The sequence below is a fragment of the Balaenoptera borealis genome (genome assembly GCF_965194805.1).
Source record: "Balaenoptera borealis genome assembly, chromosome: 20".
In the NCBI taxonomy this organism is placed as follows: Eukaryota; Metazoa; Chordata; class Mammalia; order Artiodactyla; family Balaenopteridae; genus Balaenoptera; species Balaenoptera borealis.
In genome coordinates this window covers 30626990-31114576 of record NC_138879.1, presented here as the reverse complement: position 1 = coordinate 31114576, position 487587 = coordinate 30626990, and the positions used below count along the sequence as shown (strand labels likewise).

Genomic DNA, 487587 nt, shown 5'->3' with positions numbered 1-487587 from the left:
GTATCCATTTTTTTTTCTTTTCTTTGTTTTTTTTTTGGCTTGCTTCCCCTATAGGGTTGTCTTCTGCCCTATAAATTGGAGATGGGTAGAAGAAGAGAGACCTCAATATCTTGGCCACACTTGCCAAGAATTTAACCTCTGTAACTTGGAGCTAGGGGATGGGAGATGAGAAACCCTGGCAGCCTGCCCTTCCAAGTAAGATAGTGAGTTAGCCTATCCCTTGCCTGGGGGCTGAGGAAAAGAGGTACCCTTTTTCTTGATTATACCTGCCTAAATTAGAGCTTCTGTTATCCTGGCCAGTTGGAGAGGGATTAGGAAGGGAGCCGGTGCCACAGACTCACAGTCTTCTGAGATTTAGTAGATTTTCTTGAATACATGTTTCTTCATTTGACTTATGTGCTCAGGAAAATTTCCAGAGACTTAATTTTTTTCCCACCAGTTACAGCTGTTTTCTGGGCAGTGGTCCATGGAGCTTCTCACGCTGCCTTTCCGAAAGTTATCTCTTTTCTTCCCCAGCAGTCACCAATATCATGAATTTGTGTGGCCATTAAGTCTCTACAGATATGTAATTTTTTTTTTTTTAGTTGAGTAACAATTTAAGTGTATAAAATTATTTGTGCAACATTTCTTTTGGGGTCACATTGTGGTTTTCAGAGATATATAGCTTTAGTTAATTTTAACGTAGTTCTATTATGGTTTTCCATTATGTGGATTTCCCACAATCTATTCATACATTTTTATTTCAATTGTTATTTAATTTTGTTCTGAGCTTTTGCTGCTACTATGAAACAATGTTACCATAAACAATTTTATATATATATCCCTTTGTGCACCTATGCTAGAATTTCTCTAGAATATATGCCTTAGATAATCTTAGATTATGTCCATCTTTAACTTTACTAGAAATTGTCAAAATGCTCTCTAAAATACAATTTATATCCCCATTAGCAGTATGCAAAAGTTCCCGATTCCCTCCATCATCTCTTGTACTCGGTAATCATTAGGTATTGACATTTTTCCCCGATCTGAATGTAATCGTTATTTAAATGTACATCAGATATATATTTTCCTGTTTACTGGCCAGATTAAGCCATTTCCTTGTGTTTAATGGTTATTCTTATTTCCACTTCCTTACTTACCTATACCCCTTGCTCAGTTGCCTATGTTGCCTATTTGGTTTTATTTTTCTTACAGATTATCAGGACTTCTTAAATTTGGATGCAAGTCTTACATCAGTCAAATGGATTGCAATAAAATAATCATCATCACCATCACCTGAGTAATATCTTATAAATATGTTTATGATTAACTCACAGAAGTGTTAAATTCTGATATAGTCAATGTATTAATATTTGACACATAGATTGGCTCAGTGCCCATGAGGGGTGTGGGAAGTTATAATTTTCTACATGGTACTCAGTGAACCCAGTCTGAATAATACTAATTATGTTTTATTTGTTGAGATTTGCTTTCTGGCCTGGTTAATACTTTTAAATGTTTCAAGTGTGTGTGATTAGTATGTGATTCTCTGACTGTTGTGTGGAAGGTCTTATTCATGACAATTTGATTAAGGTCAGTTAATTCAAATGTTCAAATAATTCCTTTTATTAGTAAGCATTCTCTCTCATTTACTAAAAGTATTATATATTCAATTTTATGTTATTACTTTATTTGTATTATGAACAAAAAGGACAGAGTATCACTCATTCCTTTTTACAATGAGTTAAGTCCTAACTCACTTCAGTCTCCTGCTGATGGTACATCCCAAGGGGAATTCAGGAGGGAGTAAATAAGATAAGGCATTCTGTGCCTTGGATATAAGCACTGGGCTAGATAGATAAGATGAATATCTCAAGAATCTCAGTCACCCAAGGTTCTTGCATCTTCCCATACATAGAAAAACACAAAAATCATTACCTTTGAGATATCTGTTCTTTGTGACTGGTAATAATCTTTTACCAAGATATGTGTTTGACTACATGTATTTCCTAGCCAAAAAATTCATGTATTTGTACTGGCTCCTTCCCTACCTTTTCAAAGCAGTTCTTCAGAGGTATCTGAGAAACTATTTCCTGGGCTATAGTCCTCAGTAATGTTGGTGAATAAAACTGAAACTCACTGATCTTAAGTTGAGTATTTTTCCTTCAGTTGACAGTTTTACAGCCTTAGTGATTAGTATTAATTCTTCTAATCCATGAACATAGTATATCTTTTCATCTGTTTGTGATGTCTTCAATTTCTTTCATCAGTGTCTTATAGTTTTCTGAGTACAGGTCTTTTTCTTCCTTACAAAGGCTTATTCCTAAGTATTTTATTCTTTTTGATGCAATTGTAAATGGGATTGTTTCCTTAATTTCTCTTTCTGTTAGTTTGTTTTTAGTGTATATAAATGTGACAGATTCCTGTATATTAATTTTGTATCCTGCAACTTTACTAAATTCACTAGTGAGCTCGTAGTTTATTGGTGGCATCCTTAGGATTTTCTATGTATATTATCATGTCATCTGCAAACAGTGACAGTTTTACTTCTTTCTTTCCAATTTGGATCCATTTTTTAATTTTTTTTCTTGTATGACTGCTATGGCTAGTACTTCCAATACTATGCTTAATAAAAGTGGTGAGAGTGGGCATCCTTATCTTATTCATTTAGAGGAAATGTTTTAAGATTTTTACCATTGAGTACACTGTTAACTGTTGACTCATTATATATAGCCTTTATTATGTTGAAGTATGTTTCCTCTACATCCATTTTCTGAAGAGTTTTTTTTATCATAAATAGACATTGAATTTTGTCAAAAGCTTTTTCTGCATCTATTGAGATGATCATATGGTTTCTATTTTTCAGTTTGTTAATGTGATATATTACACTGATTGATTTGTGGATTTGAACCATCCTTGTATCCCTGGGATAAAGCCCACTTCATTGTAATGTATATTCCTTTTAATATATTGTTGAATTCACTTTGCTAATATTTTGTTGAGGATATTTGCATCTATGTTCATCAAAGATAGTGGCCTGTAACTTTCTTTTTTCATGAAATCTTTTTGTCTGGTTTTGGTATCCGTGTGATGCTGGCCTCATAGAATGAGCTTGGAAGTGTTATTTCCTCTGCAGTTTTTTGGAGTAGTTTGAGAACTACTCTGTGTTAACTCTTCTCTAAGTATTCAGTAGAATTCACCTGTGAAGCCATCTGGTCCTGGACTTTAGTTTAATTACTGATATAATTTCAATACTGGTAAATGGTATGTTCATATTTTCTATTTTGTCCTGCTTTAGTCTTGAGAGACTGTACATTTCTAGAAAGTTGTCCATTTCTTCTTGATTGTCCATATTATTGACATAGGGTTGTTCATAGTAAGCTCTTTATGATCTTTTGTATTTCTGTGGTGGTGTTTGTAACTTCTCTTTTTTCATTTCTGATTTTATTGATTTGGGCCTTCTCTCTTTTTTTCTTGATGTATCTAGCTAAAGGTTTATCAATTTTGTTTATCTTTTCAGAGAACCAGTTCTCAGTTTCATTGATCTTTTCTATTGTTATTTTAGTCTCTATTTTATTTATTTCTGCTCTGATCTTTATGATTTCTTTCCTTCTACTAACTTTGAGTTGTGTTTGATCTCCTTTTTCCAGTTCATTTAAGAGTACAGTTAGGTTGTTTATTTGAGATTTTTCTTGTTTCCTGTGGTATTGCTAAAAGCTGCTTTTGCCATGGCCCATGGATTTTGAATCATTGTGTTTTCATTTTCATTTGTCTGCAGGTATTTTTCTATTTCCTCTTTGATTTCTTCAGTGATCCATTGGTTGTTTAGTAGCATATTGTTAAGCCACCATGAGTTTGTATTTTTTGCAGTTTTTTTCTTGTAGTTGGTTTCTAGTAGCTTAGCATTGTGGTTATAAAAGATGCTTGATATGATTTAGTTTTCTTAAATTTACCATGGCTTGTTTTGCAGCCTAACATTTGATCTATACTGGAAAATGTTCTATGTGCACTTGAAAAGAATGTATATTCTGCTGCTTTTGGAAGTCCATCTGTTTTAAGATGTCATTTAAGACCAGTGTTTCCTTATTGATTTTCTCTTTGGATGATTTGTCCATTGATGTAAATGGAGTGTTAAAGTCTCCTACTATTATTGTGTTACTGTCAGTTTCTCCTTTTATGTCCATAAATATTATCCTTGTATATTTAGGTGGTGCTAAGTTGGGTGCATAAACATTTACAATTGTTTTATCTTCTTCTTGGATTGATCCCTTGATGTCCTTCTTTGTCTCTTGTAACAGTCTTTATTTTAAAGTCTCTTTCATCTGATAAAAGTATTGTTACTCCAGCTTTCTTTTAATTTCCATTTGCATAGAATAACTTTTTCCATTCCCTCACTTTCAGTGTGTGTTTCTCTAGATCTGAAGTGAGTCTCTTATAGGCAGCAAATATATGGGTCTTGTTTTTATATCCATTCAACCACTCTATGTCTTTTGATTGCAGCATTTAGTCCATTTACATTTAAGGTAATTATTGATATGTATGGTCTTATTGCCATTTTGTTCATTGTTTTGGGGTTGTTTTTGTAGGCTTTTTTTTTTTTCTTTCTTTCTTCTTTTGTTCTCTTCGCTTGTGATTTGATTACTACCTTTAGTGTTATGTTTTGATTCCTTTCTCTTTTCTTGTGTGTACATCTGTTGTAGATTTTTGGTTTGTGATTACCATGAAATTTTTATATATAAGAAGACAGGTCCTGGGGCTAGTGCTGGTCCACTGGTGGGCAGAGCCGGTTCCTGGCTACTAGTTGTAGGGCTCAGGGGCACAAAAGCTGATGACATACTGCTGCTGAGTGGGGTCAGTTCCTGACACAGCTGGCTGTGGTGTCCATGATGTCTCAAAGCTTGTGTTGGCCTATTAGTGAGCAGGGCCATGGCCCAGCTCATCCCAGGGTACTAGCCTGCTCATGGGTGGCCTAGGGCTCTAGGCTGCAAGGCTGCAGTTGGCCTGTGGCTTGTGTCTGCCCACTCGTGGGTGAGGCTGGGCCTGAGGCTGGAGAAGGCTCACTGGTGAGCAGAGTCAGAGCCCAGCTGGTCCCAGGGCAGATGCTGGCCTGCTTGTGCATGGACTGTGTCCACAGGCTGCAGGGTTACAGTTGTCTTGAAGCGTTTTTCTGCCTCATGGTGGGTGAGGCTGGGCCTAAAGCTAGAGAAGGCTCACTGGTGGGTGGGCCATGGATTCTAGGGCTGCTGCCAGCCCACTGGTATGTGGAGCTAAGTCCTAAGGTCTCTGGCTGTAGGGCCTTGGGGGTCCTGTGTCTAGTGCCTGTGCACTGGTGTGTGGTACCAGGTCTTAGGTGCTCTTGTGGTCAGGACTATGTCTAGGAGAGGCTGTGGACACAGAGGATCTCAAGGCAGCCTATCTGCAGGTGGGTGGGTCTGTGTCCCTGCCAAGTTAGTTGCTTGGCCTAAGGTGTTTCAGTATTTGTGCCTACAGGCTGTTTGGCAAGGGCAGGGCTGAGTCTGGAGGCTAATAAGCTACAAGGAGGATTCCAAAATGGCACTTGTCAGCACCAGTGTCAACGTGGTAGAATGATCTCCCAAAAATAGCTGTCACTACTGTCTATGTTCCCAGGGTGAGCTACAGTTGCCTCCTGCCTCTCTGGGAGATTTTCAAGATCAGAAGGTGAGTCTGACTCAGGTGCCTTTCAAATTACTGCTTCTGCCCTGAGTCCTGGAACATGTGAGATCTTGTGTGTACCCTTTAAGAGTGGAGTCTCTATTTCCCACAGCCCTCTGGGACTCCTCAAGCCCTGATGGCTTTCAAAGTCAAATGTACTGGGGCTTGCCTTCTTGGTGCAGGATCCCGAGGCTGGAAGCCTGGGTGCAGAGCTCAGACCCCCTTGTTCCTTGGGGAAGACCTCTGCAATTTTAATTAATTTCCCATTTGTGGATTGACCACTCATGGGTATGGAACTTGACTATATTGTAACTCTGCCCCTCCTACCAGTCTTGTTGTGGTTCCTTCTTTATATCTTTAGTTGTAGAAGATATTTTCTAGTAGGTTCCTGTCTTTTTCATTGATGGTTGTTCTATAAATAGTTGTAATTTTGGCATGCCCATGAAAGAAGGTGATCTCTCGGTCTTTCTATTCTGCCATCTTGGCTGATCAACAATTCATAAGTTTTAAACTGCATGCCTTTGTGAGTATAATGATAAAATCTTATGTTGTCCTGATCCTTCATGCCTGAATCCTCAGCCATGGACACTGTCTACTCCTGACTTCCAACTATGGACATCATAATGGCTTGATGATCCAGGATCACCTCAAGCAGATGATTTTCCTTCTGACTTATTATCAGAAAGTCAATAGTAGCCTAATACTATGTCACAATGCTTAAGTCATTCACGTAATTTCATCTCAACATATAGGCATTGGATCATCACACATCATCACAAGAGAAGAAGGGTGAGTACAGTAAAATAAGATGTTTTGAGAGACAGAGAAAGAGACCACATTCACATAACTTTTACTGTAGTATGTTGTTATAATTGTTCTATTTTATTAGTAGCATTTTTTTTGATCTCTTACTATGCCTAATTTATAAATTAAACTTTATCATAGGTATGTATATATAGGAAAAAACAGAATAGTATATATAGGGTTTGGTACTACCCATGGTATCAGGCATCCACTGGGGATATTAGAACATATCCCCCATGCATAAGGGGAGACTACTATGCCACAAAAATATGCCTACCTGTAATAGAGACATAATAAATGTTTATTGTAACAATGTATCAATACAGCTTGACACTAGAAAGCACAGAGATGAACTCCAGCCAACAATCTCAGAGATTATTAGCTATGAAATATTAGAGCTGAAAGGGTTTTTAGAGACCTACACATTAACCTGAAAGTTTAGGCTCATACTCAAAGTCACACATGCAAAGAGTCAGAAAATCCACATATCTTTCATATAAATCCTCTTCCCTGCTCATCCTTCCAAGACTAGGAAACTACTGAATTCTTCCTTGGTACAAATACTATACCTAATTTCATTGGCCAGAAGAGTAGACAAGGACTTAGAAGCTAATTGAACTGCTTCTTTTGTTTTGCAAATATTTTCTTTTATTATGAGGAGAGTAAGTATTTAAACATTAATACAGGGGAAATGTTAACGTTTGTTGTGGTGGTGCACTGAAAAATGAGAGGTAAGGTATGATTGGGTCCCTGAAAATGAGGTAGAATAAATTATTTTGAACTTGTGGAAGACAACAGTCAAAGTATAGGAAGCTGTGTTAACAAAAGTTGACATAGGGATTTGGGATAGAAGATGAATTTGGACAGGTTTTTTGGATCAGATAATGGGAAATTTGAGAGGGGCTAAGATACTTGACATATATTCAGATGATAGCTTAATGGAAAAAAATAATTTAAAAAGAAAAAAGGGAGCACCCTTCTTTTACCTTCTCCTTCTCAAGGAGGTTGTGGGGCAGTGCAGCATAGCTGTGGATGTTGTGCAAATAAATGCTCACTTCTGCCACTGGTGGGTGTGGGAATAATTTTTTTAAAGTTCCCCAGGTGGCTTCTGATAACCCCTTGCCTTTTTCCTCCATAATGAAAAAATCTTCTCTTTCAAATGGTTTTCCTTAGAGCAAATGACATAGCATTTTATGAATTGGGTTTACATTTAGAGAAAATGACCATCATGCTAAAGCTAGGTGATTGTTAAATAGGTTAGGATATTATAAATAAAATATTTAAATAACAAATTTACCCAAAGACATACATTAGTTAAATCTTCCTGATTAAAAACAAAAACAAAAACAAAACAGGATTATTAATCTCAATGTCTAAGAAATTTATATGTAATTTTAAAGATGCTAAAAATCATTTACCAGTTGCCCACCTATGGGGGAAAATGTTGGCTTCATAATTGCATTTCTGAGTTGCAATGAAAAATAATTAAAAGTATTGGAGCATGGCAAATGGCATTCATTAGACAAAATTTTCTACTTTTTGTTTTTATTCTTTCCATTGGTCTTGTAGCTTTTAATTTTGTTCTCTAGACATACATATTGCTAATTATCTTTTGCTTGAATACATAAAGAAATTGTTCATAGATATTGTGATTTATTCACATATCTTATGAAAATCTGCAGGTTACAAGGGGTTTTTTCATGAACATCAAAGACTTGCTGCTTGTGAGTTTCTTATATGGATGTTGTATTATGGTATCTTTATGGTCTGCCTCAGAGATTATAGGAGGAAATTTACAGCACAAAAATTTGTTCAAAGGAAAGCATAAGGATCTGTTGATCTTCTGGAAATCATCCTAGCCCAGTTACTGCCATGTTTTCCTCTGTTTACACCTCTATTACCTTGCTTCAGAAGGAAACAAGAAAGGAAGGAAGGGATGAAGGTAGGAAATAAAAAGAAAGAAAGAAAGAAAGAAAGAAAGAAAGAAAGAAAGAAAGAAAGAAAGAAAGAAAGAAAGAAAGGAAGAAAGAAAGAAAAGAGGGTGGGAGGAAGGGAAGGCCTTTTAGTTATCAATTGCTGCATACAAAAAGTCTATTCCAAAAGTGAATAGCTTAAAACACAATAATATATTTGCTTATGAATCGGCAATGTGGGCAAGACTCAGTCTGGATGGAGTGTCTGTGTTCCATGTGATGTTGACTGGGGAGATCTGACTTGCGGTATCCAGGAAGGTTTCATTCACCTGTTTTCTGTCTCTGTAGGAGTGGCTGGAATGGCTAGGAGCAGGCTTCTCTCTCTGTCTCTCTGTCTCTGTCTCTGCCTCTCTCCTCACATCATTAAGATTCTCTAAGCCTTCTATTCTAGCACTATTTGGACAAGTTTACGTGATAGCTCCAAGGCTCAAGAGAGCAAAAGTGGAAGCAGTTGGAGCTCATAAGTGTTTTATCATTTCTGCCATATTCTATAGCTCAAAGCAAGTCATGAGGCAAGCTCAGGTCAAGGGAGGAATGAATATATTCTGTTTCTCAATAGGAGAAGCCATATGTATGTTCACAGATGCAGGTCACCATTAGCACCTCTTTGCACACCATCAACTACAGAAGAAAAAGAGAAATAAAATAAAGACAAACAAAACAAAGCAAAACCCTTGCAAAAATGTTGCTTCTTCTGCAATGTTATCCTACTTCATTCCTCCTCTATCCATTAAGTCATTCAGTACAGGAGTCAAGCTACTCCTGCCTCTCCATCTTTCCTTTATACCAAACCTTAATTGTACCTCCCTAATTCTGTATGCATGTTTTCCTTCTCTGTCTTCTTCTCTACTCCAAGCATGGTGCAGCCATCATGATCCTTCTGGACTAAAGAACTAGTTTTTATCTGTTCTTCCTCCTCCCTTAATTACACCTTTTACACTATTACAGAATAATCTTTTAAAACACAAAACTTCATGGCACTTCTGTTTCTTAAAGTCTTGAATAGCTTCATATTGCATAAACCATGAATTCTAAATTTCCTATCATTTTATATAGGCAATCTTTAACCTGTCTCTTGGCTGCTATCAATTTTTGGTTCTAGCTATTTCCTTACAAACATACAATTCACACTCTTATCATTCTTATCTATTCACAGTTCCTCAAATGCACCATACTCATGTCTGATCTACTTTAACACATATTTCCCTCTCCTTGAAAAGCTATCCCCCTTCATTTATTTGAAAATGCCTCACTCTGTAAGACTCAGCCCAAGTATATCCTGTTCTCTAGAGCTTTACTTGCCATGCTCAAGCAGAGTTGATAAGCTCTGGGTCTTAACTATTTCTGTACCAGATATTTCTAGAACTTAGTCTATTGATTTACACATAGGAAACCTCAGCTAATATTCAACAAATTAATAAATGTCAACAGAGAAATCCAACATTGTATAAAACGAGAGGTGATACATAATATTCTTTCCAGGAAGAACTCATCCACATTCCAAAGAAACTAAGATCTGAGACTATATTGTTCCACATATGGAGGTTAACAAAACTGGGCAGGAACCATGGGTACAGAGCCCACAATATACTCAGGTAGCGCTTTTATGATACAGAGTCATAAAATGGTGCTATAGTAGAGTGCCTTTTACCACACATTCAGAATTCACAAAGATGGCTGCAGAAACTGATCACTGCAGAAGATAATAACAAATCAAGAGTACAGTGTTTAATTGTTGTCATGATTCCAACCACTATTGGCAGATTTGTAGAACCCTTTACATCTATAAGGTGTTATTGAGGCTAATGATGGGATACTTATTACAATGTTATACCAATTCAAAATGCATACATTTAAAAAAGATGATTATGCTAAGTAGCAATGAAGTATTGTATTATTAAAATGTGTTTAATAAAAACAGGAAGTTTTAGATTGGTTCAAGATGGTGGAGTAGAAGGATGTGCTCTCACTGCCTCTTGTGAGAGCACTGGAATCACAACTAACTGCTGAACAATCATCAACAAGAAGACACTGGAACTCACCAAAAAAGATACCCCACTTCCAAAAAAAAAGGAGAAGCCACAATAAGATGGTAGGAGGTGCCCAATCACAATAAAATCAAATCCCATAACTGCTGGGTGGGTGACTTACAAACTGGAGAACACTTATACCACAGATGTCCATGCAGTGGAGTGAAGGTTCTGAGCCCCACATCAGGCTTCCCAACCTGGGGCATGGCAATGGGAGGAGGAATTCCTAGAGAATCAGACTTTGAAGGCTAGTGGGATTTAATTGCAGGACTTTGAAAGGACAGGGAGAAAGAGAGACTCCACTCTTGGAGGGCACACACAAAGTAGTGTGCACATTGGACCCAGAGGAAGGAACAGTGACACCATAGGAGACTGAACCAGACCAACCTGCTAGTGTTGGAGGGTCTCCTGCAGAGGCGGGGGGTGACTGTGTCTCACCATGAGGACAAGGACACTGACAGCAGAAATTCTGGGAAGTACTCCTTGGTGTGAGACCTCCCAGAGTCTGCCTTTAGCCCCAAAAAAGACCCCAGGTAGGCTCCAGTGTTGGGTCACCTCAGGCCAAACAACCAACAGGGAGGGAACCCAGCCCCACCCATCAGCAGACAAGTGGATTAAAGTTTTACAGAGCTCTGCCCACCAGAGCAACAGCCAGCTCTACCCACCACCAGTCCCTCCTATCAGGAAACTTGCACAAGCCTCTTAGATAGCCTCATCCACCAGAGGGCAGAGAGCAGAAACAAGAAGAACTACAATCCTGCAGCCTGTGGAACAAAAACCACATTCACAGAAAGATAGACAAGATGAAAAGGCAAAGGGTTATGTACCAGATGAAGGAACAAGACAAAACCCCGGAAAAACAACTAAATGAAGTGGAGATAGGCAACCTTCCACAAAAAGAATTCAGAATAATGATAGTGAAGATGATCAATGACCTCAGAAAAAGAATGGAGGCAAAGAATGGAGGCAAAAAGGAGAGTCAAGAAATGTTTAACAGAGGCCTAGAATTAAAGAACAAACAGAGATGAACAATACAATAACTGAAATGAAAACTACACTAGAAGGAATCAATAGCAGAATAACTGAGGCACAACAACGGATAAGTGACCTGGAAAACTGTTGGTGGAATTCACTGCCATGGAACAGAATAGAGAAAAAAGAATGAAAAGAAATGAAGACAGCCTAAGAGACCTGTGGGACACATACAGACTGAAAGTGAGGGGATGGAAAAAGATATTCCACGCAAATGGAAATCAAAAGAAAGTTGGAGTAGCAATACTCATATCAGATAAAATAGACTTTAAAATAAAGAATGTTACAAGAGACAAGGAAGGACACTACATAATGATCAAGGGATCAATCCAAGAAGATATAACAATTATAAATATATATGCATCCAACATAGGAGCACCACAATACATAAGGCAACTGCTAACAGCTATAAAAGAGGAAATCGACAGTAACACAATAATAGCAGGGGACATTAACACCTCACTTACGCCAATGGACAGATTATCTAAACTGAAAATTACTAAGGAAACAAAAGCTTTAAATGACACAATAGACCAGACAGATTTAATTAATATTTATAGAACATTCCATGCAAAACCAGTGGATTATACTTTCTTCTCAAGTGCACACGGAAAATTCTCCAGGATAGATCACATCTTGCATCACAAATCAAGCCTCAGTAAACTTAAGAAAATTGAAATCATATCAAGCTCCTTTTCTGAGCACAATGTTATGAGATTAGAAATGAATTACAGAGGAAAAAATGTACAAAACACAAACACGTGGAGGCTAAACAATACATTACTAAATAACAAAGAGATCACTGAAGAAAGCAAAGAGGGAATCAAAAATTACCTAGAGACAAATGACAATGAAAACACGAAGATTCAAAACCTATGGGATGCAGCAAAAACAGTTCTAAGAGGGAAATTTATAGCAATACAAGCCTACCTCAAGTAACAAGAAAAATCTCAAATAAACAATCTGACCTTACAACTAAAAGAACTAGAGAAAGAAGAACAAACAAAACACAAAGTTAGTAGAAGGAAAGAAATCATAAAGATCAGAGCAGAAATAAATGAAATAGAAACAAAGAAAACAATAGCAAAGATCAGTAAAACTAAAAGCTGGTTCCTTGAGAAGATAAACAAAATTGATAAACATTTAGCCAGACTCATCAAGAAAAAGAAGGAGAGGACTCAAATCAATAAAATTAGAAATGAAAAAGGAGAAGTTACAACAGACACCGCAGAAATACAAAGCATCGTAAGAGACTCCTACAGGCAACTCTATGCCAATAAAATCAACTACCTGGAAGAAATGGGCAAATTCTTAGAAAGGTATAACCTTCCAAGAATAAACCAGGAAGAAATAGAAAATATGAACAGACAATTCACAAGTATTGAAACTGAAACTGTGATTAAAAATTTACCAACAAACAAAAGTCCAGGACCAGATGCCTTCACAGGTGAATTCTATCAAACATTTAGAGAAGAGCTAACACCCATCCTTCTCAAACTCCTCCAAAAAATTGCAGAGGAAAGAACACTCTCAAACTCATTCTATGAGGCCACCATCACCTGGATATCAAAACCAGACAAACATACTACGAAAAAAGAAAATTACAGACCAATATCACTGATGAATATAGATGCAAAAACCCTCAACAAAATACCAGCAAACACAATCCAACAACACATTAAAAGGATCATACAACATGATAAAGTGGGATTTATCCCAGGGATGCAAGGATTCTTCAATATATGCAAATCAATAAATGTGATACACCATATTAACAAATTGAAGAATAAAAACCATATGATCATCTCAGTAGATGCAGAAAAACTTTTGACAAAATTCAACAATGATTTATGATAAAAATTCTCCAGAAAGTGGGCATAGAGGAAACTTACCTCAACCTAATAAAGGTCATATACGACAAACTCACAGCAAACATCATTCTCAATGATGAAAACATGAAAGCATTTCCTCTAAGACTAGGAACAACACAAGGATGTCCACTCTCACCACTATTATTCAACATAGTCTTGGAACTCCTAGCCACGGCAATCAGAGAAGAAAAAGAAACAAAATGAATACAAATTGGAAAAGAAGAAGTAAAACTGTCACTGTTTGCCAATGACATGATACTATAGATAGAGAATCCTAAAGATGCCATCAGACAACTACTAGAGCTAATCAATGAATCTGGTAAAGTTGCAGGATACAAAATTAATGCACAGAAATCTCTTGCATTCCTATACACCAATGATGAAAAATCTGAAAGAGAAATTAAGGAAACACTCCCATTTACCACTGCAACAAAAAGAATAAAATACCTAGGAATAAACCTACCTAGGGAGACAAAAGAACTGTATGAACAAAACTATAAGACACTGTTGAAAGAAATTAAAGATGTTACAAGCAGATGGAGAGATATACCATGTTCTTGGATTGGAAGAATCAATATTGTGAAAATGACTATACTGCCCAAAGCAATCTACAGATTCAATGTAATCCCTATCAAATTACCAATGGCATTTTTTACACAACTAGAACAAAAAATCTTAAAATTTGTATGGAGACACAGAAAACCCCGAATAGCCAAAGCAGTCTTGAGGTAAAAAAAAAACAGAGCTGGAGGAATCACACTCCCTGTCTTCAGACTATACTACAAGGCAACAGTAATGAAGACAATATGGTACTGGTACAAAAACAGAGATATAGATCATTGGAACAGGATAGAAAGCCCAGAGATAAACCCATGAACCTATGGTCAACTAATCTATGACAAAGGAAGCAAGGATATACAATAGATCTCTTCAATACATTGTGCTGGGAAAACTGGACAGCTACATATAAAAGAATGCAATTAGAACACTCCCTAACACCATACACAAAAATCAGCTCAAAATGGATTAGAGACTTAAATGTAAGATGGGACACTATAAAACTCTTAAAGGAAAACATAGGAAGAACACTCTTTGACATAAATCACAACAAGATCTTTTTTGATCTACCTCCTAGAGTAATGGAAATAAAAACAAAAATAAACAAATGGGACCTAATGAAACATCAAAGCTTTTGCACAACAAAGGAAACCATAAACAAGATGAAAAGACAACCCTGAGAATGGGAGAAAATATTTGCAAACAAATCAACGGACAAAGGATTAATCTCCAAAATATATAAACAGCTCATGCAGCTCAATATTAAAAAAACAAGCAACCCAATCCAAAAATGGGCAGAAGACCTAAACAGACATTTCTCCAAAGAAGACATACAGATGGCCAAGAAGCACATACAAAGCTGCTCAACATCACTAATTATTAGAGAAATGCAAGTCAAAACTACAATGAGGTATCACCTCACACCAGTTAGAATGGGCATCATCAGAAAATCTACAAACAACAAATGCTGGAGAGGGTGTGGAGAAAAGGGAGTGCTCTTGCACTGTTGGTGGGAATGGAAATTGATACAGCCACTATGGAGAACAGTATGGAAGTTCCTTAAAAAACTAAAAATAGAATTACCATATGATCCAGCAATCCCACTACTTGGTAGATACCCAGAGAAAACCATAATTCAAAAAAGACACTTGCACCCCAATGTTCATTGCAGCACTGTTTACAATAGCCAGGTCATGGAAGCAACCTAAATGTCCATCGACAGACAAATGGAGAAAGAAATTGTGGTACATATATATAATGGAATATTACTCAGCCATAAAAGGAACGAAACTGGGTCATTTGTAGAGACGTGGATTAATCTAGAGACTGTCATACAGAGTGAAGTAAGTCAGAAAGAGAAAAACAAATATCGTATATTAACGCATGTATGTGGAACCTAGAAAAATGGTACAGATGAACCAGTTTGCAGGGTAGAAATTGAGACACAGATGTAGAGAACAAACGTATGGACACCAAGGGGTGAAAGCGGCAAGGGGGTGGTGGTGTTGTGATGAATTGAGATATTGGGATTGACATACATACACTAATATGTATAAAATGGTTAACTAATAAGAACCTGCTGTATAAAAAGTAAATAAAATAAAATTAAAAAAAAAAAAAAAACAAGAAGTTTTCCCACATCAAAGCTCATAAACCTCAACAAACCTTGAAATGTTAGTGGAGAATACCAACATACGTATTCAAAAATAAGTTCAAACTACCAGGAAATATGTTGGCATAAATTAGTGGGATCTGCCTTTTCTGGAGGTCACAGTGGCTTCAGTTCTAACTTAAGATGAACTTCTTATGCTACCTGGGGTCAGGTGAGTCTAGGCATGTTCTGGATATGAAGAAATCTGGACCCTTGTGGGTCCTGAAAATTTGATGGTTTTGCTGAAATACACAGTCTGTGTAAAACATTCTCTCACAGTGCTCCAGGAACTGCATTAAAGTACACACCTAAAGAGGATGGATTAATATTGTGGAATGGGAGTGAAGAACTACTTCTTAAGTGACTATAGTCTGCCAAGAACTACGGTTGGCATTTCTTCACACACCATATTTTTAGAACTTGCAATAATTGCAAGAGGTTAGTAATACTAAATCCAGTTTATAGACATGGAAATAGAAGCCCAGAAAAGTTAAAAAAAAAAAAGAAGTTCATGTGCCAGATCGCATGTTATTTATATGCAGACAAGTGGGAATTAAAGCCATCTCTTTATGTTCCTTTTAGTTGGGTCTAATAAGAATTCCATTTAAGATTCAGACATACCACTGCAGCTTTTGTAAACTAATGGCCTGGACTTGGAAAGTTCAGAAAGTGAAAATTGGAAGGTAGTTTCTTAATAGTCATGTGAAGAAAATATTTCAAAGAGATAATGACCAATTATTAAGACAGAAAATTATCAGTTTCACTTGCTTGGTACCAAAAACCTTAACGGATAAAATATTATTCTTTTCTTATGTATGAGTAAAATGAGGCTATGGAGATTAAATTTTGGATCAACCTGACAGGCAAACAAATAATTTCTCACTTACTATTTTCTTCTGCTTTGCATCATCTTCATTCCAGGAACTCGGCTGAAACAGGAACCACTATCTGAAGGAAAGGGAATGAGAGAACACTGGGGGGCATAAGTGGTCAAGTAGGGCATTTGCCCCAAAATGACACATGTGATTCACATTTGATTGGCTAAAATCTAATTGGCGAAACCCAGTCTCAGTGGGGAAGGGAAGTATAACCCTCTTTGTCTATTCAAGGAGAGAAGTGGAAATGAGTGGACAGTAACATAATCTTCGATAAGTATCTTATCTAATTTCACATCATGTCAATGAGTGAGCTGGATTTAAATGGAGGTAGTTTAACTCTATGGAGTCAATGCATTTTAACATCTATATTTTCTTTCATATAATAATAACTGGCATCTTATTTGTCAAGCACTCTGTTAAACACTTTGCATGGATTTTCTCACTTAATCTCATATCAATCCAATGAAGATAGCACTTTTAGCATCCTCGTTTTTTCAAATGAAAATGTGTTTTCAAGGTTTGAAGGGATAAATTATCTTACCCAAGTCACATTGCTTATGCATCTTGTCTCACAGCAGAACCACTTTCTTAATGAATACCAAAGGGAAAAGCAGTGGGGTATTAAACATACATCAGATATAGATTAATTCCTGGATCTTACAGTTAAATTTGAACATCTGTTTTAAAAGCAACATGGCATAATCTTGTGTCAATGCATAAGTATGGCTAACATACTCAGAAGGATAACATAAAGAAATCTTAAGGGAACTCACTGTCTTTAAAATCTGTCTACTTGTGGTTGTGTGTAGTCCCATTGCCTTACCTAAGGTCCCACTCTAAGCCCCTGTTCCCAATACATTTTTGTAATACTAACTCATCCCATAGCTCTAATTTATTACCCCAAAACTTGACTACCATGCCCTGGTATTTCTTTCATGTAGTTAAGAATTGACTTTTTATCCTAGGTTTTTTTCTGGTTTTGAGTTTGTTCATTTACATCTTGCTAAATTACTTTAATACAAGATACTCAGCCCCAAGACCCCCTCTTACAGCTTTATCCTTTTTTGAGAGTACCTAGTGCCTGCTATAATCATTTTATTTTATAAAAATTATAATTTATAAAGAATTGTGAATAACTTTATAATAAATTTATAAGTAATTATAATAATTTATAAAATTATGGTTTTGTTTTAAAGCCACCATTATTAAATATTACATTATATATAATAATACAGCACCACAACAAAAATAGTGAATGATTTTATATTGTTTTATGTGTATCAAGTGTATTATGCATATTTAAACACAACATACAACTCATTTAATTCTCCCAATGACCTTGTAAGGTATGTATTATTATAGCCCTCATTTCATAGATGAGGAAGTAGAGGCACAGGGCCACAGGCTGGTAAGTGATTGGGTCTGGAATTAGAAGCAGTCTTTTTGAAGTCTGCAAGCTTAACCTCGATGCCAAACTGCTTGGAAAATTTGGTAAGTCCTCTTTGGATCAATTTTCCCACATTATGGAGACAATGAAGAAGAAAATGAAAAAAATCCGTATGCATTCTGGTGTTGATTAGCATATTAATTAATTATGTAATATTTGAGAGCATGGTCAAATAAATGGAAAAGTTAGAATAATTAACAATATATCCAGTCTATGTAATATTGCACTATCTTCAAAAATCTTAAGTATAAAAATTGTATTCATTAAAAATACTTATGCTTTATTATCCATTGTATATTTTAGTAATAGCCAAATTGTGTTAAGCATTAATAATAAATAGAATGAGATGGACAAGAGCCATGTACTCTTGTACTTACATTCTAGTTAGAAAGATAGAAAATAGAAGCAACAGGGAAATAATTAATCAAAGTAAGTAATTACAGATTATTATTATTAGAGAAAAGAACAGGGTCTAAACTTGTATTACCGTATTAAATAAATACTTTAAAAAATACACATATATGCATTGAATGGAAATCAATTCATAATAAAAAATTTAGCCCTAACTTTTATATTATGGCATTGTGCTGGATTTATTTTTCTTTTAAATTTTCTTTAATGTGGCCAATTAGAAAAAGACAAACACCCCAACTGAAAAAATAGGCAAAGGAAACAAAAAGCTAGTTCCCAAATAATAAGTTTAAATAACCAATTAACAAGAATAAATATTAGTTCAGGGAAAATTGCCTATACAAATTCCTAACACTGTGCAGCATGTATTGTTTTTTGTATTTACAAAACCATTTTTTGTGTCATCTTAATTTTTTTTGCTATCCTAGATTTAGGTTTCTTCTGAGCAGGAACTATCGTCTGTTTTGTCCTGCATTGAACCTTGAGTTCTTGCAGAGTAACAGGAACATAATAGATATTTGTAAATATTTATGGAATAAATCAATAAAACTGTTAACATTTAAATTAAGTAAATGAATTAAAGTTAGTACAAGATATCACTTTTTCTCATCAGTTAGCCAAGAGGAGTTAAAATTGTAATAATATTGGTTTCTCATTGTTTGCATGGAAATAAAGTGATAAAAATATTTTCTGCAGATCAATTTGCAAAATGTTTCAATAGCCCTCAAAAAAGTTCTCTTCCAATTTTGTACTCTCCTCCATATGAAATCTGGCTGAAGAAAATAATGCAATTTGTTCACAAAGTTCAAATATAAGACTGCTTAATACAGAATGCTTATAATGAATAGACTTCTCTCTTTGTGATGAGATTGCATATGACATTTGTTTGTTCTTCATACCTGTTATGGACTGAGGTGTGTCTCTTCAAAATTCATATATTGAATTCCTAACCCCCAGTATACCTCAGAAAGTGACTGTGTTTGGAGACAGGTCCTTTAAAAAGGTAATTAATTCTAAATGAAGTCATAAGAGTGGGGTTTCAATCCAATAGGATTGGTGCCTTTATAAGACCAGGAAGAGACACCAGGGATGGGTGCACAAAGAAAAGGCCATGTGAGGGCACAGCAAGAAGATGGTCATCTGCAAAACAAGGACTGAGGTCTCAGAGAAACCAAATCTGCCAGAACCTTGATTTGTACTTCCAAATTCCAGAGCAGTGAGAAAATAAATTTCTATTATTTAAGCCACCCAGTCTGTGGCATTTTGTTATGACAGTCCCAGTAAATGAATACAATGGCTTTTCTGAAACTTCCATAATTTCTTTATGTTCTTTTTTAAGTCAGTGAAATGTTTTAAAAGAGATTTATTTAATATTTTTATGATTTTATTATTTTATCATTGTATGTTTAAGGTCTAATATAGAAAATAAGATGCAAAGTTAATATCAGGTAGCCAGTATAAGTCCTCTCAGAGAAGTATTACTATAGTAATTTTAAACTGTAGGGATTCAGAGGGGTTAAGTCAGGAAGACTACATAGAGAAGAATTCAAATGGGATATTGAAGACTGGGTAGAATAAGGACCTGTGACTGATGGGAAGATAGATAAGGAGGTAGTGAGAATAATTTTTCAAGTAGCAAGATCAAACGATTATCTGTACTGTGGTCAGAAAGCATGGGACCCCGAGTAGAAACACTGAAATTTCAAATGACTGGAACATAAGATGAGGGAATAGGAATCCTGAGGTAAGCATTTCAGAAAGGAAATTTTGAGGACATAGTTTGGACTTGAGCCAAAGTAGCCAAGACCAGCAGAGAGAAATGATCTTTTCATGATCAAATTTGATCTTCAGATATATAATTTGGTAGATCTTTACAACTTTGGAGGTGAGAAGAGAGACTAAGGTTAAAAGACAAGTTGATAGTTAGTAAAATACTTCAGCACAAATACTAATGAAAAACTAAATTAGTATTGTGTCAGACTCAGAGCTGTTAAGAACTAGAGGGATAGCTCTTGCCTATAATTTAATACAGGCAAATAGAGAAGACGGAAATCAAAGATGAAGCCAGGAAATCCAACCTATGCTTTGGGGAGGCTAGTTCAGATCAGAAGAAGTGTTGTTGTTGCTGTTACTTTTATTATTGTTAAAGTTTGGGGAATCTACAAGTTTGGAAATAAAGGTGATATGTAATTTATGTAATATGACTAATACAGAGTTTAAGGCAATGTAAGGGTGTTTGGGTAAAATTAACCAGCACACAGAATGTAAGCCTGGAGCTCAGGAAAAAGTCAGATTTAAAGAAAACACACAAAAATAGTGAAAGCAATTTGTAAAATATTTAGATCTCTAAATCAAGGAAGGGAAGAATGTATCCTTTACATCCATCTGAAACCTGGTATCGTATGTCCCAGAACCCTTTATATGGCTTTCATAATGTTAAGAACGGAACAGAATCCCCAAAGTAGAGGTTTCTTCCAGTCCAGATAGAAGGAAATAGGAGTTTATAAGTCAAAGTAGTTGTTTTAAATTGATTCATATTAAACACACAGAAATGTTTCTGCTTAGCTAAGGATTGAAAGTAAAGACCAACACAAGATAAAAAGACAATAAATAAAAAAAGTAAAATGAACAACTGTAGGTAACTGTGAAATAACTACTTAATTAACTCTCGAATAAATACAAAATGTTTTCACGAATTTAAAATCAAATGTTACAAATAGATCCTCAAGAAAAGATAGATCCCTTTAAAAAATCCCCAGAAAATTTTGGCACTTCTGATTAGTGTGTACTAGTGATAAGCTGATGATCCCACTGAAACATAGAAAGAGTCTGGTTCATTAAAAGAAAAATCATATTGTCATTCATCAAGAAACTGTGGAAGCAATGAGTAATAGATGAATGAAATCTCCAGGAGGAAAGATGTGCTGACCATCTTCCAGGGGCTTTTGCCAATATTGGACATGGACTCAGGGGTGGTCTTGATTAGACAAAGATCCTCTGCTTGGAAGAAAGAGAAACCAATAGCACTTTTAGAGGTTGCTGGTGGTTAATGCGACTAATTTAAAATGAGGGAACTCGAACACACAGTCTGTTTTCCCTAGAAGATGTTTACTGAACTCTAGATTCCTGTGGGACACTGAAAGCTTCTAAAAATCAGAGTGAATCTCCCTCTGTCTTCCAGTGCTTAGGAAAAAAAAAATCTACTTCAAGCACACTGCTGGCCTTCTTCTCTGGACAACTGCAAGATCTTGAAGCTGTTTGGAGCAGGAGACTTCATAAATACAGTAAACACATTCAGAAGGCAGAGTGAGGTGCCCTAAAAACTTGTGGTACTTAATTAATTTGGAACTTTCTCATGAAAATGCTGTACCATTTGTCAAAATACTTGCTGAATTCTGAAGTTACATGTCAAGAAAATCAAGAATGCTGGATGAGGATCTCCGAAAGTAAAAGCTAGACCTCCCACAATCTTTTAGGGCTCAGAAGATAGAGATTGCTGGGATCTCAATGAGATATTGATATGGGAACCTCTGAGAAAAAGAACTAGAACTCTCATATTTTTTTTAGTGTTAACGAGACAGAGATTGCTGGGGTCTCATCCTAGAAGCAAACCAGGCATAAAATGAGCCTTACTGAAACCTTGTCCTATTCCTGACTCAGATTAACTCTTTGAGTAGTAGAGGAAAAGGGGAAGCCAGTACAGTTTTTGTTTACATACAACATCTATCACACACATAAAAAAATCACTAGACATGTGAAAGACAAGAATATATAACCAAAAACTGAAAGAAAAATAGATACAGATCAACAAATGGTTAAACATTGGAGTTAGTAGGCAAAAAATTTAAAATAACTATAATTGTTATGTTAAATTATATAGAGGAAAAGTTGAACAAAAGATGAACATATGGAGAATTTCACAAAAGAACTGGAAACTGTAAAACAAGGAATCAAATCAGATTTAAAAGCAAAAATGTCCATGATATCTGATACTAAGAAGCCAATGCATGTGTTTAGCAGCAGATTGAACACAGGAAAAAAACAAGAATTGTGAACTCAAGGACAGATCATAGAAAAATACCCACAATAAAGAGAGAAAAATAGAATAAATAAAGCAACAGAGAATTAAAGACATGGAATACTCTCAAGTGAGCTGACAATCATGCAATTGAGATTCCAGAAGGAGAGGAAAGACAATGAATGGACAGAAACAATATTTGAAGAAATAATAATTGAAAGGTTTCCAAAGCTACTAAAAGAGGTTAACCCAACTATCCTAGAAGTTCAGCAAACCCCAAGAAAGCTACACATAGGTATATAATACTAAAATAGTAAGAACTAGAGACAAATTTTTAAAAATCTTAAAAAATAGCCAGAGAAAATGAGACATTAGACCTTTCTCAAAAGAGAAAGAAAAAAAAGAAAAAGGGAATCTCCCAAAGACAAAGGAATGTCATCTGTATTAGTTTGTTAGGGTCACCATAAAATATTACAGGCTGGGTGGCTTAACAGAAATATATTTTCTCAAAGTTTTGGAGTCTAGAAGTACAAGATCAAAGTCTCAGTAAGTTTGGGTTCTCTGAGGTCTCTCTCTCTGGCTTTCAGGAAATAAAAAGAAATAAAAATCTAATAGGTCAAGAGAAACTGATAAGCCCAATTCTATGGTAATTAGGTTAAATATAAATAAATTAAACACTTCAAATGAAATATTAAGATTGCCATAATGTATAGAGTAAAAACTTTATTAGCAGGGATACTCTTAAATATATAGCTAGCTAGCTACCTAACTGGACAGACATACAGTTAAAACCTAAAAATTGAAATTTAAATAATGATAAAAGACTATGAAAATTCTACCTGAATGGAAGGTGGTATAACCAAACTAATATTAGACAAAGAAGACTTTAAAGGAAAAGCATTACTAGAGATAAAGAAGACTATTCTAATGATAAAGTCATGAATCTAAATGAATATATAATAAATCTAAATTTGCATACCTCCAAAATATAGGTTCAAAAAATAAATCAACTATTGGCATAATGAAAAGGGAAAATATAGCAATCTACTACCGTAAAGGGAAATTTTTAACATGGCTTTCTTCATAACTGATGGAATAAACAGATAAAATATCAGTCAAGATGTAAAATATCTGAACAGCATAATTAACACACTTGACCTGAGCTGTATACAGGGTGGCCCTAAAGTCTTGAAACACAAATAATATAACAAGAGGGAAGATGGTTTGAGGAGGACTTTTCACATGTAATATTATATTTTCTAATCTGAAACCTAGTTACGTGGATAGTTACATGGATACTCTGAACTTTCTATTGAATATATGTATATTTTAATTCAGGATAAGGAAAGAATTCACAGGGATTTCCATTCATGTGTGATCATTTAAAAATATTCCTAACCAGTATCCTTCAGTAGACCAAAATCTCTCTCTGCATGTTTGGTGCCATTTCCTTTATCTAATAATCCATTTAAGTCTCCAAAGACCCTTAATGCCCACATAATTGTTCCTAATTTATAAAGATTCCTCAATTTAATGGCACAAAAATAGAAACACAGATCAATGGAACAGGATAGAAAGCCCAGAGATAAACCGAGGCACATATGGTCACCTTATCTTTGATAAAGGAGGCAAGCATATACAGTGGAGAAAAGCAGCCTCTTCAATAAATGGTGCTGGGAAAACTGGACAGGTACATGTGAAAGTATGAAATTGGAACACTCCCTAACACCATACACAAAAATAAACTCAAAATGTATTAAAGACCTAAATGTAAGGCCAGACACTATCAAACTCTTAGAGGAAAACATAGGCAGAACACTCTATGACATTAATCACAGAAAGATCATTTTTGACCCAGCTCCTAGAGAAATGGAAATAAAAACAAAAATAAACAAATGGGACCTAATGAAACTTAAAAGCTTTTGCACAGAAAAGGAAACCATAAACAAGACCAAAAGACAACCCTCAGAATGGGAGAAAATATTTGCAAATGAAGTAATTGACAAAGGATTAATCTCCAAAATTTACAAGCAGCTCATGCAGCTCAATAACAAAAAAACAAACAACCCAATCCAAAAATGGGCAGAAGACCTAAATAGACATTTCTCCAAAGAAGATATACAGATGGCCAACAAACACATGAAAGAATGCTCAACATCATTAATCATTAGAGAAATACAAATCAAAACTACAATGAGATATCATCTCACACCGGTCAGAATGGCCATCATCAAAAAATCTAGAAACAATAAATGCTGGAAAGGGTGTGGAGAAAAGGGAACCCTCTTGCACTGTTGGTGGGAATATAAATTGATACAGCCATTATGGAGAACAGTATGGAAGTTCCTTAAAAAACTAAAAATAGAACTACCATATGACCCAGCAATCCGACTACTGGGCATATACCCTGAGAAAACCATAATTCAAAAAGAATCATGTACCAAAATGTTCATTGCAGCTCTATTTACAATAGCCAGGACATGGAAGCAACCTAAGTGTCCATCAATAGATGAATGGATAAAGAAGATGTGGCACATATATACAATGGAATATTACTCAGCCATGAAAAGAAACGAAATTGAGTTATTTGTAGTGAGGTGGATGGAGTTAGAGTCTGTCATACAGAGTGAAATAAGTCAGAAGGAGAAAAACAAATACAGTATGCTGACACATATATATGGAATCTAAGAAAAAAAAAAAAAAAAGGTCGTGAAGAACCTATTGGCAAGACGGGAATAAAGACACAGACCTACTAGAGAATGGACTTGATTATATGGGGAGGGGGAATGGTAAGATGTGACAAAGTGAGAGAGTGGCATGGACATATATACACTACCAAACGTAAAATAGATAGCTAGTGGGAAGCAACCGCATAACACAGGGAGATCAGCTCTGTGCTTTGTGACCACCTAGAGGGGTGGGATATGGAGGGTGGGAGGGAGGGAGATGCAAGAGGGAAGAGATATGGGAACATATGTATATGTATAACTGATTCACTTTGTTATAAAGCAGAAACTAACACGCCATTGTAAAGCAATTATACTTCAATAAAGATGTTAAAAAAAAATAAACTATGTGAAAGTCTTAACTATGATTATAACTAGATTGATTGTGCTTAACTGTTATTTTTTAAAATAAATTTTTACTTTTCTAAAATTTCCATAGAACACATGTTGCATTATTATTATTATTATTCAGTTTATTTACACTAAAAAATATGGAACAGTTCACCCATTTTTCACCACCCTCACCCCTGGCAACCACCAATCAGTTCTCTGTATCTATGAATTTGATTTTGGGTTTTTTTTTTTGTTGTTTTTTTTTAGATTCCACAATAAGAGGGATCATACAGTATTTGTCTTTCTCTGTCTAATTTATTACATGATGCTATAATGCCCTTGAGGTCCATCCATCTTTTCATATATGTCAGAATTTCATTCTTTTTTTATGGTTGAATAATATTCTATTGCATATATACTATAATTTGTCAATTCATCCATCAATGGACACAAGTTTTTCATGTTTTGCTTTTTGTAAATAATGCTGCAATGAACATGGGAGTGCAGATATCTTTTAGAGTCATTGTTTTTGTTTCCTTTGGTTAAATGCCCAGAAGTGGAATTGTTGGATCATTGGGTAATTCTATTTTACTTTTCTGATGACCCTCCATACCGTTTTCCATAGTGGCTGCACCAATTTGCATTCTCACCAACAGTGCACAAAGGTTCCCTTTTCTCCACATCCTTGCCAACACTTGTTATTTCTTGTCTTTTTGATAATAGACACTAAAAGACAAAATAGGTGTTATTTTTGTAAAATTACATTAACAGCCCAGGTATATTTATTACTTAGCACATGTCAGGCATTATACTGAGTGCTTTATAGGGATTGCCTCACTTAATATTAAATAAACTTCACAGGCAGTTTCTAGTATTTTCCCCATGTTTACAGATACTCAGAAAGATTATTATTTGTCAGAGATGCCACAGGTCTGGTTAAGTGTCAGAGCCAGGATTGGAATGTAGGCAGCATAGTTTCAAAATCCACCTTATAATTTACTCCTTCCCTTCCTTTCCCTTCCCTTCTTCCTATTTCTTCCTCTCTCCCTTCCCCTTTCTTTCTTTCCTTCTTTCTCTTTCTCTCTTTCTTTCTTTCTTTCTTTCTTTCTTTCTTTCTTTCTTTCTTTCTTTCTTTCTTTCTTTCTTTCTCTCTCTCTCTCTCTCTATTTTTCTTTCCTTTTTTTAAGTCACTGCCATATAGCCATTGAAACAAGCATCACTAGCTAGAGCATAAAAATAATACCTCTGAAAAGTCTTGGTCATTCAGTAAAATTAAGATAACAGGAGACAGAACCTTATATTTGTAGTTATAAAGTATTTTATATTTCTCCTGGTGAATTCATTAAATGTTGACTCTGATTATAAAATGCCAAACCTTTTTGCTGCTACAGACTTAATTACTCAATGAAAATGAGCAAAAAGTGACAGCAGTACATCAAGAAACTGTCCAATCATCACATGTTATCTTCCTAAAGGAAACAGAAAGGAATGCTAATATTTCCCCTGGCTTGCATGTGGAGCTTCCTCTGGGGATGTTCCTATTTTCTGTTAAATATTTGTTATGCAAGTATAATCTGCTAAAATAAAAATCATTCAAATAATCCTTGAGGGTGCAAAAGAGCTCATGAAAGGGAAAACTGGAATAAGGGTTGGAATATAAAGAGAGACAGGGCAGCTCCTCTTTGGCCTAGATGATGGAGGTACTTTGGAAACTCACTAGTTATATGCACCTGGACTGATTTTATTGCCAACTGGCAGACCAGCTCAGAAACTACTGGCTAAATACTTGGCTTACTGCTCCTTCTCATCTTTCCCCAACTCTCAGGGCCCAGGACTATTAACCTCCTTTATCATATTCATGGTAGAGGTCATTTCATGACCTCATGAAAAAATTTGTTTTGGAAAATAATATGTATTATTAGTATGTTCAGGCTGCCGTAACAAAATACCACAGAATGGGTAGCTTAAACAACAGAAACTTATTTTCTCAAAGGTTTGGAGGTGAGATTTGGTTTCTCCTGAGGCCTCTCTCCTTGGCTTGCAGATAGCCACCTTCTTGCTGTGTCCTCCCATTGTCCTTCCTGGTGTCTCTCTGTGTGCCCTAATTTCCTCTACTTATAAGGACCCTGATGAGATTGGATGAGGTCCCACTCTAAAGGCCTCATTTTAACTTAATTCTGTAAAGGCTCTATCTCCCAAAAAAGTTACATTCTGAGGTACTGGGGGTTAGGACTTCAACATATAAATTTTGGGGAGACACAACTCAGCCTGCATATATGCACAGATCACTGACTTTCCATATACATATCACATATTTTGTACATATTACTTATGGTATGGGATAAACATAGATTTTTTTATTGTATTATTTGTAAAATGTATATATTTAATATTATTTAAAATGTAAGAACTCATATTACATAAGATCTTTAAAACAAATTCTGTGAGCAGGCAAGAAAGCTAAAAGTATCACATTTTAAGAGTATTGTGTAAGTAATTTGAGACAAAGAGAACTCTTTTTTTTGCATGATTTCAACAACTGAAAGAGAAATTGTAACAATTAAAAAATAAAAAATAGTCCACCTTCAATCCACTTATTCTTTCCTTGTGGGAGGGAACTCTGTAAAGCTACTTCTTGCCAGCTTATGTTCTGGTGTAATGTTTTAACTTCTGAAATTATTCTGTGCAAGCCTTATGGAAAATGCTCTAGAAGGGAGCAGATTATAGTAAATTCTCGTGTGTTGCATGCAGTCTGACTTTCAAGGTACCAAGGGATGGAGTTTGCCTTGGAAAGAGATTGTACTGTAACCTAGCATGCCCCAGAATTATACACTACTTTCCTGCTGTTCAGACTTTTACCCAACTTGAGATGTTGCAGGATGTGCAATGCTGCTGTTTGCTTCAACTGAGTATCAGATGCATCACATAAATAAATTACAAGTGGGAACCTAGTGCTTGTACTGATTTTCCATTGCCCACTATCTAAAGGAAATAATAGAAACATATGCTCCCAAGCCTTTTGCTCAATATATTCACATAGTGAAGTTAAAATGCTTGGTTAGGAAATCAATATTGTTATACTAAGCATCAAGTATAATAAACTAGAAGGAATTGTAAGAGGCTGTGAACTCAAAATCAATGTGTATTCAAACCAGGGAGTAACAAAATAGATAAAACTACAACTTCAAATAGTAACCTAGGGAGAGTTAACCAGCACCTTAACTTTTGCCACTGCAGGGAGGATCAATTAAACATATAAACAAATAATAAAAGCAATGCAATATTTGAGGTAGCATTAAGATTCATCTGTAGTAACTTTGAGGACAGTGACTACTATGCAGTATTGGCAACTATATTAAGAACCTTCTGAACAATGAATACAATAACATGCACAGAAAATAAATGAGAACCATAGATTTAGAACTCTACTTGGAAAGAGTAACAGGATTTGAATAAAAGTTGGAAAAATATACTACTGTGTATTAGATTGACTTCTCATATAATATTGGAAATAAGGCATATAAGATTTCTCTCCAAAATTTAAACTTTAAAAGAAACATACCATGGTTGTAGCATTTATATGCTATGTTGCTTGAGTCTAAGACTAGACTCAAACCAACAGAATAAATAACATATTTATTGTAGGAATGTGCTGTTTAGAATAGACATAAAGCAGGAATGGCAACCATGTGAAACAAGAAGTTACAGAGTTCATCTAAAAGTTATTGCTAGATAATGGTCTATGACTAATTCCTGTCCTATTGGAATAATGGGGTGAGGTGGGTTAGCTTAAGCATGTCCACTTTGAATCAAGCCACCTGTGTTCAAATGATGATTTGACTAGCACTTACTATTCTGTGATATTGGGAAATTATTTAATGTCCTTGGTTTCTAATATCTTTTTTGTCATAAGGTTTTTATGAGAATTAAAAGGAATAATCCATGTGGTTAACATAGATTGTCACATTGCAAGCCATTACAATTGTTATTATCATTACTGCAAAGAGCATCTCTAATTGGAACAGGTGCAAAATTTTACCTTGATTGTCATTTCCTTGGAAACGCTTCATCTAACCATGTTATCTAAAGGACCTCCAACCTTATTATTATCTTCTTTTCCATTACTCAGTTTCTACACAATATTTATAAATAAATTTTTCTCTTTATTTGTTTTATGGGGAAAAGTTCTTTTCTCTATTTTAGACCAGTCTTTCACTGAAAAATAAGCATGTTAAAGGCAAACATTGTTGCCTGCTCATAGCACAAAGTCTGCCACATAATAAGTGCTTAATGCTGGTTGAGTGGATGTATGAATGTGAGACATGCTAGTCAATGGACTGTGTGCATTTATGCATATTGAGAGGAGCACTCCTAACTTGAAATCAGTGTAAGGGATTGTCTTAGCCTAATGTCAGCACACTTTCCCCAGGTGACACCCATTCTTATTTCATTGCAATCTGTGATCAAATAAGAGGGCCTGGGATTGTTTTCATTTCAGATTCCTCACAAAGAATAGATAGATCCTTAGGGATTTTTACATGTAATATTTGTATTTCTGATTGTTTTTGAGTAACTCTAAGAGGAAAAAACAGATAATTTGTAATTTTCAATTTGTAATTTTGTTGAATTTGTTAATATGGGTGTCTTGGGCAAAGGATGAACCTAGCTGACCAGCTCTGATTCTTTCTTCCCACAGTCAGAATAATGCTACTGCATATATGCACATTTTGTTCCTTAGTGAAGAGATTATCTTCAACAGAGATAAAAATCTAATACACATAGCAGGTAAGATTAAATAGTGGTCCAAACTATGGACCATGAAACAAATCCAGCCTGCCATCTCTTTTTGTATGGCCCACAAGCTAAACATAGTGTTTAAATTTTAAATGGTTGAAATAAATAATATTACAAGACACCTGAAAATTATATGAAATTCAAATTTTATTATCCATAAATAAAGTTTTATTGAAACACAGGCACACTTATTTGTTTATGTATTGCCTGTGGCTAATTTTGTGCTAAAATGGTAGATTTGAATAGTGGCAACACACATCTCATGGCCCACAAGGCCTAAAATAATTAATGTCTTTAGTAAATATTTATGGAATATTTGCAGAAGAAGCAAGTTGATCTCGCAGATAGTGTGTAATAATGTATAGGGAAGACAAATGAGTACCGTTGGGAATGAGACTCTAGAGAAGGTCAGGATCACTTTTACAGTAAGTTCCCTACATATGAACCTTCAAGTTGTGAGTTATCAAAGATGCGAGTGTGTGTTCTCCTGTCCAGTCACATAAATTAGTTCACATGTCTGGAATACAATTCATGTGCATGCATCCTCTACAAGTGGTTGTGCTTTTGGTTACTTTACTGTGCAGTACTGTGGCTGTGCAACACGAGGAGCTTCCTGATGAATTAGATGAAGAGAGACAAGAGGAAGAAGAAGTAACTGAGGACAGAAGAGATGAACAATGCAGGAAATGGCAAGGGGATTTTCTTTTCTTTTTTTAAAATTTTTAAAATTTATTTTTTAGCTGTCAGTTTTTAAATATGTCTTTATTGGAGTATAATTGTTTCACAATGCTGTGTTGGTTTCTGTTGTACAACAAAGGGAATCAGCCATATGCATACATATATCCCCTCCCTCTTGAGCCTCCCTCCCACCCTCCCTATCCCACCCCTCTAGGTCATGGCAAAGCATCGAGCTCATTTCCCTGTGCTACGCTGCTGCTTCCCACTAGCTATCTGTTTTACATTTGGTAGTGAACACATGTCGATGCTACTCTCACTTCACCTCAGCTTGCCCCTCCCTCCATGTGTCCTCAAGTCCATTCTCTATGTCTACAATTTTATTCCTGCCCTGCTACTAAGTTCATCAGTACCACATTTTTGTTTTTAGATTCCATATATACAAGTTAGCATATGGTATTTGTTTTTCTCATTCTGACTTACTTCACTCTGTATGATAGACTCCAGGTCCATCCACCTCAATACAAATAACTCAATTTTGTTTCTTTTTATGGCTCAGTAATATTCCATTGTATATATGTACCACAACTTCTTTATCTATTCATCTGTTGATGGACATTTAGGTTACTTCCATGTCCTGGCTATTGTAAACAGTGCTGCAATGAACATTGTGGTACATGCCTCTTTTGGAATTATGGTTTTCTCAGGGTATATGCCCAGTAGTGGGATTGCTGTGTCATATGGTAGTTCCATTTTCAGTTTTTTAAGAAATCTCCATAATGTTTTCCATAGTGGTTGTATCAATTTACATTCCCACCAACAGTGCATACCCTTTCTAGCATTTATTGTTTCTAGATTTTTTTGATAATGGCCATTCTGACTGGTGTGAGGTGATACCTCATTGTAGTTTTGATTTGCATTTCTCTAATAATTAGTGATGTTGAGCAGCTTTTCATGTGCCTCTTGGCATTCTGTATGTCTTCTTTGGTGAGATGTCTATTTAGGTCTTCCACCCATTTTTTTAATTGGGTTGTTTGTTTTTTTGATATTGAGCTCTGTGAGCTGTTTGTATATTTTGGAGATTAATCCTTTGTCCATTGTTTCATTTGTAAATATTTTCTCCCATTCTGAGGGTTGTCTTTTCATCTTTTTTATGGTTTCCATTGCTGTGCAAAAGCTTTTAAGTTTCATTAGGTCCCATTTGTTTATTTTTGTTTTTATTTTCATTACTCTAGGAGGTGGGTCAAAAAAGATCTTGCTGTGGTTTATGTCAAAGAGTATTTTTCCTATGTTTTGCTCTAAGAGATTTATAGTGTCTGGTTTTATATTTAGGTCTTTAATCCATTTGGAATTTATTTTTGTGTATGGTGTTAGTTGGTATTCTAATTTCATTCTTTTATGTGTAGCTGTCCAGTTTTCCTAGCACCACTTATTGAACAGACTGTCATTTCTCCATTGTATGTTCTTACCTCCTTTGTCTTAAATTAGGTGACTATATGTGTGTGGATTTATCTCTGGGCTTTCTATCCTGTACCATTTATCTATATTTCTGTTTTTGTGCCAGTACCATACTATCTTGATTACTGTAGCTTTGTAGTATAGTTTGAAGTCAGGGAGGCTGATTTCTCCAGCTCTGTTTTTCTTTCTCAAGATTGCTTTGGCTATTTGGGGTCTTTTGTGTTTCCACACGAATTGTAAAATTTTTTGTTCTAATTCTGTGAAGAATGCCATTGGTGGTTTGATAGGAATTGCACTGAATCTGCAGATGGCTTTTGATAATATAGGTATTTTCACAATATTGATTCTTCTGATTCAAGAACATGGTATATTTTTCCATCTGTTTATGTCATCTTTGATTTCTTTCATCAGTGTTTTATAGTTTTCTGAGAACAAGTCTTTCACCTCCTTAGGTAGGTTTATTCCTAGGTATTTTATTCTTTTTGTTGCAAAGGTAAATGGGATTGTTTTCTTAATTTCTCTTTCAGATATTTTGTTGTTAGCATATAGGAATGCCAGAGATTTCTGTGTATTAATTTTGTATCCTGCAACTTTACCAAATTCATTGATTAGTTCTAGTAGTTTTCTGGTGGCATCTTTAGGATCTTCTATGTAAAGTATCATGTCATCTGCAAACAATGTTGAATAAGAGTGGTAAGAATGGACATCCTTGTCTTGTTCCTGATTTTAGTGGAAATGCTTTCAGTTTTTCACCATTTAATATGATGTTTGCTGTGGGTTTGTCATATATGGCCTTTATTATGTTGAGGTAGGTTCCCTCTATGCCCATTTTCTGGAGAGTTTTTTTTTATCATAAATGGGTGTTGAATTTTGTCAAAAGCTTTTCCTGTATCTATTGAAATAATCCTATGGTTTTTATTCTTTAATTAGTTAATACAGTGTATCACATTGATTGATTTGCATATACTGCATCCCTGGGATAAATCCCACTTGATCATGGTGTATGACCCTTTTAATATGTTGTTGGATTCTGTTTGCTAGTATTTTGAGGATGATTTCTGTGTCTATATTCATCAGTGATATTGGCCTGTAGTTTTCTTTTTGTGTGATATCTTTCTCTGGTTTTGGTATCAGGGTGAGGGTGGCTTCTTAGAATGAATTTGGGAGTGTTCTTCCCTCTGCAATTTTTGGAAGAGTTTGAGAAAGATTGGTCTTAACTCTTCTCTAAAGGTTTGATAGAATTTGCCTGTGAAGCCATCTGGTCCTGGATTTTGTTTGTTGGAAGATTTTTAATTACAGTTTCAATTTCATTACCTGTGATAGTTCTACTTATATTTTCTAATTCTTCCTGGTTCAGTCTTGGAAAATTGCACCTTGCCAAGAATTTGTCCATTTTATTGACATACAGTTGTTTGTAGTAGTCTCTTGTAAGCCTTTGTATTTCTTTGGTGTCAGTTGTGATTTCTCCTTTTTCATTTCTAATTTTATTAATTTGGGTCCTCTCCCTTTTTTTCTTGTTGAGTCTGGTTAAGGGTTTATCAATTCTGTTTATCTTCTCAAGGAACCAGCTTTTAAGTTTATTGATCTTTGCAATAGTTTTCTTCATTTCTATTTCATTTATTTATGCTCTGATCTTTATGATTTCTTTCTTTCTATTGACTTTGGGTTTTCTTTGTTCTTCCTTCGCTATTTGCTTTAGGTGTAGGGTTAGATTGCTTATTTGAGATTTTTCTTGTTTCTTTAGATGAGATTGAATTGCTGTAAACTTCCCTCTTAAAACTGCTTTTGCTGAGTCCCATCGGTTTTTGGTTGTCATGTTTTCATTGTCATTTGTTTCTATGTATTTTTTTATTTCTTCTTTGATTTCTTAAGTGATCTCTTCGTTATTTAGTAGTGCACTGTTTAGCCTCCATGTATTTGTGTTTTTTACAGTTTTTTTCCCGTAATTGAATTCCAATCTCATAGTGTTGTGGACAGAAAAGATGTCTGATACAATTTCAATTTTCTTAAATTTTCCGAGGCTTGATATTTGACCCAAGATATGATCTATCCTGGAGAATGTTCCGTGTGCACTTGAGAAGTAAGTGTATTCTGTTGTGTTTGGTTGGAATGTCCTATAAATATCAGTAAAGTCCATCTGATCTAATGTGTCATTTAAACGTTGTGTTTCCTTATTTATTTTCTGTTTGGATGATCTGTCCTTTGCTGTAAGTGGGGTGTTAAAATCCCCTACTCTTATTGTGTTATTGTTGATTTCCCCTTTCATGGTTGTTAGCATTTGCCTTATGTATTGAGGTTCTCCTGTGTTGGGTGTATTTATAATTGTTTATAATTGTTTAAAGATGTAACACTTATAATTGTTGTATCTTCTTCTTGGATTAATCCCTTGATTATTATGTAGTGTCCTTCTTTGTCTCTTGTAATAGTTTTTATTTTAAAGTCTATTTTATCTGATACTAGTATTGCTACTCCAGATTTCTTTTGATTTCCATTTGCATGAAATATATTTTTCCATCCCTTCACTTTCAGTCTGTATGTGTCCTTAGGTCTGAAGTCGGTCTCTCGTAGACAGCATATTTACAGGTCTTGGTTTTGTATCCATTCAGCCAGTCTCTGTCTTTTGGTTGGGGCATTTAATCCATTTACATTCAAGGTTAATATCAATATGTATATTCCTATTACCATTTTCTTAATTGCTTTGAGTTTGCTTTTGTGGGTCTTTTTCTTCTCTTGTGCTTCTCTCCTAGAGAAGTTTCTTTAGCATTTGTTGTAAAGCTGGTTTGGTGGTGCTGAATTCTCTTAGCTTTCACTTGTCTGAAAAACTTTTGATTTCTGTCAAATCTGAATGAGGTCCTTGCTGGGTAGAGTAATCTTGGTTGTAGTTTTTTCTCATTCACCAGTTTAAGTATATCTTGCCACTCTCTTCTGGCTTGCAGAGTTTCTGCTGAAAACTCAGCTGATAACCTTTTGGGGATTCCATTGTATGTTAATTTTTGTTTTCCCTTGTGCTTTTAATATTTTTTATTTGAATTTAATTTGTGTTAGTTTGATTAATATGTGTCTTGGTGTGTTTCTCCTAGGGTTTATACTGTATGGGACTCTCTGTGCTTCCTGGACTTTGGTGACTATTTCCTTTCTCATGTTAGGGAAGTTTTCCACTATAATAGCTTCAAATATTTTCTCAGACCCTTTCTTTTCTCTTCTTTTGGGACTACTATAATTCCAACGTTCGTGCATTCAGTGTTGTCCCAGAGGTCTCTGAGATTGTTTTCAATTTTTTTCATTCTTTTTTCTTTATTCTGCTCCTTGGCAGTTATTTTCACCATTCTGTCTTCCAGCTCACATATTCGTTCTTCTGCCTTAGCTATTCTGTTATTGATTCCTTCTAGTGTATTTTTCATTTCAGTTATTGTGTTGTTCATCTCTGTTTGTTTGTTCTTTAGTTCTTCTGGATCTTTGTTAAACATTTCTTGTATTTTCTCAATTCGTTCTGCCATTCTATTTCCGAGATTCTGGATCATCTTTACTATCATAACTCTGAATTTTTTTTCAGGTAGCTTGCCTATTTCCTCTTCATTTATTTGGTCTTGTAGGTTTTTACCTTGCTCCTTCATCTGTGACATATTTTTTTGCCATCTCAGGTTTTTGTGTTTTTGATGGATGGGATCGTGTTCCTGTCTTACTGATTGTTTGGCCTGAGTCTTCCAACACTGGAGTCTGTAGGCTGTTGAGTAGAGCTGGATCTTAGTGCCGAGATGAGGACCTCTGGGAGACCACACTCTGATGGATATTCCCTGGGATCTGAGGTTCTCTGATAGTCCAGTCGTTCAGACTTGAAGCTCCCTCCACGGGAGCTTTAGCCCGATCCCTGGCTTATGAAGCAAGATCCCACAATCCACGCAGGGTGGCAAAAAATGAAAAAAAAAATGGTGGAAAAGGCTCTGGAGGGTGGAGCCTAAGCAGGGGCAGGGTTTGGGCAGTGGGTGGGGCCTATGTTTAGGACCCACAGGGCTGGAAAATGCCCTGGTGGGTGTGGCTTGTGGGGCTTAGGCTCAACAGAAAGGACCTAGGTGTGCCTCTGGTCTTAGAGTTTTGGGGACCCACCTGGGAGCCCAGCAGTCTTACCAGACCCGAGTGGGCAGGGAAAACATCCTTCACTTCTCCTGCCCCTCTTGCCCTGGAGGGCCCCTCCTGCCTGCCTCTCCTGTTCTCCCCTGGCTTCCTTCCTACACCCCTAGGACCAATTCAGCCCAGAGGGGGCCTATGAGGGCATAGGACCCAGCCCGAGAGCTGGGCACACTTCCCTGTCCAATTGGGCAGGGGAAACACTCAGCACGTTCCCCCATGATCTGAGCCCCCAAAGGTCCCTCCAGGCGTGTGAACCTCTCCCCACCCCAGCCACCTCTCAAGGGTGCTGGCCCTGTCTTACCTCCACTTCTCCTCCCCGCTTTATCCCCCCACATCCTACCATTCTGCTTGGGGGTTCCTCCCATCTCCGTGGGAGTCGAGGTTCCACACCTGCGGCCAGCAGACACCCTAGCTGTGGGGAGATGTAAACTCCACGTCTTCCCACACTTCCTTCTTGACTCTGCTCCCCAATTTTCTTTATTTGTGGAGGCACTGTTAGTTTTTGAGGCACAGGACCCAAGCATAGAACAGTACAGGAAGGTTGCAGCAGCTGTTCAGAATGCAGTCCAGTGCTACTGTGTCATCTATGAAGAGAAAAATAGAGCTACTACCCAGATATCACTGGATCGTTTCTTCAAAAGGGTAGATAGAATTGAATCCAGCAAGGAACCAGAACCTGTGCCATCAATGTTGGGCATGAGTGAAATTGCAGCTTGCCCTCCATCTCCTACTGCTGACGATCCTTCAGCTCTACCATCTCCCACCTCTTCTCCCTCCTCCAGTCAGTAACTCTTCTTGCCTGTTCACTGTATGCCAGCTGTTGTACTGTACTACTGTACTTCTCAAGGTACTGTACTGTAAGATTAAAAATGTTTTCTTTATTTTTTTTGTTTGTTTCTTATGTATTATCTGTGTGAAAAGTATAAACCTATTACAATACAGTACTATATAGCCAGTTGTGTTGGTTGGGTACCTAGGCTAACTTTGTTGGACTTAAAAACAAATTGGACTTAGGAACATACTCCTGGAATGGAACTCATTCCTATGTAAGGGACTCACTATAGTTCTTAAATTTAGAACCTTGCAAACATCTCAGGCAGTCTAGGATATGTAGCAATTGTGAAAAGACAGAAAAAAGTGAGAAGAACATTAGTCAATTCATATGTCAAAGATAAAAGAACTAGGGATCATATTGTTCTTCTAAATGACTTTTACATGAGCTTACATCACCACTCCATTGCTGTGATAACATTTATCTACATGCTTTAGAGAGCTTTATTTTCTTACCTTATGTTCATTTTATATGCACCAGATAGTAAATTTATTATTGAAGGATAAGAAAATAGTGTGGCTACAATTTGAGGAAACTCTCAGGACATTTTCCTAAAAACCAACGTAGCATTGACTTCACAAAACAGTATTTTGAGACATTAGGATTTAAAATTTTTTAATAGGTGATGAACACCAAAGCTTGGGAAAAGCAACAAAATTTTGTCAAAATTAAGGGTCTTCACACAAATAAGACAAACAAGACATTGTAGACATTTTGATGGTGAATAATTCTAAATAATTAAGACCCATAATTACTTGACCCATAAGACCTGGTCCTTTGTCCGTTGATTCATTTGCAAATATTTTCTCCCATTCTGAGGGTTGTCTTTTCGTCTTGTTTATGGTTTCCTTTGCTGTGCAAAAGCTTTGAAGTTTCTTTAGGTCCCACTTGTTTATTTTTGTTTTTATTTCCATTACTCTAGGAGGTGGATCAAAAAAGATCTTGCTGTGATTTATGTCAAAGAGTGTTCTTCCTATGTTTTCCTCTAAGAGTTTTATAGTGTCCAGTCTTATATTTAGGTCTCTAATCCATTTTGAGTTTATTTTTGTGTATGGTGTTAGGGAGTATTCTAATTTCATTCTTTTACATGTAGCTGTCCAGTTTTCCCAGCACCACTTATTGAAGAGACTGTCTTTTCTCCATTGTATATCTTTGCCTCCTTTGTCATAGATTAGTTGACCATAGGTGTGTGGGTTAATCTCTGGGCTTTCTATCTTGTTCCATTGATCTATGTTTCTGTTTTTGTGCCAGTACCATATTGTCTTGATTACTGTAGCTTTGTAGTATAGTCTGAAGTCAGGGAGTCTGATTCCTCCTGCTCCATTTTTTTCCCTCAAGACTGCTTTGGCTATTCGGGGTCTTTTGTGTCTCCATACAAATTTTAAGATGATTTGTTCTAGCTCTGTAAAAAATGCCATTGGTAATTTGATAGGGATTGCATTGAATCTGTAGATTGCTTTGGGTAGTATACTCATTTTCACAATGTTGATTCTTCCAATCCAAGAACATGGTATATCTCTCCATCTGTTGGTATCATCTTTAATTTCTTTCATCAGTGTCTTATAGTTTTCTGCATACAGGTCTTTTGTCTCCCTAGGTAGGTTTATTCCTAGGTATTTTATTCTTTTTGTTGCAATGGTAAATGGGAGTGTTTCCATAATTTCTCTTTCAGATTTTTCATCATTAGTGTATAAGAATGCAAGAGATTTCTGTGCATTAATTTTGTATCCTGCAACTTTACCATATTCATTAATTAGCTCTAGCAGTTTTCTGGTGGCAGTTTTAGGATTCTCTATGTATAGTATCATGTCATCCGCAAACAGTGACAGTTTTACTTCTTCTTTTCCAATTTGGATTCCTTTTATTTCTTTTTCTTCTCTGATTGCCGTGGCTAGGACTTCCAGAACTATGTTGAATAATAGTGGTGAGAGTGGACATCCTTGTCTCGTTCCTGATATTAGAGGAAATGCTTTCAGTTTTTCACCATTGAGAATGATGTTTGCTGTGGGTTTGTCACATATGGCCTTTATTATGTGGAGGTAGGTTCCCTCTATGCCCACTTTCTGGAGAGTTTTTATCATAAATGGGTGTTGAATTTTGTCAAAAGCTTTTTCTGCATCTATTGAGATGATCATATGGTTTTTAGTCTTCAATTTGTTAATATGGTGTATCACATTGATTGATTTGCGTATATTGAAGAATCCTTGCATCCCTGGGATAAATCCCACTTGATCGTGGTGTATGATCCTTTTAATGTGTTGTTGGATTCTGTTTGCTAGTATTTTGTTGAGGATTTTTGCATCTATATTCATCAGTGCTATTGGTCTGTAATTTTCTTTTTTTGTAGTGTCTTTGTCTGGTTTTGGTATCAGGGTGATGGTGGCCTCATAGAATGAGTTTGGGAGTGCTCCTTCCTCTGCAATTTTTTGGAAGAGTTTGAGAAGGATGGGTGTTAGCTCTTCTCTAAATGTTTGATAGAATTCGCCTGTGAAGCCATCTGGTCCTGGACTTTTGTTTGTTGGAAGATTTTTAATCACAGTTTCAATTTCATTACTTGTGATTGGTCTGTTCATATTTTCTGTTTCTTCCTGGTTCAGTCTTGGAAGGTTATACCTTTTAAGAATTTGTCCATTTCTTCCAGGTTGTCCATTTTATTGGCATAAAGTTGCTTGTAGTAGTCTCTTAGGATGCTTTGTATTTCTGCGGTGTCTGTTGTAACTTCTCCTTTTTCATTTCTGACTTTATTGATTTGAGTCCTCTCCCTCTTTTTCTTGATGAGTCTGGCTAATGGCTTATCAATTTTGTTTATCTTCTCAAAGAACCAACTTTTAGTTTTATTGATCTTTGCTATTGTTTTCTTTGTTTCTATTTCATTTATTTCTGCTCTGATCTTTATGATTTCTTTCCTTCTGCTAACTTTGGGTTTTGTTTGTTCTTCTTTCTCTAGTTTCTTTAGGTGTAAGGTTAGATTGTTTACTTGAGATTTTTCTTGTTTCTTTAGGTAGGCTTGTATAGCTATAAACTTCCCTCTTAGAACCGCTTTTGCTGCATCCCATAGATTTTGGGTCGTCGTGTTTTCATTGTCATTTGTCTCTAGGTATTTTTTTATTTCCTCTTTGATTTCTTCAGTGATCTCTTGGTTATTTAGTAATGTATTGTTTAGCCTCCATGTGTTTGTCTTTTTTACGTTTTTTTCCCTGTAATTCATTTCTAATCTCATAGCGTTGTGGTCAGAAAAGATGCTTGATATAATTTCAATTTTCTTAAATTTACTGAGGCTTGATTTGTGACCCAAGATGTGATCTATCCTGGAGAATGTTCTGTGCACACTTGAGAAGAACGTGTAATCTGCTGTTTTTGGATGGAATGCCCTATATATATATATCAGTTAAATCTACCTGGTCTATTGTGTCATTTAAAGCTTCTGTTTCCTTATTTATTTTCATTTTGGATGATCTGTCCATTGGTGTAAGTGAGGTTTTAAGTCCCCCACTATTATTGTGTTTCTGTTGATTTCCTCTTTTATAGCTGTTAGCAGTTGCCTTATGTATTGAGGTGCTCCTATGTTGGGTGCATATATATTTATAATTGTTATATCTTCTTCTTGGATTGATCCCTAGATCATTATGTAGTGTCCTTCCTTGTCTCTTGTAACATTCTTTATTTTAAAGTCTATTTTATCTGATATGAGTATAGCTACTCCAGCTTTCTTTTGATTTCCATTTGCATGGAATATCTTTTTCCATCCCCTCACTTTCAGTCTGTATGTGTCCCTAGGTCTAAAGTGGGTCTCTTTTAGACAGCATATATATGGGTCTTGTTTTTGTATCCATTCAGCCAGTCTATGTCTTTTGGTTGGGGCATTTAATCCATTCACGTTTAAGGTAATTATCGATATGTATGCTCCTATGACCATTTTCTTAATTGTTTTGGGTTTGTTTTTGTAGGTCCTTTTCTTCTCTTGTGATTCCCACTTAGAGAAGTTCCTTTAGCATTTGTTGTATAGCTGGTTTGGTGGTGCTGAATTCTCTTAGGTTTTGCTTGTCTGTAAAGCTTTTGATTTCTCCATCAAATCTAAATGAGATCCTTGCCGGGTAGAGTAATCTTGGTTGTAGGTTCTTCCCTTTCATCACTTTAAGTATATCATGCCACTCCCTTCTGGCTTGTAGAGTTTCTGCTGAGAAATCAGCTGTTAACCTTATGGGAGTTCCCTTGTATGTTATTTGTCATTTTTCCCTTGCTGCTTTCAATAATTTTCCTTTGTCTTTAATTTTTGCCATTTTGATTACTATGTGTCTCGGCGTGTTTCTCCTTGGGTTTATCCTGTATGGGACTCTCTGTGCTTCCTGGACTTGGGTGGCTATTTCCTCTCCCATGTTAGGGAAGTTTTCGACTATAATCTCTTCAAATATTTCCTGTGGTCCTTTCTGTCTCTCTTCTCCTTCTGGGACCCCTATAATGCGAATGTTGTTGCGTTTAATGTTGTCCCAGAGGTCTCTTAGGCTGTCTTCATTTCTTTTCATTCGTTTTTCTTTATTCTGTTCCACAGCAGTGAATTCCACCATTCTGTCTTCCAGGTCACTTATCCGTTCTTCTGCCTCAGTTATTCTGCTATTGATTCCTTCTACTGTAGTTTTCGTTTCAGTTATTGTGTTGGTCATCTCTGTTTGTTTGTTCTTTAATTCTTCTAGGTCTTTGTTAATCATTTCTTGCATCTTCTCAATCTTTGCCTCCATTCTTATTCCGAGGTCCTGGATCATCTTCACTATCATTATTCTGAATTCTTTTTCTGCAAGGTTGCCTATCTCCACTTCATTTAGTTGTTTTTCTGGGGTTTTTTCTTGTTCCTTCATCTGGTACATAGCCCTCTGCCTTTTCATCTTGTCTATCTTTCTGTGAATGTGGTTTTTGTTCCACAGGCTGCAGGACTGTAGTTCTTCTTGCTTCTGCTGTCTACCCTCTGGGGGATGAAGCTATCTAGGAGGCTTCTGGAAGTTTCCTGATGAGAGGGACTGGTGGTGGGTAGAGCTGACTGTTGCGGTGGTGGTCAGAGCTCAGTAAAAGTTTAATCCACTTGACTGTTGCTGGGTGGGGCTGGGTTCTCTCCTTGTTGGTTGTTTAGCCTGAGGCAATGCAACACTGGAGCCTACCTGGGCTCTTTGGTGGGGCTAATGACAGGCTCTGGGAGGTCTCATGCTAAGGAGTACTTCCCAGAACTTCTGCTGCCAGTGCCCTTGGCCCCACGGTGTGACAGAGCCACCCCCTACCTTTGCAGGAGACCCTCCAACACTAGCAGGTAGGTCTGGCTCAGTTTCCTGTGGGGTCACTGCTCCTTCCCCTGTGTCCGGATACGCACACTACTTTGTGTGTGCCTTCCAAGTGTGGAGTCTCTGTTTCTCCCAGTCCTGTCGAAGCCCTCCAATCAATTCCCACTAGGCTTCAAAGTTGATTCTCTAGGAATTCCTCCTCCCATTGCCCGCCCCCAGGTTGAGAAGCCTGATGTGGGACTCAGATCCTTCACTTCAGTGGTTGGACTTCTGTGGAATAAGTGTCCTCCAGTCTGTCAGTCACCCACCCAGCAGTTATGAGTTTTGATTTTACTGTGATTCTGCCCCTCCTACCAGCTCATTGTGGCTTCTCCTTTGTCTTTGCATGTGGGGTATTTTTTTGGTGAGTTCCAGTGTCTTCCTGTAGATGATTGTCCAGCAGCTAGTTGTGATTCTGGTGTTCTCGCAAGAGGGAGTGAGAGCACGTCCTTCTACTCCACCATCTTGTTTCCTCCCTAGTAGAATACTTTCTAATAGAGAAAGAATTTGTCATATCCTTTGTTGCACTAGATCTACCACTTTTATATAGTGCTTCACTTTTATTGAGTTTTTGTGCCTTTTTTATGTTTTTAATTATTGCAAAAATGTATTGTATCATTCTATCTAATTCTGTTGTTTAATGGTTCTGATGAATCAGTATGTATTTTTAAAATGTGTTATTGTAAACTCACATTTAGAGGGACTTCATTTGTGGGACTATTATTTTGTCTTCACTGGAAATATGTCCTTCTAGAGGATAGTTGTTTTTCCTACTGTAATACTACCACTATTATATGGCTCTTTATTAGAATGGAATTTCCCATACCTTTCAGAGATTGTAAATCAAAACACAAAGCACAGGTAAGAGGAGGCATGTGAATTCAGATTTCCAAGGGAGATATTTTATTCTGAGCGACAGTCTAACTGATAGCCAGGCTTGAGACAGTCAAATTTCCATGTGTCTTTCTACTGTCAGATAGATATTTCTAATATATAACTTCACAAAAGTACATGAGTTCTCTCTTCATAAATGTTGGACCATTCCACACCTTGTGCAGGTCTATGGATTTATTTCTTGACACTCTTGTAACATCTATAACCAAGCATTTTGTTTGTGAAGATAATAAAATGCTGAATAATATTCCACTGTGTGTATATACTAACTTTCGTTATCGATTTATCTGTTGATAGAGTGGAATATGTCTATTATCTTGATTATAGTGATGTATCTATCATGGGTATTTGTGTATGTCCAAACTCATCAAATTGTACACATGAAATATGTAGACTTCTGTGAATATCAATCATATCTCAATAAAGCTGTTTTTTTTGTTGTTGGTTTTTTTGTTTGTTTGCTTTTGTTTTTAAGATGGTGAAATACTCCCAGGGAAGCTAAAGTATCTCCATCAACTTTTCTCTGGATATTTTTTAAAAATTTATTTTATCTTCCTTTTTTTCTATTTTTATTTTATCTTTTCTTTCTTTATTTTAGCCTGAGTGTGTAATTAAAAAGATATTTGTTATAGTTCAACTGGTAATTCTAGATATTTTGCAACAGGAGGTGTTTCAGGAAGTTTTTAATTCTCTATGTTGTCATAATGATAATTTATATTTTCACATAAATTATATAATGTTTTAGGACATTTTAGGGTTCAAGTAGATGTTAGGAAATACCAAAAAAAGCACCACTATCTGGGAAGACTTAGCTTTTTCATTTTATCTTATCTGTAAAATGGAGCTGATGTTGATTCCTATCACTTTTTTATTTAATTGAAGTAAGATTGACTTACAATATTATATTAGTTACAGGTGTAAAACATACTGTTTCAAGTTTCCAAAAATTGAATTTTTCAATTCAAAAATTCAACTTTTATACATTACAAAGTGATCACCCCAATAAGTCTAATTACCATCTGTCAGCATACAAAGTTATTACAATGCTATTGACTATATTTCCTATGCTGTACATCAGCAGTCCCCAACCTTTTTGGCGCCAGGGACCAGTTTAATGGATGACAATTTTTCCACGAATGGGGGGTGGCGTGGGATGGTTCAGGCAATAATGTGAGTGATGGTTCAGGCATTAATATCAGCAATGGGGGGATGGTTCAGGCAGTAATGCGAATGATGGGGAGTGATGGGGAGTGACAGATGAAGCTTCACTTGCTCACCTTCCACTCGTCTCCTGCTGTGCGGCCTGGTTCCTAACAAGCAGCAGATAGGTACCAGTCCCCAGTCCAGGGGTTGGGGACACCTTCTGTACATTACATATTCTTGACTTATTTATTTTGTAACTGGGAATTTGTACTGCTTAATCCCCTTCATCTATTTTGCCTATCCTCCCAGAACCCATCTCTCTGGCAACCACCAGTGTGTTTTCTGTATCTATGAGTTTGTTTTATGTTTGTTTTGTTTTTAATATTCCACATATAACTGAAATAATCCAGTATATGAGTTTGTCAGTCTGACTTAATTCACTTAACATAATACCTTCTAGATCCATCCATGTTGTCAAAAAGGCAAGATATTATTCTTTGTATGGCTGAGTAATATTCCATTGTATATTCATATATATATATATACACATATACATATACACCACAATTTCTCCATTTATCAATGGACACAGGTTGTTTCCATATGTTGCTGCTGTAAATAATGCTGTAATGAATATAGTGGTGCATGTATCTTTTTGAATTAGAATTAGTGTTTTTGTTCTCTTCAGGTAAATATCCAGAAGTGAAATTGGTGGATCATATATGTGGAAATTCTATTTTTCATTTTTTAAGGAACCTCCATATAGTTTTCCATAGTGGCTACACAAATTTATAATCCCAATAGTGCACAAGTGTTCATTTTTCTCCCCATCCTCTTCAACACATATTATTTGTTGTCTTCTTGATGATAGCTACTCTGACAGATGTGAGGTTGTATCTCATTGTGGTTCTGATTTTCATTTCCATGAGGATTAGTGATGTTGAGCATTTCTTCATGTGTCTGATGGCCATCTGTAAGTCTTATTAGGAAAAATGTCTGTTTAGGTCCTCTGCCCATTTTTAATTGGATTGTTAGGATTTTTTTTTGATATTGAGTTGTATGAGTTCTTCATATATTTTGGGTATTAACCCAAAATGTCCAATTAACCACTTATTGGACATCTCATTTACAACAATTTTTTTCCTATTCAGTAAGCTACGTTTTTGTTTTGTTGATGGTTTCCTTTACCGAAAAAGCTTTTTAGTTTGATGTAGTCCATTTGTTTGTTTTTACTTTTTGTTGCCCATGCCTGAAGAGACATATCCAAAAAACTGGTGTCAAAGAGCATAGTGTCTATGTTTTATTCTAGGAGTTTTATGGTTTCAGTTCTTACATTTAAGACTTTAATCCATTTTGACTTTATTTTTGTATATGGTCTAAGAACGTGGTCTAGTTTCATTCTTCTGCATGCAGGTGTCCACTTTTTCCAATACCATTTATTGAAGAGACTGTCTTTTCCCCATTGTTTAATCTTGCCTCCTTTGTCCTAAATTAATTGACCATATAGGTGTGGATTTATTTTGGAGCTCTCTTTTCTAGCCCATTGTTATGTGTCTCTGTTTTTGTGACAGTACCATACTATTTTTTACTATGGCTTTGTAGCATAGTTTGAAATCAAAGACTGTGATACATCCAGCTTTATTCTTTCTCAAGATTGCTGTGGCTATTCTAGGTCTTTTGTGGTACCATACAAATTTTAGATTATTTTTTTCTAGTCCTATAAAATGTTATGGGATACTTTGATAGGGATTGCATTGAATTAGTAGATTGTTTTGGGTAGTGTGGACATTTTAACAGTATTAATTCTTCCAATCCATGATCATGGAATATTTTTCAATTTATTTGTGTCATCTTCAATTTCTTTCATCAATGTTTTATGAATACATCAATGTTTTCAGAATACAGATCTTTTATCACCTTGGTTAAATTTATTCCTAGGCATTTTATTTATTTATTTATTGATGCAATTGTAAGTGGAATTGCTTTCTTAAATTCTCCGAGTATTTATCATGAATGTTGAATATTTTGTCAAATGTTCAATGGATGTTGAATTTTGTGAAATACTTTTTATGAATCTATTGAGGTGATCATACGATTTTTATCCCTCATTTTTGATAATGTGTTTTATCTCACTGATTGATATGCAGATATTGAACCATCCTTGCATCCCATGAATAAATCATCCTTTATCATGGCACATCATCCTATAAATGTACTATTGAATTTTGTTTTCTAATATTTTATTGAGGATTTCTGCATCTATGTTCATCAGGGATATTAGCTTATTTCTATTTCTTTTTTTTTGTAGTGTCTTTGGTGTTGGTATCAGGATAATTCTGGCCTGGTGGTATGAATTTGGAAGCTTCCCTTCCTCTTCAATTTTTTAAAACAGTTTGAGAAGGATAGGCATTAACTTTTCTTTAAATGTCTAGTAGAATTCACCTGTAAAGCTGTGTGGTCCTGGACTTTTTTGTTTGTTGGGAGTTTTTGGATTACAATTCAATTTTATTACTAGTAATCAGTTTATTTGTGCTTTCTATTTTTTCCTGATTTGGTCTTGGAAGATTGTATATTTCTAATAATTTATCCATTTCTTCTAGGTTGTACAATTTGTTGGAGAATTATTATTCATAGTAGTTTATTATGATTCTTTGTTTTTCTGTGGTATCAATTGTAACTTCTCTTTCATTTCTGACTTTGAGTTCTTTCTCTTTTTTTCTTGCTGAATCTTGCTAAAGGATTTTTGATTTTGTTTATCTTTTCAAAAACCAATTCTTAGTTTCATTGATCTTTCCTTTTAATTTTCAGTTTCTATATTAATTATTTCTGCTATCATCTTTATTATTTCCTTCTTTATACTAATTTTGGGCTTTGCTTTTCTTTTTCTAGTTCCTTTAGTTTAAAGTTAGATTGTTTGAGATTTTCCTTGCTTCTTCAGGTAAGCCTGTATCACTATGAACTTCCCTCTTAGAATATTTTTGCTGCATTCTATAGGTTTGGGAAAGTTGTGTTTCCATTTTCATTTGTCTCAAAGTATTTTTTGAATTACTCTTTGATTTCTTTTTGACTCATTGGTTATTTAGTAGTGTGTCTTAGTTTCCATGTGCTAGTGTTTTTTCCAATTTTCTTGTGATTGATTTCTAGTTTCAAATTATTGTTGTCAGGAAATAAATGTTTGGTATGATTTCAGTCTCTTAAATTTATTGAGACTTATTTTGTGGCCTCACATATGATCTGTCCTGGAGGATGTTCCATTTACACTTGACAAGAATGCATATTCTGCTATTTAGGGGTAGAATGTTCTTTATATATCTATTAAGTCTACCTGGTCTAATGTTTCCTTTAAGGCCAATGTTTCCTTATTGACTTTTTGTCTGGATGATCTGTCCAATTGATGTAAGTGGTATGTTAAAGACCCCTAATAATATTATTGTTAATTTTTTTCTTTATTTTTGTTAATAATAGCTTTTAATTTTTAGGTACTTCTATGTTAGGTCCATAAATCTTTACAAACGTTATATCTCCTTCTTGGGTTGACTCCTTTATCATTAGGTAATGTTCTTTGTCTTTTGTTACAATCTTTGTTTAAAGTCTATTTTGTCTGATATGAGTATTGCTACCCTAGATTTCTTTTTGTTTTCATTTCCATTTTTCCATCCTTTTACTTTCAGTCTCTGTGTGTCTCTATATCTGAAGTGCTTCTCTTATAGGCAGCATATAGATGGATCTTGTTTTTTTAATCCATTCAACAACCCTATGTCTTTTGATTGGAGCACTTATTTCATTTACATTTAAAGTGGTTATTTATAAGTACGTATGTATTGCCATTTTGTTAATTGTTTTCTGGCTGGTTCTGTAGTTCTCCTCTGCTATTTTCTTCCTCTCTTGGTATCTTCCCTTGTGGTTTGATGTTTTTCTTTAGTGTTATGTTTGGTTTCTTTCTGTTTATTTTTGTGTATCTATTATAGGTTTTTGGTTTGTGGTTACCATGTAGTATGTATGCATGTGTGTGTGTGTGTGTGTGTGTGTGTATGTATTTTAAGCTGGTAGTTGCTTAAGTTTGAACACATTCTAAAAGCACTGCATTTTTACTCCCCACATTCCATGTTTTGTTTTTGACATATTTTACATATTTTTTATTTTATATATCCCTTAACTACTTATTGTAGTTACAGCTGATTTTTTACAAATTTTGTCTTTTAACCTTCATACTAGCTTTTTAAGTGGCTGATAGACTATATTACTATATATTTGCCTCTACTAGTGAGTTTTTTTTTCATATATTTTCTTATTTTTATTGATGGATTTCTTCCCTTTAACATTTATTCTAAGGCTAGTTTAATCTTAATGGACTCCTTTAATTTTTCCTTGTCTGGGAAACTATCTCTCTTTTTAATTCTGAATGATAACCTTGCTAGGTAGAGTATTCTGGTGTGTTGGGTTTTTTTTTGTTTTTTGTTTTTGTTTCCTTCAGCACTTTAAATATATCATGCCACTCCCTCCTGGACTGCAAAGTTTCTGATGAAAAATCATCTGATAGTTTTATGAAGGTTCTCTTGTATGTGACTAGTTGTTTTCCTCTTGCTGCCTTGAAATTATCATTACTTTATCTTTTTTAAAGATAAAGATCTTTATCTTTATCTTTTATTATCTTTATCTTAACTTTTGCCATTTTAATTGTGATATGTCTTGGTATGTATCTCTTTGGGTTCAGCTTGTTTGGGACTCTCTGTGATTCCTAGACCTGGATATCTGTTTTCTTCTCCAGTTTAGAAAAGTTTTCAGCCACAATTCTTCAAATAAGTTTTCTGCTCCTTACTTGCTCTCCTTCTGGGCTCTCTGTATGCAAATGTTAGTATGCTTGATATTGTCTCAGAGATCCCTTAAATTATCCTCATTTAATTTTTTTTTTCCTTTTTGTCATTCCGATTGGGTGATTTCCAGTATTCTGTCTTCCAAATCACTGATCTGTTGCTCTGTATCATCTAATCTGCTGTTGATTCCCTCTAGTTTATTTTTCACTTCAGTAATTGTATTCTTCAGTGCTGAATGGTTCCTTCTAATATTTTCTAGTTCTTTGTTGAACTTCTCATTGTGTTTCTCCATTCTTCTCCTAAGTTTGGTAAGCACTTTTATGATCAATTTTGACCTCCTTATCTGGTTAAAGCCTTGTCTTTGCTTACCTCTCTTTAATTAGGGCTTTTCTTAAAGTTTTATCTTATTATTTTATTTGGAATACAGTCCTCTGTCTTGTCATTTTTTTGACTTTCTGTGCTTATTTCTATGTATATGTGTTTATTTCTATCTCTCCTCATCTTGAAGGTGTGGCCTTGTGTAGGCAACCCTTGTTTTGACTGTGTGTACCAGGGGGCTTGGCAAGCCAGCTGGAACTGGATTAGGTATAGACCAGGGACATCCTGGGGTGCACTGTATCCAGGCTACTTACCTGGACAGCTGGAGCTGGAGCAGGCATGGGCTGGGAGGGTCCCATGGTGTGCTGTGTCAGGGTTGCCCTAGTGGGATGGCTAGAATTAGAGTGGGCACAGGCCAAAGCCAGAGGTCCTGGTGTTACCACACCAGGGTGCCTTGGTGGGAATGCTGTAGCAGAGTCAGGTGAGGCTGGGTGGCCCTCCTTGGGGGAGTGGCTGGAGCTGATGTGGGCCAGGGGCCTGAGGTTTGCTGGGTTGGCTGTGGCAGGCTGACCAGAGCACCTGGATTATGATCCTGCCTGCATTATCAAGGTGGAGGGAGAATGCAAAAAATGACACTCTCTGGTGGCTCTGACCCCAGAGAGAGTTCCAGCAGTTTCCCACCCATCTGGTAGATGTTCTAAGGTTAGTATATGGATTTTCCTCATGTATTGTCTAGGTACCCTTTAAACCACTGTTTCTTGCTGTGCCCCAGTGGCAGTAGGTCTTCACATGAGCCCCTCAGTGATATCCCTCCCTAATGTAGGTCACCAGAGGTGGGATTCCCACTGATATCATGTTTTTGTCTCTCCTACCTGTCTCCATGTGGTGCCTCTATAGTTTGTTGTGCTGAAGCTGTTTAATCAGCCCTCAGTTCTTCTTCAGGAGGAATTACTTTACATGTAGGTGTAAATAGAGTGTGTTTGTGGGAAGAGTTAAGTTCCGGGTCTTCCTACATTTTCATCTTGGACCAGAGCCCTAACCCTATCATTATTCCTGCCACCATTTCAAGATTAAATGAGGGAATACCTGAAGAGTACTTAGAATTGTGCCATGTATATTGTAGATACTGAATTAGTGCTGAGTATTATTATTATTATTAACATTATTATTTAACTGTCTAGTAACTCAGGGAAAGCTTCACTGATTAGGTTTAGCTCTGAAAGAGAAATAAGAGTTAACTTGGTAAATATCAGTTATTATTGCTTTATAAGAACCATGTAGCTTCTCCTGACCCCTAATTAAAATAAAATATAGTGGGTTAAAGCAATAATAATTTATTATTTTTTGTGATTCTATAGGTCAAGAATTATAACTATGGAGATTACTTGTTGTGCATGATATTTACTGGAGACAATCAACTGACGGCATTTAGTTGGCACCTAGATTGGGATAAATGCTCTAAGAAGCCTTCACTCACAAGTTAGGTGCAGTGGTGTTCCATCATGTAACCTCTGTCTATTCAATAACTTAGCCCAAGCTTCTTTACAGCATGGTGGCTATCTTTCTCAGAGAGTGTTCTATGAGGACAAGCTCTAATGTGCAAGAACTTATTAGACCTTAGCTTGCTAATGTCTCATTGGTCAAAGTAAACTGCATGACTCATCTAGAATCAGCGTGGGAAGGTGTTACAAAAGGATATGAATTTTAGCTCTCTGGTTTATGTGTGACCACCAGGTAAGAATCTATCACAGTGAAGAAGGTAAAATAATGTTTCACGCACTTAGACATGTATGTACGAGTGTTCAGAGATAGTAAAGATCAAAGAACATGAAAGAAGGCCAAAATTGTTAAAGGTGAAATTCAGAGACAGTGTGGGTTATGGAGTGGAGCTAGAATACAAGGTAGGATGCACACTTTGCAAGGTTGTTAAGCATATTAAGGAACTTTGTCTTTATGGTAAGAGCACTGGGAAATCATTAATGTGTTTTAAACAGGGAAATAATGATAAAATTATTGATAATAAATATCACTTTTTCTGTGATTTATAAAACATATTGGAGGAAAGTGAAAAGAGATATTCTGGCTTATAGACTATTTCAGCATTTCAGGCAAGAGGCACAGTTACCTTGGTGTAGATAGAAATAGATAAATATAAGATAAATTTTGAAAGTTGTATTGAGAAGCCATAGTAAGAAAAATTAAGATCTTACTAGTTATTTCTAGCTTCTGTCTGGAATGACTAGATGGATAATATTGCTATTCAATGATACAAGAAATATGCGAATAAACCAAGTTTTGGTGTAAAAATATGAGTTGGATTTTGGACATGCTAATTTTAAGGTGACATTAAGTCATCTGTGTAGAGATATTAAGTAGAAATTTGAAATATGAGTTTGAAAGAGTTCTCAAAAGAGATGTCTGGACGATGGATAGAATTTTGTTTCCTTTCATATATAAATATTACCTAAAATGAACATAGGTAAAATTTATTTGGAAGAGAATATAAAGAAGAAATATTTCCATGAACTGAGTCTTTCCTGAAGCATTGCAACTTTAATTGCCAGGTTGAATTGGTGCAAAACAGTCAGGGAGGGAGGGGCTTGAGTGATAAAGGAAAACCAAGAGAGTTTTGTGTTATATTGATGGAAGACAATGGAAGAGAAAGTTTCATCATTCTTGGTGAGAACATAATTCAGCAAAAAAGTAAGCAAGATGCAGATAGGAAAAAATATACATTTATTTCAATGCCATAAAAGCCATTGGTGGCTTAAACTGAATTTTCTGATGATAGCCGTGTTGGAAAGGATTGAAGTTGGAGAAGTAAAAGATTAATCCTTAAATTCTTTTGAGATATTTAGCTGTGGATGAAAATAAATAAAGCAATATCTGAAAGGTATATGGATTTAAATGAGGATTTTATTTTATTTTTAATGAGAGGTAAATGAGAACATTTAAAAACTAACTGAGCTGTGGGAGTGTGTATAATTACATGAGAGATCATGTAAATCTCCTAAAAACAGTGAGAAAAGTCTGGTACATTGTGAGTGACAAAAAAGTGTTTTTATCAATAGTGCCATCACCATTGTAAGCATTACATTAAGGAAAATATCTGTGAATAGAAGCTTGCTTTTGCAAGATGAAAGAATGAGGATGGGTGCGGGTGTAGGTACTATGCAGATGAAGAGTTCCAATCATATGTTTTCTATTTTCTATGTAAATTTGGATGCAAGTTTATTTACTAATAATTCAGAATAGGAGATGTAAATATTTAGGAAAGCATTAGAACATTGTTATCATGCATTTATTCAGTAAACATTTATTGGGCACCTACTATATATCAAGAATTAGTCACTGGAGATATCATGATGTGTAAAACCAGATCTCTGGTAAAGTTTGATAAACACACATTAGATCAAATTAATTCTAATTGTGATACATATGCTTGAAGGAAGTACATGCACTGCTATAAGTGTATATGACAAAAGGCATAACACAATAAGGGAGACTGGTGAAGGCTCTGTAAGTGTGTAATATTTGAATGGAGATAAAATTAGGAGTTAGCAAGATGAAAAGGTTTATTCAATATCAATCCATTTTTATTTAAACAAATACATATTAAACACCTAATATGTGCCAGATATAATGCTAGGCATTGGTGATAGAAGGGAGTGGATAAAATATCACACTATTCCAAACTCTCATGGGGCTGTTTATATAGTAAGGTGAGCAGAACTTTGAATTTGCTAGTTCCTCTCCTTGGAATGTTTTTCTCCCGAGTATCAACATGGCTTGTTCTCTCCCTTTCATCAAGTTTTAACCTAAATGACACCATTTTTTAATAAGCTTTTTCTAAATACTCTAATACTTCTTATTCTCCATCTTTCCTGTGTTTATTCACATTTACCATTTAATGTATTTTGCAAGTTTGCCTTGTTTATTGTCTGTCTCCCCTTTTAGAATGAAAGACTCGTGAGAATAGGATTTTGAGGTGGTTTTACTCCCATTTATATCCCTAATTTCTACAAAAATGGTGGACATAGAGTGATAATCAATGAATATTTATTGGGTGAATAAAGTAATTATGAATACACTGAGTGTATTCTAGCAATAAATGGTAGAAGCAATACAAAGAATATCTTCACGTGTAATTTTCATTTTATTTATTGTCGCCGTGATACTGTATTAGAATAGCTCTAACACTCTTAAAAATATCTACTATAGTAAAACTTTGGCTTACCCTTCCTTGCCCTTCCTCCCGCCATTTTGTGAGCATGTTAAGTTTAAAGGTGGTAATTTAATTAATTGAAAAAACACGTAATGATCTCTGCATCTGCAGATTATACATCAAGGCTAAATCATAGAGTACCATTATTATTCTATCTGCACATCTTCATAAAACACATGGACATTGGAGAGGAAAAGGACAGATAGACTTCTTATCCTAGGAGCTGCCATGTTGATCCCTAATGAATTACCCACTGTAATCCCTTATAAATGACAGCATATCGCCCAAGTACTCTGGTTTCTTAGCAGAAAACCTTCCGAATATTTCATGGCAGAACCACCCTGCTTTGTTCTGTGGCTGCTATATTCTGTGTGCTCTGCAAACTTTAGCATTCTCTTAGGAATACTTCTCTTAGGGTGCTCTAGGACCCAAATTTCCAACATGTGTGGGGAGGTCCCCCCCGCCCACAACACCCCAAGCTGGATATCCTACAATTGAATTCAATTCTGCCACTATTTACCCAGGGGTAGCCTCAGAGCCTACATGTTAATGACTCAATACTACAAGATTGCCTCCATCCCACATCAGATGCTAACCACAAGCCCATGTTGTCACCTGTGCTTCTGTGCTATACATCAGAGGTTCCCACGACACAGTCCTTGGGTTCAGTTAACTTGCAGAACTCAAGAAACCCATTTACTTGCTAGATTACCAGTTTTCTATAAAAGGTTATAACTTAGGAACAGCCAGATGGAAGAGATGCATAGAGCAAGGTATGGGGAAAAGGTGCCAAGCTTTCATGCTGTCTCCAAGCACTCCGCTCTTTCCAGATCTCCACTTGTTTACCAGCCTGAAAGCTCTCCAAACCCTGTTTTCTTTGGGTTTTTATGGAGACTTCATTACATAAGTATGGTTGATTAAATCACTGACCACTGATGTTTGAACTCAATCTCTAGTCCCTTTCCCCTCCCTGGAGGTCAAAGGGTGGAGCTGAAAATTCCAACCCTCTAATAACACAGTTGGCTCCACTGGCAAACAGCTCCCATCCTTAGGTGAGGTCCAAAGACCACCTCATTAACATAACAAAAGATATTTTTTATCACTCTCCAAATTTAGGAAACTCCAAGAATTTGGGGAGCTGTGAGTAAGGAACCATGGAGGAAGACCAAATATACACGGGAAATGTATTTTGGTCATTTGAATGACCAAATATGTATTTTTATTATAAATCACAATATTGCAGATTCTTTTGTCTACTTCTATAGAATTTATTCTAAAGTTAACAAGTAAGTAAAAATACAAAGGCTACCTTCAATATGCAAAGAATATCAAGGACTCTATTTTCATTATTCCCCAAAACACTTCAGTTACCATAAGATTTAGGTGCAGTATCACATTATTTCCATCTCCTCAGCCTACCCTAGCTCTGGGCAAAATGATCCAATAACCATTTTGCTATTTTTTTCTCCTTAACTTTTATATCCAACTATATGTGTTTCAAGTGTATTTTTATAAGTGTACTATGGATGATATTATCTTGTTTAAACCCCTTTGTATAATAAAAATAATACATTTTTATACAGCTTATAATAGAAAATGTTTGCTAAGCTCCTCTTGATTAGCACATGGAAGCAAGTTTATTCCTCATAATTTTCCTCTGGCCTTGGTCCTCAGGAATCCCAGAAGTAAGTTTATCTCAAATACAATAAGAGTACTACATTTGATATAACTCAAAAATGTCCTCCTGTATATTGTTCAAATTCCCTCTTTAACTTTCTGCTTACAAATGTCTTGCCAATTCACATGTATTCTCTCAGCCCATTACATGTATGATATCATTTAGTTCTCTGAAGAAACATTTAAGAAAGCTCTTTTTTACCAATAAGAACATATATGCATAAGTATTGATAAACACATATAAGTCAAACTACATGTGCATGTATATGTGCATGTGAGTACATAGGCATGTTAGAGTGCATGTGTGTGTATGTGAGTAACTGTCAATGATGCCTTTTTGTAAGTTTGCAGAGATGTAAATAAAAATAAATATATAGGGGATAATTACTTTTTAATTTTTTATGAACTGGCCTATTAATTTGATAATACATTATTGCCCACCTTCAATTAAGCTATTGTTCATGATTCTAATGTATAAACATATCTCCTTAAAAAAGTGTCTTAAAATGTGCCATGGTTTTCATTTTTAGATTGTTTCTGTGCTAGCCCAGCAAATTCAAGTGGACTTTCTATTCTCCTTTATAGGTGATCCCAGCTTTTTCATTCATAACATCTTTTGTATAATTGCACTCTAATTTTTCATTTCAAAATATTTATGGCATGAGTAACTTTTATCCTCTCCATCTTTCTATATATTCTTTTATGTTGCTGTTGTTTTCTTCCTGTATTCATACTATTAAGATGCAGTCACCCACTATCACACTCATTCCACCATCCTGAATATATAAGCTTCAATCATTCTGGCATTTTCATTTATTCAAATTACATACCCAAGTGTAATTGATTTGCAGTTCCCCTCTTTTACTCTGAGTTAGAGATTTCTTTAAAATACAGATTTTATGATACATCTTCACCTCCTTGTTACATTTTTTAATACACCAAGGCACTGAGATACAATTAAATAATTTGGGCAGAAGTTGAATCGTCCCCATGTGTAAGTCTTACTTGGAGTTCTGTGAAGCATTTTAAGTCAAGGGATTTCCTAAAAGCATTTCTCTTTGCTTTACTCTCAATGGTAATATGAAGAAAGGAAGAGGAAGAATTAATTACTTGTGTTTGCTGTTTCCTTTATATTTAATAAAATTCTGTAGAGAGGAAATGACAGTGATTAGTAGCATTCCTTTTAAATTACTTTAATAGTAATATGTAAAAAGAAGTCAAGATTGTGACTTTTATGAATAATACAAAATTTAATGTTTCATAGGAAGAGGCAAAGTTATGAGATAGTTCTAGAAATAAGCAAAGCTGTGTTTCAATATTGATAGTATTGTGTGACCTTTTTTAATTAACTCCTCGGCTATCTGTGATTTAATGATTTGTGTGAGTGTGTGTTTGTTTTGAGGGAGGTATAATAGTAAAATAAGACCTGGTTTCAAAGTTTACTTTAATTCATCACACTTCAGTTTCAAAATCTGTGCAGTAAGCCTGTTTTCTAATGTATTTCTCACTGATCTTTTTTATTAGCAAAACTACTGGTTTGGAACTTCTTTTTGAATATTCTTCAAATCCATACCTTTACTTATCCATTCAGTCTGTTACCTACACAATCATCTATCCACTCATCTATTAGATTATCCATAAGGCACAAATACATCAGACAAAGTACTTAGATTAGATTATTTCTATATCTGAAATAGGTCTACTCAGAAAACATATTGTCTCTTTATAGAGCAAGTACAGAAAAAGAGAAAACAAAACAAAACAACTGTCCTTTACACATTATCTATGTGCCAGGTTCTGAACCAGGTATTGCATGTATGCTATCTTATTCAATTCTTGGACAAATCTGTAACTGTTATTATTTCCTTCATTAAAAATGCTAAAGTTGCCAAATGAAAAGAGCGCTGGAGATTTATTTAGTTGAATAATAATATGAATATACTTAACACGCCTGACTGTACAGTTCAAGTATTTTAAAATGGTAAATTTTATGTTATGTGCATTTACCACAATTAGAAATACAAAAAATACTAATTTAACTATTTAAACATTTGGCTCAATAAGTAAAAATTGGGGGATTAAAATTCAGTTTAATTAAGTTTCTCTTTCCACCTTACTTTGCTACTGAATAAGAGTAAGGCCATAAGAAATACACCAGCAACCTGCTTTGGGACTTCAAATAAGTAATGGATAACATGTTTGCACACTTCTACCACAGGACTTACTCTCTTATGTGGAAATCATCTCTGTGTGAGTCTCCTCCACCATACGATAGGTTTCCCTAAGGTAAGAACCTTGTCTTATTCACCTTGCTATTTCACACCTTGATACTGTACCTGGAACACTGCATGCACTCAACAGTCTTATGAGAGCAGGATCATGGAGGACCTGATGTTAGAAATTGACCTTGAAATATGCATAGAACTTAATGAGGTGAGGAAGACTGGGTTAGGAAAGGAAGAAATCCAGTTGAAAGGAAGTACTTTGAGAAACAAAGATATGAATTTGAGGAAGGATGGAACATGTTAAGAGTAAAAATCTATCTCATTTCTTCAAGTGGGGAGTCTAGATGAGTTCTAAGGAGTAGAGATGTAAGTCAGAATACAACTGATCTTAAATGTTATGACTCTGAACTCGATCTGCTAAATCTGGCTATTCACTTCCTGGTATAAGAAAATACCCAGAGTAGATTAAATAGTATAACACAGAATAAATTATTATTAAAAGATGAACAATCTAAGCATTACTCTAATATAAGCATGGAATTCGCTCTATCAAACAGTATTCCAGATAATTTTACAAAATTGTAATTAATTGTAATGACAAGAAAAGTTCCTCAGAGAGAATACATTGCTTAAGGATATAGGGTGAGTAAAAGACAGGATTGGCGTGAGCACTGTGGCCTGCATTACTTCCAAAACAATACCTTTTATTAACTAGAGTTAGTCTGTCAACCAGCATTTATCTAAATCCTCAGAATAATGACCAATATTTATTGTGTGGATTCTGTGGGATCCTCAAGTGTTTTCTGAACCATCAAAGAAATATTAAATTATTTTACATTACTTAAATAAAAGTTAGGTTCTATCTTAACCTAATTCTTTAAAAACTGACATTCTACACATAATACCGTGGTGAACATATTAACCAAAACAGTTGATTATTCTGAGCTTCTTATTCTTCATAGTTGCTGAATATTAAGGCTATTATTATGCTCCTTCTATGTCAGTCTTTGAGATATTGGACTTGGGCAACAAATTCAGTCATCTTCCAGCTCTGGGCAGTATTATCATGACCATCTTTCTCTTTCTGGTAAGATTTCTTTCATATGTTCAGATTGAAAAATGAATCCCATCTGTATTCATCTATAGCATGTGCATGACTGTAATAAATGTCATAATTATTAATTATGTATAGATTGTAGAGGTGGCTATATCCTTAGTATTTTACTTCAATGTTTTTAGTTGACAGGAAAAAGTTTAAAACTTTAAAAAAGATATTGTAATCTATTGTTAACATGAAACATCAGTAACCGTTCTCTTTATTCATTTTTTTTTTGCTCATATTTTTAAAAGTATGACATATTCCAGCTGTTGTCATCTCAGAGCTTCAGGGCTTAGAAACTATTGTTTCATTTATATATATATATATATATTTACTTACATGTATCTAGCATTTTGTCTTTTATCAGATATTTTCTTATATAACTATAGATATTGAACCATTTCTAAAATGATCAGAGTGATGAGGTTTAGACTTTAATCAATGAAAGTAGTAAAATATCTATGGATATAAGAGGCTTATAAGGAAGTTTGAAAATTCAGATAGAATTTTAATGAAATATCAAAGGAACTACAATCACCTAATGAAAACTAGGAGGTCAAAAGAAACATATGAAATAGTTACCTAGTAATTGGTCAGTAGGTTTTACTGCTCAATGAATAGTCCTACATAGTTCAGTCTTCTTTTATTTACACAGGATCAAGAGACTAGTCCCAACCAATGGTCCATGAGCAGAAGTGAATGTGTCATTTATGGGCTGAGTCACAGAAAATCAGTGTCAGTTTCCTATGTTCTTGGTTCTTCTGGTGAGAATCCCAAAGAAGCTGTTTCAGATGGTGCACAACTGTGACATGGCAGAGCTTGTTTACCCTGGATGACCAAGTAACTTTGTGTAGCAGAGCCCTGCACCAACCTGTTGGGACATAGGGTAGCATGGAACAATTCTAATGCATTTAATTACTGAATTTTCAGTTATCTCAGCATAGCCTAACCTAACCCTACAAGAAGAGAAATTGGTTCTGGAAGTAGAATGCTACAGTAATAAAATCTAAAATATACAACGTTGGCCTAGTGAAAAATAACTAACATTGGAGACTGAAAAGATGAAGTTTCATATCATATAGTAGCAAAACATTTGATAAAACTTTTGCTTGAAGTAGTTTGGAAGGCAGATTGTGCTCTTCCTCATGCTATAGCACCAGGGAAGAGGTTAAAAACTAAACCTTAGTAACATGGACTAGTTGCTACTGGAAGGATTCAGCAAAGTGTTATATGAAAGAGATGACCTAGGAGAGGGTTGGCAGGGATGCATGCAGAAATGAAAGTCCTTAGTCATTCTATAAATTCAAGAGCCTAAAATATTTTTTAAAATGTTTCGAGGCCTCAAATTATTAAAAATGGGCTAAAGGCTAAAAGATCAGACTCGGAGTATAGCCTTCTCACCTAGTAACTTTTATGTGATGGCCATTACATTGAGATAGCAGCTTAAGGGTGAGAAAGCAAATCTTGGAACTGTATCCTAAAAATAACATTGGATATGATTATTGTTATACAGAACTAACTGAATAAAGTAAGTTTGAAGGCCACTAAGCTTTTAAAAGAGTGAATTGATACCTAAAAAGGCCATTCTCAGGAAGGAGAGAGGTGATGATGAATAGATTTGAAAGGTTTATGTCACTGAAACATTCTTATCATTAGGTTCTTTCCTCTTAATTGTTATATTCAATGTCAGTGAAGTGGACACTTTGAATGCATAATAGCAAGTTACTGATACGATGCTGATATTATTACAGCTATCAAAGGTCAAAAGCATATAGAATGAGGGCTTCACCTAATTAGTCAGGAGTACGTGTCATCAATTTGTTACTTGTCATTTAAATCTCAAACTTTTTTTTTTTTTGATGACGAATAGTATGGTAGAACAGAAAATGAATGAAAGTATGCTAATTACTCACGTCTTTTCAAGAATCCTCACAATTGAAGCCATTAAATATTAAGTTTAATCATTTTATCTCATCTTTGAAAACCACCAAGGAAGTAGGATGTGATCGAAAGAACAACTAGAATAAAATTCCTAAGAGGATGACAATCAGGAAGCAAATGCTCAGGCTTATGCTGAGCTTGATTTATCAACTTATTTTTAGTTTCTCTTTGTATAATTATACAAAGTGGGTGAAAGACTGCAAAGGTATTGATAGATTAATGCTTAGTAGGCTTTTCTAAATCTTTGTTTGTTAAAATGGATATTATCTTAATGATAAAGTGAAAAAAATACCCTGATAATTTAAAACATTCAGGAAAAGTGACAGCTTTTTGATTAATCTTTTCATTATTCCAAAGGGACATGATTTTTCCCTCTCTTTATTTCAAATAAGGAACACCTTAGCACACTGTCTTTTGGTAGTACACCTTATATCTTGAAGCTACCTGTGACACAGAAATAATGATTTCATATAATCATAATTATATGATTTATATTACTCAAAATACCACTGCCTCAACAAATGTTCTCAACCTAAACTGTTCTTTGCACACTTAGAAACTACTTCCTAATTCTCAAAGGTGGAATGGGCCTCAAGAATCCAATTAGACTGTAAGACCATCAAGTGCTCCATAAAACTTCAATAGAAACAAAGCCCAGAACATGGAATGCCTTTCCTCATTGAATGAACTGTACAGCTTCCTCTCCTTGAAACAAGTGAAGCCAGGACTGACATCAATAGATTAAGGATGCTGTCTAGTTTCCTTGAAAGTATTTGAGAAGAAAGATACCTGGGTGGGGAAACAAAAAGACATTCTATGACAGAGTACTCACATCTGAATATCAAAAGAAATCTTGGTTTTTTACCAAGTTGTTGAAATAGGACATGTCACCTAGTCTGATGTGATCTGGCAAACTATCTTTTCATACAGCTGTGGAATTCCTAATTCTATTTTGACAGCCATCATATTATAGTAACAATAATAACATTTAATAATTGTTGAATTTTTCCTATTTGCCTGTAGTAACAGACTCAGCAACTCCATTTTGAAGATGAGGAGACAGGTTCACAGAGATTAAGTAATTTTTCCAAGGTCACTTAACCATCAGTGGCAAAGGTGAGAATTAATCCAAGTTCTCTTTGGCTTAGAGTGTCTACTTTTACCTATTAAAATATGGAGGCTTATCTCCTGAGATCCATGGACTTCAGTGTTAACTTCTAAATTACATGCACAATTTTGTGTATGTGTTTAAGTGCACTTTCCACTGTGGGAAGAACATTTATCTTTTATATCAGATTCTTTAAAGGATATATCATTTCAAAAATTTAAATGCCTAAATGTTTGAAAAAAGGGAATAGTTTCCATCAGTTTGTCCTCTTTATTCATTGTATTATTTGCTATGCCTGTGTGTGACTGTCCATTCACAGTGAACCACTGCAAACTCTCATAGAGTCAACAGAAATTTGTATTATCAGTCCCCCCAACTCAGTAATGTTTATTCCACAAACACTGTACCAGTTTCTCCTCTTTTCTTTCCCTCTTTTAACATATTGCTCTCTTAGCTATGAAGAAAAGAAATTCTGAACACTTATGTAACATTATATATTACAACTTTGAACTCTCTCATTAACTAAAAACTCTTTTTCCATTTAAAAATGCAACAGTGCTTTTTTTTTGAAAAATTAAGTTTAATTTGAAACATTCATGTAATTTAAATATCAAAATACTATAAAATCTGTACTTTGAGAAGTTTTGTTCCAACCCTTGTCCCTTTCCTCTGTCCTACACCTGGCTCCCTATAGGTAACAATTTTACTACTTATATGTGTATATTGTCAGTTTTTCTTTGTGAAAATATGAGGGAAATCAAATATATACTCATATTCCTCCCTTCCTTACACAAAAGTAGAAAATTATGCAATATCATTTAAAACTACTCTCAATAGTTATTACTATGTTCACTTTATTTGAATTACTATTATCCAGTAATCTTGAATTTTCAACTCATATTTTATCTTAATGTTGTTCTGTCTTTAATAGAGCTTAAAAATTATTTAAGAGATATGAATTCTCAAAACAAACAGTTACTTTACACTTAGGTTTTGATTTGCTGGTTATTCCTGTTGACTGATTTCTAAATCTTAAGATGAATGAAAAACTACAGTTAGTTAAATAGGTTAGTAGTGTTCTTTGCAAATTGGTTTAAGGGGTTGAGGACACATATTAAATATTAATAATACTAATACAAAACTTTATTGGGGGAATATAGAATGAGGATTTTAATATGTACCTTCCTCTGTATATATGAAAGAAGTAATGATATAATAAACTTTAGAAATTCTCAGCTCCTTAAATAAGTTAATTTATATTTGGAATTTGTAAAAGAAAAATATGACGTGCAATATTTACCCCAAATTATTTAAAATTCTGATTAACATTGTTAAGAACCAGTGCTCCTCAAAACACAATTTGGGTAAGAATGTGTAGTTTCAGGAAAACCAGCAGTAAAAGGGATTAATTTGAGACCCTCAATACTGCTCAATATTTCAAGCTTTGTAAAACAATTCCCAGCATCATTCCCTGTTGACAGTTGCTGATGCGGTATCTAAGTAGAAAAAACTCCCGGGAGAATTTCAGTTTATCAATACATTTTCTTGGAAAAATCCATGCTCTCAATATATCTAATGTATCACATTGATAAGAGATGATTACAAACAGATTAAATCTATTTTTAATGGATTGCAATTTACTTTAGGATCTGCATAATCTCCCTACCTACTTAGGACACTGTTATAGAAAAATGACATCAAGGTAAAAGATAAATCCATCAATTGGCAGTTCATTGTCAAAGATCTTTGGCATAAACTCTGCAGCTGAATGTTAGAAGAGTTTTCTTAACACACCTGTAATTAAAAATTACTTGGTGATTAACTGAGGCCATTTACTGTACTCTGATTAAGGAAGCCACCTTAAAAGATAAAAATGTCAAATGTACAAATAAGCATCATGGATACTAAAGGAATTTTATCTTTGTGTAGTATGTCAAGGGATTAAATTTTATATATAAAAACGCTTTCTCCTAAAAATTCATTTTTAAAAATGTAGTAATCCCTGTTGAGTCTTAGGAAATATGACATTTCCAAGTATAGATTTCAAATGAGTCACTCATTAAAAAAAAAAGTCTCTGTAGTCAAATGAGATGCCAAATAAGTAAAATAACGTCAGTGCAAAATCTCAGTTAAGAAAAATTCTGTTCTAATAAGTGAAGTGCCATTTTTTGGCCCTCTCTAGAAATATAACTACATTTAAACCTTCTTGACCCTATGTAGTATTTAAAGATGAATTTCCCCGCTTTGAGAATGACTCCAAATGCTTTGTTTATGCCGTTTGCTGCCAGGAATACAACTTCCTCATCTTATCCCAAACGGTGAGAATTTATGTTTCAAGTTTCCCTTCACATCTACCTACCCAATAAAACCTTTCTTTAAGGTCCTCCAATTGAATGTGATTTATAGTTCTTCTGAACTACCACTGAATTGTGTTTGCTCACATTAGAACTCTTGATATACTCAAATATGTACTTACCTTTTTTTCTGTCTTAGACTCTAAGCTCCTTAAGTACAAGTGCAAGTACAGCTTTGCATTTAGCACAATAACTTACAAGTATTAAGAGCTCACAAAATGACTAGTAAATGACTTGATTTGAATATAATTCAACACTGACCAACACTGGGGCAGTAAAGAGAGAGAGGATGTTTTATGTTTGTGCCATTAATGCATACTAATATAATCTTTAATAAACTTTAATCTTTTTCCATGACTCTCTTTTGATATTTAATAAATATACATCAATTTAATGTCCATGAAATAAGAGGATTAATAAGTATTTTAATACATTTAAAAACATGAGAATTTCTAAAATGAAACAAAAATAGCTGGTCAGCATACTATATAAAATTTCCTAATGTGTCACTAGTGCTTTGTGAATTGCACCTAGAGAAACAATGACCTACTCAATCACCTTTTGTTGTTGAAATGTATTTTGGGTGAAAAAATATAAGGTGATTGACAAGTTGTTGTTCAGTGCACATCATATGCTCGGCATGTTCTGGCTGAAGTAAAGGACAGAATAAGAGCCCACAGCACATACCGTCATTTATTATAGTGATCATTCATAGACTCAGATCTGTTAGAAAAGTGCTCTAGTCCCAAATCTGTGATTGAAAAAAGTTAAAAGAATAGATTTAGCAAAGTTCTGTCCCATAGATTTGTGTTAAGTGACATTTTCTGAAGTACAAAATGACTTAAATATACATTCTTACCTGTTAGACTATTCTTCCTTTCCCTAACCTGGAGCTATGTAAACCTTATTTTTCCAAAATCTGTTTTTCTTATTTTCTACTCAGGAACCTCTGATACAGGTTGTGTATATTTTTATTTCTCCCTTTAAAGAGCAGGTTTATTTCTATTACAATAACTCTGATTATATGGAGTCATGAAGTGAGAAAACTGGCATCAAAATGGGGGAAGAAAATGCTTCTGATAAACTCATTATTGTCTCTCATATATTATAACTGGAAAGTTTTGTGGCTATGTATGAATTGCTTTAACCTCATCTTTATGCAGAAATGTTTTTGAAAATGTTGGTGATCTAATAATGAGACACCTGACAGTGGAAAATAATATTCTCTTTATTCGGATTGGAGGCAAAGCTAAAAAAGTAATGGCCTCATTATTTTTGCACTAAGCATCCCCAGATTAAGTGAACCTCTCACCCAGCAGTTGAATCAATGTTTAGTGCAATTGCAGAGTAAGATACATTGCTTGTGTTCCTACAGTTTCAAAAGTGGACATATTTTTCATGTCTGCTATTTTGATTTAAGACTCAATTCTAATAGTATTTCAACAAAAATATGTTTTTGGGGAATTAGTTTTCTAGTTGATAAGATTCTGACAATGATTGATGCTTGATACTTCAAATCCATTCATAAATGCTCCAGTACTTTGATTGCCTTTGGAAGTAAAACTAATACTCAAGGAGAAATATTCTTTGAAACATGGCTCAGACCTATAACAGCAAAATTCAAATCAATGGAAGCATAGCTTAAAAGTCACAACAATTGAAGTGTGATAATCATATTTTACCTCATATAAAAACTTTGATTCCACAGAATTTATAGCATAATCTTTTTTATAATTATTATGTTTAATATGATTACATTGATAATTGTAATGCATGCCCCTCAGTCCTTCATGTGATGTTGTGAAGTATGACAATTAGATATGAAATTGATATGAAATTTCTCAGAATAAGACATTATTCTACTTCAATGTCATAATCCTTGTTATTTACTTGGGTTTATCTTACTTTTCTTGGATAGTCAGAATTGAGCACCATTATTACTTTAGGTCAAGAACATAACAACAACAAAAGACGCTTGATTCTAATTTTTATAAGTTGAGAAGATGGCTCTATATTAGTAGAGTGGTTTGGGAAGTTCTCTCTTAAGAGGAATACTGGAGCAGTGTTCTGAATATGGGAAGAAAATACGTCAAGTGAATATCTAAGAAACAATAGTCCCAAGAAAGGGAATGCTAAGTTAAAGTCTGTAAGGCAGGGAAGAACTTGGGATGTACAAGAGTAGCAAAAATTCCAAAAAGCACAGTGAGCTAAGGGAGAGATGTTGAAGGTAAGATTGACTGTTAGGTAAGGCATTTATATTTTACCATAAATATGATTGGAAACACTTGGAGAGTTTGAATGTGAAAGTGACAAGATCTGAGAGATGTTTTAAGAAGAATATTCCAGCTACTGGGTAGAGAGTAGAATATAGGGAATGAGGAAGAAATGTAAGAAAACCAGTAAACTATCAACTTCAATAACCCAGGTGAGGGAAGCTGGTAAATTATAGTACTTGAAGGCCATATAGGTGTCAATAAATGGTCACACCTGGAAAATTTTTAAGCTACACCTAAAAGCTTGCTAATAGTTTAAATGTGGGTTCTGGGAGAAGAGAAGGATTTGGCCTGGCAACTAGATGCATGGTGGTGATGTTTTCAAAGATTGGGTAGATTGGTGGAGAGCAGTTTAAAGGATGAGAAAGGAAGGTATCAACAGTTTTGTTTTGGACATCCAGGCTAGAGATTCAGGTTGGTGATGTACACACCTAAGAATCATCAGTGAATATATGGTGTTTAAAGCCACAGGAATGGATGAAATAATCTAAAGAATAAACTTGGATCAATAAAAAGGGAGTTTGAGGATGAGTTCTAGTGGAAATGCAACATTAAAAGGTCAAGGAAGAAGATCCTGAGAAGTAGCTCCTGCAGTCAGAGGAAATCCAGGAGATTCTGTTGTCCCAGAAGGTAAGTGATGAAACAATTTCAAGAAAGATCAGATGCCAGTGAGAGGATGTGTATGATGGAAATTATGAAAGGATCATTGAATTCAGCATTGTAGAGAGTGCTGCTGATGTTGACAAGGAAAGTTTAAGTGGAGAGATATGGGAGACTGCTTGGCTAGCATGATTCAAGAGGAAAAGCGAGGTAAGGGAATGGAGACAGTCAATCTAGGCAACTCCTTCTGAGTTATTCTATTATAAGAAGGAGCAGTAGTTAGAGGAGGTCAGAAACCACAGAAGGTATTTATTTCCTTTATATTCCATAAAAAAGGAAACATTTAAAATGAAGAAGAAGAGAGATGATTACGGAAAAAATGTTTTTGAGTAGGCACGAGGAGATGGAATTCAATGCACAGAAGAAGGAGTTTAGGTAGTTTCAGGGACACTTCAGCAATTATAAGATGGAAGACAGAATATATGAGTGCAGATGAAGTTTGGATGTTGATTTAGAGGGGAAATCATAGGAGATTCTTTTCCTATTGTTTCAATATTTTATTTAAAAAGATCCAAAGCCATCAGCTGATGTTCAGAAAGAAACAGAGGGTGTTGGAGATTGAAAGGAGAGTAAAAGGTATGAAGTAATAGTCTTACAGAGTGGGAAAGTAATTTCACTAAGATAGTATGATAGGATTGCTAAGCAGTGCTGAGAGTCTACTTGAGAATTGAGGTCATAAATCTAAAGTGATATTTTTCAGCATGCTGTATATTCTATTCTAGTCATATTTAGATGTTTAGATAGAGATATAGTGTGAATATAGAGAATTATGTGCAATCAAGGTAATGATTATTTTACACAAGTACAATGTGAGGATAGAGTGTCAAGGTAGTGAGAGTGTGTGCAAGGAAGTATTATGGTGATAAGATACAGGATGCAAAATACAAGGGAGCTCACATAGTAGATAAGTGGGTTGAAAGTCCTAGTGAGGCTGAAGAATTGCAGGAACTGAAGTATTAGAGAAGATGAGCTGGACATATAGAAAGGCTCAGTTGAGGAGCAAGACACTTGAAATTGGCATGATTTATATATTGGAAATTATGTAGTGATCGGTGATGAAAGACTAGTTATAACAGCAGCAAAAAGATGATTGGGACTAAGGAGGTTAAGAAAGTGAGAGGACAAAGTGTTAAATATTTAAGGCAAAAATAATAGCAGCAGTAGTGTAGACAGAAGTATAGCAAGGCTCGTACTAAAATCTTCAATAAGGGTGACACAAAGGTTAGTATAAATCTGCATTAATGAGGGATGACTGATACTATTAGTGAGGAATACTTGGTGGTAGTTGCTTCTAAGAAGCATTTTTGAGGAGGAGGGAGAGAAATAAATAAGGGTCTGGAAGCATAAACTAAGATGAAGAAATATATACATAAACTCTTACTTCTGGGCTCTGAGATATAAGGTCTAAATTTGGGGGAAATCTGACATGGTGACAGAAAATGTTTCTTTACAGAGTCTGTGTCCTTGACTTCCACTGATACCAATGGAAATGCTTTGCCTTGTTGGAAGGTGTGCACTACGTATCTTCCTTTTGCACCTGTAGATCTATTTTCCATCTTTCTCTACCCTGTTCTTTGCCCTGGGTGGCTGACTTATGTAAACTGCATCCTTTGTCCTCCAGCTTCAGGTTGGGTTCGGTCAACAGGAGATTGGAGGGGAAGAGGAGAATGAGGACACAATATTTACTTTCCTTGTTGCTCTCCCGTTGGGTTCTGTGTGCATTACTATATTCTTTAACTAAAATTCCCCTAAAGATCGGTTACGTGGCCTTCTACACAGTTCTTTTACTTTCTATGTTTTGTTAACTGCTCTTTGCTTTTGTTATTTCAAACCTAGGCGTGGTCATGATGCTCTAGTCCTAGGGTATTGTATTCTACCTTGTGGTTTCCCTACACCCTGTCCATAGCTTTGCAAATAACTTTTTCAAATTGCCAACTTTGAGTAAGCTGCTTCCCACTACAATAATGACAAAATACAATAAATGGTGTTATTGTTGCCCCCAACAAATGTATCCTTAAATGGGATTCTGAAATTGGGTTGTTCATATAGTTGAGAAATGCACAGTTAAGTCTTTTGCTGTGGAGAAATAGGAATAACCCAGAGTATGTTGTAGCATGTAATATGTGCATGCAATATGCAGTGAGGCTAGGTGAAAGACAAAGTGTTTCGAGATCAAGGGCTGTGTTGATCCTTTACTACAACCACAACAATAGTTATAAAGATTGTAGTATCAGCTAGCCTACTGTGAAGGCTATACAGTACAACCAACTTTTGACATATTGATAGTTTCTGATTAGATGGTCAATAAGGCATTGAAATAATTACTAGTATACAGTTGTTATAATACAACGATCATTATCTTATCATTGGTTCTGTTATATGTTCATTGTTTTGGGTGGGGTAAAGGTTTTTTGTGTTTAAGTCTCCAAATTTTTATATGTGCTCTGGGACCTCAGTTAACCTTATTCAATTCTATATTAGAAGTTAAATTAAGGCAATTTATTACTATGCAAATAAAAGTTACCAAATGTTCCAAAGATAAATCAAGAAAATGTGACAGTTACCATGCCCTGGGCAATATTAAGAAACCTATGAAGTTACTTGCTTTGGTGGTTATAGACTTTGCTGAGAAAAACTACCTATCATGTCATGTATAATTTCTTCAACTACTGTCAACAATTTTTCTCTGGTCCCAGAGAATTTAGAACATTGTGTGTTATAGTCTGAATACTGGCTTATTCATATGCCTTTCTAGGACAAGTTAATTTATTATCTCTGGGTCATGTTTTCCTTGTTTACAGAATTTGATTATTATACTACTTTCTAGTATTTTTGTGAGAAAAAACATAGGATAATGAATGTGGTCAGCACAGTGCTCAGAACCTAGAAATGTGTGATGGAAGCTCTATCCTAATCCCCAGCCCAAAATTCTACCTTGAGAAAATCACTCAAACTTTATCAAGAACATTTATGATTTCATTTTTTTAACTTTTTAGAAAAATTTTTTTAAACTTTATTTTATATTGGAGTATAGTTGATTAACAATGTTGTGACCTTTATGATTTCCAAATAGAAAAATTAAGAATAACTAGGGTGGTAATGCTCTAATGAGAGTGTGTGTGTGTGTGCGTGTGTGTTGTGTGTGTGTGTGTATGGTGAGGGAGGTAGTGTTACAGCATCTGGCATTCAGGAAATTCTATAGGCTTTACCAAATACTTGCTTGACAGGAGAAAACATTGCTTTAGTCAGAATATTTATTTGAAATTACAAAATTATCATTCAGGCCTTGTTATGGATTGAATTATGTCCCCTCAAAAAGATATGTTTAAGTTCTAACCCTCATTACTTCAGAAGGTGACCTTATTTAAAAATAGGGTCATTGCAGATGTAATTAGTTAAGATGAGGTCATACTGGGGTAGGGTGAGCCCCTAATCCAGTATGAGTTATGTCTTTAGTAGAAGATGATCATAGAATACCATGTGGCAATAACCGCAGAAATTGGCAGTGATCCAGCTACAAGCCAAAGAATACCAGAGATTTCTGGGAAGCAGAAGCTAGAAAGACGCAAGGAAGAATTCTCCTTACAGGTTACAGAGGGAGCATGGACCTGTTGATACCTTGATTTTGGACTTCTAGCTTCCGAAACTGTGAAAGAATAAATGTCTGTTATTTTTTAAAATGTCTGTTGGCACTTTGTTATGGCAGCCCTAGGAAACAAATACAGACTTAAAAGTTAGATACAAAGAGTAGAAATCAGTGGGGGAATAGCTTTCAGAACTCTGCTTGGCTATGTCGAATCACTCAAAGAGATGTGGTTCCCAACCACCTAAAGGCCACCAACTCTAGGGTGACAACTGCAAACATGACATATATCCCACAAAGGACAGAGATCACAACACTTCTCTTATGAAGAGTGTGAGGAATTGGGTTAGTCTTGAATATTTTCCCTTTATTTATGTTTTAGTTTTTATCCTATTATTTCACCAAATAGAAGATGTTTTCAGACATTTTTCTTTATTACATTTTTAGTCTCTCATTAGTCCAAATGATGATTTAAGCAAATTCAAATACTTTATTACTATTTTCTCAAAAAAAAAAATAAAATGGCTAACTGCATCCTGATCCTCCAAATTGAGAACTTTCACAATGGATTAAAAATTAATGGCTCTGGTGAGCACCAAAAAAGAGCAATTATTAATTACACTATTTACAAAAGTTAGACATTATCTTAATAAAGAGATGCTGTTATAACAAACTCTCTTTATTGTTCTTTACAACCAACAGAAAAAAAACACACAAAAGAAGGGAAATGTGAATTGTTTTCTTTAAAAAATAGATTAATTTTTAAAGCAAGAACACGTTTATATACATGTATGTTGTTTAGGTCAAAACACATTGAAGAGAAACAATTTGGAAACAAATATTAAAACATCCTCCTAATTAGTTAAAGGCATTTCTTTAAATACCCAGTTATCACTCCTATACCACTTATGCTGATACTAGAGTGATTTTCTTTATGCTCTTCATGAAAGAATGTCTTCCAGATAAGTGTACTTTGGAGAAGGAGTGATAGTGACAAAATTGCTGAGTTATTAAAAGTTTAATATAGTTTCCATAGGAAAGACTTTGTGGAGTACTCCTGGCAAGATCATTTAGGAAAATAATCAAGCCATGTAGACAGGCAGATCAGCTAAGAAGGAAATCAGATATAAAATGAGAACCACAGGAATCAGAATTATTTGAATATGGTTGCTTTATTTACAAAAAGACTGAGCAAAATATCTCATTAAACAAAAAGTAATTTTCCAAGGGAAAGATTAAATATCCACAACATAGAATATGAATAAAGATAACAAATGCCAAACATTCAGCTACAACAAACTGTGAAATTAATTTCCCTCTGCCTAATGGAGAACAAACAATGGCTTTCCATGTTTGTAACTTATCAAGTACATTCCTCAGGGAATAATTTATTCTTATTAAAGCTTTGAATTACAATTTTGTATTAGATTTACTTCACCATAAAAACAGAATTCTAACTTCCATACTTTTATTTCAATAATAATGTGTGATCTTTAAAAAGCAGATGATAAATTAGGCATTAGCAGTATTTTCTAGAGATGTGCAACACAGAGTAGGGTCTGCAGACAGGGCTGTTCTGCAAGATATTTGTTACCAGAATGTAGTAAGTACAAAGATTACAAGTTTTAAAAACTTTTCTAGCAATTGACATTATCATGACATCTAAGCCTGTGGTCAGTGGACTCTTCTCATTGAAAAGAGTCTAGAGCAATTTGGATGTTGTTGAACTTGTAAATGAGTTCCATAGAACAGAAGCTTCATACTAGTCATTCATAGTTGGACCATGTATAGATCTATGACAGAAAACAAAACAAAACAGAACAAAATAAAACAAAACACTCTGTATCACAGATAGTTTGAGAAACACTGGTATAGCAGCAGCAACATGGAGTCTGAAATCAGAAAGGCCTAATTTCAAATCCCACACCATATTCCTTATTTCATGTGATCTTGAGGATGTTGCTTGACTTCAAAAAATGGAGATGGAAATTTTTATTCCAGAGGGTAGTGAGAATATTAAATGGAATTCCTTGACAACAAATAACAGAGTGACTCACCAGTGCTTCACAGGTATCCAACTAACTTCACTTCCTGTACTTTCTTTCCCACTAGGCAGCCACCACCACCAGCATGGGCAAATCTAGTCTTCTAGGAGAAACAACACACTTTCTAATGTGACCATGAAGTAGAACAATTAGTAACTCTAAGTTGAAATTCTCTGGATAAAATAGAGAAACCATAATATACTATATGTGTATGTGTATATTTAACATTTAATTATCTTTTAATCATAGTCTAATAAATCAACTGCCAAACAGGATTTCCTAAATCCTCCCTAACATGCTTCCATGAATTTGACTTTTCTTTCCAATCAAGCTCTAAACATCGGTAAAGGCATAATCTTATTCCCTGTGCTCCAGTCCATAAGTTACTTCAAATGAAAATCTGTATACAATTCAAACCTACTCAGATTGATTAAAGCATTTTTTTCTTTTTGCAAATATTCCTACATATTTCTGAATAGAGACCTCACTGTTCACATGCTTAGATGTGTATTCTATGCCACTTCTTACTTGTACTGTATAGATACACCACTAAAATGAACAGATAGGGACAATAAAAGATGGTGACAAACTTTATCCGTTAAATTTCACTTCAAAAATGCAAAATAGAAGTTAAGAAATGTAAGACAAATGTCCGAAGCTCAATGTGAGGAGGAGCACACAAATAAAACTATGGCTAGTATTTAAAGTTGAGGTCATCACACAATCTGAGAAGCAGCAAGGCAGCCCCCACTATTCAGAGGACCTATAAAATGTGACTCCCCATCTTGGAACTCTTATCACATTAAATTTACAAAAACATAACTTAGAAACCTAAAGAAAAAAATACAATGGAATAATATGGACGTTAAAACATCTTTTAGGATGAAATTAGGAAGGCTCTAAGGTTACATATTTTTTCCACTGTAGACCACACTTTTTGTCTTTAAAATAAGTATTATAATTGATATGGGCAAAGGGTGTGAATAGGAAGTTCCCAGAAAAAGAAATGTAAATGGTTAAATAAATACATGAAAAGATCAATATTGCTCATAATTAAAGAAATAAAAATTAAAATGCTAGTGACATTTCTTGTATTTCACATTGGCAAAAATTAAAACATTTGTTAAAATACAATACTGATGAGTGTGTAGAGGAGACAGAAATGTTCATTCTGATCCAAATTGGTGCAACTATCTAGAAGAAAGAAAAATGATTTCTATCAAATTTGAAAAGACACATACCCTTTGACTAAGAAACTCTATTGTTAGGAGTTTACTATAAAATCACCTTGCAAAAATTTAGCAAAATATGTAAATGGGGTTGTTAATGGCTTCAGTGCTAACAGTATGAAAAAATGGAATACTCTAAATATCCACCAAGATGAGACTAGAAAAACAAATTATGGTACATAATAAAAAAAAATGTTTGAGTAGCAATCACCATCCATCCTATTTCAGTAATATAAGGTGTGTTGTGTTGTATAAGGGAGTTGTCAGGAAACAGGTGGCACATTCAAATTAGGATAATTTGAGGACTGTTTGATAATAGATCGTTTTAAAGCAGTGAGCACGGTACAGGGGCACAAGGAATAGTAATTGCTCTGGGGCTAGTTTCAGTGGAACACTTACAACCCCTAAACTTCCTGAGAGGCAGCAGGAAGGAGCTACCAGAATCTAGAAATTAAGAGACTTATAGAGGTGTCTGTCTTGAGAGAGGACTCATAGAAGAACAAAGCCTGCTTCAAGTAAGCCAAAAGGGAGGGGACTAGATAAATAAGTCTTCACCCCTCATTCTCATCCCTATTTCTGACTTCTTTCTGGAGCTTCTGATTGGCCCAATCGAATTAGAAGCCAGAGCTAAGGAAGCCTATTGAGAGTAGCCTTTCGGGGTAAAGTAAGGATACGGAGAAACACAAAGAGGATATCCAACATAGTGTGTGTATACACATGTGTGCACACACATGCACACACATACAAAAACAAGAGAAAGGGAGATATCTGCCTGTCCTCATTATATTTATCAAAGTATTAATAACTATGGTTATTAACTATGGTAAAGTGAGATTTGAAATGAATTTTACTTTCATTATACTTTTCAGTGTAGTTTTTTTCCTTACTAGATGGATATAATTTTTATATTTAGAAACAAGAATAAAGGTATTTTTCTGGTGAAAACAACAACACAAGATTGGTGGTAGTCCAAAAGAAAAAGATAGAGGAAAGAAGACATGATCCAAAATTGGAAACAAATTCTCCTTAACCCTGCTTAAGCCTACTTGACCATCCAGTAGCTCATGCAGTTTCTAGCACTATGTAGCAAAAGAAACCAAACAAAGCAAAACTTAGCGTTAAAGAAGTGCATTGTGAAAAGCTTTCCCAAATGATGCAGAAGCAGAAGGGATGAGAATTAATGACTCAAAAGCCTATTTCCACATAACCTCAAGTTGTGAGTCAGAATACAGAGTGCACCAGAACTCTATTTTCTCAAAAGAGATAGAGATGATTTCACTACCATGAATTTTAGAAAGGTCATGGATCCCAGGACAAAAAAGAGTTAGAAATCAGGACAAAGATAGAAAAATTGCATTTGTGTTAGCAATGCTTAATATTAATTGCATCTAAATAAAGGTTAACATGAAATTCTGACTTGTTTTCCAAGAAAATATTTTCATTTGTATATATAGCAATGACAAAACAGAGATGTGAAGTATTTAAATCTCAGCTCAAATACTTACATGTACCCTTGACCTTGAAAATCCATCACACTACGTCTACAGATCAGTATATTCCCCAGCATGAGAGATAGTATGACTCAAGCTCACACAGGCTTCTGATTTTTTTTTCATATAACAGAAGTAAATTGTTAACCTAGTTTTATTTACTGTAATTCTAAGAATATCCAAGTGTACCAGCAATTTGGCCATTATACTGATCAGGAATAGAGGTGACCTGTAGGCCTCCAGCTGTCTTTTCTCATTAATGACTTATTTGTACACACAATATCTCCTCCAAGTGACGTCAGACAAATAGTGCCTGCCCTCTGACAAAGCCTCCTCTTGTGTCTTTGTCTGCCACAACTGCTGTTTAGTATTATGTGATATTCTGGGTTGTGGACCATTTAGCTTCAATCTTCTAAAGCATCTTTCAAGAAATACTGGGGCTTTTATATTCCTGGCACTATACTAGACAGTGTGTAGAAGACAGAGATAGACCAATGAACAATGCAGTGTCTACCCTCATGGAGCTTTAGGATAGGTGGGTGCAATGTTTAATTTTGTGTGTCAACTTGGCTAACCCATAGTTCCCGGATATTTGGTCAAACAACACTTTGGATATTGGTATGAAGATATTTTTAGATGAGATTAACATTTAAATCAGTCAACTTTGAGTAAAGCAGATTATTCTCCATAGTGTGGGTTGGCCTCATCTAATCAGTTGAAGGCCTTTAGAGAAAACAGACTGAGTTGCCCCATGGAAAAGAGTTATTTCTGAAGACTACCTTTGGACCCCATCTACAGCATGAACTCTTCCCTGGATTTTGGACTTGCCAGCCTTCATAACTGCATAAGCCAGTATTTTAAAATAAATCTCTCTCTCTCTCTCTCTCTCTCTCTCTCTCTCTCTCTCTCTCTCTCTCTCTCTCTCTCTCTGTCTCTCTCATATATATATAGATGAGATAAAGAAGAGAGCTCTCACCAGGAACTGAATCAGCTGGCACTTTGATCTTGGACTGTCCAGCCTCCAGAACTGTGAGAAGCAAGTTTATATTGTTTAAGGCACCCAGTCTATGGTATTCCATTAAGTAGCGCAAACTGATTAAGACACCAAAAATATCAAGATCCTCCTTCATTTTCTCAGTCTTCTCCAGGACCAGAAACAGTTTTCTGAACATTTAGATAAGTAGAGACCACGTTCTTCCAAACAGTTTTGAAAATGAATATGTGCCTACTTTTCTCTCTACATATTATATACTTACATACTTTATGCCACATATTCCATAAGCCATCAAAGACCTCTAATTTTCATCATTTGAAGGACTCCATGACACAAACTACCTGCTTTCTCTGACACTTGATCTGTTTCCACCCTGATACAGGTACCGATTAAAAGCAGATCTCTAGAACTACAGTACGCAGCTTGAACTCGCAGCCCCACATTACTAAACTCTGTGTGCCAGTGGGTTTTATGGTACATAAATTTGGTAAGTCAATATATTTAAAAGATATAGACCTGGCCCTTGTTCATGGAAGAACTAAAATAATAATGTTAGTTTTAGTATACTCTATGGTATTGTTGTACCCACAAGCTTTCTTCCTAAACAATATACGTGGGTCTAACTAGAAACTGCTGGAATCAATACAGTTTGTACAGCGATTATTTAGGAGTCATACCCTTAACATGCAACTTTTCTAACGACCCTACAAAGGCTGCCTTCACATTTTTGTAATGATTTTGGTCTTAGCTGACTAAGTATTTATTACAATCACTTATCATAGACAATTTTAAGAACAAAAAATATATATACAACTTATCATTTTATATTTATCATACTCTTATGGCTGTCAACCATGCTTATAATGGACTCAGACCTTGTACTAGTTGCTTTATGGATCTTGTTTAGACAAAATTCATTTAATTATAACTGTTAATATATGTTTATCATCAGCTTTGAAAGTTCATTATTACTGTTTTTCACTATGGTTCTTTTTTTTTTAGGATCCTTTTTTTTTTTTTTTTAACATCTTTATTGGAGTATAATTGCTTTACAATGGTGTGTTAGTTTCTGCTTTATAACAAAGTGATTCAGTTATACATATACATATGTCCCCATATCTCTTCCCTCTTGTGTCTCCCTCCCTCCCACTCTCCTTATCCCACCCCTCTAGATGGTCACAAATCACCGAGCTGATTTCCCTGTGCTATACAGCTGCTTCCCACTAGTTATCTATTTTACGTTTGGTAGTGTATATATGTCCATGCCACTCTCTCACTTCGTCCCAGCTTATGCTTGCCCCTCCCCATGTCCTCAAGTCCATTCTCTGTAGGTCTGTGTCTTTATTCCCATTTTGCCCCTAGGTTCTTCATGAGCTTTTTTTTTTTTTTTTTTTAGATTCCATATATATGTGTTAGCATACGGTATTTGTTATTCTCTTTCTGACTTACTTCACTCTGTATGACAGACTCTAGGTCCATCCACCTCACGACAAATAACTAAATTTCGTTTCTTTTTATGGCTGAGTAATATTCCATTGTATATATGTGCCACATCTTCTTTATCCATTCATCTGTTGATGGACACTTAGGTTGCTTCCATGTCCCGGCTATTGTAAATAGAGCTGCAATGAACATTTTGGAACGTGACTCTTTTTGAATTACAGTTTTCTCAGGGTATATGCCTAGTAGTGGGACTGCTGGGTCGTATGGTAGTTCTATTTTTAGTTTTTTCAGGAAACTCCATATTGTTCTCCATAGTAGCTGTATCAATTTACATTCCCACCAATGGTGCAAGAGTGTTCCCTTTTCTCCACATCCTCTCCAGCATTTATTGTTTGTAGATTTTTTGATGATGGCCATTCTGACCAGTGTGAGATGATATCTCATTGTAGTTTTGATTTGCATTTCTCTAATGATTAATGATGTTGAGCATTCTTTCATGTGTTTGTTGGCAATCTGTATATCTTCTTTGGAGAAAGGTCTATTTAGGTCTTCTGCCCATTTGTGGATTGGGTTGTTTGTTTTTTTTTTATATTGGGCTGTATGTGCTGCTTGTAAATTTTGGAGATTAATCCGCTGTCAGTTGCTTCATTTGCAAATATTTTCTCCCATTCTGAGGGTTGTCTTTTCATCTTGTTTATGGTTTCCTTTGCTGTGCAAAAGATTTAAGTTTCATTAGGTCCCATTTGCTTATTTTTGTTTTTATTGCCATTTCTCTAGGAGGTAGGTCAAAAAGGATCTTGCTGTGATTTATGTCATAGAGTGTTCTGCCTATGTTTTCCTCTAAGAGTTTGATAGTGTCTGGCCTTAGATTTAGGTATTTAATCCACTTTGAGTTTATTTTGTGTATAGTGTTAGGGAGTGTTCTAATTTCATTCTTTTACATGCAGCTGTCCAGTTTTCCCAGCACCACTTATTGAAGAGGCTGTCTTTTCTCCATTGCATATTCTTGCCTCCTTTATCAGAGGTATGGTGACCATATGTGTGTGGGTTTATCTCTGGGATTTCTATCCTGTCCCATTGATCTGTATTTCTGTTTTTGTGACAGTACCATACTGTGTTGATTACTGTGCTTTGTAGTATAGTCTGAAGTCAGGGAGCCTGATTCCTCGAGCTACGTTTTTCTTTCTCAAGATTGCTTTGGCTATTCAGGGTTTTTTGTGTTTCCATACAAATTGTGAAATTTTTTATTCCAGTTCTGTGAAAAATGCCATTGGTAGTTTGACAGGGATTGCATTGAATCCATAGATTGCTTTGGCTAGTATAGTCATTTTCACAATGTTGATTCTTCAAATCCAAGAACATAGTATATCTCTCCATCTATTTGTACCATCTAATTTCATTCATCAGTGTCTTATAATTTTCTGCATACAGGTCTTTTTTCTCCTTAGGTAGTTTTATTCCAAGATATTTTATTCTTTTTGTTGCAATGGTAAATAGGATTGTTTTCTTTATTTCACTTTCAGATTTTTCATCATTAGTGTGTAGGAATGCAAGAGATTTCTGTGCATTAATTTTGTATCTTGTTACTTAACAAATTCATTGATTAGCTCTAATAGTTTCCTGGCAGCATATTTAGGATTCTCTCTCTATAGTATCATGTCATCTGCAAACAGTGACAGCTTTACTTCTTCTTTCCCGATTTAGATTCCTTTTATTTCTTTTACTTCTCTGATGGTTGTGGCTAAACTTCCAAAACTATGTTGAATAATAGTGGTGAGAGTGTGCAACCATGTCTTGTTCCTGATCTTAGCGGAAATGATTTCAGTTTTCCACCATCGAGGATGATGTTGGCTGTGGCTTTGTCATATGTGGCCTTTATTATGTTGAGGAAAGTTTCCTCTATGCCTACTTTCTAGAGGGTTTTTATCATAAATGGGTGTTGAATTTTGTCAAAAGCTTTTTCTGCATCTACTGAGATGATCATATGGTTTTTCTCCTTCAATTGTTAATATGGTGTATCACATTGATTGATTTGCGTATATTGAAGAATCCTTGCATTCCTGGGATAAATCCCACTTGATCATGGTGTATGATCCTTTTAATGTGTTGGATTCTGTTTGCTAGTATCTTGTTGAGGATTTTTGCATCTATGTTCATCAGAGATATTGGCCTGTAGTTTTCTTTCTTTGTGACATCTTTTTTTGGTTTTGGTATCAGGGTGATGGTGGCCTCATAGAATAAGTTTCGAGTGTTCCTCCCTCTGCTATATTTTGAAAGAGTTTGAGAAGGATATGAGTTAGATTTTCTCTAAATATTTGATAGAATTCGCCTGTTAAGCCATCTGGTCCCGAGCCTTTCTTTGTTGGAAGATTTTTAATCACAGTTTCAATTTCAGTGCTTGTGATTGGTCTGTTCATATTTTCTGTCTTTCTTGTTGAGTTTCAGAAGGTTGTGCATTTCTAAGAATTTGCCAATTTCTTCCCAGTTGTCCATATTATTGGCATATAGTGGCTTTTAGTAATCTCTCACGATCCTTTGTATTTCTGCAGTTTCAGTTGTTACTTCTCCTTTTTCATTTCAAATTCTATTGATTTGAGTCTTCACCATTTTTTTCTTGATGAGTCTGGCTAATGGTTTATCAATTTTGCTTATCCTCTCAAAGAACCAGCTTTTAGTTTTCTTGATCTTTGCTCTTGTTTCCTTCATTTCTTTTTCATTTATATCTGATCTGATCTCTATGATTTCTTTCCTTCTGTTAACTTTGGGGTTTTTTTGTTCTTCTTTCTCTAATTGCTTTAGGTGTAAGGATAGGTTGTTTATTTGAGATGTTTCTTGTTTCTTAAGGTAGGATTGTATTGCTATATACTTCTCTCTTAGAACTGCTTTTGCTGCATCCTATAGGTTTTGGGTCATTGTGTTTTCATTGTCATTTGTTTCTAGGTATTTTTAGATTTCCTCTTTGATTTCTTCAGTGATCTCTTGGTTATTTAGTAATGTATTGTTTAGCCTCCATGTGTTTGTATTTTTTACAGTTTTTTTCCTGTAATTGATATCTAATGTCATAGCGTTGTGTTCGGAAAAGATACTTGCTACAATTTCAATTTTCTTAAATTTACCAAGGCTTGATTTGTGACCCAAGATATGATCTATCCTGGAGAATGTTCCATGAGCACTTGAGAAGAATGTGTATTGTGTTGTTTTTGGATGGAATGTCCTATAAATATCAATTAAGTCCATCTTGTTTAATGTATCATTTAAAGCTTGTGTTTCCTTATTTATTTTCATTTTGGATGATGTGTCCATTGGTGAAAGTAGGGTGTTAAAGTCCCCTACTATGATTGTGTTACTGTCAATTTCCCCTTCTATGGCTGTAAGTATTTGCCTTATGTATTGAGGTGCTCCTATGTTGGGTGCATAAATATTTACAATCGTTATATCTTCTTCTGGATTGATCCCGTGATCATCATGTAGTGTCCTTCTCTGTCTCTTGTAACAGTGTTTGTTTTAAAGTCTATTTTGTCTGATATGAGAATTGCTACTCCAGATTTCTTTTGATTTCCATTTGCATGGATTATCTTTTTCCATGCCCTCATTTTCAGTCTGTATGTGTCCCTAGGTCTGAAGTGAGTCTTTTGTAGATAGCACATATATGGGTCTTGTGTTTGTATCCATTCAGCCAGTCTATGTCTTTTGGTTGGAGCATTTAAGCCATTTACATTTAAGATCATTATTGATATGTATTTTCCTATTCCCATTTTCTTAAATGTTTTGGGTTTGTTATTGTAGGTGTTTTCCTTCTCTTGTGTTTCTTGCATAGAGAAGTTCCTTTAGCATTTGTTGTAAAGCTGGTTTGGTGGTGCTGAATTGTCTTAGCTTTTGCTTGTCTGTAAAGGTTTTAATTTCTCCATCAAACCTGAATGAGATCCTTGCTGGGTAGAGTAATCTTGGTTGTAGGTTTCTCCTTCATCACTTTAAATATGTCCTGCCACTCCCTTCTGACTTGCAGAGTTTCTGCTGAAAGATCAGCTGTTAACCTTATGGGGATTCCCTTGTGTGTTATTTGTTGTTTTTCCCTTGCTGCCTTTAATATCTTTTCTTTGTATTTAATTTTTGATAGTTTGATTAATATGTGTCTTGGCGTGGTTCCCCTTAGGTATATCCTGTGTGGGACTCTCTGTGCTTCCTGCAATTGATTAACTCTTTCCTTTCCCATATTAGGGAAGTTTTCAACTATAATCTCTTCAAATATTTTCTCAGTCCCTTTCTTTTTCTCTTCCTCTTCTGGGACCTCTATAATTTGAATGTTTTGCATTTAATGTTGTCCCAGAGGTCTCTCAGACTCTCCTCAATTCTCTTTTCTTTATTCTGCTCTCCAGTAGTTATTTCCACTATTTTGTCTTCCAAGTCACTTATCCGTTCTTCTACCTCAGTTATTCTGCTATTGATTCCTTCTAGAGAATTTTTAATTTCACTTAGTGTGTTGTTTATCACTGTTTGTTTGCTCTTTAGTTCTTCTAGGTAATTGTTAAACGTTTCTTGTATTTTCTCCATTCTATTTCCAGGATTGTGGATCATCTTTACTATCATTATTCTGAATTCTTTTTCAGGTAGACTGCCTATTTCCTCTTCATTTTTTAGGCCTACTGGGTTTTTGCCTTGCTCCTTCATCTGCTATGTGTTTCTCTGTCTTCTCATTTTGCTTAACTTACTGTGTTTGAGCTCTCCTTTTCTCAGGCTGTAGGTTCGTTGTTCCCATTGTTTTTGGTATCTGTCCCCAGTGGCTAAGGTTGCTTCAGTGGGTTGTGTAGGCTTCCTGGTGGAGGGGACTGGTGCCTGTGTTCTGGTGGATGAGACTGGATCTTGTCTTTCTGGTGGGCATGTGCACGTCTGGTGGTGTGTTTTGGGGTGTCTGTGCCCTTATTATGATTTTAGGCAGCTTCTCTTCTAATGGATGGGTTCGTATTCCTTTCTTGCTAGTTGTTTGGCATATGGTGTCCAGCACTGTAGCTTGCTGGTTGTTGAGTGGGCCTGGGTCTTGGCATTGAGATGGAGATCTCTGGGAAATTTTTGCCATTTAATATTCCATGGAGCTGGGACAGAGGCATAGCCTTGGTGCCTGGCTGGAGCATCAAGAGCCTGTCATCTACATGGCTCAGAATAAAAGGGAGAAAAGAAAGAAAGAAAGAAGATAAAATAAAATAAAGTAAAATAAAATAGTTAATAAAATAAAAAATAAAAGATAATTATTAAAAAAAAATTTAAGTAATAAAAAAAAGAAAGAAAGAAAGAAGAGAGCAACCAAACCAAAGAACAAATCCACAGATGTTAACACGTGCTAAAAACTATACTAAAAAAAAAAAGAAATTAAAAAGACGGACAGACAGAACCCTAGGACAAATGGTAATAGGAAAGCTATACAGACAAAATCACACACAGATGCATACCCATATACACTCACAAAAGGAGAAAAAAGGGAAAAAAATGAATATATCTTTGCTCCAAAAGTCCACCTCTTCAATTTGCGATGATTCGTTTTTTATTCAGGTACTCCACAGTTGCAGGGTACATCAAGTTGATTGTGGAGATTTAATCTGCTGCTCCTGAGGCTACTGGGAGAAATTTCCCTTTCTCTTATTTGTTCGCACAGCTCCTGGGGTTCAGCTTTGGATTTGGACCTGCCTCTGCATGTAGGTTGCCTGAAGGTGTCTGTTCTTCACTCAGACAGGACTGGGTTAAGGGATCAGCTGATTTGGGGGCTCTGGCTCACTCAGGCTTGGAGGAGGGAAGGGTATGGAATGCAGGGCAAGCCTGTGGTGGCAGAGGCCAGCTTGACGTTGCACCAGCCTGAGGCATGCAGTGTGTTCTCCCGGGGAAGTTGTCCCTGCATCACGGGACCCTGGCAGTGGCGGGCTGCACAGGCTCCCAGGAGGGGAGGTGTGGATAGTGACCTGTGCTTGCACACAGGGTTCTTGGTGGCTGCAGCAGCAGCGTTAGAGTTTCATGCCCGTCTCTGGTGTCTGTGCTGATAGCCGCAGCTAACGCCCATCTCTGGAGCTCCTTTAAGCCACGCTCTTAATCCCCTCTCCTAGTGCACCAGGAAACAAAGAGGCAAGAAAAAATCTCTTGTCTCTTCGGCAGCTCCAAACATTTTCCCGGACTCCCACCCAGCTACCTGTGGTGCACTAGCCCCCTTTAGTCTGTGTTCACGCAGCCAACCCCAGTCCTCTCCCTGGGGTCTGACATCCGAAGCCAGAGCCTCAGCTCCCAGCCCCCACCCATCCCGGCGTGTGAGTAGACAAGCCTCTTGGGCTGTTGAGTGCTGGTCGGCACCGATCCTCTGTGTGAGAATCTCTCCACTTTGCCCTCTGCACCCTTGTTGCTGCGCTCTCCTCCGTGGCTCTGAAGTTTCCCCCCTCTGCCACCTGCAGTCTCCACCCACGAAGGGCCTTCCTAGTGTGTGGAAACCTTTCCTCCTTCACAGCTCCTCCCCACTGGTGTAGGTCCCGTCCCTATTCTTTTGTCTCTGGTTTTTCTTTTTTCTTTTGCCCTATCCAGTCACGTGGGTAGTTTCCTGCCTTTTGGGAAGTCTGAGGTCTTCTGCCAGCGTTCAGTAGGTGTTCTGTAGGAGTTGTTCCACATGTAGATGTATTTCTGATGTATTTGTGGGGAGGAAGGTGATCTCCATGTCTTACTCTTTTGCCATCTTGAAGCTTCCCCCTCACTATGGTTCTTTTAAATATTTTCAAGCTGACGTTAAGAAATGCTTTCATTCTGGCTTGCCTTCACAAATTTTGTTATCAAAACATTTCTCCAGAGTCAGCATTTCTAAATTACTTTTCACTGTGTTCAGTGATCAAGAGCCTTTTAAGTGGAACAGTTGGCATAATCATTCTAGTGAAAAACACATTTCTGGGTAATAAGTGACCCAACATTTAAAACTGAAAGATATCTATGTATAGGAAAAGACATGTAATGCAATTCTTCATATAATCAAAAGGAAACTGTTCTATATTATAGCTTATGTTTCCTCAGACCTCCCAAGTGTGGAGCTAAAAATGAGTCCATTGGGAAATGGATTTTGCCTTTACCTGCCCATAAACACCAGCTTCCTACAGTTCTTTCCCTCTTGCCTTTTTTATTCAAGTTCTATTGACATCCCCTTGATGGTCATCTCTGCAAGTGCATTTTAAGTAGTGTGAGCAACCTTCACCTGCCAACAACAGAGATTTTTTTGTAGATTCTGCTAAGCTCTGTTCTACTATTGCCATTTTACCAGGCAATGTAGATCCTTCTAGTAGGTGTTTTAGCTCCCCACTAAGCACCATTGACTTTGTTAGGTCTTGGTAAAATACATTTTCTTTGGGGACTGTGTTATTTTCCTAAGGCTGACATAAACTAAGCGCCTTAAAAAACAAAAATTATTCTCTTCCTGTTCTGTAGGCCAGAAGTCTGAAATGAAGGTATTAGTAAGGTTGTGCTCTCTCTGAATGCCCTAAGGGGAATCCTTCCATGTGTGTCCCTAGCTTTTGTCAGTAGCTGGCAATCTTTGGCACCCCTTCGCTTGTAGGTGCATCAGTCTAATCTCTGCTTCTATAGTCATGTGGCATTCTCCTTTTGTATACATTTCTGTCCAGATTTCCTTCTTATAAAGATATCAATAATTGGATTAGGGTGCATCCTAATCCAGTATGACCTTACTTTAACTTCATGACCTTGGCAAAGACTCTATTTCCAAATAAGATTACATTCATAGTTACCAGGGCTTAGGATTTAAACATACCTTTCTGAACACAGTTCAGCTCAGTACAGAAAACATGAAGCCATTAAACAAATATTTCTTGAGGGCTTACTATGTGCTTGACATTCTTAGCACTCCTTCTGGGTACTGCCACTGCCTCTCCTATTTCCATCTACCCTTGCCCACCAAGCACCACAGTCTCTCTGCCACCTGCTTGGGGAGTGGTCAGACCACTGATATGTGGATGCCTTTCAAATGCCAGGGGTGCACAGAGTCAATGGCAAAAGGACAGATCTATGTCTTTCTCCCTTTTCTAATTGGTTCTATAAAGGAGGTACAGAAGCAGTGCTGTTTGTGCCTAAGAGTCTTAAGGAGTTTTATATAGCATGGTGACTTCCTTTTTGACCTCTGGTCTTCATTCTACTAAAGCCAAAAATGCAATTAAATGAGTGGGAGCTGGGCCAGTGACAACGTTAAGTGAAAGACCCAGGCTATATTCAGGGAAGAAAACAAACAAGCAACAAAAAAGTCATTTTCTGACCCTATGGTTTTAAAACTGGGCCCAAATCTTCTCCCCAGGATCTTTCCTTGAGAAATATTTCTGCGAAGTCTAAATCTCTCCTTCAAATTGATTTTTATCTGTGTTCCTCCTACACAAAGTTCATACTTACTATTTCTGTCATTAGTAACATTCAGCCTTCTGAACAGTCAGCTTCATTTCAAACTACCCACACCATCTCTCCTATTTTAATTGCCAGTGGCATTCACTATTAAAGGAATGCTTAATACAATATTCTGAATATGTAAGCACAGTTTCAGAGAGACCTTTGATCTTAAAATGTCAGTTTTTTAGAAAAAGATCAAAAATAATGATTATTCAGAGCTTACCATTTGCTAAATCTATATTGAGTTCTTTATATAAATTATCTGATTAGATCCTCACAGATAATGAAATAAGTAGTAATATCATGTCTACTGTACAAATTATGAAACTGATGTAACTACCATGAAATAAGTAAATTGCTAAGGTTGCATTATTAGAACCTAGCACATACCTAGAACCTTTACTTTGCCTGTTGGTTCTTAACAATTTTGCATTCTGCTTTTGCCATTTTTTTTTCATGTAGCACAGTCCATAAGGCACTTAAAACACATTTATTATAAAAACTCTCAAGAAAGTAGGCATAGAGGGAACCTACCTCAACATAATAAAGGATATATATGACAAACGCACAGCCAACATTGTTCTCAACGGTGAAAAACCGAAACCATTTCCTCTAAGATCAGGAACAAGACAAGGTTGCCCATTCTCACCACACTTATTCAACCTAGTTTTGGAAGTCTTAGCCATGGAAATCAGAGAAGAAAAAGAAATAAAAGGAATCCAAATCGGAAAAGAAGAAGTAAAGCTGTCACTATTTGCAAATGACTTGATACTATACATAGAGAATCCCAAAGATGCTACCACAAAACTACTACAGCTAATCAATGAATTTGGTAAAGTAGCAGGATACAAAATTAATGCACAGAAATCTCTTGCATTCCTATGCACTAATGACAAAAAATCTGAAAGAGAAATTAAGGAAACACTCCTATTTACCACTGCAACAAAGAGTAAAATACCTAGGAGTAAACTTACCTAAGGAGACAAAAGACCTGTAGGCAGAAAACTATTAGACACTGATGAAAGAAATTAAAGATGATACGAACAGATGGAGAGATATACCATGTTCTTGGATTGGAAGAATCAACATTGTGAATATGACTATACTACCCAAAACAATGTACAGATTAAATACAATCCCTATCAAACTACCAATGGCATTCTTCACAGAACTAGAACAAAAAATTTCACAATTTGTATGGCAACACAAAAGACCCCAAATAGCTAAAGCAATCTTGAGAAAGAAAAACATAGCTGGAGGAATCAGGCTCCCAGACTTCAGACTATACTACAAAGCTACAGTAATCAAGACAGTATGATACTGGCACAAAAACAGAAATACAGATCAAAGGAAAAGGATAGAAAGCCCAGAGATAACCCCATGCACATATGGTCACCTTATCTTTGATAAAGGAGGCAAGAATATACAATGGAGAAAAGACAGCCTCTTCAATAAGTGGTGCTGTGAAAACTGGACAGCTGCATGTAAAAGAATGAAATTAGAACACTTCCTAACACCATATATAAAAATAAACTCAAAATAGATTAAAGACCTAAATCTAAGGCCAGACACTAAAAAACTCTTAGAGGAAAACACAGGCAGAACACTCTAAGACATAAATCACACCAAGATCCTTTTTGACCCACCTCCTAGAGAAATGGAAATAAAAACAAAAATAAGCAAATGGGACCTAATGAAACTTAAAAGCTTTTTCACAACAAAGGAAACCATAAACAACATAAAAAGACAACCCTCAGAATAGGAGAAAATATTTGCAAATGAAGCAATTGACAAAGGGTTAATCTCCAAAATATACAAGCAGCTCATGCAGCTCAATAACAAAAAAAACAAACAACCCAATCCACAAATGGGCAGAAGATCTAAACAGGCATTTCTCCAAAGATATACAGATTGCCAACAAACACATGAAAGGATGCTAATCATTAAAGAAATGCAAATCAAAACTACAATGAGGTATCACCTCACACTGGTCAGAATAGCAATCATCAAAAAATCTACAAACAATAAATGCTGGAGAGGGTGTGGAGAAAAGGGAACCCTCTTGCACTGTTCATGGGAATGTAAATTGATACGGCCACTATGGAGAACAGTATGGCGGTTCCTTAAAAAACTAAAAATAGAACTACCATATGACCAAGCAATCCCACTATTAGGCATACACCCTGAGAAAACCATAATTCAAAAAGAGACATGTACCAGAATGTTCATTGCAGCACTATTTACAATAGCGAGGACATGGAAGCAACCTAAGTGTCCATCGACAGATGAATGGATAAAGAAGATGTGACACATATATACAATGGAATATTACTCAGCCATAAAAAGAAATGAAATTGAGTTATTTGTCGTGAGGTGGATGGACCTAGAGTCTGTCATACAGAGTGAAGTAAGTCAGAAAGAGAAAAACAAATACCGTATGCTAACACATATATATGGATTCAAAAAAAATGATTCTGATGAACCCAGGAGCAGGACAGGAATAAAAATGCAGATGTAGAGAATGGACTTGAGGACATGGGGAGGGTGATGCATAAGCTGGGACGAAGTGAGAGAGTAGCATTTACATATATATACTACCATTTGGTAAAATAGATAGCTAGTGGAAAACAGCTGCATAGCACAGGGAGATCACCTCTCTGCTTTGTGACCACCTAGGGGGGTGGGATAGGGAGGGTGGGAGGGAGGTGCAAGAGGGAAGGGATATGGGGATGTATGTATACATACATCTGATTCACTTTGTTATACAGCAGAAACTAACACAACATTGTAAAGCAATTATACTCCAATAAAGATGTTAAAAGAAACAAAACAAAGAAACAAAGCAACACAAAAAAAATAAAATAAATAATCCGCCAGTGAGCAGGGTAGGGAAGGATGTGCGAGAGTGTAGGAATGAAGAAGATTGGCCATATGTTGATAACTATTAAAGCTGCTTTATGGGCCCATGGAAGTTCATTGTACTAGTCTCTCTACTTCCTTATGCTTGAAAATTTCCAAAATAAAGTTTTTTTAATTGTGAAAAAAAATAATACTCTATAAATATCTTGTGTGGTTTTTATTCTTTTAAATTTGATGAACAATCAGTAAATAAAATACACACTGAGTGCCTTAAGAAGCTGTATGTGAAAATAAACCAGACAGGTGGAAGATTGTGCTGGTCAAACGTAGGCACCCCATATTCAAGTTTAATGCCAGATTTAAAGGCATATCATTCCAGAATGTGTCACTCTCATAATCAGTGGTTGAATAGTTTTACACATAAATTGCATCTTCCAGTGTAATGTATACACTGTTATCTTAGCAACTATGGCTCCTCCATCTGGGACTGCATGCAAATTTTTTTATGTACGCACACATAAATTTCCCAAACACAAATCCAATTTATTGGTATTAGCATGTGGCTTTACCCTCCAATATGCTGAAAGAGGCAGTTTATGTTGGAAACTTTGTAAAAACAGAATTAGATGTATATTCAGAACTAGAAATGTCTCTGTAGGGTAATATATTACTTCATTCTGTTCTTATTGTTTCCTCTTTTGTTTTTCTAAATGGGTCAAATGTGGCTGAAGCATAATACTGGACAGCTTTATTTGCTTGACATAATTACTAATTTGGTAACAGTCTCCTTTATTTATGACTGGTGATTTTTTTCTTTCTTCAATTTTTTTTCTATTTTTTTTTTCCATTTTGAGGTAACCTCATTTATCCCAGGCAGCAGGTTAAAAAAAAGGCATGAGTCCTCAGTTTCCAAAGTGATGCCCCTCCCCCCTATTTTGTTGTAATATAAGGATCCCTGTCTTGGACAAATACATTGTGTGACAATGATCCCTAGTGTTCCCTTTGAACAACTTTTTTTTTTTTTTTTTTTTTTTTTGAACAACTTTTATTATCATTCATCCATTTATCATTAACTTATCCTAGGCATGAGGCACCAATTATGTGTCAGACACTGGTAAATATTTAAGTGATTCTCTGACTAGTGGACTTTCCAGGTCAGTATTTCACTCTTACAGTGGAACTGAGCTTTGAACTCAATCAGAATAGAGATATTTCTAAGCTTGAGGTTATCTTTAAGGTAAGAGATATGTAATTACCTCAAGTAATGTGAGTATCTGACAGTGGACAAATCATTTCACCCAGCCTTGGAACTCATTTTCTTCATCTATAAAATAATAAGATTAAGACATGATCTCTGAAGCTCCTTTCAGACCTACTGTTCCTTGATCCAAGGAATCAGTAGTTCACATGTTTATAACTTCCTATGTAAAGTTGATTTTTAAAATGGTTTTTAAAAGTTATAGTCAAATTATTGATCACTGTGGAAATTTTAGACACTACCAATGCTTACAAAAAGGAAAAATAACAGTTACCTTTAATGATATATTCCAGAGATAAGTAATCAACATTTTAGCATTTTTTGTTTGTTCGGTTTTCTCCCATAATCTTACAGGAAGTGCTATTGGGTTGGCTAAAAAATTTGTTTGGGTTTTTCTGTAAGATGTTATGAAAACCCTAAAGAATTTTTTGGCCAACCTAATATTTTACAAGATATTTTCATAACAAAATCTTTTTTTTTTTTTTGGTTATATAAGTAGCTGCATCTGGTCCCCAAGGTTTTGTAGTGATTTTTAAATTGTTTTCTGCATATTTCTAGAAGTTCTTTGGCATCTCTCCAGGTTCTGCCATTGGGTGGGAAGAGCAGAAGGAAAACACCAGCCGTCAGATCTCAGGGTGAATGAGGAATTCCCTCCAGATTCTAGGGAGGTCTAGAATACAGTTATGTGAGCAGTGAACAGAGTACTGAAGGATTATCAGGCTTAATACAATGGCTACTGTCTGGGGATCCTCACAGAAAGACCATCACACAGTCCAGAATGAGAAAATAGACAAAGAAATTTCTTGGAAAAGAAACTTGCTTATGAGCTCATTTGCACACTTACTGATTCTGGCTGTCTGGGTTAATCAGGAGTCAGGGAAGCACCATTTACACAACAGTGACTTCCAGGAAAATGATTCACAATGAAAATAAATGAAGATCTGTGTTCAATCCAAGAGAAACATTTGCTCAGCTGGAAGAGAGCCGAGCGGAATATATGCCTGCTCACTTCAGAATTCTGTACTCTAGTCATCTTGTATTTAATTATATGATAACGGTGGGGATGTTAATGCATACCTACCTTGTTACAACTCTAGAATTTCATAACATTTCCTGAACTTAGAAAATTCTTCCTACTCCTTTTAAGTATTCTTTTATTTATTTTGTGGAGTGTTACAGTTTTGTATTTTTATTGTTTTTAACCTCCTCTTCCTTCATTACCACCCATAAACTAAATAGAAATGTAAAGTATACAGATAAGCATTCCCTTTTAGTCTGATAAAGGATAGTAGGGAAGATACGTGAGGGATGCAAAGGGATGGAGAGCTCTTTAGTAAATGTTCCCCTCACTTTTCTTCCTAGTCAAAGAGAATGCTGACAACTCTTGTTTTGAGCCAGGAATCGTGGATTTGGTGTTAGATGTGGATAAGACTGTTAGTTTTCTTGCTCTCTCTCTTTTATTCTTTTTGGTCTTGACCGAAGAAACTCTAAATCTGTGAGCAACATCTCCACTCTTCCTGTCGAAGGATCGATAAGAATCAGTCCTCTCAAAAACTTGTCAAAAAAAAATGCCATAGGTAATCACACATTGTCTGTAATTCCTGATGATCCTCTAGATCATTCACTCTTACATCTGTTGTTGCTTGGCTTCATTCTCCACCACTCCACAGAAGATGTTCTCTTGAAAGGTCTAAAAATCTTTTCTTAATCCTCAGTCTTCTTGACTTCTTTGTAATATTTGAAACTGGTTATCAGCTTTGGGATGCTGGTCCTCTCCTAGCCTCCTCAAACCTCTCTGGAAGTTCTTTAGTCTCTTGCTTCCACTTCCTGTGACCACAACATTTAACCAACCTTAGTGTCAACCAGGAAGTTGTCAAGAAAATTACTGAAGTTGGCATAACATCTGCTCAAGAACTTCAGAAGGCTAAGTTAATGTTTATATAAGCCAAGTTTTCATCAGTAGTGGATGAACAACTCTGAACTTGTCATCACAACAGGCTATTTACATTTAAGAGTAAAAACCTAAGTGTTGTCTACAGTGTTTCCTAAAAGCTTCAGAAAAATTACAAACTCCTCAAGGCTCTGCCTCTGCACCTGATTTTTCCTCACTATTATTTCTTCATTTAACATCATGATTTCATCTATAAGCTCTCTGGCAATAATTACAAAGCATCAAACTTTAACCTTAGTTTTTATTTTTTGAATTTAAGGTCCTCCAATACTGGCTGAGGATGTGATGACTACAATTACACAACTGTACACTGATTTATTACCTCCTAAGGTTTTCATAATGAATACATGATATGATGTCTTTGATGCACAGAGAACTGTGCCAGGTACCTGTCATTAGCATATGATTAACATTATTCATGATTAATTAATTCTGTATTAATTATTTTCTAGTCTCCTCATATGCAGCCAGCCATCTTCTTAGCAATAACTGGAAATAAGAGTCAGGAACTGCTTTTATTTTACTCCACCTTGAGTGTCCTTATCTTCCAAGAGAGTTCATCACCAGGTGCAGTCTATCTTAGACTCAAACATAATCTTGGGAGTCTAATTTAAACAAAACAGAGTCTCTGGCCTGTAACTCCTCAGCCAGTACCCTCCATTTTCCATTAAGTCCTTATTACTAAATGTCTCACACCAGTTTACTACTTATTTTACTTGTCTCAGCATCTCATAATAGATAGAAATTTTATCTCTCAGTAAATAGGGTTCAGTTGAAACTTCTGGCTTATTCATCACTTATCAGAATGGTGTTGGCACTCATTTTATCTGGTTTTCATGTGTTCGCTAATGCCTATCAGTCTTCCTTGATCTTAGTTTAATTCCTGTTTTTTTCAAGATGATCTGGTTTATTCACAATTGCTTGCATTCATCTTTTCCATTTTATACAGATAAAAATGCATGAGTATACTTTATAGACATATATATATTTAATAAAATAAATGACATTACCCTGTCATTATTATCCTCATACAACTCACACCTCCTATGTTTCTTGTTTGACCGTTTTCCTCCTAGTTACAAGGTTTTAATATTTTCAGTGTCACTGTAGAGTCTAATGCTCCATCACTCCCTAAACTTAGTTGAAGCATCAAATTCTGTTGACTTCATCACATCCTTTTCATTCCCAATTTCCAGGACCAGTTCCTCATAATTTCTCTTCTTGATTTGTGAAATAGTGTCGGAAATGTTTCTCACAATCTTCTTTTTTTCAGTCATTTGTAACTCTATGACAGTTACCACTATACAATATAAAGAACATTTATATTTAGTTGTGTCACAGTTATCTTTTTATTCTATCATGATTGCCTGTAGGATAATCTCAGATTTGTCAAGGTTTCCAAAAGCCTCCAAGATCCCTCTGTTTACAATGATGGCCATGTCTATCCTTACATTATTCTATAGTAACCATTTCATTAATATTCCACACTTTAGATAATTCTGGTCCCTTTAATTAGGGCATTCTTCTCCCAGTTATCTAAGGTTTAACTCAGATATGATCCTTCTTCCTTCAGTCTTCCATGATTAACACTAAGCAGAATTCATATTATCCTTACTTCTTTTTTGCTCTTATGGGACACTATAACATATAAGCTTTTATTTTAATATATTTATATTCCTCATTGTAATTTAGCTATTTCATCTCTATTACTCTATTGTTTAGGAAAACAACACATTGTTTAATGATTGGAGATTGATTTGTCTTTTATTTTTAAAATATGCTTTCTCACATGGATCTATTCTCTTAAAGTTTTATTGAGATATAACATATGCATCATAAAATTCATGTATTAGTCAATGTTATTTTTAGTATACTCAGAAAACTGTGCAACAGTTACCACAGTCTAAGTGGTAGAAAATGTTAGAATATTTTCATCATTCTAAAAAGAAATCTTATACTCATTAATAGTCAGTCTCCATGCTCCCTGCCCAAAGAATTAGGCAACAATTAATGTACATTCTGTTTCTACAGATTTGCCAATTCTAACATTTCATTTGGATGAAATCATGCAATATGCAGTCTTTCACTCAGCATAATTTTTCAGAAGTAATTCAAGCTGTAGCATATTTATATTTGATTAATTTTTTTCATGTTGTGTATCCTTTTTTGAAGTATAGATTTACAATATTATATTAGTTTCAGGTGTACAACATAGTGATTAAATATTTTAATAGATTATACCCCATTTAAAGTTGTTTAAAAATAATGATTATATTTCCCTGTGCTGTAAAATATAACCTTGTTGCTTATTTATTTTATACATAGTAGTTTGTGTCTCTTAATCTCATACTCTTATCAACCCCTCCCCTTTTCTTCTCCCTACTGGTAACCACTAGTTTGTTTTCTATATCTGCAAGTCAGTTTCTGTTTTGTTATATGCATTCATTTGTTTTATTTTTTAGATTCCACCTATAGTGATAACATAGAGTAATTGTCTTTCTCTGTATGACTTATTTCACTTAGCATAATAGTCTTTAGTTCCTTCCAAGTTGTTGCAAATGACAAAATTTCATTCTTTTTTATGGCTGAGTAACATTCCTTATTACTCATATATATATATGTATATATATAACATCTTCATTATTCATTCATCTGTTGATGGACACTTAGATTGCTTCCATATGTTGGCTATTGTAAATAACACTGCTATGAACAACACTGGGGTGCATGTATCTTTTTGAATTCGTATTTTTGTTTTCTTTGAATACATGACATCTACTAATTCTGCATCTTCCTAAAAATTTCCTTTTGTGTAGTAAATCTAGGTATTGGGTTGGCCAAAAAGTTTCTTTGGTTTTTAAGTAAAAATAAAAGACACATTTTTCATTTTCACCAAGAGCTTTATTGAATAACGTATTCACCCTTTGGTTCCACTACCTTCTGCCATTTTTCAGGCAACTTCATAATTCTGTCTTCCCCAAACTTTTTATCTTTTTGAGCAAAGAACTATTCCAGGTGCCTTTTACAGTCTTCAAGGGAATTGAATTTGTTTCCAATAAGATAATTTTGTAAAGCCCAAAATAAATGGAAATCAAAGTTACAATGTCTGGTGAATATGGTGGATAAATCAGAACTTCCCAGCCAAGCTGTAACAATTTTGCCTGGTCATCAAAGAAACATGCGGTCTTGCATTATCCTGATGGAAGATTATACGTTTTCTGTTGACTAATTCCAGTTGCTTTTCATTGAGTGCTGCTTTCAGTTGGTCTAACTGGGAGCAGTGCTTGTTGGAATTAATCATTTGGTTTTCCAGAAGGAGCTCATAATAGAGGACTCCCTTCCAATCCCACCATATACACAACATCACCTACTTTGGATGAAGGCCGGCTTTTGGTGTGGTTGGTGGTGGTTCATTTCGCTTGCCCCATGATCTCTTCCATTCAACATTATTGTATAGTATCCACTTTTCATCGCCCATCACAATTTGTTTTAAAAATGGAACATTTTCATTACATTTCAGTAGAGAATCACATGCAGAAATACGGTCAAGAAGGGATTTTTTTTTGCTTAACTTATGTGGAACCCAAACATCAAAGTGATGAACATAACCAAGCTGGTGCAAATGATTTTCAACAACTGATTTGAATATTTTGAATATGTCAGCTATCTCCCATGTGATAGAACATTGATTTCTCAATTAGTCTCGATTTGATTGCTATCAACTTCATTTGGTTTACCCGACCATGGAGAATCGTTCAGCAAGAAATCTCTAACACGAAACTTCGCAAACCACTTTTGACATGTTCGATCAGTCACAACACTTTCTCCATACACTGCACAAATCTTTTTTTGCATTTCGGTTGCCTTTTTACCTTTCTTGAAATAATAAAGCATAATATGCCGGAAATGTTTCTTTTTTCTCCCATCTTCAATATTAAAATGGCTACACAAAAATTCACCAATTTTGATGTTTTTTTTTTTTAAATGCATGCTGATATGACAGCTGTCACTATACAATCTAACAAATTGTTTCAAATGAAGTTAAAGACAACCAAGTGCTACTAGAGCCATTTTATGAAAAAAAAAACAAATGAACCTTTTGGCCAACCCAATACATTTTATGTTCCTTGTTCTTAGGATTATTTATTATTTTCATCAGTGGATCCAGTACCATAAACTCACTTTCCTATTCTCATTTGTAAAATGAGAATATATTGGTACCAACCTGATAGGGTTATAGTAAAAATTTATTCAGCCAATACATGTAAAATACATTGTGATATACAGTGTCACCCATAAGTATTAGTTATCACTAAGTATACATGTTGAAATTTAAATATAAAAACTTTGATAATATAAAAGTTACTTTTCTAACTTCCATATTAGACAGTAGTATACCAATTGAAATTTTAAAATAAAATCAGCACTAATTATTTCACATTTCATCAAGATAATTACTTCAATATGAGTAAAACTATAACATTTTCCTGACCCCATAATAAAAAAGATTAAAATAATAACAATAATAGTATGTACCAGGAACTTTATATGCATTTTCTCATTTCTTCAAAACAAGCCTTAATAAAAATGCTATTGTTATTTCCATTTTGCAGATGAGGAGGTTAAATAAATGATGCAAGATTACACAGCTAGTAAATGTGAGAAGGGATAGTTGAATCCTGATCTGTCCAACTCAACAAAGCATTAATTTAACCAATTGTAATGTATGTCCATATAGTGCTCCACATTTTTTTTATGTCTTTTCTCTCACTATTCATGCTTCCCAGGATAATTTTTTCTGATCACCATATATCAGCATACATTCAAATAATATTTATTTGAAGGTCATGGCAAATGAAAGTTGGTATATGAAACCTCTCTTCCACTTTATAAACAACATTTTATATGTCAGAAATTTGATACTAGTTTATCTTTACCATTTATAGCACCTATTGATTTTGACCTTAAGTTATAATTATTAACATATTTTCTTTTTTTTCCCCTGCCTCTTTCATCTCTAAGTTTCTTGAGAAAAACACCTGTGTTTTGTCCAGTTTTGGACTCCTCAGAATATTTAACACACTGTATTGCATACAGTAAGTGCATAAATATTTGAGATTATGCATTTTTGTTTTTCATGTCATCTTTATGACATGTATAATATGTTTCAATTTTCTTTTTAAGTGAGGAAAAAGGGAGAGTGTTAATTTTGAGCAGTTGCTTTCATTATATACCAATGTTCATGTAGATTTGCTCAGAGGGTTACATGTGTCTGAAACAGTTAAACACGAAACAGTTTTTGAACTAATCGTAATTTCTTTTGATCTGTATAACTATCCTAAACCTGGGTGCTGAGAAATCTCATGAAATGTAGCTTCTGGAAATTGTGGTTCCAGTCAGCTGAGAGTTTACTGTTGTGAATGCTACTAGGAAACGAGTTTTAATTCCTGATAGAAACAATACAATTTCTACTTGAGTGTTTCATACATTTTATATACATATTAAAAGGCAGTCATTTTTAAATGACCAATTACTTTATCATTGACCTTATTTTCTGGACCAGACATTCTTAGACACACAATATTAAGCCACCGAATTGAATCTACAAACTCCAAAACTTCAATGGTCCCCTAAAGATCTTCCCTGTATCCATTGGTTTCTTCCACATCTATCATTTTCAAGGTTTAAATAATCTGTTTACAGCTTTATTTAGTTATTCAAATGACTAAGTTCCTAGATCTAACAGATCTATAAATAACACATGCTATATTCCTAAACACATTTTTTGCTGATGGCTGCTACCTTGAAACCTGTTCTCCAAGACTGGTTCCTGAATAGTGGAAGCACAACTCTCACAAGTCTTTTATGGAACTTCCTGTTCAAATTTGCTTAAATTAAAAGTCTTTTGAGACAAATATTTCTTATAAGGCAATACTTCACTTTTAAAATTAGGGAAAAGTTCTGTGGAATTCTTAACTAATGATGCAACTTGAACAGTTTAAATAAAACACCAGGAAATAACCTCACCCCACATATGACATTATTTTACAGCCCTTTGATTTGTCTCTTTGTTATATCCTTCGAAGTCCTTTCATGTTCTATTTTAATATTCTTTCTCCCTCTCTGAAAATGTTGGTCTTGAACCAAATGTCTTGAGTTCGGTGACATACATTGTGACAGAGAAGCAACCATTCTTGTTTAAACAATGAGAATAGTATAAATAGAATCTCCCCCTCCTAAAGCTAGCAACATCAATTATTTAATCTCAAATATCATTAACATCACAACATGCTTGCATAAAAAAGAACTAATGGGTTTCATTCGGAAAACACTTTATAAATTATAATCTTGTCAGTCAACATGATTAGCATATTTGCAAATTAATCTAGAATCTGAAAATACAAGACAATTAATTAAAGTCCATATTTAGACTGAGGTTAGTTTATGAAACTATCATTCATGTGGAAAAACTTTGACTCTATAGAACTACATGAAGATAGTTCTGCCAATAGCTTCCGATTGTACCTTATAGTATTATCACTATTTCAGATTTTATTGGTGATTTCAAAGATAAGAACTCCAATGCACAAAAACATCAAAGTGCAAGCAAGTCCTTAAAAATGTAGTTTAAAACACAATGTATGCTGTAATACACTAATGTTTACAATGCCTAAGTTTTACATATATCCATAGTAATATATAATTATAATTGGAAAGGTTTTATTTTTAATTGTTACAACTCATCATTATTATCATCATCCAAAAGTAAATGATTAAAAAAAAAAAAGTAAATAAGTGTCTGCTGCGTATTATTTAAAGCTAAAGAAGCTATTTTTTTAAAAAAAAGAATAACTGATTGAAGAGACTTAAATTAATATGAATAACTAAATAGAATTTCATACATATTAAGGCATAACCGCAACTGTAATCACAGATAAAGATGCTACACATTTTTTAAGGAGCTTAGTAGGATATTTGATGAAGTTTTTGAAGAGCTTTGTTTTCTGTGACTTCCTTTATTTTTCAATTGGAGCTTCCAGGAACAATTATTACTATATATTTTTTACCTTTAATAAGTAATAATTCAGTTATCTTAAGGTTAGAAAATGTTTAGCTGATTTTTTTCTCAGATTTAGTATGTGTTCTTTGTAACATTCTTTACACTCCTTAGCAGAATTCAAGGAATCAAAGGGTAACACTTTGTAAGACTTAAGATTTTAAACATGTCAGCATGCATATGACTGGCATACTTATGGCTCTGTCTACATTTAGAACGCAGAAGGATTTATATATGACCATAAGCTATGCATTGTTTAATACCCAGGTTTAAATATGAGTTTTAACCCCTGATAATTTTTATAAATTATAATTGTAATTTTAAATATAAATTATAAATATTATTTTATAAATTACATTTGAATTAAGTTTAATTAATTGCATGGCCACTAACGATTCTACTCAGGATGTTGATTTACAGCTTTTTAGCTTAACATTTTACTACAGTGAAAATAAAATGAATGATAAATCAAGTTTATGTTCTCCATATGCAATTGTTATGAAGGTTAGGATGTTCTATTTTTCTCATTATTATGTGTGCATATGCTTTTTCCTTCTTAATACGTTAAGTGGGTCGAATATACATACACCTTAATGAATCATATTCCTGACTTCTGAAATTACCCTTTAGCCAATCACTTTGTTATATTTTCAACTCTTTCACTCAGCCAGACTTGCTCTTACTCTCATCTCTGACCTCCAATCACTTGAACTCTTTTTAGTCTATTATTATGTAAAACTTTTCTGGCTTTATTTCCCTTCTAGGCCATCCTGGACCAATCTCATGGTTAATCATTTCAATGAATTTCTCCCCACTCCTTGACCTATACCTTCTACAGCTAACCCCTCCTTGGCAGTGCCCAACTATTGACCAATCCAACCATTTCTCTTTTTCCAAGGCTGGGAAGTGCTGCTAAAGAACACCTCATAATCTTTGTAATTATATCCATTATACATTATGATTGTTGCTGTGCATAAGCCCTAAGCAACTCAGTAATTTTTTTGAGCTTCCCTTGTTAGTCCCCTTCCTTTTCCATGTAGTGAACATTCCAAACTGTGAAACGTAGCTTCAAATCTCCAACCCTATCTCCATCCCAGTTAATTCTCACTCTTAGCACATGATGCAATCTATTTCATTGACACAATAAAAGTCATCAATAATGGAATTTTTAAAACTCAGAACTTTCCAGTACTATGAGTGAAACTCAATATCTGAAATTAACACAGACACACGGAAGTTAGGTGTAATTTCAGGATGGAATATAGGCTTTGACAAAACAATATAACTATATTACGAAGGTATGAAACAACTCACCAAAGGGGTCGAGGGATAAGGCACTGACCTAAGTTACTTTAGAAATGAGTAGAGTCTGAAAGACTAAAGACAAAAGAAACACTATATTGTACTTGATGAAGTTATTTCCCAAAGGAGTATATGTTATCAGCTTTGATACTACTATATATCTACGTTGAAAATGAATGGTTACATAAATATATGATGGATGGTAGGATCTGTGTTTCTCACTGTTGGAGATGGAAGTTACAAATTAGAGACAACAGAAAGCTAGATGGATCCAAAACGGTAATGGATTAGAACTGGAGACATCAGTGTGAACTCACATATACAGAAGCAGTAGGAGAAGCATTATAAAGTTTGAAAACTTTATGTTATTGAAATAATGTTATTCAAAACCAATAATGTTATTCAAAACCAATGTTATTGAATATTGACATTACTGCCTTATTTTCTCACCTCCCATCCCTTCAAAAACCCACCATAATCTGATTTCTAAGAACACTGTACTAATTAATATTTTGCCTCAATTGTCACCAATTATGTACTATTTATCACGTGCTACGTCTTATCTTCACTACAAAGTTTACTTGACTTCTCATCTTCATTTAGCAGCATTGTGTGTGTGTGTGTGTTTGTGCTTGTAAATCCTGGTTTATCTTTTCTTAACAATTTTAATTCTTTCTTTTCTGTAAACAAGAATGTTTCTGAAATTTTCTTCAAGCGAATCTTTTCTCCTTAAAAAATATCATGGCTTTATCTAAATTCTAAAATCACCTAATATTTTATCATTCCCAAAATAGGTGGGAAAAGTTCCTCTGGTGGGAGAGAATTTTCTGATTTATCAATTTTTAAAGAGACATTTTACCTTTATTAGCAGATTCTCAAATAAATTAATGAAATCAAAATGTCTTAAGTTATAAAGAAACTCATGCGACTTTATTGTAGTGTAGTGATTTTTAAATAAGCAGAGTGGGAGGTGACATCATCAAGATGACAACTTAAATCAATCTCAATTTTAGTCCTTTGCAGAAGAAAACCAACTAACAACTATCCATAGACAAGACAATATTGTGAAAATCCCAGAACCCAGAAGTGAGGCTGAAGCATCTCTTGGACGATAGAAACTGAGAAGGATCGCATTAAAAGAGTTAGAGCAGCAGTTTCATTCTGAACACAATTGCTCTCCCTCCAGGCTAGCATAGCAACACACGCAGAAGGGCAGCGGGAAAAGAGAACAAATGATGTACATCCTGGAAACATACAACCTACCAAGACTTTATCATGAAGAAAGAGAAAATCTGAATAGAATAATAATGAGTAAGAAGATTGAACCAGTAATCAAAATCTCACAACAAAGAAAATCCAGGGACCAGATGGCTTGACTGGTGAATGTTATCAAACATTTAAAGAAGAATTAATGCCAATTCTTCTCAAACTTTTCCAAAAAATCGAAGAGATCACCTCCAAATACCAAAGCCAGAAAAGGACAGGGCAAGAAAAAAAAGTGATAGGCTAATATTCTTGCTGAACACAGGTAAAAAACATCCCTGAATGATGATATAGAAGCCTACTTCTTCGCCTATGGACAACAGAATTTGAGTGAGCAAGAAATGCACTTTTGGTCAAGCCACTGAGATTTGCGGGTGTGTTTACTTTAGCAGGTAGCATTACTCACCTTTACCTATACAAGTCTTTAGCACCTCATTGTAGATATTGTTTTTAACTGGTAAATGTTTAAATACTCCAATCCTTCTTCTACATTGCCACCACAGCTGTATTTCTAAAGCATACACTATTTCCATAAATAACTGATGATTCACCTCAGAATAATTTAATAATACAATAATGTTCAAATTTTGTAGTATGTATATAAGGTCTATAAAGTGCCCACTTTTGTCTTTTTGTTTCTTCCTGCTATTTATGTCAACAACCTCCCCACCAGAAAGTGAGCAAAAAACTCATCATTCTGATTAATTCAAATTTTGAAAATTGTTCATGTTCTCAGGTTTCCATTTCTTTTTTGTTTTCTTTTCCTTCTAGAGTTATCCTAATTGCAAATATCTTCCTTCAGAAACACTGCTCATGTTTTCAGCCTCTCACAATATTTTTTCTTGCAGCACTCCATTTTGTACTACTAGATTTTTAAAATTTAGTTCACATTAACACCACTATAACACCATATTCATAGTTTATATTGCATATATAGCATTTTACTATATAATTGTTGATCATGAATTCATAAATTCTCCCCTGTAAGCTTTTGAACTATATCAAGTTCCTTATCGTTAAATTCCTTATTTCCTAACCCCGTGAGTATCTATAGTAAACATATATTAGTTTATTTTCAATTGGATGGAATTAATTTTCCTTCATTAATTTGAAAATTGTGATTTTAAAGATAAGAATACATTGAATTTTATCTTTAACAATTGCATTTTAGAGCAAAACATTACAAAAAAATGAGACTGATAAGATTGTTAGGGAAGACTTGAAAAACTTACCCTATTTAGAAGCAAACAAAATTAAAGCTATTATTTCTGTATAAATAATGCCCAGTATGGAGTAGTGTTAGTCACTTATTAAAGCTAAAGAAATTTGAACTGATGATGGTACTGTTAGAATAATCATTTATTGTTTGCCTTTTAGTGTCATGGAACAATGAAAAAACAAACTTCACAAATTTAAAATTGGCTTTCTTCATTATTTCAAATAATGTGGTTATCCTGTACTGTAAGTTTATTTTGGCATTTCAAGTATATCCTAGAAAGAAATGTAATAATAATTCAAAAGCTCCACACAATTTTAATCAAATTAATCTGGGGAATTTTATAGGTAAGCAAAGCCAAAGATGCAGATAAAACTACATAATTATTTTTCAAAATGTACTAAAGCTTGAAACTTCAAAAGAATACATTTTTAAACATTTCAATAGATAAAGACTTACGTGTTCAGAATATTAAGTACCTTCATTTCAATAAGAAAAACTACTAGAATTTGTTTCTTTTCTCCAATATTTTCTTTTCCTTTGATAGTGCTGTTAGTTATTAGTGTTTTTTAAAGCATCAAGAATGTGAAAAAAAATTCAATAAGCATGTAATAGAATCCTGTAAGATGGGCAAGGCTAATACATTTCCTATAAGAAGCTAATGCAGTATATCAGATAGGCTTAAATATTGATCTTTATTGTTAAATACCACAGCTAATGGTATGGTAAAATACCTTGTTTTCTATTTCTTTATATGATTTCCTTCAGTTCTACAAAAATTCATGAATACCATGAAATACTATTGTACTACAATTTTCCATTTATCTACTCCCTATGAAAGAAAAAGGCAAACTGACATTTTAATTTATTACTTGTCTATCATACCAAACATGTTTTTATAAATAAAACTAAAATCATAAACATTATAATGAAAACAATAAATTATTTTCCATCTCTTTATGCTGGTTTCCAGTGGAGAAGATGTCATTATAAAGAATAGCCTGAGCATAGATTACTAGAGTGCCTCTGCTAAGCCAGGGTGGGATGTCTGAAGTATGTGCTGTTAACCTATAGCTAAGGAGTATAAAAGGGTTTGCCAATATAAAAAGAACAATTCAGAAATAAAATACTTTACTTTTCCACATACTTTCAGGTACTATTTAGATTACAAAAATAAAATAGATAAAAATATGGGAGAGGAGATAGACTGAAGATTTGGAAACCAAAGCAATAAAAAGATTGACAACTTCAATACAGCAAAATACTCCAAGGTATCAGGGTACACTTTTTGTAGATAAATATAAATCATTTTAAGTGAATTGAAAAGCAACAGTCTTTGTATGTGCTTATTGTTGTTCAAACTGTTACCTTAATAACTGACAACTATTTTTCACTGTGCAAAGATTAGGAATCTACTGTGATGTGTGAATTCATAAATTGTTTCTAATAATTTCTTTGAAAAATGAATTTTCTGTGATTCTTCCAATCCTCTTCTAGACTTCATGTGCTGTGTAAGATTCAAAATAAGTGTAGTTAATGTGAATTTTCTCCAGAATCCTTCAGAAAAAGAAAATGTCACCTACCCTTACTTTTTTAAAATAAACTTTTCCAGAGTTCCTTCTTTTCAATGTAAACAAGAGTGTCAATCACTCTGTACAAACTTCCCCACTCCCTAAGTTCACATAAGAAATTTGCAGTTATCTGATTCCAGAAACATGGGAAAATGGTTTGTTCCATATCCACGTTGTGCATTGCCTCTATAATTACTAATATCAAGAGATGATTTTCACTTTATCATAGACCACATTTCCAAATGAGCTCAGAGATCCCTCTCACAGGAGGAAATTTCCACTTTAGATTTAGATTTTATGCTTAGTTACAACCCTCAGTGACACCATTAAGGACACAACATTGGTGTCCAGATTTCTCAGGCAGCTTGCAGTCATTGTTTAATCCATTTGTAATATTGTAAGCAATCCACTTATAGTTATCAATTGCAGAAACTCATAAACTACCATTCTCTCCATTATTAGGTTACCTTGTTTTCTTTTTTTTTTTTTTCATCTTCAGGTATTTGCCTATGCTCCAATCTTGAGTTCTTGAAAAGCCTCCAGATGCTACTTAAGGGTGCTAATGGACTTCAACTCCCATGCATATCCTGGATGGAACATGTGTTCAGGGACCTGATAAATCCCGTTTTTAGCCACTGAAACTCCCAGGTCTTTAGAAAGCAGCTTTAGCAAAGGGAGAAAGTGTTTCAAACCACTGAATCTTCATTGTCTTATCTGTAAGGGTTTGTGTGGCATTGGAGAAGATCTCACTTGAAATAGAGAAAACAAGACAGAAATTAAGATCCCAATAATTATTTTGTATCATAAGTATGAAATCTGCAGGATGCATTCTGGGACAAGTAAAACAGACTTAATGCAGACAAAACAACTTCTATTGTTCTTTTGTTTTCTTTGATTTTAACATAATATATTCTTTATTAATGTAAACTTGAGTTAACTGCAAATTAATTAGATTGATCTTCTACAGTTATATGTACCCCATTTCTCTGAATTAACATGAACTGTCTTATTAAAGGTAAATTAACATGAACTGTCTTATTAAAGGTAAATGGAAAGTTTACTTTTTTATATAAATTATTTTATTTTTTTATAATTACACTAACAAATGGTGTGATTTTAAAAATTATAGTTGTTTACAATAGTATATTAGTTTCAGGTGTACAAAACAGTGATTCAGTATTTATAAATTGTACTTATTTAAAGTTATTATAACTTATTAGCTATATTTCTTATGCTGTAAAATATACCCTTGTGTCTTATTTATTTTACATGTCATAGTTTGTACCTCTTAATCCACTATGCCGTTTCTCTCCCCACTGGTAACCACAGGTCAATTATCTCTATCTGTGAGTCTGTTTCTGTTTCGTTATATTCATTCATTTGTTTTATTTTTGGAGATTCCACAAATAAGTGATAATATACCATATTAGTCTTTCTTTGTCTGACTTATTTCACTAAGCATAATACCTGCCAGTTACGGTTGTTGCAAATGGAAAAAATTCATTCTTTTTTATGGCTGAGTAATATTCCATTGTGTGTGTGTGTGTGTGTGTGTGTGTGTGTGTGTGTGTGTGTAATCACATCTTCTTTATCCATTCATCTGTTGATGGACACTTAAGTTGTTTTCATATCTTGCCTATTATAAAAATGCTGTTATAAACATTGGGATGTAGATATCTTTGTGAATTAGTAAATTCTTGTTTTCTTTGAATATATACACAAGAGTGCAATTGCTGGATCATATGATAATTCATTTTTAGTTTTTTGTGGAAACTCTATACTATCAATATTTTCTACAATGGCTGCATCAGTTTACACTCCCACTAACTGTAATAGTGTTCCCTTTACATTCTCACCAACATTTGTTATTTGTGGTTTTTTTGGATGATAGCCACTCTGAAAGATGTGAGGTGATATCTCATTGTGGTTTTGATTTGCATTTTCCTGATGATTAATGATGTTGAACATGTTTTCATGTGCTTGTTGTCCATCTGTATGCCTTCTTTGGAAAAATGTCTATTTGTGTCTTCTAACCATTTTTTAGTCAGGTTTAGTTTTTTATTTTTTATTTTTTTGGATACTGAGTTGTATGAGTTGCTTATATTTTTGGATATTAACCCTTTATCAAACATATTATTTGCCATTATTTTCTCCCATTCAATAGGTTCTCTTTTCATTTTGTCAATGAATTCCTCTACTGTAAACAAGGTTTTTAGTTTGATTAGGTTTCATTTCTTTATTTTTGCTTTTCTTTCCCATGCCTGAGGAGACAGATCCAAAAAAATATTACTACCACTTATGTCAAAGAGTGTTATGCCTATGTTTTCTTCTAGGAGTTTTATGGTTTCCAGTCTTACATTTAGGTCTTTAGTCCTTTTGAGTTTATTTTTGTATATGATGTGAGGAAATGTTCTAATTTCATTTTTTTAAATGTAGCTGTCCAGTTTTCCCAGCACCACTTGTTGAAGAGTTTGTCTTTCCCCCATTGTATATTTTTGCTTCCTTTATCATAGATTAGTTGACCATATGTGTGTAGGTTTATTTCTGGTCTTTCTATTCTGTTCCATTGATCTACACATCTGTTTCTGTGCCAGTATCATTCTGTTTTTATTACTGCAGCTTTGCAGTATAGTCTGAAGTCAGGGAAGGTGATGTTTCCAACTTTGGTCTTTTTTCTCAAAGTTACTTTGCTTTTGTGCTTCCATATAAATTTTAACACTATTTGTTCTAATTCTGTGAGAAATGTCATGAGTATTTTCATAGGGATTGCATCAAATCAGTAGATTGCTTTGGGTAGTATGGGAATTTTAAAAATATTAATTCTTCCAATTTATGAACATGAGGTAACTTTCCATTTCTTTGTATCCTCTTCAATTTTCTTCATCAAAGTTTTAGAGTTTTCACAAAAAAGGTCTTTCAACCCATTGGTCAAGTTTATTTCTAGGTATTTTATTCGTTTTGATGTGATTTTAAACAGGATTCTTGCTTTCTTTTTGATAGTTTATTATTAGTGTATAGAAAAGCAACAGATTTCTGTATATTAATTTTGTATCCTGCAACTTTACTGAATTTATTTATTTATTCTTTCTTTGTAAATTTTTATTGGAGTACAGTTGATTTACAATGTTGTGTTAGTTTCAGGTGTACAACAAAGTGAATCAATTATACATATACATATATGAACACTTTTTTTAACATTATTTTCCTATATAGGCCATTACAGAGTATTGAGTAGTGTTCCCTGTGTTACACAGTACGTTCTTATTAGTTATCTGTTTTAGATATAATTGTGTGCATATGTCAACCCCAATCTCCCAATTTATCCCTCCCCCCCTTATTCCCTGGTAACCATACATTTGTTTTCTATATCTGTGACTCTATTTCTGTTTTGTAGATAAGTTCATTTGTACCCTTTTTTTAGTTTCCACATATAAGTGATATCATATGATCTTTGTTCTTCTTTGTCTAACTTACTTCACTCAGTATGACAATCTCTAGGTCAATCCATATTACTGCAAATGACTTTTTTTTATGGCTGAGTAATATTTCATTGTATATGTGTACCACATCTTTTTATCCATTCCAATGTTGATGGACATTTATGTTGCTTCCATGTCCTGGCTACTGTAAGTAGTGCTGCAATGGACATTGGGGTGCATGTATCATCTTGAATTATATTTTATTTTTCCTTTTTTTTGGGGGGAGGGTATATGCCTAGGAGTGGGATTGCTGGGTCATATTGTAGTTCTATTTTTAGTTTTTTAAGGAACCTCCATGCTGTTCTCCATGCTGGCTGTACCAATGTACATTCCCGCCAACAGTGTAGGAGGGTTCCCTTTTCTCCACACCATGTCCAGCATTTATTGTTTGTAAATTTTTTGATGATGACCATTCTGAATAGTGTGAGGTGATACCTCACTGTAGCTTTGATTTGCAGAAACCACTTGCATTCCTATACACTAACAACAAAATATCAGAAAGAGAAACTAAGAAAAGAATCCCATTTACCATCATAACAAAAGGAATAAAATACCTAGGAATAAACCTACCTAAGGAAGCAAAAGACCTGTACTCAGAAAGCTATAAGATACTGATGAAAGAAACAAAAGATGACACAAACAGATGGAGAGATATACCATGTTTTGGACTGGAAGAATACATATTGTCAAAATGACTATATGACCCAAAGCAATCTGAAGATTCAAAGCAATCCCTATCAATTTACAAATGGCATTTTCCAGAGAATTAGAACAAACATCTTTACAGTTTGTATGGAAACAGAAAAAACCCAAATAACACAAACAATCTTGAGAAAGAAAAAAGGAGCTGGAAAAAAGAAAATCAGAGATGGAGGAATCAGTCTCCCGGACTTCAGGCTATACTACAAAGATACAGTAATCAACACAGTAGGGTATTGGCACAAAAACAGAAATATAGATCAGTAGAAGAGGATAGAAAGTACAGATATAAACCCATGCACCTCTGGTGACCAACTCTATGACAAAGGAAGCAAGAATATACAATGGAGAAAAGACACTCTCTACAATAAGTGGTACCAGAAAAACTGTATGGCTATATGTAAAAGAATGAAATTAGAACACTCACTTACACCATACGCAAAATAAACTCAAAATGGATTAAAGACCTAAATGTAAGGCCAAACACTATAAAACTCGTAGAGGAAAATATAGACAGAACACTCTTTGACATAAATCAAAGCAAGATATTTTTTGATCCACCTCTGAGAGAATTGAAAATAAAATAAAAAATAAACAAATGGTATCTAATTAAACTTAAAAGCCTTTGAACAGCAAAGGAAACCTTAAAAAAACAAAAATACAACCCTCAGAATGGAAGAAAATATTTTCAATTGAAGCAACTGACAAAGGATTACTCTCCAAAATTTCCAAGCAGCTCATGCAGCTCAATATCAAGAAAACAAACAACCCAATCAAAAATGGGCAGAAGATCTAAATATACATTTCTCCAAACAAGACATACAGAGCACATGAAAACAATGTTCAACATCACTAATTATTAAAGAAATGTAATTCAGATATGCAACAAATGGTGTTCTCCAAAGCCCTCTCTTTAAAAATATAGGGTGCCAGAGGGCAGACAGCAGAAATAAGAAGAACTACAATCCTGCAGCCTGTGGAAAAAAAACCCACGTTCACAAAAAGATAGACAAGATAAAAAGGCAGAGAGCTATATACCAGATGAAGGAACAAGATAAAACTGCAGAAAAACAACTAAATGAAATGGAGATAGGCAATATTCCAGAAAAAGAGTTCAGAAGAATGATAATGAAGAAGATCCAGGACCTCGGAAAAAGAATGGAGGCAAAGATCAAGAAGATGCAAGAAATGTTTAACAAAGATCTAGAAGAATTAAAGAACAAACAAACAGAGATGAAAAATACAATAACTAAAATGAAAAAGACACTAGAAGGAATCAATAGCAGAATAACTGAGGCAGAAGAACGGTGAGTGACCTGGATGACACAATGGTGGAATTCACTGCTGCAGAACAGAATAAATAAAATAAGAATGAAAAGAAATGAAGACAGACTAAGAGACCTCTGGGACAACATTAAATGCAAAAACATTCATATTATAGGGGTCCCAGAAGAATAAGAGAGAGAGAAAGGACCTGAGAAAATATTTGAAGTGATTATAGTCAAAAATTTCCCTAACCTGGGAAAAGAAATAGCTACCCAATTCCAGGAAGCGCAGAGAGTCCCAGACAGGATAAACCCAAGGAGAAACATGCGGAGAAACATAATAATCAAATTGGGAAAAATTAAAGACAAAGAAAAATTATTGCAAGAAGCAAGGGAAAAAAGACAAATAACATACAAAAGAACTCCCATAAGGCTAACAGCTGATTTCTCAGCAGAAACTCTACAAGCCAGAAAGGAGTGGCATGATATACTTAAAATGATGAAAGGGAAGAACCTACAACCAAGATTACTCTACCCAGCAAGGATCTCATTCAGATTTGATGGAGAAATGAAAAGCTTTCCAGAGAAACAAAAGCTAAGAGAATACAGCACCACCAAACCAGCTCTACAACAAAAGCTAAAGGAACTTCTCTAAGTGGGAAACACAACAGAAGAAAAGGACCTACAAAAACAAACCCCAAAAATTAAGAAAATGGTCATAGGAACATACATATTGATAACTAACTTAAACGTGAATGGATTATATGCTCTAACCAAAAGACACAGGCTTGCTGAATGGATACAAAAACAAGACCCATATATATGCTGTCTACAAGACACCCACTTCAGACCTAGGGACACATATAGACTGAAAGTGAGGGAATGGAAAAAGATATTCCATGCAAATGGAAACCAAAAGAAAGCTGAAGTAGCAATACTCATATCAGATAAAATAGACTTTAAAATAAAGAATGTTACAAGAGACAAGGAAGGACACTACATAATGATCAAGGGATCAATCCAAGAAGAATATATAACAATTATAAATATATATGCACCCAACATAGGAGCACCACAATACATAATGCAACTGCTAACAGCTATAAAAGAGGAAATCGACAGTAACTCGATAATAGTGGGTGACTTTAACACCTCACTTACACCTATGGACAGATCATCCAAACAGAAAATTAATAAGGAAACAAAAGATTTAAATGACACAGTAGACCAGATAGATTTAATTGATATTGATAGGACATTCCATTCAAAAACTGCAGATTGCACTTTCTTCTCAAGTACACATGGAACATTCTCCAAGATAGATCAAATCTTGGGTCACAAATCAAGCCTCAGTAAATTTAAGAGAATCAAGCATCTTTTGTGGCCACAACGCTATGAGATTAGAAATCAATTACAGGGAAAAAAACATAAAAAAACACAAACACATGGAGGCTAAACAATACGGTACTAAATAACCAAGAGATCACTTAAGAAATCAAAGAGGAAATCATAAAATACCTAGAGACAAATGACAATGAAAACACGACGATCAGCAAAAGCACGGGATGCAGCAAAAGCAGTTCTAAGAGGGAAGTTTACAGCTATACAAGCCTACCTAAAGAAACAAGAAAAATTACAAATAAACAATCTAAACTTACACCTAAAGGAACTAGAGAAAGAAGAACAAATAAAACGCAAAGTTAGCAGAAGGAAAGAAATCATAAAGATCAGAGCAGAAATAAATAAAATAGAAACAAAGAAAACAATTGCAAAGATCAATAAAACTAAAACCTGGTTCTTTGAGAAGATAAATAAAATTGACATACCAATAGCCAGACTCATCAAGAAAAAAAAGGGAGAGGACTGAAATCAGTAAAATTAGAAATGAAAAATGAGAAGTTACAACAGACACCACAGAAATACAAAGGATCCTAAGAGACTACTACAAGCAACTCTATGCCAATAAAATGGACAACCTGGAAGAAATGGACAAATTCTTAAAAAGGTATAACCTTCCAAGACTGAACCAGGAAGAAATAGAATATATGAACAGACCAATCACAAGTAAAGAAATTGGAACTGTGCTTAAAAATCTTCCAACAAGCAAAAGTCCAGGACCAGATGGCTTCACAGGTGAATTCTATCAAATATTTAGAGAAGAGCTAACACCCATCTTTCTCAAACTCTTCCAAAACAATTGCAGAGGACGGAAAACTCCTAAACTTATTCTATGAGGCCATGATCACCTTGATACCCAAACCAGACAAAGATACTATAAAAAAAGAAAATTATAGACCAATATCAATGATGAATATAGATGAAAAATCCTCAACAAAATACTAGCAAAAAGAATCCAACAACACATTAAAAGGATCACACACCATGATCAAGTGGGATTTGTGCCAGAGATGCAAGGATTCTTCAATATATGCAAATCAATCAATGTGATACACCATATTAACAAATTCAAGAAGAAAAACCATATGATCATCTCAATAGATGCAGAAAAAGCTTTTGACAAAATTCAACACAGATTTATGATGAAAACTTTCCAGAAATTGGGCATGGAGGGAACCTACTTCAACATAATAAAGGTCATATACGACAAACCCACAGCAAATATTCTCAATGGAGAAAAACTGAAAGCATTTCCTCTAAGATCAGGAACAAGGCAACAATGTCAACTCTCACCACTATTATTCAACATAGTTTTGGAAGTCCTAGACACGGCAATCAGAGAAGAAAAAGAAATAAAAGGAATACAAATTGGAAAAGAAGTAAAACTGTCACTGTTTGCAGATGACATGATACTATACATAGAGGAACCTAGATGCCACCAGAAAACTACTAGAGCTAATCAATGAATTTGGCAAAGTTGCAGGATACAAAATTAATGCACAGAAATCTCTTGCATTCCTATACACTAATTATGGAAAATCTAAAAAAGAAATTAAGGAAACACTCCCATTTACCATTGCAACAAAAAGAATAAAATACCTAGGAATAATGCTACCTAGGGAGACAAAAGACCTGTATGCAGAATACTATAAGACACTGATGAAAGAAAGTAAAGGTGATACCAACAGATGGAGAGATATACCATGTTCTTGGATTGGAAGAATCAATATTGTGAAAATGACTATACTACCCAAAGCAATCTACAGATTCAATGCAGTCCCCATTAAATTACCAATGGCATTTTTTATGGAACTAGAACAAAAGATCTTAAAGTTTCTATGGAGACACAAAAGACCCTGAATAGCCAAAGCAGTCTTGAGGGAAAAAAACGGAGCTGGAGGAATCAGACTCCCTGGCTTCAGACTATACTACAGAGCTACAGTAATCAAGACAATATGGTACTGGCACAAAAACAGAAATATAGATCAAGGGAACAGTATAGAAAGCCCAGAGTTAAACCCACGCACCTATGGTCAAGTAATCTATGACAAAGGAGGCAAAGATATACAATGGAGAAAAGACAGTCTCTTCAATAAGTTTTGCTGGTAAAACTGGACAACTACATGTAAAAGAATGAAATTAGAACACTCCCTAACACCATACACAAAATAAACTCAAAATGGGTTAGAGACCTAAATGTAAGCCCAGACACTAGAAAACTCTTAGTGGCAAACATAGGAAGAACACTCTTTGACATAAATCACAGAAAGATCTTTTTTCATCCACCTCCTAGGGTAATGGAAATAAAAACAAAAATAAACAAATGGGACCTAATGAAACTTAAAGTCTTTTGCACAGCAAAGGAAACCATAAACAAGACGAAACGACAACCCTCAGAATGGGAGAAAACATTTGCAAATGAATCATCGGACAAAGGATTAATCTCCAAAATATATAAACAGCTCATGCAGCTCAATATTAAAAAAACAAACAACCCAATTTAAAAATTGGCAGAAGACCTAAATAGACATTTCCCCATAGAAGACATATAGATGGCCAAGAAGCACTTGAAAAGCTGCTCAACATCACTAATTATTGGAGAATTGCAAATCAAAGCTACAATGAGCTATCACCTCACACCAGTGAGAATGGCCATCATCAGAAAATCTACAAACAACAAATGCTGGAGAGGGTGTGGAGAAAAGGGGACCCTCTTGCACTGTTGGTGGGAATGGAAATTGATACAGCCACTATGGGGAACAGTATGTAGGTTCCTTAAAGAACTAAAAAAAGAATTACCATATGACTCAGCAATCCCACTACTGGACATATACCCAGAGAAAACCATAATTCAAAAAGACACATGCACCCCAAAGTTCATTGCAACACTATTTACAATAGCCAGGTCATGGAAGCAACGTAAATGCCCATCAACAGACGAATGGATAAAGAAGATGTGGTACATATATACAATGGAATATTACTCAGCCATAAAAATGAATTAAATTGGGTCATTTGTAGATACGTGGATGCATCTAGAGACTATCATACAGAGTCAAGTAAGTCAGAAAGAGAAAAACAAATATCATATATTAATGCATGTATGTGGAACCTAGAAAATGGTACAGTTTAACTGGTTTGCAGAGCAGAAACTGAGACACAGAATTAGAGAACAAACGTATGGACACCAAGGGGGGAAAGTGGCAGAGGGTGGGGGTTGTGGTGTGATGAATTGGGAGATTGGGATTGAGATGTATACAGTCATGTGTATAAAATGGTTGACTAAAAGAAAATAAATAAATAAATAAATATACAAACAAAAAAAAAAAGAAATGCAGTTCATTTATTTATTCTAACGTTTTGTTGGTGGTGACTTTAGAATTTTCTACACATAATATTATGTCATCTGCAAATGGTGACAGTTTTACTTCTCTTCAAATTTGGATACATTTTATTTCTTTTCCTTGTGTGATTCATGTGGCTAAGACTTCTAATACTATGTTAAATAGAAGTGGCAAGAGTGTGCATCCTTGTCTTATTCTTGATCATACAGGAAAATCTTTCAGTATTGAGTATGATGTTAGCTGTGGGTTTGTCATAAATGGCCTTTATTACATTGAGCTATGTTCCCTAAACATCCACTTAGATAAGAGTTTTTATCATGAATAGATGATGGGGGTGAGTATCTATTCTATTTATTTCTGCTGTGATCTTTATTATTTCCTTCCTTCTGCTGAATTTGGGCTTTTTATGTTCTCACTTTTCTAATTCCTCTAGATGGTAGGTTAGGTTGTTTCTTTGTGATTTTTCTAATTTCTTGCTGTAGGCTTGTATCACTATAAACTTCCTTCATAAATAAATTTTGTCAAATACTTTTTCAGCATTTTTGAGATAATCATGCAATTTGTATCTTTCCTTTTGTTAATATGGTGTATCACATTGGTTGATTTGTGGCTATTGAAACTTTCTTGCATCTCTGGTATAAATCTCACTTGATCATGGTGTATAGTCCTTTTTATGTCATGCTGAATTCATCTTGTTAATATTTTGTTCAGGAATTTTTCATCTACATTGGTCATAGGTATTGGCCTGTAATTCTTTCCTTTTTTTGGGGGGCGTAGTGTCTTTGTCTGGTTTTGGTATCAGGGTAATGGTACCTTTGCAGAATTAATTTGGAAGTGTCCCTTCCTCTTCAGTTTTTTGGAATAGTTTGAGGACAGGCATTAGCTCTTCTTTATATGTTTAGTAGAATTCCCTGTGAAGCTGCCTAGTCTTGGACTTCTGTTTCCTAGGAGTTTTTTTCACTCTTTTTTAAATTTCACAGCTAGTGATCAGATTATTTGATTTCCTTTTTGATTTCTTTGGTGATCCATTGGTTGTTTAGTAACAAATTGTTTAGCTTCCACGTGTTTGTGTGTTCTATAGCTTTTTTCTTGTAGTTGATTTCTAATCTCATAGTGTTTTTGTTGGAGAAGATGCTTGATATGATTTCAGTTTTCTTAAATTTATTGAGGCTTGCTTTTTGGCCCAGCATGTGATCTATCCTGGAGAAAGTTCCACGTGCACTTGAGAAGAATGTGTATTCTGCTGCTTTTGGATGGAATGCTTTATAAATATCAATTAAGTCCATCTGGTCGAATGTGTCATTTAAAGCCTGTATTTCCTTATTGATTTTCTGTCTGGATGATCTGTCCATTGGTGTAAGTGGGGTGTTAAAGTCCCTTACTATTATTTTGTTACTATTGATTTCTCCTTTAATGGCTGTTAGCATTTGCCTTACATATGTAGGTGCTTCTATGCTGGGTGCATATATATTTACATTTGTTATATCTTCTTATTGAATTGATCTCTTGATCTTTATGTAGTGTCCTTCCTTGTCTCTTGTAACAGTCTTTATTTTAAAATCTATTTTGTCTGATATGAGTATTGCAACTCCAGCTTTTTTTGTATTTCCATTTGCATGGAATACCTTTTTCCATCCCTTCACTTTCAGTCCTCACTTTCAGTATGTGTCCCTAGATTTGAAGTTGGTCTCTTACAGACAGCATATATACAGGTCCTGTTTTTGTATCCATTTAGCCAGTCTATGTCTTTTGGTTGGAGCATTTAATCCATTTACATTTAAGGTTGTTATTACTATGTATTTTCTTATTGCCATTTTGTTAATTGTTTAGGATTTGTTTTTGTAGATCTTTTTTCTTCCCTTCCTCTTTTGTTTTCTTATCTTGTGATTTGATGACTACCTTTAGAGTTGTATTTGGATTGCTTTTTCTTTTTTGCATGTGTATCTATTGTAGATTTTTGGCTTGCAGTTCCCATGAGGTTTTGATATAGCAAATATATCAATATTGTACATATATACAATATTGTTTTAAATTGCTGCTATCTTCATTTCAAATGCATTTCCAATATTCTGCATTTGTATTCTCCTGTTCTCACAATTGCTACTTTAGTATATTTGTGTGTGGATGATTTCCTCCCTTTACTGTATGTTTGCCTTTACTGGTGAGTTTTCCCATTTGAAATTTTCTTGTTTCTAGCTGTGGTCTTGTCTGCTGATTTTATGGTACTGAATTCTCTTAGTTTCTGCTTGTCTTTAAAGCTTTCTATTTCTCTGTTGAATCTAAATGAGAGTCTTGTTGGGTAGAGTATTCTTGGTTGTAGGTTTTTCCCTTTCGTCACTTTAAAAATATTGTGCCACTCCCTTCTGACCTGCAGAGTTTCCACTGAAAAGTCAGCTGATAACCTTATGGAGATTCCTTTGTATGTTACTTGTTGCTTTTCCCTTGTTGCTTTTAATATTTTCTCTTTGTCTTTAATTTTTGTTAATTTGATTAATATGTGTCTTGGCATGTTCCTCCTCAGGTTTATCCTTCATGGGACTCTTTGCTCTTCCTGGACTTGACTGAGTATTTCCTTTCCTGTATTAGGGGTTCCTATGTAGTCACTGCTTTGCCCTGGGTCCCAGTGCACATGAAACCTTGTGTGCACCCCCCAAGAGTGGAGTCAGTGTTTCCTCTAGTCCTGTGCAACTCCTGCACTCAAGCCCCACTGGTCTTCAAAGCCAAATGCTCTGGGAGCTCCTCTTCCTGATGTCAGACCCCCAGGCTTGGGAGCCTGATGTGGGGCTTAGAACCCTCACTCTTGTGTGAGAACCTCTCCAATATAATTATTTTCCAGTTTAGTTTCCTGTGTGTAGCCCACCTGGCAGGTATGGAATTTTATTGTGCCCCTCCTACCATACTGTTGTGACTTCTTTGTCTTTGGATGTAGAATATCTTTTTTGGTAGGTTTGAGTCTTTTTTGTCAATGGTTGTTCAGCAGTAGTTTTGATTTTGTTGTTTTTATGAGAGGAGGTGAGCTCAAATCCTTCTAGTCCACCATCTTGTCTCCTCCTTCACTTGTTGAGGTATTTTCTGATTTCCTCTTTGATTTCTTTATTGACTAATTTTTTTTAGTAGCATATTGTTTATGGTTTTCCCATTTTTCTTCCTGCAATTAACATGTAGTTTCATATTTTTGTGGTCAGAAAAGATTCTTGCTATAATTTACATCCTCTTAAATTTGTTGAGACTTTTTTTGCCACTTAGCATGTGATCCACCCTAGAGAAAATTTCATGTGCACTTGAGAGGAATAAGTCTTCTGTTTTAGGATGGAATGTACTATAAATATCTATTAAGTCTGACAAGTCTAATTTGTCATTTAATCCCATTGTTTCCTTACTATTTTTGTCTGGGTGATCTGTCTACTGATGTAAGTGGGGTGTCTACTGTTATTGTATTATTGTCAATGTCTGTTAATATTTGCTTTGTAAATTTAGGTGTTCCTATATTAGGTACATATATGTTAACAAATGTTATATCTCTTCTGGATTGATCCCATTATCATTATATAATACCTTTCTTTCTGTTTTGCTATAGACTGTGTTTTAAATATGAGTATTTTTGTCTGATATGAGTATTTTCACTCCTTTTTTGTTGTTTCTGTTTGCATGGAATATCATTTACCTTCGCTCACTTTCAGTCTGTTTGTGTCATTGGCTCTGTAGTGAGTCTTTTGTAGGCAGCATATAGATGGGTCTTGTTTTTGTTTGTTTGTTTGTTTTCCTTTTCCAATCAGCCACACTATGGCTTTTGACTAGAGCATTTAGTGAATTGATATTTTAAGTGATTATTAATAAGTATGTACTTATTGCCATTTTGTTCTTTCTTTTCTGGTTGTTTTTTAGCTCTTCTCTGGTCTTTTCTTCCTTTAGTTTCTTTTCTTGTGGGTTCTTTAGGCATGTATTCATTTTTTTCTCTAGTTTTTGTGTATCTATTGTAGGTTTTTGATATGTGGTTACCATGGGACTCTTATATGTTAATCTATAATTATATCTACTTGTTTTAAACTAATACTCATTTAAGTTCAAACACATTCTAGAAGATCAACATATTTTACTTCCCTCTCCCACTTTTTGTGTTTTTGATGTCATATTTTACATCTTCATGTCTATCCCTTAAATGTTTACTGTAATTATAGTTGATTTTATAATTTTAGTCTTTTAATCTTTGTACTAGCTTATTCAGCATTTACTATATATTTACCTTTACAAATGGGATTTTTCCTTTCCTATAAATTATGATTTCTTTGTAGCTGTTTCTTTTGCCCTTAAATAAGACCCTTTAACACTTCTTTTAAGGTCAGTTTAGTATTAATGAGCTCTTTTAGTTTCTGATTGTCTGAGAAGTTATTTATTTCTCCTTCAATTCTGAATCGTAACCTTGCTAGGTAGTACATCCCATGTTGTAGATTTTTCCCTTTAAGCACTTTAAATATATTATACCACTCTCTTGACTTGGAAGTTTCTGCAAAAAACCAGCTGATAAACTTATGGGGGTTTCCTGGTATGTGACTCTGTTTTTCTCTTGGTGCCTTTGAAATCATCTCTTTAACTTTTGCCATTTAATTATGATATGTCTTGTTGTAGGTCTCTTTGGTTTCATTTGTTTGGGACTGTCTGTGCTTTCTGTACCTGGAAATCTGTTGAGTTCTTCAGCTTAGGAAGTTTTCAGCCATAATTTCATCAAACATGTTTTCTAACCCTTTCTCTCTCTCTTCTCCTGGGACCCCTATAATGCAAATATTAGTATGCTTGATGTTGTCTCAGAGGTCCCTTAAACTACTCTCATTTTTTAATATATTTTTCTTTTTGCTGTTCTGATTGGATGATTTCCATCATTCTGTCATCCAAATCACTTATATATTCTTCTGTGTCACCCAGTCTGCTGTTAAATTCCTTCTAGTGTATTTTTTAGTTTAGTCATTGTATTAGTTCTAATTGTTATTTATATTCTTCAGTTTCTTGTTAAAATTATCACTGTGTTCATCTATTCTTTTCTGAAGTACAGTTGGCATTCTTTACTAACGCTTTGAACTCTTTATCTGGTGAATTATTTATACTGTTTCTTTAGGGATTTTTTTCAAGATTTTTTTCTTGTTCTTTCATTTGCAACATATTTCTCTGTCTTCTCATTTTGTTTAACTTTCTCTGTCTTTATGAAATTAAGTCAACTAGTTACCTATCTGACTTGAAGGGGTGTCTCTGTGTGAGAGTGTCCCTATACAATCTATGTGTCCCCAGTGGTTTTGTAAGGAGAACTGGATCTGATGTGAGCACAGGTTACTTTTTCCTCTGGGGTGTGTTGGTGGCTATCACCTTGGTGGAATGTAGGGCTGGATATGGAGGGGCTAGAGCCAGTGCCAGGTGTGAGCTGGGGCTTCTTCTGTACTCAGTGGCAGTCATCACCCTATTGGGGGTGGGGTCTGGTCCCAAAGTGTTGATGCAGAATTATTGAGGGTCAGGCCCAAGCCCTTGAATTTTGTGCACTCCTGCTGGCAACAGCATCTCTGCCCTAGTGGATAGCAGAACTGAAGCAAGAGGTGGTGGACTAGGTGCTCAGTGCAGGCCAGAATGTGTAATAGGGTGATCTCAGAAAGCCATTCAGAGTCCCTAATCCACCATCTCCATGTGGGTGCCAACACTGCCTTCCTTTGCCCTGTTCAGAAACAGCACTGGGTTTGACCTGGCTCTGTCTCCACAGGTGTGCACCCTCTACTAAGTAGCAGCACATTTGCTCCAATGGAGAACATAATTGGAGCAAAGGGAACTCGAGCAGGTGTCTGGAGTAAGCTGGGGCACATACTAGGAAGTCAGTGAGATCCCCAGGCAGCTTTCAATCTGTTGCCTTTGCATGTGCACTGGTAAGGCTGCCTTCACCTTGTTCAAAGGCAGGGTCAGTCTAAGATGTCTCCATTCTCTTTAAGCATACACACTCTCCTTTGGCCAACAGCAACCTTCACCCTAGTAGAGAGCTGACTGGAATAAGAAGAGCTGGTGCAGGTGCCGGGTGCTGGATAGGGTGTGGCTAGGGTGATTGCAGGAAACTGGCCAGAGTTTTGAGAAGTTTTCAATCTGCTTCCTCTGCTTTGTTCTTGGGGAGTAATTAAGCACAAGTCTATATTTTCACTAGCAGAATGTCCGTTTCTTACAGTCATCTGGTAAGTCCCACTGATTGTCAAACCAGCTGAGGGGGCTCATCTTCCCGCTGTGGGACCCCATGTCTGGGGTTCCCAATATGTATGTGGCTTGAACCCCTCACTCACCACAGAGGATCCCCAAGCCTGTGATAGCTCCCTCCTCTTCTGTGACCCCTGCTAAGGGCACAAGTCCTAACCTGATCAATTCTCCTCCCTTCCTACTTGATTCCCTGTGGATCTTTCTTTACAGACTTGGTTGTAGAAGAGCCTTTCTGCCAGTCTCCAGATTTTTTCAGTGAGAGTTGTTCCATATGTAGATGCATTTTTTATGTGTTCATGGGGGGAGGTGAGTTGAGCATCCTCCTACTTTACCATCTTGATCTCCCTCCTTGTCTGAAGTGTTCACTTATTACATTAAACTATTTAAATTAGAGATTTTTTTTGTTTTGATGCACATCAACATAGGTGATTATATAGTTGTTCTGCACAAGTTTTGTTCAGCTTGCTTTCCTACTGTTATAGCACAGATGTTCTGAACTCACAGTGAAAAAAATCATATATTACAGGAATGTGTCATTGTTCTCATTCTCCTGCTTTTCTTCCTCCTCTTTCTCCTCTGTTTTCTTCTCTTCATTATCTCCTTTCTTTCTTTACCAATGATATTACTGACTACCCACCACAAGCTAGATTCTTAGGATAAAGAATATATAAGAAAGACATACTAACAAACAATTCATCAATTTAACACAAGTACAAAAATGCAACCAAATACTAAGGAAAGGGCAACTGTAGATACTATGATAAATCCAATTACAGCAACAATTTTAACCCATTTCTTAGTAAAGGTGGACACACACAAACACCTTAAAAACTTATTTTTGCATTAAGGTAAAAACTTTATATGGTATAAAATATAACGTAATTTTAAATACCAAGAAGAATGTGATAGCAGCTTCAGGCTGGCCTTTAAATTTCCAGGCTATCTTGTCAATGTACTTTGACATTAAGAGGAACTTATTAGAGATACTGAGAAATACTGATGTAAGGTTTTTCTGGATGACTTAAGGTTAGAATTCTGAGTGGCATTCAATCTCACAAGAGAAATGACAATAACATTACTGTTTAACAGGCACAAATTATAGAAGCATAGAAAAAATGGTATAGAGGAATTATAAATGTAGTTTATATATAGATATGCAATAAATATATACAATGAAACATTGGAGAATAAAATAAAAGTAAGCTAAATAATGTAAGAACACTGGCATTTGATCAGTAATGGCCAATGGTCGAGATTCAAGTTTGGCAATCTGTCTTTTTTTTTTTTTTTTTTTTTTTGGCTGTGTTGGGTCTTCGTTTCTGTGCGAGGGCTTTCTCTACGTGCGGCAAGAGTGGGCCACTCTTCATCGTGGTGTGTGGGCCTCTCACTATCGCAGCCTCTCTTGTTGCAGAGCACAGTCTCCAGACGTGCAGGCTCAGTAGTTGTGGCTCACGGGCCTAGTTGCTCCACAGCATGTGGGATCTTCCCAGACCAGGGCTCGAACCTGTGTCCCCTGCATTGGCAGGCGGATTCTCAACCACTGCGTCACCAGGGAAGCCCTGGTAATCTGTCTTAAAGGAATAATTCAAAATAAGGAAAATGATATTTTAATGCTACATTCCTACCACTGGAGACATCCTGAGCTCAATACCCACTCCATAACAGCAGTGAGATCAACTCCAAGGGTATTTTGGGGCCATAATATTAAAGAGAATTGGTGCTAAAGTAGGAAGAGAAATTCATTAAAACTCTGATTTCTTCATTGTGCTTTCTCTATGAAATATTTCATGTTGGTTTCCCTCTCTGGAATATCATGCTCCATTTATTTATTGAAAAAGTCTAAGTTAAATGAACAAAATTAGTTATGTTCTAAGCCTTAGGAAGAAACCCTCTTATTTCTCTTACTATGATTTTTTTTCAGTATTAATTTTCTTTGCTTTTGTTCCCTGTCCCCTCCAGTGGGGCTAAATTGGGGTATGGATCTTAAAGAAAAAGATTCAAGAATATCTAGGGTAAATCTTCAAATATTGACACATGAACAAATACAGATATTCATGATAAATGTAATCAATAGGTAGGAGTGTTAGAAGTCAGAATTCTCGAAGAGTTAACAAGGTTCCTGAGAAGTATATTTATCTTGAAGCAAACAGTCCAACTTCATTAGCCAGATAGCTAAAGCTCCTAAACAATAATTAAAATTGTTTTCATATTGTTATAGTCACAGTGGAAACTAAATGATTCTGTAGAATTTTAGAGCTCCAACCACCTGGATTTGAGACTTTTTCAATAAATAAGCTTAACACATAGGGAGGAGATTATCTCTCTTATTTCAAAATATATTGTCTAGTTGACATGATATTTTACATTTCAAGAGTGTATTTTACTGACTGCAAATTCCTACACAACCCAAGTTAGTCAGAAAACAGAGCTCTAGAGCTCCAGTCCAAAGGCTGCAGTCACATCAGTTTCAATCACTATGAACTTCTGAAACAGCATACAAGAACATGGTTGATTTGTGGACTTACTTATGTCACCCTTGGGGATTCCCAGAAATACTCAAAGGAGGGAATTGTTCAAATATCTAGATTTTTTCATGAATATCTGAGCTTTAGATTCTTAAATCCTAGTGCACATTCTTAACCCTCTCTATTTCCACCTCTCTACCTCTCCTGAGATATTATTAGCAAGTAGTGCTCTGAAGATAGTCTGAAAATGTTCACTACAGTGGTTTAAAATTTATTGACTTTTTGGTTATAGTAATTCTGACAGGTGTGTGAAATGATGCCTTATTTTGGTTTTGATTTGAATTTTCCTGGTGATTAGTAATGTTGAGCATCTTTTCATGCACCCGTTGCCCATTTGTATGTCTTCTTTAGAAAAATGCCTATTTGTGTCCCCTGTCCATTTTTAAATCTGATTGTTTGTTTGTTTTTGATACTGAGTTGTATGAGTTCTTCATATAGTTTGGATATTAACCCTTTATTGGACATATCATTTGCAAATATCTTCTCCCATTTAGTAGGTTGCATTTTCATTTTGTTGATCGTTTTCTTCACTGCCCAAAAGCTTTTAAGCTTGCTTAGGTCTTATTTGTTTATTATTGTTTTTTTTCCCTTTGCCTGAGGAGACATATTAAAAAAAAAATTGCTATGTCAAAGAGTGTACTGCCTATGTTTTCTTCTAGGAATTTTGTGGTTTCAGGTCTTACATGTAAGTCTTCAATCCATTTTCAGTTTATTTTTGCATATGGCAGTTGAAAATATTCTAGTTTTATTATTTGACATGTAGCTGTCCAGCTTTCCCAACACCACTTATTGCAGAGACTTTTCCCCCATTGTATATTCTTGACCCCTTTATCATAGATTAATTGACCATATATGTATGGGTTTATTTCTGGGCTCTCTATTCTGTTCAATTGATCTATGTGTCTGTTTTTGTGTCAGTACTATATTATTTTGATTACTATAGCTTGTAGTATAGTCTGAAGTCAGGGAGCATGATACCTCTAGCTTTGGTCTTTTTACCCAACCGACCTGGAGGGTATTATGCTTAGTGAAATAAGTCAAAGAGAGAAAGACAAATGCTGTATGTTTTCACTTATATGTGGAATCTAAAAAATAAAACAAGTAAATTAATATAACAAAACAGAAACAGAGTCACAGATACAGAGAACAAACTAGTGATTATCAGGGTGGAGAGGATTAGGAGGAGGGGTAAAATAGGTGAATTGAATTAAGAGGTACAAACTACTAGGTATAAAATAAATGTTACAAGGATGTAATGTACAGCACAGGGAATATAGCCAATATTTTTTAATGACTTTAAATGGAGTAAAATCTATAAAAAATATTGAATCACTATGTTATACACCTGAAACTAATATAATGTTGTAGGTCAACTACATTTTAATAAATTAAAAAAAAAAAACATCATGAGAAAAAAATTATTGTTGATTTATGTTTGTGTAATACTTAATTATAAACACTCTTGATTATAAAAAAAATGAGGAATTGATGTTTTAGTAGAAAATGAGCTTAAATGTCCAGCAATAGGTGAGTAAAAAATTCACTCAGTGAAATATGGTATAGTCATTAAAATGTTGGTTATGAAAACATTAAGATAGAAAATAACATTAGATTTAAAAAGCAAAAAGCAAAATTGTAGAGCATAGTTTCAATTATGAAGAAAATCATAGAAAATATACTCAATAGAAATATATCAAAATAGTTTAGGGTGGTAGAATAATGTTTGACACACCCAGGACTAGCTTCTCCAGCTATACACCTGTACACTGCCAGCTTGACTCCCATCAGAGGACTCCACTGCCAGGCTCACACATGTGGCAGGATTGTGGCCACAGGAGTGCACGTTCACAACCAGTGCCCAGGCAGTTGCTTGTGGGCCTAGATCCAGCCTTGTCTCCTGTCACTGGCCTGCACCACTGGGCTCACCAGTAGGTAGCCACTCCAGCTATTCACCTACAGGCCCCATACCTAACTTTCCTCACTGGCCTGCTTTACAATGTGCCCATGGTGAAACCCTCTAACCTCTGGAGCGCATTTGTCATATATATGAAAAAGAGTTAATATTCAAAATATATAAGGAATTCATACAACTTAATAGCAAAAAATGCAAATATCCAGAGAAAAACTTGGTTCAAAAGTATACATACATCCCAATGTTTATTGCAGCAATGTTTATTAAAATAGCCAAATCATGGAAGCAACTTAAATGTCCATTGACAGATGAATGGATAAAGAAGATGTGGTACATATATACAATGGAATATTACTCAGCCATTAAAAAGAATGAAATAATGTCATTTGCAGCAACATGAATGGACATGGAGATTATCATTCTAAGTGAAGCAAGTCAGACAGAGAAAGACAAATATCATGTGATATCACTTATATATGGAGTCTAAAAAAAAAACTTGATACAAATGAACTTATCTACAAAATAGAAACAGACTCACAGACGTAGAGAATGAACTTATTGTTACCAGGGGGAAGGGGGAGGGGGAGAGATAGACTGGGAGTTTGGGATTAACATGTACACACTGCTGTATTTAAAATAGATAGCCAGTGGGAACCTACTGTATAGCACAAGGAATTCTGTAATAACCTAAATGGGAAAATAATTTGAAAAAGAATAGAAAATAAATAAATACATAAATAAAATGCAAATAATTTAATTGGAAAATGAGCAACGGACATGAATGAACATTTTTCCAAAGAAAAAGAAATCATCAGCAGGTACATGAAAGGTGCTTAACATTACTGCTCATCAGGGAAATGCAATCAGAAACACATTGAGATTTTACCTCACACCTGTTAGAATATTAATTATTAAAAGACAAGGAATAATAAATGCTGATGAAAATGTAGAGAAAAGAGAACCTGGTATACTGTTGGTGGGAATATATATTGGCATAGCTGCTATGGAAAACAGTATGGAGGTTTCTCATAAAAAAATAAAAAAGCAATATCATACAACGTTTGTCCTTCTCTATCTGACTTACTTAACTCAGTATGAGAATTTCTAGGTCCATCCATGTTGCTGCAAATGGTATTATTTTGTTATTTTTTATGTCTGAGTAATATTCCATTGTATATATGTACCACATCTTTTTTATCCATTCCTCTGTTGATGGAAATTTAGGTTGCTTCCATGTCCTGGCTATTGTAAATAGTGCTGCAATGAACACTGGGGTGCATGTATATTTTTGAATTACAGTTTTCTCCAGGTATATGCCCAGAAGTGGGATTGCTGGCTCATATGGTAGCTCTATTTTTAGTTTTTTAAGGAACTTCCATACTGTTCTTCATAGTGGCTGTACCAATTTACTTTCCCATCAACAATGTAGGAGGGTTCCTTTTTCTCCACACCCTCTCTAGCATTTATTGGTTGTAGAGTTTATGATGGTCAAAAATAGAACTACCATATGATTCAGCAATCCCACTTCTGGTTTTTTATCCCAAGGAAATAAAATTGGGATCTCATAGAGATATCTGCATCCCCATGTTTATTGCAGCATTATTCACAATAGTCAAACGATGGAAACAGTATAAGTGCCAGTCAACAGAAAAATGGATAAAGAAGATGTGTTGTATGAAATATTATTCAGCCATAAAAGAGAAGGAAATCCTCCCATTTGTGACAACATGGATTGGTCTTGAGGGCATTATGTTAAGTGAAATAAGTTAGAAAAAGAAAGATAAATACTGTATGATCTCACTTATTTGTGGAAATATAAACATCAAAGTCATAGAAACAGAGAGAAAATAGATGGTTAATAGGGGCTGAGTGGGGTGAGGTAAATGGATACTTGTTGGTCAAAGTATACAAACTTTCAGTTATAAGATAGATTAGTTCTGGAGGTCTCAGGTACAGCATGGTGACTATAGTTAACAATATTATATTGTACACTTGAAAGTTGCTATGAGACAATTTTAAATGTTCTCACTATAGCAACAACAATAAAAATGGTAATTATGTGAGGTGAATGATGTGCTAGTTAACCTTACTGTGGTAAAAAATTTTGCTATATATACAGGTACCAAATAACCACATTGTACACCTTAAACTAAAACATTTTTATATGTCAGATATGTGTCATTAAACCTTGGAAAAAAAGAGAGTGTGATTCATGAAAACATTAAGGATTTTTGTCAAAATGGCAATATAGTAATTGTGTGATATATATATATTATGTAAATTCATTTCTGTTCTACATTACAGAAGTAAGACAAAAGCCTATAATGGATATTATGCAAAGACATGGGATCATGAAATCTGTAAGGCTGCATATCAAAAAAATTGTTTAATTTTTCTATAAGTTGGTATAAAATTATAATAAAATATTTTACACATTTACAAACAAGTGGAACTGAAAGTCCTCCTAAAACTGAGTTCGCCTACTGAAATTATTATTAATCTCTCTATTCAAAACTTTATTCCCTTTCTTCTCCCCTCTGATCTCAGTCCTGTGCTAACTGAACACTAATCAACCAGAGTCAGATGACTAACATTGCTGCTGTTGATGACATTGTTAATGTACTAAAATTTCTGTTGGAGATATTATCATTAACATACAAACTCAGTATTTTTTTCTCCAGAGCAAGAGAAGCTAACACACCCCTGAGCCATGAACCACTTGGCCTGAAAATTATAAACCAGAGACATCCTGACTCCTGCAACTATGGTTAAGAAATGTCACAAGACAATAATTAATCCAGTTTCTTTGTTCTTCCCCTTAAAAAAAGTCTCTAACTCAAAGACAAAGATGAAGTGGATCTGAGAATTGTTTCCCACTCCATTGCCTGATGTCCTGAAAATAAAACTTTACTTTGCTGCAAACACCACCGTCAGAGGTTTGTCTTTCTGAGCCACGGCAACAGCAGCCCTTGGTTAGAGAATGAAAGACTAGACTAGATGCCACCAAGTGGTTCAGAATCAATTAAAAGCCAATATGCCCATAAGGAGAAAATTCTTATTTATCAAAGTCTAAGCCTAAAAGGAAGGTTCAGTCTGTTTTCTCAAGGAAATATTCCCTTCATTGTCTTTCTGAGAAATTATGTTACTGTATCTGTATTTTATTAAAAGTGACTGATTGAGCAAAGTGGGAAAGAGAAAACATTTTAAGGATATTCTGTATCAGACAGAAATTAAGCTCTACTTTTCTTTAAATTTTGGCAATAGAATTCAGATTAAAATATCATAAGGCTAAGCATTATTTTTTTAAGAATAATTAATTCTGTTCTTTAGAAGGAAGCCTGACGCAACAGAGAATCACTAGCTAAAATCTTGGATTACAAATCATTCAAAGCCTAATCACTAATAAAGATAAACATATAGGCAACTTCATTAATGGCTTTTAATTAATTAAGTAAGTAAGTAATTATGTAATCTATAGTGAGCCCAACCATACTTAACAGTATGGGCTGTGTCAGTGGTTTCAATCATTCCTAGAGATTTTAATTTAATTAATGTGGGGTAGGAACTTAAGGCTTTAAAAAAGTCTCCAGGTAATTTGAATACACAACAAAGTTTGAGAAAATAAGGCTTAAGTAATCAAACTTTAGAAATAAAATATTTGTGTCTTAAGCCCACACAGCAAAATTTCGAGGGTGTATTCTATATACATATAATTCCAGTAGTGTTCTATAGGACCTATTAGAAACAACCCAATCCAAAAATGGGCAAAAGACCTAAATAGACATTTCTCCAAAGAAGATATACAGATTGCCAACAAACACATGAAAGGATGTTCAACGTCACTAATCATTAGATAAATGCAAATCAAAACTACAATGAGGTATCACCTCACACCAGTCAGAATGGCCATCATCAAAAAATCTACAAACTATAAATTCTCGACAGAGTGTGGAGAAAAGGGAACCCTCTTGCACTGTTGGTGGGAATGTAAATTGATACAGCCACTATGGAGAACAGTATGGCAGTTTCTTTAAAAAACTAAAAATAGAACTACCATCCGAGCCAGCAATCCCACTACTGAGCATATACCCTGAGAAAACCATAATTCAAAAAGAGTCATGTACCACAATGTTCATTGCAGCTCTACATACAATAGCCAGGACATGGAAGCAACCTAAGTGTTCATCGACAGAAGAATGGATAAAGAAGATGTGGCACATATATACAATGGAATATTACTCTGTCATAAAAAGAAACAAAACTGAGTTATTTGTAGTGAGGTGGATGGACCTAGAGTCTGTCATACAGAGTGAAGTAAGTCAGAAAGAGAAAAACAAATACCGTATGTTAACACATATATATGGAATCTGAGGGGAAAAAATGGTTATGAAGAACCTAGGGGCAGGACGGGAATAAAGATGCAGACCTACTAGAGAATGGACTTGAGGACACAGGGAGGGGGAAGGGTAAGCTGGGACAAAGTGAGAGAGTGCCATGGACATATATACACTACTAAATGTAAAATGGATAGCTAGTGGGAAGCACAGGGAGATCACATAGTACAGGGAAATCAGCTTGGTGCTTTGTGACCACCTAGAGGGGTGGGATAGGGAGGGTGGGAGGGAGGGAGACACAAGAAGGAAGAGATATGGGGATATATGTATATGTATAGCTGATTCACTTTGTTTTAAAGCAGAAACTAACACACCATTGTAAAGCAATTATGCTCCAATAAAGATGTTAAAAAAAAAAGAATCTGCTTTATTTTATAATGTATCTTTCATGATTTTTCAAATAATCACACAGGTGAAATAACATTTATTCAGAACCATTACGGAGCCACTTTATTCTTAAAAGAACCTAATTAGTAGGTATTATTATGACAATTTTCCAATTAGATAACTTGTCAAAAGTCATCCAATTACTATGAGAATAAGAAGTCTGGTGGTGTAGTCAAGATGTAACAACTTGAAACCAACATTTTTACTAAGAAACTGTCTATACCTTATAATAGAAATCAACCAGTCAAAGCAATATTGGACATCTGCATTTTACTGTCCATACACTCTTCAAATTCAACGTGTACATGTATGAATTCATATCTTAGTCCCACACCCTTGCTTTCCTTCCTGAATTCACTCTATACCATATAGACATTGGTTAATGACATTTACATCTATCAACACATCTAAATTAAAAATCTTAGTATCATCTTCAGTTCCCTATTTTCCCTCACTACCTCTTTCCCAATATCAAATAAAATATCAGAACCTGCCAATCATAGCTAACAAATATATCTGATTGTCAGTGACTCATAGCCATCATTGCCTTTGCTTTCATCCCAACATTCAAACTTTAAGACCCAAGATATTTTTCTCCCACTGTTTCAAAATTTATTTTAATTCTTTGCAAGACTCATAGGATTGTGAGAACTAGGAGTTAATATACATAATAGGCCTAGAATGGGTTCCTAGTAAGATACTAATAAATTTGAGCTATTATTATTTTCTGCTAAAGAATTTCATATAAATTCAAGTAGTTGAAGGATGTATAAAGACGTTAGAAGAGATTTTTTTTTCTTGCCTGTGAAAGTACATTCTACTAGGAATCTGAACTTTATGTGATATTTTCCTCTTGTCTTGGCTACAGTCATTGGAAGCCTTATTCTAAGAAAAGCAGAGCTGTCATCCCTGGCTCCTTATCAGTACAGCTCTATCACACAGAACCCATGTTCTCATTGTGTCCCCATATGTAAGCCTGGCTCCCTTCCCTGAACCTACTTCTGGCCTTCTCTTTTTCATTCTCTGTCTATATATAGGTCAAGACTTTATTTCCCTTCTTCCCGTACTTCTAGATTGCCTTCTATTTCTGGGGTTATTATCTTATATTTGCAATTTCAGAGGCTATTTCAATAGAACTTGTTTCCCTCTTTTTCTTCCATTCTTACCCTAGATTACTTTAGCTTCACATTACAGTGAGAATTGCGGGGCATTTCTATGCTAATTGATTTTTACATGTGGCCATGAAAGAAATGAGATCATCATTATCTTCATCATCATCATCATCATTATCATCCTCATTAAAGTAATTTAATATGCACTGAGAATTTGCTGAGTGTTAAAAAAGTCCTCAGTACTTGATGAGGAACACCTCACTTAATCTTCACAGGAATATTAGAATGCAGGCAAAATTATTGGTTCATGTTATAGTTCAAGAAACTGAAACTCAACAAAGTTATTTTCCCTAAAGCCAGAGATCTAAGATGCTAGAATGGATGTGTGCTAGCACAGAAGTAGAAAATAAAGTGAGGATCCACTGGAGGTTGAAGAGGACCATCTATGGAGAGTAGTGGCCACAGACTCAAATGAGTGGGTCTAATACAGAAAATATTTTATTTTACTTTACGTACATGGAAATAAAATTAAGAGCATGGATGCGAATTTTGGTCTCACTGATGCAGAGGTAAAGTGAATAGTGGAAACAAGAGTGTCTGATGCAAGGCTCCAATCACAGACCAGTCTTTGTCATTGGCTAAAGATGAACTAACTTTGTGAGCTGGGGAATGAGTAGTGTTTTATGTTGAGCTTATTTATCCAGGTAATCTCAGTATTAACTAGTTCTATGACTGATTATGTTTTAGGTACTTTATGGTTGCAGTGTGGAAGTTGACCATTTAGACAATGTTTCTGGCTTTGGTGAATGTTATTAGTCCAAACAAATAAATTTTTTAAAATATTTAAATGAGACCTATTAATAGGAAGTTTGGAAAGTTGTGTGAAATTGGGAAAATGAAAGAAAATGGAAATGCATCCTTTTAAAAGGTATTTGTTAAGCATTAAGATTTGGGAATGTAACTGATATGATACAGAATGGAGAATTCTAGCTGAACAAATTTCTACTGTGGTTACTTATTATTCTTACCCAAAGTCAGAGGTACCAGGCCAAATTTTTTAAATGATCCTATTTTTTTTTCATTTGAAGGTGGGCAATTTGTCAAATATTAATGTATAGATGGACAAAGTTCAGCACATAGTCTACTTGCAAATATATTTGTACATATAGTATGTACTTTAATTTTTAATTTCAGATTTTTAAGAAGCTGGGTTAGTAGTCTGGACATGCTCTATTAAAATAAAGAAAAAGTATTTTCATTATTATTTAAGAGTGTTAATTATATATCAACACATAAAAAGAGAAAGTAAAGGAAGATATGCTTAATTGTGCCTGATAGATTTTTAAAATTCATTGATGTATAGGAAATTCAAGAATTAATAGTAGAGGGGTGTATTATGATAATCTTCTGTTTGTCTGTTTACATATTTACTGGTGAGGAAGGTTTACAAACTTAGATACATAATCTGCTTTAGTTTTAAATATTCAATATTGCCATTTAAGACTTTGGCAGTCAAGTGGTCACGTAAAAGTGCATGTTAATTCAGCCATTATACATGCATTAAGTGAAATTTATAAGGATGAAAGTAGCTTTCAGAATTGTTAAACTATTTGTTTTTATTAGAGAGAAAGTGTCTTAGTTCTTATTTATGTTTTAAGATGGACTATTGTTAGTCACAGTAATGAAAAGAAACGAGGCTCTATAAAAACATTTAAGGGGGATCAATTCTCTGCCAGAACATCTTGAATACTGGATAGTTCACTATGTCAATAAAAATATAGCCACTTCTCAAAGGATTTTCTTTTGTTACAGTGGCTCACAAATCTATGTGAAAGGCTTACACAGAGTCAGAAAACATGCCTGCTCTGTTTCTGTATTACCAATCTCTGAGCTCTGTAAACCATATTTTATTCTAATTACTACAAAACAATGGGCAATGTTGGGATTAAGTTTAATTTCTAAAAGTTTGCTTTCCTCTGTTACTTTGACCCTGAAATGTCCATTATGCCATGTGGACATAGATTTGTGAGACTAAGGAGTTTACAGTTCCAGGGTGCCTAATTTTAAATTTTCACTTTATTTCTTTACTGTTTTTATTACTGTTGCAAATTCAGGTTCTATGGCAATAACAGATGTCATATTTGCCAACTATAAAAGGAGAGTACAAATGACTGTTTGGTATATCTCAGAGTATTAATAAAATGATATTTTAAAATGGTTTTATTATCACTTGCCTTCAAATTATACCATGCTACAATTATAGACCAGGGTAAAACATCTTCACAAATTCTGTGTGATGAAAAAATTACCATAAATTGATAAATTATATTATAATTATAATAGTTCCAGTGAATCTTAACCTCAGGAAGATTTGACCATTGCACTCAAAGATCCCCCTCTCTTTTTTTCTTCTTTCTTCCCTCTGTCCCTTTCTCCTTCTTTCCCTTCCTCCTTTCCTTCCTCCCTTTCTCTCTCTTTCATTGTTTGGAAGATAATTTTGTTAGGATCTTGATATTTCAGATTTGGATAAGGGAGAGAACAAGATGTATGAAGAATATTGAATGGGGATAATGTGAGTATTAACCATTTATGACAAGCCAGGACGTTAGCTAGATACTTGCTTTTAGCATTAGCTAAATACATACTTTTATTTAATCTTCAAAGCAACTTATATAGTAATACTATTCAGTTTTCTTGATGAGAAAGCTGAGGCTTAAAGAGGTTATGTAATTCACCAAAAGTTGGGACTTCCCTGGTGGCAAACAATCCGCCTTACAATGCAGAGGAAACAGGTTCAATCCCTGGTCAGGGAACTAAGATCCCACATGCCGTATGGCAACTAAGGTCTTGTGCCACAACTACTGAGCTTGCGCACCTCAACTAGAACCCACATGCTGGAAACTACAGAGCCCACATGCTCTGGAAGCCACATGCCACAACTACAGAGGCCACGTGCCCCAGAGTCTGTGTGCCACAACTAGAGAAGAGAAAACCTGCAGGGCACAAGTAGAGAAAAGTCCACGCACCGCAACAAAGAGCCTGCATGCCGCAACTATGACCTGAAACAGCCATAAATAAATAAATATTTTTAAAAAATTCACCAAAAGTTACACAGTTAAAGTATGTCAGATGAATCAGCCAAATTCTAGTATAGGTGATTCTAGATATGAAGTCTTAGACCATTGTAGTGTATGTACATTGATAATATTCTTCAGGACATCTAGAGAGCATTTTTTTTTTGACAGTTTTATGTACTTGATGACTAAATTAAGCAAGGCACACGATAACTACAGAATACAGCTAGATTGAAGAAAAATGAAATATTGCATAGAGAAGAAGGGTGAACCAATTTATTATTGTGTGATAACTACCTCCTGTTCCTAGTCTACTTTAAAAAGTGGTTTAAAAATAAAATTAAAGATAATTAATGTAATTGGAGTAATCTATGATAAATATATTCCAGATTTCTGTTCTACTTTAACTACAATTAAATACTGAAAAAATTTACTGATTTTTATTTTTCTCAAATAAGTATGTGAATGAAATCAAGATGTCATCCAGATTGATCTGTGTTAACTAATAGGATCTTATTTTTTAAATATTTATTAAAGACATAAAAAACTAAAATGACAACCTACAGAATGGGAGAAAATATTTACAAATAAAGCGACTGACAAGGGATTAATCTCCAAGTATACAAAGAGCTTATGCAGCTCAATATTAAAAAAACAAATAACCCAATCAAAAAATAGGCAGAAAATCTAAATAGACATTTCTCCAAAGAAGACATACAGACGACCAACAAACACATGAAAAGATGCTCAACTTGAAATTACCAATGGCATTTTTCACAGAATTAGAACAAAAAATGTTACAAGTTGTATGGAAACACAAAAGACCCTGAATAGCCAAAGCAATCTTGAGAAAGAAAAATGGAGCTGGAATAATCAGGCTCCCTGATTTCAGACTATACTACAAAGCTACAGTAATCAAGACAGTTTGGTACTGGCACAAAAACAGAAATATAGATCATTGGAACAGGATGAAAAGCCTAGAGATAAACCCACACACCTATGATCACCTAATCTATGACAAAGGAGGCAAGAATATACAATGGAGGAAACACAGCCTCTTCAATAAGTGGTACTGGGAAAACTGGACAGCTACATGTAAAAAAATGAAACTAGAACATTCTTTAACACCATACACAAAGATAAATTCAAAATGGATTAAAGACCTAAATGTAAGGCCAGACACTATAAAACTCTTAGAAGAAAACATACACAGAACACTCTTTGACATGAATCACAGTAACATATTTTTTGGCCCACATCATAGAGTAATGCAAATAAAAACAAAAATAAACAAATGAGACCTAATGAAACTTAAAATCTTTGCACAACAAAGGAAATCATAAAACAGGTGAAAAGACAACCTTCAGAATGGGAGAAAATATTTGCAAATGAAGCAACTGACAAAGGATTAATCTCCAAAATATACAAAGAGCTCATGCAGCTCAATATCAAAAAAATGAACAACCCAATCCAAAAATGCACAGAAGACCTAAATAGATAGTTCTCCAAAGAAGACATACAGATGGCCACCCAACACATGAAAAGATGCTCAACATCACTAATTATTATAATGAGGTATCACCTCACACTGGTCAGAATGGCCATCATGAAAAATTCTACAAAGAGTAAATGCTGGAGAAGGTGTGGAGAAAAGGAAACCCTCCTACACTGTTGGTGAGAATGTAAATTTGTACAGCCACTATGGAGAACAATATGGAGATTTCTTTAAAAACTAAAAATAGAGCTACCATATGATCCAGCAATCCCACTCCTGGGCCTTTATCCAGAGAAAACTGTACTTCAAAAAGACACATGCACCCCAGTGTTCATTGAAGTACAACTTACAATAGCCAAGACATGGAAGCAACCTAAATGTCCATTGAGAGAAGAATGGATAAAGATGTGGTACATATATGTAATGAAATATTTCTCAGCCATAAGAAAAGAATGAAATAATGCCACTTGCAGCAACATGGATGAACCTAGAGATCATTATACTAAGTGAAGTAAGTCAGACAAAGACAAATATCATATGATATCACTTATATGTGGAATCTAAAAAAAATGATACAAATGAACTTATTTACAAAACAGAAACAGATTCACAGACATAGAAAACAATCTTATGGTTACCAAAGGGGAAAGGTGGGGGGAGGGATACATTAGGAGTTTGGGATTAACATATCACACTACTATATATAAAATATATAATCAACAAGGACCTACTGTATAGCACAGGGAACTCTACTCAATACTCTGTAATAACCAAAATGGGAAAATAATCTGAAAAAGAATGGATATATGTATATGTATAACTGAATCACTTTGCTGTACATCTGAAACTACCACAATATTGTAAATCAACTACCCTCCAGTATAAAATTAAAAATTAAAAAAATTGAGATAGTAGCTGTAATAATTAAACGAATGGATTTAAATGCTAAAATTATAGTTTTTGCAGATATTTTGCATAATTCTATGTTCTTACATAAAACATTCACCATCTTTCCCAAGAATCATTTGGGAAGTAAATAAGATTTTAATGTAATTCTGAAATATATAATTAAGTTAAATATGAATATATCTCCCTTTGTAGTATTTAATGGAGGAAGCAAAGATTATGAGTAATTGAGAATTGCAGATTTGTCTCTTTTTTTTTAATGAACAAAAACCCTTTGAGGTTTTAATGTTTGTTTTATTCTGAGGCCTTAGAAAATTACAATAGGTAGTAAGAATGATTTTAGTATTTCAGATACACTCAGAATTGTACATGGTTTGACTATTGATTATTTACTCTACTTTACTCTGTACTGTAGAGCAGTAAAGGAATCTGTAGATATTAGTGATGCCTTCAAAGTTTGTGTCATATATTGAGGCCTACTCATATCTCCTTGAGCTCAGAAAATAGTTTGTTTTCTGTAAAGAGAGGAAGTAGAGGGACAAAACCTTTAAATAATATTCCAAATGGTGGTGGCTTAATTTTATATTCTCAAAATGATTTCACTGTTGTTACTGTGTTGATCCTATTTTTGTAATTCTCTGATTAAAATTTTGTTCAGCAATATCCTTGTCTGAAATTAAAGTCACTGACCATAGAAACATCCCTTTGTACCATCACTCACCTCTCTGCTCTACCTAGGAAAAGAGTGATTCACATGTGATGGATTAGGGCTGTTTCTGGGGGAAAACATTCACTAGTCAGAGTTGAAGGATTCTCTAAAATAGAAAATCGAATAGTTGTAAATTTCAAATAGCCGCAATTCTCCCCTTACCTCATTTGGCAGCTTAGATCCATTTCAAACAAGTTTTAATAAAATGATCTCACTTAGCTTTCAAAGTAATATAATTTCTCAGGGGCACTAATACTCTGTCAATTTTGTAGCTGACTGCATCATTTTTATTCTTCCTAAAAATGGAGAGAGAGAGAGTGAAAGTGGAAGGGAAAGGGAAAGGGAAAGAGAAAGGGAAAGGGAAAGAGAAAGAGAAAGAAAAAGAGAAAGAGAAAGAGAAAGGGAAAGAGAAAGAGAAAGAAAGAATATTTGGTACATTTTAGGCAATCCTTGGGTGAACTCTTACTGGCATTTTCTCTCTTGCCTGGTTCTGCAGAGTAAACAAGTTAATTCCTGCCTCGAAATTATTTTGTGAAAGGCTTACATCTTGACATCTGCTGAGTCATAACATCAAAAAGGCTTTCCCATGTTGATTGTAAGATAAATCAGGTAGATTCTTCAGTAGTAGTATTGATTCTGCATTAATCACTCAATTCCCAGTGTAATTTTTCTAAAGTGTATGCACCTGTTATTTCTTCCAGAATGATGTGCCTTTATAGATATGAATGTAACACTGGTAAAGCTAAGTTTTTTACAATATCAAATTAAGCATATAATTTTTGGTTACCATTATTGTTGGTTGGTTTGCTTTACTTTGCTTTTGTTGATCCCCAATCTTTAGTATGCTAACAAGTGTATTGTTTGAATTCTAATGTGCCATACATTATGAATACTGAAAACTCTGAGTTGATTGTCTAAGTTAATTATGTAAATGATGATGGTAAGATTCTCTTTAGCTGCCATGAAACTAACATACACTTGTTTCTTCACAGTCTCTACTATCATAGAGGAGGATAAACCCAGAATTTTGTTGTAAATTCAACATTTATAAAAGTAACAAAGGCAAGCCAATAGAAAATGTTTGCTTTCAACAAGTAAACTACCTCTTAATATATAAGAAATATTAGGCCTATTTTAAAGACCTAACATTTAATGTTATAGATTTTATATAACTTCCTTTGGTCAAGGTGGAACACCTGATAAGTTTTACCTTATTTATTTACTCTACTTATCATTATGATAACTGAAGAATTTTTGGAAACCAAATGTAAAAAGTAGAATATTTAGCTTTTAATCAAGACAGAGAAAACCACAAGAGAGTGTATCTTTTTCTCTAACAAAAAAAACCAGCCAGGGCTTCCCTGGTGGTGCAGTAGTTGAGAATCTGCCTGCCAATGCAGGGGACACGGGTTCGAGCCCTGGTCTGGGAAGATCCCACATGCCGTGGAGTAACTGGGCCTGTGAGCTGCAACTACTGAGCCTGCGAGTCTGGAGCCTGTGCTCCACAACAAGAGAGGCCACGCTAGTGAGAGGCCCACGCACTATGATGAAGAGTGGCCCCTGCTCGCCACAACTAGAGAAAGCCCTCACACAGAAACGAAGACCCAACACAGCCAAAAAAAAAAAAAAAAAACAAGCCAAACAAGCTACAAAAACATAGTTTCTCTAAGCCCATCCAAGAGTTCTACATGCAAAGAAGCCATGAAATGAACTTTAGAAAATGATGAGTGTTTCTAAGAAAGAGACTCTGGACACATCTTTGGCAGAATGATAAGAGAATTAAGAATTTGCCATTAACAGGAGTAGGAAGAAACCAGCTGAAATTTTCATGTACTTTCTAATTATTTTTTAACATCTTTATTGCAGTATAATTGCTTTACAATGGTGTGTTAGTTTCTGCTGTATAACAAAGTGAATCAGCTATATGTATACATATATCCCCATATCCCTTCTGTCTTGCATCTCCCTACAACCCTCCTTAACACACCCCTCTAGGTGGTCACAAAGCACTGAAATGATCTCCCTGTGGCATGCAGCTTCCCACGAGCTATCTATTTTATATTTGGTAGTGTATATGTGTAAATGCCACTCTCTCACTTCGTCCCAGCTTAGCCTTCCCGCTCCCTGTGTCCTGAAGTCCACTCTACATCTGCATCTTTATGCCTGTCCTGCCCCTAGGTTCTTTAGAACGATTATTTTTTTCTTAGATTCCATATATATGTGTTAGCATACGGTATTGGTTTTTCTTTTTCTGACTTACTTCACTCTGTATGACAGACTTTAGGTCCATCCACCTCACTACAAAAAACTTAGTTTTGTTCCCTTTTATGACTGAGTAATACTCCATTGTATATATGTGCCACATCTTCTTTACCTATTCATCTGTCAATGGACACTTTTAGGTTGCTTCCATGTCCTGGCTATTGTAAATAGTGCTGCAATGAACATTGTGGTACATGACTCTTTTTGAATTATGGTTTTCTCAGGGTATATTCCCAGTAGTGGGATTGCCGGGTCATATGGTAGTTCAATTTTTAGGTTTTAAGGAACTGCCATACCGTTCTCCATAGTGGCTGTATCAATTTATATTCCCACCAACAATGCAAAAGTGTTCCCTTTTCTCCACATCCTCTCCAGCATTTATTGTTTGTAGATGTTCTGATGATGGCCATTAGGACAAGTGTGAGAGGATACCTCATTGTAGTTTTGATTTGCATTTTTCTAATGATTAGTGACATTGAGCAACCTTTTATGTGTTTGTTAGAAATCTGTATATCTTCCTTGGAGAAATATCTATTTAGGTCTTCTTCCCATTTTTGGATTGTATTGTTTATTTTTTTGTTATTGAGCTGCATGAGCTGCTTGTATATTTTGAATATTAATCCTTTGTCAGTTGCTTCTTTGTCAAATATTTTCTCCCATTCTGAGGGTTGTCTTTTCATCTTGTTTATGGTTTCCTTTGCAGTGCAAAAGCTTTTAAGTTTCATTAGTTCCCATTTGTTTAATTTTGTTTTTATTTCCAATTCTCTAAGAGGTGGGTCAAAAAGGATCTTGCTGTGGTTTATGTCAAAGAGTGTTTTTCCTATGTTTTCCTCTAAGAGTTTTATAGTGTCTGGTCTTACATTTTGATTTTTAATTCATTTTGAGTTTACTTTTCTGTATGGTGTTAGGGAGTGTTCTAATTTCAGTCTTTTACATGTAGCTGTCTAGTTTTCCCAGCACCACTTATTGAAGAGGCTGTCTTTTCTCCATTGTATATTCTTGCTTCCTTTATGAAAGATAAGATGACATATGTGCGTGGGTTTAGCTCAGGGTTTTCTATCCTGCTCCATTGATGTATATTTCTGTTTTTGTGCCACTTCCATTCTGTCTTGATTACCGTAGCTTTGTAGTATAGTCTGAAGTCAGGGAGCCTGATTCCTCCAGCTCCTTTTTTTTTCTCAAGACTGCTATGGCTATTCGGAGTCTTTTGTGTTTCCATACAAATTGTGAAATTTTTTGTTCTAGTTCTGTGAAAAATGCCAGTGGTAATTTCATAGGGATTGCACTGAATCTGTAGATTGCTTTCGGTTGTATAGTGATTTTCACAATGTTGATTCTTCCAATCCAAGAACATGGTATATCTCTCCATCTGTTTGTATCACCTTTAATTTCTTTCATCAGTGTCTTATAGTTTTCAGCATATAAGTCTTTTGTCTCGTTAGGTAGGTTTATTCCTAGGTATTTTATTCTTTTACTTGCAATGGTAATTGGGAGTGTTTCCTTAATTTGTTTTTCAGATTTTTCTTCATTAGTGGATAGGAATACAAGAGATTTCTGTGCATTAACTTGGTATCCTGCTACTTTATGAAATTCATTGATTAGCTCTAGTAGTTTTCTGGTAGCATCTATAAGATTCTCTATGTATAGCACTATATAATCCGCAAACAGTGACAGTTTTACTTCTTCTTTTCTGATTTGGATTCCTTTTATTCATTTTTTTTAATTTTTAAATTTTTTTGAACATTTTTATTGGAGTATAATTGCTTTACAATGGTGTGTTAGTTTCTGCTTTATAACAAAGTGAATCAGTTATACATATACATATATCTCTATATCTCTTCCCTCTTGCATCTCCCTCCCTCCCACCCTGCCTATCCCACCCTTCTAGCTGGTCACAAAGCACTGAACTGATCTCCTTGTGCTATGTGACTGCTTCCCACTAGCTATCTATTTTACATTTGGTAGTGTATATATGTCCGTATATATGCTACCACTCTTTCACTTTGTCCCAGCTTACCCTTCCCCTTCCCCATGTCCTTAAGTCCATTCTCTAGTAGGTCTTCAACTTTATTCTCGTCTTGCCACTAGGTTCTTCATGACCTTTTTTTTTTTTTTTTTAGATTCCATATATATGTGTTACCATGCGGTATTTGTTTTTCTCTTTCTGACTTACTTCACTCTGTATGGCAGACTCTAGGTCCATCCACCTCACTACAAATAACTCAATTTCGTTTCTTTTTATAGCTGAGTAATATTCCATTGTATATATGTGTCACATCTTCTTTATCCATTCATCTGTCGATGGACACTTAGGTTGCTTCCATGTCCTGGCTATTGCAAATAGTGCTGCAATGAACTTTGTGGCACATGACTCTTTTTGAATTATGGTTTGCTCAGGGTATATGCCCAGTAGTGGGATTGCTGGCTTGTATGGTAGTTCTATTTGTAGTTTTTTAAGGAACCTCCATACTGTTCTCCATAGTGGCTGTATCAATTTACATTCCCACCAACAGTATATGAGGGTTCCCTTTTCTCTGCACCCTCTCCAGGATTTTTGTTTGTAGATTTTTGGATGATGGTCATTCTTACCACTGTGAGATGATATCGCATTGTAGTTTTGATTTGCATTTCTCTAATGATTAATGATGTTGAGGTTACTTTCATGTGTTAGTTGGCAATCTGTATATCTTCTTTGGAGAAATGTCTATTTAGGTCTTCTGCCCATTTTTCAATTGGGTTGTTTGATTTTTTTTTTTTTTTTTGATATTGACCTGCATGAGCTGCTTGAAAATTTTGGAGATTAATCCTTTGTCAGTTGTTTCATTTGCAAATATTTTCTCCCATTCTGAGGGTTGTCTTTTCGTCTTGTTTATGGTTTCTTTTGCTGACAGCCTCTTCAATAAGTGGTGCTGGGAAAACTGGACAGCTACATGTAAAAGAATGAAATGGGTACACTCCCTAACACCATACACAAAAATAAACTCAAAATGGAATAAAGACCTAAATGGATTCCTTTTATTTCTTTTTCTTCTCTGATTGCTTTGGCTAAAACTTGCAAAACTATGTTGAATAATAGTGGTGAGAGTGGGCAACCTTGTCTTGTTCCTGATTGTAGTGGAAATAGTTTTAGTTTTGCACCATTGAGAACGATGTTGGCCATGGGTTTTTCATATATGGCCTTTATTATGTTGAGGTAAGTTATCTCTGTGCCTACTTTCTGGAGAGTTTTTATCATAAATTGGTGTTGAATTTTGTCAAAAGCTTTTTCTGCATCTATTGAGGTGATCATATGGTTTTTCCACCTCAATTTGTTAATATGGTGTATCACACTGATTGATTTGTGTAAATTGAAGAATCCTTGCATTCCTGTGAAAAACTCCACTTTATCATGGTGTATGACCCTTTTAATGTGCTGTTGGATTCTGTTTGCTATTATTTTTTGGGGATTTCTGCATCTATATTCATCAGTGATATTGGTCTGTAATTTTCTTTTTTTGTAGTATCTTTGTCTGGTTTTGGTATCAGGGTGATGGTGGCCCCGTAGAATGACTTTGGGAGTGTTCCTCTCTCTGCTATATTTTGGAAGAGTTTGAGAAGAATAAGAGTTAGCTCTTCCCTAAATGTTTGACAGAATTTGCCTGTGAAACCATCTGGTCCTGGGCTTTTGTTTGTTGGAAGATTTTTAATCACAGTTTCAATTTCAGTGTTTGTGGTTGGTCTGTCTATATTTTCTATTTCTTCCTGATTCAGTCTCGGAAGGTTGTGCATTTCTAAGAATTTGTCCATTTTTTCAACGTTGTCCATTTTATTGGCATATAATTGCTTGGAGTAATCTCTCATGATGCTTTGTGTTTCTGCAGTGTTAGTTGTTACTTCTCCTTTTTCATTTCTAATTCTATTGATTTGAGTCTCCTCCCTTTTTTTCTTGATGAGTCTGCCTAATGGTATATCAATTTTGTTTATCCTCTCAAAGAGCCAGCTTTTAGTTTTATTGATCTTTGCTATCAATTCTTTCATTTCTTTTTCATTTATTTGTGATTTGATTTTTATGATTTCTTTCCTTCTGCTAACTTTGAGGTTTTTTGTTCTTCTTTCTCTAATTGCTTTTGTTGTAAGTTTAGGTTGTTTATTTGAGATTTTTATTCTTTCTTGAGGTAGGATTGTATTGCTATAAACTTCCCTCTTATAACTGCTTTTACTACATCCCATAGGTTTTGGGTCATCGTGTTTTCATTGTCATTTGTTTCTACGTATTTTTTTTTTATTTCCAATTTGATTTCTTCAGTGATCTCTTGGTTATTTAGTAGTGTATTGTTTAGCCTCCATGTTTTAGTATTTTTTACAGTTTTTTTCCTGTAATTGATATCTAGTGTCATAGCGTTGTGGTTGGAAAAGATACTTGCTACAATTTCAAGTTTCTTTAACTTACCAAGGCTTGATTTGTGACCCAAGATATGATCTATCCTGGATAATGTTCCATGAGCACTTGAGAAGAAAGTGTATTCTGTTGTTTTTGGATAAACTGTCCTATAAATATCAATTAAGTCCATCTTGTTTAATGTGTCATTTAAAGCTTGTGTTTCCTTATTTATTTTCATTTTGGATGAGCTGTACATTGGTGAAAGTGGGGTGTTAAAGTCTCCTTACTATTATTGTGTTTCTGTTGATTTCCCCTTTCATGGTTGTTAGCATTTGCCTTATGCATTGAGGTGCTCCTATGTTGGGTGCATAAATATTTACGGTTGTTATATCTTTTTCTTGGATTGATCCCTTGATAATTATGTAATGTCCTTCTTTGTCTCTTGTAATAGTCTTTATTTTAAAGTCTATTTTGTCTGATATGAGAATTGTTACTTCAGCTTTCTTTTGATTTCCATTTGCATGGAATATCTTTTTCCATTCCCTCACTTTCAGTCTGTATGTGTCCCTAGGTCTGAAGTGAGTCTCTTGTAGACAGCATATATATGGGTCTTGGTTTTGTATCCATTCAGCAAGTCTGTGTCTTTTGGCTTGGAGCATTTAATCCACTTACATTTAAGGTAATTATCAGTATATGTTCCTATTACGATTTTCTTAAATGTTTTGTGTTTGTTTTTGTACGTCTTTCCTTCTCTTGTGTTTCCTGCCTATAGAAATTCCTTTAGCATTTGTTGTAAAGGTGGTCTGGTGTGTTGCATTCTCTTATCTTTTGATTGTCTGTAAAGGTTTTAATTTCTCCATCAAATCTGAATGAGATCCTTGCAGGGTAGAGTAATCTTGGTTATAGTTTTTTCTCTTTCATAACTTTAAATATGCCCTGCCACTCCTTTTTGGCTTGCAGGGTTTCTGCTGAAAGATCAGCTGATAACCTTAAGGGCATTCCCTTATATTATTTGTTGCTTTTCCCTTGTTGCTTTTAGTATTTTCCTTTGTATTTAATTTTTGATAGTTTGATTAATATATGTCAACACGTTTTTTCCTTGGATTTATCCTATATGGGACTGTCTGCACTTCCTGCACTTGATTTACTATTTCCTATCACATATTAGGAAGATTTCAACTATAGTCTCTTCAAATATTTTCTCAGACCCTTTTTTTTTTACTCTTGTTCTTCTGGGACCCCTGTAATTCGAATGTTTATGCATTTAATGTTCCTAGAGTTCTCTCAGACTGTCCTCATTTCTTTTCATTCTTTTTTCTTTATTCTGCTCTTCGCTAGTTATTTCCACTATTTTATCTTCTAGGTCACTTATCATTCTTCCGCCTCAGTTATTCTGCTCTTGATTCCTTAAAGAGAATTTTTAATTTCATTTATTGTGTTGTTCCTCATTGTTTGTTTGCTCTTTAGTTCTTCTAGGTCCTTGTTAAACGTTTCTTGTATTTTCTCCATTCTATTTCCAAGATTGTGGATCATCTGTACTCTTACACTGAATTATTTTTCAGATAGCCTCCCTATTTCTTCTTCATTTGTTTGGTCTGGTCGGTTTTTACCTTGATCTTCCATCTGCTGTGTATTTCTCTGTCTTCTAATGTTGCCTAACTTACTGTGTTTGGGGTCTCCTCTTTGCAGGCTAGAGGTTTGTAGTTCCTGTTGTTTTTGTTGTCTGCCCCCAGTGGGTGAGGTTGGTTCAGTGAGCTGTGTAGGCCTCCTTGTATAGGGGACTGGTGCTTGTGTTCTTGTGGGTGGGGCTGGATCTTGTCTTTCTGGTGGCAGGTCTGCTTCTGGTGGTGTGTTTTGAGGTGTTTGTGAACTTACTATGATTTTAGGCAGCCTCTCTGCTAATGGATTGGGTTGTGTTCCTGTCTTGCTAGTTGTTTGGCATGGGGTGTCTAGCACTGGAGTTTGCTATTCGTTGAGTGGAGCTGGGTCTTAGCATTGTGACAGAGATCTCTGGGAGAGTTTTTGCCAATTGATATTACATTGTGCCTGGAGGTCTCTGGTTGTCCAATGTCCTGAACTTGGCTCTCCCACCTCAGAGGCACAGGCCTGACACCAGGCTGGAACAGCAAGACCCTGTCAGCCACAGGGCTCAGAAGAAAAGGGAGAAAAAAGAAAGAAAGAAAAAATAATAATAAAATAAAATTATTAGAATAAAAAATATGTTTAAAATAAAAAGTAATAAAAAAAATGAAGAGAACAACCAAACCAACAAACAAATCCACCAATTATAACAAACACTAAAAGCTATACTAAGATAAAAATCAGAAACTAGTTAGTCACATACAGCAAACCCCAAGTCTACAGTTGCTCCCAATGTCCACCACCTCAACTTTGGGATGGTTCATTGTCTATTCAGGTATTCCACAGATGCAGGGTACATCAAGTTGATTATGGAGATTTAATCCACTGCTCCTGAGGCAGCAGGGAGAAATTTCCCTTTTTCCTCTTTGTTAGTACAGCTCCTGGTGTTCATCTTTGGATTTGGCCCCTCCTCTGCCTGTAGGTCGCCCTGTGGCGTCTGTTCCCTTCCCAGACATAATGGGGTTAAATTAGCAGGTTATTAGGGGAGCTCTGGCTCACTCAAGCTGGGGAGAGGGAAGGATACAGAATGCAGGGCCAGTCTGTGGCGGCAGGGGCTGGCGTGACGTTGCAAAAGCCTGAGGTATGTCATGTGTTCTCCTGGGGAAGTTGTCCCTGGATCACGGGACCCTGGTAGCGGTGGGCTGCACAGCCTCCTGGGAAGGGAGGTGTGGATAGTGACCTCCTCTTGAACACAGTATTCTTGGTGGTTTCAGCAGCAGACTTAGTGTTTCATACCTGTGTCTGGGGTCTGTGCTGATAGCTTTGGCTCGCGCCCTTGTCTGGAGCTTGTTTAGGTGTTGCTCTGAATATGCTCTTCTCATGCACCTTGAAACAATGGTCTCTTGCCTCTTAGGCAGTTCCAGACATTTTTCTGGTCTCCCTCCCGGCTAGCTGTGGTGTACTAGCATCCTCAGGCTGTCTTCACACAGCCAACCCCAGTCCTCTCCCTGGGGTCTTACCTCCAAAGCCCGAGCCTCAGCTGGCAGCCTCCACCACCCCCACCCCAGTGGCTGAGCAGACAACCTCTCAGGCTGGTGAGTGCTGGTCGGCACCCATCCTCTGTGCAGGAATCTCTCCGCTTTGCCCTCTGCACCATTGTTGCTGCACTCTCCTCCATGGCTCTGAAGCTTCCCCCCTACTCACCCCCTGTTTCCACCAGTGAAGGGGATTCCTAGTGCCTGGAAACTTTTCCTCCTTCACAGTTCCCTCCCAGAGGTGCAGGTCCAGTCTCTATTCTTTTGACTCTGTTTTTTCTTTTTTCTTTTGTCCTACGCTGTTATATAGGGACTTTCTTTCCTTTGGGGAAGTCTGAGGTCTTCTGCCAGTGTTCAGTAGGTGTTCTGTAGGAGTTGTTCCACATGTAGATGTATTTTTGTTGTATTTGTGGGGAGGAATGTGATCTCCACGTGTTACACCTCGGCCATCTTGAAGGTCCTCTCTCATGTACTTTTACGGTACATATTGGCTTACATGAAAAATTAAAATTCCAGGGAATGTCAAACATAGAACAAGTCTGCACCATTCACCAACTCTCCCTTCGGTCTTCACAATTTGCTTAGTGACAAATATGGTGAAGGCTGGTGTGCAGAATAGGAGAGTTAAGAAACAGATTTCCACTAATATGTGTGTGGTTTCCCACAACTATAAATAAACCACATCTGAAGATGGGAAACAGAGCAGGATATTAGCAGACACAAGGAAATTTTAAAAAAATAATAATAAAGTGGAATGTTACAAATGGATTCAGTAGAGAAAAGAACTAGATAATTTGAATACAGAGCAATAGAAAGTTTAACTTAAGGAGAAAACATGTGTGAACAAATAGGACAGAGTGTCTAAGATCTGTAGGAAATCATATCGTCTAACATGTATGTAATGGTATCCTCAGAAGGCAATGAAAGTGAAAATGGAGCAGAGAACATATTTCAAGAGATAATGGCTATGAACTTTCCAAATTAATGAAACAATGTCATGGATAAATCCCCAAATCATTACACTGAACAAAAGAAGCTACACACACACACACACACACACACACACACACACACACAGAGAGAGAGAGATACGACCAACTGTATTATTTCATTTCTATAACCTCCAAAAACAGGTGAAACTAATTGATGATGCTCAAAGACAGGAAATGGTTGCAATACAAATGACAGAGAAGAGAGAAAGGAGGCACAAGTGAATTTCCTTTGGTAATAAGAACAGCCTCTGTCTTGTTTTTGTGGAATTTCAAGGATATGTAGGACTGACGAACCTAACTGAACTGAACACCAAGAATCTGTGGGTGATCCTCAGTTAAAAGTAAATATGGGTAAAAAGGAAACCATGAAAATTTTATTTAAAATGGAGTTGGGAAGCCCTGAAAGGGGAGCTGTCATACACATACCTTCCCTTGGAGCTTACATTAATTCCTGGACTGAAAAATGCTTACTTTACTTCCCAAGTAGGAGTAAAGAAGATATTCTCTTTGCCGAGCAATAGCTCAGCAAATGAGAAACCATCACCATCCTGAACTCTCACTTTCTTCCAACGCACTTGTGTTCAAAGCAGTCCATTCCAATTTCCTCTTTTTCTCTATAAAGTAATGTTCATCTCCTTTTTCTCTGGACTTGCCTATGGTTTGCCATAGTTTGCATGTCTTGGATTACAATTCCTCTGCCATCTGCAAATTAACTCACTTTTGCTGGTAATATAACTGGCCATTTTATTTTTAAGTTTGACAAAATGTAAACAAACAATTCATAGTACAACCACTCAGGAACTACCATAGGAAACCACCTTTTTTGTAGTTTATTTTTTAATGCAGATACATATTACACTAGTAATAATAATATAAATAAAATTTTGTAGACTTTGTTAACATGGTTTCTTACTAGCATATTTCCATTACTATGCCCAAAGAGACCAATTAAAAAGAGGAAAACTTGCAACATATCTAGGATTCAAATAGGAGAAGAACATATTTCTATGTATTTTAACAGTGGATTTAAGTACATGTTGGTTAGTTTAAGATGTTGCCAAAATTAGCTTACAGAAAAGAATGAGGGTAAGAAAAGGAATAAGGGGGTTTTTTTTGGTTTTGTTTTGGAGCCAAAGGAAAGGAATGTAATGAAGCCTCATGAGGGACTTAACCCAGAAACTAGAAAACCTAACCACACACTCTGTACCCTTTATTGCACTTGGGTCATACTTGCCTTATGTCTCACTGAGAGTTCTCTCAGAGGTCCATCTTCTTATTTATTTGTTATGGTGACTGACTTCTTTTCAAGGTTAACACAAGCTCAATTTTAAATATTGTGACTATTTATTTGGTAGCCCTATATAATATAAAGTGTCTTTATCCACAAACTTGGCCCTGTAACATTTTTGTCTATACATGACTTACCCAGCATCTTAAGGCGGTAAAATATTAAGTTGTTACTAGAAAGAAATGGGCTCAACAACTCAAATTGAATGTAGCTGCAGAACACAGTGTAAGACAAGATGTAGACCCAGAGCCTAATCAAGAGTCTTTTCCATCCCCCAAATTGCAAGACTTGAAGATGTTTGCCCACAGAATTTCAGAATGGCTAAGGACCAGGAACTGATATGTGCCTTTTACTCATCCTCTTTTTAAATGAGAATTTTTAATTCTAGTTTCTTGGCTTTCCCTGTTCCACTACTCTATTATGTGTTGGGGGATGGAAGAGGGGTGGGTAACTTGTTTACTTAGTTCATAGCTCTCCATATCAAGGATATCCACATTTAGAGTAAATATAAACCATGAATTCTTGGGTTTTGAGCCTGAAGACATTGTTAGATAAGATGAGACTTTTGCAGCTCTTGAGAAGGAGTGGTTGAGAAGGTTACCAAAGATTAGAGGAAACAGTGTGGTAATTGATTCTAGAGGGAAGACTGTGGTAATTAACTACTATTCTGGCATGAATTAATTTCCCTTTTGTATCTATACTTTTTGCCCTGTAATTCTGTATTTTACCATCTATACTCTGACTCTGGGATGGCATTTCTACTTGTTTTGGCTAATAGAACATGGCAGAGGTGACTATGTTTACAAGTTCTGAGCCTAAGCCACAGAAGACTTTGCAGGTTCAGCATGATTTCTTACGCTTTGGGGCTTGCTTGCACTTATGCTTCACCCTTGCCATGAGAACATGCTATACTAGGCTGCTGGAAGGATATGAGTCATATAGAAATAAGACAAAGGGAAGAGAAGGAAGGTGATCCAGCTAGCCATGCCCCAGAAACAGAGTTACCAACCTGATTCACAGCTGATCAAATGTTCATAATAGAGTCAAACCAACACAAGAAGCACATGATTTGCTGACCCTAAATTATCATAAGTTTAAAAACATGAATATTGTTTGAATATGTTGTTTTCAGATTGTTTGTTTTTCAGCAATTTCCAATAGAGATATCCCCCAATTCTACCTTATTATAACTTACCTTTCATTCCCAGAAGTTAGCACACTGGCATAGTTTCTTCATGTCTTAATTTTAAATTACCAGGGGTGATACTGATTTCCTACTCTCCCTGAATTAGTTCATTTTGGTTTAGATGTTTATCTTCTGAAATATAAGATACACTGAGGAAAGGAGATCAGGTAGTGCCTCTGAAATTATAGGAAGATTTTTTTCCAAAAATGGTAAAGTAATAAAAGGGAAAAAGTTTGGCCATTTTTTTTCTAAGATATTTTATTAGAACTACTTTCCTACTATTTACTTACCAAAAAGAAAAGTCAGTAAAATAAAAAAAAATTCTACATTTCATATTCTCTGGGCACAATGCAAAAACTAAGAAATAAGCAAGTTCTAGTATAATAAAATTTAAGTTAAAAATATTTAATTTCCTAGAATTTAGGATGGGGGATACCGCTATAATAATTATTTTGTTAAACACAAATTTACACCATAATAAGAGACTTTGGAAGGGGAATAAAAATAATAATACTGTATATTCAAATTAATAGAATATCAATCCTTTCTCATAGATAACTAATAGTTTTGAGTATTTCCATTTTTCAAAAAGTGGGTAAAATAAGTAAAGTAATAACAAAAATAAAACCAAACCCAAGAGCAATGTAATATTGGGGGGAAATAATGAAGATTTTAAAAAAACTATATTAAAACTATAAAGTGTGGCCTGAGGGGTCAACAGGGCTCAGAAAAATACATAAAGAATTCTAAAACCTGGCACACTGAAAAATAATAGACATGTTTTTAACAAATATAATCTATAGGAAATGGAAAAATACAAAGGTACCAAAAGAGAGGATTAAATTAAATAGATACTGATGAAACTATTAAATAGAATATACAGAGATCCAGGTATAAATTGACAATAAACTTTTCTCAACACAGTTCTGAAAGCAATAAGAAAGAAAAAAGGAAGAAATAGAAATAGAAATTCCGTCTTCGGTGATAATAGTAAGTACTTAAAAAGAAAATTAACACTAAGCATGAAGTGTAGCAAAGTATAGTAAAAAAAGAAAATACAATTTTTAAAAAGCAGGTAGTGTTGTGAAAGAACAGCTATCTCCAAAGTAGGCAGTACCTAAAGAGGGGCAGAAGCTAGAAGTACTGTGTGGGTCCAGTGTGAGTTGTCCAACTGTGAAGCCTCTCTACCTCCTGTTTGAACCCACAGTGTGCCAAGGAGGCAGCGCTGAAGGAGGTGTGGCATAAAGAAGGATACTCATAGGTATGTCATCTGGCCATATGTGTCACATTACATAGGCAATTTGTGAGTGGTAAGTGGCCCTATGAGTAGGGTTTTCAGAAAAAATATGTATATATATAGAGAGAGAATACCCAGTTAAATTTGAATTTCAGATTTAATAAAAGGTAGAAGTGTATTCCAAATATTGCGTGAGACATTCTTACACACACACACACACACACACACACACACACAAAGCTACTTATTTTTTTTCTGAAATTCAACTTTAAGGGTATTCTGTATTTTTGTTTGCTAAATCTGGAAACCTACTTATAGTTATTCATCTTTGTCAACCAAAACAAAGAGTAACTATCTATTAGATACACTGAAACCCTGATTCGAATAAAGGTTGGTTTGTGAGCCAAGGTATTCCCCTGCCTCCTCCTTTACATATAGTGTTCACAAAATATCACTTATTTGGGAAGACTTCCCCATATTTAAAAATAAGTAGTAGCAAAATAAACAAACATAAAAACTTAGGTTCTTAAAAAAGAAAACTACCATTAGAAAAAGTAAGAAAGAAACAGAGGGAAAAGGGGAAATAAAACCTACATAGCAGTATGAATTTGCCAGAAAATTGAAAATCAAGAAATACTTGCCAACTAACTCATTCCGAGGTCATCATCACCGGACAAAAACATATCACAAAAATAAACTACAGACTAAAATCTTTTATAAACATAGGTTCAAAATGTCTAAACAAAATTTCAGTGAATTGAATTCAACAGTATGCAAAATGAATGTTACATCATGATTAAATGGTATTCAACTAAGGAGTGTAAAATTAACATTCAAAAGAAATAATGTGAAAGAGGATTCTGGGAAGATGGTGGAGTAGGAAACACCAGAAATCTGTTTCCCTACCTAGACAGCATTTGCACTGGAAGAATCTGTCTGCTGTAACTATTTTGGAACTCTGGAGTCTATTGAAAGCTTACAACTTCCAGGGGAAGACTTGGAAAGTGCAGGCATACCTCAGAGATATTGAGTTATCTTTATACTATACTGTAATGTTTAAATGTGCAATAGCATTATGTCTAAAAAAGGTATGTACTTTAATTAAAAAGTATTGCTAAAAGATGCTAACCATCAGTTGAGCCTTCAGTGAGTTGTAATCTTTTTGTTGGTGGAGTATCTTGCCTCAGTGTTAATGCCTGCTAACTGATCAGTGTGGTGGTTGCTGAAGGTTGGGCTGACAGTGACAATATCTTAGAATAACACAACATGAAGTTTACAGCATTAATTGACTCTTCCTTTCACAAACAATTTTTCTACATCATACAATGCTGTTAGACAACATTTTATCCACAGTAGAACTCCTTTCAAAATTGAAGCCAATCCTCTCAAACCCTGCCATTGCTTTATTAACTAAGTTTATGTAATAGTCTAAATCCTTTGTTGTCATTTCAATCATCTTCATAACATCTTCACCAGGAGTAGATTCTATCTCAGAAACCACTTTCTTCGCTTACCCGTAAGAAGCAACTCCTTATTCATTAAAGTTTTATTATGAGATTGGAACAATTCAGTCACAACTTCAGGCTCCATCCTCCACTGAAGTCTTGAACCCCTCAAAGTCATCCATGAAGGTTGAAATCAACTTCTTCCAAATTCTTGTTAATGTTAACATTTTGACCTCTTCCCATGAATTGTGAATGGTTTTATTGGTATCTAGAATGGTGAATCCTTTCCAAAAGATTTTCAATTTACTTTTCCCAGATCTGGCAGAGGAATCACTGTCCATGGTATCTGTAACCTTACAAAATGTATTTTTTAAAGACTAAGTCTTGAAAGTCAAAATGACTCCTTGATCCATGCACTGCAGAATGGATGCTGTGTTAGCAGGCATGAAAACAACATTAATCTTATTATACATCTCCATCAGAGCTTTTGGTCCACCAGGTGCATTGTCAATGAGCAGTGATATTTTGAAAATAATCTTTTATTCTGAGCAGTATATCTCAACAGTGGGCTTAAAATATTCAGTAAGTCTTGTTGTCAACAAATGTGCTGTCATCCAGGCTTTGTTGCTTCATTTATAGAGCACAGACAGAGTAGATTTAACATAATTTTTAAAGGTCCTAGGATTTTCAGAATGATAAATGAAAATTGACTTAAACTTAAAATCACCAGCTACATTAGTCCCTAATAAGAGATTCAGCCTGTCTTTTGAAGCTTTGAAGCCAGGCATTGACTTCTCCCCTCTAGCTATGAATGACCTAGATGGCATCTTCTTCCAATATAAGGCTGTTTCATCTACACTGAAAATCCACTGTGTAGTGTAGTTACCTTCATTAATTATCTTAGCTAGGTCTTCTGGATAACTTGCTTCACCTTCTACATCAGTACTTGCTACTTCATTCTTGCACTTTGATTTATAGAAATGGTTTGTTTCTTTAAACCTAATGAACCAACCTCTGCTAGCTTCATATTTTCTTCTGTAGCTTCATCACCTCTCTGAGCCTTCATAAAGTTAGAAAGAGTAGGGCCTTGCTCTGGATTAAGCTTTAGAAATGTTGTGGCTAGTTTGATCATCTATCCAGATCACCAAACTTTTTTCAACTCAGCAATAAGGCTGCTTCACTTTCTTATCATTCATGTATTCATACATGGCATTTATCAACTAAGTTCGCTGTCTTATATGGTGCAGTTTGTGGTGTCCCAAAATAATTACAATGGTAACATCAAAGATCGCTAATCACAGATTACCATAACAAATATAAAAATAATGAAAAAGTTTGAAATATTGTGAGAATTACCAAAAAAGTGACACAGACATGAAGTGAGCAAATGCTGTTGGAAAAATAGCACTGACATGCTTGATGCTGTCTTGCCTCAAACCTACAGTTTGTAAAAAATGTAATATCTGAGAAGTGCAATAAAGTGCAATGCAATAAAATGAGGTATGCCTGTAAATGGTGGTTAATTTCAGTCAATTTCAGCTCTTAACACAGTAGCGGATTTTAACACCCCTGCCCTCAGCTATGTGGCAAGCAGCTGTGAACATGTTCTCTGAGCAGCTTGCACAAAGTTTGCAGGATCCAGGATGAACAAAAAGGACCCTGTACTACAAATATTGGTAATCTGTTCTCTGATCCCTGATTGCTACTTCTGATCACAGAGCCATGGCCAAAAGGGTGGGCAGATATTGTTGTTGCAGCTCCCCCATTGTTGCAAGCTCCTCCTCAGATGGTTAAAGTGACTTCTAGAGGATTTAAAGGACCAGTGCCCTTCCCTTCCTGTTTATTTTTCTCCCTTCCCTCTTTTAGGGGTCAGATGTTAAAGATTAGGTCATTCAAAAGCAATTGCATGTAAGAGGAAAATTAGAAAGTTACCACACATACCCAAGGGAAAGCCTGAGAAAACACCTGAGAAGACCTTAAATTTACACCACAGACTGATCCTAAGCACTGATCCTAAGCACCAAGACCGATCCTAGGCTAAGATAGCCTACAGCAATCAAAAAACAGTAACAATATACAAAACACAAAACAACAAAACCTGGTAAAGGGGAAGAATCTGATTTCCAGAGTTACCACATTATTAGATTTGCACACTTATATTCATAGCAGCATTATTCACAATAGCTAAAATGCAGAAGAAAACTAAGGTTCCATTGATGGATCTATGGATAAGCAAAATGTGGTATATTTATAAAGTGGAATAGTATTCATTCTTAAAAAGGAAGGGAATTCTGACATAGGCTACGATATGGATAAACCTTGAGGCCATTATGTTAATTTAAATATGCCAGTTACAAAAAGACAAATATTATATGCTTCCACTTACATGAGGTACTCAACATGAGTAGCCACAGTCATGGAAACAGAAATAGAATGGTGGTTCATAGTGGCTGGGGGGAGAGGGGAATGGGGAATTATTGTTTAATGGGTACAGTTTTAGTTTCACAAGATGAAAAGAGTTATGGATATGGATGGTGCTGATGGCTGAATAACATTATGAATGTACATAATACCACTGAGCTGTACACATAGAAATGGTTAAGATGGCTAGTGTTGTTTGTATTTTACCACAATAATAATATAGGGGAAATCAATAATGCAATTCACCATATTAACAAACTAAAAAAAAAGGATTATCAGATTATCTCAATAAGCACACAAAAGGAGTCAAAATCCACCATCCATTTCTGATAAAAGTTTTCTGGAATCTAGGTATAGGGGAGCCTTCTTTAATCTGATTGAAGGTCATCTGTAAAATCTTATAGGTATCATGTCAATGGTAAAAGTCTGGATCCTTTGCCCATAAGTTCTGGAATAATTCAAGGATATCTCTTCTTACCACTCATATTCAGTACTGTGCTAAAGGACCCAGTTATGCAGTAAGGCAAGAACAGAAATAAAAGCATCAGATTGAGAAAGGAAGAAGTAAAATTGTTTTTAGTTGCAGATTGCATACTAGGCTGTATAAAAACATCTAAACAAATATACAGATCTGTAACCATTTGTAATCATTTTATTATAAATTTAATACTTCAATCATGTTTTAGTTGATGAAAACTAAGTTTAATTCATTCAACAAATATTTGTTAATCATCTACAATGCATCAGGTACTATTCTAAATGATGTGCCTATTGAAAAATAGTACTGTAGATAAAAACTCCTGCCCTCGTGGAGCTTACATGCTAGTGTGTGTATGAGGGGGCAGATAAAAGGTAAAATAAATACAAATAAAAGTGTAATAGAAGAAGATAAATACTATGGAAAAAATTGAGTAAGGAAAGGGGCTAGATGGTGAAGTGTAAGGGTGATCAGAGATACCTTTCCTGAAAATACTTGAAGGCAATGAGGGAACAGATCTGCATCCAGCTGGTGGAGTGTAGACATAGACTCTACTAATTCCTTTCACTTTAAAAACTGCTGGGCAGGGAGAGAGTTGGAGAGTAGTTGAAATAATATGTCTGTGGAATTTTTTCATTGTCTTTCATCATTTGTTTTTTATTCACCTGAGATTATGAAGATGCTGAATTATGATTAAGGTAAAGAAAAGTGCAGTTCAATTTCCACTGCATAACAATGTGGATATCGTCAGAAGTTTATTCAGTCTCCTCGTGCTCTCTCAACCTTACCACTCTCAAAAAGAGTTGGGAGACTAGGAAAGCACGTTACCATGAATATTTTTTTGGCAACATTGTGATTGAAAAGATAGTTCATCATCTGTTAACTGTCAAGTTGTGCTTAATGCACAGGCACATCTGTCTCACAAACATCATCAAACTGTGCTCTTGAGCCTCTATCCATGCATGGAGCCGCGCGGCAGTGCTCTTGTTAGCTTTGAAGTGACTGCACTGCGATGTCTTAGTGTAAGCCCAGAGGGAACTGATAGAGAGTTCTTGCTTCCCCAACAGCCTTAGATGGACATCTGAAGCACTAGATTATTTATATGACTGTAGCACAGGATAACAGACTCCTTCAGGAATAAGGAATACATTTTAGGAAAGCAAAACAAAACGTGTCTTTCTATCTGTCATGTATAATACAATATAAGCATTTGCTTTATTCCTGCAACTCCCTACATCTAAATTGTATTTTATTACCATTCATGTAAATTCAAGTACCTTGTTTTGTAGTTCATAAGATTCTGCAACGTGGAAAAAAAAAAATGATTACAATGACCAAACCGCTAATAGTGGATCTTCTTTGGGGTGTGAAAATGGGGTTATTTGCTTTTGCTCCTTTCCACATTTCTATGTTGTGCAAATTTTTGACAGCAAGCATATATTCTTTTGTAATGATAAAAATCTTTATATTCATATGATATCATATAAATATAAAGATTTCATTTTGTTCAAATTTGCATCAAAATATTATCCAGGTATGGTAATAAGAACAAGTACTCAAGTGCTTTCTATGTTCAGATACTCCAGATATTTGACTACTCTAATTCCTTTCAATTTGTCTTCTAAATATCTCTTTAACTGTTTCCTCAATTCTTGCTCTCCACCTCTGACCCCAATGCCTTGCCTTTATTATTCAAATTGCAGACTAGACAAGCAACCTACACATCAAATGGAATTAGTGCAAAAGAAAGAGTTGACAAACCCAAGTCCATAATGAAGTATATCTTACCTGACCCACATCATAATAATTGATTTATTTTGCCAAAGATAATCAGGGATCTGAAATAGAAACCCAGACAGATGTTTTTAGTCAGTGTGGAACAAATGAGAAAAATATAATGATGATGACAACAATAAAACACTACCATGTAGTGAGAGAGAGAATGAGAGAGAAAAGGAGGGAGAGAGATTTGGTGGATTTTACCAAATAGAACAATTTATTTTAATCTCAGAAATTTTAATATCAATGACTATTTCAGACATTTATGATATATATTTTTGGGAGTTTCCCTTTGAGACTTTATATGAAAACTTTTTGAAAATTTTAGTCAGATTTAGCTGTATTAAATAATAACATTTCAAAAAATATAAAGCTTTATTTTACTTACTCTGTATCTCTTTTTAGATTTCCACTGGAATCCAAATGCAAAGTCAAGATGGTTGCCAGCATGCTTAGTATGCAATTGTTACGGACAATGACAATCTCAAGTGGGGAAATAACTCTACACGTTTTATTTCTTGTATTTTATAGACAATGTTTAACTGGAAAGTACAAATGTTATAATATTAACAGGAAAAAACCACAAAACTATAAAAATTACTCTTAGTTATATATAAGTTTTAAAATGTTTACAATGATCATCTCCAGTTAAGGAAAAACATAATATCTTTATCTTTTATATTTTATAACTTCCAAAATGAACATGTATTTTATAGTTAGAAAAATGTTACTAAAATATAGAATGAAAAACTATAACAGATTATTAAGACAATAGATTGTAAAGTTCAAAAGAATGGTTGAGTGGCTGAAATAATGCCTCCTGAGCTGCAGTGGGTGGTTCTAGGGAATGGCCCTGAAGAATCAATAGAATTTAGGAAGAGAGGGAGGAATAAGAGCATTATTCATAGATGTAACTATATGAGAAAAAAACACACACACACACGAAGTGAAAAGCTTTGAGTTGTATTAGCAGAAGCATCTCTGTAATTTTTAAAATGCCCATTCATTTACTTAATAAGCATGTATTGAAGGCCTGTGTTGTGCTGGAACACATAGGTTCTGGAAACAAAAAGTCAGGTCCAATAAGACTTCTGTTCTTTAGAGGCTGACTATTTAGTAGAACCATGCAGAGTAGTCAATAATCATAGTATGGTAAATATCAAGGTAGACATAGTCATATCACATGGTGGGAACACAGATAGGCCTCTGACCCAGATTTTGGGATCAAGGACAATATTCTAGTAGAAGTCATGCTCAAGCTGAGATTTGAGGTATTGTTATGGCAAAGTCAGAGGGATGGAAGTTGAGAGGGGAGTTATAAACCTAGGGCAAGATCCCATAGGATATCCTGTGCTAGCACCCCTGGAATATTTGTTGGCCTGAAATAATTGTGGATTTAATGAAGTTTGCATAAGCACATGCATCCCTGACTGAGAAGTAAAATTAATTAGTGTAACAAATGAATTTAGACAGTGACAATTGTTCCTGTTCTTTGTTCCTGGCCTTCCTTACTTCAGGAGTCTCAAACTATACAATGGGCAGATAAAAAAGTTCTTATCCTGAGGGGGTTTATAATTTAGTTTGTGAGAACACAAACAAATATTACCCAGAGACTAGGAGGAGACTAGACAGGAGTTAGAAGTGGTGGCTGTGGTACTGAGTGTCTATAATCTCTAAAGCTGTCTAACAATGAAATGTCTCCTGGAGACAGTCTTCAACACCAAAGGTGAATGGATAGTCATTATTATGAGTTTTCACAGTCCTGGAAGGATAAAACTCTCTGAGGCCATTAGCCCATTTTTAAGTGATGTTAAAGATTCTGGGGATGATAGGAACTGAATGTAAGCCACATAAGGATGTTCTCCTTTGGTATGTCAACCCCTGTTTTTGTTTCATTACCAGTGTGGGCATAACTTTGTATAAAATAGGACATCTCAAGTTCAGTAGGACATATATTCATTGGCTGAGGAGTGGACTATGCTTCTCCAAGATAAAAAAGTGTGATTGTCAAACAATATTGTGTTAAGTGGTCCAGCTCTATAGATACTTTTACACAGCGGAGTCTGTAGAGGTTGCACTTATGAGTCAGAAGCAGACTCCATGGACAGGAGACTTGGAGAGTCTTTTATTTCAAGCAGCATAATGCATTGGAAGAGACCTTAAACAGAATTTTAGAAGGAAGTTGCCTAGAAACTAAAAACTCAAAGTCCAGTGAGAGTTTATAAGCCTCTTGGAAAAGTTAGCTTTATTCTTGGTTGAGAAATACTGCTCTGAGTATAAACTGGGGGCACCTAAATAAAACCAAAACTAAGAAATATCTCTTTCCTCCACCTCTTGACTATATCTTACCACTGAGTAGATAATACCAGTTAAAGAGGAACAAAACTAGGACTTTAATTTCTTTACCCATAAAATTAAATTAGAATTAAATAAGTAAGGCAAATGAAAACATTATGAAAACTGTTAAATACTACTCAAAATAAGAGTTTGTGGGGTGGGTTAGTACATTTTAAAGTAAACTTTGCATCCTTCTCCCCTGCCTTCATGGAAAGAGTATACTTTCTCATACCTTGACTTGGAGAGGTATTTGATAGGATATTAGAAATGATGAGAACAGAGGGTTGATAAGTGCTTGTATTATTGGGGTGTGCCAAAACCAGTGCACTGAAAGGTAATTTTCAGGAATTTTCAAGCTAGCTGTCAAACACAGCCATTATTCAAAAACAGTAAAATTAAAAACAAAGGCAATACATATTCAAAACTCATCACTTCCTAACTTTTACTACACCTTACTATTGTGTATGCTCTTGAGATCATTCATATTTACTGAATCTGTATGGTGGGAATTCTATATAAGGATGTGCTACTGTACATTTCTTCCCAACTCTGCATTTGAACACACATTTTGCACTATCAAGATAGAAATAGTCTTAAGAGATATGACAAAAATACATATGAATTAAAACAACTGATTTTGTAGGATGGTGTTTATGGCAGAGAAGAATAAACATAGAAAACCTGCTTGCAAGTTTGGCCCTTGGCTAGTACCTGGGAAATTGGATTACAAAAGAATTTCCACCTTTCCCAGAACTGAGAAGAAAGGTTAATTGTGCCTAACCTGTACAAACAACGTGGTTTACATTGAATATCTGCTTTCGTTCTGGGAGTTTGGAATTTTGGTACATGCTAAGCAGAGCGTGTCTATGTGAATTTCTCTCAATAAAAATATTGGGCACTGAATTTCAAATAAGCTTTGATGGTAGATAACACTTCACACACACTAGCAATGATGCTGGAGGAGTTAAGCATGTCCTGCGTCTGATTCCAAAGGTAGAAGACTCTTGGAAGCTTGGGCCTGGTTTCTATAGACTTTGTGCCATGTACCTTCATTCTTTGATGGATTTACTTTTTGTTCTTTTGTTGTAATAAACCTTATGCTGATTCTTGTGAGTCTTTCTAGCAAATCACTGAACCTAAGTGTGGTCTTGGACCTCCCAACACAGCATTATATAAACAGAGTTAAAAAAATATATAGGCATAAGGAGAGACCTTCAAGATGGTGGAGGAATAAGAAGTGGAGATCATCTTCCTCTCCACAAATACATAAGAAATAGAGCTACATGTGGAACAACTCCTACAGAACACCTACTGAATGTTGGCAGAAGATCTCAGAGTTCCCAAAAGGCAAGAAACTCCCCACGTACCAGGGTAGGGCAAAAGAAAAAAAAAAAAAAAAAAACAGAGACCAAAGAATAGGGACAGGACCTGCACCTCTGAGAGGGAGCTGTGAAGGAGGAAAATTTCCATGCACTAGGAAGCCCCTTCACTGGGGGAGGGGGGTGGCCGAGGGGAAGCTTCAGAGCCATGGAGGAGAGCACAGCAACAGGGGTGCAGAGGGCAAAGCAGAAAGATTCCACACAGATGATCAGTACCGACAACGACTCACAAGCCTGAGAGGTTTGTCTGCTCACCCGCTGGGGTGGGTGGGGGCAGAGAGCTGAAGCTCCAGCTTTGGCTTCGGAGGTCAGATCCCAGGGAGAGGACAGAGGGTGGTTGCGTGAACACAGTCTGAGGGGGCTAGTGCGACACAGCTAGCCAGGAGGGAGTCCAGGAAAATTTCTGGAACTGCCTAAAAGGCAAGAGACCATTGTTTCAGGGTGTGTGAGGAGAGGCGATTCAGAGCACCACCTAAATGAGCTCCAGAGACGAGCATGAGACATGGCTATCAGCGTGGACACCAGATATGGGCATGAGATGCTAAGGCTGCTACTGCAGCCACCAAGAAGCCTGTGTGCAAGCACAGGTCACTATCCACACCTCCCCTCCCAGGAGCCTGTGCAGCCCACCACTAGCAGGGTCCTGTGATCCAGGGACAACATCCCCAGGAGAACACACAGAATGCCTCAGGCTTTTGCAACGTCATGCCAGCCTCTGATGCCACAGGCTCACCCTGCATTCTGTATACCTCCCTCCCCCCAGCTTGAGTAAGCCAGAGCCCCCTAATCAGCTGGTATTTTAACCCCATCATGTCTGGGCAGGGAACAGATGCCAGAGGGTGATCTACAGGCAGAGGCAGGGTAAAATCCAAAGATGAACCCCAGGAGCTGTGTGAACAAAGAGGAAAAAGGGAAATTTCTCGAGGCAGCCTCAGGAGCAGTGGATTAAATCTCCACAATCAGCTTGATGTACCCTGCATCTGTGGAATACCTAAATAGACAACGGATCATCCCAAAATAGAGGGGGTGGACATTGGGGGTAACTGTACACTTGGAGTTTGCTTTCTGAATCTAATTTGTTTCTGGTTTTATGTTTATCTTAGTTTAGTATTTAAAGTTTATTATCATTGGTAGATTTGTTTATTGATTTGATTGCTCTCTTCCTTTATATATATATATATATGTATATATATATTTTTTTTTTTTTCGTTTTTTTGTGAGTGGATGTGTCTGCTATCTTTGAGTGATTGTGTCTGTATAGCTTTGCTTTTACCATTTGCCCTGGGTTCTCTCTGCCTTTCTTTTCTTTTCTTTTTCTTTTTTTTGTATAGTTTCTTGCACTTGCTATCACTGCTGGATTTAGTTTTTGGTTAAGTTGCTCTATTCTTTCTTTCTTTCTTTTTTTTTTTTCTTCTTTTATTACTTTTTAATTTTTTTTTTAATTTTTAATAGTTTTTAAAAATTTTAATTTAATAACTTTCTTTTCTCTCCTTTCTTTCTTTCTTTCTTTCTTTCTTTCTTTCCTACTTTCTTTTTTTCTCCTTTTTCTTCTGAGCTGTGTGACTGACACAGTCTTGGTGCTCCAGCTGGGTGTAAGCCCTGTGCCACTGAGGTGAGAGAGCCGAGTTCAGGACATTGGTCCACCAGAGGCCTCCTGGCTTCATGTAATATCAAATGGTGTAAGCTCTCCTAGAGATCTCCAGCTAAATGCTAAGACCCAAATCCACTAAACGAACAGCAAGCTACAACACTGGACACCCTATGCCAACAACGAGCAAGGTAGGAACACAACCCAAACGATGAGCAGAGATGCTGCCTAAAATCATAATAAGGTCACAGACACCCCAAAACATACTACGGGATCTGGACCTGCACACCAGAAAGACAAATCCAGTCTCATCCACCAGAACACAGGCACCAATCCCCTTCACCAGGAAGCCTACACAACCCACTGAACTAACCTTACCTACTGGGGGCAGACACCAAAAACAATGGGAACTATGAACCTGTAGCCTGCGAAAAGGAGACCCCAAACACAGTAAATGAAGCAAAATGAGAAGACAAAGAAACACACAGCACATGAAGGAGAAAGGTAAAAACCCACCAGAGCAAACAAATGAACAGGAAATAGGCAGTCTACCTGAAAAAGAATTCAGAGTAATGATAGTAAAGATGACGCAAAATCTTGGAAATAGAATAGAGAAGATAAAAGAAATGTTTAACAAGGACCTAGAAAACTAAAGAGTAAACAAACAATGAACTCCACAATAAACGAAATAAAAATTCTCTAGAAGGAATCAATAGCAGAAAAACTGAGGCAGAAGAAAGGATAAGTGACCTGGAAGATAAAATAGTGGAAATAACTACCACAGAGAAGAATAAAGAAAAAAGAATGAAAAGCATTGAAGACAGTCTCAGAGACTTCTGGGACAACATTAAACACACCACTATTCAAACTATAGGGGTCCCAGAGGAAGAAGAGAAAAGAAAGGAACTGAGAAAATAGTTGAAGAGATTATAGTTGAAAACTTCCAAAATTTGGGAAAGGAAATAGTCAATCAAGTCCAGGTAGCACAGAGTTCCATAGAGGATAAATCCAAGGAGAAACAGGCCAAGATACATGTTAATCAAACTATCAAAAATTAAATACAAATTAAAAATATTAAAAGCAGCAAGGGAAAAACAACAAATAACATACAAGGGAGTCCCTATAAGGTTAACAGCTGATCTTTCAGCACAATCTCTGCAAGCCAGAAGGGAGTTACAGGACATAATTAAAGTGATGAAATGGAAAAACTTACAACCAAGATTATTCTACACAGCAAGGATCTCATTCAGATTTGACAGAAAATTAAAAACATTACAGACAAGCAAAAGCTAAGAGAATTCAGCACCACCAAACCAGCTTTACAACAAATGCTAAAGAAATTTCTCTAAGCAGGAAACACAAGAGAAGGAAAAGACATACAAAAACAAACTCAAAATATTTAGAAAATCGTAATAGGAACATACATATTGATAATCACCTTAAATGTAAATGGATTAAATGCTCCAACCAAAAGACACAGGCTGGCTGAATGGATACAAAACTGAGACCCATATATATGCTGTCTACAAGAGACCCACGTCAGACCTAGGGACACATACAGACAGAAAGTGAAGGGATGGAAAAAGATATTCCATGCAAACGGAAATCAAAAGAAAGCTGGAGTAGCAATTCTCATATCAGACAAAATAGACTTTAAAACAAAGACTATTACAAGAGACAAAGAAGGATACTACGTAAGGCTCAAGGGATCAATCCAAGAAGAAGATATGACAATTGTAAATATTTATGCACCCAACATAGGAGCACCTCATTACATAAGGCAAATGTTAACAGCTATAAAAGGGGAAATCGACAGTAACAAAATCATAGTAGGAGATTTAACACCCCACTTTCAACAATGGGCAGATCATCCAAAATGAAAATAAATAAGGAAGCACAAGCTTTAAATGATACATTAAACAAGATGGACTTAGTTGCTATTTATAGGACATTCCATCCCAAAACAACAGAATACACTTTCTTTTCAAGTGCTCGTGGAACATTATCCAGGATAGATCATCTCTTGGGTCACAAATCAAGACTTGGTAAATTTAATGTAATTGAAATCATATCAGGTATCGTTTCCAACCACAGCGCTATGACTACATATCAATTACAGGAGAAAACTGGTAAAAATACAAACACATGGAGGCAAAACAATACACTACTTGATAACCAAGATATTAATGAAGACATCAAAGAGGAAATCAAAAAATACCTAGAAACAAATGACAATGAAAACACGATGCCCCAAAACCTATAGGATGCAGCCAAAGCAGTTCTAAGAGGGAAGTTTTCAGCAATACCATCCTACCTCAAGAATCAAGAAACATCTCAAAAAAACAACATAACCTTACATCTAAGCAATTAGAGAAAGAAGAACAAAGAAACACCAAAGGTAGCAGAAGGAAAGAAATCATAAAGATCAGATCAGAAATAAATGAAAAAGAAATGAAGGAAACAATAGCAAAGATCAATAAAACTAGAAGTTGGTTCTTTGAGAAGATAAACAAAATTGATAAAACATTAGACAGACTCATCAAGAAAAAAAAGTGAGAAGACTCAAATCAATAGAATTGAAAATGAAAAAGGAGAAGTAACAACTGACACTGCAGAAACACAAAGGATCGTGATACATTACTACAAGTAACTGTATGTCAATAAAACGGACAACCTGGAAGAAATGGACAAATTCTTAGAACAGCACAACCTTCTGAGACTGAACCAGGAAGAAATAGAAAATATGGACAGACCAATCACAAGTACTGAAATTGAAACTGTGATTAAAAATTTTCAAACAAACAAAAGCCCAGGACCAGATGGCTTCACCGGCGAATTCTATCAAACATTTAGAGAACAGCTAAGACCCATCTTTCTCAAACTCTTCCAAAATATAGCAGAGGGAGGAAAATTCCCAAACTCATTCTATGAGGCCACTATCACCCTGATAGCAAAACCAGACAAATATGTCACAAAGAAAGAAAACTACAGGCCAATATCACTGATGAACAAAGATGAAAAAATCCTTAAAAAAATACTAGCAAACAGAATCCAAGAGCACACTGAAAGGATCATACACAATGATCAAGTGGGGTTTATCCCAGGAATGCAAGGATTCTTCAGTTTACGCAAATCAAAAAATTGTGATACACCATATTACAAATTGAAGGAGAAGAATGATATGATCATCTCAATGGATGCAGAAGAAGCTTTTGACAAATTTCAACACCAATTTATGATAAAAACCCTCCAGAAAGTAGGCATACAGGGAACTTACCTCAAAATAATAAAGCCATACATGACAAAGCCACAGCCAACATCATTCTCAATGGTGAACAATTTCCACTAAGATCAGGAACAAGACAAGGTTGCCCACTCTCACTCTATTATTCAACATAGTTTTGGAAGCTTTAGCCATAGCAATCAGAGAAGAAAAAGAAATGAAAGGAATCCAATTTGGAAAAGAAGAACTAAAGCTCTCACTGTTTTCAGATGACATATTATACATAGAGAATACTAAAGATGCTACCAGAAAAATACTAGACTGAATCAATGAATTTGATAAAGTAGCAGGATACAAAATTAATGCACAGAAATCTCTTGCACTCCTATACACTAGTGATGAAAAATCTGAAAGAGAAATTAAGGAAACACTCCCATTTACCATTGCAACAAAAATAATAAAATACCTAGGAATAAACCTACCTAAGGGGACAACAGACCTGTATGCAGAAAACTGTATGAGACTGATGAAAGAAATTAAAGATGATACAAACAGTTGGAGAGGTGCACTATTTTCTTGGATTGGAAGAATCAACATTGTGAAAATGAGTATACTAGCCAAAGCAACCTATGGATTCAATGCAATCCCTATCAAACTACCAATGGCATTTTTCACAGAACTAGAACCAAAAATTTAACAAGTTGTATGGAAACACAAAAGACCCCATATAGCCAAAGCAAACTTGAGAACGAAAAATGGAGCTGGAAGAATCAGGCTCCCTGACTTCAGACTATATTACAAAGCTACAGTAATCAAGACAGTTTGGTACTGGCACAAAAACAGAAATATAGATCAATGGAACAGGATAGAAAACCCAGAGATAAACCCACACACATGTGGTCACCTTATTTTTGATAAAGGAGGCAAAAATATACAATGAAAAAAGACAGCCTCTTCAATAAGTGGTGCTGGGAAAACTGGACAGCTACATGTAAAAGAATGAAATTAGAATACTCCCTAGCACCATACACAAAAATAAACTCAAAATGGATTAAAGACCTAAATGTAAGGCCAGACACTATAAAACTCATAGAGGAAAACATAGGCAGAACCCTCTATGACATAAATCACAGAAAGATCCTTTTTGACCCACCTCATAGAGAAATGGAAATAAAAACAAAAATAAACAAATGGGACCTAATGAAACTTAAAAACTTTTGCACAGCAAAGGAAACCATAAACAAGATGAAAAGACATCCCTCAGAATGGGAGAAAATATTTGCAAATGAAGCAACTGACAAAGGATTAGTCTCCAAAATTTACAAGCAGCTCATGCAGCTCAATATCAAAAAAACAAACAACCTAATCCAAAAATGGGCAGAAGACCTAAATCGACATTTCACCAAAGAAGATATACAGATTGCCAACAAACACATGAAAGGATGCTTAACATCACTAATCATTAGAGAAATGCAAATCAAAATTACAGTGAGGTATCACCTCACACCTGTCAGAATGGTCATCATCAAAAAATCTACAAACAATAAATGCTGGAGAGGGTGTGGAGAAAAGGGAACCCTCTTGCATTGTTGGTGGGAATGTAAATTGATACAGCCACTACGGAAAGCAGTATGGAGGTTCCTTAAAAAACTAAAAATAGAACTACCATACGACCCAGCAACCCCATTACTGGGCATATATCCCTGAGAAAACCATAATTCAAAAGGAGTCATGTACTACAATGTTCAATGCAGCTCTATTTACAATCACGAGGCCATGGAAGCAACGTTAGTGTCCATCGACAGATGAATGGATAAAGAAGATGTTGTACATGTGTACAATTGAATATTACTCAGGGATAAAAGAAATGAAACTAAGTTATTTGTAGTTAGGTGGATGGTCCTAGGGTCTGTCATATAGAGTGAAGTAAGCCAGAAAGAGAAAAACAAATATCATATGCTAACACATATATATGCAATCTAAAAAAAAAAGAAAATGGTTCTGAAGAACCTAGGGGAAGAACAGGAATAAAGATGCAGATGTAGAGAATGGACTTGAGGAGACAGAGAGGGGGAAGAGCAAGCTGGGACAAATGAGAGAGTGGCATGGACATTTATACACTACCAAATGTAAACTCGATAGCTAGTTGGAAGCAGCCGCATAGCACAGGGAGATCAGCTTGGTGCTTTGTTACCAGCCAGAGAGGTGGGATAGGGAGTGTGGGAAGGAGACGCAAGAGAGAGGAGATATGGGGATGTATGTATATGTATAGCTGATTCACTTTGTTTTAAAGCAGAAACTAACACACCATTGTAAAGCAATTATACTACAATAAAGATGTTAAAAAAAAAAAAGAATATATAGGCATAAAGAGGACTTTGTCTTCAGTAAATTCTTACCTTGGATTTCTTGATTCTGGCTCGGAAGATTAGGCCTGCTTAATAGGATACTTTAAATGTTTAAACTATATAAATTTATCCATAAACCCTAAACTTTAATTTACAGTGTCTGGGTGTTGCATGTGCTGAAGATTTCAGTAAATCTGTTTATGTCTTTGAATGATTTCAAATTTTGGTGGTGAATCATAGTTGAGGGTTTTGGTTATATATTAATACATATAAATTGAGCCTCTTTAAGACTTTTTTTTTCATTCAGTGATTCAGTAAACGTCTTTTTAAATACACTTACAGCATAATGAACTTATGAGGACCTCACTATAAATATGCTTAAAAACTAAACATAAAAGCAGGGTGAATATAGGAACTGACATGTCTAATTCATTCATGGTAAGGTATTATGCAAGTTCCATGTTCTAGAAAATTTTTACATAAAGTTTTTTTTTTTTTTAATTTATTTATTATTTATTTTTGGCTGTGTTGGGTCTTCGTTTCTGTGCGAGGGCTTTCTCTAGTTGTGGCAAGCGGGGGCCACTCTTCATTGCGGTGCGTGTGCCTCTCACTATTGCGGCCTGTCTCGTTGCGGAGCACAGGCTCCAGACGCGCAGGCTCAGCAATTGTGGCTCACGGGCCTAGTCGCTCCGCGACATGTGGGATCCTCCCAGACCAGGGCCCGAACCCGCGCCCCCTGCATTGGCAGGCAGATTCTCAACCACTGCGCCACCAGGGAAGCCCTACATAAAGTTTTAATGAAACTTTTGGCAACTCAAAACTCATTTTATGCTCCTGAGTAACACAGGGGAAAATCACTTTTCCCAAAGGTGGATCTGGACAGCTAAAGCACAAGATGTCAAGGAGATAAGTTCATTCAGATTCTTAAATTAGACTGAATTTCCATCTATATTATAATTTTAACTATCATCTTTTTAATATTGTGTTTTTTTTAAAGAATAAGAACAGCATTTCCCAAAGAGGCCCATTGAATATGTTATATTAATATTTTAGTGCCAAGATTATTATTAATAATAATACATTGCAAAGTATCCAAAACTGGTTGGAATTTGCCTATAAACCATCCAGGCCAAAAGGAATAAAGTGTGCTGTTTGGGCAATTATCCTTTATATGGTACCTAAGAGTTTGGTGTGAGATTTTGGTAAGCATGGATAGGAGTTCATTAGCAGCAAGATTAATTAGTGAGAATATTAGGCCTTATCTACAATCCATAATAGAGAGGTAGAGCTTTTATTTTTATAGAAGACACAGATTGTATATAGGACTCAATGCACAGCTTTAATATTATATGTATCAAAAATGCACATATATATTTAATACATTTTTATTCTGGAATAGGTATTTTTTCATTTTATGCTGATATCTAAATAGACCAAGGTTTGGGGGACGAGAATTTGAAAAAAGTCATAAGAGACCATAAGATTCATGCCCTTGATGAGTTAGTTATTCTAGGCAAAACTGGCTGACACAAACATATATTCAGTGAAAAACAAGAAGGTGAAAAGCAACCCAGGAGGTAAAGGTAGAGAGTACAGTTACTTATTTTAGTGACATTTATCCCTTGCTTTTATCCAGGAAATGTATTTTTAAAGTGAAAAGGTTTTTTGATCCTGATATTTTTCTTTGATGTGAATCAATCAGCTAATCAAATCAATCAGCTTAATTCATTGATTAAATTCACAATCCTTGAGCCTTTCAGATACATTGTTTGAAAGAGAGAAAATGCCTTCTCAGGCTAAAAAATTAACTTCTTACACAGTGACTGGAGTTATATTTATTATTCAAGAAACCACTGGTGAAGTTAAGTGAAGAAAGTAACCAATTTTTTATGTACAGCATATTCTAGTTATATAAAGCTGCTTGCATCTGAGGGAAAAGAAGCCATGTAATTATAAACAATAATTACCTCTGAGGTATGAGATCTATAGTCTTTATTTATTTATTTATTTATCTATTTATTTATTTATTTAGGATTTCTTCTTTTATTTATTTATTTATTTATTTATTTAATATAGCTTTATTGGAGTATAACTGCTTCACAATACTCTGCTAGCCTCTGTTGCACTACAAAGTGAATCAGCCATATGCATACACATATCCCCATATCCCCTCCCTCTTAAGCCTCCCTCCCACCCTCCCTATCCCACCCCTGTAGGTGGTCACAAAGCACTGAGCTGATTTCCCTGTGCTATGCTGCTGCTTCCCACTAGCTATCTATTTTACATTTGGTAGTGTATATATGTCAGTGTTACTGTCTAACTTTGTCCCAGCTTATGCTTCCCCTCCCCGTGTCATCAAGTCCATTCTCTAGGTCTACTTCTTTATTCCTGCCCTGTCACTAGGTTCATCAGTAGCATTTTTTTTTTTTTAGATTCTATAACTATGCGTTAGCATATGGTATTTGTTTTTCTATTTCTGACTCACTTCACTGTGTGTGACAGACTCTATATCCATTCACCTCACTACAAATAACTCAATTTCATTTCTTTTTATGGCTGAGTAATATTCCATTGTATATATGTGCCACATCTTTATCCATTCATCTGTCAATGGACATTTAGGTTGCTTCCATTTCCTGGTTATTCTAAATAATGCTGCAATGAACGTTGTGGTACATGTCTCTTTTTGAATTATGGTTTTCTCAGGGTATATGCCCAGAACTGGGATTGCTGGGTCATACGTTAGTTCTATTTTCAGTTTTTTAAGGAACCTCCATACTGTTCCCCATAGTGGTTGTATCAATTTACATTCACACCAACACTGCAGGAGGGTTCCCTTTTCACCATACCCTTTCAAGCATTATTGTTTCTATATTTTTGATAATGGCCATTCTGACTGGTGTGAGGTGATACCTCATTGTAGTTTTGATTTGCATTTCTCTAATAATTAGTGATGATGATCATCTCATCACGTGCCTCTTGGCCATCTGTATGTCTTCTTTAGTGAAATGTCTATTTAGGTCGTCTGCCGATTTTTTAATTGGGTTGTTTGTTTTTATGATATTGAGCTCCATGAGCTGTTTGTATATTTTGGAAGTTAATACTTTGCCTGTTGTTTCATTTGCAAATATTTTCTACCATTCTGAGGATTGTCTTTTAGCCTTGTTTATGGTTTCCTTTGCTGTGCAAAAGCTTTTAAGTTTAATTAAGTCCCATTTGTTTATTTTTCTTTTTTTTTTTTTTTTCATTACTCTAGTAGGTTGGTCAAAAAAGAAATTGCTGTGGTTTATGTCAAAGAGTGTTTTCCTCTAAGAGTTTTATACTGTCTTGTCTTACATTTAGGTCTTTAATCCATTTGGACTTTATTTTTATGTATAGTGTTAGGGAGTGTTCTAATTTCATTCTTTTACCTGTAGCTGACCAGTTTTCCCAGCACCACTTATTGAAGAGGCTGTCTTTTCTCCATTGTTTGTTCTTGCCTCCTTTGTCATAAATTAGGTCGCCATATGTGCATGGGTTTATCTCTGGGCTTTCTATCCAGTCCATTGATCTATATTTCTGGTTTTGTGCGAGTACCATACTGCCTTGATTACTGTAGCTTTGTTGTATAGTTTGAAGTTGGGGAGCCTGATTCCTCCAGCTCCAGTTTTCTTTCTTAAGATTGCTTTTGCTGTTTGGGGGCTTTTGTATTTCCATAAGAATTGTAAAAATTTTTGTTCTAATTCTGTGAAGCATGCCATTGGAAATTTGACAGGGATTGCATTGAAACTGTAGATTGCTTTGGGGAGTATAGACATTTCCACAATATTGATTCTTCCAATCCAAAAACATGGTATATTTCTCCATCTGTTTATGTCATCTTTTATGTTTTTCATCAGTGTTTTATAGTTTTCTGAGTGCAAGTCTTTCGCCTCCTTAGGTAGGTTTATTTCTAGGTATTTTATTCTTTTTGTGGTGATGGTAAATGGGAGTGTGTCCTTAATTTCTCTTTCTGATTTTTCACTGTTAGTGTATAGGAATGCCAGAGATTCCTGTGCATAAGTTTTGTATCCTGCAACTTTACCAAATTCATTGATTAGTTCTAGAAATTGTCTGGTGGCATCTTTAGGATTCTTTATATATAGTATCGTTGCATCTGCAAACAGTGATAGTTTTGCTTCTTCTTTTCCAATTTGTATTCCTTTTATTTCTTTTTATTCTCTGATTGCCATGGCTAGGACTTCCAATGTTATGGTGTATAACAGTGGTGAGAGTGGACATCCTTGTCTTGTTCCTGATCTTAGTGGAAATGCTCTCAGTTTTCCACCATTGAGTATGTTGTTTGCTGTGGATTTGTCATACATAGCCTTTATTATGTTGAATTAGGTTCCCTCTATGCCCATTTTCTGGAGAGTTTTTATCATAAATGGGAGTTAGATTTTTTCAAAGGCTTTTTCTGTATCTATTGAGATTATAATATGGTTTTGTTCCTTAATTTGTTAATACAGTGTATCATATTGATACATTGATAGAGCTCTTCTCTAAAAGTTTTATAGAATTCGCCTGTGAAGCCATCTGGTCCTGGACTTTGGTTTGTCGGGAGACTTTTAATTACAGTTTCAATTTTGTTACTTGTGATAAGTCTGTTTATATTTTCTAATTCTTCCTGGTTCAGACTTGGAAAATTGTACCTTTCCAAGAATTTGTCTATTTCTTCATGGTTGTTCATTTTATTGGCATATAATTGTTTGTGGTAGTCTCCTATAATCCTTTGTATTTCTGTGGTGTCAGTTGTGATTTCTCCTTCTTCATTTCTAATTTTATTGATTTGCGTCCTCTCCCTTTTTTCTTGATGAGTCTGGCTAAGGGTTTATCTATTTTCTTTATCTTCTCAAAGAACCAGCTCTTAGTTTTATTGATCTTTGCTATTGTTTTCTTGGTTCCATTTCATTTATTTCTGCTCTGATCTTTATGAATTCTTTCCTTCTACTGACTTTGGGTTTTCTTTGTTTTTCTTTCACTAGTTGCTTTAGGTGTCAGGTTAGATTGTTTATTTGAGATTTTTCTTGTTTCTTGAGGTGAGATTGAATTGCTGTAAACTTCCCTCTTAGAACTGCTTTTGCTGCATCCCATAGGTTTTGGGTCATCGTGTTTTCGTTGTCATTTTTTTCTAGGTAATTTTTATTTATTCTTTGATTTCTTCAGTCATATCTTGGTTATTTAGGAGCACACTGTCTAGCCTCCATGTATTTGTGTTTTTTACAGTTGTTTTCTTGTAATTGATTTCCAGTCTCATAGTGTTGGTTAGAAAAGATGCTTGATATGATTTCAATTTTCTAAAATTTTCCAAGGCTTGATTTGTGACCCAAGACGTGATCTATCCTGGAAAATGTTCCATGTGCACTTGAGAAGAAAGTGCATTCTGCCACTTTTGGTAGAATGTTCTATAAATATCAATTAAATCTATTGGTCTATTTTGTCATTTAAAGCTTGTGTTTCCTTATTTATTTTCTGTTTGGATGAATTGTCCACTGGTGTAAGTGGGGTGTTAAAGTCCCCCACTATTTTTGTGTTACTGTCGATTTCCCCTTTCATGGTTGTCAGCATTTGCTTTACGAACTGAGGTGCTCCTATGCTGGGTGCATAAAACTTTATAATTGTTATTTCTTCTTCTTGGATTGATCCCTTGATCATTATGTAGTGTCCTTCCTTGTGTCTTGTAATAGTCTTTATTTTAAAGTCTACTCTGTCTGATATGAGAATTGCTACTCCAGCTTTCTTTTGATATCCATTTGCATGGAATATCTTTTTTCATCCCCTCACTTTTAGTCTGTATGTTTCCCTAGGTCTGAAGAGGGTGTCTTGTAGACAACACATATATGGGTCTTGTCTTTGTATCCATTCATAAGTCTGTGTCTTTTAGTTTGGGCATTTAATCCATTTCTGTTCAAGGTTATTATTGATATGTATGTTGCTATTACCATTTTCTTAATTGTTTTGGGTTTGTTCTTGTGGATCTTTTTCTTCTCTTTTGTTTCCTGCCTAGAGAAATTTCTTTAGCATTTGTTGTAAAGCTGGTTTGGTGGTGCTGAATTCTCTTAGCTTTTTCTTGTCTGAAAAGCTTTTGATTTCTCCACTGAATCTGAATGAGATTCTTGCTGGTAGAGTAATCTTGGTTTAAGATTGTTCCCTTTCATCACACTTTAAGTATATCCTTCCACTCCCTTCTGGCCTGCAGAGTTTCTGCTGAAAAATCAGCTGATAACCTTATGGGATTCCTTTGTATGTTATTTTTTGTTTTTCCCTTGTTGCTTTTAATATTTTTTCTTTGAATTATTTTTTGTTAATTTGATTAATATGTGTCTTGGCATGTTTCTTCTGGGGTTTATCCTGGATTAAACTCTCTGTGCTTCCTGGACTTGGGTGACTATTTCCTTTCCTATGTTAGGGAAATTTTCCACTACAATCTCTTCAAGTATTTTCTCAGACCCTTTCTCTTTCTCTTCTTCTTCTGGGACCCCTATAATTCGAATGTTGATGTGTTTAATGTTGTCCCTGAAGTCACTGAGACTGTCCTCATTTCTTTCATTCTTTTGTCTTTATTCTGCTCTGTGACAGTTATTTCCACCTTTCTATCTTCCAGCTCACTTATTCGTTTTTGTACCTCAGTTATTCTGCTATTGATTCCTTCTATTGTTTTTTTCATTTGAATTATTGTGTTGTTCATGACACTGTTTTTACTTTAGTACTTTTAGGTCCTTGTTAAACATATCTTGTGTCTTCTTGATCCATGCCTCCATTCTATTTCTGAAATATTGGATCATCTTTGCTATCATTACTCTGAATTCTTTTTCAGGTAGACTGCCTACTTCCTTTTCATTTATTTGGTCATGTGGGTTTTTACCTTTCTCCTTCTTCTGCAACATGTTTCTCTCTCTTCTTATTTTGCCTATCTTACTCTGTTTATGGTCTTCTTTCTGCAGACTGTAGGGTTGTAGTTCCTCTTGCTTCTGTTGTCTGCCCCCTGATGGGTGAGATTGGTCCAGGGGCTTGTTTAGGCTTCCTGGTGAGAGGGACTGGTGCCTGCCCTCTGGTGGGTGTAGATGAGTCTTTTCCCTCTGATGAGAAGAGCCACATCAGGTTTGCTGTATCTGTGAGCTTATTATGACCTTAAGCAGCCTGTCTGCTAATGGGTGGGGTTGTGTTCCTGTCTTGCTTGTTGTTTGGCCTAAGGCTTCCAGCACTGGAGCCTGCAGGCAGTTGGGTGGAGCTGGGTCTTGGTGTGAGATGATACCTCTGGGAGAGTGTCCACTGATTAGTATTCCCTGAGCTTGGGAATTCTCAGCAGTCCAGTGTCCTGGACTTGGCACTCCACCCCAGAGGCCCAAGCCCAAACCCCTGGCCTGGGAACAAAGATCCTGCAAGCTACACAGTGTGGCCAGAGGAAAAATAAGAAAAAAATGAAAAGAAAAGAAATAAATGAGACCCAAGACTATTAGCAAAAACAAAAACAACCAAACAGCAACAACAACAACAAACAAAAAAAGAAAGAAGAAAGCAAACAGATAATCCAAACCCAAGACAAATGGTAAAAAACAAAAGCAAACAAACAGAAACAGACAAAAGAAAAAAAGCAAAGAAAACAAAAAATAAGAGAACAAGAAACAAACAAAAGAACTCAAAAATGAAAGCAATCAATAAAGGCTAAACTAAGAAAAATAAAAAATGTAAAATAAAAGTAGAAAGCAAATTTTAAAAATCAAAGAAAACAGAAAACAAACACATAAAAATGATCCAAAAAAGAACAAAGAACAAAAATAAATAAACACAAAACAACCAAAAAGTAATGTAAAAAATAATAAAATAATAAAAGCAACAACAACTTATCTACATGAAACAAAGAATAATACTAATAAGAATCTTTTCCTGCGGCCTCCTTTGTCAGTGTCCTTGTGCCCATAGTGAGCCACAGTCAAGCCTTCCTCCCCAGGAATCCCTTCTATACCTCTAGGTATGTATCTGGACCCACTGTGGGTACTTTGGGGCAGCTCAGACTCTGACATGGCCCAACTACTGAATGTACTTGTTCCCAACATCCACTGCTGCTAAACCTAGACTGGTCTCAGATGTGGGAACACTCGATGTCTATTAAGATATTCCACAGATGCAGGATTTACCAAGCTGATCATGGGATTTAATCCATAGGCTGTGCAGCTGCACAGAGAGATGTCCATTGTGTTCCTTAGTTACACTGCTCCTGGGGCTCAGCTTTGGTTTTGGCCCACCTCTGCGTGTGTGCCACCCTCAGTCATTTTTTCTCTACCCACGCAAGAGGGAGTGAAATCAGCATCTGATTGGGGCTCACTTACTCACTCAGGCTGGGGAGGGTACGGCAGCCACAACTGAGGTGTGCATGAAGTGCCTGTGGCAATGGAGACCAGCAGGCAGTTGCAACAGATTGGGGTGCACTCACTCTGGTGGGAGACCCTCCCAGCACCCGCAGAGGCAGGGGCTAGTGTGTGGGAGTTGTGGCAGCCCTGCCCCTTGTGCACCACTCACTCAACAATGGCACCTTATTTCCTAGGCAGACCACACTTCCTCTAGGGGCATTCCCGGCTGTGGAGTCACTCACTCTCATTCTCTCTGTTGTATCCATGGAGCTAAAGCAGTCCTCTCCCTGGGTCCATTCTCCTAACCCCACACTTTAGCACTGAGCCCCCACCAGCACTGGTGGATTCCTGTCTCAGGCAGGGGTGCCCAGGGCTGATTTCTGAGGAGGCTATGGGATGCGTATTGCTCAGGAACCCAGAGCCTATGCAGGTGGAGGAGACTTTGGCTTGAGGGGTGGGAGAGCCTGCTCAAATGGGTGCCCGTCCCAGTGCCAGTGGAAGCAGAAGCCAGAGGGTGGGGAAGGAGTTTGCAATGGCAGCCCTGCCCCTTATGTTCCACTCAACAATGATGTCTTGCTTCTATGGTGTTCCAGGCTTTTTCTGCAAACTTTCCCGCTTGTGGAGCTCCTTACTTCTGTCCCTTTAGGCTGTCTTTTCACAGCCAACAGCTGTCCCCTCCCTGGGTCCACACTCCAAACCCCATTTTCCAGCACCCAGCCCCCCTCCGCAACAGGAGACACACAACTCAGGCTGGGGTGCACAGGGCTGCGGTACAGACCTGTGTGCAGTTCTTACTTTGTCCCACCTTCCACAGACTGTCTGCTGTGTTCCCCTTTTATCCCCTGAAGGTCCCTTTCTGTCCCAGCTCATTTCCCCACCATGAGGGGGTTTTTCTGAGTGCAGGAACCTCTCCTCACCTTCAGCTTCCCACCACAGGTGCTGGTTCCTTTTTTGATCCCTCTTTTCTTTTTTTCCTTCTTTCATCCTAGCCAGTTGAGAGGGGATTTTTCTTGTCCTTTTAGGTGTCCAAAGTCTTTTGCTAGTGTTCAGCAGGTGCCCTGTGAGAACTGTTCCATTTGTAGATGTGTTCTTCATGTAGCTGTGAGGAGAGAGGAATTCCATGTCCTCCTACTCTGCCATCTTGACTCCTCCCTTGCACACAAATCTCTAGAACAATTCTTTAGCATTAAGCTTACCATTCCTTTGGATCTGGAGTTATTTGGGGTTAAGTACCCATTTCTCCATGAACTGATATACATCTACATATCAAATTTATGCCTCTATTCTCCCTAGCCAAGCCCATCAAAACATGTTTTTTTTTTTTTTTCACACATATCCTTGGGCTACTTATTTCCTATACTCCAGAATTACTTCTCATTTGGGTTCCATTAAGCCTTTCCTCAGTCCTCAATCTAAACTTGACAGTTTGCTGCTTCTACACCCCTTGTCTTGATCTCCACTAACTAGTACGTGATAGGTCCTCAAACACTTGAACAAATGTTGGTTAGAATGAATGAATAGGTATAAATGAATGAATTAGTACTTCAGATGATCCTTTCAGAATTATATAGGCCTTCGATGGATAGTGTTTTGTTTTTTTTCTCTCTCACCCTGTCACATCTTACCCCTCCCTCTCCCCATATCCTTAAGTCCATTCTCTAGTAGGTCTGTGTCTTTATTCCCGTCTTGCCACTAGGTTCTTCATGACCTTTATTTTCCCTTAGATTCCATATATATGTGTTAGCATACTGTATTTGTTTTTCTCTTTCTGACTTACTTCACTCTGTATGACAAACTCTAACTCCATCCACCTCACTACAAATACCTCCATTTCATTTCTTTTTATGGCTGAGTAATATTCCATTGTATATATGTGCCAAATCTTCTTTATCCATACATCCGATGATGGACACTTAGGTTGCTTCCATGTCCTGGCTATTGTAAATAGAGCTGCAATGAACATTTTGGTACATGACTCTTTTTGAATTATGGTTTTCTCAGGGTATATGCCCAGTAGTGGAATTGTTGGGTCTTATGGTAGTTCTATTTTTAGTTTTTTAAGGAACCTCCATACTGTTCTCCATAGTGGCTGTATCAATTTACATACCCACCAACAGTGCAAGAGTGTTCCCTTTTCTCCACACCCTCTCCAGCATTTATTGTTTCTAGATTTTTTGATAATGGCCATTCTAACCGGTGTGAGATGATATCTCATTGTAGTTTTGATTTGCATTTCTCTAATGATTAATGACGTTGAGCATTCTTTCATGTGTCTGTTGGCAATCTGTATATCTTCCTTGGAGAAATGTCTATTTAGGTCTTCTGCCCATTTTTGGATTGGGTTGTTTGTTTTTTTGTTATTGAGCTGCGTGAGCTGCTTGTAAATCTTGGAGATTAATCCTTTGTCAGTTGCTTCATTTGCAAATATTTTCTCCCATTCTGAGAGTTGTCTTTTGGTCTTGTTTATGGTTTCATTTGCTGTGAAAAAGCTTTTAAGCTTCATTAGGTCCCATTTGTTTCTTTTTGTTTTTATTTCCATTTCTCTAGGAGCTGGGTCAAAAAGGATCTTGCTGTGATTTATGTCATAGAGTGTTCTGCCTATGTTTTCCTCTAAGAGTTTGATAGTGTCTGGCCTTACACTTAGGTCTTTAATCCACTTTGAGTTTATTTTTGTGTATGGTGTCAGGGAGCGTCTAATTTCATACTTTTACATGTAGCTGTCCAGTTTTCCCAGCACCACTTATTGAAGAGGCTGTCTTTTCTCCACTGTATATGCTTGCCTCCTTTATCAAAGATAAGGTGACCAAATGTGCATGGGTTTATCTCTGGGCTTTCTAACCTGTTCCATTGATCTATGTTTCTATTTTTGTGCCAGTACCAAACTGTCTTGATTACTGTAGCTTTGTAATATAGTCTGAAGTCAGGGAGCCTGATTCCTCCAGCTCCATTTTTCGTTCTCAAGATTGCTTTGGCTATTCGGGGTTTTTTGTGTTTCCATACAAATTGTGAAATTTTTTGTTCTAGTTCTGTGAAAAATGCCAGTGGTAGTTTGATAGGGATTGCAATGAATCTGTAGATTGCTTTGGGTAGTAGAGTCATTTTCACATTGTTGATTCTTCCAATCTAAGAACATGGTATATCTCTCCATCTATTTGTATCATCTTTAATTTCTTTCATCAGTGTCTTATAATTTTCTGCATACAGGTCTTTTGTCTCCTTAGGTAGGTTAATTCCTAGATACTTTATTCTTTTTGTTGCAGTGGTAAACGGGAGTGTTTTCTTAATTTCACTTTCAGATTTTTCATCATTAGTGTATATGCTTTTAATATGTTTTCTTTATATTTAATTTTTGATAGTTTGATTAATATGTGTCTTGGCATATTTCTCCTTGGATTTATCCTGTATGGGACTCTCTGTGCTTCCAGGATTTGATTAACTATTTCCTTTCCCATATTAGGGAAGTTTTCAACTATAATCTCTTCAAATATTTTCTCAGTCCCTTTCTTTTTCTCTTCTTCTTCTGGGACCCCTATAATTCGAATGTTGGTGCACTTAATGTTGTCCCAGAGGTCTCTGAGACTGTCCTCAGTTCTTTTCATTTTTTTTTTTTTCTTTATTCTGCTCTGCAGTAGTTATTTCCACCATTTTATCTTCCAGGTCACTTATCCGTTCTTCTGCCTCAGTTATTCTGCTATTGATCCCGTCTAGAGTATTTTTAATTTCATTTATTGTGTTTTTCCTCGTTGCTTGGTTCCTCTTTAGTTCTTCTATATCCTTGTTAAATGTTTCTTGCATTTTGTCTATTCTATTTCCAAGATTTTGGATCATCCTTACTATCATTATTCTGAATTCTTTTTCAGGTAGACTACCTATTTCCTCTTCATTTGTTAGATCTGGTGTGTTTTGACCCTGCTCCTTTATCTGCTGTGTGTTTTTCTGTCTTCTTATTTTGCTTATCTTACTGTGTTTGGGGTCTCCTTTTCACAGGCTGCAGGTTCATAGTTCCCGTTGTTTTTGGTATCTGTCCCCAGTGGCTAAGGTTGGTTCAGTGGGTTGTGTAGGCTTCCTGGTGGAGGGGACTAGTGCCTGTGTTCTGGTGGATGAGACTGGATCTTGTCTTTCTGTTGGGCAGGTCCACATCTGGTGGTGTGTTTTGGGGTGTCTGTGGCCTTATTATGATTTTAAGCAGCCTCTCTGCTAATGGATGGGGCTGTGTTCCTGTCTTGCTAGTTGTTTGGCATAGGGTGTCCAGCACTGTAGCTTGCTGGTCGTTGAGTGAAGCTGGGTCTTGATGTTGAGATGGAGATCTCTGAGAGATTTTTGCCGTTTGGTATTACGTGGAGCTGGTAGGTCTCTTGTGGACCAGTGTCCTGAAGTTGGCTCTCCCACCTCAGAGGCACAGCCCTGATGCATGGCTGGAGCACCAAGAGCCTTTCATCCACACAGCAGAAAATTTTCCCCAGGACCAGCGTTCAGATGCCTCTCCTCACTGAATCACAGTTACAATGAATCTCTTTCATATTCTTCTGCGAGGCCAACACCATTTATGAGGTGCTGGAAAATGAAGCAGGAAAGACTTCTGCAACTCTTCCAGAGTCTTTGCTTCAAAACACTGGACTTATACCTTCCTGCAAACAGAAGACTTCCCCAGCATTTCCCCATGTCCTGGTTTGTGCTAATGAAAGAGGTTCAGTGGCTGGAGTCACAGCAAACCAAACGCCAAGACACCAAGGTTCTCAGCCCAGCACAGAGCTCTGACTCTGGATAGTGTTTTTTTCCCACTTGACTAAATGCTTCCTGATCTTCAATCTCTGATTACTCAGAGCATTTGGTGTCTGATGCAGTCCAGGACCAGGTTTCAGGGAGGGCTTAAGCTTATCTCAGATTATATCTTTAGTGTGGTAGTTTGCTTTGATCTGAATTTTTGTGTCTCCCCAAAATTTTATGCTGAAATCCTAACCCACAATGTGATGGTATCAGGTTGTAGGGCATTTGCAGGGGTAATTAGGTTATAAGGGCAGAGTCCTCATAAATGGGATTAGTGCCCTTATAAAAGCAGTCCCAGAGAGATCCCTTGTCCCTTCCACCATATAAGGTTACAGTGAAAAGTTAATCACCAAACTGTCAGCACCATGATCTTGGACTTCTCAGCCTCTAGAATTGTAAGAAATAAATGTTTGTTGTTTATAAGCCACACAGTTTATTGTATATTTGTTAGGGAAGCTCAAATGGATTAAGACATAACAGTTATTGCTGCTCATGGAAAATAATCAAAATCAGGTTTTGTGTTTGCACCTCCAAACGAGGGAAGTTCAATCCACAAAATTCTAAATTACACTTTTCCAAAACTCCTTTTGGATTCTTCACCCCTACTAATATGTAAAAATCATATACAGCAGTGTAAATCTGAAAGCAGTTTAAATTTTAAAAAGTTATCAAACACAAGACATAAACTATGGCAGATTTTATGGTGAGGGTGCAAACATTAGCTTCTTAACCATCTAAAAATATCACATGTATAGTTTCCTAGGGGGCCTTAGGAATACTGTTTGGGGGTCAGAATATATATCAGCTCTCTAATAAACTCTAAATGTTGAATAAATAGACCCAAAACCCTATGTGTACTGAGTATATTTCAAGTACTATGTTTTATTAACTATTCATTGAAGAATTCATTGAACAATTCAACATATATAATCAAAAAGCAGGAAGTTCCCTTTTAATTCTCTTGTAGAGAGTCATAAAGAAAAAAGATAATTGTTCTAAATAACAGAAACAGACTGTAATTAATTTTCTTTGCTTTATTTTCCTATTGAAATCAAGCCCTGTCTTGGCAATTTTAGCAATTTGCAGCAACAAAACTTGAGAGTATGTTATTTAGCCAGTGTCCAAGAGGGATGGAAACTGGATGAAGGGCAGTTCTTTCCCTAAACTGTGGAAGATAAGCCTTCTAGTAAATTTCAGTTTAATTTTTGTTGTTTATAGGCTGATCTAACTAGCAACTGTACTGTTACCTTTCTACAATGAACCCGAGACTATACTGTTGGTCAATCTGAGGTAACATTAGCTACTTGTTCTCCCAAAAGTTCTTGACATCTTGGCTTGCCTGTCTCAGCCATGGTCAAACTGAGCCCAGAATTCATTTGCAAAAGAAGTTTCAAAAGGGATTATGCATTTGTATGGAATACATTTAGCTCTTTTGTTTTTTAAGGACATATCTACCAACAAAAAAAGCATAAATAATTCTTAGAATTGCATAAATGCATTGTATTTCTATCCATCTATGAATATATTTTAGTAGGATTCTGGAACAAGACAGGTTATAAAACATTAATATACTACCCGTAAAAAATTAAAAATTTAAATTTAAAATATTTATGCTCAATAAAGACAGCTGAAGCACAAGAAAGTCAGGCTGGAGATTTGTGGTGAGAGATGTAAAACTGATATGTCAGATTTGGTGACAGATTACTTGTCATCCCAATTATATAGACATTATTTTGGCAATTTATTCTCATGTGTAGCATGCACTGAGCATTTTTTTCTCCTTATTAGTAGTTTTGAGGCAGTGCTATTTGCACAATAAGGCATATTAAAATAACAGCCCTGAATACTACAAAGCAAACAAATGTTATATTGGCCAGGGAATCCTGGCTGGGGCCAAGTTGACAGTTCAATTATCCAAATAGATTACAAATGATTTCACTGAAGACAAATAGCTGTGGATTTCCCTCTGTGAGTATTGCTCAATAAGATCGAAAAATGTCAAAGAGAAGCTGCCTTCACTCTAAATAACTGTATGTTTGTGAGATGTGAAAAAGATTGTTTGTATGTGTATGCTGTGTGGGTGTGTGTGCATGTGTGTGTGTGTGGTGTTTAAATAATTAAGAGAACTCGAGGATTGGGGTGTTTTTTAAAAGATTAAGTTAGTAAGATCAGGTTACTGAAATTTCAACAACCAAAAAATATTTTACCTGTCACTTCTATGACATTACAATGAAAATTATTGTCATTATGAATATCCTGAAGTATTACAATGTTCTGAATAACTTTTGGAATCACCACATAAAAACTGTGTTTAGTGTGTAATGTGAGTTGTGAGTACAGTGATTCTATTTTTTGTTGGTAAACTAGAAATCACCAAATGAAATTTAGGTCAATCACTACCCATTGTACTTAATTAACAAAATACCTAATTTTACCAATTAGATAGCTATTTTGCTAAAAATGAAAAGCTCAGCTCCAGAATAAATATGTGATTGAAGGCTTCACTTTGATTTTGTTTGTTTGTTCTCTTAATGAGAGTGAGACTCTATCTTAAAAAATCATTATATAGATCAAAACAGAAGAAAACTATTGTGTCTTCCATGTTTTATAAATATGTGAATGTCCAAATTATATACATAAGATTTGTGGAGCTTCAGTAAAAGAAAGAAGGTAACATATTATGGTAGAAAAATACATTTTAGAGCCAAGTTAACTTAGGTTTCAAACAAGTAGTGCAGTCTTAGACAACTTATTTAACATCACTGAACTTAATTTCATTTGTCTCCAAAGTGGCACTGATAGTATTACTCAGTCCATAGGAATGAATAAAATGACACTCATAAATTACTGGGCACAATGTTAGAACATCGTAAGTGTTTTGTTGATGTTAACTATTGTTATTATAATGAACTGGGCAGAGAGACATATGGTCACCTACTTAGGGTCTGAGCGACATGAGCACCATACATTCTTTCATTAAATCATCCATTCCATTCATTGAACAGGCACTTATTGAACACTGATTGTGTCAGATACCAGCTGATATCTCCGTGTGAATAAGTAAGAAAAGAGTTTAAAAGGATCACAACCTGGTGAGAGCAACATGCAAGCCAATAAATAATTTCAGTTGAGGTAGAGGCATGCACGAGATGCTAAGAACAGAGGCATAGAATCTAGATTGGCAGGTTCACTAAAGAATGGTGAAGGTAATGGTTGGGTGGAGACTTAGAAATGAATAAGGATTATTTAGACAAAAGTACTGGGCAATAAGTGAAGAAATGTGTTGAAACATTTGCTAATCCATTTATATTTGGGAAGGAGATTATAAAAATATGCTTCCTAGGGATATACCTGTGGATACCTAGTTGAGTAAAAGAGTACAAGATTACTATAGACATTTAAAGATGCAGAATTTTAAAATATTAGTGATATATGGACAAACATTTTAAAAAATTCTATTGATATTTTTGGGTCTGTGTCTCTAGATGGGGTTCTTTATATATGCTACTTGCCTAATCGAAAACATGTCCATTCAGGAAAGCAAAATATGTTGCATTTTATGATAAAAAGCATCAGAATTAAAACAACAGATTGACATCATTTTATCTAAGTAAATGGAAGCCATTTATACCAAATTTGTATAGACAAAAAAATGTTTCTCAGAGGCTATGTTCTTTTAATCAAAACTAGTTATTTTTCTTTTCCTTTATTGTTTCAGTCATGCAGTAATGTGGGGATCGGCATTAATAGTAGTAACAAACAGTTGCATACACATCCGTACATATAGCTGCATTGTCCCATAAAATAACAATTAGACATACAGTCCTTGACTATAAAACATGAAAGAAATGCATTAATATTTAGCATGACATTAAAAATTTGTTTTAATTTCATATAATTTGTAAAGGTTACTTGCCATTTACAATTATTACAAAACATTGGCTATATTCCCTGTGTTGTACAATACATCCTTGAGCCTATGTTACACCCAATAGTTTGTACCTCCCACTCTTTTGCCCCTATATGCCCCACCCCCTCCCCACTAGTAACAACTAGTTTGTTCACTATATCTGTGAGTCTCCTTCTCTTATGTTATATTCACTAGTTTGTTGTATTTTTTAGATTCCTCATAAAACTGATATCATACAATATTTATCTTTCTCTGTGTGACTTATTTCACTTAGTATAATGCCCTCTAAGTTCATCCATGTTGCTGCAAATGATAAAATTTCATCCATTTTTATGGCTGAGTAGTATTCCATATATATATATATATAATATATATATATATGAAAACAAATATATATATATATATAGAAAACAAACTAAAACCTAAAATTGAATTTTAATGAAATTTTATGAAATTACTTTCTAATAAAAATGAATATCAAATGATGCTAGAATGGTATTTTTTCTTATAAGTGTTTTGGACGAGCACTCAATGCTGTTTATTTATTTGTTTGTTTATTTATTTATTTATTTATTTATGGCTGCATTGGGTCTTTGTCATTGCGCACGGGCTTTTTCTAGTTGTAGCAAGCAGTGGCTACTCTTCATTGCAGTGCATGGGCTTCTTATTGAGGTGGCTTCTCTTGTTACAGAGCATGGGCTCTATGTGCGTGAGCTTCAGTAGTTGTGGCGCACAGGCTCAGTAGTTGTGGCACACAGGCTTATTTGCTCTGTGGCACGTGGGATCTTCCCAGACCAAGGATCAAACTGGTGTCCCCTGCATTGGCAGGCAGATTCTTAACCACTGTGCCACCAAGGAAGTCCCTAGAATGGTATTTTGAACTCATGATCACAAACAGTTATGTCTAGCTCTTTTCTGTGTAATTTTTTCTGCTTTCTACATACAAATTTTAAAATTTTTGTGTATCATTCTGTGAAAGTTTTTGTTACTCCTATAAATCAATATATTGCTATTACTATTAGTCCTGTGGTAGTATAATTAATAAAGCTGCATCCAAACAAAGCAAAATACCAATAGCCATACTTATTACAACACTCTATTGTGACCTATTGCATAAAACCATTGAGACATCTATGGAGCTTGCCCATTGTGTCTTTGTAATTCACTAATTTAAATAATAATTCCGTTTAGCACTACTTGTAGCGATATCAAAGTGATGGTTAATAGGTAGGGAAATCGTGAAAAAAATATTAAACTGATGATCCTTGTATATCATCTAGTGCTATCATTACATACATGAGTTTTCTGTAGTTTCTCCTCACTATTTATTAGTAATTTATGGGCTCATGTTATTAGCTCAAAAGCACATTGAAGACACATTTCATGCTCAATTTTAGTTATTTGAATGTAGTACTTTATAAAAACAATACTAAGTATCATTTTGAAGAATACATTTAAGCAAAAGCTTATATTTAATTCATTGACATCACTCCTATTTTCATTCAAAATGCTTAAATATGACTACTAAAGTACTTTTTATGGCAATAAAAGTCATATTAGAAGTATAATTTAATTTCAATGCTATAGAACTGTTTGTTTAAATTTCCGAATCATTAAATTTTAGATACTAAATTTTATCCCTTCCTTATGTCCAATATATCCTCTTTTACCCACTATAATTTGATGAGATTAGGAAAACAGCCATAATTTTACAGGGACTTCCTTTTTTAATAAGGAAGTTCTGAATGGGAGTAGAGAAGTGCAGACAAAATAGAAGGTTAGAATTGGAAAAGTCCATAATAAGCCTATGTGGAGAAGGCTTTATCTTTAAAATAGGGTCATCCTTTTAAGCTTTGGGGAGGAGAATTCCAGAAGGAAACTTCCAGATGGAGGAAAGATTGCATCATGTATCTCTAACTTTATTTCTGAATGCCACCACCCTTTGTAACTTTCTCCGGTACTTCCAACCCCTAGCACTATATATGCTTCTTAAAATTCTGACATAAGTGTAGGCAAAAATTCTTCCCTTTGATGTCTCTTATCATAGAGACTGATGTTTGAATGGAGAATTTTTATAAAGACAAAGATAAAAAAAATTACAGCCATAAAACACAATCTAATTATTCATGATTCAGATGCTAAACACCCCAGTATAGAATAAGAACTCATTACAGAATAAAATTTTCAGACTTCCTCAGTCCTCTGGCAACTTGCAGTTTCTTTTCTAAGGAACATTGGTGTGAAATTCCCTTCTATCTTTAATGGTAGCATGATGTCATGGAAAGTACACTGTATTTGGAGAATTCAGTTCTAATTCTGTCACATGTTTTAAGGTAACTTTGGCAAAGCCTTAACTTCCCTGAATATAATTTTACTCTTGAAAATAGCAAAAGAAATTACTTTCTTTTCTATAGGATTGTCATAACTTTCAAATGAGATACAGTGTTAAAATAAAGCTCAATATACTTTTTTAAGTTTTTATTTTGTATTGGAGTATAGTTGATTAACAATGTTGTGTTAGTTTGAGGAGCAAAAACAATGGCTTACACTGAAAACACTTTTCCTTAATTTCTTCTCTCCAGTTTTTTTTTTTTCCACATGGAAAACTCTACATATTAATACTATATTAGATGAATTTACCTATCAGGATAAAACTTGATTCCTCAGAACCCTCTATAATTTGTCAATTCAGCTTCTGATCTTTATAGCATCTGTATGTCAATTCCAAATCTGTATAGTTCAATTCCTTTCCAGGACCATGATGAATGACATTTTTAAGCCATAATTAAAATTAAAGCATTTATTGCCTCAGTTAATAACTTAGTGCTTCTCTGAAGCCTTTTTTAATGGTATACACAGGTGAAGACTGTTCCTCTCAGTCATCTATTTATGCACAGTATACTGTGATTTAGTGTCTAGGACATTATAAAAATTAATTAGATTGTTTTTTCATTAACTATAATTTAGATAATTACACTGTATTGGGAGACATTTTTAATCCTGTGATTATTTGAGTTGACACTCAAATGTTGCAGAAAAGCAGTGCTTTCCTTTTTTTTTAAATTTATTTTTATTGAGGTAACGTTGGTTTATAACATTATATACGTTTCATGTGTACATTATATTTCTATTTCTGTATACACTACAACATGCTTACCACCAAACATTTAGTTTCCATCCGTCACCATACAGTTGACCCCTTTACCCATTTCACCCTCTACACCGCCCTTTCTCATCCAGTAACCAGTACTCTGTTCTCGGTATCTACATGTTTATTTCTGTTTGGTTTGGTTTGATCATTGTTTTTGTTTGTGTGTGTGTGTGTGTTTTTATTTCACTTATGAATGAAATCATATGGTAACTGTCTTAACCTAAAGAAATATTTTTGGAATTCTCTTATAGTCCCAAAATAAGCAATATGATGTTTTATGTAGGTATCTATAAAATATTGCCTTAAATTCCCTGAGCTCTGCTTAACCTCTGTACCCCAGTGGTAGTCTACTTCCATTTAAGCACCTATTTTTCTGTTGAAACAGAATCTTACTTTCCCTGGAAAATCCTTTAAATTCAACTGAGCAAAAAGATATCTTTTTTAAAAAGCCTAACAGTTCCATATTAGCTAAAGCTAAATACCAGATCTGTATAAGGCTCTTAATCTTCCCTCCTCCTGCTTTGTCCCCAAATATTTGTGCTTGTGAATGCACTTGTTCACCCTACGAGACCTACACTAATATTGCAGGACATAGGATGAAGCTTTGTTGATAATGTGATGAATTATTATCAAGAATGCAGAAAACTGAAATCCTTCCCTGCCTTTTAGAGTGACTTTGTTTTTATGTTGGTAGAATTACTAAAGAAAGTATATATAAGGAAGGGAAGTCATATGGACAAAAATATAGGTTCATGGCAAACCTAAGCAGCCCTCAGTAACATCTTATGTACAGCTTTTATAAAAATTGGTTTAAAACATTAACCTTGGATTAATGAGCACATTCTATTCCTCTCCTCTCACCTGTTTTGTAAGATTTTTAAAGTTTTTTTTCTTTCTTTTTCTTCATGGCAAGACACAATACAATGACACTCTGATACATGAAAGTCAGAACTCTTTGTTACTTATAGTTCTGAACAAGACAAAGCTGCTAGGCTGGGCCACACAAGGGGATGTGGCAGGGAACAGGAAAACAGCAAACTGGAGCTGTTCCCACAGCTTTTGTATGGCAACCTGGATGAGGTTAGCTAGGTTTCATGGATTCTTTCATGGATTGGCTAATTTGAATAATTTTGCAGGCTCCAGGACATAAGGGCTTCCCCTCGCGGTCTGGTACCTGGCACTATAGTGATTAGGATGGGTGTCTAGAAGCCCTGGAGTGTGAGGATCCCATAAGGGAGGTAGTTGTGGTGTGAATATAATCAGCTGCCCAAGAAAGGGAACTGACCACACTCTGGCCTAGTCTCAAAACTAGGTTAAGACAGCATTTCAAAAACAAAAACAAAAACAAAAAAACCCATGTTTATCATCCTCCATTCCCTCACCCACATGAAATCTTAATCCTCTGATTAACAACACTGAGAAAGTAAATCAAGGTGGAAGGAGCTCAAGTCACCAAGGTTTTCTGTTGCTCTGGTCAACAGACTCACTCAGGATGACCAAGGATGAGATGAAAAATCAAGAGAGATTGTCCAAGAGAGCAGGATTCCTTTGAACCCACAGCAATTTAGCCTTCTTGCCCACAAGATACAGTCAATATCTTAGATCTCAACTAATTTGTTAGAAGCTCATCCTCTCTTAGGGAGATAAGAAGCTAGGAGGGTGTTGTGCAAAAGTAAGCACAAATTTCCTTTTCTTTCAGCCTCTTAAAACAGCAACAGCAATAACCCAGACTCTAAAGACATGACATGAAGATATCTGAGTCAAGAGCACCAAGAAGAATGCTTTTTGACAGAGTTGTCTTTAGCAATCAGTAACTTGTATGGGATTGAGGCTGACACAGAAACAAATTCCAAGGATTATTCTGAAGTCTATGGACATCTAGTCTCTCTAATATGGCTTTAAAAAGGTCTTTCATGGCATAGCACTCGATAGCATTCATTTTCCTTGTCCAGAACCTTTCTGCACATCATCTGCTCTAAAGCTGTGTGAGCTTGCATTTTATTTGCCATCAGGTATGTACAGAAGTTGTAGAATATTATGGTGAATTAAATGCTATTGTGGGGTTACACACAGAGAATCAGTTTGGCAAGACTGTACATTGTGAGGTGGTACATGGTAAGATGTTATCAGTGAGGTGAGCTGAGGTCATAGCATAAAGCATACTTATAAGTATAATGCTAAAAAGTTTGGACTTTTTCCTGAGGGCAATGTGAAATCATTGAAAAGTTTTAAATATGGAAGAGATGTGATCATATTTGAATTTTAGTAAGACAACTCTGACTATTATATGGAAGACTGTTAGAGAGTGGTAAAATAGAACTTTAAAAGACCAATTACAATGTTTTTAAGATAATAGATGGAATGGAAAGAAGTAGCCAGACCCAACAGGCATTAAGAAGGTAGAAACAACAGGACTGGATGATTCATTAGATGTGGAGAGCTAAAGGCAATGGTGGGTCAACTAGGTTATTGTCTTGAGCAAATATTCAGAAGAAAAGAAAACCTGAGGTACCTTGGATGGAAATGCAAGGAACATTTGTTCCCTCCGGGAATTGAGATGCCTTTCTTCTTCTTCTTTTTGGATAAATTTCCCCCCACCTTTAACATTTTGATCAAGCATCATTTTTCTTAGGATATCTCCCCTAGATCCTTTGTGTGCCAGGTCGTTAGGGATAACCCCATAATAGCATTCAAAAAAATATATTGTAATAATTGGCTTCTTCACATTTACTCTATATTATCTTGTGAGCTGTCTGAAAATAAGACTTGAGTCTCTCATCTCTGTATCTCTGATTCATCACCTAATACATTATACCGGGTGATTGATAAATATTAGTTAAAAGGTGAAAGGAAGGAAGAGAGAAAGGGTGATTAGTAAATGGGTAATTTTCTCTAGTAAACACCAACAAAATCTCATTGTCTTAACACAACAGATGTTTATTTATCACTCACTCTGTAGAACAAGGCAGGCTGTGGAGCTTTTCTGGGTGATCTCACTTCCTATTGATGAATCAAAGACAAGATTGCATTCATCTTGAGGTTCCACCATCTTCTGACTTTAGGAAAATTCAGTCAGTAGATGGAGGAAGAAAGCTGGGGAAAGCATACCAGATACTCCTAATTTGAGTGAGATCTATCACTCTATCACTTGTACTTATTATTTCATTACAAGAATTAGACATAGACCCAATCTTAGAGCAAGAACCTGTAGGGAATGTAAAGAAAAAGCAACAACAACAACACACAGATCATGTTGAGCACTAACAGTTTCTAATACAGGAGGAAATTAAAAAGAAAAGAAGAAAGAAGAGAGGGAAAGTAAGTGATTGCCTACGACTAGAGTGCAGAAAATGAGTCCTGATAATTCCTAGTGTTGAATATATCCCAACATTCAAAGAGGACACTTAGTTGCATACTGTGTGATTGATAACTTAATAAGCACTGTGACAAGTGTGCTAAGAACATCCTTATTATACAGATCCAGCATCAGAAACATGCATTGTAAGCTGAGAATATGCAGTCACGAAATAACTTTTTACATCACTATATGTGTAGTATGCCACAATGTGAGTGTATCCATGACTTCATATATATATCTTCAAATTTCCCTTCTAAGGGAAAAGTTTCCCTTCTCATTCAGAGAAAGTTTAAAGTAAAAATTTAGCATAGGGAGTTTTTTGGTGACACAATATCAGGTGACTTATTATTCAGAAATGTAACATTGAAGTATGCAGAGCAGAGATTAATGTACATCTGCTTAAAACTCATAACCTGATCTTCTCCTTGCCGTCACTTAATACAGTATGGTACCTAAAATTTATAGTATGAATTTATAATATGAACCTCGGTCTCAGGAGGTATCCTTACTATGCAAAATATTCCTCTAGTTATCCAGTTGCATTTAAGCATTTCAACAGATTTGTTTTGTACATTTACTTTTAAACATAAAATTAGGTTTATTTGCTTGCTTTTATAGAAAAATTAGCATATTCATGACTTTGAAAGTATAATGTCCTTATTATTGAAACTCTGCCTCTAGAACTGCACTTTAGTAAATATGTCTTAATGTGTATTCATGAAACTGTAACAGGCAGTGATGCTGCATAATCTGAAACCACCCAAGATGTGAATGGGTGAGTATGTTAAAGAGAAAATGTAAATATGTAAGCTGAATCTAGCATGTCAAGGTCTTTCTGCTAGATAATTGACACGGAATAACACATAAAAAACACTCTTCTCCTTTTCAATTAATTTTCCCAATCCTCAATGTCTTTGTCTTTTTTGCTATAGTGATTGTTTTGAGGATAACTTAGAAAATATATGTATATAAATGCCCACAGAAGCTATTGCATAGTCAATTGTAATCATTAAAACCAATCCTTACTGCTAAACTCTTCTAAATTGTAACTCCACAAAAGCAGTTGATAAGATCAAATAAAAAATTAGATCTACTACTAACATGTCTATTTATATTTCTTTCATATTGGTAGAGTAAGGTCAGGATCCTAGGAATTATCACAGAAATAACACATTCTTGTATTCCTAGAATAACTTTTACATTATTGTGATTTAGTCAGATAAAATTTTGTGTAGGGTATTTGCATCTCATGTCTAAGTGAAATTTGTCAATAACATTATTTTCTTTTATTTTTCATATCTACTTTTTCTGTCAGATTACACTAGATGAATCTGTAGTCAGAGACAAATGTTAACATCTTTCTCTCAGAAATTAACATAAATTTTAATAACAAATAATAGTTTAATTTTGTAAACATATATAATCTTATGCACAACAATTAGAGAATACATCTCTATATCTCCCTGTGTCTATCTATCTATCTATCTATCTATCTATCTATCTATCTATCTATCTATCATCTATCTTAGAGATTCCATTCCATTCAAGCACACATTGAAGTTTTATCAGAATTAAAAAACTAACCCAATTAAATAAATAATACCTTGGAGAGATAATTAATGTGTCAAAACTGACTCAAGAAGAAAAAGGAAACCAGAATAGGCCTATAATCATTTTTAAAAAGTAGATATATTAATATTTACCACCACTTCCCTCTCCACACATATAAGCATCAGGCACAGACTATTTCACAGAAAATTTTTATGAAAACTTGAAGAATCTGATAATCCTCATCTCATGCAATTTTCTTGAAGGATAGGAATAGAAGAAATAATACTTTATACAAGCTACTTTATACAGACACTTTTATATAAGACACTTTATACTACAAGACACTTTATTCACTTATTTTATAGCTAGTGTAATCTGACATAAAAAGTGGATATGAAAAATAAAATAATATTATTGACAAATTTCACTTACATATGAGACATATGAGATGCAAATAACCTACACAAAATATCATCAAACTAAATAAATCTAATTTTTTTGTCTTTTGCTTTTCATTTTGAATTTCAACTGTTAGAAAAAGACTAGATCTGAGCTGCTATGTCCTTATGGTGAGTAGTTCATAGTATCATTTTGTCCTTAATAAGGATACTTCATCCTTAATAATAATGCATTTAAGATTCTATTAGTATTGCCTAACAGCTTTCCTTGGTTAGTATTTTCCCATTGTACCTTTTATTGTCAAACTTTTTGAGTCATTATATTTCTAAATATGTTAGAGCTGATTGTTCTATATGCCATTTGAGACTATCTTTCAATGTGTAATATATACATATTCATGTATATAGTGATGACTGATATATTTTGTTTCTGCTATCATCTAACATTATTTTTCATAATTATACATTTTCTTGATTTCTCAGTTTTCCTTTTTTGAACCATCTCCTCTTGCTTTCATAATGAATGAAAAAAGAGATCTTCACTTTAATTATGATCCCCTTGTTCCATTTTCTATATTATTATCTGATATTTTGCATCTGTTCTATTTTAATATCATCAAGTTGGTTATATTTTGTATCTTTCATGTCCAGTGCTTATTTTAAGTTATAAACATATTTGCCAATTTATTTGTATAAGACTACTTGTGAAAAATAACTGCTTGGGCATTTCCTTCTAATCTTCTGTATTCAGAATATTTCTTACTTAAAAAAAATCATTTAGAAGTTCTTTCAGAGATAATCTCTAACTATTAAACTCTCCTTTTTTCTGTCCTGCTTTTAGCATACCTAGTATTTTCTACAAAAACAAAAACAAAAACAAACAAAACAAAAAAAAACTTGTTTCATGGCAAGGATTCATTATTGCTTTTTTTTTTTTTTTTAGTTATCTGAAGCTCATGACCTCATGCCTGAACTACTTCAAGAATCTCAGAACTAACCCCCTCCATATCCCTGCCTCCATCCCTCCCAACATTGGTCTATGTCCTCTTTCTTTGATACTTCATAGTACACAAATAAAATAGCACACAAATTTTATTACATAAAGTTTTAATAGTCTCCAACTTTATTTAGGTCAAAACTCACCAAAGAATACACACAAGCCCAGCTGTAAGCTGGCAAAATTCCCATATGTACATTGATCACAACACTGACTAAAATTCATTTCCTTTCCCTACCTCAGACCATGGCTATTCCTTTTCTATGAATACAGTGCCCCTTATCCTTTATTCATGATCCCAGTCCCCTAAACCAAAGTTATATCTGATGCTTTCCTTGCCTTACCTCCATAGCTAATCAATATTTAAATCTTATAAATTTTATCCCTTAGTCTCTTTACAAACATTCTCCATATTTTCATTCTAACAGCTGTTTCTTATTTAAGTGCCTCATTGGCTTATACCTATGTAATTACAATATCCTCTTTCCTAGACACAATTCAACCCATAACACATTCTATGTTTTTCCTGTGATGTGATGGATTACTTATTCTGAGACTGTGCCATGCACTCTCACACCTTAATTTATTTTCACAGGCTAGTCTTTCTACATAAATTTTCCATTTTCCACTTAAGGTGAGATTTTAACCTTTAATATTCAGCTCAATTATCACTACCCTCCAACACAACATCAAAACCTTCTTTCTTTTGTATTTTCATAGAAATTCTTATATGATTCTATATTCATTTAAATCTTTTTATGTACACTTGTAATCTCACAAGTGAATGTGAACCCTGTCAGTGTAGTCTGTGTGATATTCATTTCTGCATCCACAATGTCTAACATAGTATTACATAAAATATTCAGGTCCTCAGTATATATTTTACATGGATTAATGAGTGAATGGATGGATAGATGTATGTATGTATGGATGGATGGATGGATGAAGTGCCACTAGTGGGTATGATTTTATCACATGAATATATTGCTTAAAACAGTTAACCCTCAATTTTTTGCATGATAATGTTCAGGTTCCTTAATGTCACTCCAAAGACATATCATAATAGGACAGGTTAAACTCCTACACACTCTTAAATTGCCTAGTTGGGCCATGAACATTTTATTACAGCTTGCCCCAGTTACATGATTTTTCAAACCACACTGTGTGTTCTATATTCAACAGACACATATACAATCCTAGGTATGCCAAAGCACAACTATCTAGTGTTCTCTCCTTTGGTTGGTATACCACTGGGCCCTCTGAGCATCTGCTGTTCCATCTTCATATTCATTTTCAAATATAATATTACTCATTGTTTCAAGCGCCTTTGCATGTATTCCCTATATTGCACTTTCATTCTACAGAAGTACCACATTTAATTCTAAATAAAACCATAACTTCACCATAGCTATCTCCTTTCTTGATGCCAGTACAATGTTTCTTTAGCCTTGGGTTTTATGAGTTCTGTTCTGCTCACTTCTCTTTCGGAGCTCACTTCTTTATTATGTTTGCTAAGTAGTTATTTTCACCTCTTGCAGTAAATACAAAGCCTACTATGGGCCAGACACAATAGACATTTGGGCTACATCAGTGAATAAAATAGACAAAGGTCCCTGCACTTGTCTAGTTTATATTCTAACAGGGATAGCCAGGTAATAAAAATAAACAGTAAACACAATAAATAAATAAATTAGATGGGATCTTAGACAGTGATAAGTGATATAAAAATAAGAAAAAGTAGATCAGGGTAAGGAGGATAGGAATAACTGAAATTTCAACGGTAGTCAGTCATAGCTCATTGAGAAGCTGACATTTGAGCAAAGATGAGAAGGAGATGAAGGAGAGTCAAATTTGGAGGAAGAGAATAATAGGCAAAGGGGACAGTTAGTGTAAGACTCTAACTTGGGCGAGTGCTTGTTTGAGGAACAGCAAGGAGCTCTATTGTGGGAGATGAGTGAAAGGTAGGTGGAAAGAAGTAAGAGAGGTGGCCAAAGCTGTAACTTACAGGTCATGTAAGACGTTAAAAATTATATCTATAATGCCATAACTAACTACAGAATCATCAATTTATATTTCTTCACCCTGCTTTGTTTTCTTCAGAGTATACATTTCTATGTGATTATTCATTTTATTTATTTGTTAAAGGTATATTATTTCTCTCTCATACTAGACTATAAGGTCCTTAGGACCAGGAAATTTACAATAGCTCTAGAGACATATTAGTGGCCCAGTTATATTTGTTGAAAAAACATAAATGTTGCATGGTATTTCCTTATATTTTCTAACTGCCATTTACCTCAGTAGTATACTTCAGATCTGTTTTTCCAGCCCCTATGTTGATGCTCAAAATATATTTGCTGCTTAGAATTACAATAATGGGAAATGAAAGCAGCATAGTAGTCTATTATAGACAAGCTTCAAATCATTCAACCCAAGAGCTTTCATGGTGTTTATTTATTTATTTTTCTGCAATCTATATATGTGGATACACTGCAGCTTCTAATTGGTAAGGAGAAGCCTCAGGCTATACTTACAAAACACACAAACAATTAAGACGTTTTTATTTTTATAAAGATGTAAAATTGAAACTAGTGCTCTATTGTCCATATCTCCAGAAATTAGAATCCTATTCACTTAGAAATATCTTCTTAATGGAGGAGAAAAAACCCAAAACATAAGAAAAAAAAAAACAAAAAAAAAACAACTATCCCCCTTTAAATTAGTATTTCTAGGTTTCTAAATTGATTTTTATATATGAATAAATAGTGAAATAAGGTCATATAAAATTTAAAATTGTATAGAATCATCCACATCTTTTTCTTATGCTGTAGTTTTATTTCTAATTCTAATTCTATAAATTTTAGCTCACAGTGTCTCTTGACCAATAGCTAAGGTAGAAATAGTGCCAGTCAGGACATTTTTGTTAATCCCAGAGCCTCAGTAAAGAGAACATTGGTAATGCTGCCACTGATTCAGGATTTCTAAGACAAAAAAAAAAAAAAAAAAACAGAAATATAGATCAGTGAAACAGGATAGAAAGCCCAGAAATAAACCCATGAGGAGAAAAAAACTATACAGTGGGGGGAAGAGAGTCTCTTTAAACAATGGTGCTGGGAAAACTGGACAGATACATGTAAAAAATGAAATTAGAGCACACTTTAACACCATACAAAAAAATAAACTGAAAATGGATTAAAGACCTAAATGTAATACCAGATACTGTAAGACTCTTAGAGGAAAACATAGGCAGAACACTCTCTGACATAAATTGCAGCAATATATTTTTTGATCCATCTTCCAGATTGATGGAAATAAATAAATAAATGGGACCTAATTAAACTCAAAAGCTTTTGCACAGCAAAGGAAACCATAGACACAACTAAAAGACAACACACAGAATGGGAGAAAATATTTGCAAACGGTGCGACTGACAAAGGATTTGTCTCCAAAATTTACAAACAGCTCATGTGGCTCAATATCATAAAAACTAAAAACCCAATCAAAAAATGGGCAGAAGACCTAAATAGATATTTCTCCAAAGAGGACATACAGATGGTTAAAAAGCACATGAAAAGATGCTCAACATCACTATTTATTAGAGAAATGTAAATCAAAACTGCAATGAGGTATCACCTCACACTGGTCAGAATGGTTATCATCAAAAAATCTACAAACAATAAATGCTGGAGAGGATGTGGAGAAAAGGGAACCCTCCTACACTGTTGGTGGGAATGTAAATTGGGTCAGCCACTGTGGAGAACAGTATGGTGGTTCCTTAAGAAACTAAAAATAGAGCTACCATATGATCCAGCAATCTCACTCTTGGGCATATATACAAAGAAAAATATGATTAGAAAGGATACATGCACCCCAATGTTCATTGCAGTGCTGTTTACAATAGCCAAGACATGGAAGCAACATAAATGTCCATTGACAGATGAATGGATAAAGAATATGGTACATATATACAATGGAATATTACTCAGCTGTTAAAAAGAATGAAATGATGCCATTTGCAGTAACATGGGTAGACCTGGAGATTATCATACTAAGTGAAGTAAGTCAGACAGAGAAAGACAAATATCATATGATATCACTTATATGAGGAATCTAAAAGAAAAATGATACAAATGAGCTTATTTACAAAACGGAAACAGACTCACAGATTTAGGGAATGAACTTATGGTTACCAGGGGGAAGAGGGGGAGGTGGATAGACTGGGAGTTTGGGATTGACATGTATATACTGCTATATTTAAGATAGATAACCAACAAGGACCTACTGTATAGCACAGGGAACTCTGTTTAATATCCTGTCATAACCTAAATGGGAAAATAATTTGAAAAATAATAGATACATACGTATGTATATGAATCACTTTGCTGCACACCCAAAACTAACACATTGTTAATCAACTATACTCCAATATAAAGTAAAAATTAAAAAAAAAAATAAAGTTATTGGTGTTTTGTAGGCTCTTCTTGCAAACCCACATATGATTTTATTTCTGGTTCTTTCCCTTAATTTTTGAGATTGGTCTTATTTTCTGTACATTGCTTCTTTGGATTCCTCATTTTGTTCTTCAACAAATCAGACTCCTCCCCTCCCCCCGGTATTTATTCTCCTACTATATTGTCTTTGTTGGATGTAGTTCCCTTCTTTGGAAGGAACTAATTTACTATCTCTTAGGAACTCCTCAATTTTCATGGACAAAAACATATTTGGAATATTTTGTGCAAGAAGATTTTGCTCAGTAGAAAAAAAATAAACAAACAAATAATATGGCCTTTCTTTTAAAATTCTCATTTAACTATTGTTTAAAGCAAAGCTTATTTAAAAAGCTTATGTTTTTGTCCCAGCTCATGGGCATGCATTAGGTACATATGATAGCATATATATACTGATTAAATAAATAAGTAAATAAATAAATAATATAATGTGGCATATATATGCTGTAATGATATATTATAACACAATAATTCTCTCTCTATATGATATATATAAAGCAAAAATGCTCCCTCAAACCTTTTATTATGAATGGATTACAGTTAGCTGACGTCAAAAATCCAGATAGTTGGAATTAAGATGTTTGAATAGATTTTTTTAAATAGGTGATTCATATAAATACAGCATAAATAATTTGAAAACCAGAAATTAGCTACCTCTTAAAAGGGAAATGAGAAAAAAATTCTGTTCATGACTCTAATTCTAATTTTTGAGTGATATTGTAGGCTGAATTTTTTAAATGTAATGCTTAATTTTTTTCTGATATTTACCATTAAAACAATTTAAGTAATTAAAATATTTTCACCACATATAAAATAAATTTAAGCTGGTTCCTTACATCTGGTAATAAAAGGAATAATAAATAAAAATATGTTATATAGAAAGTTGAATAATAAATGATAAAAGCTTACAGAGGAATATGACAATAAGCAGCTGTAACTTAGAGAAAGTTTAGATATATCTCAAGGAATTTGGAATACAGTATGATAAGCATAGCATTACAAATGTTGAAAGTGACATAAACAAAATTTTAAATTTGGTCATAAGTATGATATACACTGTAATATTATGTTAGGCCCATTATGATCAACAGATATAAATTAAATCATGATAATGCTTCATAAAATAAAACTTTGTTATCTCTTTAGCTCTCACCTGTGACAGATATTAAGTTGGAACTGCTCCTGTTCCAGTTGTCTCTGTCCAAGGATGATGAATTTTTCACGTGAGCCTCAAAGACAAGTTTCTTTTTTAAAAAAGAAACCTATTTGGGCAATTAATCTGTGACAATAAATGGTGTTGGCAAAACGGGACAGCTCCATGAAAAAGAATCAAACTGGACTACATTCTCACCATATATAAAAATAAAATTAAAATGGATTAAAGCCTTAAGTGTAAGACTTGAAACCATAAAATTCCCAGAAGAAAATATAGACAATACTCCCTTTGACATCGGTTGTAGCAATATTTTTTTGGATATGTCTCCTCAAGCAAGGGAAACAAAAGCAAAAATAAACAAATGTGACTACATCAAGCTAAAAATCTTCTGTACGGCAAAGGAAACTATAGCCAAAACAAAAAGGCTGCCTACTGAATGGAAGAAGATATTTGCAAACAATATATCTGATTAGGTGTTAATATCCACAATATTCAAAGAACTCATAAAACTGAACATTGAAAAATAGTCAACCTGATTAAAAAATGAACAGAGGAACTGAACAGACATTTTTCAAAGAAGACATACAGATCGCCAACAGGTATATGAAAAGATACTCAGCATCACAAATAAAGATTACAATGAGATATTACCTCACACTTTTCAGAATGGCTCTTATCAAAAAGACAAGAAATAAAAAGTCTTGGTGAGGGTGTGGGAAAAATGGAACACTCTTGCACTGTTGGTGGGAATGTAAATTTGTACAGCTACTATGGATAACAGTATGGAGCTTCCTCAGAAAATTAAAAATAGAACTACCACATGATCTAGCAATTCCACTCCTGGGTATTTATCCAATAAACACTAATTGGAAAAGATGTATGCACCCCAATGTTCAATGCAGCAGTATTTACAATAGCCAAGATACAGAAGTAATCTAAGTGCCCATCAATAGATGAATGGTTAAAGAAGACCTGGTATATATTGAATGGAATATTAGCCACAAAAAGAATGAAATATTGTCATTTGCAACATATATGGACCTAGAAGGTATTATGCTAAATGAAATAATTGAGACAGAGAAAGACAAATACTGTATGATTTCACTTATATGTGGAATCTAAAAAACCAAAACAAATTAGCAAACATAACCAAACAGAAACAATCATAGAAACAGAGAACAAACAGGTTCAGGAGAGAAATAGATGAGGGAGAAGATTAAGAGATACAAACTTCCAGTTCCAAAATAAATTAGTCACAGGGATGAAATGTACAGTGTGAGGAATATAGTCAATAATTATATAATATCTTTGTATGGTGACAGATAGTAACCAGACTTATTGTGGTGACCATTTTGAAATGTATAGAAATATTGAGCCACTGTGTTGTGTAACAGGAAATGTTAGTCAGTTATACCTCAAAAACAAACAAACAAACTCATAGAAAAAGACATCAGATTTGTGGTCAGAGACAGGGGAGAGGGGGAGGAGAGATTAGATGAAGGTGGTGAAAAGGTACAAACATCCAGTCATAAGTAAATAGTTACCAGGGATGTAATGTACAACATGATAAATATTATTAACACTGTTGTATATTATATATGAAAAATTTTCTTATCACAAGGAAAAATATATTTTTCTATTTCTTTAATTTTGTGTCTATATGAGATGATGAATGTTCACTAAACTTATTGAAGTAATTATTTCATGAGGTATGTAAGTCAAATCATTATGGTACACACCTTAAACTTATACAGCTCTGTATGTCAATTGTATCTCAACAAAACTAGATGGAAAAAATTAGGGCCAAAGAAGAGGTCCCCCAAATCCTACTTTGGTTCATAGTTTCATGTTTGCTTTTGTGATATCCAATTGATATTTCAACCTTCATGAGAACAGGATCTTGTTTATTATTGATCACTAATAGATGTGTATGTCTGATCTAATATAATGTATATAATATATGTGCATAACATAATAAATATTGCCACAGTTAGTTGAATTAGCAGAGACCTACCTGATAAGAAGTCTCCACAATAAGAAAGCCTGAGAAAAGTATTATAGGTAAAATAAACAGAAACTTAAAGGCTCCAAAATAAGAACAATCTTGCAGATTTTGAGAAATGACAACATGGACATGGTGGCTAGAGCAGAATACAGTTGGAAGAATTGTTTGTAGGTGGGCTCAGAGTGGTTCAGGGCACAGATTCTACAGAGCATTGTAGGATATAGTAAGAGACTAGATTACATTCAAAGAGTAGTGAAACATTACTACATGGTTTTAGGAAAAGAGGACTATGTGATATAATTTATATATTTAAAAGTAATCTGGGTTATTCTACTGGGTAGAAAATAGACTGTTGGAAGCAAATGTGAACAGTTAGGAGGCTCCTTGCCTTTGCCTAGTGAGAGATGTTGGCATTTTAGACAGGAGTAGAGATGGATATATTTAAGAGAAACTGCATGCTGATGAGTAAGTTGGAGGGGTGAAGACAGAGTGAGCAAAATCTAATAAAATAATCCCAGTCATTTGGCTTGAGAAACTGGGTGATTATCTGTGTAATTCTAGCAATGGGCAAGACAAGGTTGATTGATACATGGTTTGGGCTTATATACTAATCATAAATATTATTTTGGGTCTGCTAATTGAGGGTGTCATGTAGAAAGTTGTAATTGAGCATGAGACGAGATAAATGATTAAAAATTACCTTATATCTTTATAAAATATATTTTATATTATTGCCCTGATGTTAAATCCAGAGCACTTAAGTAACTTGGTGAAGGTCATGTTTTATTAGTTGGTGAAATCACAATTCAAACCTTGGTCTGATTCTCAAGCTAAGTTTGATTTGTTTATGCTGCTCCACATTGCTCCGCCTAAACTGTAATGAAGCAGCAAACATATATTCAGACCACAGTAATTTAAGGCAGAATGTGATAAAATTTCTATCTGAGAAGGAAGAACATTTTTTTAACTGGGGTAGTGCATGATGTTTTCCTAGGAGAAGTAGTTGGTGAGTTGAGGGGTTAGAGTTTCAATAGGCAGACTGGAGGCAAAGATTTTCTGTCTGAACCAGATAAGAAAACCATATATGAGCAAGAGCAAAAGAGTGAAAAGAAGTGTTGATATACATTTGGGAATTTTAACCTTAGCATAGCTTGAAGAGAGGGTTTAGAGTTGGGCAGGGTAAAAGATAATACTGGAATGTTGCTGCTAGATGCTAGATGTCCTGGTAAATAAATTAGGTTTTATTCTGGAAAGAAAAACTTCTGTAAGATTTTGAGTAGGACTAGATGGCTGATCATATAAATATAACGTAAAGTGTACGTTCTTCTCATAGAAAACCATAAGTCTAAGCCAAAAGGAAACAAAATTCAGCTATTTAACATATGAGAAATCTGAAACTAAGATGACAGATTACTCACCCCAAACCATATAGAAGTTAATGGTTAGTCTGGAATTAGAACTCAGATGTCTTGACATATCAATGTCCTATCTATCTTTTATGCTTTGTATGGACAATTTCTTATAATCCCTTATACTGTTATTGTTTACTTTCATAATTCCTCTATCTTCCCCACTTCAAACATAGTGCTGTGTACTTTAAGGACTCAAACTGTATTTGTTCAGGACTCTGTGCTGATGGTATCTCTGACAACATAGTTTTACTGCTGTTGTTACTTTAATTTCTTTGCTTCCCCCCATAAAACTAAAACATCAACCAGGATAGCAAAACAAAAACCCAAAAACAACTACAAAAATACTAAGCATTCCCACAAACTGCAAAATATGAGTGATTGGAAACAAACCACTGAAGGCAAAAAGACCTCCATGATATCAATGCCTATGCAGCTGGAAATGAAGAGAAGACTTGGGGACCTCTGATGACCTGTTATACAGAGAAACCTAAAATAGCCTATAAACACTCACTGGAAATTATAGCAGTCCAATCAAAGAAATAGTCTGGGACCAATGAGCTCTCAAAACTAACCAACTGAGACTCCACTGCAGGATAAAACCACATACTGTGGAGACCTCATAGGAGATAGAATCCAAATTGACAAGACAGAGATAATAGGGGCAAAACCATCCGGAAATTGGGTGTGGGAAAGAAAATCAGTAGGTATCACAAATTACAAAACTGTCTTTCAAGCACTTCTAAAGACAGTGGAAGAGGGAGGTTAGGAGTTGTGGAGCCACAACTAACTGCAAAGGAAGCTAGAATATGCAGTCTATTTGTTTGCCTGGGAAGAAAATGTAGACACAGATATCAGTACCCACTGTCAACCCTACCACATGTAGAGCCATTACTCTCCTGGGACCTTAGTTCCATGTCCTGATATTGATAGAGGTGGAGTGAACAAAATTAGAATGATCCTTTCATATGTGTGTATGCAGACTGCTGTATTTATATCAAAATATTCTATTCTATTGTAAGCAAATTCACATGTTGTTAAATAATCTTCAGAAACACTTTGTTTACTGGCCACAACATACTCCCTTTTGTATTTCCGTATTACTATTCTGTCACTTGACACTTAGGCTGTTGTCAAACATTTGCTATTACAAATTATAAGATAAACATGCTTGTGTATAAATATCTGCCCACATTAATAATTATTTTTAAAGATGTTTTTAGTGAGGAATTTCTTTTTAAAATTTATGAAGGACTTCCATGGTTCTTGCTATATACTGCCAACTTGCCCCGTATAAATAATGTACCAGTTTGCATTCCCACATGGGTGTATTAGTGCCAGTTACCTTGGACAGCTCTGGACATTGTCACTTTTTAAAAAGCTTTTATAGTTTGTAGGGAGAAAATACCTCAGTATTCATGAAATATATATATTTTTTATTTGTTCTTAAAGATTACAATAGTATCTGTGGCCATTACATTGATATTAAGATAACCAAAAATCAGAATTAAGAGCCCAGAATCAGATAAGTCCATTCAAATGTGGGAATCAAGTAAGTCCCTTTTCTTAAAACAAGAAAGTATGAAAAGTATAGTTTTATGAATGGCTTCAGAAGGAAATATTGGTTAATATTTGCCACACATCCAATCCATCTTTTCCAAGGACTTGGTAAAGAGCAGCCTGTTTTGTACACCTCTATGAAGCCATACTTACTGTGCCCTTTAATTTCTCCTAAACAGAATAAAGTTAATATATATCTCCATTTAGTTGGAGCTCATAGATAATTGAACATCATTCAATAACTTCATGGAGAAAATTCTGAATATAATCCCTCTGATCTATAACGTCATGTATTATTAATAATTATCTAGTTCTATTAGAAAGGATATTCACTTCTTATCTTAAACACGGTACCAGAATATGTAATTTGAATACTATAAATATGTGAAATTTTGAATTATATCCATGCCGTGAAATTCAAGAATATTATTTACCAACAGATTTTCATACGGCTAATAAAAATGACATTTGTTATTATAGCTAATTATGAGTTGATATAAATACATCGAAGATTCATTTATTAATAGAAATATTGCCACAGAGGATTAAGGAAGATCAATTTCTAATCTTCTCTGTATTAGAATTCTGCATATGTTATGTCATAAGATTTAATGTATGACTGTTTACTTGTCTGTCTTGAAGAAACTTTATTTTCATAAATGTATCCCAATACCTAGCTCATTGCTTGCTATGCAGTGGTTGCTTTATAGCAACTACAAAGCACTGATTATTCAAGAATGTAAAACAACTTCAAGGCATTTAAAAAATTATTATATCATCATCATTATTGTCATCATCACCATCATCATCATTACTATCACTATTATTCTGTGACTTGCCCAAAGTCTATCTGTTTCATGTCTTAAATTTCAAAGTGATAGAAATCCAAAACTATCAGCTTACCAAAAAAGATTTATCATGCTCACAAGGGGGCATCTGCCTGATTCAAGGCATTCTGAGATGCAAATTAGGATGAGCTGCAAGAACAACTTGAGAACAACACTCAATTACTTTCAGGACATTTTTTTTTTCTTACCTTATTTCTGCTTTTTTATTCTTATGTGATTACCTGCTCTATTTTCCTCAAATTGACTTTCTCTTCCTCTTGAGTCCATGTATCTTCTTCAGTCCACTTGACTTTCATTAGTAGTCAAGACACCATAGGGCCCCTATAGGATATTATCTTCTTTTTTTTGGTCGGAGTAAGCTCTGAGAAAAATTCTGATTTGCCCAGCTTGAATCAGGTATCTAATCCTGAACACATTTTCTCTGTTCAGATTCACAATTATGTTATGATGCAGGACACTATCACTGTAACAATTCACAGAAATGAAATTCAAAAATTGACCAATGTGATGAATGATCAATTCAGACAAAACTTATTGTTGAAGGCCATATTCTAAGTCATCAAATTGCCAATTGATTCATTTCTCAAATTTCCCAAATATACTAATTGTTAAAAATGGTTTTCAACAGGTTTGATGAGTGTGTTAACAGCTTTCACAAGAATGTACACTTTTGGACACTGCAGAGGCAAAAAGTTTTGAAATATTTATTTAAATATTATGCATATTTAAATACATATAATATACACATTTAAAACCTATATAAATGTTTAAAAATATATACATATATGTATGTACACATACACATATATACATACACATAACTATTTACTTTTTATTAACAATTTAAACTTAACCTAATTAAAGTTATTGTTAAATGCTAAAAATAACATATTATACCTAATTTGCTTTAATTTTGGAAAGTAAAAAATAACATCCAAAAGTCTCTAAAAGAACTCTGAAGTAACTAAAAGACTCACATCATTTATGAAATGCTGAAATTTTGGTATCTAACAATGAGAAATTGAAAACATTGACTTGTTAGCTGTTAGGAGAAAGATTCAGTATCAAAGAGTAAAAGTGTTCAAGAGTGGAAGCAAGACATGGATGCCCTGAAAGAATAAATCTAATGGACTCTATGAATAGAAATAAATGAGGAAGTGACAGGAGCAACCACATCACATAATAAATTGTATGTAATAAATTGTGGCAACTAATTTCCAGATATAACAATTTAAACTTAAATGCTACCTGAAATTGCCAAATTAATTCTGAAACTGTTAAAGATTATAAATCCAAAATGAACAAAATTTTTGTTTTAAATTACATTAACCTGAAAAATTCCTATATAAATTAATGAAACTTTGGTTACAGAATCTGTAATTCACATTTTGAAGTAAATATATACATACATTTAGAACTCTAATATTAGTACTTTGAATTGTAGCATTCATAAAATTGTATTTCAACAGATCAAAATTGTGTATTCCTGTTAAGCTCTTAAAATGTTCCCATTAAAGCACTTAAATCTTTCTCTTAATTTGTTAAAATCATATCTATCAAATTTCATGAAATTTTAAAATCAGTCATTTAGCAAAGTATTCATCAGTAAGTTTGATTTTTGACAGATTTACTTTGTGGCAAGATGAATTTCAGTAATTTGATTTGGTGAATTTATTTTCAGCAAATTGGCTTGATTTCATGGCTGAATGGAGGACAATTATAATACTCACGGATGTCTCCTACATTGAAGTTCTAGATCATGTCAGTGGTAGATTACAAACAGATGACACCCCAGGCATCCTTATTCCTAGTTTAGCAGACATCACTTCTCTTTTTGTGGTAGAAAACCACTCAAGTGCCAGTGGCTAAAACTGTCATGCTCCCAGATGGGATTCTAAAGAGTTGAAATAAACTGAGTATTTAAATCATGGCTTTGGAATATCTTTTTCCCCTTGGATCAATTCAGTTTTTAGCTCCATGCCCATTATGGTTTGAACACCAACTCTGTAAGAAGGTTTGACCTCACATAGATGTAACAATGGCTCTTTTTTTAGTCCTGTTCTGCTTCTGTAGCTTGCTTCAAAAATTGGCAAAGTGTCGACTGTAGGTTTAGGATTAAGGCAGGTACTTAATAAAACATAAAAAAATCACAGGTAGTAATGGATATTTCAATGCCATAGACCAAAATCCATTTCCAGTCCCAAGAGATGACCTCAGGAAGTGGGAACATTTTGTGTATGTTGATGTGCATGTGTGTGTGTGTGTGTGCACATATATTTGTGAGTCTGTGGTTGTGTATATGTACAACCACATGTGAGTGGTTGTATATGCCTTTATGTCATGGATGTGATATTTGGGCGTCCAAAATAAAAATAAGGAAACCTGAAGTTTGAGAAAATATCATTTAAAAAATCTACTGACTCAGCTTATCTAGAAATTAATTAAACTAAATTAGTATTTTAAAGACCCTCTCATAGAACCAGAGTTGCAGTAGTAAACAAAACAGAAATCCTGTCTTAACAAGCTTGTATTAGCATGTGAAAAAAGAGATACAAAAATGAGTAAGTAAAACAAGTAGTATGTCAGTACTGGTGTTAATAGCTTAGAAAAGAATAATACAGGCAACTGGCTAGGCTGTGCCTTGTTAGGGGTGTGTGTGTGTGTGTGCGTGCGTGTGTGTAATTTTAAGTATGTGATGAATAAGGACCTTACTCAGAAATTAAAACCTGAACGATTTGAGGATCTGAACTATAGAAACATCTGGAAAAAAAGTACTCCAGGGAAAGGGAAGAGAAATATAAATGCCCTCAAATGGGAGCCTGTCTGCTATATTCCAAGAGGAAGGTCACTACAACTGGAGGGAGTGAGAAAGGGTAAAAGTAATATGAGGTGAGGTCAGGAAATTGACTGGAGGCCAGATTGTGTAAGAGCTTGCTGTCATCATAAGGAAATCATTGTAAGGAATCATGAGGAATTTCAGGCATTGCTGACAATTTCCTCTTCTTCATGCCTGACATTCAATCAGTTGCTAAATTCTATAGATATACTCCAGAAATATCCTTCTAACTCTTTTGCTGCTTCCATTTTCCATGGTCACTGCCTTAGATTAGCTCTCACTGTCTGTATAACGATTATAACAACCACCAAACTGAACATTCTGATTTTCTCCATGCTCCACATTGCCACTAGAGAAGTCTTTCTCAATTCCTTTGAAAATGCAAATCTAATCATATAATCATATAAAGATTAAAACACATTTTAATTGCAACATGATAAAGCCCAAATGCTAGCCCTGGCATTCAAACACTGGAGGATCTTTCTTAACTTAATTTTTCTACCTTATCTCTAGGTAATACCCTCTTCCTCAACCTGTAGCAATCCACCCATACCTCATTCAAATCGGATAACAATTTCTCGACAACAACAGGCCTCAGTGACTTTGCTCTCAATAGTATTCTATACTTTACTGTATCACTTAATATGCTTTAAGGCTTTGATCTATGTGTCCATGCATTGTTCCTATGTGTATTGCAAGGGTGCTCCCTGCATGTGGTCTTATGGTGCATATTCAAACTTTTAGGCCACTTCTGGATATTTCTGGCAGGTAAGAGTGGTGAAATAACTTGGATGTTCCTAGCAGGAATACCAAGGTCCTTGATGATAAGGAATAATGACTGGGCTGTAGTGGCTGACAGTAAATTCCTGGGTATAGAACTTGTTTAAAAAATGTGAGCCCTAGAGTAGGAATGTCTGATATTGAGAAAGTGACTTAAACTTCTATATATAAACTAGAGATGACAATAATGCCACACTCATTGGGTCATTGTAAAAATTATCACAGTGACTATCACATAGCATGTTCTCAGTAAATGATAGCTATAATGAGTATTATAAATCAGGTCACCATTGCACTAGTGGGGAATGAATTCACCCTATTAAGATAGAGTCAGGTATAAGAAAAACAAATGAGGTCTAGTGAAAATAACAAGGAGTTAATGGAAAGATAAATAATATTTCTGCTACAAGGGGGATTCCTGGAATAGACATAGGCACAACATTGGTATAGGAGCAGCCATGAGTTTGTGGATTCTCTGGGCAGTGGCAGGGCTCCTGGGTACCCCAATAAGAGGAGGACATGGTACACTGACAAGGGAACCACGTTCATCCATACAAGTGCTATTTGTGAAATATGCCAGACAGTATTCACTGCTTAGAACCAGAGTTAGAGAAGACAATTTGCAATATATCTGATGAGTTTGGAGCTATGAAATGACACTTGGCACTATTTTAATTCAATTCTACTCCCAAGTTGGTGCAGCCAAGATAATTACTTGCTATTATATGTATTCCTGGAGCCTATTGCAAGGAATGGCATATAATAGGACTCTATAAATTTTTACTGAATGAATTAATGCTGAATCTTCACTTCCTCTTGGCAATCAATATTTTAATTACATTGGTGGCAGTAATGGTTAATTCATGAAGCACTAATGGGAAACAAGCACATTCCACAGGAAGAAAATATAAAACGGAATGCAGCAAATAGCATTATGGATACCACTAGGTAAATATATTAGTTTCTCCTCTCCCATGCCTGTAAACTATAATCTCAATCCCATATGAAACAAAACCACAGGCTTCACACTTTCTGTTGATTTCATTTCTATTCATTTTACAACAGTTATTGCAGTCTTTGAGGCTTAATATGTTGGTGCCAAATTTGGCTTTCTTTTTTTACCCTCAGCATTATTTTAATCAACCTGTATTTATTGACCATTTACTATATACAAGGTACACTTTTAGGTGTTAAAGTAACAGTGATTAAGGAGGAAGTTTGTGCTCTCAAAATCCCCAAGTTTTGCTGAGGGGAGAGATAAGCAAACAGAAAAATGTTGTCCTGCTTTTGAGAGACATAGAGACCTCTGAAGACACAGATTCCTGGGCTGAATCTTAAAGGATGAACCAGGCCAAATCATCTCCGTAACTGATTTTTTATAAATCTTTGGTGTCAATACACTTTTTCCTGGCAATTTGGTCAGATAGTATTTTTAAGGTAAATTTTATTTATCTTCATGGATATATTACATCTCATGACACCCTCTCCTCCAACCTGCATGAAAATGTTGTGAAGAATAACTATCCATCCAAGTTTAATGGGGCAGTCTATTCTACACCTATTATCCAGTTTAATTATTAATAACGTCCTCTTCCACTCTCAGAGTGTATTGAGTTAAGAAACAAATTTTATGGTCACGCTATTAAAGACTGAAAAAGACACTCTTGATAATCCCTTCATTTGGACTAACCTGAAGCAGGTTTCTTCCTCCCTCTAGGCCCAACTTCCCTCTTACTCCCTGTCCTTACAGAATCCAGATGGCCTAACTGCAGGAGTTCCTTCCCACCCATTTTCTTAGCATTTTTACTTTAGAAAACTTGTGATTGTAAATTCTTTCTTTGACCCTTTGAGATGTGAACCTTTTTCAAAGTCTCTTGACAGCTGTACAATGCATGAATGTTGCTCTCAAGGACATGGGAGACATCCCTTTGAAATATAGCCATCAAGGAAGATCCCAATTTCTATGGGTGGGTAGAAGTCTGAGTTTGGTGGTTACCTTGCTCCAAGTTGTAAAATTACCTCCGGTCATGAAGATACAAGTGTGTTCACTTTTCCTTTAGACAGAGTCAATTAACAAACACATACAAAATGGCCTAAGATCTCCCCACCCCCACCCCAGCTCTTAAAATCCTTCCAGCCCTTTGTTCCACTGTAGTTCAGTTCTGGTCTCTCCCTTATTGTAATAGTCTTGAATAATGTCTTCCTTGCCTGTTCAACTTGTCCAGTGCAATTATTTTTTCAACATAACTATGTCTACCAGATGTGGAGGCAAAACCAAAGATAGGTCTCCAGCATCTTCTCTGAGCAATAGACTCATGTATCCAACTTCCCACTGACCATCTTCACTTGGATATCTGAGAGACTTCTCAAACTTAAGATGTCCAAATCTAACTCTCAAATTTAACCAATCAGTCCCACTACCACACCACCACCAACACAAACACAGAAACCATTCCTTTTGGCAATTTCCTCATTTCAATATATGGGAATTTTACAGTCCTGATTGCTCAGGCAACAATCCTTGAAGTTATGCTTTACTGATGTCTTTTTTCTCTTGTATCTTGTCTATTTGAAAAACCCACAGTGTTTAAATTCAAAATATATTCAATATTCATTTCTTACCACTTAAACATTTACCACCCTAGTTTAAGCCACTCTTTTATTTTGTATTATATATATATTTTTTAAAAATCCCTAAATTTATCCCTTGCTTCTAACATTGATCCCTCCCCCCTACCTTCCCCAAGAAAGACAATTTTTAACCAAAAATAGAGCTATCCTTTTTAAATGGTCTTCTGTTTAAAACTTGTTTCCCTTCCAATATAAAATCAGAATCAAAACCAGAAACCTTCTAAAGCCTTTGCAGTGAATTGAAATGATACACCTGTGAGGTAGACCAAGTCAAGTGAAAATCTTTGCTAAGATTCCAGAAAGAGCTAAAGATGTGCCTAGTTTCCCCTAAGGCAGTTTGTAACCATTTTTTTCTTTTAGGGGCCTAGAAGATGACTTTTTGTCACGTGGTATTTTATGAGCTAGCATTTCAATTTTCAATAAGCTTTTTCACTCCTGTATCTGACAGTTCATTTTCTGCACAGTGATTGCTTTAATCTTCTAAACAGGCCACAGTATGGTTTTACACAAAAGATCATGCTATTTTGTGTGTGTGAGAGGAAACTTTTCAGCATAGTTCACCTTGTTCTCTCCACAAAGCAAATTTAATATTTATATTGTCAACAGACATATTTCTTATGTCTCCACTGAGACTTGTTTTATTAAAATAGAAAGTTTACATCAAAGAATATCTCAGTTTTTTCTTCACCAGTATGTCTTGCAAATTTATTACCAAATTTTGTTTTTGCTTATTTGGTTAAAATGAACAAATATGGTCCATATTTATTTTAACATCTTTATTGAAGTATAATTGCTTTACAATGGTGTGTTAGTTTCTGTTGTACAACAAATTGAATCAGCTATACATATACATATATCTCCTCCCTCTTTCACCTCCCTCCCACACTCCCTATCCCACCCCTCTAGGTGGACACAAAGCACCGAGCTGATCTCCCTGTGCTATGGGACTGCTTCCCACCAGCTATCTGTTTTACATTTGGTAGTGTATATATGTCAATGCCACTCTCTCACTTCATCCCATGTTACCCTTCCCCCTCCCTGAGTCCTCAAGTCCATTCTATACGTCTGTGTCTTTATTCTTGTCCTGCCCCTAGGATCTTCAGAAGCATTTTTTTTTTCAGATTCCATTTATATGTGTTAGCATACAGCAATTTTTGTTCTCTTTCTGACTTACTTCACTCTGTATGACAGTCTCTAGGTCCATCCACCTCACTGCAAATAACTCAGTTTCATTTCTTTTTATGGCTGAGTAATATTCCATTATGTATCGGTGCCATATCTTCTTTATCCATTCATCTGTTGATGGACATTTAGGTTGCTTTCATGTCCTGGCTATTGTAAATAGAGCTGCAATGAAGATTGTGGTACATAACACTTTCTGAATTATGGTTACTCAGGGTATATGCCCAGTAGTCGGATTGCTGGGTTGTAAGGAAGTTTTATTTTTAGTTTTTTAAGGAACCTCCATACTGTTCTCCATAGCAGCTGTATCAATTTACATTCCAACTAACAAGACAAGAGGGTTCCCTTTTCTCCACACCATCTCCAGTCTTTATTGTTTGTAGATTTTTTGATGATGGCCATTCTGAGTGGTGTGTAGTGACAGCTCATTGTAGTTTGGATTTGCATTTCTTTAATGATTAGTGATGTTCAGTATCTTTTCATGTGTGTGTTGGCAATCTGTATATCTTCTTTGGAGAAATGTCTATTTAGGTCTTCTGCCCATTTTTGGATTGGGTTGTTTGATTTTTGGATATTGAGCTGCATGAGCTGCTTGTAAATTTTGGAGATTAATCCTTTGTCAGTTGTTTCATTTGCAAATATTTTCTCCCATTCTGAGAGTGGTTGTCTTTTCGTCTTCTTTATGTTTTCCTTTGCTGTGCAAAAGCTTTTAAGTTTCATTAGGTCCCATTTGTTTATTTTTGCTTTTATTTCCATTTCTCTGGGTGGTGGGTCAAAAAGGATCTTTCTGTAATTTATGTCATAGAGTGTTCTGCCTATGTTTTCCTTTATGAGTTTTATAGTGTCTGGCCTTACATTTAGGTCTTTAATCCATTTTGAGTTTATTTTTGTGAATGGTGTCAGGGAGTGTTCTAATTTCATACTTTTACATGTAGCTGTCCAGTGTTCCCAGCACCACTTATTGAAGAGGCTATCTTTTCTCAATTGTATATTCTTGCCTCCTTTGTTAAAGATAAGGTGACCATATATGAATGGGTATATCTCTGGGCTTTCTATCCTGTTCCATTGATCTATATTTCTGCTTTTGTGCCAGTACCATACTGTCTTGATTACTCTACCTTTGTAGTATAGTCTGAAGTCAGGGAGCCTGATTCCTCCAGCTACGTTTTTCTCTCTCAAGATTGCTTTTGCTATTCGGGGTCTTTTGTGTTTCCATACAAATTGTGAAATTTTTTGTTCTACTTCTTTGGAAAATGCCAATGGTAGTTTGATAGGGATTGCATTGAATCTGTAGATTGCTGTAGATTGTAGAGTCATTTTCACAATGTTGATTCTTCCAAACCAAGAACATGGTATATCTCTCCATCTATTTGTATCATCTTTAATTTATTTCATCAGTGTCTTATAATTTTCTGCAAACAGGTCTTTTGTCTCCTTAGGTAGGTTTATTCCTATATATTTTATTCTTTTGGTTGCAATGGTATATGGGAGTGTTTCCTTAATTTCACTTTCAGATTTTCCTTCATTAGTGTATAGGAATGCAAGAGATTTCTGTGCATTAATTTTGTATCCTGCTACTTTACCAAATTCATTGATTAGCTCTAGTAATTTTCTGGTAGCATCTTTAGGATTCTCTATGTAGAGTATCAGGTCATCTGCAAACAGTGACAGCTTTACTTCTTTTCTGATTTGGATTCCTTTTATTTTTTTATCTGCTCTGATGGCTGTGGCTGAAACTTCCAAAAATTTGTTGAATAATAGTGGTGAGAGTGGGCAACCTTGTATTGTTCCTGATCTTAGAGGAAATGGTTTTATTTTTCAACATTGAGAATGATGTTGTCTGTGGTTTTTTCATATATGACCTTTATTATGTTGAGTTATCTTCCCTCTATGCCTACTTTCTGGAGGGTTTTTCATCATAAATGGGTGTTGAATTTTGCCAAAAGCTTTTCCGGCATCTATTGAGATAATCATATACCTTTTCTCCTTTATTTGTTAGTATGGTATATCACATTGATTGATTTGCACATATTGAAGAATCCTTGCATTCCTGGGATAAAACCCACTTGGTCATGGTGTATGGTCCTTTAAGTGTGCTGTTGGATTCTTTTTGCTAGTATTTTGTTAAGGATTTTCACATCTATGTTCATCAGTGATATTGGCCTGTAGTATTTTTGTGTGTGTGTGACATCTATGTCTGGTTTTGGCATCAGGGTGATGGTGTTCTTGTAGAATAAGATTGGGAGTGTTCCTCCATTTTCTATATTTTGGAAGAGTTTGAGAAGGATAAGTGTTAGCTCTATTCTAAATGTTTGATAGAATTGGCCTATGAAGCCATCTGGTCCTGAGCTTTTGTTTGTTGGAAGATTTTAAATCACAGTTTCAATTTCAGTGCTTGTGATTGGTCTGTTTATATTTTTATTTCTTCCTGGTTCAGTCTCGGAGAGTTCTGCTTTTCTAAGAATTTGCCCATTTCTTCCAGGTTGTCCGTTTTATTGACATATAGTATCTTGTAGTAATCTCTCATGATACTTTGTATTTCTACAGTGTCAGTTGTTATTTCTCCTTTTTCATTTCTAGTTCTATTGATTTGTGTCTTATCCTTTTTTTCTTGATGAGTCTGGCTAATGGTTTATCAATTTTGTTTATCTTCTCAAAGAACCAGCTTTTAGTTTTATTGATTCTTGCTATTCTTTCCTTCATTTCTTTGTCATTTATTTCTGCTCTGATCTTTATTATTTCTTTCCATGTGCTAACTTTAGTGTTTTTTTGTTCTTCTTTCTCTAATTGCTTTAAGTGTAAGGTTAGTTTGTTTATTTGAGATGTTCTTGTTTCTTGAGGTAGGATTGTATTGCTATAAGCTTCCCTCTTAGAACTGCTTTTGCTGCATCCCATAGGTTTTGGGGCATCGTGTTTTCATTGTCATTTATTTCTAGGTATTTTTTTATTTCCCCTTTGATTTCTTCTGTGATCTCTTGGTTATTAAGTAGCGTATTGTTTAGTCTCCATGTGTTTGTATTTTTCACAGATTTTTTTTCCTGTAATTGATATCTAGTCTTATAGCATTGTCATCAGAAAAGATACTTGATATGATTTCCATTTTCTTAAATATACCAAGGCTTGATTTGTGACCCAAGATATGATCTATCCTGGAGAATGTTCCATGAGCACTTGAGAAGAAAGTGTATTCTCTTGTTTTTGGATGGAATGTCCTATAAATATCAATTAAGTCCATCTTGCTTAATGTATCATTTAAAGCTTGTGTTTCCTTATTTATTTTTCTTGTGGATGATCTATCCATTGGTGAAAGTGGGATGGGAAAGTCCTCTACTAAGATTGTGTTACTGTTGATTTCCCCTTTTATGGCTGTTAGCATTTGCCTTATGTATTGAGGTGCTGTTATGTTGGGTGCATAAATATTTACAATTGTTATATATTCTTCTTGGATTGATCCCTTGATCATTATGTAGTGTCCTTCTTTGTCTCTTGTAATAGTCTTTATTTTAAAGTTTATTTTGTCTGATATGAGGATTGCTACTCCAGATTTCTTTTGATTTCCATTTGCATGGAATATCTTTTTCCATCCCCTCACTTTCAGTCTGTATGTGTCCCTAAGTTTGAAGTGGGTCTCTTGTAGACAGCATATATACGGGTCTTGTGTTTGTATCCATTCAGCCAGTCTATGTCTTTTGGTTGGAGCATTTAATCCATTTACATTTAAGGTAATTATCAATATGTATGTTCCTATGACCATTTTCTTAATTGTTTTGGGTTTTTTACTGTAGGTCTTTTCCTTCTCTTGTGTTTCCTGCCTAGAGAAGTTCCTTTATCATTTGTTGTAAAGCTGGTTTGGTGGTGCTGAATTCTCTTAGCTTTTGCTTGTCTGTAAAGCTTTTCTTTTCCCCAATGAATCTGAATGAGATCCTCTCTGGGTAGAATAATCTTGGCTGTAGGTTTTTCCTTCTAATTACTTTAAATACATTCTGTCACTCCCCTCTGGCTTACAGAGTTTTTGCTGAGAAATCAGCTGTTAACCTTTTATGGATTCCCTTATATGTTATTTGTTGCTTTTCTCTTGCTGCTTTTAATGTTTTTTCTTTGAATTTTACTTTTGATAGCTTGATTAATATGTGTCTTGGTGTGTTTCTCCTTGGCTTTATCCTGTATGAGACTCTCTTTTCTTCCTGGACTTGATTGATTATTTCCTTTCCCATGTTAGGGAACTTTTCAGCTTTAATCTTTTCAAATATTTTCTCAGACCCTTTCTTTTTCTCTTCTTCTTCCTGTACCCCTATACTTCGAATGTTAGTGCGTTTAATATTGTCCCAGACGTCTATGAGTCTGTCCTCAATTCTTTTCATTCTGTTTTCTTCATTCTTCTCTGTGGTAGTTATTTCTACTCTTTTATCTTCCAGGTGACTTATCCGTTCTTCTGCCTCATTTATTCTTCTATTGATTCCTTCTAGGGCATTTTTTATTTCATGCATTGTGTTGTTCATCATTGTTTGTTTACTCTTTGGTTCTTCTAGGTCCTTGTCAAGCAGTTCTTGTATTTTCTCCATTCTATTTCCAAGAATTTGGATCATCTTTATTATCATTACTCTGAATACTTTTTCAGGTAGACTGCCTCTTTCCTGTTCATTTGTTTGCTCTGTTGGGTTTTTACCTTGCTCCTTCATCTGTGTGTATTTCTCTGTCTTCTCATTTTCCTCAACTTACTGCCTTTGGTGTCTCCTTTTTGCAGGCTGTAGGTTCATAGTTCCCATTGTTTTTGGCATCTGCCCCTAGTGGGTAAAGTTGGTTCAGTCGGTTGTGTAGGCTTCCTTGTGGAGGGGACTGGTGCCTGTGTTCTGGTGAATGAGGCTGTGTCTTGTCTTTCTGGTGTGCAGGACCGTGTCTGGTTCTGTGTTTTGTGGTGTCTGTGAACTTATTATGATTTTTAGGCAACCTCTCTGCTAATCAGTGGGGTTGTGTTCCTGTCTTGCTAGTTGTTTGGTATGGGGTGTCCAGCACTGTAGCTTGCTGGTCGTTGAGTGAAGCTGGGTCTTAGCAATGAGATGGAGATATCTGGGAGAGCTTTTGCCATTTGACATTATGTGGGGCCAGGGGGTCTCTGGTGGTTAACTGTCCTGAACTTGGCTCTCCCACCTAAGAGGCTCAGGCCTGACACCCAGCCCAAGCACCAAAACCCTGTCAGCCACACAGCTCAGAAGAAAAGGGAGAAAAAAAAAAGAAAGATAGAAAACTAACTAAATAAATAAAGTTATTAAAATAAAAAATTAAAAAGTATTTAAAATAAACAAATAAAAATGTAATAAAAAAAAAGAAAGAAAGAAAGAAGAGAGCAACCAAACCAATAAACAAATCCATCAATGATAACAAGTGCTAAAAACTATACCAAAAAAAAAAAAAAAGAAATAGACAGACAGAACCCTAGGACAAATGCTTAAAGCAAAGCTATATGGACAAAATCACACAAAGAAGCATACACATGCACACTCCCAAATAGAGAAAAAGAAAAATATATATTTTTTTTTTAAAAAAAGAAGAGAGCAACCAAATCAATAAATCTACCAGTGATAATAAGCTCTAAATACTACACTAAGACAACATAAAACCAGGATCAAATTAGATGCAGAAATCATACCCCAAGTATAGAGTTGCTCAAAGTCCACTGCTTCAATTTTGGGATGATTCATTGTCTATTCAGGTATTCTACAGATGCAGGGTACATCAAGTTGATTGTGGAGATTTAATCCACTGCTCCTGAGGCTGCTGGGAGAAATTTCCCTTTCTCTTCTTTGTTCACACAGCTCCTGGGGTTCAGCTTTGAATTTGGCCCCACCTCTGCATGTAGGTCACCCTCTGGCATCTGTTCCCCACCCAGAAAGGACGGGGTTAAAGTAGCAGCTGATTAATGAGCTCTGGCTCACTCAGGCCAAGGGGACTGAGGGGTACAAAATGCTAGGTGAACCTGTGGTGGCAGAGGCCAGCATGACATTGCAAGAGCCTGAGGTGTGCCATGTGTTCTCCTGGGGAAGTTGTCCCTGGATCATGGGACCCTGGTAGTGGCAGGCTGCACAGGATTCCAGGAGGGGAGGTGTGGATAGTGACCTGTGCTTGCACACAGGTTTCTTAGTGGTTGCAGCAGCAGCCTTAGCATTTCATGCCCGTCTCTGGTGTCCGTGCTGATAACCACAGCTCGCACACATCTCTGGAGCTTGTTTAGACAGTGATCTGAATCCCCTCTCCTCGCACACCCAGAAACAATGGTCTCTTGCCTCTTAGGCAGTTCCAGACCTTTTCCTGGACTCCCTCCTGGCTAGCTGTTGTGCACTAGCCCCGCTCAGGCTGTCTTCATGCAGTCAACCTCAGTCCTCTCCCTGGGATCTGACCTCCAAAGCCCGAACCTCAGCTCCCAGCCCCCACCCACCCCAGCAGGTGAGCAGACAAGCCTCTCAGGCTGGTGAGTGCTGGTCGGCACTGATCCTCTGTAGAGGAATCTCTCCACTTTGCCCTCTGCACCCCTGTTGCTGTGCTCTCCTCCGTGGCTCCAAAGGTTCCCTGTGCCCACCCTCTGTCTTCGCCAGTGAAGGGGATTTGTAGTGTGTAGAAACTTTTCTTCCTTCACAGCTCCCTCCCAGAAGTGCAGGTCCCATCCCTATTCTTTTGTCTCTGTTTTCTCTTTTTTCTCTTGCCCTACCCAGGTACGTGTGGAGTTACTTGCCATTTGGGAAGTCTGAGGTCTTCTGTCAGCGTTCAGTAGGTGTTCTGTAGGAGTTGTTGCACATGTAGATGTATTTTTGATGTATTTGTGGGGAGGAAGGTGATCTCCATGCCTTACTCGTCCACTGTCTTGAAAGTCCCCCCAATATCTCAGTTTTAAGTCATTCTCCCAAACTCTCTTTCTCCACTCACCACAGCTGTATCACTTATCTTTATAACAAAGACCTTGAATTTGGAAAGTGCTAGAGCTGGAGCTATCTGACTAACCATTGTAAATAAAGGATGGCAAGAGCCCTCTAATGCAAGTTGACCTTAGGCAATAAAGGCCAAACAGCAATTACAGGAAAAACAGCAAGCAAATATTGTTCTTTTCTTTGTCTGGTAGATCACTGGCTTTTCAAACATACTTAGTATTTGCCAAGAGGATGAGACCCTGGTGAGTTTTAAATAGTTGGCTCAAGGGTTAAATGCATTTTTTAAACACCTATAGTTGAAATGAAATGAATTATTAAGTTTAGCAAAAGCTTTTGGAGTAGATTACTAACAGATATTTGTTAATAAATGTAAGTGTGCCTGTTATAAACTATTTTTAAATGAAAGAAAAGAGTTAAACTATTCTGAATGAAATTAATAGTGAAAAGCCAATATTTTCAAAGCAGGTTGTTGCAGTTTTCTCCTGAACTGTGTCGACCGCTTCTTTTCACAAATGTCACTATAAGTGTGGTAAAGTGGTGAGATACCAATTTAGAACCCTCTTTGCAAGAGTGACGGACTTGCTTTCTAGGAGAGAATTGACTATATAGCAGTATAGGGCGCCAAGAAACACAACCATGATCATTATAAAACTATCTTCAAACAGTAATTATGTGAGGGAGGGACAATTCTGAGAACAACATGCTGCCTAGCACTCAGATTTACCTCTCAAACATGTGGACTTATGGTGCTGGTAGTGGAATGATGGGGGTTGCTTCTTGACAAAGTTTTGAGGCACTGAGTCCAAATAACTAGTACGACTAGGTTAAGGTATTCTCTCTCCTGGACATTGACTTCCTTTTCTGCTTTCTGATGTGTGTCAATTCTCTTCAAGGCACAATATTTATTTTAGCATGCAACCTGATTGTTAACCAGGCTTGGTAGAACAGATATGTAAGAAAGACTGCATTAGTATTAATTCCCAAAATGCATGGTGCAGAACCCCACTATCTGAACAAAGGCTATCAACCCCTTATCCCCTTCTACCCAGCCATAAGTACCCTTACTTTACTCCAAACCACTTTTTCCAGGAATTCTTGGGGTGGTTTCTCAAGTGCTCTGGACAATATCCTGTGCTCGTTCCTTTTCTCATATGGCCTCACCTGGAAACACAAGTGCCCAAGGAAAGGATTTACAGTTCCAGAGCAATGCTGAATTCCATGCAGAAGTGAATGCATTACCCTTCTCTCTAAGTTTGCCCTATATTCTGTCACCTGGCCTCTGTCACCCTGCACATCTAATTATACAGAGCACTTCAGGGTAACAGTTTTTGTAAGTTCTGGTTCTATATTTCTTACCTCAGACTTTAAAGAAGGTTCTCAGGTAAGTTGGACAAAGCAGAAGCCATTACAATGTCTTTATCCAGTAAAATTATTAATATAATAATGATGACAGCAATAGCAAACCACTTACTGTGTGTTTACTGAATTCCAGGTACTATTCTATGCACCTAACATGCATCATGCTTTATTACAATAAATTCTTCAAGCAATGTTGTGGGGTTGGTGGTTTATGTTAATTTCACTGATAAGGATCTTGGGGCTTGGAGAAATTAAGTAAATTCCATTGAGAGAGCTGTTACTTAAACCCAGCTCTGTCCAATTTCAAATCCATTACACTGTACTGTGATTTCCCTACCCACTCCTTCACCAGTTCTCCAAAGGATTGTATACATATTTCTCCTTCTCTCTTCTAAATAGAATCCATCACATATAAGCAAAAGTAAAATAAAACAAAGAAAGCAAGATCAAAAGATATCCACAGATAGTCAAATTTGAATTTCAGTTTGGGACTCAGGGCATTCTGCTACTTTTAGAAATAGCAGTATCTTCAATAAGTAGACCAAATAGTGTAGTTTGTGAGATTTTGTTTCTTTGTTTATGGTGTTGTTAAGACCCAATAGACTTAACAAAGCTTTCAATTAATGGATTTATCTCTTTATTCAGTAGCTCATTACTAGGCACCTCAAATATGCTTCAAACTGTGCTGGCTGCTGGAAATTTAACAGTGAAAAAATAAAGATGATTTAGTCTTTACCTTTATGCAGTTAATAGTGTAGTAGGGGCAACTAGCTTTAAGCAAAAATTCACAAATGTTTAATGAAAAAAAATGTGTTAAGTGCTAAAAATACAGCATGACCTGAAAGCATTCAAGGCATAGATATAATTTTGTCTGGGTTGGACTTTCAGAGGGTGATTGTCCTTTATAGCTAGCCTTATGATCTTTTGTTTTTTCCCTAGGTTTTCATTTCAGTATAGATGACAAAGGATAATTATTATAATAATTGATATTATATTCATGACAGCATATGCAAAGCACCTGGCATCATACTCCGCACAAAGCATATGCTCAATAAATAATTGTCCCCTTCCTCTCTGGAATCCCTACCATGTATGCACTTTCTGTCTCGCCTTCATGAATCAGCATATTTAACTCAATTTAAAATAACACAGTTTGATCATAGAAATAATGACTTTATTCCCTTTTGACTAACTCATTAGTTTTTTCTCCCTTTTGAATAATTCATTATTTTTCAAAATCCTTGGCCTTTTTGTTTTCTTTTTTTTCTTTTTCAGATAAATATTTGTTGTCATTTATCACTACAGATCCAGATTATTAAAACTTTATCAAATACAAACATTTATTTTTCAGTTAAAATAAGTGAAATGATATTAAATAGGAATAGATTTTGTTCAAGTGAGTCACATTCATGGACCTCGATTACTTTTTTTTGAAGTATACTTGACCTAAAACTCTATGTTACTTCCTGATTCATAACAGATTCAATATTTCCATACATTACAAAATGATCACCACAAAACGTCCATTTAACCATATGTCACCACAGAAACATTTCATCCCTGTGACTCATTTATTTTGTAACAGGAAGTTTGTGCCTCTTAATTTCCATTACTTATTTCACTCATCCTCTGACCCCCATCCCCTCTGGCAACCACCTGTTTGTTCTCTATATGAGTCTGTTTGTATTTTGTTATGGTTTTTAGATCCCGCATATAAGTGAAACCACATGGTGTTTATCTGATATTTCACTTAGCATAATATCCTCTAGGTCCATCCACGTTATGGAAAATGGCAAGACTTTATTCTATTTTATGGCTGAGTAATATTCTATTGCACGTATACATCATATCTTCTTTTTCCATTCACCTATCAATGGACATTAAGTTGATTTTATATCTTGGCTATTGTGAATGATGTTGGAATGAACATAGGGGTGCATATATCTTTCTGAATTAATGATTTTATTTTCTTTGGAACAATACCCAGAAGTGGAATTGCTGAACTGTATTTTTAATTTTTTGAGGAACCTGCATACTGTTTTCTACAGTGACTGTATCAACTTACATTCCCACTAACAGTGCAGGAGGGTTTCCTTTCCTCCATTCTGACAAGTATGAGGTAATATCGCATTGCAGTTTTGACTTGTGATGTTAAGCATCTTTCCATGTGCCTGTTGGCCATCTGTATGTCTTCTTTGGAATAATATCTATCCAGTTCCTCTGTCCATTTTTTAATCAGGTTGACTTTTTTTTTTTTTTTTTTTGATGTTCAGTTGCATGAGTTATTTGAAAATTTTGGATATTAACACCTAATCAGTTATATTGTTTGCAAATATCTTCTTTCTTCCAGTAGGGAGCCTTTTTGTTTTGTTGATAGTTTTCTTTGCTGTGCAGAAGGTTTTTAGTCTGATGTAATCCCATTTGTTTATTTTTGCTTTTGTTTCCTTTGTCTGAGGAGACACATCCAAAAAAATATGGCTAAGGCTGATGTGAAAGAGAGTACTGCTTATGTTTTCTTCTAGGATTTTTATGGTTTCAGGTCTTACATTTAAGTCTTCAATCCATTTTAATTTTATTTCTGTATATGGTGTGAGAAAGTAATCCAGTTTGATTCTTTTGCATTGAGCTGTCCAATTTTTCCAACATCATTTTTGAAGAGGCTCTCTTTGCCCCATTGTATATTCTTCCTCTTTTTTAATTGACTATGTAAGTGTGGATTCATTTCTGGGCTCCATATTCTGTTCTATGCATCTGTTTTTGTGCCAATACCATAGAGTTTTAATACTGTAAATATGTAGTATAGTTTGAAATCAGGGATTTTGATACCTCCAGCTTTGTTCTTTCTCAAGACTGTTTTGGTTATTTGGAATCTATTATGTTTCCACACAGATTTTAGAATTCTTTGTTCTAGTATGCCATTGGTATTTTAATAGGGATTGTATTTAATTTGTATATTGCCTTGGGTAATATGGTCATTTTAACAATATGAATTCTTCCAATCCATGAGCATTTGTTTGTGTCATCTCCAATTTCTTTCATCAATTTCTTATAGCTTTCTGAGTACAGGTCTTTAACCACCTTAGTTAGATTTACTCCTAGGTATTTTTTTTTTTTTTTTATGCAATTGTAAATGGGATTGTTTTCTTAAATTCTCTTTCTGATAGTTTGTTACTAGTGTTTAGAAATTCAGCATATTTCTATATATTGATTTTGTATGCTGCATCCTTACTGAATTCATTTATTAGTTCTAACGAATTTTGGTGTTGTCTTTGGGGTTTTCTATATATATTATGTCATCTGCAAACAATGACAGTTCTATTTCTTCCTTTCCAATTTGGATTCCTTTTATTTCTTATACTACCCCATGCTTTTTAAAAATATCTTTTTTTTTTTTTTTTTTTTTTTTTTTGCTGCATACTATAGTACCTGAATGGATGAAAGACAGGCCATAGGCATGGAAAATTGTCTCTAATATTCAAACATATTACCTTTTTTCCCCCTTGGATTCCAGTTTACCTCTTACTCTTATTTCTTTTGACTCTTGTGACATTTTGGATATTCCCAAATATTCAACTCTGTTGATTCCACATGATAGTTTATGATATCTGTCTTGGATGCTCTCACAGCAATTGTTACTGAAAGTGGGGTCTGGCTGTTCACCACTCAAAAGCCAGTAAAGAGACAAGGTTGGTGGAAGGGAAAGTTTGCTTTATTTTGGAGGCTGGCAACCTGCAGGGGAGGGCAGGCTCCTGTCCAAAGGCCGACTCCCCACCACCACCACCCAATAATTACTAGGCAAGAACTTTTATAGATGGAAGGAGGGGTCTACATGCAGAAAGAGCACAGTCAGCTCTGACAGTCATCTTGAAATTAGCCATGCAGTGGTCTGATCAGCTAATCTTGATTGTTTTAAGTACAGTTAGTCCTTATTTCCAGAGTCGGTTTGTTACCATTTCTTTGAGACCAGTTCTCTGAATTGTGGCAGCTTATGTCACGGCTACAGTGTGGTCATCCTGTAGCTAACTTCTTCCACCTGGTGGGGGTTTTTGTATCTATAAGACAGCTCACAGGATATGGCTTAGAATATTATCTATAACCCATGAGGAGGAACTAAATGTCCTTTACTATGCTTAATGACTATGTTATTATTTAGTCTTGTAGGAGTGTTTTCCTTTGCTTCTACATTTTCTCACTTTTCTGACTAAACTTATTCTTTTGCTAAATTTTTCCCACAGACAAAAGGCAGGCAAAGGACATGGGTAGGAAGGACCATAGGGTCCTGCTCCATTACATGATGATCAATTTACATAAACATTTCTGGAGTACAATGCTGCACTCTCCATGATATTCATATTTTATATTTTTTCAACTAGTTAAGAATAAAACGGTTGTCAGGGTATCCATTTCAGTTGATAGCAATGCACCTCTGCCCAGCTGAAACAGTTAATCTTAATAAGCAGTTAGCCCATTCTAAAAGGATGAACTAGTTTCCACCTGACTGCTGCATGCAAAGCTGTCAAACTTCTAATGATTATCCCTTTTGAATGTGCATTATAATGGCTACCATATTCTTTAATAAGTTATTATTAATATAAATTACAGGGGTTTTCCTGGGTTATGTCACTCTTCCCAAGTTTTTAGCCAAGACAGGAAAAAGTCTACAAAATATTTTTGCATTCAATTGATCTCTGTTGAAATAAAGAAGAAAATGAAGAAAAGAAGGTGACAAGTTACTGTTTTCAAATATTTGAAAGGCTGTCTTCTGAAAGAGAGATTAAATGCATTATGTCTATTTTCATGGAAAAGATCTAGGATAAAAAGGAAGCAATCTTGACACCAGTACACGAAGGGTACAGAAAGGCACATTGTGACACCATATAAAGATCGTCTTTATGATAGAACTGTTAAACAAAACTGAGTTGGTGTGTCACACAGTTCTGATCTAACTTCTGAGTTAACCAAATTGACAGCTGTGTACATGGGGAGTTTTCTTTGATGGCTAGTTCAGCTGTATGGGTAGTCCAACTGTTTCTCTGTGAGGGCTTTCTTTAGTTGTGGTGAGCGGGGACCACTCTTCATCATGGTGCACAGGCCTCTCACTATCGTGGCCTCTCTTCTGGCAGAGCACAGGCTCCAGACGGACAGGCTCAGTAGTTGTGGTTCACAGGCCCAGTTGCTCCACGGCATGTGGGATCTTCCCAGACCAAGTCTTGAACCTGTGTCCCCTGCACTGGCAGGCAGATTCTAAACCACTGTGCCACCAGGGAAGCCCACATGTGTCTTTTGGAATTATGGTTTTCTCTGGGTATATGCCCAGTAGTGGGATTGCTGGATCATATGGTAATTCTATTTTTAGTTTTTCTTAGTTTTTTGTTTTTAATATTTTACTCTTTTTTTTTTTTTTGTAATTCTTTATTTTGTTTATTTTTATTTTTGGCTGTGTTGGGTCTTCGTTTCTGTGTGAGGGCTTTCTCCAGTTGCGGCAAGCAGGGGCCACTCTTCATCGCGGTGCGCGGGCCTCTCTCTATCGCAGCCTCTCTTGTTGTGGAGCATAGGCTCCAGACGCGCAGGCTCAGTAGTTGTGGCTCATGGGCCTAGTTGCTCCGCAGCATGTGGCATCTTCCCAGACCAGGGCTCGAACCCGTGTCCCCTGCATTGGCAGGCAGATTCTCAACCACTGAGCCACCAGGGAAGCCCTATTTTTAGTTTTTTAAGGAACCTCCATACTGTTCTCCATAGTGGCTGTATCAATTTACATTCCCACCAACAGTGCAAGAGGGTTCTCTTTTCTCCACATCCTCTCCAGCATTTGTTGTTTGTAGATTTTCTGATGATGTCCATTCTAACTGGTGTGAGGTGATACCTCATTGCAGTCTTGATTTGCATTTCTCTAATAATTAGTGATGTTGAGCAGCTTTTCATGTGCTTCTTGGCCATCTCTATGTCTTCTTTGTAGAAATGTCTATTTATGCCTTCTGCCCATTTTTGGATTGGGTGGTTTGTTTCTTTAATATTGAGCTGCATGAGCTGTTTATATATTTTGGAGATTATTCCTTTGTCTGCTGATTCATTTGCAAATATTTTCTCCCATTCTGATGGTTGTCCTTTCATCTTCTTTATGGTTTCCTTTGCTGTGTAAAAACTTTGAACTTTCATTAGGTCCCATTTGTTTATTTTTGTTTTTATTTCCATTACTCTAGAAGGTGGATCAAAAAAGATCTTGCTGAGATTTGTGTCAAAAATGTTCTTCCTATGTTTTTCTCTAAGAGTTTTATAGTGTCCAGTCTTATATTTAGGTCTCTAATCCATTTTGAGTTTATTTTTGTGTATGGTGTTAAGGAGTGTTCTAATTTCATTCTTTTACATGTAGCTGTCCAGTTTTCCCAGCACCATTTATTGAAGAGACTGTCTTTTCTCCATTGTATATGTTTGCCTCCTTTGTCATAGATTAGTTGACCATAGGTGCATGGGTTTATCTCTGGGCTTTCTATCTTGTTCCATTAATCTGTGTTTCTGTTTTGGACCAGTACCATATTGTGTTGATAATTGTAGCTTTGTAGTCTAGTCTGAAGTCAGGGAGTCTGATTCCTCCTGCTCCATTTTTTTCCCTCAGGACTGCTTTAGCTATTCAGGGTCTTTTGTGTCTCCATACAAATATTAAGATGACTTGTCCTAGTTCTGTAAAAAATGCCCTTGGTAATTTGATAGGGATTGCATGGAATCTGTAGATTGCTTTGGGTAGTATAGTCATTCTCACAATATTGATTCACCCAATCCATGAACATGGTATATCTCTCCGTCTGTTGGTATAATCTTTAATTTCTTTCATCAGTGTCTTATAGTTTTCTGCATACAGGTTTTTTGTCTCCCTAGGAAGGTTTATTCCTAGGTATTTTATTTTTTTGTTGCTGCAATGGTAAATGGGAGTGTTTCTATAATTTCTCTTTCAGATTCTCTCTATATAGTATCATGTAATCTGCAAACAGTGACAGTTTTACTTCTTCCTTTCCAATTTGTATTCCTTTTATTTCTTTTTCTTCTCTCATTGCCGTGGATAGGACTTCTAAAACTATGTTGAATAATAGTGGTGAGAATGGACATCCTTGTCTCGTTCCTGATCTTAGAGGAAATGCTTTCAGTTTTTCACCATTGAGAATGATGGTTGCTGTGGGTTTGTCGTATATGGCCTTTATTATGTTGAGGTAGGATCCCTCTATGCCCACTTTCTGGAGAGTTTTTTAACATAAATGGGTGTTGAATTTGTCAAAAGCTTTTCCTGCATCTATTGAAATGATCATATGGTTTTTATTCTTCAATTAGTTAATATGGTGTAACACATTGATTGATTTGCATATATTGAAGAATCCTGCATCCCTGGGACAAATCCCACTTGATCATGGTGTATGATCCTTTTAATGTGTTGTTGGATTCTGTTTGCTAGTATTTGGTTGAGGATTTTGCGTCTATATTCATCAGTGATATTGGTCTGTAATTTTCTTTTTTTGTAGTATCTTTGTCTGGTTTTGGTATCAGGGTGATGGTGGCCTCATAGAATGAGTTTGGGAGTGTGCCTTCCTCTGCAATTTTTCGGAAGATTTTGAGAAGGATGGGTGTTAGCTCTTCTCTAAATGTTTGATAGAATTCACCTGTGAAGCCATCTGGTCCTGGACTTTTGTTTGTTGGAAGATTTCTAATCACAGTTTCAATTTCATTACTTGTGATTGGTCTGTTCATATTTTCTGTTTCTTCCTAGTTCAGTCTTGGAAGGTTATACCTTTCTAAGAATTTGCCCATTTCTTCCAGGTTGTCCATTTTATTGGCATAGAGTTGCTCGTAGTAGTCTTTTAGGATGCTTTGTATTTCTGCAGTGTCTGTTGTAACTTCTCCTTTTTCATTTCTAATTTTATTGATTTGAGTCCTCTCCCTCTTTTTCTTGATGAGTCTGGCTAATGGTTTATCAATTTTGTTTATCTTCTCAAAGAACCAGCTTTTAGTTTTATTGATCTTTCCTATTGTTTTCTTTGTTTCTATTTCATTTATTTCTGCTCTGATCTTTATGATCTCTTTCCTTCTGCTAACTTTGGATTGTGTTTGTTCTTCTTTCTCTAGTTCCTTTAGGTGTAAGGTTAGATTGTTTACTTGAGATTTTTCCTGTTTCTTCAAGTAGGCTTTTATAGCTATAAACTTCCCTCTTAGAACTGCTTTTGCTGCACCTCATAGGTTTTGGATCGTCGTGTTTTTTTGTCATTTGTCTCTAGGTATTTTTTGATTTCCTCTTTGATTTCTTCAGTGATCTCTTGGTTATTTAGTAACTTATTGTTTAGCCTCTATGAGTTTGTGTTTTTTACGTTTTTTTCCCTGTAATTCATTTCTAATCTCATAGCGTTGGGGTCAGAAAAGATGCTTGATATGCTTCCAATTTTCTTAAGTTTTCTGAGGCTTGATTTGTGAACCAAGATGTGATCTATCCTGGAGAATGTTCCATGCACACTTGAGAAGAAAATGTAATATGCTGTTTTTGGATGGAATGTCCTATAAATATCAATTAAGTCCATCTGGTTTAATTTGTCATTTAAAGCTTGTGTTTCCTTGTTAATTTTCATTTTGGATGATCTGTCCATCTGTGTAAGTGAGGTGTTAAATTCCCCCACTATTACTGTGTTACTGTCAATTTCCTCTTTTATAGCTGTTAGCAGTTGCCTTATGTATTGAGGTGCTCCTATGTTGGGTGCATATATATTTATAATTGTTATATCTTCTTCTTGGATTGATCCCTTGATCATTATGTAGTGTCCTTCCTTGTCTCTTGTAACATTCTTTATTTTAAAGTCTATTTTATCTGATATGAGTATAGCTACTCCAGCTTTCTTTTGATTTCCATTTGCATGGAATATCTTTTTCCATCCCCTCACTTTCAGTCTGTATGTGTCCCTTGGTCTGAAGTGGGTCTCTTGTAGACAGCATATATGAGGGTCTTGTTTTTGTATCCATTCAGGAAGCCTGTGTCTCTTGGTTGGAGCATTTAATCCATTCACGTTTAAGGTAATTATCGATATGTATGTTCCTATGACCATTTTCTTAATTGTTTTGGGTTTGTTTTTGTAGGTCCTTTTCTTCTCTTGTGATTCCCACTTAGAGAAGTTCCTTTAGCGTTTGTTGTAGAGCTGGTTTGGTGGTGCTGAATTCTCTTAGCTTTTGCTTGTCTGTAAAGCTTTTGATTTCTCCATCAAATCTAAATAAGATCCTTGCCGGGTAGAGTAATCTTGGTTGTAGGTTCTTCCCTTTCATCACTTTAAGTATATCATGCCACTCCCTTCTGGCTTGCAGAGTTTCTGCTGAGAAATCAGCTGTTAGCCTTATGGGATTTCCCTTGTATGCTATTTGTCATTTTTCCCTTGCTGCTTTCAATAATTTTTCTTTGTCTTTAATTTTTGCCACTTTGATAACTATGTGTCTCGGCGTGTTTCTCCTTGGGTTTATTCTGTATGGGACTCTCTGTGCTTCCTGGATTTGGATGGCTATTTCCTTTCCCATGTTAGGGAAGTTTTCGACCCTAATCTCTTCAAATATTTCCTTTGGTCCTTTCTCTCTCTCTTCACCTTCTGGGACCCATATAATGCGAATGTTGTTGCATTTAATGTTGTCCCAGAGGTCTCTTAGGCTGTCTTCATTTCTTTTAATTCTTTTTTCTTTAGTCTGCTCCGCAGCAGTGAATTCCACCATTCTGTCTTCCAGGTCACTTATCCGTTCTTCTGCCTCAGTTATTCTGCTATTGATTCCTTCTAGTGTAGTTGTCATTTCAGTTATTGTATTGGTCCTCTCTGTTTGTTTGTTCTTTAATTCTTCTAGGTTTTTGTTAATCATTTCTTGCATCTTCTCAATCTTTGCCTCCATTCTTATTCCGAGGTCCTGGATCATCTTCACTATCATTATTCTGAATTCTTTTTCTGGAAGGTTGCCTATCTCCACTTCATTTAGTTGTTTTTCTGGGATTTTTTCTAGTTCCTTCATCTGGTACATAGCCCTCTGCCTTTTCATCTTGTCTATCTTTCTGTAACTGTGGTTTTTGGTCCACAGGCTGCAGGATTGTAGTTTTTCTTGCTTCTGTTGTCTGCCCTCTGGTGGTTGAGGCTATCTAAAAGGCTTGATGGGAGGCTCTGGTGGTGGGTAGAGCTGACTGTTGCTGTGGCGGTCAGAGCTCAGTAAAACTTTAATCCACTTGACTGTTGATGGGTGAGGCTGGGTTCCCTCCCTGTTGGTTGTTTTTCCTGAGGCAACCCAACACTGGAGCCTACCTGGGCTCTTCGGTGGAGTTAATGGCAGACTCTGGGAGGGCTCACGCCAAGGAGCACTTCCCAGAACCTCTGCTGCCAGAGTCCTTGTCCCCACAGTGAAACAGAGCCACCCCCCGCCTCTGCAGGAGACCCCCCAACACCAGCAGGTAGGTCTGGTTCAGTCTCCCCCAGGGTCACTGCTCCTTCCCCTGGGTCCCGATGCACACACTACTTTGTGTGTGCCCTCCAAGAGTGGGGTCTCTGTTTCCCCCAGTCCTGTCGAAGTCCTGCAATCAATTCCCACTAGGCTTCAAAGTCTGATTCTCTAGGAATTCCTCCTCCCGTTGCCAGACCCCCAGGTTGGGAAGCCTGACGTGGGGCTCAGAACCTTCACTCCAGTGGGTGGACTTCTGTGGTATAAATGTTCGCCAGTCTGTGAGTCACCCACCCAGCAGTTATGGGATTAGATTTTACTCTGATCGCGCCCCTCCTACTGTCTCACTGTGGCTTCTCCTCTGTCCTTGGACATGGGGTGTCCTCCTTGGTGAAGTCCAGGGTCTTCCTGTCAATGATTGTCCAGCAGCCAGTTGTAATTCTGGTGCTCTTGCAGGAGGGAATGCACCAAGAAATTTATTGTTAAAATGATCATACTCCCAAAGGCAAAATACAGATTAAATGTAATCCTTATCAAAATACCTATGACCTTTTAATAGAACTAGAACAAATAATTCTGATATTCACATGGAAATACAGTAGACCGTGAATAGCAAAAACACTCTTGAGAAAGAAGAACAAAGCTGGAGGTATCACAGTCCCTGATTTCAAACTATGCTACAAACTACAGTAATCAAAACAGTATGGGTAAGGTGATTAGCTACCCACCAAAGGGAAAGACCCAGCTCTAGCCACCATTAGGCAAGAAACAGACCCTCCCATCAGAAGTGTTCACAAACCTCTTAGCCTCATCCATCAGTGGGCCGACAACAGAAGCAAAAAAACTATAGTCCTGTACCCTGAGGAACAGAAACTGCAATCACAGAAAATTAGACAAAATCAGTTGACAGAGGAATATGTCATCCCAGATGAATGAAGAAGATAAAACTTGAGAACAATTAAGTGAAGTAGAGATAGACAACCTACCAGAAAAACAATTCAGAATAATGATAGTGAAGATGGTCCAAGATCTTGGAAAAACAATGGTGGTAAGGATCAAGAAGATGCAAGAAATGTTTAGCATAGACCTAGAAGAACTTAAGAACAAACAAACAGAGATGAATAGTAAAATAACTGAAATGAAAAATACTCTAGAAGGAATCAACAACAGAATAACTGAAGCAGAAGAAAGGCTAAGTGAGCTGAAAGACAGAAAGGTAGAAATAACTGCTGAAGAACAGAATAAAGAGAAAAGAATGAAAGAAATAAAGACAGTCTAAAAGGCCTCTGGGGCAACATTGAGAACAACCTCCTTGGCATTACATGGGGCCCAGAGGGAGAAGAGATAGAGAAAGGACCTGAGAAAATATTTGAAGAGCTAATGGCTGAAAACCACCCTAACATGGGAAAGGAAACAGTCATCGAAATCCAGGAAACACAACGAGTCCCAGGCAGGATAGATCCAAGGAGGAACACGCTGAGACACATAGTAATCAAATTGACAACATTTAAAGACAAAGAAAAAAATATTAAAAGCAGCAAAGGAAAAGCAACACATATCATACAAGGGAACACCCATAAGTTTATCAGCTGATTTCTCAGCAGAACCTCTGCAGGCCAGAAGGAGGGGGGACAATTTAAAGAGATAAAAGAGAAGAACCTACAACCAAGAATACTCTACTCAGCAAGGCTCTCATTCAGATTTGATAGAGGAATCAAAATTTTTCAAACAATCAAAAGGTAAGAGAATTCAACACTACCAGACCAGCTTTGCAACAAATGCTAAAGAAACTTCTCTAAGCAGAAAAGAAAAGGCCACAGCCACAAACAGGAAAATTACAAATGGAAAAACTCACTGGTAAAGGCAAAGAAACAGTAAATATAGGAAATCATCCACACACAAATATGATATCAAAACCAGCAATTGTGAGAAGAGGAGAGCACAGATGCAGGATTTTGGAAATGCACTTGAAATAAAAACACCAGCAACTTATATCAATCTTGTTTATACACGAACTGCTATATCAAAACCTCATAGTAACTGCAAACTGAAAATCTACAATAGATACACACACACACACAAAAAAGAATCCAATACAATGCTAATGGTAGTCATCAAATTACAAGAGAAGAGAACAAAAGAGAAAAGGAAGAAAAAAGACCTACAAAAGCAAATCCCAAACAATTAATAAAATGGCAATAAGAACATATATATTAATAATTACCTTAAACATAAATGGATTAAATGCTCCAACCAAAATACACAGACTGGTTGAATGGATACAAACAAAAATCCATAAATATGCTGTCTACAAGAGACACACTTCAGATCTAGGGACACATAGAGACTGAAAGTGAGGGAAAAGAAAATGGTATTCCATGCAAATGGAAATCAAAAGAACGCTGGAGTAGCAAAATTCATATCAAAAAAAAATAGAATTAAAATAAAGACTTCTATAATAGACAAAGACTGACACTACATAATGATCAAGGGAACAATCTGAGAAGATATAACAATTGTAAATATATATGTACCCAACATAGGAACACCCCAATATATAAGGCAAATACTGACAGCCATAAATGGAGAAATTGACAGTAAGAAAATAATAGCAGGAGATGTTAACACAGCAGTTTCATCAATGGGCAGATCACCCAGACAGAATATTGATAAGGAAACACAGGCCTTAAGTAACACATTAGAGCAGATGGACTTAACTGATATTTAGAGAGCATTCCATCCAAAAGTGTAAGAATACATATTCTTCTCAAGTGCTCATGGAACATTCTCCAGGATTGATCATGCTGGGCCACAGAGTGAAACTCTGTTACTTTAAGAAAACTGAAATCATATCAAGCATCTTTTCTGACCACAACGCTGAAAATCAATTAGAAGGAAAAAAATGTAAAAAACGCAAGCACTTGGAAGCTAAACCATATACTACTAAACAACCAATGGATCACTGAAGAAATCAAAGAGGAAATAAAATACCTAGAGACAAATGAAAATGAAAGCACAATGATCCAAACATCTATGGAATGCAGCAAAAGCAGTTCCAAGAAGAAAGTTTATAGCATTACAATCTTACCTAGGGAAAAAAGAAAAATCAATTTACACCTAAGCCAACTAGAGAAAAAATGAGCAAAACTCCAAATTAGCAGAAGGAAAGAAATCATAAAGAGCAAAGCAGATATAAATGAAATAGAAACAAGAAACCAATAGAAAAGCTCCATGAAACTAAAAGCTGGTTCTTTGAGAAGGTAAACAAAATTGACTAAACTTTAGCCAGGCTAATGAAGAAAAAAAGAGGGCTCAAATCAATAAAATTAGAAATGCAAAAGGAGAAGTTACAACAGACTCCACAGAAATACAAAGGATCATGAGACTACTACAAGCAATTATATGCCAATAAAATGGACAACCTGGAAGAAATGGACAAATTCTTAGAAAGGTACAGTCTCCCAAGACAGAACCAGGACATAATAGAAAATATGAACAATCCAATCACAAATACTAAATTTGATTTTAAAACTCCCAACAAACAAAAGTCCAGGACGTGATGGCTTCACAGGTGAATGTTACCAAGCATTTAGCAAAGAGTTATTACCCATCCTTCTGAAACTCTTCAAAAAAATTGCAGGGGAAGAAATACTCCCAAATTCATTCTATGAGGCCACGATCACCCTGACACCAAAACCAAAAATATTGCACAGAAAGAAAATAACAGGCCAGTATCACAGATGAACATAGATGCAAAACTCCTTAACAAAATACTTGCAAACTGAATCAAACAATACATCAAGGGCTTCCCTGGTGGCGCAGTGGTTGAGAGTCTGCCTGCTAATGCAGGGGACACGGGTTTGAGTCCTGGTCTGGGAAGATCCCACATGCCATGGAGCAACTAGGCCCGTGAGCCACAACTACTGAGCCTGCACGTCTGGAGCCTGTGCTCCACAACAAGAGAGGCCACGATAGTGAGAGGCCCGTGCACCGCGATGAAGAGTGACCCCCGTTTGCCACAACTAGAGAAACCCCTTGCACAGAAATGAAGACCCAACACAGCCATAAATAAATAAATTAAAAAAAAAAACAATACATCAAAAGGATCATACACAATGATCAAGTTGGATTTATCCCAGGGATGCAAGGAATTTTCAGTATCCACAAATCAATCCATGTGACAGACCACATCAACAAATTGATGAATAAAAACAATATGGTCATCTCAATAGATGCAGAAAAAGCTTTTGACAAAATTCAACACCGATTTATGATAAAAACTCTCCAGAATGTGGGCATAGAGGGAACAAACCTCAACATAATATAGGCCATATATGACAAACCTATAGGTAACATCATACTCAATGATGAAATGCTGAAAGCATTTCCTCTAAGACCAGGAACAAGACAAGATATCCAATTTCACCATTTTTATTCAACATAGTTTTGGAAGTTCTAGCCACAGCAATCAGAGAAGAAAAAGTAATAAAAGAAATCCAAGCTGGAAAAGAAGTTAAACTGTCACTTTGCAGATGACATGATATTATGCATAGAAAATCCTAAAGATGCTACCACAAAACTACTAGAGCACATCAATGTATTTGATAATGTTGCAGGATACAAAATTAATACACAGAAATCTGTTGCATTTCTATACACTAATAATGAAAGATCAGAATGAGAAATTAAAGAAACCATCCCATTTACCATCACATCAAAAAGAATACCTAGGTTTATACCTAGGAATAAACCTACATAAGAAGAAAAAAGACCTGTTCTCCAAAAAGTGTAAGACACTGATGAAACAAATCAAAGATGACACAAACAGACAGAGAGATATACCATATTCATGGATTAAAAGAATCAATATTGTCAAAAATGACTACACTACCCAAGGCAATCTACAGATTCAATACAATCCCTATCAAATTACCAGTGGCATTTTTCACAGAATTAGAACAAAATATCTTAAAAGTTGTATGCAGACAAAAAAAGACCACGAGTAGCCAAAGCAATCTTGAGAAAGAAAAACAGAGCTGGAGGAATCATGCTCTCTGACTTCAGACTATACTACAAAATAATATGGTTCTGACACCAAAAACAGAAATATAGATCAATGGAACATGATAGGATGTCCAGAAATAAACCCATGCAACTATGGCTAATTAATCTATGACAGAGGAGGCAAAACTATAAAATGAATGAAAGACATTCTCTCTAATAAATTGTGCTTGAAAACTGGACAGCTACAAGTAAAAAAATGAAACTATAACATTCTTTAACACTATACACAAAAATAAATCCAAAATGGATAAAAGACCTAAATGTAAGACCAGATACTATACAACTCTTATAGGAAAATATAGGCAGAACACTCTCTGATATAGATCATAGCAAGATATTTTTTGATACCCCTCCTCAGGTAATGGAAAACAAAAATAAACAAATGGGACCTAATTAAACTCAAAATCTTTTGCACAGCAAAAGAAACCATAAACAAAATGAAAAGACAACCCACAGAATTGGAGAATATATTGGCAACTGATGCGACCAATAAGTGATTAGACTCCAAAATTTACAAAGAGCCAATGCAGCTCAATTAAAAAAAAAAAAAAAAAGAAAAGAAAAAGAAAAATGGGCAGAAGACCTAAAGAGACATCTCTCCAAAGAAGACACACAGATGGCTAAGAGACACATGAAAAGATGCCCAACATCACTAATTATTTGGTAAATGCAAATCAAAACTACTATGAGATATCACCTCACACCAGCCAGAATGGCCAACATCAAAAAATCTGCAAACAGTAAATGCTGGAGGGTGTGGAGGAAAGGAAACTCTCCTACACTGTTGAGGGAATGTAAATTGGTACAGCCACTATGGAAAACAGTATGGAGATTCCTTTAAAAACTAAAAATAAAGCCACCATATTATTCAGCAATCTTATTCTTGGGTGTATATCCAAAGAAAAACATGGTTCAAAAGGATACATGCACCCCAATGTTCACTGCAGCACTGTTTATAGTAGCCAAGACATGGAAGCAACTTAAATGTCCACTGACAAAAGAATGGATAAAGAAGTTGTAGTACATATATACAATGGAATATTACTCACCCATTAAAAAGAATGAAATAATGCCATTTGCAGCAATATGGATGGACCTTAACTTTACTAAGTGAAGTAAATCAGACAGAGAAAGACAAATATCATATGATATAGCTTATATGTGGAATATAAAAGTAAAAAATGGTACAGATGAACTTATTTATAAAACAGAAACAGACTCACAGACTTAGAGAACAATCTTATGGTTACCACGGGGAAAGGGTAGAGGGAAGGGATAGACTGGAATTTTGGCATTGGCATGTACACTCTGCTATATTTAAAATAAAATATCTTAACATGAAATAAAAAAAAATAACTGTACGGGTACTAGTACAAAAACAGAAATATTCATCAATCGAACAGAATATAGAGCCCAGAAATGAACCCACACTTCTATGGTCAATCAATCTGTGACAAAGGAGGCAAGAATAATCAATGGGGAAAAGACAGCCTCTTCAATAAATCCTGTTGTTAAAACTGAACAGCCACATGCAAAAGAATCAAATTGGACTATTTTCTCACACCAAATATAACAATAAACTCAAAATGCATTAAAGACTTAAATATAAAACCTGAAACCATAAAACTCCTAGAAGAAAACATAGGCAGTACTCTCTTTGACATCTGTCTTAGCAATATTTTTTGGATATGTCCCCTCAGGCAAGGGAAAGGAAAGCAAAAACAATCAAATTGAACTACATTAAACTAAAACGTTTTTGCACAGCTAAGGAAACTATTAGCAAAACCAAAGGACAACCTACAGAATGGGTGAAGATATTGCAAACAATATTTCTGATAAGGTTAATATCCAAAATATACAAAGAACTCATTCAACTCAAAAAAAAAAAAAAAGAACCCTATTAAAAGTGGGCAGAGGGCTGGACAAACTTTTTTCTGAAGCCATACAAATGGGCAACAGACACATGAAAAGATGCTCAACATTCTTAATCATCAGGGAAATGTAAATCAAAACCACAATGAGACACTACCTCACACCTGTAAGATTAGTTGTCGTGAAAAGGACAACAAATGATAAATGCTGGTGAGGATGTGGAGAAAAGGGAACACCTATGCACTATTGGTGTGAATGTAAATTGGTGCAACCACTATGGAAAATATTATAAAATGTCCCCAATAAATTAAAAATAAAACTACTGTTCTATCCAGTAATTTCATTTCTGAATATTTTTCCATAGAAAACAAAAACACGAATTCAAAAAGATATATACACCCCAGTGTTCATTGCAGCATTATTTACAATCACCAAGATATAGGAACAACCTAAGTGCCCACTGATAGATAAATGGATAAGGAAGATGTGCTATGTTTATACAGCAGATTATTAACCATAAAAAAAGAATAAAATCTTACCATTTGCAACAACATGGATGGACCTGGTGGGTATTATGCTAAATGAAATAAGCCAGACAGAGAAAGAGAAATACCATATGATTTCACTGATATGTGGAATCTGAAAAACACAAGAAATGAATAAATGTAACAAAACAGAATAGACTCATAGATACAGAGAACTAACAGGTGGTTGCCAGAGAGGAGGTGTGTGGGGGGGGATGAGAGAAATAGGTGAGGGAAATTAAGAGGTACAAACTTCCAGTTATAAAATAAATCAGTCACATGGATGTAATGTACAGCATAAGACATATAGTCAATAATTTTTTAATAACTTTGCATGGTGACAGATTATAACTAGACTTATCTTATCATTTTTTAATGCATAAAAATATCAAATCACTATGTTGTACACTGAAACTAATATAATGTCAATTGCACTTCAATAAAAAAAAATCCTGTCTTTATCTGCCTGCAGTTTTGAGGTTAAACAACCTCTCTTTTAAAAAACACACCCCTCCCCATTTCCTCAAATACATATGAGTGGAAGTAAACTGTTCCTAAACTTGGACTGTTGGTGCTATCCTTTTTGAGTTCTAAACATCTAAATTGTGGATCCTGGACTAGGGTGTCTGCTCCTGTATCTACAAAAACTCTGTTACTTCCTGTCTCAATAGAAAATCCTAAATTTGGCCTCACACCTTTACTTTATGCAAGTAAAGGTCCCTTGATCTGTTTTTGGTGCCTTCTGACAATAAAAGAAGGACATGAGTGATTTAGTTATATCTATATTTTGTATTTGTTAACTCCCAACATAAAAAATATCTCAACATACACAACACACACACGCAAACACACACACAAAAAATCTCGCTTCTGACAATGAAAGAAAACAAATGAACAAATAGGAAAATGCAGGATGGCTAAGATGGAACACAGATGGATCATAATAACAATATGCTTTTTTTTGGTTTTTGTTTTGTTTTTGTTTTTGATTTTGCTTTTGCTTGATAGCAATGCACACTTCTAAAAGTAACATTTTCTTTAATCAGGCCCCATACCTTGGAAGAGAGCCCATGAGAGCATAGTTGATGATTGAATTCCCACAGCCTTCAAAATACTATTTTCCCTCACTGAGCTGTCAACCCTCAAGGGCAGTAACTGTAGATTGCTAATACATGGCTGTAGTCTAGCAGTACAGCATATTCTTTGGTCTTGAGAAAATTGAAAAAACTGCCCATAGCTTGCAGTGGTTTCGTGTTCAGAAATCAAGAGGAATTTCCAAATGTAAAATTTATCACTGATGGAACCTAAGTAGAGTGACAAAGCTCATATGGAAAAACTATAAACAAACTTCAAGTGACAGTCTTACCCAAGCCCATAGATTTTATATATCTTGGGCTGAGGGGTCCAGAGACATATTTCAATGTTAACAAACTGATACATAAAACCATTCTTGTGCAGCACAGGCTGTCTTCCCCAGGTCTATTTAAATTGCTCTACTCATAAGGGAGATCAGAAGCCAAAATTTAATGTGTGTGTATGTGTGACTGTGTTCATGCCTTGCTATTTTTCAATTTTTTAAAACTTAAACCCAATATTTTGGTTATTTATCCTGGCTTCTCCAATTTAAAATATATACATAGTCTATTTTTAGAGCAGTTTTAAGTTCACAGCAAAATTAAGCAAAATGTACAGAGAGTTCTCATATATCCTGACAAACCCACCCACAAGACTCCCTCCTTATCAATATCCCATACTAGAGAGGTACATTTGTTACAATCAATGAACCTACACTGACACATCATTATCAACCAAAGTCTATAATTTGCATTAGGGTTCACTCTTGGTGTTATATATTTATGGATTTGGACAAATATACAATGACATGTATCTACCATTGTAGTGTCATACAGAATATTTTCACTGCCTGCTGTGTTCTGGCTATTTATCTCTCCCTCCTCCCTAGCAACAACTGGAAACTACTGATCTTTTTATTGTCTCCATAGTTTTACCTTTTCCAGATTGTCATATAGCTGGAATCTTACAGTATATACCTTTTCAATTGGCTTCTCTTAGTAATATGCATTTAAGATTCCTCTATATATTTTCATGGCTTAATAGGGCATTTATTTTTAGCAAAGGATAATATTCCATTGTCTGGATGCACCACAGTCAATCTATCCATTCTCCTACTAAAGCAATCTACTACATCTTAGTTGCTTTCAAGGTTTGGCAATTGTAAATGAAGTTGCTATAAATATCCATGTGCAGGTTTTTGTGTGGATATAAGTTTTTAATTCATTTGGGCAAATATCAAGGAGCACAATTACTGGATTCTATGGTAGGAGAGTGTTTCCTTTTGTAAGAAACTGCCAAACTGTCTTCCAAAGTGGCTCTACCATTTTGCGTTCCCACCAGGAATAAATGAGAGTTGCACATTCTCACTATCATTCATTGTTGTCAGTGTTTTGGATTTTGGCCATTCTAATAGGTGTGTAGTGCTGCTCACTATTGTACTAATTTGCATTTCCATAATGAAATGATATGGGACACCTTTTCATATGCTTATTTGTTATACGTATATCTTCTTTGGTGTGATGTGTACTTAGATGTTCTGTCCATTTTTTAGTCAGCTTGTTTGTTTTCTTACTGTTGAATTTTGTGTTCTTTGTATCAAATAGCCTTTATCTAAGTCTTTTGCAAATATTTTTTCCCAGTCTGTGGCTTATCTTCTCATTCTCTTCACCGTGTCTTCTGCAGAACAAAAGTTTCTAATTTTAATAAAGTTTGCTTATCAATTATTTCTTTCATGGCTTGTGCTTTGGTACTGAATCTAAAAAGTCACCACCATAGCTAATGTCATACAAATTTCCTCCTGTGTTATCTTCTAGGACATTTATAGTTTTGTATTTTATATTTATGTTTATGATCCATTTCGAGCAATTTTTGTTAAGAGTATAATGTCTGTTCATTTTCTTTTCTTTTTTTTTTTTTCTGTATAGTGATATCTAGTCATTCCACCCAGCACCATTTGATGAAAAGACTATATTTTCTCCATTGTATGCCTTTGCTCCTTTGTCAAAGATCAGTTGAGTATATTTTATGGGAGTATATTTCTGAGCTCTCTATTCTGTCCCATTGATCTATTTGTTTATTCTTTCACCAATATTACACTGTAATATTGATTACTAAAGCTTTATAGTAAGTCTTGAAGGTTCATAGTGCCAGTCTTCCTACTTTGTTCCTCTCCTTCAGTATTATGTTGGCTATTTTCCGTCTTTTGCCTATCCATATACACTTTGTAATGAATTTGTCAATATCCACATTGTCACTTGCTGAATATTTGATTTGATTTGCATTGAATCTGTAGTTTGATTTTGGAAGAGCTGACATCTAGACAAATTTGAGGTTTTGTATCCATATACATGGAAAATCTCTTATTTATGCAGTTATTTGTTTCTTTTTGTCTTATTGTTTTTATAATTGTCTCATATAGATCTTGGACATATATTTTTAGATTTATGCCTAAGTATCTAATTTTTAAGGAGGCTACCATAAATAGTACTTTTTAAATTTCAAATTCTACTTGTTTATTTCTGGTGTATAAAAAATGATTGACTTTTGTATATTAAACTTGTATTCTGCAATCTTGCTATAACCACTTACTAATTCTAGGAATCCTTTATTAATTCTTTTGGATTTTCTACATAGATAATCATGTCATACTTGAACAAATACAGTTTTATTTATTTCACCTAAATCTGCATACTTTTATTCCCTTTTCTTCTCTTATTGCATTAGCTAGAACTTTGAGTACAATAATGAAGTGATGAGAGGGAACATTCCTGCCTCAATAAAGCTTATTGTTTCTGACTATGCAGTATGATGGTAGCCAAGGGTTTTCCTGTAGCTGTTCTTTATCAAGTTGAGGAAACACACTCTATTTCATAGTTTGCTTAAAGTTTTGTGTGTGTGTGTGTTTTTTATCACAAAAGGGTGGTGGATTTTGTCAATTAATTGTTCTGTATCTGTTATTGGAATTATATGATTTTTATTTCTTAGTCTGATGTAATGGACTACATTAATTGACATTCTAATGTTGAACCAGCCTTGCAAAACATGAATAAATCTTACTTTGTTGTGGTATATAATTTTTTGGAACGTTGTTAGATTTGACTTGTTAATATTTTGCTGAGGATTTTTGCATCTATATTCATGAGATATATTGGTCTATAGTGAGGTTTTTTTTGGTGTTTTATTTTTATAATGTCTTTGACTGGTTTTAGTGTTAGGGTAATACTGGCCTCATAGGGTGGTTTAAGAAGTGTCCCCTCTGCTTCGAACTCTGGAACACATTATAGGGAATTGGTATATTATTTCTTAAAGTGCTTGGTGGAGTTTACCAGTGACCAATCTGGGCCCTAATTTTATGTTATGTTGTGTTATGTTATGTTATGTTACGTTACGTTATGTTATGTTATGTTATGTTATGCTAGTTTATTCTTTTTATGTCTTAACATGCTGTTAACTAATATTCAGAGCAAAATAGGGTATCAGTTCTAGTCTAGATTATTAATCTGTGCTTCATGAACTTGCACAAAATGCATAATTATATGTACCTTAATGTCTTGGATATAAAATTAAGAAATTATATCAGAAAATTTCCAAGAATCCAACAGACTGTAATTCTGTGATGCTACGGCATTTTAAATGTAAAAAAAGAAATACAAAACAACAACTAAAAGCTAAAATTATTAGTCACAAAACTGAAATTTCAATGAAGATATATTTCAATGAGGATATATATATTTTTAATTGGAGTATAGTTGCTTTACACTGCTGTGTCATTTTCTGCTGTACAGCAAAGTGAATCACATATATATATATATCCCCTTTGTTTTGGATTTCCTTCCCATTTAGGTCACCAGAGAGCACCGAGTAGAGTTCCCTGTGCTATACAGTAGGTTCTCATTAGTTACCTATTTTATGCATAGTAGTGTATATATGTCAATCCCAATCTCCCAATGCATCCCACCACCCCACCTTTCCCCTTTCGTATCCATACATCTGTTCTCTACATCTGTGACTTGATTTCCACTTTGCAAATAAGATCATCTATACCATTTCTCTAGATTCCACATATATGTGTTAATATATGATATTTGTTTTTCTCTTTCTGACTTACTTCACTCTGTATGATAGTCTCTAGGTCCACCCACATCTCTGCAAATGAAACAGTTTTGCTCCCTTTTATGGCTGAGTAATATTCCATTGTATATATGTACTGCATCTTCTTTATCTGTTCCTCTGTTCATGGACATTTAAGTTGCTTCCATGTCCTGGCTATTGTAAAGAGTGCTGCAATGAACATTGGGGTGCATGTATTTTTTGAATTATGGTTTTCTCTGGGTATATGTCCAGGAGTGGGTTTGCTGTATCATAGGATAGTTCTATTTTTTACTGTTTAAAGGAACCTCCATACTGTTCTCCATAGTGGCTGTATCAATTTACATTCCCACCAACAGTGGAAGAGGGTTCAATTTTCTCCACACCATCTCCATCATTTATAGTTTGTAGATTTTTTGAAGATGCCCATTCTAGGTGATACCTCTTGTAAGTTTGATTTGCATTTCTCTAATAATTAGTGGTGTTGAGCACCTTTTTATGTGTTTGTTGGCCATCTGTATGTCTTCTTTGGAGAAATGTCTACTTAGACCTTCCACCCATTTTTGATTGAGTTGTTTGTTTGTTTTTTGATATGGAGCTGAATGACTCAGCTGTTTGTATATTTTGGAGATGGATCCTTTGTCTGTTGCTTCATTTGCAAATATTTTCTCCCATCCTGAGATTAGTCTTTTTGTCTTGTTTATGGTTTCCTTTGCTGTGCAAAAACTTTTAAGTTTAATTAGGTCCATTTGTTTATTTTTGTTTTTATCTTCATTATTCTAGGAGGTGGGTCAAAAAAGGTGTTCAGCCTATGTTTTCCTCTAAGAGTTTTGTCGTGTCTGGCATTACATTTAGGTCTTTAATCTATTTTGAGTTTATTTTTGTGTATGGTGTTAGGGAGTGTTCTAATTTCATTCTTTTACATGGAGCCATCTAGTTTTCCCAGCACCAATTTTTGCAGAGACTGTGTTTTCTCCATTGTATATTCTTGCCTCCTTTTTCATAGGTGTGTCGGTTTATCTCTGGGATTTCTATCCTGTTCCATTGATGTATATTTCTGTTTTTGCATCAGTACCATACAGTCTTGATTACTGTAGCTTTGTAGTATAGTCTGAAGTCATGGCACCTGATTCCTCCAGCTCCATTTTTCTTTCTCAAGATTACTTTGGCTCTTCAGAGTCTTTTGTGTTTCCATACAAATTGTAAAATATTTTGTTCTAATTGTGGGGAAAATGCCATTGGTAATTTGATAGGGATTGCATTGAATCTGTAGATTGCTTTGGGTAGCATAGTCATTTTCACATATTGATTATTCCAATCCAAGAACATGGTATATCTCTCCATCCATTTGTGTTATCCTTGATTTCTTTCATCAGTATAATATACTTTACTGTGTACCAGTCTTTTGCCTCCTTAGGTAGGTTTCTTCCTAGATATTTTATTCTTTTTGTTGCAAATGTAAAGGGGATTGTTATCTTAATTTTTCTTTCTGATCTGTCATTATTGGTATATAGGCATACAAGAGATTTCTGTGTATTAATTTTGTATCCTGCAACTTTACTAAATTCAATGATTAGCTCTAGTAGCTTTCTGGTGACATCTTTAGGAATTTCATAGTATTATGTCATCTGCAAACAGGGACAGTTTTAGTTCTTCTCTTGCACTTTGGATTACTTTTATTTCTTTTTCTTCTTTGATTGCCATGGCTGGGACTTCCAAATCTATGTTGAATAATAGTGGTGAGAGAGGACACCCTTGTCTTTTTCCTGAGCTTAGAAGAAATGCTTTCAGTTTTTCACCCTTGAGAATGAGGTTTGCTGTGAGTATGTCATATATAGCCTTTATTATACTGAGTTTATTATGCTATTCCCTTTAAGCCTGCTTTCTGGAAAAGTTTTTATTATGAATTGGTGTTGAATTTTGTCAAAAGCTTTTTCTGCATTTATTGACATGATCATATGGCTTTTATTCTTCAATTTGTTAATATGGTGTATCACACTGATTGATTTGCATATATTAAAAAATCCTTGCATCAGTGGGATAAATCCCACTTGATCATGGTGTCTGATCCTTTTAATGTGTTGTTGGATTTGGTTTGCTAGTATTTTGTCGAGGATTTTTGCCTGTAATTCATCAATGATATTGGCATGTAATTTTCTTTTTTTGTGATATCTTTGTCTGGTATTGGTATCAGGGTGATGGTGGTCTCATAGAATGAGCTTGGGAGTGTTCCTCCCATGCCATTTTTTGGAAGAGTTTGAGAAGATTAGGTGTTATCTCTTCTCTAAATGTTTGATGCAATTCGCCTGTGAAGCCATTTTGTTGTGGACTTTTGTTTGTTGGAAGATATTTAATCACAATTTCAATTTCATTACATGTGATTGGTCTATTCATATGTTTTATTTCTTCCTGGTTCAGTCTTGGAAGTTTAAACTTTTCTCTGAATTTGTCCATTTTTTCCAGGTTGTCTATTTTATGGGCATATATTTGCTTGTAGTAGTCACTTACGGTCGTTTGTGTTTCTCTGGTGTCAGTTGTAACTTCTCCTTTTTCATTTCTAATTTTATTGATTTGAGTCCTCTCCCCTTTTTTCTTGATGAGTCTGGCTAAACTTTTTCAATTTTGTTTATCTTCTCAAAGAATCAGCTGTCAGTTTCATTGATTTTTGCTATTGTTTTCTTTGTTTCTATTTGATTTATTTCTGCTCTGATCTTTATGGTTTCTTTTCTTCCACTAACTTTGGGGTTTTTTGTTCTCTCTTCTCTAGTTGTGTTAGGAGTAAGTTTAGGTTTTTTATTTCAGATTTTTCTTGTTTCTTGAGGTAGGGTTTTATTGCTATAAACTAGCCTCTTAGAACTGCTTTTGCTAAATCCCATAGGTTTTGGGTCATCGTGTTTTAGTAACCATTTGTTTCTAGGTATTTTTTTTATTTCCTCCTTGATTTCTTCAGTGATCTCTTGGTTATTTAGTAGCATATAGTTTAGCCTCCATGTGTTTGTGTTTTTACAGTTTTTTTTCTTCTGTCATTGATTTTAATCTCAAAGTGTTGTGGTCAGGAAAGATGCTTGATACAATTTCAAATTTCTTCAATTAACCAAGGCTTAATTTGTGACCCAAGGTGTGATCTATCCTGGGGAATGTTCTCTGTGCATTTGAGAAGAAAGTGCATTCTGCTGCTTTTGGATGGAATGTCCTACAAATATCAGTTAGTCTATCTAGTCTAATGTGTCATTTAAGGATTGTGTTTCCTTATTAATTTTCTCTCTGGAAGATCTAGCCATTGGTATAAGTGGAGTGTCAAAGTCCCCTAATATTATTATGTTATAGTCGATTTCCCCTTTTATGGCTCTTAGCATTTGCCTTATGTATTGGGGTGCTCCTATGTTGGGTGAATAAATATTTACGATTGTCATGTCTTCTTCTTGAAACAATCCCTTGATCATTATGTAGTGTCCTTCCCTGTCTCTTGTAATAGTCTTTATTTTAAAATCTATTTTTTCTGATATGAAAATTGTTACTCCAGTTTTCTTTTGATATCCATTTGCATGGAATATCTTTTTCCATCCCCTCACTTTCATTCTGTATGTGTCCCTAGGTCTGAAGTGGGTCTCTTATAGACAACATATATATGGGTCTTGTTTTTGTATCCATTCAGCCAGTCTATGTCTTTTTTTGGAGCATTTAATCCATTTACATTGAAGGCAATTATCAATATGTATGTTCCTATTACCATTTTCTTAATTGTTTTGGGTTTGTTTTTGTAGGTCTTTTTTCATATCTTGTGTTTCCCGCCTAGGGATGTTCCTTTAGCATTTGATGTAAACCTGGTTGAATGGTGCTTAATTCTCTTAGCTTTTGCTTGTCTATAAATCTTTTCATTTCTCTGTTGAATCTGAATGAGAGTCTTGGTGGTTACAGTAATCTTGGTTGTAGATTTTTCCCTTTCAACACTTTAAATGTATCCTGCCACTCCCTGTGGCCTGCAGAGTTTCTGCTGAAAAATCAGATGGTAACCTATGAGGACTCCCTTGTATGGTATTTGTTGCTTTTCCCTTGCTGCTTTTAATATTTTTTCTTTGTATTTAATTTTTGTTGGTTTGATTAATATGTGTTTTGGTGTGTTTCTCCTTGGGTTTATCCAGTATGGGACTCTCTGCACTTCCTGTAAGTACATGATTATTTCCTTTCCGATGTTAGGGAAGTTTTCCACTATAATCTCCTCAAATATTTTCTCAGACCCTTTCTCTTTCTTTTCTTCTTCTGGGACCCGTATAATTCAAATGTTGATTAGTTTAATGTTGTCCCAGAAGTCACTGAGATTGTCCTCATTTCTTTTCATTCTTTTCTCTTTATTGACAGTTATTTCCAATAACTGCCAATAATGGTGGCAGTTATTACCACCATTCTGTCTTCTAGCTCAGTTATCTGTTTTTCTGCCTCTGTTATTCTCCTATTGATTCTTTCTAGTTTATTATTCATTTCAGTTATTGTGTTGTTCATCACTGATTGTTTTGTTCTTTAGTTCTTCTAGGTCCTTGTTAAGCATTTCTTGTGTCTTCTCAATCTGTACCTCTATTTTATTTCTGATATCTTGGATCATCTTTACTATAATTACTCTGAATTTTTTTCAGGCAGATTTCCTATTTCTTCTTCATTTATTTGGCTTTTTGGGTTTTTACCTTGCTTCTTCATCTGTAACATATTTGTCTGTTGTTTCATTTTGTCTAACTTACTGTGTTTATGGTCTCCTTTTCACAGGTTGCAGGGTTGTAATTCCTCTTGCTTCTGTTTTCTGTCCCCTGGTGGGTAAGTTTGGTCCCGGGGCTTGTGTAGCCTTCTTGGTGGAAGGGACTGATGCCTGATCTCTGGTGGGTTTAGCTGAGTCTTTTCCCTCTGAAAGGGTGTCTGTGAGCTTAGTGCTACTTTAGGCAGTCTGTCTGCTCATGGGTGGGGTTGTGTCCCCGTCTTGCTGGTTGTTTGGCTTGAGGTGTCAAACACTGGATCCTGCAAGCAGTTGGGTGGAGCCGGGTCTTAAAGTCCAGATGGATACCTCCAGGAGAGTGCATGTTGATTAATATTCCCTGGACCCAGGAATTTTCTGGAAGTCCAGCATCTTAGACTTGGTGCTCACACCCCAGAGACCTGGACCCAATCCCTGGCCAGGGAACAAAGAGCCTACAAGATGTAAAGCATGGCCAGAGAAAAAAGAAAGAAAAGAAAAGAAAAGGAAAAGAAAACAAAGAGACAAACAAAATCCAAGACAAATAGCAAAAACAAAAACAAACAGCAACAACCATAATAACAACAACACACACTCAAAAAAAATAAAAGAAGAAAGAAAACAGACAAAACCCAAGACAAATGATAAGAACAAAACTAAACAAACAGAAACAAAGAAGCAGACAGAAAAATAAACACAGAGAAAACAAAAAAGTCAGTGAACAAAGAAAAGAACTCAAAGATGAAAGTAATCCATTAGGACTAAACTAACAAAACCAAAAAGTGAAAAACAAAAGAAAAACAGAAAGCAAACTAAAAAATGAGGCAAAGGAGACATAAAACAAACACATAAAAACGAAAAAAGAAATAACAAAAACAAGAAAAACCCACAAAACAACAAAAAATAGAGTAAAAATAGAAAAATTAAAAATATTGAAAACAATAAAGTAAATAAAAAGTAGAAATGAAAAATAATTAAAAACAACACCACCAACAACTGAAAAAAAAGAAACAAACAAAAAATAATAGAATGAAAGAATATATAATTATCTCTTCTCTATAGATAAGACAACAGAAACAAATCTTACCTCACCTATAGATAAGTCCTACCTTAAGGACTTAAAAACGTGGAAAGTGATTCTGGCACATCAGATAAAATTAGCAGCAATTGTTTGCTTTCCAAAAGTTTCTTCAATTATCAACATTTTTTTACAAATACTTTTCCAGGCACTGATATGGGTGTTGATTTATGAAGAAAATAAAAGTTTTCCCTGTCATAGGGAGACTGATATCTAAGAATTCTGAAGAAAAAGAAATGGCAATATGATGTATACAATGATGATGGGTTAAGAGTACTAAAGGGGTACAGATAATGAAGCAGTGCCTCCACCTCTAGTAGTCTCACACAACTGGCAGTACAGTTAGAGATCTCCAGTCAAACCGATTCACCTTTGGCATTTATCAGCAAAAATTCTCTATAAATTAAGAACTAATCATAATACAATACTTGGCAAAAAGTGAGCAATATCTACATAGCCAGAATTAATCAGCATTTTTTAAAAGTTTGGACTCTTGGCATCTTCCTGTTTTAAGTGGTAATAATATTTCTGAACCCATCAAAAGTGATTATAAGAATTAAACAAGATGATGTATGAAATGTGCTTAGCAAAGCATTTAGCATACAGTGATATTTAATTAATTGTACCTATTAAAATAAATGATTGCTCAGAAAAATGAGAATATATGAGTTATAAAACAAAAATTTTATTATTAGAGAAAGAAACAAGAATAAAAACTGTTAGAAGATATAGTCAAGAATATCTCCCATAAAGTAGAACTACATAGACAATAACAAAGAAAAATAGGAGATAAAATATATGAAAATTTAAAAAATAGTTAAGAGATCCAACATCCAACTAACAGGGATTAGAGAAAATAGGAGGTGGATATTCTCTAAAAATTAATGTGCCCTGGAACTAAAGGGCATGGATCTCTATATTTATGGTTTCATGGAGAGCCCAAGTACAATAAATGAAGAAAAATAAAAGGCCCACATTAAAGTATATCGTAATGAAATTCTACTACAATTAGATAAGGTGCTAAAAGATTTCTGAAAAAAAGACAAAAAAAGGCAAAGTCTTTGGCATTAATGTTATGAACAGAAATACTGGAAATTAAGAGATAATGGAACAATGACTTCAAATTTTGAAGTACAATCATTTTTAAACTATAATTCTTGACCAAACCTATTATCAATAAAGTGTAAGAGGAGGACAAGGACATTTTAAGACATTAATGGTCTCAAAAATGTTGTCTCCCATGTGCCCTTAATTAGTAGGTGCTATTAAAATGTTAAGAAATAAACTAACAAAGAGGTACATATAGGATCTAGGAAACAGGAGGCTTAACATTGGTACAAAGAGTCCATAGTAGACACTGTGTAGGGTGACCTATAGAACAGTCCATTTGTTTGGAGAAGAAAGACAGATCACTCCTCCAGGGAGATGCTCAAGATAGCAGGGAAAAAATATATATGTATGTAAACTTGGACATGAGAAGTTTTCTAATGAATTTGAATATTTGGAGTATACATAATTAAAATTGTATTTTAATATTCTGAAAATAATACTAGTCGGCGTTTGAAAGATCTGCTTGGGATTTAAAAAAATTAATCTTTACATAGAACAGCAGATTAAAAAATGAAACAAATATAAAATCTAGGAAGGAAAAGAAATATTGTTATAATATATTTTATTACTTGGTGCAACAGTGAACATTTATGAATAAGAATAATGCTATTATGATTACAAGATGCCAAAAATTTCCATGAAATTGAGTCAAGTTTGGAAGATGCATGGAAGGGAATATGGGGTTGGAGGGATCGGGCCAGTCAGAGAGTTAAATGTTTATCTGCTGTGAATGAAATCTGAAATCCCTTAACACAAATAGCAATATAATCAAACAGTTTTGAAACGTGGAAATGGTTGCTTTTGAAAAGTAGGTCTGGTTGGTGGGATGCAATGGGACGAAGACTGTTCCTTTTTGGTATGAACCTGATAACATTATTTGGATTTTAAATGATGTGATTATTTTAGATTTTAAATAAAAATCTAAAATGCATTTAAAATATTAACAAAAGTTGTGGCTTCCCAAGGGAATAAATTAATCACCTTTCTCTTTGAAAGAACTAAATCAAGTTTACCTTCTGCACTTGCTGAGTAAATTTAATGCAATTATAAAACCTATATTCCCACTCCCCATACCCAGCACACATACAACAAATATTTTCAACTGTCTTTTGATGCTTAAGATGTCATTAATGTATGGAAAAATCCTTTTCTGTATAATTAAAAACAGTAGCATTTAATTCAAATGCATTTATAAAATTACTCTCATATATAAATTCATTTCCATGAACAGTAATTATTCATCAAGTTAACCTGCTTAAGTTGTTCTATGAGACTCTGTTCAACATTTCTGGAATGTTAACCTGTGATGGTAATGTTGGAAAAAGACATCCAACATAACTGAAACTTTGACATGCTAGTTAAGCATTAAGCTCTTAGTAAATGATCTCATCCCTGCTGAATATCAGAATTATCTGGGCCCAAAGAGAGCACAAGATTGGTGTAATAGCTCCGCCCTGAAGGCAGAAAAGTATTTGATGCAGTTTCATCCATATTAAAACATCTTTTAGGGAAAATTGTTGCCCCCAGAGAAGCTACTCAAGGAACAAAAGTCTGACTCAGAGTTTTTTGATGAGGTCTGGTGTCAAAAAAAATTACCTGAATCAACTAGATCCCTTTAGTGCTGAATAAAAATATGAAGAGAAAGACAAGTAGAAAGATGTGGAGAGGATGAGGAAAAGAGAATGAGAGAGAGAAATTTTCCATTGCTAGTGAGGCTGAAGAGTCCTGATAAAAAGATGGGTCTGAGTGGCCACAATGGGCCATGTGCAAGCCAAAATTATAAGGAAATAGACTCTCTGAATGAACAGGAGATATGAGGTAAGAGGTGCAGTTTGGGATACTACATATTTGAAGAGAGGGAATATGTTTTGATATAGTCATTGTTGAGAGTGGGCCAGCAAGGTGTCAAGAAATAGAAAAGAAGATTGCACAGAAATGTTGCCTGCCCAGTTGTGTCTGGTGATCACAAATCTGTAGTTAACCTATCCCTAACTTTCTCTGTCAACATGAGGCCTTGGAAAGTTATTTACCCTTGTAGGTCTCTGTTTTTAAAATATAATTTAAAACATTTCTTTATCTATGATGCAAAGGAGATAGATTGTGCCTCAGTTGTTCCATCCAGCATGTAACAATAATATTCATCATTAGTAAGTCACTGGGTATGAGGCCTGGGAGTGGGAAGTAAAAAGTTTCACAAAGCAAATTCCTGCTCACAAACACTTCAAAGTCTTTGTAGACAAAATGTGTCCTCACAACAAGAATCAGAGGCTCTGCATCCAAGCATCATATTGACTATAGCAGTTTCTTTCCAGTTAGAAGACATGTTAGCATAATTGACGATATCTTTCTAGTCCTCAAATAAGTGTTTCTCAGGGCTTTGGGAGAACTTAATTAATGCCACCTGATATTTTTCTTCTTGTGCTATATGTTTCCTAACAGGTTTCCTGCTGCAGCATTTTGATTATTTCTGTTTTGAAACTTCTTCCTCTAAATTCCTCTTGGGGATGGGGATCTGCAATGAGATAAAAGTATGGTTTGTAATCTCATAGAGTGATTCAGGGATTAGAGCCCTGGCACTGAGTCCCTTGCTTATATCCTGTTTAGCTTGCCATATGAAACTCTGTTTAAAATGTCTGTGGAGTTTCATCTGCAATAGTAACACAGGAATCAGGAACCATCCATTGGATCTTTGAAATGTCTCTGTTCTTTGTTTCTTTTCCTCTGATTTAAGCATTAAACTCTTAATAGAGTGTACTTGACACAGATGAATATCAATGCCACCTAGGGAATTTTTTTAATATAATGTCAAGGCCTTGTACTTGGAGATTTAATTGGTCTTGAGTATGCCCCAAGTATGCTTTTTCCCCTGAAGTTTTCCAGATGGTTCTCATGTGTGATCAGGATTGAGACTCACTGTTCTCAGAATAGAAAATGGCTAGGCTAAGTGAGTAAATTGTAGAACACCTTGGAAAAGAGTGCAGAACACCTTTTCTGATCCAAACAAAATACTTTAAAAAATCCTCCAATATTTGCTAAATCAAAAATGTCAAGTGATATAGAGTGGGAAGAAGGTATGTTGAAGAAAGAGTGGATTAATAATGTTTGGGATTGGGAGCAGAGTGGGAGGGAGAATGGAGAGTTTAGGTGAGAGTTCTTTAGAATCTGAAATTTGCCCAGAGTATAGAAATTACATGCAAGATTTCTATATGAAGCTCTTCATAAAACAGTTTAAGAAAAATTAGGTATATGTAAAGACATTTCTGATATTTTCCAGGTCCCTGTAACATTGCACTTAGTATGAGTATGACTCAGCTAAGGGCCTGTGGGCTAATGCTAATTTTCATTCCTGATCCCTTGATGCTAACAGAGGTCAAAACTTTGGAATGCTTCCTCTATGGATATGACTAAGCTGAAATATAGATAAGTATTTTTTATTTTTGGAATGTAGGGCATGTTATTCAAAGTGGCGATATCCTGTTCAGAGGTTGATTAGCTGGCTGACTTGATTCAGGACTGGGTCCTTTTTACTACATCTGAGAACTGTCAATGGTTCAAAGAAAGCAAATTGTCATTATAGTTCATCTTCTTTTCGTAATGCCCCCCCCCCCTCTGGAATCATCCCATCCCTTGGGCCCCTGGTATTTGTTTGATCTTGCTATTTTCTTCCTCCAAACCTGTATGGCTTCCCCATGGCATTGTTTCTGAGTCTGCTATAACTGAAAATTTATGATGGCAGAATCACACATGTAGCATCTGGAGACTTACGTATGGTGTAAAGTTAAAGCAGGAGTTTGGCTGGAGGCATATCCCTTGTGAGCAGTCTAGAATGCCATTCATTTCTTTTTTTTTTTTTTGCCATTCATTTCTAAGTCTTCCTTTTCTAAACCCACAGGAAATAAATATGAGTAATATAGCCAGAGGACAGAGCTCTGAATTTGTAATGGTGGTTCCCTGATGTGGGAAATCACACTTTCTTTTCCCACCTGATACAAGTAGCCAATTTTAATTTATCTCTGAGGCAGAATTGAAGGTGAATTGACCATTTTTGCTGCTGTGAAAGGAAGAGAGAAGGTCTCCAGAGTGCATTTTCCCAAGGAACGGCTTTAAGAGAAAAGCCTGCTGATAATATACTTAATTTACACGCATTGTAAAGACTACTTCCTCCTGCTGCTAATTAGTGTGTGGCCCATTAATGTTGTGAGTCCAGGAGAAGCCTCACTCCTGGTCAGTCACTTAAAGAAGCATAGCCTGGGGAAATGCAAATTTCCTCCATCTCTGCAGAGTAATGAAACTGTCGGAAGAGTAATGAACTGAGGACTTGTACATACACAGTCATTAAAATTAATTTTAATTTAGTTTCAGATTCATAATATCTCTGCTAATTTAACCATTGTCCAGTTAAATTTTCTGTAAGACTTTGGATGAATTCTTTCGTTTTACAGTTAGGTTAATACACAGTGTATATTTTATTTTATTTTTTAATAAAAACTTCTAAAAGCTAGATTGTTTCCTTGAAATATTGAAGGACATATAATCTTCTTTTTAAGGATTGATTCTACCAGAATACTATGATGTAGTATAGTGACTTTAATCCTAAAACCTCTCCAAACTAATTTCTGAGTGGGCAGGGCACTTTAGGATAATCCTTCCCTAAGTATTTGTCTCCAGTGTTTATCTCTGTCAGTTTTACATTATTTGATGTCTCAACTAGTTTTACTGTCATTATTTGGAGTATGTAGTTATTACCAAACTCCATTGTTCAAATTAATGAAAGTCTGCCTCATGTGGATAAAGTTCTCAAGTTTTAAGCCAAATAAATCTTTGTGTTCCATTAGCCACTAACAATCTGTGTGACTTTGGACTAGCTGATTGATAATGAAAATGCTGCATTGTATATCAGAAGTAGAGAATCATCCTGTTAAAGGAGATATTTTGATTAAAGGATCTAGTACAGAATCAAGCACATGGCACAAACTAAATAACTGGTAGATTTTGCTATTACCTCTATAACTACTATGAATTAAAGTGCTGGGTGTGGCTGAGTGGAAAAGCATATGAAACAACATTCATAGTTGACAGGTATGGTCTAAGTTTTGATCTAGGTGGCGGAAATGCTCTAAAAATTGACCAGCATTATTTATTTAAGTAAAAGTTCATTGAGTGGTGGACTTAAGATTTATGCATCTTACTAATTTTTAAAAAAATGTGTTTTGTGAAAGCAGTTTATTATCACTTAACTGCTCTGACTTCAGAATCCTCCTGAAAATTAATGTGATCATCTTAATAAAACTGATATATTAGTAGAGTATATAAATATGAATCAGTGTAGTTAGAAGATAATGCATATGAAATGGATGAATGAATGAGAAAGTAGGCAGTATACATAGTTTGCTTAGGTTATAAAAGCTTTTATGATCATAGTTTTTAAAAATAATTTTTATTGGAGTATAGTTGATTTACAATGTGGTGTTAGTTTCAGGTGCACAGCAAAGTGAATCAGTTTTATATATATATATATATATATATATATATATATATATATACATATATCCACTCTTTTTTATATTTTTTTTGCCATATAGGTCACTACAGAGTATTAAGTGGAGTTCCCTGTGCTATACAGTAGGTTCTTATTAGTTATCTGTTTTATATATAGTTCATTTGTACCATTTTTTTTACATTCCACATATAAGTGATATTATATGATATTTGTCTTTGTCTGACTTATTTCACTCAGTATGACAATCTCTAGCTACATCCATGTTGCTGCAAATGACATTATTTTGTGCTTTTTTATGGCTAATATTCCATCATGTATATGTACCATATCTATATCCACTCCTCTATTGATGGGTATTTAGGTTGCTTCCATGTCTTGGATATTGTAAATAGTGCTGCAATGAACATTGGGGTGCATGTATTTTTTTGAATTATCATTTTCTCCAGATGTATACTGAGAAGTGGGATTGCTAGATCATATGGAGCTCTATACTTAGTTTTTAAAGGAACCTCCATACTGTTCTCCATAATGGTTGTACCAATTTACATTCCCCCCAACAGTGTAGGAGAGCTCCCTTTTCTCTACATCATCTCCAGCATTTATTGTTTGTATATTTTTGATGATGGCCATTCTGACTGGTGTGAGGTGATACCTTATTGTAGTTTTGATTTGCATGTCTCTAATGATTAGTGATGATAAGTCTCTTTTCATGTGCATTTTGGCCATCCATCTTCTTTGAATAAATGTCTATTTAGGTCTTCCACCAGTTTTTTTGATTGGGTTCCCATTCTGTGGGTTGTCTTTTTGTTTTGTTTGTGGTTTCCTTTGCTGTGCAGAAGCTTTTAAATCACATTTCTTATTTTTGTTTTTATTTTCATTACTCTAGGAGGTGGATCAAAAAAGATATTGCTGCAGTTTATGTCAGAGTGTTCTGCCTATATTTTCCTCTAAGATTTTTATAGTGTCTGACCTTATATTTAGGTCTTTAATCCATTTTGAGTTTATTTTTGTTTATGGTGTTAGGGAGTGTTCTAATTTCATTCTTTTACATGTAGCTGCCCAGTTTTCCCAGCACCACATGTTGAAAAGACTGTCTTTTCTTCATTGTATAGTCTTGTCTCCTTTGTCATAAATTAATTGACTATAAGTGCATAGGTTTATTTCTGGACTTTCTAACCTGTTCCATTGATCTGTATTTCTGTTGTGGTGCCAGAAGCATAATGTTTTGATGACAGTAGATTTGTCTTATAGTCTGAAGTCAGGGAGCCTGATTCCCCCAGCTACGTTTTTCTTTTTCAAGATTTCTTTCCTATTTGGGGTCCATTGTGTTTCCATATAAATAGTAAAATATTTTTGTTCAAATTCTGTGAAAAATGGCATTGATAATTTGATAGGTATTGCATTAACTCTGTAGATTACTTTGGGTAGTACAGTCATTTTCACAATATTGATTCTTCCCATCCATGAACATGGCATATCTCTCCATCTGTTTGTGTCACTTGGATTTCTTTCATCAGCATCTTAGAGTTTTGAGAGTGCAGGGCTTTTGCCTCCTTAGGTAGGTTAATTCCTAGGTATTTTATTCTCTTTGATGAAATGGTAAACAGGATTGTTTCCTTAATTTCTCTTTTTGATCTTTGGTTGTTAATGTATAGGGATGCAAGACATTTCCTTGTATAAATTTTGTATCCTGCAACTTTACCAAATTCACTGATGGGCTCTATTGGTTTTCTGGTAGCATATTTAGAATTTTCTATGTATAGTATCATGTATCTGCAAACAGTGATAGTTTAACTTATTTTCCAATTTGGTTTTAATTTATTTCTTTTTCTTCTCTGATTGCTGTGGCTAGAACTTCCAAAACTATGCTGAATAAAAATGGCAAGAATGGATATCTTGTCTTGTTCTGATCTTAGAGGAAATGCTTTCAATTTTTCACCATTAAGAATGATGTTAGCTGTAGGTTTATTGTATATGGCCTTTATTATGTTGAGGTAGGTTCCCTCTATGCCCAGTTTCTGGACAGATATTTTTTATCATAAATGATTCTTGAATTTTATCAAAAGCTTTTTCTGCACCTATTGAGATGATCATATGGTTTTTATCCCTCAATTTGTTGATGTGGTGTATCAGATTGATTGATTTGCCTATATTGAAGAATCTTTGTATCCCTGGGGTAACTCCCACTTGATCATGGTGTATGATCCTTTTAATGTGCTGTTGGATTCTGTTTGCTAGTATTTTGTTGAGGATTTTTGCATCTGTATTCATCAGTGATATTGGCCTGTAGTTTTCTTTCTTTGTGACATCTTTGTCTGGTTTTGGTATCAGGGTGATGCTGGCCTTGTAGTATGAACTTGGGAGTGTACCTTCCTCTGCAATTTTTTGGAAGAGTTTCAGAAGGGTAGGTGTAAACTCTTCTCTAATTATTTGATAGAATTTGCCTGTGAAGCCATCTGCTCCTGGATTTTTGTTTGTTGGAATTTTTTAAATTGCAGGTTCAATTTCAGTACTTGTGATTGGTTTGTTCCCATTTTCTATTTCTTCCTGCTTCAGTCTTGGGAGATTGTACCTTTCTAAAGATTTGTCCATTTCTTCCAGGTTGTCCATTTTATTGGTACACAGTTGCTTTTAGTAGTCTCTTATGATCCTTTGTATTTCTGTGGTGTCCATTGTAACTTCTTTTTCATTTCTAATTTTATTGATTTGAGTCTCTCCCTTTTTTTTTTTTCTGATGAGTCTAACTAAAAGTTTTAAAATTTTGTTTATCTTCTCAAAGAACCAGCTTTTAGTTTCATTGATCTTTTTTATTGTTTTCTTCATCTGTATTACATTTATTTCTGCCCTAAACTTTATGATTATTCCTTCTACTAACTTTGGGTTTTGTTTGTTCTTCTTTCTCTAGTTGCTTTAGGTGAAAGGACAGGTTGTTTGTTTGAGATTTTTCTTGTTTCCTGAGGTCAGATTGTATTACTATAAGCTTTCCTCTTAGAATTGCTTTTGCTGAATCCCACAGGTTTTGGATTGTCATATTTTTGTTGTCATTTATCTCTAGGTATTTTTTTACTTCCCCTTTGATTTCTTCAGTGATCCATTGGTTGTTTAGTAACATATGGTTTAGCCTCCTTCTGTTTGTGTTTTTACATTTTTTTCCTGTACTTTCTTTCTTTCTTTTTATAAACTATTTGCAGACTTTCTCTTTTCTTAGTATATTTATTTATTTATATTTGGCTCTGTTGGGTCTTCATTGTTGTGCACAGGCTTTCTCTAGTTGCAGTGAGCGGGGTCTACTCTTCATTGAGGTGTGTGGGCTTCTCATTGTGGTGGCTCTAGGTGTGTGTGCTTCAGTAGATGTGGCATGCCAGCTCAGTAGTTGTGGCTTGCGGACTCTAGAGCACAGGTTCAGTAGTTGTGGCACACAGGCTTAGTTGTTCCACCTCATGTGGGATCATCCAGGACCAGGGATCAAACCCATATCCCCTGCATTGGCAGGTGGATTCTTAACCACTGTGCCACCAGGGAAGTCCCCCTTGTACTTTATTTCTAATCTCATAGTGCTGTGGTCAGAAAAGATGCCTGATATGATTTCAATTTTCTTAAATTTACTGAGGTTTGATTTGTGACCCAAGATGTGATGTATCCTAGAGAATATTCCATGTGCCCTTGAGAAGAAAGTGTATCATGCTGCTTTGGATAGAATGTCCTATAAATATGAATTAAGTCAACCTAGTCTAATGTGTCATTTAAGGCCTATGTTTGCTTATTGATTTTTTTCTGAATGATCTGTCCATTGGTGTAAGTGGGGTGTTAAAGTCCCCCGCTTTTCATTGTGTTGCTGTCAATTTCCCCTTTTATGGCTGTTAGCATTTGCCTTATATATTGAAGTTGGGTGCATATATATTTACAATTGTTATATCTTCTTATTGGATTGATCCCTTGATCATTATGTAGTGTCCTTCCTTGTCTCTTATAACAGTCTTTTTTTTTTTTAAGTCTATTTTGTCTGATATGAGTATTGTTACTCCAGCTTTCTTTTGATTTCTGTTTGCATGGAAGATCTTTTTCCATCCCCTCAGTTTCAGTCTGCATGTGTCCCTAGGTCTGAAGTGGGTCTCTTGTAGGCAACATATATACAAGTCTTGTTTTTGTATCCATCTTTCCATGTCTTTTGGTTGGAATATTTAATTCATTTACATTTAAGGTAATTATTGATATGTATGTTCCTACTGCTGTTTTCTTAATTGTTTTGGATTTGTTTTTGTTGGTCTTCTTTCTTCCTTTCTTCTTTGGTTCTATCCTCTTGTGGTTTGATTACTATCTTTAGTGTTGTCTTTGGGTTGCTTTTCCTTTTTGTGTGTGTATCTATCAGAGTTTTTTTGGTTTACACTTCCCATGAGGTTTTGATATAGCAGTCTATATACATACAAAGTTGTCTAAGTCTCACAGTTTCTTTTTTGATGTTATATTTCTCTGTGGATGATTTCCTACTATTACTTTATGTTTGCCTTTACTGATGAGCTTCTCCATTTGTGATTTTCTTGTTCCTAGTTATGGCTTCTTTTTTTTTTTTCTACCTTGAATAGGTCTGTTAGCATTCATCGTAAGGCTGGTTTGGTGGTGCTGAATTCTCTTAGCTTTTGCTTGTCTGTAAATCTTTTGATTTCTCCATTGAATCTGTATGACAGCCTTGCTGGGTAGAGTATTCTTGGGTGTAGATTTTTCCCTTTCATTACTTTTAATATATCATGCCACTCTCTTCTGGCCTGCAGTGTTTCTGCTGAAAAATCTACTGATAACCTTACAGGGATGTTACCTTTATGTTACTTGTTGCTTTTCCCTTGTTGCTTATGCTGTATGGGACTCTCTGTGCTTCCTGGACTTGGGGAACTGTTTCCTTTCCCTGTTAGGAGAGTTTTCAGCTATAATCTCTTCAAATATTTTCTCAGGCCCTTTCCCTTTCTCTTCTTCTTCTTGTATCCCTATAATTTGAATGTTGTTGTGATTAATGGGAATGTTGTTGTGATTAATGTTGCCCTCATTTCTTTGCATTTTTTTCCCCTTTATTCTGTCTTGTGGCAGTGATTTCCACCACTCTGTCTTTCAGCTCACTTATTCGTTCCTCTGCCTCATTTATTCTTCTAGTGTATTCAGCTAGATTCCTTCTAGTATATTTTTCATTTCATTTATTCTGTTGTTCACCTCTGTTTGTTCTTAAACCTTCTATCTCTGTGTTAAGCATTTCTTTTACCTTCTCGGTCTGTGCCTCTATTGTTTCCAAGATTTTGAATCATCTTTACTATGATTACTGTGAATTCTTTTTCAGGTAGACTGCCTATCTCCTCTTCCTTTAGTTGTTCTCATATGTTTTTGTTTTGTTCCTTCATCTGCCACATATTTCCCTCTCATCTCATTTTGTCTTAATTTCTGTGTTTGTGGTCTCCTTTCCATAGGCTGCAGGACCATAGTTCCTCTTCCTTCTTGTCTGCCTCCTGGTGGATGTGGTTAGTCCAGGGGCTTGTGTAGGCATCTTGGTGGGAGGGAATGGTGTCTGCCCTCTGGTGGGTTAATTTGGGTCTTTTCAGGTGGCTGTGAGCTTAGTACTACTTTAGGCAGCCTGTCTTCTGATGGGTGGGTCTGTGTTCCTATCAAGTTGGTTGTTTGTCCTGAGGATTTCCAATACTTGAACCTACAGGTTGTTGGGTGGAGCCAGGTCTTGGTGCCAAAATGGGGGCCTCTGGGAGAGCTCACGCCAATCAATTTTTCCCAGAACTTCTACCAGTGTCATTGCCCCCTTAGTGAGCTACAGCTGACACTCACCACCCCGAGGGACACTCAAAGACCCCCCATGTAAGTCTAGCCCAGGTTCCTGTGGAGGTACTGCTTTGTGCTGGGTCCAAGTGCATGTGAGACATTTTGTGCACCCTTCAATGGTGGAGTCTCTGTTTCCTCCAGCCCTGTGGAGCTCTTGAACTCAAGCCCTGCTGACCTTCAAGGCTAAATGTTCTGCTAACCTTCAAGGCTAAAGTCTCTTGATACCAGAACCTCAGACTGTCTTGGAGGGTTATTTTTATGTGGAAACATTCCTGTGTAGCCTGTGTGGGTTTAATTTTTTTGGCGTGGGCACTGTTTGTAGTATAGATGTCTGCCACTTCTTTCTTCAGTGTATGCTGGCCATTATCCCTTCGACAAGAGGTGTGACTGATGTTGTGGTGACCATAGCTTGCACTAGATATTGAGTAGGGTCTCCCCTTTTCTCTGTGGTTGTCACTGTCCTGTCAGGGATGGGGTCTGCTCCCTAGTTGTTGGAGAAGGAGCCCCCAGATCTCTTTCTTAGCTGTGTTTCTGATCTGTGGTGTTAGGTAGGTGGGATTGGAGCAGTCCTATGGGGGAGATTCCACTGAGTATTCCTCCTCTGGAGCTGTTCACCTGTGGGTGTGGGTGTGCTCTGTTGGGTCACCTTTCACCAGTTGTGTGAGCTTTCATATTACACTGTTGTTGGCACTGCTCTTGGCCAAAACTTAACCATGGTTATGTTGGCAATTGGGCCTGATGACTCTGACACATTGTTTTCACCAGGCCACCAGCATAGATCCACTGAAGTCATGTCCCAAGATCGCAGTATTCATGGGTCTAGACTGCTGTGGGTGCTATGGAGACAGTGACACAGGTCCTATCCCACTTCCTCTCCTCTTCCTTGTCCCTTCTTCTTTCTTTAGTCATACCCAGTTACACAGGAAACTTTCTTGTTCTTTTAGGTGTTTGAGTTCCTCTGCCAGTGTTTAGCAGGTGCTCTGTGAGAATTGTTCCATTTGTAGAGGTAGCCTTGATGCATTTGTGGGGAGAGGTGTACTCTACGTCCTCCTACTCTTTGGCTGTCTTGACTTCTCCCTATATAAACATAGGCTTTTTGGATTATAAAACTACTGTATTTTTATTGTGAAAATTTTAAAAATGAAAATTTAAAAGCCCACAATCAAAATAATCAGTCATAGGCAATAACTCACAATGTCATCATTTCTAGAAAATCACAATTAGTATTTTGCTAAAAAAACCTTTTTGCATATATATACATATAAACATATATATGTCAAGTATACTTTAATAATGTGTCTTACTGGTGTAATTACTATTTTTATTTAATGATGTATTATATTTCCTGAATTTAGATGCTTTTACATTATTTCTAATGTCTGCAGAAAAGTTCATAGTGTAAACATATAATTTATAAATAATATCTTATTCTGGCATTTAGATTAGTTCTCCTCTGGATTTGATTTAATTATAGTTACCTTGCAACAAACTTTTACAGAAAAACACTGAATATATCTACCTAGAAGTAGGATCGCTGGACTATAATATATGTATATTTTAAACCTTTTGATAGCTTTATCCAAATTACCCTTTCAAAAACTTAGTTATTTACATTCCTGCCTCCAATGAATCAGAGGCCATTTCCTCACATGTTTGCCAATGACAAATACTAAGAAAACTAAACTCTCCCAAAGCAATAGGCAAAACACATTTTATGCTGTAATATTTTGTTTACTTGTGTAGTTAAATGCTTTTTAATATATTTTACATTCCATTATTTCTATACATACTTTTGCTTACTTTCTCTACCACAGGCTTCATGTAATTGCAATTAAGTGTCATTTTACCTGGAGAAGGCATATTCTAAGTACAGTTGCACCAGGACTTGGTCCAGGGACAACATCTGATTAAAATTCCACATGAGATCACATTCTCATAATTACCCAGCATCACAAGTCAGTAGAGATTTCTCTAATAAGGACAGTGGTTGTCTTCTTCAGTGAAATAAAAGGTGTCAAAACAAAACTGGGGTCTTTTTACTGGAAAATGAAGTGACCTTACTCTGTCTGCTCTGTTGGAGAATAAATGGTGAGACTGAACCATAGCAGACTACCTCCTTTTCCTTCTTTTTTCTGACCATAATGTTGGAGATTAGTAGCAATCATTGAGCCAGGGGGAAAACCATAATACACAATGTAGCTGTCCAGTTTTCCCAGCACAATTTATTGAGAGACTGTTTTTTTCTCCATTGTATAATCTTGCCTCCTTTGTTGTACATTAATTGACCATAGGTGTGTGGGTTAATTTCTGGGCTTTCTGTACTGGTCCATTGATCTATATTTCTATTTCTGTGCCAGTACCATACTGTTTTGATGAGTATAGCTTTGAAATATAGCCTGATATTAAGGATCCTTATTCCTCCAGCTCCGTTTTTCTTTCTTAAGATTGATTTGGCTATTCAGGTTTGTGTGTGTGTGTGTCTCCATACAAATTTTAAGATTTTTTATTCTAGTTCTGTAAAAACTGTCATTGGTAATTTGATAGGGATTGCATTGAATCTGTAGATTGCCTTGAGTAGCATAGTCACTTTGACAATATTGATTCTTCCAATCAAAGAATATGGTATATCTTTCCATCTATCTGTGTCACCTTCCATTTCTTTCAGCAGTGTCTTATTCTTTCTGGAGTACAGTTCTTTTGTTTCCTTAGGTAGGTTTATTCCTAGGTATTTTATTATTTTTGATGAGATGGTAAATGGGATTGTTTCTTTAATTTCTCTTTCTGATCTTTTGTTGTTAGTGTATAGAAATGCAACAGATTTCTGTGTACTAATTTTGTAACCTGCAACTTTACCAAATTCATTGATGAGCTCTAGTTTTCTGGTAGCATATTTAGGATTTTCTATGTATAGTAACATGTCACCTGCAAACAGTGATAGTTTAAATTCTTCTTTTCCAATTTGGATTCCTTTTATTTCTTTTTCTTCTATAATTGCTATAGCTAGGACTTCCAAAACTATGTTGAATAAAAGTGGTGAGAATGGACATTCTTGTCTTGTTCCTGATCTTAGATGAAATGCTTTCAGCTTTTCATGGTTGAGTATGATGTTAGTTGTACACTTGTCACATATGGCCTTAATTATGTTGAGGTATCTTTCCTCTATACCCACTTTCTGGAGAGTTTTTTTTTTTTTTTTTATCATAACTTGTTGTTGAATTTTGTCAAAAGCTTTTTCTGCACCTATTAAGATGATCATATGGCTTTTATTCTTCAATTTGTTGATGTGGTGTACCACACTGATTGCTTTGCAGATAATGAAAAATCCTCCTTGGTATAAAAAAAAAAAAAAATCCCTGGGATAAATCCCAGTTGATCATGGTGTATGACCCTTTTAATGTATTATTGAATTCAGATTGCTACTATTTTCTTGAGGATTTTTGTGTCTATATTCATCAGTGATATTGGCCTGTAATTTTCTTTTTTGTGGTGTCTTTGTCTGGTTTTGGTATAAGGGGGAGTGGCGGCCTCATAGAATGAGTTTGAAAGTTTTCCTCTCTCTGTAATTTTTTGGAACAGTTTCAAAAGGGTAGGTGTTAGATCTTCTCTAAATGTTTGATAGAATTTGCCTGTGAAACCATCTGGTCCTGGATTTTTGATCATTGGAAGTTTTTTAATCACAGTTCCAATTTCAGTACTTGTGATTGATCATTCATATTTTCTATTTCTTCCTGGTTCAGTCTTGGGAAATTTTACGTTTCTAGGAATTTGTCCATTTCTTCCAGGTTGTCCATTTTTTTGGCATACAGTTGCTTGTAGTAGTCTCTTATGATCCTTTGTATTTCTGCGATGACTGTTGTAACTTCTCCTTTTTCATTTCTAATTTTATTGGTTTGAGTCCTCTCCCTTTTTTTCTTGATGAGTCTGGCTAACGGTTTATCAATTTTGTTTATCTTCTCAAAGAACCAGCTTTTAGTTTCATTGATCTTTGCTATTGTTTTCTTCATCTCTATTTCATTTATTTCTGCTCTTATCTTCATGATTCCTTTCTTTCTACTAATTTTAGGTTTTGTTTGTTCTTCTTACTGATTAAACTTACTGATTAAACTTACTGATGCTTGCTTTGTGTCCCAGCATGTGGTCAATCCTAGAGAATATTCCATGTGCACATGAGAAGACATGTATTCTTCTGCTTTTGGTTAGAATGCTCTATAAATATCAGTTAAGTCCATCTGGTCTAAAGTGTTATTTAAGGCCTGTGTTTCCTTATTGATTTTCTGTCTGGGTGACCTGTCTATGATGAAAGTGGGATGTTTAATTCCCCCACTATTATTGTGTTACTGTCCACTTCTCCCTTTATGGCTGGTAGTATTTTCCTTATATATTGAGGTGCTCCTATGTTGGGTGCATACATATTTACAATTGTTGTATCTTCTTCCTGTATTGATCTCTTGACTATTTGTGGGGAAACTGGACAGCTACATGCAAAACAAAAAAATGAAATTGGAACATTCTTTAACACCATACATAAAAATAAACTCAAAATGGATTAAAGACATAAATGTGAGACTGGACATTATACAATTCTTATAGGAAAACATAGGCAGAACACTCTGAGACATAAATCATAGCAATATCTTTTTGAGCCATCTCCCAGAATAATGGAAATAAAAACAAACATAAACAAATGGAACCTAATTACACTAAAAGCTTTGCACAGGAAATGAAACCAGAAACAAAATGAAAAGACACCCTCAGAATAGGAGAAAATATTTGCAGATGATGTGACTGACAAAGGATTAGTCTCCAAAATTTACAAACAGCTTTTGTGGCTTAATATCATCAAAACAAATGACCCAATTAAAAAATGCACAGAAGTCCTAAATAGACATTTCTCCGAAGAAAACATACAGATGGCCAAGATCCATATTAAAAGATGTTCAACTTCACTAATTATTAGATAAATGCAAATCAAAACTACAATGAAATATCATCTCACACCAGTCATAATGGCTATCATAAAAAATACAGAAACCATAAATCCTGGAGAGGGTGTAGAGAGAAGGGAACCCTCCTATGCTTTTGGGGTAATGTAAATTGGTGCAACCACTATGGAGAACAATATGGATGTTTCTTAAGAAACTAAAAATAGAGCTACCATATGATCCTGCAATCCCACTCCTGGACATGTATACAGAGAAAAACATGGTTTGAAAAGATACATGCACCCCAACATTCATTGAAGCACTGTTTACAAGACATAGAAGAAACCCAAATATCCATCGACAGATCAATGGATAAAAAAGATTTTGTACTTATATACAATGGAATATTATTCAACTATTAAAAAGAATGAAATAATGCCATTTGCAGCAACATGGATGAACCTAGAGGTTGTCATACTGAGTGAAGTAAGTCAGACAGAGAAATAGAAATATTATATAATATCCCTTATATGCAGAATCAAAAAGAAAAAAATGATACAAATGAATTTTTTTACAAAACAGTAATAGACTCACAGACTTAGGGAATTAACTTATGGTTGCTGGGGAAAGGGTCGGGGAGAGGGAAAGTTCGGGAGTTTGGGAATGACATGTACACGCTGCTATATGTAAAATGAATAACCAACAAAGACCTAGTGTATAGCACATGAAACTCTGCTCAATAGTATGTAACAACCTAAATGGGAAAATAATTTGAAAAATAATAGATACATTTATATGTATAACTGAATCACTTGCTGTACACCTGAAACTAACACAATATTGTTAATCAACTGTACTCCAATATAAAATAAAATGTTAAAAAACATAATACACCAGATTTATTAAAGGACTACCTTAAAAATATGTTGTTTTGGAATTTGTGCATAAGAGTGGGAATAGGGACAAAAAGGGCTACACCTTGAGTGTGCTGTACCCCAGAACCCCTTCACTATATACACGCTTTGATTAAACAATGCATTACAAAAATTCATGGGTCATTTGAGGTGTAGTGATTTATTGATAAAGAGTTAGTAAAATGGATAAAAAAGAGGTAAGCATTCATTTTTTACTGTCCTATCAGCAGGTACATGTGAAGAATCTTTGCGGTATCCAAGCACCATCTTTTCCTGTCTAGTCCAGAAACCATCTCTATTTTTTGTTTATTTTGTTTTGTTTCACTTTATGGTCAATGGCACAGTTTCTGGCTAATTTCAGTTCTCCCATCATAAGAAAGATATAATTACTGTTATTGCTCACAATAATATAGCTCTTGGGAATCTGTTTATGTTGAAATAATATAGATCTTCTTGCCTCTTTGGTTCCTAATATCTTTTATTTAATACTGTTTACATACTCAGTATGCTTCATCATCCATCCTGTCACCAGTGACCACTGACTTCAGATGACTTCCTTAAAGTTGTTACTTTGCTTTAATTATGATGCTCACAAGTGCAATTTTACCCAAATTATGCAGGAAAATGTGAACAAGAATTCATTTTCCAGTCAAGTTAAATTTACAATTTGGAATTCCATAGCATATACATAAAACTGTATCTATTATTGAACTCTTTAAGCAATGGTCACTGCATTCATAGAATGACCTCTTTCAATTTTGCAACATCTCTACTTATGTGAGGGGCCTGAGGGTAGAGTGAGATAAGTGGTCCCATTTGTTCAAGGAATGCCTTTCCCTCTAATCATCATGGAATAAGAACAACTCTGGAGATAACAATTTCATCAGTGTCAGACACCAGAAGGTAACAGTCAGAAAATCATCTTTTGTTGAACACTGATGGTTTGAAAAATCCCTTGAATGAGATAGACATGGCCACTCCTGGAAGACTGCTAGACCCTGGGTGCAGAGCCAGCAGTGGATGTGGAGTGGTAGCCTGGTTTTAACACTGGAAGCCATATGGGCTAAAGACATTTGTCCCCACACCTGCTGCTCTTGGGTGCTATAGACCCAGGCAGCACCATGGTGAGAACCAACACATAAGTCCACACACGTAGCCTAAGCCCAAGGGGCAGCTGTGGACCAGCCCATTAATAGCTCTCAATTCATCCTATGTGCATTGTGAGGGAGACTCACTCAAAATCAACACATAGTAGCTGGATCTCACACAACCCAGCAGAAAAACATTGCAGTGACCAATAAGAGTAATCTGATCCGTGGTCTGCCCTTGTGGGGTTAGTATAGACATTGTTTTTTGGTCTTTCATTTCTGTTTTTGTTTTTGTCTCTGGTTACAAAACTGGCATCTGCACAATATAAAAAGGTTGATAAATTCTAAAAAATGTAACAAAAATAAGACAATGATAGTAGCATATTTCAGTGTTAATGTGTATAGTGGGCTTTGTAAAACTAGAGAGATAATGTTGGATTATACATCAAAGAACAAAATATTTATATGTGAATCCAAACCAATTTAAACTTAATAAATTAATCACTGATCTTCCTTAAAGAACTATTCCAAATAACACTTGTAGACACACCCCTCTCTAGGCAGTGTGGCTTAACTCCCTCCACCTTGAGTGTGAACTGTGCTTACTCACTCAGTTTAAATGAATAGAGTATGAAAATAGAAAAATGGTAATTTTACAGTGGAGAAACTTGGCAAACACTGACTCAGCCAATTAATACCATACATGGAAATTCAGGTTGTTATCATGTATCCCCCCTATATGATATGATGAAAAGGGCACTTCACCTCCGTGGTGCTCTTTCAAAAAAATCTATAAATCCAGATGAACCCAAACTGGGAAACATTCTTAAAAAGATCTGATGAGTATTCTTCAAATTTTTCAAAAACTTGGGAAAGAAGAAAAAAGAAAAAGAAAACACTGAGAAACCCTCGGAGATTCAAAAAGACTAAGGAAACATAGTGACCAAACGTGATTATCCTACATTAGAACCTGGAACAGAAAAATGACATTACTGGGAAAACTGGTGAAATTTAAATCAAGTTTGTAGTTCAGTTAACAGTATTGTAACACTGTTAACTTCTTCACAATGTCAGTATTAGGGGAAGCTTGTTGTGAAGGGTTCACAGAAACTCTCTACACTATCTTGGCAAGCTTTCTGTAAATTTGAAATTATTTCACACTAAAAAGCTTTAAAAAATTCCTAGCCAGTTTTTTTTTTTTCCTGCAAACACTTTTTCAAACAAATGTTTATAATTTCTATGCGATTTAATATCTATTTTACAACTTACAGTTTCATCATGTGTGTTTTAATGTCGTTAAGAGTTCATAGAAACTTTTAACAGGAGCATATTATTTTATGAATAATTTACTTAACTATTTGAATATCATTGAACATATAGATTTTAGTACTTTTTATTATTACAAATAATTTTGTGATTAAAATATCTTTGTGCAGAAATCTTTATATTCTATTTGGTTTATTTATTTAGAAAGTTATTTCAGTAAGTGAGAATGAAAAGCCAAAAAGAATATGAACTAAAAAAAAGAAGTTTCTGATATATATTATCAACTTCCTTTGCAGAGAGTTGAGTGACTCATTTTAAAAGAAGTAAGTGATATCTGAAAGACACTAGAATATCATGAACAAAATTATATCAAGAACAAACTAAATGAGACAGTTATGCTTTAAGAAGAAAGAGAGAGAGGAAGTTGTATTCTCATAGTAGGAAGTAAAGTCTTCCAGCCCCAGCAGATATTACACACATTTGGATCAAGGTCAAAGGAAGCAAGAATGTTAAAAAAAAAATCAAAATTAAAAAAATGGGGAAAATATACTTATTTTTCTAAATTTACTTGTGTGTGTGTGTGTGTGTGTGTGTGTGTGCATGCAAAGGGATTTACCAACAACCACTCATCCAGTTTCAAGTATATTGAAAACAGAAAGACTAGCATCTGATCCTGGTTCTACCAATTATGAGTTGTAATTCAGGTTGAGTCCTTGTATCTATCTCAGCCTCAGTTTCCTCACATAAAAGGAGACAATATTAAAGTAGATATTTTTGAAAATCATTCCTTTACATTTCTCCACTAGTAATCACCAGGGATTTATTCATGCTTCTAAGTTTGTAGAGAAATATTTGATTATCTCCCCCTGTCTAATGGAGGGGTAGGTATATGAGATTTCTAATAACTATTTTTCTCATCTGTTTCCCTTTTGAATATGGAGTTTGAGACGCTACATGCCCTGCAGACTTCTGGTTAATATAAGGGATTGTGGTCATCCTACACATCTTTCCTGAATATGTTCACCTGAAACATGCTGTCCACTCGTGTACTCCAACAGTGGCTTCTCTACTGGATTGACTACCCATTCCCTAGCTTATCAATCATTATGCTTTGTTGTGATTACTTTATGAGGGCATGGGCCAAGCAATTAGTTTTGAGAGAATGAGACAAGCGGACTTTGGTCATTGTGCTCAGATCTAAGGATATCTCTAATTAGACTCTACTTACTTTAAATTAAACATCTTGTTGGCTCTTAAAATTTAGAAAAATAAAAGCTCAAAGCTCAGTTCTCTTATGGTGGACATGAAGTAACATTATTACCTACTATTTGACTTTTATGGACTATTGTCACCATGTACATGTGCCCTTTTTTTCTCTGCATATCCAACCCCAATCTTGTTTTCAATGCCTGTCCAAATCTTTCTCTTGTCTTGAGTTTTCTTTAATTATTTTTTTCTTACCTCTTCCCCAAATTCACACAAATATTGACTTCCTTTAAAGTTTAACGGTTTTTAAAGTAAAACTTAACTAGATATTTACCACATGCTGGTTTGTGTGTGTATGGATAGAGGGATAGTTATTTAACAGAACATAGCTTCCTGAGTTATGAAGCCCTGGAGCTGAATCTCTGCTTTAACATTTACTAGCTATGGGACTTTGGGCAAGTTACAGAACCTCGCAGAGTTGCATTGCTCTTTCTGTAAAACAGTGGAAATAATTCCTTTGGAGGCTTCTTGTGTGGCTTAAGTAGGATATTCATCATGTAAAATGCCTTGCTTTAAGTGCTCAGTTTTATTTCTAACTTTCCCTCTCCTGGTTGTTGTTTATTTTCTTATAAAATAAAGTGTTGGTTAAACAAGGAATATTAGCAACATTGAAAGCATTTTGGAAAATTAAATGTCTCAAATTTAGCATACATCAAACACCTGGTCCAGAGAAAGTCAGGGCCGAGTTTTTAAAATACTGCTAAATAAAGTTTGCCATGTTAAATCAGGTTTGCTCTCTTGTCTTGATTATTTGCTTTAGTAACTCTTTCCCCATTCTTATATAACATATTTTAGTTAGTTATTTTGTGGTTAATATTTAAACTTCATCTCAATGCCTTCAGTTCTGTTAATAACTAAACTGGTTGTGGATAAGTCATCATTAAATGGCCTAGGAGATCTGTAGAATGTAGAGTGTTCTGTATGTATTAGCTGAGGTCTGAATTGCTGATCTTATAAGAAATGTGGCATGTGTAAAGAGTAATTGTTATCTTGTTTTGATAGCTTCCAATGTTGAGTAATTAAACATTGCTCATCTAGTGTTCTGAAGTTAATTACATTCCCATTTGCCAGAGGCTACATGTTCCCCCAAATGCGCAAAGACAGTATCTGGGAAAAAGCAGATAAGTTAGAGGCAAGTAGTAGATGTCTACATTTATCTACTTTAAGTAATTAATTTTGATGTTACTCATAGGGGTTCATCAATCTTGAAGTTTGACTCTTGAAGGGCTAGAATCTCCAAGTGGTCAAGAATGTGATAACCATGGTTTCATCAGAACACTCTGTTCCTTCTAATTTTAGCTGTGATGTTTATGTATTACATTATTGAAGAACACATTTCCTTGCTTACAGAAGCAGAGAGTGCTCTTTTGAAACTGTGTAACAGTGGCAAATGGCTAAATCTCCTTTGTTACCTGGACAGAAACTTTAGTCATTAAATCTTTTACTCCCTCAGTCACAAAAGGCTATCCCCCTTTTTGAGAGATTAGAAAACCACAAAGGATTCTGCTCTAGGAAATTATTGTATTTTCTCATGTTTGAGACAGATAGTAGAGGTTGCTGATGAAGCCATGTGTTCCTTAGCTTTATCTTATGCTCTTATCAAATTTGGTGTTGTTGCCTGTTCTTTAAAACAAAACAACATTAATAGAAAAACAATATTATTGGGGAAAATTGTGAAAAAAATGACAGATAAGGAGATATCTTTTCCAAGAAAATATTCTTAGAAAACGTCCACCCTGAGGAGCTTCAAGATGGCAGAAAAGTAAGACATGGAGATCACCTTCCTCCCCACAAATACATCAGAAATACATCTACATGTGGAACAACTCCTACAGAACACCTACTGAACGCTGGCAGAAGACCTCAGGTCTCCCAAAAGGCAAGAAACTCCCCAAGTACCTGGGTAGGGTAAAAGAAAAAAGAAAAAACAGAGACAAAGAATAGGGATGGGACCTGCATCAGTGGGAGGGAGCTGTGAAGGAGGAAAGGTTTCCACACACTAGGAAGGCCCTTCACGGGCGGAGACTGAGGGTGGCAGAGGGGGGAGCTTCAGAGCCATGAAGGAGAGTGCAGCAATAGGGGTGTGGAGGGCAAAGTGGAGAGATTCCCGCACAGAGGATCAGTGCCAACCAGCACTCACCAGCCCGAGAGGCTTGTCTGCTTACCCACTGGGACGGGTGGGGGCTGGGAGCTGAGGCTCAGGCTTCGGTTGGATCCCAGGGAGAGGACTGGGGTTGGATGCGTGAACACAACCTGAAGGGGGCTAGTGTGCCACAGCTAGCCGGGAGGGAGTCCGGGAAAAAGTCTGGAGATGCCAAAGAGACAAGAGACTATTTCTTCCCTCTTTGTTTCCTGGTGTGTGAGGAGAGGGGATTAAGAGCACTGCTTAAAGGAGCTCCAGAGATGGGCGCAAGACACGGCTATCAGCATGGACCCCAGAGACGGGCATGAGACGCTAAGACTGCTGCTACAGCTACTAAGAAGCCTATGTGTAAGCACAGGTCACTCTCAACACCTCCCCTCCGGGGAGCCTGTGCAGCCTGCCACTGCCAGGGTCCCGTGATCCAGGGACAACTTCCCTGGGAGAACGCATGGTGTGCTTCAGGCTGGTGCCATGTCATGCAGGCCTCTGCCGCCGCAGGCTCGCCCCGCATCTGTAACCCTCCCTCTCCCTTGCCTAAGTGAAACAGAGCCCCTGAAGCAGATGCTTCTTTAACCCTATCCTGTCTGAGCAAAGAACAGACGCCCTCAGGTGACGTACACACAGAGGCGGGTCCAAATCCAAAGCTGAACCACAGGAGCTGTGTGAACAAAGAAAAGAAAGGGAAATCCCACCCAGCAGCAAAAGGAGCAGTGGATGAAACCACCACAATCAACTTGATGTACCCTGCATCTGTGGAATACCTGAATAGACAACGAATCATCGCAAATTGAGGAGGTGGACTTTGGGAGCAACGATATATGTAATTTTTTCCCTTTTTCTCTTTTTGTGAGTGTGTATGTGTATGCTTCTGTGTGTGATTTTGTCTGTATAGTTTTGCTTTTACCATTTGTCCTAAGGTTCTGTCTGTACATTTTTTTTTCTTTACTTAAAAAAATTTTTTTCTCTTAATGATATTTTTTATTTTAATAACATTATTTTATTTTATTTTATTTTATTGTATTTTATTCTTTCTTTCTTTCTTTTTTTTCTCCCTTTTACTCTGAGTGATGTGGAGGACAGGCTATTCATGCTCCAGCCAGGCATCAGGGCTGTGCCACTGAGGTGGGAGAGCCAAGTTCAGGACACTGGTGCACAAGAGATCTCCCAGCTCCACGTAATATAAAATGGTGAAAATCTCCCAGAGATCTCCATCTCAATGCCAAGACCCAACTCCACTCAACGACCAGCAAGATACAAAGCAGGACACCCTATGCCAAACAACTACCAAGACAGGAACACAACCTCATCCATTAGCAGAGAGGCTGCCTAAAATCATAAAAAGGGCACAGACACCCCAAAACACACCACCAGATGTGGACCTGCCCATCAGAAAGACAAGATCCAGCCTCATTCACCAGAACACAGGCACTAGTCCCCTCCACCAGGAAGCCTACACAACCCACTGAACCAGCCACTGGGGACAGACACCAAAAACAATGGAAACTATGAACCTGCAGCCTGTGAAAAGGAGACCCCAAACACAGTAAGTTAAGAAAAATGAGAAGACAGAGAAACACACAGCAGATGAAGGAGCAAGGCAAAAACCAACCAGACCTAACAAATGAAGAGGAAATACGCAGTCTACCTGAAAAAGAATTCAGAATAATGATAGTAAATATGATCCAAAATCTTGGAAATAGAATGGAGAAAATATAAGAAATGTTTAACAAGGACATAGAAGAACTAAAGAGCAAACAAACAGAGATGAACAACACAATAAATGAAATTAAAAATTCTCTAGAGGCTATCAATAGCAGAATAACTGAGGCAGAAGAATGGATAAGTGACCTGGAAGATAAAATAGTGGAAATAACTACTGCAGAGCAAAATAAAGCAAAAAGAATGAAAAGAATTGAGGGCAGTTTCAGAGACCTCTGGAACAACATTAAACACACCAAATTTCGAATTATAAGGGTCCCAGAAGAAGAAGACAAAAAGAAAGGGACTGAGAAAATATTTGACGAGATTATAGTTGAAAACTTCCCTAATATGGGAAAGGAAATAGTTAATCAAGTCCAGGAAGCACAGAGAGTCCCATACAGTCCCCATACAGGATAAATCCAAGGAGAAACATGCCAGGACACATATTAATCAAACTATCAAAAATTAAATACAAAGAAAACATATTAGAAGCAAAAAGAGAAAAACAACAAGTAACACATAAGGGAATCCCCATAAGGTTAACAGCTGATCTTTCAGCAGAAACTCTGCAAGCCAGAAGGGAGTGGCAGGACATATTTAAAGTGAGGAAAGAGAAAAACCTACAACAAAGATTACTCTAACCAGCAAAAATCTCATTCAGATTTGGTGGAGAAATTAAAAACTTTAAGACAAGCAAAAGCCAAGAGAATTCAGCACCACCAAATCAGCTTTCCAAAAAATGCTAAAGGAACTTCTCTAGACAAGAAACACTAGAGAAGGAAAAGACCTACCATAACATGCCCAAACAATTAAGAAAATGGTAATAGGAACATACATATCAATAATTACCTTAAATGTAAATGGATTAAATGCTCCAACCAAAGACATAGACTAGCTGAAGTGATATAAAAACAAGACTTGTATATATGCTGTCTACAAAAGACCCACTTCAGACCTAGGGACACATACAGACTGAAAGTGAGGGCATGGAAAAAGATATTCCATGCAAATGGAAATCAAAAGAAAGCTGGAGTAGCAATTCTCATATCAGACAAAATAGACTTTAAAATAAAGACTATTACAAGAGACAAAGAAGGACACTATATAATGATCAAAGGATTGATCCAAGAGGAAGGTATAACAATTGTAAATATTTATGCACCCAACAGAGGAGCACCTCATTACATAAGGCAAATACTAACAGCCATAAAAGGGGAAATCGACAGCAATACAATCATAGTAGGGGACTTTAACACCCCACTTTCACCAATGGACAGATCATACAAAATGAAAATAAATAAGGAAACACAAGCTTAAATGATACATTAAACAAGATGGGCTTCATTGATATTTAGAGGACATTCCATCCAAAAACAACAGAATACACATTCTTCTCAAGTGCTCATGGAACATTCTCCAGGATAGATTATACCTTGGGTCACAAATCAAGCCTCGGTAAATTTAAGAAAATTGAAATAGTATCAAGTCTCCTTTCCGACCACAACTCTATGAGACTAGATATCAATTACAGGAAAAAATCTGTAAGAAATACAAACACATGGAGGCTAAACAATACGTTACTAAATAACCAAGAGATCACTGAAGAAATCAAAGAGGAAATCAAAAAATACCTAGAAACAAATGAAAATGAAAACACAATGACCCAAAACCTAGGGGCTGCAGGAAAAGCAGTTCTAAGAGGGAAGTTTATAGCTATACAAGCCTACTAGAAGAAACAAGAAACATCTCAAATAAACAACCTAACCTTACACCTAAGGCAATTAGAGAAAGAAGAACAAAAATACCCCAAAGTTAGCAGGAAGAAATTAAGGAAATGACAGCAAAGATCAATAAAACTAAAAACTGGTTCTTTGAGAAGATAAACAAAATTGATAAACAATTAGCCAGACTCATCAAGAAAAAAAGGGAGAAGACCCAAATCAATGGAATTAGAAATGAAAAAGGAGAAGTAACAACTGACACTGCAGAAATACAAAGGATCATGAGAGATTACTACAAGCAACAATATGCCAATAAAATGGACAACCTGGAAGAAATGGACAAATTCTTAGAAATGCACAACCTTCCGAGACTGAACCAGGAAGAAATAGAAAGTATGGACAGACCAATCACAAGGACTGCAGTTGAAACTGTGATTAAAATTCTTCCAACAAATAAAGCCCAGGACCAGATGGCTTCACAGGCGAATTCTATCAAACATTTAGAGAAGAGCTAAAACCTATCCTTCTCAAACTCTTCCAAAATATAGCACAGGGAGGAACACTCCCAAACTCATTTGACGAGGCCGCCATCACCCTGATACCAAAACCAGACAAAGATGTCACAAAGAAAGAAAACTCCAGGCCAATATCACTGATGAACATAGATGCAATAATTCTGAACAAAATACTAGCAAACAGAATCCAACAGCACATTAAAAGGATCATACACCATGATCAAGTGGGGTTTATCCCAGGAATGCAAGGATTCTTCAATATAGGCAAATCAATCAACGTGATACACCATAATAACAAATTGAAGGAGAAAACCATATAACCATCTCAATAGATGCAGAGAAAGCTTTTGACAAAATTCAACACCCATTTATGATAAAAATCCTCCAGAAAGTAGGCATAGAGGAAACTTTCTGCAACATAATAAAGGCCATATATGGCAAACCCACAGCCAACATCATCCTCAATGGTGAAAAACTGAAACCATTTCCACTAAGATCAGGAACAAGGCAAGGTTGCCCACTCTCACCAATATTATTCAACATAGTTTTGGAAGTTTTAGCAACAGCAATCCAAGAAGAAAAAGAAATAAAAGGACTCCAAATTGGAAACGAAGAAGTAAAGCTGTCACTGTTGGCAGATGACATGATACTATACATAGAGAATCCTAAAGATGGCACCAGAAAACTACTAGAGCTAATCAATGAATTTGATAAAGTAGCAGGATACAAAATTAATGCACAGAAATCTCTTGCATTCCTATGCAGTAGTGATGAAAAATCTGAAAATGAAATTAAGAAAACACTCCAATTTACCAGTGCAACCAAAAGAATAAAATATATAGGAATAAACCTATCTAAGGAGACAAAACACCTGTATGCAGAAAATTACAAGACACTGATAAAAGAAATTAAAGATGATACAAATAGATGGATAGAAATACCATATTCTTGGATTGGAAGAATCAATATTGTGAAAATGACTCTATTACCCAAAGCAATCTACAGATTCAATGCAATCCCTATCAAACTACCACTGGCATTTTCACAGAAATAGAACAAAAAAGTTCACAATTTGTATGGAAACACAAAAGACCCCGAATAGCAAAAGCAATCTTGAGAAAGAAAAACGAAGGTGGAGGAATCAGGCTCCCTGACTTCAGACTATACTACAAAGCTACAGTAATCAAGACAGTATGGTCCTGCCACAAAAACAGAAATATAGATCAATGGAACAAGATAGAAAGCCCAGAGGTAAACCCACACACATATTGTCACCTTATCTTTGATAAAGGAGGCAAGAATATGCAGTGCAGAAAAGACAGCCTCTTCAATAAGTGGTGCTGGGAAAATTGGACAGGTACATGTAAAAGCATGAAATTAGAACACTCCCTAACACCATACACAAAAATAAATTCAAAATGGATTAAAGACCTAAATGTAAGGTCAGACACCATCAAACTCTTAGAGGAAAACATAGGCAGAACACTCTATGACATAAATCACAGCAAGATCGTTTTTGACCCAGTTCCTAGAGAAATGGAAATAAAAACACAAATAAACAAATGGGACCTAATGAAACTTAAAAGCTTTTACACAACAAAGGAAACCATAAACAATATGAAAAGACAACCCTCAGAATAGGAGAAAATATTTGCAAATGAAACAACTGACAAAGGATTAATCTCCAAAACATGCAAGCAACTCATGCAGCTCAATATCAAAAAAAACAAACTACCCAATCCAAAAATGGGCAGGACACCTAAATAGACATTTCTTCAAAGAAGACATACTTTGCCAACAAACACATGAAAGAATGCTCAACATCATTAATCATTAGAGAAATGCAAATCAAAACTACAATGAGCTATCACCTCACACCAGTCAGAATGGCCATCATCAAAAAATCTACAAACAATAAGTGCTGGAGAGGGTGTGGAGAAAAGGGAACCCTCTTGCATTGTTGGTGGTGGGAACGTAAATTGATACAGCCACTATGGGGAACAGTATGGAGGTTCCTTAAAAAACTAAAAATAGAACTACCATACGACCCTGAAATCCCACTACTGGGCATATACCCTGAGAAAACCATAATTCAAAAAGAGCCATGTGCCAAATGTTCATTGCAGCTCTTTTTACAATAGCCAGGACATGGACACAACCTAAGTGTCCATCCACAGATGAATGGAGAAAAAGGATGTGGCACATATATACGATGGAATATTACTCAGCCATAAAAAGGAAGAAAACTGAGTTATTTGTAGTGAGGTGGATGGAACTAGAGACTGTCATACAGAGTGAAGTAAGTGTGAAAGAGAAAAACAAATTCCATATGCTAACACATATATATGGAATCTGAAAAAAAAAAAAAAACAAGAAAAATAATGATCAGAGGAACCTAGGGGAAAGACAGGAATAAAGATGCAGACCTACTAGACAATGGACTTGAGGATACGGTGACGGCAAAGGGTTAGCTGGGACAAAGTGAGACAGTGGCATGGACATATATACACTACCAAACATGAAATAGATAGCTAGTGGGAAGCAACCGCATAGCACAGGGAGATCAGCTCAGTGCTTTGTGACCACCTAGAGGGGTGGGATAGGGAGGGTGGGAGGGAGGGAGATGCAAGAGGGAAGAGATATGGGGACATATTGTATGTGTAACTGATTCACTTTGTTATAAAGCAGAAACTACCACACCATTGTAAAGCAATTATACTCCAATAAAGATTTTAAAAGAAAAAAAAAAAGAAAATGTCCCCCCAAAATGAGCATAGTGGAAATAGACAATCTACCAAAAAAGAAAGTTAAATGAATAGCATACAAATAAGATAGTCAAATTCAGTATTGATCAGGGACTTACTGATTAAAATTTCAATGAGATATCACTTTTATCCACCAGTGTGGCAATTTAAAAAAAAAAAAAGGATAAGAACTACTGCTGGCAGAGATGTGAAGAAAAGTACACTTGCATGAGTTTCTTTTGGAAATATAAATATTAAACCATTTTTACAGATGTATGAAGGGAAACTTACTAAATTTAAAAATAAATGTAACTGTAGTAATCCCTCTTCTGGAAATCTGTCTTAAAGATATAAATGTCCTAGTTGAATACTTTAGCATATGCATGTTTATTAAAGTGTTCATAGTGGGCATAAACACCCGTGAATAAATGACTATCAGTAGATTGGTTGAATAAACTATGCACACCCACAATATTGAATATTATGTAGCCAAAAAAAAAATAGTTATATCAGTTGACATGGATAAATTTCCATTAGTTATTATTGAATAAGCAACACAAAAACAAATGATTTAAATTAAATTTTAAAATAAATATGCATGCTACACAGAAAATTATGTATTTCCAGTTTCATACACAAGTTTACATATTTGTAAAATGTACAACTTTCAACCATAATTTTATATGGTTAAATGAGGTGGGAACAAAATTTGGAAAAATACAAAAATGGGCACCAGGTTTTTAAAGTCAGTTACCTGTGGGATGTGGTGGGGGAATTGGTGGAAGTGGGTGGAGAAGAGGAAAAGAGGGAAGTGCAAAGTAATTAAAGAAATAAACACTGCAGTAAGATAAAATAGAATATGCAATATGATACCCTTTATATAAATAATACATGAGTACATATATGTTTATAAAAATTAGAATAAAAGTTAATGTCTACCAACATGAGATGTATATATTGTCAAGGTAATAAAAATAAGTTGTTCAAAATTAAAGACAGTGGTTCCCTATTGTAAGTAGTATGGCTCTGGGTGGGAATAAGAAGTATGAGATGCAATTGAAGAAGGGTGCCTAAGGTCTCCAAAGCTATTAACACTTGTTATAACATCGTTAATTTTTATATCTTATGTATAGATGCTGTATATTGGCTTATATATATGAAATGTAGAATAATATTAAAATGCAATTTTACATGCAATATGTAAAATTACTTAGCAAGTAGCTAAGTAATGTGGGAAGCATGATTTTTTTTTTAATAAAACCAAGCAAACAAAAACCTAAAACTTCCTAAAACACACATATAGTTTCAGAAGTTATATGTATGTCAGGTTTCAATTTAATATAGATTCATGAACACAGAAAAGTTGTGGAAGGAACTGTGAAAGAAAACTCAAAATGGAGTTTCTAAAGAGAACTCTCTAAAATGGAGCTTAGAGACCAATGAGGAAGTGAGACTTAGCACATCTCAGCCCAGATGGAATTTGAATTTTTGACCACTTATTGTCTTAATGCAGGCATCCAGAACATCTTCACAATATTCCAGAAATTCAAGATAATTATCACACCCTTACTGTAAATAACTGATGAGATATTTATTTCTTGCATAAGAGCCAACCATAATACTTTAAAGATAAATTTAACAACCTTGTGGTATTTCCCTTTATAAACCCATGACACTTTCTCTTCCCTAGAACACTCTTTCAGTTTTATCCAGATCTTTGTCTCCCAAATTGCAATTCCCAAGACCCCAAAAAAGCTCTCTGTTCTTTGCAGCCTCCATCAACAGAGTTTAGCAAGGATTTTAACACTGAATGGAGTTTGGGGATGAAGTGGAGTGGGATTCAATGATGGGAAAGAAATTTTGTTATTGTTTTGCCTTTGTTTACTTTTCTACTGTATTATCTCCTTGTGTAAAAAACATTTCTCATACTACTGTTGCAATTTGGAAAGGAAAAAAAGGAAAAAAAAACCTTTAAGAGAGAACATTACCAAAAATACCTATGTAATTGGAAAAATGAGATTGATACACACTTTGCTAAAAATATTTTTCTCCCTTTAAATTCAGCTCAAAAGTTCCCGCTTTCCAACAGTCTTTCTTGTATTTTTTATCTCACATCAGTATAGATTCTCCCTTATTGTGCATTGCATTTGACTGTGAAAATCAATGTAATTACTGGAATTATAACAGTTTATTTGTCTGTTTCCTTCACTAGAGTTGGGATTCCAATGTTTTAAATCTCATTATTTTTGGTTTCTAGCATGGTCCTAGAGTCCCTACAGGAATGCAATACATTACTGAGGGATCTCCTATCACTTCACTATTTTATTTTAATGAGGTACCAAAATAAATAATATAGACAATAAATTTTATAAAAAATCTAAAAACATGAATAATCTCAAATCCAAGAGTAATATCTACCAAAATGTGCCATTGTGAACAAGGAAATATGAACTAGGTGCTTTGTTCAGAGATAGTACTTTAATATTTATGGGAAGAAAGGCATCTTAGAAAAATAATTTAATACATATGTGTGTTTTCAAAAGCTGTGGCCAAGGTAAGGTGGGTTGTATCATTGTTTCAAGTATTTGCTGTGCACCTTGTGAGAAGAATATACATCTCCATTTCATTGACATTACACTTGGATTCACATATATTGCTGGTGGGCGTGTTAATTGGTACAAGCATTTTGGAAGATTGTTTGGCAGTATTTAATAAAGTTCAACATGTGTGTCATTGGAAATAGTCAATAAGCTATCTATAATAAGAATAGAGAGGAACCAAGATGGTGGAGTAGAAGGACTTGCTCTCACTCCCTCTTGCAAGAACACCAGAATGACAACTAACTGCTGGACAATCATCAACAGGAAGACACTGGAACTCACCAAAAAAGACACCCCACATCCAAAGACAAAGGAGAAGCCACAATGAGATGGTAGGAGGCGAGCAATTACAGTAAAATCAAATTCCATAACTGCTGGGTGGGTGACTCACAGACTGGAGAACATTTATACCACAGAAGTCCACCCACTGGAGTGAAGGTTCTGAGCCCCATGTCAGGTTTCCACCCTGGGAGTCTGGCAATGGCAGGAGGAATTCCTAGAGAATCAGACTTTGAAGCCTAGTGGGATTTGATGGCAGGACTGGGGGAAACAGAGACTCCACTCTTGGAGGGCACACACAAAGTAGTGTGCATGTTGGGACCCAGGGGAAGGAGCAGTGACCCCAGGGGAAACTGAACCAGACCTACCTGCTAATGTTGCAGGGTCTCCTGCAGAGGCAGGCAGTGGCTGTGGCTCACCGTGGGGAGAAGGACACTGACAGCAGAAGTTCTGGGAAGTACTCCTTGGCGTGAGGCCTCCCAGAGTCTGCCATTAGGCCACTAGCCCAACCAAAGATCCCAGGTAGGCTCCAGTGTTGGGTTGCCTCAGGCCAAACAACCAACAGGGAGGGAACACAGCCCCACCTATAAGCAGTCAAGCGGATTAAAGTTTTACTGAGCTCTGCCCACCAGAGCAACAGTCAGCCCTACCCACCACCAGTCTCTCCCATCAGGAAACTTGCACAAGCCAATTAGATAGCCTCATCCACCAGAGGGCAGAGAGCAGAAGCAAGAAGAACTACATTCCTGCAGCCTGTGGAACAAAAACCACATTCACAGAAAGATAGACAAGATTAAAAGGCAGAGGGCTATGTACTAGATGAAGGAACAAGACGAAACCCCAGAAAAACAACTAAATGAAGTGGAGATAGGCAACCTTCCAGAAAAAGAATTCAGAATAATGATAGTGAAGATGATCCAGGACCTCGGAAAAAGAATGGAGGAAAAGACAGAGAAAATGCAAGAAATGTTTAACAAAGACCTAGAAGAATTAAAGAACAAACAAACAGAGATGAACAATACAATAACTGAAATGAAAACTACACTAGAAGGAATCAATAGCAGAATAACTGAAGCAGAAGAACGGATAAGTGACCTGGAAGACAGAATGGTGGAATTCACTGCTGCAGAACAGAATAAAGAAAAAAGAATGAAAAGAAATGAAGACAGCCTAAGAGACCTCTGGGACAACATTAAATGCAACAACATTCGCATTATAGATGCCACAGAAGGAGGAGAGAGAGAGAAAGGACCCGAGAAAATATTTGAAGAGATTATAGTTGAAAACTGCCCTAACATGGGAAAGGAAATAGCCACCCAACACTGGTAAGCACAGAGAGTCCCATACAGGATAAACCCAAAGAGAAACAGGCCGAGCACATAGTAATCAAATTGGAAAAAATTAAAGACAAAGAAAAATTATTGAAAGCAGCAAGGGAAAAATGACAAATAACATACAAGGGAACTCCCATAAGGTTAACAGCTTATTTCTCAGCAGAAACACTACAAGCCAGAAGGGAGTGACATGATATACTTAAAGTGATGAAAGGGAAGAACATACAACCAATATTATTCTACCCAGCAAGGATCTAATTCAGATTCGATGGAGAAATGAAAAGCTTTCCAGACAAGCAAAAGCTAAGAGAATTCAGCACCACCAAACCAGATCTACAACAAATGCTAAAGGAACTTCTCTAAGTGGGAAACAGAAGAGAAGAAAAGGACCTACAAAACAAACAAAACACTTAAGAAAATGCTCATAGGAACATACATATCAATAATTACCTTAAATGTGAATAGATTAAGTGCTCCAACCAAAAGACACAGGCTTGCTGAATGGATGCAAAAACAAGACCCATCTATATGCTGTCTACAAGAGACCCACTTCAGACCTAGGGACACACACAGAATGAAACTGAGGGGATGGAAAAAGATATTCCATGCAAATGGAAATCAAAGGAAAGCTGGAGTAGCAATACTAATATCTGATAAAATAGACTTTAAAATAAAGACTGTTACAAGAGTCAAGGAAGGACACTACATAATGATCAAGGGATCAATCCAAGAAGAAGATATAACAATTATAAATATATGTGGACCCAACATAGGAGCACCTCAATACATAAGGCAACTGCTAACAGCTATAAAAAGGAAGTCGACAGTAACACAATAATAGTGGGGGACCTTAACATCTCACTTACACCAATGGGTAGATCATCCAAAATGAAAATAAATAAGGAAACAGAAGGTTTAAATGACACAATAGACCAGAGAGATTTAATTGATATTTATAGGACAATCCATCCTAAAACAGCAGGTTACACTTTCTTCTCAAGTGTGCACAGTACATTCTCCAGGAAAGATCACATCTTGAGTCACAAATCAAGCCACAGTAAACTTAAGAAAATTGAATCATATCAAGCATCTTTTCTGACCACAATGCTATGAGATTAGAAATGAATTACAGGGAAAAAAACGTAAAAAACACAAACACATGGAGGCTAAACAATACATTACTAAATAACCAAGAGATCACTAGAGAAATCAAACAGGAAATCAAAAAAAAACCTAGAGACAAATGACAATGAAAACACGATGATCCAAAACCTATGAGTTGCAGCAAAAGCAGTTCTAAGATGGAAGTTTATAGCTATACAAGCCTACCTCAAGAATCAAGAAAAATCTCAAATAAAGAATCTAAACTTACACCTAAAGGAACTAGAGAAAGAAGAACAAACAAAACCCAAAGCTAGCAGAAGGAAAGAAATCATAAAGATCAGATCAGAAATAAATGAAAAATAAATGAAGGAAACACTAGCAAAAATGAATAAAACTAAAAGTTGATTCTTTGGGAAGATGAACAAAATTGATAAACCATTAGCTAGACTCATCAAGAAAAAAAGGGAGAAGACTCAAATCAATAGATTTAGAAATGAAAAAGGAGAAGTAACAACTAACAAAGGATCATGAGAGATTACTACAAGCAACTACGTGCCAAAAAAATGGGCAACCTGGAAGAAATGGACAAATCTTTAGAAAAACACAACCTTCCGAGACTGAACCAGGAAGAAATGGAAAATATGGACAGACCAATCACAAGTAATGAAATTGAAACTGTGATTAAAAATCTTCCAACAAACAAAAGTCCAGGACCAGATGGCTTCACAGGGGAATTCTATCAAACATGTAGAGAAGAGCTAACACCTATCCTTCTCAAACTCTTCCAAAAAATCACAGAGGAAGGAACACTCCCAGACTCATTCTATGAGGCCACTATCACGCTTATACCAAAACCAGGCAAAGATACTACAAAAAAAGAAAATTATAGACCAATATCACTGATGAATATAGGTGTAAAAATCCTCAGCACAATACTAGCCAACAGAATCCAACAGCACATTAAAAGGATCATATACCACGATAAAGTGGGATTTATCCCAGGGATGCAAGGATTCTTCAATATACACAAATCAATCAATGTGATACAGCATATTAACAAATTGAAGAATAAAAACCATATGATCATCTCAATAGATGCAGAAAAATCTTTTGACAAAATTCAACACCGATTTATGATAAAAACTCTCCAGAAAGAGGGCATAGAGGGAACCTACCTCAACATAATAAAGGCCATTTAAGACAAACCCACAGCAAACATCATTCTCAATGGTGAAAAACTGAAAGCATTTCCTCTAAGATCAGGAACAAGACAAGGAGGTCCACTCTCCACTATTATTCAACATAGTTTTGGAAGTCCTAGCCACGGCAATCAGAGAAGAAAAAGAAATAAAAGGAATCCAAATTGGAAAGGAAGAAGTAAAACTGTCACTGTTTGCAGATGACATGATACTATACATAGAGAATCCTAAAGATGCCACCAGAAAACTACTAGAGCTAATCAATGAATTTGATAGAGTTGCAGGATACAAAATTAATGCACAGAAATCTCTTGCATTCTTATACATTAATGATGAAATATCTGAAAGAGAAATTAAGGAAACACTCCCATTTGCCATTGTAAAAAAAGAATAAAATACCTGTGAATAAACCTACCTAGGGAGACAAAAGACCGGTGTGCAGAAAACTATAAGACACTGATGAAAAAAGTAAAGATATTACCAACAGATGGAGAGATAAACCATGTTCTTGGATTGGAAGAATCAATATTGTGAAATTGACTATACTACCCAAAGCAATCTTCCAATTCAAGACAATCCCTATCAAATTACCAATGACATTTTTTACAGAACTAGAACAAAATATCTTAAAATTTGTATGGACACACAAAAGACCCTGAATAGCCAAAGCAGTCTTGAGGGAAAAAAACGGAGCTGGAGGAATCAGACTCCCTGACTTCAGACTATACCACAAAGCTACAGTCATCAAGACAATATGGTACTTGCACAAAAACAGAAACATAGATCAGTGGAACAAGATAGAAAGCCCAGAGATAAACCCATGCACCTATGGTCAACTAATGTATGACAAAGAAGGCAAGGATATACAATGGAGAAAAGACAGTCTCTTCAATAAGTGGTGCCGGGAAAACTGGACAGCTACATGTAAAAGAATGAAATTAGAACACTTCCAAACACCATATACAAAAATAAACTCAAAATGGATTTGAGACCTAAATATAAGACCGGACACTATAAAGCTCTTAGAGGAAAACATAGGAAGAACACTCTTTGACATAAATCACAGCCAGATCTTTTTTGATCCACCTCCTAGAGTAATGGAAATATAAACAAATGGGACCTAATGAAACGTCAAAGCTTTTGCACAGAAAAGGAAATGATAAACAAGACAAAAACAACCCTCAGAATGGGAGAAAATATTTTCAAACGCATCACCCGACAAAGGATTAATCTCCAAAATATAGAAACACCTCATGCAGTTCAATATTTAAAAAATAGACAACCCATTCCAAAAACGGGCAGAAAACCTAAATAGACATTTCTCCAAAGAAGACATACAGATGGCCAAGAAGCACATTAAAAGCTGCTCAACATCACTAATTATTAGAGAAATGCAAATCAAACAACAAATGCTGGAGAGGGTGTGGAGAAAAGGGAACCCTCTTGCACTGTTGGTGGGAATGTAAATTGATACAGCCACTATGGAAAACAGTTTGGAGGGTCCTTAAAATCTAAAAATAGAATTACCATATGATCCAGCAATCCCACTACTGGGCATATACCCAGAGAAAACCACAATTCAAAAAGACATATGCACCCCAATGTTCATTACAGCACTATTTACAATAGCCAGGTCATGGAAGGAACCTAAATGCCCATCGATAGACGAATGGATAAAGAAGATGTGGTATATATGTACAATGGAATATTACTCAGCCATAAAAAGGAACAAAAGTGGGTCATTTGCAGAGATGTGGATGGACCTAGTGACTGTCCTACAGAGTGAAGTAAGTCAGAAAGAGAAAAACAAATATCGTATATTAACGCATATATGTGGAACCTAGAAAAATGGTACAGATGAACCAGTTTGCCGGGCAGAAATTGAGACACAGATGTAGATAACAAATGTATGGACACCAAGGGGGGAAAGCAACAGGGGGGTGGGGGTGGTGGTGTGATGAATTGGGCGATTGGGATTGACATATATACACTGATGTGTATAAAATTGATGACTAATAAGGACCTGCTGTATAAAAAAATAAACAAAATTAAATTTAAAAAAAAAGAAGGAATAGAAAAGAATTTTATTTCAGCCAAACTGAGGACTATAGCCTGGGAGTCACAAATTCAAGCAGTTGAACTGTGTTCTGTTAGACTACAAAACGAGGGAGGTTTATAAAGGCAAAACCCACAAAACTACAGAAGTTGTTTGTTTAGAATTGTAATTGGAGCTGGCAAGAAGTAAGCGTTCTTGTTAAGCAAGGATTATTTGGGGTCCAAAATTATTGCCTAGTTATAAGGGGAGAACTTGAGACCATAAGGTTGCAGCTGGCAGATTCTAGCAAATATTGTTTTTGAGAATGACTTGTGGTGTCCTTGAGTCTGATTCAGTTCAGAAAATTCAAGATCTCAGTGACATAGGAACTTGTCTGAAATCACATCCACAATGGCCACCCAGCTCCATTTTGGATGCCTGAACCACAGTTACTCCATTTTGATTTTTAAAATTCATTCTTTTCTTTAATGATTAAAGCATATGTACAATGTGTGTTTGATAGGCTGCAAAGAGGCTGTTTTAGTTACCATAAAGTTTAAGTTAAATTATGTATAAGCCAGAATGGTTTCCCCATACCTGAGTATGTGTAAATTTCTTCTATCTTACATGTATGCTATGACTTAGAATTTTTATTACTAGGAATATTGTCAACAGAAAATATATTAATAGTCATGTATAAAAATAATTACAGCAGGATTATTAAAAATAGCTCTAACTGAAAACAATCTAAATTTCCTTCAATATTAGAATGAATAAATGTAGCAGCATCATGCAAGGAATATCTACATATATCTGAATGAATGAACTACATAAGGATCTGATGATATAGATGAATATAACAAACATAATATTGAGTGAAAGTAGCTAGTCACAAAAGAGTTCATATAGAATTGTTTCATCTTTAAATCTATAAAGGTCAGAAACAGCCAGAATTAACCTATTGTGATATAAATCAAAATAATTGCTACATTTGGAGAGGTAGTGATTGGGACGGGTCATGGACAGGATTTTGGGGATATTAGGATGTTGTTTTTAAATGTAGAAGAAAATACTTTGGGGACGTGTATATATTTGGAACTGTTATAATAGCCCTGACTAAAAAATTATAAATAAATCAGTGGATTTACTATTTTCTGGACCATTCAATTAACTCTATTCCACCCACAAGTAACATCCCTAAGTGTGACCAGTAATCAATGGAATACATCTGGAAGGTAAAAAGTCAGAGTGGTGAATCAGTCTTAAAATCTAAAATACATTCTTAGTATTAGAAAAAACATGAAAATTTAAAAAAAAACAAAACACAAAACCCTACTGAACATTATAGTGAGTTATATATGGAGAGAATATATGAATGTGCATCATAACATACGTACGTCGACTATATCAAATATACTTCTCAGACATGTAAATATTTTATTTAAAACAAAAATTTCAGCAAAATTTTATGTGCTTACCACATGACATATTTTTCTAAATTTTTATTATCTCATTCAATTCAGGGTACAATTATTATCTTGATTTGTCAGACAAGGAAACTGAGGCAAAGACAAGTTAACTAACTTGTTAAAGATCACAGAGCTAGAAAATATTGAAAATCAGAATTTAATTCAGGTAGTCTCAGATTCTGTACTAGGTTACTTCTAAATACAAGAAATGATTTTTAAAAGTTAAAAAAAATACTCTTGTTTTCCTCCATATGTAAATAAACATGAATATGCAAAACTGTTTTACTTAAACATTTCTATAATGCAACATTTCAAAAGGTTTCTGAGTACAGTTGTGATTTATGTTAACTAAAAAAAAAAAAATCTGACACTTTTGTAAGTTGTATAAACGGCAGAGAGTTTTTGAATTGGAAATGATCCTAAGAATTCCTTTTATACAAACATTCACTCAAATAAGATTTTATTCTATGACCTCCCTTACATTATTAGTTCCTACTCAAAATTCCAGTGCAAGAAACTGGACCTAGCTCGCACCCCCTCTCCCCCCACCTGCCACATTCAATGTCTTCGTTTTATTCCAATCATTTCTGGAAATTACCAGGTATTTTATAAAAAGTTTACTGGAAAAACAAATGCTTTTTTAGATATGTTTATGAGCACTTTAGCTTATCTCTCCTACTTCTATATATGTATTTGTCCTTACCCTATAAATGTGGTACACACCAGTCTTTAAAGCATAGAAAAGAGGTAAAAACAATCCTCTGGCAATAATCCATGAGTCAGGTTATCTATTCACTTGCCTTTGATCCTTGCTCTTCTCTCTTCTGCTTTTTGAGCCACTAATTTGCTTCCTCAGCTCCTAATATCTGCCTCATGCTTCATCCGGAAAGAGGGTTGAACACTAGAGCTCCAATCCATCAGCTTTTGAGTTAATTACACTATGCTTATGCTGTTTCTAGACTACATTTCCCAGGTTGTATATTATAAAGTGTATATTGTGGTTTTCATATCTTTCACCATGAAGATCAGGCTTTTCTGAAAGTGCTCTGCTCTTCCAGTGACCTTCAAATTCAGAGCAGCTGAGAAGGGTCTTTGATGCAGAGCCCGACCTGTGCAGTGCAGTGGGGTGGCTGCCTCCCTGCCTCACAGACATAACTGGCATTATGAGGAGTCCTGTTACACTGTTCCCTCACTAAGTGTGCTGTCAGTGTAATCTCCACATTTCATTTGTTTATTTACCTCATTCTATTACCTGCTTTTAAGCCAGACCTACCCCAACCTCTTCCTAGACAGTTGATTATTTGTTAAGAACCATGAGAAAATATTTTATAATAAATTCTTTCAAATCTTTTCTTGAGTTACACTAGATGATAAATATTGAGATTTCTGATTGTCATTATATGTCTTAGGTATTCCTCACACCTACACAACATCTGTGAATTTGATAAGCTTGCCTTCTGTGTTCCTTCATGTCACTGATAATCAAGTTATCTGATTATTAAAACTCACTCACTGAGCATGATTGCTCAGACTACTGATTGGTAATGTCACTTTTTTTTTCTATTGTTAAAAAAGAGACAGCAGATCCAAAATGGAATCATTTGTGCCCACATCACCAAATCAAGACAATACCTAACTTAACTACTGTTTCAACCTCTTCCAGGAATGCAATCTTAACCAGTCAATCTGGAGTTACCTGGTCAGAACTAGTGAGGTAATCTGCCTGATAGACCCCTGTTGTCCCCCAAAGGAAGGTGACCTTGCCACAAACAACCCACTCTTTGCTAGTAGTTTTTGTCCCAGCAGTTCTGCCTATGAAAGTCTTTAATTTGGTACAGCTCTTTGGAGATCCTTTCTATTTGCTAAATGAAATACTGCCCAATTCATGTATTGTTAATACAGCCAATAAGATCTTTTAAATTTACTCAGTTAAGTTTTGGTTTTTTTTTAACACCATTTATTGTCAGTATACATTCCTTGAAAGCCAATAATGTATCAGAGATTGTGTTATTTGCTAGGAACATAAAGAAATAGAAGTCCCACATCCCTAAGAAATTCACAAATGGATGGGATATAAATAAATGACTGAAATATTATGATATAATAAAGAGTAACAAAGAGTATCAAGGAGACATTACCAAAGAGCAGAGATTGCTCATGTTTTTTCTGTTTACAGCAACATAGTGCCTGACACAGAGAAAGTACTAAATGCATATTTTGTGAATGAACATCTACTGTTCTTAATGATAAACAATGTTATGTGACTAGGGTATTTTATTCTTCAGTATCAACTTTAAATCCCTCACATTTTTTGAGCAATGACATGCAAACATTCCTACAAGCTCTGGTGAGGAATGTAGCAACCCTTTGCCAAAAACTGCTGCTAAAATATCATAAACTATGGGCCAGTAAACCAAATTCAGTTTTTCAACACCATCTGTGTGCTCAGGTATCTACATTCGATTTCCTCCTATCTTTTCCAAAACACAACGTTTAATTGGAAAAAGACATAAAATACCACCTGTGCTCTGAGACCTTTACATTTCTATCTCAAATTTCAAAATGATAAAGGATACATTCCAGGAAGTTCTTTTACTTGTTTTCCCCTAGAATGATTTCTTCACACTTTGTATTAGTCAAGACTTTTAAGTACAAACAACATAAATCAACTTTGGCTGATTTAATAATAAAATGAATCTATTAAAAGGATAGTGGGTACATTACCAAATTGAGAGGAAAGCTTCAGAACTAAGACTTGAAAATGGACAGAGCAATGAAGACCTGTCAGAACCACAGCCAAAATCATGCCACAAAAGCAGTAGAGTGATAGCAGAGTTACCATCCCTATCAAGTGGTAGATAATAATTCTTGCATCAACCACTTCCACTGGACAATTGACTCTGTTGTCATGTTCTGCCACTGCTGCCCCTCCAAGCTCATTATGTTGTTGCTTCCATCTACCACCAAAATCCCTACTAGGATAGACACTTTTGATTGTCCAAACATGGGTCACATGCCTATATCCTAGTGGCAAGGGGCTGAAATTAATACAGGCTCTTCCACTCACAAAAGCTTATAAGTAGAAGGAGTCTTCAAACATGGAGAGATATTCAGCTGCTGTATGTTCCAAGGTGGAGGAAGCAGAAGAAAAATGTCTACCACCCATTTGTAGTAAGTAAAATACATAATAGAGAAAAAAAGATATTATAATTCTTGGTAAGTAATCCCAGAACAAAACATGAAACAGAACATTCCAGAACAAAAGCATACTCCCTGGTTAACCTAGGTATCAATATAACCAATACTATATATAACTCTTGCTACAAAGGGCATTCTTACACATCATTAAAAGTATTTTCATACACTAAATACATTTCCATAAACCTCATAATCCTTACAGATTTTCCATAGAAAATCTATGGGAAGAGATACATATTTATGTTACAAGTAACTATTCCATTTTCACTGTAGAAAATAGAGAAAGCACACTTTTGCTCGTGGGGAAGGAAATGTCACACCCAAACAACCATGGATACCAGTCAATGGCTTTCCTTCTAGATACCTATGTCCATGTATGTATTGTGCCTCTATATTCATAATACAATGTGTGTGTGCATCTGTGTTTAGGTATATGGCTTATATCATTATACAATATATGCTTTAATCCTGATTTTCTAAATTAGCAATTTATTAACTGAGAAAACATTTTCAATGTTAAATTTCTGTATTACTTCTATAAGAATAGACTATTTCTCTTTTTTTGTTCTTCTCTGTCATTTTTAAAAAAATTATCTACTCTTGAAATATTTTAATTTGCCTCTGATTCCTCAAGAAAACAAAATTCATTCCATATTTTCATCTTGTATGATTTTTGCATACAGACACTGGACATTTTTATTTTCTTGAAAGGTATTAGTCAAAATAAGGTAAGGAGACCAATTGACATGTTCACATAATTGGTGAGTTCCTCAGGCAAGAAGACAAATATAACACAACCCCTGCAGGTTGCTGAAACATTTCCCTCAGTGTTCATATCTCCAGGGTATCAGGATGGACTTTCCACCTTCTTGTTAAGCAGCAGCAGACCATTCCTATCACTGCTGCAGGGAGGAAGCTGGGTTTTGACACCTCAAACCCTTTTGGGTTTCCAGTAGGCAGGTGACTCTGGAAAATGCTACTTTTTCTTCCCCAATCCACTCTTCTCTCACTAGTGTCTGTTAATAAGGGCCAGTTAATTTCCCTATATAAAAAGAGAATAAGTGGGTTAAAGAACAAGGTTTATACTCTAGTAGGATGAGATTTTTGAGATGGAATGGACAGAGCAGAATGAGAACAATTTTCAGTGTTAGGCAGATCTAAGCTTTAATCTCAGTACTTTTACACCACAGTTGTGTTGCAGTCAGTAAGCACTCAAATTAGCTGAACCTCCTTTTTCTCATCTACAGAATGGGAATAATACTACGTCCCTCATTGGGTTGTTGTATGTACCTTGTGACCTCATATCACTAATTCCGATGCTGTAGTAATTAATCCAAACTATGTTAACATATACTGAACACATAGAAACACATCCTTGGATATTTCTAAAATTCTCTTATCTGTTGCTCAGTTTTTAGCTTATCATACTCACTGTGGGTTTTCCTAGATAGCTAATTTTAAAAATAAGGAAAATAGTAATTATTTCATCCTTGCTCTGTGTTAAGGATACATGGAATATCCTGAATTGAACTGTATATGAACTAACACCCTCTCACCAAAATTTGCCTAAGCAATAATCTTTCAAAATGTTATCTGTATCTATCCACATATAGGACATTGAGGTTTTGGATTTTTCTTTATTTTTCAATTTTTTAGCTTAAGCAGTATATTGTTTCATAACCACTGTAACTTAACAATAGCTATTGTTTGTATAATGATTTAAGTTTGAAATTATTTTGCATGGCCTCTTTTGATCACCAAAATAATTCACATATATATATTTGGAAGATGGTTTTATTACTATTATCTCCTTAAACATCATCATCCACATTTTATAAATAAATAGACTAAAACTCTATCATTTAAAAGACTTATTTAAGATCACACAGAAGAGACTGAGCCCAAAAGTGTGTGCCTGCTGATACCAGTAGTCATGCTTTTCTCATGAGACTAAATGCCTCCAAAGAGAAGAATGTGATTAAAGTAATATTAATCTTCTATGTTTGCATTTTCCTTTTACTTTTGGAAAAATCACTATAAATAGAGATAGATGGATAGATAATAAATAGACGACAGACACATGTGTATGTGCTTGTGTGATGTATTCATGATTTTTTGTTCATTGTTCAAAATAACTTAAAAAAAAATAACATGAATCTGCATACCACAAGTACTCATCTATTATCTTCATTCACCTCATTTATTTTCAGAATCTACTGTTTTAAAATAACAAGCAAAGCCAGCAGGAGTCATTATTTGTTTTAGCAAACAATTTTTACGTTACTATTCTGTACTAAACTCTGTGCTAGGAACTTGAAATTTAAAGATAAATAAAATGAAATTCCTGACTCTGAGAACTCACAGTCTTGTGAACTACTATAAGTCTGATTATATTCTTGTCTAATACAATACTACATGTACTTATTAAGTCAGGAGAATGTATTTGGCCTGTGGCAGTTGGTTAAGTCTTCATTGTAAGTATGGCACTAGAGCTAAATCTGGATAAGTAGGCACACCTTGGGGAACAGGTCCATATGTTTTATCAGATTCTCAGAAGGGTCCATAAACTAAAGGAATTTTAAGAAGTGCTTATTTTAAAACGAAGAGAAATGGTAGGACTGAGCTTAATTAAATAGAACAAGACTAGACAATTACTGGTTTATATCCCCCATGACAAAGTCTAGACTTTATACTGGAAGCAGTGAGAAGTAGTCAGTGAGTTTTTAAGCAAAAAGATATGATTGAGTATGTGTTTTAGAAATCTCACTTCTGTTAGTAATATGTTTGAAATAATCCATATTTTAAGTTTGTATATATTTGGATCATACTAATTTAGTTACCCCCCTTTCACCCAACAACATTTTTGTCTATAGATGAGTTTCTATGTCATGGCACTGCACATCCACAACTAGATACTTGTCAATATGTAATGTTTGAATCATTACATTAATTTCAGATCACTGATTGATTACATTTTGTTTCTCTGCTTTGCAGAACTGAAAAGAACACAGACTTGAAATGTTGAATCACTTCGTAGGAAAGTCTTCTTGGTCTCATTTAATCCCGGTAAGATATCTCTGATTAATGTGCTTCTACCAACAGATTTTTTCTTGTTTCCATAAGTTTGGTTAATGAGAAATTACCTACTTCCTTTTTTGTTAGTTCCATTTAGATGTATTCATTTAACACAATCATATATGTAAAAGTAAACTCAATTAAAATGTTTTCACCAAAGTTAATATTAAGAACATAAAATATTTCCAGGGAAAATGAACTAACATTTATTAAGTACTTACTATATGTATGGCATATTAAGTGTATTATGTTATCTAAAGGGAAAAGCAGAAGCAATAGATAGGGTCTTTAGGATAACAATCAATGTATAAATTTAGAAAGTTTGTATTGACACATAAGTCATAATCCTTGTATTCCCCCTTCACATTATAAAAAGTGTGAAATCTGATTCAGAAGAATAAAATATATTTTAAAATATGTCTTTTTACTTTTCATTTGATACCTATAGATGTTAAGTCAAGAGGATGAGAATAATATCAGAATCTACCTCTGAACCACAGCAAGTATAATACTGAATAAACTGTTAGCCCTCAAATTCCACACTTCCCCTGGAACACTCCTCAGTGGATCACATGTCCTCCTGATGGTAATTGACATAGTCATTCCTAGTCTAGTTCACCATCTTTGGACCTCTGTATGGTTTTCCTCATGTCATTCCCAAAGCTCAGGACTGACCCTGATACATGCATGATTGTGCTCCTGGCTTAAAAATACTCGGAAATCATCATCATTCTTGACATGGTCAGTGTAATTGTACATCTATTCTAATTACTCTGGTATTCCTCTTACTGATTTAGAAGAGGGTCAAAATCACAAATGCCACACCTCTTTTGGCAGTCTTCTAAGAGAGGAGTCTTTCCTTCTTAATTTCTGGTGGTACCATAACATTTATTTCTTTAATGGGACTTGCTATTTAATTTTCTCAGAACTTCTTTCCTTCTGGTGTCACCAGAATGAAAATCAAATACTCCAGCAACAAATGTACTAGTGTATTTGGACTGAGTCAAAGTATGTCTGATCCCTACTAAAATAGAACTGTCTCCAAAAGCGTCACCCAGGGGGGCAACACGAGGGTCCCTAACCCATGCCTAAACTGTCTCTACCTAAGCATCCATCATCGGATGAATGGATAAAGAAGATGTGGGACATATATACAATGGAATATTACTCAGCCATAAAAAGAAACGAAATTGAGTTATTTGTAGTGAGGTGGATGGAGTTAGAGTCTGTCATACAGAGTGAAGTAAGTCAGAAAGAGAAAAACAAATACAATATGCTAACACATATATATGGAATCTAAGGGAAAAAAAAAAAAAGATCATGAAGAACCTAGTGGCAAGATGGGAATAAAGACACAGACCTACTAGAGAATGGACTTGAGGATATGGGGAGGGGGAAGGGTAAGATGTGACAAAGTGAGAGAGTGGCATGGACATATATACACTACCAAACGTAAAATAGATAGCTAGTGGGAAGCAACCGCATAGCACAGGGAGATCAGCTCTGTGCTTTGTGACCACCTAGAGGGGTGGGATAGGGAGGGTGGGAGGGAGGGAGATGCAAGAGGGAAGAGATACGGGAACATATGTATATGTATAACTGATTCACTTTGTTATAAAGCACACCATTGTAAAGCAATTATACTCCAAAAAAAAAAAATGTACATCTGCCTTAGGCAAAGAACCACGGAAGCACCCCCCAACCCCCACACCTTTCTAATAAAAACCTCCCTCTGGGCAAACTTGCAGAAAACCAAAACTTACTGTATCTTCTAACGTCTACAGAACAGGAATAAGTGGGCTAAACCACAAGAAACTGGTATAAACTGGCTGAACATCAAAATTGGGACAAAGGTCGCTCTACACCTCATTATCATCTCATTTTAATGTTAAAATTCCCATCTGACAGCACCATGTTGGTTCCACCTGCTTTTGACCTAAAGCCCAAAGGACCATAAAAGGGCAGAAAGGAGGCATGGACCTCATTCTAGGAAATCACCACCTGTTCCCACAAATCAGGATGAGAGAAGACTCCCATCCCCTATAACCTCCTTCACCCTTTTTCTATACAGAAAGCTTGCCCCACTTGAAATCAGAGAGAAGGTGCTTTCAGAGCATGAGTTCCCTTTCTCCATTCCTTGGCCAACGAATAAATTTTCTGTCTGCTGCTCCAAAAATAATTTCACTTTACTGTTGCAGTAAATACCCAAGTAGGGAAAGAACCAAAGGAGGGATCAGTAACAAAAAGGAGAGTAAGATGTTAATTCCCTAATCCTTATCCCTCCCCGAAACCCCACCTGCAATTCAGGAAACTTATAACCAGGATTTCAGTTCTAATGTGTGTTTTTTAAATTTATTATTTATTTTTTAAAAATGAAAGTCCCAATACCTGAATACAAAATAGGAGCTGATTTTCAAAATTTTAGGTAAACACTAAATTGAAGCAAATGCATGTTGCAATTAGAGTTTATGTCTTTTTCATTAGTAATTATAGTAGCTACAATTTAGTGATATCTACTTTATGATATACAACTGGACTGGGCATTTTACATGAACTCTCTTTTTAAAAGCTTTTGAATCTTGTTGGTTTGAGCAAAGGGTTCACTTAGGGAACATTAAAAGTATTACGTGTTATGTTGGCTCTAAGTATTTAAAAGTTGTTTGTTTGATATGCTTTGACTCACAAAATACCTCAGCCATCCATCAGCTCATTTGTTGGTTTAACAGATATTTACTGATTACCTCTTATTGCCTATGTACAAGGGATAGAAAAATAAAAATGCATGTTTAACAACACATCATACTTTAAACCTGAAAATTGACTTTAAATATTATATTGGGGGGTGAATAGAGTTTATTTGTACTGTTACAAAGTACAAATTTATCCATAAATTTCAGCTTTCTCCATTGATTCAAAAGCAAATATTCTTCAGGGATGCACAATGCAGATGTATAGCATAGTGATATACCTGCTAAATATTTTCCTTGGTAGTTAAGTTTGAGAACTTTGTGTGGTGAACATGGAATGACTGTGTCTTTGTATGTTATGAGATTTTTTTTCTTTTGTTTTTCAAATAAAGTGAGCCATGCCAGCATTACTCCTTTTTTCTATCCACCACACCCCCAGATGTTTAGAGCATCTGACAATTTTATCTGGGCAGTTTTTTACACTTATGTATGAATATGTTTTTAAAATCACTGAAGAATATCTATTGGTGAACATAAGAGTAACTAGCATAGTGTTCTTATTATATGGTAGAAACTCATATATAGTTCACTGACTGCTTCCCATGATCCAGTGAGCTAGGCAGTAGAGGGAGAGGGAATAATTCTGTTATAATGAACATTGAGTACAGGTAGGTTAAATAATTCCTGCGGTCATGGTGGTAAAACCTGGCGGAGTCAGAATTCAAATCCAAGATACTGTGATTTGAAAATCCATCCTTTCTCTAATATATCATGTTAGTTGTTAATGGACACTAAGCAGTAACACAAAATGCCTTCCATAAACTAAAATAGGGAAAAACATCCTTATGTAATTCTCAAACCATTTTAACATCAAATATAACCACCTTAGAATTTGTTATGTATTAAATAGTCTTTCAAACATACATTATCTTTGACCTGGCAATTATCCTGGTAAAAAATAATAATTAAATATAACCATAAATATTTATCCACAGCAATCTCAGAGTTGTTCCTAATGCTCTCCTGAGGCAGTTTTTTCACCCCTGGAACTCAGCACTTTTATACTCCCCATTGCAGCACCTCAACATGCTTGCCCTTTTTAAGTGGATCTTTATGTTCACCTATATAGTGCCTTTTCCTTGACTTTTTGTGGGGGCTTGATCTCATCAATTAGGGCACCCGGGAGCAACTCAACCAAGAAGAGGTATGTATTAGAAGTGACATTGGAAAAGTTCCTGTGACTAAAATATAACCTGATGCTATTTTTCTGCCTAAAACTTTTCAGTGTATTCCAATCAATCATGTATGGATCAATATTCTTGCTTATTATTTGGAGTTGCCTCTCTCTTTTTGCCCTATGAAATACCATCTGTCTTTTGCTCTTTGAACTCCAGCTATACTGCACTGTCAGTTCTTAAAATGCACTGATGCTCCCTCTTCCCTTAGGATAATTGCAAATGCCATTCTCTTCTGCCTTAGGAAAGCTTTGTCATTCTGCATCCCCTTTATCTTGTCAATGCTTACTCATTCTTCAGTTTCTGACTCAATAGTTAATTCCTTCTAGAGAAATCTCTCCTAAACCTCAGATTAGGGTCACCAGATTTAGCAAATAAAATACAGATGTTCAGTCAAATTTGAATTTCAAAGAAACAACTATTTCAAATAAACAAATATTTCAGATTTTTTTTAGTATATGTCCCAAATATTGCAGGAGATGTCCTGTATTTGAGGCTGTATCTCAGATTAGAATAGATCTTCACCTTAAATACTCTCTTAGCACATTCATCAATTTTATGGCAATTAGCACAATTTACAGTCATATATTTACATAATTATTGTGTAATTCTCATTTGCAAGCTCAATATGGAAAGGACTATATCTGTTTTGACAACCACTGTATCCCTAGTGTTATCAGAATGCTGGAAAACTAGAAGAGCTCAATAAATCTTCTAAGAACAAATGAAAAAAGGTAATAAAATAAAAATACACATTTAAAGGTGAAATTTCAAGCCAATAATGAAATTATTTTCATGGTGTTAGAGAGTACATTTTAATACCTTTAGTTACATTTATGCATTTATATTTATTATATTGAATATTTATTGAGCATTTATTCAATTTCAGATACTAATTACTTTGCATTGCACTAAGTACTTTGCAAACATTATTTCTTTCAATCCTCATGACAGCTCTATGAGGTTAGTACATTAGCCCTGTTTTACACATTAGAATACTAAGAATTAGAGAAAACAGTCATTTTCTGTGGTCACAAAGGTGCTATGCAGAAACTTTATTCTTTAATACATATACAAATGCTATCCAACCAAGCAAGAATGTGTGTGAGTGTGTGTGCACGTGCACACACATGCACATACATATGAGCACATGTGTCTGCATGGAACGAAAGTTTTGTTTTGATTGCTTTAGAATTTTAAGGAAGATATCCAAAGCACTTGTTGTGAATAATTGTAGTCATAATCTACAAAGAGTATTTCATGCATGCCTACATACATAGATATATGTGTGTACATATATACACACCCTGGAATATCTTCAGCAGCAAAGAATAACTTTGTAAACTCACTATGTACCAATGAAGTTATGATTCTTGATTATATATAAGAAAAAGCCTTTTGAAACTGAAAAGTCTTTGGGTTTCACATACTTCCCTTCTCTCTCAATTTAAGTCGAGCCTGTGACTTCTCATAAAACTTTTCTTAGTACAAGATTACTTAAGTTTACCAACGACTCAGAATTATGTTAGTTGTTTTTTTCCTGCTATGTACCTTGGTTGAAAAAAAAATATTCTAAAGTATTTGCACTTTGGCTATTAAAATGAAGAGTTAACTCCAATTGCCTAGTGAGGGAGATCTAGAAGTGGCTGTGAGAGCTTACTGTATATACTTTACAGTTTGTTTCATGTCAGTTCAAGTTATATAAAGCAACAGACATTTCTTAAGATGAATCATTAGCAACAGATTTGCAATTCCTGGGACATGAAACTTAGTCAAGTTTACGATCTGGAAATAAGGCATCCCGTGATATGAAAGCTCACAAATCCCCTTTTGGGCTATACTATATCTTGTCATTGATGTTGAATGTTATTTTCCTAAGTGTGCATATGGCATTTATTTAAAGCAGTAATGAATAATAGATTCAGAGTTCATCTGTGGAGAAAACATCAATTTTTTTCTATGAGTATTTAGTGCATCCTCACACTAAAAGTATTTAAACATGTTATTTTATTAAGATGATCTTCTGCCAAATGAGAATAATTTTAGTTTAGTTTGAATATATCTTATGTCATCATTATTTAATTATGGTGGAGACACTAAAAAATAAGAGATCACAAACCTCCTTCTGAGTTGACAGAACTGAGCTAGCTAAAACTATATCTCTAATAAAAAGAGAACATTTTGCAGGGTTTTACAGAGAAGAGCAATTCACAGAATGTTCTATGCTATGTGCACTTCCTGTATTCAGGTGCCTTTTTGTTTTCATTATATGTGACAGTGCGTTATGGATGCTTATGAGTGAGCACTTTGTGAGATACAGAATTAAATATGTCTAATAAATATGAATTCTGCTGTCTCAAGGCCCATAAAAAAATGATCATTATTTATGTGAGCATCCACACAAGAATAAATTATTACAGCCTGTTATAGAGATGTTTCATTCTCAGAAGGGCCAAATGCACAAAGGTAAGTATTATTCTACTCTCTCCCTTTTTTTCCCATCTCTGAAGGTATTGAGAAAAACCTTTGATTTTGAAATGCATCTGAAAAAAAAGAACAGTTTGAATATCTTTTGAACTTCCCTCAAGGAGAGAAATCCTACAATTTGGGAAGAAAAATGAATGTAAACATCTTACTCTAAGAAGCAATAGTTTGGTTAAAAATGTTGCCTGGTACCATTTATTTTGCAATGGTTTGTCTCCACAGCAAGCTAGAAACCTGCCCCTTCCAGAGGAAATGAGCCCTTAAAACTCTCATCAGCTGTGAATCAGGTTACAGGGGCAAAAATCTTATTAAATACCAGGAAAGAGTTTTGGTTAACATTAGCATTTCAACACACCAGTATTCCCCAATTTGTCTGGGAAAGATCGTTAGGTTCAGTGTAACCCAAAAGCTACCTTCAAATTAGGGAAGAATAAAGCAGTTAAGAATTCAGCTTACATTGCAAAATGTTAGCACTGGAAAGCATGTTAGAAGTGACATCAAATGCCCAAGTCAGTATATTGGCAATTTTAGGTCTGTGCAGCTAAATATTTACTGCACAACCAGCCAAATTACCTTTTTAGATATCTAGGTGCAAACACCCCTTAACTGGAGGATTTAATGAGTCAGTTCTGATATTGGTTGAGCAATGATGCATGAATGATATATTTTAGGCAAAATCTTGTTTTAAAGCTGAGAGCTAAATTTCTGTTCTAGAGGTTTATTAGAGAATCTGCCAGGTTGAGAATTTGCTAACATGATATGGCTTGGATTTTGTTTGTTTATAAAGCATTGCATTATATTTATATATTTAATTTAGTTTATTCCTTTTAAGATGTGTATGAAATGTAAAGGGAAAAAAATGTATGAAGAGGACGAAGGGAGGAAAACCTCCCACAAGTAATATTTTACTTTTTTCTCACAATAGTTAACATTATTAAAGTTAAACTTTTATTTAGGGTAACCTGTCTTTGTTTATATAAACCAAAGGACCTCTGAGGTATGTTGCACTGATTTTTGGTGGGGCACCATGATTAGCCTGTGCACATATACTGAGCAATTACTGTTTCATGCTTTTTTTTTTTTTTTTCCTTCCTTCTGTTCTTTCTTCTTTCTTCATCTATTTATTGGTGAAGCCCTTAATATATAATAGGATCAAGGTGAATCCTGCCCTGATGGTAGCCATAGATTATTACTCATGGACAATTATATCTGTAGACAATTTGGAGAGGTAGGCAAATAAACTATCAACTAAAAGTCAGTATGATGGGTGCCATGTTAAATTTCTGAAGAGAACTCAGTGGGAGTTCATAGGAAGGAATCTGGAAAGAATTCAAAATGATGACTCAAAAAATTTATCAAGATATTGACTTTAAAAAATGCACAACGTGAGAGTTGTAAGTTAACTTTTATTTGGGGAAAAATGAGGACTGCAGCCTGGAAGACAACACCTCAGATAGCTCTGAGAAACTGCTCCAAAGAGGGAGGGGGGAAGGTCATTATATATGTGATTTTGGTGAAGGGGGAGTACATGCAATCGAGCACATATATTTTTCCAGAAGGTTTCTGCTAGTCACGAGGAGCAGTCATCACCATTGAAGGATCTTAGTGTTTTTCTACATATGAGGAGATACAAGAATTGGGCTCATAAAGTCAGCTCCTGAAAATATCTAACTATCTGAAGACCTGTTCTGCCAGTTTTTTCCAGAGCACAGAGTGCCTCATTTCTGCTCTCCTCCTGAACTCCTTTCAGGGGGTGTTGAAAGTCAGCAGCTGCAGCAGCACATGATTTACTCCTTGTAGAGGTAGATGGCAAGTGCCAATGGCAAGTACCAATTTGTAGTTGACAAAGAGAAGGTACATTTAATCATGATTGAATCTTCTAAAAAATATATCTTTAAGAAGGGTTTAACATGTTTCCAGGAAGGGAAACAGTACAGGCAAAGGCACGAAAATGCAAATATACGTAATGAGATGGTAATCAGTAGAGTACGGCTGAGCCCAAACCCAATAACACCCATGATATGGACTAAATGTTTGTGTCCCCCCCAAATTCACGTGTTGAAACTCTTCACCCAATGTAATAGTATCATGAGGTCAGGGCTTTGGAAGATAATTAGGATGAGCTGAGGTCTAAAGAGTGCTAACATTAACCCTCATGAACAATATTATTGCCTTTATAAGAATCCCAAGAAAAATCTTGCTTCTCTTTTCTCTCTGCCATTTGAAGATACAACAAAACAGCCACCCGCAACCTGAAAGAAGGTTCTGACCAGAACTGAATTATGCTGGCAGCCTGATCTTGAACCTCTAACCTTCAGAGCTACGAGAAATACATTTCTGTTGTTTTAAGCCTCCCAGTCTGTGATATTCTTCTATAGCAACCTGAACAGACTAATATTATCCAAGAGTTATTGATATTTATGAATAGTATTTTGTATATAGTAACTTTTTGCATATTATTTTGCTTCATTTTGTGGATTTTAGCAATTTTGCTTAATAATTATATTGACAGAAAAAGCATATTACCGATTTTAAAAAGAAAAAAAAAGCACGTATTGTAATAGTCAAAATATATACATTTGTCCATGAACTCCTGTTTTCTCCATTGATTCAAAAGCAAATCTTCATTAGTGATGCTCATTGCAGTGTATAGCATAAGGGATATGCCTATTCATTCTTTTATTTGAGATAGGTAAGTTTGACCTTGTATGCTTATTACAGAGTATAGCTTTTTTCTTTGGTCTTTCAACTAAAGTGAGCTATCTATAACAATTTTCAGCATTACTTCTTTATCTCTCACACCCCAATATGTCTAGGTTTATCAGGACAGTTTTCTGCCCTTATGTTCTGAAAATATTTTTTAAATTACAAGTGATTATCTATTGGAGGATATAAAAATAAGTGACATGGTGTTATTATTATACAGTGGAAATTCAAAATACTGTTCACTGGCTGCCTCAAATAATGCAATGAGCTATACTTAGGGCAATAAGTTCTTCCTTAAAAGAAGTCACATCACAGTGTCTTGAGTGTGTGTGTGTGTGTGAATTCATATATGATTTTTCCTATAAATCAATGTGGATAATATGTTCTTTGAATATTTACATGTTTATATATTCATTTTAGTCATTAAAGTACTTGGCAGATATTCACTAGTATTAGTTTCACTAATGTCAGGCACTGTATTAGGGTTAGAAACAAAAAGATGAATAAGCAAATGTTGTTACCCTGAAGGAGATGCATGGAATTATTTGGCAGTTGACCTGATTCCAAGTTGAAATGTTCTGCACATGTCAGGATCTCAAGTAGTGCTGCTTTGTTGAAATAAATTCAGAGCACATTTTTCATAATTTCAGCGTAAGTGTCAGTTTCCAACCCTATTGAAAACAGAAAGCTAAACTCCTTATTCTGGGAAGAAAAAGAGTGATGATGTGGTAGGTAGGGGAATAGCAAAGGGCTAGAGAAAGATTTGTATTGCTTTTTACTAAATTTGGATAAAAATTCAATAGGAATTAAACTCTTTTCTTGTAAGCACACCTTGGGGAATTATGAAAGACAAGGCTAAGCTATGCCAAGCTTGGCAGCTTATTTATTATTTTACAGATTTCTATTCAGAGAAGGATACAACCAGAAAGACATTTTCCACTGTTTCTCAACTATTTTGTCATATTTCTGAGTGTGCAGATCCCACTGCGTGTATCCTAATGAATTTAAGTTTTATGGTCCTCCAGAGTTAGTGGGAGTTTGAAAAAAAAATTAAGTTGTACTTTACAGTTTCAACCAACAAAGAAGGAAAATACTATGAGTTTGAAGTGAGCGACATACCCTATTCAAAATTACCTTTTACTAGAGGTCAATAGTTCTCAATTGATGGTGATTTTATCTCACAGGGGACAGTTGGCATTGTCTGGAGACATAGTTGTTTGTAACACCTGGGTGATATTGCTGGCATCTAGTGTGTAGAGGCCTGGGATGCTGTTAAACATCCTCCAGCACACAGGCTAGCTGTTTCTCAATAAATAATTATCCACCCACTCTCAAGAGTGTCCAGTGAAGAAACGCTGATGTAGGTGAAGCCCATGATAGGCAAGGAAGTGCATCACCTGTTTTGTTGTTGTTGTTGTTTGTTTGTTTTGACTCACTTTAAAAACAGAGGTTTTATTTTTACTTTTAAAAAATTTTTATTAACTCAGCCTTTTAAAGTGTGGACTATTTATTATAGACTACTCGAAAATCTAGTATAAATGTAGAATAACTGGAAACACTAAATTATGATGATAAAAGGTACAGTATTAATAGCAATACTTTTAAAATCAGATAGACTTGAATTTGAGATCCAAATCTGCTGTTCATTGACTTTGTGACCATTGTTCTATTATATTACTATATCTGAGTTCACTTATCTTTTAAATGTCTGCAATAGAACTTACCCCATTTGGGTCTGGTAAAAATTAATTGAAATAGGACTATGATGGAACAACTTGTAGCAGACCAATACTCTCACTAAGAGTAACTAGAAAAACTGAATAAAAATGTATCTTTTTGAAGGTATTGGAAAGCTGCTGAAGGAGCCAGAGATGGAGGAGCCAAGATCTCAGAGAGAAAGAAATTCACGGAGAAGAGCCCTGAATCTGCATGCTGTTTTTCCTCTTGGAGCTTTCACTGAATTACAGTGGCATAAGACTAAAAAGACAGGCAGAAAAAAAAACAGAACTTTTGAACATTTTACAGGATTGGGAAGGTAAAAAATGGAATTTGGGACTTTCAAGGCAGACAAGACTTGAAGTGAGATACAGAGAAGTGAGCCAGGCACTTGAGTCTGCCCACTGAAGAATTTGCCATAGGGTATGGTGCAATGTGGGAGGTAAAGAAAAAGGCTGAAAGCCTAAACAGAAGTTTTAATAGTTTCTTGCTTCTATAGAAAAAAAAAAAAATCTTAGAATAGGTTAAGATGTCTTTATCAGGACATAATTCAGAACCATAAAACCAAAATATGAAAAATGTAACTACTTTTATTTAAAATTTCATATTTGTTAAAATATAACATTTAAAGAATAGAAAGCCATAGGAAAAAAAATATATGTAAGCAGAAACATTTAAAGAATAGGAAGTCATAATATATATACATATATGTTTATATATATATACATATACACATATGTAAGTAGAAACATTGTTAAAAACTCCAATAAGCATGTCTCAAAAAAAGGATAAAATTTTTAACCTTTGACATGAAAAGATAAACAGTACTAAAGGTTGGTGTTCCATCATTGGTGGATGTGTAAATTGGCACAGCCACTTTTGAAATCTTTTGAGCAGCACTTACTAAACTACATGAATAAATTACATAAACATACATGAATGTTCATAGCAATGCTATTTGTTTAAGTCAAAAATCTAGAGTCACTTGAATGTTCAACATTAGAAAAGTAGATAAATAACCTATGTTATATTTATCCAGTGAAATACTAGAAACAATAAGAATTGAAAATTATGCCTAAACACAAAAGGGTGGATGACTTTCTTATACATAATGTTGAATAAAAAAATTCAGTCACACAATTACATGCAATATAAACCTATCTATAGTGATAGAAATCAGAAGGATAGTTACTAAAGCAGAGGAGTTAATGACTGGGAGAGAGCATCAGTTTGCTTCAAGGGTGTTACTAATGCTCTATTTCTTAATATTGGTGATTGTTAGAGAGTGTATATTTTGTGAAAAATAATGAGCTCTTCACTTATGATATTTTTTTTCTGTATATATGTTGTGCTTCAAAAAATTTTCTTTAAAATTGAACGGAATAATTAATTTTTTAAAAAATTGTCAATGTAATAGCATAGATATTGGGATATTGGGACATACTGAATGCTCAGTAAGTGGTCGTTGTTACTGTGATTATTATATTTATTCAAAGTAGTATCAAGTAAAACACATGTGGGATGTACTGCTAAATAAAGAAATAGGTTTTCATAATTCTAAGATTTTAATAAAGATTTTTCTATTTTATTTTTATTTGCAAGACAAAGGCTTTGGACTTTACTATTTGATTCCAATATATTATTTTCTTCTTTTCAAATTTGCTTTGTGTTGGATCATCTAGGGGCAATTGGACCATAAACGATTTAATCAGAGAGGAGTAGCTGATTAAATAAGAGCACTCTGAGTTTGTTGTGATGAAACAAATTTGCAAAGCTTGTTTAGGTTTTTAAATGAAAGATTTCATAACAGTTGACTGCTAATGTTGGTGAGATATTTTCTGCAGAGAAATATCAAAATTACATGATTTCCTCAATTTTTAACAAGAAAATGCTCAATATAATCTCATATAACTCAAAAATTATGGAAAGTTCAAACAAAGAGTAGCCTCAAGTGAAAAACATATGTAATTTAAGTTTTCCTTTGCTTTGTCTATTTGGATAAGATGAAGTCTCTGTATATGTTTGAAATTCTAACAAATAAGGAGAGGTATATGTTTTTAATTTGTTGGGAGATGTACTTTAATAAGTTATCTACCAATAAGGCAGCTATTACATGTTCCCAAAACAAATTGCCAGCTAATTTGTTTCTAACTTAATGAAACTATAAAATCTATAACAGAATCAAATAGCTTACTTTTATGTTTGTTAAAAAAAAAAGTAAGTAAAATTTACTGGAGAATGATCTTGGGAAGACTACAACAGATAATACTTGAACGCTCTAAGCTCTGATGATGAATTGCCACATTCTTCTTAACTCTTCTTTTTAAATGAAGTTTAGTTTATTTTTTGAATATTAAAGTTGTGCACATTTCAAGGATATTTGAGAAATAGATAATAATAAAAATTAGGAAAAACTTCACATTTCATTGCCCAATACAAGTATTGCTAATAGTTCAGTGTAATTTCTTACAGTTGATTCTTGATACACTTGTTAAGTCAAGATTATATTTCATATATAATTTTCAAACTATGTTTCACTTAATATTATTGTATTAGTATTTTAATGTTAATTAAAAATTTAATGTATGAATAATATTCCATTATATTTTTACATAATAAAGTAATTCTCTGTTGCTGAAGTTGAGGTTATTTCTAATTTTTGGTGCATTAAATACTATTATGGATAAAACATTTTTCTGTATGGCAAGTATGCCTTTATTAAGGATTATCAGAAATAAATCACTGGGTCAAAGTGTATTAAAAATTGAATATTTTATTTTGGTTAATCCATTTAGAGGATTATTTAGCAAACTGATCATGAAAGTATGATAGAATGTTGACTTTTGTATTTATTTATGAAAGATTTCAGATATTGTGTTCAAGGTATTAACTCTGATTCTTTCTACATATACTGTGTATAGCGGTTTGATCACATAATTAAAAAAAATTTTTATCTTAAACCGTCTTATACCGTTTGCTCTTGGAGTCAAGAACCAAAATATTTTGTAGATATATTTAAGATCCTTATCTATTTTGATAAAATACATAGATTAGATAGATAGATGATTGATAGATAGGTAGATGATAAATAGATATAGATAAGCATGAAGGACAGATAAGTGGAATTGCATGCCATTGGGCATTTAGTTCAGTAGATCTGTGGAAACCCTGCCTGAACATGCCAGACAAAAGGGTTTTGTAAAGACCAAGTCATGAGGTGGCTCAATGTTTGCACATAAACTGCAAATAATCAATATTACTGCTCTTCAGATGGATATTAAAATTTTTATTAATAAGGACCAGTTTAAGATATTTGCATACAATATTTGTATGTGAAATCTTCTATATATAGACCTTTCTATATAGAAAGGTGAAAAGGGGTGGAGGCACTGGAGAATTTTAAACAGGTAATTGATTTTGTCAAATATGTATTTAAAAAAACACACAACTGTGTGGAGGGAGTGAGGGTAGAGAGTAAGCCAGTGCTTATCATCAAGGAACTGTTTATTTCCTGACAGTGTATTTAAATTTTAACAAAATATTCAAGAAGGAATATAGAGATCCTTAAATGAGCTGGTATATGTGCAGCTGCCACTCACTGCTGGGAGATTACTAACGCAAGAGAAGCTGACTTTTCACAATAACATTTGAGGCATTTATTAAATAAATACCTTGGTTTGAATTCAAGAAAAATTTCTTACTTAATGTCTGTCATACGCATGCAATGTTCAGTTCTATCCAAAATCTTAGGTGGGATTTGACTATTGGACACACAACGTTGTTCCTCAGACAGTAGTGGTACTACTTGCTGACCCTGGGGGCAAACTAGGAGGCATGTCACATTGATTGGTATGTTTCCATTCTTAGTAATGTCTCAGCATGTCTGCATGCATGCCTGGATGCAAAAAACCTTCAGCATTTTGTACCATCACCCATTAGGGCTTTAGGAGGGAGAGTCACCATCAACTACTCAAACAAATCATCCCCCCATTTTTTAACCTCTGCAAGTTCTTCATTAGCAAGAAAGGAATGCAATCTTTCTCACTATTTATTTATAATGAGTGGTTAAGTTAAAAATGGAAGCAATGACATAATACATGTGTGCCCTTATCTATAAATCTGAACTTGGTTTTAATAAAATCTTGCCGGTTTGTATACTGTTAAGGCTTTCATTCTTTATTTTAATTGATTAAGTAAAATATATATATATATATATATATATATATTTAACAATAGTGGCATACTTATTTCAATAGCTTACATTGACTATAATATTTACCACCATCAGACTTGCCACATGTTAAGACTTAGCTTTGTGCATACATACTGCCTTTGCTTGAAATAATGAGTAATCATAATACCCTTCTAAGAAAGGTTTTGAACATCAAAGAAAACCTACTGGTAGAATAATGACATCTTATTTATTTATTTATTTTAGTCCAACAAAGAGCATTTCTTATAATAAAGAGCAGAATGTTCTCGTAATGTGTATGTGTGTATGTGTGCATTCTTCCATAGAGTATATTAAAGCATCATTGAGCAACAGTCAACAACCCAGAATTCCTTCTATCTGCTTATAAGGTTAAATCTCCTATAAAGAGTTTATTCAGTTGGAAAATATTAGACACATTTTAAATGATAAAAGCTTTTATAAAGACAACAAATGCCAACTACTTTTGATCAACACTTGCTAAATACATTATCTTTCAAATAATTTGCTAAATTTTTATTTCAGAAATTCTTTGAAATCCTGGATAAAGAACACCTGATTCTTGTCCTTGAAAATATAATATTTCTACTATAAATGTAAAAACTAGCATAGCTATCTGCCTCATAAAAAATTTTAATGTGTTTGCCATCATAGAGTGTGATCTTTGGGGGAATAGTCATAAAGTTACATTTTTGAATCTGCAGTTCTGAGAATCAGACTCTTGTGTTTCTACTAACACTTCTGACACCAAGTGTGTGGGTTTGTTTTTATTTTTTCCCACACCAACTAGTTCTCTGACTTTCCCAGTACCCACTGTGTGTCTTACAATTCAATTCAGATGCTACCTGGGGTTAGCAGAGACCCCACAGTTTAATGACCCTTTCCCACAAAACTGCCCCCCTCATAAGATGCCAATCACAAGCCCCAGGCCTCCCATATTTCTGACTGGCTGGTTATAAATTGGGGGTTCCCATGACCTCCCCTCAGACTTGATAACCTTCTATAACCACTCACAGAACTCAGAGAATTACTTTACTTGTAGTTATCAATTTATTATAAAGGATAAAAATAAACAGCCAGGTGAAGATGTACATTAGGCAAACTCCAGAAGGGTCCTGGGCACAGGAGCTACTGTCCCTGTGGATTTTTTGTGTACCATCCTCTCAGCATGCTGATTCATCCACCAACTCAAAACTTCTCCAGACCCATCATTCAGAGATTCTTATGAAGGTTTCACTATGTAGGCAAAAATGATTAAATCATTAGCCATTGGGGATTGAACACAACCTCCAGCCCCTCTCCTGTCTTGTAGGTTGGGTGTGGGGTTATAAATTCCAACCATCTAATCATTCCTTAGTCTTTCTGGTGACCAGCCCCCATACTGAAGACATCTAGGGGCTCTCAGCCACCAGTCATCTCATTAGCATACAAGACATTCATCACTCTGGATATTCCAAGTATTTTAGGAACTGTATGCCAAGAAGCAGAGACAAAGACCAAATAGGCATTTCTTATTGTATCACGTAAATTTTGCCCTTTGTAACTTTAACAACATAGAGTTATACTATGAGGCTCTCTGAAAGGCAGTCCTCATGGACTTCTACTGCCATACTTCCATTCTCTTCCAAACCATTTACCTTATAAATAACATACAGAATAATATCCTTTCCATGAATAAATAAACCTAGATTTTAGTCCTCCATTGCTACCAACTAATTGAATGGCATTGGGAAACTCCCATTAAGCAATGAGGTTTCAATCTCCTCATTTGGAGTGCACATGGAGAGAACCATATAAATGTTATTATCCCCCAAAGTTCTAAGATTCTATAATGTTATACTCCATTAGATGAGATAACTCCCAAGAGTGTCACAGGATCCAAATAAACTAGCAGTACTTAAAATAAAATTTGAGTCTGTAATGTTTATTGCTGAAATAATATATGTTGTTCCATTGTTCTGCAATCACAATAAAATAGTAAAGATAACAGGGAAGTTTAATTTTAAGATAAATGGTAGCTTTTTCTTCTGTTCATTGGAATTTAAAGCTTGTGTATTAAAGACCATATCATGATTTAGGCAAGCAGTGTCCCTCATAGCAAGTTTAATATATGAATATTAAAAAGGAATTAGTATCCAAAACAAGGGGACTGATGGAGTCAGGTGGGTTTGACCCAATGTACTGTATGAACATGGAGGGTGGAGGTAGAGACAGGGATATAAGTCACAATGTTAAGAGGTCATAAAAATTGTCAACCTAATTCAACAAAAGATCAACATTAAAAAGGTAATGGGATCTTGTCAGGTGAATAGAATATAAACAAGGCAATATGCAACATGTGGAACTGTCCCTATCCTTTTACTAATGAGATACGGAGTTCTTTTTCAGAGACAAGAGAACAAAACCACAATTCATGCAGCTGAAGCATGTGTAGAGGAGAATATTTTGACCTCAAACAACTCCTGGAACCAAAGTTTCTCCCCAAGACAGAACCAGAGGACTGGGAAATGACCAGAACTTGAACACCGTAACACATTCAGAAGCAAAGGGTGTCCAGGAAGATCTGGTGCTGAAGTCCCTTCATCACACCTTACCATAAATGGCCAAGCTCCAAAGTCCTCCAGTGGAAAACTGCCTTGCCAGCTCTTCCAAATATTTCCTCTTCTAACTCATAAAAGTTTGACCAAACCCCAGATTGGAGAGACAGATTTGAGCCGTGCCTCCTTGTACGTTGACCATGCAATAAAGCTTTTTATTTTCTCAAAATTCTGTGCCACAGTTCTGGCTTCTATGCATGTCAGGCAGTGACCTCTTTGCTTAGTAACAATTTCTGGTAACAATGAAGGGACAAATGTCCTGTGACCACCTGCCTGAGACTCTGTAGCTCCCTGTGGGCTGCAGGCTCTTGTAGCCGACCTTAAGTGTCTCCAGACTACTTTGTTTTACTCTGATGCCTTTGCAAAAATACTTCAGCTTCATGAAGATTCATAGAAAGTTTCTTTTGACGAGTACAGGTTTCTGATAACTTTCATATCATACCACTGAACTGACTAATATAGTAAAGAATTCTACTGGAAACTCCGATGGCTTCATGAAACTGTTAACAGAAAAGTAAGATCAAGGATTAGTTACATGGGACTGAGTGAACTGATGAATATAGTTATAATTTTTAAGGGTTTTTTTTGTCTGAAATATTACTGGCTTTTAATCTGTATTTTTTTACATATAAGAAAACCTTTTCCTTAAGCTAATTATGACTTACAATCACTTGGTAAATTATATTTTTGTAAGCAGAATTGAAACATTTATCCTTTCTCTCTACTTGATCCCTCCAGATTTTGGAAACATTTAGTGAGTATTCTAATCTTTATGGCAATATATTTATTTGCATAAATTCAATAAGGATCTATTCTCCTTAGAACATAATTGGAAACATTGGTTATACTGCCATAGCTTTTACTGAAATATCATACTTAAGAATATACATAGAATGAGATATAACCAGACAATTTAAAAATACTAAGGTAAACTTTATGCAGTCATGAAGCCACTTGGAAAAACAACCTGGTACCTTGCTTGTAGGATTCTCAGCAGCCTTATCAGGTGAATAAGAATGGTCACCTCCTGACAGATGCAAGAATCTCAGGATATTTTAGGGACTTTGAGAAGAGAGGAATTTACCCAGATCTATACATATTGCAGGCATAATCTTATAGAAAGCCCTTGGTGTGGCTTCCCTGGCTTTGAGAGGCCTTTTAAAAGTTCAACCTGAGATTCCTTGTGGGACGTTCCAGCAAAGCCAAGTTTAAAAGAGCCTATATGATCAATTACATGTATGTAAATAATCAGGTCGGGGTAACTGAAACAAGATTTATTTTGTAAACAAATTACTCTTAATTTGGCTATATTTGGTAGAAATGAGAGAAAATACTTTTAGAGAGAAAAATTCTGTTTCAGTAATATATTTTTCATCGATATTAAGTTCTAGTGCTGTTAATTGTCTTTGAGCTTTTGTATTTACTGCCTAAGACTCACTTCCAGAATGTCTCCTTTTTGCTATGTTGTGTTATTATGGAGTTTAATTGATTATTAAGAAGACATTCTAGGTTTGTTTCTGAAGCTTACCACAGTAACACATCTTTGGATGAAAATCAGAAGCTTTGTGACCTGCAATAAGAAGATTATGCACACTGGAAAACACATCATTCAAAGGACTCTTTCAAACCTAGAAGGAAGGACACATCAGGTATTTTGAACTACATCATGCACAGTGAAATGGAAGGAAATTGCCTCAGATTTAGTTCCCATTTCAGAAGGGCCTCTGCACTGGACCGTTCTATAGAAAGGACTGCTGTCCTCAAACTCACCTTAAAACAATGCTCAAACAGAGGAGAAACCTATGCCATAGGCACCCAGGAGAAGGCATTAGATTTCTTAGTCAGGGAACTATTAGACAGGAGAATTTTCTCGGTTACAAACTACCTGAATAAGCAGTTGTTTGTGCAGTAGTTAACTCATCATTTTGTGTTTATATTAATCCATCCTCTGAAATAGAAAAGCATCTAGATAAAATTAGGTAAGAGGCAACTTGTGTCATTACAAGAACTTGGATTCTATCTTTTAGAAAATATCTTTCCATGGGACCCATGGGAAATAAGGTCTATATTTGAGGGATTGCTTAAATTGGGTATTATTGTTTTGTGCTTGCTAGGATTTATATTCTTTCTTATCAAACTCTGCACTTGCTGTTTGTAATGTATTCTCAAGTCCTTTTTAGGCCCATAATCCTTACCAACAGGAAGTAGCCAGAGCAGTTGTCACTCCTTATCCCTCAAGATTGAGGAATCAACAACAAAAGGGGACATTTGTAACTGCAGAACCAGCCCCAAACTGGCCTTATCCTGTTTCTAACAAGATACTGAGTTGTTTTTCAGAGAAAATAGAATAAACCAAAATTTATGCACAGAGGAGAAGATTTTGACCTCAAACAATACAAAGAATAAAATTTCTTCCCTCCTCAGAACAAAAGGACCAAGACATGACCAGAAACTGAATGCTGGATCCCTTTCAGAAGTTAAGGGTCCATTGCCAAGGAAGATCCAGTGCTGAGATCCCTTTACCACATCTTACCATAAATGGCCAAGTTCCGAAGCCCTGCAGTCAAGAAGGGTCAGTGTCAAGAAGGGAGAAAACTCACCTCACCAGTGCCTCCATATACAAACCCTCTTCCCTTAATCCATAAAAATTTGACTGAACCCCAGACCAGGGAGACGGATTTGAGTGTGCTCTTTTCTCTTTGCAGGTTGGCATTGCAATAAAGCTTTTCTTTTATCAAAAATTGATGCCATAGTATTGACTTCTATGCTTATTGGGCAGCAAGCCCATTGCTCAGTAACAGAAGCAGTAATTAGAAGTCTAGGTTGGCAGGGGGTCTTCATTCAGGGGATCTTATTTGCAATCAGCCCACTCATGTAGTGCCCTAAAAGAGGTAATTCTATGGACAAAACTTGAAACCCTGATGTATGATACTACAGTGGTAGATATATGTCATTATACATTTTTCAAAATCCACATAATTTATAACACCAAAGGTAAACTCTAATATAAACTATGACATAAGCTAACTATTGTCTGACAACAGTATATACCTTAGCATATAACAAATAAAGCCAATTTTTTAAGTATAAAATTAATCAATAAAAATATAATAATCAGTAAAATATGCTAGGATATTTGTATAATAATAATTGGAAAACCACACACTTGTGTTTTTTTTTCTTTTGTTTTGTTTTGCTTTTCCATTAGAGTTGACTAAGGGACATTCTAAAGTGCATCTAGAAATATGTAACATTTATACTTTATTGAAAATTTCTTTATCTTTTTATGTTGCAAATTAGAACATGCATTTATGTCTTTAATTATTGCTAATTTATAAAAATCATTACTAAATTCTTTGAAAGATATTACTAGGATTAGAGCCTATAATTATGTCTTTAATTACAAAGGAGCTTCAAGATGGCAGAAGAGTAAGACGTGGAGATCACCTTCCTCCCCACAGACACATCAGAAATACATCTACATGTGGAACAACTCCTACAGAACACCTACTGAACGCTGGAAGGAGAACTCAGACCTCCCAAAAGGCAAGAAACTCCCCACGTACCTGGGTAGGGCAAAACAAAAAAGAAAAAACAGAGACAAAAGAATAGGGACGGGACCTGCACCAGTGGGAGGGAGCTGTGAAGGAGGAAAAGTTTCCACACACTAGGAAGCCCCTTTACGGGTGGAGACTGTGGGTGGCGGAGGGGGGAAGCTTTGGAGACACAGAGGAGAGTGCAGCAACAGGGGTGCAGAGGGCAAAATGGAGAGATTCCCGCAAAGAGGATTGGTGCTGGCCAGCACTCACCAGCCCGAGAGGCTTCTCTGCTCACCCGCCGGGGCGGGTGGCGGCTGGGAGCTGAGGCTCCAGTTTCGGAAGTCAGATCCTAGGGAGAGGACTGGGGTTGGCTGTGTGAACACAGCCTGAAGGGGGCTAGTGCGCCACACTAGCCAGGAGTGTGTCTGGGAAAAGGTCTGGAGCTGCCAAAGAGGCAAGAGACTTTTTCTTGCCTCTGTTTCACAGTCCGTGAGGAGAGGGGATTAAGAACGCCACCTAAACGAGCTCCAGAGATGGGCGCGAGCCACAGCTATCAGCTCGGACCCCAGAGACGGGCATGAGATGCTAAGGCTGCTGTTGCAGCCATCAAGAAGCCTGTGTGCAAGCACAGGTCACTGTCTACCCCTCCCCTCCTGGGAGCCTGTGCAGCCTACCACTGCCAGGGTCCCGTGATCCAGGGACAACTTCCCCGGGAGAACACAAGGTGTGCCTCAGGCTGTTGCAACGTCATGCCAGCCTCTGCCACCACAGGCTCACCCTGCATTCTGAACTATCCCTGCACTGGCCTGAGTGAGCCAGAACCCCCAAATCAGCTGCTCCATTAACCCCGTCCTGTCGGCGTGGGAAAAGACACCCTCAGATGACCTACACGCAGATGCAGGGTCAAATCCAAAGCTGAATACCAGTAGCAGTGCAAACAAAGAAGAGAAAGAGAAATCTCTCCAGCAGCATCAGAAGTGGATTAAATCTCCACAATCAACTTGATGTACCCTGCATCTGTGGAATACCTGAAGAGACAATGAATCATCCCAAATTGAAGCAGTGGACATTGGGAGCTACAATATATATATATATATATTTTCCCCTTTTTCTCTTTTTGTGAATGTGTATGTGTATACATCTGTGTGTGATTTTGTCTGTATAGCTTTCATTTTACCATTTGTCCTAGGGTTCTGTCTGTCCATTTTTTTTTTTTTTTGGTATAGTTTTTAGCACTTGTTATCATTGATGGATTTGTTTTTTGGTTTGGTGGCTCTCTTCTTTCTTTCCTATTTTTTATTACTTTAATTTTTTTTAATTTTAATAATTATTTTTTATTTTAATAACTTTATTTTGTTATTTTCTTCTTTCTTTCTTTCTTTCTTTCTTTCCTATTTTCTCCCTTTATTCCAAGCTGTGTGGATGACAGGGTCTTGGTGCTCTGGCCCGGCATCAGACCTGTGCCTCTTAAGTGGGAGAGCTGAGTTCAGGACATTGGTCCACCAGAGACCAATATCAAACAGCAAAAATCTCCCAGAGATCTCCAACTCAATGCCAAGACCCAACTCCACTCAACGACCAGCAAGCTACAGTGCTGGACAGCCTATGCCAAACAACTAGCAAGACAGGAACACAACACCACGCTCTAGCAGACAGGCTGCCTAAAATCATAATAAGGCCACAGACACCCCAAACACAAAACCAGACATGGACCTGCCCACCAGAAAGACAAGATCCAGCCTCATCCAACAGAACACAGTAACTAGTCCCCCCCACTGGGAAGCCTACACAACCCACTGAACCAACCTTAGCTACTGGGGACAGACACCAAAAGCAACGGGAACTACGAACCTGCAGCCTGTGCAAAGGAGACCCCAAACACAGTAAGTTAAGCAAAATGAGGAGACAGAGAAACACACAGGAGATGAAGGAGCAAGGTAAAAGCACACCAGACCAAGCAAATGAAGAGGAAATAGGCAGTCTACCGGAAAAGGAATTCAGAATAATGATAGTAAAGATGATCCAAAATCTTGGAAATAGAATGGAGAAAATATAAGGAATGTTAAACAAGGACCTAGAAGAACTAAAGAGCAAACAAACACTGATGAAGAGCACAATAAATGAAATTAAAAATTCTCTAGAAGGAATCATAGCAGTATAACTGAGGCAGAAGAACGGATAAGTGACCTGGAAGATAAAATAGTGGAAATAACTACTGCAGAACAGAATAAAGTAAAAAGAATGAAAAGAATTGAGGATAAACTCAGAGACCTCTGGGACAACATTAAATGCACTAATATTCGAATTATAGGGGCCCCAGAAGAAGAAGAGAAAAAGAAAGGAATTGAGAAAATATTTGAGGAGATTATAGTGGAAAGTTTCCCTAATATGGGAAAGGAAATAGTTAATCAAGTCCAGGAAGCTCAGACAGTCCAATACAGGATAAATCCAAGGAGAAACAGGCCAAGACACATATTAAACAAAGTATCAAAAATTAAATACAAAGAAAAAATATTGAAAGCAACAAGGGAAAAACAACAAATAACATACAAGGGAATCCCCATAAGGTTAACAGCTGAACTTTCCACAGAAACTCTGCAAGTCAGAAGAGAGTGGCAGAACATATTTAGAGTGATGAAAGAGAAAAACCTACAACCAAGATTGCTCTACCCAGCAAGGATCTCATTCAGACTCGATGGAGAAATTAAAACCTTTACAGACAAGCAAAATCTAAGATAATTCAGCACCACTAAACCAGCTTTACAACAAATACTAAAGGAACTTCTCTAGGCAGGAAACACAAGAGAAGGAAAAGACCTACAATAACAAACCCAAAACAATTAAGAAAATGGTAATAGGAACATACATATCGATAATTACCTTAAGTGTAAATGGATTAAATGCTCCAACCAAAAGGCATACACTGGATGAATGGATACACAAACAAGACCCATATATATGCTGTCTACAAGAGACTGACTTCAGACCAAGGGACACATACAGACGGAAAGTGAAGGGATGGAAAGTGATATTCCATGCAAACGGAAATAGAAAGAAAGCTTGAGTAGCAATTCTCATATCAGACAAAATATACTTTAAAACAAAGACTATTACAAGAGAAAAAGAAGGACACTACATAATGATCAAGGGATCAATCCAAGAAGAAAATATAACAATTGTAAATATTTATGCACCCAACATAGGAGCAGCTCAATACATAAGGCAAATACTAGCAGCCATAAAAGGGGAAATCGACAGTAACACAATTATAGTAGGGGACTTTAACACCCCACTTTCACCAATGGACAGATCATCCAAAATGAAAATAAATAAGGAAACACAACCTTTAAAAGATACATTAAACAAGATGGACTCAATATTTATAGGACATTCCATCCAAAAACAACAGAATACACTTTCTTCTCAAGTGCTCATGGAACATTCTCCTGGATAGATCATACCTTGGGTCACAAATCAAGCATTGGTATATTTAAGAAAATGGAAATCGTATCAAGTATCTTTTCTGACCACAACACTATGAGACTAGATATCAATTACAGGAAAAAAATATGTAAAAATTACAAAAACATGGAGGCTAAACAATACACGACTTAATAACTAAGATATCACTGAAGAAATCAAAGAGGAAATAAAAAAATACCTAGAAACAAATGACAATGAAAAAACGATGATCCAAAACCTATGGAATGCAGCAAAAGCAGTTCTAAGAGGGAAGTTTATAGCAATACAACCCTACTTGAAGAAACAAGAAACATCTCAAAAAAAAAAAAAAAACTAACCTTACACCTAAAGCAATTAGAGAAATAAGAACAAAAAACCCCCAAAGTTAGCAGAAGGAAAGAAATCGTAAAGATCAGATCAGAAATAAATGAAATAGAAATGAAGGAAACAATAGCAAAAATCAATAAAACTAAAAGCCGGTTCTTTGAGAAGACAAACAAAATTGATCAACCATTAGCCAGACTCATCAAGAAAAAAAGGGAGGAGACTCAAATCAATAGAATTAGAAATGAAAAAGGAGAAGTAACAACTAACACTGCATAAATGCAAAGGATCATGAGAGATTACTACAAGCAACTACATGCCAATAAAATGAACAACCTGGAAGAAATGGACAAATTCTTAGAAAAGCACAACCTTCTGATACTGAACCAGGAAGAAATAGAAAATATGAACAGACCAATCACAAACTCTGAAATTGAAACTGTGATTAAAAATATTCCAACAAACAAAAGCCCAGGACGAGATGGCTTCACAAGCAAATTCTATCAAACATTTCGAGAAGAGCTATCACCCATAATCCTCAAACTCTTCCAAAATATAACAGAGGGAGGAACACTCCCAAACTCATTCTACGAGGCCACCATCACCCTGATACCAAAACCAGACAAAGATGTCACAAAGAAAGAAAACTACAGGCCAGTAGCACTGATGAACATAGATGCAAATATCCTCAACAATATACTAGCAAACTGAATCCAACAGCACATTATAAGGATCATACAGCATGACCAAGTGGGGTTTATCCCAGTAATGCAAGGATCCTCCAAAATACCAAAATCAAACAATGTAATAAACCATATTAACAAATTGAAGGAGAAAAACCATATGATAATCTCAATAGATGCAGAAAAAGCTTTGAACAAATTTCAAAACCCATTTATGATAAAAACCCTCCAGAAAGTAGGCATAGAGGGAATTTACCTCAACATAATAAAGGCCATATATGACAAGCCCACAGCCAACATCATCCTCAATGGTGAAAAACTGAAACCTTTCTACTAAGATCAGGAACAAGACAAGGTTACCCACTCTGACCACTATTATTCAACATTGTTTTGGAAATTTTAGCCACAGCCATCAGAGAAGAAAAAGAAACAAAAGGAATCCAAATCAGAAAAGAAATAGTAAAGCTGTCACTCTTTGCATATGACATGATTCTGTACATAGAGAATCCTAAATATGCTACCAGAAAACTACTAGAGCCAATCAATGAATTTGGTAAAGTAGCAGGATGCAAAATTAATGCACAGAAATCTCTTGCATTCCTATACACTAATAATGAAAAATCTGAAAGTGAAGTTAAGGAAACACTCCCATTTACCATTACAACAAAAAGAATAAAATACCTAGGAATAAACCTACCTAAGGAGACAAAAGACCTGTATGCAGAAAACTATAAGACACTGGTGAAAGAAATTAAAGATGGTACAAATAGATGGAGAGATATACCATGACTTGGATTGGAAGAATCAACATTGTGAAAATGACTCTATTACCCAAAGCAATCTACAGATTCAGTGCAATCCCTATCAAACTACTACTGGCATTTTTCACAGAACTAGAGCAAAAAATTTCACAACTTGTATGGAAACACAAAAGACCCTGAATAGCCAAAGCAATCTTGAGAAAGAAAAACACAGCTGGAGGAATCAGGCTCCCAGTCTTCAGACTACGCTACAAAGCTACAGTAATCAAGACAGTATGGTACTGCCACAAAAACAGAAATATAGATCAATGGAACAGGATAGAAAACCCAGAGATAAACCCACACACATATGGTCACCTTATCTTTGATAAAAGAGGCAAGAATACACAGTGAAGAAAAGAGAGCCTCTTCAATAAGTGGTGCTGGGAAAACTGGACAGCTACATATAAAAGAATGAATTTAGAACACTCCCTAACACCATACACAAAAATAAACTCAAAATGGATTAAACACCTAAATGTAAGGCCAGACACTATCAAACTCTTAGAGGAAAACCTAGGCAGAACACTCTATGACATGAATCACAGCAAGATCCTTTTTGGCCCACCTCCTAGAAAAATGGAAATAAAAACAAAAATAAACAAATGGGACCTAATGAAACTTAAAATCTTTTTCACAGGAAAGGAAACCATAAAGAAGGTGAAAAGACAACCCTCAGAATGGAGAAAATATTTGCTAATGAAGCAACTGACAAAGGATTAATCTCCAAAACCTACAAGCAGCTCATGCAGCTCAATATCAAAAAATAAACAACCCAATCCAAAAATGGGCAGAAGACGTAAATAGACATTTCTCTGAAGAAGATATATAGATTGCCAACAAACACATGAAAGAATGCTCAACATCATTAATCATTAGAGATATGCAAATCAAATCTACAATGAGGTATCACCTCACACCAGTCAGAATGGCCATCATCAAAAAATCTATGAACAATAAATGCTGGACAGGGTGTGGAGAAAAGGGAACCCTCTTGCACTGTTGGTGGGAATGTAAATTGATACAGCCACTATGGAGAACAGTATGGAGGTTCCTTAAATAACTAAAACTAGAACTGCCATATGACCCAGCAATCCCACTACTGGGCATATACCCTGAGAAAACCGTAATTCAAAAAGATTCATGTACCACAATGTTCATTGCAGCTCTATTTACAGTAGCCAGGACATGTAAGCAACCTAAGTGTCCATTGACAGATGAATGGATAAAGAAGATGTGACACATATATACAATGGAATATTACTCAGCCATAAAAAGAAACGCAATTGAGTTATTTGTAGTGAGGTGGATGGACTTAGAGTCTGTCATACAGAGTGAAGTAAGTCAGAAAGAGAAAAACAAATACCTTATGCTAACACATATATATGGAATCTAAAAAAAAAAAAAAGGTCATGAAGAACCAGGGGCAGGCTGGGAAGAAAAGTGCAGACCTACTAGAGAATGTACTTGAGGACACGGGGAGGTGGAAGGGTAAGCTGGGACAAAGTGAGAGAGTGGCATATATGGATATATATACACTACCTAATGTAAAACCGATAGCTAGTTGGAGGCAGCCGCATAGCACAGGGAGTTCAGCTTGGTGCTTTGTGACCACCTAGTGGAGTGGGATAGGGAGGGTGGGAGGGAGGGAGACACAAGAGGGAAGAGCTACGGGGTATATGTATATGTATACCTGTTTCACTTTGTTATAAAGCAGAAACTAACACACCATTGTAAAGCAATTATACTCCAATAAAGATGTTAAAAAAGTTATTTGTAAGTGTGAGAAGATGGCAATTTGGCAATACTCATCTAAATTATTGACATACGTTCCCTTTGACCTAGATGTTCTTCATGTTTGAATATAGAAGTACTTGTACATGTGTGAAATGACATTTGTACAAGGTAATTTATTTGGTATAACTTGTACCAACATAACATTTGTAATACCCTAAGTATCTAACAATATGTAACTGGTTAAATATATATTCAGTACATTCACATGATGGAATACCTTGCAACATTAAATAAAAATGAGTAATGTGCAGAAAAATAAACTAATTATAAAATTTTATAGTTTGAACCTCTCTAGGTTACATATGTTAACAGTGAAGGTACATTTAAGTAAACATTTAACTTTTAATCTGGCTGGCAATAAATAAGTAACTGTTTTAAAGTTTGTATTTATAGAGTAAAAACAAACCATCAAGTCACTAATGGAATAACTTGGAGATATTTTTACTTTTCAACAAATGGAATACTATCATTCAAATTAACTTCTTTTAAGTGTTTGCATTTTTGATCCCATTCATGGAAAAGGAATACTTGGCTCCCTTTATAAGAGTAGCAGGGGAAATGCATTATAATGATTTTAATATGGATACACCCTGATTTCAGATGCCTTGGTAGAACTCTAACTTCAGCTCCTGAATAAGAATTTAAAAGCATCATTAATCAATAAAGATTAAGGTTAAAACCAAAACAAAATACTATAACACCACGGTTCTATTGTAAAATGTTTAGGCTCACTGCTTTTTTAACTCAGTCCACACTCAGTCAGTCTCCCTAGACTTAACCACTTTGATTAATTACATTAATCGTATCTATTGTGTGTATAAATGTATTTTATGGAAGTTTCTTCAGATAATTTTATAAATTAAATATATAGATTATTTAAAAATATAAATACTCAAAACTTATTATGTAAAGCAAACATTATTATTTCCTATTAAAAGAAGAAAACACTGTGACCCTTCAAATGTTTATTTTGTTATTTACTACTATATTTCTAGATAATATGTTCATTAGAGGCTAATTTATTTTTAAAGATAATGAAGTTTCTGTTCCCCTCACTTGCCTGGATTCCTTGCAAGTCCTCTTCCTTTTTTATTCTAAGTAAATATCCCTGCTTGTACTTAATTTTTAACTCATTTTGATTTTTCTCTTAAAGAAAGCTTCTTAAATACTGTAAGTTTAAGGCTTCATAAAAACTGTATCCATTAGTATGTCTTGATTTTTTCAGTTTTAAGCATTATTCTGAAATTTTCACCTCTGCCTAGTATTTTTGTAACTGTTTATTTGTTTGTCTTTGTCCTTTAATGTTATAATCTTTCTCTGATGTCCAAGGACATGTGGCTGCTTGTTTAAGACTGGGCCACTAAAGTGCTGAGGGTCTGAATAGGGCTTGGATATAGAGGACATCATTAAAATTGATTTGGTTTCACTAGGAAACAATATTTGTACATATTTATTATGTTGGTCTTAATTTTAAAATTAGTGGAAACCAATCACATCTGAGAACTAGAAATCTGTCACAAGATGAACAGAATCACTATGATGGTTGTGAAGGAAGATCACAATATAATAGCTGTGCCCCAGGTCTGGGGAGTAACATCTCCAGAGTGGAATAGTTCATGAAATTCCAGGAAAGGTGTCTACAAGATGATCAAATTGATGATAGGTATGATATGCTGGAAAGATTGGAAAGGTGATTTGTGTAATTGGTGATTGAAATTTGGAGATGATTCATAAATAATTTTTTAAAAAATCAACAGTTTAACCAAGCAAGCAAACACAAATGATAACATAATTAAGTGTAGAAAATAGAGAGAATAAATATGTGTGCTTGAAAACAAAAACAATTATAGAGTACTGTATGGATCACATATAAATAGCATTTGAATAGCCATATCAATATATGAACTGGATATCAATATAGTCAAAATTATAACTATATTGAAGAGGGGTTACTGGACTCCTGTGTGTATGTGTGTGTCTAATAAGGGATGGAAGAGGAAATTGTTTCTTATTGTAATATAGTTGCTGTGCAATATTCGTTTCAGGTATACTACATAGTGACTTGACATTTGCATACATTATGAAATGATCACTACAATGATCACTAATAATCAACTGTCCCCACACGAAGTTATTACAATATTTGTGACCATATTGTTCATGTTGTATATTAAGTATATCAGCTTTTAATACCTTTCATCCCCCCACCCTCTTCTCCTCAACAATCACCCATTTGTTCTATTTGTTCTCTGTATCTGAGATGGTTTCATTTTGTTTTGTTTGTTCATTTGTTTTTTTAGGTTTTACATATAAGAGAGAACATAAGGTACTTGTCTTTGTATAAGCCATTGTCTGACTTAGTTTACTTTCCATAATAGACTCTAGATCCATCCATGTTGTAGCAAATGAAAAGATTTCATTTTTGTATATATGTACCACATCTTCCTTATCCATTCATTTTCAAATATCTATATCCATTCCATATCTTGGCTATTGTAAATAATGTTGCAATGATCATTGATGTTCATATGTATTTTCAAATTAATGTTTTTGTTTACTTCAGGTAAAACCCAGAAGTAAAATTCCTAGATCCTGTGCCCATTCTATTTGTAATTATTTGAGGAACCACCATACTGCTTCCAATAATGGCTGCACCAATTTACATTCCCACTAACAGTGTCTGAGTGTTCCATTTTCTCCTCACCAACACTTGTTATTTGTTGCTATTTTTATTATATCATTCTGAGAGGTGTAAGGTGATATCTTATTATAGCTTTAATTTGCATTACCCTGATGATTAGTAATGTTGAACATCCTTTCATGTGTCTGCTGGCCATCTGTATGTATTCTTTGGAAAAATGTTTTTTCAGGTCCTCTGTTCATTTTTTTAATCAGGTTTTTTTGATGTTGAATTGTAAGAATTCCATATATATTTTAGATATTAACCCCTGACTAGATATATCATTTGCAAATGTTTCTCTCATTCAGTAGGCTGCCTTTTTCATTTTGTTGATAGTTTACTTATCTGTGCAAAAGCTTTTTAGTTTGTTATAGTTCATTTGTTTATTTTTTTATTTTGTTTTGCCTGCCTTAGGAGACAGATCCAAAAATTGTTGCTAAGTCCAATGATAAAGAGCATACTGCCTATGTTTTTTCTATAAGTTTTATGGCTTCAATTCTTACTTTTAAGTCTTTAATACATTTTGAGTTTATTTTTGTATATGGTGGGAGAAAGAAGTCCACTTTGATTCTTTTGCATGGAGCTGTCCAGTTTTCCTAACATGATTTATTGAAGAGAATATTACATGTTCTTCCCTCCTTTGCCATACATTAGTTGACCATATAAGTTTAGGTTTATTTCTGGGCTCTCTATTCTGTTCCATTTGTTTATGTGTCTGTTTTTGGTGCCCTTACCATACTGTTTTGATTACTGTAGCTTGGTAGTGTAATTTAAAATTAGGGAGTGTGATACCTCCAGTTTTGTTCTTCTTTCTCAAGATATCGTTGGCTATTTTTTGTTTCCATATGAATTTAAGAATTATTTGTTCTAGTTCTATGAAAAATGCTTTTGGTATTTTGACAGGGATTGCATTAGATCTGTAGATTGCCTTGGGGAGTATGGTCATTTTAACAATGTTAATTTTTCCAATCCATGAGCACAGTGTATCTTTCCATTTGCTTGTGTCATCTTCAGTTTCTTTCACCAATGTCTTATAGTTTTCAAAGTGCAAGACTTTTACCTCTTTGGTTAGATTTATTCCTTGGTATTTATTGTTCTTAATGCAACTATAATGAAATTGTTTTCTTAAGTTTTCTTTCTGAGAGTTTGTTATTAGTGTATAGAAATGCAACATATTTCTGTATATTAATTTTGTAGCCTGCAACTTTACTGAAATGATCAGTTCTAGTAATTTTTCATGGTGTCATTAGGATTTTCCATATATATTATTATGTCATTTGTCAGCAGTAACAGTTTACTTCTTCCTTTTCAATTAGGAATCCTTTGATTCCTTTTATTTTCCTTGTCTGATTGCTGTGGTTAAGTCTTCCAATACTATGTTGGATAAAATTAGTAAAAGTGGGCATCCTTGTCTTGTACCTGATCTTAAAGAAAAAGTTTTCAGCTTTTCAACATTAGATATGATATTGGCTATGGGTTTGTCTTTGGCTATGGACCTGTATTTTGTTAAGGCATGTTCCTTCTACACCCATTTTGTTGAGGGTTTTTATCATTAAAGGATGTTGAATTTTGTCAAAAGCTTTTTCTGCATCTATTGAGGTGATAGTATGATTTTTATTCTTCAGTGTGTTAATGTAGTATATCACATTGATTGATTTGTGAATATTGAAGCATTTTTGCATGCCTGGGATAAATCAAACATGATCATGGCATATGATTCTTTTAATGTGTTGTTGAATTTAATTTCTTAATATTTAGTTGAGGATTATGGCATCTATGTTCACCAGTGATTCTAGCCTATAATTTTCTTTTTCTGTAATGTCTTTGTTTGGTTCTGGTATCAGGGTGATGTTGGACTCCTAGAATGAGTTTGGCTGTGTTACTTCCTCTGCAATTTTTTGGAATAGTTTGAGAAGGAGAGGTGCTATCTTTTATTTAAATGTTTGTTAGAATTCACCTGTGAAGCCATCTGGTCCTGGACTTATGTTTATTGAGAGTTTTTTGTTGTTCTTGTTGCTTGTTTGTTTGTTTAAATTACTGACTTAATTTCACTACTGATAATCAGTATGTTCATATTTTCTATTTCTCTTGATTCAGTCTTGGGAAATTTTACCTTTCTAGGAATTTATTCATTTACTCAAGGGGTCTAAAATTTTATTGGCATAAAATTGTTTGCAGTAATCTCTTATGATTCTTTGTATTTCTGTGGGGTCTGTTGTAATTTCTACTCTTTCATTTCTGATTTTATTTATTTGGGCCCTCTTTTTTTGTTTTAACATCTTTATTGGATGGACCCTCTTTTTTTGTTTTTTTCTTAATGAGTCTCTCTAATGTTTTATCAATTTTGTTTATCTTTTCAAAGAAACATCTCTTAGTTTCATTGATCTTTTCTATTGTTTGTTTTGGTTTCGTTTGGTTTATTTATTTATTTATTTTTGTCTCTATTTCATGGTTTTCTGCTCTGGTATTTATTATCATTCCTTCTGCTAACTTTGGGTTTTTATTGTTCTGTTTCTAGTTCCTTTAGGCATAAGTTGAGATTACTTGAGATTTTTTTCCTTGTTTCCTAAGGTAGGCTTAGTTGCTATGAACTTTCTTCTTAGAAGTCTGCTGCATCCCATAGATTTTAGATCATGTATTTCCATTTTCATTTGTTTCCAAGTATGTTTTAATTTCCTCTTTTATTTCTTCAGTGACCCATTGGTTGTTAGGTAGTATGTTGGTTCATCTCTATGTGTTTGTGGTTTTTGTTTTTGTTTGTTTGTTGTGCAGTTTTGTTCTTGTAGTTGATTTCTAGTCCCATTCCTTTGTGGTCAGAAAAGATGATTAGTATAATTTCAATCTTATTAAATTTACTGAGATTTGCTTTATGGCCTAGCATGTGATCTATGCTGGAGAATATTTCATGTGCCTTGAAAATACTGTGTATTCTGGTGATCTGGGATGGAAACTTCTAGCTATCCATTAATACCAACTAATCTAATGTGTTGGTTAAGGCCAGTGTTTCTTTACTGCTTTTCTCTCTGACTGATCTCTCCACTGATGTGAGTGGGATGTAAAAGTCCCCTACTGTTATTGTATTATTGTCAGTTTCTCCCTATGTGTTTGTTAATATTTGCTTTATGTATTTAGGGGATCCTATGTTGGGTGCATATATCTTCTTGCTGGATTGATCCCTTTACCATTATTTAATGTCCTTTTCTGTCTCTTAGTCCAGTCTTTGTTCTAAAGTATATTTTGTCTAGTATAAGTATTGCAATCCCAGCTTTCCTTTTATTTCCATTTGCATAGATTATCTTTCTCCATCCCCTCACTTTCACTGTGTGTGTGTCTTTAGATCTGAAGTGAATCTCTTGTAGGCAACATATATATAGGTATTGTTTTTTATTTTAACCATTCAGCCACTCTATGTATATAATTGGAGCATATAGTCTATTTACATTTAATATAATTATTTTAAAGCAATTTTTAAAAACTTTTTTTATTTATTTATTTTTGGCTGTGTTGGGTCTTCATTGTTGTGTGCAGGCTTTCCCTAGTTGTGGCGAGCAGGGGCTACTCTTTGTTGCAGTGAGCAGGCTTCTCATTGTGGTGGCTTCTCTTGTTGAGGAGCATGGGCTATAGGCATGCATGCTTCAGTAGTTGTGGCTCACAGGATCTAGAGCACAAGCTTAGTAGTTGTGGTGCACGGGCTTAGTTGTTCCATGGCATGTTGGGTCAGCCCAGACCAGGGCTCAAGCCCACGTCCCCTGTATTGGCAGGTGGATTCTTAACCACTGCACCACCAGGGAAGCCCTATAATTATTTATAGGTGTGCACTCACTGTTATTTTGCTCATTCTGTTCTGGTTGTTTTTGTAGTTCTTTTTCATTCCTTTTTTTTGCTCTCTTGTGATTTGATGACTATCTTTAGTGCCACTTATTTTGCTCTCTTCCTTTGTGATTCATTGCCTGTCCTTTTTTGTGTGTATCTATTATAGATTTTTGGTATGTGGTTGCCATGAGGTTCATAAATATATATTTATATATATTATATAACATGTATAATATATGATTATATATATGATTATATATTATATATATAATGATTACATATATGATTATCTTAAGTTGATTATCTCATAGTTGGAACACATTCTAATCAGCCTACGTTTTTACTCTCTTCTCACATTTAATGTTTTTTTTTTTTTTAATTTTTATTTATTTATTTATTTATGGCTGTGTTCAGTCTTCGTTTCTGTGTGAGGGCCCTCTCCAGTTGTGGCAAGTGGGGGCCATCCTTCATCGCAGTGCGCGGGCCTCTCACTATTGCAGCCTCTCTTGCTGCAGAGCACAGGCTCCAGACACGCAGGCTCAGTAATTGTGGCTCACGGGCCCAGTTGCTCCGTGGCATGTGGGATCCTCCTAGACCAGGGCTTGAACCCGCATCCCTTGCACTGGCAGGCAGACTCTCAACCGCTGCGCCACCAGGGAAGCCCCACATTTAATGTTTTAATGTCATATTTTACATCTTTTTGTTTTGTGTCCCCCTAAACTACTTATTTTGGATATAGATGAATTTACTTCTTCTGGCTTTTAACCTTCATAGTAGCTCTAAACGTGATGGATGTACTATCTTTACTGTACAATTGCCTTTACCGTGAGATTTTTCCTTACATAATTTTCATATTTCTAGCTGTGGCCTTTTCTTTTCCACTTAGAAAAATCCCTTTAACTTTTCTTGACAAGCAGGTCTAGTGGTACTGAATGCTTTTGGCTTTTGCTTGTCTATAAAATTATTTCTCTCCCATTCAAATCTGAATGATAACCTTGTCAGGTAGATTATTCTTGGTAGTAGGTTTTTCCATTCATAACTTTGAATATATTGTGTCATTCCTTTCTGTCCTTCAAAGTTTCCACTGAAAAGTCAGCCATCTTATGAGAGTTTCTTTGTATCTAACTACAGTAAGTACCCTACATACAAACCTTCAAGTTGCAAACTTTCAAAGACGCAAACAGGCATTGCATCAATGTCAGTCAGGAGTGAAATTTCAGATTTCCCTCTGTCTCCTATTGCTGACAATCTTTCACCTCTATCATCTCCCACCTCCTTTCCCTCCTCCAGTCAGTAACTTTTCTTGCCTGTTCACTCGATGCCAGCCCCTGTATACCAGCTGTTGTATAGTACTGCTGTACTTTTCAAGGTAAGGTACTGTAAGATGAAAAATGTTTTCTTTATTTTTGTGTTTGTTTGTTTTTTATGTATTATTTTTGTAAAAAGTATTATAAACCTATTGCAGTACAGGACTGTATAGCTGATCATGTTAGTTGGGTACATAGGCTAACTTTGTTGGACTTATGAACAAATGGGACTTATGAACATTCTCTCGGAACAGAACTTATTCATACATAGGGGACATATTGTAGCACTTATACTATTTAAAGATTCTCTCTTAATCTTATTTCTTGCCATTTTAATCATAATCATAATGTGCCTTGATGTGGATCTCTTTGGGTTTGTCTTGTTTGAGACTATGACATCTGTTTCATTTGCCAGGTTAGGGAATTTTTCAGCTATTATTTATTTAAATCAGTTCTCTGCCCATTTCTCTCTCTCTTATACTTCTTTGACCCTTATTACACAAATATTAGTATGCTTGACATAGTCCCATATGTCTCTTAAACTACCCTCATTTTTTAAATTCTTTTTTTTTTTTTTCTCTTTTCTGTTCAGCTTGGTGATTTCCACTATTCTGTCTTCCAGATCCATGATCCTTTCATTTTTATTATCTTACCTACTATTGATTCCTGCTAGTGTATTTTTTTATTTCAGTTATTGTATTCTTCAGCCCTGTTGGTTCTTCTTTATATTTTCTAACTCTTTATTGAAATTCTAACTGTGTTCATCCATTTTTCTCCTGTGTTTGTTGAGCATCTTTATGGTCATTACTTTGAATTCTCTCAGGTAGATCATTTATCTCCACTTCATTGAGTTGTTTTTCTGAGGTTATATTCTGTTCCTTCTTTAGAATGTGTTCCTCTGTCACTTTATTTTGCCCAATTATCTGTGTTTATTTCTTTTTGTGTTAGGTAGGTCAGTTACATTTCCTGATCTTGGGGAACTGGTCTTATGTAAGAGACTTCTTATGTGGCCAAGAAGCACACTCCCCACTAGTCATCAAAGATATATTCTCTAGGGGTGCCCCCTATGTGAGCTATGTTGGTACTTCTGTTGTGTTTGGCCTACTACTGTGGGTGCACTTGTATGCAGGGCTGGCCCCCTGCCTGGTTGGATGCAAGGACCTGCCTTCTGTGGTGACTGTGGATCTTCTGGAGTGGGGAGGGGGGAGGCCTCCCATAAGTTGAGTGTGTGGTATGAGGTAATTGGGGCTGGTGCTGGCCCACTTGGAGGAGGAGATTTTTATACTCTTATGTAGGAAGTGAGTACATAATTTCTAAAACAGAAATAAAAGAAGAGCAGTACCAACATTATTTAGAGATGAATAGGTAAATGCAAAGAGAAACAGCAAAAAGCACTGTACAAGAATGTGAGAAAAGAAGGTGTGTATAGGAGGCAACTCTTCCCTAATAAGCTTTGCACTGCTTTAAATTGTGTGTAAGTATAACCAAATAATCTCCCATCTCTCAGAGATTTAAGAGAAGGCATTGCATCTGTAAAATTGTACAGAGTATAAGATAAACATGCTGAAAAGGAAAAAAATGAGCTCAAGATTGAAATATGATATTACAAATGAAAAGCTCAATTAAGTGGCTAGAAGATAGAGTTGAAGAGATCTCTCAGAAGGTATAGCAATAAGAAACAGATATGGAAAACAAAGGAGAGAAAATAGGAAAAACTCTAGAAATCATTCTGAAAGATAATAACAATAGCAGACTTTTGTATAACAATCACTAAATGCCAGACAATATTCTCAGTATTTTACAAAAAATTTATTCAAATCTGAAACAATTCTATGAAGAGACACTATTCATATGGTCTACACTTAGCAGTTGAAAAATCCTAAGTATGAAAGGTTAAGCCATTTGGCTCTAGTCATACAGCTAGTGTGGACAGAATTTGGATCTGCAACCAGGCATTGTGACTCAAGATTCTGTGCTATCAACCCCTCACTATAATGAAATGGAGAAGATTATCACATAAATAACTTAAGAATATTTTCTATCATTGGAAGGTATAAATTTACAGATTGAAATGTCCATTATATTCCCCAGAAAATGGAAGACAATAGATCATCCCCAAATTTTCTGGCAGTGAAGATCTACATATTTTCAGAAAAACAAACAAACAATATATATATATATATATAGCCACTAAGCAAAATTCCAGAATAATATTGGAGGCTGGGGTTGTTAACAACAAGATGAGAAGTTAGGGAAAAAATCAAACAAAATGTTCTTAAATGTGAAGAATTATCTCCAATGTAGAAAGTTATATTTAGCCAAACTGTGCAATATCAAGGCTACAAGAGATATGTTCATATATGTAAAGTTTCAGCACTTTTTCTACCCAGGGAAACATTCTTCACCTTTCCCAGACTGAGCTAGATGTTGTTCCTATGTATTCCTTTGGATTTCAGAAAATATCTCTATGAAAATTCTAACAAAATTCTATTGAACAGGTTCTTCCTTTTTTTCTTCCTTTTGTCCTTCCTTCTTTTCTTCTCAAATATTTTTGAGTACTTATTCAGTGTTAGGTATGTTTTGGTCAACAGAATACAGCCTGCATTAATAGAGAACATTTTTCAAAACTATATTTGTAGTGAGAATGTGCTAACCCTCTCAAAAGGTGAAGAACCACCTTAAGCACATGTCACATCTGACCCTTTATTCATGCTGAATAAAAGAGAATTATCTTTAGCAAGAGTCATCTCTCTGAGTCCGTCATACTGTAATTGAGTGGCTTCCAATACATGATATTGCCTATGCCTACCACTTCTTCCATGGCATGTGTGTTAGGCAGAATAGTCCTCCAAGAAATGCACAACCAGAACCTCAGAATATGATCTTATTTGGAAATAGGGTCTTTGTAGATGTAGTTAAGATGAGGTCATATTGGATTACGGTGGACCTAAATTTAATATGACTGGTGTCTTCATTTTAAGAGGGACATTTTTATAGAGACACAGACACAAAGGCAGAAGATGGAGGCAGAGATGGGAGTGATGCAGCCGCAAACCAAGGAACACCTGGGGCTACCAGAAGCAGGAAGAGATAAGGAAGAACCTTCTCCTAGAGTTTTCAGAAGGAGCTTGGTCCTACTAACACCTTGATTTTGGACTTTTAATCTCTAGAAGATTAATCGGTAATCTCTACTGTGGAACAATAAATTCCTGTTGTTCTTAGCCAAAAAACAAAAAGAAAAGAATGCCTATAAGGGAGAAGAATGCAAATTAGCAAACAAATACATACATAAAGCTTGTAAAAATGATGAGGAAAAGAAGCAGGGTGCAGTCTGCACAGACCAAATTTTAATATCCTCAAAAAGTTATTTTTGCATCCCCAGGGCCTACTACAGTGTTTTCCATGTAACCACACAGTAAATTTTTGGTCAATTGCAAATACATGTTGAATAAATATATTTCTTTTCCTAATAATCAAAAAACTTTTATGTTACATGAAAAATCTAGTGGAAAAAATCTTAATAGTTTGTGTGCACACATCAAAGAGTAAGTATTTAATTTTGCTGTGTATTAGGCCTCTTAACATCTTTTTTAGTCTTTTATGTTGTACTTGTAGAATATAATTTTAATACATGCACAACAAAATTTAAAATAATTATCCTTTTTCCATTTTGCACCTGTTCAATAGAGATAAGGAGTGGAAATGATCTGAGTACCTCATTAATTCACAGAAAATATTGCTTTCAACCTGTGTTGCAATTCCCAAACTCCAATAGCAAGCTATAATCAAGCTATAAGATTCTACAGCACTGACAGTGTCATGCCCAGTTTAACAATAGATAGATAAATGTGATTAACTAGTGGTCTAAATGTAATTGTATTGCAGTGGGAAATGTGGTGGTAAAGCAGATTATCATTATTACATAATGAACTAGCAATCTTTACATACATTGTTTCTGTTTACACAATAGTCAAGCCTTAGGCAAAACTCTGCAATATTTAAAATATACAGCTGCTAAGTCTTTTGTTTTTATCAGCTTTCACTCATTCTTTCACCAAAAAAATCCAAAAGGTATAAACAGGGAAAATTGAGTACTTAGAGTTAACAATAGGAATCAACAAATTTTTTATGCTAATTAATGTTACTGGTACAATGGGTTTGGAAATGGCAATGAGTTGCATCTAATTTATTTTGAATTTCATGTTCTCTGAAAATAGCAAGGAGGTTCTTCTCTATACAAAGATATTAGAAAAAACAGGTAATTTGTAATTCATTTTATACTTGTCCGTCTTTTGACACCATAGGACTCTGAAAGAAAACTAAATTATATCTATGCATTTACATATAAATGCCAAATGTAAGTAAAAATGTTCATACTGATTTTCATTATTACTGGAAAATTTGGATAAATACTTTGCTAATTTCAAATTCAATATATTTTGTTTAAAATTTGAATAAATCCTTTAATTTCTCCAAATATAAAAAACAGATATATGCACATTATCTGCATGAAGAAATAAGGTGGAATATTCTGTAGTTTTTTGTCATGATACTTTGTTCTATATAACTCATCTCCCCTTTGCAGCATTCCTTCCAATTTCTAATATCCAGTTCTTCTGAAATAACTTTCAGTACTACCAGTAATCCATGCTTTCTTTCACTTTGTTCAAACTTCTCATTGCATATGACTTATTTTAATATTCAGTAAACCCAATGACATCCTGACTTCTCTATGATAAGAAAATATTTTAACTGCTTGTCTTTTTTCCCTCAGTAGGCTGAAAGTTTCATGAAATCATATGCTATGTCTTGCCCATGCGTGTATTCCAAGCATTCTAGCTTAGTCCTGACACAGGGTAGGCTCTCAAAGCATATTCACTGAATGTATGTACAAGCAAAGAACTATTAAAAATATCTATCTATTAGCCTAATTTCAAACATTTAACCATTTTCTACTAAGAGAACAATTTGAGCATTGGAAGTCTGTTTTGTAAAGACTGGCAAGGCAAATCAGTAAATTTGGTCATAATAGATAGATGAATCAATAATGCAGGTTAACTAGAGAACACTGCAAAAATATCAGATCCATTATTCCCAATATTCCAACTATAGACTTTTGAATAGTTGATATTTCTTGACATTGAGGTCAATGTGAAGAAATCAAACACTTTCATATTTGTCATGTGCTATCCTTCTTTTGAAAGAGCTGCTTTATTATATTAACTTAACACAGCATCCAGATGAAAGAACAAGAGAAGCCTAGTTGGGGTTTGGCAAGGTTAGCTCTGCTGTCAGCCATCACATTTTCATAACAATGAAAAATGTACTTTATGGTTAACCATAGAATGTCCAGAAGCTGTGTAAGAATACAGGGGCAAAAGGATAAAATAGTATTATAATTTGAAAAAAAAAAATGCTACAAGATTAGTGACATATGGCATTACTTGTTCTAGAGCTTCTCCAGTCTCTTCAAGCCTTGAATACAGCCTTTCTATCTTATATACAGCTGAAAAATCTGCTTGTGTCTTATTTAATGTCCAGTCCCTCAACATTTCCTTTTCAGTTTAAAAATCACTATTAATTCCACCTTTAGTATTTATTCTATGCAACATTAATAAAAGTAAGACATACTTATAGGTAAACATACTAATTGCAGTATCCTAATAATAACTAACATTAGAAATAACTTAAATGTGCATGAATGTATATGAATTCTTAAGATAAAACCCGGGGTATCTATATAAGGGATCTTCTGTACGGATCTATTAAAAAAGAGAGACCTCTATACATAATTGAAAATCCATGGTAAAGAAAGCAAGTAAAGAACAGTATATAGCATAAAATATTATCTGTATAAAATATACATAAATTATGTAGGCCAGAAAAATACAGAAGAACTGATGCTTGCTTTTAATAAACAGTTGTTCATGTTTCATTATGGAAGAGATTTATTTACTTTTTTTCTAAATTTCCATTGTATTCAACTGTCTACATACTGAACTAAATTCATAGTCAGGAAAAAAAGAAAGCATTTATTAAAATGCTACATAGAGATCTCTTTCTCCTCTTTTCAAACTTGTCTCAGGGGAATTTTAATGCTATCATCCTTAGCAAGACTGGGTCTTCCACTGATGTTTGTAATATCATCCCATTCTAACTACTTCAGAGCCTCACATCCTCAATTATCTCATGATATACCTCCATTGTCAGTTTCACCATGGTTTACAACATCCTCAGGTTTCACAAAATGACAATTTGGCAAAATAGAACAAAAGAAACAAGTGAATAAGTAATTAAGTAACAAAGTTTAAAAACATGTCTTTCTATTTCACATTTGGTAGTGTATATATGTCCATGCCACTCTCTCACTTCGTCCCAGCTTACCCTTCCTACTTCCCATGTCCTCAAGTCCATTCTCTACGTCTGCGTCTTTATTCCTGCCCTGCCCCTAGGTTCTTCAGAACCTTTTTTTTTTTTTTTTTTTTTAAGATTCCATATATATGTGATAGCATAGCAGCTGCATAGCACAGGGAGATCAGCTCGGTGTTTTGAGACCACCTAGAGAAGTGGGATAGGGAGGGTGGGAGGGACATGCAAGAGGGAGAAGATATGGGGATATATGTGTATGTATAGCTGATTCACTTTGTTATAAAGCAGAAACTAACACACCATTGTAAAGCAATTATACTCCAATAAAGATGTTAAAACAACAACAACAACAAAAAACATGTCTTTCTATTTTCTTCTCCAGCAAACTTCTAGAAGTAGTTATATCTACTTTATTAATCCTCTGTCTCATCTACCTATCATTCCTTCCCTCTTGGTTCTATTCACAGCTTAAAAATCAAAATTAACTTTGTAATCCTGTAATCCTGGGTTTGGCAAACTATTTCTGAAAAGGGTCACACAGTAAATATATTAGTCTTGACTGGCTAAACAGGCTCTGCCACAACTAAACTCTGCCATTGTAGCACAAAAGCAGCTGCAGACAATACATAAAAAATGAACAAGCTGTATTCCAATAAAACTTTATTCATAAATACAGGGAGTGGACTGGATTTGCCCTGTGAGCTATATTTGCAGGCTCCTGATGTAACCTAATAGCTAATTTTCAGTCATCATCATTTTTACTTTTCTGAATTGGCACTGCCTTCTTGCTTCTTGAAATTCTCCCTCTGGGCAGAAAGAATTTGGGATCACTAAATATTCCATGGGCTCCTGTACATTTCCCAGGCACCCTTGAAGTTACATTGAGAACACGTGACTCATTGTGCCCAATGGGTTTGAGTGGAAGTGATGTGCATTCGTTCTTTTCCAACACAGTAAAGAACTAGGATATGAATTTTCTGTGTTCTGTCTCTTGTTTGCATTGAGGGAGGCAAAGAACTCCAAATTGCCAGAGCTGCAGAATGCACAGACCCAATACTCCTTGGTGACAGTGGAAATAAGTTGCAGACTGTTACAAAGTGAAAACTAAACCTTTGTTTGCTTAAGAAAGTGAGATATAAGGGTTTATAAGTTACACTATGGGCAAACCTATACTTACTTAGTCTTTTTAACTTCTCTCAGATCAACGTACTCCTTTCCTAAAGGGTGTCATGGTTTTTCTCTCTTTTTCAATTAACAATAAATGTTCAGAATATTTAGTGTGGCATTCAAGATCATGACCTTACTTGTATTAGTTTTTGAGTGCTTTGCAGCAATTGCCACAAACTCAGCTACTGAAAACAGCACATGTTTAATTTTGGCACAGTTTTCATGGGTCGAAAGTCCAGGCACAGTTTAGTGGGGTCTCACAAGCCTGCAATCAAGATGATGAATGGGGCTGGGGTCCTGCAAGAGGCTTGACTTGAGAAAAATTAACTTCCAGCCTCCCTCAGATTGTTGGGAGAATTCAGTTCCTTCTGACTATGGTACTAAAGTCCCTGTTTTCTTGCTGGCTGTCAGCAAGGGGTCACTCTCAGCTCCTAAGTGCCATCCTCAAGTCCTAGGCATGTGAACCTCTCACAACTTGGCAGCTTACATCTTTGAAGTCAGGAAGAGACTCTCTCTTCAGTAAGGGCCCATTTCCCCTTTCAAAGGTTTTCAGCTGATTAAGTCAGGCCCACTCAGTATAATCTCCCCTTTCATTAACTTATAGTCAATTGATTTGAAACCTTATTGCTATCTGTGAAATCCTTTAACTTTTTCTATATAAAGTAACCTAATCATGGAGTAATATCCTATCATGTTCACAGTTTCTGCCCACACCAAAGGGGAGAGCACTAGGTAGGGCATGTACACCAGGAGGAGGAATTTTGGGGGCCATGTTAGAATTCTGGTTACCACATTGTCCTAACCTATTTCCCAAGTTTTAATTACTTCCACATCTTCCTCTTGGTTCCATGTAATATAGCTAAAAGAAATCACTTGGATTTCTTGCTGTTTATTCTTTGTCTTAAGACAAAGCTAACAATTATTATGGTTATTGTGGTTAAGCTAACAATTATTGATGGTTATGTTATACATCAAATACTCTCATGTTTATTACGTTTTTAATCCTTAAAATAACTCAGAGAACTTAGTTTTAACATCTCCATTTATATATAAAGAAACAAATTTCTATTCTTGAGACCCAAGCTCTATATTATTTAATCATGACTAGGCCTCTATCTTTTCCATCTGCTAAGGTCTTTATCTAGAATTCATCCCATCATGCTCATATGTGTAATACCTATCCATCTTTAAAATAATTCCCCCAAAATTTTATTATGATATTTTTCAAATATATACCAAACTGAAAGTATTTCGTAGTGAAGACCAATATATGTATCATCTAGTATCTACCATTAATATTTTACTGTACTGGCTTTATCATATATGTATCCACCCATGCACCCAACACCCTATCCATCCAACATTACATTGTAGTTTTTGATATGTTTCAAAGTAATTTGTAGGCATCAGTACACTTCCACCTAAATATTGTAATATGTAATCTCTTAGCTAAACTTAGCTAATATTTCTTTTCAGACTCCCTTCTTTTGATACAAAATTTACATACAATGAATACATAAATGTTAAGTGTACATTTGCTGTGTTTTAACAAATGTTTACATCTGGGAAACAGAGATGCATATCAAGATATACAATACTATAATGACTCCAGAAACTTTCCTTGTGCATTTTTCCAGATAAACCCTACACCTACCAACAATCTTTTAATTCTTCCCACTGTTAATCAATTTTGCCTAGTGAAGAACTTCATTTAAGTTGAATTATATAGCATGTTCTCTAGTACTTTTTAATACTACAGATGCTTTTGATACTGATTATTTTTTTGTATGGAACAAGTAGTTTGTTTCTTTTTGTAACTGAGTAGTATTGAATTTAAAAAACATATCTTAGTTTGTATATTCATTATATTGTTGATGGAAACTTCTTTCTGGGAATATTATGAATGAAATTGTCATGAACATTTGTGTAAAAGTGCTTCTGTTAATATTTCTTTTCATTTTTCATGAGTGAATACCTAGAAGTTTAATTTCTGTGATATGCTAGGTGTATGTTCAGTTTTATAAAAAACTAAGACACTGCCATAATGCTTCCAAGGTGGTTGTATTATTTTACATTTCCACCAACAATATACAGGAATTAAAGTTTCTACACATCCTCAAGTATACTTGTTATCACCAATCTTTTTTGTTTTAACCCATTTGGTGGGTGATAAATTTATTTTCGATTTCCCTGATGACTTACAACATGGAACACCTTTTGAAAATGTCTATTAAATCTTGCCTCTTTTTATTAGGTCATTTTTATTATTGATTTTTATTGCAGTTATAGTTATTGATTTCTATGGCTTATGTAAGAGACATTTAGCTAATTTCAAGTCACAGCTATATACTTCTGCATTTCTCCTACAGTGCTTTATGGTTTTAGTCTTTCCATTTTCTCTGTTATGAATATTTAATTTTTCTGGCAGAATTTCCTGAAAAAAAAATATTCAACCCACTGGGTTGCTTTGGTGCTTTTGTTGAAAATTAAATGTCTATATACCAACGTGTCTATTACTAGATTTTAAATTTTGTTACATTGATCTCTGTCTCTGTCTCTCTGTCTCTGATACTTATTGTTTTATTGTACAGTCTTGATTATGGTAGCTTTATTGTTAATTCTGAAATCAAGTAATGTAAGGCTTTTAAACTTTTTTCTTCTTTTAAAATTTCTTTGCATATTCTAGTTTCTTTGCAGCTCAATATATATTTTAACCAGTCTGCTAAGTTTACAGAAAAGTCTTTTTGGACTTTAGGATGACATTGAATCTGTAGATCAAATTGGGTGGAACACACATATTAATAACATTGAATTTTCCAGTTAATGAAAATGGTATACCTCTTCACTTATTTACATCTTGTTAACTTGATCTCAGCTACGTTTTACAGCTTTCATTTTAGAGATTTCCTTTATCTTTTTAAAAAATTTATTCCTAAATATTTTGTCTTTTAATGCTACTCTGAATAAAATTATTTTTTCCATTTTATTTGTGTTTGCTACTAGTACATAAAAATGCAACTGATTTTTTTCTTACATCTTATAAGCAACATGTGAGAGTTCCAATTTCTCTGTATCTTTGCCAATATTTGTCATTTTGTCTTTTTTTTATAGTCATCCTAGTGGGTGTGAAATGGCATCATATTATAGTTTTGATTTGTATTTTCCTAGTGATTGATAATATTCAGCACTGTTTTATATGCTTATTAGCCACTTGTACAACTTCTTTTTTTTAATTAATTAATTTATTTATTTATGGCTGTGTTGGGTCTTCGTTTCTGTACAAGGGCTTTCTCTAGTTGTGGCAAGCGGGGGCCACTATTCATCGTGGTGCGTGGACCTCTCACTATCGCGGCCTCTCTTGTTGCGGAGCACAGTCTCCAGACGCGCAGGCTCAGTAATTGTGGCTCACGGGCACAGTTGCTCCATGACATGTGGGATCTTCCCAGACCAAGGCTCGAACCCGTGTCCCCTGCACTGGCAGGCAGATTCTCAACCACTGCACCACCAGGGAAGTCCCTGTACACCTTCTTGAAGAAACATCTATTCATACACTTTCCCTGGTTTTTTTTTCCCCCATTGAGTTATAGTTCCTTTAAAATGCTGTGTTAGTTTCTGCTAGATTTCCCCTTTTATGGTTGTTAGCATTTGCTTTATGTATTGAGGTGCTCCTATGTTGGATGCATAAATATTTACAATTGTTATGTCTTCTTGAATTGATCCCTTGATCATTATGTAGTGTCCTTCCTTGTCTCTTGTAACAGTCTTTATTTTAAAGTCTCATTTATCAGGTATGAGTATTGCTACTTCAGCTTTCTTTTGATTTCCATTTGCGTGGAATATTTTTCCATCCCCTCACTTTCAGTCTGTATGTGTCCCTAGGTCTGAAGTGGTTCTCTTATAGACTGCATATGTCCGTGTCTTGTTTTTGTATCTATTCAGGCAGTCTATGTCTTTTTTGGAGCATTTAATACATTTACATTGAAGGTAATTATCAATATGTATGTTTCTATTACTATTTTCTTATTTGTTTGGGTTTGTTTTTGTAGGTCTTTTGCTTCTCCTGGGCTTCCCGCCTAAAGAAGTTCCTTTAGCATTTGTTCTAAAGCTGGTTTGGTGGTGCTGAATTCTCTTAGCTTTTGCTTGTCTGTAAAGTTTTTGATTTCTCCATCAAATCTGAATGAGATCCTTGCGGGGTAGAGTAATCTTGGTTGTAGATTTTTCCCTTTCAACACTTTAAATATATCCTAACACTCCCTTCTGGCCTGCAGAGTTTCTGCTGAAAAATCAGCTGATAACCTTATGGGGATTCCTTTGTATGTTACTTTTTGCTTTTCCCTTGCTGATTTTAATATTTTTTCTTTGTATTTAATTTTTGTTAGCTTGATTAATTTGTGTCTCAGCATGTTTCTCCTTGGGCTTATCCTGTGTGAGACTCTCTGCACTTTGTGGACGTGGGTGGCTATTTCCTTTCCCATGTTAGGGAAGTTTTTAACTATAATGTCTTCAAATATTTTCTCTGACCCTTTCTCTTTCTCTTCTTCTTCTTAGACCCCTATTATTTGAATGTTTGTGCATTTAATGTTGTCCCAGATATGTCTGAGACTGTCCTCATTCCTTTTCATTCTTTTTTCTTTACTGTCCTCCTCAACAGTTATTTCCACCATTCTATCTTCCAGCTCACTTATTCGTTTTTTCTGTCTCAGTTACTCTGCTTTTGATTCCTTCTAGTGTATTTTTCATTTCAACTATTGTGCTGTTCATCAGGGAGGGAAGAAAAGTGGAAGGGGGACAAGACAGTGCTCCTTATGGGGGCTGGGGGAGGAGAGAGGTTCCCATGCTCGAAGGGGTCCACTCACAGTGAGGGGATCAGGGGAGATGGAGAGGGACCTTTGAGGGATCAGGGCATCAGAGGGGGAAGAAGCCAGCATCTCCCCGTCCTGCTTGGGTCCTAGTGAGCCTGCTTGGGTCCTGGGCCTGAAACCCAAACCCTGGGTCCCCCTCTGGCCACGTGGGTCCCCAGGACTGAGCCCTGTCCCCTCCAAGGCTTCCTCCAGCTGTACCAGCCCCTGCTGACATGCCTGTGGAGGCCTGCATCCTAGCTGGCCTGCACAGGCCATGTGCTCCAGGCCAGCTACAGGAACAGACACTGGTGAGAGGAAAACATGCAGAGGTGGGGCTGACACAGCAGGTCCAGAGACCTACCTAGAGGTATTGGAGGCCTACTGGGGATATGGGGTAGGCTCACCATGGGGGCAAGGACACTGATAGATGAGGCACCAAGGAAATTTTTATTTAGAAATTTTTTTTACCTTTTATTTTATTCTTTTTTCTTTATTTTTGTCTGTTGTGGTTCTTTTTGTTGTTGTTTCATTTTATTTTTTCTAATATATTTTTTATTTTTCTAATTCTATTTTCTTTATTCTTTGTTATTGTTCTGTTGTTTTCTGGGTTTTTTTCTTTGTTTGTTTGTTGATTTTTTTTTCCATGCTGTGCAAATTGCTGGGTCTTGGTTCTTTCCCTGTTTTTTGAATTTCATTACTTGTCTTTTTTTATTATTGAGTAATAATAGTTCTTTATTTTCTGCATACAAATACTGTATGAAATTCATGATTTGCAAATATTTTCTTCTTTCTTTGGATTATTTTTCACTTTCTTAATTGTATAATTTGTAGGACAATAATCTTAATTATGGTGAAGTTCAATTTATCTATGTTTCAAATGTTGCTTGTGGTATTAATGTTATATCTAAGAACCATTGCCAAGATTCTGAAGACTGTCCATTAATATTTAAAGTAATTATTTATATGGTCAGATTTAGATCTACCATTTTACTGTTTAGTTTTTATTTGCCAGTCCCTTTTAGTTTCTCTTTTTCTGCTTTTTTTGATTATTTAAATATTTTGTTTGGAAATCTATTTTAAATTACCTACATTACATACATATATATATATATTTAAAAATCATCAGTTTCTCTCTTTATTCCATTTATTTCACACACATATGCTAGTTCATTACAAAATTGACATATGCTCCTTGAACATCCAAAGATATATCAAGAAAATCCTTTCTCCTATATTAAATTATTGATTCTTTAGCTCGTGTGTTTTATATCTCATGTATATTTTAAGTGATTGCTCTAGAGATTACAATAAACATGTTTAGATTTACAAACTAGAGTTAATATTATAACACATCATTAAAATGTTGAAATCTCACCAACATATAGATCTAATAAATCCCCCCTCTCTCCCCCCCCACCACACACACACTTTATGCTAGAGGTAGAAAACTTTTTACGTAATGGACCAGATAGTAAATATTCTAGACTTTGCAGGATACAAACAGTTCCTGTTGCATATTCTGCTTTGTTTTTGTTTTGTTTTGTTTTAACAGTATTTTTAAAATGTAGAAAATCATTCTTAGCTTGAAGTTTACAAATATAGAGACTGTAGGCTAGACTTTGCCCATGGGCCGTAGTTTGTTGCCCTTTGCATTATGCTTTCATTATAAATATTACATGTATATACCTTATAAACTATAGAAGAAAATACTACTTTTTTTGCTTCAGAAAGGTACATACACTTCAAAGAAAGAGGAAATAAGGAGAGTTTATATTTATCCAAATGTTTAACATTTCCCAAGGACATTGTTCTTTTTTGAAGACACAGATTTCCAACGTGTAATGTTTGGAGAATTCCTTTTATTTTATGTATGTATTTATTTATTTATTTGCATTGTGTATTTGATGTCAAAAGAATTCTCTAAGTTTTCTTATATCTTCGATGTCTTCTTTTGCCTTTAGTCTTCTGGTTTACTTTGGCTGAATATAGAATTCTAGAATGATAGTTTTAGTTAGTTAGATTTTATTCAGTACTCTAAAGACGCTGTTTTACTCTTTGACATTTTTTTTTTCTGATAAAAATCAACAGTAATTTGAAGCATATTTGCTCTTTATATAATATAGAATTTTATGCTGGTTACTTTCAGCATATTTTCCTTACTTTGGCTCTAATTGTTTTAACAATGGCATATCTACAAATAGTTATCTTCATGTTAATCCTTGCTTAGAGTTTCCTGAGTTTACCTAATCAGATCACAAACAATGTCCTGCAAATGAAGAAAAATCCAGATCTCCTTCAGAAGGAAGAATGCAATAGCATGACAGTTGTATACAGTGACTTCCTCTTAACTATTCCGAAAGAGACCTGCAGCAACTCAGCTGGGTAACTGTGCCTATGGGAAGGAAAAACTATTAGACACCATCCTTGGCTAATACCAATTATTGGGGAACCAAAACATCACAGGTCCATCAGTCCATCAAAGGGTCAGATAATGAAGGAAGATCTGAATTTTCCTCATGATAGGATTGTTAAAATAATATGTGTAGTCAAAACATGTATGCTTTGGGTCTCGCAGAACTACCACAATGGCTCACTGACACACCAAGCAAGGCCTGTTATGGATGAAAAAGACAATTAAGATCAAAAGCAAAACCAGATCCTGAGGGAATTGTAGATACTAGAGTCAACATCAAAACTTTAGGGTTAGGAATGGTGACTCTTATTGTACTCACATTTAAGACTCTATCTTGGCTAATGCAAAAGAGAAATGCCTTTTGGAGGAACACGGTGGAATATCTTAAGTTTAATCATATCATCACCCCAGTGCAGCTTTTCTTCTACATATGCTCTTGTAATAGGAACAAATCAGTTTAGTTGGCAAGCAGCTATGGACCTGACAAATAGTTTTTCTCTATTACAATAAGATAAAACAGCACAATAAGATTCCTTTTACCCCACAAACCCATCAATAAAATGTTATCACTTGCTTTAGGATTACCCACCCTCTCTATTGGGCTACCACCACCCTTTAAAGTACCTATTTTTTTTCAATTAGAGGGAAAAAAAAAACACTCCTATATGTGGACAAATTAGAAAAAATTTCACCCTGGGAAGAAAAGTCTGCTCCATGAGAGGGAGAGGAACAAATTTCATAAAAGGCAAATATTGTGTGCCTTCTTACAGGCAAATGTAGTCCAATTCCAGAGCACAGAACTGAGTGAGCTGAGTGCAGACTCAATTGCAGTTTACATTTACTCCCTTAGATCAGTGCCCTTGTGCAGTACACAAACTGTGAAACCACATGTGAAAAACCAAATTCTTTAATGCAATTAATATCTCAGGGAATTTAAACATTTAACTGGCCAACAAAATAATGGACTATATGTTATGTTTTAAGAACTGGATTATGTCAGGGAAATTTCTGAATGGCCGATGATCTGAAACATGCCAGGCTCTTCCTTCTAAAGGGGTAAGTCAAGATGCTACAGCCTCGTGCTCTCAATCACTAAGAAAGAGTCCTCCTGATTGATTTTGGAGGGAATATATATCACAATATAGGAGAATGCTCTAACTCATTTCCTGTCTCACTCCCCAAAGTAGTCAGTTTGTTGTGGAGCCCCATGCCAGCAAAGGCTCTTCAGCTTGTTCAGGGTGTACCTCCACTCTGCACTTATAGTTCTAAAGATTCACCATGTCTCAAGGTCTCTATGCTAACAGATGCTCAATTCAGAGCATATTATTAGTAATGAAGATAGAATGTGTAATGCATATTTTTATATATTTTAATGAATGTTCCTTGTATTCACTACCTCTCCTTCAATAGTTTCTACATTTTGGTGTTTAATTTTATAATTAACTACAAAATATTTCTATAATCTTCAGAATAAGAATACCAGAACTTAAAGTGTAATATACATGACCTAGAAATTCTGGACCTAGACTGAGTGCAGTAACTAATGAATTTTTTTTTGTTCCCTTGAGGAAAGTGTGAGTGTATTTTGAGTTATAAAAGGGATAGTTGCATTATATAAAGCAGAAACATTTGTGTATGTGTGGGGGGGGAGGTCTAAAGTATAAGAAAGAATTCATATAGATGTTAGACAGCTAAAATGATATGTGTTCATTTTTTATTTATGTGGCATCCCAAGATAAGTGAAAGTTAAGACACAGCAGTCCATATCTATTTTCTTATATCTTCTGCAAGGTACAGCTTTTGCAAATATCAAAACTGTGGTCAACTAGAAGTTTTCCCACAGGAATTTAAATACTACAAAGATACTGTAGATTGAAGAGATCCTTGACATGGTAGCAAGTGTCCAGGGTTATAGAGAATTGCAATACAGTACTCCTGCAATGGCATAAGTCCAAGTGACAATAGATGATAACTGCTGTGGATATTGTACTTCGTCCCTTGGTTCCTGGAAAATATAGTTCCCTGATATAACAACACCTGACAAAAATATTGATAGAAAACTTACAGGCCAATTTTAATCAGGAACATAGGGGCAAATACAAATCCATTTTCATTAACCTAAGTAGAAAAGAAATTTAAAGGAGGTATATCATTACACTTGCCTGATTTTTTTAAAAAGTAGATTTTTTTTTCATTTTCAAGATGTAAACATTAAGTATGTATAGCTTTTGCTTGTGTCAATCATACCTCAAAATAATTTTTAAAAAGATTTTTCTGAAGAAGAGCATGTGTATAATTGCTCTGTTATCCACTGAATTGTTGTTCATTTGTTAGAATTCTATGATGAAATCCTATAGACTTGGAGTTTTTATTATAGAATGATTTTAATTACAGTTTCACTTTTTAAAATAGTAATGAAGGGGACAGCCAAGATGGAAGAGGAGTAGGAGGACATGGAGTTCATCTCTCCCCACAAACGCATCAAGAATACATCTACAAATGGAGCAATTCTCACAGAGCACCTTCTGAACACTAGCAGAGGACCTCAGACACCTAAAAGAACAAGAAAGATCCCCATGTAATCGGGTAGGATGAAAGAAAGAAGGGAAAAGGAAGAAGAGAGGAAATGGAATGGGACCTATGTCCCTGCAGGGGAGCTGAAGGTGAGGACAGGTTCCTGCATCTGGGGAAACCCCCTCACTGGCAGGGAGATCAGCTGGGACAGAAGGGGAGTTTTGGGGGCTTGCAGGTGAACACAGCAACTGGTCTGTGGTAGGCAGGACAGAGTGAGACCTACAATGATGGTCTGTGTCACAGCCCTGTGTGACCCAGCCTGAGACGGGTGTCCACTGGTGTGCACAGAGGCTGGGTGCTGGAACTTGGGGTTTGGAGAGCAGACCCAAGGAGAGAACTGCTTTTGGCTGTGAGGGGACAGCCTGAGTGGGCGGGAGTGAGGAGCTCTGCAACTGGGAATGCTCGGGGAGAAAGCCTAGACCACCATAGAAGAAAAGCGCCATTGTTGAGTGACATGCAAAGGGTGGGGCCACCATTGCAACCTCTCTCCTCATGCTCAGTCCCCTGCCTCCATGGGCACCAGGGAGGGGTCCCACTTGAGTGGCTCTTGCCCCCCTGGCCATCGCCTCCTCTGTCCCCTCTCTGCCTGGGCAACCTACTCACCCAGATCACCACCTCAGCACCCTCCTTCCTGGGTGAACTGCTCGCCTGATTACCACCTTAGCTCCCTCCTGGTGATGGACTTGTGCATCCCAATAGCCACCATGGCCCTCTCTCGCCTGGGCAGCCCTGTGCCTGATCCCTGTCTCTGCCTCCTCCCACCTGATGGGCTCGTGTGCTCTGGCAGCCTCGGGAGCAGATGCTGGTGGGTGGCCCACACACAGAGGTCCACACACAGGGGCCATGTGGCGAAGGAAGAAGAGCTAAAATCTCTCCTTGGGGCTATGCAAAACACGGAGTTACACCTCCACTGACAATTTCCTAAATTCAGCACCTGTGTAATATCTGAACAGGTAACAAGTGCTACTGCAGCTGAGACAGGTCTGGCTTTAGCAGTTGTGGGATCTGAGGGAGTGGCAGGATATATTTAAAGTGATGAAAGAGAAAAACCTATAATGAAGAATACTCTACCCAGCAAGACTCTCACTCAGATTCAATAGAGAAATCAAAAGCTGTACAGACAAGAAAAAGCTAAGGGAATTCAACACCACCAAACCAGTTTTAAAACAAATAGTAAAGGAACTTCTCTAGACGGGGAAAAAAAGAGGTCACAAGAAAATCACAAATGGAAAAGCTCACTGGTAAAAGGAAACATACGGTAAAAGCAGGAAATTATCCATATACAAATATGATATCAAAACAAGCAACCATGAGAAGAGGAGAGCGCAAATGCCAGAAAGAGGAATTGCATTTGAAATTAAGGAACCAACAACTTAAAACAACCTTATATATAGACAAACTGCTATATCAAAACCTCATGGGAAATACAAACCAAAAAACTATAATAGATACACACACAAAAAGAAAAAGCAAACCAAACATAACACTAAATATGGTAATCAAACAGCAAGAGAATAGAAAAAAAAAAAAAGAGGAAGAAAACAAAACAAAAAAATGTCTACAGAAACAAACCCAAAACAATTAAGAAAATAGGAACATACATATGGATAATTACCTCAAATGTAAGTGGATTAAATGCTCCAACCAAAAGACCAGACTGGCTGAATGGATACAAAAACAAGACCCATATATGTTGTCTACAAGAGACCCACTTCAGACCTAGAGACACAGAGACTGAAAGTGAGAGGATGAAAAAAGATATTCCATGTAAATGGAAATCAAAAGAAAGCTGGAGTAGCAATACTTACATGAGAAAAACATAGAATTTAAAATTAAGACTGTCAGAAGAGACAAAGAAGGACACACATAATAATCAAAGGATCAATCCAAGAAGAAGATATAATAATTGTAAACATATCTGCACCCAACATAGGAACACCCCAATATATAAGGCAAATGCTAACAGCCATAAAAGAGGAAATCGGCAGTAACACAACGATATTGGGGGAATTAATACCCCACTTACACCAATGGACAGATCATCCAGGCAGAAAATTAATAAGGAAATGCAGGCATTAAATGACATATTAGACCAGATAGATTTAATTGATATTTATAGGACATTCCATCCGAAAGCAGCAGAATACACTTTCTTCTCAAGTGTACATGGAATATTCTCCAGGGTAGATAACATCTTGGGTAACAAATCAAGCCTCGGTAAATTTAAGAAAACTGAAATCATATCAAGCATCTTTTCTGACCACAAAGCTATGAGATTAGAAATAAATTACAGGAAAAAGAACTGTAAATAATACAAACACATGGAGCCCAAATAATATGTTGCTATACAAATAATGGATCACTGAAGAAATCAAAGAGGAAATCAGAAAATACCTAGAGACAAATGACAACAAAAATATGACAATCCAAAATCTATGGGATACAGCAAAAACAGTTCTAAGAGGAAAGTTTATAGCAATACAATCTTACCTCAGGAAACAAGAAAAATCTCAAATAAACAACCTAACCTTACACTTAAAGCAACTAGAGAAAGAAGAACAAACTCCAAAGTTAGCAGAAGGAAAGAAATCATAAAATTAGAGCAGAAATAAATGAAATAGAGACAAAGAAAACAATAGCAAAGAGCAATGAAACTAAAAGCTGGTTCTTTGAAAATATAAACAAAATTCCTAAACCTTTAGCTAGATTCATCAAGAAAAAAGGGAGAGGGCTCAAATCAATAAAATTAGAGATGAAAAAGTAGCAGTTACAATGGTCACCATAGAAATACAAAGGATCATAAGAGATTACTACAAACAACTGTATGCCAATAAAATGAACAACCAGAAGAAATGGACATATTCTTAGAAAGATACAATCTCCCAACACTGAAGCAGAAAGAAATAGAATATATGAACAGATCAATCACAAGTACTGGAATTGAAACTGTGATTTTAAAAGTTCCAACAAACAAAAGTGCAAAACCAGATGGCTTCACAGGCGAATTCTATCAAACATTTAGAGAAGTGTTACCACCTGCCCTTCTGAAACTCTTCCAAAATATTTGCAGTGGAAGGAAGACTCCCAAGCTCATTCTATGAGGCCACCATCACCATGATACCAAAATCAGAAAAAAGATCCCCAAAAAGGAAAATTACAGGCCAATATCAATGATGAACATAGATGCAAAAATCCTCAACTAAATACTAGCAAACCAAATTCAGCAACACATTAAAAGGAGCAAACACCATGACCAAGTGGGATTTATCCCAGGGATACAATGATTCTTTAATATAGGCAGATCAATCAATGTGATACAAATTAAGGAATAAAAGCCAAATGATCATCTCAATAGATGCAGAAAAAGCTTTTGACAAAATTCAACACCCATTTATGATAAAAACTCTCCAGAAAGTGGGCATAGAGGGAACATACCTCAACATAATAAAAACCATATATGACAAACCTACAGCTAACATCATACTCAGTGGTGAAAAACTGAAAACATTTCCTATAAGATCAGGAACAAGACAAGGATGTCAACTCTCACCAGTTTTATTCAACATAGTTTTGGAAGTATTAGCCATGGCAATCAGAAAAGAAAAATAAATAAAAGGAATCCAGATTGGAAAAGAAGAAGTAAAACTGTCACTGTTTGAAGATGACATAATACTATGCACAGAAAATCCTAAAGATGCTACCAGGAAACTCCTAGAGCTCATCAATGAATTCATTAAAGTTGAAGGATACAGAATTAATACACAGAAATCTCTTGCATTACTATACACTAAAAATGAAAGATCAGAAAGAGAAACTAAGAAAACAATCCCATTTACCATTGCATCAAAAAGAAAAAAATACCTAGGAATAAACCTACCTAAGGAGGCAAAAGACCTGTACTCAGAAAACTATAGGGTACTGATGAAAGTAATTGAAGATGACACAGACAGATGGAGAAATATACCATGTTCTTGGATTGGAAGAATGAATATTGTCAAAATGACTCTACTATCCAAAGCAATCTACAAATTCAATGCAATCCCTATCAAATTACCAATGGCATTTTCCCCAGAATTAGAACAAAAAATTTTACAATTTGTATGGAGACATGAAAGACCCCAAATAGCCAAAGCAATCTTGAGAATGAAAAACAGAGCTGGATGAATCAGGCTCCCTGACTTCAGACTACACTACAAAGCTACAGTAATCAAAACAGTTTGGTATTGGTACAAAAACATAAAGATAGATCAATGGAAAAGGATAGAAAGTCCGGAGATAAATCCATGCACCTATGATCACCTAATCTATTACAAAGCAGGCAAGAATATACAATGGAGGAAAAACTGACTCTTCAATAAGTGATTCTGGGAAAACTGGACAACTATATGTAAATGAATGAAATTAGAACACTCCCTAACACTATACCCAAAAATAAACTCAAAATGGATTAAAGACTTAAATGTAAAAAAACTTTTGGCCTAATCTTTGCTGTCTACTTTTTTGTTTGTTTTCTATCTTATTAACTTCTTAGCCTCTCAGTGAGACTTTTCCACATTAAAGTTAGCTAAAACCTCTTTTTGAGATGATCATATAAATCACTGAAACAGGAGCTATTTTTAGAATAAAAGGGGACACTATTAAATTATATTTATATTTTTATAAATATAGAATAGCTGTATTTAAAATATAGTTTCTCTATTTGGCTGGTAAATTTATTTTACTTATATATTTCTTGGTGTTTGTGTGTATGTGTGCTTATGTGTGTGTCAAGCTGCATATGTGTGTTACTGTTCAATAAGTTTGTTTTTCCTCAGGTTTTCTCAAATCCTGTGGAAAGACAGAGCAAGGATTAAATGAATATATATATATAGGTAGGTAGTAGTAATCTATTATTTAGGCATTTGTTTACATTTTCCAATTTTATAGGTGAAAAGGGCATTTCTTTGTTGTAATAGCTTGTGTTACATTGACTCCTGATGAGTTTGAATATTTTAATAAGTTTACTGGCCATTTGCATTTCATCATGTCTCCTTACATGAGTACCAAATTTGACTCTCACTCATTCTGTTTAAACATATGATTTGTTGACATAGAGATAAATATCTATTATTCAATTATTATAATAACACAATACATTTTAAACCTAAACAATTATTTTTTCTACTAAAATGAATGATAACCAGCGAACTTAGCTAGAAGCATCTGCTCAGCTTTAAACTGATTGTTTATCAGAAATTTCTATATCAAAATGAAGAGGATAACCATGAGCTTAACATGTGGTTTTCTTTATTTAATTCAAATGTTATATATCCTTATACCACCTTTTAAAGCTCAGTATACATAGTTTCTGAAATATCAGAATAACTTATTATTACCATTAATGTAGATTTTTAAGAGCTGATTAACTCATTCTTGGATTTGCATTGATAGAAAATATCTTAAGTTGAAAGTTATGAAGGTAAAATTAGAAAGAAATAATTTTTTGTTGATTGAGATTTATGTGTTGCACTTCTTAATGACCTGTTCATTTCAACAAATGATGACCAGTTCTCTTTGACAGAAATCCCTTAGCGTGTTTCTAGTATAGCATGAATAAATAGTGTTCATTCATTATGTAGCATAGAATTACACTATGGTGTAAATGAACTTATTGCTAATAATTTGTAACTGTTGCAAGTTCCTGTCAGAACACTGCCAAAATGCATTTGGCAAATCTTCCCAGATAACTGGTAAACAGAAAAAGCTAATTACATTTGGGACATTCAGAATGTGAATACATACAAATCTAATCAGAGGGTAAAATGCACTAATAGTCTTTGTAAATCTTTACGTGGTTTCTGCTGAATTCCATGTTACACATGGGAAGAGTCAGCATGAGGAACTTCAGTCTACAACTTATACCTTCAGTGAGAAAAAAAAAATTGGTAATGAAACAAAGGGGCAGCTGTCAAAGTCAGCCACAAGAAATAATTCTTGGTTGAAACACTGATTTTCAAAAAGACAAGGAATTTGTGAAGAGCCTACTGCTTGTGTTTCTGAAGATGTTGAAGTTAACTGAAGGTGTGATTTTTTAGTACCCAAGCAATGATAGAAGTCAAAAGGAGCATAATACTCTTCACAAAATTCACAAAAATGCTAGTCAATTTGGAGGCTGAAAATTCTGAATCAAATTGTAATCCTTCAATAAAACTTTGCATTTGAATATTGCCCTTTGAACAGGAGTGTTTAAAGCCAAGTTCAATGTGGAGAATATTTGAACCTTGGATGATCACTAGCTTATCATTTGTATTTCACTAATCATTGTCCATATTGCTTATCATCCATATTCCACTGCCCTAGAAGTTTTATGTAATTGAAACATTTTAGAACAAGCATTCTTATTTAGGGTCTTTGGGTGACTATATACCTTTAGGTGATCCATAGACAACCTGGATGTTTACATGGATTGTGCTTGTGTGTGTGTGTGTGTATGTGTGAAAGTGAATGTATCTTTGCTCAAATACCCAGAAAGAGGACTCATCTTTTTTTCAATGTGATTATGATCATCAAAACATAAGAAATATATCCAGGCTTAAAACTAATCAGTTATCTTGATCTTTAAGAAAAATTAATCAATAACAATAATTATAAACTCATTTTCAAAAGATATTCACATACAATAGTTCTAGTAATTCTCCCAGTTTTTCTGTAGAGATAATCACATTTGTATGAGATACCTTGAAGATGACATGTTAATAAACGGCAAACTAATTTTATGTGAAAGTATTCTTTTGCTCTAGGGAGGGAAGCGGTCATTAAAAATATATCTCTTTTTGTATATATATGTCTATGTGTACATGTGTGTGTTTTTCTGTGTGTGTGTGTGCCTATTAGGAGTAGTCCCAGCTTGGTATTTATGAGAGAGGGGAGATTACACTAAATAACAACATAAAAACAGAGTCTCTCAATGCTAGTTAGAAGCTACTCTCTTCTCCTTTGTACCCATTGCCAATCACTGCTGTCTATATTTCTCATTTTCTATATCATACATAAAAAGTGTCTGTATATATATACATATATATCATATAAAAATGATATTTGGTACAGTTACCTGGTTTGCTGTATTATAGAGGTTTATTTTGTTGGGATAATAGTCCTTCCTATGATGTGTTTATTTATGTTAGCTGTCATATACATGCTGGTCTTTCTAAGGTAGGTAATTAAAAGATAAGACAAATTACTTATTTTTAAATTTGAAAATACATTTGAGACACTATTTCTAGGATTTTTAGGAAATGCAAGCATAATTATGGTAAAATTATGGTAATCTCCATGATATACTTAAAATAAAAATGAACACTTCTATACACTTCTGATTCTCAATGTTTCACAAATATTATTTACATTTGTGAATTTCTTAGGCCCTGGGAACAGAAATTTAAATGCGTTTCTGGTACTCTGATAGAAATAACTTATCATGTGTTTGAAATACAAAATACCATACCCATGTTTCATATATTAAAGCTTATAGGGTGTCTCAGATAATTACCATTTTGCCTTACTAAAGGCAACTGATTTTGTTTCGTGTGAAAGACATTTGTCAAATTTCCAACAATATTTTTTTTTTAAACACTGGAGACCTTTCTAGTTTACATAATGGGCTCTATCATTCTCCAATCAACTATACCCAAAGAGGAATTATTTACTGCAATCTTTCAGTTTTAGTGGGATTGGGAAGAAACCTGCTATACAGATGAGATTTGGAGTTTCCTATTCCTTAAACTTATTTTGTAAAGTTACATCATAGCTTTATGCAGAGCAATGAATTGGCTGCATTTTACTCCATGGCATTTATTAAACTTGAATAGAAAAGCAATGGCTATCTAATAAGACTTTGCTTATTTAAGCCAGGTTACAGTGACACAGATTTCAATAACAGTAACAAAACAACAGTAAGATAAACAATAATAGCATTAATAATAATAATAGAAATTTTCTGTGAAGTTCATTCCATATACCAGGACTTTCCTTAACTTTCATACATATTAACTCATTTATTCCTCACGATATCATTATAGGTAGACCCATCTTATAGATAAGAAACCTGAGACACAGAAGGGTTAAATAATGCCCAAGTTCATGTAACTGGAAAATGAAGTAGCTAATGATTTGATTCCAAGTCCTCTCGATTGAGTATCCATTTTCTAATCACTGTGTTATGCTGACTCCAAGAAATTCACAGTGTGTCAGAAACTCAATCTCTCAGAGACAGAAAAATGCACATCCTAAATACAATGTGGTCTTATAAGCTGGCTGTCTTAATAAATGCAGAGAAAAGAAAGACAGCATTTTTGTGGGAGGTGAGTGTAAAAGCCTTTATAGGTTTGGGTTAGACCTTGAAAAAATAAGTTGGATTTTAAAAGACAACAGTAAGAAGTGATAAAAATAATATCAGCCAAAGTGGGAGGTTCAGACACTTGTGAAATGTTAAATGCTATTATATTCTGGAGGATGTTTCAATTATTCAAAGTAAAAATAATATATACATCCATATAATTAGCTAACATTCTTTCACAGTTAGTGTTTTAGGTTTCTTACATCTATTTCCACCATGTTGTTAATCTATATTTTTAAATAAACTTTTAAAAGTTTTAGAACAGTTTTAGCTTTAAAGAAAAATTGCAAAGACAGTACAGAGAGTTCCCATATAACCCACATCCAGTTTCCACTATTATCAATATCTTACATTAGTATTTGCATTTGTTCCAATTAATGAACTAATATTGATACATTATCATTAGATAAAGTCCGTACTTTATTCATATTTTCTTAGTATTTATCTAGCGTACTATTTCAGTTCCAGGATCCCATCTAGGATATCACAATAAATTTAACAGTCATATATTTTTGTCTCCTCTTAGCTATGACAATTTCTCCAGACTTTCCTTGATTTTGATTATCTTGACAGTTGGGAAAAGTACTGGTCAGGTATTTTGCAGAACATCTTTTGATTGAAATCTTCTTAAGTCTCTCTCATGATTAGGTTAGGGTTATGTGTTTGGGGGAGAAAGACTACAGAGCTAAACTGCCATTTTCATCACATCACATCAAGGATACATACTATCAATATGGCTCATAACTGTTGATGTTAACCTTAATCACCTGACTGAGGCGATGTTTGTCAGAGCTCTCCACTATAAAGTTACTCTTTCTCCCATACAGTACTTTTTGGAAAGAGCACGTTGTACTTTGGAAGGAAGTCACTATGTACCACCCGTATCAAGAGTGGAGATCCAAGCCCCATCTTCTTGACAGTGGAGTGTCTAAATAAATTTGAAATTCTTCTACATGAGAGATTTGTCTATTCTCACTCATATATTAATTTATTCAATCATTTATTTATGTCAGTGATGACTCTAGGATATTCATTTTATACTTTGGATTATAATCTAATACAACTTTATGCATTTTATTATTCACATGGTCTCAGATTTGGCCATTGAGAGCTTTTTCAGTTGACTCCTGGTTACTTTGACATATTCACCTCATTGTGGGGTTTTGTTTTTTTTTTTGGTTATTGGTTTCATCATTTTGTTTTTCTTTTGCTTGTTCGTTCGTTAAAGACTTCCTTACTTTTTGTCACTACTAGATGCTCCAGGCTCATCTTGTATATTTTCTGCTCCAGTTCAAGAATTGGACATTTATTCCAATGAACTGTGGTTAACTTTATTGGAGAATAGATTGAAAAATCAGTATCTGAGTACCAGGTGTGCCTATTCTTACTAGAGTGTTATAACTTCTATGTCTTAGCTGACACAGAAAGGAAATATATGTATAAATATATGTATATATACTAATATATAGTCATATCTAAAAATATTTCTGTATGTAACCATCTGTACTTATATTAAGCTAACATGACTTCAGACTGATATCTCCAACTCTAATCTATTATCACATGGTTCAGTCTAACCTCCTCCCCTTGCTCATGTATAATGTCCCACTACAAAAATGAGAAGCCTGGCTCCCACAAGCCACATTTTTTTTACATAATTGTTTAACTCCAGTGTACATGTATAGTTTTATCAGAATTGTTAACCCATAATTTCATGGGGAACAACTTTATCAACTAAAGTGCAGTGCTATGGACAGATTCATATGCCTTTAGTTTTATAGACTCTACTCATTTCCAAAGTTACTTAGCTCTGCATTATTTTTCCCACCCCCTTTAATGAATTATTTCCTGAATTTGTAATATAGTTCAATTGATTTGTCACATTTTCCATTCCATCCAGAAATTCTCTGGCCTCCAAAATAATTTTTAAGTTGCATATATTAAGTTTCACACTTTGTGGTATAAAGTTTTATGGATTTTCAACAAATACATAGTGTCTTATATCAACCACTTCAGTATCATATAGTCATTTTACAATCCTAAAAAATCATCTGTGTTTTAGCTATCCAACCCTCCACCCTTCCCTAAGCCACTGACAACATTATTAGCTGTAGTGGATTGAATGTTTCCATATTTGCAAAAAGCCTCTCTGCAAATGTAATTAAAGATTTAAAGATTAGGAGAAAATCCCGAATGACTCAGGTGGACACTAAATTCAATGACAAATGACCTTATAAGAAACAAACAGCAGGAAGACACACAGTGAAGAGGAGAAATCCACGTGACCACTGAGGCAGAGATTGGAGTGATATGTCCACCAGCCAGGGAATGTCTGGAGCCAGATGCTTCCAGATGCTGGAAGATGCAAGGAACAGGTTGTCACCTAGTACCTTTGGAGGGAGTGTGACCCTGTCAGGATCTTTATTTTAGACTTATAATCTCCGGAACTATGAAATAATAAATTTCTATTGTGTTAAGCCACCAAGTTTGAGGTATTTGCTATGGCAGCCATAAGAAACTAATATAGCATCACTGTAACTTTGCATTTTCCAGAATGTCATATAGTTGGGCTCATGTGTATAGCATGCAGCCTTTACAGACTGACTTCTTTCATTTAGCAATATGCATTTAAGATTCTTCATTATCTTTTCAAGGCTTGATAATTCCTTTATTTTTCTGCTGAACAGAATTTTATTATATGGATGTTCTGGTTTGTTTATCCATTCACCTATTTAAGTACTTGTCATCTTGGTTACTACTGCTTTTTTTCAACTATGAATAAAATCGCCATAAACATTCATGTGCAGCTTTTTGTGTGGACATAGGTTTTCAAATCAACTGGGTAAGTACCTAGGATTTGTGATTGCTGGATCATGTGGCAAGACTATGAAAACTTCCAAAGCAGAAGTGGCATCTTGCATTCTCACTAGCAATGAATGAAAATCCCTGTTGTTCTGTATCTTTATTTGCAATTGGTGTCATCAACTTTTTGGATTTTTACTGTTCTAACAAGTGTGTGGTGTTATCTTTTAATTTGAAATTCCCTAATAATAGATGATGTTAATCATATTTTATGTGCTTATTTGAAAGCAGTATATCTTCTTTGGTAAGATATTTGTTCACATTTTTTTGCCCAGTTTAACTTTTTTTCCTTGTTGTGCAATTTTAGTAGTTCTTTGTATATTTTGGAGAGAAGTCATTTATTAAATATATTTTTCACATATTTTCCCTTAGTATGTGGTTTGTCTTTCCATTCTCTTAATAGTGTCTTTTTAAGAAGTGAAGTTTTAAATTTTAATAAATTCCAACTTACCAATCTTTTTCTTGATTCATGATACTAGTGTTTTACATATAAAAAGCTCATTACCAATTCCAAAGTCACATAATTTTCTTCCATGTTATCTTCTAGACATTTTATAATCTTGTGTTCTATATTTAAGTTTGCTATCCCTTTTAGTAATTTTTGTGAAAAGTATAAGATTTATGTCTAAGTTTGTTTATCTGTCTATGGATTTTGCATATGGACATCCAGTCATTCTAGCACCAAATTGATTATCCATTCTCCATTGAAATGTCTTTGCTCCTTTGTCAAACTTGACTATATTTGTGTGTCTATTTCTGGGTTCTCTGTTCTGTTCCATTGATCTGTGTGTCTATTCTTTTACCAGTACTGTGATGTCTTGATGACTGTAACTCTATCTCAAACCTTGATATTCAGTAGTGTGAGCAGGCTCACTTTGTTCTTCTTCAGTGCTGTGTTGTTTACTCAAGGTCTTTTGCCTTTTCACATAAACTTCAGAATAAGTTTTTCAGTATCTACAAAATAGCTTGTAATTTTGATTGGTATTTTGTTACCTATATGTCAAGATGAGAAGAATTGACATCTTAAAAGTATTAAATGGTATATATTTTTTAGAAATAAGAAAATTGTCTCAGAGTAGCATAAGTTATTTAGTGAGGTCTCATTTTTAATAAATGTCAGGACTTGGATTTGTGCCTTTTAACAGTCTAGCTCCCAAACACAAATTTTTAAATATATCATTACATTCCTTTAATTATAGCAGTCATCACACTACTTATTTTATTTTAGATGACCTATAAACTTTGCAAGTATATGGGTATCTGTTTTATTTTTGTTTCTCCAACAATTATTCAAGTATGTCACACATATTGCAAATGTAAATATTTTATTTTTCACTGCTATTAACCTTGCTCTGGACAGCACATCCCCTGAATAACAAGTCTCAGGGAGGCACTCATCTTCCCCTACTGTCATTCTCAATCTAGCTTTAGCCAGTTTGATCATTAAAATAAATATAATAAAAAAGGTTAATCAAATCTTTCTACTTCTCTGCTTAAACCTCTCCCAAAGTGTTCTGTTGAAATTAAATCAAATCCAAATATGTACCATGGCTTGTGAGGGCCTGTACAAACTGATTCTTTTTTACCTCTCTGATCTCACATAGAAATCATATTCCTCTTCTTAATTGGGCTTGAGTCATATAAGCCCTCTTTCTGGTCTTTGAAATTGCTAAGTTCATCCTTTAATAGACTTTTGCCTTAATTATTCCTTCTCCCTGGTATTTTTTCCCTAAATGTGTACAAAGGAGGTTCCTTGTCATGAAAAATCTCAGTCGAAACGTCATTTCCTCACAAAGGCCTATCTAAACACCTTACCTAAAACAACTAACCAACCTCTTGCTGCCCTCACACCATTCTACTCTAGTGAGTTTTAACGTTGTTTTGTTTTCACAGCACCTATGATTATCTGAAATTTACTCATTTCATTATTTCATTGTTTATTGTCCATATAATGAACTTTAATTTAAGGTTCATGAGGCAAGGATCTTGTCTGACAGGTTCACCATTCAATAAATGTGTTTTGAGTGAACAAATAGGGAAATGACTAATAAACACTAATTATTTCTTGAAATTAAACATATTAGTTGTTAATCTAATATTATTTTGATTACCCCTAAATTGTATACTTATTATATAACTAATGCACATTATGCTGAATTTACTGAGTATTTCATGCATCAAGTTTTTGTGCCAGGTCTGCTAGTAGATGTAACATAAACCTTTATTATTTCCTATTTTTTTTATTTTATAGGCTTGTCTGGCACTGCCTATTCTCAAATGTTTGTGCTGCCTAATTTGGTCCATCAACCTTCTCCTTTGCACACTATCTTTAGGTGACAACATTGAAAGTTCAAACTCCCCTTTTTTGCCTGAACAGACCCATATATAAGTTTTTATCTAATAACTTTTTCTCAAGATTCAAATTATAATAGTCCTCTGCCTGCCAGATAGATTGCCCTGGATATTTTATAAGCATTTATAATTCAACAAGTAAGCCTTCAATCTGACCCAACTTCTTTTCTACATAATTTTGTTTGAGTGAAAAGCCAATATGTGTTTTGAAAAAGCAAACATATGCACATAGATTTTTAAAATTTTACATATTTTGCCTTTTTATTAAGGGAACAAAGCCTTTCTGGAATTTGAAGACATGGCTTATCCATATCTGTAAATACTAAGCATTCAGTTTGCAAATTTTAATGACACTTGCGCTCAGACATTTATGGAATACTTTGTCATAACATACTAACTGTTTTTAAATTCGCATAATGAAGTACAAGGCATTCCCGTGTGAAAACAGTATGGGAATAAATCTACATATGATGAAAAATCTTACCAGAGGAGTATGGTTAGGTTAATTGCAAAAAAAACAATTATGCAAACACCACTCCTTATGTTAATTTGGGATCTGCAGGAAGTTGTATGTTAAAAGATTTAAAATATGACTCACCTTCCCTGGCCTCCTTCAGGGTACTTAAAAGTAGCCTCTTAGTATATTAAACAATTTGGGTGTGGTCAAAATGTGTACAAACTTCAATGATACGTCTTCGGTTTTTTATCCCTTTTCATTTTTGTATGCTTAAGAAGCAGCAACTTAAAATAAAGTTCTCCATATAAAAAATAAATCTCAACTCATTTGGAAATAATGAAAAAGCAGTTGACTATTGGGCAGGTTGCTGAGCAACCATCAATACCTGCATTATTTCAACTAACATTTTTGGAACACCTAACAGGTGTCATACCCTGGGAATATAAAAGTAAAAAGAAGAGGAACTCTCTTTTCATCATTTTGAAATGTAGAAAAGAACCAAATACCTAAGTAGCCACTACAACATTATATGGCATTTGTTATAATGATGCTAACTAAACTATATATGGGATTTAAGAACGCTTATCAAATATGATAATTGATCTGAGAATGAAAGAATAAGTTAGTGTGTTTGGTGAAAACAATCAAGAAAAATCATCTGAAGCAAAAGTTTTAGCAAATGGAAAGGAATAGAGGCGCTGGCTTGTCTTGGCATAAACATGGAATTTTAAGTAGTTTAGTGTTGTTGAATTGCAAAGAATACATGTGAAAGGTGAAAAAGAGACTGACACTAAATCATGGAATGCTTTGGTCATAAGAAATATTGTGTATTTGTCTTTCCAGAAATGAGGAATATATGCAAATATTTGAATAGAGACTGACACAATTGGATTAAGTGCTAAAGTATCAAACTGTTAAAACTATATGATGTAACTGTAAATATATAGGATATTGTGAGAGTTTAAAACAAGGAGTTGAAAATGGTAAGAGGTTACCAAAATATTCAAAGTTAAAATTATAAATTCAAATGTAAAGTGTGTGAAAATAAATGAAGATCACCCAAATGAAAGGAGAGGTTATTTATTTAGATCTTGGTATAGCAAGAGAGTCAACCATTATCACTTGCATTTGGCAGACACTCAAGATAGGTAACAAATGAGAAAGCTTTATAGTGCAAAAATGAAGGCTTCAGGTTTGTTCTAATTAGAAGTTGTTGGCATGGGGAGACTGGAGGCACACTAACATGAAATGGGGGATCCTATGTGATTGTTTTGAAGAACTGTGGCTTTCTCTGGTTGGTCCTGAATTGGAAACAGGAACAACAGTAGGGAAGTTGACAGATCCTGACCCTTCTTGGCTGGTTGCTAGAAGTTTTAGTTTGGCTTCCTGGGCTGGTTCCTGAGGAAGTTGCCAATTAGCTTTTGGATTGGTTAGTACAGAGTGATTGATCAGAGTTCTGTTGTTATATGTGGTCTGTATATTTTTCTTTTTGTATATCCATCCTTTCAAGTGGGTAAATATATATGTAGATTGTATAATTACATGACTTGACCAGTGATTATATATGACTTTGAGGAAGGACATCCAGAAGAGCAGGGGAACAGTTTCAGGAGTAGAATAGATATTTATTTAATGCTACTTGTCAGGCACTTGGCTAAGATTTGTAGTATCCTCACCTCTTAATCCTTACCTTAAGTCAGAAGATAAGTATACATGGCCAAAGAAGGCTATTCCCAGCATAAGGCAACTCATTGAAGTGATTCAGAGATAATTAGTTTCTGACCATACATTTAAACCTAAAATTTTTTAAAATATATATTATTTTCAAAATAAAGATAAACTTTTGGCACTTTTAAAGTTCAATTTTTTGGCACTGCCTTCAGGAAATTAGTACTTGAAAATCAGGTTCAAGGTAACTTAAAAAGAAGTTTGAGGAGAATTAAAAGGAAGATGATAAAATTTCTTTCTTTGCATTTCTTTTCTTTTACTTTAAAAAAATCTTTAGCACCACCAGACCAGCTTTGCAACAAATGCTAAAGGAACTTCTCTAAGCACAAAAAAAGGCCACTCCTAGAAATAGGAAAATTATGAATAGAAAAGCTGGTAAAGGCAAGTGTAAAGTAAAGGTAAGAAAACATCTGCACACAAATATGGTATTAAAACTAGCAATTGTGAGAAGAAGAGAGCACAAATGCAGGATATTGGAAATGCATTTAAAATTAAAAGACCAGCAACTTAAACAATCTTTTTTATATATAGACTTCTATATCAAATCCTCATGATAATCTTAAACCAACAATCTAAAATAGATAAACACACAAAAGAGAAAAAGGAATCTAAACACAACACTAAAGTTAGTCATCAAATCACAAGAGAAGAGAACAAAAGAGGATAGGAAATAAAGAGACCTACAAAAACAAACCCCAAACAATTAAGAAAATGGCAATAGGAACATACACATGGATAATTACCTTAAATTAAATGGATTAAATGCTCCAACCAAAAGACACAGACTGGCTTAATGGATACAAAAACAAGTTTTGTATATATGCTGTCTACAAGACACCCACTTCAGATCTAGGGACACATACAGACTAAAAGTGAGGGGATGGAAAAGGCATTCCATGCAAATGGAAATCAAAAGAAGCTGGAGTAGCAATACTCATATCAAACAAAATAGACTTTAAAATAAAGACTCTTATAAGAGACAAAGATGGACACTACATAATCATCAAGGGAACTATCCAAGAATAAGATATAACAATTTTGAATATATATGCACCCAACATAGGAACATCTCAATATATAAGGCAAATGCTAACAGCCATAAAAGGGGAAATCGGCAGTAACACAATAGTAGTGGGGAACTTTAACACCCCGCTTACACCAATGGACAGATCATCCAGGCAGAAAATTAATAAGTAAACACAGGATTTAATGACACATTAGGCCAGATAGAATTAATTGATATTTATAGAGCATTCCATCCAAAAGCAACAGAATACACATTAATCTCAAGTGCACATGAAACATTCTCTAAGATTGACCACAAGCTGGGCCACAAAGTGAGCCTTGATAAATTTAAGATGATTGAAATCATATCAAGCATCTTTTCTGACCACAATGCTGTGAGACTGGAAATCAACTACAGGAAAAAAACTGTAAAAAACACAAATACGTGGAGGCTAAACAATATGCTACGAAACAACAAATGGATCACGGAAGAAATCAAGAGGAAATTTAAAAATACCTAGAGACAAATGAAAATGAAAACACGGTGATCCAGAATCTATGGGAAGCAACAAAAGCAGTTCTAAAAGGAAAGTTTATAGCAATACAATCATACCTCAAGAAACAAGAAAAATCTCAAATAAACAACCTTACCTTATACCTAAAACAACTAGAGGAAGAAGAACAAACAAAACCCAAAGTTAGTAGAAGGAAAAAAATCATAAAAGAAGAGCAGAAATAAATGGAATAGAGAAGAAAACAATAGAAAAGTTCAATGAAAATAAAAGCTTGTTCTTTAAAAAGATAAACAAAATTGATAAACCTTTAGCCAGACTCATCAAGAAAAAAAGGGAGAGGGTGCAAATCAATAAAATTAGAAATAAAATATGGACACCACAGAAATACAAAGGATCATAAGCAATTACTACCAGCAACTATATGCCAGTAAAATGGATGACTTGGAAGAAATGGACAAATTTTTAGAAAGGTACACTCTCCCAATACTGAACCAGGAAGCAATAGAATATATAACCAGACCAATAACAAGTACTGAAATTGAAACTGTGGTTTAAAACCAAAAAAAAAATTCAGTACCAGATGGTTTCACAGGTGAATTCTATTGAACATTTAGAGAAGAATTAACACCTATGCTTCTGAAATTATTCCAAAAATTTCCAGAGGAAGGAAACTCCCAAACTCATTCAATGAGGGCACCATCACCATGATACTAAAACTAAAGATAACACCAAAAAAGAAAATTACAGGCCCATGTTGCTGATGAACATAGACGCAAAAAAATCCTCCACAAAATACTAGCAAACCAAATCCAAAAATACATTAAAAGTATCATATACCATGATCAAGTTGGATTTATCTGAGGGATGCAAGGACTCTCCAATACATGCAGATCAATCAATGTGACACACCACATTAACAGATTGAAGAATAAAAACCATATGATCATATGGATAGATGCAGAAAAAGCTTTTGACAAAAGTCAACACCCACTTATGATAAAAACTCTCCAGGGGCTTCCCTGGTGGCGCAGTGGTTGAGAATCTGCCTGCCAATGCAGGGGACACGGGTTCGAGCCCTGGTCTGGGAGGATTCCACATGCCGTGGAGCAACTAGGCCCGTGTGCCACAGCTACTGAGCCTGCGCGTCTGGAGCCTGTGCTCCGCAACAAGAGAGTCCGCGATAGTGAGAGGCCCATGCACCACGATGAAGAGTGGCCCCTGCTTGCCGCAACTAGAGAAAGCCCTCGTACAGAAATGAAGACTCAACACAGCCAAAAATAAATAAATAAATAAATTTAAAAATAAAAATAAAAAACTCTCCAGAAAGTGGGCATAGAGGGAACATACCTCAACATAATAAAGGCCATATATGACAAGCCTGCAGCTAACATTATACTCAACCATGAAAAGCTGAAAGCATTTCCTCTAAGATCAGGAACAAAACAAGGATGTTCACTCACTCCACTTTTATTCAACATAGTTTTGGGAGTCTTTAGCCATGGTAATCAGAGAAGAAAAAGAAATAAAATAATCCAAATTGGAAAAGAAGAAGTAAAACTGTCACTGTTTGCAGATGACATAATACTATACATAAAAAATACTGAAGATACCACCAGAAAACTACTAGAACTTACCAATTAATTCAGTAAAGTTGCAGGATACAAAATTAATACACAGAAATCTATTGCACTTTTATTTGTTAGCAACAAAAGATCAGAAAGACAATTTAAAGAAATAATCCCATTTACCATCACATCTAAAATAATAAAATACCTAGGAATAAACCTACCTAAGAAGACTAAATACCTGTTCTCTAAAAACTATACAACTCTGATGAAATGAATAGAAGATCAGACAAACAGATGGAAAGATATACCATGTTCTTGGATTGGAAGGATCAATATTTTCAAAATAACTATAGTACTCAAGGCAGTGTACAGATTCAGTGCAATCACTATCAAATTACAAACGACATTTTTCCAGAATTAAAACAACAAAAAATTACAATTTGTATGGAAACACAAAAGACCCCAAATAGCCAAAGCAATCTTGAGAAAGAAAAACGGAGTTGGAGGAATCAGGCTCCCTGACCTCAGACTATACTACAAAGCTACAGTAATGAAGACAGTATTGTACTGGCACAAAACCAGAAATAAAGATCAATGGAAAAGAATAGAAAGCCCAGAGATAAACCCACGCCCCTATGGTCACCTAATCTATGAAAAAGGAGGCAAGAATATACAATGGAGAAAAGACAGTCTCTTCATTAAATGGTGCTGAGAAAACTGAACAGCTACATGTAAAAATATGAAATTAGAACATTCTTTAACACCATACACAAAAATAATCTCAAAACAGATCAAAAACCTAAATATAAGACCAGATACTATAAACATCTTAGAGGCAATCATAGGCAGAACACTGTTTGACATAAATTGCAACAATATCTTTTTTGAGCTGTTTCCTAAAGTAATGGAAATAAAAACAAAAATAAACAAAGAGAATCTAATTAAATTCATAAGCTTTTGCACAGCAAAGGAAACCATAGACAAAATGAACAGACAACCCACAGAATCAGAGAAAGTATATGTAAACCATGTAACCAACAAGAGATTAATCTCCAAAATTTACAAACAGCTCATGCAGCTTAATATCAAAAAAATGAACAACCCAATCAAAAAAATGGGCAGACGACCTAAACAGACATTTCTCCAGAGAAGACATTACAGATGGCCTAGAGGCACATCAAACGATTCTCAACATCACTAATTATTAGAGAAATACAAACCAACACTACAATAAGATATCACCTCACACCACTCAGAATGACCATTATCAAAAAATCTATAAACCATAAATGCTGGAGAGGGTGTGGAGAAAAGGGAACCCTCCTACACTGTTGGTGGGAATGTAAATTGGTACAGCCACTATGGGGAACAGTATGGAGGTTCCTTAAAAATCGAATTATAGAGTTACCATATGATCCAGCAATCCCACTTCTGGGCATATATCCTGGGAACAACATGGTTCAAAATGATACATGCACGCCCATGTTCATTGCAGCACTGTTACAATAGCCAAGACATTGAAACAACCTAAATGTCCATTGACAGATGAATGGATAAGAAGATGTAGTACATATATACGATGGAATATTACTCAGCCATTAAAAAGAATGAAATAATGCCATTTGCAGCAACCTGGATAGCCCTGCAGACTATCATACTATGTGAAGTAAGTCAGACAGAGAAAGAAAAATATCATATGATATCACTTATATGTGGAATATAAAGATATATACAAATGAATTTAGGTACTAAACAGAAACAGACACACAGACTTTGAGAATAAGCTTATGGTTACCAAGGGGAAGGGTTTGGGGGAGAGATAGATTGGGAATTTGGGATTGACACATACACATTGCTATATTTAAAATAGATAACCAGCAAGGACCTACTGTATAGCACAGGGAATTCTGTTCAATATTCTGTAATAACATAAATGAGAAAAGAATTTGAAAAAGAAGAGATATAAGTGTATGTATAACTGAATCACTTTGCTGTACACCTGAAACTAACATAACATTGTTAATCAACTATGCTTCAATATGAAATAAAAATTTAAAAAAAAAAATCTTTGGACTTTTAAATAATAGTGCTTAGGGGAATGTACAGTGCTCCATTCTTTGTAAAATAGTATTCTTCATTCTCTGAGCTTAACGTATAATTAGACTAGGCAAAAAAGAAAAATGAGCTAGATGCCCTTTGATCAACTGGTAGACCTTTCTTTACTGCAGGAGTAATTGTTCACAATGTCAACAGACTTACACATTATATTGACTACAGGAGAAATTTCCTAGGTATGCTTACTAAATGATCTTAGAAATGAATTAACCCAGCCAAATTTTGGAGAAAACTTCAAATATAGTGGGAGTCTTTTGTTGCTGTTTTTTGTTGGTTTGTTTTATGGGGATATTTAATACTCATCTTTTTTTGATCATCAATTTCTGAATGTATAACTGAGCTGCTTCCCACAGCTTAGTCAACAAGACAACATGTTTTGGAAAACCTACAATATACAGTGTATTAAGGTCAAGATCCAAAGAAGTATAAAGCAGAGTTCTTGCCCTTGAGGTGCATATAGAATGAAGTAGGGGATGGCACAGTTAGCTGGGTATAGAGTTTTCTATATATATGTAGGAAAGCACTAACAATAATACAGGAAAAAACAAAAATACCAATTAACCAGTGAAGAAAGTCTGTCTTGGATTTCATAGGATATAAAGATAACACTGAACTTTGTGTTCACTAAAGTCTTGGGAAAAGAAATAAAAGTCTTTTCTATATGTTTGAAAATCTAGACAGAAAGTACTGGATTTCCTCTTATAAAATTTAATGGCATTATTTTGTTTAGTCCAGAAGTGGAAAATATATATTGAATATTTTTTGAAGAAAGATATGTATTGAATAATAATTTTCACCCAGCATTGGACCTGGCACATTATATACCCATTTTTTTTAATCCTTACCACAAACCTGAAGAGTAGGTAATATTAGACATGTTGTTCAAATGAGAAACTGAATCTTGAGAACACACTTTTTAGGTCTTTAAAACAATGCTGATTTCTCTGAAAGTAAGAAACTGCATAAGGTCCCAGGAGTTCCCTTATTGGAGAGACATGCATCTAGAATAAGTTTGGCCATAGAAAAGGAAGGTAAGTTTCTTTAGGGGCCCCGTTTCACAATACAGTATGACAGGAGGGACTAGGCAGGAGGAGAAACCCCCCACTCCACCCTGGAAATTTAACTCATTTTATATATATTTTTTAAAAACTTCTGGAGTAGAAAAAATGTTGGAAGCAAAAAAAAAAAAAAAAAAAACACTACTATTTTTGTAGCTATTGAAAAAAAAAAACTGAATAGTCTGAAGTATCTCTAAAGTATTCATTGTTGAACAAGAAACAACACAGAAGCATGTCCTGGCCGTCATGTACTAGTCTACACATCAGGAATATCATATTGAACAAGGAGCGAGCCGGAGAAGCATGCATTCTAGTAGGGAGACTGACCAATAAACAGATAAATAAATAAAAATACAGTTTAAGATTATGAAGTAAGATACATCAAGAGATGAAGAAGGACATTCCCCTAAAGCAGTTGTCACAACATATATTTTTATCAAATCACACTTACTGATATTTAATTTATATCTGTGAAAATTGTGTGTGTGTGTGGTTTGAAAAATGCATCCAGCTCCACGAGGTTTGAGAAATGCAATCAGTTGTATAACAACCAACATAATTAAAATATAAAATATTTCTAATACCCATCAAAATTACCCCATTTCCCTTTGTAGTCAGACTCCTTCATCTCACACCCAGTCCCTGGCACCTGATGATCTGATATCTGTTCCTATACCTCGCAATTTCCAAAATAACATGTTAATGGAAACACTGTAGCTTTTTGGGTTCTGGCCTCACTTCTTTAGCATTTTTGGACTTAATTCATATTGGAGGATACATCAGCAGTTAGTTCCTTTTTTATTGTTAAATATATTTTGAATTCTCCCAGCAGTGTGTGGGAGTTCAGTTGCGTCACATCCTTCCCAAAACTTTGTACAGCCTGTTTAATTTTGTTTAAATTCTAGCCTTTTCAGTATATGTGCAGTGAAATCTCATTGCAATTTTAATTTGCTCATCCCTAATGACTACTGAGGCTGAAAATTATTTCCATGTGCTTATTTGCCATTTCTCTTTCCTTGGTGAAGTGTTTGTTCACATTTTTTTTTTAAACATCTTTATTGGAGTATAATTGCTTTACAATGGTGTGTTAGTTTCTGCTTTAAAACAAAGTGAATCAAGTTTCTGCTTTAAAACAAAGTGAATCAGCTATACATATACATATATCCCCATATCTCCTCCCTCTTGTGTCTCCCTCCCACCCTCCCTAACCCACACCTCTAGGTGGTCACAAAGCATGAAGCTGATCTCCCTGTGCTATGTGGCTGCTTCCCACTAGTTATCTATTTTATATATGGTAGTATATATAAGTCTATGCCACTCTCTCACTTCATCCCAGCTTAACACTTCCACTCCCTGTGTCCTCAAGTCCATTCTGTACGTCTGTGTCATTGTTCCTGCCCTGCCCCTAGGTTCTTCATTAACCTTTTTTTTTTTTTTAGATTCCATATACATGTGTTAGCGTACAGTATTTGATTTTCTCTTTCTGACTTACTTCACTCTGTATGACAGACTCTAGATCCATCCACCTCACTAAAAATAACTGAATTTCATTTCTTTTTATGGCTGAGTAATATTCCATTGTATATATGTGCCACATCTTTATCCATTCATCTGTCGATGGACACAGGTTGCTTTCATGTCCTGACTATTGTAAATAGAGCTGCAATGAACATTGTGGTACATGACTCTTTTTGAATTATGGTTTTCTCAGGGTATAGGCCCAGTACTGGGATTGCTGGGTTGTATGGTAGTTCTCTTTTTAGTTTTTTAAGGAACCTCCAAACTGTTCTCCATAGTGGCTGTATCAATTTACATTCACACCAACAGTGCAAGAGGGCTCACTTTTCTCCACACCCTCTCCAGCATTTGTTATTTGTAGATCTTCTGATGATGCCCATTCTAACTGGTGTGCGATGATACCTCATTGTAGTTTTGATTTGCATTTCTCTAATGATTAGTGATGTTGAGCATTCTTTCATGTGTTTGTTGGCAATCTGTATATCTTCTTTGGAGAAATGTCTATTTAGGTGTTCTGTCCATTTCTTGGTTGGGTTGTCTGTTTTTTTGGATATTGAGCTGCATGAGCCACTTGTAAATTTTGGAGATTAATCCTTTGTCAGTTGCTTCATTTGCAAATATTTTTTTCCCATTCTGAGGGTTGTCTTTTCACCTTGTTTATGGTTTCCTTTGCTGTGCAAAAGCTTTTAAGTTTCATTAGGTCCATTTGTTTATTTTTGTTTTTATTTCCATTTCTCTAGGAGGTGGGTCAAAAAGGATCTTGCTGTGATTATGTCAAAAAGGGTCTGCCTATGTTTCCCTCTAAGAGTTTTATAGTGTCTGGCCTTACATTTAGGTCTTTAATCCATGTTGAGTTTATTTTTGTCTGTGGTGTTAGGGAGTGTTCTAATTTCATTCATTTACATGTAGCTGTCCAGTTTTCTCAGCACCACATATTGAAGAGGCTGTCTATTTTCCATTGTATATCCCTGCCTACTTTGTCAAAAATAAAGTGACCATATGTGTGTGGGTTTATCTCTGGGCTTTCTATCCTGTTCCATTGATCTATATTTCTGTTTTTGTGTCAGTACCATACTGTCTTGATTATTGTAGCATAGTCTGAGGTCTGGGAGCCTGCTTCCTCCAGCTGCGTTTTTCTTTCTCAAGATTGCTTTGGCTATTCAGGATCTTTTGTGCTTCCATACAAATTGTGAAAATTTTTGTTCTAGTTCTGTGAAAAATGCCATTGGTAGTTTGATAGGGATTGCATTGAATCTGTAGATAGCTTTGGGTAGTATAGTCATTTTCACAATGTTGATTTTTCCAATCCAAGAACATGGTAGATCTCTCCATCTGTTTGTATCATCTTTAATTTCTTTCATCAGTGTCTTATAATTTTCTGCATACAGGTCTCTTGTCTCCTTAGGTAGGTTTATTCCTAGGTATTTCGTTCTTTTTGTTGCAATGGTAAATGTGAGTGTTTCCTTAATTTCTCTTTCAGATTTTTCATCATTAGTGTATAGGAATGCAAGAGGTTTCTGTGCATTAATTTTGCATCCTGCTACTTTAAAAATTCATTGATTAGCTCCAGTAGTTTTATAGTAGCAACTTTAGGATTCTCTCTGTATAGTATCATGTCACCTGCAAACAGTGACAGCTTAATTCTTCTTTTCTGATTTGGATTCCTTATATATCTTTTTCTTCTCTGATGACTGTGGCTAAAACTTCCAAAACTATATTGAATAATAGTGCTGAGAGTGGGAAACCTTGTCTTCTTCTTTATCTTAGTAGGAAATGGTTTCAGTTGTTTACCATTGAGAATGATTTGGCTGTCGGTTTGTCATATATGGCCTTTATGATGTTGAGGTAAGTTCCCTCTATGCTTACTTTCTGGAGGGTTTTTATGATTAATGGGTGTTGAATTTTGTTAAAAGTTTTTCTGTATCTATTGAAATGATTATATGGTTTTTATGCTTCAATTTGTTAATAAGGTGTATCACATTGATTGATTTGCATATATTGAAGAATCCTTGCATTCCTGGGATAAACCCCTCTTGATCATGGTGCATGATCCTTTTAATGTGTTGTTGGATTCTGTTTGCTAGTATTTTGTTGAGGATTTTTGCATCTATGTTCATCATTGATATTGGCCTGTAGTTTTCTTTCTCTGTGACATCTTTGGTTTTGGTATCAGGATGATGGTGGCCTCATAGAATGAGTTTGGCAGCATTCCTCCCTGTGCTATATTTTGAAAGAGTTTGAGAAGTATAGGTGTTAGCTCTTCTCTAAATGATTGATAGAATTCCATTGAGAAGCCATCTGGTCCTGGGGTTTTGTTTGTTGGAAGGTTTTTAATCACAGTCTCAATTTCAGTGCTTGTGATTGGTCTGTTTATATTTTCTATTTCTTCCTGGTTCAGTCTCAAAAGGTTGGGCTTTTCTAAGAATTTGTCCATTTCTTCAAGTTTGTCATTTATTGGCATATAGTTGCTTTTAGTAATCTCTCATGATCCTTTTTATTTCTGCAGTGTCAGTTGTTACTTCTCCTTTTTCATTTCTATTTCTATTGATTTGAGTCTTCTTCTTTTTTTTCTTGATGAGTCTGGCTAATGGTTTATCAATTTTATTTACCTTTACAAAGAACCAGCTTTTGGTTTTATTGGTCTCAGCTATTGTTTCCTTCATTTATTTCTGATCTGATTTTTATGGTTTCTTTCCTTCTGCTAACTTTGGGGGTTTTTTTGTTCTTCTTTCTCTAATTGCTTTAGGTTTAAGGTTAGGTTGTTTATTTGAGATTTTTCTTGTTTCTTCAGGTAGGATTGTATTGCTATAAACTTCCCTCTTAGAACTGCTTTTGCTGTATCTCATAGGTTTTGGGTCATCATGCTTCATAGTGCTTTCATTGTCATTTGTTTCTAGGTATGTTTTGATTTCCTCTTTGATTTCTTCAGTGATCTCTTGGTTATTAAGTAGTGTATTGTTTAGCCTCCATGTGTTTTTATTTTTTACAGATTTTTCCCTGTAATTGATATCTAGTCTCATAGTGTTGTGGTAAGAAAAGATACTTGATACGATTTCAATTTTCTTAAATTTACCAAGGCTTGATTTGTGACCCAAGATATGATCTATCCTGGAGAATGTTCCATGAGCACTTGAGAAAAAAGTGTATTCTGTTGCTTTTGGATGGAATGTCCTATAAATATCAATTAAGTCCATCTTGTCTAATGAATCATTTAAAGCTTGTGTTTCCTTATTTATTTTCATTTTGGATGATCTGTCCATTGGTGAAAGTGGGTGTTACAGTCCCATACTATGATTGCGTTACTGTCAATTTCCCCTTTTATGGCTTTTAGCATTCACCTTATGTATTGAGGTGTTCCTATGCTGGGTGCATAAAGATTTACAATTGTTATATATTCATCTTGGATTGATCCCTTCATCATTATTTAGTGTCCTTCTTTGTCTGTTGTAATAATCTTTATTTTAAAGTCCATTTTGACTGATATGGGAATTGCTACTCCAGTTTTCTTTTGATGTCCCTTCGCATGGAATATCTTTTTCAATCCCCTCACTTGCAGTCTCTATGTGTCCCTCGGTCTGAAGTGGGTCTCCTGTAGACAGCATATATATGGGTCTTGTTTTTGTATCCATTCAGCCAGTCTATGTCTTTTGGTGGGAGCCTTGAATCCATTTACATTTAAGGTAATTATTGAAATGTATGTCCCTATTGCCATTTTCCTAATTGTTTTGGGTTTGTTACTGTAGGTCTTTTTCTTCTCTTTTGCCTCCTGCCTAGAGAAGTTCCTTTAGCATTTGTTGTAAAGCTGATATGTTGGTGCCGAATTCTCTTAGCTTTTGCTTGTCTGTAAAGGTTTTGATTTTTCCATTGAATCTGAATGAGATCCTTTCTGGGTAGAGTAATCTTGGTTGTAGATTTTTCCCTTTCATCACTTTAAATATGTCCTGCCACACCCTTCTGACTTGCAGAGCTTCTGCTGAAAGATCAGCTGTTAACCTTATGGCGATCCCCTTGTGTGTTATTTGTTTTTTCTCCCTTGCTGCTTTTAATATTTTTTCTTTGTACCTAATTTTTGATAGTTTGATTACTATGTGTCTTGGCGTGTTTCTCCTTGAATTTATCTTGTATGGGACTCTTTACACTTCCTGGACTTGATTAACTACTTCCTTTCCCATATTAGGGAAGTTTTCAACTATAATCTCTTCAAATATTTTCTCAGTCACTTTCTTTTTCTCTTCCTCTTCTGGAACCCCTATAATTCGAATGCTGGTACATTTAATGTTGTCCCCGGGGTCTCTGAGACTGTCCTCAATTCTTTTCATTTGTTTTTACTTTATTCTGCTCTGCAATAGTTATTTCCACTATTTTATCTTTCAGGTCACTTATCTGTGCTTCTGCCTCAGTTATTCTGCTATTGATTCCATTTAGAGAATTTTTAATTCCATTTATTGTGTTGTTCATCATTGTTTGTTTGCTCTTTAGTTCTTCTAGGTCCTTCTTAAACGTTTCTTGTATTTAGTCCATTCTATTTCCAAAATTTTGGATCATCTTTACTATCATTATTCTGAATTCTTTTTCAGGTAGACTGCCTATTTCCTCTTCATTTGTTTGGTCTGGTGGGTTTTTGCCCTGCTCCTTCATCTGCTGTGTGGTTCTCTGTCTTCTCATTTTTCTTAACTTACTGTGTTTGGGGTCTCCTTTTCGCAGGCTGCAGGGTTGTAGTTCCCATTGTTTTTGGTGTCTGCCTCAGTGGCTAAGGTTGGTTCAGTGGGTTGTGTAGGATTCCTGGTGGAGGGGACTAGTGCCTGTGCTCTGGTGGATGAGGCTGGATCTTATCTTTCTGGTGGGCAGGACCACATCTGGTGGTGTGTTTTGGGATGTCTGTGAACTTATTATGATTTTAGGCAGCCTCTCTGCTAATGGGTGGTGTTGTGTTCCTGTCTTGCTAGTTGTTTGGCATAGGGTGTCCAGCACTGTAGCTTGCTTGTTGTTGAGTGGAGCTGTGTCTTAGCATTGAGATGGAGATCTCTGGGAGAGGTTTCGCCATTTGATATTATGTGGAGCCAGGAGTTCTCTGGTCAACCAATGTCCTGAACTTGGCTCTCCCACCTCTGAGGCACAGGCCTGACACTCGGCTGGAGCACCAAGAGCCTGTCAGCCACATGGCTGTGCCTTCCCTCTCTCTGTCATCCACCATCTTGTTATGGCGCCATCACCAGGGAGAGCCCTTTTGCTAAGCTAGGTCTCTGCATCCTGGCCCCCTGCAGCCAGCCCCCACTTTTTTAAAATCAATTTTTAATTGGGTTTTCTTCTTATCATTGAATTTTAAGAGTTCTTGATATATATTGGACAAAGGTCCTTTTTCAAATATGTGTTTTGGAAATTTTCTCTCTCATTTGTTTCTTATCTTTTTCTTTTCTTTTCTTTTTATTAAAGTATACTTGACTTACAAGAGTATATTTGTTTCAGGTGTAAAACATAGCGATTCAACATTTTTATAGATTATACTTGTTTTGCCAAAAGGCTTCTTTTGGTTTTAAGTTTCATTAGATTCGCTGGCAAAATAATCACTCATCTCACACAAACAAACAGCTTTAATCAATTCTTTAATGAAAGGTGATTTGACTTAATTTTAATATAAAATCATTAGAAGGAAAGGAATAAGAATATTAGAGAAACATAACTGGGTATACATCACAGAATTCGGCAGACAGCTACTTCCAGATCCGAACACCACCTGGGAAGTCCTGAGTGACAGAATTCTGGAACCTCAATTGGGAAGGGTCCCAGGCAGTGTGTCCAGCACCTGGGTGAGACTTCCGATTGGAGTTCTGGGGGCTGCAAACTGATATAATTTTGCATGCAAAATGCAGCTCTGGATTCACTTTAACAATGCTTTTGGTTTTACCATGTGGGCCCCAATATTTTCCAGACCCCAGGGGACTGGCCATGTCCCCAGGGCTCAAGAAATTCCAAGACTCACTCCCTTTCTTATCGTAAGTGCCTTTGATTTGCTAGCAGCAATTGTTAAGTGTGTAAGCAGGAGTGCTGTCCAGGCAGGGTCACAGGTCAGTCAGAGGCCTGCTTCTGCTTCTGAAGCCTGAACAAGACTACTTTATTAGTTTTCCCAAAAATACTCCATTTAAAGTTATTATAAAATAATTGCTATTGTTCCCTCTGCTGTAAAATCTATGCTGTGATTATCTACCTTATACATAGTAGTTTGTATCTTTTAATTCCATACCCCTACCTTGAACCTCTCCCTTCCTTCTCCCCACAGGTAACCACTATTTTGTTTTCTATATTAGTGAGTCTGTTTCTGTTTTGTTACATTCCATTTATATTTTTAGATTCCTCACATAAATCATAGAATACATTGTCTGACTTATTTCACTAAGCATAATACTCTCTCTATATCCAAACATGTTGTTGAAAATGGAAGAATTTTATTCTTTTTTATAGCCGAGTAATATTTAATTGTATATATGTCTCATCTTCTTTTTCCATTCATCTGTTGATGAACACTTAGGTTGCTTCCATATCTTGGCTATTGTAAATAATGCTACTATGAACATCGGGATGCATGTAACTTTTCAAATTACTGGTTTTGTTTTCTTTACATATATTCCCAGGAGTGGAATTGCTGGATCATATGGTAGTTATACTTTTAGTGTTTTAAGGAATCTCCATACTGTTTTTTATGGTGGCTGCACCAATTTACATTCCCAGCAAGAGTGCACAAAAATTCCCTTTTCACTGCATCCTCATCAACATTTGTTATTTGTGGTCTTTTTGATGAAATCCAATCCAACAGAGGTGAGGTAATATCTCATCAGGATTTTGATTTACTTTTCTCTGATTATTAGCAAAGTTGAGTGTCTTTTCATTGCCTGTTGGCCAGCTGTATGTCTTCTTTGGAAAAATGTCTATTCAGGTCTTCTCATTTTTTAATCAGTTTTTTTTGTTGTTGTTGTTATTGAGTTGTGTGTGGTGTTTATGTATTTTTGGATATTAACCTATTATCAATCAAATCATTGGCAAATATTTTCTCCCATTCAGTAGCTTACTTCTCTTTTTATTTTGTCAGTAGTTTCCTTTGCTTTTAGTGCCAAAGCTTTTAGTTTAACTAGGTTGCATTTGTTTATTTTTGCTTTTATTTATTTTGTCTTAGGAGACAAATCTAAAAAAGAAAAAAATGCTGTGATTTATGTCAAAAAGTGTTCTGCCTATGTTCTCTTCTAGGAGTTTTATGGTTTCAAATCTTAAATTTAGGTCTTTAATCTATTTTGAGTTTATTCTTTTATGTAATTGTGAGAAACTGTTCTAATCTCATTCTTTTGCATGTATTATAGCTGTCCAGTTTCCAAACACCACTTATTGAAGAGACTGTCTTTTGTCCATTGTACAATCTTGCCACCTTTGTCAAAGATTAATTGATCTTCTTGATCATATTTCTAGACTCTCTACTCTATTGCATTCACCTATGTGTCTGTTTTTTGCCAGTACCATGCTGTTTTGATTACTGTAGCTTTGTAGAGTATTGTGAAATCAGGGAGTGTGATATCTCTAGCTTTGTTTTTTCTCTCAAGATTCCTTGGGCAATTCAGAGTCTTTTGTGGTCCCATATATATTTTCAGATAATTTTTCTAGTTCTGTGAAAAATATCATGAGTACTTTGACAGGGATTGCATTAAATTTGTAGATAGCTATGGGTAGCATGGACATTTAAAAAATATTAATTCTTCCATTCCAAGAACAGGGGATAATTTTCCATTTCATTGTATCATTTTCAAATCTCTTCATCAGTGTTTTATAGTTCTCAGAGTATAGGTCTTTCATCTACTTGGTTAAGTTTATTTCTAGATATTTGTTAGTGTAAAAAGAAGAAAAAGATTTCTTACCTTAATCTTGTATCTTGCAATTTTACTGAATTCATGTATTAGTTCTAATAGTTTTTTGTGAAGACTTAGGGTTTTCCATGTATAATATCATATCATGTATAAATAGTAACAGTATTATTGCTTTCCTTACAATTTGGATGCCTGTTGTTCCTTTATCTTTTCTGATTGCTCTGACTAGGACTTCCAATGCTATGTCAAATAGAAGTGTCAAAATTGGGCATCCTTGTCTTCTGCTGGTTTTAGAGGAAAGGCTTTCATCTTTTCACTGTTGAGTATGATCTTAGCTGTGGTACAGTCATAAATGACCTTTATTATGTTGAGATATATTCCTTTAACATCAACTTTTTTGAGAGTTGAACATTCATATCATGAACATATGTTGAACTTTGTCAAATAGTTTTTCCACATCTATTGAGATATGTGATTTTTATTCTTCCTTTTGTTAATGTGGAGTATCACATTCATTGATATGAAAATACCAAACCATCCTTGCATCTCTGGAAGTGATCTTGCTTGATTATGGTATATGATCCTTTTTTTTTATATTGTTGAATTCAGTTTGCTAACATTTTGCTAAGGATTTTTGTGTCTATATTGGTCAGAGATGTGGGCCTGTAATTTTCTTTTCTTGTAGTGGCCTTGTTTAGTTTTGGTGTGAGGGAAATTGTGGTCTCATAGAATGGATTTGAGAGTGTTCCATTTTCTTCAATTTTTTGGAATAGTGTAAAAAAGTAAGGTATAAGCTGTTCTTTATATGTTTGGTAGAATTTTCCTGTGAAGTTGTCTGGTTCTGGGCTTTTGTCTGATAGGAGGTTTTTGGTTTTGTTTTATACAAATTCAATTTCACTATTAGTGATCACTCTACTCAGATTGTCTATTTATTTCTTACTGATTCAGTCTTGGCAGGTTGTATATTCCTAGAAGTTTGTCCATTTCTTCTAGGTTGTCCAATTTGTTGGCATATAAATGTTTGTGTTATTCTCTTACAATTTTTTTTGTATCTCTCTGGTATCAGCTGTTATTTCTCCTCTTTCTTTTGTTTATTATATATAAATATATTAATATACAACTATATTATTTGTATATTTTGTTTATTAGAGTCATCTCTATTTTCTTCTTAATGACCTGTCTAAAGATTTATCAATTTTGTTTATCTTTTCAAATAAACCAGCTCTTAGTTTTATTGATCCTTTCTACAGTTTCCTTGGTCTCTATTTTATAATTTACTTTATTTTTATTATCTTTACTATTTCTTTCCCTCTGCTGAATTTGGGTTTTGTTTGTTCCTCTTTTTCTAATTCCTTTAGATGGATGTTTAGATTGTTTATTTGAGATTTTTCTTGTTTCTTGAGGTTGGCCTGTATAGCTATAAGTTTCCTCTTAGAACTGCTTTTGCTGCATTCCATATATTTTGGAAAGTTGTGTTTCCATTTTCTTTTGTCTTGAGGTATTTTCTCATTTCCTCTCTGATTTTTTCATGAGTCTTTTTTTTAGTAGCATGTTGTTTATTCTACACATGTTTGTGCTTTTCTAAAATATCTTCCTGTAATTGATTTCTAGCTTTATACTGTGTGGTTGGGAAAAAAAAATGCTTGATATAATTTTTATCCTCTTAAATTTGTTGAGGCTTGTTTTGTGGCCTAGCATGTGATTGCTTCTGGAGAATGTTCCACATGAACTTGAAAAGAATGTGCATTCTTCTGTTTGGAGTTGTAATGTCCTATTGATAACTATTAAGTCCAACCAGCCTACTGTGTTTTTTGAGACCACTGTTGCCTTATTGATTATCTGCCATCTGTCCATTGATGTAAATGTGGTGTTAAAGGTCCCTACTGTTATTGTGTTGTTGTCAATTTCTCCCTTCATATCTGTTGATATTTCCTTTATATATTTAGGTGTTCCTGTGTTGGGTGCTTATATGTTAACAAATGTAATATCTTCTTCTTGTATCACTGTCACTATAAAATGCCCTTCTTTGTTTTTTGGTGTAGCCTTTCTTTCAAAATCTATTTTGTCTGATGTAAGTGTAGCTAGCCCCACTTTCTTGTCATTTCTATTTGCATAAAATCTTTTTCCATCCCCTCGCTTTCAGTCTGTGTGTGTCTTTAGCTTGGAAGTGAGTCTCTTGCAAACAACATTTTAAAGGGTCTTATTGTTTTAATCCAATCAGCCACTCATGTCTTTTGATTGGAGCATTTATTCCATTATCATTTAAAGTAATTATTGATAGGTATGAATTTATCACCATTTTGTTGCTTGTTTTCTGGTTGTTTTTGTAGTTCTTCTATGTTCTTTTCTTCTTTTTCTTTCTTACCTTGCAGTTTGATGATTTTCTTTAGTGGTATGCCTGTGTTCCTTTCCTAAAATTTTTGAGTATCTATTGTACGTTTTTGATTTTTGGTTACCATGGGGTTCATACTTGTTGATCTATAACTACACTTATTTTAAACAGGTAGTCTTTTAGGCTCAAACACATTCTAAATGATCTATATTTTTATACCCCTCTCCCTTAGTTTTGATGTTGTATTTTACATCTTCGTGTTTATCCCTTTACTGATTGTTGTATTTATAGCTGATTTTACAATATTTTGTCCTTTAATATTCATACTAGCTTATTTAAGAGGTTGATTCTCAACTTTACTAAATATTTGTCTTTAGTAGTGAAATTTTTCCTTTCCTAAAGATACTTACTCTTGTTATAGCCTTTACTTTTCCACTTAGAGAAGAATCTATAACATTTCTTTTAGGGTAGGTTTAGTATTGATGATCTCTTTTAGTTTTTGCTTGTCTGAGATGCATTTATATCTCCTTCAGTTCTAAATGATAATCTTGTTGCATAGAGTATCCTAAATCACAGGTTTTTCCCTTTCAGCACTTTGAATATATCATGCCATTCCCTCTGACCTGCAATGTTTCTACTGAAAAATCAACTGATATTCTAATGAGGGTTTCCTTGCATATGACTATTTTTCTCTTGCTGCCTTTAGAATTCTCTTTGTAACTTTTGATATCTTAATAATGATATGTCAGTGTGAGTCAGTTTGGGTTCAATTTTGTGTTTTTGTTTTGTTTTGTTTTTAATCCTCTGTGCTTCCTGTACCTGGATATCTGTCTCCTTCTTCAGGTTTAGGAAGTTTTTATCCATAATATCATCAAATATATTTTCTACTCCCTTCTTTTTCTCTTCTCCTTCTGTGTCCCCTATAATGCAAATATTAGTAGGCTTGAACTTGTCCCAGAGATCCCTTAAACTGTTCTAATTTTTTTTTAATTTGTTTTTCTTTGTGTTTTTCTGATTGGGTGATTTTCATTATTCTACCTTCCAGATCATTTATGCATTCTTCTGTATCACCTAGTCTGCTATTAATTCCTTCTAGTGTGTTTTTCATTTCAGTTATTGTATTCTCCAGTTCTGACTGGTTATTTTTCTTGTTTGTTTTTTCTAACACCTACTTAAAATTCTCACTGTGTTCATTTATTCTTATCCCTAATTCAGTTACTTTTCTTATTACTAATGGTTTGGATTATTTACCTGGTAAATTGTTTATTTCTGCATTATTAGCTTTTTTTTTGTTTTTTTAGGCATTTTCTCTTGCTCTTTCAGTTGAGACAAAATTCTATGTCTTCTCATTTTGCTTAACTTTTTCTGTCTCTATGAAATTAGGTGAAACAGCTTCCTATTGTGGTCTTGAAGGGATGTCCTTGGCTGGGGCCATTCCTATACAGTCTGTGTATGTCCAGTGGCTTAGTTGGGAGAGCAGAATTTGCTGTGAACACAAGTCATATCTTTTCTCAGGGTGTGCTGGCAGCTATTACCTTGGTAAAAGGTGTGGCTGAAAATGAAGGGACTAGGGCCAGAGCCAGGTGCGAGCAGGGGCTTCCCCTCTACTCTGTGGCCATCACCACCCTATTGGAGGCATAGTCATGTCCCAGGCTGCTGGAGCAGAAGCTCTGAGGATCAGTCCACTGTCTCCAAGTGTTGGAACTGGCACCCTCACCCCAGAAGGGAGCAGTGTTGGAGCATGAGGGTCTGATGTGGTTACTCAGCATGGTTCTAGGAACAGGCTGTGGTGGTCTGACCAGAGTCCTAGACCCAGACTGGTTCTGATGCATTGCTTGTGTAAGCACAAGTAATGGCTGCCCCCACCCTGCTCAGATGCCAATTCAGTCCTCAATTGCCTCTCTGTCTCACAGCCAAGGCCTTACCCCAGTGTGGAGCTACATTGCAAAGCAAGCAGGGCTGGAGCCTTCACCCAGCTCAGGCTTGGGCTAGCACCTGTGCGGTCATGGGAAACCAGCCAGTCATTGGAGCAGTTTTTAATTCTCCCTCTCTGCCTTGCTTTGAGAACCAGCAAGCATGCATGTGCCCTTCATGAGCAGAGTCCAGGCTTTCCACAGCACTTCTGTTAACCCCTCTGACTCTCCAACCAGCCAAGGTGCCTTGTATTTCCTGTGTATGACCCCAGGGCTGGGGATCCCAATATGTGGCTCAAACCACTCACTCTCCAGGAAGGATCTCCACCTGTGTAATATCCCTTTTCCTCTGAGTCCCCTCCAAGGGGCCTAGTTCAAGACCCGATTGTTTCTTTTACCTTTCTACCTGATTCCCTATGGATCTTTCTTACAGACTTGGTTATACAAGAGTCTCTCTGCCTGTCCCTACTTAGTTTTCAGTGAGACTCTCTCTACATATAGATGTATTTTGGATGTGTTCATGGAGGGATGTGAGTTCTATGTCCTCTTACTTCACCATCTTGATCTTCCTCCCTATCTTTTATTTTCTCAACAGATTCTTTTGAATATCATTTTAAAAAATTGATAAAGCTCTACACCACTTTTTAAATTTTACATTTCATATTTATTTTATGCTAAATTAAAAAAAAAAAAAAAACACTTTGCCTGATCCAAAGCTATAAAGATTCTCTACATGTTTTCTTCTAGATGTTTGTATTTTTAGGTTTTACATTTTGGTCTGTAATCCAATACCAATAATGTTTGTATGTGGTAAGCAAAGCAAGATAGCTCAAGGTCCTGTCTTTTTACCTATATGAGTTTTTCCTCATTTTTAAATTTTTTACTGTCTCTTTGCTCTAACAATATTTGGTGAAAAAATTATTTTCTATTGAATCATCTTGGCACTTTTATTGAAATCAATTAATCATATAACTTTGGGTCTCCTTCTGAACTCTCCATTCTGTTTCATTGATTGATATGCCTATATCACAGGTCAAAGAATACATTTTGATCAAATGCTCTGAGATTATGTATAAAAAATTAAATCTCTTGGCTGAAGTAGTTCTCATGGATGCCCATCCACTTGATTTTTAAGCAAATGATAAAACTGGTAGGTATGCCCCATTTTTTTTTAAAAGTTTGAAAATAAATAAATTAAATCTATGTAGAGGTAAACTTTTAAAAAGTTGAAAAAGTAAACCAAGAAATAAAAATTGACCTTGAGAATCTACTCTAGATAAAATATGATTCTAGGAAATGCAATGAACATACTATTCTATATTCTCAACAAAATTAACAACATTAAAAGAAGTAGTATTTCTCTCAGGAAGGAATTATAAGAAAAACATCAAAAAAGAGAGAACAAACTAAATTTATAATGTGAACTGGTAGTGATAAATAAAGAAATGATAAAAATATTTACAAATCTTACAAAGGACTTGTATTAGAATACTTAAAAAATTCTCAATAATAATAAGTCAAATAATCTAATACTGATAGGTTAAAAAAATTTAAAAAAAAACTTTACCAAAGAAGATATACAGGCTGCAAATAAGCATATGAATAGATGCTTGAAATCATTGTTCATTAAGAAAATGCAAACTAGCATCAAAATGAGATACACACCAATTAGAAAGGCTAAAATATAAAAGGCTGATCATAACACATTTTGGGGTATAAGCACAGTGACTAAGTTTTATACACTGGTGCTGGAACTGTAAAATGGTACAAACACTTTGGAAAACACTTTAGCAGTTTCTTACGAAGTTAGACATACACTTACCACACAACACAGCCATTTCACTCTTTGGTATTTATATAAGATAAATAAAAGTGTATTCCAGAAATGTTTAGAGCAGCTTTATCTGAGATAGCAAAAATTTGGTAACAACCCAAATGTCCATTAACAAGTGAATGGAAAAACAAGCTCTGGTATATACAAATGAATAAAATGCTACTTGAAAATAAGAAGGCATGAACCATTGGTAGGCACTATACCATGGATAAATCTTAAAATTATTATGATGAGAGACAGTACATGATCAAGCGCATGATGTACTGTTCATTAGTATAAGGGCAAGAACATGCAAAGTAACCTATCATGACAGAAAGCTGGACAACTGATGACTGCAGAAAGAAAAAAGTATGGAAGGAAGAGGTTGCAGAAAAGAATTGCAAAGTGACACAAGGAATCATTTAGGGGAGTTGCATGTATTTATTATACTGATTATGGTGATAGTTTCCTGAGTGTATACGTATGTCTATTGTTGTCAGATTATACATTTTAATTATGTGCAATATACTGTATGCCAAATATACCTTAATAAACCTGTTACAACAAATAAGCACAAATGACACACGCACACACACACATATTCGGAAGACTTATTTAAGAAAGGAGAAGCTGAAATTTGAAATTATAAAGTTAAAAGGATAGGAAATCCAGTAGAAAACAAATGATAAAGGGTATGAATAAGTAACTCACAGAAAAGATATCCCAAGTGGCAAATATATGTATAGAAAGATTCTCAGTTTCATTAATAACCAGAGAGATGAAATTTGATATATCTCTCACCAGACTGGCAAAAATTACAAAAGGAAATAATGGCAAATGATAATAAGGATGTAGGCAAAGAGGACTCTGCACTGCTAGTGGGAGTTTTAACTGATGCAGGAATTTGGGAAAGCTGTTTTTAGTATTTATGGAAATTACAAACCATTAAATGTTTGTATAATTAATTATACAACCAGTATTTCAAATACCCTAGAAAAACTCTTCCACCAGTTCACTGGAAGAACCTAACTGAATCCTTAAAGTGACATGTTTTATAGTAGCAAAGACCAGAAACAGCTTAGGGTTACATGAAAAGGGGAATGAAAAGCAATGTGTGATGTATTCTTATGGTAGAATAGTCCATGTTAGAAAAAAAATTAAAAAGAGATAAATCTCCCCAATAAACATAATGTTGAGGAAAACAATAAAATAAAATAATTCCAAAAGTAATCTACAGCAATATATCCTTTATATAAATAAATAAAACTAACATGGTCATAAAGAAACACAATGTTTTTCAGGGATCTCTCTCTCTCTCTCTCTCTCTCTGTTAAGTGTCAGTTCAGATCTTCTAAGAGACAGAAGCCAAGGTATTTATTGGTAAAATAGCTGTGAAAATTAAGAGAGGAATATGCAGGAGTCTTCAGGGAGAGCTGTCAGACTGATGCAAATCTGTTCCTGTTGAAGGTGAGGGGGATGAGAAATAGTGTGAGAAGGTTCTTGGACCACAGACATATGGGGGAGTCCCCAAGCCAAAGGTGTAGCCATTACAGAAATCTCATATCAGGTGAGAATGGTCCAGGTTTAATAGCCTTCTTTGTTCTGTCACTGGAAGGAAAAATCTGGCTTGGAGTGAAGGCTATGATTGAGCTAAGAGGGTGGCAGCAGGAGAGTGTCAATCAGCCTTGCTCTCTCCAATAGAATTTCCTGAAGGGACATCTTGATGATGCACTTCCATGGTCACCATTCTGGACAGTAATATGAAGGATATAATATAAATACATAGATACCTGTGCCTATGGGAAGCAAATGAAAAGAATAATAAAGAATCTAAAAAGTATTTTGTGTTTATTAGAAAAAACGCTGATAATAGAGTTCTATGCACTAAAGAGTACAACCTACTCCATTTTGTGAACCTGAGTTTCTTTCAAAACAAGCCTGGAACTTGGTTAAAAGTTGTCTGTTACATCACTTTGCAACAATGAAACAAATTAAAAAAAAAACAGAAATTGTATAATATACAAAAATAAGTATAATCAAAACTTACAGGATAGAACTAGGGAGGTTGGTAGCATCAACATACTCTAAGAAAGCTCAGATGTCCCCTCAATCCCTTCAAGCATCCTCCCAACCCTTTCAAATATCCTTTCTCAATCGGGGTCAAGACTTATGGCTGAAACATAGTATTTGAGCTTGAATTATACAAAGTAAAGAGGTTAAAACACTCTTTTTCCAAGGTAAAGAGCTCTTTATGTCTCCCAATAGCATCAATCTTTCTTTTACCGGCCTGTTAGAGATTTACACTTCTTCACAAACCTGGTATGGTGAAAGTGGTCAGGATCTTTTATACATGGATACATGTATAAAAGGGTAATTAAGAACTGGGATGCTTAGAAGGATAATTGAAAACTGGGATGGAGACCAGGGGAAAAGGCTGAACAGATTCATCTGTTTTGCCTCTAGTCCAGTGAAAAGAACCTAATTAGTTGCACTAAGCAGGAAGCCAGTTAAGAATCTGTAGATAAAATTCTATAATTAGTTGGGGTATAATCCTCAGATTTCCAGGGGCAGTCCCAGTTTATGCTTATGGTCTCCATGTAATTATGGATAGTGTATCATCTCTGTCTAAAGATGTTCCAGTTTGAAGAACAAGTTATATATCACTTATCTCTTCATTTTACACAAAGAACCTGTTGGTGTGTAATTAGAAATGGGAAGCTCTCTTTTGCATGCTTTTTTCATGTCACTCACTGGTCTAAGAGTCCTAGGTGTAATTGTTCTTCCCCTCTGCTTCTACCAAAATTGTGAGTGAACACTAACTTTTGTACTTGTCAGATTTCTTAAGTAAGTCGCAATCAGTGCTAGTATTGCTGAGGGAAGAGATTACTTCTCAAGTATATCTGAAACCAAGCTTAATTTATTACTTTCCAAGCAAAAGAAAACTGTCTTTGCAGAACAAATCAAACTGCTAATCTTTGTAGACTTTTTGGGGAAGTACAACATTCAAGGACTGGCTGACTTTACCAAAAAAGTAAGAGAGCAGAGGAAGTATGGTCTTTTGGGATTGTCTAACATTCAAAAGTAAGCATATTGAAGCAGCATTGTTAATGACTGATTGGTGCTGGTTAAACAGGCACTGTGTTTACTTGCTTAGGGCTTGAATCCAGGGCCAAACAATAGTACTTTTTCTACTTCCTTTCTTAAATTTGGAGAATACAACTTTTCTTTTTCTCACCATAAGAAAAACTTGAAAAATTGGAGTATGTTTACATTAAAAACATCAGTTTATTAGACTACACCATTAGAGAACACAGACAAGCTACAGACTGATAAAAGATGTATTTTAACACATATATAAATGACAAAATTTTCATATGCATCACTTACATATAAAACTTATACTAATCAATAAAAAAAGAACAGGCAACACAATAGGAAAGTGATATGAGCAGGCACTTTGAAAAACAAAATGAAATCCAAATGCCTCATAAACTATGGAAATTGTTCAGTCTCATTAATTATTTGATAAATGTTCATTAAAATAACAATTATACCACTACAAACTCATCAGAATGTCTCATCAAAATAAAAAAAAAGTCTGACAACACAAAATCACCACAAGGAAATAGATAACAGTATTCATGTATTGTTGGTGAGAAAGGAAATTAATACATCCTCTTGGGAAATGTTTGGTTTATCTACTGTGGTTGAATATGTATATATGCTATGACCCAACCTTTCTATATGTATATACTCAATAGATGTTCAAGTATAATTAGAACAGAATACATATAATTTCATAAAAACTTTATATTCTTAACAAGCCCCAAACTGAACAAAAGTATCAATCAGCAGTCGAATGGATTAAAAATGTATAAATAAATTGTAGTATAGTCATAAAATGGAATACTATGCAATACCAAATATAAATGAACTGCAGCTGTATGCAATGCCATAGATGAATATTGCAAATGTAATATTTAATAAAAGAAGCCAGAACATAACATATACTTCAGGAAACCATTTATATAAAGTTTTAAAAAGGACAACTGTAACGATGATTAGAAACTAGAATACTGGTAGTGGGTAGTGATCAGTGAGAAGCAGAAGAGAAGTTTCTTGGGTGCTGAAAATGTTCTATTTCCTAATTTGGGTGGGGGTTAGTAGGAAGTATTCACTTCTGATCATTTATTTCACTTCACACATAATGTGTGACACTTTTTCTTTGTCATATGCATTAATATGAAATAATAAGGGAAAAAAAGAAACATGTTACACACAGTTAAATCGAACTTTTACATAGTTTTCATCAAGCCTGACACCTAAATCCCACTCTGGAAAGTGGATCCCAACATTGTTTATGCTCTCCATCTTCCTTGTTTTGGAATATGAACATTTCATACGTGCTAAGGTGTTTGCCCTCCCTTTGACAGTCTCCCCCCACACCCCATTCCAGAGGCTAGAACTCAGTTCTTGGTCCCTTGGTAGGTGAACTTCTGAAAGCTGCTTAGAGATTTTTCTTGGGCTATATTCCTATATCCTATTTAACAAAATATTGTCCACCTTCAATATTATCACCCTTCCTAGGTTTTGACCACTTGTTATCTATAATGCATATATATTTTCCCAGATACCAACTCTCTATCTGGATTACCATGCATGGAATACTATGCCTGCTGGATTCTCTTCTACTGATGAGCTTTTTTTTCCATTTCTGTAACTGGATTTATGTTCTTATTATATGCCATTACAGTGACTAGTTGTGACTCTTGGCTCATCCCCTGAATGCATAACTGTAAATCATAATAAATATTTTTAATTCAACACTTGTACTTGAAGGATGGGTTTGATTGCAAACACATCTTCTAGCTATGATGGTTGGAACAGGACATGGCCTTTTAAGTCTTTTAAGACAGTAACTGGAAATTTGAAAGCATATTTGTTTACAAATTTAAAAATCACTTACCTATAAGTTTTGGTAGTATTATATGAAAGTAGAGACACATGTCATACTATATTAAAATAGACTATTAGACATATAATTTGTCCCAGATAACTTAAATGAAGAAAATTTAAAGAGACTACTTCATATGGGCATTGCTGTGAATATTGAAGGTCTGTGAAACCAACTGTGAGAAGCTGATTTCTCCTGTAGGGCAAGAAATACAACAAGAGTAATAGTGTCAGAGAAACCAGTGAGAGCTGGAGCTGTGGAAGAGGTGTTAGATTCTATTCTTGATGGGGCCACTGCTTGTCAAAGACAATGTTAAGGAGAGAGAGGAAATATCCCAACCCCTCTCTCCTCCCTTTTTCTGATATGCTATTGGTGACTTCCACTGGCCAAACGCCGGGAGAAGCCAGCTTGTGAGGGAGTTCTGGTGATGTGTTCACAGTGTTCAATATCATTTTGCATAATGCAAGGCAGAGAAGGATGAAGAATGTTGTTGAGAGGCAGAGGTGAGAAATGGAAAACAAAAACAGGACCATTATGTAAATGCAGCATTTTGAATTATTAAATATTTAGAGGGCATATCTCCTTTTGTCAAAAATGTCAAACTAAGTTTGAAATAATATGGATTGAAAATTAAAAAGAAAATTATTCTGGAAGTTTAAGCTGATAAAAACAATTATGTTAACTGCTTGCAGTAAGGATTAAATAAGCGCTTATTATATGGTTGGCACTGTCCTAAGTGCTTTGCATATAGTATTCTAGTTGTATATTATTCCTCATAAAAGAATTATGGACTTAATACACAATTCTTAATCTCTCTTTTAGATGAGGAAAGTGAGTCACAGGTCAGTTACAGTAATTTTCCTAAATTCACACAGATTATAAAGCTTAAACTCTGTGGTCTGGTTTCAGAATTGTGCTCTATACAATTAGACAAACTAAAATGGGGGTGAAAGAGCATTGATTAAGCAATAATTAAGCAATAATTTCTTTTAGCACTGCAAAGGGTACTATATATTTCCAATATAAAAATTTTTGAAAATACACCTCCTTATGAGTTTTATTTCTCTATAATCTTTTCTTTCCTTTCCAGACATCCTTTCCTCCTTTTAGGCTAAGACTTGAGGTTTCTCACCCACAATGATGGTTATATTCAACAAACAACAAGGTGCATAGTGTAGGTCAGAAGAAAAAATCCTAGAGACATATATATTAATACAACAGAAAAGTGAAACCCATATAAGTTCTGAAAAGTGATATTGGGATGGTTGGTCATACAGAAGATTTTAAGAGCAAGAGAAAAGGGCTAAGTTATTACCTACTTGGAACATTCAAGGCTACCAGGGGACAAATGTGCAGTTTAACTCTCAAATTATTTTCAAAGTAAATGCTTAGTGTACTGATCTACTCCACTTACCCCCAAATGTAAATATTTATAGATTTGTACAGATCAATTATCTATGCTTAATTCTATGTTCAGGAAACCCAAATCTAAGCTCAAAGTCTATATTTTTGGTGCAGTGCAGTAATTAATCATTTAGTATTTATGCTTTAAAAACTTATTTGGCTTTATGTAGACAGAACAAATAGCTATGATTCAATTAATAGATAAATCTTAACTATCTCCCACAGAGAATTCAAGATTATTACTTGGGGGTGGAGGGGGGAAGAAACCCTTTAAAAATCCAAGCTGTCAGGTGGTTGCATAATCTAAAGCCTTATTGTATTTCACAAATTATATGTGAGGTTAAGGGTAAATTGTCTTCATCAGCAGAAAAGAAAGAAAAGTGACTTTTTAGTGACAAGTTCTCAATATTATGAAGTAAAGTAAGACACCTAAGCATCCCCTAGGTGTTACTAGGAAACTCATTGCAGACTGTCAGTCAATGTAATTGACATAAAGAGAAAATAAAATCTATTCTAATATAATGCTGGGAGTCATGTTAATAAAACAGAGAAGAGAAGTCCAGAGAGTTTCTGAAATATTCCAAATGCAAGCCCATTGAGAACTGAATGGTTCTTACAGTTCTTCATGCATAAGTCAGATATGAAAGAGGCTTTCCTACAGGATTTTTGGAAGTAATTAGGAATGCTGATTCCATTAAGAAGGAAGAACATTATATGGATTGATATGGGGAAAAATGATCATGTTATATTGTTAAGTGAACAAAAAGGATGGTTTTGACCTTTATTCAAAATAAGATTGAGTTAAAACAGAAACAGCAGTAACAAGTTCGATAAGCTCCAGGGTTTTCTTCAGCAGAAAGTTATATAGGTCAGCATCCCTTCCCAATTTCTGGAACTGTTCTTGTTTAGCCACTATTTTGGCAGTAGAGATGAAAGTTTTCAATCATCTCTTCATGCAAACATCAGGCTCCTGCCCTATGAGAAACAGATACAAGTTCCTAGAATAAACGATGAAACACTTGCTTTATACATTACATTTCATGCTCATTTAGATGAGGAAAAAAATGCAAGAGAATCAGAAATTGTAAAACACTTAAAGTACTACATGAATATAAGGTGGTGCAATTACTGGTATTAGTTTTTGTTCTGTGCCATTTTTTCTCCTGATTTTTCAGACATTTCTTGGGTTACCAAAGGCACCCTGTGGGCTTCTGCACTTTTCAAGCCATGGGATATGATTTTTTGGTACTCTTCTGGAAATATCTAGCTTCTGACTAGCCACTTGCTCAGACCATCCCTCGGTTTTCTGTGATCCCAATACCATGCTTCTACTGCCCCCCTCTTGGTTTATTATGTTGCTTCCAAACTCTTGCCATCAGCTTCCTCAACAGACATATTTTTAAATCTATGTTTTGAAGTTTCATTTGAATTCCATGTTTTGAAATCTATATCTCCAATCTAGACCTCACTTCTGAGGTTTAGACTGAATATATTAAACTGTCTTCTAGAAGTTTTCATTTTATAATCTCATAGGCACCACGATTTTTTATGTAAAATTATAATTTTATGATGAAGAGTAAGTTCTAGAGTTGGAATTGCTAGGTTGAATCTTTACTATTTAATAGCTATGTGACATTGAAAAAATATTTATTCTTTCTGTGCTGCTTTCTTATTTGTAAATGAGGTTAATTACAGTACCTCCTTCACAAGAGTATGGTGAGAATTAATTAATGTTGCTTTGAAAAGTGCCGGCACAGAGTAAGGTCTCAATCTCAATCATTAGCCATCATCATTTACATTTCAGTTGGTTGGAGTACATTGTTAAAAATTAGATTCAAAGGAAATTTTTATATGTTTTATTTCCTGAGATATTGCATATGTTACTGTATCTACCTAATGTCACAGAGTTAAAGGAGAGTTTGGCTATTTGGACGTTGTACAACATTTTTCTGCCCTTTTCTTCTTGGAAGGAAAACCGTGGAAAAGCAGTATGTGACCAATCCTGGTGGTCTAAGAGTCATCTGGTTTTTCTCCCACTGCAGGAGATGGAAAAGCTAGATAATTACTTTCTTTATTTCCTTTGCATTTACTCATTCTGGTAAATGAGTTATAAGGGAAAGTCTGTCTGAGGCTTTTAAGAAATATAGCTCCTCTCTGATGAATGGAGAGAGGCAGTTAAAAAGAACTCTCTCATCAACTTTCAACCCCTCCGTAGTAGGTAGAATAATGATCCCCCAAAGGTGACCTTGTCCTAATCTCTGGAACTTATGAATATGTTACTTTAAATGACAAAAGGGATTCTGCAGATGTAATCAAGGGTATGCCTTTGATATGGATTATCCAGGAGGATCCAATCTACTCACAAGAGTCTTTAAAATCAGACAAACATTCCTAACTGTTGTCAGAGAGTGATGTGATGATAAAGAAAGATCTTGAGGTATGATGTGAGAAGGACTCATCCAGCCATTGTTGGTTTTGAAGATGAAGCAAGTGATCATGAGCCAAAGAATGAAGGCAGCCTCTAGAAGCTGGAAAAGGCAAATAAAAGGATCCTCACAAACCTCCAGGAGGAAAGCAGCCCTGCCAACGTTTTGATTTTAGCATAGTCAAATCGATGTCAGATTTCTGATCTACAGAGCTAAAAAATAATTTGTGTTGTTTAGATTACTAGATTTGTAATTATTTGTTATGGCAGCAATAAGACACTTATATACTCTCCCCTTCCTGCATGAGAACATACATTTTATAGAACTGCATAAGAATATGATGTCTAATGTCCACAGCTTTCCTGATGTCAAAAGAATTGCAGAGATAAGAACCTGAAATAATGGATTTGCTAAGACAATCCTGAAATTTCTTACCTGCAATTGCCTTTCTCCTTATGGAAATAGTAAATATTGTTATGATTTCTGTTCCTATTGCCTTCTTGTTTGATATCTTACAGTTTTTCGATTTTCTTAGGAGTTTTTTTTTTTACATTATTATTCCTCTTTTCTGATTATTAGGTTTTTATTTATATACAATAAATTTTTGTCAGAAGTATACAGCTTGAGGCCAAAGGGCAGACAGCAGAAGCAAGAACTATAATTCTGCAACCTGTGGAATGAAAACCACATTCACAGAAAGACAGACAAAATGAAAAGGCAGAGAACTTTGTACCACGTGAAGGAACAAGATAAAACCCCAGAAAAACAACTAAATGAAGTGGAGATAGGCAACCTTCCAGAAAAAGAAATCAGAATAATGATAGTGAAGAAGATCCAGGACCTTGGGGAAAAAAAATGGAGGCAAAGATCGAGAAGGTGCAAAAATGTTCAACAAAGAAAGACCTAGAAGAAGTAAAGAAACAACAACTAGAAGAATTAAAGAACAAAAAAAAAAAACCAGAGATAAACAATACAATAACTGAAATGAAAAATATACTACAAGCAATCAATAGCAGAATAACTAAGGCAGAAGAATGGATAAGTGACCTGGAAGACACAATGGTGGAATTCACTGCCGTGGAACAGAATAAAGAAAAAAGAATGAAAGGAAATGAAGACAGCCTAAGAAACCTCTGGGACAACATTAAACGCAATAACATTCACATTATGGGGTTCCCAGAAGGAGAGGAGAGAGAGAAAGGACCCAAGAAAATATTTGAAGAGATTATAGTTGAAAACTTCCCTAACATGGGAAAGGAAAGAGTCACCCAAGTCCAGGAAGTGCAGAGAGTCCCATGCAAGATAAACCAAGGAGAAACATGCCAAGACACATAGTAATCAAATTGACAAAAATTAAAGACAATGAAAAATTATCGAAAGCAACAAGGGAAAAACGACAAATAACATACAAGGGAACTTCCATAAAGTTAACATCTGATTTCTCAGCAGAACTTCTATATGCCAGAAGGGAGTAGCATGACATATTTAAAGTGATGAAAGGAAAGAACCTACAACCAAGATTACACTACCCGGCAAGGATCTCATTCAAATTCGATGGAGAAATCAAAAGCTTTACAGACAAGCAAAAGCTAAGAGAATTCAGCACCACCAAACCAGTTCTACAACAAAGGCTAAAGGAACTTCTCGAAGTGGAAACAAAAGAGAAGAAAAGGAACTACAGAAACAAACCCATAACAATTAAGAAAATGGTAATAGAAACATACATAATGATAATTACCTTAAATGTAAGTGGATTAAATGCTCCAACCAAAAGACACAGGCTTGCTGAATGGATACAAAAAGAAGACCCATATATATGCTGTCCACAGGAGACCCACTTCAGACCTAGGGACACATTCAGACTGAAAGTGAGGGGATGGAAAAAAATATTCCATGCAAAAGGAAATCAAAGGAAAGCTGGAGTAGCAATACTCATATGAGATAAAATAGATTTTAAAATAAAGAATCTTACAAGAGACAAGGAAGGACACTACATAATGATCAAGGGATCAATCCAAGAAGAAGATATAACAATTATAAATATATATGCACCAACCTAGGAGCAACTCAATACATAATGCACCTGCTAACAGATATAAAAGAGGAAAACGACAGTAGCACAATAATAGTGGGGAACGTTAACACCTCACTTACACCAATGGACACATCATCCAGAGAGAAAATTAATAAAGAAACACAAACTTTAAATGACACAATAGACCAGATAGATTTAATTGATATTTATAGGACATTCCATCCCAAAACAGCAGATGACACTTTCTTCTCAAGTGCCTACAGAACATTCTCCAGGATAGAACACATCTTGGGTCACAAATCAAGCCTCGGTAAATTTAAGAAAATTGAAATCATATCAAGCATCTTTTCCGACCACAATGCTATGAGACTAGAAATCAATTAGAGGGGGAAAACGTAAAAAACACAAATACATGGAGGCTAAACAATACATTACTAAATAACCAAGAGATCACTGAAGAAATCAAAGAGGAAATTTAAAAATACCTAGAGACAAATGACACTGAAAACATGACAATTTAAAACCTGTGGGATGCAGCAAAAGCAGTTCTAAGAGGGAAGCCTACCTCAAGAAAAAAAAAATTTCAAATAAGCAACCTAAACTTACACCTAAAGCAACTAGAAGAAGAAGAACAAACAAAACCCAATGTTAGTTGAAGGAAAGAAATCATAAAGATCAGAGAAGAAATAAATGAAATAGAAACAAAGAAAACAATAGCAAAAATCAATAAAACTAAAAGCTTGTTCTTTGAGAAGATAAATAAAATTGATAAACCTGTAGCCAGACTCATCAAGAAAAAGAGGGAGAAGACTCAAATCAATAAAATGAGAAATGAAAAAAGAGAAGTTACAATGGACACCGCAGAAATCCAGAGCATCCTAAGAAACTACTACAAGCAACTCTATGCCAATAAAATGGACAATATGGAAGAAATGGACAAATTCATTGAAAGGTATAAACTTCCAAGACTGCACCAGGAAGAAATAGAAAATATGAACAGACCAATCACAAGTAACGAAATTGAAACTGTGATTAAAAATCTTCCAACAAACAAAAGTTTAGGACCAGATGGTTTCACAGGTGAATTCTATCAAACATTTAGAGAAGAGCTAACACCATTCTTCTCGAACTCGTCCAAAAAATTGTGGAGGAAGGAACACTCCCAAACTCATTCTATGAGGCCACCATCACCATGATACAAAAACCACACAAAGATACTACAAAAAAAGAAAATTACACACCAACATCACTGATGAATATAGATGCAAAAATCCTCAACAAAATACTAGCAAACAGAACCAAACAACACGTTAAAAGGATGATACACCACGATCAAGTGGGATTTATCCCAGAGATGCAAGGATTCTTCAATATACGCAAATCAATCAATGTGATACGCCACATAAACAAATTGAATAATGAAAATGATATGATCATCTCAATAGATGCAGAAAAAACATTTGACAAAATTCAACACTCATTTATGATAAAAACTCTCCAGAAAGTGGGCATAGAGGGAACCTACCTCAACATAATACAGGCCATATACGACAAACCCACAGCAAACATCATTCTCAATGGTGAAAAACTGAAAGCATTTCCTCTAAGATCAGGAACAAGACAAGGATGTCCACTCTCACTACTATTATTCAACATAGTTTTGGAAGTCCTAGTCACTGTAATCAGAGAAGAAAAAGAAATAAAAGGAATCCAAATTGGAAAAGAAGAAGTAAAACTGTCACTGTTTGCAGATGACATGATACTATAGATAGAGAATCCTAAAGATGCCACCAGAAAACCACAAGAGCTAAACATTTGTAAAGTTGCAGGATACAAAATTAATGCACAGAAATCTCTTGCATTCCTATACACTAAGAACAAAATATCAGAATGAGAAATTAAGGAAACAATCCCATTTACCATTGCAACTCAAAGAATAAAATACCTAGGAATAAACCTACCTAAGGAGGTAAAAGACATGTACTCAAAAAACTATACACTGATGAAAGAAATCAAAGATGACACAAACAGATAGAGAAATATACCATGTTCTTGGATTGGAAGAATCAATATTTTGAATATGACTATAGTACTGAAAGCAATCTACAGATTCAATACAATCCCTATCAAATTACCAGCAGCATTTTTTACACAACTAGAACAGAAAATCTTAAAATTTTTATGGAGACACAAAAGACCCCAAATAGCCAAAGTAGAATTGAGGGGAAAAAATGGAGCTGGAGGAATCAGACTCCCTGACTTCAGACTATACTACAAAGCTACAGTAATCAAGAAAATATGGAACTGGCAAAAAAACAGAAATATATAAATGGAAAATGATAGAAAGCCCAGAGGTTAACCCACACACCTGTGGTCAACTAATCTATGACAAAGGAGGAAATGATATACAATGGAGAAAAGACAGTTTCTTCAATAAGGATCCTGGGAAAACTGGGGAGCTACATGTAAAAGAATGAAATTAGAACACTCCTTAACATCATACCCCAAAATAATCTCCAAATGGATTACAGACCTAAATGTAAGACCGGACACTATAAAACTCTAAGAGAAAAACATAGGAAGAACACTCTGTGGCATAAATCACATCAAGATTTTTTTTGGTCCACCTCCTAGAGTAATGGAAATAAAGACAAAAATAAACAAATGGGGCCCTAATGAAACTTAAAAGCTTTTGCAGAGCAAGGGAAACTACAAACAAGATGAAAAGACAACCCTCAGAATGGAGAAAATATTTGCAAATGAATCAACGGACAAAGGATTAATCTCCAAATTATATAAACAACACATGCAGCTCAATACTAAAAAACCAAACAACCCCATCAAAAAATGGGCAGAAGATCTAAATAGGCATTTCTCCAAAGAAGACATACAGATGACCAAGAAGCACATGAAAAGCTACTCAACATCACTAATTATGAGAGAAATGCGAATCAAAACTATAATGAGTTATCGCCTCACACCAGTTAGAATGGGCATTATCAGAAAATCGACAAACAACAAATGCTGGAGAAAGTGTGGAGAAAATGGAACCCTCTTGCACTGTTGGTGGGAATGTAAATTGATACAGCCACTATAGAAAACAGTATGGAGTTTCCTTAAAGAACTAAAAATAGAATTACCATATGACCCAGCAATCCCACTAATGGGAATATACCCTGAGAAAACCACAATTCAAAAAGACACATGCACCCCAAAGTTCATTGCAACACAATTTACAATAGCCAGGTCATGGAAGCAACTTAATGTCCATCGACAGATGAATGGATAAGGAAGATGTGGTACATATATACAATGGAATATTACTCAGCCATAAAAAGGAACGAAATTGGGTCATTTGTAGAGACGTGGATGGATCTAGAGACTGTCATATAGAGTGAAGTAAGTCCGGAAAAGAAAAACAGATATCATATATTAATGCATATATGTGGAACCTAGAAAAATGGTACAGGAGAAACAGTTTGTAGGGCACAAATAGAGACACAAATATAGAGAACAAACATATGAACACCAAGTGGTAAAGTGGCAGGGGGGTAGTGTTGGTGGAATGAATTGGGAGATTGGGATTGACATATATACACTAATTTGTATAAAATAGATAACTCATAAGAACCTGCTATATAAAAAATAAATTAAATTAAATTCAAAAATTCAAGAAAATAAAAAAAAATACAGCTTGATATATTTTGGTAATTGTATATACTTGTGTAAACACTACCAAAATTAGGCTGTGGAAAAGTCCCTTTGTCCTTTAAAGGTTATACTAAAATCTCTTTCCTCTCCCAAGCCCAAAACACTGATCTACTTTCTGCCATGATAGTTTTATATTTTCTACAATTCCATGTAAGTTGATCCACACACACACAGTCTTTTGTATTTTTCTTTCAGGTAGCAAAATGTTTTTGAGATTTTCAATGCTATTCTCTGCGTAAGTATTTTATTTTTATTATTGAGTAGCAATTCATTGCAGAAATAAACCACACTTTGCTTACCCATTCAGCAGTTGAAAAAAGTTTATTTTTTTTCCCTATTTACAGCAGTAATAAGTAATGTTGTAATGATCATCCACATCCACTTCTTTGTGTGAAAATATAATTTCATTTCTGTTGAGTGGTAATGCTTGGTCATATGAAAAATGTGTGACGATTTTCACAAAGTACTTCCAAACTTGTTTTCCAAAGTGAGTGTGCCATTTACATTCCCACCAGCAATATATAAGAGTTCTAATTTTGCCACATCCTAGCCTATTCCTGGCATTACTAGTCTTTTTCACTTTAGTCACTTTAGTATTAGTAGCATCCCATGTCATTTAATTTGCATTTCCTTGATGACTAGTGTTGTTGAGCATCTTTACATGGGCTCATTAATTATTTGTGTATCTGTATATCTTCTTTTGTGATGTGTTAAATGTTTTTGAATACACACATATATATTTTCAATCATAAGAGATTCATATATTGTGTACAACTGTTTTTATTGAAGTATAGTTAATATACAATGTCATGTAAGTATCAAGTGTACAACAAAGTAATTGTTTTATTTATATATAAATATACACACACACATATATATATTCTTTTTCAGATTCTTTTCCATTATAGGTTATTACAAGATATTGAATATAATTCCCTGTGCTATACAGTAGGTACTTGTTGTTTACCTATTTTATATACAGTAGTATGTATTTGTTAATCCCAAAATCCTAATTTATTCTGTAAAGCTTTGATTTATGTTTTCCAAGTTTTCCAAGTCTATGGATTGTTTTTTTATTTTCTTAACTATGTTTTTAAGAGAACATTGTTTAAAGTTGATAAATTCAATTTCATCATTATTTTCCTTTTGTTTTTGGGCTTTGGGCTTTGGTGTCCACAAATTGCCTAACCCAATAACACAATATTTTACTCTGTGTCATATCCATAATAATATTTTAACTATTATTTTGCAATCATTTCAAGTTTACAGGAAAGTTGTAAAGATACTGTAGAGAGTCAATATGATCATGATGCATGAACCTAAATTAAGAAATTAACATTGGTATAACACTGCTAAGCAAACTAAGGACTTTATTTAGATTTTATCAGTTTTCCCACTAAATTTTAGATTTTTGTTTGTTTTTTACTAAGTACTTTTTATCTATTCCAGTATCTAATTCAGGCTTAAATTTAGTTGTAACAGTTCCTTAGTCTGCTCCAATCTTAATAGTTTCTCATTCTTTCTTTGTTTTTCATTATTTTGACACTTTTTTAAACATCTTTATTGGAGTATAATTGCTTTACAATGGTGTATTAGTTTCTGCTTTATAACAAAGTGAATCAGGTATATGTATACATATATCCCCATATCTCTTCCCTCTTGCATCTCCCTCTCTCCCACCCTCCCTATCCTATCCCTCTAGGTGGTCACAAAGCACCGAGCTGATCTCCCTGTGCTATGCGGCAGCTTCCCACTAGCTATCTATTTTACATTTGGTAGTGTATATATGTCCATACCACACTCACTTTGTCCCAGCTTACCCTTCCCCCTCCCTGTATCCTCAAGTCCGTTCTCTAGTAGGTCTGCATCTTTCTTCCCGCCTTGCCCCTAGGTTCTTCATGAACTTTTTTTTTTTTCTTAGATGCCATATATATGTGTTACCATATGGTATTTGTTTTTCTCTTTCTGACTTACTTGACTCTGTATGACAGACTCTAGGTTCATCCACCTCATTACAAATAACTCAATTTTGTTTCATTTTATGGCTGAGTAATATTACACTGTATATATGTGCCACATCTTCTTTATCCACTCGTCTGTTTATGGACACTTAGGTTGCTTCCATGTCCTGGCTATTGTAAATAGAGCTGCAATGAACATTTTGGTATGTGACACTTTTTGAATTATGGTTTTCTCAGGGTATATGCCAGTAGCGGGATTGCTGGGTGGTATGGTAGTTCTATTTTTAGTTTTTTAAGGAACCTCCATACTGTTCTCCATAGTAGCTGTATCAATTTACATTCCCACCAACAGTGCAAGAGGGTTCCCTTTTCTCCACACTCTGTCGAGAATTTATTGTTTGTAGATTTTTTGATGATGGCCATCCTGACTGGTGTGAGGTGATACTTCATTGTAGTTTTGATTTGTATATCTCTAATGATTAATGATGTTGAGCATTCTTTCATGTGTTTGTTGGCAATTTATATATTCTTTGGAGAAATGTCTCTTTAGTTCTTCTGCCCATTTGTGGATTGGGTTGTTTGTTTTTTTGATATTGAGCTGCATGAGCTGCTTGTATATTTTGGAGATTAATTCTTTGTCAGTTGCTTCATTTGCAAATATTTTCTCCCATTCTGAGGATTGTCTCTTGATCTTCTTTATGGTTTCCTTTCCTGTGAAAAAGATTTTAAGTTTCATTAGGTCCCATTTGTTTATTCTTGTTTTTATTTCCATTTCTCTAGGAGCTGGGCCAAAAAGGATCTTGCTGTGATTTATGTAATAGAGTGGTCTGCCTATGTTTTCCTCTAAGAGTTTGAAAGTGTCTGGCCTTACATTTAGGTGTTTAATCCATTTTGAGTTTATTTTTGTGTATGGTGTTAGGGAGTGTTCTAAATTCATGGTTTTACATGTAGCTGTCCAGTTTTCCCAGCACCACTTATTGAAGAGGCTGTCTTTTCTTCACTGTGTATTCTTGCCTCTTTTATCAAAGATAAGGTGACCATATGTGTGTGGGTTTATCTCTGGGCTTTCTATCCTGTTCCATTGATCTATATTTCTGTTTTTGTGTCAGTACCATACTGTCTTGATTACTGTAGCTTTGTAGTATAGTTTAAAGTCAGGGTGCCTGATTCCTCCAGCTCCGTTTTTCTTTGTCAAGACGGCTTTGGCTATTCAGAGTCTTTTGTGTTTCCATATAAATTGTGAAATTGCTTGTTCTAGTTCTGTGAAAAATGCCAGTGGTAGTTTGATAGGGATTGCATTGAATCTGCAGATTGTATTGGGTGATATTGTCATTTTCACAATGTTGATTCTTCCAACCCAAGAACATGGTATATCTCTCCATCTATTTGTATCATCTTTAATTTCTTTCATCAGTGTCTTATAATTTTCTGCATACAGGTCTTTTGTCTCCTTACATAAGTTTATTCCTAGATATTTTATTCTTTTTGTTGCAATGGTAAATGGGAGTGTTTTTTAAATTTCACTTTCAGATTTTTCATCATTAGTGTATACAAATGCAAGAGATTTCTCTGCATACATTTTGTATCCTGCTACTTTACCAAATTCATTGATTAGCTCTAGTAGTGTTCTGGTAGCATCTTTAGGATTCTCTATGTATAATATCATGTCATCTGCAAACAGTGACAGCTTTACTTCTTCTTTTCCAATTGGATTCCTTTTATTTCTTTTTCTTCTCTGATTGCTTTGGCTAAAACTTCAAAAACTATGTTGAATAACAGTGGTGAGAGTGGGCAACCTGTCTTGTTCCTGATCTTAGTGGAAATGGTTTCAGTTTTTCACCATTGAGGACGATGTTGGCTGTGGGTTTGTTATATGTGGCCTTTATTATGTTGAGCTAAGTTCCCTCTGTGCCTACACTCTGGATCGTTTTTATCATAAATGGGTGTTGAATTTTGTCGAAAACTATCTCTGCATCTATTGATATGATCATATGGTTTTTCTTCTTCTATTTGTTAATATGGTGTATAACATTGATTGATTTGCATATAATGAAGAATCCTTGCATTCCTGAAATAAACCCTACTTGATCATGTTGTATGATCCTTTTAATGTGCTGTTGGATTCTGTTTGCTAGTATTTTGTTGAGGATTTTTGCACCTAACTTGACCAGTGTTATTGGCCTGTAAATTTCTTTCTTTGTGACATCTTTGTCTGGTTTTTGTATCAGGGTGATGGTGGCCTTAAAATGAGTTTGAGAGTGTTCCTCCCTCTGCTGTATTTTGGTAGAGTTTGAGAAGGATAGGTGTTACTTCTCTAAATGATTAATAGAATTCACTTTTGAAGCCATCTGGTCCTGGGCTTTTGTTTGTTGGAAGATTTTAATCCAGTTTAAATTTCAGTGCTCGTGATTTGTCTGTTCATATTTTCTATTTCTTCCTGGTTCAGTCTCAGAAGGTTGTGCATTTCTAATAATTTCTCCATTTCTTCCAGGTTGTCCATTTAATTGACATATAGTTTCCTGTAGTAATCTCTCATGATCCGTTGTATTTCTGCAGTGTCAGTTGTTACTTCTCCTTTTTCATTTCTAATTCTATTGATTTGAGCCTTCTCCCTTTTTTTCTTGATGAGGATGGTTAATGGTTTATCAATTTTGTTTATCTTCTCAAAGAACCACCTTTTAGTTTTATTGTTGTTCTTTGTTATTGTTTCTTTCATTTCTTTTTCATTTATTTCTGATCTGATCTTTATGACTTCTTCCCTTCTGCTAACTTTGCAGGTTTTTTGTTCTTCTTTCTCTAATTGCTTTAAGTGTAAGGTTAGGTTGTTTATTTGAGATGTTTCTTGTTTCTTAAGGTAAGATTGTATTGCTCTCAACTTCCCTCTTAGAACTACTTTTGCTGCATCCCATACGTATTGGGTGGTCGTGTTTTCATTGTCATTTGTTTCTAAGTATTTTTTGATTTCCTCTTTGATTTCTTCAATGATCTCCTGGTTATTAAGTAGTCCATTGTTTAACCTCCATATATTTGTATTTTTTACAGATTTTTCCTGTAATTGATATCTAGTCTCATAGCGTTGTGGTCAGAAAAGATACTTGACACAATTTCAATTTTCTTAAATTTACCAATGCTTGATTTGTGACCTGGAGAATGTTCCATGAGAACTTGAGAAGAAAGTGTATTCTGTTGGTTTTGGATGGAATCTCCTATAAGTCTCAGTTAAGTCCATCTTGTTTAATGTATCATTTAAAGCTTGTGTTTCTTTTAAAGGTTGTGTTTCCTTATTTATTTTCCTTTTGGATGATCTGTCCATTGGTGACAGTAGGGTGTTAAAGTCCCTTATTATGATTCTGTTACTGTTGATTTATCTTTTCATGGCTGTTAGTATTTCCCTTATGTATTGAGGTGCTCCTATGTTAGGTACATAAATATTTACAATTGTTATATCTTCTTCTTGGATTGATCCCTTGATCGTTATGTATTGTCCTTCTTTGTCTCATGTAATAGTCTGTTTTAAAGTCTATTTTGTCTGATATAAGAATTGCTTCTCCAGCTTTCTTTTGATTTCCATTTGCATGGAATATCTTTTTCCATCCCTTCAGTTTCAGTCTGTATGTGTCCTTAGGTCTGAAGTGGGTCTCTTGTAGACAGCATATATATGGGTCTTGTTTCTGTATCTATTCAGCCACTCTGTTTCTTTTGTTTGGACCATTTCATCCATATACATTTAAGGCAATTATCGATATGTATGTTCCTATTACCATTTACTTAATTGTTTTGTGTTTGTTATTTTAGGTCTTTTCCTTCTCTTCTGTTTCCTGCCTAGGGAAGTCCTTTAGCATTTGTTGTAAAGCTGGTTTGGTGGTATTGAACTCTCTTAGCTTTTGCTTGTCTGTAAACCTTTTGATTTCTCTGTCAAATCTGAATGAGATCCTTGCTGAGTAGAGTAATCTTGGTTGTAGATTTTTCCCCATCGTCACTTTAAATATGTCCTGCCACTCCCTTCTGATTTGCAGAGTTTCTGCTGAAAGATCAGCTGTTTACCTTATGCAGATTCCCTTGTATGTTATTTGTTGTTTTTCCCTTGTTGCTTTTAATATTTTTTCTTTGTATTTAACTTTTGATAGTTTGATTAATATGTTTCTTGGCATCTTTCCCCTTGGATTTATCCTGTATGGGACTCTCTGTGCTTCCTGGACTTGCTTAACTATTTCCTTTCCCATTTTAGGGTAGTTTTCCACTATAATCTCTTCAAATATTTTCTCACTTTCCTTCTTTTTCTCTTCTTCTTCTGGGACCCCTATAATTCGAATGTTGGTGTGTTTAATGTTGTCCCAGAGGTCTCTGAGACTGTCCTCAATTCTTTTCATTCTTTTTTCTTTCTTATGCTCTGAAGTAGTTATTTCCACTATTTTATTTCCTGGTCACTTATCCGTTCTTTTGCCTCAGTTATTCTGCTATTGATCTCTTCTAGAGAATTTTCAATTTCATTTATTGTGTTGTTCATCACTGTTTGTTTGCTCTTTAGTTCTTCTAGGTCCTTGTTAAACATTTCTTGTGTTTTCTCCATTCTATTTTGAAGATTTTGGATCATCTTTACTATCATTATTCTGAATTCTTTTTCAGGTAGACTGCCTATTTCCTCTTCATTTGTTTGGTCTGGTAGGTTTTTGCCTTGCTCCTTCATCTGTTTTGTGTTTCTCTATCTTCTCATTTTGCTTAACTTACTGTGTTTGGGATCACCTTTTCACAGGCTGCAGGTTCGTAGTTCCCATTGTTTTTGGTGTCTGTCCCCAGTGGCTAAGGTTGGTTCAGTGAGTTGCGTAGGCTTTGTGGTGGTGGGGAGTAGTGACTGTGTTCTGGTGGATGAGGCTGGATCTTATCTTTCTGGTGGGCAGTTCCACGCCTGGTGGTGTGTTTTGGGGTGTCTGTGACCTTATTATGATTTTAGGCAGCCTCTCTGCTAATGGGTGGTCTTTTGTTCCTGTCTGGCTAGTTGTTTGGCATAGGGTTTCCAGCACTGTAGCTTGCTGGTCGTTGATTGGAGCTGGGTCTTGGTGTTGAGATGGAGATCTCTGGGAGATTTTTGCCACTTGATACTATGTGGAGCTGGGAGGTCGCTTGTCGACCAATGTCCTGAACTTGGCTCTCCCACTTCAGAGGCACAGCCCTGACACCTGGCTGGAGCAACAAGAGCCTGTCATCTACATGGCTCAGAATAAAAGGGAGAAAAAAGAGAAAGAAAGAAGATAGAATAAAATAAAATAAAATAAAATTTAATTTAAAAGTTATTAAAATAAAAAATAATTAAAAAAATTTTTTTTAATTAATAAAAAAAAAGAAGGAAGGAAGAGAGCAACCAAACCAAAAAACAAATCCACCGATGTTAACAAGTGCTAAAAACTATACTAAAAACAAAACAAAACACCTGACTGAACCGTAGGACAAATGGTTAAAGCAAAGCTGTACAGCCAAAATCACACACACAAGCATACACATATACACTCACAAAAAGAGAAAAAGGGAGAAAATATATACATCATTGCTCGCAAAGTCCACCTCTCAATTTGGGATGATTCTTTTTCTATTCAGGTATTCCACAGATGCAGGGTACATCAAGTTGATTGTGGAGATTTAATCCGCTGCTCCTGAGGCTGCCAGGAGAAATTTCCCTTTCTCTTCTTTGTTCGTACAGCTCCTGGGGTTCAGCTTTGGATTTGGCCTCGCCTCTGTGTGTAGGTCACCTGAGGGTGTCTTTTCTTCACCCAAATGGGACAGGGTTAAAGGAGCAGCTGATTTGGGGGCTCTGGCTCACTCAGGCCATGGGGGAGGTAAGAGTATGGATTTCGGGGCTAGCCTGTGGCAGCAGAGTCCAGCACGATGTGGAACCAGCGTGAGGCAACCGTGTGTTCTTCCAGGAAATTGTCCCTGTATCACGGGACCCTGGCAGTGGCAGGCTGCACAGGCTCACGAGAGGGGAGGTGTGGATAGTTAATTGTGCTTGCCCACGGGTTTCTTGGTGGCTGCAGCAGCAGTCTTAGCGTCTCATGTCCTTCTCTGGGGTCCACGCTGATAGCCATGGCTTGCGCCCATCTCTGGAGTTCTGTTAAGTGGTGGTCTTAATCCCCTCTCCTCACACACCAGGAAACAAAGAGGCAAGAAAAAATCTCTTGCCTTTTAAGCAGCTCCAGACTTTTTCCTGGACTCCCTCCCAGCTAGCTGTGGTGCACTAGCCCCCTTCAGGCTGTGTTCATGCAGCCAACCCCAGTTTTCTCCCTGGGATCTGATCTCCAAACCCCGAGCCTCATCTCCCAGCCCCCACCCATCCTGGCGGGTGAGGAGACAAGCCTCTCAGGCTGGTGAGTGTTTGTCAGCATTGATCCTCTGGGTGGGAACCTCTCTGCTTTGCCCTCTGCACCCCTGTTGTTGCGCTCTCCTCCGTGGCTCCAAAGTTTCCCCCTCCACAACCCACAGTCTCTGCCTACGAAGGGGTTTCCTAGTGTGTGGAAACCTTTCCTCCTTCACAGCTCCCTCCCACAGGTGCAGGTCCCATCCCTATTCTTTTGTCTCTGTTTTTTTTTTTTTTCTTTTGCCCTACCCAGGTACGTGGGCAGTTTCTTGTCTTTGGGGAGGTCTGAGGTCTTCTGCCAGTGTTCAGTAGGTGCTCTGTAGGAGTTGTTCCACATGTAGATGTATTTCTGATGTATTTGTGGGGAGGAAGGTGATCTCCACATCTTACTCTTCTACCATCTTGAAGCTCCTTCTATTTTGACACTTTTAAAAACACTTGGTCAAGTACGTTATAGAAATGTCCCTCAATTTGGATTTATCTGATGTTTTCTTTTTTTTTTTTATTTTTTTATTTTAAGAATCAAGCTTTAGGAGGTTGGCATTCTCCTGGCTATTCTCCTTCCTTTAATGAACTGGGGGCATTGAGTCATTCTTTTTTTTTTTTTAAATTAATTAATTTATTTATTTATTTATTTTTGGCTGTGTTGGGTCTTCATTTCTCTGTGAGGGCTTTCTCCAGTTGCGGCAAGTGGGGGCCACTCTTCATCGTGGTGTGCAGGCCTCTCACCATCGCGGCCTCTCCCGTTGTGGAGCACAAGCTCCAGACATGCAGGCTTAGTAGTTGTGGCTCACGGGCCTAGTTGCTCCACGGCATGTGGGATCTTCCCGGACCAGGGCTCGAACCCGTGTACCCTGCATTGGCAGGCACATTCTCAACCACTGTGCCACCAGGGAAGCCCCTGATGTTTTCTTATACGTAGGCTAGTGTTATGATTTTGGGGCAGGTTGGAGGAAACCACAGAGGTAAAATAGTGTTCTCATGACAACATGTCAGGGATTCCTTTAATGTCAGCATGATGACTGGTGATGTTAACCTTGTTAACCCTGATCACTTGGTTAGGGTGATATCTGCTAGATTTCTCTCCATCTGTAAAGTTACTGTTTTTCTTTTCCTATACTATATTTGTTAATAATTTAAAAATTATTTTAGAACCTGTGTTTGCTTTAATTTCACTGGAGGTGTAAGGTACCAACTATATAAAATATTTTTCTTCATGACACATTTTACATCTGAAAATTATTAGGCAATATTTTCAAGTAATTTAGCAGTTTTTTAAAAAGAAAGTAAACATACACACTTATACTATCTTATTCAATATGGTCCATGGTTGCTAGACTTTTAAAATTACTATTCCTGTTTTGTATTTCATTTCAGCCTCAATTTAGTTAAAGTTAGTTTAATGGAATTCTAACAGCAACAGTGTTAGCTGTTGCTTGGTAATTTTTTTTTTAAAGATGCTTGCCTTTAGTTTAGCCTCATTTTACTTTTGTAATTTGTTTATCTAAACTTTTTTTAGGTTTCAAAAATGAGTCAACATCCTGATTTGAAGACTAAGTAAGAAATAAGTGAAGGATTTTGTGAAGGATTTTAATTCATATATTTTTGGCAATCTTCTGATTTTTATATGCTTTTTCCTCCATTCTTGCCTACCTTGAATTTCATGAAGACTTGTGTTCTAGTTAGATGATGTTTTCTAATTATTTTTCCCAGTTGACTGACACATAATTGATGTTTGTTAAATACTGATTACTGGTTGGTTTTGATGATGGGGGAAATAGTCGTATTTTTATGAAAGATTAGTATCAGTTGACTAGAAACTAACATATGATTGAGTTTATTTTCAGACTTAGAGCATGAATACAAATGAAGCAGTAGCATAGGGAAGTGGAAATAGCATGGCAGTTGGAGTCAAAAAAATGAATTCCTGGTTGTGACTGCAGTGTTTATTATCTGGTTGTTCTTAGGCAAGTCATTTATTAACCTAAATTTATTTAGTGGTTTCCTTTACAAAAAATCTTATAAATGCATGTTTGTATTAATTTTTGTACTAATAATTCTAAAAAAATTAAAATCAGGTCTATTTCCCATATACTAGTTATCTTAATTATCTCTATTGCTTTATGATAATCACATCTTATCTCCATGTACTAATTATTTTTCTAAAGATAATTGATTTTCTTAATATACAGAGTACATAATTATTGGAATTTTATATAAAAATAAGGCTGAAATTTTTTTCATTATATTTTAGAAAAAAATAAGAAGTTTTCTTAAGGGTCTAAGTGCATAAATAACTCATGTCAAATAATTTGTAGGAATGTCTAATTTTTAAAGACTGTACAGGCTGGAAGATACCTAGGGTAAAAATCTAGTTTACTTATTTTACACATTGAATGCATAGGTAAATTTGCTTATTATTAAGGCAAGAAACCAGATAATTTAAAAAACATATCAGGATTTTGTGAGCACAAACATACTGTCAATTGGTCCCTGTGACTCATGTACATATTTAGGCAAAATAAATAGAGGCTACATGTGTTTGGATTAGTGGTGCTTCCTTAATCTCCTCAACCGAAATTGTTATCTATCTTTTACAACCTCAGAGCACTTTGTCTTAACTCTTTTGACACATAGTATGGCCTGCCTTGTTTGAGCTTAATTAATATGTATAATCAGTCATAAGGCTAGGGCTATTGTTTGGATAAATAAGCTAATAGTTTCAATAATTACTAGTATGGAGATAAGGGAGATTGGTGTACCTTATGGTAGAAATGGGCTAGAAATTCTTTTGTTTTATGGTGGAAGCTGGTAATTATAGTTCCTGCTCATAAAGGGATCACTACATTCAAATTTATTGAAAGTTGTGGGATGAGTTTAAAGTAATGTGTAAAGAGACCTAGTAAGTTTGTTGAGCCAATGAATATAAATGATATAATTATTAGTGATCAAGTTTGTCCTTTATAGTTGTGGATGGTCATTATTTGTTTTGATGTGAGTTGAACTAGTCACTGTTGAATAGAAAATATATGGTTGTTAATCAGTTGATTGGGTGTGGGGAATAAAATACTTGGGAACATAATATTTAAAATAAGTATAGGCAGCCCTATTATTGTTAGGGTAATCATATATATATATATATATATATTTATTTATTTATTTATTCTTCAAAACTAGGCTGTCTATGCTGTGAACCACTGCAGGAGAGAAACTCTGTCTTGTATATATTTTTTCTTAATTAATTCCAGTACAATTTCTTACACATAGAATGGGCTCCATATACACTTTTCTTTTTTTTTTTTTTTTTTACACTTTTCAATTGATATTTAAACATATGTCTTTTATCATTTAGTGTTCCTCTAGGTAACAGCTTGACTTTCCTAGAATGTAGTATTTAATATGTAAAAATGTTTAATTATAGATAAAATATAATTAATAATTCTACATTTATTTCATTAATGCTCTCAGCTTATTAACTCTGGGTCATCATTTGCATAATGTTCACAGAATATACCTGTAATATTTAAGCTGTAAAGTCAGATGTCAAAATCACATACTGATATTTCATATTTTTAAAATAAATGAACTTATATAGGAACAGTTTATCCTTGATGTCAAGCAATGCTGCTTTTTTTCCCTTAAGCAATTTTAATCATAATTTCCCCCCGGATTTTAAAAACACTAAGATGTGTTATATTGAATAAAATCAACTCTGCTTGGAAAAAGAATGATACAATTCATACAGTCTGAGAATAATTTGCCATAGACTAATGCAGTTTCTCTTAGAACACATTACAATTCAACCTGTATATTATCAAGAAAAGAATTCTAATTCCAAAGTTGATTCAGAAAGCACAATCTCCTAGAGGTAAAACTGTTGCAATGGTATTTATAAAGTGTTAAAATATCTTGAAGGTGAAAAACATGATGAAGAAAATCAAGAAATAAGATTATTAGTATTTTTATTTCTCAAAAAGTATACTGTTTAAATGTCATATTAATATAATGATTTTCTAAAGCTATTGGAAGACTCTTTATAGGTATGATTGAATAACATTATAAGACTATTTTTCAGATTTATATATGTTGTATATGTACATAAATCAAATACAATTTGCATCATGGCATAATTTTTATCATGGTGCTAGCTTATATTTCTAACATTTTACATTTCATAAATGCTAATACATATGCAACCTACTTTGGACTTTAAAAGAATCCTATGAGGTGGTCATGGTCATTCCCATTTTTTTTTTAATTGGGAAACCAAATTCCAGAAAATGTAAGTGACTTTCAGAGGAATACTCAGCTACAAAGAACAGAACTAAAGTTACAAATCAGGTCTTCTAGATTGCAGTCTTGTGCTTATTTATTTATTTATTTTCATTGAGATATAGTTGATTTACAATATTGTGCTAGCTTCATGTGTATAGTGTAGTGATTCACTTTTTTTTTTTTTTTTTTGAGATTATACTCCATTATAGGTTATTACAAGATATTGGGTATAATTCTTTATAGAGTAAATCCTTGTTGCTTATCTATTTTGTGTATAGTCATCTGTTTCTGTTAATACCGTACACCTAATTTGTCCCTCCTCCCTTCCCTCTCCCTTTTGGTAACTATAAATTTGTATTCTATGTTTTTGAGTCTCTTTCTGTTTTGTATATTTATTCATTTGTATAATTTTTTAGATTCCACATATAAGTCATATCATATAGTATTTGTCATTCTCTGTCTCACTAATTTCACTAAGTATAATATTCTCTAGGCCCATCCACATTGCTGCAAATGGCAATATTTCATTTTTTCCTATGGCTGGGTAATATTCCATTTTACATATATATACACACACACACACACACACACACACACACACACACACTCACACACCACATCTTAAGCCAACCATCTGTTGATGGGCACTTGGGTTGTTTCCATGTCTTGGCTATTGTATACAGGGCTTCAATGAATATTGGGGTGTATAGATCTTTTTGAATTAGAGTTTTTTGGTTTTTTTTCCTAGATATATACCCAGGAGTGGAATTTGCTGGATCATATACTAGTTCTAGTTTTAGATTTTTTAAGGAAACTCCATACTGTTTTTCCATGATAGCTGCACCACTTTACATTCCCACCAATACTGAAAGAGGTTTCCTTTTTTCTGCACATCCTCTCCAGCATTCATTATTTGTAGACTTTTGATGATGGCCATTCTGACTGCTGTGAGATACCTTACTGTGGGTTTGAAATGCATTTCTCTAAATATTAGTGATGTTAAGCATCTTTATATGTGCCTGTTAGCCATCTATATGTCTTCTTTGTAGAAATGTCTATTCAGGTCTTCTGCCCATTTTTTTGATTGGGTTGTTTGTTTTTTGATATTGAGTTGTATGTTTTGGAAATTGATCCCTTGTTAATTGTATCATTTGCAAGTATTTTCTCCCATTCTGTAAGTTGTCTTTTCATTTTGATGATGGTTTCCTTTGCTGTGCAAAAGTTTTAAAGTTTGATTAGGTCCCATTTGTTTATTTTTGCTTTTATTTCCTTTGCCTTGAGAGACAAATTTAAGAAAACATTGCTACAATTTATGTCATAGAATGTTTTGCCTAGGAGTTTTTTCTAGGAGTTTTGTGGTATCATGTCTTATACTTAGGTCTTTAAAACATTTTGAGTTTACTTTTGTAGATGGTGTGATGGAGTGTTCTAACTTCATTGATTTATATGAGGCTACCCAGCTTTCTCAACATGACTTGCTGAAGAGACTGCCTTTTCTCCATTGTATGTTCTTGCTTCCTTTGTCAAAGAGTAATTAGCTGTAAGTGTGTGGGTTTATATCTGGGCTGTCTATTCCATTCCATTGATCCAAAAGTCTGGTTTTGCACTATTGCCATGCTGTTTTGATAACTTTAGCTTTGTAGTATATTCTGAAGTCCGTTGAGGGTTATTTTTCTGCTTTATTCTTTTCTCCTGGATTGCTTTTGCAATTTGGGGTATTTTGTGGTTCCATACAAATTTTGAGATTATTTATTCTAGTTATGTGAAAAATGTCATGGGTATTTTGATCAGGATTGCATTAAATCTGTAGATTGCTTTGGGTATTATGGCCATTTTAGCAATATTAATTCTTCCAATCCAAGATCATGAGATAACTTTCCATTTCTTTGAATTTTCTTCAATTTCCTTTATCAGTGTTTTATAGTTTTCAGCATTTAGTTCTTTCACTTCCTTGTTTAAGTTTATTCCTAGGTATTTTTTGATACAATTTAATTATGATTTTTTATTTTTACTTTATCTTTCTGATATTTTATTATTAGTGTATAGAAAAGCAACAGATTTCTGTATCTTGTATCTTGTGACTTGTTGAAATCCTTTATTTGTTCTAATCTTTTTTTTTTGTGGAGACCTTAGCATTCTTGATATAGAGTATTATGTCATCTGAAAAAAGTGACAGTTTTACCTCTTCCCTTCCAATTTGGATCATTTTATTTCTTTTTCTTATTGAATTGCTGTGGCTAGGTTTTTTTTAATACTGTGGTAAATAGAACCAGTGAGAATTGGCATCCTTGTCTTTTTCTAAATTTAGAGGGAAGGTTTTCAGCTTTTCACCCTTGAGTATTATGTTGGCTGTGAGTTTGTCATAAATGGCCTTTATTATGTTGAGATATGTTCCTTTTGTACCCACTTTGATGAGAATTTTTATCATGAATGGATATTGATTTTTTTCAAATGTTTTTTCTGCATTTATTGAGATGATCATGTGGTTTTTGTCTTCCTTTTGTTAATGTTGTGTACGACATTAATTGATTTTCACATGTTGAACCATCCCTGTGACACTGGAATGACTCCAACTTGATTAAGATGTATAATCCTTTTTAGGTATTGTTGGATTTGGTTTGTTAATATTTTGTTGAGGATTTTTGCATCTATATTTTTCAAAAATATTGGTCTGTAATTTTGTTTTTTTTTTGTAGTGTCTTTCTCTGGTTTTGGTGACAGGGTAATGGTGGCCTCGAAGAATGAAAAGGGGGTGTGTTCTCTTTTCAATATTTTGGAATAGTCTGAGAAGGAAAGGTATAATTTCTTCTTTGTATGTTTGGTAGATTTTCCCACGAAGCTGTCCAGTCCTGGACTTCTGTTTGCAGGGTTGTTCTGTTTTTGGTTTTGTTTTTTATAGATTCTATTTTACTTCTAGTGATTGGTCTGTTTAAATTGTTTTTTTCTTCTTGACTCAGTCTTGGCAGGCTGTGTGTTTCTACAAACTTGTCTGTTTCTTCTAGGTTGTCCAATTTGTTGGCATATAACTGTTCATAGTATTCACTTGTGATTTTGTTTTAAATTTCTGTGGTATCAACTGTTATTTCTCTCCATTCATTTCTTATTTTGTTTATTTGGGTTCCCTCTCTTTTCTTATTAGAGAAGCTGGCTAAATGTTTGTTGATTTTGTTTATCTTTTCAAAAAACCACCTCAGTTTTATTGATCTTTTCTCCTTTTTCTTAATCTCTATTTTATTTATTTCCTTTCTGACCTTTATTATTTCCTTCCCTCTGATGATTTTTGGTTGTTTATTAGAGATTTTTCTTGTTTCTTGAGGCATGCTTGCATCACTATGAACTTCCCTCTTAGAACTGCTTTTGCCACATCCCATAGATTTTGTAAATTTGTCTTCTCATTTTTCCTTGTCTCAAGGTATTTTCTGATTTCTTCTTAGATTTTATCAGTGACACACTGGTTTTTTAGTAACATCTTTTTTAGTCTCCATACATTTGTTCGTTTCCTGTTTTTCTTTCTGTATTTGATTTCTAGTTTCATGCCTCTGTGGTCAGAAAATGTGATTGATATATCAATATCTTCTATCCTCTTAAATGTGTTAAAGCTTGCTTTGTGACTGTGTATGTGGTCTATACTAGAGAATATTCCATGTGCCCTTGAAAAGAATGTGTATTCTGCTTTTTAGGGGTGTAGTGTCCTGTAGATATTAATGAAGTCCAATTCTCTATTGTGTCACTTAGAATCTCTTTTGCCTTAGTAATTTTCTGTCTGTCAGATGTATATTGATGTTAGTGGCCTTTAAATTCTCCTACTATTATTGTCAATTTCTCCCTTTATGTCTGTTAATATTTGCTTTATATATTTAGGTGTTCCTGTATTGGGTGTGTGTATGTTAATGCATGCAACATCCTCTTCTTTTCTTGATCCCTTTATCATTATAGAGGGTCCTTCTTTGTCTTTCTTTATGGCCTTTGTTCTAAAGGCTATTTCATCTGATGTGAGTATTGCTACCATCTATTTCTTGTCATTTCCATTAACATGCTGTATCTTTTCCCATTTCTTCCCTTTCAGTATGTGTGTGTCTTTAGCACTGAAGTGAGGCTCTTGTAGGCAGCATATTGCAAGTTCTTGTTCTTTTTCTTTTTTTAAATCCAATTAGCCACTCTACGTCTTTTGTTTGGAGCATTTTGCCCATTGTCATTTAAAGTAATTATTAATAAGTATGTACTTATTGTCATTTTACTTCTTGTTTTCTAGTTTTTGTAGTTCTTTTTTTCCATTTCTTCTCATTTTTGTTTTTCCTTTTGTGGCTTGATGATTTTCTTTTGTACTATATTTGAGTTCCTTACTTTTTGGTATTTGTGAATCTATTGTATGTTTTTTTGATTTGTGGTTACCATGGAGTTCAAGTATGTTGATCTATAACTATATCTAATTGCTTTAAACTGATAGTCACTCGAGTTCTAGAACATACTAAACATTTTTATACTTCCCTCCCTCACATCTTATGCTTTAAATGTCCTATTTTACACCTTCATGGTTATCCTTTTACTGTTTATTGTAGATATATATATATATATATATATATATATATATATATATATATATATAGTTATTTTGTACATAACTATATATGTGTATATGTATAGTGGTTATATATAGTTATATATATTTCACTTTTACAATTTTGTTTGTTTATTTTATTCTATGTAGTGGCTTATTTAAGTGATCTTCAATCTATACTATATATTTGCCTTCCCTATTGGAGTTTCCCTTTCCTGTAGATTCTTTCTTCTTTTGCATTTAGAAATGACACTTTTATTTCTTTTAGGGTAGGTTTAGTATTGTTGAATTATTTTAGTTTTTGTTTGTCTGAAAAATTCTTTATCTCTCTCTCTATTCTATTTGACAGTCTTCCTGGCTAGGATATCCTAGGTTACAGGTCTTTCCCTTTCTGGACTTTGAACATATTATGCCACTCCCTTCTAGCCTGCAGTTTCTGCTGAAAAATCAACTGATAGTCTTATGGAGGCTCCCTTGTATAGGACTATTTTTTTCTTGTGATGCTTTTAAATTCTCCTTTAACTTTTGCTATCTTAAATATAACATGTCTTAGTGTGGGTCTGTTTGGATTCATCTTGTTGGGACCCTCTGTGCTTCCTGTACCTTGATATCTTTTTACTTCTTCAGGTTTGGGAAGATTTTGGCTATTATTTCCTCAAATGCATTTTCAATCCCCTCCTCTCTCTCTTCTCATTTTGGGATCCCTATTATGCATAAGTTAGCATGTTTTACATTATCCCACAAATCTTGTATGTTGCTTTTATTTTTTTGTATTTTGTTTTTCTGTCTGCTGTTCTGATTCTGTGATTTCCATTATTCCAACTTCCAGATCACTTATATTCTTCTGTGTCATTTAGCCAGCTATTCATTGCTTCTAGATTCATTGTTTTTTATCTCAGAAATTGAATTATCTGCTTTTGGATGGTTCATTTTTATAGTTTCTAGTTCCTTGTTATACTGATCTGCATTTATATCAATAATCTTTCTTAATTTAGTTACCATTTTTATTACCACCTTTTGAATTGAGTCTGGTAGACTAGTGATCTCCATTTCATTATTTATTATTTCAGAGGAGTTCTCTTGCTTTTTAAATTGGCAGTAGTTCCTCTGCATTTTCATTTTACTTAACTTTCTATGTCTCTATGAATTTAGGAGAATCGGTCATTTTTTTTGGTCTTGAAGGGGTGATTTTATGTGGGAGCATCCCTATGTAGACTGTGTGTGTTCAGTGTCTTTGGTGCAAGGATTAATTTTGATATGGATGCCAGCCACATATTTCCTCAGGGTGTACTGGTCACTATCACCTTGATAGGAGATGTGATTTGTGTTGTAGGATCCAATCCTGTGCAGGGCATGAGGCAGGACTTCTTCTCTGTTCCATGGCTGTTGCTGCCTTATCAGGGGCAAGGTCTGCTCCCCACGTGTTGGAGTAGAAGCCCTGAGGTTGGGCTCAATCAGGCTCTATTCCCCTTGAGTGCATGTCCTGCCTCAAAAGAGGGGAGTGCTGAAGCAATTGAGGCCTATGAGCTCACAGAGATCTAAGGTACCACCTGTGTAAGCATCCATGGCTCTGCACAGATGCAGCCCTAGTGTTCATCTCTTCCTTATTGTAGTTGTCTTAGATTTAGTCCAAGACTGTGGCATGGAGTGGGTCAGGCTGGAGCAGTCACTAGGCTGGGGCCCAAGGTTGGGAGTTGTAGGTACAGGAATTGGAGTGGCAGCACTGCTGCCAGAGATCTGGGTTGCCCCCATGGAAGTCTTCTAGAAACTGTCTGCCCCAGATCCAGTGCCAAACTTTGGCATGGAGTGGGTGGGGCTGGTGTTCTCACTAGGTTGAGAGACTGACCACAGAGTGCTGGTCATGATGGCTCCTGAGACACTGCCCACATAAGTGCTGACAATAGCTGCTGCCACTCCACCGAGACCACACCCCAGGTCCCCAGGCCATCACTGCATATATAGACTGAATCTTACTCTAAGACCCAGCTGACCCAGATCCCAGGCCAAGCTGAAGGGTGGAATGAGTGGGGCCAGGTGTTCATCCCACTTGGATTAGGGAGTGAGGTGAGGCATCAGCCACCAGGCAAAGCTCTTTTTGCCCTGTTTGTTGGCAAGGCAGTACTCACTGACTCTTAGCAAGTAGAGCTTCTCCTGCCTTTATGTCTGTCCCAGAAGTTCTCACAGCAACCAAGGGGGCTTGTCTTCTATGCAATGAACCCAAAACTGAGACACCCAGTCAACCCACTTTCTCCCCAGGACAAATGTTTGCCCTTGCAGACCTTCTCTTCCTTTCAGATTCCTCCCGGGAGCAGTGGCCCCAGTGTTTTATCTTTTTCTCATTCTACCCATTTACATGGAAATCTTCCTTGCAGTTTTGGTTGTATAGGAGTTCTTCTGTTAGTTTCCAGCTAGTTTTTCATGAGAATTATTCCACATGTAGATGTATTTTTAATGTGTCTGTTGGGGGAAGTGTGCTTCACATCTTCTTCCTCTCACATCTTGATCCCCTTGATGTGCTTGCTCATTTAGAAGAAAGTAATATTCATGTGATACACACACACACTTCTTTGCAATAAAATTCAATATAACATAGTAGTTAAGAGCAGGGCAATAGAACTTCACTTGTTAGTTTGTCACACTGGTTTTGCCACGTACTTGTGGTTTCATGGAACTTACTTTTGTGTTTTAGTGCCCACTTCTGCAAATTAGGAGTAATAATAAAGATACCTACCCAAGTTATTTCAAGGAGGTATTAACACATTCAAATACAGCAAAGTAAGTGCTCAATAATCATAGCTATCATCATCATCACCATTATCATCAGCACGATCATGATGTAACTTGCTGTTGGAAAAGTTATTTGTCTTCGAAATATCATTGTCTCATTGATAATATAAAATTTTAAATAATCTGACAATTAAATGTGGGAGTTTTAAAAATGATCTTAAAGAAGTTATATATTACTTGGTCCAAACTCCAAACCAAAAAAAAAACTTTAAAAATTTAATTTTCATTTTAATATAATATTTAATATATACAAAATATTTTATGCAACATTTATGTATATTTTGAATAATCTGTATATATGCATCTTTCCTTTCCCCATAGCCTATCTATCTTCCCTCTGGAGGAACTGCTATTCTGAATTTTGTGTTTGTCATCTGTTATTTTATTTTTTCACCTTCTTATTATGAGATATACATAAAAAGTTCCCCACATATAAAACTCAGGTAACTATCACAAAGTGAAGACCATGCAATCACAACCCAAGTTAAATAGAATATATGCCCTAGAAGCTTCTCTAATATTCTTTGCCAATTACTACCTCCTCCTTCTCACACAAAGGTAACCATTATCCTAGCTTTTATATAATTCTATTCTTCTCTTTTCTTTATTGTGTTAATATCTAGATTGCTTCTCTAATATTTGCTTTTACCAGTTTTTAATTTTTTTTTCTTTTTTAAAGGTTTTGTGATTTTCATTTTATTTTTTAATTAATATTTTTATTGGCATATAAATGATTTACAATATTGTGTTAATTTCTTCTGTACAGCAAAGTGAATCAGCCATACATATACATAGATCCACTCACTTCTAGACTCCATTCCCATATAGGTAATTACAGAGCATTGAATAGTGTTATCTGTGCTATAGAGTAAGTTCTTATTAGTTATCATTTATATATAGTAGGGTGTATATGTCAATCCCAGTCTCCCAATTTATCCTTCCTCTCTTTCCCCCTTGGTAAACATAAGTTTGTTTTCTACATCTGTGACTCAATTTCTGTCTTGTAAAGAGACTTATTTGTACCATTGTTTTTAGATTTCACATATAAGCAATATCATATGATGCATGTCTTTCTCTGATTGATTTACTTCACTCAGTAAGACAATTTCTAGGTTCAACCATGTTGCTGCAAATGGCATTATTTTGTTCTTTTTATGACAGAGTAATATTCCACATTATATATGTACCACATCTTCTTTATCCAGCATCTACTGATGGACATTTAGTTTGCTTCCATGTCCTGGCTATGGTAGATAGTGCTGCAATGAACATTGGAGTGCATATATTCTTTCAAATTATGGTTTTCTCCTGATACACATCCAGGAATGGGATTGCTGGATCATATGGTAGCTCTATTTTTAGTTTTTTAAGGAATCTCCATATGGTCCTCCATAATGGCTGTATAAATTTACATTCCCACAAACAACGTAGGAGGGTTCCCTTTTCTCCAAATCCTCTCCAGCATTTATTGTTTGTAAATTTTTGATGATGGCCATTCTGACCCGTGTGACCTGATACCTCATTGTAGTTTTGATTCACAATTCTCTAATAATTAGTGATGTTGAACATCTTTTCATGTGCCTCTTAGCCATCTCTATGTCTTCTTTGGAGAAATGTCTATCTAGGTCTTCTACCATGTTTTGATTGGGTTGTTTGTTTTTTTGATATTGAGCTGCTTGAGCTCTTTGTATATTTTGGAGATTAATCCTCTGTTTGTCGCCTCATTTGCAAATATTTTCTACAATTCTGTTGGTTTTCTTTTCATTCTGTTTATGGCTTCCTTTGCTGTGCAAAAATTTTTAAGTTTAAGTAGGTCCTATTTGTTTTTTTTTTGTTTTTATTTTCATTACACTTGAAGGTGGATCAAAAAGATCTTGCTACAACTTATGTCAGAGACTGTTCTGCCTGTTTTCCTCTAAGATTTATAGTATCCAGTCTTACATTTAGGTCTTCAATCCATTTTGAGTTTATTTTTGTGTATGGTGTTAAAAAATGTTCTAATTCCATTCTTTACATGTAGCTGTCCAGTTTTCCCAGCACCACTTATTGAAGAACTCTCTCTTCTCCATTATATATTCTTGCCTCCTTCGTCATAGATTAGGTGACCATAGGGGCTTCAGTTTATCTCTGGAACTTTCTATCCTGTTCCATTGATCTATATTTTTGTTTTTGTACTGGTACCATACTGTTTTGAGGACTGTAGCTTTGTAGTATAGTCTGAAGTCAGGGAGCCTTTTTCTGCCAGCTCCGTTTTTCTTTCTCAGGATTGTTTTGGCTATTCAGGGTCTTTTGTGTTTCCATACAAGTTGTAAATTTTTTGTTCTAATTCTGTGAAAAATGCTATTGGTAATTTGATAGGGATTGCATTAAATATGTAGATTACTTTGGGTAGTGTAGTCATTTTGACAATATTGATTTTTCCAATCCAAGAACATGGTATATCTCTCCATCTGTTTGTGTCATGTTTGATTTCTTTCATCAGTATCTTACAATTTTCCAAGTATAGGTACTTTGCTTTCTTAGGTAGGTTTATTCCTAACTCTTTTATTCTTTCTGATGCAAAGGTAAATGTGATTATTTCTTTAGTTTATCTTTCTGATCTTTCATTGTTAATGTTTAGGAATGCAAGAGATTTCTTTGCATTAATTTTGTATCCTGCTACTTTACCAAGTACATTGATGAGCTCTAGTAGTTTTCTGGTAGCATCTTTAGGATTTTCTATGTATAGTATCATGTCATCTGAAAACAGTGACAGTTTTACTTCATCTTTTCCAATTTGGATCCCTTTTATTTCTTTTTCTTCTCTGATTGCCATGGCTAGGACTTCCAAAAATATGTTGAATAAAAGTGGAGAGAGTGGGCATCCTTGTCTTGTTCCTGATCATAGTGGAAATGCTTTCAGTTTTTCACCAGTGATAATGATGTTTGTTGTGGGTTTGTTGTATATGACCTTTATTATGTTGAGGTGTGTTCCCACTATGTCCACTTTCTCAAGAGTTTTTATCATAAATGGGTGTTGAATTTTTTCAAAAGATTTTTCTGCATCTATTGGGATGATTATATGACTTTTATCCTTCAGTTTGTTAATGTGGTGTATCATAATGATTGATTCAAGTATGTTGAAGAATCCTTGCATCCTGGGGTAAATCCTACTTTTTCATGGTGTATGATCCTTTTAATGAGTTGTTGGATTCAGTTTGCTAATAGCCAATTTTGAAGAGAGTTTGGTAGGGTTTTACAAAAGTAAACATACTTTTACTATGTGATCATGCAGTTGTGTTCCTTGATATTTGCCCAAATGAATTACAAACGTATGTCCACACAAAAACCAGCACATGGATGTTTATAGCACCTTTATTGATAATTGTCAAACTTAGAAGATGTTCTTCAGTAGATGAGTGATACATCCAGACAATGGAATTTTATTCAGCACTAAAAAGAAACAAGCTATAAAAATAAATCAATTATTTAGGTATAAATATAACAAAATATGTACTGAATGTATATGCAGAAAACTTCAAAATTTTGAAGGAAAAAAATCAAAGCACTAAATAAATTGATAGATAATTTGTGCTCATGCATTGGAGGACCAAATATTGTTAAGATGTCAATTCCTCCTAACTTGGTCTATAGATTTGACACGACTCTAACTGAAATTCCAACATGGTATCTGGTAAATGTGGTAAAGTGATTCTAAAGTTTATATGGAAAGGCAAAAAATCTAGAATAGTCAACATAATACTGAATAACAAAGGTGTATGATTAACAGTAATCAATTTTAATGCTTGATATAAAAGCTATATTAATCAACACAATGTGGTATTAGCAAAAGAATAGACACAGATTACTGGAGCAGAATAGAGAGCCCAGGAAGACCCCTTCAGAAAAAAATCAATTGATTTTTGATAAAGGAACAAAAGGAATTCAATGAGGCAAGAACTGTTTTTTTTTTTTCAAAGAATGGTGCTGAAATAATCAGATATCCATATGCAAAAACAAAACAGAACAAAACAAAAAACTATATACAGAACTTACACATTTTACAAGAATTAACCCAAAATGGGTCACAGACTCAGTGCAATATGTAAAAGTATAAAATATCTAGAAGATAACACAGAAGACAAGTTATGATACCTAGTATTTGGTGATGAGTTTTTTGATACATTGAAAACATGGTCCATGAAAAAAAAAGATAATTTAGACTTTATTAAAATTAAAACTTCTGCTCTGACAAAGATACTGTTGAGAAGAATAGAGAACGAAATGAAAAAATCCATCAGACCTATATCAAATGAGAAAATGATAATTCCCCAAAGAAATTAAAGTCAGATAGGCAAAGAGCCATTCATGATCACTACTGGAACTCAGCTTGGTTCAAAGACTTGCACAATCTGCTCCCTATGTATTTTTCCATCTGAATCAACTTGCTCTCTTTTAACTATACCCCAAACATACCTTATGTATAGGTCAAGCATACTTACACCTTTCCTAAATGTGTTCTATATGCCCCTCCGTCCTTTTCTTTCTTTTTCTTTCTTTTGTGAATACCCATAAATTTTTCATTTATCTTCTGTAAATCCTATGTAAGCTTTCATGTTCAGTATACAGTTTATTTTTCTCCCCACAACCCTGCATTTTTTTCTAAATTATATCAGTTTGAATTATTCTCCTTGTGCTATATTTTCATAACAGTACATTTGTCATTCTGTTGCAGCCATCATCACTGTCTCTTGTGTCACATGATGTTTATATATATTTTCTCCCCACCTTAGTTTGTGAGATGTATAAGAGCTGTGAATTTTACCCTTCTTTTTTAATCCTTTCAAGTCCTGACTTAACTTTTACTCTAGTCACAGATATAGCCAAAGTTTCCATGTCTTTCAGGCAGATGAAATCTGAGAGAACAAACTTTGATCCTGCACTGTAGACATCTTCCTTCTTGCCCCAGGTTTTTCTGTTGTCATAGCAGTGGTCTACCAGTGGGAACTTACTTAGCACACAAGCATGTGCAAACCAGAATTAATACTTACTGCTCCACCTTTGACCATTGTATTACAGTTTTTGAAAGCTTAACTTTGATTTTTGATTATAATTGACAATAAATGTTAGTAATTTAGGTTTGCAGTTTCTTGGTCCCTTTACAAAACACTGAAGATTTTAAGAGGTTGATATATACGGAACCCTATGATAAATTTGTTTAAAGCTAAGAATTCTCTTTCAGTGTGAGTAATCACTTTCTAATGTAACTATTTTCTTGTTCCAAGGGTTTTTTTTAGTGCACACCTGGACATGTCAAAATTACACTATAAATATTCTAGTGACTATGTAACATTAATTTTTGGAGTTTAATTTGTACCTTTTACTGTAGTTCTACAAAATTTTTCTTCCTATTTAAGAGTTTCCTCACCAGGTTCCTTCTTTTCTAGATATAGAATATGAGTTATAGACTATTCTAATATGTCACATTTACTATTCTGCCATAGATGGCTCTCAAACATGGACATAAAATATCATGCTCCAATGTTTGAGGATTGTACATTCATGCATGATCTGGCAGCCAATGTCCATTAATTTTCTATAAGTCTTCCCCTCATTTTTCATTATTTAGGAAAACGTTCTATTTGTAATGAAAACAATAACATCTAATATTTATAGAGCACTTTCCAAGTGCCAGGAAGTATTCTCTACACTTTCCATCAGTTATTTCTGTTTTTCACAACCATCCCACAAAGTAGGTGCTATGACTTAGTCCATATTAAGGATGAGGATATGGAGTCTCAGAGAGGTTAATTTGCTCACCCAGTGCACACAAAATAGTATATAATAGGATAAGTATATCAATTCATTTAGTGTCACTCCAGAGCTGATGTTCTTAATTACTGTGTCCTGTTGTCACTCAGTCCAGTATTATAGTGTGCTGGGCATCTAAGAGTGTATATTTCAAAATGAAACAAAAATCTAATATGAAGTGCATAGATTATGGAATTGTGGAGCTAAGAAACATAGGGAGAAGGCTATAATAAAAAAGAGGATTTTGGTAGATAGAGCTGCTCACTTAATGTGGAAAAGCTGACCTTGGAAAATGCAAATTCATGAATATTTTCTTTGGTGGTCCTTATGTAATAAATCAAACTAAGTCCAGTATTCCAAAGAGCAATCATATATTAGAATCATTGGCATAGGTGATTCTTAATGCCTGCTTTGGTAATTATTTCTGTTCATTTTTCTAGGAATCTTGTTTAAGTTTCAATGAAGGTGTAACTGTGAATATGAATCAATATCTGTTTATAACCTAAATCCTTGTAATTGCCTGCCAATATATTTTTTGACATGAACCACACTAAAGTGTGCACTTGTTTCTGTGTATATTTCCAACTATAATAGTACTATCTGTAGGAAGGAAGAGCAGGATACAGGACAGTAGAGGAACTCTTCAACCCTTATTCCTGGACACAGGCCAGAAAACTGTTATATTAAAAAACAAAAACAAAACAAAGTAAAAAAAACAGTAATTTGTGAATTCTAATAGTAAGAGGTTTTACCCAGAGGAGGAAGCAACTCCTCCAGATAGTGTTACAGAAATGGGTAAGGTAGAAAAAGGGTAAGCCCAGACGACAGTAAAAGTATTTGATAAAGAGAGCTCTTGATATGTCAAAGTGGAGCTTAAAGAAAATATTCAAGAGACTTCAGTGGTTGGAAATGGGGTCCCTGCAATAACAAGTTGAGTTGGGTCAGTGAAACATATTTTTCAAATAATAACACTGGTATCGATGATAATCATATCTGTTATCAGTATAAAATGTCATCTGTTTTAGATTTTAGAAAGTAAATCTATATTTTCTTTGTTGATTACTTGAGGCTATATTGAAAGAAGGAACAACAGGCATGGTTATTCTAGAACTGCCCTTGAATGACCACATAACATCCAGGCAACTTGTTTAGCTTCTCAGGGCCTAATACCCTACTGAAAAGTGTATGAGATATTAATAATGTGTTGAAAATGGAACGCGCTAATACAGGTGTGACAGCAGCTTTTGATGCCTCATCAGATACCATAGGATCACTTTATCAGTTCTATTGGTGTACTCATCTCTCAGCTTGCTCCTTCCAGTCCTTTCAAAAATGGTTTTCCCCTCTAAGAATTGTCCTTGGGCAGTTGAAGCCAATTCTCTGGAAGGTGTCTGGGAGTTAGGTCATAGATTCTACACAAAGGTGTCTGTGGACAATGATTACTTGAGTAGGGAGGAGGGTAGAAAAGCCCAGCTCTCTTGACTCAAGGTAAGAGAAACTCCAAGGTTCAATTTACATTCCACATTCTTTTGTGTTTCCTTCTACTTTCCCTATCTCTATTTCTTTACTTATTTATCTGTTTCTCTGAGAGCATCCCTTGAAGGAAGTATGCAAATGTATTCCCAAATGAGACACTGTTTCTGGGGAACACAACTGAGGAAAATATGTAAAGTGCTTAGCAGAACACTTGCCATAAAAAAATAAAAGAAAGGTTAAATAACACAGCCACAAGCAGAACTGAGCCTGGAAGCAAAGTCAAGCCAAGTCTTATCTTTCCTGATTTCAGGCCATTTCACTTGTATTATATATCACAGAACTCTTGGATCAGAATGTGTTCTGAAGATACGGGGTTGGGGCAGAGATGCAGTTTCTTCCGTTTGTGTTTAAAAATGTGTATAAACTTTGTACAAGAAGGATATTAATGTTTCTCTTTAGAATATGGCATGCATAATTAATTTATAGAAGTTATATTCAATACTGCTTATTATTGGAGTCTTACTGTGCTTAACAACAAAAACAGCAACAAGCGGACATTTAGAAAAACATCAGATCATAATTACATACCTGGAAAACATTTATTTAGGCTTAATATTATAGGCCTCATTTGCACAAACATCTCAGCATGGGCTTGGAAGTAGCTGAAATAGTGTTAAATGCTATTAAGTTTCACTCTGAAACTGAAAAAAATCTATCAAAATATACATTTTGATAAGCATTTTCATCCAAATATACTCAAGTAGAAAAGGTATAAAATGAGAAGCAGCAGGATGTGGTGGAAAGATCAATGAACATGGAATTAGAAAATACAGAAATAAGTATTTATTCTTAGATTTGCTTAGCTGTGTGGATTTAAATTATTTACTTTATGTTTTTAAATTGCAATAAAAAAATGAATCCTCATATAAAATTTAAAAGAATGACATATTGGCAAAGCAATCCTGAGAAAAAAGCACAAAGTGGAGGCATAACCCTCCCAGACTTCAGACATTACTACAAAGCTAAAGTAATCAAAACAGCATGATATTGGCACAAAAACAGATGTATGGATCAATGAAACAGAACAGAGAGCCTACACACCTACAACCAATGATGCTTTGACAAAGGAGGCAAGAATACAATGGAGAAAAGACAGTCTCTTCAGCACGTAGTGTTAGGAAAGCTGGGCAGCGGCACATAAATCAATGAAATTAGAATACTCCCCCACACCATACACAAAAATAAACTAAAAATGTTTTAAAGACCTAAATATAAGACATGAGACCAGAATACTCCTAGAAGACAACATAGGTGGAAACTCTCTTTCACATAAATTGCAGCAATGTTTTCTTAGATCAGTCTCCCAAGGCAAAGAAAATAAAAGAAAAAATAAACAAATGGGACCTAACCAAACATAAAAGCTTTTGCACAGCAAAGGAAACCATAAACAAAATGAAAAGACAATGTACGGAATGGGAGAAAATATTTGTTAATGATGCAACTGACAAGGGGTTAATTTCCAATAAATACAAACAGCTCATAACACTCAATAAAGAAAAAAAATCCCATTAAAAATTGGGCAGACGACCTGAATAGACATTTCTCCAAAGAAGACACAAAGATGTTCAACAAACATATGAAAAGACGCCCAACATCACTAATTATTAGGGAAATGCAAATCAAAACTACAATGAGGTATCACCTCACACTAGTCAGAATGGCTATTATCAAAAACTTTACAAATAATAAATGCTGGAGAGGGTGTGGGGAAAAGGGAACACTCCTACACTGTTGGTGAGAATGTAACTTGGTGCAGCCACTAGGGAGAACAGTATAGAGGTTCCTTGAAAAGCTAAAAATTCAGCTACCATATGATCCAGTAATCCCATTCATGGGTATATACCCAGAAAAGATAAAAAGTCTAAACTGAATGTATCATGAACCCCAGTGTTCATAGCCACACTATTCACAATAACCAAGACATGGAAGCAACCTAAGTGTCCATCAAAAGCAGATGAATGGTTAAAGAAGATGTGATACATATATACTGTGGAATATTAGTCATAGAAAAGAACAAAATAATGCCATTTGCAGCAAAATGAATGGTTAAAGAAGATGTGATACATATATACTGTGGAATATTAGTCATAGAAAAGAACAAAATAATGCCATTTGCAGCAACATGAATGGAGCTAGGAAATATCTTACTAAGTGAAGTAAATCAGACAGAGAAATGTAAATATCATATGATCTCATTTATATGTGGAATCTAAAAATAACAAAAATGAATATGTTTACAAAAGAGAAACAGACTCACAGACAGAGAAAATAAATTTATGGTTACCAACAGGGAAAGAGATGGGAGAAGGGATAATTTAGGGGTATGAGATTAACAAATACACACTACTACATATAAAATAGATAAGCAACAAGGATTTACTGTATAACAGAGAGAACAATATTCAATATCTTGTAAAAACCTATAATGAAAAATCTGAAAACATATTATATATATATATATATATATATACGTGAATCACTTTGCTGTACACCTGAAATTAACACAATATTTTCTATCAACTATGCTACAACTAAAAAAAATGACAAAGCCAAGTGTTGGCAAGGGTTTAGAGCAACTAGAAATTTCCTACATTTAATTCATTTGTACTTATGTGACTGCACAGTGGTTCAGTCATTTTGTAAAACTCTGTCAGTTCCTTATAAATTAGTTATGATATATTTATCATACAACACAGGAATCCTACTCCTAGGTATTTTGTTTATCTTAAAAAATGAAGGAGCATATCTACAAAAATATTGTTAATACTTTATTTATAATAGCCCAAAATGGGGAACAAACTTCATGTTAATTTATTGGTGAATAAATAAACAAATTGTAATATATGGATAGTGAATTATTATTTAGTAATAAAAAGAACCAACTACTAATAAATGCAGCAACATAAAGGAATTAAAAAACATGTGGAGCAAAGGAAAAGCCAGTCATAAAACATATTTGTTATATGATTCAACTTAGATGAATTCTAGAAAATGTAAAGGTAATATATAGGGACAGAAAGCCAATCAGTGTTTTCTTGGGTCAGGGTGAAGAAAGTTGTCTGGGAAGGGATACAAGAAAATTTTGTAGGTGTGGAAATTTATATACCTTAATTTTAGGGGTGATTACATGGGTATATAAATTTGTCAAAACTCACTAAACTGTATATTTAAAATGGGTGCAATATTGTCTCTCAATAAAGTGCATTTTCTCTATTAATTATCATTTTATATTGGCATAAGTATAATATAAGTTCTGTACCATAAGTAATAAAGCATCAACTGGAATTTAAAGAGATAACTAATTGGTTGATTTCAGCCCTGGATAAATTAAGGAAAGCCAACTGCAGATTTTTCTGGGTAGCTGTTATTTGTGTGTATGCATTTACTCTAAATTAACATTCCCATATTAAAAATTCATTTAATAAATATCTGTTTAAGTTTCTATATTTATTTCACTAGAGTTCATTATCAAAGATACTATAGATATGCTCTCAGTGGTGTCTAGGATAAAGACACACTTTGTTCTCTTCCCTGGGCATCTGTTTCACCTCCTTCCTTCACGCCTACATGATGTATCATTTAAAATGAAGTAAATCACTTAGAAGACAAGAGTCATTTATCTAGTATGTCTAATTAAACTTTTCCTTAACTGAGTGTGATCCCAGGAAAAAAAATAAGTGTAATTTGACAGGCTGTAATAAAATAGATATAGTCAATGTGAAACATGAAGGAATTGATGCTAACATGATTTTTGTGATATGGGTATTACATTTAAACTCAAGCTAATACAATATAGCCTGTTATGATATGTGAAGTCTTAGTGTTCAGACCTAGAATGTATGGTCACTGTTATATGTCACTTGAAAAATATGGTAATATAGTTATAAATGATAATATTCTATAAATAATTATTCAAATTAAACAATCCTTGATAGAACACAGAAGCCCCAAGCAATACACAATTACTCAGAATAGTTTTCTGGGTGTGGACAACTTTCTGATAAGCCTGGACTAGAAATGTTTTATGGTTAGTTGCCTTTTCCACAATTTTTCTCCCCCAAGATGGCACTTGCTCAATTTTTTTCCATTGAAGTGTACCCTAAACTAGAAGAAGCCAGATATTTGGAGAGCTATAATGCTAGGATTATGAGACTTGACCCAAGCCAAAGGTGCCCAATATAACATTTCTAGTATGGGGTATACTAATCTCTGCTTTCTTGAGGTAGAACATTACAAGATGGAATGTCTCCCTAGAGCAGACGTTATCTAGCACAAATGAGCTTGGAGATTTTCTGGAATGATAAGTCATGCAGTGTCAGAAAATCACCATTTATGGTGCCCAATTACTAAATGTATCTAATTAAATATTAGTATATGACTACCACAACTTCTCTGTTTAGTCTAAGATAGCTAAATAAACATAAATGATTCCAGTGTAATGATGTATTTATTTACCATGTGAAATTGAGTCATGGCTATCACTTATGTAATGCTTACCATGCTCCAGATGTGTTGCCTACATTAACTCATTTAATGCTTACAACAGTTCTGTAAGATAGTTACTATTATTATTCTTATTCTGCAGACAAGGACTCTGGGTTAACATAAGGTTAAGTAACTTACCAGGGCCATACAAATATTATATTGCAGGAATTTCAGTTTTTATTCATGTAGTAGTATCCTAGAACTTACCCTTTAGCTATTACATTGTAGTGGCTTTTTATTATCACCATTATTTGCAGAGTTAGAACTAGTGATACAATAACATTCCATGTCTGCTTTCTAGGATTATCTTCCTGATAACTGCAGTGTCAGAGAAGTATTCACAAAGGGAAGAGATTCTTACAATGGATGCAGCTGAAAGGAAAACTAGACTTCTTATACCATAAGCAGTTTGACAATGTGTTTTTTTTTTTTTTAATACTGTGGCCATCAGTGATTTTATAATAAATCATAGAAAGGTGGCATGAAATTAAGAATATGTACTAGTTCACAAACATTATATTAAAACCATGAATAATGGTATGATGTTAAATTATACCCTTTAGTCCACAAATAGTCCAACAGCATGAAATTATATTAAAATGATCAAAATATATCTCACTTACTATAGATGGATTGAAAGTAGTGCTGTCAGTCTCTTGGAGAAGTAAAATTATCTATATTCAGGGAAATTTTGGTTTGCATTTAAGTATGTGTCTAAGATAGAGGTAGTTATAGTAGAAATAATCATGTAAGTAAAATAATACTTACATTGAACTATAATAATCAATAGAAAGACAATCAAGACACCACAGTGGACTCTGGACTGAAGGGCCAAGTGCGAGGTCTCTGCACAATGTGCCCTGTGAGCAAGTTAAACTCGATTAAGCACAAAGAGAGAGAAAAAAGCCCCTTTCTTCTCATGAACTCCCCTCTGACAGTAAGAGCTGAGAAATTCTGCAACCTTAGCCAACAAACTTGTGGCAGTGTAAATGAAAGGCTAATTTTTTGATTAAGGGAAACCAAAAATACTGTAACAATTGTGACACAGCCAAAATGACCGTGTTCTACCCCTCTGAAATATGAATCCATAACTTGGATTTGGAATATTTTCAAAGTTGGCCATCTTAAAAAAATGAAAATTTAATAAACTTTTAACTCATTATTGACCAGAGACATATAATACGTTCTTTGTTACCTGAATATTATTGACCAGAGACGTTTCAATATTCACTTACATAACAAATCACCAGCAACAGTCTTTAGTTTCTGCAAAAATCCCTCAGTCAATAACGTGTTAACATGTGGAACAAATCCTACAGAAGACCTACTGAACACTGGCAGAGGACCACAGACTTCCCAAAAGGCAAGAATATCCCCACATACCTGGGGTAGGACAAAAGAAAAAACAAAAAAAAAAACAGAGAAAAAGGAATAAGGATGGGACCTGAACCTCTGAGAGGGAGCTGTGAAGGAGGAAAAGTTTCCACACACTGGGAAGACTCTTCACTGGTGGAGATGGGAAGTGGGCAGGGAGGAAGCTTCAGAGTCATGGAGGAGAGCACAGCAACAGGGATACAGAGGGCATAGCAGAGAGATTCCTGCACAGAGGATTGGTGATGACCAGCACTCACCAGCCTGAGAGGATTGTCGGCTCACCTGCTGGGGCCAGGATTCGAGAGGTCATATCCCAGGGAGAGGACTGGGTTTGGCTGCATGAACACAGCCTGAAAGGGGCTGGTGTGCCACAGATAGCCGGGAGGGAGTCCAGGAAAAAGTCTGGAACTGCCTAAGAGTAAGAGACAATTGTTTTGGGGTGCATGAGGAGAGGAGATCCAGAGTACCACAATTGTCATATCAAACAAAATAGACTTTAAAATAAAGACTATTACAAGAGACAAAGAAGGACACTACATAATGATCAAGGGATCAATTCAAAAAGAAAATATAATAATTGTAAATACTTACAGACCCAACATAGGAGCACCTCAATACATAAGGAAAATGCTAACAGCAATAAAAGGGGAAACATACAGTAACACAATCATAGTAGGGGAATTTAACACCCCACTTTCACCAATGGACAGATCAACCAAAATGAAAATAAATAAGGAAACACAAGCTTTAAATGACACATTAAACAAGATGGACTTAATTGATATTTATAGGACATTCCATCCAAAAACAACAGAATACACTTTTTTCTCAAGTGCTCATGGAACATTATCCAGGATAGATCATATCTCAGGTCACAAATCAAGCCTTAGTAAATTTAAGAAAATTGAACTCATAACAAGTATCTTTTCTGACCACAATGCTATGAAACTAGATATCAATTACAGGGAAAAAACTGTAAAAAATACAAACACATGGAGGCTAAACAATAGGATACTAAATAACCAAGAGATCACTGAAGAAATCAAAGAGGAATTCAAAAAATACCTAGAAACAAATGACAATGAAAGCACGATGACCCAAAACCTATAAGATGCAGCAAAAGCAGTTCTAAGAGGGAAGTTTATAGCAATACAATCCTAACTCAAGAAACAAAAACAATCTCAAATAAACAACCTATCCTTACACCTAAAGCAATTAGAGAAAGAAGAACAAAAAAACCCCAAAGTCAGCAGAAGTAAAGAAATCATAAAGATCAGATCAGAAATAAATGAAAAAGAAAGGAAGGAAACAATAGCAAAGATCAATAAAACTAAAAGCTAGTTCTTTGAGAAGATAAACAAAATTGATAAACCATTAGCCAGACTCATCAAGAAAAAAAGGGAAAAGACTCAAATCAACAGAAATAGAAATGAAAAAGGAGAAGTAACAACTGACACTGCAGAAATGCAAAGGACCATGAGAGATTACTACAAGCAACTGTATGCCAATAAAATGGACAACCTGGAAGAAATGGACAAATTCTTGGAAAAGCACAACATTCTGAGACTGAACTAGGAAGATATAGAAAATATGAACAGACCAATCACAAGCGCTGAAATTGAAACTGTGATTTAAAATCTTCCAACAAACAAACACCCAGGACCTGATGGCTTCACAGGCAAATTCTATCAAACATTTCAAGATGAGTTAACACCTATCCTTCTCAAACTCTTCCAAAATATAGTAGAGGGAGGAACACTCCCAAACTCATTTTACAAGGCCACCATCACTCTGATGCCAAAACCAGACAAAGATGTCACAAAAAAAGAAAACTACAGACCAATATCACTGAAGAACATAGGTACAAAAATCCTCAAGAAAATACTAGCAAACAAACAGAACCCAACAGCAGATTAAAAGGATCATACACCATGATCAAGAGGGGTTTATCCCAGGAATGCAAGGATTCTTCAATATACCCAAATCAATCAATGTGATAAACCATATTAACAAATTGAAGTATAAAAACCATATGATAACCTCAATAGGTGTAGAAAAAGCTTTTGACAAAATTTAACACCCATTTATGATAAAAACTCTCCAGAAAGTGGGCATAGAGGGAACCTACCTCAACATAATAAAGGCCATATATGACAAACCCACAGTCAACATCATTCTCAATGGTGACAAACTGAAACCATTTCCTCTAAGATCAGGAACAAGACAAGGTTGCACACCCTCACCACTATTACTCAACATAGTTTTGGAAGTTTTCGCCACAACAATCAGAGAAGAAAAAGAAATAAAAGGAATCTAAATTGGAAAAGAAGAAGCAAAACTGTCACTGTTTGCAGATGACATGATTCTATACATAGAGAATCCTAAAGATGTTACCAGAAAACTACTAGAGCTAATCAATGACTTTGGTAAAGTAGCAGGATACAAAATTAATGCACAGAAATCTTGCATTCCTGTACAGTAACAATGAAAAATCACAAATTTAAATAAAGGAAACACTCACATTTACCACTGCAACAAAAAGAGTAAAGTACCTAGGAATAAACCTACCTAAGGAGACAAAAGACCTGCATGCAGAAAACCATAAGACACTGATGAGAGGAATTAAAAGTGATACAAACAGATGGAGAGATATACCATGTTCTTGGATTGGAAGGATCAATATTGTCAAAATGACTATAGTAACAAAAGCAACGTACAGATTCAATGCAATTCTTATCACACTACAAATGGCATTTTTCACAGAAATAGAACAAAAAATTTCACAATTTCTATGGAAACACAAAAGACCCCAAATAGCCAAAGCAATCTTGACAAAGAAAAACAGAGCTGGAGGAATCAGGCTCCCTGACCTCAGACAATACTACAAAGCTACAGTCATCAAAACGGTATGGTACTGGCACAAAAATAGAAATATAGATCAATGGAACAGAAATGAAAGCCCAGAGATAAACCCATGCACATATGGTCACCTTATGTTTGATAAAGGAGGCAAGAATATACAATGGAGAAAAGACACCCTCTTCAATAAGAAGTGTTGGGAATACTGGACAGCTACAAATAAAAGAATGATATGAGAACACTCCCTAACACCATATACAAAAAATAAAGTCAAAATGGATTAAAGACCTAAATGTAAGGCCAGACACCATCAAACTCTTAGAGGAAAACATAGGCAGAACACTCTATGACATAAATCACAGCAAGATCCTTTTTGACCCGCCTCTTAGAGAAATAGAAATAAAAACAAAAATAAACAAATGGGACCTAATGAAACTTGAAAGCTTGTGCACAGCAAAGGAAACCATAAACAAGACAAAAAGACAACCCTCAGAATGGGAGAGAATATTTGCAAACGATGCAACTGACAGATGATTAATCTCCAAAATATACAAGCAGCTCATTCAGCTCAATATCAAAAAACAAACAAACAAACAACCCAATCCAAAACTGGGCAGAACACCTAAATAGACATTTCTCTAAAGAAGATATACAGATTGCCAACAAACACATGAAAGGATGCTCAGCATCTCTAATCATTAGAGAAATGCAAATCAAAACTACAATGAGGTATCACCTCACACCTGTCTGAATGGCCTTCATCAAAAATTTACAAACAATAAATGCTGGAGAGGGTATGGAGAAAAGAGAACCCTCTTGCACTGTTTGTGGGACTGTAAATTGATACAGCCACTATGGAGAACAATATGGAGGTTCCTTGAAAAACTAAAAATAGAACTACCATATGACTCAGCAATCTTACTGCTGGCCATATACCCTGAGAAAACCATAATTCAAAAAGAGTCATGTACCACAATGTTCATTGCAGCACTATTTACAATCGCCAGGACATGGAAGCAACTTAAGTGTCCATTGACAGATGAATGGATAAAGAAGATGTGACACATATACACAATGGAATATTACTCAGCCATAAAAAGAAATGAAATCGATTTATTTGTAGTGAGGTGGATGAACCTAGAGTCTGTCATACAGAGTGAAGTTAGTCAGAAAGAGAAAAAGAAATACTGTATGCTAACACATATATATGAAATCTAAAAAAAAAAAAAAAAAAAGTTTCTTAAGAACCTAGGGGCAGGACAGGAATAAAAATACAGATGTAGAGAATGGACTTGAGGACATGGGAAGAGTAAGCTGGGATGAAGTGAGAGAGTGGCATGGACATATATACACTATCAAATGTAAAATAGATAGCTAGTGGGAAGCAGCCTCATAACACAGGGAGATCAACTCCATGCTTTGTGACCACCCAGAGGGGTGGGATTTGGAAGGTTGGAGGGAGACGCAAGAGGGAGGGGATATGGAGATATATGTATACCTATGGCTGTTTTACTTTGTTATACAGCAGAAACTAATACAACATTGTAAAGTAATTATACTCCCATAAAGATGTTAAAAAAAAAGGCACTGCAATGGTAATAAACAATCTTGTAAAAAAATATTATAATGAGTTTTATTTGTTTGCTAATTTTTAAAATTTGGAGGAGTGTGGTATTGTGTTTCTTCTCTTAATTATACATCTGCCTATTACTGAATTCAAGCTTTCAATTCTCACCACATGACGGGCTGATAAATCAAGAGGCAAGTTGTTGGGACAAGTAATAGTGACTTTTTTCAGAAAGCCAGTAGACTGAAAAAATGGTGAACTAGTGTCCCAAAGAACCATCTTGCCTGGGTTTGGATGCTAGTTTCTTTTCTAGAACAATGATGAGGTAGGTGAGGAAGTAAAATAAAAAGGCAATAAGTTGTTGCAAATATTTCCTAGTTCTGGCCAGACTCCAGAGGGGATGTGTTAATTTCTTCTTTCCAGGTGGGCCTGGTCAGGATGTTTCCTGTTAGCTAAACAGAGGTATTTTAGCCTAACGCTCAGGCATGGAGGTAGGTTTCCCAGAGATGTGCCATCATGTATATTTTAAGCTATGAGCAATATCCCCTTAATGATTAACTTGTAACAAAAGCCATAGAATACAAAGGTTAAAGTAAAAGAAGCAGATCCAATATGGAGTCAGATTTGTTATTCCCTATTACATGCCTATAAATGTAGATATAGATTTTGTCTCATTATATAAGTGGTGTAAGGTAGAAGCAGAGAATTGGGGAAAGCCATATAGATATTATTTTTATTTAAGAACTATACCAAGCAGAAGAAGTAATGATCAGCAGTGGAGGGTAGTCACACACAATATATAGATGGAAACAGGGCCCAATAAAATCTGTCATATGGTTGGAAGAAAGGTCTCAAGAGGAGACCCAACTGCACAGTTTAATTCTCCATCTCTGGAGAAATAAAACCCCTTAGTGATATGAGTAATTAGGCATAACAATGATGATAGTAAACTAAGGTGTAAGTCTAATGAACAATCATGATTGATACTGAGTAAAGAAAGGAGATACTGAGGATGATGCAAAGAGCAAGAAATTTGCTGAGAAAAGGAGACTTTCATTGCTTCTTTTTTAGTTGTTCTCAAATTTTAGCATGCATTAGAATTACCTAGTATGTCTGTTAAAACAGATTCCTGGGTCTTACCCTCGGAGTAAGTCAGTCTGGGTTAAGGGTTGAGAATTTGCATTTATAACAAATACTTAGGTAATACTGCTGGTGTAGATAATGCTGGTGTAGATAAAACACTTGAGAACCACTTTTCTATGTAAACTAGCAACACTGTCTTATTCAGTTTCCCTAGGCAGAAGCTGGTATATTCTTGAGTGGACAACCCTAAATTGTCTTTTCTGATCACTATCACTCGAGATACTACCACAGGAGAATGAGGTCAACAAAGCATGATCTGGAAGCAAGGTTGAAATAACAAACGTACATGACAGATGATAAAATTCAAGGCATGATGGACTTTCCTAAGACAGCATCCTGAAGTAAACTGCGTTTATTTGCATATGAAAAGTGCAATATCAAATAAAAGCAAATTCTTAATTCAGATTTTTCAAATCTCAACTTAAACACACTGACAAAGGCAAGTCAAGAAATCTGTCAAGAAAAGATGAAAGTGACATTTTAGAGAGAAAATAAGAAGTTTCTCTTCTGTCACTGTCTTTACAGTTAGGACTAATTGCCTCATGTATGGCATGTTTTAAGGCTGTACCTCCTGGTAAGATATGTTTCCCCCAGTTGTATGAATCTCTTTGTGGTTTTGTTTTGTTTGTTTGTTTCTCAAAGAACAAAGATCATACTCTTGGAGGAAATGTACTATATTTGAAATGGTCTCCAGTTTTCTTTGGAGGAAAAAAAGTGAGTAGCAGTGGGTGAAAATGCACGTCATGAAGATTCAGACTGAATAGTTTGACAAATTTGCTGGAAGATGAGTGAGTCTGTGTGTTGATGGGTACTAAGGAGAAACTCCAACCCAACCTTCCACTTATTTACCTGAGGATCATGTATATCTGAGCATGTCTAGAGGTATGGTGTGATGGGTCTGAAAATAGTCTATTTTGAGAGAGGGAACAAGACAACCTCTGTAAGGAAAATAAATCTAGGGAAAGTAGTTACTTCGATTTGGTTGAACTAATAGAAATGTTCCATTTATTGAAGACAGAAGATAATTTTGGAGTCTGTCTCTGAGATTGTTTTCTGCCCATGTACACTGTCTTGAAAGTGCTTTTTCACTAAAAAGAACAAGTAAAGCCATTAGGCACACTGGACCACATAAGCTTGGTGCACATGAATGGAGAGTGATTCTAACGTGGAAAAGAGTGTCCTTCCCACACCAGTAGGGAATGCTGCATGATGAGGCCATGTGGAGAGTGCCAACAAACAGCAGGGGATGGCATGAGCATGACCTGCAGCTGTTTGGCATAGAGGAATAATACTGGCTCCAAATAGGAAAACTATTGATATTCCTGTCACAGACAGGAGGTCAAATGTCTTTGTTTGTGTAGTATTCAAAGAGTAGTCTGTGTTATGTTTTCTACTCAAGCACAGTATAATACTTATGGGTTTGAAATACTTATGGGTTTTAAAAACAAGACATACATTTGTTTTACATATAGACCTCTAGCATAACATTGCTAACACTGTACTCTAATTTTTGATTTTCCCCACTAGACAGTGAACTCCTTAAGGACAGAGGCCAGATTTTGCATATCTTTATCACTTAGCACCTGACACAGAAGCAGTGTTGAAATACATATTTGCATTAATGGAGAGAAATTAAAACTCGCCTTTACCTCTGCATGCTGCAATTAATTAGATTGATTATGTTCCCTTGTTACCTGATCACAGAAAAAAAAAAAAAAAAAAGAAATCCCATGAAGTATTCCTAGATGCTTATAATTATTGGTTTTAGGCTTGTACCTCTCTCCAGATTACAAGCTCCTCTAAATCAAGAGCTTACGTTTTGCTGACTACTGCAGAGCTGATGCCTATAACACTGGGTTATCAATATATTTTTACTGCGAAGTATACACAATTGAAAAGTATAGACCCCTCACTATTTCCCTAAAGTAAGTCATACAAAAAATGCCATTAACCCTAGGTAAAGATGCAACGGATAATGCAGTCATATACCCTACTCGAATTCCTCCTTTGTTTCAATTTCTGAGAGGAAATTCATTTACTTCATTTACTTTTTCTTTTAGTAATATAGAAATACCTTTAATATCTTAAGTGAAAAATAAGTACATGAAATAGAATGCAGGCTATTATGATAGCTATATACAATTATGTAGAGAAGACCAAAAGGAAAAATATAAAATCATTTGTAATTTATTTGAGGATTGGGGGATTATATATTTCCCCACCTATTTTTCAAATGTGCACTATTGTTATAATACTTTAATAATAAAACTGTTAATTTAAAGCTTATTAATAACATTCTTCACTTATTTCCAGTATGGCTGTAATGTTGGCTGTAAATATGAAACTTTCTTTCACACACCAATATTTTCAAGAATGGAATATTCTCATGCAGTATGTGGTAAGATGCATTGTTTCTCTCTGGATTGGGTTGATATATTTTCAATCAAACCTGTTTCCTCTATGAAATTAAGTTTCCACTGGAGACTTTATTCTCACTGTATATAAGCAGTAGTTAACAAAAAGCCACTATTTTGAAATGTCAAGTGCTTCCTATACTAAGATGTTTTTATACATTGATAATTTACAATCAGCTTGGTTAAAGCACTGAAGCTTAAAAGTGCATTGGGACAACATCTTCATATACACAGGATAAACCCAGAGGTTCAAATACAGAACTTAAACACAGAAGGTCAAATACAGAACTACTATTTCTTAGGGAGGTATCACTTAGGAAAACCATGCTTTTTATGCCAGGAGAGATGTACTTAAATCCAAGGCTTTCATCCCTTGGAAGATGAATGAAGACCCCTTTGTTTTTATCCTTCACCTCCTAGAGTTCCCAGAACCTGATGGTAGAGAAATCCGCTTCTGTGGGTTGAGCAGAGAAGGGTGCAAATAGCTTGAGCTCAAACAATAATGCTGTATCCAATTTCATAAACGATTCCACTTTCCTGAGACTTTCTCCTCAAGTCTGCATCTCTTCCTGTGTTCCCTATCTTGATTCATAATTCCATCTTTCAGGAATTTACCTAAGAGAAACACTTCACAGATATTACAAGACTTCCCTCTCCTTCATTCAGAAACTGTCAACTTCTGTCAACTAAACCTCTAAAATGATTCTTGAGATGATTCCCTCTTTATTTCTTTTTTTTTAAAACATTTTTATTGGAGGATAATTGCTTTACATATTTGTGTTAGTTTCTGCTGTATGACAAAGTTAATCAGCTATACATATACATATATCCCCATACTCCTCTTCTTGCATCTCCCTCCCACCCTCCCTATCCCACACCTCTGGGTGGTCACAAAGCACCGAGCTGATCATCCCTGTGCTATGTGGCTGCTTCTGACTAGCTATCTATTTTACATTTGGTACTGTATACATGACAGTGCCACTGACTCATTTCGTCCCAGCTTACACTTCCCCTTTCCCATGTCCTCAAGTCCATTCTCAGTATTCTGTTGAGGATTTTCACATCTATGTTCATTAGTGATATTGGCCTGTAGTTTTCTTTTCTTGTGACAGCTTCGTCTAGTTTTTGGTATCAGTGTGATTGTGGCCTCGTAGAATGAGTCTGGGAGTGTTCCTCCCTCTGCTGTATTTTGGGAGAGTTTGACAAGGATAGATGTTAGCTCTTCTCTAAATATTTGATAGAATTCACCTGTGAAGCCATCTGGTCCTGGGCTTTTGTTTGTTGGAAGATTTTTAATCACAGTTTCAATTGAAGTGCTTGTGATTGGTCTGTTTATATTTTCTATTTCTTCCTGGTTCAGTCTCAGAAGGTTGTGCTTTTCTAAGAATTTGTCCATTTCTTCCAGGTTGTCCATGTTATTGGCATATAGTTTCTTGTAGTAATCTCCCATGATCCTTTGTATTTCTGCAGTGTCAGTTGTTACTTCTCCTTTTTCATTTCTAATTCTGTTGATTTGAGTCTTCTCCCTTGTTTTTCTTCACTAGTCTGGCTAATGGTTGATCAATTTTATCTTCTCAAAGAACCAGCTTTTAGTTTTATTGATCTTTGCTATCATTTCCTTCATTTCTTTTTCATTTATTTCTGATCTGATCTTTATGATTTCTTTCCTTCTGCTAACTTTGGGTTTCTTTTGTTCTTCTTTCTCTAATTGCTTTTGGTGTAACGTTAGTTTGTTTATTTGAGATTGTCCTTGTTTCTTGAGGTAGGATTGTATTGCTATAAACTTCCCTCTTAGAACTGCTTTTGCTGCATCCCATAGGTCTTGGGCCATTGTGTTTTCATTGTCATTTGTTTCTAGGTATTTTCTGATTTCCTCTTTGATTTCTTCAGTGATCTCTTGGTTATTTAGTAGTGTATTGTTTAGCCTCCATGTGTTTGTAATTTTTCCAGGTTTTTTCCTGTAATTGATATCTAGTCTCATAGCATTGTGGTCAGAAAAGATACTTGATACAATTTCAATTTTCTTAAATTTACCAAGATATGATCTATCCTGGAGAATGTTCCATGAGCACTTGAGAAGAAAGTGTATTCTCTTGTTTTTGGATGGAATGTCCTATAAATATCAATTAAGTCCATCTTGATTAACGTGTCATTTAAAGCTTGTGTTTCCTTATTTATTTTCATTTTGGTGGATCTGTCCATTGGTGAAAGTGGGGTGTTAGGCTCTACTATTATTGTGCTATTGTAGGTTTCCCCTCTTATGGCTGTTAGTATTTACCTTATATATTGAGGTGCTCCTATGTTGGGTGCATAAAGATTTACAATTGTTATATCTTCTTCTTGGATTGATCTCTTCATCATTATGTAGTGTCCTTCTTTGTCTCTTGTAATCATCTTTATTTTAAATTTTATTTTGTCTGATATGAGAATTGCTACTCCAGCTTTCTTTTGATTTCCATTTGCATGGAATATTTTTTTCCATCCCCTCACTTTCAGTCTGTATGTTTCCCTAGGTCTGAAGTGGGTCGCTTGTAGACAGCATATAGATGGGTCTTGTTTTTGTATCCATTCATCCAGTCTATGTCTTTTGGTGGGAACATTTAATCCATTTACATTTAAGGTAATTATCAATATGTATGTTCCTAATGCCATTTTCTGAAATGTTTTCAGTTTGTTATTGTAGGTCTTTTCCTTCTCTTGTGTCTCCTGCCTAGAGAAGTTCCTTAGCATTTGTTGTAAAGCTGGTTTGGTGGTGCTGAATTCTCTTAGCTTTTGCTTGTCTGTAAAGGTTTTAATTTCTCCATCAAATCTGAATGAGATCCTTGCTGGGTAGAATAATCTTGGTTGTAGGTTTTTCCCTTTCATCACTTTAAATATGTTCTGCCACTCCCTTCTGGCTTGCAGAGTTTCTGCTGAAAGATCAGCTGTTAACCTTATGGGGATTCCCTTGTATGTTATTTGTTGCTTTTCCCTTGATGATTTTAATATTTGTTCTTTGCATTTAATTTTTGATAGTTTGATTAATATGTGTCTTGGCATATTTCTCCTTGGATTTATCCTGTATGGGACTCTCTGCACTTCCTGAACTTGTTTGACTATTTCCTTTCCTGTATTAGGGAAGTTTTCAACTATAATCTCTTACAATATTTTCTCAGTCCCTTTCTTTCTCCCTTCTTCTTCTGGGACTCCATTAATTCAAATGTTCGTACATTTAATGTTGTCCCAGAAGTCTCTGAATCTGTCCTCAATTCTTTTCATTCTTTATTTTGCTGCAGTAGTTATTTCCACTATTTATCTTCCAAGTCAGTTATTTGTTCTTCTGCCTCTGTTATTTATGTTATTGATTCCTTCTATAGAATTTTTAATTTCATTTATTGTGCTGTTCATCATTGTTTGTTTGCTTTTTAGTTCTTCTAGGTCCTTGTTAAACGTTTCTTGTATTTTCTCCATTCTATTTCCAAGATTTTGGATCATCTTTACTATTACTCTGAATTCTTTTTCAGTTCAACTGCCTATTTCCTCTTCATTTGTTTGGTCTGGTCAGTTTTTACCTTGCTCTTCCATCTGCTGCGTATTTCTCTGTTTTCTCATTTTGGTTAACTTACTGTGTTTGGGGTTTCCTATTTGCACACTGCAGGTTCGTAGTTCCTGTTGTTTTTGGTATCTGCCCCCAGTGGTGAGGTTTGTTCAGTGGGTTGTGTAGGCTTCCTGGTGGAGGGGGTTGGTGCCTGTGTTCTGGTGGGTGGGGCTGGATCTTGTCCTTCTGATGGCAGGTCTGCTTCTGGTGGTGTGTTTTGGGGTGTTTGTGAACTTAGTATGATTTTAGGCAACCTCTCTGCTAATGGGTGGGGTTGTTTTCCTGTCTTGTTAGTTGTTTGGCATGGGGTGTCCAGCAATGGAGCTTGCTGGTCATTGAGTGGAGCTGGTTCTTAGAGTTGAGACTGAGATCTCTGAGAGAGCTCTTGCTGATTTATATTACATGGGGCTGGGAAGTCTCTGGTGGTCCAATGTCCTTAAATTGGCTCTTCCACCTCCAAGGCTCAGGCCTGACACCTGGCCAGAGCACCGAGACCCTGTCAGCCACACGGTTCAGAAGAAAAGGGGGAAAAAAATGAAAGAAAGAAAAAATAAATAAATAAAATAAAGTTATTAAAATAAAAAACTTAAATATATATATATAATTAAAATAAAAACTAAAGTAATAAAAAAAATAAGAGAGCAACCAAACCAATAAGGAAATCCACCAGTGCTAAGAAGTGTTAAAAACTAAACTAGGATAAACATATAAATCAGAAACTAGACAGTCACATATAGCAAACCCCAAGTCTACAGTTGCTTCCAAAGTCATCCACCTCAATTTGGGATGATCCGTTGTCTATTCAGGTATTCCACAGATGCAGGGTACATCAAGTTGATTGTGGGGATTTAATCCACTGCTCCTGAGACTGCATGGAAAAATTTCCCTTTCTTTTCTTTCTTTGCATAGCTCCTCAGGTTCAGCTTTGGATTTGGCACCACCTCTGTGTCTAGGTTGCGCTCTGGTGTCTGTTCTTTGTTCAGACAGGAGGGGGTTAAATGAGCGGCTGGTTAGGGGGCTCTGGCTCACTCAGGCTGGAGAGAGGGAGGGTTACAGAATGCGGGGCAAGCCTGCAACAGCAGAGGCCAGCTTGACGTTTCAACAGCCTGAGGCATGCTGTGTTCTCCCAGGGAAGTTGTCCCTGGATCACGGGACCCTGGCAATGGCAGGCTGTGCAGGCTCCTGGGCGGAGAGGTGTGGATAGTGACCTGTGCTTGCACACAGGATTCTTGGTGGCTGCAACAGCAGCCTTAGCGTTTTATGTCCATCTCTGGCATCCATGCTGATAGCTGCAGCTTGCGCCCATCTCTGGAGCTCGTTTAGGTGGTGCTCTGAATCTCCTCGCCTCACGCACCCAGAAACAATAGTCTCTTGCCTCTTAGGCAGGTCCAGATTTTTTTCTGGACTCCCTCCTGTGTAGTTGTGGAGCACTAGTCCCCTTCAGGCTGTGTTCACGCAGCCAATCCCAGTCCTCTGCCTGGGATCTGGCCTCCGAAACCCGAGACTCAGCTCCCAGCCCCCACCCACCCCAGCAGGTGATCAGACAAGCCGCTCAGGCTGGTGAGTGCTGGTCAGCACTTATCCTCTATGCGGGAATCTCTCTGCTTTGCCCTCTGCACCCCTGTCTCTGTGCTCTCCTCTGTGGCTCCAATGTTTCCCCCTCCACCCACTCCCTGTCTCCACCAGTGAAGGGGCTTCCTAGTGTCTGGAAACTCTTCCTCCTTCACACCTCCCTCCCAGAGGTGCAGGTCCCATCCCTATCTTCTCTCTGTTTTTTCTTTTTTCTTTTGTCCTACCCAGGTACGTGGGATTTTCTTGTCTTTTGGGAAGTCTGAGATCTTCTGCCAGCATTCAGTAGGTATTCTGTAGGAGTTGTTCCACATGTAGATGTATTTTTGATGTATTTGTGACAAGGAAGGTGATCTCCATTTCTTACTCCTCCACCATCTTGAAGGTCCTCCTCTGTTTTACTTTTAGAATTAAAATATACAGCCTGGAACACCGAATAAAATAAAATGATTATTGCCTGCAGCTGATTTATTTTGAAATATGCCACATTCTTGGAAGATTCAATTCATAGACCACAGAAACGATCACTATCAAGTCAACTATTCCTTGATAAGTACCATACCCAATGGAGAATATGGTTGTAAAATGAAAATATTATGGAGTTTATTTTTAGTGTATGAGGATAATTTTTGCATGTGTGTGTGTGTGAAATCTATTACCCTTGTCTTTACCCAGATTTTTCTATAGGGCAACAATAGAGATGTTATTGTGTGAAACTTGCAAAGAGTTAGCTGTTGTTTTATATTTTTGGCAGGACATAGTGACTAACTTGTAAATTACTCTTTAACAATATTTCTCAAGATATTGTATGCAAATGAACAAAATCACATGGAAGCACTTAAAAATTCATAATCCTGAGCCCTACTCTAAAGCAGTCCACCTAGACCAGAGGCCTCATTCATTTTAGAAATTATTAGTGGGTATATTTATACATTCCAACGTTTGGTGTTGCTACTCTGTTACATAAAATACTCACCAGCTTTTGATTTTCAAATTAAACCAGTATATGTTTTTTATTACTCTTATTATTTTGGAAGACCTAACAGAGGGAAACAGATGATTGATAAGGAGGGACTAAAATATTAATATTTGCTATAATTTAAACACTATGCTAGATTATTTCATAAATCTCCTTTTATTAAAACCTAAAATACCTATATTAATATTTTATTATCTACAGATGAGAAAACTGACACTGGAAAGTTTATTCTTTTATGCTAATACAGTCATAGGATTTCTAAATTGAAGTATAGTTGACTTATAATATTATATTAGCCTCAGGTGTACAACATGATTTGATATTTTTATACATTATGAAATGATCACCACTACAGTAAGTCTAGATACCATCTATCTCCATACAATGTTATTACATTATTATTGACTGTACTCCCTATGCTATACATTACATCCCCAGTACTTATTTATTTTATAACTGAAAGTTTGTAACTCTTAATCCCCTTCCCCTATTTCACCCATCTCTGGCAATCATCAGTTTGTTGAATCTGAGTCTCTTTCTGTTTTGTCATGTTTGTGCATTTGTTTTGTTTTGTTTTTAAATACCACACAAAAGTGAAATCATATGCTATTTGTGTTTCTCTGTCTGACTCATTTCACTTAGCCTAATACCGACCCTCTGGGTCCATCATGTTGTCACAAATGGCAAGATTTCATTCTTCTCCATGGCTGAGTATAATTCCATTATATATATACCACATCTTTATTCATCTATCAATGGACACTTAGATTGCTTCCATATCTTGGGCTATTGTAAATAATACTTCAATGAACATTATGGTACATATATCTTTTTGAATTGGTGCTTTTGTTTTCTTCAGAGAAATACCTAGAAGTGGAATTGCTGGATTGTATGGTAGTTCTATTGATATTTTTAATTTAATCCACCAACAGTGCACAAGGGCTCCCTTTTCTCGACATCCTTGCCAACACTTGTTATTTCTTATATTTTTGATAATAACCATTCTGGCAGCCATTGTGGTTTTGATCTGCATTTCTCTGATCATTAGTGACTTTGAACATCTTTTGGTGTGCCTGTTGGCCATCTGCATGTCTTCTTTGGAAAAGTGTCTATTCAGGTCTCCTGCCCATGTTTTTTTAATTGGATTTTTTTTTTTTTTTTATATATTGAGTTGTATGAGTTCTTTATATATATTGGATATTAACTCCATATCATTTGAAATATCTTCTCCCATTCAGTAGATTCTATATTTTTTCCTCCTTTGTCATAAATTAATTGACCATAAATGTATGGGTTTATTTCTGGGCCTCTATCCTGTTCCAATGATCTATCTGTCTGTTTTCATGCTAGTGCCATACTGTTTTGATTACTGGGCCACTCTTTATCTCTCCTTCAATTCTGAATGATAATTTTGCCAGGTAGAGTATTCTGGGTTGTATTTTTTTTTCCTTTAAGTACTTTAAATATATCATGCCACTCCCTCATGGCCTGCAAAGTGTCTGCTGAAAAAAATCATCTGATAACCTTGAAGGGATTCCCTTGTATGTGACTAGCTGTTTTGCTCTTACTGCCTTTAAAATTCTATCTTTATCTTTAACTTTTGCCATTTTATTATTATATATCTTAGTGTAGATATCTTTGTGTTCATCTTTTTTGGGACTCACTGTGCTTCCTGGACCTGGATATCTGTGTCCTCCTCTAAGTTAGGGGCATTTTCAGCCATTATTTCTTCAAATAATTTTTTGGCACCTTTATCTCTTCTCTCTCCAGGACCCCTTAATGTGAATATTAGTATGCTTGACATTGTCCCAGAAGTCCCTTAAACTCTTCTCATTTTTAATTTTTTTGTATGTTCTGATTGGTTGATTTCTGCTATTTTGGCTTCCAGATTGCTCATACGTTCATCTGTATTATCTAATTTGCTGTCATTTCTCTCTAGTGTATTTTTCATTTCAGTTATTGTATTCTTCAGCTTTGGTAGGTTATTTCTCATATATTCTAACTCTGCTGAATTTTCCACTGTGTTCCTCTATTCTTGTCCCAAGTTCAGTTAGCATATTTATGACCATTACTTTGAACTTTTTATCAGGTAAATTACTTATCTCTGTTTCACTAGAGTTTACTTCTGGGTATTTATCTTGTTCTTTCATTTGGAACATATCCTCTTTCTCTTCATTTTCTTTGACATTTTGTGGGGTTTTTCCCTATGAATTAAGCAAAACAGTTACCTCTCTTGCTCTTGAAGGCCAAGATGCTGTTGTGTGGGAGCATTCCCTGTGTAGACTGCCATGTGCTGAGTGGCTTTGGCAGGCCAACTGGGGCTGGATAAGACATCAGCCAAAGGGGAGAGGGGTCCTGGAGTTCACTGGTTTGGAGCCACTCTGTCAGGATGACTGGAACTGGAGTGGGCAGTTTTTCCAGGGTGCATCAGGCCAGGCTGAGGTTACCTTAATGAGATGGTTGGAGCTGTAGCAGGTGCGAGCCTGGGCCATGCTGGCTTGGCCTTGGCAGGCTGCCTAGAGCCCCAGGCCCTTGTCAGACTGCTGCTTCTCTTCTGGGACTTGGAGTGAGTTTGTGCATGAATCCTTTAATAGCAGGGTCTTGATTTCCTATAGCCCTCCAGCTCTTCTGGATGTATACCTCATTGGTTGTCAAAGCCAGACAAGAGCGGGGCTTATCTTCCCTGTGCTGACCCCCCACGGTGGGGTATCTGATGTGGTGCTCAAACTCATCACTCCTTAGAGAAGACCTCCACATTTGTGATATTCCCTTTAACTTGTGTGTCACTGTGCTGGGGGTGTGTGTCCTGACTTGATAGCATCTCTGCCCCTTATATCCAACTCAATGTGGCTTTATATTTATATATTAGTTGAAGAGCTATTCTGCTAGCCTTCATGTCATTCTCAGAGAGAGTTATTCTATATGTAGTTGTAGTTTTGGTGTGTCCATTGGAGGTGACCTCTGGTGCCATCTTGATCCCACCCCCAGCTCATAGGATTTCAACTCAGATTCTCTATTTCACCTAAGCCTATATCCTTTTATTTCATCTTTCTGAGCACAAAACAAAAGTCAAGATGTATGCATGAGAAATAATAGCACATTTCATGGGAATTCTAAAGAAGCAAAGATCACTGAGGCCTGTAGAGATGAGACCAGAAGTAGGCCTTGAAAATGGGTAGGGATTTCAAATAGGTGTTAATAGCAAAACATGTTAATAGTAAAAGAAGTGATTGATGAGGTGAATGTATGCATGCATGGATAAATAAATATATATAATCTGGGGCATACTAAGTTCTCCTTCATACTAATTACATAAATGTAAATATGGGCTCAGTAGCAGACTAAAATACCTACCTAGTATTTCCTTGCAAATTTGAAAATAGTTCTTTATATGACAAAGTCTATAAGAGATCTATAATATGAATCCATGAAAATTGAAACCCTTTCTTACATAGCAGCATATCATCAGTTTGGATTATGCAATGGAACACATTCTAAGTAAGAGAAATGACATGAGTGATTACAGAGCAATAGGAATGAGAACAACCTACTTAAATAGAACCAGAAAAGTAGCTAGTTTAAACCAAGGTGTTTGGGGAGTAGTAGTAACATATATTTATAACATATCTTATGATTATAAAGCATTTTCATTTCCTTAATCATTTGAGTCTCACAAAAGTATTATGAGTTATGAATTATTATTCCAATTATTTTTAAGTTGAGAAATCATTTTACTTAAATTCATATGTCCTGGAAAAATTAAAGCTTGGACTCCATCACATCTTTTTATTTCTGATTAGTCATGTTTTTTCGCTTATACTATGGATACCCCATATTTGAATAGAGAATGGACTCAAGTTATGGATCAAACTAAGTCAATTTATAAATCAGATACTTATTGATTTGCTAAGTAACCAGTCTCTATAAATATACTTGACTAGCTTCCCTGATGTCAGCCAAAATTTGATGTCCAATTACAAACTATTATCAAATTTTTTACCCTAAATGTAGTTTCTACTATATTTTGTCTTTGGGATAGTAACACTAAGGGCTCTTAGAATGAGCTTTATGAAAAACAGTAGGCTTGTGCAGAAGTAGTGGAAAATAGCCAGCTTCCTTTCCTTTTCTTCACAATTTAAAACTGACCCCATAGCTTCTTACTTCCCAAAGCCTCCTCCTTTCCCTATGCTCCAGTTAAGTGCTCAAAACTCAAAGAATTTTAACTGAGAATCTTGATTCTGACCCTTCATCAGCCTTATTCATACTGGCCGTATATGCTCTTGTTGGGGGTTGTGTGGGTGGTACAGCTGCTTAAGACAAATTGCTACTGAGATTTTCCTTACTGGACATTTCAGAAAATGTAATAAAGTTCTTACTACCACAGCAGTTTTGCTTCTAATTCAATCAGCTCTTCAGTCATTCCAGAGTGAGCAATGAGTAGTGACTGTGTACTGAAGTGATCTGCTGGGGTCTGACCAGATGTACTGTCAAAAATAGATGGTGACTATTTTAGAAATGCTCTGATAAAGAAGGATAGATCTTCTTTTTTTTAAATGGGTAACAAAGAGGAAAACTAAAGATACACCAAGTGGGAGGAAGTTCTATGAATAAAGATATGAAACTCACAAAGGTGGTGTATTTGGAGGGAAAGAAGCATTTAAAAGGAATACCCACTTGCAAGCAAGCCTAATGTGTGGCCATATTGAAAACACAAGACTATGCATTTGATATCTTGTATTAGACTGTGAGAGTGAGACAGTTACTGATATGAGTCCCCATATCCATAACTCACAGTACTATGATCACCATTTATAATGCTTAAGAAAGGGAAACACTATAAACAAATCACTGAAGACATAATTCTTTAGAGAGGAAATAATTTTTGTAATAGCTGATGTTTAAATATCAAGTAAGAAAAAAACAGTTTCTCAAATTGGGGATTTTAGAACAATGTTTTGCCTTAAAAAGCTCTTGTTTGACTGAATTAATAATTTCTCTGTATTACACACAGTTCCCAGACTGGGAGAGAGTTTAGAGCAATTTTATATTTACAGAAAACTTTCATTGCACAGTGTTTCACAGATGGGTGTATGCTTTATGTAGAGGCCATATTAGATCCACTTCTGAAACCCAGTAGACTCCCAATAACACAGAACTGTTCTACCCACAAATTAGGAAACTGTGCTCTCAGAAAAAGGTAGCACAGAATGCACCTCAAGGAGAAAAAGATGAAGAAATAAAACTTTCCTACCATATCAGATTTTCTAATATTAACTTAGAAGGTTAAATGTTTTTATTCAGATAAATGAAGATGGCTACCATGGTGAGATGCATGGGGCTCTATTAAAAAGAAGGAATAATCAATCAATTAATCAGATCTCCTTGGGACAGGAATCAGTTTATCCAGCCCTCTTCCACTACACCTAAATAAGAAAAAGTCAATCAAATGGCTGAGAATGGAGTGATGCAGAACCAGGGTGGGCACTAAGAGTGAGGACATATAGGGAGTAGATGGAGACCAAGGCTTTAGGAAGTACACAGGACTACCACAAAAGATCTGCAAGAAGATCAAAAGGATGAAGTAAACCTTAGGTGAAATAACAATGTTTAACTCAATGATCCTAATCTTTTATGAGGGTAAATTCTATTATACCCATAAAGAGTCAAACACATTTTGACTTCTATAACCCAAGATTCTATACGCAGGTTGTACATTACAGTGGGTTGAATGATTGGAGAAGAGAAATTTCAATTATGTATTATGAAGGGAAATTGTACCTAGAAGGGAGAATTATGAAATAAATAATCTGGAGGGAAATAGTGTTTCTTGAGTCCTACTGTGACCTGATGAGAATTGGCTAATGTGTAATAAACACAGAAGTGCCCCCAATGCAAATAAAGTTGAGAAACCATGAGATAATTTTCATTCTATTAATGCCATTAAAGCTAGTGAGGTTTAAGTTTTGGAAGTTAGAAAATAAAACCTTAAGGATCTTTGGCAGAAGTAAAGAGTAGACAGGTTTGGAATAATATAAAGAATTTGAAAAGTATGATGTAAACAGGGAATTTCAACAATAAAAGCTATAACTATCAAATTGTTTTATTAGATAACATCTGTTAGATATCATGCTAGATTGGAAAGGAAGTTTAAAATGCACAGATGATTCTCAGAGGAGAATATTTCAAGAGGAACAAAGAATATATGAAATATTCATACAACTAATTTAAAGCACAATGCTTGAGTAGGAGATGAGGTCTGAAAAATGAATAACTAACATAAAGTTAGAGAGTAATATAGAAAGCAAAAATTTGATCTAAATGAAAGAGCATTTTAAAAGGCAGATTAAGGAAAGATGGATGTGATGATACTGAAAAGGGTAGGAGCTGTTGCATTTTTACTTGGATCTGGAAATAGGAAGAAGAGGGGAGCTGTGGTCGGGCAGTTATTTACAACACAAATGAGTTTCTTACTTGCAGGCAAGTAATTGCCAAAGAGACAGATATAATTTGATTTCTTGGCAGTTTTTTCTGCCTTAATAATATAATTATATTTGATTTAAGTGAGATAATATTTGTAAAACATCTGGCCAAGTAAATATGGATTCACTTTTCTTAAACCCCTACATCAAGGAGCTTTGAAAACATTATCAATGTATATACGGTAGAGTTTCTAAATAGTTTTGTTTTGCCTCTCTAGACATCCTAGAAGATCACTAAAGTAAATAATCAGTTTTTTAAAAATCTAAGTATTAAGTGCTCATATGATTAATATATTTTAAATATATGGACCATTGTAAAACAATATTAACATGATTTTTCTGAATATTTCAATAATGGCTTAAGTACCTCTAGGATGTGCTGTGCAGCTAGACATAACATGTCTCATTGTCACCATCTTGTCTCTCTAACATTAATACTCAAAATGATCAGAAGGTAAAACAATTTCAAACTCAGCTAGGAAAATGCATGCAGATATTGAGAAAATGAGCAGTGAATACAACAGAAAAAATAACACTTTTGCAAAAGTTACATTTATAAAGTGTAAAGGAAGATGTAGGGTGACGGGTTAGAGCAAAAAACAAAATGCAGTTTTCTGAAAGAAAAAAGTGAAAAGAAATTAACAAATGGTATTGTTTGAAACATCAAAGAAAAAAACTCATGAAATGAAAATAATTATGTTAGTCCTTAAATGGATGTTCGTGTTGTAAATATTTATATAATGTATTTTTTATCCATATATCTGTTATTTTAATTGAACTTGTTAACAAAACCTTTCTACAAAAAGGATTCCAGGTCCAAATGCTTTCACTAGTAATATATAATGTATTTGATGTGCACCCTTCGGTATATTCTCATTTGTGAGGAATTTAATGCAGCACATCAATTATTCTGGACACAAATGAATTGCCACCCCTAGGTGGTAAGTCTGGGGAAGCAAGTATTTTGTCTTATCAGATTTCATCACTACAATTAAGTTATTATGGAGCTCTACTGTAACTATTTTAATTTCACTACCCTTACCCATAAGCATCAATATCACCTTCTCTTCCATGTGTGGAGCTATTATAAAACCAAATGAGTAGTTTTAGCCGAATTTGCCTTTTAGTGGTGTCAGAAAACAATATAGCCTGAGTTTAAATATGAGTGGTTAGATTGAAGAAACTTTTTGGTGCGTGGTGGGGCCATATGAGGGAACTAAGACGGAGAAAGGAGACCTGGCCTGGGACTGAGTTCAGAAATAGGCTGTTCAGCTTTGGATAATCACTTAAGTGTAATTCCCTCATCCTTAAAATAAAATGAGTGATATTTAAGCTTCTAATTTTATAAACTACTAGACTAATATTGTGTGTGTGTTTTTCTAAACAGGTAAATACAAACTCAATATCATCTTGTATCATGTTTTGGAAATAACTAACCTTGGTTAAAAACCTGACCTGTGAAATTTTAATCTCCAAAGTAACATGATGAATTGAAACACACACATACACAGATACAAAGGTGATATATATACACACACACAGGTACACACACAGATGTGTATGTATACTATAAATTTATATATATAATTTATGATTGTAAAATAGATTTATATGTCAATATTGAAAATAAATGCAATAGGTTATTTGAAAACTAAATTTCCTATGATAAACATGAATAGAATATTTAAGATTAGGTTATGTTTCAAATTGAAAAACTATGTAAACCCTCGTACTTCTCACTGGATTTTCATGACGATATGATGTTGTTTATATACACTAAGTTTATTCTAGGTATCTTAGCACCAGTCTTATTTCAAATGTGTTTTCCTATTGTAAAACCTTATGTCATGTAGCATTTCCATATACATTAATTGGCTTAAGCAATCTGGTCATTATATTTCCACCACGTGTAAATCTACCTTGTATTCACTTAAGGCAGCTAACTGCTAGAAGTGAGAAGCATGCCAATTACATTCTCAATATACTCTGAGAAGGGTATGCTGGGTAAGTCACTTTCTGTGTATTTTACTCTACATTTTGATAAAAGTCAATATTTAAAATCTTTCTGAGAGTGTGTGATATACATTTGAGACTCTTTAAGTAGAGTCCATTCCTACCCAATAAATTAGTAAAAATCTTTAAAAAATAAATAAATAAAAGTATTTCCAACAGCTTAAATGCCTTTGTTACTAAGTTCATTCACTAATAACTTCATCTAAGATATTGCTGTTTAATCATTAAGTAAAATCTTGGATGTGAACAGAGATATCTAATAGCACTCCTTTTTTTTTTGCTTTGAGATTTGTTTTTTACAGTAAATAGCAACTTGCCATGCAACAATAAAACAAATACAAAAGGCAAAAAGAGAGTTTCTGTACAGCACTTCAAGGCAATTTGGAAAGTCATAGGTTCATCATATAAATAATGGCTTCTGAGATTTGATCCTTAGAGTTTCATAAAAATAGTTTTTCAGTAGTTATTTCTGAAGCACTCATTAAGAGAAAGAATTCTAGACACGACTTGAGTTTAGTACTACACAAATAATATATTTTAAAGGTACATGGAATAAATAGCAAACATTTAACTACATGACTTGATTTACAATAATATTTGAAGGAATCTTGAGGAAAAGGTTACTATGCTTATGACTCGTAGGTGGTGTTTTTGAAACATATAAGTGGTCAATTCTCCATTTTACTTTCCCTGATTGTACTGACAGTACATGTACAATTTCCAGCTACTTGATTTTAAGGAAAAATGCTCTGCAACCTCAGTATTAGATCCAAGGTGAAAGCAATATTTACAAGGACATAAATGCTAAAATGTCCTATGTCTAATACTTAATCACAAGACAAAATGTGTTGATAAAAGAATGTTCACTATGTTCTTTACAAGATGATTTTTATTTTTAGAATAAGTAACAGCTATCATGTTACATGTAATAACTGTGTTTTAATGTGGTTGTTGAGTTCCAAAAATTTGAGATCTTTCTCCTCATTCTCATTTTCTCATTTCTCATTTCTCATTCTTTTTTTCTCATTCTCAATCCACTCACTGTGGTAGTGGTGTCGGGGGTGAGGGGAGGAGGGGAGTATGATATTGAAAATTGTCAATCAGTTACCAACTAAACATTTAGAAAGAGACCTTCACATTTCCTAGTGACAGACTACAAAATTTATCATTTATCTGTGCACTCTGAAGTAATGTGAAATTCCCCACAATGGGCTATCAGTAACTCGACTGGCCTTGCTAGGGTATTACAAGAAATTCTTTATCACACTTTGAAGGATACCACAGTGTCATGTATTCTGAACTTGGACATTAAAAAGAGGTAAAAGCATTTACTTTCCCCCTTTGATCTGTCAGTACTTTAAAAACCAGAAAATAACTTTACTACTTTTCCAGAGATCCATCCAGACACTCACAAAACCTTGGTTTTCACCCAGTGCCACTGTCAGCCTTCAATGAATTAAATACCGAGATTGAATTCTTGGTTTTTAGTCCCCGGTTGTAACTAACAGATCTGCAATCACTCCCTGACCACACGCACCCTGATTGCCATCTTTCTCTTCTTGCATTGCCTTGCTTTTCTTGTCACAAATTCTGTGTGATTGAAAATGAAAAGAAAAAGAAGAAATGAAATGGAAGAAAATAGGACAGAATAAACTTTATCTACTTTGTTGGCTTTTTACAGAAATCACAGATCAATCCACTTGATACCGACCAGAGTTCTTGGCCTTCCCCAATCAATAGAAATTGACTAAGGCAAGACAAGAAATTCAGGCAAGGCTTTATTGGGGCCCCTGCTGCAGCAGTGGGGAGCTAGAACAAGCAACATGTTCCCTCACTTGCATTCTCGCTGAAGGGAGCAAGCTTGTTCCTTATATGGGGTGAGGGTAGGGGTGTGTCCAGGGGTTGGGCCGGAGGGGTGGCTTAGGTGTTTTGCCCACTCCCTAGTTGGTGGTATGTGCAGGGGGCATACGCAGTACACTGTTTTTGCTCCAGGCTCTTCAAAATTGGCAGTTGGGTTTTTAGGTCTCTTTTTATCTTTTGTCCAGAATTTGCCCCAACTGTGCATGCATGCAGTTATTTTTTGTCCCATATAGTTTCTTTGTATTTTATTGCTCAAGGAGAGGTGTGTCCAGGTACAAGCATTGCAACACTGCAGCAAAGGGTCCCAGGTCCCAGCCTGTCTCACACTGAAACACACAAGTGTTGAAAATTTCACCTCAAATACTGAATGAATGTTATCTCATTATTTTGTCCCTCACATTTGAAGGTATTTGACATAAAGGATGACATGTGAAAATAAATTTAATTCAATTCCTCATTCTAGCTATGTTGCTGATCGTCCTCATAAGAAAATTGGTGTTTTACCATGATTAAAATGTTTTCCATCTTGGTCTATGATCATTTCATTTTCCCTTAGGAAGTAAAAAAGAGTCTTTGTATATATTGCCAAATCCTTTACATTCCTTAAGTTGTCCTTTGAAGCATTTTAAGTCCATTACATTAGATTAACTAGAGGACATAATATGGTAAGATCTAGCTCTATAGACTACTTTATGTGGTCCAGTTTGTTTAATTTTCATTTCAAGCTTAAAATGATGTGATTTCACTTCCTTCTCTTGATATTGCTATAAATCTCCTGGCTTTGGTTGCAAAACATGCAAAAATTTTAACCTTAGGAAAACAAGTATAAACTAGGGCCTAATGTGGGGGCTGAAAAATGGAGTGGTGCAAATGATTAAAGGTACTAATCACACTTTAGGAGTGATTACTTTTAGAAGAAGGGAAATTTCCCAACATTCTAAATGCAATCAGAATTCTCTGTATGTTAATTTCTTAGTGAGAAAACTATGGTATTATTATAAATGACAACATAGAGGCAGAGCACTTATCAAGAAAAGTAATTTTTTAGCTGAATTCTAAAAAAATTGTTCTAAAACAAATGCTTTGTTTTGTATGACATGGTGTAACAGCCCCTATGCATAAAAAGTCTAAATTTAAGTAGATATCTCAAGACTACACATATATGACAATAAAAACAAAAATGTGTGATAGTAATAATAATGTTAGTGTTAAATATAGTCTAAGTGTGTCAGGCTGAGTCAGTATGCTACTGGCAGCATTGAGATGAACCTCAATCAGATGATTGAGGTTCAACTGTAGAAGTCTCCAGGCAGAATCAATGTCTGTGAGCTGGGAGGTAGTGCAGTTTTTCCTCAGGGATGTCTGTTGAGGATGAAGTAGGATTCTAAATAACAACTAGAGACAGTAGACAGAAGACCAAGCAAGGATTAACATTTTTCTCAGGATTTCAACTAAATAGAGAGATGTTCATTGCAGTATTCCAGTCCAGGTAAATCAAGAAATCAGGACAAAATAGAGTACCAAAGATTGATGGGAATGATTTGGGGGATGAAATTGGGGAATATATAATAAGTGAATGTTGAGGACCTTACTCCAGAGTATCTTATGTGGACTTGAAAAAGCAAGACTACGTGAGCAATCACAACTGAGATCAGCTGGAATTCCTTTTCCATTTCCTAGTTTGACTGCAATGCATTCACTACCCAAATGAGGCTGAGTCTCGAAGTGGAATTTCTTCAGTAAGGGCAACTTCTCATGTATGAGAAACTTATTTGGGCAGATGTTTTTCAAAATTATTCAGTTCTTTAGGAATACAACTGTTTAACAGAAATTCATCACTCAACAGTCTGTGTTTCACAGTTTATTTTATAGAGATTGTACACTGGTGGCCTGTTGGCCAAATTCAATCTGTGAAACTGCCTTATTTAGACCTTACAGTGATTTAAACTATTTTGAAATAATTCCCATTTTAAAAATCAGATAAATATGTGGATATCAAGCTCTTGGTGAGAAACTGGTTATGGTGTGCTCACATTTTTACATGATAAGTATCAAAGTGATTGAAGTTCATACTCTCTAGTTAACCATGAGCCTCATCATTCTTACACCTAATCTGTTTTACACATTTATGTTAATTTATCTACCAGCCGCTTGGGGCTTTGGTTTTTTAACTCCAAGCTTACTAATATTTGCTTCCCACTTTTTTTTTTTTATATTCTCTGTCTTTATTAAACCAGAAATATCTGCTTCATTTGCTAGATTCTTCAAATTATAAGATTTGCCTGTTAGAGAAAGAATCTCTATCTGGAAAAACTCACAGTCTATGAGTGCATGGTCAAAAGTGGTATAGCATCATGTCAGTTGCTTGGGTTTGAGTCACAGGTGCAAAATATGCATCCCTTATGATACTAGCAATTTCCTTAACTACACTAAGCCTCAACTACTTCATCTGTGAAATGGAGAAAATTAGTATTATAGTGAAATATTATGTAATATATGTGTGTATATTTGTGTGTGTGTATATATATGTGTATTTAAATATACATATATTTGAATACAGCATTTTATAATATGATATAATTATGGGATAGTATAGATAATGATAATATAATATGTTACAGGGTAATAATGTTAATGATAACAATAATATCTAACATGTACTGAATGCTTTACTATATGCCCAGCACTTCTCTAAGTGCTCTGTATCTGCATCTTATCTATTCATGATAGCACCTTGTGAGCTTGGTATTATTATTGTCATCTACATTTATAGATGAGGATTTAAAGCCAGTACTCTGACTCCAGTGGCTCTATTAATGCTTGCAAAGATTTTAACAAGGTACATGAGCCATGATTTTCTAAGGGATACAGGGTTTTTGATTTTCTTTTTAAAGTCAGTTAATTACACTATCTGTATAATGCTAAAATATCTGGACAAGACACTAAGAGAAGAAATTCCTTTATAACAGTTGCCTATTTTCACATACTAGAAGAAGTAAACCACATCATGTTAGACCTACATCAGCATCAAGATTAAGAAACCCAGTTACTAGGAGAGTTATTAAATTGCTTAGTCAACTAAATGTTTTTGAGTGTTAACTGCTGTGATATTCATTTCCAAAGTAATCTAACATTGAAGCTGTGTCTATGGTGGGAAATCTAAAGCCAATTAAATTTTTTTTTGAAAGAAAAACAATAGGGATGGGCTTGAGGTCAGTAAAGCAGTGATCTGCAAAATATTCACTTTTAGAACTGACAAAATCCAGGGACTTCATCCTTTATCACTCCAAAGGGTGGGCAGTCAGCTCACCTTGACCCTTTGTTGGACTTCCTTTGATAGATACAATTGGCATGTCTCAAGGAGGATGGTAGTTATGGTGGAAGTGCTCTGAAAACTCAACAGAGATGATTTCTTGGAAATAAAATCACACAAATTCTTGTTTACTCAAATGAGAGCCAGACTGCCACTAATTAAATGATTTTCTATACGAAAAGGTCTACTCCAAGAGCTCTTCATCTCCTAAAAATTCTGGTTTGAAGCTGTTTAAATGAAGGTCTTAGAAAACCTTTGACAAAACCGTTTGGTTGAGTATCTCCCTATGAATGCAATGTGAAAAACCCAAATTTGTGACTTCTTATTAAGCTAACTACAGTAATGATAATGCTAGAGGCAGAGCATTTATCTAGGAAAAGAGAATCAGAGAACACTCTCCCCCCACCCAGCTAAATCCTGTGTTCTTGCCATTTCTTTACACTATTTGACATTATTTTATGGCTGCTACCCATAACAAGTAGACAAGCAAGTGGACTAGGCAAGATCATACACACACACACACACACACACACACACACACACAAAGTCATAAAAATAATTATGAAATTTTGAGCACATATTAAGTGCTAGGTATGATGATTATATATGCTTTACACATTTAAACGTGATATTTATTTAAACCATCCAATGGTCTACATATTATGATCACCTCCATATTATAGATGCAGAAACTGAGCCCTACAAAGTTTACATAACCTCCCTTACACTGTGCAGCTGTTATATGGCACAACCAAGATCTAAATGTTTGCAGTCTGACTCTAGACCAGGATCTCTCAACCACTACCCACACTGCTTTAAATGTTTTCATTATATTATTCATTTAAGTATCACAATAATCAAATTTAGAAGGGTGTTGAAAAGTCCAGATTAGTTAAGTAAATTGCCTACTAGAAGCAGAGATCCAAAGCCATGACTGCCTATATAAATCCCATTATCTTTTCTCAATACTGCATTTCACAGTAACTATAGAAAACTTCAAAACTGATCCATGACACTATTCAACATATACCACAGGCAATATGTTCATTAAGCCTCAAATGAATGAACTATTGAGAGCAGGAAGCCTGAATTCTGCGTGAGAAGTTTCAAGGCAAAGGCTGACCTAAAAGTGGACCTTCAGGATATTGGCCTGGCTTACATATTCTGAAAGGAGGATGTTTGGTATCCCTTGTAGTAAACCCAGAATGCATAAAATATGTGCCTTGGAATAGAACATGGCATGTTCCAGAACCAGTGATAACTGAAGGCTGAATCTTTATACTTTGAATCTTTATACTTTTCCTTGAGAAGTGATTTGCACAATTTGGCAAGGTGTTGGGCATTTTAAAAGGCCCTTAGCAGTTTGACATCTAAGTGTGCTAGCTTTAAGGCAAAGTTCTGGAATCAAGCCCAAGTAGAGCCGAATTCCAGGTTAGAACTGCCACTAAATATGGTGCTCTTAGCCCAAGAATCTGAGAATTTTTAAGCAAGGTGGTTGTTTTTTGAGCATCCTACATTTTTTATGTGCTCAACTTGTGAAGTGCCACATGCCTCAGAATACTTTCCTTCAAAAGAGATACTTAGGCAGTTCTCTCCCATGATGTAGTTATAGACAGTATTAGTTCTTCTAAAAAACAGTTGTTTATATTTGTTCTGATTGAATTCCATAACCATTAAATAAGACCATTTCTTTAAATTGCCAGGAGCCATTATAAAATGCAATTTACCTTTCTATAGCCTTTCTATTAAAATCCAAACAACATTGCTGTGGCTGCAAAATCATAGATGATATAATGGATTGAATCACACTGCAGTTTTTTGCTTAGTTTGTTTTCAAAATTTAAATCATGGTTTGTAATTTAATTTTGTGATTCTAGAAAGCATGATGATTTGATGCTATTCATTTGCCTTTAAATAAAATCACACTGATGAATATGTATTGGGAATTAGTTACTTTCCAAATTTATGTGGCTCTTGTAGAATACAATTGTTGACAATTAAGCCAGAAATACTTACTGACAAGAAGAGCTTAAAGAGATACAGCAAATTGTGGAGAAAATGACAGGGAGAGACATAGAGCTCAGTTGAGAAGTAGCTTAACTAAAGTGATTAATGTGTGGAGGCAAAAGAAATAAAATATCCTACTGAGGCACATATTATCTGAGTTGAACAACACACCTTAACTAGATGCCTCCTCTAAGCCACGAACCTGGTTAGGGACAAGAATTATAAAAATGCTATGCCCGATGCCTGGGAGAAGCTTTTGGTTTGGGACCTTTGAATTACATTTGTTCCTACTGGAAAAGATCTGCAAAATTATTTTCATTTACCAGCTTTATCATTTGATGGCAAAGGAAAACTTGTCAACTTATTCTGCCCTGCCTGACTTCCCACTGGAGTCCCTTCTAGCTTTCTAAATTACTTGGCACTAAGCGAGGCTCCTCTGCCAAAAAGTGAATGACTCAGTGTTTGAAGCCAGGCTCATCAGCAAAATCCAGATTGAACCTTGAAATCACTTGGATTCAGATAAGTGAGTAACCTGTACCTGGGAAGAAATTACTTATTACAAAAAATACTCTAAAAAATAAAGAAAAATATAGAAGGGGCTTTAAAGTAGCTTTGGAAAGAGAACTTTCATTGTAGACATTGTTGATATGTTCCAGAAGATGACCTATATAGACTTAATCAATATATTTAAAAATAAATATTAGTAGGAGTCTTGGAAAAATACAAATTCCATTTCCAAGGCTCCTACTAATATTATTTATTCTTAAATTGAGACTTAAATTATTAAATTCTTATAGGTCATACACACTGGGATATATCTGTCTATCTAGATAAATAGGTAGATATATAGATAGACAGAAACAGATCTCAATGTTTATGTCCTTTAATATAGCTAAATTGATTTTGGCTTGCTGATATTTTAAACAGAAGGTGAGAAATGGGGAAAACCACTACTCTTTTAATTGATTAATTATTTAGTCAATCCATCTATTTATCTGTCTCCCCTCCACTCATTATTTCAGTTAAATATACTTTTATTGAAAACATAAAATACATGGAAGTGTTGAGGATAATGAAACAAATAAAATCAATACTCTTTCATGGAACACACAACCTAGTAGCAGAGAATAATATGTAAATAATAATTTGCAATATAGATGTGTCTGTAGATCTGCAATCTTTACGTTGTATGCTATGTCAAGCAGGAAAATGAAATTGTCTTGTTGCATGAGAGCCTATCTAAGGCCACTCCTACATCAGCATTCAACTTCTGCATATAAACCTTCACACATATGCCCTCTCAGAGATACTAGCTTTAGCACCATCTTTAAATTCCTAACCAGTATGGCAAGATAGTAAATAATTGTTAATTCTTAATCTCATGGATTGTACTATGACATATAATAAAAATTTCAATCAAATTTAATATATATTTGAGCAATAGAGAGTCTTGGTTGAGACTGTAAATTGTTTCACATGAAGCTACAAGAAGAATTTTATTATAGTTACTATATATTATTATGAGTTTGTTTATATACTGTTAAAATTTCTCTTGACTCTAATTTCTTGTTACTTCTCATATCCCCTTTTAAAAATTGTGTATAAACAATTAATAAATACAACTTGCAAAGTGTTTTGTTCAATATTCTGTAGAATTATATTTTTAAAAACCAAGAACATAGAGGGCAGTCTATGACTCCTGACTGATTTATGAACTAGGGTCTGTACAAACAAATTGAATTGCATCTTATGGACCGTTTTTTTTTATTCCTTAAAGACAATGATTTTGAGGTTTCTTTTTTTTTTTTTTTCAAAGCACATTTTTCACCGTTATTTTTACATTTACATACATAAAATTGATTTTTTAATGTAAAGTTGCAATTACATAACATAGAATTTTTACACTTGTATAGATTCATGTAACCACTATCACAATCAGGATACAGTTTGTTCAACTCCTAAAAACACTGCCATGCTCTCTTTTGTAGTCAAACCTTCCTCCACTAAAAACTCTTGCCTACCATTAATCTGTCTCAGTCATTAGTTTTGTCTTTTCTAGAATGTCATAAAATAGAACCATATAGTTCATTATCTTTTGAGACTGAGTTCTTTCATCGTCATAATGCCTTTAAGATCAGTGTTATTGTGTGTATTAATAGTTTGTCCCTTTTTATTGCTGTTATTAGAGTTTGTTTATCTATTTTCACATAGAGACATTTGGATAGGTGCTTGTTTGGGTCAATTATGAATAAATATGTTATAAATATTCATGCCCAGGTTTTTATTTTTGGACAGAAGTTTCTATTTCTCTAGGATAAATACCTAGGTGCAGTATTGTTGCCCTATATGGTAAGTGTAAGCTTAACTTCAAGAAAGACTGCTGAACTATTTTCCAGAGTGATTATACCATTTTGCATTTTCACAAGAAATGTATGAAGATTCTTGTTGGTCCACACCATTGCAAATATTTAGTATGTTACTTTTGTTTTGTTTTACTTTGTTTTCCATTCTAGTAAATGTGTACTGTGTACTGGCATCTCATTTTGTTTTAATTTACATTGATAAGTTTAATATTCATCAATATTAAAAACATTTTCTCTGTGAAATACAGTGTTAAGAGAATGAAGAGACGTGCTACAAACTGGGAGAAAATATTTGCGTAGTATATATCCAACAAAAGACTTGTAACCAGAATATTTAAATAATATTCAGAATTAAATAATAAGAAAATAAACAACTCAATTAAAATGTGTAAATGGTTTGAACAGACAATTCACCAAAGAATATACTGATGGCAAATAAGTGCATGAAAGCTGTTCAACCTCATTAGCCATTAGAGAAATACAACTTAAAACCACAATGTGATGCTACAATACACCCATTAGAATGGCTAAAATGAAAATTAAAAAAACCTGACAATACAAAGTTCTGGTGAAGATGCTGAGGCTTTTTGTTTTGCGCATCTTAAATCTTACATGTGTGTGAAACTGTCATCTTTCCATTAATAGCATGAAATATCCATATTAACAGTTCACTAATATAGTTCTTTTTCTAGTATGTGTTAAGAAGGGAAATACCTTTTACGCACTTAATCTACATACTTATACAAACCTTAGAAACAAAGCTATTAAATTTTAGCAAAAAAATTACTATTGATAATAACATAAAATATGTTCATTCTTCCCTATATACTGCCTCATATTTAGTCTGGGACATCATCATTCCTTGCCAGGAACATTCTTCTACATTTTAAGGGTTCTTTTGCTTCCATCCCAGCCCTCCTTCTATCCATTTTCCATGTTTCAATCAGAGTAAAGTTAAATCAAAAGTCTGATCATATCATGTAATTACTCAAAGTCTTCAATAGTTTTGCTTTGTACTTAGAATAAAATCAAGATTCTTCGCCATGAGTATTAGCTACAGTCCTGCAAATAGCTTTAACAAACTTTACAATATATAATAGCCCAAATATAAGAGCATTTTATTTCTTGCTCAGTTAATATCTAAAACATTTGTTTTCAAACGGAAAGAGGGCTCTCTTCCAAGTGTTTATTCAGTATCCCAAGCTCTCAATGTTGAATTCTGTCATCTTCTAACATGCAATATCCAAATTTGACATGATTATCATCAAGCACATGGGTTGAAATACAAGCAATAGCTCCTCTCTTCCCTCAAATGGACCGTACTTTGCCTGACTTTTTGCATAGTTAGCTTTGGTTCATCCTTAAGAAAAGGACATAAGTGTTCTATAGTCAGGGACACTTTCTGTGGTAACCCTTAGTCCCATCCACATTGCCCATACTTCTGCTGTTCACTGTATCCCTTGTTTCCTTAAACAAGCAAATGAAACTCATAATAATTGGAATCAGGTTGCATATGCATCTCCTTGATTTGTATCTTTATCCTGGTTAGAATGTAGTATTATAGAAGGCAGTGAACATGTTTCTCTTGCTTACTATTGAAACTTCAAAGTCCAGTATAGTATCTAGCACAAAGTAGGCTCCAAATAAATACACTTTAACACTCTGACTGTTAAAGAAAACCAACAAAGTTCCTCTTCTTACTATCAGGCACTTTGCCCTGATAGTATGCCAATGCTATGTTTTAGGGGAATAATCCTTCACTGTACTGTATTATATGTAGAGCAAAACAGAATCAGTGAGTATAAATTGAAAAAAAATCAACACATAACCATTATTTTGAATACAAAACTGTTTTGAATTGAAGCTTGCTTTCAAGCTCATACTGACTTAATAAATAGTAATCACATCAAAGGTGGAGAGAAAAAAGGTGTAGTGAAAGTATTCTAAAGCCCTAAATGTGTTTTGTAATCTTTAGTGTCTGGAGTAAAATTATGTAGAACTAATAAGCCAGTACTGGAGAGGAATGTTTTAAAATACTAAGCCATAACAGAAGAAGGAGAGAAATATAAATAAAGAACACAGATTGAAGGCTAATAAAAAAATGGTGAATTTAATGACAAAATAAATTGCAACTGTATGACAGATAATTTGACTAAATAATCCAGTTAAAAGACAAAAGCAACAACTAGCTAAAACAACAATATGCAGTTTACATGAGGAATATCTTAAATAAATAGATACAAAAAAAGAATGGAGAAAAGTTATATCACATAAACAACAGCCAAAAGGAAGCCTACACAGCCAAAAAATAAGTAGACTTTAAGCCAAAAAAATTACAGTAAGAAAAAAAAAGCAGTTCATAATGTTAGATGTTGAACTCATCAAGGATATCTAACAATTATTAACTTCAAATGATAGCAGAACCTCACTATATATGTGTGCATGTGTATTTACAGATATATTATACATATATACTTGCAGAACTGAAAAAATATACAAATACAAGGTAACAAGATACTCTGGGATGTTGTTCATGTACTCATCACTTGATAAAACAAGCAGACAAAAATGTTATAGTTGACTTGATGAAAACGAAGTTGATCTAATTAGTATATACATACAACAATTGGAAACAGCAATTTAAACGGTCTTTTCAAGCACACAAACAACATTTCTAAAAATTGTCCATATGTTGGGTCATAAACCAAGGTTCAACAAATTCCAAAGGCCTGACACCATATAATGTAGTTCTCTGGTCATAGTGGACTTAAGCTATAAACAAAGAGCTAGTAAAACCCGCTATGTTTGATAATTAAATACACATTTAAGGATTGCTTTGATTTTCCCTGGAGAGCTCGTGATCTCAGCTGGCCTAATCATTACTTTACCATACTTGACTAGGTTTAAAGATAAAACCACATCATCAGCATATAGCATAATAGCATCAATTAGATTTATTTAATTAAAAAATAAATCTAACTGCTTAACCAAAAACTTGTTTAATGTAGGTAACCTGTTTTCGCATCAATATATTTCACAATAAAATGAAGATAATGAGTGTTTATTCACAAAGTGATGACAAAAATTGAATTGGATAATGCTTATTAAACACTTAGAAGAGTTTCTGGTACACATTAACCACGTTATGTTCCTAAGCTCTTGTTATCATTATTTTATCATCATCATTATAATCAATTTGTCTTCTGTGGGAAAATTAAGGTCATATTTATTTTAAAAATTGCAAGCCTGTGGTTCAAGTCCCTGTTTTACCTGTTACCAGGAGAATCTCTTCTCCATGGATGCCACCTTAACCTTTCTTATAATAAATAATCCAAGAATTTTTAGGGTGCTTTCTTTTCCCCCAAAGGTCAGTATGTTTGCTACTGTCTTGTCCTTAGACTCTTTATCATCAATTTGTTTGTTTTATGTTGAAAGGAGGATAAATCCTCTGTATTCCTTTGATATTATGTTGAGGGTATCCAGGATAAAAATTTTACATCTATTTGTTTACGTACCTATGGCTTTCACAAGAGGGCTGTCAGTGCAAATTCTATTATTTGTTGACTCAGAACTAGGACCACTGGATTACCTGATTTGTTGTAGGAGTTGAACTAGTAGTCTCATTTCTTTCTACCCAAAAGTTATCTTGCTACCCTTTCCTGACATTAGATCTTGACTCATTTTACTCTCTTTCAAACCAATGAAGAAGTGATAGATATCTTGGTTTTCTCACCCAGAATACCGTAAGTATGTAGTTTTCTGACCTTCTGACTAGTTATATAATTGACCAATATTCTTGTTAAAAACACATGTGGAGCTTCCCTGGTGGCGCAGTGGTTGAGAATCTGCCTGCTAATGCAGGGGACATGGGTTCGAGCCCTGGTCTGGGAGGATTCCACATGCCACGGAGCAACTGGGCCCGTGAGCCACAACTACTGAGCCTGTGCGTCTGGAGCCTGTGCTCCGCAACAAGAGAGGCCACGATAGTGAGAGACCCGTGCACCGCAATGAAGAGTGGCCCCCGCTTGCCGCAACTAGAGAAAGCCCTCGCACAGAAACGAAGACCCAACATAGCAATCAATCAATCAATCAATAAATCTTAAAACAAACAAACAAACATATGGTCAGTCCCCTGAATAGAATCTTCAGGCACATGGAGATCTATAATTATAATATAAGCCTGTTTCTTAGAATACTTTAATTTCTTCCTAGTAAGATTACCTGTTTCTGACTCATTCCCTTTTCTACCCATTAACTAAACTGCAATAAGAGTTATTACTTTATATATCAAACTATATATTCCACTCACCTATTTAACAAATCTGTGTTTGTCTGCTACTTCAATCAAATAAACTCCAGATTTCTTAGTTTAGTAAAGTCTTTGACTATATCTTAACTCCTATTATCTCCTGCCAAAAAATCTCCAATTTATTTGTCAGAAACATCCATTAATATTCAAATAAGTCACAAATTTTAACAATTACTGAAAAGTGGCTTCTCTCTACTTAAAATATGCTTCCTTCCTCTATTTACTTAAGTAATTCTTATTCATTTATCATGATCTACTTCAAATGTCATCTTTTCTGTATAATTTTCTTTGACTCACTTTTTATATTCTCATTGAAACAGAAACAGGAATTGCAACATTTTTATATTGAACTGCCATTATTTATCGTAGATTATTCCAGGTCAACAATTCGAGCCATGTAATCCCTGTAAATTCAGTCTTGCTAAGGTATGTCTGTCTCCCTCCCCTGAAATTTGATTCATATAATTCATCAATTGCTCTTTTTGGAGAATCCAGGATGAGATGTTTTGGTTGATGGCTGCTCCCCAGGATTAAGAATTGAGAAGTGTCAACAACAAATTGGCACTTGCCATTGGCACTTGCCAACTACCTCTACAAGGTAGTTAAAACATGTGCTGCTGCAGCTGCTGATTTTCAACACCCCCTGAAAGGAGTTCAGGGTGGAGAGCAGAAATGAGGCACTCTGCTCTGGGAAAAACTGGCTGAACAGGTCTTCAGATAGTTAGATATTTTCAGGAGCCGATTTTTTTTTTTTTTTTTTTTAATATTTATTTGGTTGCACCAGGTCTTATTTATTTATTTATTTTTTTATATTTATTTTTGGCTGTGTTGGGTCTTCGTTTCTGTGCGAGGGCTCCCTCCAGTTGCGGCAAGCGGGGGCCACTCATCATCACGGTGTGCGGGCCTCTTCACCATTGAGGCCTCTCCTGCTGCAGAGCACAGGCCCCAGACGCGCAGGCTCAGCAGCCGTGGCCCACGGGCCCAGTTGCTCCGCGGCATGTGGGATCCTCCCACACCAGGGCCCGAACCCGTGTCCCCTGCATTAGCAGGCAGACTCTCAACCACTGCGCCACCAGGGAAGCCCAGGAGCCGATTTTATGAGCCCAATTCTTTTTGTTTTTTTCCCTAGATTTTTAACAATGTAATATTAATTTTAAAAAAATAACTGTAACCTTTGGGAAGTATTTTACATATACAAAACCTTCCCCTGAGAGCATTAAAAGCTCTGACATAATAAAAATCGGCAGCCCGTGCAGCCTCCCAAAACTGGGGAGTGGAGGACCTCATCACAGCTGAGGCAGACGTGCTGATGTGGGGGGCAGGATGTGGGACCCTCTGGGGTCCATGGGGGTGAGAGTGGACTCAGGAGAAATGAACCCACATGCACACGCAACTGTCCCTGGAAGAAGCTGCAGAGCCTCAGACAGGTGAGAGTGGGGTTACGAGCTCCTGGGATTAGGTTCCAGGCACTACCATCAGCCTTACAGGTCCAGGAGAGCAGCTCCTCTGAGCCCCTGAAGTGGGCCGAGAGGGCCAGAGATAGTGGCTGCGATGTCCTGTGTACACAGAGTACAGAACTTCAGGGCAGAGCAGTGCCTGGAGGCCCTCGAATTCCTACCCACCTTCCTTCCCTCAGCCCCATCTTTAATGAAATCACACAGGAGACCCCAGGGAGAGGACCCAGTTGTCCCTGTTGGTGGCACCTTCTGTGCTCACTGTGCCAGCCTCTCTTGGGCAAGGACAGCTCAGGAGAAAGACTAATGCAGGAAGAAGAAGTGGGGAAGCATCCACCTAGGTCCACAGCTGCTGCCCTGGATGCGGCCAACAAGCCCCCTTGACATTGGGGGTCTGAGCCCCAGGGCACCTGTGAGCCCAATTCTTGTATCTCCTCATGTCTAGTAAAAGCACTGAAATCCTTCATGGTGATGTCTGCTCCTTGTGACTAGCAGTACCTTCACGAGACTAGCAGAAACATTCTGCAAAAAAATATGTGCTTGATTGCAGGTACTCCCCCTTCACCAAAATCACATATATACTGACCTCTCCCTGCTACCTCTTTGGAGTAGTTTCTCAGAGCTACCTGAAATGCTGTCCCCTGGGCTATGGTCCTCATTTTGCCCCCAATAAAACTTAACTCACGACTCTCATGTTGTGCATTTTTTTAAGTCAACAGAAGTCAGGAAATATTAACTAACTCTTAATCTCCAGGAAGTGTTCATGTAAAAGAAAATACCCATCCCAAAGCAAGTACATGGAAATCAGGTTAAAAATAGGAATGTGGCATCATTCCAATAATCTCTTGCTTTATGTCTCCAGAGAATTTGTGTCAGATTACTAAAGAGAGGAGAAATATAATGAAATGAATGGCGTTACAAAAATAAAGCACTGTAAGAAACTGAGAGTGTGAGTCTGCCCTGCTTACCAGTCTAATAATAAATTTTAACATAATTTGGAGGAAGATATATGTTCCTCACTTCAACTTGGCAACTAGAGAAGATGGCTTACAGCAATGTCAACATGGGTACATTGAGAGAGAATGACAGCAGCAGAAATTGCTGTAAGAGAACTGACACCAATACAAGAAGCAGAGGTCACATGGCCAGGAAGCCTTAACACTTAAACTGGAGAATCATCACATAAAGTAGAAGGAAATGTTATTTATGATTCACAGGAACTTATGTGAGCTACTGCTTAAGTGAGAATAAGTGATCTTAGAGAGCCTCATCCACCAGATGGCAGACAGCAGAAGCAACAAGAACTACAATCCTTCATCCTGTGGAACAAAAACCACATTCACAGAAAGATAGACAAGATAAAAAGGCAAAGGGCTATGTACCAGATGAAGGAACAAGATAAAACCACAGAACAACTAAATGAAGTGGAGATAGGCAACCTTCCAGAAAAAGAATTCAGAATAATGATAGTGAAGATGATCCACGACCTCAGAAAAAGAATGGAGGCAAAGATCGAGAAGATGCAAGAAATGTTTAACAAAGACCTAGAATAATTAAAGAACAAACAAACAGAGACGAACAATACAATAACTGAAATGAAAACTACACTAGAAGGAATCAATAGCAGAATAACAGAGACAGAAGAACAGATAAGTGACCTGGAAGACAGAATGGTGGAATTAACTGCTGCAGAACAGAAAAAAGAAAAAAGAATGAAAAGAAATGAAGACAGCCTAAGAGACTTCTGGGACAACATTAAACACAACAACATTCGCATTATAGGGGTCCCAGAAGGAGAAGAGAGAGAGAAAGGACCTGAGAAAATATTTGAAGAGATTATAGTTGAAAACTTCCCTAACATGGGAAAGGAAATAGCCACCCAAGTCCATGAAGTGCAGCGAGTCTTACACAGGATAAACCCAAGGAGAAACATGCCGAGATTGGTAAATCCACATTGATTTTTAAGTTTCTGCAATGGTCTTATATATTACTACATGAAATACGCATGCAATGAAAATAGTTATTAATTTAATATATGGTAATATTCCTGGTGAATTAACGTTCTTTTTTTGTTGTGTAAGAATTTGGAGTTGAAGCAGAGAGGTTAAGAAAGTAAAGTGAGAGTTTATTTAAACAAGAATACTCTTGTAGAGGGAGAGCAGGCAGACAGGTGGAGCTGCTGCCCTGGGTTTCTTTGGCAAGCCAGTTATGAGGGAGATACAAATGAAGGGGGAGAATATTCACTAAGGAAGGAAGCATTTGGAGGTCATATTCCCTGATTTTCATCCCACCTCTGTCTTCCCCAGGAGAGAAGGTATTTTTGTCCTATTTAGCTTAGAAAAGAAGTGATGGGTACTTCTTATCTGTAAGGCTACTTTTATTGTGAGAGCATAATGAACAACAGGGTACACTCAGAAGCAAGAGATTCCTGCCTTTCCCCACTTTTTTTGTTCAGCTTCCATGACACTTATCACTCAAAATGTGTGGTTTACTGTCAGTCTGGAGGTCCTGCCTTTCTTTGTCTGCCTATGACCCCCACTGTTTACAAAATGCATGATTTCCTGCCACCTGACCCCTGCCCTCATTTCTCTGCTCATACCTAGCTACCTCCTGCCTGCTGTAAGAGTAAAATCTGAAAGATTACCAGCAGTAATTTTTACCATACACAAAGTAATTCACACCTTCTTTTTAAGGACCAGGATGCAAGACATCCTTTGATACAGCAAAATTTTCTCAGAAACACTTGGCTAGAAAGAAAGAGCTAACTTCTTGCCATATTGAGTGGTGGTGGACAAGGTATTTGATGATGCTGATTTGTTTACCAATCTGATGTCCTAAGGCTCATGCCATGGTGGCCTGAAATGCAGGGAGCCACCTGCATTTCATTAACAGAGTTAGCAGGAAACATGAGGAAATATATGCCAAGAAAGAGAGAGAGAGCAGACCAGCTGTAAGACACATTAGTTAGTGAACAATTTTGCTATGTCGTTTTAGCATGTCTGATACAAATCCATGACACAAAATAAATCTGCAACTTTTTATTCTTATTTTAGTTTTGAATAATTTTGACTTTATAATAAATTCAGAAGCATAAGCTAGAAAATTATAGTCCATTTTTTATGAAAAAAAGTACTGAATTTCTATTTGAATAATGTATACAATGATTAATTCACAATATATACAAAATATTTGTTAATATTTACCATCTTTGGGACTTCCCTGGTGGCACAGTGGTTAAGAATCTGCCTGCCAATTCAGGGGACACAGGTTCAATCCATGGTCTGGGAAGATCCCACATGTCATGGAGCAACTAAGCCCGTGCTCCACAACTACTGAACCTCTGTACCACAACTACTGAAGCCCGTGCGCCTAGAGCCTGTGCTCCGCAACAAGAGAAGCCACCGCAATGAGAAACCCACGTGCTACAATGAAGAGTAGCCCCCGCTTGCCACAACTAGAGAAAGCCCTTGTGCAGTAATGAAGACCCAACGCAGCAAAAAATAAATTAATTAATAAATATTAATAATTAAGAAAAAAATATTTACCATCTTTAATGGAGCTTTAAAATATGTTTACATATCTGTCAACTTAAAAATAATGCACAATGTGAGATTTGTGTGTAAAGTTTTATTTGGGGCAAAATGAGGACTATAGCCCTGAAGACAGCATTTCAGATAGCTCTGAGAAACTGCTCCAAAGAGGTAAGGGGGAAGGTCAGTATATATGTGATTTTAGTGAAGGGGGAGTATATGAAATCCAGCACATATTTTTTGCAGAAGGTTTCTGCTAGTCATGAGGAGTAGATGTCACCATGAAGGATTTTAGTGCTTTTCCAGATATGAAGAGATACAAGAATTGGGCTCATAAAATTGGCTCCTGAAAATATCTATCTGAAGACCTGTTCTGCCAGTTTTTTCCAGAGCACAGAGTGCCTCATTTCTGCTCTCCACCCTGAACTCCTCTCAGGGGGTTGTTGAAAATCAGCAGCCGCAGCAGCACATGATTTAATCCTTGTAGGGACAGATGGCAAGTGCCAATGGCAAGTGCCAATTTGTAGTTAACATATCACCCTCTGAAGTATGACTTCACATTTAGATTAAATAACGTTTCTAAATTAATCTTTTTTTATTTTTTCTTAAAAAGCGAAATGATGACAATTTTAATTAACAGAGATGTTTCAAATAGGAAATTAGTTAATTCCAATAATGGTTCAAATTTTTATCCAATTCAATTTTTCCCCAAAATAAAATTTTAGAAAGTTTATTTTATTGAAGCTGGAACATGAGGCATTACTGTGAATGCTCTTGTAAAAATCAAACTGTCCAGCATTAAAGATAAAATATTTAATCTTTGTGCTTGCAGTGATAATATGGATGTAAATTGTAGTATAGTATAGTATCATAGTAAAAAAATGTTATTTTTAAATTAATAAACACATACTTGGAATAAGTTGTGGTACACACTTTATTCATTAATAATGTCTAAATAAGCTGAGACTTTCTAGTTGAAATAAAAATATAATCTGTGCTTATTAAAATTGCAAATGTATATTTGTACTTAATCAGAGTTAAAATAACAGTGACATTATATGAAATAAATTTTAAAAATCTTAAGCATGAAAGATATGAACATGTGCTTTCTGTTTTTCTCACATAATTAATTAGATTCTTTAAATGTTTTAGCCTGACTTTTGAATAACTGCTTTGTTAATCAAATGATCTTAGACATTTTTGTAAATTAGATTTCTAAATTTCGGTAGCATTTGGCTCAAAATGAGTAGACATTTATAAAGTACTCAATGAATAGAAAAATATTTTAAATCAGCAATAAAAATCTTAGCCAAATGATATAAAAGTTTAAATTATGCTATTCTACAAATTTGCTTTGAGATAATTCTATTTATAGAAAGACTCTTCAGATTCTTTCCATTCTTTCATAGAACTACTATTTTTATTTGGTTAAGGTTATTCATTTAAAATGAACTAGATCTATGATATTGTAGTATTTCATGTTAGGTATAAAGACAGTTTATTTAATGAGTTATTTGTGTTAAAATATTTGTTGAAGGGTACTGGCAGGGATGCAAAAGAGTACATGTGAAAATATTTGGGTTGAGATGTTTAAATAGTTCAAAACACAATGTTAGAACTGAAACTATCCTCCACTATACAGACTTTGCTGAGTTTACAAGGTATCTCAGCACTTGTAAAGAGGAATTAAAAATATTATTGTCAAAGATGGCAGAAGAGTAAGACGCGGAGATCACCTTACTTCCCACAGATACAGTAGAAATACATCTACACGTGGAACTGCTCCTACAGAACACCCACTGAATGCTGGCAGAAAACGTCAGACCTCCCAAAAGGCAAGAAACTCCCCACGTACTTGGGTAGGGCAAAAGAAAAAAGAAACAACAGAGACAAAAGAATAGGGACGGGACCTGCACCAGTGGGAGGGAGCTGTGAAGGAGGAAAGGTTTCCACACACTAGGAAGCCCCTTCGTGGGCAGAGACTGCGGGTGGCAGAGGGGGGGAAGCTTCAGAGCCACGGAGGAGAGCGCAGCCACAGGGGTGCAGAGGGCAAAGCGGAGAGATTCCCGCACGGAGGATCGGTGCTGAGTAGCACTCACCAGCCCGAGAGGCTTGTCTGCTCACCCGCCGGGGTGGGCAGGGGCTGGGAGCTGAGGCTCGGGCTTCGGTGCTAGCTGGGAGGGAGTCCGGGAAAAAGTCTGCAGCTGCCGAAGAGGCAAGAGACTTTTTCTTGCCTCTTTGTTTCGCGGCGCGCAAGGAGAGGGGATTCAGAGCGCCGCCTAAACGAACTCCAGAGATGGGCACAAGCCGTGGCTTTCAGCGTGGATCCCACAGCAACAGGGGCACAGAGGGAAAAACGGAGAGATTCCCGCACAGAGGCTCGGCGCCGAGCAGTGCTCACTAGCCCGAGAGGCTTGTCTGCTCACCCGCCGGGGCGGGCAGGGACTGGGAGCTGAGGCTTGGGCTTCGGTGCTAGCCGGGAGGGAGTCTGGGAAAAAGTCTGCAGCTGCCGAAGAGGCAAGAGACTTTTTCTTGCCTCTTTGTTTCGCGGCGCGCAAGGAGAGGGGATTCAGAGCGCCGCCTGAATGAACTCCAGAGACGGGAGCGAGCCGCGGCTATCAGCGCGGACCCCAGAGGTGGGCACGAGCCGCAGCTAACAGCGCAGACCCCAGAGACGGGTGCGAGCCACAGTTATCAGTGCGGACCCCAGAGACGGGCAGGAGACGCTAAGGCTGCTGCTGCCGCCACCAAGAAGCCTGTGTGCGAGCACAGGTCACTCTCCACACCGCCCCTCCCGGGAGCCTGTGCAGCTCGCCACTGCCAGGGTCCCGTGATCCAGGGACAACTTCCCCGGGAGAACGCACTGCGTGCCTCAGGCTGCTGCAACATCACGCCGGCCTCTGCCACCGCAGGCTCGCCCCGCCTCCGTACCCCTCCCTCCCCCTGGCCTGAGTGAGCCAGAGCCCCTGAAGCAGCTGCTCCTTTAACCCCGGTCTCTCTGGGCGGGGAACAGACGCCCTCAGGTGACCTACATGCAGAGGCAGGTCCAAATCCAAAGCTGAACCCCAGGAGCTGTACGAACAAAGAAGAGAAAGGGAAATCTCTCCCAGCAGCCTCAGAAGCAGCGGATTAAAGCTCCAAAAACAACTTGATGTGCCTGCATCTGTTGAATACCTGAATAGACAATGAATCATCCCAAATTCAAGAGGTGGACTTTGGGAGCAGGATATATTAATTTTTCCCCTTTTTCGTTTTTTGTGAGTGTATATGTGTACGCTTCTGGGTGAGATTTTGTCTGTATAGCTTTGCTTTCACCATTAGTCCTAGGGTTAGGTCCGTCCGTGTTTTTTTTTTTTTTTTTTACTGAAAAAATTTTTTTTCCTAATAAATGTTTTCTTAATAATTTTTTCCTTATTTTCTATTTTTAGAAATTAAAAAAAATTTTAATAAGTTTTTTCTTATTTTTTATTTTAAAAAATTAAAAAAATTTTTTCTTAATAAATTTTTTCTTAATATTTTTTTTCTTATTTTTTACTATAAAAATTAATACATCTATTTTTAAAAATTAAAAAAAAAATTTTCTGAATACATTTATTCTTAATAATTTTTTTTCTTATTTTTTATTATAATAGCTTTATTTTATTTTATTTTATCCTCTTTCTTTCTTTCTTTCTATTTTTTTCTCCCTTTTATTCTGAGCCGTGTGGACGAAAGGTTCTTGGTGCTCCAGCCAGGCATCAGGGCTGTGCCTCTGAGGTGGGAGAGCCAACTTCAGGACACTGGTCCACAAGAGACCTCCCAGCTCCACGTAATACCAAACGGTGAAAATCTCTGTGAGATCTCCATCTCAACATCAAGACCCAGCTTCACTCAACGACCAGCAAGCTACAGTGCTGGACACCCTATGCTAAACAACTAGAAAGACAGGAACACAGCCCCATCCATTAGCAGAGAGGCTGCCTAAAAACATAATAAGGCCACAGACACCCCAAAACACACCACCAGACGTGGACATGCCCACCAGAAAGACAAGATCCAACCTCATCCACCAGAACACAGGCACTAGTCCCCTCCATCAGGAAGCCTACACAACCCACTGAATGAACCTTAGCCACCGGGGACAGATACCAAAAACAACGGGAACTACGAACCTGCAGCCTGCGAAAAGGAGACCCCAAACACAGTAAGATAAGCAAAATGAGAAGACAAAAAACCACACAGCAGGTGAAGGAGCAGGGTCAAAACACACCAGACCTAACAAATGAAGAGGAAATAGGCAGTCTACCTGAAAAAGAATTCAGAATAATGATAGGAAGGATGATCCAAAATCTTGGAAATAGAATAGACAAAATGCAAGAAACATTTAACAAGGATGTAGAAGAACTAAAGAGGAACCAAGCAATGATGAAAAACACAATAAATGAAATTAAAAATACTCTAGACGGGATCAATAGCAGAATAACTGAGGCAGAAGAACGGATAAGTGACCTGGAAGACAGAATGGTGGAGTTCACTGCTGTGGAACAGAATAAAGAAAAAATAATGAAAAGAACTGAGGACAGTCTCAGAGACCTCTGGGACAATATTAAATGCACCAACATTCGAATTATAGGGGTCCCAGAAGAAGAAGAGAAAAAGAAAGGGACTGAGAAAATATTTGAAGAGATTATAGTTGAAAACTTCCCTAATATGGGAAAGGAAATAGTTAATCAAGTCCTGGAGGCACAGAGAGTCCCATACAGGATAAATCCAAGGAGAAACACACCAAGACACATATTAATCAAACTATCAAAAATTAAATATAAAGAAAACATATTAAAAGCAGCAAGGGAAAAACAACAAATAACACACAAGGGAATCCCCATAAGGTTAACAGCTGATCTTTCAGCAGAAACTCTGCAAGCCAGAAGGGAGTGGCAGGATATACTTAAACTCATGAAGGAGAAAAACCTACAACCAAGGTTACTCTACCCAGCAAGGATATCATTCAGATTTGATGGAGAAATTAAAAACTTTACAGACAAGCAAAAGCTGAGAGAATTCAGCACCACCAAACCAGCTTTACAACAAATGCTAAAGGAACTTCTCTAGGCAAGAAACACAAGAGAAGGAAAACACCTACAATAACAAACCCAAAATATTTAAGAAAATGGGAATAGGAACATACATATTGATAATTACCTTAAATGTAAATGGATTAAATGCTCCCACCAAAAGACACAGACTGGCTGAATGGATACAAAAACAAGACCCATATATATTCTGTCTACAAGAGACCCACTTCAGACCTAGAGACACTTACAGTCTGAAAGTGAGGGGATGGAAAAAGATATTCCATGCAAATGGAAATCAAAAGAAAGCTGGAGTAGCAATTCTCATATCAGACAAAAAGGACTTTAAAATAAAGAGTATTACAAGAGACAAAGAAGGACACTATATAATGATCAAGGGATCGATCCAAGAGGAAGGTATAACAATTGTAAATATTTATGCACCCAACATAGGAGCACCTCAATACATAAGGCAAATACTAACAGCCATAAAAGGGGAAATCGACAGTAACACAATCATAGTAGGGGACTTTAACACCCCACTTTCACCAATGGACAGATCATCCAAAATGAAAATAAATAAAGAAACACAAGCTTTAAATGATACATTAAACAAGATGGACTTAAATGATATTTATAGGACATTCCACCCAAAAACAACAGAATACACATTTTTCTTAAGTGCTCATGGAACATTTTCCAGGATAGATCATATCTTGGGTCACAAATCAAGCCTTGGTAAATTTAAGAAAATTGAAATTATATCAAGTATCTTTTCCGACCACAACACTATGAGACTAGATATCAATTACAGGAAAAGATTTGTAAAAAATACAAACACATGGAGGCTACACAATACACTACTTAATAACGAAGTGATCACTGAAGGGGAAATCAAAAAACACCTAGAAACAAATGACAATGGAGACACGACGACCCAAAACCTATGGGATGCAGCAAAAGCAGTGCTAAGAGGGAAGTTTATAGCAATACAAGCCTACATCAAGAAACAGGAAACATCTCGAAGAAACAACCTAACCTTGCACCTAAAGCTATTAGAGAAAGAAGAGCAAAAAAACCCCAAAGCTAGCAGAAGGAAAGAAATCATAAAGATCAGATCAGAAATAAATGAAAAAGAAATGAAGGAAACAATAGCAAAGATCAATGAAACTAAAAGCTGCTTCTTCGAGAAGATAAACAAAATTGATAAACCATTAGCCAGACACATCAAGAGAAAAAGGGAGAAGACTCAAATCAATAGAATTAGAAATGAAAAAGGAGAAGTAACCACTGACACTGCAGAAATACAAACGATCATGAGAGATTACTACAAGCAACTCTATGCCAATAAAATGGACAACCTGGAAGAAATGGACAGATGCTTAGAAATGCACAACCTGCCGAGACTGAACCAGGAAGAAATAGAAAATATGAACAGACCAATCACAAGCACTGAAATTGAAACTGTGAGTAAAAATCTTCCAACAAACAAAAGCCCAGGACCAGATGGCTTCACAGGTGAATTCTATCAAACATTTAGAGAAGAGCTAACACCTATCCTTCTCAAACTCTTCCAAAATATTGCAGAGGGAGGAACACTCCCCAACTCATTCTACGAGGCCACCATCACCCTGATACCAAAACCAGACAAAGATGTCACAAAGAAAGAGAACTACAGGCCAATATCACTGATGAACATAGATGCAAAAATCCTCAACAAAATACTAGCAAACAGAATCCAACAGCACATTAAAAGGATCATACACCATGATCAAGTGGGGTTTATTCCAGGAATGCAAGGATTCTTCAATATACGCAAATCAATCAATGTGATACATCATATTAACAAATTGAAGGAGAAAAACCATTTGATCATATAAATAGATGCAGAGAAAGCTTTCGACAAAATTCAACACCTATTTATGATAAAAGCCCTGCAGAAAGTAGGCATAGAGGGAACTTTCCTCAACATAATAAAGGCCATATATGACAAACCCACAGCCAACATTGTCCTCAATGGTGAAAAACTGAAACCATTTCCACTAAGATCAGGAACAAGACAAGGTTGCCCACTCTCACCACTATTATTCAACATAGTTTTGGAAGTGTTAGCCACAGCAATCAGAGAAGAAAAAGAAATAAAAGGAATCCAAATCAGAAAAGAAGAAGTAAAGCTGTCACTGTTTGCAGATGACATGATACTATACATAGAGAATCCTAAAACTGCTACCAGAAAACTCCTAGAGCTAATCAATGAATTTGGTAAAGTAGCAGGATACAAAATTAATGCACAGAAATCTCTTGCATTCCTATATACTAATGATTAAAAATCTGAAAGTGAAATTAAGAAAACACTCCCGTTTACCATTGCAACAAAAAGAATAAAATATCTAGGAATAAACCTACCTAAGGAGACAAAAGACCTGTATGCAGAAAATTATAGGACACTCATGAAAGAAATTAAAGATGATACAAATAGATGGAGAGATATACCATGTTCTTGGATTGGAAGAAACAACACTGTGAAAATGACTCTACTACCCAAAGCAATCTACAGATTCAATGCAATCCCTATCAAACTACCACTGGCATTTTTCACAGAACTAGAACAAAAAATTTCACAATTTGTATGGAGACACAAAAGACCCCGAATAGCTAAAGCAATCTTGAGAACGAAAAATGGAGCTGGGGGAATCAGGCTCCCTGACTTCAGACTATATTACAAAGCTACAGTAATCAAGACAGTTTGGTACTGGCACAAAAATAGAAACATAGATCAATGGAACAGGATAGAAAGCCCAGAGATAAACCCACGCACATATGGTCACCTTATCTTTGATAAAGGAGGCAAGCATATACAGTGGAGAAAAGACAGCCTCTTCAATAAGTGGTGCTGGGAAAATTGGACAGATACATGTAAAAGTATGAAATTAGAACACTCCCTGACACCATACACAAAAATAAACTCAAAATGGATTAAAGACCTAAATGTAAGGCCAGACACTATCAAACTCTTAGAGGAAAACATAGGCAGAACACTCTATGACATACATCACAGCAAGATCCTTTTTGACCCACCTCCTAGAGAAATGGAAATAAAAACACAAATAAACAAATGGGACCTAATGAAACTTAAAAGCTTTTGCACAGCAAAGGAAACCATAAACAAGACCAAAAGACCACCCTCAGAATGGGAGAAAATATTTGCAAATGAAGCAACTGACAAAGGATTAATATCCAAGATTTACAAGCAGCTCATGTAGCTCAATAACAAAAAAACAAACAACCCAATCCAAAAATGGGCAGAAGACCTAAATAGACATTTCTCCAAAGAAGATATACAGATGGCCAACAGACACATGAAAGAATGCTCAACATCATTAATCATTAGAGAAATGCAAATCAAAACTTCAATGAGCTATCACCTCACACCACTCAGAATGGCCATCATCAAAAAATCTACAAACAATAAATGCTGGAGAGGGTGTGGAGAAAAGGGAACACTCTTGCACTGTTGGTGGGAATGTAAATTGATACAGCCACTATGGAGAACAGTATGGAGGTTCCTTAAAAAACTACAAATAGAACTACCATACGACCCAGCAATCCCACTACTGGGCATATACCATGAAGAAAACCATAATTCAAAAAGAGTCATGTACCAAAATGTTCATTGCAGCTCTATTTACAATAGACAGGGCATGGAAGCAAACTAATTGTCCATCATCAG

The 487587-nt window shown here is 35.3% G+C and overlaps 1 long non-coding RNA gene across 2 annotated transcripts; it reads right to left on the bottom strand.

The window, feature by feature from the left end:
* Positions 1–647: 647 nt before the first annotated feature.
* LOC309618327 lies at positions 648–300401 on the bottom strand. 2 transcript variants are annotated; one of them, XR_014238415.1, is made up of 3 exons: positions 294101–300401; positions 286432–288282; positions 648–11460 (listed from the first exon to the last, which is right to left on the bottom strand). It is a non-coding gene; the product is annotated as an uncharacterized lncRNA (long non-coding RNA). The 2 variants fall into 2 exon arrangements; XR_014238416.1 differs by lacking the exon at positions 648–11460 and having other exon boundaries at positions 282092–288282.
* Between the last annotated feature and the right edge of the window lie 187186 nt (positions 300402–487587).